Genomic DNA, 576,716 nt, shown 5'->3' with positions numbered 1-576,716 from the left:
TGTCTGCTGTTTTGAAATATTTTATTGGTATTTGGGCAATTTAAAAAAATGTTACATTAGTTTTTAATTGTTTGATCTTCCATTCATCAGCTGTTTTGAACATTTATTTTTATTATTATGTTTATACTATTATGATTTATGTATTTATTATATTTCTTGATTTTATTGTTTAATGGCTGAGGATTGTTGATGGTTCTGTTTTTCCATTCTTGCACTGCATAGAGTCTGACTTGTGGTTTCCAATTCAGTTTTAGCCTGCATATTTCTATTTATACTATATGGTTTCTTTTTTCTGTATTTGGAGAGGGTCTGCCTGTGTCTGCATGTGTGACCAAAGAGAGGTATTCTGCTAGAATTTGGGGATCTATAGCAGCTTGGTTTGTTCTGTTTTCCTAATAGGAGGTGTATTGCTGTTTTAGGGCCTAGTGTAATATTTGCAGTGCTGCCTTCTCATTGATAAGGTTTTTACTTTTTAAGTGCTGACAGTTAGTGCTGTTTTGGTATGGGAGGCTTATTATATTTTAATTGTAATTTACTCATAGCTTTCTGAGGGTCAAGCCCACACCCAACACGTATTACAGTAGTCCTAATGCCATATGGGTTCTAAGTGTCTTTTTTTGTAGGATTTTCTGGTTGGCACCACAGCAGTGCATGTAAATATAATATACATGTGATTTTTTTTTTAATCTCAGAAGACTATACTTTGAATATTCTTTTTCATGTAAAATCTGTTATTATGCAGAAAAACAGAAAAATAAAGGAAGAATCCTGTTTTGGGGGAGCAAGATAGCGGCGTGAACTAGAGGTGCTCAATCGCTCTTTATTTCCTCCGCTGAATTACCTCTAAGATGCCCTCTAAACGCAAGGGGAAAGTCAGCGTCTTCCCCCCGGACTCTCCTCTTCCCTGTGGACAGAGATTGATCACTGCCTTTGGATCGGCTACACTTGAGGGGGGGCCTGACCCTGCTGCAAAATCTGGTGAGGGAGCACCGGTTTTGCCAGGGGAAGTTTCCCTGAGCCCCCTGGATCTGCGGCTCCCGCTGGCGCATGGGTTCACTCCTGCTTCAACTCTGACCGTGGCGTGGGACAGTGACGTGTCCTATGCAACTGCGGGGGGGGGGGGGGGGGGGGGGGGCGAGGAGAGTGTGGAGTTCAGCTGCCGGCAGTTCAACAGTCCCCGTCAACGCCGGCAATGTTGGATACCGTTCAGGAGGTGATGTTTCTGCCACCTCCTCTCCGGCTGAGATTGAAGGAGAGCCCAGAGGGGCCTATACAGTGCCGGTAAGAAGGGACCCAGAGATGGCTTTTCCCAGAATTTTGGATGAGATTTTTTCTCTTCCACCTAAGCCAGCAGCAGTCACTCTAGAAGCCCTTTGGGACCTTGTAGTTGGGTTTGGTTGCTCTCTACAGGATTGTCAACTGAAGATTAAGAACCTTATTATGAGGGTGGGCATTTCTGAGGTGAAGTGGGATGAGAAATTTAGGGAATTACTGTCACAGATGAAAGCATTGGAGGTTGTGACCACTGAGACACAATCTTGTAACTTAAAACTGATTAAAGATTTCGGCAATTGCTCTAGAAGGTTGGAATATTTAGAAAATTATTCTCAGCATTTAAATCTCTTGAATATTGAATTTTCCAAAGGTTATAGGTGAAAATTCCTATCAAACTCTTAAGAAATATTTTCTGGAAATATTGCAATTTGAGGAGGGGAAAATGCCTTCTATAAATAAGTCTTAATTCCTACCAGCTATGGGTACAGGGAGAATTTCTCAAGATCGTCTTCCTGATGCCATTGTTGATTTAACTCAATTTCTGGAGGATTCCACTGCAGAAGTTTATGAACGTTTAACTCTTCTTGTTTCCTTTATTTCTGAATATGATGTGAGCGAAGTAATGAAGAGATACTTTAAGAATATCTCTGTACCTTTTTATGGACAGATAATTTGTATCTTTCCAGACTTTGCTCGTGCTACCCAAGAACATAGACGTAATTTCCTTAGTCTCTGTCCCCAGGTTATCTCATTGGGGTTTTCCTTTATTTTAAGGTATCCCTGTAAATGTATTATTTGCTCTTTGAACAAATGTTTTCTGTTTATTTTTCCAGAACAGCTTAAATCCTTTATTAATTCCAGGAGTATATTAACATCTTCTCCTGCCAATCGCACGTTAAGTCATTTTCTTTGAATGTTAGATGCTTATAATTCTCCCAATATTGCGCTCCCCCGCATATAGAGTTTCCTATTGGGTAAATGACTTATTGTACATAAGATTTCATTCTTGTGAAATTATTTTTTTTTTCTATTTCTGGATAATGTCATTTTGTTTTTTCAAAGTAAGGTATTGTCCTGCTTGTAATGATGAAATTAATAAATATAAAATAAAAAAAAGGAAAAAGCTGTTATTATGAATGCATATTTTTAACTGTGGGGGTGGGATGCAAGGGTATAAAGTCCGCTTAGGGCACCCAATACCCTTGCACTGGTCATGGGTTCCGGGGGAGGGGCTGAAGACTCAGAGGTAGGGGGGGGGGTGTGACAGTTTTTAAAGTTTAGGTTGCTGGAAGGAGCTGGGCTGTTTTTGGTGGGCCCAAGACAGAGACTAAATGAAAATGCAGGAGGGGGGGGGGGGGGGGGGGGAGAGAGGGCAGTACAATAATTATTCGCACAGGGCAGCAAAAAGACTAGCACCGTCCGTGCACTCACAGTTCACAGTCTGTGCTTGTTATCTGTGCAAGGGTCTCTCCCCCTCTCTCTACCAGGGCAAGGGAACCACTCACCCTCCAGAAGGTAGAAAATGAGGCTCCCAAGCAGCCAGGGATATCTTTGGTGGGGCAGAACCCTCACCCCAAAACCGGTAGGAAGAATGGTAAGTCTCAGTCTCTGCACAACGTCCCGAAAATTCTCTCTTTCCCCGGGGTGAAGAACTCCAAAATTCTCAAAATCATCTTCCTCACAGTTCTTCAGAAGTTCTCTCTCGCTGTCTTTCTGCATCCCTCGCTGGAAAAAGGATCCAACCAGGAGCACCACAGCTCTCAATGTTCTTACTTCAGGGCAGGAAGGGGGAAGCAAAGTCTTCCTCTCAGGTCTTCTAACCAAAAATCTCTCCCCCCACCAGAACCGAGTCCAATCACCAGAAGTCGCCTGCGGCGGGTCACTACCATGCCTCTGTCCTCAAGGAGGGTGAAGAGGAGCAGGGTCTTCCCTATCCTGGCCTTCCAGAGAGAAAGACATCCCCGTCATCTCTCTCCAGGCCAAAATCAGGGACCTCTCAGGGCTTCCTATCCCAAAACGACCCGGAAGGCAAACCAAACCAGACAAAGGGGTGGACTGGAAAGGCAGCTTCCCGACCTTTCCCCAGGAACTGCAGGTAGGGGGGTCTGAGTCCCGCAAACAGGCCCAAAATTCAGCTGAGGCAGCACTCCTGGCTTCTCCGAACTCAAACAAAATCAAGCCTCACTGCCCCCCTGCTCTAAGGGAGAGAACTGCCTTTATATCACAAGGAGATGGCACTTTCAAAGGGAGGGCTTGTACCGAATGGTTCACTACCAACATGCCTGCCCTAGCTGAAAGAGAAACTAGGATCATTACAATACCATCATTGCAGAATGGAAAATCCCCAGGTGCCAACAGGATCATTGCTGAAATATACAAGGCCTTTAAAAAGACAGATAATTAAATTATTGGTGAAAGCACATAATGATATACTAAAGAACAGACTGAATAGTTCTCCCTAAAGCAGGCAAAGGCTGGCGTGTGGGCCATGAGGACCTATCTATCTTCTAAATGTAGACTGTCAAATTTTAACCTACATTTCGGAGAAAAGGATAGCAGCCTCATTAATGCAAACAGATCACATAAGGTTTATTCCAGGAAGACAAGAGGCAGAAAATATTCACAGGCATCTAACCATGCAGTAAGAGATGGAATACAGAATGGTGGTCTTATAATACAGAATAGCGGCAGAGGTTTCTGACGGGGTAAGCTGGCCCTGCTTGTAGGAAGTCCCTAGCACGTGTGGTCACCCCATTAGTACTTGCAGAATACGTACAGACAAGCCAATCTAAGTCGTCCTCAAAAGGGCAAGAAACTGGAGTCACTTCTACGACTCCATAAAGCTGTACAAAGAGCCTGCGTTCTCCCTTGTTGAACGTGCTGGCTACAGAGTCACCGGCTCACAGAATTAGAGAGACTGATTTGGTAAACAGCATAATAAGATTAATATATGGATAGTACACTGCAAAGTCTTGGAAAGAGATGATTGGAAATATTTAGCTCACATGAAGACTTACCACCATTAATACAGGGCCCGGCTTTACTATTAGGCAAACGAGGTGGCTGCCTAGGATGGAAGCTTCTGGACTGGCAGTGCCAAAGAGCAGCTGAATTGACAGCAAAACAATAGTGCTGATTTGGTGTGGCAGGTTTGTTATATAGGTTCTGTGTGTCTTTTCTGCAGGTTTTTGTGTTACTTAACAAACTGTCAAGTAATGGAAGGAGTCTGTGTCACTATTACTGAGGTGGCACCAGAATTTGACATTTTCTTTTTCTTTAATATGGTGAGTAGTAAGGGAAAACATCCTAGTTCAGCCCAGGCAGACATTTCAGAGATTACTTTTACCCAAGATGGTCTGGATTTCTTGATTTTATTTGCAGTCTACACCTCCAAAATCAGAGAAGATACATTCATCAGACGACGTGCTGGGCTATAGGTTGTTCAGGAAAATTAGGAGAGGCAGAAAAGGGGAAGGAGTAGCTCTTTATTCATAAAATAATATCTAAGCAAACTGAAATACAGGGCAGCCTGGGGAAGGGAGGAGAAGGCAGTGTGAACCATCTCGGAAAGGGGTGACGGCACTTCGATCTGCACTGGCCTCCATCTCAGGTGGGGAAACTGGATCAGGGATCTGGCCAGATACATCCAAAAGGTGGGAATAAAGGCAGAGCCGGTGTCGGGAGGCTGTGCGGTATTATAAATGTTATAAATAGGTAAATAAAGGGAAAGGCACAGAGAAAGCATTTCTAAGGTCTGGGCGGCTGCTCACACGGTTTGATCTAATGGCCAAGGCAGAAAGGAGTCACGCCAGGCTCGAAGTCCCGGATTCCTAAAATGCTGACTTTTGGCACCTGAAGGAGGTGCTGGCAGGGTGGGAAGAGTTAGGAAAGCTGAAGGGGAAAGAACGGGGGGGCTACAGTAAGGGCAACAATCCTTTATGTCAGAAAAGTTCTTCAAAGAGCTGAACCCAAAAGGAACAGCCAAGAAATCAGCATTCAGGAAGCACAAAGGAGTAGGACCCCCCCCCCCCTCCACACCTCAGTTATCCTTGCAGCCTATAAGGTGCCACCGGTCTCTGGGTCAATTTTGCCTTCTGCAGACGAAGACAACTACCCCCTCTGGAATTTCTGGCATCCTTGCCTCAGGTGCCCGGGTCCCACTTGTGTACTGCAAGAGGCAGGGAGCAGGAAAGGAAGGGCCGAATCTTTTCACTACTCTGCAGAATCACAGCCTTCCCTCAGCAGCACTGCTGCCGTTTAATGAGGCCCTGTCTAACCGCGCTGACGGGATCTGGCAGAGCAGTGCCGCACAACGTGCCCGCCCTGTGAAGGCTCGCGCGGCGAGGAGATAAAGAAAGCCGTACCCTTGCGGCACTATGGAAGGGCTCACGTGGCAGGCAACGACAACCGGCCTGCGCTGCTGCTGCACATCCTTTCAGATGTGGAAATTGAAATTCCGTCTGCAGCTCCCCCCCCCCCCCCTTGCCATCAGAAGGAGCCACCAGCTGCAACGACGTGCCGGCTGACATGCCGCCACCGATAAGCGCTGCCATTCTGCACGGTGGGCTTTCACGCGGTCCAGGGGGAGTCGGGTCACCGGGGTGGGGGGCGGCACGGCGACAGAATGGCCTGTCTGCAGCGATCTGAGCCCAGTTTAATAATGCAAGTTATTTTCACTGCCTGCAAAAAAAATGTCACGGCTCATCTTCCCGAAAATAATAAGGGAAAAACAAGCCAAGCCCTGTGCTGGAGTCGCAGCTGAATGCCTTTGATCGGCGCCGGCATAACATTCAGCTGAATTACGAGCCAGCAGAATTCTGGCTCGGGGGAACTTGGTGCGGTTTGCTCTTTGTAAGGCTGAACTGAAGCAACCTGTCAGCCTTCAGCGGCTCTGTGGGATTTCTCTGCCACTTGCAAGGGCTGCGTTGCAAGGCTTTGTTTGCTAGAATTAGATGTCACTACTGCTCAAAGCAGAGCTAATTGCACCGAGAGACACTGCTGTCACTTTGACTCTGCTTATTTAAAATATTTCTATACTCTCTGCTCTTGCAAACCTCAAAGCAGAGAAGAGAATAGCAGACACACGCGGCACTAGCTGATGAGTCCATAATAAGCTAAAACTAAAGCGTGAACTAGCAATTAGCAATGCACAACTGGAACTGGAACAGGCTTATTGAGGGGGAAAGGTGCAGCAGGATTTCAGTCAAGAAATGAGGCATACAGTAAGTACGGATAGAAATGGGGTGGGGGTTGGGTGTGGATATGCAAGGCCTCATTTCCCTGTAGGCAAAGGGCGAGTTGCTCTGTCCCTGCCCAGCAGGGGACAACATTGCTTAGCACATGGGGTTCTGAGCTGATGACTCTTCTGGTCAGTGTCTATCTCAGGCAGCAGAGGGACAGCCTCTGTTTCCTCTTCCAGCACCAACCCCTCCCAGGAAGCGTGCAGGGAAAAGGACATGAGGGATGAGCCTGGGGTAGAAAGAAGACAAGGCCTGACCAAGGAGAGCCCCTCTGTTCCTTAATACAGCCCCTCCAAGAGAGGAGGGGGTGAACCCAGAGTGCAGATAACAGCCATTGTGCTCCCTAATCCAGCCCCTTCCTCCCTGTCATTCAGGGACAGGAGGGCAGGGGGTGAACCTATAGTATACACTGCAGGGCAAAAAGAAGCCATTCTGCTCCTTAATCCAGCCCTTCTTCTTCTCATGTTCACCCATAACAGAAACATGGGGGTAACCTGCACGGAGAGGAGGATACTACCCTTAAAAGAAGGCGTGGGGGTAACCTGCAACAAGCAGCAATTATTACCCTTAACCAAGGCATTGGGGACACCTCCTTAGATCGACAGTTTATACTTTACAGAAGGCATGGGGGTAACCTGAACAGAGTGGCAGTTGCTACCCTTAACAGAAGACAAGAAGGTAACCTGCAAACAGTAGCAGTTATTACCCTTAACAGAAGGCATGGGGATAACCTGCATGGAGCGGCAGTTACTACCCTTAACAGAAGACATGGGGGTAACCTGCATGGAGTGGCAATTACTACCCTTTTTATTTATTTATTTATTTATGTATTTGTTTATTTATGCGCTTTTACATTATTTCAAGAACAAAATCTTGTACAGAAAAGAGAAAACTTTCCAATCATACAGTGAAACTGTATTTTATACAATAATTTCAAATGAAAACAGAAACAACTTTTTACAGTTCCTCTTTTAGAGATCCACAATAGGGGGAGGGAGGATCTGCCAAACCCAAAGAAAATAGTATCAATACTAATTATAACAATTACCAGATGAAACATTACTATATATTTTCATAGAGAACTCGGGGCCCCTTCACAAGGTGCGTCAGCTGTTGATAAAGTCTTACCCACTAGGAATTGGGTTAACTGGGGTGGATCAAAGAAAACAAATGTATTTTGTAAATACTTTACCACACATTTACATGGATATTTGAGGAAATATCTCGCCCCAATTAACAAAACCTGAGGTCTCAGAAGCAAAAAAGCTTTCCTCCTCCTCTGTGTCTCTCAAGAGAGATCAGGGAAGGCTCTAACCAGAAGCCCAAGAAATCTTACATTTCTGAATTTTATACTCAATCTTAACAGCCTTTCTCTGTCCATCTCAGAAGAAAAAGTCACAATTAGAGTTGCGGGAACCGCCAATTACTACCCTTAACAGAAGGCATGAGAGTAACCTGCACAGAGCAGCAGTTACTATTCTTAAGGGAAGGCATGGGGTAACCTGCATAGAGTGCAGTTACTATCCTTAACAGAAGGAATGAGGGTAACCTGATTGGAGTGGCAGTTACTTCTCTTAACAGAAGGCATGATGGTAACCTGCATAGAGCAGCAGTTACTATTCTTAAGGGAAGGCATGGGGTAACCTGCATAGAGCAGCAGTTACTATTCTTAAGGGAAGGCATGGGGTAACCTGCATAGAGCGGCAGTTACTATTCTTAAGGGAAGGCATGGGGTAACCTGCATAGAGCGGCAGTTACTATTCTTAAGGGAAGGCATGGGGTAACCTGCATAGAGTGGCAGTTACTATTCTTAAGGGAAGGCATGGGGTAACCTGCATAGAGCGGCAGTTACTATTCTTAAGGGAAGGCATGGGGTAACCTGCATAGAGCGGCAGTTACTATTCTTAAGGGAAGGCATGGGGTAACCTGCATAGAGCAGCAGTTACTATTCTTAAGGGAAGGCATGGGGTAACCTGCATAGAGTGGCAGTTACTATTCTTAAGGGAAGGCATGGGGTAACCTGCATAGAGCGGCAGTTACTATTCTTAAGGGAAGGCATGGGGTAACCTGCATAGAGCGGCAGTTACTACGTATTCATAAATCTCAACAAAGCTTGCGTTCAGCTAATAAAGGTTTCCGTACAATTCCATCTGTTGCATCTGCTAAACTTACTTCTGTTAGAGAAAGAGCTGTTTCATTAGCTGGACCGAAATTGTGGAATACCTTACCTGTCAAGCTAAGACTCCAGAAAGATTTGAAATTTTTTAAAAAAGCATTGAAAACTTGGCTTTTTGAACAAGTGTACGGAACAGATGTTAGCTAGTAATTTATTTTCTTATTTTACGCACTTAATCTATTAATTGATTAATTAATTAATTAATTAATTAATTTGTTGTCAATAATTTCATTTATTTATAATTTTTTATAATTTTTAATGCTTATCTATATGCTTTTATATTCTTAATTTGTTATCAAACTTTTTAATTAATATTATGATTGTATTTTATTTTACTTTATTGATTATATAAAGAAAATGTGAACCATTGTGAAGGTAAATACCAAACATTGGTATATAAAACTGATTAAATAAATAAAAATAAATAAATAAATACCCTTAACAGAAGGCATAGGGGTAACCTGCATGGAGTGGCAGTTACTGCCCTTAACAGAAGGCATGGGGGTAACCTGCATGGAGTGGCAGTTACTGCCCTTAACAGAAGGCATGGGGTAACCTGCACAGAGCGGCAGTTACTACCCTTAACAGAAGGCATGGGGGTAACATGCACAGAGCAACAGTTACTATTCTTAAGGGAAGGCATGGGGTAACCTGCATAGAGCAGCAGTTACTACCCTTAACAGAAGGCATGGGGGTAACCTGCATGAAGCAGCAGTTACTACCCTTAACAGAAGGCATTGGGTAACTTGCATGGAGTGTCAATTACTACCCTTAACAGAAACATTGGGGCAACTTGCACAGAGCAGCAGTTACTACCCTTAACAGAAGGCATTGGGATAACCTGCATGGAGTGGCAGTTACTACCCTTAACAGAAGCCATGGGGGTAAATTGCACAGAGCGGTAGTCACTACTCTTAACAGAAGTCATGGGGTAACCTGCAGAGAGCGGTAGTTACTACCTTTAAAAAAAATCTTGCTGGGCAGAGGGAATGGACCACTTGGGTCTTTTTCTGCCGAAATTCACACTGTTACCTACTTCCCCTCCTGTGCAGGGAATAGGAGGGTATATGTTTAACCTGGAGTGCCCTGCAGAGCAATGGAAATTCCATTTGTGTCTGCGTAATTCTCTTTCTGAGTTGTGGTCACTTATTCTATAGGTGTGTTCTCCGCATGTGACTGAAGCGAGGTATTCTGTTAGGGTGTAGGTATTCTGTTAGGGTGTAGCTTCTGTGTAGGGATCTGTAGCAGTCCAGCTTGTTCTAGTTTCCCAAACGGAGGAGTGCTGGGGTTCCGGGGCCTGCTGCACAATATCAGCATCGCTGCCTTTCACAGGCAGTTAGTGCAGTTTTGGCATGGCGGGGTTCTGCGAAACTGCACAATGGGTCCGGTAAAGGAGGAAGTCTGCGTCACTGGTAGTGAGGTGACAACAGAATTTGATTTTTTTTTTTTCCTCTGGCAAGCAGTAAGAGGGGACATCCTAGCTCAGCCCAGCCAGACGTTGCACAGGTCTCCTTCCAGCACTGCAGGAGGGATTTCTTGTCATTTATACATTTAGGCATTTCGTGATGGTTTTGAAATCCTCCCCCCTAAATCACAGATGCCATTCATGAGGCACAGTGACATGATACTGAATCATATTTGTATTATGCATTTGCATACACAAAACAACGTTCAATGTTTTAAAGTCTAACGGCTGGTTATGTACATGGGTGGGGGGGAAACGGCGCCCTGGTCTCCTTCCCTGGACCATGACTTCGCCCTCCGCAGGGGTCTGCAGGTAGAAAGGTGTGGTTGCTGGTTGTTTAGGGGAGGCCTCGTGGTCAGAGCAGTGGGCCGGGAAGCCAAGGTTCAAGTCTCCCTGCTGCTCTGCGTGACCTTGGGTAAGTTAACCCCTCTCTCTCCATTGCCTGTGAGTCCCCTGGGCACGGGGCGGCGCCTGCATGGAACTCGCTTCAGATACCCCTGAAAAGGCCTGAATGAAATGCACGCGAAAGCACAGGAGCAACCGGGAACGGCCCCTGGCCACTTCCTGCATGGAAGGGTTAAGCCTGGGGTGCAGGGGGATTTTGTCAATGGGAAAACATTTCATGGGAAGGTGATTTTCGTTCATTTTTAAACAAATCTAAATAAAATACAAGCATGCCCTCATATTTGTCATTTACATTCACAAATTCACACCCTTATTAATGATGTGTTTTTATAGGATTGTTCTGGGAGAGTTAGTGGTAAGGGTCATGATGATTGTTGAGTTTAATGAACATTTAATTAGTCGAGTGCCGGACCCAGGGCAAAGTCTCCCTGTGGGATCTGGGAGTGATCATATTTCATGATTTTTAAGATGAGCAAACAAGCAGACAAGTGGACGGGATAAGGTAGAAGGACGCCTGGGTGCATAGGAAGAGGCTTCACCGGAAACTGTTTCTGTACAAGTCTTTGGTGAGACCTCATTAGGGGTACTGTGCACAATTCTGGAGACCGCACCTCCAAATGGATGCAAGCTGAGCAGAGCTGTCCAGAGGGGTGGCTCTTAAAATGCTTAATGATCTTCACAAGGAAGCATATGGGGCCAAACAGGGCTACCCTGGAGGAAAGGAGGGAATCGGGGGACATGGAGGAGACATTTAAATATTTCCAATGAATAAATGCACAGGAGGCAGACTCAGGAGGAATTGGAGGAAACATTTATCTACAGAAAGGGCGGTGGATGCAGGGAACAGCAGAGCATGGGACCAGCACAGAGGAGCCCTGAGGAGGAGGAAGGGCCTACAAATCTGAGCAGGCAATGTAGATGGGCAGACTGCATGGACTGTATCTGACATCATGCTCTGGAAGACCTCTAGTCAGTCAGATTTTCAGAATATCTACGGTGAATCAGCAGAAGATAAATTTGCCATCAATAGATATACCAAAAATAGAAAAGAACCAGCTCAAAAGAGGGAATGTTTGTTGGAACTCTGGGGAAACCTCATATAGGGCCACTAAGGGCTACAAGCTTATATATACAGCTCTAAAAGGCGCTAGGGCTTTTTAATCAGTGGAATCCCAGAGTTAATGATTCTTAGAAGAGCTATCATATGCTTAGGATATACTGCATGCAAATCGAGCTCATGCATGTTCATTGCGGATTTCCTGAAAGCCTGACAGGCTGGAGATCCCTCCAGGACAGGTCTGGGAACCACTGATCTCGGATGCCTAACACCCTTGCACCAGCCCTGTCTATAGTGCAAGGCCCTTAGCACCATGCTCGTGCCGGCTATCACAGGCCAGGGGGAAGACGCCCCCACGCCATACTTGCATGGGCCCATATAGGCCAGAAGAAGACAGAAGGGGTGCTTGCATCGCTTTGCATACGCCAGAGAAAGGTAGAGGTGTGTGTGCTGGGCCACACAGGCTGCAAGCCATGTGTGTGGCTGACCTCCCGACAGCTGGTGTGGAGGAAGAAAGCAGCAGCAGTGGGCTGGCAGCATCGGATTAACGGGAGAGTGGGAGAGGGCGGAAGGAGGAGAGTGCTAGTGTTGGCATGGAAAGGGAGGGTGGTAGTCAGTATGGAACAAATAAAAGGGGATCCCATCTGCAGATGTTTGCCCAGGGTGCTTTAAGTAGCTAAAGCTGCCCTGGGGATGTGGTAGAGACACTCAAATATTTAAAAGGTATTATTAATACACAGGAAGTTAGTGTTTTGAGGTCATGATATGATGCATGAAAGTGGCAAAGTCAGGCGTAACATCAGAAAAGATTTCTTTACAGAAAGAGAGGTGGATGCATGGGGAGGAGGTAGAGGCAAAACGTGTTCCAGGGATGAAGAAAGCCTGAGATAAGCACAGAGGGTCCTTGGATGCGAGGGTAAAGCCTGGGATCAGTAGGCTTTCTGGAATTGCATCAGAAATGTATAAGAGTAGGGGGCATATGAACTAAAACTTGTGCTAACAAAAATGCCCGAACGTTAAGCCATGGAGATGAAGAGCTGGCATCAGAAGGTGACTCGGCCAACCTTGGCACATTCATCCCATCCCATTGACACCAGGGAGGGAGTTCTGCCAGCATTTGAGTCAGGACACCAGCATCCGGCCATCACCCCTCAGAACTAATGTCTCCAAATGAGTCGGCGCATGCACGACACGTACCGCAACAGGAATGAGCCTCAGTCATAGGCCAGGCTACGTTGAGCACAATTTCAAACTCTCAAATAAACTGCTAATGCCCTCCTTCACAGGGACGCTTCTATCATTAGGAAAGGTGAAGCAGCCACCTCAGCGGGCAACATTTTGTGGTGGCAAAATGTGCCTCCCCAAAACAGCTCTGCAGCACTGCCTCACCCTGCAATCCAGATACAAACCTCCCGCAGGCAGAAAGAAGACACTGGCAGCTCCAAACGATGTCGTGCCAGTGAGGATCCCAGGCTCCATGGGCAGGAAGAAGGCCCTAGCGATGACACCACATGATGATGTCCCCACTGGAAGCCCGCATCCCGTGTGCAGAAGGGCACGGGTGATGGTAGTACGGAGTTCTGACATGCCTGCGGGGATCCCAGGCCCTGCGGGCAGAAAGACAAACCCTATGCTGGTATGGGATTATGGTGTGCCCACTGGGTTCCCGCACCCTGTGAGCTGGAAGACAAAAGAGACCCAGTGAATGGGATGTGAGGGAAGAAAAGAGAAGAGTGGGTGAGTGAGAGGGAATAGTATGGGAGGGGAGAGGAGAGGAGAGGAGGGAAGGAGTAAGTGAGTGCCAGGAGAAAGAAGGGAAGGGGGATGAGTGAGAAGAGATGGAAGGGAGGGCGTGAGAGGGAAGGGAAGGGGGATGAGTTAGAAGGAAGAAAAGCAAAGGGGCTGAGAGCAGATGGAAAGGAAGAGAGAGCAATAGAGAGTGTATGTATGTGTGGATTTGCATGTGAGAGTGTATGAGAGCATATGTATGTAAGAATGAATGTGTGTGTGTTGAAGACTGTATGTATGTGAGAGTGAGCAAATTTTGTGTTCAGCCCCCTCCCCTCACTAATCCAGAACAATCTCAATAATCTTAGAGTGGATGGAAATCAAAAGTTCCCAAAGCTGAGAACTGTTTTATCCTTGTTAGTTTTAATTACTACTGGATGTTATTTGATGTGTCTGCTCTTTTGAAGAGGTTAGGGTTGTTCAGCTTGGAGAAGAGACGGCTGACGGGGGGATATGATAGAGGTCTACAAAATCATGAGAGGTCTTGAACGAGTAGATGTGAATCGGTTATTTACACTTTCAGATAATAGAAGGACTAGGAGGCATTCCATGAAGTTAGCAAGTAGCATATTTAAGACTAATTGGAGAAAATTCTTTTTCACTCAATGCACAATTAAGCTCTGGAATTTGTTGCCAGAGGATGTGGTTAGTGCAGTTAGTGTAGCTGGGTTTAAAAAAGGTTTGGATAAGTTCTTGGAGGAGAAATCCATTAACTGCTATTAATCAAGTTGACTTAGGGTATAGTCATTGCTATTACTGGCATCAGTAGCATGGGATCTACTTAGTGTTTGGGTACTTGTCAGATTCTTGTGGCCTGGATTGGCCTCTGTTGGAAACAGGATGCTGGGCTTGATGGACCCTTAGTCTGACCCAGCATGGCAATTTCTTATGTTCTTACGAAATATTGTGTTGCTTTTCGGGAACTTTTAAAAACATTTTATAAGAATTTAGTAATAGAATGTTATTCTCTTTATCAGCTGTTTTGAAAATTTTTTTTTTATTAATATTGTTTTCTCATTTTGAATGATGTTTTATATTTCCTGATTTTATTGTTTTGTGAAGAATGGTAATGTTTCTGTTTTTCCATTGTTGCCTTGCATACAGAGTCTGGTTTTTATATAAGAAGCGCCATGCTGTGTCAGACCAAGGTCCATTGCACCCAGCATCCTTCTCCAACAGTGGTCAGTCCGGGTACCCGGCAGATCCTCAATGGTTTATCTATTTCTTTATTTCATTCTTTGGGAGAAGAGCTGGCTTTCCCAAGTCTTCCTGGCTAATTACTCTTTTTTTTTTTTGTGGATTGCAGTTCAGTTTTTGTCTGCATGTTTCTATTTGGACTTTATTCACAATGTGTGTGACCAAGGTGAGGTATTCTGCTAGTGTGTAGTTTCTGTGCAGGGATCTATAGCAGCTTGGCTTGTTCTGTTGCCTTAATAGGAGGTGTATTGGTGTTTCAGGGCCTGGTGTAATATTTGCCGGATTGCCTTTTCATAGGTAGGGTTGTTACTGTTTGAGTGCTGGCAGTTAGTATGGTTCTGATAATGGAGGTTTACTATATTGTAATTGCAGTTCAGTTTGCTCATAGTTTTCCAAAGGCCAAGCCCATACACAAGGCATATTACAATAGGCCTAATAAATACCATATGGCTTCTAAGTATCTTTTTTGCAGGGTTTCCATACTGGCACCACATCAGAGCATGTAAATATAATATACAGTTTGTTGTAAGTGATATTTTTCTTCAGAAGACTGAACGTTGAATGTCCTTTTTATGTAAAATCTCTTTATTATAAATGCATGATTTTTAATTGTGTGTGGTGAGGGCTGAGGGGGGGGGGGGGGGGGTGGGCAAGGCTGTAAATGTCCCCTAGAGCACCTAATACCCTTACATTGGCCTTGACAACGAGTGTCACACACAGACCCCCCAGTATTATTCACCCATCTATTACTTCCCCAGTGTGCAAATGCTGGGGAAGGGTGGGAGGCAGGTGGTAGGGGTCCTGGGAGGGTGGCAGCTTTGCCAGTTTCCTAAACATATTATCGCTATCACACTATCTGCCACTCCTCTGGAAAGTCAACCCCCTGCCTGCCCCCTTTTCCAACATTTCAAATCATCGAAAGGGCCAGACTCCAAGGAGGACCCATCCCCCGGCCATTTCACGGATTTGACCTGTGCCATACTTTGGGGGGTGGGGGGAGCGCCATCTCATCCCTCACCTCAAGCAGCGGATTGCCTGTTTCTTAGTTCTTGCATCGTACCAAAGAAAGCTTCCTTTTGAGTTCAGAAGATGAGCACTCTGCGTGATCCACAGAATAGTCGCTTGGTACTGACACGTCTATCGGCAATGCTGTCCTTGTGTATTTCTCCTTTACCTCAACATCTGGTTTTCTTGCATGGCACTTTCTCATTGGTTGGATTACAAATGTCCAAGGTGATCACAACTCTACATGCCAAAGTATTTTCAGACCAGTCTAGTGGGTAGGCTAGGGCCTTTGGGCATAGCACAGTAAGTTTGGTACATAGGCCCCTGTATGTCAAAGAAGAGCATCAACACAAAGCCATTCTTGATGGAGAAAGACTGGCAAGGCCCATCCAGTCTCCACTTATTCCAATACCTCACACCCTACTTGGTCCTTGGCTTTGCTTTCGCTTCCTCACTGCCAAGGATCCTCTGTGCTTGCCCTGTTTTTGCCCTCCCTCCCTTCCCCTCCCTCTCCCTGGCCACTTCTGGGGAGTCGCTTCCATTTCTATCTTTTTTACTGTCTATTTATTTGGGTCTAACAATTAACAACTGAAACTTATATCAAAGAAAATAATCAGACACATTCATATAAAAAAAAACACAGAAAAACAATGAGTGGGAGAACAAACCACAGCTTTTCCGGTTAATGGACTTGAGGGGCAGGGCCCAAGTTCTGCATAGTCTACATTAGAGGAGCCACCCAGCACCACTTCTGATCCTCATCCATATACCCCACTCTGGTCTGAAATCATGACTGACAGAGCTTCTGTGGAGAATGGAGCATCTATCACATCAGATTATACCTAAGAAGACAAGAGCATGCCATACTGGGTCAGACCAAGGGTCCATCAAGCCTACCATCCTATCTCCAACAGTGGCCAATCCAGGCCATAAGAACCTGGAAAGTTCCCAAAGACGAAGTCCATCCCATCTTATTGTTGCTAGTAATAGCAGTGGCTATTTTCTAAGTCAACTTAATTAATAGCAGGAAATGGACTTCTCCTCCAAGAACTTATCCAATCCTTTTTTAAACCCAGCTACATTAACTGCACTAACCACATCCCTTGGCAACAAATTCCAGAGTTTAATTGTGCGTTGAGTGAAAAAGAAGTTTCTCTGATTAGTTTTAAATGTGCCACATGCTAACTTCATGGTGTGCCCCCTAGTCTTTCTATTATCCGAAAGAGTAAATAACCGATTCACATCTACCCGTTCTAGACATCTCATGATTTTAAACACCTCTATCATATCCCCCCTCAGCCGTCTCTTCTCCAAGCTGAACAGTCCTAACCTCTTTAGTCTTTCCTCATAGGGAAGCTGCTCCATCCCCTTTATCATTTTGGTCGCCCTTCTCTGTACCATCTCCATCATAACTATATCTTTTTTGAGATGTGACAACCAGAATTGTACAGAGTATTCAAGGTGCGGTCTCACCATGGAGCAATACAGCGGCATTATGACATTTTCCATTTTATTCACCATTCCATTTCTAATAATTCCCAACATTCTGTTTGCTTTCTTGACTGCCGCAGCACACTGAACAGACTATTTCAATGTGTTATCTACTATGACGTCTAGATCTCTTTCTTGGGTGGCAGCTCCTAATATGGAACCTAACATTATGTAACTATAGCATGGATTATTTTGCCCTATATGCATCACCTTGCACTTATCCACAATAAATTTCATCTGCCATTTGGATGCCCAATTTTCCAGTCTCACAAGGTCTTCCTGCAATTTATCACAATCCGCTTGTGATTTAACTACTCTGAACAATTTTGAATCATCTGCAAATTTGATCACCTCAGTCGTCGAATTCCTTTCCAGATCATTTATAAATATATTGAAAAGCATGGGTCCCTATACAGATCCCTGAGTCACTCCACTGCCCACTCCCCTCCACTGAGAAATTTGTCCATTTAATCCTACTCTGTTTCCTGTCTTTTAACCAGTTTGTAATCCACGAAAGGTCATCGCCACCTATCCCATGACTTTTTACTTTTCCTAGAAGCCTCTGATGAGAAATTTGTCAAATGCCTTCTGAAAATCCAGATACACTACATCTATTGATTCACCTTTATCTACATTTTTATTAACCCCTTCAAAAAAGTGAAGCAGATTTGTGAGGCAAGACTTGCTTTGGGTAAAGCCATGCTGACTTTGTTCCATTAAACAATGTCTTTCTATATGTTCTGTGATTTTGATATTTAGAACACTTTCCACTATTTTTCCTGGCACTGAAGTCAGGCTCACTGGTCTGGTGTTTCCCGGATCGCCCCTGGATCCCTTTTTATATATTGGGGTTACATTAGCCACCCTCCAGTCTTCAGGTACAATGGATGATTTTAAGGATAGTTTACAAATGTTTACTAATAGATCTGAAATTTCATGTTTTAGTTCCCTCTGAACCCTTGGGTGTATACCATCCGGTCCAGGTGATTTACTACTCTTCAGTTTGTCAATCAGGCCTACCACATCTTCTAGGTTAACCGTGATTTGATTCAGTCCATCTGAATCATTACCCATGAAAACTTTCTCCGGAATGGGTATCTCCCCAACATCCTCTTCAGTAAACACTGAAGCAAAGAAATTGTTTAATCTTTCCACAATGGCCTTATCTTCTTTAAGTTCCCCTTTAACCCCTAGATCATTTAACGGTCCAACTGACTCCCTCACAGGCTTTCTCCTTCAGATATATTTTTTTAAATTTTTACTGTGAGTTTTTGCCTCTACGTCCAACTTTTTTTCAAATTCTCTCTTAGCCTGTCTTACATTTAACTTGCCAACGCTTATGCTTTATCGTCCTTTCTTCTGTTGGATCCTTCTTCCAATTTTTGAATGAAGATCTTTGGGATAAAATAGCCTCTTTCATGTCACCTTTTAACCATGCCGGTAATCATTTTGCCTTCTTTCCACCTTTTTTAATGTGTGGAATACATCTGTACTGTGCTTCTAGGATGGTATATTTTAACAATGTCCATGCCTCTTGCACACTATTTCTTTTGTAGCTGCTCCTTTCAGTTTTTTTCTATTTTTCTCATTTTATCAAAGTTTCCCTTTGAAAGTTTAGCACTAGAGCCGTGGATTTGCTTACTGTCCCCCTTCCAGTCATTAATTCAGATTTGATCATATTACGATCACTATTGCCAAGCGGCCCCACCACCGTTACCTCTCTCACCAAATCCTGTGCTCCATTGAGAATTAGATCTAAAATTGCTCCCTCTCTCATCAGTTCTTAAACTAATTGCTCCATAAAACTGTCATTTATTCCATCCAGGAACTTTATCTCTCTAGCAGTTCCAATGATACATTTATCCAGTCAATATTGGGGTAATTGAAATCTCCCATTATTACTGCACTACCAATTTGGTTAGCTTCCCTCATTTCTCTTAGCATTTCACTGTTAGTCTCACCATCTTGGCCAGGTGGACAGTGGTATACTCCTATCACTATACTCTTCCCCACACACAAGGGATTTCTGCCCATAAAGATTCGATTGTGCATTTAGTCTCGTGCAGGATGTTTATCCTGTTGGACTCTATGCCATCCTGGACATAAAGCACCACACCGCCTCCGGGATGCTCCTCTCTGTCATTGCAATATAATTTGTACCCCGGTATAGCACTGTCCCATTGGTTATCCTCCTTCCACTATGTCTCTGAGTTGCCAATTAAGTCTATGTCATCATTCACTACATACATTCTAATTCTCCCATCTTACTTCTTAGACCTCTGGCATTAGCATACAAACACTTCAAAGTGTGTTTTTTGTTTGTAATTTCATTCTGCTTTTTAATTGATAGGGATAAGTTAGAATTTTTTAGCTCAGGTGAGTTTTTAGTTATAGGCACTTGGACTACTTTTCTTATTATTGGAACCTTACTGTTGGGATGCCCTAATTTTAATACGTTATTAGTATCTTTTGAAGATACCTCCCTCCAAACCATGCGCTGCTGAGCAACTGTCAGCTTTCCCCTAAGTTCTAGTTTAAAATCTGCTCTATCTCCTTTTTAAAGGTTAGCGCCAGCAGTCTGGTTCCACCCTGTTTAAGGTGGAGCCCATCCTTCGGAAGAGACTCCCCCTTCCCAAAAGGTTCCCTAGTTTCTTACAAAACTGAATCCCTCTTCCTTGTACCATCATCTCATCAACGCATTGAGACTCCAGATCTCTGCCTGCCTCTGGGGACTTGCGCGTGGAACAGGGTGCATTTCAGAGAATGCCACCCTGGAGGTTCTGGATTTAAGCTTTCTACCTAAGAGCCTAAATTTGGCTTCTAGAACCTCCCTCCCATATTTTCCTATGTCGTTGGTGCCCACATGTACCATGACAGCCGGCTCTTCTCCAGCAGTGTCTAAAATCCTATCTAGGTGATGACACGTGAGGTCCGCCACCTTCGCACCTGGTAGGCAAGTTACCAGGCGATCCTCACCCCCACCAGCCACCCGGCTGTCTACATTCCTAATAATCGAATCACCAACTATGACGGCCAAGCTAACCCTTCCCTCCTGGGCAGTAGGCCTTGGGGAGATATCCTCGTTGCGAAAGGACAATGCACCACCTGGAGAGCAGGTCTTTGCTACAGGATCCTTTCCTGCTGCACCAGGTTGATGCTTTCCGATCATGAGACCTTCTTCCTCCAAGGCAGCACCAGGGCTGACAGTCTGAAGTTGGGACTTGGCTACTACGTCCCTGAAGGTCTCATCTATATACCTCTCTGTCTGCCTCTGCTCCTCCAGGTCTGCCACTCTAGCCTCCAGAGATTGGACTCATTCTCTGAGAGCCCTGAGCTCTTTGCATCGCATGCACATGTACAATTTCTCACTGGCGGGTAAAAAATCATACATGTGGCACTCGATGCAAAAGACTGGGAAGCCCCCCTCTTGCTGCTGGACTGCTGCCTTCATATCAAATTTGTTCAGTTCCTAGTTAAGTTTTAGGTTGCTATAGGAGCAGGAATGTGTCTAATTAATGTCCTTTAAATGTATTAGTGAATTCACTATATGTCTGGTAGTGGCCTACAGGGGAATGATCAAACTCTCAATAAGATTTTGTGTGTGTGTGTGTGTGTGTGTGTGTGTGTGTGTGTGTGTGAAAGTGGCACCTGCCTATAAATTAAAGGATGAGCTAGGGGTGGGTGGGGGAGGGTTGGCAAATACAAACACTCTAACTTCTGTTTATTTGCTGCCTTACTGACTATTAAAAGCACAAACACACAAACGCACTAAATAATATATTCCAATAGTTTACTTCGCCCCAATACTTTAAAAAAAAAATAATTTCCCAAGCAAAACTTACTGATTCCTTTCAGCCACCAGCAAGGTGATCCTCTCCTCTCAGTGCTCCCACTGAAAGGAGAGGAGATCAACAGTGAACATAAGAACATAAAACTTGCCATATTGGCTCAGACTGAGGGTCCATCAATCCCAGTATCCTGTTTCAAACAGTGGCCAATCCAAGTCACAAGTACCTGGCAGGATCAAGGGGTAGATAGATTTTAAGCTGCTTATCCCAAGAATAAGCAGGGGATTTCTGCAACTCTACCTTAATAATGGTTGTTCCATTGCACTCATTATTTTATAGACCTCTATCATATCCCCCCTCAGCCATCTCTTCTCCAAGCTGCAGAGTCCTAACCTCTTTAGCCTTTCCTCATAGGGGAATCGTTCCATCCCCTTTATCATTTTGCATCCATAAAATGAAGTACAAAGGAGGTGCTGGATAAGGAGAAATCTTGTAGGTGGTGGTCATACTGTGATTGACAGCTGGGATGTATCCTTAGCAATGTGGACTGGATAACTGGTCAGACTGGGTGGGCCAGATGGTGTTTTTCTGCTGTTTTCCACTGTGTTATTGTGGTGCATTGAAAGGTAGGGGTGAGTAGTGAGCCACTCTGGGGTGTGTGGTGGTCACAAAGATATCGCTGAACATGCCTGGCTGCTCCCCTTGGGCCTCATATGCCCACTGTGGAATATGATAAGACCACAAGCACAAGGTGATGCATATAGGGAAAAATAACCCATGCTGCAAGGTGATGCATAAAGAGAAAAATAACCCATGCTATAGTTACACAATGTTGGGTTCCATATTAGGAGCTACCACCCAGGAAAGAGATCTAGGCATCATAGTGGATAACACATTGAATTGTCGGTTCAGTGTGCTGCGGCAGTCAAAAAAGCAAACAGGATGTTGGGAATTATTAGAAAGGGAATGGTGAATAAAACGGTAAATGTCATAATGCCTCTGTATCGCTCCATGGTGAGACCGCACCTTGAATACTGTGTACAATTCTAGTCACCGCATCTCAAAAAAGATATAATTGCGATGGAGAAGGTAGAGAGAAGGCAGACCAAAATGATAAGGGTAAAAGAACAGCTCCCCTATAAGGAAAAACTAAAGAGGTTAGGACTTTTCAGCTTGGAGAAGAGATGGCTGAGGGGGGATATGATAGAGGTGTTTAAAATCATGAGAGGTCTATCACATTTCAGATAATAGAAAGACTAGGGGGCACTCCATGAAGTTAGCATGTGGCACATTTAAAACTAATCGAAGTTCTTTTTCACTCAACGCACAATTAAACTCTGGAATTTGTTGCCAGAGGATGTGGTTAGTGCAGTTAGTGTAACTGTGTTTAAAAAAGGATTGGATAAGTTCATGGAGGAGAAGTCCATTACCTGCTATTAATTAAGTTGACTTAGAAAATAGCCACTGCTATTACTAGCAACAGTAACATGGAATAGATTTAGTTTTTGGGTACTTGCCAAGTTCTTATGGCCTGGATTGGCCACTGTTGGAAACAGGATGCTGGGCTTGATGGACCCTTGGTCTGACCCAGTATGGCATGTTCTTATGTTCTTATGGTACCATCTCCTCCCAAATGGTCCTGCAGAGGAATTCCCATAGGTTCTCATGTTTTCCAGCTTAGCAAACATCAGCATTTCACTTGCACGCACGCCTGCCACTGCTCCTGACCATGTGCCAGCTGGAAGAATGCGCCTCTCGTTGCTTTGGGAACACATCTTCTGGTTGCAGAGCTCCAGAAAATGACAAGTTCAGAAGAGCTCAATCCTGTGAGGGAGAAAGCCCAAGCTTTATACAGACGGAAAGGGCAATGGGACTGATATTCACTGAAGAATGATTCAGGAAACAGGGAGGCCGAAGAAAGCCATCCTGATAGCAAGCTGTCTTTCACTCCCAAGGAGAAATCGTCACCTGGCTGCACATCTGTCCCTGCTGAACAAAATATGAAAACGGCTAAGAACTTTATTCCTCCATGTATTCACTGGTGCCACAAAAACTTGGGGATCTCTTGCACGTCAGTCTGGAAGAAGGGAATGTCACTGCTCCAGAGTTTGAGAGAAGGAAGCTCATGCCTTATTGATCAGAATCAACCTGCAATAGCATTGTCCTAGTCACCCAAAGCAAATACAGCACAAGCAGCTGAAGAGAGACCTCAGAGGAGGAGGGAGCTGCACCCTATATACATTGAATACAGCACTAACAGCTGAAAAGAGACCTCAGAGGAGAAGAGAGATGCACCCTGTGCACATTGAATAAAGCACAAATAGCTGAAGAGAGGCCTCAAGAGGAGGAGAGAGCTGTACCCTGTACACATTGAATACAGCACCAACAGCTGAAGAGAGACCTCAGAGGAGGAGAGAGCTTCACTCTGTACATATTGAATACAGCACTAACAGCTGAAAAGAGACCTCAGGGGAGGAGAGAGCTGCACCCTGTACACATTGAATACAGCTCTAACAGCTGAAGAGAGATTTCAAGGGAGAAAGGAGCTATATCCTGTACACATTGAACACAGCACTAACAGTTGAAGAAAGATCTCAGAAGAGGAGACAGCTGCACCCTGTACACATTGAATACAGCATGAAAAGATAATGAGAGACCTCCAGGGAGGAAGGCGCTCCAATCTGCACACAGAAGCATCCTAAACACCAAAAGTATGAATACAGCACCAACAGCTGAAAAAAAATCTCAGGAGAAGAGAGCTGCACCCTGAGACACCCACAGCATGAATATAGCACCAACAGCTGAAAAGAGATTTCAGGAGGAGAGAGAGCTGCACCCTGAGACAACCAGAGTATGATTAAAGGACTAATAGCTGAAAAGAAATTTCAGGAGGAGAGCGCTGAAGCCTGAGACACCCACATCATTAATACAGCACAAAGAGCTAAAGGGGGATCTCAGGAGGAGAGAGCTGCACCCTGAGACACCCAGAGCATGAATACAGGACTAATAGCTGAAAAGAGATTTTAGGAGGAGAGAGCTGAAGCCTGAGATACCCAGAGCATGAATACAGCACAAATAGATGAAAAGATATCTCAGGAGGAGAGAGCTGTACCCTGAGACAAGCAGTTCCAAGAAAACAAAGAGTTAGGCGATCTATAATAGCCGTCAGGTAAACACAAGAATAGATGCCTTTATCTTTTCCAATTGTTTATTAGAGTAGAGACGTATATATAAAATGCCCGACTCAGGCCAAGTTTCGCAGCTCAACAGCCGCTGCCTCAGGGGCTTAAGCAATCCAAAATCTTCAATTAAGTATAGGAATGTCATCTAGCAACAAATAACTGCATTTCAACTTGTTATCCGTCATGCGATGTACAATCTCTACTCGTATAAGCAGAGCAGGAATACAGCACAAACAGCTGAAGAGAGTCCTCAGGAGGAGAGAGCTCACTCTGAGACACCCAGAGCAGGAATACAGCACAAACAGTTGAAGGGAGCTCTCAGGAGTAGAGAGCTCACCCTGAGACACCCAGAGCAGGAATACAGCACAAACTGTTGAAGGGAGCTCTCAGGAGGAGAGAGCTGCACCCTGAGACACCCAGAGCATGAATACAGGACTAATAGCTGAAAAGAGATTTCAGGAGGAGAGAGCTGAAGCCTGAGATACCCAGAGCATGAATACAGCACAAATAGATGAAAAGATATCTCAGGAGGAGAGAGCTGTACCCTGAGACAAGCAGAGCAGGAATACAGCACAAACAGCTGAAGAGAGTCCTCAGGAGGAGAGAGCTTACCCTGAGACACCCAGAGCAGGAATACAGCACAAACAGTTGAAGGGACCTCTCAGGAGTAGAGAGCAGGAATACAGCACAAACAGCTGATGAGAGGCCTCAGGAGGAGAGAGCTCACCCTGAGACACCCAGAGCAGGAATACAGCACAAACAGTTGAAGGGAGCTCTCAGGAGTAGAGAGCAGGAATACAGCACAAATAGCTGATGAGAGGCCTCAGGAGAGAGCTCACCCTGAGACACCAAGAGCAGGAATACAGCACAAACAGCTGAAGGGAGATATCAGGAGAGAGCTCACCCTGAGACACCCAGAGCAGGAATACAGCACAAACAACTGTTGAGAGGCCTCAGGAGGAGGAGAGCTGCACCCTGAGACACCCAGAGCCAGAATTCAGCACGGTACAGAGGGTATGTATAAATATCAGGGGACCGGCAGCGAAATTGATGCAGATGCCATGGAAATAAAACACAGGAGATCTCATCGTAGAAATAATACAGAGGCTTTGACCGTGAGCAGTAGCGGGAAGGGCATCACTGCCAGCAGCCCTATCCTTACGGCTCTGAAGAAGCTGCTCCGAGACATTGAAATAAGCCTGAGGTGGCAGTGAGTATACTCCTCGCCTAATCTCAGAATTTGCCATTGAGCAGGAAGCTTGCACACTTTGCTGGTTTCCTTGGTGACACACAGGCAGCGAAGAGGCTGACAGGTGCGACTCCATGTGAGGAATGTGGCCTTTGAACACAGCTTGCTGGAACACGCTAGTGAAGGCCCCCTCCCTTCTGCAGCCACGCCACCTAGCCTCCATCAGCGAGGAGCCCTGGAGTCTCGTTCCCTGCCCCCCTAACATCTTAACTTGCTGTCACTGTGCATGAGAAAACGTGAACCGATGCGGGCCCAATTCCCGCCAGATCTGAGAACTGTGCGCGCGCGCGCGCGTGTATATATATTTATATATCTGTACAGTTACACAAACAGAGGGACCATGGCAGCTCACAGCCTCAAGGCCCATCGCATCTGCACATTCTCCCTCCCTGTTCCAGCTCCTGCATCTCCCACTTTCCCTGGGCTTGTCCCAGGCGTTCTTGAATTCTGCCGTTCTTTTGGCCTCCATCGGCTCCATCGGAAGGCCACGCCATGCATCCGCTACCGGTTCCCTGAAGAAATATTCCCCAGTGTTGCTCCTGGGTCTTTCCTCCCTCCCACCACGACTGCTTTGCCCCGCAGCCTCCTCTGCACCAGCTTCAACGCGCTGGTGCATTATTTACAAAACCCCGCTCTCCTCACATCCCTTGTCCTTCAGAAGTAGGTGCACGTCGTTCCGGGAAGGGAAAACCTTTTGTGTGCTACAGTTATCAGGACTGCGGCTCCCCAGGCAGAGCCAGGATTGAGGCCCTAGGAGGTGAACATCTTATTCCGCACACTTCAATGGCAGCTAACAGTTGCAAAGCCGCACCTTAAGCGGCCCATGCGGCTTTCCTTCACAAAGTAACAATCATAATGCCATTTTTATATTCCACGTTCTCAGGCACTTCAAAGAGGATTGCATTCAGATACTGGAGATATTCCCTGGTTGTCCCCAGAGGGCTAACAATCTAAGGGCTTCTTTTTCATAGACACAGACTGGGAGAAAAGCTTCCCTAAATCAGGCCCTGAGTTTGTACGGAAGGCAATGGAGAGTGAAGAGACTTGGCCAAGGTCACAAGGAGCAGCACTGGGATTTGAATCCTCATTTCGCTGGTTCACAGCCCACTGCTCCACTCACTAGACTGCTCCTCCACGCTAATGCTATTGGCTGTACATGGCACTGTACAATGTTGATAAGTGCTTGGATATGAAATGACCCTAACCCTCAGAGTTTACAATCTAAGACATATTATTATCATAGTAATTGAAAGCAGAAAAAGACCAAATGGTTTTTCGAGTCCGCCCAGCAAAGCATTCAGGGTTGCAACTGCCGCTCTGGGGCAGTTGTGTTTAGGATTGCAACTGCTGCATGCAGATTACCTCCTCGCCTTCTGTAAAGGATTAGAACTGCTGCTCAGTGCAGATTACCTCCTCACCTTCTATTTAGGATTTTAACTGCCACTCCATGCAGGTTACCCCCTCGCCTTCTGTTTAGGATTTTAACTGCCACTCCATGCAGGTTACTCCCTCGCCTTCTGTTTCGGATTGTAACTGCTACTCCATGCAGATTATCTCCTCACATACTATTTAGGATTGTAACTGCTGCTCCGTGCAGGTTATACCCTCAGCTTCTGTTTTGGGTTGTAACTGCTGCTCCGTGCAGGTTACCCCCTCAGCTTCTGTTTAGGATTGTAACTGCCGCCCCATGCAGGTTATCCCTTCAGCTTCTGTTTAGGGTTGTAACTGCCACTCCATACAGGTTACCCCCTCACCTACTGTTTAGGGTTGTAACTGCTGCTCCATGCAGGGTACCCCCATGCCTTCTGTTTAGGATTGTAACTGCCACTCAATGCAGGTTACCCCCTCACCTTCTGTTTAAGATTGTAACTGCCGCTCCATGCAGATTACCCCTCTCCTTCTGCTTAGGATTGTAACTGCCGCTCCATACAGGTTACCCCCTCACCTACTGTTTAGGATTGTAACTGCTGCTCCATGCAGGGTACCCTCATGCCTTCTGTTTAGGATTGTAACTGCCGCTCCATGCAGATTACCCCTCTCCTTCTGCTTAGGATTGTAACTGCCGCTCCATGCAGGTTACCCCCATCTCCTTCTATTTAGGATTGTAACTGCTGCTCCATGCAGCTTACCCCTTACCTTCTGTTTAGGATTGTAACTGCTGCTCCATGCAGGGTACCCCCATGCCTTCTGTTTAGGATTGTAACTGCTGCTCCATGCAAGTTACCCCCCCCCCACCTTCTGTTTATGTTTGTAACTGCCGCTCCATGCAGGTTACCCTTTCATCTTCTGTTTAGGATTGTAACTGCCGCTCCATGCAGGTTACCCCCTTGCCTTCTGTTTAGGGTGGTAACTGCTGCTCTGTGCAGGTTTCCCCCTCGCCTTCTTATTAGGGTTGTAATTGCCTCTCTGTGTAAGTTATCCCCTTGCCTCCTGTTTATGTTTGTAACTATCGCTCCATATAGGTTACCCCCCTGTTTCACCGACCACCAAGTTCAGGGCCCTTGTTGGTAACTGTTTGATTCGAATGTCCTGCCCTCCCCTGTCATTGATGCAGAGAGTAGTGTTGGAGTTGCATCAAAGGTGAATCATAAGGCTTAATGGCTAAGGGTAGTAAACGCTGCATCAATCAAGTTACCCCGATGCTTGTTTACCCAGACTGCACAGATCAGTGCCTTGTTGGATGTTGTCTGAATGTAAATCCTCTTTTCCACATTTCCCCCTGCCGTTGAAGCAGAGAGCATCGCTGTATATGCATTCAAAGTGAAGTATCAGGCTTAATTGATTTAGAGTAGTAACCGCCACAACACAATTAAATATTATGCACTTATAATAATAGATTTTACATGAACATTGAAAGTACAATCTTCTGAGGTAAAAATATCAAAAAAGTAAAAAAGTCCCTTGGAATTGGTATTAGGTCTACTGTAATGTGCATTGGGTAATGGCTCGGCCCTCAAAAAGACACGTTAAATGAATTACAATTTCAATATAGTAGATCTCTTATACCAAAACTGCAATAACTGCCAGCACTCAAACACTAACAACCCTACTTATGAAAAGGCAACACTGCGATTATTATACCAGATCCTAAAAAGCCAATACATCTACTATTAGGAAAACAGAAAAAGCCAAGCTGCTACAGATCCCTACACATGACATACACACTAGCAGAATACATCAACTCAGTCACACACACAAAATATAAACAGACCCTCACAAAAATGCAGAATAAAGCAAACATAAAGTATTTATACAAACGTGCAGACAAAAATTGAACTGTTGACCACAACAGGCCAGACTATTATGCAGTGCAACAATGGAAAAACAGATATTACAATTCCTCAGAAAACATCAAAATCAGTAAATATAGATCATCAATAGAAGTAAGACCATACTAATAAAAAGAATATTTCAAAACAGCTGACAAATAGAACATCTAATTGTCGCTTCTGATGGGAGATGTGAGCCCTTGGATCACCACGCCACTCAGGGAGGAGCCCCGAGAGCGCAGCGAGAGGTGAGGCAATGCAAGTACGGGCAAACAAGAAACAGAAGAAGGCTGGAGTGAAGACAAGAAGACTGAAGAACTGACTCTCTACTGGACCTGCACGCCCCAAGAAGACCAACAATGCAATGTTGGTCAATGAACAGTCCTCCGACTTTTCCAAGCCCTTTCGGACCTGCCGCTGGGTAACAGCAATAGACAGCAGGTCAGACAGAGGACGAGGGCAGACGGAGGCCTAGGAACATGGAAGACTCTTGGACGTAGACAAAGGCAAAGACTCTTGGACGTAGACATAGGCGAAGACTCAGGCAAAGACTTTAAGATGAAAGTTCAGGAGCAAGGCACTGCAGACAAAAGTATACAGGAGCAAGATCAATTACTGGGTTGAGGCTGCGACACAGCACGCCCTACACAGCCCACCCGTGGGGCTGGTCGTGGACCACGCTGGGCTTGAAGCAGGCTCTAGATGAGGTGTGGAGTAAATGAGACTGGAAAATGGCAAAGATCCTGAAGAGGCCTGCACCGGAGCGCGCTCTACACAGCCGCCGGAGGCTGGTCGCGGACCACGCTGGAGCGGAGCAGGTTCAAACAGAGTCTTAGACATGGACGGCCACAAATGCAAGGGACTCCGAAGACAAGGACAGGATAAGAGCTCAGGATTCAAGATACAGGATACTCAACCAACTCGGGGTTCAAGACTTAGAATACAAGCAGAAGTCTTCTGGAGGCTTGCACTGTGGAAGAGAAGATGGCCTTGTACCTTGAGGCGCCCTACACAGCCCGCCCTTGGGCTGGTCACAGACCATGACAATGGCACACCAGGAAAGTGGACATCAGAGAACCAAGGAACTGGAGGCAGGGGCGAAGACAAAGGCATCAAGAAGGAACATCAAACATCAGGAACATGAAGACGGAGCCATCAAAGCAGGAGAAGACCACGGAGGACCTGAACTGAAGATGAGGACACAGACGACTGTGATACTCGATCCAAAGGCCCTGACTGAAGGCAGGCAGGGCGCTTTTATAGGGCTGAAGCAGGAAGTAGTCATCAGGTGGGACCCGGGGCATATCCGGCCGCGGGCCTTTTAAGTACACTGAAGAGGCACGCACCGGCGCCTAAAGGCAGGCAGGAACAGGAAGTAGCACCACGGACAGTGGCGCCCTGTTGCACAGGACAGACGAAGGAGCAGGCAGCCTCCAGGCTGCGGGATGACATCAGAGCGGCAGCGGCCTCCCGTTGCCGCTCAGGAGGGACTTCGATGGCAGCTCCTCGCCACAAGAGGAGCTGGTGGGCACGGCCTCCAGGCCGTATGAAGATGGTGGCGGCGACAGCCCGCCGCGGAGGCTCCCAGCACGGCGTCAGCAGCAGTAGCCCCAGGCCAGGTGGGTGGAGTCAGGCGGCGTTCGAGCCCTGGTGGCCCCCCAGCCACGACGGGGAAGGCAGCGTGACTGAAAAAAAAGGTGAGAGGCTTGCTCACGGAATGGGGTCCGCGAACAGGAATCCTAACACTAATAATTGAAAACTCATATAAATTTTCCAAAGACCGATAAAATATTTCAAAACAGCAGACACAAACACCATCCAATACTTAAAAAGGATTTTTTTAAAACCCTGCTGGCCATACCTGGGATCGTTTGATTTCCAGATGTCCTGAGATTGTCTGGATTAGCAGGGGAGAGGAGAGGGGTTGTTACTCACAATTTTTCTCCTGTCTCTCATATATACATAGAAATGTAGAAATGACGGCAGATAAGGGCCAAATGATCCACCCAGTCTGCCCAGCAAGCTTATGCCAGTATCTGCTGTACTGTGCGGGCTATCCCCATGCTTATCAGTTACCCAGACCGTAAAAGTCAGGACCCTTGTTGGTTGCTGCCTGAATCCAATTCCTCTTTTCCCACTGCTGTTGAAGCAGAGAGCAATGATGGAGTTGCATTAACAGTATCAAGGCTTTTATTGGTTAAGGGTAGCAACTGCCACCCCAGCAAGTTACCCCCCAGTTACCCCCATGCACTCTTTTTTCTTTATTTCCAGCCTGTAGCCTTTAGAGATCCACAGTGTTTATCCCATGCCTGTGGATCCCTAAACACACATCTCAATCATAGAACATGTGCTCACAAACACACAGACTCGGACATGCTCTCACACAGATCCTGACATGCTGTCACAGTCACAGACACAGAAATGCTCTCACACACAAAGACAGACAGACATGCTCTCTCACACACACACACACTCACACACATGCTCTAACACACAGACACAAACATGCTCTCCCCGATTCACACCCACACACACATGCTCTAACACACAGACACAAACATTCTCTCCCCGATTCACACCCACACACACATGCTCTAACACACAGACACAAACATGCTCTCTCCGATTCACACCCACACACACATGCTCTAACACACAGACACAAACATGCTCTCCCCGATTCACACCCACACACACATGCTCTAACACACAGACACAAACATGCTCTCTCCGATTCACACCCACACACACATGCTCTAACACACAGACACAAACATGCTCTCTCCGATTCACACCCACACACACATGCTCTAACACACAGACACAAACATGCTCTCTCCGATTCACACCCACACACACATGCTCTAACACACAGACACAAACATGCTCTCCCCGATTCACACCCACACACACATGCTCTAACACACAGACACAAACATTCTCTCCCCGATTCACACCCACACACACATGCTCTAACACACAGACACAAACATGCTCTCTCCGATTCATACCCACACACACATGCTCTAACACACAGACACAAACATGCTCTCTCCGATTCATACCCACACACACATGCTCTAACACACAGACACAAACATTCTCTCCCCGATTCACACCCACACACACATGCTCTAACACACAGACACAAACATGCTCTCTCCGATTCACACCCACACACACATGCTCTAACACACAGACACAAACATGCTCTCTCCGATTCACACCCACACACACATGCTCTAACACACAGACACAAACATTCTCTCCCCGATTCACACCCACACACACATGCTCTAACACACAGACACAAACATGTTCTCCCAGATACACATGCTCTAACACACAGACACAAACATGCTCTCCCAGATACACACCCACAGACATGCTCTAACACACAGAAATGCACAGACTCTCCCAGACAGACACATACACAGAGACATGCTCTCACACACACATAGACACAAACACACTCTCACTTCTTACCTTGCTCCCCATCAGAAGCACAGCACCAGCTTCCTCCTTCAGTCCCAGTGACAGATGGGGACTCTTCATTTTTATTGACCCCCTGGGGGCTGGTGCAGCTCTGCTTCCTGCATCTGCAATGGAGAGGGGGGCAGCGCTGTTGCTGCTCCATGTGCACTCAAATGCCAATGCTGCTTCTTCCTGCAATGACCCGAGACACACACTAATCTTCCTCCTGCTTCGGGCCATGACTGCATGGCCTTTCCTTCTGTCCACCCACGCAGACCCACCATTTCCTCTTCTGGACCATGCGGGTGGGTAGAAGAAAAGGCTACTCAATTGCCAGCCCCAGACCCGTGGCACTCTAGACCGCCACCTAGTGCTTCCACTGGCCCTTTTTAGCATATACAATAAAAGCCCTGATAAATGTTAGGATATGATACAAACTAAAACAGATCAAATGTCCTGAAAACACAATCTGAAATCCAAGTAAAGCACATCCAGCCTCAACCCTTGATCCAGTTCTCGAGTCACCCATTTGAAAAAATCGATCAGATTTTTTACACGCTCTGGTAAATGCATCCTGTCCTGGATCCTGCAACCCATCGGATGGTAGATGGTTCGCTATTTTTTCCTTCAGCAGAGTCTCCATTAATTTTCCCACCACCGAGGTGAGGCCAAGCAGCCTCTAGTTTCCAGGCTCCTCTCTGCTCCCACTTTTGGAAAGAGGGAGCACAGCCGCCCTGCTCCAGTCTTGCGGCACCACTCCTGCTTCCAAGGGGGATCTATTGAACAGGTACTCCAACGGACCCGCCAGCACCTCTCCCAGTTCCCTCAATATCCATGGCTTTTTCCATTTTCGGTTTTGCTAAATCCACCCAACCCTCTCTTCTGGCATCCACCGCACTCTCACTTGTACCCTTACTGACTCCTCCAAGGCCTTCTTTAGTGAACACCAAGCACCCTTCTCTCCGTTCAGTCTTACTCTTCCGCCTCTGGCCTTTCTCCTTTCTCTGACATCTCTGAAAAATGTTGTGGAACCTTGCCTTGCCTCTTTACCCATCTTTTCTTCCATGCATGCCTTTGCCAGCCTGACTTATTTCAGCTGAACGAGCTGCTCTCCCCTCCCTCCTTCGTTCTCAGGTTCTTCGTACTGTCTGAGTGCTGAGCTTTTTGCTTTTATTTTTTTCTGCCACGTCGGTTTCCTTCTCTTTATACTTTTATTTACCTTTTGTGCAAAAAGATTTACTGTCCTTCTTAAAGCTCCTTTAGGTTTAACCCGCTGCTCCTCCACGTCATCTCACTCCTCCCAACCCCTCAGCTCCTCGTCAAGGCACTTCCCCATTTTAGCAAAGTCGGTATTTTTCGAAATCCAGGACTTTGAGCTTCCTAAGACTTCTCGCTGCCTTGATCTTTATATCAAACTATATCATGTGATGGCCCATGGTGATCAGGTGTGCACCTCCCCATGCCTAGAGACACTGTGATTACCAGACCCAGCCTCTCTCCTCCCTTTGAAAGCCATCCACGACGCCTCTACTACTTAGTGATCCTGCACACGGGATACTCCAGTCCATCCCCATCAAGTTAAAGTCATCACCCCACAACACCAGTCCTTTCATCCCCACCTTTTGGATGCCTTCAACAGGAGCTCTGTGCAGGTCCTCCATCTGAGTCATAGGAGAAGCAGGATCTGAACCCTGGCTGCCCTGGTTCGTGGTGATCCTGATCTTCTCATGGATCCCTATCATCCCACTGAATCGCTACAGGCTGCTTGGAAAGATCTGGCCGCTCATTGCCCGGTGATGGCACAGGTCAGTGTGTACACTGTTAAGTGATTTGAGACCACAACTATGCAGCATGGCCACCGCACTCCCTTCCCCCAGCCTTCAACCTGTTTGTCTTTGTGACAATTGCTTTAATTTGGAGGCACAAAGGAAAAACCTGCATCTTTTCCTGGTTCAAAGTCTGCTACTGAGGAGCTGGTAATTGCTGTTGGCAGTCACTCACTGCAGGAGACTGCTGAATGCTTCCTCCCAAATAAAGCATAGAAAGCAGATGATGGAGGAAGTTAGGACAGGCCTGCAACGAGCACTGCCTGAATGCTGCTGCTGTTCAGTGCATGACACGCCACAAATGACGGTGTACGACACTGGGCTGCTCGTCTAGGCTATTTTCCAGACATTACATTTCAGGATTCACTGTACCAACTGCGCACAAAGAATATATGTAAAGTTTAAGTCATCAGGCCAGCAAGAGTCAGAGGTGCTGCAAAGGCAGCCCTCATAGCCCTCCCGGGGGCAGGATTTGGAGTGTCACCCTACATACTGAGTCACACATTTTCTAACACTTCTTCCCATATTTCACCTTCAGCTGTTCAGGTTATATTTATGCTATACATCCCCCTGCTGGTGTGACACTGATACATGTAAAGCATGAATTCAGCACGGACAGCTGAAGAGCGGATCTTCACCAGTATGACAATGATACGTGTAAAGCATGGTTACAGCACAGATAGCTGAAAATCAGATCTTCAGTGAACGTGTGATATCGTTACATGTAAAGCATGAATACGGCATGGACAGCTGAAAAACGGATCTTCACCAGTGCAAGTGTGACCTCAATACATGTAAAGTATGACTACAGCACAGACAACTACAAAGCAGATCTTCATCAGAGCATTGTGCAGGCATCACACTGATGCGCATAAAGCATAAATACAGCAAAGCCAACTGAAGAGTGGATCTACATCAGAGCACCATGAAGAACATACATGAGACACATAAAGCATGCATACAGCACAGACAACTGAAGAGCCGATCTTCATTAGAGCCCCATACATAAGAACATAAGAAGTTGCTTACTGGGTCAGACCGAGGGTCCATGAAGCCCATCATCCTGTTTCCAACAGTGGCCAATCCAGCTTAAAAGTACCTGGCAAGTACCCAAACTTAAATAAATCCCAAGCTACTATTCCTTATTGGTTTATAGCAGTTTATGGACTTTCCTCTAGAAACTTATACAAACCTTTTTTAAACCCAGCTACACTAACCTTAACCACATTTTCTGGCAATGAATTCCAGAGCTTAATTGTGTTTATATGTATCAGTGTCACACTTACACCGCTCTTCAGCTGGTGAGTTTTCTACAATTTGTTTTAAATATGCTACTTGCTGACCTCATGGAGTGCTCCCTAGTCTTTATATTTTTCTGAAAGAATAAATAACCGATTCACTTCTACTCATTCAAGACCTCTCATGATTTTAAAGACCTCTATCATATTCTCCATCAGCTGTCTCTTCTCCAAGCTGAACAGACCTAACCTCTTTAGTCTTTCCTCATAGGGGAGCTGTTCCATCCCCTTTATCATTTTGGTCGCCCTTCTCTGTACCTTCTCCATCGCACTATATCTTTTTTGAGATGCAGCGACCAGAATTGCACACAGTACTCAAGATGCGGTCTCACCATGGAGCGATACAGAAGCATTATGACATTTTCCGTTTTATTCACCATTCCCTTTCTAATAATTCCCAACATTCTGTTTGTTTTTTGAATGCCCCAGCACACTGAGCCAATGATTTCAATGGATTGTCCACTATGACACCCAGATCTCTTTCCTGGGTGGTAGCTCCTAATATGGAACCTAACATCGTGTAACTACAGCATGGGTTATTTTTCCCGTATACATCACCTTGCACTTGTCAACATTAAATTTCTTCTGCCATTTGCACTTCCAATCTTCCAGTCTCACAAAGTCCTCCTGCAATTTATTCTGTGATTTTAATCTTTAGAATAGTTTCCATGATTTTTCCTGGCACTGAACTCAGGCTCACCATCTGTAGTTTCCTGGATCGCCCCTGGAGCCCTTTTTAAATATTGGAGTTACACTGGTCACCCTCCAGTCCTCAAGGACAATGAGCAATTTTAATCATAGGTTACAAATTACCAGCAATAGGTCTCAAATTTCATATTTTTAGTTCTGAAAGAACCCTGAGGTGTATACCATCCGGTCCAGGTGCTTTGCTACTCTTCAGTTTGCCAGTCTGACCTACCACATCTTCCAGGTTCACAGTGATTTGATTCAGTCAGGACCGGTGCAAGGGGATTAGGTGCCCTAGGCACCTCCTGCCCTGTGCCCACCCCCGCTGATCGCGCCACCACCCCTTGGTCTCAGCTCCGACTCCATACCTTGTTCTCAATCGCGCCTGCCGAGCGTGTGGTTTTCTGGGCCACGAGCAGGTTGGGCGCTGCTTGCAGCCCACCGAATCCCCACTCCTGTTTTCCACTGTTGTTCATGCCCCCACATGGCTCGCGCCCCCTAATGGTCGGGGCCCTTGGCTCAGTCCTACTTCACCTAGGGCTTCCGCTGGCCCTGGGTTCAGTCCATCTGACTCATCGCCCCTGAAAACCTTCTCCGGAACTGGTACCTCCCCTACATCCTCATTAATAAACACCGAAGCAAAGAAATCATTGAATCTTTCCGCGATGGCCTCGTCTTCCCTAAGTTCCCCTTTAACCCCTTGAGCATCTAACGGTCCAGCTGACTCCCTCACAGGCTTCCTGCTTATTTTACAGATTTTTATTATGAGTTTTGCATTTACATCTAACTTAATTTCAAATTTTCTCTTAGCCTACATTATCAATATTTCACATTTAACTTGCCAGTGTTTATATTTTTTTTCCTTTTCCCTTCAGATGGATCCAGTTTTTGAAGGAAGTTCTTTTGGCTAAAATAGCCTCTTTCACCTTATCTTTTAACCATGCCTGTAATCATTTGGCGTCCCTTCCACCTTTCTTAATGCGTGCAATACATCTGGACTGTGCTTCTTGGATGGTATTTTTTAAACAATGTCCATTGCCTGTTGTACACGCTTAACCTTTGCAGCCGCACCGTTCAGTTTTTTCCCTATTTTCCTCATTTTTATCAAAGTTTCCTGTCCTGTATTCATGCTTTATGTGTATTTGTGTATCACACCGATACACCCAAAGCATGAATACAGCACGGACAGATGAAGAGTGGAACTTCATCAGAGCGCCATGCAGGTGTTACACTGATACAAGTAAAACATGAATACAACAGATGAAAAACAGGCCTTCATCAGAATCCCATGCAGGCAATGGTGATTTTCTGCTGGGTCTGCCAAGTCAACAACCCGGAACAATTTTGAATTTGCGGCAAATTTGCTCTTCAGGATTTTGCCACAGTTCAAAACTCCAGTGACAACATGGAAATCTTCTGGGGCCAGGAGCTTCTGGGGCACCGCGGGAATGGTCAAAAGTCATGGGCTGGTGCTTTCTGGCCGCTGACTTGTTGTATCTTGAGATCAGCTGCCAGGAAGCTGCCAGCCCAAGAGTATTAAAAATGCTTGTGGCGCCGGTAAGGACGGCTGACAGAGGTCAGCCCACTGGCCGTGGAAGAGAGGAGGAGGTCCGGGGCAGCTGGCAGAGCCCATTCCACCGGTGGAGAAATGAGGAAGCCCACATGACCCTGTACCTGCTGGGGAGAGAAAGCAGGTAGAGAAAGAAGGGGCAAGGGGGTTGTGCATTATTTTTTGTGCACAGAGAGGATGACCTTGTTGGGAGAGTGAGGGTCTGTGAAGGCTCAGTAATACATGAAAAGCAGGAATACAGCCCAGGCAGTTAATATTTAGTTCTGTTCAGGCTCCCAACCCCCCCGGTCGCACGCCTACCAGTGTCACGCCCCCCCTACCTGTTTCAGTGCCGACTGTGTGCTTCTCAGGGCACCGAGCCTTAGGGGGTGCCGAAGAGCAGCCACGTAGTGCTGCAAGCGGTTCCATCCCCTTTATCATTTTGGTCGCCCTTCTCTGTACCTTCTCCATTGCAACTATATCTTTTTTGAGATGCGACGACCAGAATTGTACACAGTATTCAAGGTGCACCGAGGTGGGTTGAGGAGAGGCCAGGATCCAGGTACAGTGAAATGAAATTTCCCATAGAAATACAGACGTATCTGGGGGCAGAAAGGTGGAATATAAGCCTGAAATAGCAACATAAACTCAAGATTTATTTTCCAAAAAAAAAAAAAAAGCAAAATCCCCAGAGGACTTGTCCATAATAAAAGGCACAAACATTTAATCTCCTAAACATTGAAAAATTCCTAATAAACAAAACACAGAGCTTGCCATGAGAAGGGAAGAGAGTCCTTAAAAATTCATTAGCACAGAAAGGAAAGCTGGTAAACCTGCCACTCTCCCACCCCGGGGACAGCCCGGAGAATATTTCTGAGTGCTGCCTCTTTCACTTCAAAGAAACACATGGCTTGTGCAGCTGCAGCTGCAGAAAAGTGTTTTGGCCGTTTCTTGGTTACGAGGGTGTTTTCCTCGCCCTGTCACACGTACGTCTCTATTTCTATGGGAAATTTCATATCACTGTACCTGGAGCCTGACCTCTCCTCAACCCACCCCGGTGCACCTTGAGTACTGTGTGCAATTCAGGTCACTGCATCTCAAAAAAGATATAGTTGCACTGGAGAAGGGCAACCAAAATGATAAAGGGGATGGAGCAGCTCCCCTATGAGGAAAGGCTGAAGAGGTTAGGGCTGTTCAGCTTGGAGAAGAGACGGCTGAGGGGAGATATGATAGAGGTCTTTAAGATCATGAGAGGTCTAGAACAGGTAAATGTTAATCGGTTATTTACGCTTTCAGATAATAGAAGGACTAGGGTGCACTCTATGAAGTTAGCATGTAGCACATTTAAAACCAATCGGAGAAAGTTCTTTTTCACTCAATGCACAATTAATCTCTGGAATTTGTTTCCAGAGGATGTGGTTAGTGCAGTTAGTGTAGCTGGGTTTAAAAAGGGTTTGGATAAGTTCTTGGAGGAGAAGTCCATTAACTGCTATTCATCAATAAGAAATAGCCACTGTTTGCTGCCAGCATTAGTAGTATGGGATATATTTAAAGTCTGGGTGCTTGCCAGGTACTTGTAGCCTGGATTGGCCACTGTTGGAAACAGGATGCTGGGCTTGATGGACCCTCGGTCTGACCCAGCATGGCAATGTCTTATGTTCTTATAAGAGGGCTGAGGGCAGCGCTTTCGCCGCTCCGACGCTGGCCTTTGATGTGAAATCCATGTTTGATATCTTGGCTTGATTCGTATCCAGGCCTGCCCCCCCATCCTACCCCCAGTGAACTGAAAGGGGTGTTTGCCTCACCGGGTTCTCTGGTACCATCCTATCCCTTTACTCCTTGAAGAGGACAAAATGATTTCCCTGGGCGAAAGAAGCAGCCAGCAGTTATTATTTATTTATTTACTTATCTTCAGCTTTTCGGCACTTGGAAGTGGATTACTGAGTGGGGTTTCTTTGAAGCTTAGTACGGTATTTATTGCAGGGCTGGCCTATCCCCTTGTGGGAGTTGGGGACGGGACTGTTTGTATTGATTAAAGTACTGTTTCTGTATTTTTATGCTTTCGCGTCCTATTTCTGGAGTAAAACAGTAAAAGTTTGCAATGTGATTATAAGATTTAATGGGGAGCTACTTGCTGCCGAGAGGTGAGAACGGAGCCTGTTTCCATGGGTGTTCCTGGATTTCTCACTGCAATAGAAAAGTAATTATGGTTGAGGCACTCCAAAAGGGTAGAGTGCATCTGGGGAGAGGGGCAGGTGCTCTGAGGGCCTGACGTGGTTGGGTGTTTATTTTTTCGTGCGCAATCAGATCGGGCCGCAAAATTGCTTGCGAATCTGTTTCTTTCACTTAGAAGAGCGAGGCCTGCCAATGTGGCTAGAGGGGGTCCCCAGCCGCAGGCCCGTGGCTCAGAACCAGGGAACCACGGAGCTGGCTCTCCTCAGGCTCTTAAAACTGGGGTTCTTGTCTTTCACACTCAGGGTTAGCAATGTTAGAAAAATCAAACAAAAGAGAGAAATGTCGGTAGATGAGGACAACTCCGCCCACCCAGTCTCCCCCACCCTTTTGCCATGGATCTCAATCTGTGGTCTCCTCCCTCCCTTCGGGTCTGTCCCACGTGTGCTTGAGTTCTGCCACCGCTTTGGCTCCTGTAACCTGCGCAGGAAGTCTGTTCCAGGGATAATAAAGTTATCTTCTGGCACTCCTTTAAAGCTTCCCTCCCTCAGCTTCCTGCCACGACAAAGGCCTCCTCCTGGTACTTTCTGTTTGTATCACATCTCCCCCCCCTTTAGGGAGTGCATCATTCTCTACGTATGGCTTATAATTCAGGTGGGGGTGGAACTGGGTCACTGCCCTGGGCCCCTGGGCCTCTGTGGTATCCCCACCCCCCCTGACTCACTTCTGGGTTCTCTGGCCAGCCTAATGAAGCCGCCTCCTCCCCCTCCACAGGGCAACCCAGCCAGCACTCATGGGCTCACATCCTCCATCCAATCCCTGTGGTCTCCCCACTCCTCCCCTGCCCCTAAAGTGTGTTTCTCCTAGCCGGCCGCTAGAAGGGGCCAATAAGGCTTTGCTCTCCTAGGGGCTGATGCAATATTATTCACGGAAAGCGGGCGCTGACTTTTCAGCGCCCGCTTTCTTAACACACGCATGGCCCCCGCAAGGGGTGGGTGCCATGCAACATGCAAATTTGGGGGTCGCACTAGCAAGGAGGCGCTAGGGCCGCTAGAGCGACCCTAGCGCCTCCTTGCAAACACGACCCCGCGGTTGCCGGTGGTCTGCCGGCTATGGAAACCGATGTCGAGTTTATCGGCGTCGGTTTTCATTACTGCAGCCGGCCGGTTATGAAAACCGACGCTTAGCATATCGGCGTTGGTCTTCAAAGCGGCCGGCGCGGATTTTTTTTTTACTTTTAAAAAAGTACAGAAAAGCTGTTTTTTCTGCTTTTCTGTACTTGTTTTCAGTGCGCTCAGCTATTAACGCCTGCTCCAGGCAAGCGTTAATAGCTGAGCGATAAATGTGCGTCTGGGACGCACATTTATTTTTTTGCATTTGGAGTGAATGAGTAATAGCCTCATTCACATGCATTTGCATGTGATGAGCACTAACTCATTCACTCCGTGTCCGACATGCGTTAAATAGGCGCTAATCCCCCTATTGCATTAGGGGGTGGATTAGCGCCTATTTAACCCGCGACCGACAGCGTGTTATACAGTGCACTCCCTTTCATGCACTGTCAGCTTTCTCGGCTGCTTCATCGCACTGATTGGCTACTGTGAGGTCATCGGGGATAAGGAACCCCCAAGCCTCGTTCGTGATTGGTGATGGCTAGTGCTTCTGCTCCAAAATGGTATTTAGCTCTTGGCTTTCTGTATCTTCAATGAATGATCCTTATGCTTTTTTTTTTTGTTTTGTTTTGAACTGAAACACTGTTTGCAAACCCTTGACCATTCTTCCGAATTTGCAATGTCATCTTTCAGCAGGTCTATCCTCCCGTTGGTATATCTATTGCATTGTAGATGTTCATATCACCTGCAAACAGGCTTATTTTCCTTGCTAACTCTTGCCTAATACCACTGACAAGATATTACCATAGTAACACGGTAAATAATGGCAGAAAAAAAAAAACCAACTGGTGCATCCAGGCTGCCTAGTTGTCTTCCTTTCTGGTTTTCTATTATTTTAGTAGATGAGGTTGTAAATTCTCTGACTTAAATCAACACCAGCTCGCCCCTCCATGTATTTTACCCTACTCCTGAAACCCGCTCCCACTATTGCCTAAGCATGTTCATTGGCATTAGGGTTATAACCATGGCTGCTGAGTACAGATTACCCCAGCCATCTTGCTTAACTTGATGTAATCCTACTGCTGAGGTTAGGGTTGAAACCATAGCTGCTCCATGCAGAACAGCCTTCTTGGAAGCTTGATGCAGTATTTCAGCTGATGTTAGGGTTATAACCATGGCTGCCGGGTACAGATTACCCCAGCCGTCCTGAAAGCTTGATGCAGTATTACTGCTGACGTTAGGGTTGTAGCCATGGCTGCTCTGTACAGATTATTACCCCAGCCGTCCTGAAGGCTTGATGCAGTATTACTGCTGACGTTGGGGTTGTAGCCATGGTCAGTGCGGGTAAGTTGCTCCAGCCTGCTTGGAAGCCTGATACAGTTGCACACTATTCTCTGCCCCTTGGCCTGTATTTTCCCCTCACTGGCCCTCAATAGTTTCATGTTCAAATATTGGCTTTTTACAGGCAGCCTTTGCTTAGGTAGGTGTGATAATTTTGGGATTAAGTGAGCTGCTGCGGAATGCTGTAGCTTGGAGTAGACTGATCTTTGGGGCATTTTATTGGTTGGATTTGGGGAATTGGTTGGAATGTGTGGTATGTGGGAGTAATATCTCTGATTTTAAACCGTGTTTAGTTCTGCTTATTACTTGGCTTTACCATATGGCTTTATTGATTTTATACTCTGTGCACTGCTGTTTGATTTTATGGAAGCCCCACTGATGTTACAATGAAATAAATAAATATGACTGATCGAATATCATGCCCCTTCTTATTTTACCTGCTGTTCTTACCGTATTACTCTTTGCCTATCTCAAGTATGTTTAAATGCTGTCATGGGTCTGGCTGCCATTAACTCTGCTGGTAGACTATTTCAGGCAGCAATCAATAAAACAAATAAAATACTAGGAATGATCCAAAAAGGAACAGAGAATAAATAAGAAAATATCATATTGCCTGTTTATCAGTCCATGGTGTGTCTTCACTTTGCAGTTCTGGTTGCATCATCTCAAAAATGCCACAGCAGAACTAGAGAAGGTGCAGAGGAGGACGGCAAAAATGATAAAGGGGAAGGAACATCGCTCCTGTGATGAGAGACAGCACAGGCGAGGGCTCTTCAGCTTGGAAAAGAGACGGCTGAGAGAGGACAGGATAGAGGCTTATAAAACCATGAGTGGGGTGGAACAGGTAAAGAGGGGATGTTATTTACCCTTTCAAATAACACTAAAACAAGGGGACACCATGAAATTAATAACCATCAGATTCAGAACAAATCACAGGAAGCACTTTATCACTCGGCACACTATCAGGCTGTGGAATCCGTTGCCAGAGGACGTGATCAAGGCGACGAGCACAGCGGGGTTTAAATGAGGTTTGGACAAGTTCCTGGAGGAAACATCCATAGCATATTATTAGCCAGGCAGACTAAGGAAAGCCATCGCTATCCCTGGGAGTGAGTAACAGGAATTAGATCTACTCTCTGGGATCTGCTGGGCACCTGTGACCCAGACTGGCCACTGATGGAGACAGGATGCTGAGCTCAATGGACCTTGGTCTGAACTAGTATGGCACGTTATATATTCAGCTACCAACATCTCAGTAAAGAACCTTGCTCCCTGCAAACTCAGATCATGAATTTTTGTCCTTGCAAATATCAACTTCCTATAATTTATTAAAGCCTGAAAAGTATTTGAATGTTTATATCATGTTCACCCTAACCTGCCTTTCCTCCAGCAAGTATGTTTTCAGTGTTTTATTCCTTTCCTTACAGTCATTATATCAGGAAGTCCTGGTGATAGTCTGATAGCCTGGGAGCAGCAAGGAATACTGGGGAAATGTGACATCACAAAGCCTGTGAGCTGCAGGGAGTCCTAGGGATAGTGTGACATCACAAAGCCTGTGAGCTGCAGGGAGTCTTAGGGATAGTGTGACATCACAAAGCCTGAGTAGCTGCAGGGAGTCCTAGGGATAGTGTGACATCACAAAGCTGAGGCAGAAGTAGGAAATACTTAGGATAGTGTGACATCACAAAGCCTGTGAGCAGCAGGGTGTCCTAGGGATAGTGTGACATCACAAAGCCTGTGAGCAGCAGGGAGTCCTAGGGATAGTGTGACATCACAAAGCCTGTGAGCAGCAGGGAGTCCTAGGGATAGTGTGACATCACAAAGCTGAGGCAGAAGTAGGAAATACTTAGGATAGTGTGACATCACAAAGCCTGTGAGCAGCAGGGAGTCCTAGGGATTGTGTGACATCACAAATTCTGTGAGCTGCAGGAGTCCTAGAGATAGTGTGACATCACAAAGCCTGTGAGCTGCGGGGAGTCCTAGGGATATTGTGACATCACAAAGCCTGTGAGCTGCTGAGAGTGCTAGGGATAGTGTGACATCACAAAGCCTGTGAGCTGCAGGGAGTCCTAGAGATAGTGTGACATCACAAAGCCTGTGAGCTGCTGAGAGTGCTAGGGATAGTGTGACATCACAAAGCCTGTGAGCTGCAGGGAGTTCTAGGGATAGTGTGAAATCACAAATTCTGTGAGCTACAGGAGTCCTAGAGATGGTGTGACATCACAAAGCCTGTGAGCTGCAGGGAGTCCTAGGGATAGTGTGACATCACAAAGCCTGTGAGCTGCAGGGAGTCCTAGGGATAGTGTGATATCACAAAGCCTGTAAGCTGCAGGGAGTCCTAGGAATAGTGTGACAACACAAAGCCTGTGAGCTGCAGGGAGTCCTAGGGATAGTGTGATATCACAAAGCCTGTAAGCTGCAGGGAGTCCTAGGAATAGTGTGACATCACCAAGCCTGTGAGCTGCAGGGATTCTTAAGGATAGGGTGACATCACAAAGCCTGTGAACTGCTGGGAGTCCTAGGGATAGTGTGACATCACAAAGCATGTGAGCTGCTGAGAGTGCAAGGGATAGTGTGACATCACAAAGCCTGTGAGCTGCAGGGAGTTCTAGGGATAATGTGAAATCACAAATTCTGTGAGCTGCAGGAGTCCTAGAGATGGTGTGACATCACAAAGCCTGTGAGCTGCATGGAGTCCTAGGGATAGTGTGACATCACAAAGCCTATGATCTGCAGGGAGTCCTAGGGATAGTGTGATATCACAAAGCCTGTAAGCTGCAGGGAGTCCTAGGAATAGTGTGACAACACAAAGCCTGTGAGCTGCAGGGAGTCCTAGGGATAGTGTGACATCACAAAGCCTATGATCTGCAGGGAATCCTAGGGATAGTGTGATATCACAAAGCCTGTAAGCTGCAGGGAGTCCTAGGAATAGTGTGACATCACAAAGCCTGTGAGCTACATGGAATCCTAAGAATAGTGTGACATCACAAAGCCTGTGAGCTGCAGGAGTCCTAGGGATAGTGTGACATCACAAAGCCTGTGAGCTACATGGAATCCTAAGAATAGTGTGACATCACAAAGCCTGTGAGCTGCAGGAGTCCTAGGGATAGTGTGACATCACAAAGCCTGTGAGCTGCAGAGAATGCTAGAGATAGTGTGACATCACAAAGCCTGTGAGCTGCAGAGAGTGCTAGGGATAGTGTGACATCACAAAGCCTGTGAGCTACTGGGAGTCTTAAGGATAGTGTGACATCACAAAGCCTGTGAGCTGCTGGGAGACCTAGGGATAGTGTGACATCACAAAGTCTGTGAGCTTCAGGGAGTCATACCGATAATGTGTTGTCACAGAGTTGCAGGTAATCTTGGGGAGAGTGTGACATTACAGTATCTGTGAGCAGTAGAGAACCCTGGGGATAGAGTGACATTATAGAGGCCCTTGGAGATAAGAGTACTGCAACAAACTTCAAAGGACAAACCTGTTATGTACTTAAATAAATCCTTCCAGTCCTGCTGAGAAGTCTACAATTACAGACCTTCTAAAGGGCAGTGTTATTTTCCTCCCAAGCATTTTTCTTGAACACATTAAGAACTCCTTCTTTAGCCTGCTACATTGTTTTTAGCCACTTCCCAAGCCAATCGTTGGAATAGTTTGGTTTGTTTTTTTATGTAAATACATTTTCTTTCTGGATTTTTTAAAATTATAGAATATTCCCAAATGGATGTAAAAATAACCCTATATCTACATTCCTTGTGTTCTACTAAACAATTTAAATTGTATTTTGTGTGTAGCTGAATGTAATACTTTAAAAATCTCATTATGAAGGAATGTGGAGTCTGTGGAGTCCACAGTATTCTGTATAGGCAAATTGTTTGTTTGTTTATGTATTAAAAATGAATAAATAAATAATAATAATAAAAAAATCTCATTATGCACAATCGTTTTTTTCCTAAGATTATGCAAGAGGCCCCACACAAGCTGGAGATCTCCGTGCTGTGGTGCAAAGGTCTCTGCTAGCACTAGGAAAGGCTCGCGGTGGCTGGAAAAGAGAGTTGCCCCTCCTGAAGGGAGAGAAGACCAAGGAGCTCGTGGTATCTGTTGTCTTTCTATGGCAGGATTTCTATTTATTTTCTCCCTAAATAGCATAAAACGAATGCCGAGAAACAATGCTGAAAAGGTGCAAATATAAAAGATCCCTTCTTCCTTTCGGGGGGGAGTGGCTGATTGAAGGAATTCTGGAGGATGTTCCACTGTTTTTTTTAACATTTTTCGTTGGGGCCGGTTGAGAATAAGGAGGGGGGAGGGTCAAACCACGGAAAAATAACAACACAAAGTTCTGCCGCCTTCCTCCCTGGGAGTGAGGACGAGGACAGGATGCAGGGCTTGATGGAGCCTTGGACTGACTCAGGACGGCATATCTTATGCGCTTATGTTCTAGGATGAGGCACAGTTTTGGTGCAAAGCTGCAAACCTCCCACGTCAGACTGATGTCTTCGTTCCCACATTCAGGGCTCGGACCGAGCGCTTGACCGGGGGGGAATGGTGAGCGGAGAGTGCAAAGTCCCAGCGCCCGCCTCCATCCCCGCCCATGCCTGCCCCCTGCTTCAGCCGTCTCCGCCCCTCCAGCCCGGCTGCCTGTGTGTGCCTGCACCCGTCTGTCACCCTGCCACTGCAGCTCATGCCAGCCCCAGCCCCAGCGCAGCCAGCGCTAATGAAATAACCTGGCGAGAGGTGAGTGAGCGGGGCGAGGAAGGGAGGGAGAGAGAGAGGGGAGGCTGTCAGCGGAGGCAGAGTGCAGGGCGGTAGAGGCGGCAGGAGGCTTGGGGAGAAGCACGGGCTCTCTCCCAGGTAAGGCACCGGCGACCCCCGCGTTCTGCCGGGAGCTGGTTCAGCACCACGGACAGCGGCTGGGGGGGGCTCAGGCGCTGCGGTCTGCAGGGAGCTGCCTTCAGCACCACGGACAGCGGCGGGCGCTCAGCCGCGGCTCTTCCCTACCTCCAAGGCATCATTGCAGGGTTTTTTTTTCTGGGTCTGCGCCTCATAACGCCCGCTCAGGAAAAAAAAAAAAAGTTGATAACTACAGCAGATAACTTCCCCATGTATTATCCCTCTTTTAATGCGTCGGGGTTGTTTCACTTCTTTAACACCAGCCTTGCTCTTTTGCGTCTCTTGCAGGAGCCGCACATTCAGGCGAGATGAATGAAAGCCTAATTCGGAACGAAACGAGGGCTCCTCTTCCCTGGATTCAAGCGAGTGATGGCAACTTCTCCTTGGAGCTGTCCTCCCTGATGCCCCTCTTCGCCATCAACCCTTGGGACATCATGCTCTGCATCTCGGGTACTATCATCGCCTGCGAGAATGCCATCGTAGTGGCCATTATTTGCTACACGCCAACCCTCAGGACTCCCATGTTCGTGCTGATCGGGAGCCTGGCGACCGCCGACCTCCTGGCAGGCGTGGGCTTAATCCTGAATTTTGTTTTCCAGTACGTGATTCAGTCCGAGACCATCAGCCTCATCACGGTCGGCTTTTTGGTGGCTTCTTTCACGGCCTCTGTCAGCAGCCTGTTGGCCATCACGGTGGACCGCTACCTCTCCCTCTACAAAGCATTGACTTACTACTCCGAGAAGACCATCCTCTGGATCCATCTGATGCTGATAGTCACTTGGGGGGTGTCTATCTGTCTGGGCCTCCTGCCTGTACTAGGCTGGAACTGCCTAGAGGACAACGAGTCCTGCAGCATTGTCAGGCCCTTGACGAAAAGTAACGTGGCTTTGCTATCTGCCTCTTTCTTCATCATTTTCATCCTGATGCTCCATTTGTACATCAAAATTTGCCAGATAGTCTGCAGGCATGCACACCAGATAGCTCTGCAGCAGCACTTCTTGACAGCCTCCCACTATGTAGCTACCAAAAAGGGGGTCTCCACTCTGGCTATCATCCTTGGGACCTTTGGGGCAAGCTGGTTACCTTTTGCCATCTACTGTGTGGTGGGGGACTACGACTACCCTTCCGTGTACACTTACGCCACGCTCCTACCTGCTACCTATAACTCTATGATCAACCCTATCATTTACGCCTACAGGAATCAGGAAATCCAGAGGTCCATGTGGGTTCTTTTCTGTGGCTGTTTCCAGTCCAAAGTGGCCTTTCGCTCCAGATCCCCCAGCGATGTCTAGTGGATCGGGGCGGCACTGCACGGAGGGACAATCTGGGGACTCACAGTGCCTGTTGGGAGCTCGGTCCATTTTGTGAAGGTGATGAAGATATGTTTAAGCGTTCGCACTTTACATAACCTTTGTATCTCTGGGAATCTTTCTGGAGCTCTCGGTTGTAGGATTGTGCATCACATGTGTGAAGTGAAGGTATTCCAGTCCTGCGTCCCTTTACGGCACTTTATTTCCAGCTGCTGAACTGCCAAACAGTGTTACAATGTTCAACTGAGGGGGGAGGGGAGGCGAGGGGAAGGGGGGAGGACAAAATGTTGTATTTTTTGTGGTACGTGATAGTCTATTTTGCGGCACAAATTGATAAATTATAACGACTTTTGTACACAACGAAATAAACTCGTTCAAAGCTGTCCCTGTTGTGCGTATGCAACTGAGTCCTTGTTTTTGTGTTTTTTTGGGCAGGAGGTCTTCTGATTATAATTACCCAAACTGGTGGCGAGGGAATCAGAAAAGAGGGCGCATGCTTTGCAATTCATTCACTTAGATTTTATCTGTATTTTCTCACCTCTGATTGACTTCTCATTTTGAAGACAGCTCTGGTATATCATCTTGACAGGCTGTTTGATTGCTTATTAGTTTTATATTTATTTGATCCCTTGGTTAATACTTAAAAAGGGATTTCCATTTGTTATTGCAGTTCTAGAAAAATTATCTCATTAAGACAGCTACAGAATAACAATTGTTTACCCACAACACACACATGGGGGAGGAGGGTCACAGTCAAAGATTGCAGGGTCTGGCAAGCAGTATTAAAGACCCTGTCCTGCTGACCTGCCCTGCCGGAGCAGGGGTAATTGGAGGAGGGGGGGGGGGGGGAGAAAGAGGTGTTATTTTGGTGATCCCTTGTACTGGAATTGACGTCAAAGCTGTTGCAGTCAAACTGCAGCCTTTCGTTTCGAAGCAGATCCCTGCTCTGCAAGGATACCTGAGCAGAATATCATTAGCATTCAGCCAGTCAAAGAAGCACCCCACTGTACCGCTGCTTCTTACCTCAGGTCCTCCGGGGCCACAGCCAGCTGGAGGTTACAGGATAGCCACCACGAGTGTTTTGCATGATGCACAGCATCTTAAAATTCAGGTTAATAAGGCGCCCACCTGCTTCTGGCCCTCAGGGACCGGGGCTGACCCCTGCACTGTTCAGTAACCCTGCCCCACTCTTACGTCCCTCCCCATGGAAGGGAGAAAGGGGGTGCCTATATGAACTGCTGGACTGTGCCAGAAAGGCGGTATATACATAAGTACTGGTGAATTTAAGATTTCTATTCTGCCCGTCTTGGTTGGTCAATCACTTCACGATATAGTTAACCAGGTTAACAGGTGCAATTTACAATGCAGGGAACCCTTAGGATGCTACATAACTGGTCAATTTTACATTAAGATTGGTGTTGGCATAGATCAGATTTAGAAATTATTTGAATAGCCGTAAATTACAGAAAAGCTAACCTCTCAATTACCTACTTGAGCTCAGATGTGCAACGGTGAATAATTAGATGGAAATGTAATTTAATCATAGTTTATTTAAAAACATACTTCTCCAGTGTGCGAGCCTTTAGTCACAAATTATATAATCATGCATCAGGGCGTTTTAGCCCTTCAACAATGGTTAGCTAAGGCTGGATGCTGTGGGTCTGTACTGGGGAGGGGATCATTGTCCTCAGACGGGGGACTGCTGCCTTCCCCCCTCGTGTAGGGAGAGCTCCACGGAGCCTGACCTGAGATTTGGGGGGGGCAGATTCACTGTCTGACACAGACAAGCTTTTAACTCTCCAGGACTAGCCCAAGCTCTAAGACATTTATTTAATCCCTGTGGGGGTGCAGATCCACTGTCTGAGGCAAACTCTTAACTCTTCATGACTAGTCCAAGCTCTACGACATTTATTTAATTCCTGGGGGGAGCAGACCCACAGTCTGAGACAAACAAGCTCTTAACTCTCCAGGACTAGTCCAAGCGCTAAGTCATTTATTTAATTCCGTTTCTTTCTTCCTTTTCCAGCGTTAGTTTACAGCCAATTACAATGAAATCATAATACACTACAGTATGAAAACAATTATGGAAAAATACAAAGAAAACTTAGGCAGTTCAAAACATCAAACAACATCTTGTACCCAATCATTGAAACAACATAGCGGTTCACCCCTTCCCTGACTTTGTTGCATCGCATTCTGATCTTATTCCTAAGTCTCCTTTCTTTTTCTTTTTCTTTTTTTTTTTAACAAAGGAGGTATGAAATGTTTCTCATAGCTACAGTCCTTATTTTTCTTTTATTTCAGTTTCTCGATTCCTGCTTGCTGTATTCATGTATTGGGGGAGGGGAGGTTCTGATGAAAAGTAGCAGCCGCTTCCCTCCCACCCCCAGCTCATTCCTTGGATTCCGCGGATTTATAGGACTGGCCAGGTCAGGCGGGAGCTTTCACCATGCTGAAAACACATCTGAATGCAAATGGCGGGGGCTCTTGATTATTTTCTTTCTACCACTGCTAACTGGATCATATTTCCATCACCACCTAAGTGGTAGATGAGACTTTGTCACAGACCTACCCAGGCAGTCCAATAAAAAGGGGGTCACACCTGCAGCTTATTTGATGACCTTTAATCCTGCATGTCCAAGTGGACCAATGAGGCAACCGCAATATTTTATTATGAAATGTCTTTAAAATGTGTTCATGCTGCTCCTTTGAGTACAATAACAAAGTCAGGGATTGTGCTTCATGTGTGTGAGAGGTATTAACAGTATCCCAGGACACTCCAGACAAGGGGGGATAATAACCAGCTGCCCATGGCTCTTCCTCTTCCAGGGCCCGTCCTTTGATCCTCAGGCACTCTGGAGATGCTCTGCAGTCCCCGGGGAGGAGGGAGTCCCAGCCGTCAGGCAATGGCAACACCTAGTGGTTGGATTTAAGACCGATGATTAGCTGGTCCTCAGCCCATGGGTGATACTGCAGTGACTGGGCTAAGTGAGCTGGGAGGGGATAGGAAATGGGGAGGACATCCCTCCCCACCACCTCTACAAAAAAAAAAAAAAGACCTCCTGGCTCCTACTCTGTATGAATTTCCAGAGTAGGATGAATATTTATTATTATTAGCCAACTATAGTTGGGCAAACTGGGGCAGGACAGAGAAAGTGGCTCCTTTGACTCAGGTCCCACAATTGGCAGCAGGACCGCAAACCAGCATCGTTCCCCATCAAGTGACAGTCTCTGGTCAAGGAAGGTCCAGGAATGGGACAGCAGGAAGAAGACACATCGGGCATTACGGTGATTTGCAAGAGAGGGGGGTGTGCCAGGCAAGCTCAGTTAGGAAGACCTGCCTGCCTGTACTTGTAAGGAATTAAAGTCAAAGCCAGTGGTAGCAGCGAGACCTCCAGTGAGGGTCCATGCCATCACAGGATTGCACTCTGGACATGAGGAGCCAGTGTGCTCTGTGAGCCAGCGCCGCCATTCTCTGACATGCTACACCTTGCAGGAAAACACATGACTGAGATAAGCCCTTTTACTGACACGGGGTTTCATCTTTTGACAAAAAAAGCATGTGTGCATGTGCATATGTTCACCTGTGCTCATGTGTGTGTACATGTGTATGTGTATACATGTGTGTGTGTGTGTGTGTATGTACATGTGCATGTTGGGGTGGGGTGGGGAAAAAAGAGAGACTGGGAGTCCCATGGAGCAATAAAAAAAATAACTTCACAAAAGCTGTGTTACCTTGGCTTTTTCTTGTCTCTGTGCCTCCCTCTCAATGCCCTACTCCTAGGACTCCTTTCTATTACCATCTCTAATCAGTAATACTGTTGTCTGATGATGCGCAGCACAGTAGTACCCAGTTTCAATATCCATAAAGGTGGGACTGCCAAAACAAAAGGACTTTCAGAATCCTAAAACCCTGCTATGGAGGAGCATGCACAGCCCCTAGAACCCAACTTTTTTTCAGATTTTGCAGGTTATCCACCTCCTTAAAAAAATCCCAGCATCATATAGACATTAAAATGAGCTTATTTGCATGCAAATACATACAAACATATGCAAATCAGTTCATTGCTAGTAAAATTGCATGCATATCGAATAACATGTCTTGCCTTCAAATTTGCAAGCTGTGTTGTTTGACTGAGTTGTAACTAACTTTCCCTGGAAGCATCAGGACATTAACATACATCACAATGTGCCCAGACTAAGGCATGAAAGGGAAGATCTGAGATTTGGCCCCCACCCCACCCAATGAGGTGTAAAGATCTCTGGGGTCTATTGAAACTCCTTCCATCCTCCCCCCCGGGATTATGCGACCAAAGTGTAAAAAACCCCATGAATTTAAATGAGCTGGAGGTAGCGCCTCTCCCTGTCCTCAAGCCCCTTCCCTTTTCAACATAAAAAGTATACAGAATCCCCCTGACCTCCTTCTGGTCTCCCCCCCCCCCCCCCCCCCCACTACCCCAGCACATTTACGTTTATGCTCTGGTTGTCTAGTGGAATAGGCCGCAGTGCCCACTATGCCTGTCATGTTAGAACCATTATGAAAATGGCGCCGGATGGCCTCAGGTGGTCCTTCGGGAAACATATTTCAGCTTAGTAAATGACAGCACTCCTGCCCTCAGTCCCTCTGACAGGTTGAAAATTTCCATCTCATCTGCAATCAGGCACTCTTTCCCTTCTAACCCTTCCCTAATGTCACGTATTAAGACATTGACAAAGACTGGACCTGGCACAGGTCCTTACAGTACCCTGCTGGTCATGTTCCCCTCATTAGCGTGACCTCCATTAGTCCCTAGACTCAGTTCTGTTGCTCAACCATTTTTTCTTCCAGTACCCATACTGGTGACCATAGCTTGCTCGACTACAGCGGAAAAGGAAATGCAGTTGACTTCAATGAGTCCCAACGAATTGAAATAAGTTTCAAAATGCACTTTTTATTGGCGGCAACTCCATTGCTTACACAAGCACAATTTAGGCAGGGTCCCCTGCCTAAATTGTGGACTATAGCTTGCTCACCAGTTTTCCTTGTGAAATAGGGGCAATGACTTTGATGAAATTTAGACAGGCTACATCTACTGCAATCCCCTCATCTACTACTCTGGTGATTTGAGCAAAGAAATCAATCAAGTTTGTTTGGTAAGACCTTCTTCTTGTGAGATCACGTTGCCTATGATCCTATAACCCACCAGCTTCAAGAAGTTCCACTGCCATACCCTCCACTGACGGTAAACTAACAGGTTTGTCATTTTCTGCTGCCTCCATGTTCCCACCCAAGTGGAGTAGTATCACATCTGCTCTTCTCCAGTCTCTTACAACCTCTCCTGTTTCAGTCAACACCTCCGTTAGGACCTTCGATATCATAAGAACATAAGAAAATGCCATACTGGGTCAGACCAAGGGTCCATCAAGCCCAGGATCCTGTTTCCAACAGTGGCCAATCCAGGCCATAAGAACCTGGCAAGTACCCAAAAACTAAGTCTATCCCATGCTACTGATGCTAGTAATAGCAGTTGCTATTTTCTAAGTCAACATAATTAATAGCAGGTAATGGACTTCTCCTCCAAGGACTTATCCAATCCTTTTTTAAACACAGCTACACTAACTGCACTAACCACATCCTCTGGCAACAAATTCCAGAGGACGTGGTTAGTGCACCTATCAATGCACTTTCAGTTGTGCCAGTACATTGAATGCTGCCTCCTTGCCTGCCTGCCTTTTGCCTTGGATGCATCACCCTCTTCTTCTTCTAGTGCCAGTGGCACCCCTAGGCACCCTCAGTACCAGTGCCATCCTGACCCTTATCCCTGAACCTCTGGGGGGGGGGGGCCATGAGCGCAGACTTAGTCTCTGACTCACTGCAATCTGAGAGAGGTGCGGGGGCAGCAGTGGGGGTGGGAGGGGAAGTTTTTGAGGTCTGGGTGAGGAATGGCAGGGAAATAAATTCTGTCTATGTTCTTCAGCTCCTCCTCTGCCCTCTCCTTTAATTCTTATTTTTCCATTTTTGGTCTTTCTTTTTTCACATATATACTCCTCTGACTGACTCTCTGTCTGTCTCATTACCCTTCCTGCCTCTCTTGGCTAATTTTGCCTGTCCGTTTCCTCCTCCTCCTTTGTCCGTTTGCACTTCTTGCTTGTTATTCTTTTCGCTCTTCCTTTTTCTCCTATTTCTTTATGGAAGCAGAGCAGTCTTCTCACTCTCTCCCCCTTGCTCACGTGCCTGACCCAATGATTTGTTGCCATTTCAGTGCTCCTCTTCCTGCTGGGCAGGATTCCTCTGTAACTCTTAGATCCCCTACTCAGGACACGGCGTCCTTAACATAATTATTAATTTGCCCTTCTGAAATCTAGGACCCTTGTTCTAGTAGAGTTTGGTCCTCTTTATATTGAACCACATGGTATCATTATTATTGGACCCCCATTTCATCCCCTACTATAAACTCGGTGATGCTATCTGCATTTGTCAATACCAGGGCAAGTGTTGCTTTATTACAAACGGGATCCTCAGTCAGTTAAGAGCATAAGAACATACCATACTGGGTTAGACCAAGGATGCACCAAGCTCAACATCCTGTTTCCAATAGTGGCCAATCCAGGCCATAAGAACCTGGCAAGTACCCAAAAACTAAGTCTATCCCATGCTGCTGTTGCTAGTAATAACAATGGCTATTTTCTAAGTCAACTTAATTAATACCAGAACTTAATAGCAGAACTTATCCAATCCTTTTTTAAACCCAGCTACACTAATTGCAGTAACCACATCCCCTGGCAACAAATTCCAGAGTTTAATTGTGCATTGAGTGAAAAAGAACTTTCTTTGATTAGTTTTAAATGTGCCCCATGCTAACTTCATGGAGTGCCCCCTAGTCCTTCTATTATCTGAAAGAGTAAATAACTGATTCACATTTACCCATTCTAGACCTCTCATAATTTTAAACACCTCTATCATATCCCCCCTCAGCCGTCTCTTCTCCATGCTGAACAGTCCTAACATCTTTAGTCTTTCCTCATAGGGGAGCTGTTTCATCCCCTTTATCATTTTGGTCGCCCTTCTCTGTACCTTTTCCACCGCAACTATATCTTTTTTGAGATGCGTCGACCAGAATTGTACACAGTATTCAAGGTACGGTCTCACCATGGAGCGATACAGAGGCATTATGACATTTTCTGTTTTATTCACCATTCCCTTTCTAATAATTCCCAACATTCTGTTTGCTTTTTTGACTGCCGCAGCACACTGAACCAACAATTTCAATGTGTTATCCACTATGACGCCTAGATCTCTTTCTTGGGTTGGAACACCTAATATGGAACCTAACATTGTGTAATTATAGCATGGGTTATTTTTCTCTATATGCATCACCTTGCACTTATCCACATTAAATTTCATCTGCTCTTTGGATGCCCAATTTTCCAGTCTCACAAGGTCTTCCTGCAATTTATCTCAATCCGCTTGTGATTTAACTACTCTGAATCATTTTGTATCATCTTCAAATTTGATTACCTTACTCGTCATATTCCTTTTGAGATCATTTATAAATATATTGAAAAGCACAGGACCCAGTATAGATCCCTGAGGCACTCCACTGCCCACTCCCCTCCACTGAGAAAATTGTCCATTTAATCCTACTCTCTGTTTCCTGTCTTTTAGCCAGTTTGTAATCCACGAAAGGACATCGCCACCTATCCCATGATTTTTTACTTTTCCTAGAAGCCTCTCATGAGGAACTTTGTGAAACGCCTTCTGAAAATCCAAGTATACTACATCTACCGGTTCACCTTTATCCACATGTTTATTAACTCCTTCAAAAAAGTGAAGCAGATTTGTGAGGCAAGGCTTGCCTTGGGTAAAGCCATGCTGACTTTGTTCCATTAAACCATGTCTTTCTATATGTTCTGTGATTTTGATGTTTAGAACACTTTCCACTATTTTTCCTGGCACTGATGTCAGGCTCACTGGTCTGTAGTTTCCTGGATCACCCCTGGAGCCCTTTTTAAATATTGGGGTTACATTAGCTTTCCTCCAGTCTTCAGGTACAATGGATGATTTTAATGATAGGTTACAAATTTTTATTCCACCACATACCCAATAGAAAGCAATTCAAAAAAGCACTCAAAACATATCTCTTTCAGTTAGCCTACAATATCTCAGAAACTTGAAAAATATTAACATTAATTACATTTGGCTTTTTGGAGGTTTTCTTTAGTACTTTAAGGCACATGCTCTCTTTTTCTTGTTATGTAAGATATAATATTTTTATTTTATTTGTTTTATATTAACAACATTTTTTGTAATTTTCTCTTCCTTTTTATTTTTATTGATTTCATATTTATATTTTATATTTGTAAACCGTTTTGACCAAGTCATTGTAAAGGCAGTATATAAACATTTTTAAATAAATACACAAATAATAGTTCTGAAATTTCATTGCTTGAGAATAATGTTTTGTAAGGATTCCAGTATAGAGATAGATTTGCATACAATGGAGACAGTGCATGCAAATCTCTCTCTTGCATATTCATTGTGGATATCCTGAAAACCTGGCCTTTTTGAATCTCTCAAAAGCCAGAGTTGGCCACCCCTGATCTGGTATGACATCTACTATGAGATCAGTAGACTCTGTGGTACTCTGTGCTACATGAGCAATGATCTTTTGGTCCTTATCTGCTCTCATCGTCGGGTTCTGTCTCTCTTGCTTTTTGCTTACATGCTATAAACCTGGTACATGTGCAAGTGATTGAATTCTGGCTTGGACACTGGTTTTCTTTTCACGTGTAGCTGGATCAATTACTGTGCACCCACTCAGAGTCTTGGCAGCATCTGCTGAAGGAAGAACAGAGATGAAGAAATGTGTAAACCAAGGGGAAATTGCTTGAATAAAATGCAACAATAATGGTATACGTCTTCCAAAGAGGAACTTGCTAACTTCATCCATCTACTGTGCATCACTTTCTGATAAACACTTCAACAGCTACCTGGAAAAAAAACATAACAAATCCATTTTCTGAAAAATAAATGAGCAAAATACCCAGAGGCCAAGGAGTTTGCTACTTAATGCTCAATTAGTAAGTTTCTAAATCTTGGCATAGGCAATAATTGGATGTCTTGCTTAAGTAAAAACAAGGCACCATGGGACACCTACTCACTGAACCAATGTCATTAAGCCCATACCGACTGGCATTGGCACGCATGTTCACGTTTCACTTCCAATTCTCTGGTGTTTCTAGTGCATTGTAGGAGAGGTTTCCTGAGCTGACAAGGCAAGTCTGTTCAGCTAAATGTCCTTGGATCTTTCTTATACAGTGCACAGCGGAGCTGGTGGTGATGACCATGGTAACAGCAGTAGAGATAGTATTAGGACATAAGAATTCCATGCTGGATCAGACCAAGGCCCATCGAGCCCAGCATCCTGTCTCTAACAATGACCAGTCCAAGTCACAAGTATCAGCAGATCCCATAAAGCAGATCTAATTCATGTTACTCACTCCCAGGGATAGCAATATCTTTCTTAACTCTACCTGGCTAATAATGTGTTATGGACTTTTCCTCCAGAAACTTGGCCAAACCTCTTTTAAGCCCCGCTATGCTCATTGCCTTGGCCTCGTCCTTTGGCAACAGATTCCACAGCTTGATAGTGCACTGAGTGAAAAACTTTCTATGATTGGTTGTTAGTTTCATGGAGAGTCTCCTGGTTTTAGTAACATTTGAAAAGGTAAATAACCATCCATCATTTACCCATCCCACCCCATTCATGATTTTGTAAACTTCTATCATGCCCCCTCTCAGCCGTCTCATTTTTCTAAGCCGAAGAGCTGGAACCTGTGGAGTAGTAGTAATGTTAATATTAACAGCAGAGATAGTATTTGTACTGTGGTGCTCATGTTATTGGTGGTTTTGTTGGTAATAACAAAGATGATTTTGCAAATGGTATTACAGGTGGTGATAATGTTGCTGCTGGTTGTTGCTGGTGGAATGGTCTTGTTGATGTTGTTGCTGGTGGTGATGGTGTTGCTGTGTCAGTGTCCAAGACCCTGCCCAAGGCTGTGCCCGCAGCATCCAAGAATCCAGTCCAGCCTGCATCCACAGCGCCCAAACCTTTGTTTCAGATTTCATCCACAGTGTCCAAGTCTTCGTTCCAGGCTATGTCCATAATATCCAAGCCCTCAGTCCAGGCCGTTCCTGCAGTGTCCAGTCCACAGCACTATCAAATGCTTGGCTTCAGGTTGTGGAATACGCATAAAGTAAAAGAAATGGTCAACTGGTCATATATTTCAAGAAAGTTTCCAATATAACACACTTTGTGAATTTAACTCCTTTTCTAACAAATTTTATGTAGGATCGACACTCAATGGGCTTGTAAAATTGTAGAAGCCCCTTTAAGTTGAAAGTCCATTTTCTTTATTTCAAATGTTTTATATCACAACTTATTTTGTAAACATGTATCATCAGTTCCTCTTTTTTAAAAATCCAAAACCAAGTCCCAATTCTTCGAAGCAATTTATCTCTTTCAAGTGAGCTTCACACAGTAATTGTACTTATCTTGTCATTAAAAGTCTGATCCCCTGACATGATATCATGTTTCGATTATCCATCTGCCTCAGGAGGTATCTCATTCCAAACACTCACATCTCTTTCAAACTTGAAACGGGACAAACTGTTAAAGTCACAAAGTGTGTTATATTTGAAACTTTCGTGAAATATATGACCAGTTGACCATTTCTTTTACTTTATGAGTATTGGACTGTGAGGGTCTCTGGCATATGGTGTAGGGGGCTTATTAGAGTGTGTTTAGGTTGTGGAAGCCACAGAGATAACAGCTGAGATCCTGGCTGCATCCGTAGTGTCTGAGCCTTTGTCACAGTGCCAAGGATTTTCCTCAAGGCTGTGTCTACAGCATCTAAGTCTTCATCCAAGGCTACTTCTCCTGTAGCAGCACCAAGAACCTTCCTCCAGGGTGCTTCTCCCACGGCAGCACCAGAGATTCAGAGTTTCCAGTGTCTTCAGCTTTCCAGGCCAAGGCAGCTCCAATGAATTAAGTGACATCTCAGCGAGTCAGTTCCTGTCATGCCCCTGCTCCAAACCAAGCCAGTTTCTGCCACATCTCAGCAATTCCAAGTCGAGCCAGTTCCTGTCTGTGCACCGCTGAAGTCAGAGCCAGCTGTTACCACAGCACCACTGCCTGCCTTTGTATCAGCAAACTCCATGCCTCCTGTTCTTCCAGTTCAAGTTCCTGTCCATGCACCAGTAAGGTCAGCACTAGCTGTCACCAGAGCTCCAATGCCTGTTCTTGCACCAGTGAATTCTACTTCAGATGTCTCGTCAACCCAGGTTCCTGTTCTGGACTCATGTTTGCTTGAAACTGTGACTCCCTAAGTTGGGTCTGGGATCCCAGTGGGCTTTGGGGATATCTGGAGGCCACCCATTGGAGGGGGGCATTCTGTCATGGTCAATGGGATTTGAACCCATGATCCTGGCAAATCTAAGCCATGAACCTGTCACTAGATTGTGGAGGCTGCTGGCTTTCCTAGGAGTTTGTGTATTTGTCCTGTTTCCTAGGAGAGTCAGACACCCCTGCAGTTGTCCAATTCTATATTCTGCTTTGAAGTGTTGAAAAGTGGAATATAAATAAATAAATAAATAGATTGCCAGCAGTACATAAGGCATGCTGAGAAGACACAAAGTGCTGGTTCAACAGTCATCTTGGCATCGGCCCTGCGAAAGCACTACCCATTTGTTCTTTGATTTTCAAGCTTTGCTCTATTTGAAGCATCCTGTTACCAGGATTCCTGTGAAGGGTCAGCCACTGCTATCTGGCCCAGTCATAGCCCAACATGGCCATATCCCAATCTTAAGATTTCTAGGTTTTACGGTATTACAGGAGGTTTATATCCAATTACTCAGGGAATGTGGAACCTCTCACAAGGCTCTTGTTAAAGAAAGCCCCAGAGAAGATCCAGTGGTCAGACAAAGTGTATAAGCCTTCCATGCTCTGAAAGAAGTGTCATGCTCTGAACTGGTGCTAATAGGTCTGGACATCACCAAACCCTTTACGGTGCAAGCCGATGCCTCAGAAGTAGGCCTGGGAGCAGTCTTAGTTCAAGAACATCCCATGGAATACATCAGCTGGAAGCTGATGCCAAGGGAAAGGCGTTATTCAACAATCAAGAAGAAGGCCTTGGCAGTGAAGATTGGCAAGTCATGCTTGTGATAGATCATTAACTGCTTATTTGGTTAAATAGAAACAAGGAATCCAATACAAGGGTGATGGAGCTGGTTCCCGGCCCTGCAATCCTTCAATTGTAAGATCCGAGATAGGGCAGGAATGGAAAACCCCAATGCAGATTTCCTGGCTAGAGAGGCGTCCCTAGTACAGGCAGGTGCTCAGACTAGTAAGGCTGAGTTGAGGGGGAGGGTAGGTGGGGGTGGTCAAGAAATTCTTTTAAATAAACAAATATAAGAAACTCCCTCAGAACACCTTAAAGAACTAGCCACAGATATCTGGCCCAGTCCTCCTTAAGACCCAAACCAGCAAGGGATTCTGGGCCTGGAGAGGATCCCTGCAGCCTAGCATAAGAAGGCAGGGCCCAGAAAGGTTAGAGAGGCCCCGGGGAGTGAGCGTATGCCAGAACTTCATAGATTTGATGAATTGTTAACACAAAGGACTGCTGAGGTAAGCGCCTTTAGGTTGCACTTTTGTTTCTGCCTGTAAATAAAGCGTTTGTTTGTATGGAACCAGCTAGAGTTGGGCCTCCTTTTTATACTCCCAGCTTTTTCCCAACCCGTGGCCGCTCCTGAGCAGCCACACATTCCCGTACATTTAACAGTTCAGTCTCCAATGTCCTGCTTGTGTCCGCTTCCAGCATTCCTGTTCCATGTCTCTCTCCTGGCAATTCTCCAGGCCCTGACCTAGCCAACGTGTCTCCACCTTGCCTCCGGGGCAGCCCTGGCTGCCAAGCCCAGACGTTGCTGCTAGTGGTAGAGGTGGCGATGCTGCTGCTCTTGCTGGGGTTCATAATTCAGTTATGAGAGTACAGAGCTACTCGCCAAGAGACTTTAGGTCCATTCTCCTCTCTACTTTTCAACACCTGACCTTGAGCAATTCACCTAGAAGGTACGTTTCAGAAAATTTCCCTCAGGTAAGTCGGTATATACCTTCTCAAAATGGACCCTCATCCCCTCCCCCTCGTATGCAGGGAAAAGAGGCATGGAGATAAGGACAGGGTGGGCCCTCTAAAGAAAGAAGTGTGTGAGTGTTTGCATGCATTTGCATTTATATAGGAGTGCTTACATTTTAGAATATCTCAGGTAGTGGATCTGACTTGTCTGCAGTGCAATACAAATCTGTAATTTAAAAACCCACCAAACCAAAACAAAAAACAAGAGGATTCATTTTACAACCAACCAGCACCAATGCTTCAATATACCACACAATTCCAAGGCATGCTGGGAAAATACAGCAACCCCTTCTGTGCGAATGGTGTCAGCTCCTAACATAGGGGCCATGCAGGCTGAGGCGCAGATTCTGGAAAACTAGCTATGGTCAGATGGGCCGATGCAGTAAGACACGCAATGAAAACGGGCACTCGTATTGAGCACCCGTTTTCCTAACGCGTGCGCAGCCACATCCTCTGGGCACCTGATGCAATATTTAAATGAGAGGCAGCGTTAAAAAGGGGCACGCTAACGGAGAATTGAACGCCCGTAGCGCTCAATAGTTTATTGCATCGGGCGCCCAATTGCAACAGGCGCTCAATACGAGCCTCCATTTTGATCTCACTTCTTTTTTTTGCTATAATTCACTTCAGCAACCTCAGCAAAATATTAGGCGCCCCTTGCTATGCATGTCCAAATTGTGTGGCAATAAGAAAAGTGCTTTTTTTTAATGAAGTAAAAATATACAATTATTTTTCTCCACCAAAAGCAGTAAATGAAAGTGTCACAGTGATACTAAGGGGGAGGATACACTTATCACAATACAGGGAAATTATTTTTTTAGTGATTTCATGAGCCCTTGACTGCAAGCTGACTTTACTCCATGTCCTAGGCTGGAGTTAAATTTGCCATGTTAAAAATTGTGCATTGGGTGCCCAGCGCTTTACTGCATTGAGGTAATAGATAATAGTCCTCATCTACATGCAATTAACATCTGACAGGTGCTATCGGGTTTGAGTTCGTCAGGGCTGCATTTTTGGACACGCTAATCTCCTTACGATCAGTGAATTTGGCATGTCACCCCCAAGCAAAACAGGAAGAGGGAATAGTAAGTAACAAAATCAATGAGCTCAAAAAAGCAGAAAAGGTAAATAAAAAGAGCAGCTGGAAAGCTATGACTACAAATGCTCGTAGTCTGAGCAACAAAATCCCAGACCTGCAGGCCCTCCTGGTGGAGGCGGATTTTTTATATTGTTGCTGTTACTGAGACCTGGTTCACTGATTCTCATGATTGGGATATGGCCATGTTGGGCTATGACTTGTTAAGGAAGGACAGAGAGGACAGAAAAGGGGGAGGAGTAATTCTTTATGTCAAAAACAATATCCAAGCTCCTGAACTGCAAGGAATGTGATGAAGAGAAGAAGTATTGTGGACATCCTAAAAAAAAAAGAAGATGGTGCTTCCATTTTTACTGGTGTGATCTGCAGGCCACCGACTCAAACAGACAACTGGACAGAGAATTCATAGAAGACATCCAAAAGGTGAGAAAGAAGGGCAAAGCGTTGCTCATTGGAGATTTATTGTATTTGTTTAATTCTGTAAACCGACATGATGTTTTTCTTTGAATATCGGTATAGAAAACCTAATAAATAAATAAATACATTTTAATCTGCTGGACGTAGATTGGAGCATCCTTTCTGCAGAATGTACCAGAAGTAGAGAGATAGTGGATGCTCTACAAGAGGCTCTGCTCAAACAAATGGTTATGGAACCCACGAGGGAGGGAGTTATACACGACCTAGTGCTCACTAAGGGGTAGATTTTTAAAAAATGCGCGTTCGCGTACTTTTGTTGGCGCACCAGGCGCAAACAAAAGTACGCTGGATTTTATAAGATACGCGCATAGCCGCGTGTATCCTATAAAATCCTGGATCGGCGTGCACAAGGCTGCCGATTTTGGGCAGCCGGCGCGCGCCGAGCCGCGCAGCCTGCCTCCGTTCCCTCCCCTCACCTTCCCCTCCCTTCCTCTACCTAACCCATCCCCCCGGCCCTATCTAAACCCCCCCCTACCTTTGTCCACGGATTTACGCCTCCCGGAGGGAGACGTAAATCCACGTGTGCCAGCGGGCCGCTGGCACGCCGAGACGCGACCCGGGGGCAGTTCCGGAGGGTGTGGCCATGCCCCCAGACTGCCCCGGGCCGAAACCATGCCCCCGGGCCCGCCCCCGAAACGCCGCGTCCCGCCCCCAAAATACCGCGTCGATCGGCCCCGCCCCGACACGCCCCCGGCACGCCCCCGACAAAAAACCCCGGGACTTACGCGAGTCCTGGGGCTCTGCGCGCGCCGGCAGCCTATAGAGAATAGGCGCGCCGGCGCGCAAGGCCCTGCTCGCGTAAATCCGGGCGGATTTACGCGAGCAAGGCTTTTAAAATCCGCCCCTAATGGTATTAATGTCTCTAATGTTCAGGTAGGGGCTCATCTGAGCACCAGTCATCATCATACGGTATGGTTCAATATCGCAAATAGGATACAGAGAAGTCACACAAAGACCCAAGTTTGAATTTCAAAAATATAACATTTTGTCAAAATGGGGTTGTTCCTGGAGGAAGACCTGGAAGACTGGGAGAAAATGTATGATGTGGAACAGCAGTGGGCCAAGTTAAAAGGAGCTATTACAAAGGCAGCAACTCTATATGTTAGGAAAGTTAAGAACAGTAAGAGGAAAAAGAAACCAATCTGTTTCTCTAAGGAGGTGGCTGAAAAAATAAAGGCAAATTGTTCATGAATTATAAAGGATCCCAAAAAAAGATCACAGGGAAGAATATTTGTTAAAACTGAGGGAGAGGAAGAAAGAAAAAAGGAAAGCAAAAGGTCAAGCGGAAGAAAGGATGGCCAAAGAGGTAAAGTGAGGAGACAAAACATTTTGCCGATATATCAGGAAAAGAAGGGAGGTCAGAAGTGGTATAGTGAAATTGAAAGGTGGCAATGACAATGAAGAAATGGCAGAAATATTGAACAAATACTTCACTTAAAGAAGACCCTGGAGAAGGACTGTTGCTGGTTAATAAGATCATAGATGGGGTAGATGAAACTCCATTTACAGAAGAGAATGTATGGGAAGAGCTAGGAAAACTAAAAGCAGACAAGGTCATGGGACCAGATAAGGTTCACCCCAGGATACTGAGGGAGCTCAGATGTTCTGGTAGGTCTGCTGCATGACCTGTTCCGTAGATCCCTGGAAACGGGAATGGTGCTGCGGGATTGGAAAAGAGCAGTGGTGGTCCTGCTTCATGAGAGTGGGAGCAGAGAGGAGGTCGGTAAGTGTGGGAGCTTGCTGGGCAGACTGGATGGGCCGTTTGGTCTTATTCTGCTGTCATTTCTATGTTTCTATATAAAACTAATCAGTGAAAATTCTTCTTCACTCAACGTACAATTAAACTCTGGAATTTGTTGCCAGAGGATGTGGTTAGTGCAGTTAGTATAGCTGGGTTTAAAAAAGGTTTGGATAAGTTCTTGGAGGAGAAGTCCATTACTTGCTATCAATCAAGCTGACTTAGGAAATAGCCACTGCTATTACTAGCATCAGTAGCATGAGATCTACTTAGTTTTTGGGTACTTGCCATGTACTTGTAGCCTGGATTGACCACGGTTGGAAACAGGATGCTGGGCTTGATGGACCCTTGGTCTGACCCAGTATGGCAATTTCTTATGTTCTTCTGGAGGACTGCTAGACCCAAGGTAACATGGATTTACCAGGGGAAGATTCTGTCAGACAAATCTGATTGATTTTTTTGATTGGGTGTCTAGAGAATTGGATCAAGGAAGAGCACTCAATGTGATCTTGGATTTCAGCAAAGCTTTTGATATGGTTCTGCATAGGAGGCTTGTGAATAAAATGAGAAGCTTGGGAGTGAGCGCCAAGGTGGTGGCATGGATTACAAACTGGTTGAAGGATAGAAGAATGGTAAATGGAACCTACTCTGAAGAGAAAACCATTTTAAGTGGAGTACCACAGGGTTTGGTTTTTGGGTCTGGTTCTGTTCAGTATCTTTGTGAGCAATATTGCAGAAGGGACAGAAGGTAAAATTTGTCTATTTGCGGCTCATACTAAGATCTGCAATAGAACGGACATGCCTGAAGGAATAGAAAGAATAAAAAGTGATTTAAGAATGCTGGAAGAGTGATTGAAGATTTGGCAGTCAAAAAAGCAAACAGAATATTAGGAATTATTAGGAAGGGAATGGTGAATAAAACAGAAAATTTCATAATGCCTCTGTATTGCTCCATGGTGAGACTGCACCTTAAATACTGTGTACAATTCTGGTTGCCGCATCTCAAAAAAGATATAGTTGCGATGGACAAGGTACAGAGAAGGGCAACCAAAATGATAAAGGGGATGGAACAGATCCCCTATGAGGAAAAACTAGAGGTTAAGGCTGTTCAGCTTGGAGAAGAGACGGCTGAGGGGGGATATGATAGAGGTAATTAAAATCATGAGAAGTCTAGAACGGGTAAATGTGAATCGGATATTTACTCTTTTGGATAATAGAAGGATTAGGCGGCAGTCCATGAAGTTAGCATATAGCATATCAGAAGAACTAGGGGTCACGATTTGAAACTCCAGGGAGGAAGACTCAGAACCAATGTCAGGAAGTATTTCTTCACGGAGAGTGTGGTGGATGCCTGGAATGTCCTTCCAGAGGAGGTGGTGAAAACGAAAAAAGTGAAAGAATTCAAAGGGGCATGGGATAAACATTATGGATCTCTAAAGATTAGAGGATGAAATTGAAGAAAAGAGTGCATGGGGTAACTTGTTGATGCAGCTGTTACTACCCTTAACCAATAAGCTTGATACTTTGATGCATCTCCAACATTGATCTCTGCTTCAATGGCACAAGGTAACAGGGAATTGGATTCAAACAGCAACCAACAAGGCCCCTGACTTTTACGGTGTGAGAAATTGATAAGCATGGGGGTAATGGGGAATTTGATTCAAACAACAACCAATGAGAGCCCTGACTTTTATGGTCTGGGAAACAGATAAGCATGGGGTAACTTGTATGGCGCAGCAGATACTACCCCAAGCTTGCTGGGCACACTGGAAGGACCATCTGGTCCTTTTCTTTCATCATTTCTGTTTCTATGTATTTTGTCCAGGAAAGGAGTAAGGAAACAAAATTAGTAGAGAACATAGAAAATAAACAACCCAGTGTCCATTCATTCAACCCCTTCACTGGAATCAGCAGGAAGAAATTCAAAAGGAGTCTACTAGTGGTGTTCAACATAAATCCTTTACTGTAACTTAAATAAAAGCACTCAAGCCAAGAACGAGAAAATCAAGAGCAACATCAAAAAGATCACAATGAGAAAAGCAGTAGCGTCCTTGTTCAGTGGGGAGGGACAACTAGAGAGTAGCTTCCAGCATCAACCAATCTGTCGGAAAAATATCCCTAATCCAAAAAAATCCAAAATGGGTTCCAAACTTCCCAAAACCTTAAACTGTAATCCAATTATCCAACGCAAAGGCTCTTGATTCTCAAGTGTCTCATTCTCCCTCCATCCTCGCTTGTCTGGTCACTTGGGAAAAAAATATACAACCCTTTTCTTCTGAGGGACTTCTCCTCTAAGGACAGACAAAAGAATGTAGGGTTCTCGGGGCTAGTTTCCTTCGCCATGGGTCTCCTCCCCAGGGGGAGAGTTCTTACTAGGGGGGAAGGCAGGTGCTTGTGGCCCAGGCGGTGAGGTGACGCCTTTCTTGTGTGCAGTGGAGTAGTGTAAATTTGGAGGTTGACAAGGACAGGACTGGGTGTTCCAAAAATAAAGTGTACTGATTTTGTTAAAAGGTAATAAACGTCCATGTGTGGTAAATGTCTGTACAAATGAGTGTCTTCTCTCTCTCTCTCTGTAAGTGCTGAACTCCAGGCTCCTGGGGAAATCCTAACTCCCTTTACATGAGAGTTTAACAGTCCCCACTCCTGAAGGGTCCCAGACTGCAACGGATTCCCCTTGGGTTCTCACAGTCCTACCTGGATCTAGCAGACTTCACACAGTGACCTAACCTGCGTCTGTATCCTGGTTGAAGATCCTGTAGAGGGTCTTCACTGATGCTCCTCAGTCTCTTATTTGTGTTTTTTTTCTTCTCCTGAACCTCCCGGAAGGGAAAGCATTAAATCGCTTACATGAGAGAAGGGGGTAAACAACAACCTCCCCTCACCTTAAATAGGGTATCTCACTGACTGTTCCACTATCTCCTGGGGCCACTGTTCCCACAGCTCTTCATTAGCTTTTGAAGAGCACTAACAGAGTTTAGTGACCTGTCCACTGGATCCAGGGGGGTAATCTTTCCTCAGAGCTCCAGGCTGTAACCTAGGCAAAATAGTCCTTAACACAGACCGAATCCTTATAACCTCTCCTGAATTCTCTCTATTGGTACATTATCTGGCAGGGAGTACACAGGCAGGTGTTCCCAAAAATATCTCAGGTGAAACTGTAGGCCTCACCAAAAGGAAAGGGACCCACTCCCCTAGGGCTCCTCCCTCCTTGACCTCTCTCGTCAATTCCTCCTGAATCTAGCCCTATTCCCTAGTTATAAACAGGGTCTACCCATTCAGCTACCTCATAGAGGAGGGGCAGTAACACGATATTCCCTCTAGCTAGTTGTTATTTGCAGGGATTAGGTGACACCTAGTGGCCAACCTGTAGGGGTGCCACAGATATCCAATGCAATCTTCAGAGAGATAGGAGGCCACGCTTCCCTTTAGACAAAGAAGCCAAAAAAATCTTCAAAAATCAAATAATGCTCCTCAGATGAGACTGGATGAATCTCAAAAACAGCTCGCCTTCTTTCTCTACTCTCTGCTCTGAGATCCTACCTAGCACTCTCTGCTGAGATCCCGGAAGGGATCTCTGGCTCCTTCCTCCTGGCTTCTTCAGCCGCGCCTTACCCTCCTAGGGATCTTATAACTTCTTGAAGCCTAATCCCTCGAAAAAGTGGGCTTCTGGCAAAGGGAGGTTTCAAAATGCAAACTGAGTCCCACGGCTCATAGCTGAAAAAACTGGGGATTATATTTAGTGGCGTGCAATGCTGTGAGTATGAACTTACTCTTGGAGTTTATAAAATAGCGTTTAAGCACGAGCATGCTACTTATGTGTAAATATGCTATTTTTAAACATGAAACCTCTGTGCAATTCTATGAAAATGACCTCCATAAAATGAAATAATGAAACATTCCAAAACTGATTGCATTGTCTCCCTTACGCTCTTAAAGTCCTCACTGCCCTACACATTTGAACATACAGTTTCCATGTCCACCTTATTTTACTACACATTCTCCAACATGCCTGATTCTCCATTCACCTCCTCCTATGCTTCCTTGAAGAGCCACGATTTGGACCTTCTTTCTTAAATAACTTAGCTCCTCGTGGAAGTCCCAGGGGAGTGCATTCCAGGAAGCTGTCCTCAAATACCTAAATGCCCAGCCATCATACTGTCATTAGCAGACCTTGGTGACCCGCTAAGACTCATAACTGCTTAGGCACTTCACTAAATAGTTTTATGAGGCCTCTCCATGGGCATTTAAAAATCAAGCCTAATACGCTGCAACTTACATCTCATTTCTATCAGCAACCGGTGTAGAATGGGGTTATATCATCATATTTCCTCCCCGTTACAACTGAACGCCCTTATGGTCTTCCTTCACCGTGACCTACGGTGGCACTGCCAGAAGAGCTTGGCGCGTAGGGTAGTCAGACCACCTGCTGCTGCACTGTGATCCTCTCACCCACGAAAGGGGGAATAGAAATCCTAAACTGAATTAAATTAAATCCTCACCTCCACTCATCATGCAATCTTGAATAAGCCCCTTAACCTTCCTGCTTTCAAATGCCAATTGCGAATGTCCTTGGGGGAAGGCAGACTTCAAGCAAGCGACCCATCTCGTGTGGTGCCATGTACATAAATGGCAATATTAAAATAACTCTCTGAGACCATGTTGGCATTTTCTCACACGAGTATGTCTTTTCACACTTGGCTCTAATTGGTAATTACCTAGCAAATTATGGTGTGGTTACCCAATACCCAGTCATGATGAAAAGGGTACAGTCGCATTCACTTGTCAGTTGACTGTCTTTGATTTTATTCACACCAACTGCCCAGACTATTTCACTTCCGAACCCCTGCTTCTCATTTCCAGCCCCAAAAGCTGATTTAGGTGTCTCTTGTGCCTGCGGAGACCAAGGAGAGGTATGAAAACCTGTCAGCATGGCCGATACCAGAGCAGTTAAAATTTCGCTGGCAGCATTTCTGACACATAACACTTCAGTTTTCTTTTTAAAGAATTTATCTCGAATATGTGACATTTGGAAACTATAAAAATGTATTCACACAAACACAGGAAGAGCAGCAGCTGGGGAACAAAATCATGGGACCATGCCAAAAATATAATGATGGTAATGAAGACTATGCTCTCCTCTCCCCCCACAGGTTTCCCGCTAGCCCGTCCTCCAAATCATGTGCTGTGAGGAGGTTCTGATGATCTCCACCGAGGGCTTCCTGCTGGGTTTAAAGGGGAAACGCTGACTTAGACCAATTTTACATAGTGTGCTCTCACCATCACCACCACTGGCCTTCTGCCGACCCTGGTCCCTCCTTTCCTTCCAGGGCACGTGCACCGCAGCATCGCTCCTACCCAGCATCCCTGGCATCAGAAAACCCAAAGAAACGGACCATAAACAGGGCAAAGAGAAAATGAGTCAGAGAGCCAGGCATCGACAAATCGAAAATATGAAGGTGCTCAGATTTTGGGAGGGAGGGCATGACTGATGGTGCTTCCCCTTTAAAATAAGGATTTTTAAAAAATCTCCGTTGTCCGTTGGAACTTTTGATTTCCAGATGCTCTGAAATTGTCATGGATTATCAGGCAGAGAGTAACTGGAATAGTTTTGCACACACATGCTCCTTCTCTCACACACATGCTCTCTGTCACTCCCCCACATATATACACACATGCTCTCTCACTTTTCCTTACACAAGCACACATGTTTTCTCTCTCTTTCCCACACTCAAGCACACATGCTTTCTCTCACTCTCCCACATATATGCTTTCTCTTCCTCTCCCACCCAATGCACACATGCTCTCTCACTCTTCCACATATGCTCTCTCTCTCCCACATATATGCTCTCTCACTCTCCCACACAAGCATACGTGCTCTCACTCTCCCACACATGCACACATGCTCTCTCTCACTTTCCCACACACAAGCACACATGCTCTCACTCTCACTCACTTCTTCCTTGATGTAACAGGCATCAGCAATCTCCTTCTTCAGCCCCCATGTCCCAGGGAATGACTTCTGGCCACAGGGATGAGCCAGCTCTAGCATTGGACTACTTTGGCAGGGGCACTCCTCATCTTCAGAAGCAGTGCATCCCCACCAGAATCAGCAGCATTGCCAGTGGGGCCACGCTGCTTTTCCACTTACTAAGGCTGTGCCGACCACTCCATCAATTTCAATGGTTGCTTTTTTCTTGTTGAGGACCCGCCAGTGGCCGGCTGTACTGCTCTCATTGGCACATGGCACCTTTTTGGTAGCAGCGCCTATGGCCATGGACATAAGAACATAAGAAAATGCCATACTGGGTCAGACCAAGGGTCCATCAAGCCCAGCATCCTGCTTCCAACAGTGGCCAATCCAGGCCATAAGAACCTGGCAAGTACCCAAAAACTAAGTCTATTCCATGTTACCATTGCTAATGGCAGTGGCTATTCTTTAAATGAACTTAATAGCAGGTAATGGACTTCTCCTCCAAGAACTTATCCAATCCTTTTTTTTTTTTTTTAACTTATTTTTATTATTAAGTTTCCTTGCCATAGTACAACATATATAGTGCACACTGATAGGATAGTCACAGCTATCAAAGCATATCAGTTACACATGTATTTATGAGAAAAACACAACAATCTTAACCATAACCCGTGTGAGACAAAGGGTGCAACACAAGAAACTGGCAAACAATTTAGGCAATTTAAGCAACTTTCCCCACCACCCCCCATCCCTACCCCCTTCCCCTCCCCTCCCTACAGATTAACCAAAGGTCTAAACATGAAGGTTGATAAAAGATGAATAATTCCAGCAGCGTAGGGAGCTTCCTGCAAGGTAATGAAAAGGAAACCATAGCAAACAAACAAAAAAAAAAGAACCAAACCAGGCTCACAGTGCATATGCTGTTTCGTGCAAAGACACATGATTGGGCAACATGTCCAGTCCAAAGGCCGCTCAGTCAGGAACCGACACCGGAGAAGCTCAAGACTTCATCACGCCATTGGGTCCAGAATCACACTTCTAGCACGAGAATTCAAGGCCAACAAATAAGGGTTCCACACCGCCAGGAAGTCTGAATATTTCTTCTGCGACGGTGAGGTCTTTGCTGTCATGTGTTCATAAATCACCAATATATGTAATTGCAATCTCCATTGTAAAACAGTTGGTGGATCTTTGCTCATCCAGGGTGTCAAAATTGTTTTCTTTGCCAACAACAAGGCTTTGCACAAGAACCAAGTCTGTTCCCGAGTAGGGGACCATGAAGACGTTGTTTCCACGATGTGAAGTAGACACAATTTTGGCTCCAGAGGTATTGGTTGTGTCAACAAACGGCCAAGATAACCTAATATGTTTGTCCAGAATTTCTGAATCATGGCGCAATCCCAGAAATTGTGAAAAAATGATGCCATGGCCATGGGACATTTTAGACAAGAAGCTGAAGATGCAATGTTCCATTTGAAAGCCACCTGAGGAGCAATGTATATTCTATGCAGGACTTTGTAGTGAGCTTCCTGGAGAAGCACGTTCTCCACACTTTTTGGTATTCGTTGAAAGCATTTGGCCAATTGCAAAACCGGCAGTCGGGCCACCAAGTCCTGGGTCCACAGGTCAGCCAGCTTCTGTAAACTAGATGCAGAGTCCAGGGATTGTAATGCCTTTACCATGGAAGCACATGACACCTTTAATGGGGAAGACTTGTGCCTGAAGAAGCTTTGCAAAGGTTCGTGATCATGGTCGGCCAACGACAACCCCTCCCAGGCTTGCAGCGCATGACGGATTTGAAGATAACCGTAGAAACTGGAGGTAGAGATCCGATGAGTTGACTGCAGCTCTGTGAAGGAGTAAAGATGCATACCCGGCGGAGCCAATAGTTGACGGACATGTGTTAGACCTGCTGCATTCCAATGTTGAAACGCAGAGTTTTCCCAACTTGGAGAGAAGGTGGGGAGACCCACTATCATAGCAAACGTCAAAGTCCGCCAGGAAATCCTCATTAAAGAACAGAGTCTTTTCCATGCGGTGCGGCATGCTATCATATAGGGAAACTTGCACACTTGAGTAGGCAGTGAGGAGTTCGGTGCCACCAGAATGTTTCCCAAGCTCAATGGCGTGCACCAGCCCTCCAGCAACTCTTTTGGGATTAAACCATCTGTCATTCCTATCCAGTTACTTATGTGGCAGAACAAAATGGCCAGATTGTATTGATGAATGTTAGGGCACTTAAGTCCTCCATCCGGCACAGTGCGCATCAGAGTGGTGAGCTTGATCCTCGCTTTCTTATTACGCCAAAGGAAGCGGCACAACGCAGTATGTAGCTCATTAATGTGTTGACGGTTTATCCAAAGCGGTAACATATGCAGGATATACAGCCATTTTGGCAATTCAATCATCTTAAAAAGTTGTATCCTGCCCGTAAGGGACAGCGGCAACCCCTGCCAGTCATTTAATTTTTTCTTCATGTTCTTTTTTTTTTTTTTTTTTTTTATTTTATTTAAAAGTCTTATATACCTCAACAATGGGTAGGTAAACTATCCGTCTAGGCGGTTCACATATTTGAACATACATAATTTCACATATTTGAACATACATAATGTTCTTAAGCAGAGGCAGAATGTTAACAGAATATATATCAGTAATATCAATTGGTATGCGTACACCCAAATACTTCATAGTGGATGTAACCCATCACAACGGGAACTCACCCGGCCATGGAGCATGCATATGACCAGTAACGTCAATGGCTTCTGATTTATCAATATTGATTTTTAACCCAGAGAAAATCCCAAATTGTTCCTGAAGGTTCATCACTCCCAGTAATGAAGTAGTTGGGTTAACCACAAAGATAAGGACATCGTCAGCAAATGCGGCTACCTTGAATTCCGCCACCCCTAATTTTATCCCTTCTATGTCGGGATGAGCATTGATAACTCGTAGCAGGGGATCTAGAGAAAGTATGTAAAGCAGCGGGGAGAGAGGACACCCCTGCCTGACTCCCCGAAATAGCTGAAATGGAGCAGAGAGTAAGCCATTCGCTACTATAATGGATTGAGGGTTTTGATAAAGTTGCATAATTTTTTGCAATATGGGGCCTTGGAATCCGAATCTTTGTAAAACTGAGAATAAGTAGGGCCAGGCCACTCTGTCGAAAGCTTTCTCTGCATCGAACCCCACAGCCAGAGCAGGTATGTTACAATTTTTACAATGCGTCATGGCCGCCCATAAGCTCAGGAGATGTCTACTTGCCTTCCTGCCCTGAACAAAACCCACTTGGCTGTCTGATATTAAACAAGGCAAAATTCCACTCATCCTAGTTGCCAAGATTCTGGCAAATAACTTAACATCATAATTGAGTAAGGAAATGGGTCGATAGGACGCAGGGTTTAACGGGTCTTTGCCACTTTTTGGGAGCACCGTAATGTAGGCCCTCGTAGCTACATTGGTGAAACCATCCCGAGAAATCACCAAGAAGTAAGACCTTAGAGACTCCCCAATGGCACCTCCCAACAGCTTATAATAGTCCGCATTAAGGCCATCAGGACCTGGCGCCTTATGCGATTTACTGGACCCTATCCCTTCTATAATTTCTTGAGTGGTGATCGGGGCATTTAAAAACTCCAACTGCTCAGTGGACAGGGTGGGTAGGGTCACATCACGAAAGAAGGCGGTTTCCACTTCCCCCGCCTGTGCCTGGGGCTCTGCCGCATATAATTTTTCATAAAACTCTTGGAACACTTCACAGATTTTTGGTCCCGTGGTATGCCTTATCCCATGTTTGTCTTTGAGGGCAGCAACGAATGTGGCACCCCTCTGTACCCGGACCTGGTTCGCCAACAATTTCCCCATTTTGTTCCCAAACCTGTATAGTTTATGTGAGTAATATAATAAGTCTTGTTGCGTCCTACGATGAATAAAACTATTGAGGGTAAAGAGTAAATCTCTATATTCTTTCTTTACTTGGGGCGTAGGGTGGGCAATGAGCTTACGTTTCGCTTTTTGGACTGCAATCCCCATATCAATAAGTGTTTTATTCGCCTGCTTCCTTTGCTGTATCACATACGCAGTAATTTCCCCTCTCATTGTGGCCTTACCTGCTTCCCAGAACAGCGAAGGGTTCACTTGGTGTTGCCCATTATACTGAACGTATTCCTGCCATTTATGAGTAAGATAGGATTTAAAGGCTTTATCCTCTGCGAGATGGGCTGGAAAGCGCCACCTATTCTGTGCTCTTCGTGGACCCCCCAATCCCGCATCCACCCAAATCATCGCATGATCCGAACATTCTGTAGGTCCGATCTCTGCTCTCCCAATCTTAGAAAAACAGGGGGAGGATACCAAGATATAATCTATGCGGGACATGGACAGATGTGCTCTGGCTACATGAGTGAAATCTGTCACTTCAGGGTGGAGTATGCGCCAGGGATCCAACAGTTGTAATTGGTGACATAAATAAGGCAGCCCCCTATCAGGGGAGGTCCTTATGCCCGGTCCCGGGGTGGACCTATCTAATCTAGGATCCATCACCTGATTGAAATCACCAGCTAGGAATAGTAAGCCTTGCTGATTTAGTGATAGCACTTGTACCAGGTTCGTAAAGAAACTGTGTTGGTATGCATTCGGGGCTTAAACACAACAAAGGGTAACCATCTGTCCAAAGAGGTGCCCTGTCACCAGAACATAGCGGCCTTCAGAGTCCGCCAGCACCTTGGTATCCTCAAAAACCACATTTTTTCCTATCAGAATAGCCACTCCCGCTTTCTTGTGTAACGCCGGGGAGTGATATACCTTACTGACCCAGTCCCTGGCTAATTTTAGACTCTCCACAGCAGAGAGGTGCGTCTCCTGCAAAAATGCAATTTGGGCCTTATGCCTACGTAATGATTGCAAGACCTTCGCCCGTTTTACTGGTGAGCCTATGCCTGCTACATTCCACGATATACAGCGTACTTGCTCAGCCATACCCTTGTGCAGGTATATACAAAATCAAAGGATAAACAGCCCTGAGAGCCACTAACATAGTGCCCCCCTCCCAGCCTAGGGGTGGCACATTAGAAACCATCGCAGAAGGCCTCCCATCTTGCCGCTGTTTAGTAGGTAAACTATTATTTACGCCAACAACAGTGATCCAAATCAAACCAACCCCAGTGATATACGTTTCTTTACCCCTCCCCCCCCCCAATCCCCTTCCCTCTCACATTCACCCAACACTCATTCATCTCCCCCTTAAAACGGAGGCTGGAGTCCACCTATGTACCTGTCCGGCTCCCCCGCCAGAGGATGACTAGTATACATATATTATAAACATAACAGCAACCATAGCTTCAAAAAGCTGCTTATATAAAAGGATTTAACCAACATAATGTCCAACATAGAACTAGGGGCTTCATGCCGCTGTAAAAAATGGCTTCATGGAACGCCCCCAATTCCTGTAATATACTGTTTAGCTGCTTCCACTGATTCAAAGCTCCGCCATGCCCCTCCGTGTTCAAGCCGGAGTCTAGCTGGATATTGCAGAATAAATTTAATTTTCCTATTGAACAGGTCTGCACATATAGGAGAAAATTCTCGCCGTTTGATGGATACTGCTGCAGAGTAATCTTGGAATATCAGTATTTTGTGACCTTCATACAGTAAACCAGCACAGCTCCTATAAGCCTGCAATATTTCAGTTTTGTGGCAAAAATTGAGGAGTCGAGCGATGACCACTCTAGGCTTTGGGGCGTCAGGTTTTCTAATCCCCAAACGGTGTGCTCTTTCAACCACAATTTTATCTGCTAAGGCTGACACACCCAGCTCTTGAAGCAGCCATGTTTCCAACAGTTTTGCCAGGTCTCTATCAGGCACCGATTCTGGGATCCCCACTAACCTTATGTTATTCCGTCTTGACCTGTTTTCCAGGTCCTCTACTTTGTTTTCCAGGGATATTCACCATTTCTTTCCTAATAATTCCTAACATGCTGTTTGCTTTTATGACTGCCACAGCACACTGAACCGACAATTTCAATGTATTATCTCTTATGACACATAGATCTCTTTCCTGGGTGGTAACTCCTAAGATAGAACCTAACATTGTAACTACAGCAAGGGTTATTTTCCTCTATATGCATCACCTTGAACTTATCCACACTAAATTTCATCTGCCATTTGGACATCCAAACTTCCAGTCTCACAATCTCCAGTCCTGCAATTTGTCACAATCTGCTTGAGATTTAACTACTCTGCATAATTTTGTGGTATCCACAAATTTAAGCACCTCACTCAATGTGCCACTTTCCAGATCATTTATAAATATATTAAAAAGCACCACTCCTAATACAGATCCCTGAGGCACTCCACTGTTTACCTTTTTCCACTGTGAAAACAGACCATTTAATCCTAACCCCTGTTTCATGTCTTTTAACCAGTTTGCAATCCACAAAAGGATATCGCCTCCTATCCCATGATTCTTTAGTTTTCTTAGAAGCCTCTCATGAGGGACTTTGTCGAACGTCTTCTGAAAATCCAACTACACCACATCTACTGGTTCACCTTTGTCTACGTGTTTATTCACCCCTTCATAAAATGTAGGAGATTTGTGAAGCTGTGTTCCATTAAACCATGTCCATATGAATGTTCTGTGATTTTATTCTTTATAACAGTTTCCACGATTTTTCCCAGCACTGAAATCAGACTCACTGGTCTATAGTTTCCCAGATCTCCTATGGAGCCCTTTTTAAATATTGGGGTTACACTGGCCACCCTCCAGTCTTCAGGTCTGAAATTCTATTTTTTAGTTCTTTCAGAACCCTGGGATATATATACCATCCAGTTCAGATGATTTACTATTCTTCAGTTGGTCAATATGACCTACTACATCTTCCAGGTTCACTATAATTTGGTGCAGTTCATCTGAATCATCACCCTTGAAAACCATCTCCCCAACATCCTCTTCAGTAAACACCAAAGCAAAGAATTTGGTTAGTATTTCCGCAATGGCCTTCTCTTCCCTAAGTGCCCCTAGAACCCCTCAATCAATTAACTCGCAGGTTTTCTGCTTCGGATATATTTTCAAAAGTTTTTATTATGAGTTTTTACCTCTACGGCCAACTTCTTTTCAAGTTCTCTCTTAGCTATCTTATAAATGTCTTACATTTAACTTGCCAGTGCTTATGCTTTATCCTATTTTCCTCTGATGGATCCTTTTTCCAATTTTTGAATTTAGATCTTTTGGTTAAAATAGCCTCTTTCACCTCACTTTTTTTCTTTCTTTTTTCAAATATACATTCAAGAATACATTCAAGAATACTCTTGTATGGTAACAGAGGTAATACAAAGAAAACAAAATGTAAGCAATCATCTCTTCGATAATCTGTTTTATATAGTATTCCCCTTAATCTAAAGAAATTAGGGAGGACACAAGGGAAAATAAAGCGAAATTTTCTAGGCAAACTGTAAAAAGAAACAGCTGAGAGATATGGCCAAATTGTACCTACCTTTCAGCGTTAACCATTACTTCCTTAAGTATGAGAATCTAGAAAGGTGCGAAGCTGAGACAGTTCAAAAAATATTCAACTAGCATTTTGAAATTTCAAGTAAAGTTACAAGGGTATTGTAATATGAATTGCCCCCCTTTAGCAACCACTTCATTACGCATAGCTAAAAATTTCTTACGGCATAATTGAGTATTTCTATTGAGATCTGGATACATCCATATGTTTTGACTGTAAAACATAGATAAACAATTAAGGAAATAACACTTCAATACATTATTTCTATCAGCTTGAAATGCAAAATTCACCAAAAGGGAATCTCTGTTTTTTTACTTCAAAAGACTGAGATAGTTCCAAAATTGTAGAAATATCCAATGTTTGATCTTGATCCTGAATATCTTCTTCTCATTCTTCAATAGAAGATGGCAAGTAATAAGCCTTCACTATTAATGGTAATGCCTCCTTAGGAATCTTCAGTACTTGAATAGTATAGTTTTTAAAGAGTTCTATAAGTGAAATCATCCTTATGATAGGAAAATTTAAAACTCTTAAATTCAGGCTTCTAGACAAATTTTCCAAGTTCTCCAATTTTTTCTCATGAACTTGCTCTGCTTGAAGAAGAGAAATTTGAGCTTTTTCTACACTCGCAATGCGGGATCAAAGTGTTTCCAAGTGTGATGAAGTCTTATTTATGGAAACAGCATTTACTTGTGTTTGATTATTTGTGTCCAAAAAGGCTTTTGTTAGGGACGATATGGAAGTCTCTAAAGTAACCAAGGCCTCCCAAACCGACTCCAAAGAAATCTCTGCATGGTTTTTAAGGGGAGGTTTAATCGATGAGGCAATGTCTTCCCTAAGCTTACTCGCACCCCCTAGACCTTCTTCACTTTCAGCCTCTGCAGAGTAAAGGCCCAAGGCTGGGTTGATCAAAAGAGAATCCACATGTCCATTTGGCAAAATTGCAGCGCAAGCAGTCCTGATCCGTACTACTTTAGTATCTCCAGTTAAATATTCTCTCCCTTCTCTTCCTTCCCGCTCTAAATTCACTCCCCCCAGAATTACCTCTTTGGGGGGGGGGGGGTTTGAGGAGCCTTCCAGTGTCAATGGAAGAATTTGAGAAGGAGGAATTGGTGTACTTGGTGCGCCGGGGGTTAACGAGATGGCCTCAGCCATCGGGACGTCGTTCGCTCCCCGTCCTCCTCTGCAGCGGCTTCCGCTCCCGGGACTTCATGTGGTGTTCCTGTAAAAAAGATGTCAATCCAGGACTGGTTACCCTCCAGAGAGGGAGAGTTAACTGTGCTCTCCCTCAACTTTGTCTTCAGCTTTGTATGAGGCATGAAAGATTTGTTTGAAAGGCAAAATAGTTAGAGAAACTCAGCAGGGCGTCTTACAGGAACTCTCAGATGGCAGCCATCTTGTGTCTTTCTTTCACCTCACTTTTTAACAATACCAGTAATCGTTTGGCCTTCCTTCCACCTTTCTTAATGCATGGAATACACCATGAGGAAAACCAGTTCCATTTCAGTTGATAGGTTACCATGTTGATGGTTTCCTGGAAGCTTATATCTTTAATCTCTTTAAGATTATTTTCTACTTTATCTGTAGAATTCTCTGTGCCTTTAGATTGAGGATTTTGAGATTGAAGTGTAACAATGAACTGTGGTTCTGAGTGAGTTGATTTGGAATTAACAGTAGTCTCTGAAGCATGTTGCATTCTAGAGCCAGCAGCGATAAGAACTACACTTGGCATGGCCATGCAGGAGTTATTAGAATGATATTGGCTTTGTCATTCTGAATCTTGAGTAATGTCCTTGCTATTAATGGAATTGGAGGGAAAGAGTAGAGATATTCGTGACTCCAACTGAGCAGGAAGACATCCGTGTTATGCTGGTGGATCCTTGGACCGAGGGGGAGTTGATGCTATCTGTGGAGAGGAGTCCCACAGGTCCCACCATTGGTAGGCGAGGCTGATGGAGAGCAGAGACCCTGCTGGAGCTTCACCACTACCAGTGAATGTTCCCCCTAAGATTGAGCCCTCAGGTGCCGAGGCCAGCTGGACTTACATGGGCCTCTGCAGAGATGGATGTCCAGAAGGAAGAAGAGGCACTGTGGCACAGGGACAGGGACAGGCAATGAAGCTCAAGGTAGAGATCCAGGCAAGGATCGAAGCAGGCGGCATGGCACAGCATCAAGTTCCAGGCAAGGGTCGAGGCAGGTGGCATGGTTTGTGGTCAAGTTCCAGGCAAGGGTCCAGGCAGGTGGTATAACTCATGGTCAAGTTCCAGGCAAGGGTTGAGGCAGGTGGAGTAGCTCGTGGTCAAGTTCCATTCCAAAGTCGAAGCCAAAATCAGTCCGAGGAAAGAGACGAGGAACATAGGAGGAAGGAACTTAGGAACTCAGGAATGGCAACGTACTTCTCAGGAGTGAGGAGACCTATTGTCGAGGCAAAGGCTGGAAGCAGGGTCCAGCCTATATAGGGCTACAGCGATGATGTCATCAAAGAGGACCACTGGAACTTTCCCGCTGCAGGCCCTTTTAAATAGAGAAGAGAGGAGTGTGCACACGCCTAGGAGGACGTCGAACACAGGAGGAAGTTGGCGGCGTCCCAGCCGCAAAGGAACAGGGGTCAGTGTCATTGGGCTGGTAGCTCAGGGCTACAGGAAAGAGAAGCAGTGTCAGTGGTGCTTCAGCCATGGAGGAGGAGGAATCAGCAGCATCAGGTTGGCGGCTCAGGACCGCAGACTCCGCGGCGTCAAGCTGGCGGCTTGAGGCTGAAGAAGTGCTGTGGCAGCAGCGGCTCCCCACTGCTGCTAGGGACCTCAGGCCTGCTTCTGCCGCAGCAGCACAGCAGCAGATGAGTAAGGCCGGCAAGAGTAACAGTACCCTCCTGAGGGTTTCGGCTTCCTGGGGTGAGAGGCTTGGAATTGCTTGATCAGGCTCTTATCCAGAATGTTGGAGATAGGCTCCAGGTATTTTCTTCTGGGCTGTTTCCTTCCCAGGAGAGGAGGTACTCCCATCTTCGGCCATGTCTCCTCACGTCCAGAACTTCATGCACCTGGTACATGATATCACTCTCCGAGGCTATCTTCTGTGGTTCTGGTATCCTCTGAGAGGGCCAGGAAAGTACCAAGGGTTTTAGAAGAGAGATGTGGAAGGAGTTATGTGTCATTAGAGAAGTGGGCAGATGGAGTTGGTAAGTTCCTGGTCCCAGTTGACAGAGCATGGTAAATGGTCCAATATATCAGTGAGCAAGCCACATCAATGAAATTCTGAGCCAGATATGACGAGTGCCCTGAGCCATACTTTTTCTCCTTGTTTGAACTGAGGTGCAGGTCTGCGATGGAGGTCAGCAAATATTTTGGCCATTAGGGCCACTTTCTGCAGCATCTGCTGCGGATGGATCCAGAGTTTTTTCAGTTCTGATGCTGTCATTTGAGCTGCAGGGAAAGGGACAGTTAGCGGAAGCAGTAGAGGAGGAAGTGGCTGCTTGCTATAAACTATTTGAAATGGAGAGTCACCTATGGCAGTGCAAGGATGAGAGTTGGGAGAGAATTCTGCCCAAGGAAGCAGAGCCACCCAGTCATCTTGTCGGGTGGTGACATATGCCTGGAGGAAATGTTTCAATGTCCAATTGGTCCATTCATGCTGACATTAGCTTGCGGATGATATTCTGTGGTGAAATCTAGTGTGATGTTGAATTTTTTACACAGAGACTTCCAGTATCTTGCAGTGAACTGGGTGCCACGATCAGAAATAATGTGTTTGAGAAGTCCATGGAGACAAAATATGTGCTGAACGAAAAGTTACGCTAATTGTGGAGCCGTAGGAAGACCATGCAATGGTGTGACAGACGACTCATGGCAAAGCGACAGACTGTTTATCAGCATTGCGGAAAGCCACATTGAGACGCTAAATGCGCAGCCATATGAGTGTTTCTCATGCATCTATTGAGCTGGCAGCATTGGCATCCGACCCCCTGAAGAAGGAGGCTCTCTCCGAAACACTGAGTGTTGGTATATGCGTCGGATTCACCCATTCAGCCAGCATCATATCAAGGCTCTCTAACGCGAAAATGCTGTAAGATAAGTACACTTCGACGGTACAGCTTCAGGCACGGAAGCATTCCCATAAATAAGTGCATACAGATGGCACAGCTTCTGACAAGGAAGCATTCCTAAAAAACAGCTCATAGTGACCAATGATTTAAAAAAGGCTTTTGCCATTGAAAGCTTGCATAAGCTTGTAGCCTTCGGGCACTACATATGAGGTCACATTGAGTTCCCATACCCACTCATACATTTCACAGGATTCATATTATTAGAGTATTTATCACTGATTTCCTGTCACTTGTGGATCTTATAATTTTTGTAATGGTGTGAAATGTGTCATCTTTGAGAAATGGTCAACTACCACCCAGATGACCATGATACTGTTTAAGAGGGGTACATCCAAGTCGGTGGAGTTGTGAGTCCAAGGTTCCTTGGGGGCTGGCAACGGCTGTAAAAATGGTTTCTGCTGCGCGCAGACAGGACAAGAGTCCACATAAACCCGAATGTCCTTTTGTATGTCGGGCCACCAGTAGAATTGCTGAAGCAATGCAAGGGTCCGGGCTCATCCAGGGTGGTCTGTAATGCAGAAATCGTGGGACCAGCTTCACACTTTATTACGGTGCTTACAAGGATCAACCATCTTCCCTGAAGGGATGGTCCTGGTGGCTACTAGGAGGACCCGCGCAGGGTCTATGATGTACCTGAGTGGTTCAACAGAATCTTTGGTCAAAAAAGAGGGAAAAAGAGGATCCGCTCGGATGTTTTTAGCTTTGGATCTGTATCTGAGTTCAAAATCAAAGCCGGTGAAGAAAAGTGCCCAATGAGCCTGTCAAGGGTTCAGACACTGGCTCTGGTGGAGGTGCTCAAGGTTTTTATGGTCAGTATATATGGTGATACAGTGCTGAGCCCCCCCTAACCACTGGCGCCATTCTTCCAATGCGAGCTTGATAGCCAGTAACTCCTTATCGCCAATTCCATAATTACGCTCAGCTGGTGAAACTTTCTTTGAGAAAAAGGAGCAAGGATGCAAGGTTCCAGAGGGCGAGTACTGGCTCAAAAAGACCCCCCCACTCCTTTGGAAGAGGTCTCTACCTCCACAATTAAAGGACGCTGTGGATCTGGGTAATGGAGACAGGGTTCCTGGAAGAAAGCAGCCTTTAAGTCTTGGAAGGCTGTGATGGCCTCAGGCGGCCATAGTTTGGCATTGGCCCACTTGCAGGTCAGGGCCGTGAGCAGAGTTGCCAGTTTAAAGTAGTTGTTAATGAAGCTGTGATAGTAATTGGCGAAGCCGAGGAACCTCTGTAAGACCCATAGTCCACTAGGCTGAGGCCAATTTTGTTTGCACTTGAACTTCTCGGGGTCCATGTGAAATCCTTGTTTGGAGACTATGTATCCTAGGAACAGGAGGCTTTCTCTCTCGAATAAGCATTTCTCAAGTTTAGCATAAAGCCGGTTATCACAAAGACGTAGGAGAACTTGAGAGACGTCTTGGCATTGGGTATACAAATCCTTTGAGAAGACTAAGATGTCATCTAGATATATGACTATGCACTGATAAAGGAGATCTCTGAATATCTCGTTCATCATATCTTGGAAACAGCTGGTGCGTTGCATAATCCAAACGGCATGATCAAATGTTCATAATGGCTGTCCCTGGTGTTGAAAGTTGTTTTCCATTCATCTCCCTGTCGAATTCAGATTAAATTGTACACCCCCCAGAGGTCCAATTTAGAAAAAATCTTGGCCCATTGCAGGCGGTCGAATAACTCCAAGATCAGAGGCAAGGGGTAGCGGTCCTTCTAGGTAATGGCGTTCAGGCCTCGATAATCTATGCATGGGCGGAGGCCCCCATCCTTCTTCGCCACAAAGAAAAAGCTGATGCCCGCAGCAGACGTAGATTGGCGGATTAATCCTTTTTCCAGGTTTTCTGTTATATACTCGAACATAGCCTTTGTCTCAAGTAGAGACAAGGGTAAACCCTACCCCAAGGAGGTTTGGTACTGGGTAGCAGATCGATGGTGCAATCGAACGCCCGGTGAGGAGATAAGATGTCCGCTTTCTTTTTAGAGAACATATCAGCAAATTGTGCATACTGCCGGGGTAACCAGGTTGAATCTCAGTGGTAGTGAGACAAGGCCGAGTTGCTACCTTCTCTAAACAGGTTGTCTGGCAATCTGAACCCCACTGGGACAGTTGTAGCGAAATCCAATTGAACTGCGGAGAATGTTGCTGGAGCAAGAGTAATCCAAGAACCACAGGATGAATAGATTTGACGAGAATATGGAATGCCAGATGTTCCATATGAAGAGATCAGGTGCGAAGCTTTAAGGGAGCAGTAATATGCTTAACTCTCCTCGGGAGAGGATCCCCTTGGATAGAGGAAAGAATCAGAGAAACTGGGCAGATCTCTGTAGGAATCTGAAGGTGTTTCACTAGGGCCAACATGAGGAAATTTCCACCTGCACCGGAATCTATTAGGGCCAGCATGTTGAATTCCTGAGTGCCCACATAAGGCGTGATTGGGAGTGTCAATGAGGGAACTGGAAAGATGAGGCCTAGGAACAGTCTCCTGGTGAGTCCTAGGCCCAGGAGTTTAACTGCTTTACTGGGCATTGAACTATTACATGACCAGCCGTGCCACAGTATAGACAAAATCCAGCCTGGCAGCGCCAAAGGTGTTTCTCAGAGATCAACCGGCCATGCCCCAATTGCATTGACTCCTCTGTCAGGGTTCCGGAGGTAGGGGAGATTAGAGAGGGATGCTAGAGGCAATTGGTGATGGTCGCATGCCTCCTAGATTGTTGTAGTTCTTGGGACTGTTCCTGGAGATGACTGTCAATCCTACTGGCCAACCCTATAAGGATGTATAAGGAGGTCGGGAGCTCCCGAGCTGCCAATTCATCCTTGATTCAAGATGCCAAACCATCCAAGAAGATAATGTGAAGGCAATCCTCTCCCCAATGGAGTTCCATGGCCAGGGTCTGGATTTCTATAGTGTAGACAGAGAGTGAACAGCTGCCCTGGCGGATGTAGAGGAGCTCAGAGCCGGAAACGGTCAGGTGACCCGGATCTTCAAACACGGTCTTGAAAAGATCCCAAAACTGAGAAAGATCCCAAAGGATGGGGTTGGAATGTTCCCACAATGGAGAGGCCCAAGCAAAAGCCTTACCATTCAACAAGGAAAGGATCTAGGTCGTTTTGGGGCATCATCTGGAAACAACAAGGACTGAGAGCAAAGTGCATGTTGCACTGGTTGAGAAAACCTCAACAGAGTGAGGGTCCCTGGAATAGCGGGGAGGAGCTGGAAGTGGTATGACCAAGCACGTGGGAAGCGCAAGAACAATAGACCCCGACGTGGATAGGGTCAGTGTGCCCACAGGAACAGTGGAGTCTAGGCAAGCGTGAGGCATTCCATAGAGACTGCTAGAGCTTCAAGAACCCACTGCTACTCCAAGTTTTCTGGGCTAAGCCCAGAATGACCTGCAGGGCAGAAGCCTCCATGAGGCCATGACCTTAGCAATCTGTTATGCTGGTGGACCCTTGGACCTAAGGGGAGTTGATGCTACCTCTGGGGAGGAGCCCCACAGGTCCCAACCATTGATAGTTGAGGCTGATGGAGAGCAGAGACCCTGCTGGAGCTTCACCACTATCAGCCCATGTTCCTCCTAAAGTTGAGCCCTCGGATGCAAGGGCCAGCTGGATTTACATGGGGCCTCTGCAGAGATGGATGTCCAGGAGGAAGAAGAGACACTGGCGCAGGTCAAAGTCAAGGACAGGCGGTGAAGCTCAAGGTAGAGATCCAGGCAAGGGTCGAGGCAGGTGGCGAAGATTGTGGTCAAGTTCCAGTCCAAAGTCAAAGCCAAGATCAGTTCGAGGAACGAAGGAAAAAGACAAGGAACATGGAAGGAAGAAACTCAGGAATGGCAATGTAGTTCTTAGGAGCGAGAAGACCTATTGCCAAGGCAAAGGCTGGAAACAGGGTCCAGCCTATATAGGGCTAGAGTGATGATGTCATCAGGGAGGACAGCTGGCACTTTCCAACCGTGGGCCCTTTAAATAAAGAAGAGAGGCGCGTACATAGGAAGACATCAGATGCAGGAGGAAGTCGGCAGCATCCCAGCCACAAAGGAACAGGGGTCAGCAGCATCAGGTTGATGGCTCAGGACCGTGGGAAAGAGAGGCAGCATTGGCGGCACTCCAGCCATGAGGAGGAGTCCGCAGCATCGGGCTGGTGGCTCAAGGCCGAAGAAGGAGTGCTGTGTTGGCAACAGCTCCCTGCTGCTGCCCAGGAGCCTGGGCCTGCTTCTACTGTGGGGGCGGGTGAATGAGGCCAGCCAAGGGGCGCCACAGCCGGCAAGCATAACAATCCGATGCTATCACCATCTCTGAATGAATTTTTGAACAGAAGCATTCCTTCAGAACCTTGAAGTGTTGTTCATCTTCTTTGTTGGATGATAAAGCTTACCACATTCTAATTGGAACACCCCCTAACCTAGTGGGTGAGTTTGGATACTCTCTAGAACAGGGGTGGGCAGTTCCGGTCCTCGAGGACCACAAACCAGTCTGGTTTTCAGGATATCCCTAATGATATCCCTAATGAGAGAGATTTGCATGCTCTCTGCCTCAGTTGTATGCAAATCTATGTCATGCATATTCATTAGGGATATCCTGAAAACCAGACTGGTTTGTGGCCCTCGAGGACCGGAACTGCCCACCCCTGCTCTAGACGAATGCATGTCAACAATTTGGTAACCGTGTCTGTCCTCTTCCTCATTTTAGGGCTAGGAGGCTCTGGAGTTATATCCTGTCTCTTTCTTTTAAGTGGGAGATACTTATTCTCCCCAAACTCCATTTGTAATTTGTAGAATCTATATTTTAAGGTTCTAGGGGACATTCTGCCACAGAGTCCGCAATTGGTGGGGTCATGGTTGGGCCCCAAACATCTTATAAAGACCTTGTGTAAATCCAAGGAGCTCATTTTGGCATAACTTAAAAGGGGTCTTACCTTTAGCCTCCATCTGTGGTCATATTTTAATTTTTTTTCCTTAAATCAATAAATCGCGGTATCCGTGGAAGAGCAATGGATTGTGGGTATATATTGTGCCAGTAGCAGGAGAAAACGGACGCTCGTATTGACCATCCATTTCCTAACCCGTACTGACAGCCACTTTTCCTGGGCGCCCGAAGCCGAGGAGGCGCTAGGGACGCACTATTTCCCCTAGCGCCTCCTTTTTACCGCAGTAGCCAATTTAAATATTAAATCGGGCACCCGGGAGAGGTGGATCAGTGCATGTTAGGAGAGTGGGCGCTCAATCATGAGCGCCTGTTTTAAACGCACTGATATTGCATCGCCTTGTTTATGCCAGAAAGTTGACCACTTTACAGCAGAGTACCGCAGTAAGCAGTTGTAAGAAGCAGTCACACAGGAAAGTGAGGAACTTTGAATTCTAAGCTCTGTGACACAAGGGATAGCCAATGGCATGCTCACTGTGAAGAAGTTAGCATCAGATTAGAAGCCAGCATGATGCAAGACTCTGCAAATTGCAAGTACTCCAGAGAAATTTAAATTGGATCCTCGAGCTTATGAATGACAGTGTAAGATGCCTCCCTTGAAGCTAGTTAATGTGAATCTAATGACCCCAGGGGATGTGGTACCCTCATAGCACGTAATCACCTCGACACCTGTGATGGACTCCGGAAAATTCTTTCCAATTAGTGGTAATGGATTCAGCAGGTGAAAATCTACTGAGTAGAGGAGAGGAGCAGGGGTGGCGATGGGACTTATTCACTGAGTCAAAACAATTAGAGTCTTTGATTAGATCTGACTCTTAAAGGGAGAGCCAGTAAAAAGGGTCTTAAAACAATGAGAACAACCTTAGCACACATCAACCTTCTGTCATATCGTATCATTACTACCAAAGGCCCAGGCAGAGCTGAAAGGTATGGAAATGGCTGGCATGACTGAAAAAGTGACTGAGTGGTGTGCAAATGAGTGGTGACCAAATGAAATGGGAGTATCCTCTTATTTGTGGATCTGACAATAAAAATGACACCCTTGGGATCTCCACTATATGGCCCTAGACTATGACATGAGGTTAGGAGTAGGAAAGGCCCCCCCCCCCTGTAGGGAGAGAGTCTGGTCACTGGTGTGGCATTTTCTGTTAGATTCAGAAGGTGAAAGAGTGATTTCTCTTGGTTTCTCCATTGCTGGTAGACTGGGCCTCACAACTCTAGTGCCCAAGGAAAGAAGAGGGCAGCTTTATACTTTTCAATATCCTGCTGAGAGAGTTTGCCTCCAAGATTTTGGAGTTAGTTTAAGGAATTTTTTATTCTTGAATATGGAGTCCCTACTCCTGTTGAGAGAGGGAAAATCCCTGCCTTGCATAGGATAGGGAAAGAGGAGCTGTTGATTCCATCTCACCCAACAGATGGACAGTGGTGACTCGGAGCTGTGAGTGCAAATACTATGGTGTGAGGATTTGTTCCATTTTTGTTCGGGAGGAAGTTCTGTAATCCTTCCTGCCCAAGAGAATGGAGAGAAGAGGAGAACTGAGGGTGCAAAGGATTTTCATCTGGAGATCCCACCAGAAGCTTCATCCCGGAAAAGAAAAAGATGATTTTGAAGTGGGAGATGTCGGAGTACATCTGGAATTTGGCTATTGTGGAAAACAGGAATTCCAAAGAGATAAGAGACTCAGTCCTCCCTGAAAGGCTTATTCCATGCCTGGAGGGTGAGACCAAATCAGGACCACAATTCTAAGGAACACATTCACAGAGAAAGAGAGAGAGAGAATTCAGAATAATTTGGGACATGCATGTAACCAAATTCAACCGTGTATGGTGCCAGTTAATAACCTTGGAAGATCTAAAATAAAATTTAATTTTGGAACATCTATCCAGAGTGTCCCAACTACAACTTACACCTAAATGGGATAGTGCTCACAGCAGGAGCAACCGGCTACACCTTAGGCCCTGGAGGTCTATTCTCCTCCCCATCCACTCCTCATTTGGAGAATCCACATCCTGGAACTGTAGAAATTTGTGAGGACTAAGCCCTGGGACTGAGTGTGACCCCTGCACTTCTCAGACTGTCCAGAAGAAGGGGACTACATGTTAAAAGGGAGAAATTCATCCTTCTCACACTAGAAGAGATAATGCCCAAGCATTCAAGAGTTGTATTCTTAAAATTTGACACAGCTGGTGGATTTTGGCAGATCCTGTTAGAAGGGGTGATTGCCAAGTTGACTACATCCATAAAGGCATGGAGATGTTACTGTTTCCTAAGACCTCCATGCGGCATAACGTCAGCCCCTGAGATATGCTAGCACAAGATGGCCAAACTTCTTGAAGGCCACGATAGCATAATGACCTACATGAATGACATGTTAGTCTATAGGAACACACCCAAGGGACATGACCAATGCCGGGAAAATTTACTTGGGATAATAGGAAAAAGCATAAGCATTGTCAAGTTAAGTGTAAAATATTGATAAGGCAGGTTAAGAGAGAATTTGAAATAAAGTTGGCCATAGAGGCAAAAACTCATAATAAAAACTTTTTTAAATATATCGGAAGCGAGAAACCTGTGAGGGAGTCGGTTGGACTGTTAGATGACCAAGGGGTTAAAGGGGCCATCAGGGAAAATAAGGCCATTGCAGAAAAACTAAATGAATTCTTTGCTTCTGTGTCTACTAATTGGGGAGATACTGGTTCTGGAGATGGTTTTCAAAGGTGATGAGTCAGATGAACTAAACCAAATCACTGTGAACCTGGAAGATGTAGTAGGCCAGATTGACAAACTAAAGAGTAACAAGTTACCTGAACCAGATACTATGCATCCTAGGGTTCTGAAGGAACTAAAAAATGAAATTTCAGATATATTAGTTAAAATTTGTAACCTATCATTAAAATAATTCATTGTACCTGAAGACTGGAGGGTGGCCAATGTAGCCCCAATTTTTAAAAAGGGCTCCAAGGGTGATCCAGGAAACTATAGATCAGCAAGCCTGACTTCAGTGCTGGGCAAAATAGTGGAAACTATTCTAAAGATCAAAATCAAAGAGCATATAGAAAGACATGGTTTAATGGAACAAGTAGGTAGGTATGGATTTACCCAAGGGAAGTCTTGTCTAACAAATCTGCTTCATTTTTTTGAAGGGGTTAATAAACATGGATATAAGTGAACTGGTAGATATAGTATTTTTGGATTTTCAGAACGCGTTTGACAAAGTCATTCATGATCGGCTTGTAAGAAAACTAAAAAGTCATGGAATAGGAGGTGTTGTCCTTTTGTGGATTACAAACTGGTTATAAGACAGGAAATAGAGAGTAGGATTAAATGGTCAATTTTCTCATTGGAAAAGGGTAAATAGTACTTGGACCGGTGCTTTTCAATATATTTATAAATGATCTGGAAAGGAATATGATGAGTACCACTGGCATGATGAGTACCATCGGCATGGTTAAAAGGGGAGGTGAAAGAAGCTATTTTAGTCAAAAGATCTTCATTCAAAAATTGGAAGAAGGATCCAACAGAAGAAAATAGGATAATGCGTAAATGTTGGCAGGTTAAATGTAAGACATTGATAAGACAGGCTAAGAGAGAATTTGAAAAAAAGTTGGCCATAGAGACAAAAAGTCACAGTAAAAACTTTTAAAAATATATCTGAAGAGAAAGTCTGTGAGGGAGTCAGTTGGACTGTTAGATGATCGAAGGGTTAAAGGCTCAATTTGAGAAGATAAGGCTATCGCAGAAAGATTAAATTAAATTATTTTTTTGCTTCAGTGTTTACTGAAGAGGATGTTGGGGAGATACCCATATCAGAGAAGGTTTTCATGGGTAATGATTCAGATGGACTGAACCAAATCACGGTGAACATAGAAGATGTGGTAGGTCTGATTGACAAACTGAAGAATAGTAAATCACCTGGACGGGATGGTATACACCCCAGGGTTCTGAAGGAACTAAAAAATGAAATTTCAGACCTATTAGTAAAAATTTGTAACCTATCATTAAAATCATCCATTGTACCTGAAGACTGTAGGGCGGCTAATGTAACCCCAATATTTAAAATCGCTCCAGGGGCGATCTGGGAAACTACAGACCAGTTAGCCTGACTTCAGGGTCAGGAAAAATAGTGGAAAGTGTTCTAAATATCAAAATCACAGAACATATAGAAAGACATGGTTTAATGGAACAAAGTCAGCATGACTTTACCCAAGGCAAGTCTTGCCTCACAAATCTGCTTCACTTTTTTGAAGGAGTTAATAAACATGTGGATAAAGGTGAACTGGTAGATGTAGTGTATTTGGATTTTCAGAAGGCATTTGACAAAGTTCCTCATGAGAGGCTTCTAGGAAAAGTAAAAAGTCATGGGATAGGTGGTGATGCCCTTATGTGGATTACAAACTGGCTAAAAGACAGGAAACAGAGAGTAGAATTGTTGTGCATCCCGGCTGCGTGGTGCCGCAACCGGACCTGCTCACCTCGGGCTGCCCTCCGTGGGCTCCGTTCCATCCTCTCTAGCCGCAGCAGTTAGCTCTCAGCGTCCCCAGTGCCTGTCCCGAACACCTCCAGCTTCACAGGCCTCACAACGGAGCTCCTGGAGGGGCGCCGCATCCTTGGCATCCTCAGCCCCGCCCCTAGACGTGCATGCGGCCAACACTCCACCCTTTAAAGGGCCCAGGGCGGGAACCTTGATCCGGACGCCTCCCGATGACATCACCTGAATACAGTATATAAGGGGAGGCCCTTCCCTCAGTTCCTTGCCTTGGCAAACGGGTTGTCACATTTATGTGAAGCTAGTTGCCGTCCTGTGTTCTTCTGCTTCCTCGATCCTGTGCTTGTTCCAGTGTTCCTGAGTTCCTATGTTCCTGTCCTTGTTCCAGTGTTCCTGCATTTTTAAATATATATCGGAACTTTTTAAAATATATCCAACTTTTTTAAATATATCCAAAGCAAGAAACCTGTGAGGGAGTCGGTTGGACCATTAGATGACAGAGGGGTTAAAGGGGCTCTTAGGGAAGATAAGGCCATTGCAGAAATACTAAATTAATTCTTTGCCTCCATGTTTACTAATGAGGATGTTGGGGAGATACCAGTTCCGGAGATGGTTTTCAGGGGTGATGAGTCAGACAAACTGAACGAAATCAGTGTGAACCTGGAAGATGTAGTAGGCCAGACTGACAAACTAAAGGGTAGCAAATCACCTGGACCGGATAGTATGCATCCTAGGGTTCTGAAGGAACTCAAAAATGAAATTTCTGATCTATTAGTTAAAATTTGTAACCTATCATTAAAATCATCCATTGTAGCTGAAGACTGGAGGGTGGCCAATGTAACCCCAATATTTAAAAAAGGCTCCAGGGGCGATCCGGGTAACTATAGACCAGTGAGCCTGACTTCAGTGCCGGGAAAAATAGTGGAAACTATTCTCAAGATCAAAATCGTAAAGCATATAGAAAGACATGATTTAATGAAACATAGTCAACATGGATTTACCCAAGGGAAGTCTTGCCTAACAAATCTGCTTCATTTTTTTGAAGGGGTTAATAAACATGTGGATAAAGGTGAACTGGTAGATGTAGTGTATTTGGATTTTCAGAAGGCGTTTGACAAAGTCCCTCATGAGAGGCTTCTACGAAAACTAAAAAGTCATGGGATAGGAGGCGATGTCCTTTCGTGGATTACAAGTTGGTTAAAAGACAGGAAACAGAGAGTAGGATTAAATGCTCAATTTTCTCAGTGGAAAAGGGTAAACAGTGGAGTGCCTCAGGGATCTGTACTTGGACCGGTGCTTTTCAATATATATATAAATGATCTGGAAAGGAATACGACGAGTGAGGTTATCAAATTTGCGGATGATACAAAATTATTCAGAGTAGTTAAATCACAAGCAGACTGTGATACATTGCAGGAGGACCTTGCAAGACTTGAAGATTGGGCATCCAAATGGCAGATGAAATTTAATGTGGACAAGTGCAAGGTGTTGCATATAGGGAAAAATAACCGTTGCTGTAGTTACATGATGTTAGGTTCCATATTAGGAGCTACCACCCAGGAAAAAGATCTAGGCATCATAGTGGATAATACTTTAAAATCATCAGCTCAGTGTGCTGCAGCAGTCAAAAAAGCAAATGGAATGTTAGGAATTATTAGGAAGGGAATGGTTAATAGAACGGAAAATGTCATAATGCCTCTATATCGCTCCTTGGTGATACCACACCTTGAATACTGTGTACAATTCTGGTCGCCGCATCTCAAAAAAGATATAGTTGTGATGGAGAAGGTACAGAGAAGGGCAACCAGAATAATAGAGGGGATGGAACAGCTCCCCTATGAGGAAAGGCTGAAGAGGTTAGGGCTGTTCAGCTTGGAGAAGAGACGGCTGAGGGGGGATATGATAGAGGTCTTTAAGATCATGAGAGGTCTTGAACGAGTAGATGTGACTCGGTTATTTTCACTTTCGAATAATAGAAGGACTAGGGGGCATTCCATGAAGTTAGCAAGTAGCACATTTAGGACTAATCAGAGAAAATTCTTTTTCACTCAACGCACAATAAAGCTCTGGAATTTGTTGCCAGAGGATGTGGTTAGTGCAGTTAGTGTAGCTGGCTTTAAAATAGGTTTGGAGAAGTTTTTGGAGAAGTCCATTAACTGCTATTAATCAAGTTTACTTAGGGAATAGCCACTGCTATTGCTGGCGTCAGTAGCATGGGATCTACTTAGTGTTTGGTTACTTGCCAGGTACTTGTAGCCTGGATTGGCTGTTGGAAACAGGATGTTGGGCTTGATGGACACTTGATCTGACCCAGTATGGCAATTTCTTACGTTCTTAAGTTCAGTTATAAACATGGAAACTCCTCAAAATTCTAGGAAGCTCAAACATTTTCTTGGGATGGAAAGCCATATGAGGTGATACCTAGCACATGTTTTTTCAACAGCTGAACCCTTGAATGCACTTCCGAAACATGGGAATGGATAGATATGGGATGAGCTATAGCAAGCAATCGGAAGATGGTATCTGAAGCTCCCTTACTTCTTCAACCCTAATCTGCCATGGTGGTGAGTGCTGATGGAACCTGCTACAGTCCTGAAGGAATCCTGCTGCAGGAACCCAATAACGGCATCTTCAAGCCAGTAGCATTCTGTTCTCGCATGCTTACAGAGGCAGACAGGCAATACATCCAAACAGAAAAAAAAATGCTTGCCAATTGACTGGGATTCTGAAAGATTCTATCAGTATCCTTGTAATTTGGAATCCTGCAGTCTAGTGACTGATCACAAACCATTAGCTGGTCTCTTCAACAGCAAAGACCTGGTTAAAGTACCTTTTTGATGTCAAAGGTGACTCATCTGACTGATGAAGTTGAACCCAGTGGCAGAGTATGTGCTTGGGGAAGATTTTCTAGTAGCAGAGATGATACCCTGGACATCATTCTGACCCATGAGAGACTGTACCAGATCTTTGAAGTTCCTTGGAGCCCTCTCAAAGCAGTAATCCACACAACATCGTGACTACCAGGATCAGGCTGAACAGGGGAAGTGAAAGAGTAGCAGCCTTGTGGTTAGAGCAGTGGGCCAAGAACCAGGAAAGCCAGGTTTCAAATCTTGCTGATACTTCCTTGTGACCTTGGGCAAGTCACTTCACCCTCCACTGCCTCAGATACAAACTTAGGGCCCTATTTACTGAGCAAAGTGTAGGTCCTTTCCACTGGGGGCAGAAAGGAGTCCTGTCAGGTCCCAATGTGGGTTGATTGACTTTTCTCCCTAGAGTTTTCCTGAGTGTGATGAATTTGTGTGCCCAAAGAAGACACAGGAACCACTGGGTTAGTGTCCAAAATAATTTAATTGAAGACAACGATGGATTGATGGCACAATAAATATGAATTTCCAGCACCACAGCTCCCTCTTTAATTAGAATTTTGTGTCCTCTATCCTTGCAAGAGTCTCTTAGAAAGGCCAGGAATCCAGCCACCCTCCTGGTTTAGGTTGAGCAGTGGTCCCCTTTAGTTATGGCCCCTTCAGTTGGTGGGAACCCTTTCCAGATGGTAAAAATCTGTCTCTGAACAGAGAGTGAATTTCTCTGTTTCTCCATTCGGAAGACTCCGAATGGGTGTCCTCCTTTTATAAATGAGTTCTTACTTACAGTAAGATGCCCTTGATCTTGATGAGGATCCCTGATAGAAGGAATCCTGTATGGAACTGCAGGATTCTCAGGTCCACAGAAGAGGGGCAGAAAAAAACGCTTCCTTCCAGGTTTAGGGAATTAAGTTATTCTCTTCCCAAAAGTAAACAACGCCAGATATCCCTTGCAACAGGTCACCACCACGTCAGGGGCTGATCTTCCTTATCCCTGGGTGTTCTCAGCCTAGGGTTCCCCACTCCCTGAGTCTTGGAAAGGTGCAGGTGTTCAGCAGGAGCTCCTACCAAGAAATATGTCCCAAAATCCAAATCAGTCCCTGTACAACCACTTTGCATCTCTGGTGGGGAGAACAGCAGTGGAGCCCTGATCCGCAGTGGAGGATATCGGATGGCTTCCAAGGCACTAGGTAGGCCCAAAATGAAACTCAGGAAAATCTTCAACCTTCCTCTTAAACCTTCAACTAAGACTGCCCCCAGAGCCCTTTGTGGAGTTCTGCTATAAAACCTCCTACAGGGGATATCCATTACAGCCCCACAATGGGAGGGTTGCCAATGAGTGGATCCTCACCCTAATTATTCCTCTCTAACTGCACTAACAGATATTTTCCCAGGGCTTATTGGTAACCTGGAAAGTGCCTGGGTTACATTTAAATATTAAAAGTGATGTGGAGAGCCAGCCAGAGTCCTGTCTCCCTTTTCTTCAGAGAAAAGTATCAACCCATGACCAATTGCAAGGTCTCACATATGGTGTCAGCAGTGGGATTTTCTGCTGAACACAGACCAGAGACCTACACCCACAGAAAAGAAAAGAGAAAGGTGAAAATTTTCTTTCCTTTGTTTTTGAGGCCTGGCTGCAGGAGTAGCTAGAATTTGGTATATCAGACCAAATGGGGTAACCCCACCTGCATAGTCAGGGCTTAACTAGTTAGTAAGTGCAGAACAGGAAGGATTTTTTTTCCCTCTCTGCTCTAGAAGAGAAGCTCTTATTTCCCCTCCCCTCTTCAGGAAAGTAAAATGGAAATTTCTTTTCTCTCTTTTCAATATTGCCATATCTATTGAATTGAAATAGAACAAATACTGAAAGCCCTGGTCGCAGAGCATCAGCAACTACAAATGGTGGCACAGAACCAAACCACCCAGCAGCAGGTGCTGCTAGAGTAATTTAGCCAACAACAGCAGACATTGACTCAAATAGCGCAGGCAGTATTAACTAGCCATGACCAAGCCACCTTTACTGCCACTGGTGATGCTAAAAATAATGGCAGCTGAAAACCCAAATTCTTTCTTGAGGAATTTTTGAATGAACTGCCCAGCTGGCAGCCTGGCCAGAAGATACTTATCTAGGTAACCTGCTTATAAGCAGCAGTCAAGTTGCCTTCCAGACTGTCAAACTGGACAGTAGAGGCAGCTATGAGGCAATTAAAGCGGCAATCCTCGAAAGCATGGGAGTTACCCCAGAGGCTTACCGACAACAATTCAAGAGCTGGGAAGCCTCCCCGGAACCTCGTCCACCCCCCCCCCCCCCCCAGAGGCTGGAGCGTCAAACTCCTAAAGTCAAAACTCCATGGTAGAACTCAGATTGGGACCACACTGAGCTTTCTCTTCAACCACAAGTCTCAGAGCCTCTAGTATGTTTTAACTGTGAGAAACGGGTCATTTTGCCATGGATTACCTGGATGAAAGGAGTGAGCCAATGAATGTTTTCCTGGTGACCACCATCAGTTCCAGCCTTGGGAGTCCGGAATGGCCTGAAAAAGAACATCCAATGATGCAAAACCCATCTGCCTGCTCCCATTGTGGCCAGAAGGAGTATATGGCCAAGTTCTGTCCCTAGATGAAGAATGAGAATGCAATCATGCAAAGCTACCCACTTACAGTTTTGCAAATAGTCCTCACTCAGGACTCGATGGCTTGGTAATTCCAGTGCTACTTTATGAGCTCTCTACCCAAGCATTATTGGACTTAAAAACAGTAAATTGATTATTAGGCAGGAACTAGTCCCCAAGAAATTATAAGGACTATAAAAAATGTCCAACACTTGCCTTTATACATAAGAATCAACAACAATATCCAACACAACAAACTGAAATAGCAGAAATATTAAACAAATACTTCAGTTCGGTGTTCACTAAGGAAGACTCTGGAGAAGGACCATAACTTGTTATCAAGACAGTAGAAGGGGGTGGAGTAGATGAAACTCCATTTACGGAAGATAATGTATGGGAAAAGCTAAGAAAACTGAAAGTGGACAAAGCCATGGGGCCTGATGAGGTTCATCCTAGAATACTGAGGGAACTCAGAGATGTGTTGGCAGGTCCACTGTGTGACCTGTTCAATAGATCCCTGGAAAAAGGTGTAGTACCTAGTGACTGGAGAAGAGCAGTGGTGGTCCCGCTTCATAAGAGTGGGAGCAGAGAAGAGGCTAGAAACTACAGGCCAGTTAGCATCACCTCAGTGGTGGGAAAATTAATGGAGACTCTGCTGAAGGAAAGATAGTGAACTATCTACAATCCAGTGGGTTGCTCAATCAGAAGCAGCATGGATTCACCAGGGGAAGGTCCTATCAGAGGAATCTAATTGATTTCTTTGATGGGGTGACTAGAGAACTGGATCAGGGAAGAGTGCTCGATGTAATTTACTTGGATTTTAGTAAAGCTTTTGATACAGTCCCACATAGAAGACTCATCAACAAAATGAGAAGCTTGGGGGTGAGCACCAAGGTGGTAGCATGGATTACAAATTGGTTGATGGATAGAACACAAAATATAATGATAAATGGAACCTAAGCTGAAGAGAGAATGGTGTTACGTGGAGTGCCGCAGGGATCGGTGTTAGAACCGGATCTGTTCAACATCTTTGTGAGTTACATTGCGGAAGGGAAAGCAGGTAAAGTTTGTCTATTTGCGGATGATACTAAGATCTGCAACAGAGTGGACACGCCGGAAGGAATAGAGAGAATGAGACGGGATTTAAGGAAGCTGAAAGAGTGGTCGAAGATATGGCAGCTGAGATTCAATGCCAAGATGTGCAGAGTCATGCATCTGGGATGTGGCAATCCGAAAGAATTGTATGCGTTGGGGGGTGAAGGGCTGATGTGCACGGAGCAGAAGAGAGACCTTGGGGTGATAGTGCCTAAAGACCTGAAGTCAATGAAGCAATGTGACACAGTGATAGCCAAAACCAGAAGAATGTTAGGCTGCATAGAGAGAGTAAGAAAAGGGAAGTGATAATCCCCTTGTACAGGTCCTTGGTGAAGCCTCTCCTGGAGTACTGTGTTCAGTTCTGGAGACCGTATCTCAAAGGAGACATAGACAGGATGGAGGCACTCCAGAGAAGGGCTACCAAAATGGTGGGTGGTCTCCATTGAATGACTTATGAGGAGAGGTTGAAGAACCTGAATATGTATACCTTGGAGGAGAGGAGGAGCAGGGATCTTATGATACAGACCCCTCAGATATTTGAAAGGTTTTAATGATCCATGGTCGTCAACAAACCTTTTCCATTGGAAAAAATTTAGTAGAACTAGGGGGTCATGATTTGAAACTCCAGGGAGGAAGACTTAGAACCAATGTCAGGAAATATTTCTTCACGGAGAGGGTGGTGGATGCCTGGAATGCCCTTCCGGAGGAAGTGGTAAAGACAAACTGTGAAGGATTTCAAAGGGGCATGGGATAAACACTGTGAATCCCTAAAGGGTAGAGGATGGGAATAAATAAAAAAGCTTGGGGTAACCTGCACGGAGCGGCAGTTAATACCCTTAACAGAACCGTGGGGGTAACCTGCATGGAGCAGCAGTGACTGCCTTGGGAAGCTTGCTGGACAGCCTAGATGGACCATTTTGGTCTTTTTCTGCCATCAATACTATGTTACTATGTTACAAGCCAACATAAAACTAGGAATACTACCTTATCTTCTGTAATCCATGGTTCTGGGATGGGTCTATCTCTACTTCGAGACTCTTTGGAGTCAGTTTATGACCCATCAGTCTAGATCAGACTGTATGCAACCATGCATCCAAGAATTGAGAAGGAATAGAGCAAGGAGGAGACAACAAAGAAAGAAACTTAGCTACTTCCAGTGTTTAGAGACTGGTTATAGAGAATACTCCACCAGATGGACACAAAAAGATTAACTCAATCAGAGATAGAAATACCATAGGGCCTGGCAAACTCGTCACACTTATTCAAAGACAGATGGGAAACAGGAAGCCCACAGTACTCTCATTAAGGAGAGGGGAAAGACAAGCCTCACTCCAGGGGACGCATTCTGGTAAGGACAAATGCTTACCATAAGAAGGGTGAGTTGAAGGGTAGGGTATGTGACAGAGTATATAGGCAGAGTCCCCAGAAAGCCTTAAAGGACCAGTTCCACTTATCTGGGCTGGACCTTCTTAAGAAACAACCTTCTCCAGAGGATAAGTCTTAAGAGAAAGCCTTAAAGGAACTGGTCCTTTAAGGCTTTCTGGGGACTCTGCCTATATACTCTTGTCAGAGGCCTGAGGGTATCCATGGAAGCTAAGTCCAGCCTAGGACATATTGGGGCCAATATTCAATTAGCTGGATATGCAGCTAATTTTAGGTCAGGCCAGCGGCACGACAAGAGTTAGCCACATTATTTATGCGGCTAACTCTGCTCCTCCTGGAAATGCCTCCCGCCTGCCCCAGAATGCCTCTGACTTATGCGGCTACATTCTAACTCATTATGCAGCTAGAATTTAGACCGATAACTTTTTAGTTATCCAGTTAAATGGATTTTTGAATATCCACCTCATTATGTTTGAATGCTGTATGGACTGCTAAGGTAAGCCGCCCCTGTCTTGTTATTTTGTTAAATAATAAAAGTGGTGTGGAGAGCCGGCCAGTGTCCTCTCCCTTTTCTTCTGAGACAAGTATCAAGCCTTGACTGCTTGCTACTTGTCTCAAAATCTGGATACGGGCCTGACCAACCTGCTATTCCTAATTCCAATTATTGATTTCTATACTGTATTCCATAACTTATTTTTATTCTGTATACCTATTCACGCTGTAAATCAGTTTCTTTGAATTCTTACGGTGGAAGAGAGTGATCATAAATAAATGATGATGGTGATTCCATTATTGTTTCCTCTTCATTTCAGATCCGATAGGGTGGGGCCCAGGATTGGTGGGGGGGGGGGGGGGGGGGGGGGAGGGTATAATCCTCCAGGGGCCCCAGTAGTTTACAAATCTAGTGCTCAACAAATGTTCACAATTCATTAATAATGTGTCATTTCTGTGAATAACGTGTTTCATGTGCAGAAGTCAATGAGATGCAAAGTTTTGAAAACACCTCAGCTTGCATCCGGTCACACAGAACGCGTGTATTTCCATCTAATTACATGCAGTTGCCACCACATGCATCCCACTGCAGGCAATTTGATTTCACGGGCCCAGTACACTATCTTAGGACTGAACTTGTGCTTCATTATATCTCAGGAACAGCCAATAGTGGCTTCAGCGTGGAAATAATGAAATTAACAGCACCAGTTACTATATCAGGGATGGGCATATTTTAATTAGGATAAAAGCCATAAAGAGAAAATTGCCACTAATAGTGCAACGTGTGGCACAAACTTATTGATTTATGATAGTCTATATAAAGAAAGGGGATGTTTAATAAGAGGAGGAAGATAAGAGCGTTGGCGTATGACGTTGGTTGCAGACAAAGACAGACCTCAATTTGCATGAGGAAATCTAGCAGAGAAGGGCAAAGCAGGCTAAGATAATTAAACAGGTATCTGAGGATTACTCATCCTTCTGTCCTTATTTATTCAGTTCTGTATGTTTTTCAGCATTAACTGGGAATAAGCAAGGTATGACGCTGACAATGACATCATGCAACAAGCAGATCCAGGAGAGGGCATCCCTGATCCTTGCTGTGAGATATGCATGCATGACACTTTCTGCCAGCATGAAGTTAATGACTGACTTTGTTTGCAGATATATTATATTTTATTTGCATATGATCTGTAATTATAAGCTTCCAAAAGAAATGGGTGATCCCCTGGTAAAATCTAACCAATAAAAGAGCTCTTCCTGCTGCCTGTGTGTTCCTCCATAGCACCAACCAAGAATTTCCCTACTGCCTCTGCTCCCTTCCATACTTTCTAATGAAAAGCTCTCTACACCACCTCTGCTCCCTTTCATACTCTCTAACCAAGAGCATATGCACTCCGCCTCTGATCTCTCTCTAACCAAGAGCTCTCCTCACTGCCTCTGCTCCCTTCTATATTCTCTAACCAAGAGCTCTCCTCACTGCCTCTGCTCCCTTCTGTAGTCTCTAACCAAGAGTTCTCCCCAATGCCTATGCTCCCTTCTCTATTCTCTAACCAAGAGCTCTCCTCACTGCCTCTGCTCCCTTCCGTAGTCTCTAACCGAGAGCTCTCCCCAATGCCTCTGCTCCCTTCTATATTCTCTAACCAAGAGCTCTCCTCACTGCCTCTGCTCCCTTCCGTAGTCTCTAACCAAGAGCTCTCCTCACTGCCTCTGCTCCCTTCTATATTCTCTAACCAAGAGCTCTCCTCACTGCCTCTGCTCCCTTCCGTAGTATCTAACCAAGAGTTCTCCCCAATGCCTATGCTCCCTTCTCTATTCTCTAACCAAGAGCTCTCCTCACTGCCTCTGCTCCCTTCCGTAGTCTCTAACCAAGAGCTCTCCCCAATGCCTCTGCTCCCTTCTATATTCTCTAACCAAGAGCTCTCCCACTGCTTGAGTGCCCTTTCAAAGTCTGAGACTATGAAAGGGAGCAGAGGCAGTGCAGTGCCAGAACTTCCAAAATGGTAAGCCTTCATTCTAGAGAGTTGGCAAGGAATTGAGGGGAGGGAGAGGGTGTTAATGTTGTCATCACTTATTTTTGGTGGGGGAGGGTGTGCCTTTAATTAATTTTATATAGTTCATTTTGTGCATCAGACAGGCTCTGAGATTACCATGGTCCATGACTCTGTGAGATTTGGGATCCTTAAAGGCTGGGAGGGACTGTAAATTAGGAAATACCTTGGGCAGCCATAAAAAGGTCCCCAGCTTCCCATCTCTGAGCTTCCTTGGCTAGCATCCAGGATGGATCTTTGCAGGGTGCACAGGAATACTTGGGTAGGCAGACCGTATGGGTCAACTGGTCCTTTCTGCCGTCATCTTGTTGCTTTTGGACAGCCATTTGTCCGACCTACGACCGGCTGCTCATACCTCCGGCCCAAGGGAGTCCCATCGATGCGCCTGCCGGCAGAGATGCAGCAAAACACCACGCAGGCCCAAGTGGCATGCAAGAGATGCTGCTCAGCTGAGTGGATGTCCCTAGACGTGTGTGCACACACGGCTCAGCCCTTTTTAAAGGGCTCACAGCGAGAAAACCCCCACAGCGCCTCCTGATGACATCACAGGCCTGCTATTACTTAAGGTTTGTTCTCCCCTGCCTCAGACGCCTCAGCAATAGGTCCCACTCATTGGAGTAGCTGTTTGCCATATTGTTCCTGGTTCCTGATCCTGCTCGCATTCCTGTTTCATGTCTTCGGTTCCTGTTCATGCTTCCTCGGTGGTCCTGTGTCTTGGTCTGGTGGTCCCTTGTCTGTCTTCGTTCCTTTTGCTGTTCCGCCTAGCCTTCCTCCCTCCAGATCGACTCCTCTTCTTGACCTCGGCTTGGACCCCGGCTTCGTCTTCATTAGGATTCCTGGCTTGACTTTGGACCTCCTTTGACTTAATTGGATTGCTGCCCGCCCTGACCTCAGTTTGTTCTCGTCGCTGCTGTCTGCCTGGACTGACCTTGTCTTCTTCTTGCTAGCCCACCACTTCTGCGACACATGCATCACTGCACAGAGGCCAGTGCCTAAGTCCTGCCTGCCTCAGCACTCAAGGGCTCAACCTGAGGGGAACGAGGGCTGGTATTGGTGAAGCTCCTGTTGGGCCCCAGCTCCAGCCAGCTCCACCTACCGACGGTGAGGACCTGCAGGGCTCCTGCTTGTGGGCAGCGTCAGCCTCACCTCGGTCCAAGGGTCCACGCTCGCAACGCATCTCCTATGTTATTTTGTTAATGGTAAGTGGGGTAGATTGGGATGAAAGCCCGGGAGTCTGGGCAGGAGACTAACCAGCCCAACGTGAATGAAGGGATCACAGGTCAAATTTTTCCATCGCATGTTCCTCTGCAAACAATCAATGGAGGTCATCATATGCCCCAGAGATCCTACAGTCCGAAGTGAATGTAACTCTCCTTTGTTTTGCAGAGAGCAGAGGGAATCTAAAAGGAGGTCACAGGACAGAGAGAGAGAGAGAATATCTCATCTGTGCTCTGAATGCATTTCCACTTTCCATCATTATCCAATTTCTATTACCTGCCGGTTATTATGTGCGTTACCGCAGGGTGAATAATGTCTCGTCGGGCTCCTTCAAGGCTTGTTTGTGAGGTTTCCCGTAATGCTGCCAATTGTTCTAACTTGAAAAATGCTGATGAGAAATATTTAAATTGAATGCGGCCATGCAGGGAGTCGGTACAGGAAGCCGGGTGTTAATCCAGCATGAAAAGTGAAAGGCATTAATGAAACCATCCCGAGCTCCTCTTTTCTGGGTCAGCAGGAAAACACTCACAGCTGCGATGTTTGTCCTGTTCCAGTTTGCTATTTGAAATTCTGGAAAAGTGAAGGGCGGTGCTGGAAGCCGGGATACACAATTTGTTTCTGTAGCCACCGGTCCAGTGTGCAGGACTGAGCTACAGGACAGCTGTGACCTGAATCCAGCTGTAATGACAGGAAAGGGCATATTATTATTGTCATTTATATAATGCATTCCAGACACAAAGAGGCAAACCCTGCTCCTTGGAGCTTGCAATATACCCAAGACACACAGGCAAGCTTGTCTTGATACGGAACAGGACCATAGATATTGTTATAGGATTAGGGGTGCAGCCTCAAAAATGTTTTTTTTTCCCTTTGGGTTTCATTTCGTTGAATGTTTCAGAAACTAAATAAAGATTATTTTAAAGCCCCCAAAACCAAAAAGAAATGGCGCCTCCCCAGGCCCCCCCCTCAACATCCCCCAAAACATTCCCAGGGCTGGTAAGCACCCTGGCCCCCAGGGATGTCCACTCACCTCCTGCCTCGATGACGTCCACATGGTAATGGTTAGCTGACTGACTCCTTCTCAAGGCCGGCCGATGCCATTTTCTTGTACAGCCATACAAATATACAGCTATACAAGAAAATGGCACCGGCTGGACCCGAGGCGGCTTCATTTCGACGTCACACTATGGTACCGGGCCGACCATCACAATTTTAATGTCACTATGGTGTTGGGCTGGCTGGCACCATTTTAACATCACACTATGTTGTTGGCCAACTGGCACTACCGTAACATGACACTATGGTGTTGGGTCAGTTGGCACTATTGCCATGCCATTGCCATGTGGACTTCATCAGCATAGGAGATGAGTGGGCATCCCTCCTGCCCATCTGAATCCTGTGGGGGCTTGAGTGGCTCCTGGCTCCCAATACCTTAACCTTTTGGGCAGGTGGGAAATTGTTGGGCCCCAGCTCAGCCTTGGAGAGGGCCTTGAGTTGGCCCCATGATAGCCTCAGAAGACCTCAGCTAAGTCTCCAGTCTTCCCTGGAAAGATTTTTCTTTTTTTATATTTTGTAAATGAAATGAAAGTGAACCATTAAATTTTATTGGGTTTTCTTCTGTTTCATTTTAAAAAGTCATGAAATGAAACAGGAAATGTCTTTTTCATTTCCTATTTCATTTCAAACAAATGCACATCCCTAAAGAGCATAGGTCAAGGCATATACTATTACAGGGATAGTACAGAACAGGGTAAATACTGTTCCAGGGAAAAGCAGGTCAGGTGTGTATTATTGCAGTGATAGGACAGAACAGGGTGAATATTGTAATAGTGATAGGGCTAGACAGGGGTGTAATATAATAGTGATAAGACAGGACAGGGAGTGTAATATAATAGTGATAGGTCAGAACAGGGTGAATATTGTAATAGTGATAAGGCTAGACAGGGTGTGTAATGTAATAGTGATAGAGCAGGACAGGGTGTGTAATATAATAGAGATAGGACAGGACGGGGTGTGCAATATAATAGTGATAAAGCAGGACAGGGTGTGTAATATAATAGTGATAGGACAGGACAGGGTGAATATTGTAATAGTGATAGAGCAGGACAGGGTGTGTAATATAATAGTGCTAGAGCAGGTGTTGCGCTCCCGGAGGGGCCTTGGCAAATCTGTTGCGCTGCGGTGGAAGGGAGCGCTCCCCAGAGCAGGACGAGGGATGTGTGCCCTTGCGGCAAGACTAAACCTAGTCTGGGACTGGAGCTTGGAAGTCCGGAGACAAGACATGGAGCTTGGAAGTCTGAAGACAAGACATGGAGCTTGGAACACAGGGGACGAGACAAGGCGAGCAAGGTCCTTCAGGCGCCCTACGCAGCCCGTAGGCTGGTCACGGACCACGCTGTCCTCTGCGCGCCCTACTCAGCCAGATGGCTGGTCACGGACCACGACAGGAGCAGGGCAAGCTCTGGACGTGGACACAGGTCAGGACAAGTTACCCCTTGGATCCTCCGGAGTCAGAACAGGAACAGTCTTTAAAACCACGGAACTTGGAACCGGAATCTCGGATCAGGTAAAAGCAAGGAATCTCCGGAGGCACGGGTACTCAGGACCTGGGACAAGACAAAGACATTAGAACTGGAACAGCGGAAGCCAGGCAGGAACAGGACACAGCGAAGTGCAAGGGAGGAGAAGCTCCCAGGAGGACTAGCTCCTTGCCAAGGTGAGGGTAGAATGGCCGAGAAGCCCTTATTATAGGGCAAAAGAAGGCGGCTCCCTGGTGATGTCATCAGGTGGGGCCAGGAGGGCCCACACCTACACTGTCCCCTTAAGAAGGGGAGAGAGGCACGGCCTTGTCTCTTAGGAAGCCGAAAGAGGAAGTCTGCAGGACCCTGGACAGCGGCCCTGCAGAGCAGCATAGGGAGGCGCCAGAGCAATCCTCAACCAGGCCTGACGAAGGAGCGGCGGCGTCCAAGCCACGAGAGAGGAGGTCGAGGGCGGCTCCAGCCGCGAAGAGGAGAAGGAGGATGGCTCCTGCCTCTGAAGAGGAGCTCCAAAGTGGCCCACCAGCTGCGGAAGAGGATGGCGTCGACAGCGGCCTCCAGGCCGCGGGAGGGAGACCGGTTGACGGCTCCACACCATAGGAAAGGCCCTGGCTTCTGCGGCCTCTGGGCCATGAAGGTAAGCGCCTCCTGTGGCTCCAGCCGCGAGAGGAGCGCAACAGCAGGACTGGGCATCTGCTATAACAGTGATAGGACAGGACAGGGTTTGATTTTGTCAAGAAAGCTGATCACGAAAATTTAATAAACTAAACTAAACTTGCAATTACAAAACATCACAAACTCACTGATGTTAATGTTCTTGATTTAAAAAAAATACACACAGATAAAATACAGAGCAAACAGACAACAATACATAGGGAGGGTAAAGGGACTCTGGCATGTAAAGTCGTGCTTTCCCCACAGAAATGACCCTTCAGAAAATTGTGCAATGGATATGTGCAGATACATATTACATTTCTTTATGAGTGGGGAGAGGCATTATGAAGGCTAGAGTCTGGGTGAGATCTGGAATTACATGTTTGAGTCCCTGCCCCCTTGAACTTACATTGTGCTGTCACAAGAAACCAGGCATGTGACTGAGACTGAACTCTTAACCTGTGCAGCAAACATTCCTAAAGAACTCTGTCTAATGTGCTGGGAAGTGCAGGCCTCCTCTAGCTGCAGGAACTGTTTGTGGTTTAAAATGATGAATTTCTGCATCTGAAGGCATGCACTGCTCTGGAGAACCAGCAAGTGTAGGGTGCCACTCTATCTCTTTAATAAAGACTCTAAGACTTGAGCTGTGTCTGACGTCAGCCGAGACCTCGCCTCCCGACAGTGAGGCTCACGGGGCTCCTCCCTGTGGGCGGTACCATCTCTCACCTCAGCCCAGGGCCCACATACTAACTGATCCTAACAAGGGTGCATAAATAATGCAAATAAAATGAATTAATAAAGAAAATTAAACTGAGAAATAAATATCGTAAATCAAAAAAATAATGGGAAAAAACCTGACATCAGTGGCGTACCGAGGGGGGCAGTGGGGGGGGGGGGGGGGGGCAAAGGGCGCCGGGCTAAGGAGAGGCACAGCAGCTCCCAGTCTTCTCCAGTTCCTGTTACGATTCTACCCATACGGGTAGCCTCTCACCTCTTTTCAGCCTTTTTCTTGGGCCTGGAGGCCGCCGATGTCTCCTTTGCGCGGATGGAGCCGCTCTTGTACAGCTCTTGCGGCCAGGAGGCCACCGCTGCTCCCTGCTGCTGCTGCTTCCGTTGCAGCAGGAGGCCGTAGACACCATTTCTATGCGGCCTGGAGGCCATCCTGAAGCCTGCCTCTCTTGCGGCATAGACCTGCTCTCTCCAGCGGCAGGGAGAGCCGCCCCCAGCATCTTCTTTGTGGCAGGAGCCGCCAACGCCATCCTTGCTCCTCTTCTTGTGGCCGGGAGGCTGCCTGGAGCTCCTCTTCAGCCCAGAGCCATCTTCCGTTTTTCTTCAGTGGCAGGAGCCACCTCCGATGCTGCTTCACAGCATGGCCACTGTCCCTGGCCTTGCTCCTCCCTCCTTAGATGCGAGGCCACGTCTCTCTTCTACTCTTAAAGGGCCAGCGTGGGAGTGGCCCCGTGGCCCCACCTAATGACATCATCGTGGGAGTCTTCTTCTCAGCCCTATAAAAGGGGCCTGTCTTCACTTCATCCTTGCCTTCGCAAGGAGCCAGTCCTCCCTAGGACTTCTCTTCCATCTTGCTTCTTGTTGGCACTCTGTTCCATGTCTGTCTTCGTCAAGGTCTTTCGTCGGATCCTGTGTCTTCTTTGTCCAGGTCCTGATGTTTCTGATATGTCGTCCTTCAGAGTCCCTGAAGTCCTGATGTCCTATTCTCTGGATATCTTCTTGCCCTGATCTTCATTTCAGATGTCCTTTGCCTTTGCAGCATAAGCCGCCAGAGGATTCCGGCTTTTAATCCACTGAGCTTCAGGTTCCACACTCCGAGTTCACTTGAGCTATGCGCCGAGCCTTTTACTCTGAGTCCCTGGGATCCTGAGGCCCTTCTCCTTTTCCTGAATCCTGTCCGGGTCTTCGGAGCCTCTTGCATTCGCCTTGTCCATATGAATTGAACTCTGCATAACCTGTATCATAATAGCGTGGTCCGTGCCTTGCCTTAGCTGGCTGTGGAGGGCGCGCCTTGGTGCAGGCCTCATCAGAGTCTTCTTTGTGGAACCTTCAAGTAACTTGAGTGGGGAACCATCAGCGTGGTCCGCGATCAGCCTTGATTGGCTGTGTAGGGCATGTGCCTTACCTATTCAGAGTTCATCAAGTATCTTTGTGAATCTTTCAGAGTCCTTCTCTTCAAGCAACCTGAGTCCATCTCAGTTATTCAAGCAACTTGAGTCCATCTCAGTTCTTCAAGTCTTCGTGTCAATTCTTTAAGTATCCTGAGTCTCATCTCAACCTTCAAGTCTTCGTCTCAACCTTCAAGTATCCTGACTCTTCATGTGAATCCCTCATATGAATCCCTCATGTATCCTGAGTCTTTGTTTGAGTCTGCTGTCTTTGCCTTTCAGCCTCTGTCCGTCCTGTCGCATTCGCTGTTTCCATATGGTCCAAAAGGGCTATCGAGTGGCCGGAGGGCTACCCCAGAGATCAATATTGCGTTGCTGGGTTTCTTTGATGCAATCAGGTTCAGCAGAGGCCGGGGTCCTGCATCTTCAGCCTGTGCTTGGACACTCCTCGCCTGCCTCGGCGCTTCCCGAAGCTCCTCTGCGGTTGTGTTGTGGCCAAAGGGTACGTGAAATCCCAGAAATGGGACTGCCTCAAGTATTCCCATAAATGTCCCCATGTATAATTGTAAGCTAGAAGCTTAAGATATTGTTCTTGCTCTGACTAGCAAAGGTGAATTAAATTTTAAAGGGGAGAACCATAAAGGCAAATGGTAACAGGTGAATTACTTGACAGTACCTTTGTTGGTCAAGACATAGAGGGGCCAATGCAAATTCTTTCCTTTGAAGCCTACAGAAGTCCTTCTCACCTATAGAAATGCTAAGTTACCCTTTGGCTCCACTACAAGGAAGGGGTGGTGGTGCCATGGCTGGAAGCCAGTGGTATTATCCCCTGAACTGCAGTGACACCAAGTGGACTTGGCTACAACTGCCAGGATTAAATGGATATTTCCAAAGAAGGAAAATTTTGAGTTGAATGGACCAATGGCAGTTCTTGGAATCAGAACTTGGGGTGTAATCCCGGACCAGAATCAATGAGTAGCAGGGGATAGATTGTTAATGAACATTTCAAATTAGGTATAAAAGAAAGTTTGTCTTTGGTGTATGGTCAGACAGGCAGAGCAAGGAAAAGACAGAAAGACATATGAATGAGGTGAGGTGTATTACAGAACTGGAGGTACAGAATTTATATTAAGGGACACATCCATGCTCCATTGTTGGGGAAATTTCTGTGGATGCATAGTGAGTTACAGAACTGGAGGTGCACGGTTTATATTAAGGGAAACATTTAAGCTCCATTGTTGGGGGAATTTCTGTGGATGCACAGTGAGTTACAGAACTGGAGGTGCAGGGTTTATATTAAGGGAAACATTTAAGCTCCATTGTTGGGGGAATTTCTGTGGATGCACAGTGAGTTACAGAACTGGAGGTGCAGGGTTTATATTAAGGGAACATCCAAGCTCCATTGTTGGGGAATTTCTGTGGATGCACAGTGAGTTAGAGAACTGGAGGTGCAGGGTTTATATTGACATTCCATCTCTTCCTGTATACATTCCAGACTTCACTCTCATAGCCATATAGAATTAGTTGAATGAGGCTATCAAATAATTTTAATAGCAGTTTACTAGAAGTGTGAAACTGGCCAGCTTTTTAAAATTATGCAGAAGACCCTTTGGACATTCTTATTAAGACTTTTTTATATCCAATTTTAAAGCAGGGGGCCATGCTATGGAGGTGGGTATGATGAGGGAATGTCATTTTGGCTCCCCCTAATTCTTCTGTCTAGAGACACCACTGACTTTCTGTGACCTTAAGCATTAAGAACATAAGAAATTGCCATACTGGGTCAGACCAAGGGTCCATCAAGCCCAGCATCCTGTTTCCATCAGTGGCCAATCCAGGCTACAAGTACCTGGCAAGTACGCAAATCCTAAGTAGTCCCATACTACTGATGCCAGTAACAGCAAGAAGGATTGGGGGGACGCTGGAGAGGTGCACAAATGCATTGGCCCCCAGGTGCCAGAGACCCTCGGTATGCCACTGCCTGACATGGCCATGTTTTGGCAAAATAGGCCTGATCAGGGACAAGCCAAGACAAGACAGATCTAGCATGAACTCTACCCAGGCACTTCCTCCTCACCGTTGCGTTCAGGATCACTATTGTAAGATTAAAAATGAAACCTTTTTTTTTTTTTAAACCCTGTGTTACTTCTACCTCTCTGATGGTTCCTTCTTTTGTGCTCAGCTTTCAGCTTCTCCTCCGTGCTGCTGGTGAAATAAACAGGACCCGAGTACCATCCCACAGTGAGAAGAACAAAAGGCCTCTGATGAGGATTTTATAATCGAATAACAGAAAGAAAAGATGAAAATGTAATCTGGAAATGCATTTAGCCTTTATAGATTTTGAAAAAGCATTTGCCATCACCATTGTTTATTTAGGGCACGCTTTTTCAACAAAAAGATTTGACGGTGAGGCACAACAATTTAAAGAGTAAATGAGCACAGTTACAATTAGAAGTCAAGCTTCAGTATGGCGTACAGAGGCAACATCAGCAGTGCCTTTGTGCTGCTCCAGAGGGCGTTTCAGCATTGCTCCATCGGTAGGGTCGTAGGGAGAGGAGCCCCCACCATAAGCCACAACAACTCAAGGATTAGGTTGGTTAGAGAGCAATTTGCATAGTATCTTATGAGAATCAGAGGGGGAGGCGGGGATTTGATGGTCTATAGAGATCAATATGTGGTTTTAATGACTCCGGGAATGGTTAGGGTTGACAGCTGCTTCAAAGAGCCAGGTTATCACTGATTTCCTAAACGTTAGGAGGTCTAGGGTAGGCCTGATATATGAGTAGGCAGTTCCAGAGGGCTGGTATTGACTGCAGTAAACCATGGTATTTATTTATTTATTTATTTATTTTAAATCTTTTCTATACCGTCGTTAAGGTGGGTACTGTCACAACGGTTTACAGTAAGGCACATAAAAGTAATGCTATTAAAATCTTTCAGTTTACATAGGTGCCATAGGGTTCGGTAACATAGTTTTTAATAGAGGTGTGAATCGTGTAATCGATCATCTTAACGATCGATTTTGGCTGGGGGGGAGGGAAATCTGATCTTTGAGTTGTTTTTTTTTCTAAAAATCGTTAAAAATCGTAAATCGGGGGAGGGCGGGAAGACCGGCACACCAAAAAAACCCTAAATCCCACCCGAACCTTTAAAACAAATCCCCCACCCTCCCGAACCCCCCCCCCAAATGTTTTAAATTACCTGGGGTCCAGTGGGGGGGGTCCTGACGCGATCTCCTCCCACTCTCTGGCCACCGCTGCGTTGAGAAATGGCGCCGGTGGCCCTTTGCCCTTATGTGACAGGGCAAAGGTAGCGCCGGCGCCATTTTGTTTCCTGGCTCCCGATGTCACGCGTGTGGGAGATCGCATTCGGGTCGCCCGTATGACATAGTGAGGGCAAAGGTAGCGCCGGCGCCATTTTGAAGATTGGCAATACGGCCCGCATGCAGGAGGTCGCTCCCGGACCCCCGCTGGACTTTTGGCAAGTCTTGTGGGGGTCAGGAGGCCCCCCCCCAAGCTGGCCAAAAGTCCCTGGGGGTCCAGCGGGGGGCCGGGGGCGATCTCCCGCACGCGTGACGTCGGGAGCCAGGAAACAAAATGGCGCTACCTTTGCCCTGTCACATGATAAGGGCAAAGGGCCACCGGCGCCATTTCTCAACGCAGCGGTGGCCAGAGAGCGGGAGGAGATCGCGTCGGGACCCCCCCACTGGACCCCAGGTAATTTAAAACATTTTGGGGGGGGTTCGGGAGGGTGGGGGATTTGTTTTAAAGGTTCGGGTGGGTTTTAGGGTTTTTTTGGTGTGCCGGTTTTCCCGCGCCCTATTTAACGATACAATACAAATGCCCCTGACGATAAATCGGGGGCATTTGTATTGTATCGCATATCTAACGATTTTGGACGATTTTAAAATTATCTGACGATAATTTTAATCGTTCAAAAACGATTCACATCCCTAGTTTTTAATCAATGTTAATTGTAAATGTGAAAAACATCATGTCCAGGTCAATTCTATAGCAGTTTTGAGTACAAGACTCGATTATTGTAACTTATCCTTTAGTGATGCGCTCTCTATTAAAAACTACACACTTAGTGATTACTGTTGTGTGTGTGGGTGTACCTTGTGCTTCCTGGTTTCTATTCTTCCTTCTCTTTATGAAAGGCTTGTTTAAATAGCCAGGTTTTCAGATTTTTCCTAAATGTTTTGTTTTCTCTTTGTAACCTTAACTCCAGGGGCATGGAGTTCCATAGTATGGGTCCTGCTAAGGATAAGACCCTTTCTCTTACCTGTGTTAGTCTTGCTGTTTTGACTGATGGAATAGTTAGGAGTGCTTTGTTGGCTGATCTTAGGTTTCTGTTGGGGATGTGTACATGAAGGGCTGTGTTAAGCCAGTCTGCGTTTTCGTTGTGTATTAATTTGTGTATAGTGCACAGTGTTTTGTACTGTATTCTTTGTTCAATGGGAAGCCAGTGTAACTCAACCAGTGTTTCAGTGATGTGGTCTCTTTTACTTTTGCCAGTTAAGATTCTTGCAACTGTGTTTTGCAAGATTTGAGGTGGTCTTAGTGAGGTGTATGGTAAACCTAGTAGAAGGGCATTACAATAATCAGTGCTTGCGAATATCAACATACACTCAACATTTAACAAATATCACTCAACATACACTCAACATTTAACAAATGTCATCCAAAGGCCATATAATGAAACACAAATATTTATTGGATCATAGAAAGAAACTTACCCAGCAATTGAAATCTATCAAGGAGTAAGACAATGACGTTGCTCATTGCTGACACCATTTAATATCTGCATTGATGGAAGAATTAGTTTCACCCCCGATTTCCACTGAATCGCAAGACTTTTATAAATACGGTACTTTACTGACGACCATGTTATATTACATAAAACTGAAAGTGAACTTCAGAAATCTATTTATTAAATTATATCAACACTAATCACTATAACCAGGAAATATTTGCAAAGAAAACAAAGACAAGGGTGTTCACAGGAAAATGGCCACTTAGACCTCAGACTGTCATTGGCAGCTATGCTCGTGAACAAGTTTCACATTTTAATTACCTTGGTTGCGCCATTACTTTTGGTTATGACAATGCTATAAAATTACATCAATTCCAATCAATCTTTGGTATCATCCATAGAACACCAAAGGGGAAAATAGGCGAGAAATTTTATAAAGTTATTTATCTCTGGATCGGAAACGCGGCTTATGCATAATAAAGATGTTAGCAGAATTCAGGCAGCAGAATTTACTTTTTAAGATTCGGTAAAGAATGTTATAAACAGAGGAGAGGGCTCACTGGAAAGCAGAAATCTGACCCTATAACTCCCGTTTAGCTAACCTTCACTGGTTACCAATTCAGTATAGGATACAGTGTAAAGGATTAACATTAGTTCAAAAAATCATCCACAATAATGACTCCTTATGGCTTGGTACCAGATTGCATATCTGCAGCCCGCAAATTGGCCTATGCTCTCAAACAAAGGTCTTCTGAGTGCGCCATCAATCCAGCAGGCACACTTAGGGGAGGTCAGGGACAGAGCGATCTCAGGGGCAGGTCCCGTTCTGTGGAACACAGTGCCTGACCAGCTGTGGCTCACGCTCTATTTGAAAGAATTTAGAAAATATTTTAAAACGTGGCTTTTCGAGTAGGCTTTTAATGATCTCCTAAGTGCAGAATGCGGTTTCAAACACAATTTGCAACACACAATAAAATGTCTAGATTCTATTGAATTGTATTTTATTGTCGTGTGTAGATTTGTATTGTTTTAAATTTAATGTTTCTATGAATGTTTTAACTGTAAACTGCTACGATCAATGGAGTATGCCTTATAAAAGAAATTTTTAAATAAAAATAAAGACAGGATTAGGAATGAAGATATAAGGAAAGAACTAAAATGTTTATTTTGCGAATGAGAAACCCAAATATCATTAAACCTCCAGATGGAAACAACATGGAAGATTCCTGAAAGAAACTCTTCAGTATCAACCTGCAGGAAGAACAGAGCCTGACAGACCTGGGACAAGACAAGATGGATCTATCATGAACTCTACCATAGGCACTTCCTCCTCACCGGGATAGAGAATGATGCGTCTGAATGTTGCATTCAGGAGCACTATTGTAAAATTACAGGTTTTATCAATAAAGTTAATTTTGCTCTAAAACAAATCAGGCCAACGCGGAGCCTGAGAGGGCATCATGCTTTATTATTCTGTTCCTCACCTTTCTCCTGAGGGACCCAGAGTGACTTACAACAATAAAATAATAAATTACAAAATATAAAACACAATTCAAAGCAGCATTATAGAATTACAAAACTACCTCTCCTCCCACCTACATGTATCTATTCTTTTTTTGGCCTGGTTTCTTCCTGCTCCTTTGAGCTTTCAGCCTCTGTTAGCCTTCAGTACCATCTAAGCTTGAATTAACTCCTATTTCTTATCGGCTCCCAACTCAGCCCATCCATCGCAGCAACGGTCCTTGGCCAGAGGCCAGATGCTACAAGTCACTGAGAAACCCAGCTAACATGGTCCCTAGGTATGGCCACAGGAAGTTGCCATTGAGCAATGACTGTGGCCCTGCCCTCTGTAGTATCCCCAGCCCCGCCCAGCCAAGGAAGCAGACAGCCTAATCCGGGAATCGAACCTAGGTCCTCTGCATGGCAGAACCTAGCACTGGCTACTGAGACTGACCAGCTCAGCCTCTCTTATGTGTATCTCATCCTTGGCTAGCGGTTGTAGCCCGTCAGAGCAAGGATCTACCACCCTTGGCTTTTTTCTCCCTTCTGGATCAGGTGCTCTCCCCACCTCAGCAATGTTGTGGTGCCAGTGGGTTAAACTATTATATCCGGCATTTGATGGCGAAAGCTGACGCCATGTGAAGAGCTGGGGGTCATTGCCCGCATCATCCACTATCCTCATCAAGGCAATGAAATAACTCTCCGCAATGATTTCATAACCTTCAAACAAAGTAAGACCAAACTTTCCAGATTGATGTAGACTAGCTCTGACTATACCGTTATATATATCTATATATAATTTTTTTTAATGTCACCATGATGTAAGGCTTGTGCTGTGGCGGCACAGCGCCATCTGCTGACCACTATGGTCCTTGGCTCTTTTTGTAGAGAGCAAACTTTTACCATGCCGGTCAGATACTGTGCCCAAAAATAAGCTTTGGATTGCTGTCTTCACCAGCACACATTGGCGCACGGCCCAAGCAGTGAGGATAGCCTGAACTGCAGGTTTTATTGCTGCGCAAATCACTGTTTGCGGCTCTGTCACTCATTGTAACATAGTAAAACATGGCAGAAAAATACCGGCTGGCCCATCCAGTCTGCCCAGTTATCCTGTCCTCACTGCTAAGGATACAGCCCAGACGCCAGCCACAGAGGACAACGTGGGGTCTTCTCCTCCTTTGTGCTCCACTCTCCTGAGCAGGCTGATCACACAGCGCCCTCTCCCCTCCCCTCCCATTTCCAACCACAAACGCAGGGCAGCGATTCCCAAATCCCAGTGTGAACAATCCCCCAGCTGACCTGCTTATCAGGATATTGCTAATGCATGTTCTCGTAACATATCTGCACACCTTTGGTCTATTGATCAGGTTAACTGGAGGGCTTCAGTTGCCCTGAAGATCCGATCATGCTCACCATATTGGCATGAAAGTGCATAACTCAGCAAGGCAGACAGTGAACTGTACAGAAGAACCAGAAGAAAGTCATTGCAAATGCCTAGAAAAAAAAAAACCAGTCCATCGCCCAGATGACAAACATCAGCAATATCTATTTAAAAGAAGACTGCTTCCAAAGTGCTGGGTTGCATGCCTGAGTCTGCCATGCTGATCTGTCTGAAAGTTCACAACCCCATGCAAGGAAAACCCATGCAGATTCCATCTGCTTCCAGTAGGAGGAGCCAATCAGCTTTCCCTGGTGTTCACACCCATGGTGCCTGTCATCCAAGCAGGCTGTCAAAGCACTTTACTGGGTCAAGCTGCATCAGTGCACATGTCAGCCACCTGCTTTGCTGCGCAGCTTCTTCTTACATGTCCCAAATGTATTTTTCTCTTTGTCAACACAGTAATTGCTTAACAACAATCACTAATTGCTTAATTTTGGAGGCAATTACTAATTAGCATTGACTAGACAAGTACTTTAGCTGGGTGTCTGATTAAATTGGGGATAATAAGGCAGTTTTCTGAAAGACTCCATAGTTTGTAGTGTCTGACTGAATAGTAATCAGCTCCATGCTGTGAATGCCACACAGCATCAGATGGCCGAATTATCAAATAATTTCTTCTCATGAATTCAGGCAGAACTTTCCGACCTGGTATACAGAGGAAACGGGACAAACCTCAGAGCAATCCATGCTTATTCCCCACAGATGCTGTGATTCTTGATCATTCAGTTATAGTCAACTTGAGACCTCTCTTCTTCATCTCCAATGACATTCTTAGGAACATAGGAAATGCCATGCTGGATCAGAGCCATGGTCCATGGAGCCCGGCATCTCGTCTCCATCAGGGATTAGGCCAGGACACTTGGAAGGGCCAGGCCCATCCTAAGGGGTGATTCTCTCTGCCTTCCTGGCTAATAACTGCTAATCGATCTGACCTCCCGAATCTTGTCCAAACCACTTTTTAGAGATGTGAGCAGAAAAAAAAAAGTTTTGGTTTGGTTCGTTGATTTGTTTTAAAAAATCTGAAATTAATCCCCTGATTCCTTATATGAAATGCAAATCCCTACCTTTTTTTTAAACCCAGTTATATTACTAACCTTGACCACATGCTCCGACAAGAAATTTCACAGCTTAATTGTGCATTGACTGACATCTGCTACCTATTAGTTTTATGGAGTGTCCCCTGGTATTATTGGAAAGGGTAAATAACTGTTCCCTATTTACCTGTTCCACCCCATTCGTGATTTTATAGACTTCTATCACATCTCCTCTTGGTTGCCTCTTCTGCAAGCTGAAGATCCCTAACCTGAAACTTGAAAAGATACACGACATGGTTCAAAGGCACTGCTGTCAGGTTGCTGGCCACAGGGTATGAAATACAGGTATCTTCTTATTCAATGCAAGGCTTATTCAGAGCATAAAAGGCAAAAGGCTCTCTTCAACTTCATATATCAATGGATTCATAGAACTGACAGTCCAAGCAGGGTTAGAACAGGCCAGTTAGCTTTCACATATGTTCAGATTCAGTTAGCATCACTTCACAGATACCCAATCTCAGTCAAAGCTTACTTCACAGGTACTCATTCAGATAACGCTTATGTCACAGGTACCCAGGTTCAAACAAAATTACTTCATGGGTACTTAGTTCAGACAAGGTTACTTCATAAGTACTACGTTTCAGACAAGGTTTCTACAGATAAGATTACTTCTCAGGTACTTGGTTCAGATAAAGTTACTTCATAGGTACTAGGTTTCAGACAAGGTTACTTCACAAGTACTCAGTTTAAACAAGATTACTTCATAAGTAATAGGTGTCAGACAAAGTTACTTCACAAGTACTCAGTTCAGGCAAGGTTACTTCATAGGTACTAAGTTTCAGACAAGGTTTCTTCAGATAAGATTACTTCACAGGTACTCCATTCCGATAACGTTACTTCGTAGGTACTAGGTTTCAGACAAGGTTACTTCACAAGTACTCAGTTCAGGCGAGGTTGCTTCAAAGGTACTAGGTTTCAGACAAAGGTACTTCACAAGTACTCAGTTCAGGCAAGGTTACAGTTATGGTTTAGTGGTATTTAGGTGGATTCTTGGGTACTGTGGCAGATGACCACGCCCATGGGGAGGAGCCACGCTCTTCTGTCCAGATAAGACAAGATGTAGGTGGTCTTGGCATAAGCTGTAGAAAAATGGCTAGGTTGCAGGAAAAAGTGCATGCAACACTGGTTAATAAAACCTCTACATTTCTAAACTTCCCCCGAGAAGCGTGTTTGAGCAGATAGAGGTACAATTGTCTTGACTGTCACTTCTGGCGGTATAACTTCTTTAACTGTGGTGGTGGTGGGTAAGTTCATCTGTGCATGCAGCTGGTTGAATGCAGCAGTCAAATTCTCCAGCGCATTCTGCTGTTCAGAGATTCGCTGGACCAGGCCTGGAATGGCCTGCAATGCGGTGAGCTGAGCCGAATCCATGGAGTTAGCAATCTGTTATGGTTTAGCGGTGTTTGGGTGGATTCTTGGGTACTGTGGCAGATGACCATGCCCACGGGGAGGAGCCCCGTGGGGAGCCACTGTACTGGGCTAGACTCAGGACACACAAACACGGATTTTAGCTCTTTTATTATACAGCTTGATGTGTACCACCAGAGGTGGCAGTAGTGAGGTGATCCAGAGGTAACAGTCCCGGGACCCTCGGCAGAGTGAACCCGTCTCACCACGTTGGTATAGGGGATTCTGGTGTAGGTTTCCCAGCAAGGCAATGCTGTAGATGAGACAGACTGAGAGTTAGATCACTCACTAGATGGAAGCTGTAGGTTGGCGATTCCACCAGGCTGAAGTAGATGGTACAGGCACCGAAGCAGGGAGAGCAGGCCCTCGGGAAGCGAGTACCTGATCCCAGTAAGTCACCTGAAATAAAGCAGAGGGCCCCCGAGGAGCGGGTACCCAGGTTAGTCAATACCCCGAAGGGCAGAGAGTGAGCTTCCAGCGGCAGCACGGAAACGGCAGAGTAGCTTAGACCAGCCGAGACCTATCTGAGTCCAGTCCTTGCTAACTCGATTAGCTAGCAAGTAAGTGCAGGCTAAATACCTGGATGGCGTTACGTCACTTGAGGTGGACGCCCCCGAGGTTCGCGCCATTGCCGGAATAAAGACGCACCCTAGTAGGCCCTTGGGAGAAACATGGTGGGAGGCAACGCCATAGCCATTCCAGGGACGCCGGAGAGGGCGGCTTGCAAACACGGTGGTAGCCATTTTCCCAAGGTAAGCGGGAGGAGCCGAGAACAAGGTAAGGCATAAGGGGCGAAGCCGTCTGACACCGATGGACACAACAGTTACTTCATAGGTACTAAGTTTCCGACAAGGTTTCTTCAGATAAGATTACTTCACAGATACTCAGTTCTGATAAACAGGTCGATCCAGTAAGGCCGCGGTAAAAACAGTGAGGTAGTGTCAGGCGCACCCTTCCTCCCCGCACGCACAGTTCTCTTCACTAACTCCCCGATACTCTCCTCTAATCGCATGCAAATGCATGCCGCGGCTGTGAAGCGTTAGGGAAGGGTTATGCCCGCGCAACCCATTTTACTGTATAGGCGCTGTAACAGCGCCTATACAGTAACCTGGGTGCGCTGGTACCTGTCATTTCAAATGACATTTGAAATGACAGGCACCAGGAAGTGTAAAAAAGTTTAAAAAAGTGTAAAAAAACAAAAAACCTGTGTGTTATATAAAAAAATAAAACAATTTTAAATACCTGTCGGAGGGCCGTGGGTCCCGGTGGGCGGCGGGCAGCCATCAGCGGCATCCGGTAGTCCCTTCTCCCTTCCTCCCTCCCTCCCCTGCCTGGATGAGCGCCAAAATCGCACGGGCGGGGCGGCAGCGGGGGGGGGGGGGGGGGGGGGGGGGGGGGCGGCAGCAGGATCCGGGAGCGGCGGGTAGGCGGCAGCGGGGTTCGGGGGGGGCAGCGGCAGCGGGGTCCGGGGGTGGCAGCGAGATCCGGGGAGCCAGCAGCGGCAGCATGTTCGATCGGGTAGGCAGCTAGGTGGCAAAGTAAAGATGGCCGCCTGCACGGGAAAATCGTGCAATTGGCCGCTGAAGACGTGACGTCACACCCCGTGACGCCAAACGTCGTGACGTCACGTCTTCATGGAGTGCCCCCTAGTCCTTCTATTATCCGAAAGTGTAAATAACCGATTCACATCTACTCGTTCAAGACCTCTCATGATCTTAAAGACCTCTATCATATCCCACCTCAGCCGTCTCTACTCCAAGCTGAACAGCCCTAACCTCTTCAGCCTTTCCTCGTAGGGGAGCTGTTCCATCCCCTTTATCACTTTGGTCGCTCTTCTCTGTACCTTCTCCACTGCAACTATATCTTTTTTGAGATGCGGTGACCAGAAATGTACACAGTATTCAAGGTGCGGTCTCACCATGGAGCGATAGAGGCATTATGACATCCTCCATTTTACTCACCATTCCCTTTCTAATAATTCCTAACATTCTGTTTGCTTTTTTGATCGCCACAGCACTCTGAACCGACAATTTCAATGTATTATCCATTGTGATGCCTAGATCTTTTTCCTGGATGTTAGCTCCTAATATGGAACCTAAAATTATGTAACTACAGCATGGGTTATTTTTCCCTATATGCAACACCTTGCACTTATCCACATTAAATTTCATCTGCCATTTAGATGCCCAATCTTCCAGTCTCGCAAGGTCCTCCTGCAATTTATCACAATCTGCTTGTGATTTAACTACTCTGAATAATTTTGTATCATCTGCAAATTTGATAAACTCACTTGTTATATTCCTTTCCAGATCATTAATAAATATATTGAAAAGCATCAGTCCAAGTACAGATCCTTGAGGCACTCCACTGTTTACCATTTTCCACTGAGAAAATTGACCATTTAATCCTACTCTGTTTCCTGTCTTTTATAATCCTGTCAGTTTATAATCCATGAAAGGATTTCGCCTCCTATCCCATGACTTTTTACTTTTCTTAGAAGTTTCTCATGAGGGACTTTGTCAAACCCCTTCTGAAAATTCAAATACACTACATCCACCGTTTCATCTTTATCCACATGTTTATTAATCCCTTCAAAAAAATGAAGCAGATTTGTGAGGCAAGACTTCCCTTGGGTAAATCCATGCTGACTGTGTCCCATTAAACCATGTCTTTCTATCTGCTCTGTGATTTTGATCTTTAGAATAGTTTCCACTATTTTTCCCGGCATTGAAGTCAGGATCACTGGTCTATAGTTTCCTGGATCGCCCCTGGAGCCCTTTTTAAATATTGGGGTTACATTGGCCACCCTCCAGTCTTCACTCACTTCAGACAAGGTTACTTCTTAGGTACTAGGTTTCAGACAAGGTTACTTCAGAGGTACTCAGTTCAGACAATGTAACTTCATAGGTACTAGGGTTTTAGACAAGGTTACTTCAGACAAAAATTTTTTACTAATAGATCTGAAATTTTATTTTTGGGTTCTTTCAGAATCCTGAGATTTATACCATCCAGTCCAGGTGATTTCCTACTCTTTCGTTTGTCAATCTGACCTACTACATTATCAGGTTCATCGTGATTTGGTTTAGTTCATCCGAATCATCCCTCTTGAAAACCAGTTTCAGACCCAGTATCTACCCAACATCTTCATCATTAAACACTGAAGCAAAGAATTCATTTAGGCTTTCTGCAATGGCCTGATCTTCCCTAAGAGCTCATTTAACCCCTGAATAATCTAACTGTCCAATCAACTCCCTTAGAGTTTTCTTGCTTTGGATATAATTTTAAAAGTTTTTATTATAATTATTGCTTCTACGGCCAATGTCATTTTCAAATTCCCTCTTACCTTGTCTGATCAATGTTTTACATTTACCTTGACAACACTTATGCTTTTTCCTATTTTCTTCAGGTGGATCCTTCTTCCAATTTTTGAAGGAAGTTCTTTTGACTAAAATAGCCTCTTTCACCTCTTCTTTTAACCATGCCGATATTCATTTGGTCTTCCTTCCACCTTTCTTAATGCAAGGAATATATCTGGACCTTGCGTCTAGGATTGTATTTTTAAACAATGTCCATGCCTATCATACACTCTTAACCTTTGCAGCGGTAGTTTTCAGTTTTTTTCTATTTTCTTCATTTCATCAAAGTTTCCCTTTTTAAAGTTTAGTGCTAGAGCTGTGGATTTACTTACTGTCCCCTTTCCAGTCATTAGTTCAAATTTGGTCATGTTATGATCACTATTACCAAGTGGCCCCACCACCATTACCTCTCTAACCAAATCCTGTGTTCCACTAAGAATTAAATCTAAAATAGCTTCCTCTCTCGTTGGTTCCTGAACCAATTACTCCATGAAGCAGTCGTTTATTACATCCAGGAACCTTACCTCTCTAGCATGTTCTGATGTTACACTTACCCAATCAATATAGGGGTAATTGAAATCTCCATTACTGCCAAATTGGTTAGCTTCCCTGATTTCTCTTAGCATTTCATTATTCATCTCATCATTTTGGCCAGGCGGATGCTAGTATTCTCCTATCATTATACTCTTTCCAACATACATGGGTTTTCTACCCATAAATATTCTACTATGCATTTGTGGGTGAATTTTAAAAGCCCAACATACGCGAAAGCGGGGAGATATGCCTGTATCTTGGGCCAGCACATGCTGTGTGGATTTTAAGAAGCTCCCAAGTATTGATTTTAAGAAGCACACAAATGGTAAAGGCAAAAAAAGGAGTGGGGTCTGGGCGGGACATGGGCAGTCCATAATGTAACATGAAATGAGCACACTGGGGTCCCGAATCACATCATTTTACTTCTGCTATGGATGGCATGTAAGTATTGAAGCAAAAAAAAACAAACAAAAAAAACCAATGTTAGTGGGCTTTCCAAATAAACCGGTAGAATTGATGATTGGGATAACTATTGTCCCATTTCCAACTTGCCTTTTCTCTCAAAGATATTTGAAAAGGTTGTGCTAACCCAACTAGTGAACCACTTGGAAGATCAAGATATTCTCTTTCCAAATCAATTTGGATTTAGGAAACATCATTCAACTTAGACTCCTCTCCTTAATCGACGATGTTTTACGAGGATTTTATTCTGGTGAATCTTATTTTCTTGTGCTAATTGATTTAATGGCAGATTTTGATACTGTGGATCATACCCTGTTATATCATCAGTTGATCAGCATTGGGATTGATGGAAGTATACTTAGATGTTTCTCTTCCTTCCTATCAAATAGGTCATTTCAAGTTAAACTGGGCAATCACATAGCTGAAACTTTCCATATGGATACAGGAGTCCCTCAAATTCCCTTCTTAGACTTCTGGCATTGGCATACAGACATTTCAAAATGTGTTTGTTGATTGTTATTAACAGCCTGCTTTTTATTGACAGGGATAAATTGGAATCTTTTAACTCAGGTGAGATTTTAACTATAGGCAAATGGACTACTTTTCTTATTACTGGAATATCACTGTCGGGATGCCCTAATTCTAATGCTTCATTAGTTTCCTTCGAAGATACTTTCTTCCAAACCATGCACTGCTGAGCAACTGTTGGCTTTCCCCTTTGTTCTAGTTTAAAAGCTGCTCTCTCTCCTTTTTAAAGGTTAGCACCAGCAGCTTGGTTCCACCCTGGTTAAGGTGGAGGCCATCCTTTCGTAAAAGACTCCCCCTTCCCCAAAAGGTTGCCCAATTCTTTGCAAATCTGAATCCCTCTTCCTTGCACCACCATCTCATCCACACATTGAGATTCCAGAGCTCTGCCTGCCTCTAGGGACCTGTGCGTAGAACAGGGAGCATTTCAGAGAATGCCACCCTGGAGGTTCTGGATTTCAGCTTTCTACCTAAGAGCCTAAATTTGGCTTCTTGAACCTCCCTCCCACATTATCCTATGTTGTTGATGCCCACATGTACCACGACAGCCGGATCCTCTCCAGCACTGTCTAAAATCCTATCTAGGTGACGTGTGAGTTCTGCCACCTTTGCACCAGGTTGGCAAGTTACCAGGTGATCCTAACACCCACCAGCTACCCATGCACAGATCACCAGAGGCAGGCAGAGGTCCGGAGTCTCAATGCATGGATGAGATGATGCTGCAGGGAAGAGAGATTCAGTTTTGTAAGGAACTGGGAAAACGTTTGGGAAAGGGAGAGACTTTTCCGAAAGGATGGGCTCCACCTTAAACTGACTGGAACCAGGCTGCTGGCGCTAACTTTTAAAAAGGAGAGAGAGCAGCTTTTAAACTAGAACAAAGGGGAAAGCCAACAGTCACTCAGCAGTGCATGGTTCAGGGGAAGGTATCCTTGAAGGAATCTAATGAAACAGGAGAGTTAGTGCATCCCAACCGAGAGATGCACCTGAGTTAAAGATTTCCACATTATCCCTATCAACTGAAAAGCAGGTTGTTAATACAAACAAAAAACACACTTTGAAATGTCTGTATGCCAATGCTAGAAGTCTAAGAAGTAAGATGGGAGAGTTAGAGTGTATAGCAGTGAATGATGAGATTGACATAATTGACATCAGAGAGGCCTGGTGGAAGGAGGATAACCAATCGGGCAGTGCTATATCAGGGTACAAATTATATCGCAATGACAGGGAGGATCAACTTGGTGGGGGTGTGGCACTTTATGTCCGGGAGGGTATAGAGTCCAAAGCGATAAAGATAACACAAGAGTCTAAATGCTCAGTAGAATCTATATGGATAGAAATCCCATGTGTGTTGGGTAAGAGTATAGTGATAGGAGTATACTACCGTCCACCTGGACAAAATGGTCAGACAGATGATGAAATGCTAAGAGAAATCAAGGAAGCTAACCAATTTGACAGTGCAGTAATAATGGGAGATTTCAATTACACCAATATTGACTGTGTAAATGTAACATCAGGACATGCTAGAGACAAAGTTCCTGGATGGAATGAACGACTGCTTCATGGAGCAATTGGTTGAGGAACCAACAAGAGAGGTAGCTATTTTACATTTAATTCTTAGTGGAACACAGAATTTGGTGAGAGAGGTAACGGTGGTGAGGCCACTTGGCAATAGTGATCGTAACATGATCAAATTTGAACTAATAACTGGAAAGGGGACAATAAATAAATCTACAGGTCTACTAAATTTTCAAAAGGAAAACTTTGATAAAATAAGGAAAATAGAAAAAAACTGAAAGGTGCAGCTGCAAAGGTTAAAAGTGTTCAACAGGCGTGAATATTGTTTAAAAATACAATCTTAGAAGCGCAGTCCAGATGTATTCCACACATTAAGAAAGGTGGAAGGAAGGCAAAACGATTACCGTCATGGTTAAAAGGTGAGGTGAAAGAGGCTATTTTAGCCAAAAAAAACATCCTTCAAAAATTGGAAGAAGCATCCATCTGAAGAAAATAGGATAAAACATAAGCATTGTCAAGTTAAGTGTAAAACATTGATAAGACAGGTGAAGAGAGCTTCTAAAATGCCCGTAGACCTACGCCAGGAGGACTGCCTAAAAATCTTCAAGAAAAAACTAAAGACGTGGCTATTCACGCAAGCGTACACCTAATCTTAATCTCCTTACTCTCCCAGCATCTTACTCAGTTACACCCTCATAAAATGTCCCATATTTATTGACAAAATGCCCGTAGACCTTCCTGCCTCTCCCATCCCCTAGCTCCTCATTACACCAATACTCTCTCGACTCTGCCCCCCTTCCGTTCTTCGCCTTATTGCCTTTAACTAATTTGGAGTCTTCCCAATTTAAGCAACTCTGTAAGTTATTATAAATAAATCGAGTGCTATGTACATAAGTTACCTTTATATACAATATCTTTAGTCTCATACATATCTCTTTTAGGCATATAGACATTTATTCTGTTATTAGCTTTTTTCAAGTTACTTGTCAAGCGCATCTTATGCACAGTTTCTCGTTTCCATGTTACTTGTCAAGCGCACTTTATGTACCTGTTTTCAAGTTACTTGTCAAGCGCATCTTATGCACAGTTTCTCGTTTCCATGTTACTTGTCAAGCGTACTTTAAGTGCAGTTTCTCGTTTATTGTAAACCAATGTGATATCCCTGATGAATGTCGGTATATAAAACCATTAAATAAATAAATAAATAAATAAATAAATAAGAGAGAATTTGAAATGAAGTTGGCCACAGAGGCAAAAACTCATAATAAAATCTTTTAAAAATATATCCAAAGCCAGAAACCTGTGAGGGAGATGGTTGGACCATTAGATGACCGAGGGATTAAAGGGGCTCTTAGGGAAGATAAAGCCATTGCAGAAAGACTAAATGAATTCTTTGCTTCTATGTTTACTAATGAGGATGCTGGGGAGATACTGGTTTCAGAGATGGTTTTCAAGATTGATGAGTCAGATGAACTGAACCAAATCACTGTGAACCTGGAAGAAGTAGTAGGACAGACTAACAAACTAAAGAGTAACAAATCACCTGGACTGGATGGTATGCATCCCAGGTTTCAGAAGAAACTTAAAAATGAAATTTCAGATCTATTAGTTAAAATTTGTAACCTATCATTAAAATAATCCATTGTACCTGAAGACTGGAAGGTGGTCAATATAACCCCAATATTTAAAAAGGGCTCCAGGGGCGATCCAGGAAACTATAGACCTGTGAGCCTGACTTCAGTGCCTGGAAAAATAGTGGAAACTATTCTAAAGATCAAAAAGAGCATATAGAAAGACATGGTTTAATGGAGCACAGTCAACATGGATTTACCCAAGGAAACTCTTGCCTCACAAATCTGCTTCATGTTTTTGAAGGGGTTAATAAACATGTGGATAAAGGTGAACCGGTAGATGTAGTATAGTTGGATTTTCAGAAGGCGTTTGACAAAGTCCCTCATTGAGAAGCTTCTAAGAAAACTAACTGAATAAAAGACAAGAAACAGAGAGTAGGACTAAATGGTCAAATTTTCTCAGTGGAAAAGCATAAAGTGTGGAGTTCCTCTCCCGCAATTTTTACTGTATCGGCCCGTTAGTGGGGTGCCTTGGGCAGTAAAGAGAGTAAGAATCTGAGGGCACCATGGAGTCATAAGAGGCAGCAGTCTGGAGATACTGAGACAGGCCAAGGGTTGGGGCAGACAGCAGACAAGCGTAGTCCAATGCAAGAGGTTAGGTCCAGGTGGCAGTCAAGTGTGGTCAAGTTCAATGCAAGAAGTCAGTACTAGGAGATCAGAGCAGGGGTAGACGAAGATACATGAGAAGACTCTGAATGAGATAGGCTGGGCAAGGCAAGGCTAGATGAGGCGAGGATGCAGGAACAGGCTGAGGTAACATGTACTGCTCACAAGGCAGGAGAGCTGGTGCTGAGGCACTGGACAGGAGCTCGCCTGGGGTTTATATACCCCACCCCGCTGACATCATCAGTGGAGCCCCAGTCCGACTTTCCCACTGTTCGGCCTTGAAAGGGGATCCAGGTACACATGCTCGCACTTGGGGAAGGCATGGCACAACAGGTCTGGCACATGTTGGGAGTGAATAACACTCAATTCCCACACCTCTTAATATAAACCATTATCTGCGCATTCCTAATAGACCATCATAATAGGCGTCATTGTGTGGCAATCCATGCCAGTCAATCACTCTGCCTTATATTTAATCATAGGTCAGTCCATAATACTTTTTTAAGGATTTTTTAGTGCTGTAGTGCTTCGTGTATTTAAATTACTTAAAATGTCCACTCTGCTATTAACACCTTTAACCAAGCATTTATATCTTCTTAGTACTTGATACTTTGGTACTTAGCTTTTAGTTGCATGATCACAACTCCTGCCCACGTTTCTCCAATCGGATCATCCAGTAATGTGAACAGTACCACATTACTGCGTCAAAGCCCAACGCTGTACAGGTTTCGGACGGTATCGTCCTTCCTCAAGGGCAAAGTCTGCGCCGCAAAAAAATATCAGTCAATGCGGTAAACTGCTATTATCTCTCAAACACAACAGTATATCAGCTACTCACTCGTTACTCTGCTTTAACATGGCTCTCAGCGTTATTTTCGTACTTCTCTTCCGGTTTGAATTTCCCGCCTCCATTTTAAAGCCCCTGTGCATTGCGTACCGTCTACGTCACTTCTGGTGTCGGAATCCCCATTCACTGGTAACTTACCATCGCATTCTCAAAACCCCCTGTCGATACCTAGCGTGTTAACTGGAATTACAACGAATACCAATCGATAATGCCATTAAGTCCTAAAGGCGTGACAGTGCTCATGCGAAAGATCCATTGTTGTTCCCTTAAGTTTAATACAAAGTTAGGATCACCCCCTCGCATATTATCTGCAATCACATCTAATACTCGCCACTTAAGTTGTTGAAAAGTGTGATGTTGTTCAGAGCAATGAGCCACCATCGGGGCTAACATTTTGCCCGTGTTAATGCAACTGCGGTGTTCGATTAATCTAACTCGTATTTGCCGCTTCGTGCGTCCGATATAATACAAGTTACAAGGGCACACTACAATGTATATTACCCTCGAAGTGTCACATGACGAATAATATCGTGCTTTGTGCACTAATCCATCTTTATCTACCCATTTATCACCTTCAATGGCCTGACTGCACATGGAGCAATGTTTACAAGCCCAGTGTCCTTTCTGTTGGGTGGTATTACTCAATGTAACTGGTGACATAAATGAATGCATGACCAGATCTCCCACTTAAGTGGCGAGTATTAGATGTGATTGCAGATAATATGCGAGGGGGTGATCCTAACTTTGTATTAAACTTAAGGGAACAACAATGGATCTTTCGCATGAGCACTGTCACGCCTTTAGGACTTAATGGCATTATCGATTGGTATTCGTTGTAATTCCAGTTAACACGCTAGGTATCGACAGGGGGTTTTGAGAATGCGATGGTAAGTTACCAGTGAATGGGGATTCCGACACCAGAAGTGACGTAGACGGTACGCAATGCACAGGGGCTTTAAAATGGAGGCGGGAAATTCAAACCGGAAGAGAAGTACGAAAATAACGCTGAGAGCCATGTTAAAGCAGTAACGAGTGAGTAGCTGATATACTGTTGTGTTTGAGAGATAATAGCAGTTTACCGCATTGACTGATATTTTTTTGCGGCGCAGACTTTGCCCTTGAGGAAGGACAATACCGTCCGAAACCTGTACAGCGTTGGGCTTTGACGCAGTAATGTGGTACTGTTCACATTACTGGATGATCCGATTGGAGAAACGTGGGCAGGAGTTGTGATCATGCAACTAAAAGCTAAGTACCAAAGTATCAAGTACTAAGAAGATATAAATGCTTGGTTAAAGGTGTTAATAGCAGAGTGGACATTTTAAGTAATTTAAATACACGAAGCACTACAGCACTAAAAAATCCTTAAAAAAGTATTATGGACTGACCTATGATTAAATATAAGGCAGAGTGATTGACTGGCATGGATTGCCACACAATGACGCCTATTATGATGGTCTATTAGGAATGCGCAGATAATGGTTTATATTAAGAGGTGTGGGAATTGAGTGTTATTCACATAGGTAGATTGGTTCCCTTCTCAAATCGAAAGTTAGAGGACGACATTAGAGGTCTATTGTGTACATGTTGGGAGTGAACATACTGAGAAGAGTTCCTGGTGGCATCCTAGGTCGCAGCAGAGTTCAGGGTAGGTGCAGCTGCTCGCATGACCTATCTATGGCCGGCCAGAATGTAACAGTTGGAGTACAGTTCCCCTTGGAGTTAGTGTGACTGAGATGTAGGTATAGAGCAAGGCTGGTTTCTAAGACTCAGAATTCTCAGCAGGCTGCCTTTCTCCCAGCTGTCCATCAGATGGCAGTATACAGCCGCTCTCGGATCCTCACTTCCTCTCAGTTAACAGGAGGACGGGAGCAACCAGCCAGCCGCTCTCTCCTGTAAATTGGGAGAAGCTGCAAAATTATGAGGACGACTGTTCCTAGGCCCAAAGCTCTGGCTGGATTTTTCTGGGTAACTTATAGTTCATTTATTAGTAAAGAATACTCAGAGAGCAGCATCTCACTGTCGCCTTCAGCAGCTGAAGGTTGGCAGCTCTGGTGCGCCACTTCTCTCTGTGCCCATGTGTCCATATCTTGACCTTTTTTTTTATGTCATCGTTTCAGACTGCTCTCTGCTTTTCTCTCTTTTGCCCTCTATCATGACCTTCAGTTTCAAATGCTAATTTCGTTATCTTTTTAAGCCACCTCTTCTGAAAGGGCTCTCTCTCTCCTCTTATTTTTATTTACCTTCATAACAAATAGATTTGTTGCTCTTTCTATGGCTCTTAAGAACATAAGAAATTTCCATACTGGATCAGACCAAGGGTCCATCAAGCCCAGCATCCTGTCTCCAACAGCGGCCAATCCAGGCTACAAGTACCTGGCAGGTACCCAAACACTAAGTCTATCCTATTCTACTGATGCCAGTAATAGCAGAGGCCATTCCCTAAATCAACTTGATTAATAGCAGTTAATGGACTTCTCCTCCAAGAACTTATACAAATCTTTTATAAACCCAGCTACACTAACGCACTAACTACATCCTCTGGCAACAAATCCCAAAGCTTAATTGTCCATTGAGTGAAAAATAATTTTCACTGATTAGTTTTAAATGTGCCACATGCTAACTTCATGGAGTGCCCCCTAGTCCTTCTATTATCCGAAAGAGTAAATAACCGATTCACATTTACCCGTTCTAGATCTCTCATGATTTTAAAGATCTCTTTTTAGCTTAGCTCACTCTTCTTTTACTTCATCTACACCAGGACCATCAGAAGGGTCAGGGTCCGGGATCCGGGGTGCCAGAATACCATGCTGCCATTGTTATTATAGGAGTGAAGTAACTCCTGGCAGGGAACCAGCCAGCTGGTGGCACACCTCACCCCAACCACTCATGACTTCATATGGCTTGATAATGGTCCTGCCTACATCTCCCACCCTGCCAGCACCTCCTTAAGCTCGTGAACACATTCTAATTCTTAGCCACCTGGTGGATTGGGTCAGATATGTCAGTCACAGATGCTTTCCTGAGGAGTGATCGAACCGCCAAGCTCTCCTGAAGGAGCTGAACAAGGTCAAATTCAGCAGCTCTGTGTAACTGCTTCCTTGCTAACAATCTGTACTGTGTATAGCATGATGGTGCTCAGGACAAGGTGGGTGTACACAGCTAGCAAGTCCTTGAGAGCCTGAAAACCAAAGAACTCCCTCACATTGGCACCTTGCTGCTTTCTAACATGCATGGGATGACTTTGCCCACCTTCTTCATAATGCTGGTAGTGGCAAGGGTGGTATCTTCTGGAGACAGCTTTGAAGGGGATGTTAAAAATAGATTCCTCCTTAGGATGCTGAGGACTAGACCAGACAGGGTGTCGGCTAACATCCAGCCCTCGTAAAACATAGACAGTGCTGTTGCCACCTCTTGGCAACAGTGCTGTCAACTGTTCTGAAGATGATAAGGTCCTGAGTTGACGTCAGTTCTTCTTCACGCTCTTTCCTCTTGTGGCACGAAGCAAGCATGTTTGAAAGAGAGATCACATCACACTCACTGATTATTGATTGACTCACACTGGTTCTGGGGTCACCAGTGACATCCCATACACTACATAAATCAACAATTGAGGAGAGGAGGAATAGCCTAGTGGTTAGAGCAGTGGACTATGAACCAGGAGACCAGGGTTCGAGTCCAGCTGTTGCTCCTTGTGACCTTGGGCAAGTCACTTTACCCTACATTGCCTCAGGTACAAAAACTTAGATTGTAAGCCCTCTGGGGATAGAGAAATACCTACAGTACCTGAATGTAAACCGGTGTGATCATCTCAATTGAGATCAAATGTCAGTATGTAAAAATAATAAATAAATAAAATAAATAATAAAGGCTAGAGGATGGAAATGAAGAAGAGAGTGATGGGGGTAACTAGCTGGTGTGGCAGTTACTACTCTTAACCAATAAGGCTTCATACTGTTGATGCAACTCCCTTATTGCTCTCTGCTTTTACAGTAGGGGGAAAAAAGGAAAAGGGGAATTTGATTCAGACACCAACCAACAAGGACATTGGATTTTACGGTCTGGGAAAACAAATAAATGTGGGTAACTTATTGATGTGGCTGTTAATATCCTTAACCAACATGCCTGATACTTTGGATGCAACTCCAACATTGCTCTCTGCTTCAACGGCAAGAGGTAACAGGGAATTGGACTCACACAGCAACCAACAAGGGCCCTGACTTTGACAGTTTGGGAAACTAAGTAAGAGGGTGACCTGTATGACACAGCAGATGCTACCATAGCTTGCTGGGCAGACTGGATGGACCATTTGGTTCTTTTCTGCCATCATTTTCTATGTTTCTATGATTTGCCGGAGCAGCATGAACAGGTAAAATATGCTAAATACAAAATCTTGAAAGGTCCCATGTAACAGATACAGGGTGAGGGTGATTACTAACTGGGGGTACTTCCGCAGTGCTGAGGAGTGGGTGCAGCCACTCTTGCCTGGGTCCACTGCAAGAAATGGTGCCTTTCAATACCACCCAGTTTGTGCCACAAAAGTCCAGTTCTGATTTCTCATATTAACTCTTACAGCACACTAATTTGCCTGTTGAATCAAATCTAAATAATTTTTTTTCACATTTCTCTTAAATATCATACTGTGGCACAGTAAATGAGCAGTCAAGACTTCCTTGAGTACTTTCATTTACCGTGCACATGAAATGACAGCATATCTACTTCTCTTCAGCAGTAATCACAGTAACAATCCCCATTCACAATCAGGATTCACCTTTAGGTCCTGCAATGTATTCAGGAGCTGCCTTCTCCTGGATGCCCCTTCCCTTTTTTTTCATTAATTATTTATTCATTCCTCTCACCTTTATACCCATCCCAAGAAACCCCCCTCCCACACATAGACACCACATTCATCCCTGTACACATCATACACTAAAGACAAACACAAAGCATAGCTACCCTAGCCCAGCTAAATAAATAAGAATTTCCAAAGCACTGTGGCACTTAAGTGCTCTTCCTTTCTAAGACTTTGTCCCAGAGGGCAAAATAGCCTCTTAGAGAGAACTCATTACACTTGTTACTAATGTCACCCTTTCACATATGTTCCAAAGCAACGTATTGGATCATGGCTTATCACCATTCCCGAAAAACAGGTACAATATCAATTTTTATTTTTTTGCCAAAGTTAAGGAAGCTACTAGAAACATCTGACCCCCCCTCCCAGTAAAGAATGAGAATCATCGAACAAAAACAGATAAAAGAGATTTCCCTCCCAGTTAACGGAGCAGTTCAGTGTTCTCTCTATGGCTACATGAATCGTTTGCCAGTAAACCTGTAGCATCGGGCATTCCAAGAACATATGAAAAAAATCTCCACCTAGATGAGAGCATTTCAAACATTCATCAGATTCCCAGAGATGCATTCGTGCCCCTTTGTCCCGGGTTATATAAATACGATGTAGTATCTTAAATTGCAGGCTAGCGGGAAGCAGACATCTATAAACCACGGTAAATGCTCTGCTGATATCCAACTCAGTTACCTCGAGTTATAGATCAGCACTCCACTGCCTAGCCAGAATTTCCAAGCGCAAAGAGGGCATAGTCTTCAAAAGAAAGCAAACCCATATTCCAGTTTTGTTAAAGCGGGGAATGGTTTCCAAACAGGTTTCCTCCCCATAGCAGATAAAGCAAGAAGCACCATATTTCTATGATAAATTTCCATAGCATAGTACCTACACTCAGGTCGATACAGTACAGTGCACCGGAGCGCACTGTTAATCCGGGTTTGGACGCGCATTTTTGATGCCCTAGCTTTACCGCTTATTCAGTAAGGGGTAATAGCACATCGAAAATGCGCGTCCAACCCTCCCGAAACTAATAGCGCCCGCAACATGCAAATGCATGTTGATGGCCCTATTAGTTATTCCTGCGCGATTCACTAAGTAAAATGTGCAGCCAAGCCGCACATTTTACTTTCAGAAATTAGCGCCTATCCAAAGGTAGGCGTTAATTTCTGCCAGTACCGGGAAAGTGCACAGAAAAGCAGTAAAAACTGCTTTTCTGTACACCCTCCAACTTAATATCATGGCGATATTAAGTCGGAGGTCCCAAAGTAAAAAATAATTAAAAATAATTTTAAAAAAATTTTAAATCGGCCAGCGGCTCACAGGTTGAAAACCGGACGCTCAATTTTGCCGGCATCTGGTTTCCGAACCCGTGGCTGTCAGCATGTTTGAGAACCAACGCTGGCAAAATTGAGCGTCGGCTGTCAAACTCGCTGACAGCTGCTGCTCCTGTCAAAAAAGAGGCGCTAGGGACGCGCTACTGTCCCTAGCGCCTCTTTTTACCACAGGGCCCTCATTTAAATACTGAATCGTATGCACAGGAGAGGGGCCTGTGCGCGCGCCGTGAGAGCGGGCACTTGCCTGCTCTCCCGCAAATTTTACTGAATTGGCCTGACTGTAAATAAACGAAAAAGTGTGCTCTAGGGATATCCCAAGTTTCCTGAAGCTGCTGGAATGAAAAAAATGTATGTTCTTCAGAATCCACTAAATGCCCAAGACAAGACCAGCCTTTTTCCCACCAGGTAAGGAACACTGATAGTTCAAGACTTGCAGGAAACTCCATATTACCAGTAAGCGGCAAGAAGGGAGTCACAGTAGCAGAGCCTTGAGTGCAAGCTCTCCAACGCTGGCCTGCCTTTTGAAAGGCTCCAAATCAGAAAGTATTAAGTTTTAGGTAGTATTAGGTAGACCTAGGAAGATGAAGCAAGTACATCCCCTGATAGGGATTGGCCCACTCTTCCAACAGCCCCTCTGTATCATACTTATTATGACATGAAGCCCAATCTTGGATACACCGTAGAAGGCAGGCAACAATATATAAACATGTCTGGTATGGCTAAACCCCCCTCACCTTTTTTCCTGTATGAGAACATCCAACTAATCCGGAGATACCTCCCTTGCCATAAAAAAGTAGAGGTAAGAGATCTGAAATTCAGAACATCAGACCGCTTAAGCCATAGGGGAAGCATCTGGAGAGGATAAAGTACCTACAGCTCAACGCCCCATTAAAGATAACAGATAAAATCTCCATCACTCTAGTAATGCCTGAATTCTCCCCAGCGTGGTTCCTATATTCTTCATGTACAGGCCACAGGCGGCGCATGTGAGGTAAATTCCCAGGTACTTCATACCCCCATACTCCACCTGAGAGGAAAAACACCTCTTCAGGTAAATCAACATCAAGCAGAAACGCTGTGGATTTATCATAGTTAATCCATAATCCAGAAAAGGAACCATATGCATTGATGCAGTCCATAATATCACTTAGGCAGTCTTACTAAGTTTGATCTCTTTCCTGCAAATTGGCAAACCTTGAAAGGAAGTCATAATGCGCAGCAAAATGGCTAGAGGTTCAATTGCCAAAACATAAAGAAGAGGAGACAGAGGACATCCTTGGTGTGTTCCTCTCTCCAATACAAAGGGAGTGGACAATGCAGCATTCATCAAGACTTGCGCCCTGGGAGTGACATATAAGGTTTGTACCCATCGGTTAAAGTGTTTCCCAAAATTGAACTGTTCCAGCACCCACCAGATATAGGGCCATTCCCCCCTAACAAACACTTTTTCCACATTTAACCCTATTAACATGCTGTCTGTTGTTATGCTCAGGCTTGTGAACCCTTGGGCCGACGGGAGGATGGAGTACCTTAGGAGGAAGATCCGTAGGTTCTCCCATCGGATGGCGAGGCAGAACAGAAGATGCGACCAGCTGACCCTCTGCATTGGAGACTGAGGCGACTGTGGAAGCAGATGAAGAGTCATGACGTTCAGGAGAAGAGCGGGGTCTTCGCCATTGGAAGTCTGCAGTCCCCCCAGGAGGAGCCCATAGGGACCTGGACCGCTGGGACTTAGGTAGACCTTTGAGAGGTCAAGGAGTCAAGAGTTCGGTGCAAGGGCTAACTGGAGCTTAGCTCCTGGAAGCCCGCAGTCCCCCCGGGAGGAGCCCGTAGGGACCCGGGCCACTGGGACTTAGGTGGGCCCTTGAAGATGATGGACCGAAAAAGCAAGAGGGTAGGCTATCTAAAAAAGCCGTTTGGGCAGAAATGGAGGTTAGACACCAAAGAAATGTCCAAATGCAACTTTATTAAATGGAGACCAATGGTTTTTCTATATGCCCGACTCAGGCCAGAGTTTCGCCCCACACCAGGGCTGCCTCAGGGGCTAGAACAAATAAATATAAATTGTGTGAACAAACAGGACATACATAATTTCAAAATAAATGAAAATAATTAAAAACATGTAAATATGTGAAAAAAGTAACACAAAGATATCGATATTTCAACTAACACATAAAAAGTGGCAGACTGAAATACACTTAAAATGAGACATTGAGAAACCAAATGGACATAATTCTTGTTACCTGTGTGTGTCGATGTGCAATATTTAAAATCGACAATATTCTCAAATGAACCGGTTTAGTGGTCAGATGCTTCTGAAATGAATAATACAAGTTTATATGGGTCACAAAACAAAAAATGAATAAACAAATGCAAAAGGATATTTTTTGAAAAAATAAATTGATAGGATGATGGAAAGTAGGTGTATGGTGATTTGGTGCAGTGTGGTTGACATTAACTGTCAAAAATATATAACCAAGACATAATGCATTGTAACTAGTGCACTGTGACATAATAAAAAACATGCAAATATGTGTGATATATTAATAAAACGGCGAACGAAGAGTGGATGTTGTGAATGACAAATATAATATGAATGTAACACACCAATAGACCAATATGAATAATGACGATTCGAAGCGATGCTCATTAAAAAACTGAGATCACAACGTGAAAGAAAGCAGTGAAACTAAAAACAGTGCTCTCAAAGAGCCATAAACACCACACACCTGACAGTATGGATTTTTTATACGGAGCACAAAAGGAGATGGCCAATTGAAAAAACTACGGCATTGATAAAAAGAAAAAATGTATAGAAAAATCGCAATGAACAAATGAAAATAATGGATTTAAATCAGCAATAGCATTGCTAATCTGACTAAGTTCAGACATATTAAATCACATAGAGTAAGGTGACAAACCAAATGTAAACCGCAGAAAACCACTTCATAGCCATAAAACTTTTACTCTAATAAATATAATAGCGATTTTAAAAGCGCTTATCTAAACGTGGAAATGCTGAATAAGCTATACCATATTAATGAAGAACTTAATGGCACTATATGCTAAATTTACCGATCACCAAATAAACTTTAATATCTAAAAAAGTTTTAAAATCAAACCTTGTTGATTAAATGAACATATTGAGAGTACTTGCTCAGCGCATGTACCGATTACTTTCGATCAGCACTTAAGTCAAAAACCAAACATAAAGGGAGAAGCTGACTTTAACGGGGCTCTAATCTTAAAACATGCTGTGAAAAGCGTTTGAGAAGTAAAATATTTTAAAAGTACTTACTGAACGCATGTACCAGTTTCTCTCGATCTCCACATCAGTGCAAAGCGGACATAAAGGAAGGAGCTGACTTGCAGGAAGCTATAAATGTTGTAAAAGGGCGCCAAACCTATTGTCAATCTTGAAGATGATGGTCCAGAAAAAGTCCGAGGTCAAGTGCCAAAGGGTCGTCGCTTACCAGTCCGAGGTCGTATACCAAGGGATCGCCACTAGTCAGTCCGAAGTCACACACCAGGAATCACCGTTTGCCAGTCCGAAGTCACACACCAGGAATCACCGCTAGCCAATCCAAAGCCAGGAACCAGGAACACCAAGACAAGACAGGAACAAGGATCCGAAGTACAAGAACTCACCAAAGCAAGCAGACCTGACTACGTGGGATGTTGCCAAGTCACGGAATGAGCAGAGGAAGTCTCCTTATATACTTCCTCTGCTCTAGCTCATTGGAATCAGCTGCAGGTAATTAAAGGGACGAGGTCCCTTTAAATCTCAGAAAGGGGCGCGGCCTCGCTCCTAAGATGGCGGTGGCCATCTTGGAACGGGCTGTGGAGGAGAGCTGCCTGATGCCGCGCGGGAGGAGCAGGGACGGCTCCTGACTTGGCAGCCAACTCGGAGGCCCGCACCAGTGCGCGGGGACTGACAGCAGGCGTCTCCCCTGATGCTGCCGCGGCGGGTCACCGTCGTGGTGAGGTAGGGGGACATGGCCACGGGCACCTGCGGCCACGGAACACAACATCTGTCTTGTGATGCCCATTTAATGTCAAGGACAGAATAGCTTTTAACACATTAGAAGAAGAATATCTGAGAGAAATAAAATCAGTTTGGTCAACTGATACTATATTACAAATGAGGGTGTTAATGTGAACAGCCAGCACAGCCGAAAGAATTTTAACATCTTGATTCAATAAGGAAATAGGCCGATATGATCTGTAGGATCTCTTTCTGGTTTTAAAAGGAGGACAATAGTAGCCAGATTATTCTCAAGGCCCATATGACCACACTATGGGAGGTGCTGATTAGCAGCTGGCCCTGTTTGAGTTGCCCTTCTCAATAGGCTGCTGAGCTCCAAAGTCTCTGCACATACTACTCGATTGCTGCGGATGGCGAATCCAGAGGGGGAAAATTGTAGGTAAGGTCGCTTTACTGCAGCGTTGGAAGGGGTCATCAGTTTTTATTCGAGGATATTTCACTATACTGTCTGATAACTGCTCACCAGGGTTTGATATGAAGGGGGGCCATCGCTGTCTAACTTGTGTAGTCAGCTTCTCACCAGCCTCTCGGAGGTGCAATGCACTGGCTTTGTAGCTGTCACACAAAGGGCTAGTTCATTACCCGTAATTACCTGTTGGGAGGTGCAACAGCACGCACATGTGGCATATATTGGTTAATGGCTGCACGCCCAGCTCTTTCATAGGCAATTACGCCCAACTCAATTGAGGTACATAGGCGGCGCGCACATCTTAATTAAAATAGATAGGCAGCGCGCACAAGTCACCCAGCGCGCACATTGCCGCATCAATTTTAATTATTGGCGCGCGTACTTGGTATTCGCGCTGATAGGATCAGATGTGCGCATAGGTTACGCCCCACTGGGGAGGGCCGCGTGCAAATTGAGATCACTTTAAAAAGATGGGCGGTCTACTCACTGGCCATCTTCACCATGGCTCAAGCACGTCCTGTTCTCCTCAGGAAGCCGAACTTCCTGCCAGCTGAGGTTGACATGCTGGTGGAGCATGTAATGCGGCACCAGGATCTGCTGTATGGTCCACAGTCTCGTACGGTGGGTGCATACAGGAAGGAGCAGATCTGGAGGCGGATCAGGCATGCTGTGAATTCCGTGTTCCATCTCAATCGCAGTATTGCGGAACTAATGCATAAGTGGCGGGACATGAGGAGACTGGTGAAGTGCAAGCAGGCCAGGCGCCTTGCAGAGGGAGAAAGGAGCCACATCACTTTCTCAGCCTCTGAGCAGCTGATACTGGGAACCATCTCGGAGGCAGCTGTGGGTGGCGTTGGCCAGATGGACACCATGCGCTGTGTAGGGCAGCAAGGTAAGCAGAACAACACCTTGGTCCATCCCCCTGTTATCCTATCCATGTATCTACTCACAGTATAGCAGCATATGTCTTCATGTACCTATAACTACTGATTACTGTTAACCTGTATAGCCAACACTGTGGCCATTTCAGGTACAGCAATCAGTATCCAGGATTGCAGCCAGGGCTGCTGTACTGATGTATGTACCAAGACAGCACAGAGCAATGCACAGCTCCACATTTGGGAGTACAGTGGCAGGACAGTGTGCACTGCTCTGGTTGGTGTGTATGGTGATGCAGTATATATGTGGTCATACAGCAGGCAGTATAGTGTACAGACTGTCTTACAATATTAGTGCATGTTAGTTATTATGGGCAATGTAGACTGTCTGAGTATCAGCTGGTGCACATGGGTAACAAGGCACACAATGCTGGCTTTTAACAATAGTCGTCAATGGGAGGGTGCATTTCTCTGGGAATTGATGTGAGGCATATGATCAATGTCACCAGCTCAGTATTGCAGGTTCAACCTTGCAAAGGGGGCCTCTCACTCTTCCCCCCCCCCCCTCCCCATTTCCTCCCTTCAGCCCCTTCCCCAATTGTTTCCCTTTCAACTTCCTGTACCGGACATGCCAACTTCACAGGTTACATAGCATATTGCACAGGTCATGGGCCCATGGATTGCATAAACAGTGGGGCTTGATTAGGTAGAGGGTTAAAGTGCAGCTCGTTCGACAGGGCTCTCTGTTCTAGGTCTGGCTGGAAAGTTACCACATTCCATGCAGCACACTGACAACCCTCTGGTGTCCAGAAGTGATTGTAGGGCAGGTGCTACATGGTGTGGTTGACAGCCACACTATGCCACACATGATACCCCAGGGGTGTCATGACAAGTGCTATGTGACTACCACTGTAGCATGTATCACATATGGAGCGAAGTACATCACACCCCTATTGTCAGTGTGCTAATTCCCATATGCTTTTAAATTTAGGGGAGCCAGATGATGAGCAACCCAGACCTGCACCTAGACGACCCCAACGGCTGTACCGGCGTCTGCGGGTGGTCCGTGACTCATCGGAAGAGGAGGAGGGGGAAGCCCGTGAGCACATGGAGCAGCCTGCGGAGGAGGAGGAGGAGGAGGAGCAGCAGCGGCAGGGAGAGGAGCCGGAGGACCCACTCGCTGAAATGGAACCTGATCGGCAGCAGGACAGCAGTGCGTCCGACCAGCCTGAGCCCCAGGCCGACCCGTATACCGGGCAGGCAGAGAGACTCCTACAGCAGGGCGCCGGCCTCTTGGACGCCATCTCTGGCCTGTCTGAAGTGGTGCAGCAGGAAGGCAGTGCCCTCCGTCTTACTGTCAGGGAGGGGTATGAGCGGCTTGAGGGGGCGCCTCCAAGACCTTTGCCGGGCTACTGAGCAGCAGACGGAGGTTTGGAGGGAGCTGCTGCAGCGCATGCCTCCCGTGCAGCCCCAGCCACCAGTGGCTCCGTGGCCTTTCATGCCTTACCCTCAACCTTATGGGCCTCCTTACCCATGGATGCCACCTGGCTCCGTGCAGAGGCGCCTGGTGTGGTACCTCCACCTGTTCCACCAGCTCCTCAGCCTCTTGCAGGCTATGCGTGGATGGCACCCCCACCCCCGCCTGCACCTCCTCTTCCACCACCAGCAGCAGAAGAGCCGTTGCCCCTGGCTATTCCTTCCTGTAGCCATGCCCCGGATGTGCCCCAGGCACCTCTGCCCTCTGAGGGTAGTGTACGCGGTGGGAGGAGTCCCCTGCGCCGGAGTACCCAGGGTGGGGCAGTCTAGGCTTTCTGAGGCTCGTAGGAGAGGACGGGGCAAGGAAGTGAACTGTGACAAGTTTTCAGTTGTTCCTTATTACTTTTATTTAATTATCACATTTTTCACACTTGTAAATAAATGCACATTTATCACCTACGAAAATGGCTTTCTATGAGACTGTTCCTTTCTCGTATCGCCCGCCTTTGTCTCAGGCGATGTATTTCCTCCAGTTCCTCCATGGACAGCCGTACGTCCTCATCCTCCTCATTCGGTTCAGGGGCATCCTCTGGTACAGGGATGTGTCTGTTAAGTGCCAGATTATGTAGAATACAGCAGGCTTGGAAAAATCACACACACCTTAGAGGGGGAGTACAAGAGGCACCCACCGGATCTGTCCAGACAGCGGAAGCGTGATTTCAGGATGCCAAATGTTCTCTCGATGACAGCCCTGGTCCTACGGTGTGCCCTGTTGTAGCGAGTCTCTGCTGCAGTGTTGGGGCAGGCCCTGGGAATCATGAGCCAAGATTTGAGGGGATAGCCTCTGTCACCTGTAGCATAAGAGAAAGCCAGAAGGTTAGATAATGTCTGTGCATCACTGGGGTACAGCTCACAGGGCTTACAAACTACACTAGTACAATCTATATCTAGTGATTGTACTAAGATAGGTGGGTGCTGTTGTTGGTTGCTCTACTACCTAGGAGCCAACCCCCAGTGATGTCTGTAACGAGTCACTACTTCCTCCTCCGACAGATCGAGAAATTGGGTGCGAGTCCTGTACACTCGGAGTAACGGGTACCGCCTCTGTCTCAGCTGCCTTCTCCTCCTCCTCCTCCTCTCTCTTTCTCTTCTGAGCCTTAGGGATTGCAGCAGCCATATTGCTGCTGTGAACATGTGTAGACAGGGAATGAGCAATGAATGGCTGTCTTTAGAGGCTCCTGAGGCTCTCTCTCCTACGGTCATACGCACATTAACGTTGTCTATGGAAAACGGTTCCACTGTCCCAGTTTACAGCGGTTACTCCCCCACGCCCTCTCCTTTCCACCTTCTGGCCTTCTGCCGGATGTCTGGAACTGTAGCTATGTCAGACAGCAGCCGCAGAGCCTTCACTCATACCTTGCGCACACAAAAAGCAGTAGTAAATATACGCGCGTGAACTAGGCTGCACGCGCACCGGTGGAGTTATGCGTGTCCCTTATAAAATACGTTTTACGCGCATATGTTCGGTCTCCGCCCAGACACGCCCCCCCTGACAAGCCCCCGACACGCCCCTTTTGTATTTGCGTAATGTTGCTCGCGCAGGTCCACTTACCCGCACAAATACCGCTATGCAAAATTCAGGTTGTGCGCGCCACTCCCGTTTACGCACATAAGTGCCCGTTATTGCGCGCGTACAGCTTTGAAAATCTACCCGGCAAAGTACAATGAAGCTCTGGAAATTGTTGCCGGAGGATGTGGTTAGTGCAGTTAGTGTAGCTGGGTTTATAAACGGTTTGGACAAATTCCTGGAGGAGAAGTCCATAAATTGTGTTATTTGTTTAATATGCTCCTTGTTATACCTTTTGCTTAATTAAGAACTTTGATTTTGATTGATTTTATTTTTGTAATCTCTTAGTCTCAGGTACAAAAATTTTAGATTGTAAGCCCTTTTAGGGAATAGTGAATTACCCTATTGTACCTTATTGTAAACCGATGTGATATCTCTTTTTGAAATGAACATCGCTATATAAAAATCATAAATAAAAAAAATAAATTGCTATTAGCCAAGTTGACTTAGGGAATAGCAACTACTTAATACTGGCATTTGTAGCATGGGATCTACTTACTGTTTGGGTAATTGCCAGGTACTTGTAACTTGGATTAGGCCTCTGTTGGAAATAGAATGCTGGGCTTGATGGACCCTCAGTTAACGGGTAATTTGGAATCTTTTAACTCAGGTGATTCTTTACCTATAGGCACATGGACTACTTTTCTTATTACTGGTGCAAGCTGAAGGTCAGGACGGGCAGCAGACAGACAAAACCCGAAGAATGTACCAGGGTCGAAGACAGAAGAACCATCCAAGGGACAGGAGCCCGTATCCGGGGCAGAAGCATAGGGCCAGGAGGAGAGGAAGAGCAGGGACTGGAACAGGAACACGGAGAAGCAGGAACTGGACCACGAAAAACGGAGAAGCAGGAGCAATGGAAAAGCAACTCGTAGTCTCAGGAGAGAGCGACCTGTTGATGAGGCAATATTAGAGCAACAGGGGCTGCCTAAAATAGGGCCTCCCTGCTGACATAGTCATCCGGGACCATGGGAAGTTTTCCCGCCGCGGCCCTTTTAATTGCTGAGGGGGACCGAGCACGCGCCTAGGGAGAGTGGAGACTGGCGGCTTCAGGGCGCCAGAGGCCAGGGCAGGGCCAATTCGGAGGATGACTGCGGCTGGCTGTGTGGTGCCGCGGCCAGCCATCACAACAGATTAATAGCAGTTAATGGACTTCTCCTCCAGGAACTTATCCAAACCTTTTTTAAACCTATCTACACTAATTGCCCTAACCAAATCCTCAGGCAACTTATTCCAGAGCGTAATCGTGCATTGAGTAAAAAAGAATTTTCTATTATTTGTTTTAAATGTGCTACTTGCTAACTTCATGGAGTGCCCCTTAGTCCTTCTGTTATCCATTCTAGACCTCTCATAATTTTAAAGATCTCTATCAGCCGTCTCTTCTCCAAGCCGAACTGCCCTAACCTCTTTAGCCTTTCCTCATAGGGAGCTGTTCCATCCCCTTTATCATTTTGGTCACCCTTTTCGGTACCTTCTCCATTGCAACTATAGCTTTTTTGAGATGTGGCGACGAGAATGATATATAGTATTCAAGATGTGTCTCACCATGGAGCGATACAGAGGCATTATGACATTTTCCATTTTATTCACCATTCCCTTCCTAATAATTCCTAATATTCTGTTTTCTTTTGTGACTGCTGCAGCACACTGAACCAACGATTTCAAAATATTATCCACTATGATGCCTAGATCTCTTTCCTGGGTGGTAGCTCCTAATATGGAATCTAACATTATGTAACTAAAGCAAGGGTTATTTTTCCCTTATATGCAATACCTTGCACTTGTCCATATTAAATTTCATCTGCCATTTGGATTCCCAATCTTCCAGTCTCACAAGGTCCTCCTGCAATGTATCACAATCCGCTTGTGATTTAAATACTCTGAATAATTTTGTATCATCTACAAGTTTGATAACCTCACTCGTCGTATTCCTTTCCAGATCATTTATAAATATATTAAAAAGCACCGGTCCAAGTACAGATCCCTGAGGCACTCCACTGTATACCCTCCTCCACTGAGAAAATTGACCATTTAATCCTACTCTCTGTTTCATGTCTTTTAACCAGTATGTAATCCACAAAAGTTCATCGCCACCTATCCCATGACATTTTAGTTTTCTTAGAAGCCTCTCATGAGGAACTTTGTCAAGCGCCTTCTGAAAATCCAAATACACTACATCTACTGGTTCACCTTTATCCACATGTTTATTAACTTCTTCAAAAAAGTGAAGCAGATTTGTGAGGCAAGACTTCCCTTGTGTAAATCCATGTTGACTCTGTTCCATTAAACCATGTCTTTTATATGCTCTGTGAATTTGATCTTTAGAATAGTTTCCACTATTTTTCCCAGCACTGAAGTCAGGCTCACTGGTCTAGTTTAAAAGCTGCTCTTTCTTATTTTTAAAGCTTAGCGCCAGCAGCCTGAGTTCACCCTGATGGAACCCATCCCTTCAGAAAAGATCCCCCCCTTCCCCAGTTCCTTACAAAACTGAATCCCTCTTCCCTGCACCATCATCTCATCCACGCATTGAGAGTCCGAAGCTCTGCCTGCCTATAGGGACCTACCCATAGAACGGGCAGCATTTCAGAGAATGCCACAGACAGGGTAAGTATGGGCTGGCGTGGTTCCTGGCCCTGCCACTTTTTTGGGGTTGATGAAAGTGGGTGCAGGGCGGCCTTCGGAAGCCATGTTTGTTGTTTTGTTTGTTTTGGGACCTGTTTATTTTATTTTTGCAAAGGAACAGAAACAAAATAAACATTTAATAGAATGATACCTGGGGAGAGGGGGAGACCCAAAAATAATAAAGAATTTGGGAGGCTGCACACCCTTAATAAATAGGAAACAGTTAATAACTTTTTCAAATAGTACGAGGACTAAGCTTAGGGGACACTGCATGAAAACAGCAGGCATCCAATTTAAAACTAATCACTAAAAGTATTTTTTCACTCAATGCGCAATTAAGCTGTGGAATTTGTTGCTGGAGGAAGGGGTCAAGGAGAGCAGCATAGAGGGGTTGAAAAGGGGGTTTGGACGAGAGGAAAAGTCCATTAACAGTTATTACTCAGGTAGGATTGGGAAAGCCACTGCAGGCAGCAAGGGACAGATCTACTCTTTGGGATCTCTTAGAGACTCCCAGCATGCTGGGCTTGATGGACGTTGGCTCTGACCCTTAGGTTCTTAGGAATTCAAGATACTTCAATATCATTTCTTTTAGTAGATGCTCAATTCATTTCTCCACCACCGAGGTCAGAGTAAGCAGCCTTTGGTTACCAATCTCCTCCCTATTACTGCTTTTATGAGGAGGGACAATATCTAGAGTTGTAATTTCAGTTTGGATCACATCTTTCTACTGATAAACCGGTACTGAATGTGTGACACTGGGTAATCAATACAAAAAACATAATGCAACAATAAATATAGTGTACACAGCATAGTACCAATAATCATTAAATACATAACAATTTAAAATAGCATAAAATAAACATTGCAACAAAAAATACATCAATAATTAATAAAATATCCTCAAACCCACAATAAAGCAACCTTTCCCTGAACCCCTAGACTTGTGAAGAGTGTGGAGCTATGTAAGAAATTCTGCCCTCTTGCAGCCCTCTGGAACCATTCCCCTCTCCAGAAATTGATTTGGCAGATCTGCCAGAACCTCTGTCAGCTACCTCCGTCGCATACAGCATAGCGGTGGAGAAGGGAAGTCTAGCACCTGTTAGCTTGGTGATGAGAAGCAAGACCAGCATTTGAAATGAAGCCTCTTTGACAGTTTGCGTAAATAAAACTGGAGGGCTGTGTGATATTGTACCGTTGCAGAAGGTGCTGTTGATGCACTGCCTCCCTGTGCACATCAACTAGCAGAATAGAATCCGTCATCACAGATCTCCATTTGCATCTCTCTCTGGCAACTTCTTCTCACTCCTCTGTGCTGGTATTTGCTTTTTTTTTTCAATTCCCTTTTCAAAGCATCCTTATAACGGAGCTTTTAACCATGTCTATCATGTTACTAACCACCCATGTGTCTCGTCCGGCCCCATCTACCCCACCACCTTATGTATCCCCCACCAGCAGCTGGCGGTCCTTTGCTCATCCTTTCTTCCGTGAATACGGAAGAAAGTCTCATTTTTGGTTTTCTGGCTGCTTTGGATCATTATTTTAAATTTCTTAAGTGCTGCCTCTTCCTCATGCCCTCCTCCCTCCAAAATGTTTGTAGGCTCCAGATGGTGTTCTAATAATTATTTTCCATTGTTGTCCTTTTCAAACCAGTTTGGCAGAGAGAGGCGGGTGGGAGCTGTGCTGCTAATGTATTGCACAGTCTTTATCTTCCTGACACCTTGTCACAGACGGTGGTGGGCAGCTGCCTCAGTCTGGCTTGGGAAGGTAGAAGCAACGTGGTTAAGGTTTCTGACGTTTGGTAGCACAGACCCATAACACCCCGTGCCGCGTTCATCTCTGCTGGCCACGGCCAACATTCAACTGCAGGAGCAGGACTTTGCCATGGCCCTGGCAAGCTTGGCAGCAGAACATGAGCAGTCCGGCCTTTCAATTAGCGAGTTTCAGAAAGCTGCAGCATGCCAGCCACTTCTTTTGATTGAGACGCCCACGTCTGATCTGCCACTCCGCCAAGTATTCTGACAAATATTCCTGCAGCATTGCCAGGCAACTGCTCTTAAAAGTAAAAGCACATTCAGGAGAAGTTCGGTCCTTAACACTGTCTGTCCTAGAAAGATTATGGACTTGCTAATTTGACCGCTTTCTCAGTTGAAGCTTAGTTAGGGGATGCCTGTGCACCGTTGGCTTAAGACACGCGAAATAGGCTCTCACTAGAAGAAGGAGGGTATGGGAAGACATGATAGAAACATTAGAAAACAAGAGAAAACCAAGGAACAAAGCAAGTCTCCTACTGAAAGAGCTCCATTGGCTGCCTATAGCTCAGTGCATTTTCAAGGTTCTAACTTGAACCCAAGGTCATTTAGAGGACAGCACTTAACCCCATTCCCTCTAAGAAAATAGGGTTAAGTGCTGTAAGGTGAATAGGTGTTGCATAGGCGGTGGACCCTTGGGCTGAGGTAGGGTTGAAGAAACCCATAGGCAAGGACCTACGTGTCCCAACCGTCGGCAGGTGGAGTGGGATGATAGGCAAAGGCCGCTGGAGCTTCACCTATACCAGCCCTCATTCCCCGTGGGTTGAGCCTTTGGGTGCCAGGGCCAGCAGGACTTAGGTGGGCCTCGAGGTTGAATGGCAAGAGAAGTTGGTTCAGCCCAGAGACAGCAGACGATAGGTGGCATAGTCCTACCCTGGACTGAGTAAGGTACTGGAACTTGGGTGCCAATGGAACAAAGGCTGACTGAGCCTTATCAAGGCTGCAAAGGCAGGTGACGAAATGGGACATGAGATATCCTGAGTGACCAGTCTGTGGAAATATCTAATTTGTAGATAGAGTAAGTAATCTGTTGCCCAAAAGTTTAGATAATCTCTACTCTGTTGAAAAGAGAATAACTGAAATGGGTCTGCAACAATAAGGTCTTTCAACAACAGCCACTCTTTACCCCAGCTGAATATGGGAGCATCCTAGAATAATACCTCTAGTTGGAAATATTTGTTATCCATCAATGGTAAATAGGGACAGACACCTACAGGCAGATTCATACATTCCCTCATATGCCACCCCTTCAACATGGGGCGAATAAACATGGATAATTTCAAGCTAGGAGATAATTCTCTTAACTGTTTATGTACTATGTCTTTTAAGTTCCAAGGAGAAGCGATCTCCTCATCAATTTGTAAATCAGTAAAGTTATTAAGATTAAGCAACCAGACACCAAAGATTTGTAAGGACACTGCAAGGGAGTATAATCTAAAATTCGGAACTCCCAGGCTGCCTTATGCTTGTGGGACCATTAAGGTCCTATAGGCTATCCAGGCCCTCTTCCCTTGCCAAAAGAAATGCCCAGATATACGATTAAGTAAGTTAATATCTTTCATCAGAATGAGCATGGGTAACATTTGGACAAGATACAATAATTGTGCGGCCAGCATCATCTTAACTAGGGCAATCCTACCTGGAAACAAAAGTGAGAGAAACTTCCAGTTCTCTAATTTATTCTGGAGTCCTTTAATCATTGGGGTGTAATTAAGCTCGCACCATTTCCTGGGGGACTGGTGTATATTAAGTCCTAAATATCTTAATTGTTTCTTTGCCCATTTAAATGGAAACTGTATCCACTTATCTTTCAGATGTCCCAAGATATCCAATGCCTCTGTCTTATCCCAATTCAGTTTGAAGCCTGAAATCATCTCATAGTTGAGGAACAATTCCAGAGCCACAGGCAGCGAATTCATAGCATTTGATAGCGCTAAGAGAATATCATCTGCAAATAGAAGTGAAGTAACCATGGTCTTACCCACCGGTATACCTGAGATAGCAGGGGTACTCGAGTTTACATATAAAAGGTTCCACTGATTAGTATAAATAATAATGGGGGGAAAAGGGCATCTCTGTCTTGCTCCACTATATAAATTAAATTGTTTAGAAGGATCCCCTTTTATACTGATTCAAGCAGCAGGACTGGAATATACTGGGCGGATATACTCCAAAATTCTAGCAGCAAAACCAAACATCTTTAGACTTTCAAAGAGATGCAGCCACACTACTCTATCAAATGCCTTTTTTGGCTTTGCAACTCACCATCATGGGATCTTTGACTTTACCCTTGTGATACTTTGACAGAATATTAATGGAGGAGTGCCTACAAAATGCAAATCCCGCTTGATCTGCACTGATCAATTTAGGGAGAATATATTTCAATCTGTTGGCTAGAATGGCTGCAAACATTTGTCGAGATTTAGTAGGGATATGGGCCTATATGATGCCAGCGAAAGTGGATCTTTACCAGCTTTCGGGATGACTACTATAACAGCTTCCTTTAGAGATTCGTGCATGTATCCATTGTCACTCATTTTCTCATAGACAGCTGTCAATGGATCAGAAACCCCTCAATTGTGTCCCTTTTGTAAAGATTCCGATAAAAGTCTACAAAGACTTGCAACATCTCTTGAAGGTATGAAGTATGTCCCCTGCACTATTCCTCAGGGCACCTATAAATTTCGAAGTGTGCTGTTGGCGTACCTCATTAGCTAACATCCTGCCTGTTTTATTCGCAAAACAATAAAGCTTAAAGTTAATGTATTCAATCCATTTATATGCTCTTTGATACAACAAATTGTTCATAATTTTTTGGAGCTCTGTATATTTCTGCCTCAGTTGGGCTGAGGGTTCGAGCATTCAGAGCTACTTTACAGTGCGTCATTTTGGTTGCAAGATGGAGAATTTTGGCATTAATCCTTTTCCGTTTGGATTTCACATAACTAATTATTTCCCCTTGTAAGACCCCCTTTGTAGTTTCCCAAAAAAGCACTAGATCATGTCTGTGTTGATCATTAGTTTGCGTAAACACCTGCTATTTATCCCTCAGGAACTCAGAAAAGGAAGCATCTTGTGGGAGTCCTGGTAACATACTCCACACTTTTAAGCAATTTTCTTTACATGTCCAATTCACTGTACAGAGAACAGGAGCATGATCTGATACCACCAGGTTTTCTAACACAGATTTAGACACTAAGGGAAATAATTTTTCTGATACCAAAATGTAGTCTATACATGTGGAAGTAGAATGTGCCCTTATATGATGGGTGTAATCTTTTACATTGCGATTACGCAATCGCCATACGTCTAGCATTTTTAAATGCTTACAGAGAAATGGTATTCCTTTCCTGGAGGACATTGGGGCTTGAGAACTAGCTAGGTATCGATGAATGCTGGAGTCAGCTATACAATTCAGATCCCCCCCCGAAGAAAATTGGGGCACTACCCACCTCCAAAAATTTGTGCACTATGTTAAAGAAAAAATCATGATCATAAGATACTGAAGCAAGAATGACATCCTTCCCCATCAGTGCACCTAGAAATGTTATATATCAACCCCAAGATCTTTAATTTCTTTATGTAATCTAAAATCTATGGCTTTATGTATGAGAATCGCAACTCCAAAATTTTTAGAAGAGCCAGAGGCAGCAAAAACTTGTCCCAACCATTTACGTTGTAGTTTAAGATGCTCCTTATAAGGCATGTGCGATTCTTGCAAACAAACATCATCCCCATTAAGTCTAAGATATGAGAGAATTTTCTCTCACTTAACAGGAGTTCCTAGACCCACTACATTCCAAGCAATCACGCTAAGGTTTCATGATATCATGACATAGTAACTAAGCATATGTCTAAACCTATCCTTAGGGGGGGAGGCTCCTGTCCCACTCCAAGCAGTAGAATCCCCAAGATCAACCATCTTGGTTATAAGAAACACTCTGAGGGGGTCATGTGGGGCGATGCGCTGAGGTCGACGTGTTTCCCTCAGCTCTGGTTGCCCTGCCCCAATATCTACCAGCATTGTTTGTTACCGGCTCTTAAACGCTAATCCCACCTCATAGATCGATCCAGCCCATGTTGATTGTTCACTATATGAGCAAACCTTCACCTCCGATGGCTGCTAGAGGCAGGAAAAAGGAGTGAGAGAAAGAGAAAGGGAAGGCCGCGGAGCCTAAGATGGTGGCGGGAGGCGGCGAACCTGGGCAGTCAATGGGAACGCCACTTATGGTGGATGTCTTCAAAGAAACCCTGGACGCGGCACTGGATGATAAGCTTGCCAGAATCGCTCAAAATTTAACCGAGGTAAAGTCAGCGTTAGCGGACCTGGGTCCTCATATCGATCTCCTTGAGGAATGGGTGTCAGGGTTGGAGGATCAGGAGGTGGCGCTCACCACCAAAGCCGGTGCTCAGGATACGGCTTTAAAGGACTGCCGCAACAAGCTTGATAAGCTTGAAAATAGACTCCGATGGGACAACTTATGCTTTTTGGGTCTGCCGGAGGCTCTTGACGAAAAGGGCCTAGGCGTCTTTCTGGAGGAATGGCTCCCGGAGGCAGTGGGCCTGCCGGCCCTGAGGGGGGAGCTGCGGGTCGAAAGAGCGCACAGATTGGGGACTCGCCAACCTTCTGACACCTGACCCCGTATTGCCATCGCCAAAATCTTAAATTCGGCGGTTAAACAACGTATCTGGCTGGCGTACCAAAAATGCCCGGAGCTCCTCTATCAGGGACAGAAAATTCGCATTACCCAAGACTATTCTGTCTTGGTGTTGCAGCAATGGCGAAAATTCTCCCCTGTATGCTCTAAGCTGTTTGAACAGAAGATCAAGTTTGCCCTTCACTTTCCTGCTACACTAAAAATTTGGCGAGATGGCAAACAACATAGTTTCTCAGACCCCGAGGCAGCATCAAATTTCTTTTCCACCTTTTGAAGCTTGACTGACCCCAAGTTCATCACTTCCAGTGTGCTGCCATATAATATGGATAGCACATGGCTTCCATGCGGGCTTGCCATCTTTGGACTCCTTGCCCCTTGGGAAACAACTGGCCTAACCGCACTGGGTTGCAGCTCTATGGAGACCTCTTATGGATAGACACGCTGGAAATTTTCACGATTGTGAGAACCGCACAGTTCTAACTTTTTCCCTTTAGATGTCTGGAAGATTTTTTCCTGCTTTGTGACTGGCGGGCACATTCCATCATCTATTATTGTTCATGAAGAGACCCTGGATCCCTGGATTTGCGAACTACTCTATTGTCTTTGGTTGGATTTATCCCTATGACCAGGTGTATGTCCAATGCTCCCTATTTAACATCGAGGCCTCAGATGGGCAATGGGAGCAGGCACCCAAGCGCCCTACTAACGTGACTTCTTGACCCAACTCTTCCCACACGGGGAGACGGGCCATATATATCTTAAGTGACTGCTGGGTAAGGGAATGGGGGTGGGAGAGGGGGAAGGCTTGGAGGGGGGAGGGAGGGGGGACGGGGGGGAAGTACATGGTTTTGGGGTAGTAGTGATAAGTGTGTTTGTGAGTATATGGTTGTGTGGTGATGTGAGTGGCCTGGGTCTGGTCATGAAGAAAAGGGTGGACAGCAAACGGGTTTTGCCAGAAAGGCTTGGCAGGGTGGGGCAGCTGGGACCCTACCCTCTGAGATATTCCTTTTTCTACCTGTTCTGCATACTGCCAGCTCTTTTGATTACTGGCTAAGTTAGTGTCTTGGAATGTTCACGGGCTGGGATCGCCAATTAAACGTAAGAAGGTCCTGACCCATTTAAAGAAGCTAAAGGGCGACATTGTCCGTTTGCAGGAAACCCATCTGAGTGTGAGGAAAGCCTCAAGCTAAAGCGGGTTTGGGTAGAGAACTGCATATATGCAGAGGCTCAAAATAGGAAAGCGAGGGGTGGTAATATTCATTAGTAAACATGCTGATTTTGTTCTGAATAAATCTGTTGTAGATGAAGACGGCAGGTATGCTATTGCGATTGGGACATGGCAGGGAACGCCGGTTATGATCTGCAATGTATACACCCCCACAACACATCCCCAAAGATATCTCACTCAATTTCAAAATGTGGTGGTGACTCATATAACGGGATTACTATTGGTGGCGGGTGATTTTAACTGTGTTGCTGACCGCACTTTAGATAGGTCTGCTATGCGGGGAAATGGAGGGGGGTCCCGAGGAGAAGGGGTTGGAGCATTCACTGAATATTTGAAACTCTTAGATGTATGGCGGACCCTTCACCCCAAGGAGCGAGATTATACTTTTTACTCAAACCCCCATGACTCCTTTTCTAGGATAGATTATATATTGCTGGCGGAGGAAGGATTCTCGAGGATTCAAAAATCTGATATAGAGTCTCAGGTGATCGCCGATCACTCCCCTATCTCTATTTCTCTCACTCTGGGGCTACGGAGACATGGTTCTGCCCTTTGGCGGTTCCCCTATGAACTTAAAGGAGACCAGGATTTTCAGAAATACTTGTGGGACAAATGGTTAGATTATACAGCAAATAACAGTCAGCATGTGGAAGACCCTATCTTGTATTGGGAGGCCGCTAAGGCAGTGTTAAGGGGGGAAATTATCAGTTACACAGGGGCACGGTCTAAACGCCTAAATCGAGATATCTTAAGGCTAGATGCTTTCACTAAACAGACCCGAAAGCAGTGGCTACAACACCCAGGGGAAGACAACAAAAAAAAGAGTGTCCTTAACCAATTGAATACAGCATTGCATGTTCGAGCAAGTAAAGCGTTACAAGTGTCTCAGCATAACTATTTTAAATTTGGGAATAAAATAGGCAGACACCTAGCGAATTTAATTAGAGCACAGAAACCTCGAGCTGTCGTGGCCAATATGCATACTTGCCAAGGAAAACTGGTATCTAACGTTTCTGACATTTGTGAAGTTTTTTGCATGTTCTATGCTACCCTGTACAAGGCTGATCCAGACCCACCTACTGGCATCGAGCAAGATTTTTTCTCTGACATCTGTTTACCTAGCCTTTCCGTGGCTCACCAGGATTTTTTGAACCGCCCCATACAATCATACAAGGTCACCCAAATCATTAATTCGATGCCCTCTATCAAATCTCTGTGGCCAGATGGATTCTCCTATGATTTTTATAAGCTGTTGGGAGTCCACGCAGCTGTTCCATTAACTAATTTTTATACTAAAGGCCTGGCTACAAATTCCTTTCCTAAAGAATTTAATAGCACCCATATAATAGTTCTCCCTAAAGCTGGAAAAGATGCGGAAAAACCGGAATCCTATAGACCTATATCCCTGCTAAACAGCGATTTAAAGATTCTGGCTAAGATATTGGTGGAGAGGCTAAATTTGGTCCTCCCCCAACTGATTTCCCCACCACAGGTAGGGTTTGTCAAGGGCCGTAAAGCCACGGGTCATATCTTGAAATTGCTCACGGTTATGACCTTTTGCCAACAAGACAAGCCAGCGATTGCTGTGGGCTTTGATTCTGAAAAAGCCTTTGACAGGGTGGCATGGCCATATATGTTTTCTGTACTGTCTAAATATGGTTTTGAAGGTGCATTCCTAAATTACATTCGACTTTTATATGGTACACTTGCTTCCTGGGTTATTGTTAATAACACCTATTCTGAGAATGTGTTTATTCAGAGGGGGGTGCGCCAGGGCTGTCCTTTGTCTCCACTTCTTTACATACTTACGATTGACCCCCTCCTTCGGAAAATCCAAGCGGACGACAATATTCGAGGGTTTGAGACGGCTGGGCATTCGTTCAAGATAGCGGCTTTTGCCGATGATGTTTTGGTTTTTTTGACGAGCCCATTTACCTCCCTGCTCCCATTACTATCCTTACAAGAGCACTTTGGTGTTTTTGCAGGGTTAAAAATAAATAGGGACAAATCTGAGGCGCTGGATATTACGGGTACGGTCCAACCATGCTGGCAGGGGGCCTTTCCCCTTCGGTGAGCTAATAAAGAATTTAAATACTTAGGAGTCCGCATACCAGTGTGCTTAGACAATATTTACTGTTTAAATATTACACCTAAGATTTTATATACTCAGGAAACCCTAAAGCGTTGGCATAACCTACCACTCTTGCTGACGGTCAAAATCCACCTTTATCAAATGGTAATCCTGCCAAAATGGCTTTACATCTTGCAAATGCTGCCTATCTGCATCTCTACATGGGATGCTCGGCTTATTTACAAAGTTCTATGGGGAGGTCGCAAGGCTCGCATTCCCTTACAAATGTTACAACAACCACTAGCTACAGGGGGGTTGGGATGCCCGGACTTAGTTTTCTATAACGTGGCTTATAATCTACGTCTGGTTAGGGACTGGATTTTTCACACCTCAGTTTACCTACCCTCTCAGACCTTTATAGCGTAGTATGGGGTCTCATCTCTAAATGGCCTTCTCCACATGACATCAACACAACTCCCACCCCCCTTAAAAAGTCATCTCTTAGTAGTGACCTGCAGAGCTATGTGGTCCCGTGTGTGCCGTGACTGCCGTCTATTCCAGCAACCTCCAGGGATCACCCCCTTGTCTCAGCTGGTTGATCACCCGTCATTTTTACCTGGTACTGGCGCATCCCCCTTTTTATGGTGGCGCCGGGGGGGGGGGGGGGGGGGCCTTGGGTATCTTCACCAATTAATTCACCCAATCCAGGGAGTGCTGTATGCATTCTCTGACATCCAGCTCCAGTACGCTATACCTTGCGCAGACTTCTACGCTTTTTTTACAAATTAGACACTTTATGCAACGTCACACTATACACTGGTAAGATGCCCAAAGAACTAAATCACTTATAGACCTTTTTGCAGGACCTCTTAAAAACCCCTCATCTGTATCCACCCAAAGGTAGGCGCAAATTTCTTCGGGCACTGGGAAAGTGCACAGAAAAGCAGTAAAAACTGCTTTTATGTGCACCCTCTGACTTAATATCATGGCGATATTAAGTCGGAGGTCCCGAAAGTTACCAAAAGTAAAATAAATAAATAAATAAATTTGAAGTCGGCCCGCAGCTCGCAGGTCAAAAACCGGACACTCAATTTTGCCGGTTTCCGAACCCATGGCTGTCAGCGGGCTCAAGAACTGACGCTGGCAAAATTGAGCATCGGCTGTCAAACCCGCTGACAGCCGCCGCTCCGGTCCAAAAGGAGGCGCTAGGGACGCGCTAATGTCCCTAGTGCCTCCTTTTGCCTGTTTTTACCGCCGGGCCTAATTTGCATAGTGAATCGCGCGCACAGGAGAGTGGCCTTTGCGCGCGGACTTTACTGTATCGGCCCATTTATTAGCGAAATGGACTCTCTGGCCGTCATTCACCCTGCCCTATCAAGATTTTTTACAGGCTTTCTCCAAGATACCCTTACTAATGGTCAACGAAGATTTACGAGAAACCCGATTTAAATTTTTATGGCCAGGGTACGTTACCCCTGAACAAGCTTTTCATTTTGGCCTTAGTGAATCTCCACTTTGTAAAAAATGTGGACAACTCCCAGGTTCTTATTACCATGTTTTTTGGGACTGCCCCAACATTCAAGATTTCTGGCGGGAAGTGCTGCAATTCTGTGCTTCTCTCTGGAAGTGTCCCTTACCCTTGGACCCCCCCACCTGTGGTTGTTTGGATCCACTCTCCCACTGACGATGCAAAAAAAAACTCGCTTGATGTGGTTTCTTGTGAAGGCGGCGGTGATTGAAAAGAAAGTCATTTTAATCAAATGGCTAGATAAGGCTGCGCCAGATGTAGATCATTGGTTTCAGCAAATGTTGATCCTTTGTACACATGAAATGTATTTTCTAAAGCATCAGAACACTACTCCCGGAATGGGGAATGAGGCGATTTGGGCCCCGTTTTTGACATATCTCCGACCCTCAACTTCCCTCAAATATCAAGGGACCGTCTGAAAGCGCTTAGAAAGCTACAATGAAACGGGTCCAGGGTCAGAGAATGAATGACCACTGTGGGATCACTTAAAGATCACTTATTGTTCACCTGTCCACACCTTAGGTTCTTCCCACTTTCACTGATATGTTCACACTATGGTTACGCTCACAATCTCAGACTTATTTTAGCTATGGTATGTTTTTATTTAACGTTCTAGCTTTAGAGTATTGTTGTATACTCACCTTATGTACTGTTTGCTTGACGGATGCCATGCACGATTTGGGGGGGGGGGGGGGGGGAGGGGGGTATTCAGGACCATACAACCTAATCTTAGGTGCTGTGTATTCCGTGTTCTGACTGTTTCATTGCATTGCTGTTACCATTAAAGGGTCTTTATTTCAAAAGTGTGCTTTACTCGGTTACTCCTGGGTTTATTACCTCTTTGAGGTCAGACTGTTGGTTTTCTCTATTTGTATGACTATTGTTCTATTTAACAGGAGGATGCACTGAACAAATGTTGGATGTTGTTCTATTTTGTATGTTCCTGCAAAACTTTAATAAAAATAATATATTAAAAAAAAAAAGAAACACTGAGAATTTTCTGAAAGATCCTAAATGATACAGTATAAAAATCTTTGATTCCTACAAAGACCCATCCTCCCCCCCCCCCCCCCAATATTCCTTCTGGAACTGTAATACCCACCACACCATCCTCTGACCCTCTCACCGGAATCATGAGGTCACAAGCACGTTCAGGAGCCATCCCTATAGTAACAAGAAGATGAAATGTCAAAACTTTATTATTGTAAGAACTACAGAACAAGCTAAGCATTCTATAACTTTGAGAAACATAGCATATTAAATGTGGAAAAGTGAATAACTCTCTCACAAATCAAAATATGGGATTTCCAACTTAGAGTTTAGTTAGCTGAATCCTCACAGCTCTGAGGAGAAACGTACAGATCCATCCCCCAGTTCACCCTTCCATAGATGCGGAATCGAGCAAGCCACTCAGAATCTTTTCTGCTTCTTCTGGGGAGTTTGTGTGTATAGGTTGACACACACTTTCAAACGGGCAGGGAACAGGAGAGAAAAACAGATGTTCTTTCTCACCAACTCACAGCAGATGGAAGAAAAGGCCCTATGCCGTGTCACCACCGCTGCAGAGAAATCTTGAAACAGCAATATTTTCCCATTATTATATCTGCCCTACACAGTCCACCCGCGGGACTGGTCGTGGACCACGCCGGAGCGGAGCAGGTTTGAACAGAGTCTTTGGCATGGATGGACACAAATGCAAGGAGCTCCGAAGACCGGGACAGGATTCAAGCTCAGGATTCAGGATACTCAAGGATTCAAAGACAACTCAAGATTCAAGCAGAAGTCTTCCGGAGGCTAGCACTGTGCAGAAGAAGATGGCCTTGTACCATGAGGCGCCCTACACAGCCCGCCTGTGGGCTGGTTGCGGACCATGACAATGGCACGCCAGGAAAGTGGACATCAAGGAACCAAGGCAAGGAGGCAGAGGCAAGGCGTCAGGAAGGACATCAGGAGGTACAAACGAAGAACACCAGGAACATGAAGACAACTGGAGGCACAGACGAAGGGCATCAGGAACGTGAAGACATCTGGAAGCACGGACAGAGGACATCAGGAACATGAAGATGAAGCCGTCAAAGCAAGAGAAGATCATGGAGGACCTGGACCGATCATGAAGCACAGGCAACTGTGGAACCCGATCAGAAGGCCCTGGAAGAAGGCAGACAGGGCCCTTAAATAGGGCTGAAGCAGGAAGTTATCATCAGGTGGGGCCCGGGGCATATCCGGCCATGGGCCCTTTAAATGTAGAGAAGAGGCACACACCGGCGCCTAGAGGCAGAAAAGAGGAACAAGAAGTAGCACCGAGGACAGCGGCATCCAGGACACATGGAAAGAAGTGAGGACATGCAGGCTGGCTGCTGGCACCAGCAGGGACAACCTCCCTGCCAGCCGAAGACCCCGGCAGCGGTGAGGACAGCTCCCTGCATCTGAGGACTCCAGGAAGGAGCTTCAGGGAGCAGGCATCAGCCGCGACAGGGACTGCTGCAGTGTTGGTCCCGGCTGCGTGGGAAGACTCCCAGCTGTTCAAGCCCTGCCGAGCAGGACAGAGGACGTCCGCAGAGAAGCCCAGAGGCAGCAGCAGGCTAGCCGCGAAGAAAAGGTGTCAGCGGCCTGACTGGCCGCAGGAGGTAGGGGACCTGCCCGCGCTCCTCGCAGGCAGGTTCACAACAGTACCCCTCCTCAAAGATCCCCTCCTCAAGCCTGTTGTCAACAGCTTGGGAAGAAGAAGGTATTCCACAAACCATCAGGGGTAATCAAGGATCCAAGGACAGAAGCTGGAACTTCTTTTGCGAGGAACTGTAGTGAGAGAATACTGTAGCTGAAGACATGATGAAGAATATTGAGGATCCAGGCAAGACGTAAACAAGATACTGAAAACATGAAACAAGCAGGGTACCAGATTGCAGGACAACAGGCTTGCATCTCACATTCTAGTGATCAGGAAACAGAGTTCAAGGTCAAGGTCAAGATGTCTAGGATAAACAGAAGGCAGAGATGAACAATAACCTGGAATAAGGATCGGTTCATGGCTCAAGGTAGTGAAAGCAAGTGTGGCAAGTAGACAACTTACTAGCGCCAGCTGCTTTTGGATAGCAGTGGTGATAGGAGGACTCGAATGAAAGTCTGATGCACAGAGCTCAGATGATGAAAAGTTAATTCTGGAGGCAACCTTTGTCTAAAGAAGATGGTGAATTCAATACAGAGGAAAGGCTCTCAGCGAAGGTCGTAACCAGGAGACCCACAGGATCTTCACCATTGGAAGCCCGAGATCCCCCTGGGAGGAGCCCATGAGGATCCGAGCTGCTTGGACTTAGGAGCGGTCACCTGGGGACTAGTGTACGACGAGAGTTCCAGAGGACATGAGTAGAACAGGAAGTCGGAGTAGGGAGACCCCGTAATCTTCACCACTGGAGACCCGAGATCCTCCCGGGAGGAGCCCTTGAGGATCCGAGCCGTTTGGACTTAGATGGGGTCTGCGGAAGGTGGGAGTCCGAAGGGAAATCCAAAACTAGGCAGGTGAAAATGAAAAAGCTCAGGATTGCATGGCTAGAAGAGAAAAGTCTTTACAGTTTGGTACAAGGATGTTATATGTTGGGAAATCCATGAATACTTCAGGCACTCACAACGTGGTGAAGTCACTCTCAGACTTGATGGTCAGTAGGAGTCACTATAGTACTTATTCAAGGGACTGTTTGCTGAAGATAATTGCTCCGATGACTGTGAAGATGAAGTTCCCTAGTACTGGGTCAAGGAGCCACTACGACGGATGGAGCTTCAAGAGACAGGCTCGAAGACAGCGAAGAATTTCAGCGGTAGGCAGTGAATTTCTACAGATGGATAATCGAATGCAGGCAATGGTGAACGTCCTTGCAGAGGTGAGTCACTGGTGGAAGGTACCGGAGTTGGAGAATACTCAGTGACTTCGTTGAGCTGTTCGGAAGGCTTCCAGGGGTGAGGGACTGAAGGTAACCGTATGGGTTCCCCTGGGTCCAAGGAAGATAAGGTCTCTTCAGGAAGATCAGCAGCACGGCGGTGCAGGCATACTGGACCACTGGAAGATAGTAATACAGTCCTTAGCTTGGCAGCGAGGCTGAACAGCAAAGCAGATGGCAAGGAATCAGGATCTTCCAATCAGGATACTGGTGATTTGAAATGCTGCGTAAGGGACGCTAGAAGACTCATGATATGAGAAAAGAGAGAGGAAGGGGGATGACAGATGATCAACTGGGTGTTAGAATTCATGGGTTAGTGGACCCTTGGCCCACAGAGAGAGATGGTACCACCCATGGGGAGGAGCCCCGCGGGGCCTCATTGTCTGGAGGCGAGGTCAGCAGCTGCAGGTAGAATGTAGAGAGAGGAATGTAGGTACAATGGCCAGAGTACATCCCCCTAGTGGTGAAGAGCAGGGCAGGCCCCGAGGCACGAGGATGCAGGCTGTGAAGGAAGGCAATGGCCCGCGGAGCGGGGTCACGCCTCCGTAGATCTCCACAAAGCTGAGTTGTGAAGCAGTGGCCCGCAGAATGGGGTACACCTCCGGTGGTTCTACAAGCAGGGTAGTGAGGCAATGACCTGCAGAGCGGGGTACATCTCCGTAGATCCCACATGGCAGAGTAGGAAGACAGTGGCCCGCAGAGCAGATAACACTCACGTAGAGTCTTCACAAGGCAGAGTGGTTCCAGGGCTGTCCTGAGGAGCGGGGAAGCCGAAGGCAGAGTCCAAGGCGCAGGGCCCTCCGAGGAGCGAATAGCCAGAGACAGGAGCAGGGCCCCCAAGGAGCAGGTACCCGAGAGTGTCTCATGCTAGGAAGAACCGGAACTAGGAACAGACATCAGTAGACAGATCCAAAGGATTCAGCAAGGAAGGAACTCATTGCCAAGTCGATTAGGCCAGGCCCCGATGGAGCTTAAGAGTCCAGGGTTAGTGATGTCATCACGGGGAGACGCCCCTGAGGTTCTCGCCCTGGCGTCCATAACAGAGGCCATGCAGGAGGCAGAGGTTGAGAGGCCCTCTGAAGGGGGATGGAAGTTGAGAGAGGGGATCAGTTGGAGTGCATGAATGGTGAGTGGAGGGATTGTTGGAGGCAAACTACACCCCCGCCAATTAGGTTTGGTTGTCCTCTGGGGTCATGTGAATTTTCAAGTGCTAAAATGGGATCACATTGGCTAAAAGTTTGGGAAGCCTTGCTTTAATCCTTAGTGACATTCTGAACTTAGACGTTTAAGGCCCAAGGCATTCTTTGAGCAATCACCAAAGGAAGCCGAGGTTATAGACATCCATGAGGGCTGCAGAAAAGGCCGTCCCCAAATCGACTGAAGGAGGCATGAAGAGTAGTCCATGGGGATCAGGCCACAGGAATGGACGCATATTGCCATGGGTATTTCTTAAAGGCGCCTGACTTGGGCCGCCAATGTTGTTTGGAAACCCGTTTTGCACCTTTAAAGGACAACATAGTCTGACATCCACCAGGGGCCGCAGGAGTGGACGCATAATGCTAGGGATATTTCTTAAAGGCGCCTGACTTAGGCTGCCGATGTCAGGTTGTTCCGTTAACCTGTTTGGCGCCTTTAAGGGACAGCATAGTCTGAAATCCATGAGGGGCTGCATGTCTAATGACGTTCATCCCCCGCGGCCACGCCTAAAACGTCCATTTTGTGCATGTTCAAGCCGGCAGCCGTAGCAATGCCAAGAGGGAGAGGGCACCTCCCAAATTTCTCAGAGGGGTGTGTGCGGCTGCTGGCTATTCTAATCGTTGAGAATGAGAGGTACCTCTTTTTTCGCCCTGGGTGCTGGCGCAATCAGGAAAGGGCAGATGCTGCCTGACTGGCCCTCAGGGCGAGATTCAACACCCAAGCGTCCTACCCGAGGGAGGTGAGTATGGCTGAGGCCTTGAATTGTAGCTTCAATTGTACAATGAGTGGCCCAGCATTAAATAAAATGTTTGCATTTTTTATTTCTACCCTCCCTGCATATGGGGGAGGCCTCCATTGGTAGCTAGAATTGTAGGATGGGTGGGATGTGCAGGCCAGCATTAAATACTGTAGTGTGTATAGTAATGTTTGCATTTTTTATTTCTGTCGCCAGGTGGAGGCATTGAAAAAGAGGGCCAGGCGTCTGCCTGCGGCAGGAGGAAAAGGAGTGGCTCCTGGCCCTCCACCAGACGTGGGCAGCTGGATGGTGAGTATGTTATTAGTAGTTACAGACGATTATTACACCACCTAAAACGATAAAATAGAGGTTCATGCGCGCGTGCTTGTCCATTTACTTGGCTTCCCATCATTACAATAGTTTTGAGTGGAGATTATAAGGTTTATTTATATCTATTGTGTATTATCCATGCATCTTTCCTTCCATCCTTCCGTCTTTCTTTTTCCCCAACAGCTTTTGTTATTACCGATTTCAGACACCTCCAATTCTGAGGAGGAGGAGGAAGAGGAGGTGATGATGGAGGAAGAGGAGGAGGAGGAGGAGGAGCCAGAAGGCCCTCCCCCCAACACCTCCACCCCCAACCGATTTCTGGCCCCCACCCCTAACACCGCCACCACCAACCGCACCTGATTTCTGGCCCCCACCCCTAACACCACCACAGCTCTATTCCCCACCCCACCTGCCCATTTCCTGCCCTGTGACCCGGAGGGATGAGGAGGTATCGTTATTGACGACGAGGAGCCCTCCATTGATGCTCCATCGGCAGCCTGGGACCAGCAGGAGCAAGAGGCAGCATCCGAGGATGTGCCTGACGAGGAAGGAAGGCCTTCTTTAATAGAGGCATGCCCGGATAGCTTGGTCCAGCCGACCAAGCTATCGTGTCACTGCTTGGTCGGCTGGACCGCAGGATGGACACAGGGCCAGAGGAACCATTAGGCGAGCTAGGCCTGTGCCTAGGGCGCCGAGACTTAGGGGGGCGCCGCAGCAGGCAGCAGAGTTTTGGAAGGGCAAAAAGTGCCCTTTAAAAATTCTGCCAGCCCCCGCCTCGCCCTGCCTCCCCCCCAGTGCCACCCTCCCAACGCCCCCCTGGTGGTCCAGCGGAGGGCCCGGGAGCGATCTGCCGCTCCCGGGGTCTCGGCTGCCACTAAGCAAAATGGCGCCGGCGGCCTTCAGCCCCTACCATGTGACAGAGGCCAACCAATGGCACCAGTAGCCCCTGTCACATGGTAGGGGCTGAAGGCCGCCGGCGCCATTTTGCTTAGTGGCAGCCGAGGCCATGGGAGCGGCAGATCGCTCCCGGGCCCTCCGCTGGACCACCAGGGGGGCGTCGGGAGGGTGGCACTGGGTGGGGAGGCAGGGTGAGTCGGGGGCTGGCTGCCTGCTGCGGCACCTCCTAAGTCTCAGTGCCTGGTCTCCGGCTGCGCCGATCTTCCTTTCTTCGGCCACGTGATCAGCTAGACCGGCTGCGCCGATCTTCTTTTTGTGTATGTGTATGTGATGTATATGTGAGAAAGGAATAGTGCTTCTGTGTGTGTGTATGTGATGAGTATGTGAGAAAGGAATCTGCCACTTTAAAAAAATGAAATGTGATAGTACAAATACCTCAACTTTTGTGCTGGTAGCGTAACTTTTGAAAAGTTGGATGAAAGATTAAATTACTGAATTTTAAGCATCCCTCTTCTGGAAAATAAAATTTAACCAAGTTTCTAGAGACAAATACCAAAGCAAAAAAAAATTAAAGTATTTAAAATGTTCATCTCAGCAAAATCACAAATTTAAGATACTGATGCAAGGTGGGGTTTGTTTGTTTTTTGAAGATTAATTTAAGCATGAAGACTAGAATAGTTCCAATCTGAAACAGTTTGCTTTTTTTTTTTTTTTTTAAGCCTTTAGAAAATGTATAGTTTTAAATGACTAAGACTAGAATCTTCCCATTTAAAAGGGAAGCTGACTAAGGATGTCTTTCTCAAGATGGCGTCGAGGGGGTTTTCCAAGATGGCGTCGATGTGAGAGGAGTGGAAAAAGGAGCTCCTGATCTGTTTGCATTGTAAAATTACTTGCCGTCGTTTTTGGGGCTTAGCAGAGAGCGATGCCCCATACGAAACGTAAAGGAAGGGTCAGAGAGGATGCCCCGACCCCATCGCGACCCTCTTTTATTCAAACAATGATAGAGGGTTTCTATCCACAAGCAGAATGCTTAACCCCGGAGAGTCCCGCGAGAGCGTTAGGTGAGGAGCAAGCGCCAACGCTCATGGGAGAAGTCACGCTCAGTCCCGGGGCTCCAACTGTGCCTCAACCACCAAGCGCCGATGAAGCCACTGACTCAGGCTGGTCTCAGCAACGGATGGCGTCGTCTGCGATAAGCCCGATCGGGGAGAGGTCAGTGGAAGAGATTTCGGCGGTGAAGACTGCGCGAGGACTGTTAACTTCCTCGCCTTTGATGGAGGGCGAAATCGAGGACGCTCGAAACCGCAGCGGTGAAGAAATGGCCGCTTCGGGAGGGAAGAAAACACAGCTCCGAAAGACTCTGGATCTCCAGGAAATGACTCCAGTGCAGACGGTAAATATATTACCTTATACTAAGTTTGAGAAACCAAAGGTTGTTACAATGGAGGTACTTTGGCAAGCAATATCTGCTCTACAAAATAATGTGTTAAATTTAACTACATCTATAAAAGAACTACAAACAGCGTTTTATAATGTTAACCCCGTGATATCTCAACACACGGAGACCATAGAGACACTGGATAAGGAGATTAATCAAATTAAACAAGTGCAAGTTGCAATAATAAAAGGAGAAACACTTCTGAGTAAGAAGGTGGAAAACCTGGAAAATTTACAGAGATATAACAACCTTAGAGTTATAAATTTTCCCAATTTCGAAGTACAAAACATCCTTAAAAAATTAAAACCATCATCTCATCCTTCCAAAACTATCCCCACTAAACACCTGCTAGCTATCCCCGAGGTGATTGCCAAACCCCTCTCAAATATCATTAACTGTTCCCTGGAGCATGGCACAGTCCCCAATGTTCTTAAACAAGCAGTAGTGAAACCACTACTCAAAAAACCTAATCTTGACCCCGACACTTTATCTAATTACAGACCTGTCTCTAACTTACCCCTCCTAGCTAAAGTTCTTGAAAAAATTGTCAACTCACTGCTCTCAGATCACCTGGAGCAAAACAAGATTCTCCCATCCACACAACACGGTTTCAGAAAGCAATTAAGTACTGAAACCCTGCTACTCTCTCTACATGATACCCTCATCAGAGGTACAGACTCAGGTTCTTCTTATCTGATTGCCATGCTTGACATCTCAGCGGCATTCGACACAGTCAATCATGATGTCCTCCTTAACATCCTCAGGAGCATCGGGATCACTGGCAATGCCCTTTCCTGGATACGATCGTATCTCCAGGATCGCCTTTTCACAGTATTAGTTGATAACAATGAATCTGACCCCATCAGTCTTCCCCAAGGTGTGCCCCAAGGTTCTTCACTCTCCTCCACCCTCTTTAATATATACATGCTCCCCCTTACCACCCTCCTCACTAACCTCCACATCAAGCATTTTATTTATGCGGACGATGTGCAACTTATTTTCCCATTCTCTGACTCTCTCCTTACTGCCCTTCGCAACTGGGAATCCTGTCTCTCAGCCATCAACAAATTACTAAATGACATGCAACTAGCGCTAAACCCCAGCAAGACTGAACTTTTAATTATATCTAACAGGCCACCGCTCCCAGACATCCCACCTGCATACTCTTCCACAACTTTCCCATCACACGTTCGCAACCTTGGTGTTTTCATTGATAACCATCTTACATTCAAACCTTTCATTAAATCTATCATTAAGGAATGCTTCTTTAAGCTCCAAACCATAAAAAAACTCAAACCACTGCTACACATTTCTGATTTCCGCACTGTACTACAGTCTATCATTTTATCTAAGGTAGACTATTGTAATGCACTTTTTCTAGGCATCCCCGCTACCCATATCAAACCCCTACAACTACTACAAAACGCTGCCGCCAGGATACTATCAAACACAAAAAAAAGAGATCACATCACCCCTACACTTATCGAACTTCATTGGCTCCCTATACACTCTCGAATTCTCTATAAAGCCTGTTCCATCATCCACAAAAGTCTGTTGAACTCTAACCTGAATTGGATTAACCCCCCACTCCTCCCCCGCACCTCGAATAGACCCACACATACTGCCCTCCAAGGAACCCTATGTGCACAACCTATCAAATCTTTCAAATTATCGTCCACTATAAACAGAGCTTTCTCCCTAGCCGGCCCCTCTATATGGAACTCCCTGCCTCCTGATATACGCCTGGAATCATACACACCCACTTTCAAAAAAAAACTGAAAACATGGCTCTTCCAGCAAGCTTACCAAACATCACCTCCCATTACATAAATCCCTACTGATTAAATAAGTGATTCTCCTAGAATCTGATACGCGACTTATGATTTATTTCTCGGATTACGTTGTATGCCTATCGATTTTGTACTTTGACTCGGCTATTTATGTACTTATCTTTTGTATATAGTTTTGATGATATGTATATAGTGATTTTGCTGTTCACAATTTTATGTAAGGGCCCTGCCCAAAAGTTAACCTGTTTGCAATGTTATATGTAAGGGTTCTGCCCAATGGTTCCTGTTTAACTGTAAACCGATACGATGTGTGAACGGCTATCGGTATAAAAAAGACATTAAATAAATAAGTGCAGGTTAGTTTCTCCAAGAGAACAATTGAAGAACTATTTCCAAGATGTGTTACAATTATCTACAGAAGCATTACCTAAGATAACATCAGCTTATTTTGTTTCCTGGAAAAATATTGGAGAAATGGAAAATCAATCAGTGGAAGGAGAATCATTGAATGTAACTGACTTAATTGAGTCTTCTTATACATCCCAGATTGAAAGAAGAGGTACTTTACTAGTAAAATTTAAGTCATCCTCTGAGAGGGATGGCCTGTTAAAATTGTATTTGCAAAATCGCACCTCTCTTTATCTGGGTCAAAGATTATGTATTTATCCGGATGTCTCTAGGGAAACCCAGATAAGACAGAAAAGGTTTTTGGTTTTGGCAAATCAAGCCAGAACATTAGGGATACAAATTATGATCAGATTCCCTTGTAAGTGTGCTATGCGCGTAGATGGTGTAAAATATTCTTATTTTGATCCAGAGCAACTGGAGAAATTCCTGGAAACCCGACGTAGTCAAGGAACTGTGCAAGCAATCACAACTTCCCAACAGTTGGTTTAATGTTTTGTTTCTGCTAACCTCACTATATATGGTGTATATCTTTATGGTAATAAGTGCTCCTTTGAATTCTTTGGATCTCCCACAATTGTTTTGTACACAGGAATACTTTGGTAACCCTAAATTTGTAAAGAGCAGTTATATTTTGATTACACTTTTCTTTTGGTTCTTATATTTTTCAGGATAACTAACTGAATGTAAAATTTAATAATTATGTATATCCTGTTTTCCTTTAAACATTATACTAAATAAATGTATCAATGGAAATTTGCAAAATAAAAAAAAAAAAAAAAAAAGGGATGTCTTTCTGTTCCATATCTCCCACATGAATAATCATATGACTGAAGAAAGACACTTGCTTTATTGCCTGAAAGCGTAAAACAAGAGAAGCTGTATGGTGTGGGTGACTGTCCCTTGGGAGGACAGAACCTGAAGGAAGGGTGTCATTTCACCTTCTGATAGGAATGTGGTTTTCTTATATAACGATTGGGAGCATCACTTTCACTTTTAGTAAAAGTGAAAAATGCTGTAAGTCTGAAAGCAAGGTGTTTCTGTGAGAGTGTAATGTGTATGTGAGACAGGGAGGGTGCTTCTATATGTGTGTGGTGTATATGTGAGTCAGGGAGGGTGCTTGTGTGTGTGCGAGAGAGATGGAGCATGTTTTTGGCTGGTTTGTGGCTGTGAGAGAGGGCATGTGTGTGATTGAGAGCTTGTGTGTAAGTGAAATAGAGAGAGCATGTGTGTGATTGAAAGCCTGTGTGTAAGTAAGAGAAAGCGAGAGCATTGTGTGATTGAGAGAGACTGGCCAGAGAGGTGACGTGTGTATGTGTGAGAGAGACTGATCAGGGAGATGAGTGGTATGTGTGTGCTTGTGTGTGTGAGGGAGAGAGAGAGAGACTGGTTGGGGAGATGATTGGTGTGTGTGAGAGAGAAACTGGTCCTGAGGGTGTGACTGTGTGTGTGTGTGTGTGATAGCTTCGGCAGCTACTGCTGCTTCTGGTGTGGCCTGCAAGGGAAAGGAATAGGAGAACTGCTAGAGAGGGTAAGTAAAGGTGGCTTTTTAAGTTCATTTTTCTTGATTGACTACCATTTTAATTATTGGGTAGTATGAGATGTGTCTGCTGTTTGAAATATTTTATTGGTGTTTGGTAAAGCTTTCAAAATTTGCATGAGTCTAATTATTGGATATTCTATTCATAAGCTGTTTTGAAATTATTGTATTTGTATAATTTTATAATTATGATTAATGATTTATATATCTTGATTTTATTGATTTGTTTCACGAGGAATGGTGACATTTTTGTTTTTCCATTGTTATACTGTATAGAGTCTAGCGTGATGCGTTTTACAGTTCAGTTTTTGTCTGCACATTTCTATTTATACTTTATGTGGTTTTATTCTGTATTTGATGAGGGTCTGTCTCTGCTCTGTGTGTGTGACCATTAGGGATGTGAATTGGGCTTCGGACGATTGAAAATATCGGATGATATTTTCAAAATCGTCAGAAATTGGGGGCTCCCCCAAAACGATAGGAAAACCCCACGATATTGATCATGGGGGTTTCACTTATCGTTTTGGGGGAGGGCGGGAAAAACGGCACACAAAAATAACCCCTAAACCCACCCCAACCCTTTAAAACTAATCCCTTAGCTTCCCCCACCCTCCCGATCCCCCTGGCCAATGGCACGGATACCCTGTCACATGGTAAGGGCAAAGGGCCATTGGCGCCATTTCGATTAGTGGCAGCTGACGGCCCGGGAGCAGGAGATCGCTCCAGGGACCCCCACTGGACCACCAGGTACCTGTAAAAGGTTTTTGGGGGGTTGGGAGGGTGGGGGAAGCTAAGGTATTAGTTTTAAAGGGTTGGGGTGGGTTTTTTGTTTATCGGCTCGGGCGCAGCCGATAAACAAAACCGCGATCGGGCCCGATGAAAAAAACCCCACATGTGAATCGGAACTGGAATCCGAACCAATTCCGGTTCCGATTCACATCTCTAGTGACCATGATGAGAGATTCTGCTAGTATATAGTGTCTGTATAGGGATCTATAGCAATCGGGTTTGTTTTGTTTCCTCAGTAGGTGGTGTATTGGTATTCTAGGACCCAGTGTAATATTTACCCTTGCTTTTTCACAGGTAGGGTTTATTGTTGTTTGAGTCCTTGGTGTTATTACTGTTATGTTACGATGGGATTGCAGTATAGATTTTGAGTGTCTTCTTTGCGGGGTTTTGTGTTAGTTCACAATGTGCCAGGCAGTGGAAGGTGTTTGTGCTGCTGTTACTGTGAGGTGACACCAGAATTTGAAAATATCTTTTAGTATGATGAGCTGTAAGGGAAACATCCAAGCTCCATTGTTTGGGGGAATTTCGGTGGATGCACAGAGTTACAGAACTGGAGGTGCAGGATTTATATTGACATTCTGTCCCTTCCTATATATTCCAGACTTCACTCTCATAGCCATATAGAATTAGTTGAATGAGGCTATCAAATAATTATATAGTGTGAAACTGGCCAGCTTTTTTAAATTACGCAGAAGACCCTTTGGACTTTTTATTAACACTTTTTTTTAATAACCAATTTTAAAGCAGGATCCATGCTATAGAGGTGGGTGTGATGAAGAAATGTCATTTTGGCTCCCCCCCCCCCCAACAATTCTTCTGTCTAGAGATGCCACTGATTTTCTGTGACCTTAAGCATTAGTACAAGAAGGATTATGGGGGGGATGCTGGAGAGGCACACGATGCATTGGCCCCTGGGTGCCGGAGACCCTTGGTGCGCGTCATATGGGGCCACAAGCGGTGGCAAAGAGGAGTGGAGATTTGGCAGGCTGCGAGCAGTGCCCAACCCGCTCGCGACCCAGAAAACCACACAGTCGGCGGGCGTGATCGAGAATGAGGTAGGAGTCGGGGCCAAGACCAGGAGTGGCGGTGCGACCCGGGGGGGGGGAGGGGGGGCGTAAGGGAGAAGGCTTGCCTAGTGCGCCAAATCCCCTTGTACCGTCCCTGCTTGCAGGGTGCACCCCCCCCGCCCTGTGGTTTCTGCTTTGCTCAGAACTTAGGGCAGATACAGTAGTCCGCGGGAGAGCGCACGATTCAGTATGCAATTAGGCCCGGAGGTAAAAATAGGTAAAAGGAGGCGCTAGGGACACTAGCGCGTCCCTAGTGCCTCCTTTTGGACCGGAGCGGCGGCTGTCAGGGGGTTTGACAGCCGACGCTCAATTTTGCCGACGTTGGTTCTCGAGCCCGCTGACAGCCACGGGCTCGGAAACCAGACGCCGGCAAAATTGAGGGCCCGGTTTTCGACCTGCGAGCCGACTTCAAATTTTTTTTTTTTACCTTTATCATTTTGGTTGCACTTCTCTATACTTTTTTCAATGCATCTATATCTTTTTTGAGCTGTGGAAACCAGAATTGAACAGTGCTCAAGATGCAGTCTCACCATGGAGTGATAGAGAAGCAATATATGACATTCCCTGTTTTATTCACCATTCCCTTCCTAATAATCCCTAACTTTTGTTTTTTTAATCACCACAGGACATTGAGCCGATGATTTCAATGTATTATTCACTATCACACCTAGATCTTTTTCCTGAGTGATAACTCCTAATATGGAACCTAACCGTGTAACTACAGCGTGGGTTATTTTTCCCTATATATAACACCTTGCACTTGTCTACATTAAATTTCATCTGCCATTGGATGTCCAATCTTCCAGTCTCACAAGGTCCTCCTGCAATTTATCACAATCTGCTTGAGTTTTTGCCTCTATGGCCAACTTCATTTCAAATTCTCTCTTAGCCTGCCTTATCAATTTTTACCCTTGACGATGCTTATGCTTTTTCCTATTTTCTTCAGATGGATTCTTCTTCCAATTTTTGAAGGAAGCTTTTTTGGCGAAAATAGCTCTGTCACTTCACCTTTTAACTAAGCCAGCAGTCATTTGGCCTTCCTTTTTCCTTTCTTAATGCATGGAATACATCTGGACTGAGCTTCTAAGATGGTATTTTTAAACAATGTGCATGCTGGTGTACATGCTGAACCTTTGTAGCTGCACCTCTCAGTTTTTTCTATCTTCCTCATTTTCTCAGTCTCCCTTTTGAAAGTTTAGTGTTAGAGCTATATAAAAAAAACATAAGAAGTTTCCATACTGGGTCACACCAAGGGTCCATCAAGCCTAGTATCCTGTTTCCAACAATGGCCAATCCAAGCCTCAAGTACCCAAACATTAAATAGATCCTATGCTACTAATGCTGGCAACAAACAGTGGCTATTCCCTATTGATTAATAGCAGTTTATGGACTTCTCCAGGAACTTATCCAAACCTTTAAACCCAGCTACATTAACTGACAACCACATTCTCTGGGAATGAATTCCAGTGCTTAATTGTGCGTTGAGTGAAAACATTTTCTATGATTTGTTTTAAATATGCTATTTGCTAATGTCATGGAGTGCCCCTAGTCCTTGATTTATCTGAAACATTTCAGCCAAATTTTAAATGCCCAGGCACGTAAAAAATCAGTACTCCTGACTAGGCCCCACTCGTGCTGTGCTCATTTTCAAAAGGGTCCAGCCACGAGCGTAAGTGTCAATACGCACACACATGCCAGGCCCTGAAAAAGGGGCAGGCTGGTGGCTGCTGTCCCGGGGAATCAAGTGCTGGCAGCCGTGCATAAATTACTTCTGCTCCCAAGGAGCAGTAAGTAATAAAATAAAAAAAATTGAGGAAAGGTAGCTTAGGTTTAGGGGGTGGGGAGGAGAGGAGAGGAGAGGGGGGAAGGAAGGTTAGTTAGGGAAGTTCTCTCCCAGTCCACTCCTTAATTGAAGCAGTCTGGGAGGGAACTGGGGAAGGCTCGATTGCATCACTGTGTGGTATTTGCAAAAATTCACCCCCTTGCACGCCAGATTATAAAATCTGGTGTACATGTATGGGCGGCGGAGAGATTTTATAACAGGCTGTGCTGTGCATGTTATAAAATGGGCACGCGCATGGATACACGCGTACCTTTTAAAATCTACTCCTTTATATATTGTGCCCCTACTAGCCCTTTAATTCAAATTTGATCATATTATGATCACTATTGTCAAGTGGCTCTTACCAAATCCTGCAATGCACTAAGAATTAGATCTAGAATAGCTCCCTCGCTTGTTGATTCCTGAATCAATTGCTCCATGAAGCAGTCATTTATTCCATCCAGGAACTTTATGTCTCTGGTACCTGAGGCAATGGAGGGTGAAGTGACTTACCCAAGGTCCACAAGGAGCGACAGTGGGACTCGAATGCTGGTCGCCTGGTTCGTAGGCCACTGCTCTAACCACTAGGCTACTCCTCTACTCCACTTAAATTTCAGTAATTTCAAAACTTTCAAATATTTACCTCCCTATTGTTAAATACAAACTAAAGGCAGTACATTAGATAAATCACTGACTTTTAACAACAAATTTCTATTAATATATAATGCTCGTTTTTAGGCAACTTTGACAGCATGTATACGATAGCTAGAACCTAAAAACTGACGTATCATATCTTGGACCTGGGTCTTTATGTCATCACGATCGGAATATAGCTGGCACAGACAAAAAAAACCCAAACTGTTCTACAGGCGAATTAGTCTTCAAAATTCCGGGATGGAAACTTTCAAAAGGAAGCAAGTTATTCCTTTCAATTTTTTTCGGTACTTTAAAGTGGAAATCATAGAATCTTGTTTCTTAATCAAAATATCCAAGAATGGAATCTGTTGGAAACTGAATTCCATAGAAAATTTCAGATTCCAATCTAAAGAATTAAGCCAGGTAAGAAAATGACATAACTGGAGCACAGGATTTGGTGAGAGAGGTAACGGTGGTGGGGCCGCTTGGCAATAGAGATCATAATATGATCAAATTTGAATTAATGACTGGAAGGGGGACAGTAAGCAAATCTACAGCTCCAGCACTAAACTTTCAAAAGAGAAACTTTGATAAAATGAGAAAAATAGTTAGAAAAAAACTGAAAGGAGCAGCTACAAAGGTAAAAAGTGTGCAAGAGGCGTGGATATTGTTAAAAAATAAAAGCATAGTCCAGATGTATTCCACACATTACGAAAGGTGGAAGGAAGGCAAAACGAAGACCGGCATGGTTAAAAGGTGATGTGAAAGAGGCTACTTTAGCCAAAAGATCTTCATTAAAAAATTGGAAGGATCCAACAGAAGAAAATAGGGTAAAGCATAAGCGCTGGCAAGTTAAATGTAAGACATTGATAAGACAGGCTAAGAGAGAATTTGAAAAGAAGTTGGCCGTAAAGGCAAAAACTCAAAGTAAAAACTTTAAGAACATAAGAAATTGCCATGCTGGGTCAGACCAAGGGTCCATCAAGCCCAGCATCCTGTTTCCAACAGAGGCAAAACCAGGCCACAAGAACTGGCAAGTACCCAAACACCAAGAAGATCCCATGCTACCTTGTTTCCCTGAAAATAAGACAGGGTCTTATACTAACTTCTGCTCTAAAAGATGCGTTAGGGCTTATTTTCAGAGGATGTCTTATTTTTCCATGAACAACAATCTACGTTTATTCTTGAACAAAAAATCAACATTTATTCAAATATAGTCATGTCATCACATTCTGGAACATCATCATAACTCTCCAAACCCCGACCCTTCACCAAGAAAAGCAGACACCCCCCCAAAATAATCGCACTCAAAAAAGCCCACGAGACCCAAAACAATAAGGATTAGCTCTCACACACAGATCGGGTAGTCCTGCTGGCATCACTCCCGTCACAGGCATGCTGTCAGGTCCCTTGGCGTTCCAGCTGCTCTCTGCTGTGTTCTACTGCTGCCGTGTAGCAGTTGGCTCCCCCTGGTGACCAGAAGCAGAAAGCCTGCAAGGGAGTCAGTTGGACCATTAGATGACTGAGGGGTTAACGGGGCACTTAGAGACGATAAAGCCATTGTGGAAAGATTAAACAATTTCTTTGCTTCGGTGTTTACTGAAGAGGATGTTGGGGAGATACCCATTCCAGAGAAGGTTTTCATGGGTAATGATTCAGATAAATTGAACCAAATCACGGTGAACCTAGAAGATGTGGTAGGCCTGATTGACAAACTGCAGAGTAATAAATCACCTGGACTGGATGGTATACACTCCAGGGTTCTGAAGGAACTCAAAAATTAAATTTCAGATCTATTAGTTAAAATTTGTAACCTATCATTAAAATCATCCATTGTACCTGAAGACTGGAGGGTGGCTAATGTAACCCCAATATTTAAAAAGGCTCCAGGGGCGATCCAGGAAACTACAGACCAGTTAGCCTGACTTCAGTACCAGGACAAATAGTGGAAATTGTTCTAAAGATCAAAATCACAGAACACTTAGAAAGACATGGTTTAATGGAACAGTCAGCATGGCTTTACCCAAGGCAAGTCTTGCCTTACAAATCTGCTTCACTTTTTTGAATGGGTTAATAAACGTGTAGATAAAGGTGAACTGGTGGATGCAGTGTATTTGGATTTTCAGAAGGCATTTGACAAAGTTCCTCATGAGAGGCTTCTAGGAAAAGTAAAACGTCATGGGATAGGAGATGTCCTTTTGTGGATTACAAACTGGTTAAAAGACAGGAAACTGCGAGTAGGATTAAATGGTCAGTTTTCTCAGTGGAAAAGAGTATACAGCGGAGTGCCTTAAGGATCTGTACTAGGACCCATGCTTTTCAATATATTTATAAATGATCTGGAAAGGAATATGACAAGTGAGATAATCAAATTTGCAGATGATACAAAATTATTCAGAGTAGTTAAATCACAAGCAGGTTGTGATAAATTGCAGGAAGACCTTATGACACTGGAAAAATGGGCAGTCAAATAGCAGATGAAATGTAATGTGCAAGGTGATGCATATAGGGAAAAATAACCCAACGATGTTAGGTTCCATATTAGGAGCTACCACCCAGGAAAGAGATCAAGGCGTCATAAAGGTTAATACACTGAAATTTTCGGCTCAGTGTGCTGTGGCAGTCAAAAAACCAAACAGAATGTTAGGCATTATTAGGAAGGGAATGGTGAATAAAATGGAAAATGTCATAATGTCTCTGTATTGCTCCATGGTGATACGGCATCTTGAATACTGTGTACAGTTCTGGTCGCCGCATCTCAAGAAAGATATAGTTGCGAAGGAGAAGGTACAGAGAAGAGCGACCAAAATGATAAAGGGGATGGAACTGCTCCCCTATGAGGAAAGACTAAAGAGGTTTGGACTATCCAGCTTGGAGAAGAGATGGCTGAAGGGGGATATGATAGAAGTCTTTAAAATTATGAGGTGTAGAATGGGTAAATGTGAATTGGTTATTTACTCTTTCGGATAATAGAAGTACTAGGGGACACTCCAAGAAGTTAGCATGTAGCACATTTAAAACTAATTGGAGAAAAGTCTTTTTCAGTCAACACACAATTAAACTCTGGAATTTGTTGCCAGGGGATGTGATTAGTGCAGTTAGTGTAGCTGGGTTTAAAAAAGGTTTGGATAAGCTCTTGGAGAAGAAGTCCATTACCTACTATTAATCAAGTTGACTTAGAAAATAGCCACTGCTATTACTAGCATCTGTAGCGTGGGATAGCCTTAGTTTTTAGGTACTTGCCAGGAACTTGTAGCCTGGATTGGCCACTGTTGGAAACAGGATTCTGGGCTTAATGGACCCTTGGTCTGACCTAGTATGGCATGTTCTTATGTTCTTACTGATCTAATGTGGAATTCCAGATGCAAAAAATGTCAATATATCAAACAAAACAATGTACTGAGTTCAATTAAATGAATATAAAAATGAATCTTCAACGTGAGGCACGTATAAAATTTTTCATTTACACTTGGCTATGTTCCAATCCTGCTGACATCAAGATCCTGGCTCAAGACATGATACATCTGTTTTTAGATTGTGGCTATCCTAAACATGCTGTCAAAGTTGCCCCTAAATGAGCATTATGTATTAATAGAGATTTATTGATACAAGATGGCAATCGATCTGATGTACTGCCTTTAGTTTATGTTTTGCAATTTTCTGACAAAGGTGCTGCAATTTCTGCAATCAACCGATATCATTTATTTCTTTATGCCAAACACAGCAAGTCACACGGCATGGTCCATGCACCAACGTTTAAAAGGACTCACCAAATCCTTTTCCAATTTTTCAGCCTTCTCCTGGGCCATGTGAACCCTGGTTGGATTTTTCACCCACCATGTCATATGTCGCATCCAGGGGGGCAAGAAAGACAAGGGAAGGAAGAAGAGCTGTGGTGAGGGGGAGGGAAAGAGGAAAGCCAGAATCCCACCATATTATGGTGCACTCCTGTACACTTCAGCCCGAGGTCTTAGACATATATTATTGAAATATATTTCCAACTACAATCTAGAACAATTTAGGAAACTAATTTTCCATTTAGTGTTACATTTTTAAACTTTTCATTGTAGGTACTGAGCTGTCTAAGAAAAAAAAATGTAAATAACATCATCTGTGTATCACCTAGAGAAATTCCATTTACTGTTAATTCCAAAATCAGTCCTCGAGACTCCCTTTCCCCCAAGCAGAGCTGGTTTCAGGATAACCAACAGATACAAATTAACCAGATATATCTGGTGAACAGTCATTGCAGGGGGTTCTGAAAACCAAACCTGTTGGGGGCTACTCAAGTACTGGATTTAGGAACTGCTATCAGATATCAAGAGAGAAATCTCAGATTTCCAATGGTGCATAACAGGACAAACTGTCACGTTAACAGTATTTTTATTGCGGAGACTTAGTAGCTGAGGAGTCAATGACTTACTGTCAGAGGAAAGCTGGTGCACTTCTGTATAATGCAAACAAAATGTAACGGCAAAGTTATTCAAGAATAGAAATAAAGAGAGCTTATAATTAATCAGACATTATTATAGGACCATCATACCACCCCTTTGCGGATACCGGGACCACATTTTGCAAGTCTTCTGGTTTTTTTCACCACATTAGGGTCCTCTAATCATAGGTCCAAATCATATAATTTTATTATTTTTTCATATTATTAAATAAAAAACAAGATACTTCCCTCATCCAGCAAAGCTCGATGCAATATCACGTTTCACATTCGCTGCCTCGGGGGCTGTAAATATACTTCTTGATTTGGCACCTCGGTATAAGCCAGTCTGTGTTTTCCAGATACACCCTTCTATGCTAATGCAAAGGCAAGAATGATGGTCTCTCGGTTTTGATTCCCATCCTTTGGCATGGTCTGGAGGCATGTAAACCTCTTCTATAGCAGGAACTGAGAAGAGAGGCTGCCATTGCCTCGTTCTGAGAGCTTGTCCCCAGGATTGCCAATGTTTGTGGTATCACTTTCATGACTTAATAGCCTCCTGAAGAGAAGCTATTTTGATTTTATTTATAGACATTTGATATTCTGCCTTTTTCCACGTGTGGCCTCAAGGAAATTACAAAATAAGTTTTAATTCAACATTTACAGTACATTGGTCAAAAGTCATTTAAAATCACAGTTGAACCAAATTTACAATGGATAGCAGTGAGAGCCCAGGGTGTATAATTTATAATCCTTATTTGTCAGTTCAGGTCGATAGGTCAGAAACACTGAATGTCTCTGCAGGGGGGTCTAAGGGAAGGTGTGGTCAAAGAGCAGTGCCTTAGCTTTTTTCTTGAAAGTGAGGTAACACGGCTTCAGGCATAAGAATGCTGGTATTTTGTTTCAGATTTTTGGAGCATAACAACTGAAGGTACAAAGTCTCATCCATACAGGCTATTTATTCCAGCTGAAGCTAGAACAAAGAAGAGAAGCGCCATTTGGGAGGACTGAAGTTTTCTAGTGAGAGTGTAAGGGAAAAAGTTGAGAGATACTCAGGACTTGTAGATAAAGCTGAGGGTTTCAAATTTTATCCTGTTTTTGACCGGGAGCCAATGCAGTTGGTGTATTATTGGTGTTATGTGGTCGGTGGCTTTGGCCCCTACCAAAATTCTAGTGGCTGTATTCTATAGAAGCTGGAGCCACTTCAGACTATATTGTGAGATGCCATTAAATAGAGAGCTGCAATACTTGATTCAGCTGCTGATTAACGCATGTATTACAGTTGCAAGATTGTGTTTAGCAAGGTAGTTGTGCAGTTGGCGAATCTGGTGCAGATGAATAAAGATATGGGTTTCCATTGTGATGTTCTGATCAAATTGACTCACTAAGCTTTTTACTGACTCCTTAGATTGCAAGGGAGCACCTGCCAGGGAACATAAAAACTGAAGGGGATGACCTTGATGACTGAGCTACGATTTGACGAGGTTTGAGTTTGTGTTTGCTTTGCCATTGGCCTACTGCCATAAGATAATCATTGAGTTTAGCAATGGATGAAATTTGGTGTTATCCCATTTTTAAGCACAGTTGGATGTCATAGGCAAATACATGTAAGAAACCACTGACACTATGCACAAATAACCTTTTGATGGATATAATACTATAAATGAATCAACAAAATATCACCTCTAATAAATAGATTATACCATATTTATATCACTCAATATTTTCTTAAAGGAAAAAATCTCTAACCATTCATCTCAGGGGTGAGCAATTCCGGTCCTCGAGGGCTGCAAACCAGTCGGGTTTTCAGGATATCCTTAATGAATATGCATGAGAGAGACCTGCATACCACATTGCCTCAGTTGTATGCAAATCTATTTCATGCATATTCATTAGGGGTATCCTGAAAACCCGACTGGTTTGCAGCCCTCGAGGACCGGACTTGCCCACCCCATTCTAGTTAATCTTTTAAATTTAACCCAATGATAAATTAACAACGAAAATTTTTTTAGCAGCGAAGAGGAAGATTTCATATCATTTCCTTATATCACTGCATTCAGCAGTGTATGGTCATTTTAGTCATAAACCAACCTCCTCCCACCCATTATGAATTTTTGTGTGTATATATGTGCGTGCAAATTTTATATCTATTGTGCTTCAACTCCTCATTAAATTGATTTTTCTTCAGCTCCTCTCGTTGAAATGACGTGAACACCGAATTATTGCCAAAAACGCCGACAGACTTATTTTGTTCAAACTATCAAGAACTGTTAAGCGAAACAACTTCCCTTCAACTTATCTGTCTTAGTTGACTTTAGCCAGTGTCCATGTCCCAACAGGGCCTTGTTTCGAATCCTTGATTCTTCGTCAGGGGACACATGCTGTTCTTGTCCAATAGTTGGTAATATTCGGCGTTTCCTCTCGATTCAATCTGCCATCAACGTGGTCGCCATGTTAGTATAAACCCCAGGCTAGTGTCACTCATATCTGTACCATCTACTACAACTACGACCTATCCTCAATCACGTAGATGACGTAATCATGCAACGTGTTTAGATTTCCCAATAGTATACTGATTTTTTTTGTTTGCACACTAGTACAATGTCATAAAATATATCTTATATATTCTATAGGACACAGCTCATATATCAAGATGTATAATTAAATGAGCATATTCCACTCCAGTTCTTTGTTAAGTCCACGCGGGGACTGTGTGTCCAACGTGAAAATCCAATAGGCTTCCCTCCGGTCCAGCATCTGTCTACGGTCTCCTCCCCGTATGGTCATCACCACCTGATCAATGATTGTCCATTTAATCTGCGCAAATATATGTCCATGTTGAACGCAATGAGTCACGATTGGAGCTGTAAGCGTCTGAGTTTGTAGACGCGACTTATGTTCATTTAATCGTGTTCTGATGTTATGGGTAGTTCTCCCAATATACACTTTCGGACAGTCACACAATAATGCATATATTACATAATCTGAATTACATGTAGTGTGAGATTTTCATGTGATCCTATATCCTGATATTGGATCTTCCCATACAAGACCCTCAATACAGTTTGCACAATGGTTACACTGACCACATCTAAAGTGACCATTAACATTCTGCTCTATCTGCACATGTACTAGATCTTTGATATTACTGCCTCCGGAGGACACAATTAAAGGTGGTTCCTGAAAAATATTGTGAATCCCAAATATATGCCAATGTTTCCTAATTGCTGTAGAAATCGCCGGAAACCCTGTGGTTTGTTTTAACACACAGACTAGATTAGGTTCCTGTTTCTTAGGCTTATAGACAAGGCTTGCCTATCCGAATATTTCGCCTATTTATAGGCTTGCTTGATAATTCTATGCGGATTTCTGCATTGCAGAAATCTTACTATGAGAATCTCTGCCTGGATTTCATATTCAGATAATGTGGAACAAATCCTCCAAATCCAGAAAAATTGACTTGTGGGTAACCCACATTTGAATGAGTATGCATGATGGCTGTGAAATCTGAGTAAATTGTTCCAGACTGTCTGTTTCCTAAATACTGTAGTGACCACTGTGTCCTCCTGGCGTGTCAATGAGACATCTAGGAATGTCATGGTATGTGTAGACCATTGAGCAGTAAACTGTAAATTGCTATTCAAGGTGTTTATCCAAGTGCAGAATGCATTCAGGCGATCCTCAGATCCTTTCCAAATGAAAAAGATGTCGTCAATGTAACGACTCCACATGACAACATCTTGCCACCAGTCAGACGTATAAATACGTGTTTTTTCAAAGTGTGCCAAGTATAAGTTGGCAGTAGTGGGTGCCAACGGCGAACCCATGGGTATACCATGGGTCTGCAAATATAAAGTGGATTCAAACAAAAAATGATTTTTGGTGAGAACCAATTCTGCCAATTGCATGATAAACGATATAGGTATCCTGTGTTTCTCATTTGATCACCAGCCAGAATGAGAAACACAGGATACCTACATCGTTTATCATGCAATTGGCGGAATTGGTTCTCACCAAAAATCACTTTTTTCATAATGGGTGGGAGGAGGTTGGTTTATGATTAAAATGATCATACACTGCTGGATGCAGTGATATAAGGAAATGATATGAAACCTTCCTCTTCGCTCCTAAAAATTTTTTTGTTGTTCATTTATCATTGGGTTAAATTTAAAAGATTAACTAGATGAATGGTTAGAGATTTTTTCCTTTAAGAAAATATTGAGTGATATAAATATGGTATAATCTATTTATTAGAGGTGATATTTTGTTGATTCATTTATAGGCAAATACATGGCATTCAGTGTTGAAGGACAGAATGAGGATGCAGATTGGATGAAATGTAAACGTTGAAAAATAATGGAGAGAGGACTGAGCCCTGGGGAACTCCACAGGTGAAATCAATGGATTGGATTGTTTGTTGGCTATGTGACAAATGCAGTCCGTTAGACAGGAATGATTTGAGCCATTTGAAGGCAGTGCTGCCAATGTCTCTTAGATGTTGAATCAAGAGTTGGTGGTTGATGGTGTCAAAGACTGCCAAAAGATCCAGAAGGTCTAGGAAGGAGTCGCCACCTGGGTCTGCATGCAGCTGGATACTGTTCATGATGGTCATTAAGATGGATTATGTTCCATAGCCTTTCCTGAAGCCAGATTGGAGACAGTTCAGGATGTTATCTTCTAGGAAGTCAAGGAGTTTTCCACTAGCTTGGACAAAAGGGAAAGTTGGACACTGGACAATCGTCAATTATTTTGGGATCAGAGCTAGTTTCTTCAAGATGGGCTTGATAACTGCCTTTTTTGTTTTTTAGCAAGTGAGATGGTGAGCCTTGGGTAAGAATAGCATTAATTATGATGGTTAGCCAATGGTTCAGGTCATGTTTTAGTTTCCAGATGAATCTTGGGAGGAAAGGGTCACTTCTTGTGGGATAACTGTACTGAAGTCAGACAATGGGATACTGTAGGGAGCAAGTTGAGTTGATCTGACCAAAATTGAAAAAAGGGGAACTGTATTAGTGGGGCAACTTGGGCCTAGGGTGAGCAAGGCAGAGGAGGAGATATCAAAAGTGGAACAAATAGTTTGGATTTCTTCCATGAAGAACCAAGCAAAGTCTTTTGCTGTGTGATCAACAGTAGTGGTAGAAATTGTTTAGGATTCAGGCATGGAGAGTTTTCATGCCAGTTTGAAGAGTTTACCTAGATGATTCATGGAAAGTTCCAGTTGTTTGGAAGTGTAGTCTTTTTGCTTATCAAATAGCAATTTTATATTCTTTGGAATACTCCTTGCAAAAATGCAGGTTGGTGTCTGTTTCATGTTTTCACCATGACCATTTGAGTAGACAGGACTGTTTGAGGATAAGGAGACCTTTGTGGTACCATGGGGTGTTTCTGGAGGGGGTCTGGTAGTGTTGGGTTTGAAAAGAACTAGAGCCTCAATGGCTGTAGTGAATTCATTGTTCCATTGCTGAACTAGGAGTTCTGATGGATCTGCGATGGTAGTAGTTGGAATGTTGAGATTACTTACACTTTTGCTTATAACAGAGGATATATTTCTGGTGGGAGGTTTAGGTGTAGGAATAAGAGGGCTTTTTTTTTTGCTTCACAGGACCGCTGAGAATAAGCTATTTTTGTGTGCATTTTTGGTACTGTTGAATAAATTGCCTATAACTTAGAGCCTGACCTATTTGAGAGTTTCTCACACTACCCATATCTCTCACATTTACCACAAGCTTTTTTTTTTTTACCAAAACTGTTTAGTAATAAGATATATACAATGCATGTACAGTAACCATTTTATATTGCAGACACCCTATTCTGACTTGTGCAGACAACAGAATTTCACTTCTCATACAGTAGCGACTGCTGACCTTCAGCCTCAGGTTTCACAATGCCCCAAAAGCTTGCATGTATAAATGTATAATACACACCCTGCTGTGTGCTATTCCCTGTATACAGGATTTTACAGCTAATCAGCTGTAATTCCTCAGACACACAACCACAGAAAAATGAAAAGGGAAATGTGGTACGTGGGTGGACTAGTACTTGCTAAAGCTGTTGTGAAACACTTTGAAAGGAATTTGACCCCCCTCTGTGTATGTCATTAATTAGACTCAAATGATAAAGAGTATGGTGGATGCTGGAAGCTATGCATGCTAGCCCCCCCCCCCCAGATAAGAACTGGATAGGAAGGAGGAAGGCAAACAAAAAAACAGCATCTGCAAAACTTAAAACGTGCAGGTCAGTAGATACTGAATGGAAAGCTCTACCTGTTGTGAGCACAGTATGCATCTCCTATAACCTGCAAAATGCCTGGGCTTCACGTCAACGTTCATGTTAAGCGTTAGAGCTTGCTTCCGACATAGCTGCATGTGTAAGCCGAAACGACGCAAGCAGTATTCAAGGGGGACTTTACTAAGTAACAATTGTGAACATTTAAAATGATTTATTTAAATCAAACTGTTATTAACAACAGTTATAAGTTACACAGCATGTTTAAGTCAGAAGTTTTCACATGAAAAAAAGTTAATTCTTGTATGCAGGCAAAACGGTACCACACAATATGTACTTTGGGAAAAGAACCTGCACATTAAAATAAGGCCATACATCTAAAAAAAATATTTAAAAAAAATCATAAAAAATAAAAAAAACCCAATAAAAACGCAGGACATTTGTCACTGCACACTACACAGACTTTTTTTTTTTTTTTTTTTTTAGTGTACAACCTTCATCGAGGCAGTGGTGTTTCATAGCTAAGCTTAATGTTATTAAAAACATTATCAAAAACGGAATAAAGTTCACATTAGTACATACAGCTGCCCTGGAGATTTCAATCTTAGTTGCCTTCATTAATTTAAAATTCACAAAGTGCACAGGTAAGATATTTAAAAAAAAAAAAAAAAATCTTCCTCAGTCTGCTACTCTATCCACAGCTGCCTCATGCGTAATACTTAGTGGTCTCTTCCAGAGACGAGATGGGCAAGAAAAGACACTGTCAAAATGCTTAGTTTTGTTTTCTCCGATGTGCTAGCTTGTCTTCCTGTAAACTGAAAAGTAGAACAGCAAGGATTAACCGTGTAGTGTGAAAGGGAAGGAGGAGAAAACAGCAGAAGGAACCATGAAGCACCACAATGGACGTCAGCATTCAGGGTGTTCCTGTAGTGTACACGGGAAGTCCTCCACTCACTCCAGCCACTCCACTTCATCAAACTCAGAGTCATCTTCCGAATCGCTGTACTCCACGGCGATGCGGCGGGACAGGATGGTGGCCACGTCGTTCTCGATGCGCTCGTGCTTGGCTTCCTGCTCGCGCTGCTCCTCCACTTTACGGAGCTGGATACCTAGGACACAGCCAGAAAACCATGCAAGTGTTGGGTAATGCTTTTCACTAAATTGCTCTTGAATGGGAATTTATTTTTTTTGTCATTTAAAGTTCTATTATTATAAATATCAACAATATGGGAATTTAGTCACATGGGATCTTTACCTTTCGGAGTCCGCTGGGATCAAATAAATTTAAAAAGAGGCAATTGTTACCTCTGAGGTGGGTTCCACCATTTACCCCATTCCTACAATGTCTCCAAGTGAATGAAAACCTATTGGCTCTATTTTCTTTTAACTTTATTTTTTAATTGTCTAATGTTTAACAATTTTCAAGGGAGAAAGCAATAAAGCCTCTCTAATCAGTTTTACTTACATAACATTGCCCTGAGCACCTCTAAAACAGCCTCCACATTCCCCACACTAGTTTGGATGTGACCCCCTTCATATCAAATATCATCTTTCCCATAGTAATAGCAGGAGTGGGAAACCCTCACATACTGAAGTCCAAATATAAACAAAGAGTGAAAAAAAACAGGCATATAAACATGCTCTTTATGTCAGTAGGATTTTGTTGTTCCATCAACGTCCTAAGGAACCATTGTTAGGTGTTACACATGTATTTCTTTTTCATCATCTGTGGGCCAAATTTGTAAATCTATACATTCTCATTGGCGCATTCTTGCTCCTCTTAACTGTTTTGGAGATCTACCACATTTTATTTTTTACCGTGGCTGCAATTTAAGAGATATACTTGTGTTCTCCGATTTCAGCACAGAAGATAGTTCACCACTGATATCTGTCTGTCTTCAACCTTGTGGTAAATGACATGCACGTGACTTCTCTCTGACTCTCACTACTTTTGAACATTCCTTAAAATTTTCGCATAAGCTGCAGTTTTCAACCAATTGTAGTTCAACATGGGTAGTATATGTTATTAGATGTCCCTGCAATTTACGGTATGTGGGAAAGACATCCCGCGCGCTCTGAAAACTCACATTTTTGAACACTGCAGCTCAATTCGGTGACATACTGAGACTGTACCTCTCACTGCACATTGGCACGAAATGAATCATTTGATTACAGACCTGCGCTTTTGATCTTATCCCTCCTAGATCTCGCGGTGGTGATAGGGACCGGGTCCTTATACCAAAAGAACAAAAATGGATCTTTAAATTACAATCACTAAAACCCTGTGGGACTCAATCTGGACACTGAATGGTCAGCTTTTATGTAGTTCTATGTAATGTGAGGTCTCTGATTGGCTATTCTGAGTCATGTGATTTTCACATCTTTTTTTGAGTCCTTTTAAGTATCTGCTGTGATGCCGGTTTGAGTATAATCATTGGACTTTAGAAGCTGTTCTATGGTACACCTTGGGTACGTTTTGGTTCATTTGCTTTGTATTATTTTTTAAGTTAGTTTTTATATATAAATGACAAGATTTTTTTAAACTGTATAATTTATATAGATTGTTTTTCAATGTATTTTCTGAGTTTGAATGATTTGTTTTATCAACAGCTGGGTCCCTCCCGAAGAAGCCGACTGGCAAAACATGGCCGTGTTAGGGGACTTCAATGCTTGAAACTTTATAGCATATACAGTACAGTGATAATATCAGCATGAAATTAATAAAAATAATATTTTGAACTTGATTTCTGGAACTCTTACATTTGCACCATGTAGTTTAAAAATAACACTGGGATTTAAATTATTTCCTCTGTTTACAATATGTATCCATCCCATACCTTGGTTATTCCTCCTTGATTGCTAGGGAGTGTCTACCGGTCTCCATTTGTATGATAATGTGCAGTGTACCACCACAACCCTCCCCTCCCCCCACCCAATAAAAACATCCTTTTTTTATGTTATTAATCAACTCCTGGGATTGAGAGCTTAATAGAAAAGTCTCAGTTTTCCGGGAACATCAATATGTGAGATTTCTGTAATGTTCATCGGGATCCCTCTCTAAGGGTATAATTTTAGGCATTCCACTTGCGTTGTTACAATTCCTCCCGCAGCTAGAAGCAATATCTGGGCCATCTCTGCAAGGGCATGCTTTCTGTTTGTGGAGTGATAGGAAGTGGAACCCCAGCAGGTGCCTCTGGAAATACCTGCAGCTTGCACGGAGCCCCAGAGAGGTCACTGACCTGCTGTTCTTCTCACTATGTTCCAGTGGAGACTGCACCGTAGCACGTTATATCTGATTTTCCAACATTTTATAATTTTTGAACATAAAAAGCATAGTAAAAGGATGTATCTGTTTGTCAGTAAGAGGGGCCAGCTAGCAAATATTTCAGTGTACATCTACATAATGCCTCAGAAGAAAAGGAATGAAATGTAACAGCAAGGAGGATAATGCAACTGGCGTAGAGAGCTTCAGACTCCCATAGACCTAATGTTTTCACAAAGAATGCAATTCTGCAAAAACAGGAACTGAATTCTCACCAAGTCTCTCAACTCCTGATCTTTCATCACCATGGGAGGCCCAACAATCAAAACAATTCTTCCCAGGATTCAAAACTGTTCTCTGAAAGCCCCAGTGTGAGCATTTGCTCAGCCATCAGCTAGCCACACGCAATCTGAATGTGCATGGTTTCGTTTAATAGCTGCCTCTATTTCCTTTCCTAAGCATTTTCAGGAAATGTACAGGATATCAGTTTTGCTTTAAGTAAATTCTGTTAGAAAGTGAAATACTGATCTTCTATTAAAATGATTAATGAAAGAAACCACTTGACTGGACGCTCTATAAACATGGGGAATTCTACCCCCACCTAAGCTCACTTAAAGAGTCCCTTTTTCCTCTCTACCTATTAGCTACTTTCCTGCCCTTCATCCTTACAGTCACCAGGACCACCTCAGTTGCACTGTTCTTATGATCCTGTCAGATGCTTTGGTGGAAAGCACCAGACAGATGAGACTACACTGCTTGCAATGATAATATTTGTAACTTAAACTCGACTCGCTTTTTGAATATATGAAATGGTTGCCTACCTCTATGCAAAATAAATAAACAAACAAACCCATTCTTGCATTTTTCAAAGCTAATCAATCTGCCTGAGATTACTGCAGTACAGAGAAGCACAGTGTAATTACCTTTGCGTATGGCTTCCAGGAGGACGCTTCTAGCATCGCTGATTACTGGAAGGGTTGAAGGATGGCGTTTAGGCTCAGTGGCGAACTGAGATGAAGGCGAAGGGGGCATTAGTGGAGCATGGGGACCAGGGACGATGGACGTCAGGGGGTGCATGCCGGGAGGTGCATGAGAAAGAGGTGCAACTGGTGAGGACGGCCGAGCGCCAGGAGGCGGCAACGGAGGGGGTGGAGGGGGTGGAGGAAGCCCCTGTATTTCTTCCTGTGGAAGCGGATGGACGGCCATACTTTCGCATACTGGGATGGCTCTGGGGACTGGAGGGGAGGGCTGTACTAGAGGCGGTGCAATTGGAGGAGGAGCTGGGTGAAGGACCCCAGGGGCAATCTGCAGGGGGGCTGGGGGCGGTGGTACCGCCGGAGCCTGCACCGCAGCTGTTGGAGGCGGGGGTGGTGGAGGGACCGGCGGGGGAGGAGTAGAGGTCATCGCAGATCGCAGGGAGGAAGTTGACAGAGCTGACGGCAGCGGGGGTGGAGGTGGTGGTAAAGGTGGAGGAGGAGGTGGGGGAGTGGGGTTCACAAATGCTGGAGGTCTGCCTGTAGCTGGCGACTGTGGGCGATTTTCGATCAAACCTGAGCTGGAGCTGAAATAAGGAAAATAAGAATGCAAAGTTAAAAGTCCTGAAAACAACAGTAAAAGATCTAAGTTTAGTGACAGATGATGATCAATCACATTAACAACAAAACAGGAAAAACTAAAGAATAATTAATACACCATTCCAGTTCTCGATTTCCAGGCTTCCTAAATACACAGCTCTGCTATCTCAAAGCACCAGGGGAGCAGCTAATCTAGTTTCATTTTTCTTCACCCTGCCTCCATCCCTCCCTCCCCGTTTTCTTTCTTCAATGAACCCTCTCTCTCTCGGAAACCCTAGCCGGCTCCAAGGTCTGGAGGGAAGTCTCTCGCCGTCACTCTTTCGCTGTCAGGGATCACCAAAGCAGCAGCAGCAGCAGCACCTGCCTTCCCCCGCCTCAGCCAACTGAGATGAGAGGCCGCCAGAGTGCGCCCGAGCCCTGCCGGCCTCTTCGGACAGGGGCCTGACCGCAGGTCTCCCATGCTGCAGTACATAAGCCAAGGGGGCTGACCTCCGGGCAACTATACTGAAGGCGTTTTCTAGAAATGAAATGCTTTCAGTCGCTTTGCTGATGGTACAGGAAGAGCGGAGCATGAGAGAACCCATCTGAGCAAGCGAATGCACAGAGATACACAAAGTGTATCCACTTTGTTGATAGCCTCTGAAAATCACTGGTATATGTGGATATTCTTCTCATCGAAGGTGGAACGTTTCTTGGGTCATGAACCACGAAGTTTAAATGTGTAGAACTATCTGGCTGGTAGGGTCAAGGTCAGCGAGGAGGAATTCATGTTCAGCTCTGCCTCATTGAGTATCAGTAGACGTTATCATGAGGTCCTATGCTGGCACCTGTGTCAGAGCAATGGGCTGAGAACCAGGGAAGAGAGGGTTCAAATCCCGCGTCCCCCACTAACGCTCCTTGTGACCTTGGGCATGTCACTTTTTCTCCCCACTGCCTCAGGTACCCATTTAGTCAGTAAAGTCTGTGGCAGGGATTTATTGCACCTGAATTTCTAAAAATGCAATTTGCAAAGCCGGGCTAAATATCCAGAATTTTTTTATTATTATTATATACAAATTCATTCCAAACGCTGCTGGAAATATTCAAGGCATTCCGGACTCTAGAGGCAAGCTGAGCTCTGGTATCTCAATGCATGAAATGAATGGTAAATGATGGTTGCTGTGTGGGACCCCCTCAGTTCAGTGTATAGCAAAGGTGACCAACGCCGGTGCTCCAGAGCTGCAAACAGGTCTGGTTTTCAGGATATCCAACAATGAACATGCACGAGAAAGATCTGCATGCACTGCCCCCATTGTATGCAAACCTATCGCATGCATAATCATTTCTGGATATCCCGGAAATGAGACAACGGCGATTTTGATTGGTGACATGATCACTCGGTGGTTATTTAAACTGTGAACCAACAGTTGGGAGGTCTCTGTTCCGGAGGAGAAGACGTTTGAGACACGGCGTCCTGGATAAGGTTAGGTAATTGCCAACAAGAGCCATTAGTACAAGGGACATATCCAGAAGTTTCAAAAGGATTGCTAGTGTAACAATATCAAAAATAGAAAAATGTATAACATTTGAATCAAAACCGCAAATGACTGATTAGTCCGGACAGCCTTTCAAATGTATAAGGCACGTTGTCAGGCTTGCTGATGCGGTTACAAATTCTATAAACATTTTAATGAAAGATTCATATTTGTATAAAAAAATGATTGAAAAGCAACGACTGGGAGTGGCAAAGCGAGATACTTTCTGAGACTGGTGGATTCCTTTTATGTGAATAATAAAATGGGCCCCATGGGAGGCTGGAGCTGTTCTAAACCTCAAAGTGATCTACCAGGACAAAGAGTCACGTCAGGAGTCCCCACCCAAACAGTAATGAGAGGTGAACGTGTGGACTGAGCCTGTACACAAATCTGTTCCATGGGGGCTGTGGGCCGCCGACACGGTCACGGCTCTAAAGCCACGAGTCTTGACGTATGCCCCTCCAGAGACAGGACGGCATAACAGAGAGCGATGCGATCAGCCATCAAATCAGCCTTGCACGCCCTGGATTGCATAAGAGAGCTTTAGACTTCCTTCTACTACCTGGAGTGGACTGAAGCCCCCTCAGAAAGTCTAGCCAAGTGTGAGATGTTTATGCAATTCCACAACCGCAAAACAAACAAACAAAAAAAAACCAAACCCTTGTAATTTGTTGAAAAACCTTATCTACCAGTTGGATGGGGGGGGGGGGGGGACGACGACGACGACTGAACTGAGGGAGGTGAGACCGAAAAAAAAAAAAAATGCAGTTTGAGGCGAGTCGTATAAAAATATTACTCGCCAGTGAAAAAACAAATAGGGCCCCACGCGACAGCCCTGATGCTCCATCACATGCCATCGCCCCTCTTGCGCAGCCTGCTTGTCCTCAGAGAAAGCTAGGGGTGTAAATCGTGTATGCACTGAGCTCAGGCGCTCCCTGGGGTGGAGCTGGCATTTACATGCATACCTGTGATTGTCTAAAAGTAAGAGCGTAAAATTTCCATGTGCATTTTTAGCAGGTGTAACTGTGCACAGGTAGTTTTTGTGGGATAATTTTCAAAGCGAACATACACATGTATGTTTACTTTGAAAACGGATATAACTTTCTTATGTGAGCTGTAACAAAATTAGCCTTAATAAACAGCTTTTACATTATATCATGGGGACAGCCGACAATTGCTCTGCAGGGCATCCACAATAGATACTTACCCCCCCCCCCCCCCAAAAAAAAGGGAAAATCAGAGGGAAGATGTGCAGAAAGCAGACTCCAAATTATCTGAATTAACGGCTAGTAAGCAAGTGGTGAAAAAAGAATAGAGGGGATAATTTTACAACAGCCCTCGAGCAGAAAGCACAAGCAGAAACTTCTCATTTTCAAAGCAGACTTAAGCGTGCAACATCAGCAGGTACGTATGTACCCACACAGCCCTGCACAACACGCGCATGGGAGGAGGAGTAGCCTAGTGGTTAGAGCAGTGGGCTATGAACCAGGAGACCTGGGTTTGAGTCCTGCTGTCGGTCCTTGTGACCTTGGGCAAGTCACTTTACCTTCCCTACAGTACCTGAATGTAAACCGATATGATGTCTCAGATCGAATGTCTGCATATAAAAAATAAATAAAAATATTTATTCACGCCTGGGAACAGGTGCGAGTCGTACACGCTTTCAAAAACCAGCCCAACTCTGCGCCAGGAGTGCCTCTTTCAAGTACCCCCAAAAATTCGAGCAAAATCGCTTCTGCGGGTACTTTTACACGTACAACCTCCAGGACCTGTTTCTGAAAAGCTCGTTTACAAATATCAATGCTTTTTAAAATTATCCCCATAACGAATATATTTGTGTGTGTCTATGCAAATGCAAAAAAAATCTAAAAATTAAGATAGGTGAGTTAGAATATATGGCACTAGATGAAGATCCTGACAAAATATGCATCTCAGACCTGGTGGAAACCCCCCCTCCCCCACCACCACCAATGGGACATGGTGATACCATGGTAGAAAATATAATGAAATGGGAGAGAAGCAACCATTGGTGGGGGTGGCACTATTAAGGATTCTCTTTTGTCCAGGGGAAAAACTGCTCACTGGAATCTCTAGGGATGAAATTCCACGAGTGACAGGGAGGAGTATAACAATGGGGGGTTTACCTCCACCCACCCGACCAGGATGATAACTGAGATCAGAAAGGTTAGCAAATGCAGAAATACTATAACAGGAGATTTCTCAATACCAACTGGGCAAATGTCCCATCGGGGTATGTCAGGGAGGTTACATTTCTAGACACCATAATGATTGCTTCATGGAGCACTTAGTCCCAGAACTATCGAGAGGAATGGCTACTTTAGGTCTAATTCTCAGTGGAATGCAGCATTTAATTGAATTATTTTTAAACCACCTTTCTGAGAATCTGGTGCAAGGGGTAATGCTGATGAGTTGCTTGGCAACGGTGAGAATAATGCAATCAATTCAGATAATCACTGGAGGGAGAATAATGTACAAAACTAGTGCAGTAACACATCACTGTAAAAAGGGCGACTATGATAAAATGAGGAGACTAGCTAGAAGGAAATTAAAAGGACCAGTAAAAAGTGTTAGATGTCTACATGAGGCATGGGGACTATTCAAACATACCATCCTGAAATCCTAGATACAATGTATTCTGCAAATTAAAAGAGACTGAAAAAAACAAAACAAAACAAACTTTTGCCAGTATGGCTAAATTGTGCTGTAAAAAACTATTAATGCCAAAAAGATATCCTTTAAAAAATGAAAAGCAGGACCTAAGGAGGAAACTGGGTAGGAGCATAAGCACTAGCAAGCTAGATGGACAACATTAATAAAGCAGGCTAAGAGAATGTGAGGAGAGATTTGCCGAGCAGGCAAAAAACTAAGAAAACTTGCAAGGGAGTGAGCTGGGGCCATCCGATGCCCCAGGATGGGGTGAGGAATATAAAAAGGGCACAGAGGGAGAATCAGGGCCAGAGCAGAAAAAACAAACTGAATTTTTTGCTGATGGTTCATGAATGTGATCTAGATAGCCAGCTTTTAGAAAAATAAATCTCTTTAGCAATTAGATGCTAGTGTGCAAAACTTTAGGACTTGCATCCATGTTTTTTAAATGGGCTTTCCAATCTGCTGTCCGAAGAGAGGCTAGGGCTGCACTGGAGAGGAGGCAAAGAGACGGTGGCTACTGCAGGAGCCCCTGAGAGCTCACGTCCCTATAGCTTTGGCCAGCAGGAGGCTCGAGTGGCCCTGGAAGGCCACCTAGGGAGGACGGGATCAAGACAGAAAATAAAAAGAAGCAGGCTTCGCAGAGAACCATTTTTCAAAGAATGTTATTTTCAGACATGGGTCAAAACATTGTGATCCATGATCATGATGAAACATCGCCACCTATTATCTAGCTCTTACCTGTCAAGTGGATTTTTAATGATAGGAATACAAAATTCTCTTGGGAGAAAGATGCACAATATTTGACAGACTCCAAGACCTTATTGAGGACTTTGCAAAATGTTTTGTTTTTGAATTCCTTTGATTTGCGATAGTCAACATTAAAATTCTACTCAACTTGTGAGTCCCAGATAATGGATGAAGATTTTTTTTTTATCCCAATTACAGATTGCTACAGCTTGACCAATTTCTATTAATTTCAGTCTGCAATAAAGAAAAGTTGCTTACCTGTGATGAGAAATTACTACTTACCTGATAATTTCCTTTTCTTTTATATAGACAGATGGATTCAGGACCAGTAGATTATGCACCTCTACCAGCAGATGGAGACGGAGCAAACCGGCGTCACAGAATATATATACTCCTGCAGTGACCCCAGCTTGCCAGTATTCTCTTCAAAAGCAACGGTGGACACACTAACAAAAACTCGATTAAAAATCAGATAATCATTTCAGTACTCAGTCAATAGTAAACACTGAACCAATGTGATCTCAACCTACCTCTGATAAGAGGTTCCTGGAGGTGGGTCAGCAAATCTTCATTGGGAGGCTCAGGTGGTACCACTACCCGAGCCCGCACCTTGCTTGGGTTGTCTTGGATGAAAGGACTGAGACCTGCTGAAAAGCAGAGTCATCTGAAAGGTTATCCCTCTGTAGGGATGAAAAGATGTGCGTCCAGCCAAGTTCACGCTGAAAAAAATGTAGGTGCACAAAATTTATGTGCACAAAAGATAGGCATCCCAAGTTTATGTGCTGCAAAACCAAGTGCACTGTCACCGCACCAAGCCTGGGTGCACAACCGATATGTGCCAGAATGTGCACACAGGCAGAGTGCCCAAAAGAAGCTGGGTACACAGTTTGGATGCACTGCCGGATGCACTTTCGTGCACCAATGGTCCTGTAGATGGCAGCCAAACGCACAGAGAAGAGAACGTGAAAACGCTGCTGCAGCCTACTACACAGCGCCCAGAAAGAAGTCTCACAATGGGGCCTAGACCACTCAGGCTGCTCATCCCGCCAGGCTGCCCAGTTCCCTTAACCCCCACGGGAGCGGGAACGAACATCAGACTGGTGCACTGAGTACAGAGAACGGAGGAAGTCCTACAGCAACCTCTCTACTCTGTCTTTTTTTTTTTTAAACTTACCTGATTCTCAGCCTTTCCTGGCCGAGTACAGAGACTGTCTCTGGCTGTGGGGGGAGAGGGCATATACTGTCACTGCTGCACTCTGCTTCCTGCACCCGCTGCCTGACAGCTACTTAATTCAGCTAAGTCCATGCCAGCTGAAGAACCTGCTACCGGATCAAGGCACTCATCTGAGGGGCCACGGAAATCACCTCAGGAATTCTCAACTGGGGGAGGGACCATTAGGTATCATTGTAGGAGAGCGGGGCAACTCACATCTCCAATTTATTCTCCTCTAAATTTGGATGCAAGCCCCAGTAGGTGAAATGCACATCCAACATCTGCTGGAGACAGAGAATACTGGCAGGCTGATGTCACTGCAGAAATATAAATACTGTGACTTCAGTTTGCTCCTTCTCCATCTGCTGGTAGAGGTGCATAACCCACTGGTCTTGAATCCATCTGTCTAAATGCTAGGAAAATATTCTTCATAGGCAGCAGGATAGATCAGCCACACAAATGGATGATATCATCTGATGGCGATGAGACAGAGCAAGAGATCAGAAAACACGAGGTGGTTTTCTGAGCATGTGCAAATCTTCCTGCACAGCCACCGTTGCACAAGTATCTTCTGTCTTTGTACCAATTTCCTTTTCAACTCTAAGGGGAGGAGTGCAAGATTGGGTGGCTGAATTGTCCTGCTATTTATGGAGAAGACCTGTTACAGGTGAACAAAGTTGCTTTCTCTGTGAACAAGTAGGACAGTCTACACAAAGAGGGGACTCCCAATACGAGGTTTGCATGAGCAGATTATGTTCTTTTATCATAGTAAATAAAAGTCACTCTATATTTTATTTAAAAAATGTTTAATCCGCACTATCAACATTACTAGGTGAAAGAAGTTGGAGGGAGGGTTGAAGGACCTAATTAAAAAAGCTCTTGGGAACTGCTTGGCCAAAACTTTCTTGATATGAAGCATTTTTAGGCAGTAATGAGCAGTGGAGGTATAGATAGAAGACCAAGTGGTAACCTTTCATATATCTTCTATGGAAGCAGAGTGAAGACAGGTTGAGGAAGCTAGCTCTGACTTGATGGGTTTGCACCTTACTTTGAAGTTATTGTCCTGTCTGAGTATAACAATAAGAGATGTAATCAGAAATCCATAGAAGAGACCAGGTGACTTTCAGCATCCATGCACGTAAAGCTAAAGATTGAACATTAGGATGAAGATTCCCATTGTATTGAGTGATCAAGCCTGAGAATATTCTCAATTTTATTGACTGGGCACTGAAGCCATGGAAACCATATTTGATGTGGCCAAAAAAGGGCTATTAAAATCATTAGACCTTTTTCTCTTATGAACTTCTGAATTGCTTGGCTATAAAATGGAATCATAGGAAACTCAAAGAAACCCTCGATTCTATGGGATTGAAAAGGTGTCTGTCGCTAGACTGATTCCTGCTGGTGTCAAAGCAGTAGATGGGAAATTTGTTTAATGGCACTCCAAATAAATACATCTACAGAATGCTTCAAAGCTGAAATATTTCCTGTGCTACCTAATAGTTCAATGACCATTCAGGTGGCAACTTGGCATGTCTGCAATTTGATTTGATTCCCTAGGAGATAAAAAGCTATTAGAAACATCTTGGGAATTACCCATTTCCATATTTTGCAGGCTTCTCGACAAAGATTGAAAGAGCCTATCCCTAATTTTTTGATGGTACAGAACATCAGTACTTGATTGTCTGTTTGCATCAACACCACTTTCTCTTTTAACCAAAGACTGAATACTTTTAGGCCACTGAAGAATGCTCTCAGCTTTAGATGATATACGTGAAGCAATTTTTTCTGTGGAGTCCAAGTTCCTTGAAAACAAAAGTCATTCAGCTGAGCTCCCCCATCCTTGACTGAAGGCATCTGAGATTACTGACACTTGAAACTGAGGCTGATGAAAAAAAATGACAAATCAACAGATTTGCAGGGTTTATCTACCATGTCAGAGAATTGTTGAAAGTGTTGGATATATTAACTTTGTAGGAAAGTTTGTTGTAGGTACTGGTTTTATTGATACTTGAAATACCATGGAGCCTGTCTCATGATGCAAAAGGAACAACATGGACTGTTGCTGCCATGTGAATAAACATCTTCATGCAGAAATGTGTCTGAAAGAGTTTGAGTAGTTGGATTTTGGGGAACTGATGATAAATCCTAAGGACTGAAGGCTGTTCATCACACGGAATGTGGAAGAACAAGCTTTTCGTAGGGTATGGCTACACATAAGCCAGTCGCTCAAATATAGAAAGACCTATTACTGACTTATCCCTTTTGACAACTAGGAGAAGGTTGAATTTTGTATTGGAGATATAATTTTCTTGCTACTGGTAATGTAGACAAGGGTGTTTGCCACATACCTTTTGACGATCCTGTAATACTCTGTGAATCAGAACAGCAACAAATTGTTTTATGGCTTGGATATATTTTAGTACACCAAACCAAGTATATCTTTCCTTGGTTCTAATCTCACAGTAAAGTAAACAGAATTGCTTTTTCCTTTTTTTGGACAAAAGCAGGACGACACATCCTGTGACAAAATGTACTTTGGAAGTGGAAGGAGATCTGATGGAAGACCTATGGGCTCATTAACATCAAAATGGTATAAAAGAAAAGTATACGTGATTTAGATTCCTTCTGTGAGTCAGACAACATTATTGATTGATCTTCTGAGGTTGTCCTTTCCTTAGAGAAAGGACACTCCTGAGAATTAGTCTGTGATTCAGTTGACATCAATTCTGATGAGTGTTAATTAAGGTGGAAAATAGTGGATTGATTTTCAGATTTTGGGGTCACAGACTCCATAATGGGAGACATTGATTCTAGCTAGGATAGAGGAGATGGAGGGTCTAGCGTGTTAGTAAAATCATTTTTGTTGACGTCAAGCCACATTTTTTTCCACAAAGGGATGATATTTTTATTCAGCAGGAGGAATTCCAGTAGAAGAACTATCAGACTCCAGAACTAAAATCAGCATAGAAAGTTCATTCTGAATCTACTTCAAGAAAGCAAATTATTGTGTCAGCTTGGCATCAATCTCTGAGTCTCTGTGCTGAAAAGTTGCTCATGTTGACAAGGATGCAGTACCTTTACTTGTATATGGTGATGATGAAGTCTCTCCATTCAAGAATGGCACCACCAACGGCGCTTTCTGGTGCACAGATATGTTATCAGCACCAATGGGGCTTGTCCCAGCTCCTTTAATGCTTCAGCACTGAAGAATGCAACTTTTCTCTTTTTACTGGAGGCAGAATGGTCCCTGCGCTGAGATCCCTCTCAGTCGTGGCACTTAGCATGACAGGACTTTAGCCTTTGATTTTGGCTGGTGATGATTTCCTTTTAGCTGATACAGAGACTTACAGAGAAGTTAAGAGTTCTTTTAATGCGAAGTTTCGAGATTTTCTGGTTCTGGGGGCATTTGGGCATAAGCGGCACAGGGTGGTCGTGTTTATCAGACAATATCATCTTGCAGAAGCAGTAAGGGCATTTTAAAGCCCAGGTTTCTATTTGCCTTTATGAAGAGGTCTGAGACAAACAGGACAAGTACAAAAAATTAAAAATTAAATTTTTTTTGAGCCTCATTAAAATAAAAAAGGGGGGAGAAATACTTCATAAAAGAAACAAAAATAAAGTAACAGAAAAAAATTTGACAAGCACCTTGAGGAGACAAAGGAAGATGCATCCTTTGCACAAGCAGAAGAAAAACAAATTGAGGCAAACTGCATCACAGCAGCTGCATGGGAATATCTACATAATCCACTTTGAAGTGCCTGAAAAGTGAAATATAAATAAAATAAACAGGCTCAGAAAACCTTCTTGGGTTTTCTGAGCTCCAGGAGAGCTTTTTTCATCTCCTTGTCCATGAAGAGTTAAAACATGTCGTGACAGCTATGATGTCATAACAATCACACGGTTTACCACACGCACAAAGATGCCAGAAGAGAACCATTATAGTTCCATAAAGCAGCATTAAATAGAAGGGATCCTGAGAAATGCTATGAAGGAAAAACGTTAATTTTACCCAACCCAATGTCACACCTGAAGACAGACAGACGGATGTTACTTTTCTGTAAATGGCTCGTGAAGTGCCTGATAGTTGCACGTTAGCAAACATCACTTTACCCCTTTCATAGAACACCTGTGCCTGTAAAACCCCCCCCCCCCACAAAACCTGTCCTCCATCTCCTAGTTGCTCAAGCCCTGCTATCAGTGAGACGAGCTTGCTTAGCTGTGATTTCTCTTACACAATATTTCTCACCTGACACAAGCTGGCATGGGTTTCCCGTCCCCTGCACCATGCATGGGTGGAGGCGGTGGTGGCTCATGAGGTCTGATTATCACCCGATCCTCTGCTCTGGTCAGGAGCTCACTCATTTGACTATAGGGTAATGCTGCAAGTGAGAACGGCCCGTCTATATGATCCATGTATGCCTGAGGTCTAAGAACAAAGAGAGAGAGAGAGAGCACTGCCACAGCTGTACGCCCATAACCAATAATTTGGTTTGCTAAACTGATTCGTTTGTGTTTCAGAAGTAGGAGGCGAACTTTACTCCACAATATGTTTTTAGTTCAACTTTAGATAAACTTTGGGTGTAATACAAACTCTTCTGCATCAGGATGCGCCAGTGAGAGCCCAGATATCGGGACTGTAACTCCCGCTTTCTTCTGGTCTTGTCGATTTTCTCCCCGCCACACTAAAACAGGACTTTTCTGCGGCAAGACACAACTTCCATTGTCCTAATCATTAACGTAGTTTCTATAGTCTGGATTTAACTGGTTAATGCCTTACAGACTATAGAAAAACGTTGTGTGCCATCCAGATCCACACATTATAACGGACAACATGAGCGCCTCCTCCTACATCCTTTTCAAAAGAAGCTGAACAGTTGATTCAGTATTGATCGGGGGGGGGGGGGGGGGGAGGGTGGGGATGCGAACGACAAGAGCTGACAGCTGCTTAGGGAACAACAACAAAAAAAGGCAGGTGCTCCCAATCCTAAGCATGCCAGCACTTGCATGGAGGAGGAGGAGGAGGATCAATCGCACCAAAGGCGCCACAGAGCAGCCAGAAGGAAGATAAAGATCACAGGATGGAATTTACTCATAAAAGGTAAAATAAGCAATATGCAGAAAGGGCAGAGATGGCCGCTCGCTCGCGAGCTGGTTTTCTTTCCTTCCCTTCACAGTTACCGGCATAGATGGTGGCAGCCAGCATCACGGAAGTGGGAAACATACAGCGAAGAGCATTACAGCAAACCGTGTCGCTTGCTTTTACACCTGAATACACAGAAGGCTTTCATCCAATCTACTCGAAGAGGGACATTTACAGCTAAAGAGCAAAAATATAACAGAGTGCCTGGGATCGTTTCATTCGAGTGCTGTACAGAGTTCCTCATCCACATTCCGTGCTGAAGGAATTCAAACACTGGAGGGGTGTGAATTCCAAGACTAAATACGACAACCTTGGGAGCCTTCACCCCCCTGAGGTCACTCACAGTCTGTAACGGGACACCTTCGGCAGAGTGCTGTGCTTACACAGAAACAGGATGCCAGAAAGAGATACCTATTCTAGTCTGCCCATCCACACCCAACTATTCAGCTCTACGATCCCTCCCACTCCCCTCAGAGATCCCCTGCATTTATCCCATGCTTTCCCGAATTCAGACACTGTCCTGGTCTCCACCGCCTCTGCACGGAGACTGTTTCTATGCATCCATTACACTCTTTGCCTTACATTGATCCTGCGTCTACCCCTTTCATCCTCATCCCGTGATCCCTCGATCTAGAGCCTCTGTTCCTTGGAAAGAGGCTCACGTCCCGAGTATGGAAACCTTTGAGATATTTGAATGTCTCTATCATATCTCCCCTATCTCGTCTTTCCTCTTGTCATTATAAAGTCTATCCCCGTATCCTTTATAATGACAGCCACTGACCATTTTAGTAGCCTCCCTCTGGCCCAACTCCATACCTGTTTATATCTTTTTGAAGGTGCAATCTTCAGAATTGTACACAGCATTCCAAGTGAGGTCTCATCAGGGACCTATACAGTGGCAATATCACCTCCCTCCTGGTACGTACAGGGAAAGTGGCAATATCACCTCCCTTTTTCTGCTGACCATTCCTCTCTCCCTGTGCAGCCAGGCATCATATGGCTTTTACTCTCGCTTTATCTACATTTTTGGCCATCTTATACATCGATTCATTATAAGGAACAAAATATTAATAAATACCATAATTTTTTATGGCAAAAGCTGAAAAATGTAAAAAAAACATATCAAAACTTTTTAAGAGAACATCTGGGCAGCAGAGGCATCTGCTGCATCCTGGCCCTACATACTGTGCACACAGCTTTCTGGAGGACCTGTCTGCTGTTTAATGTACTCTTCTCATACATGAATTTTCTATCCTCTGGGCGACAGAGGCATCTGCTGCATCCTGGCTGTACATACTGTGCACACAGCTTTCTGGAGGACCTGTCTGCTGTTTATTGTACTCTTCTTGTACATGTATTTTCTGACCTCTGGACAGCAGAGGCACCTGCTGCATCCTGGCTGTACATACTGTGCACATAGCTTGCTGGAGGACCTGCCTGCTATTTATCGCTCTCTTCACAGTGATCGCCACATGATTGTCAATTTTTGTTCAGATGTAGGTACCGTAATAATATATTAAATATTCTATTGGTAAGCACAATACCTTGAATCAAAATGTGAGGCTGGGCCATTAACAACTTCCACGTGCTTATGTAAGAGATTAATATCATCCTCGGCCAGCTCTTGGCCTTGGGCTAACTTCTGCCACTCTCTCCGCCTGTCGTGAGGTGCCCGGGGCACTTTTTCTGGCTCATGAGGACGATCAAGATTCTTCTGCTGGGAAAGGGTGGAAACAAAAACAGAAGAGGTTAATACTTCCAGTCAATCAAGCCCTTCCAAGCGCAAGCACAGAGGAAAGTCTGAAGCTAAATAGAGCAGTACATTTCTGTTACTTAGGTCGGCGCGTTTGAAAACTGCCCTGCCTCTGATGCAAGTCCATGGAGTAACTTTTACCTTAGAGGCAAAAAAAAAAACCAAGAACATGCATACGGATATCTGCTTTCTTTCTGGCCAAGACGACATGTATAGTTTTGAAAGCCTATTACTGTGTGTTTTGTTGTCTCCCTAGCCCTGTCTGCGCCCATGGAAATGCCTCCAAACAATACTTATAAAATGACGCTCCCCCGCACTGTGAGGAGTAAGTGTAAGCTGCAGCCTGCGTGCTGACACCTCTCTCTCTCTCTGCTCTGGACAGAGAATGCAACAGAAACCTAGCATTTATTTTACCCTTAACGCACAACCCAATTAGCCCAGGGATTCACACAATACCATTTGCTTCAGATAAGAAATTTTATTGTAAGGCAATTAGGAATAACACTAACAACTCAGCACGATCTCAGACCAGGAGCTTATCCTAAAAACCTTACCACAGAATATACTCGTGGTGGTTAGATCTAAACAGATGTGTTAGAAACTAACAAGATCTGCATGCAACATTGCTAAACAAGCCTGTTGACTGCCCCCCGCCCAGACCCAGTCTCACCACTCTGAAGATTGTCCTGGTCTCAGAGCTGCGCCAGGAGCTTAAATTCATGAAGACTGGGAAGCAGGCTGGTGCTCTCGGCACCCTGCTGAGTTTGTAGAGGACTTCCCTGGTCCCTTGAGTGGAACTAGGCAAATTCGGCTCTGGCTATGAGGTAGCAGGGCAGGAGACTCCTTATGCTCAGTGCCTTCCAGGATAATGGATCTTCTCCTTTAGCTTACCGGCAGGGAGGGGCTGCGGGCAGTGACTCAGTGTCATCTTGATGGTGCTAACGGATCTTCAAGGCTGAGCCCTGAGCCCTTGCTTCCCTGCTGTTTCAAGGGCCAAGATATGCATTATTCAGTGAGCTAATGCATACAAAAGAAAGGTACATGAACAGGCGCAGGATTGGTGGTTCTCCCTCACTTCGGACAGCTTGATGCTAGCCCTCGTGTTTCATCCGTGAGCAGCGTTACAGGGAGCTGACCAGGGAAGAGACCTGGTTTGGATAAAGACTTCTCTGCTGATTGGAAGGGTTCTGAAGATCTGTTTTCACACACATACACACACACACATATATATACACTCACACACACAGGGCTTGCATTGTCTTTGATACTCTCTGTGGCCAATACTATTGGGGGCGCTAAACCTATCACAGATTTTTACTCGTGTTTTAGCTCAAGTTTTTCGGCACCAGCATAGCCCTGGTATGTAAAGAGTTTTAACATCCAAAAAACCCACGGCAGGCTTAGCTCGGGTGCATGCAAATTGCAGGGTAAAGCCTAATTAGCTATTACTCTGCAATGCAAAGAGGCACGCTAAGCAAAAGACTGCCTAGCGCGTCCCCTACTACCGCAAGAAATGTAACGCCTGCTCAGAGGCAAGCATTAAACTTCATACAGCTGGCCTGACCAAAGGTCCCCCCCCCCCCCCTCCCCAGGGTCTAGCCTGATGGGCCAAGTGGTCCGAGTCGGACCTGGGGCTCCTCTACCTGAAATGGTACATTTGGAAGGTCCATGTCTTAAAACAAAGCTTTCTGTGTCCTTTAATTTTGCGGTGTAGTATGGGAGATGCAGTATTTATATAGAGGAATTCGTCTCGGATATCCGGTGACGTCATTTGAGAGATACATTTAAACTAGTGGTGTTAAGTTCTAAATTGACATCTGAGACGCTGAGGCGCCATGTTTGAATCCTTCATAGAGACGGTTAATGTGTGTCCGGGTGAGTGTGAAAGTTAAATAGGGTTTAGGAATGATTGATTGAAGTGCTTTTTCACAATTTTGGGGTGTTGAAGATTATGGAGTTTAAATCTTAAGCTGGAGTGTCTAATTTTAATGTTTTTAATTTGTAGGATTATAGAATATTTTGCCTATATGGATTGAATAAAATTCCCCTGAAGAAGACTGAGATTCAGTTGAAACATGATTCATGTTGGGAGCATTTTGATACAGCACAGCTTGGTGATATAACAGATTTGTTGGGCTAAGTATTCTTTTTTAAATTTGGTGTTTGGTGGTAGAGTCTAAGATACGTTTAATATAATAGTGAAAGATCTAATAAAAAATTGATTTAATAAAGAAATTATTGATACAATAAAGTGAAAGTGTTTAGATACAAATGACAATAAACGATTAAAAGAAAAACGCTCTAAAGGCTGAATACAGCCTGCGGCCCATTGCGTGGCGAGAGGCTGCAGATTAAAGAATTACAGAGCTTTTGATTTACGATATTGTCATTTGGTGATATTAAGCGTTTTATAGAGTTGTAGATTATATTTGGTCTCCTCTCTCCTCTATTCTATTGAGTGATTAATTAGAGAGGAAGCTGCTTCTATTTGTTGTGATTAAAACAAAGCTTGCCAGACACCAAATCCCCCCTCGGCAGGAAGTGAAGGACTGAAAAAATTAATATTACGTTTTCAGTTATCCGTCTAAAAGGCTTTTGAATATTGACCTCTTCACTCCTACTGGAAATAGGTAGCAGGCACTATCTACAGTAGGAATCCCTTGAAAATAATCCAAAACCATGTTTGAAAAAGATTTAAGAATATAAAAATATAAGAACATGCCATACTGGGTCAGACCAAGGGTCCATCAAGCCCAGCATCCTGTTTCCAACAGTGGCCAATCCAGGCCATAAGAACCTGGCAAGTTCCCAAAAACTAAGTCTATTCCTTGTTACTGACGCCAGTAATAGCAGTGGCTACTTTCTAAGTCAACTTCAGGTAATGGACTTCTCCTCCAAGAACTTATCCAATCCTTTTTTAAACACAGCTACACTAACTGCACTAACCACATCCCCCGGCAACAAATTTCAGAGCTTAATTGTGCACTGAGTGAAAAAGAACTTTCTCCGATTAGTTTTAATTGTGCTACATGCTAACTTAATACAAGAAATACAAAGATCCCAAAGGGAGGAGCACAAAGAAGAATATCTGATTCAACTGAGGGAGACTAAGAAATTAATCAAGTTGGCAAAAAGTCAAGCAGAAGAGAGGATTGCCAAGGAGATAAAATATGGTGACAAAACATTTTTCAGATACATCAGCGAAAAGAGAAAAGTCCAAAGTGGTATAGTGAAATTGAAAGGTGGAAATGATCAATGTGTGGAGGGAGACCAAGAAATGGCAGAAATATTAAACGAATACTTCAGCTCTGTGTTCACTAAAGAAGACCCTGGAGAAGGACCATCTCTACACAACAAGAAACTGGAGGGAAGCGGAACAGAGGAAAATCCATTTACAGTAGATAATGTATGGGAAGAGCTAAAGAATCTGAAAGTGGACAAAGCCATGGGGCCTGATGGGATTCATCCAAGGATACTGAGGGAGCTCAGAGATGTGCTGGCGGGACCGCTGTGCGACCTGTTCAATAGATCCCTAGAAACGGGAGTGGTGCCGAGTGATTGGAGAAGAGCGGTGGTGGTCCCTCTTCACAAGAGTGGGAACAGAGAGGAGGCTGGTAACTACAGACCAGTTAGCCTCACTTCAGTGGTGGGAAAAGTAATGGAGTCACTGTTGAAAGAGAGAATAGTGAACTATCTACAGTCCGGAGAATTGATGGACCAGAGGCAGCATGGATTCACCAGAGGAAGATCCTGTCAGACAAATCTGATTGACTTTTTTGACTGGGTAACCAAGGAATTGGATAGAGGAAGAGCACTCGATATCATATACTTGGATTTCAGCAAAGCTTTTGATACGGTTCCGCACAGGAGACTGGTGAATAAAACGAGAGCTTGGGAGTGAGTGCCGAGGTGGTGACCTGGATTGCAAATTGGTTGACGGACAGGAAGACAACGTGTGATGGTAAATGGAACCTTCTCTGAAGAGAGAGCGGTTTTAAGTGGTGTACCGCAAGGATCGGTGTTGGGAGCGGTCCTGTTCAATATCTTTGTGAGCGACATTGCGGACGGGATAGAAGGTAAGGTTTGTCTTTTTGCGGATGACACTAAGATCTGCAACAGAGTGGACACACCGGAAGGAGTGGAGAGAATGAGACGGGATCTAAGGAAAACTGGAAGAGTGGTTGAAGATATGGCAGCTGAGATTCAATGCCAAGAAGTGCAAAGTCATGCATATGGGGAGTGGAAATCCGAATGAACTGTATTCGATGGGGGGGAAAGGCTGATGTGCACGGAGCAGGAGAGGGACCTTGGGGTGATGGTGTCTAATGATCTGAAGTCGGCGAAACAATGCGGACAAGGCGATAGCTAAAGCCAGAAGAATGCTGGGCTGCATAGAGAGAGGAATATCGAGTAAGAAAAGGGAAGTGATTATTCCTTGTACAGGGCCTTGGTGAGGCCTCACCGGGAGTACTGTGTTCAGTTCTGGAGACCGTACCTTCAAAAAGACAAAGACAAGATGGAGGCGGTACAGAGAAGGGCGACCAGGAAGGTGGAGGATCTTCATCGGATGACGTACGAGGAGAGATTGAAGAATCTAAATATGTACACCCTGGAGGAAAGGAGGAGCAGAGGTGATATGATACAGACTTTCAGATACTTGAAAGGTGTTAATGATCAAAAGACAACGACAAACCTTTTCCGAAGGAAAAAAAATCAGCAGAACCAGGGGTCACGATTTGAAGCTCCAGGGAGGAAGATTCAGAACCAATGTCAGGAAGTATTTCTTCACGGAGAGGGGGGTGGATGCCTGGAATGCCCTTCCGGAGGATGTGGTGAAGACCAGAACTGTGAAGGACTTCAAAGGGGCGTGGGATAAACACTGTGGATCCATACAAGTCAAGAGGCTGCCAATGAAGAGTGGGTGACTCGCCAGAATGACAGCTACTGCCTGGAGTCAATACCCTTATAAATAAACATACACAGGCTTACGGATGACTCCAACATCGCTCTAAGCTTCAACAGCAAGAGGAAATGTGGAAAAAAGGATTCACACTCACAAAGAGGGGAGTAGCTGGCTTGTTACGGCGGTTACTACCCCAAATCAAATAAGCCTGATACTTCACTTTCAATGCATATACAGCAAAGTTCTCTGATTCAACGGCAGGGGAGAAGAAAAACTGATACTTCACACATCCAGCAGAGCTCTCTGCTTCAACGGCAAGGGAGAAGAAAAGAGGGTTCGCACTCACAAAGCAGGGAGTTGCTGGCTTGTTACGGCGGTTACTACCCCAAACCAAATGTGCCTGATACTTCACTTTCGATGCACATCCAGCATGGCTCTCTGCTTCAACGGCATGGGAGAAGACTTATACGTCACGCATATCCAGCATAGCTCCCTGCTTCAACGGCAGGGGAGAAGAAAACAACCAATAAGGGCTAATAACATAGTCTGGGTAAAACAAATAAGCATGGGTGCAGCTTGCTTATTGCGGCGGCTACTACCCCTAACGAATCAAGCTAGATATTTCACTTGGATGCAGCTCCATCACTGCTCTCTACATTAAAGGTGGGGGTGGAAGGGAAATAGAACCAAGAGCTAAGAGAAACAGATAAGTATGAGAGAAAATATGTGTGAAGCTTGCTGGGCAGACTAGATGGGCCATTTGGTCTTCTTCTGCCGTCATTTCTATGTTTCTATGTTAATGGAGTGTCCCCTAGTCCTATTATCCGAAAGAATAAATAACCGATTCACATTTACCTGTTCAAGACCTCTCATGATTTTAAACACCTCTATCATATCCCCCCTCAGCAGTCTCTTCTCCAAGCTGAACAGTCCTAACCTCTTTAGTCTTTCCTAATAGGGGAACAGTTCCATCCCCTTTATCATTTTGGTCTCCCTTCTCTGAACCTTCACCATCACAACTATATCTTTTTTGAGATGCGACGACCAGAATTGTACGTCAATGTATTGTCATAATGCCTCTGTATCGCTCCATGGTGCGATCTCACCATGGAGCGATACAGAGGCATTGACATTTTCCATTTTATTCACCATCCCCTTCCTAATAATGCCTAACATTCTGTTTGGTTTTTTTGACTGCTGTAGCACACTGAACAGACAATTTCAATGTATGATCCACTATGACGCCTAGATCTCTTTCCTGGGTGGTAGCTCCTAATTATGGAACCTAACATTATGTAACTATAGCATGGGTTTTTCCCTATATGCATCACCTTGCACTTATCCACATTAAATTTCATCTGCCATTTGGATGTCCAATTTTCCAGTCGCACAATGTCTTCCTGCAATTTATCACAATCTGTTTGTGATTTAACTACTCTGAACAATTTTGTATCATCTGCAAATTTGATTACCTCACTTGCGTATTCCTTTCCAGATTATTTATAAATATATTGAAAAGCACGGGTCCCAGTACAGAGCCCTGATGCACTCCACTGCCCACTCCCCTCCACTAAGAAAACAGTCCATTTAATCCTACTCGGATTCCTGTCTTTCAGCCAGTTTCTAATGCACGAAAGGACATCACCACCTATTCCATGACTTTTTACTTTTCCTAGTAGCCTCATCTATCGGTTCACTTTTCCTAGTAGCCTCATCCACTGGTTCACCTTTATCCACATGTTTATTAATCCCTTCAAAAAAGTGAAGCAGATTTGTGAGGCAAGAGTTGCCTTGGGTAAAGCCATGCTGACTTTGTTCCATTAAACCATGTCTTTCTATATGTTCTCCGATTTTGATATTTGATATTTCCACTATTTTTCCTGGCACTGAAGTCAGGCTAACTGGTCTGTAGTTTCCTGGATTGCCCCTAGAGCCCTTTTAAAATATTGGGATTACATTAGCCACCGTCCAATCTTCAGGTACAATGGATGATTTTAATGATAGGTTACAAATGTTTACTAATAGATCTGAAATTTCATTTTTGAGTTACTTCAGAACCCTGGGGAGTATACCATCCGGTCCAGGTGATTTACTACTCTTCAGTTTATCAGTCAGGCCTACCACATCTTCTAGGTTCACCATGATTTGGTTTAGTCCATCTGAATCATTACCCATGAAAACCTTCTCTGAAACGGGTATCTCCCCAACATCCTCATCAGTAAACACCGAAGCAAAGAAATCGTTTAATCTTTCCGCGATGGCTTTATCTTCTCTAAGTGCCCATTTAACCCCTCGATCATCTAGTGGTCCAACTGACTCCCCCACAGACTTTCTGCTTCAGATATATTTTAAAAAGTTTTTACTGTGAGTTTTTGCCTCTAAGGGACAACTTCTTTTCAAATTCTCTCTTAACCTGTCTTATCAATGTCTTACATTTCACTTGCCAACGCTTATGCTTTATCCTATTTTCTTCTGTTGGATCCTTCTTCCAATTTTTGAATGAAGATCTTTTGGCTAAAATAGCCTCTTTCACCTCACCTTTTAACCATGCCGGTAATCATTTTGCCTTCCTTCTACCTTTCTTAATGTGCAGAATACATCTGGACTGTGCTTCTAGGGTGGGTTTTTTTTTTGTTTTTTTTTAACAATGTCCACGCCTCTTGCACACTTTTTACCTTCGTAGCTGCTCCTTTCAGTTTTTTTCTATTTTTCTCATTTTATCAAAGTTTCCCTTTTGAAAGTTTAGCACTAGAGCTGTGGATTTGCTTACTGTCCCCCTTCCAGTCATTAATTCAAATGTGATCATATTATGATCACTATTGCCAAGCAGAACCACCACAGTTAACTCTCACCAAATCCTGTGCTCCACTGAGAATTAGATCTAAAATTGCTCCCTCTCTCGTCGGTTCCTGAACCAATTGCTCCATAAAACTGTCATTTATTCCATCCAGGAACTTTATGTCTCTAGCATGTCCCGATGATACATTTACCCAGTCAATATTGGGGTAATTGAAATCTCCCATTATTACTGCATTACCAATTTGGTTAGCTTCCCTAATTTCTCTTGGCATTTCATTGTCAGTCTCACCATCTTGGCCAGGTGGACGGTAGTATACTCCTATCACTATAGTCTTCCCCAACATACAAGGGATTTCTACCCATAAAGATTTGATTGTGCATTTAGTCTCATGCAGGATCTTTAACCTGTTGGACTCTATGCCATCCCGGACATAAAGCGCCACACCACCTCCCGGGTGCTCCTCTGTCATTGCGATATAATTTGTACCCCGGTATAGCACTGTCTCATTGGTTATCCTCTTTCCACCATGTCTCTGAGATGCCAATTAAGTCTATGTCATCATTCATTGCTATATATTCTAATTCTCCCATCTTACGTCTTAGACTTCTTGCATTAGCAAGAAGTCTAAGACGTTTGTATTTCTAACAGTCTAAGATGTTTGTATTGTCATTCTGCTTTTTAATTGATAGGGATAAATTGGAATTTTTTTAGCTCAGGCGAGTTTTTAGTTACAGGCACTTGGACTACTTTTCTTATTATTGGAACCTCACTGTCAGGATGCCCTAATTCTAATGCATCATTAGTATCCTTTGAAGATACCTCCCTCCAAACCATGCGCTGCCGAGTGACTGTTGGCTTGCCCCTTTGTTCTAGTACAAAAGTTGCTCTATCTGCTTTTTAAAGGTTAGCGCCAGCAGTCTGGTTCCACCCTGGTTAAGGTGGAGCCCATCCCTTCGGAAAAGACTCCCCCTTCCCCAAAAGGTTCCCCACTTCCTTACAAAACTGAATCCCTCTTCCCTGCACCATCGTCTCATCCACGCACTGAGTCTCCGGAGCTCTGCCTGCCTCTGGGGACCTGTGTGTGGAACAGGGAGCATTTCAGAGAATGCTACCCTGGAGGTTCTGGATTTAAGTTTTCTTCCTAAGAGCCTAAATTTGGCTTCCAGAACCTCCCTCCCACATTTTCCTATGTCGTTGGTGCCCACATGTACCACGACAGCCAACTCCTCCCCAGCAAACATACTAACTTCTGCTTATTAGTGCCTGACTATTAAAAATAAACACATTAAATTCTGCTATTAGCTGCCGTACTGATTATTTAAAAATACACTAACTTGTTTATTAGCTGCCTGACTATTAAAAGCACAAACACACTAAATAATATACTCCAATAGTTTACTTCTCCGACTCTTTAAGAAAAAATTTCCCAAGCAAAACTTACTGATTCCTTTCAGCCACCAGCAAGGTGATCCTCTCCTCACAGTGCTCCCACTTTTTGTTTCTTATTTTGGCCCAGCGGCTTCTGTTGTGCAGTACCCCCAGCTCCGGCTGGCCCAAGGAGGGATCAAACGCATGCCTCCCACATGGCATTGCTAGGGAGCCGCCACACTAGATCTTAAATTCTTTCTAAAAGCTACAGTTCCTTTGGCAAATGGTTCTACTGGAGAGATAACCACCCTTTCCTTTCTACTGACAGTCCTCACCCTTGGGCTAGCAGGCAGCATCCACTGGAGCAGGGATTATGGCTGAAAGAGAGCCTTGCTTCTCGGGATGGCACATATGTCTCTTGACTGGTAGGTTCGTGATTGCATTCACAACTGGGCAGGGAGCAAGGCCCATCCCCTGCATTAGAGGATCGATCCTGCAATGTATGGGCTAGAGAGGAGGAGGGAGAGGGGAGAAAATCCAGGATACCTGCGAATGAAGGTGAACACAGCCTCAGTCCCTACCTCACCCCCATCAGAAATGGCACTAAACGGCCATTTCTGAATGGGCAGGAAGCACAAGGACTACAACAAAATTAAAAATAAAAGCAAAAAAAAAAAAGACAACCCATGGCTCTGAATAAGTGGTTACAGCTAAGTGGAAGAGGTGACTGAAGGGCATTCTTGGACTCTGCCACCTAAAGATCTCTTAACATTCAAATACTTCCTCTTTTTATATGTAAGTGAAAACCTTTCTTTAGTGGAAGTGAAAAGTACTGAGCCTATAAACTTCATCCCACAGCCACAAAACCACACAAGATCACACGTATTCTGGGAAGCCCAATTAACGAGCCAGAAGAGGTGTTCTCTGAAGCAGCGAGTCTGCCCATCTCCCCTTCACTCAAACCTTTTCTATAGACCGAGGGCTGTGGTGGCTGCAGTGGCCCTGAAAAACTTTTGCCTTTTCCAATAAAGCTCCAAAAGATTCCGTCTGGCGCCAAGCACAGTCACATGACCCCCCCCCCAATGAATGGTCTGAACCGCTGGGATGGGAACAGACAGGCCGGTGAGCGGACAAGCAGGCCGTGCTCCATATGCATCTAGATTTAGGATCTTAACTTAGGTACCTGGTTCTAAAAATTTGGCCTTATTCCTCCCCTGTAGCCACCCACTTTTTAGGCTCCTAAATTTAGGGACTCAGTCTTAGTAAGTTTTGTGAGAGACCAATTTAGAAGCCTAAACCCTTTGAAAGTCAGGCTCAAAGCATATTCCAGGGCATTTGTAATTCATTTCTCTTTAGCTGTATGATTACTGGCCTGCCTCCACACAGGCAAACGTGCGCGCGTATGTCAGGAACGTTCATATTTATACGCATGTATTTTGCAGGCATTCCTGGGTGAGGCAGCTACATGCCTACTTTTGGACATTCAAAATGCAATGTATTGCTTTGCCTTTAAAAAAAAAAAAAAAATTTACAAATTTGTGCAATTCTTTGGGAAGTGGTGGTGGTGGGGGGGGGGGGGGGTCTTCACCTTAACCCAATCAATCATCTTTCCAACAGTTTTCCCCAAGCCATGCGTCCACAAATGTGAACGAGCCTTGCACTCCGGACTGGAAGAGAGCCATGGCTTTCTATCTGGAGTGGACTGAAGCCTTTATGAGCCCCCCACCCCCACAAAATAAACCCCAAACAAATCTGGAACTGCCATTCTAACTGGATAGCAGATTGCATCTCTTTCCAGGCTCATAGTGTCAGAGTCAGAATTACAATAAAATCAGAGCTGGATTACAATAAAAACATCAACAGTCTTTAAACAAATAACCATCATTACATAAATAACAAAATACAATTGTTGTAAACAGCTTTGGTTTGTTCTGCAGTGCAAGAAAGTGCAAAACAACATAAAGTGACAGAAATAAGCATACGTGTACTTTGAAAATAAACGAAGCATGAATTCTGAAGTCAGATTGCTATGGACAGTGGCAGGGGGGTTTATGCAAAAGACCAGGCATTCTGTATTCTTAGTCCTTCATTATCACATTTTCACTGATTTTCACAAATTCCTGAGAACCAGTTTAATCAATTTTTCACCCTAATTTCGCAAACTTTGCAGCCAGAGGCCCCTGCTGTTGGTGCTGACAGCATGGCTTGTCTCTCATGGCTGCTGCTGCTATCAGCGATGCCAACAAGAGAAGCCTCTACCTTCGTTCTACTGCTAACTGTGGCTGAATGTGACTGCAGTCACGCGACTGATCTCCCTCTGTCACCAAAACTGCATCTTTGAACTCACAGCTCTAGCACAGTCCAAGTCCCATGCCTTAGTCTACAGCATGCCCCCCACCCCTCCTCCAAGTATCTGCCAGAGTGGGCTGCATCGCCAAGACTCCAGCACCTGGCCCACCTGCCAGAGCCTCTGATAGAGCATTTCAAGGCACCCTCTTACTTGCCAGATTCATTCTCCACCCACCCCCTCCGGGGATGGCCATCCTTCCTTGGGAGCAGTTTGTCAAGCCAGTGAGCCTGGTGCCACCTTTCTCAGCCAACAAGCCTACTTCCCTTGCTGCTGCTGACAACAGCCTACTACCCTGAGACATCCCGCTAAACTTTTAAAAGAAAAAATATTTAAAAATTAGTGGGAAAACATACTGATCCAGGCTGGCAAAGAAAAAGGGAGGATGTTGAAAGGAAGAGATGAGGCGATCGGTAAGGGGTAGGGAGAGAGGGGAGATACTAGAGAGAGCAGAGATGCTGGAGGAAGAGGGGTCAGGGAAGGGGAGATGCAGGGGGTATTTTATTTATTTATCGACTCATATACTGTCGTTTGGAGCATTCCGTCACAACGGTTTACAATTAAGAAAAATAAAAATAGAAATGGTAAAATTGTAAAATAATAATAAAAAATAATACAATTTGGTAACAATAATAAATTAAATAAGTAAAAATACAACCAGCTAACTATTTCATTAGATTTCCTAAAAGATGCAAGGATAAAAATAATAAAAACATTTTAAGAATAAACAGAAATCAAAAGCATTAAAAACTCAAATTTTGGTCAAAAGTAATCAAACTAAAATCAATATTAAAAGTGCAAGTGTAAATGGAATAATAAATAGTAAAACCTTAGCCAATGCCCTCCCTTGTACACCAGCTCGAAGAGCCAAGTTTTAAGATGTTTTCGAAACAGTTTTAGATCACTTTGCAACCTTAGGTTCACTGGGAGAGTATCCCACAGTCCTGGACCTGCGAGTGAGATTGCCCTTTCTCTAACCGCAGTGAGTTTTGCAGTAGATATAGATGGTATTGATAAAAGCCCTTTGTTAGCCAATCTAAGGTTGCGTTGCGGGGTGTGTATTCTTAACATAGCGTAGGATAGGGGTAGAAACATAGAAATATGATGGCAGAAAAGCTATACAGCCTATCTAGTCTGTCCAACCACACCAATTCATTCAGCTTTACAATTCCCATCACACCTCTCAGAAATCCTCCCGTTTATCCCATGCTTTTTTGAATTCAGATACTGTCCTTGTCTCCACCACCTTCACTGGAAGGCTGTTCCATGCATCCACCACCCTCTCTGTAAAGAAATATTTCCTAAGATTACTCCTGTGTCTGCCCCCTTTCAACCTCATCTCATGACCCTCATTCTAGAGCCTCCATTCTCTTGACAGAGGCTTACCCCTCCTGTGCATGGAAACCTTGGAGATATCTGAATATTCTCTCATATCTCCCCTATCTCACCTTTCCTCTAGGGCATATATGTTTAGATCTTTAAGTCTATCCCCAGATGCTTTAGAACAAAGACCACTGACCATTTTAGTAGCCAACCCTATGGACCAACTCCATCAGTTTATATCCTTTTGAAGGTGGGATCTCCAAAATTGTACACAGTATTCCAAATGAGGTCTCACCAGGGACCTACACAGGGGCAATATCACCCTCATTTTCTAATAGAGAAGGAGAGAGGAGAAATGCTAGGGGAGATGGGACATAAGAGCGAGATGCTAGAGAGAGAGGGGAGATGCTGGTGAAAAAAAGAGGAATTAAAAAATTGGAAAGAAGAGGAGAGTCTCTAGAGGAGGAGGATTGATATTGGGAGTGTGAAAGAAGAAGGGGAAGAAAGTGAAAATTGTTTTACTTGTGATAGGTGCTCTCAGAGGACAGCAGGATGTAAGTCCTCACAGCTGGGGGGAGTCGTGATCTGACATAGCCTGGCTGCTGAAGATTACTACCAAGTTTCTTGAAGTTTCTTTTAGCATGCTCTACCGAGCATGTGTGTGCCTCATGGCTGTCACGTGGGGACCCCCTTCAGATGTTGTTATAATCAACGCCAAGGGGAGGCAGAAGGGTTCTCTGCGGACTTACGTCCTGCTGTCCTCAGAGAACACCCATAACAGGTAAGTAACTTTCTTTTTCTCCGAGGACAGGTAGGATGTGAAGCCTTCACAGCTGGGGAATCCCTAGCTACAGGCTGTCCCTAATGGAGAAAAGGTGAACAATACAACCAGAAAAACAATGATGATGAGACCAAGAGGCAAAAAATCTGTGCTGGTGACAACCCATTTTTCCCATTTTCTCTTTTTTATTCATGTCTTTTTTTGGGTAGGCTGGAAACAATAATAATGGGTCTGAGGAAGGGGGGTAGAGTTGGATTTGAAGCCTTAAATAGACCCTGCAGTACAAGATGACCAAAGCTAATATACTGGGAAGCTTATCTAAACTATTTATTTATTTAAAAACATTTAATATCCGCCCTTCCTACGTTCAGAGCGGGGTACAATAAGAACATACACAGTTAAGTGAATGGATAGAACAATTTATTTAGATTCAGCCTCAGGCCTAGATTTAGGTATTTTCCATCCCCAGAGGGCTCACAATCTGGGAGAATATTTTATTTATTTAAAATCTTTTCTATACTGTCGTTAAGCTAGCTGCCATCACAGCGGTTTACAATAAGGCACATAATTTCATGTTGCTTAAATGTGTTAAATTATATTAACTAAACAGGTGCCAAATACTGTAACAGTTTCATATTAAATATTACTTAGTGGTTGTGATAAGTCATGTCTACTTTAATTATATCAGCTATAAGATAAATTTATACTTAAATCTCATCCTCTATTGTTGCAATCTAATAAAAATAAAAAAAATAACACACACAAACACAATTCGAGTAAGCTGATGTGTGTGTGTGTGTGTGTGTGTGTGTGTGTGTGTGGGGAGTTCTTCAAAACAACTTTACCCGGCCCCATCATATATGCACCTCTATGGCCATGTGGAGAACTACTACAGTGTTTCATAACCTGTGCCTATCAGGGACATGCAGATTATAAAATATGTATATGTCCACCCCCAACATATGCACATATATATGCTTACGCATGAATACCTGAGATGCACCGAAAGAGCACGTTTCAATGTATTTAACGCGCTATGTTTTCAAGCTGTTTTAGAAGCATACGTATATTTTACGCGTGTAACCCCTGGGTTGATAATCCCAGAAAGAGGCCCCAATGTCCTCTACTCAAATCGATTCTCTCAGTCAAACTCTTCCCTTGATGTTAGGTAGTCTGAGTGGTCACAATGCCCTGTGCAGGGGTGGGTAAGAAGAAAGATCTTCTAGGCTGTGCTTTGCGTAGGTCCCAAGTAGTAGTGACGTAAACAGCCCTGATTATTTCAATAAAGGACACGCTGCAGCAATAACTGTGCTGGAAGCCAGGCTGCTTTCCAACATAATCTTCATAGACCCGCTGAGGATTGATTGCAAACTCCTTATAGCTGAGTTTTTCTGAAAGCAATCGTGATGTTACACTTTTAGATCTTGACAAATTTGTGATTTATCTTGTGGTTATCAAATTAGTCAATCACTGTATCCAACTGTCCAGTCCAAAACATAAATCTGCTCTCTTCTTGCATGGTATTGGGCAAGACGTAAACTTCCATCCCATGTAGATGGAAATATGAAGGTACAGCTCAATCTGATGTATCCATGAAAGAATTTCTTAACTCCTACCTCTGCAGTACAATTTCTCCCACCTTCTCCCCTTCCATAATCCTTGGATGGTACTGGTACACTTCTCTTCTCCTATCAACCTCACAGATGAAGGTAAACCTTAATAAGGGTTCACGATGACTCTCTTCTCCTCTCCTTCTAGACAATAGTAAGTCATCACCATTATGATCTAGTGATTCTCATATGGAATGACGATATACAAAACTCTCAAATAAATAAATAAATCATTCTCAAGGATACTAACGATACCGGGTTGCTTCCAAGAGAAGGAACCCCTCTGCTGGATTATAAATCAAAATCAAATTTAGAGTCCCTAGATTAGGGGAAACCCAGCAAAACTCAGGAAAAGTACCACAGAAAAATTGACTCAAATGACACCAGGATGGTAGAATAAACTCCTAGCTCATTAAAAAAAAAAAAAAAAAAAATCTCTATCCAGGGTTTTGTAATTAAAGAAAAGCTCTCAGACTCCTTTTCTGAAAGCGGACTCAATCCCGAGGACTTCTGTTTCCTTAAGCAAAAATAACCAGGGTCAGCTATAGCATGCTGCCTCCTGTAAGGGTAACAAGGTACAGAGAAGGGCGATCAAATGATAAAGGGGATGGAACGGCTCCCCTATGAGGAAGAGTCTGAAGAGGTTAGGGCTGTTCAGCTTGGAGAAGAGACGGCTGAGGGGGGATATGATAGAGGTCTTTAAGATCATGAGAGGTCTAGAATGGGTAAATGTGAATGGGTTACTTACACTCTCAGATAATACAAGGACAAGGGAAAAATGACAAGCGGTGGGTGGCACTTTATAGACTAACCAATTTATTGAGGCATGAGCTTTCAAGGCCAGAGTCCACTTTCTCTGAAAGCTTTTAGAGTACAGTATTGCCCTTAGCTCTAGGAAATTTATGTGATGGAGTTTTTCCTGAGAAGACCAAAGACCCCGAGTGTGGCGCCTGTCTAAATGAGCCCGTCCAGCTTTGGTGTGCCAATATAACTGAAGTGGAAGCCTTTCTCAAGGGGGAGGAGCTGGATCTCCCTGGCCTGCAGGAGTGCTTGATGTCTAGGGAGCTCGATGCTTCCTCACTGTCCATGCACCACCAGCATCTGGTGCAACTCTCTGGCCCTTCAAGGTCAATGGGCTGGACTGACTTTTCCCCAATGATATTTTACATCAGCTCTAAGCAGTAATTGTGCCTTCTGGAGGGTTCATCTTTCCAAATGTGCAGTACCCCGAGATACTGTGGTGGGCCCCCAAACAGAGCACATATCTATCATGATGCATGTGCATTGGAGGCCAGTTGCTGAGGCAAAATCAAACGAGCTGACTTAACCAAAATAACCAACCGATGCAGCAAGACCAAGGAACATAGCAGCGGAGGAAAAAAGCAAGAAAACTTGAAAACCTACCAAGAAACTCACCTAATGAATCTGAGGGGCAAAAGATGAGATGAGTTGAGAGGGGACCCATAACAAAACCAGCAAAATTTAGAAAACATTCTCCTCGGAGGAAAAAAAAACTTGACTATTGGGCTCTGAGAAAAAAAAAACAAGAAGTGAAGGGGGCCCCATGCGATGTCCGCCGCTGGAGTCAGCGTGCACATACTTAACGGGGCGTGCCAAAACCTTCCGGAAGCTATGGTGTCAAACGTCAGTGAAAAGGGGAGACGGAGAAATGCTGGGTGAAGGGAGCATTACCATTTTTATTCAGCCATGTCAATGTAGAAATGTTATATGGTCCTTCTCGTAAAACGGTTTGTCCCCTTTCTTCTAAGATTTTAACCTCCCCCTGGCCAGAACTCACTCCTCTTTAGTTGAAATTAGATATTATATATATCTAGAGACAGACAGATATACATATACAGAGAGAGAGAGAGAGAGAGATACAGGACAGTATTTTTATTTTTATTTTTTTTTTACTGTCCTGGCTTCTGTCCACTAAAATAAACTCCAAATATTTACCGCAAAAAACACAGTCATTTTTCCCCACTGAATTTCTCCCGTTTTGGTTGTTTTTTACAATGAACCACTGAATTCCTGAGGAAAATAATATAATAAAAAACAAAAAGGAAGATCCCTAATTGTATTAGAACCAATGCTCGTCATTAAAGCCTTCCCCACCTTTAACCATTTGTTTCAGAAGAGAGAAAAGAGCTAAACCTCGGCGCAGTCATTAAAATGATTTCACGTACGTGAGAAACCATTAGCAGTATATATATACCTTCTGTTTTCTCTTTTCTTCCTTTTGTCTTCTGTGTCCTGAAGCATCTTTTCTTTCCAGAGATCAAAGAAGTAGGACGGATTGGTATAAAACTTCAGGCCCGCTTTACCATCATCTCCTGGCATAAAGCAATCAAATGAACATACTTAAATGAAAAATAATCAAACGCAAGTCCTGCACTGAATTGAAATGATCCAACATTATATAGAAAAATGCAGTGTGTATTAATGTTCAATTTATAAAGGAGAAGAACGTTTAAATTACTAGTATTAGCTTTTATCCACAAATGATCAATACATTGTACATAAAAACTGTGTAAAAACACAGAGGCACATTTTTTGCTTCCAGACTGAAAATCTGTTGCCTTAAATTTCGACAGGATCCCAAAGCCTAGTTTATTTCATTATTTTTATAAACCATCTCCCCACTCAGGCTGTCCAAAATGGTGTACAATACAATTTCAACTTCACAGCATAAAATCGGTACACAAACAGTAAACTAAAATCATAACACAAAACCACCCACAAAATTACCACCATACCCTTCCACAACTGAGACCCCATAATAGATGCAGCTCAGAAAGACCCAAAACAAGGGGCGAGTAGGGTGAGCATTTTGGTAGACAAAAACCTGTGGAAAAAACGGCACAATTTGATGCATTTTTAGAAACATGCTTTTAACCAGAGTAATAGTGACAATGTGAGGACTGGATGACAGGAAAATGGTCACAGCACCGGAGCCTTTCACCTCTAGGTCACTGGTTCAAATCCCAGCCAGGGTGGATCATGTGAAGAGAGATGACGACTGCGGTCCAGTTCCAGGGGGCCAGGGCTCTTGAAGAGGTGGGCAAGATAAGCGGCAGCACGGAGCATCACGCTGCTGCCACCGCCACCACTGTTCCCTACTGCGGTGGCGATTGTGAGCTCCTGGTCTGGCTGCTTCCACGTGGCCACATCATCAGAGGGGGGACTCTCACCACCCTCTCCCCTCCCCGGTGCTGTAATTTCAGAGGGGGATTCCACTCCATCCCCACCGCAAGGTAACCATTCAGCCTGCCAATAATCCTACCAAGGGCAAGAGCCAGAAGTGTTAACATCGTGGCTCTAGTGAGTTCCTGTGAAATGTGAATCCTCGTTGACTGGTGACAAGAACATGCTATGAGAGAAAAGAGACAAAGAGGGCATAGGGAAGGGCAGTCGAATAGTAGCACCGATAATATTGATAAGCACAAAATTTGATCATCAAAGAAAGGGTAAGTATTGCTCAGACATGGATAGTTAAGGGACTGGCCCCAGTGGCTGTGCTTACGTGCTGCCATGTGAAGGATGACTTGGATTCCGGGCCAGGTCTTCTGCTCCTTGGGCCAGCTGGAGCTATGGCTCCCGAGAAGAAAGTCTCAAGGACTGTGCAAAGGCTCATGTTAGCTGGATTATTGAAGATTTATGGCTCCCGGCCCAAGACTCTTGTTGAAATGGCTGGATTGTTTTGAGAGGGGAGTGTGATGAGAGAAAATAGGGAAAGAAGCCTGGGTAAGTGTGAATGAAGACTCTGATGCCATAGCCCAACAAAGGCAGTTCTGATTGGGCTGGAAGCCCAAAAGGAGCAGGGTCCGAACTGTTGTCCAAATAAAAGTGATAATTGTGTTAAAAACTAAGATTATGGAAGAGGGTAAGCAGCATTTCCATGGCCCTACCATGCCTCTTTGAAGTTAGGCCTGCCTGGACATGACAAAGGAGAAGTAATCTGCCAACCAACTGGAAATGGGTACATTTTTGTCACCACAATTCCAGGTCTATTTGTGTCAAATAAAAGAAAAAGATGAGGGAACTTCCATAACCCTTACATCCCTCAAGGTAACAAGGCAAGAGTTCTCTTGCAGTGCAAGTTTGAAGGGTTTGTTTACCTTTATGGAGAGGAGGTTATGAAAAATGTTTTAAATGATGATTTATTTTATTAAGGTGGAAATCCTTCATCACCTTAGGCAAGATCTGGGATCCATGCAGAGCCCGCTCTACTGTGATGAAATCTGGCATTATTATATTGCTATGATGGATATGGGGAGTGTTGTTTTTGCTCAATTATAGATGCTCCTAACTCACAAAGATTTGGGTTTCTACTGTGGCAGGAGGGTGGGTCTTTGCCTTGTCTAGTCCAATGATTACTTCAGTTCGTTGGTCAGATCACCATTTGGTGGAATTTAGCTGTTTGGGCTACCAAAAGGTTCAGAAAGAGGAGACAGAAGTTAAAGAAGTACAAGCAATAAAGGATTTGGATCCAGAGGTTTTTATATGAAATTTAGGCCCTATGTTATAGTAAAGGAGCAGGATATGGAGATGAGAACTGTGTTTTGATGATGTTGCTCTGCTGAAAACTGTTAGAATGGGTTTGAAGAGGCCAGCTCCTTGGTTTTCTATTAAGTTGAGGGACTAGAAACAGGTTGTGAGAAGGTTAGAGAGGCAATGGCAACCATGGGGGGTTGTGGAGGTTCAAATAAGTTGGAAAATAAATGCTGCCAAATACCATGTGGCAATTAGATCTGCTAAACAGCAGTATACTGAGAACATGGTTCAGTGTTCTGTTAGCAAGAAGTGGGGTTTGCAGTGGTTAGAAGATTGACAGCGAACCCGGAGAGGGATCTGATGATTGGGAATGTGGTGGAGAGGTGTGAGGGTTTGGCTAAGCACGTTCAATCAAAAATAGCAAATTTGGTGGCAGAGATGAGGAGGGTGGATCAGAAGGAGTGGGTCATAATGCTCAAGGAGCTTTGGAAGAGGTAGTTGGGAGTAATCATCAAGTTAGTCTGGTGAGAAGTTGCGTGGGGAAGAATGCTGGTAGAAGAGGTGGGGAAGATTGGACCTCGTTGCTAAGGTTGTTGGTCCCTCGTGTTGAAGGATGTAATTGTGAAGTGGAAGAATGTACGTTGGCAAGTCCTCAGCAGTTAGTTGATGTTTTAAAGATAAGGATGTTGTCTAGTTGTGCTGTCTGTAAATGCCTCTTTTTGGAGAAATTAGTGTTGTTGATTAATGCTTTGTTGAATGAGGGTTCTTATCCAGAGTAGTTGGAGAGCGGTTATTAAGCCATTTTGAAGAAACCTTCTTTGGATGCCACAGTTAGAAAATTTGAGACCAGTTTCTAAATTTCCCCTTTTGGGCAAGGTGTTGGAAAAAGTGGTGGGCATGCAGTTAGAGTGTTTACAGCTCCTGTAATGACTCAAGTAGGGGCATCCAAACTTGTCTTGACTCTTGGACCTATCCTCAGACTGAAGAGCCAAATGAGGTCAAGGGTCCCTTTGGTTTGCCTTTGATATCAGCACTTGATATGACTCCCTAGTCCATGCATTTACCCCACTGGTGGCAGTTCCCTGGAGTTGGACTTTTCCTTTTCGGTAAGGAAGGAGGGGCGCCTACTTTGCCAGGCTCAAGGCACTTGAGGTGACATCTGTGCACAGATGCTGCAGCCTGAAATGTTGTGGCCCTGTCCCAAATGCCTGTAGCAAACCTTGGGATAGTCCATGAAGGACGTCTTCTGTTTCCACTTAGGGCAGCACTTGAAGCCATTGTTCTGCTTCTTTGACACAGTAATGAGGGACTCAATAAAATAAGTTTATCATCTCATTATGAGCCATAAAATTATCCTGCCTGTCATCTTCTGATGACCCATCAAACCCCCTTCCCCATTTCTCTTTAACCTATCACTGGAATACCTTTTATGATTAATTTCTGTTTTCTGGCAATGCCATCTTTTGCTCATTCTATTCTGAACTTAGGGAGTATTAGGTCCTGAAAGCTCGTCAAGAAATGCAGTCTCCTATGAGCTGGATTGGCCACTACTGGAAGCAGGATGCTGGGTTTGATGGATCTTTGGTCTGACCCATTATGAAACATAGAAATGACGGCAGAAGAAGACCAATCGGTCCATCCAGTCTGCCCAGCAAGCTTCACACTTCTTTTTTCTCATACGTATCTGTTTCTCTTGGCTCTTAGTAACCTTAGGTTCTATTTCCCTTTCACCCCCTCTATTAATGTAGAGAGCAGTGATGGAGCTGCTTCCAAGTGAAATGTTAAGTTTGATTAGTTGGGTAAGCGGCAGCATAGCTCTCTGCCGTTGAAGCAGAGATATGCGTGAAGTATTAGTTTTTCTTCTCCCCTGCCGTTGAAGCAGGGAGCTATGCTGGATATGCATTGAAAGTGAAGTATGCCTTGAAAGTCACATTAACTATCAAATATTGAAAAGCCTAATAATTGGTAATACCTATAGCCCATGAACCCATCCCTGTTTTTTTGTTTTTTTTTGTTTTTTTTTTAATTGGGAGATAGCAGCCCTCCATCCTTCCGCTCCGTGAAGGTGGAACACCAACCGCTGGCATCCCGCTCCATGAATGCCTCTGTGGCTACTGCCGCTCCATGCAGTGTTTTGCTGCCTGCTCTTTATATTTATTTATTTATTTATTTAAAATTTGTATATACCGGCATTCATGTTGCAAACACATCATGCCGGTTTACATATAACAGGGGTGTACAGTGAACAATTCAATAACCTATTTGTGTAGAAGGAAGCAGTTACAAATAACAAGGTAAAAAACTGGGAGGAGAGAAGGAAAGGGAGAGAATAACATTAGGTATAGGTATATGTGTCCTCTAGACCTGATGTAAGGGGACATATCTTATGTTCTTCAGTTAGTCTAGTAAAGGAAAATTATGTTTCTTACCTGATAATTTTCGTTCCCGTAGTACCAAGGATCAGTCCAGACTGCTGGGTTATGTCTCCCCTCCAGCAATGGAGTCAGAGAGAAAACTGAACGCACCTCCCAGATATACTGGTGTGCCACCTGCTGTCCTTCAGTATAATGGATAACAAAGCAGAAGAAGAAAAGAACTCCTCCGCACAATTAGCCAAAGAACCATTGCAACTGTCTAGCTCAAGTAGTAAGTACGGCAAACAACAGTAAAAGGCGAACAAATAGAACGCTATGCGCCAACTAAACGAACCGCAGTCCGAAGACAGTCTTTCCCCAAAAGAAACAGGAGGAAAATTTCACTTACCATGCGTAACCTAGAAGTGTGATAGAAAGGATTCGAGCGGAGTCTCCTGCACAATATCGGGCGGGCGTCTGGACTGATCCTTGGTACTACGGAACGAAAATTATCAGGTAAGAAACATAATTTTCCTTTCCCTGTACGTACCAGGATCAGTCCAGACTGCTGGGATGTACCCAAGCCGCCTCAAATGGGATGGGACCCCGAGAGTCCCGCTCGAAGCACACTGCTGCCAAAGAATCCGCTGACGGCCCCCGAACATCTATCCGATAATGTCGGGCAAAAGTATGCAACGACTTCCAAGTGGCCGCCCTGCAATCTCCTGGCTAGAGACCAGAGTACTCCGCCCAGGGACGCCTGGGAACGGAGAGAGTGAGCTTTAAGTCCGTCTGGAACGGACTTACCACACCCAATGTACGTGGCCGCTATGGCGCTCTTCAGCCATCGGCAATAGTTGCTTTAGAGGCCTGTAAACCCTTTTTGGCCCCTTGCCACAACACGAACAGATGATCCGACCGCCGAAAAGCATTGGTGACCTCCAAATAATGCAAAAGCACTCGACGAACATCAAACGCTTCAAGTCGGAACCATGAGAAGACCGCAACTCCTTCTCCGAAACGACGGCAAGTCCACGGACTGATTGACGTGAAAAGCCGATACGACCTTAGGCAAGAACGAGGGAACCGTACGTAACGAGACCCCGGAAGCAGAGATACGCAAGAACGGATCCCTGCACGAGAGTGCCTGCAGCTCCGATACCCGACGCGCTGACGCAATAGCTACTAAAAACACTGTCTTGAGGGTGAGATCCTTTAAGGTGGCTCGCTTCAGCGGCTCAAAGGGCGCGACGGTGAGGCCCTTGAGAACCAAATTCAGGTTCCAGGAAGGACAAGGGGCTCGGAGAGGAGGACGCAAATTTCGAACCCGCGCAAAATCGGGACACATCCGGTGACACGCGAGAGAGGAGCCTTCAATCTTTCCCCTCAAACAACCCAGAGCCGCCACCTGGACTCTCAGCGAACTGTAAGCTAACCCCTTCTTCAGACCATCCTGAAGAAAAGTAAGGATGTCCGCGATACCGCACGACGAGGCTGAACTTGGGCGGCCGCGCACCAGGAATCAAAAACTTTCCACACCCTGGCATAAGCAAGCGTGGTAGAGGGTCTCCGTGCGCGAAGCAAGGTAGAAATCACCGGTTCAGAATAACCTTTCTTTCTCAAGCGCCTCCGTTCATAAGCCAAGCCGCCAGACAAAAGCGATCCGCTAGATCGAAAAATACTGGTCCTGACGAAGAAGGTTCGGAAGGTGGCCCAACCGTAAAGGCCCGTCTCTGGCTAGATTGACGAGGTCGGCAAACCATGGTCTTCTGGCCACTCGGGAGCCACCAGAATCACTGGCCCCTGATGGGATTCTAGACGCCTCAACACCTTGCCGACCAAGGGCCAGGGGGAAACACATATAGGAGGATGTGATAAGGCCATGGAATCGCGCAGAGCATCCACCCTCCGATCCGTGTTCTCGCCTCCGGCTGAAAAAACGCGCTGCCTTGGCATTGAGCCGAGTTGCCATCAGTCTAGTCGCGGCACCCCCATCGCCGGGTGATGAGACCATCGCCTGGTCCGAGAGCTCCCATTCCCCGGGATCCAAGTGCTGGCGACTGAGATAATCCGCTTGCACGTTGTCTACGCCTGCGATGTGAGTGGCCGCGATGCGGGCGAGGTGGCGCTCCGCCCAGGTCATTAACAAGGACGCCTCGACCGCCACCTGCTGACTTCTCGTGCCGCCTGGCGATTTATGTATGCTACCGTGGTGGCGTTGTCTGTGAGGACCCGAACTGCCCGTCCCCTTACCAAGGGCAGAAGCTGACGCAAGGCGAGACGGACCGCCCTGGTCTCCAGACGGTTGATGGACCACGAAGCTTGGCGAGGGGTCCACGATCCTTGACCCCGCGATGACAGACAGCTCCCCAACCGGTCAGACTGGCATCCGTCGTCACTATGACCCAATTGGGGGGCTCGAGGTCCACTCCTTGAAGCAGATTGTCCGGGACCAACCACCACGCTAAGCTGGACCGCGCCGGCTCCAACAGAGGTAACTGTACTCCGTAATCCTCGGATTTCTGATCCCAGCGCGAAAGGAGAGCCCTTTGCAAGGCCGCATATGAGCAAAAGCCCACGGTACCATCTCCAGAGTAGACACCATATGTCCAATGACCTGCATATAATCCCAGGCTGTGGGCAACTGGAGACCCAGCAGCCTCTGCACCTGACACATCAGATGCTCCATCCTCTGCCGAGTCAGGAATACCTTGCCCACCAGGGTATCGAAACGTGCTCCCAAAAATTCCAACCGCTGACTTGGAATTAGCTGGCTCTTCGCAAAGTTGACCACCCAGCCTAGCGACTGAAGTTGCTGCACCACACCTGGACCGCCCTGTTGCATCGCTCTCCGATTTCGCCCGTATGAGCCAATCGTCCAGGTAGGATGTACCAATACCCCTTGACGTCGCAGGGAGGCTGCGACCACCACAAGAACCTTGGTGAACACTCTCGGAGCCGTAGCTAGGCCGAATGGGAGGGCGCAAAACTGGTAATGTTCTCCCAACACCATGAATCTCAGATATCTCTGATGCCGTTCCCGGATTCCGATGTGGAGATACGCCTCGGCTAGATCCAAAGAAGCCAAAAACTCTCCCTTGTGGACGGCCGCAATAACAGACCGTAGAGTTTCCATGCGAAACCGGGGAACGCGTAACGCCTTGTTTACTCGCTTCAAATCCAGAATAGGACGGAACGTACCTTCCTTCTTCGGACTAGGAAATAAATGGAATAGCGGCCCGTTCTTGTCTCGTCCGAGGGAACGGGCAGCACCGCTCCGAGGGCCCGTAAGTGGTTTACCGTCTGGGCGATAACCAGTGCTTTTCTCGAGGCCCGCAAGGCGATATCATAAAAAAGTCCCGGAGGGGCCGAGCAAAGTCCAACTCGTAACCGTAGCGCACCACGTCGAGAACCCACTGATCCGACGTGATTTTGACCCACTCCTCCCAAAAGGGATAACCGACCTCCGATGCGGGGGAAGGAGGAGTGGGCCAGCGCGCCTTCATTGGGGGTTTCCGGCGGACGGTTGCTGGGAAGCTCCCAATCGCTGCGGCCGCCTGCCACGAAAGGAGGAAGACCAAGGGACCACGACTGCGACCTGGGCCTTGCTGTTTCTGCGAAAAAGAACCACCCCTTCCGGAGCGAAATCTGCGCTGCCCCCGGAACCGGGATCGCGCATTCCCGAAGGACGAAACTGACGGGGCTTGTCCTCCGGCAATTTATACCTTATTATCCCCCAGGTCCTTGATGAGTTGGTCCAACTCCTCACCAAACAATAACTTCCCCTTGAAGGGGAAGGCGGCAGACGTGACTTAGACGAGGCGTCCGCCGACCAACGGCGAAGCCAAAGTAATCGGCGAGCAGCGACCGCTGAGGACATAGTACGGGCAGAGGTTCGTAACAAATCATACAAGGCGTCCGCTGTGTAAGCGACCGCCGCCTCCACGCAGTTGGCTGCTCCGCCTCGGCAGGGGAGCTCCTGCGTGGTAAGCAACTGCTGAACCCAGCGGAGAGTGGCTCTCTGCACCATACTGCTGCAAGCTGCCGCACGGACCCCCAGGGCCGCACTTCAAACATGCGCTTCAGGAGCACCTCTAACTTCCTATCCTGAAGATCCTTCAACGCTACGCCTCCCGTGACCGGAATGGTAGTATGCTTCACCACAGCGGTGACCGCCGAATCGACGGCGGAACCTTAAAAATTTCCAAAGACTGGAGGGCAGAGGGTACAACCTATTCATGCCCTGCTAACCGCAGGGATGCCTCTGGAACCTCCCATTCTTTAGATACCAGCTGTACAACTTTGGGATGTAAAGGAAAAGTTTGAGGGGGGGCCCTCAAACCCGCCAGCTACATCCCCCGTAGAGGTATCAGTGTCTTGCTGCGGGGCGGGAATCTCAACTCCTTAAAACATGCTGGATGAGAAAATTGAGCTCATCCTTGCCAAACAGGCGCAAAATTTCGGGGTCATCCCCCTCGAGAGCCTCCTGAGGCTCCGAGACCCCTGCCCCAGCAGCATCTGGAGATCCCTGGTCGACATCCTGTCTTCCCGGATCCCTCGTGTCCCCCAAAGATATATTGCGGCTCCCCCTGAAGCTCCCGCCGTCCTAGTCACCCCCGCTATGCCTGCGCTAGGTGACACCCTAGGGACCTTCGCGGGAGGAGGGTCATCGGCTCCCAGCCTGCCTCTGCCTCTAAAAATGCCTGATGCATTAAAAGAACAAACTTTGAGGAGAAAGGCACCTTCCGCCTATGGGGACCCGGAGGGGGAGGGGCTGGAGGACCACTCAGGCCAGTTCCACAGCGTGGGCTTAAAGCCGGCGGCGAGAGAGGAGAGGAACCCTCATCCTCGAATCAAACTCATCAGGCTGCCGCGCGTCTAAAATGGCCGCCGGCTCCTCTCACAGGGAGGCGGGGCTGACGACCGCGTGGCAGCCAGTCTCCCCTGCCGCCGAAGAAGACGGTACCGTGCCGCTGCGGGCAGCGCTCGGCCCCCGGGAGGGTCCCTCGCCCCCGGGAATACAACGGGAGCAGAGACCCTCCCTGGAGAGTCGCGCCCCCGCCCTGCCACAGGCCGTGCAGGCCGAAGACGCGGCATCCGGAGCAGGCCCGAAGACGCGCAAAGGTAAGAAATCACCAAGGAACCAAAAAGCGCGCCAAACAGAAGCAAGAAAACGCGCCGGGTGAAACAATCCACCCCCTCCGGAGTCCCTGGTAAGCGCGGCAGGCTAGGGCAGAAAACAGAGCACTGCCTGCCACCAGCAGGACTTAAGTGCTCGCGACGGGTAACTTTTTTTTTTTTTTTTTTTTTTAATTTAAAAGAAGCCCTCTTCAGTACACTGGCAAGCAAGCCCCCCCGGGGGGGGGGGGGAACGGGAGGGTGACCGGCCCACCGGTGATCTCTCCCTCAAGACCACGGGACACTTACTCCGGGTATAGAGAGAGAGCAAAGCTCTCCAAGCCTGCCTCTAAGCCAAACAAACCCCACTGTTAATTTAATCAAAAAAATAAAACATCCCTTTTTTTTTTTTTTTTAAACTATGGAAAACACAGTTGAGCTAGACAGCTTAGATAGTTAGGCGAAAAAAGGAGGAGAAAACACCTGAAAAGAATTTAGCCAGGACAAACCGCAGGTTATGTCTCTCATCTGCTGGAGTCAGAGGAAATACTGAAGGACAGCAGGTGGCACACCAGTATATCTGGGAGGTGCGTTCAGTTTTCTCTCTGACTCCATCTACTGGAGGGGAGACATAACCCAGCAGTCTGGACTGATCCTGGTACGTACAGGGAAAAATGTATTATCTGATGTTTTAGTTTATTTGTGAACCTTTTTTCAGTACATGGTAATAAAATGTGATGCAGCAAAATTAAACGAAGAAGAAATCTGCAAGAAGTTAGATGAGTGGACTGATGAAATTTGAATAAAAAGGCTTGGCTAGGAGACTGCAAAAGGGCAAGAAAAAACGCAGCTTATGCGAGCAGGCAAGATGCTGAAGAATTAAATAAACTTAAATAAGTGCCAAAAACCCATCTAGGAGAAAGAATTCACACACAAAAAAAAAATTAACAGAGAAATGAAGCCACTAAGTACACAAGTGCAATGTCTCCAGTGGATAACAAGAAACTGAGGTGGACTGCAGGCAACAGCAGTGGCAGCGCAGAGCTGCCACACGTGCACAGTAAAACTGCCCTCCGCCTCTGCGACTGTTACCTGTGTTGTGAAAGGATGGAGCCAGGGGCTGGGCAGAGCCAGCAAACACGCAGGGATTTCATTTTCAAATGTCTTTGCTTGGCGTTTTGGCCCTGACCATGCACCCTGCTATAAGCAAGCTACAAAGTCCATGGGGTATCGGCTGGCTACGAATTTACCAAAGGAAACTCCAAGAGGAACAATGCTTTAACGAAGTGGATTCGCATCAGAAGAAAAGAGGAGTTTTTTCAGACTCAATAGAATGTGAAAGTCCTGTGCTGGCATTCAGTAATGGATATTGGAATTAGTGAAAAAGTCTATGGGAACTTTTATTTACACCAAGTAGATACAACCGTGACCCCCTTACACAATGCTGGCTCCTGGCTTCAGTGCCGACTCAGAGGGATATTATCCTGGGATTCTATACCAGATGTTCAGGAGTGCAGACACATTGCTGAATAGAGATGTGCATTCGTTTTTCCCGAATTAGGCAATTTCAGCGAAATTGCCTAATTTGGTATGGTTCAGGGGAACCGAAAAACGAATGGAATTTTCTGAAATTTCGGGAAAAAAATAATTTTTGGTGTTAGTGCGCACTAATTCCTGTTAGTGCGCACTAACCCAAAAATTAGGCCCCCACGAACCGCGGGAAAAACAAAATTTCCCACGAGGGGCCCTGAAACGAAGCCAGACATTATAAAAAAACACGATGCACATCTATATTGCTGAATATACCCAGCTATCTGGCAAACTTTAGGATTGCTTTCAGCCAGGATTAACATTAGCTGGCTATCTTCACTGGCTAATGATCACTCTCACAGGCCGATGCAATAAACTGCACCCAGCCTAGCGCACAGGTTAATGCGCGTTTTGGAAGCGCATGCATAACTCCCGATATAATAAGGAGATCAGCGCCTCCAAAACACACGTCCAAACAAAGGCGTAGCTAATAGGGTTCATTACATGTAAATGCCTTGTAGATAAGGCTATTAGCTATTATCCCACAATGCAAAAAATCGCCGTGCGCCTGTGCAGTTTTTAACCCATCAAATTTTACGCCTGCCTTAGAGCAGGCATAAAATCCTGCTGTGTGTCAAGGAGTCAACTTAAAAACAAAAAATACCGCTTTTCTGTGATTCTTCCTATCTAGTAACGCCGCGATACAAGTAGGAGGAATCACAGAAAGCAGCATCTTGAAAAAATAAAAGGTCTTGATGGAAATAAAAAAAAATTTCAGGGCACACAATATACTCGCTCCAGGCCCTGTATATTGTGCCAATAAATTCGCTGCCGTGGGATAAAACGGATGCTCGTAAACTGAGCGAACATTTTGGTAACCCGCACACAGCCACGTCTCCTGGGCGCCTGATGCCAAGGACATGTAGGGATGCACAATGTATCCCTAGCACGTCCATTTTCATGAGGCAGCTCATTTACATATTACATCGGACGGTCAGGAAAGGTGGATGTGCGCATGTTAAAAAACAGGCGCCTAGTTTGGATGTGTGCTTTTTACATGCACTTTATTGCATCGGCCCCTCAGTGATTATCTGGCTAACTTAGCCGGATAAATGGTGCCAAGACCCCCCTCCCCTCCTGGATTATCAACTGAGTTTTATTCTGACTACTTAGCTAGATAACTCTGATGCATTACATGAGCAAAGACTTTGAAACCCCGGCATTTAACCGGTTAAGGGCCGACTATTGCTCCCAGTTCATTTAGTGCAAATGTGCACACTCCCTCTTTGCTTGTGCTTAGCTGTACTGCAAGCAGCGATGAGACACATTGGGTGAAGGATTTCTCAGTCACGGATTGCATGTCCTTTGACACAGGTGTTACTAACCTGTACGGTGTGAGTATGTTAAGTGGTGGAGGCTGTTCACATAGCTCATAGGTCTCATGCAATGGAATGGGCAAAGTCTTGCGGTGAAAGAGCTGCTGATCTTGAATGGTAGAACTCCGAAAAGCTTTCCTCATTGTAATATCCTGTAGTGAAACTGAAAGAGAATATCAAGACATTAACAAGAGCAACAGACATTTTATCCAATTAGTTTCTTTGAGTTTAACAGGTTAATTTTAGTGCATAAAAAACTATGCATTAAACACACATTTTTATCATTTCTCCACCCTCACCCTCTAGGGTATACAGATTTAGGTCCTTAAGTCTCATCTTATACAGCAGGAGTGTCCAACTCTAGTACTTTAAAGCCACATACAGGCCTGCTTTTCAGGATATCTATAATGAATATGCATGAGATCAATGCCCGATCACTTTTAAAAAGAGACTGAAGACATGGCTATTCGAACAAGCGTTTCATTTATACCAATGACGTACCTCCTTCACCTTACTAGCCAGCAGTTAAATAGACTATCGAATCAGGCTATCCATATAGTTAGCATCCGAACTTTGCAGCCGATCAATCCAAGCTTACTCAGCGTACCCGGACCTTACATTAACTCCAGTATGTACCTAGATCTTCAGCTAGAAAAACAATGTCTTATTTATTCTTCGTTTAAGTATAACTTTTTAGTTATCCCCCTTTTATTTGATCCAAGTTCTACGCCCTGTTCAATGTAATTGCATTCTTACATGCTTGTTACCGTTACAATGTAAACCGAGATATGTAATTTTTTACATGAATCCCGGTATATAAAAATGTTAAATAAATAAATAACATAAATAAATGAGATAGATTTACATAAAATGGAGGCATGAAAGCAAATCTCTCATGGATATCCTGAAAACCTGGACTGTTTGTGGATTTGGCCACCCCTGTCATAGGGCTTTGGGTGCAGGCCAAAGCCCTATGACGGGGTAGCCACTGTCTGGCCTGCCTCTATCCTATCTATATTCTTCTGGAGTTATGGCCACCAGAATTGGACACAGGTGAGGTCTCACCAATGATCTGTAGAGAGGCAAATAAAAAAAATCATGCAAGTAACGATTTAATTTACAGATTTGTTTCTTTTCTGCCTTCCTCAAGAAAAAGTCGCTCCAACACAGATTACAACATATGAACGTAAAAATAAAACAGAATACGTCTCCTCAAATAATAAAACACTAACAATAACAAAATAAATGAATACAAATCTAATACAATCAGCATTACTAAAAAATAAAAATATAAACTTCAGCTGAATGTCCTAACTCATTCCTATAAAAGCAGTTTGTCACCCCTTATCATAAATCTGCTCAAGTAAACCCTATCTATACCTTATTACTTGCTGTTTTGTAAATCTTTAACCCTCTTATTAAATTATTTCTTAGAATCATGACAGAATTTAAGCATTGTCAGGACAGATACAAAGAGATTCATATTCACTGGGCCAGTGAATATGATGGATATCGAGCGGCACTAGACTGGACAAGGCTGCTGCTGAGTATCTCCAGATGACATTACCCAAGTAACTTTACATGGATATTGAGGCACTAAACTGGAAAGGCTGCCACTGAGTATACCTGGGAAATGTTACCCAGGTAACTTTGCATGGATATCGAATGGCACTAAACCGGACAAGGCTGCCCCTGACTATACCCAGGTAACTTTGCATGGATATTGAGCAGCACTAAACCAGACAAGGTTGCCGATGAGTATACCAGGGCAACGTTATCCAGGTAACTTTAGGACAACATTTTCTCTCACTAGACTTAGCTGGCAATGCTTAACTGGGTAGTGCTGAGTATCGCTACATGCGAGTAACATTTTACTGAGCTGAGAAGCGCTGAATATCAGTGGTACCAGGATAACAGAATCTGGACAAGGAAGGGACAAACCCGCCCCCTCCCCCAACACGGCAGCGATAGGAACAGTGTTGAGAGACAGAGTAAAAATAACAGAGGGGAGTTGTGTTGGTTTATGGGAATTTATATGCACGTCTGCCCAAAACGGTGACTTTCTAGGACAGGTGCTTAAGCCTGCAAGAGTTTAGAGGCTGAAAACGGGCTTTCATCAGCTGAGTAAGGAAAACACTGACTTCCCAAGACCCAGCAGCTGGCCTGATGGGAGGCCTGACATAACTCTGACAGCTTGCAGCGGCACAGAGACAAGATGAACGCCAGCTGCACCGAGCCGGGCTTCAGGGCTTACTCTGAAAGACGTGGGACAGGTAACGCAAACTCCTTTACAGCCTCTAAAAGGTTCGGCAGCCCCCGCCGCTACACTAGTCTTCAATTTTTGCATGCCACAATGAAAGAAATGACAATCTGATTAAATAGTGCTTACTAATCTACACTTAATGGGGAACACAATTTCCCAAGCTACTTAGACATTTCCCCTAGAACTGAACACTGAGGGCACTTCCCCCTCCCCCCTCCAGCTGCCCCAGAGTGGTCCAGAAAATCAGCACCGCCCGGTGCCTGCAGTCTCATTCCCACAGGGAAACCGCCCGGGGAGTGTCCTTCTGAAAACTCGAGCTGGGGGGGGAAAGCGGACACTTCCGTTCTTCCGCATTATTATTTTTTTTTAAATCGAGCATTTCAAAAGCAGATCCCAGCTTGTACTGCCTCCCCCTCCCCCCCCCGCCAGTGCAGGCACTTTTACCCTCAGTGAAGGTGTGAAAGGTGTTTAACCACATCAAAGGTTTTCAGGCTTACTCCCCCCCTCCCCTCCCCGACAACTAATCCCCTTTTAGCCTGCTTTTCTTTTATACTTTACCTTTCTTGGATGATTCTCACAAGAAGATATAGAAAATAATTTAGATTCTAGTAAAAGCAAAACAATAGCCTGCTTTGCAAAGGGAAGACGGCCGCATGTCTGTCTGTCTGCCCCCCCCCCCCAAATAACTGCTGTGTTAAGGAGATAAGAATCGTTCTGGAAAACAGTGGACAAACAGAGAAAAGCTTAAACATTTGGCAGATTTTGAAGGGTTGCAATATATTTTTATGCCTGCTATACATACATTTCACACACATCTTAATTGTACCCAAAAAGTAATATTTATTTTCTTTTACAAAATGCAAGATCCACAAAGTGGTAGGACAACGCCTCCGAATAAAATCAGCTAAAATCTGCATAAACTTTGAAAATGACCTCCGAAGCACATGAACTCGCAGTCTGACGTCATGAGCAGGTTTTATTGTAAGGGCTATTAAAGCAGGAAGCTTGGCTGATTGAGGCAGAACAATCCACCTTATGAATATGTAACACCACCTGTCATGGGAAAAAAAAAAGTGCAGCATCTAAATTATTCTATACAAACCTAAGTTTAAATCACTACCCAAACACTGTATATCCATCTCTCTATACATAGGAAAGGTGCTTCAGATGACAGAAGTCTCTGACGCAGCTTTGGAAAGTAACCTGTAACCTGATTAATCATCAACAGCTCAAGACATTCTTTAATGCATTCTGGAACACGCAGTATTCTGCCAAATTCTGTGCAACAGCCTTTTTATACAGTGACGAATCCACTGCGGACATGCTTTTTCCTTCCTTAGAAAAAAACTGCCAGTTTTAATTTCAGATGGGAAATTATTTTTAAAGCAAAGCTCTGCAACCAGTACAATCAAGAAGGTAATTGGAAGGCGTTCTGGATGTCCTCTGTGAGCCTGCTTTGCTGCTGGATGACTCGTGAAGTAAATGTGAAATGCTAATCTCACATTTATGTATTCAGCACAGAAGACGCAGCTTTTGAAAACGTAAAAAGGTATCAAAATTGCGTGGAAGTGAACTTAGTAGCCGGAGTGAAGAAAAAGGAAAGAGGCATACAAAATCGCAGAAGTATTAGTAATTAACGTATGGAAAAGTAAAGATTGGGAGAAGGGAGGGAGACAGGAAGCAGGGAGGCGAGAAAGCGAGAGCGCACAGACAGAGAGAAGTGAGAGCGCACAGACAGAGAGGAAGATTGGAGGAATAAAAACTGATGGCTAGGAAGGAGTATTTCCAAAAATGTAGACACAAGTTAGAGGTCGGGGCAGGTGGAGGGTTTTAGGAAACTGGAGGAAGGCGATGGGGGAGACCGAAGGCAGAAGGAAAGGACTATAGGGGTGGTAATAAGAGGGGGGATCAGGAAGAGAGAGATAGGCAATAACAATTTTGAAATGCCAACATTGATAAATGTGCCCCGTATCTTTTAATGTTGAAGGGACACTGCCTCATGTAAAAAAAAAAAAAAATCTGAAATGAACCCAGACAGGAAAAATACAGTTGCTACAGTTCCCTTATAACATGGATTTAAAATCTTTCAGGAACTGAATCTTGTGAAGTAGATAATTCAACAATTACATGAAAAGCAAGTGGTCAGATTACTAATCATTCTCACACCCCCTGCAGTACCTGCAAGCAGGAAAATAAAGCCATTGCTACTACAAAAGTATTCAAGAGAGCCTGGGCTGGGAGCAGATCCATATTCGGCCAATTAGTTTTTGTAAATCTTCTCGAAGTCAAGCCTATGTAAGGATAAAATAGCATTACCCAGTAAATGATGGCAGCAAAAAACCAAAATGGTCCATCTAGTCTGCCCCCTGCTGGTTAGGGTTCTAACCCCAGCTCTGTGCCAGTTACCGCAATCCTGGAGGCACAAAGCAGAGGGACCATGGCAGTCATGGGCTGAACAGCCACTCCACGCAGGTTATCTAGTGCTTCATTACCTTCCTCTGTCTCCAGGAATCCTCTGGGGGTATTTTGTATTCTGTTATCCTCCCTCTGGAAGGGCATTCCAGGCATCCACCCCACTTTCCATGAAATAACACTTCGTGATATTGTTTCTAAGTCTGTCCCCATGGAGCTTCACTTCTTGGACCCCCCCCAAGTTTTACAATTTCCTTTCTACTGAAAAAGGGGATTGCATCTTGTGTAATGACCTCTTCAAAAAAACCTTTAACTCTCAACCTCTTTCTTTCAAGAGCCAGGCTGTGAGACAAAAGCAATCTACCTCTTCCAAGAAAATAAAAAATCAGACTGACATAGCAGCTCGGGAATATGAGACGGACGAGATCCATACACCATGGCCATCTGGGCCACACTCTGGAGCCACCAAGCCTACCAGATCTCGATGCCTGCCTCTGTCTTATCACCCTGCCTATTAGAGTCCAAGGAAGGGACACATGCAGAAGCACTTTCTGAGGCCATGGCTGACACACAGCATCAAGTCCTTCGGACTCAGATTCTCACCTCCGACTGAAGAACCTCGGCACTTTGGTATTTTGTTGTGATGCCATCAAGTCCTCCTGAGGTGTTCACCACATGGACTTGATGACAGAGAATGCCTTCACCGCTAGTTCCCATTCCTCAGGGTCCAGCCTGTGCCTGCTTAGATAATCAGCCTGCACATTCTCCACACCGGTTACGTGAGACACAGACAGAACTTCCAAAGACCTCTTGCCTACCAGAATAATATTCCCGCTTCCAAGGAGATCGCTGGGCTCTTGTTCTCCTTGCCTTTTGATTATATGCCTGTCCTCTCTCAGTGTCCAACAGCACTCTCTCCACTTTGTCTCTGACCAGAGATAGAAAGAACAACGCCTTCCTGATCACGCAAATTTCTAAATTACTGATGGACTAGGAGGCATCTAAGGACCAATGATCTTGAGCTGTTTGCCCTTGACAGATCACCCCCTAGCCTGTCATCTGTTGTCACACAATCACCCGACCTGGGATTTTCAACTCTATGCCCCTTGACAACTATTCTGTGAGCGCCACCAGAAAAAAACTGAACCTGGTATAAACCCAAAGAGAAGCCTGATGTTGAAATTCGATTGAGAACTCCAACACGAGATTAGAGTGTTCTTGCAATGGTCTCATCTGAGCAGACACTCAGGGCATTAGATCCAGCATAGATGCCATAGATCCTAAGACCCGAAGGTAATCCCAAACCCTGGGTACTCTCATCCACAACAACTGTTGTACTTGTGCCTGAAGCTTCAATCGCCTTTCTGTAGTAAGGAACACCTTGCCTATGGCTCATCTCAAAATGGGCCCTCAGACATTGTAAGTTCTGAGAGGGATTCAATTTGCTATTGTAAAACTTGATCACCCAACCTAGACTCTGTATCAGACAGATCACCCTGTTCACTTCATGATGACAATCCCCCTCAGACTGCCTGGATCAGCCAATCATCCAGATATGGGTGTACTAGAATTCCTTTGCTGTGCAAAGTTACCGCTACAACAACCAACATCATCTTCATGCGAGGAACTGTCGCCAAGCTAAAAGGGACTGTCTAAAATTGGAAATGCTCCTCTAATACTGCAAATCTGAGGAACCTCTGATGATCTTTCCGCATAGGGATATGCAGGTAAGCTTCTAAAAAATCCAAACATGCCAGAAACTCTTTTCCTTGCCACCGCAATCCCGGAACAAAGAGTTTCATGCGAAAGTGGGACACGCGCAAGCATGTGTTGATCTTTTTTAAATCCAAGATCTGGAGAAACATCCCCTCTTTCTTGGGCACCACAAAGTAGATGGAGTAATGTCGGAGATACTTTTCCCTTTGCAGGACAGGGATCACTGAACTTAGAGCAGATCCAAGGTGGATCTCACTGCTTCCTTTTTTTTTGCTTGGGATACATACAGAATTCATGAAGGCCTCACAAACTGGTCAAGCAAATTTTAAGGCATAGCTGTCTTTTACTACCAAAAGAACCCACGCATTCCTAGTCCACTCCTCGTAAAAACAAGACTGATGTCCTCCCATGCACGACTGAAAAGTACACCAATGCAACTTCACTGGGAGCTCTTAAGACCTTCAGTTCCAGAAACAGTAATGTCCTGCATATTCTTCTTGATTCCCTGAAAGGACTGTGACTTTCCCAAATACCTGGGTTGCAATGAAGAACTCTTCCCCAAGTGATAATGCCTGACTTCCTGAAACTTCTACCTGCTGGGGAAAGTTTTATGATTCCCCTTAGGCTTATCTTCAGGCATTATGAGCCTTAGACCCCAAGTTTCCCAACTTTACCCAACTTTCCCAAATCTTTCCCAAAGAGGCAATTACCCCGAAATGGAAGACTTGCCATGCAGGAACTTGACACCCATCTGCAGCCCAATTGGTGTAGTCACAATAGACATCTCGCCGAAAAACCGATCTGACATCATATTCCTAGCCGAAGTAGTGAACGAAATCATAAAAGAATCCACAATGAAGGCTAAATCTGTGTGCTCCTCAGATACAGACTGCTTGCAGTCCGTCATATAGGATCTATTGTACCCTGCATGTGCCATAAAGCTGCTATACACACCACTGACCTGAACCAAAAGGCAGATACCTCAAACATCTTCTTAGATGAACTGCCATTCTATGCCTGAGAATCCTTGAGCAGTCCATAACCCTCTACTGGGATAATGGGTTTCCTAGTCACAACTGATATCAAGGCATCCACTTTGGGAAAGCTTAAACATCTCCGAGGTATCCTCAGGCAGAGTATATAATTTGGCCACGGCTCTCCTAACCTTCAAGCCAGCCTCTGGTGTGTCCCATTTCTTAAATCCAAGGCCTTCACAAACTAATGAAAGAAGAAGTCCCAGGGGACACCTAAAGCCCGCTCCAACATGAGATCCGCCATTCCTGCTTGGATCATGTGCAATCATAGCTGGTAATTAATCTCATCTGAAAGATGGACTACCTTAGAATCATCACCTTCTGCTACCAGAATATCAGCTTCCCTCCAGAGAATTGCCATGCATGTTCTCATCCCGTGGGAGGTCTACTGGAAAATCTACCCAGAAAATCTCCCCAGAGCTCTGAGAATCCAGCCCAAGTCTGGATCCGGCTCTAACCCTTCTTCTTGGGACACAAGACCAAGTGCCAACCGATGACCCACAGTAGATGCATTTCTAACCAAAAACTGAAGTAAGAATAGTGAGCTCCATGAGTAAATGTGGCTGAATTACAGGAAAACATTCACACCCATGAAGCAGCCCTTGTCGGCGAAATGCTTGGCCAATATTGGCGGCAGATTAGTGGACCTGACAGATACACATAAGAACACAAGAAATTGCCACACTGGGTCAGACCAATGGTCCAATCAAGCCCAGCATCCCTGTTTCCAACAGTGAACCAAACCAGGCTACAAGAACCTGGCAAGTACTCAAACACTAAGAAGAACCATGCTACTGATGCCAATAGTAGCATAGGCCATTCCCTAAGTCAACTTGATTAATAGCAGTTAATGGACTTCTCCAATAACTTATCCAAACTTTTCTTGAACCCAGCTACATTAACTGCACTAACCACATACCTCTGGCAAACAAATTCCAGAGCTTAATTGGTGTTGCTAAGTGAAGAAGAATTTTCTCCGATTAGTTCTGAATGTGCTACTCGCTAACTTCAAGGAATGCCCTCTAGTCCGAAAGTGTAAATAGCCAGTTTGACATCTACCCATTCCAGACCTCTCATGATTTTAAAATACCTCCATCATATCTCCAACTCAGCCGTCTCTTCTCAAGCTGAACATCCCCTAACCTCTTAGCCTTTCCTCATAGGGGAGTTGTTTGCATCCCCTTCAGCGTTTTTGGTCACCCTTCTCTGCACCTTCTCCAGTGCATTGTATCTTTTTTGAGATGCGGTGACCAGAACTGTGCACAGTACTCAAGGTGCAGTCTCACAGAGGCATTATGACATTTTCCGTTTTATTCACCATTCCCTTCCTAATAATTCCTAACATTGTTTGCTTTTTTTGACTGCTGTAGCACACTGAGCTGACGATTTCAGTGTATTATCCACTATGATGATCTTTTTCCTGTTTGGTAGCTCTAATATGAAACTAACACGTATAATCTGCATGGAATATTTTTCCCTATAGGCAACACTTGCACTTGTCCACATTAAATTTCATCTGCCATTTGGATGCCCAATCTTCCAGTCTCACAAGGACCTCCTGCAATTTATCACAATCCATCTGTGATTTAATTACTCTGAATAATTTTGTATCATCTGCAAATTTGATAACCTCACTTGTATTATTTTCCAGATCATTTTTAAATATATTGAAAGCACCGGTCCAAGTACAGATCCCTGAGGCACTCCACAGTTTACAGTTTTCAGTGAGAAAATTGACCATTTAATTCTACTCTCTGTTTTCTGTCTTTTAACCAGTTTGTAGTCCACAAAAGGACATTTCCTCCTATCCCATGACTTTTTAGTTTTCTCAGAATCTTCTCATGAGGGACTTTCTCAAACGCATTCTGAAAATCCAAATAATTACATCTACCGATTCACCTTTATCCACATGTTTATTAACCCCTTCAAAAAATGAAGATTTGTGAGGCAAGATTTGCCTTGGGTAAATCCATGTTGATTGTATTCTATTAAATCATGTCTTTCCATATATGCTCTGTGATTTTGATCTTTAGAATAGTTTCCACAATTTTTCCCGGCACTGAAGTCAGGCTTACTGGACTATAGTTTTCTGGATCACCCCTGGAGCCCTTTTTAAATATTGGGGTTACATTGGCCACCCTTCAGTCTTCAGGTACAATGGATGATTTTAATGATAGGTTACAAACTTTAACTTATAGATCTGAAATTTCATTTTTGAGTTCCATCAGAACCCTGGGATGTATACCATCCGGTCCAGGTGATTTGCTACTGTTTAGTTTGTCAATCTGGCTTATTACAACTTTCAGGTTCACAGTGATTTGGTTTAGTTCATCTGACTCATCACTCTTGAAAACCATCTCTGAAACCGGTATCTCCCCAACATCCTCATTAGTAAACACGGAAGCAAAGAATTAATTTAGCCTTTCTGCAATGGCCTTATCTTCCCTAAGACCCCCTTTAACTTAACCCCTTGGTCATCTAACAGTCCAACTGACTCCCTCACAGGTTTCTTGCTTCTGATATATTTTAAAAAAGTTTTTATGAATTTTTGCTTCTCATGCCAATCTCATTTCAAATTCTTTCTTCTTCGCCTGTCAATGTTTTACACAATTAAAGCAGCAGAGAAAAGTGCCAAGATAAGTTCTTTATAAGAAAAAACAAAAATGAAAAAAAAAAAACCAAAAAAACTTGTGTGTATTAATAAAATTCAGGAAGGGTAGAGGTTTGCAACAGATGATTGAACAAAATGGAACATGTTCTTAAGTTCAATGAACTAGACATGCTTGTATTCTGAGATCTTTTCCTCCTTTTTCACAGATTTTAAGTCAGCTATGATTGATGGAATAACTGAAAATTTGTTGAAAGCGATAATTAGTTTGATTTCATATTTACTTTCACTTGCCCATATTTGTTAGGATCTGAGGAAGCCAGCCCCACTGGCTATCAGGGTCCCCTAAAGTCCAGGCACAAGTTAAAGAAGGGCCACAGAGCCCCTGTTCGTCCCTTCCCATCTAGACCTGACACCCTTGGCAGCATTTTCTCCAGACATATCTGAACACAGGTTAGACCCCCTACTATCTGCTGAAGACAGATCATCCTGAGAGACTACAGGTGGCCCAGTAGATTAAATACCAAGGGGAAGATATTAAAAGCCTACGCACATAAATCCAGGTTGATTTATGAGCGTGAGGGGGTTACACGCGCCGGGCCTACTTCAAAAGGCTGGCAGCGCGCGTAAAGCCCCAAGACGCGTGTAAGTCCCAGGACTTGAAATAATGGGCGGGGCTGGTCCGGGGGCATGGCCAAAGGCCTCTGCTAGGCCAGGGGATCGCGTACCGACACTTGGCCGGCAGGCGTAACTTCTACAACAAAGGTAAGGGTGGGGGGAGGGAACGGGGAAAGCCAGCTGGTCTCCCTGAGGGCTTGGTACGTGCAAAATTGTGCACCCCCTTGCGCGTGCCGACCCCTGATTTTATAACATGCGCGCAGCTGCGCGCACAAATGGAGACCGCACGTGTAGGTTCTAAAATCTGCCCCCAAGAGTATAGCGAAGCTTTCATTCTCTGTCTCCAAACTGCTGGTAAGGGTGAAAAACCCATGCAATTGCACTGATCTGGGGAACGTTAAGGAAATGGCTTTTAGAAACTGACTTTCCAAACTCAAAACGCACCTTAAAATATGGGTTTCAGCTGTTAGTCATTTTTCTAACCTGTGAAAATTCTTTCCCATTAAAAACTCCTTACTGATTTCAAGTTAAACAGCAGGTGGCAAGTTAGCAGTACAGTATTCTATAGTACTAATAGCTGGAGCTGACAAAGTTAATCCCCAAGCTAGAATGAGCTGCTGACATCACAGCTGCTGACATCATGCTGTGAGAGGAGACAGTGTGACACTTGAGAGTTACTTTTACAAACAGAGTGAGGGAGTTGAGCTGAGCAGAATACAGCTGTGAGCTTTGATGGTTTACCAAGTCAACATCTGAGTGCTGTACAGCTCTGTGTGCTGACTGGACAGAAGCAGTAAGGAAACCAACACTGAGTTTATCAGCAGGTTTCAATCTAACAGCCTAAGAAGTCCGACTCTGAGGCCATCAAGATTTACTCCAGTCCTGCTGGGAAAAACTGCACTGTTTAAGATGGCTGACAAGTCAGTAGTAAATGTATTAGTTTTAATTGTAAAAATCCGTTTTATTTTTCCTTGTCTGATGTTTGCAGCTTTGCAATCTTTTTCATGTGCACTATAATCCTTGTTAAAAAATAAACATTTTAGTTTATTAGCACTGTGTTTGTGATTGATTAGTGACCCAGATAAAGGAATTGCTATATGATTTCAAGGCTTTTAATATGTGGTCTGTGAATAACTTTCTGTGAACTCTGTGACCTTGGGTGTTGTGAGATTGCAGCGTCCCCCAGAAACCAAAGAATAGCTTATGAGCAGAGTACTTGCCCAGAAGCAGGCAGGAACCCAGCTGGTGAGTAGGAGATTAGCAGGACAGGGGCATTTCACAGGTGCAGGTGAGGCTTCTGCATTGCTTGTTGGGACCTTCAAGTGGCCAAGCATTGATCGCTGATGGATGTAAGGGATAGCAAGGAGAAGTTAGATAACATTACCACTTTCTGCATCTTAAATACGCTTATAGTGAGGATACTGTAAAATGCACCTCAAATATCCTGCTATCATCCACAACTTACTGAATTGTATATGTTTGATCTCTGGAAACCTTCCCTAATTGCCATTATAACTGATGATATGAATCTAATATGCCATCATCACTCTTATGTTCCTTCCTTTGGTTTTACTCTGTTTGTGTGCTATTATTTTATTCCTTATATGTTGGATATTTTTGATCTGTTCTAACATACTTTGAGTTCTCTTGATGGAAAAGTGTGAAACAATGATATATGATTAACCTAGACCTAGAAAGATTCTCTGACAGCTGAACAATAGCCTTTTAAATGAAATAAAGATGTGATTTGAATTTTGTAAGCTCTAAATTGCTCATCTATTCAGTAGACCCAGGTCAGGCGGTAAGAGATTCAAGCTTGTTTTTAACTCAAGGGTTTCTTTTTGAGGATGTGATTTTATGGAATATATTGTTAAATTTAGAAGAAATATCAGTATATACGAAGTAATGAAAACATATGAAGAAAATTCTCAAATCTGTTCAACTATGTAAAAATGACCATGCATAATAACATTATAATGTACCCTAGCTTTCCCCACCTCGGTGTTTAATGTAATCATAATTGATTATCCACTATTTGTCAAACATCAAAGTGGAGTACAACAGTTAGAAATTTTACTATTAATGGTGGAAAGTGTAGAAACCATCCCTTAGCCTTCTTGTAACTATTGATACATCGTTGCACAACTTGAAAGCCACTAAGGACCTGCTTTTTCCTCCATTTTCTTTCAAAAATGGCAAACCTAGCTTTTAAATATATGAACACCAAGATTTGCAGAGAGATCTCTGGTTGAATTAATCAATCGTTGCTTTTCAAGAACAACTAAATCCAAAGCCGATGTTAGGATAGCATTCTAGGCCTTAACTTGCAAAGGTCTCAGGAAATACATTTTCAAAGCTATAGGTGTCTTATTAATGGGCTTATATAGGTTTTCCAGCTACAAACTGCAAATAACTAATGAATGGTCTGAGTAGGGCAAAGACAGTTCCAACACTGAATCCTGGGGAGGTTTAAACCACCCTAAAGGAGAAAATTAAATCAAGGTATGCCTTACTTTATGAATGACAAAATTCACAGATTGTGAAAACCCAAGATCCTCCATAAGAAGGCAGAAGTCCTTATCTCCTACTTCAGTGGGATTATCAGCATGTACATTAAAATAGACCAGCCCAATGAGATTGCGAGTATCAGTGGTAGTTGCTATAGCAAACATGGTCAACTGCATCAAGTGACAACTGATCATAAACTAGTGGGCAATAAAGTAATCAAGTGAAAGCATCCTTGTTTTCTAATTGAAAGACTAAACAATCCAACACATTCGTAGAAGAACCTAGATCAGAATGATTGATTATCTTAAGATTAAGACAATTATGATAGTTCATAGCAACTCACCCCAAAAAGGGTTAGTCTTATTCAGAAAAGAAAAGCCAGGTGGACATGCTTGCCGGAGGCAGATGGCCTTACCTTCAGCTTTCTGTAAGGAAGTGAGCATATGTATCACCCATGCAACACTGCGCTGATGTGGCTCAGAGTAATTTTGCTCAATTTCTTTCCTCTAATCACTGCTGAGAATCTTTTTCCTGAATTCAAATGTAGCACTTGCCTCACACAGTCTCTGATCCCTCTTCCTCAGACTCAACTGGTGCCACAAGCATATATTTAGCAAATACTTAACACAGCTACTTTTTCACTATGCTACTGTGCAAGTAACAGAACTTATCTAACAGCACAATTAACCAGCCCTAAACCACTGAACCTTGAGTTTAACGTACTCTATACATTCAACTAGAAGCTAATGGCTTCAGTGAGTAGCTCTAATGCATATTACGAGAACATTGAAATCAAATTAAGTATGTTTTGCTTGCACTTTTTAATGTTCATTGCCTTTCTAAATACCATTATAAAGGGAACAAAAAGCAAGGTGTGTCTTTCTGAAGAGTGACAATGACAGTAAGATCTGTAACAAGGCTGACAAGTGGGAGTAGAAAAGCAAGGAACGATTTAAGAAACAATAAGCTGTGGAAAGTGTGGCTGCTGAGATTTAACACAAAAAAAGAACGGTGATACATTTAGGAAACAGAAAGCCAGTGGAGTGGTACATGATGTAAGGGTGAGGTCTTGTTGACTAAGGAAGAGGATTTAGGAGGTGATCGTATCTGATGATCTTACAGTAGCCTACAAATTATAAAATTAATCTTGTTCTAAATGGGTAACAGACTAATACATACATAATAATAAGATGAAGATGAAATAAGAACTAAGACCTAAAACACAAGATGGCACACCAGATGTTTGTACATAATCAGTCAAAAGAAGCAGTTTCTATCAAATCAATCTGCTAAATGCTTGAGGAAAATAAAAAGCTTTGACTTGTTTTCTAAAATCCTTATAATTCGGAACTGCCTACATGTTCTGGAAGCAAGTTCCATACAAGGGACCTGCAACAGAAAACAGTTTTTGGTTTTTTTTTTAACCAGAGTTCCTGTAGTTGGTAATATTAGTAAACTTTTTTCTTGTAATCGCAACGGTCAAGGTGGGACATATTTTATTATCAGTTGTGATAAATATGAGGGACCTACTTTGTGACTGGCTTCTTTAGTGTTTAAAGCCTACTTAAAAACTGATCCTAAGATTCATTGGGCTCAGGTGAGACGTGCGTCTTCATTGGATATCCTGTTACAAAGGCATACTGTAAGGTTTTTGGTAGCCCAACGTATAACGCACCTTGAATACTGTGTACAATTCTGGTCGCCGCACCTCAAAAAAGATATAGTTGCGATGGAGAAGATATAGAGAAGGGCAACCAAATGATAAAGGGGATGGAACTGCTCCCCTAAGAGGAAAGGCTGAAGAGGTTAGGGCTGTTCAGCTTGGAGAAGTGACGGCTGAGGGGGGATATGATAGAGGTCTTTAAGATCATGAGAGGTCTTGAATGAGTAGTTGTGACTCAGTTATTTACACTTTCGAATAATAGGAGGACTAGGGGGCATTCTATGAAATTAGCAAATAGCACATTTAAGACTAATCGGAGAAAATTCTTTTTCACTCAATGCACAATAAAGCTCTGGAATTTGTTGCCAGAGGATGTTGTTAGTACAGTTAGTGTAGCTGGGTTCAAAAAAGGTTTGGATAAGTTCTTGGAGGAGAAGTCCATTAACGGCTATTAATCAAGTTTACTTAGGGAATAGTCACTGCTATTAATTGCATCAGTAGAATGGGATCTTCTTAGTGTTTGGGTATTTGCCAGGTTCTTGTGGCCTGGTTTGGCCACTGTTGGAAACAGGATGCTGGGCTTGATGGACCCTTGGTCTGACCCAGCACGGCAATTTCTTATGTTCTTAACGTGTTCTAGGGAACCAATGGCAAAAAACTGGACAATAGTCTTTTGCCTCTTACTCATGACTAGCACTCATAAATGCTATGTCACCAAATGGAGAGAGTGAGCTTTTGGCCTCAGTTTCATGCTTCGTCAAGCTTAACGGAGAGATGTGTATATGATGAAGAGTGAGAACTACCACCAGTGGGGAGAGGATTTGATAGCGTGACTTATTAATCTACTGTTAACAGAGAACAACTATTACAGCAATTTTGTTCTCTCTGATAAACAGATGAGTCTCACAGATAGGATTCCCTAGCTGAAGGTTATCTGCAGCAAAGAGAGAAAAACTCACAGGCTGCCAACAGACAAAAACAACATTTTCTCATGGAACCCTTGTTTTATCTTATATGTTTATTTTCCAATAAAAATACAAAGTAAAAAAAGGGAAGAAAACCTGAAATAATAAAGCTGGGCTGTAAGAAGAAGGAAGCTGGGCTCTAAAGTTCAAACTGGCCTTGAAAAATGCATAGTCCAAGTCCAGCAGCCTGTCAGGAGGCCCTATCCAGACAAGAATGAGAAGTGTACTAAAGTTTACATTGCAGCTTTGAAATCTCTTCAATGGAAGTAGATCTTAGTTTGGTGACCAGCGTTGATATGGCTGTAACATTATGAGCCTTGATTGACCCTTCTGCCAGAGAACAACAATGGGAAATGCAATTTACTGTCTAACTGGAAATAGTGCATTTTGTCAGCACAAGGCCCAGCCTGTAGATGTCAAAAGAGACAAAAAATTGGTTGAACTTTCCGAGGGATTACGTCTGCTCCAAACAAAAAGGGATAGCATTTTTGCATTCCAGTAACTAGAGGTCCAATTCATCCTTAGGGAAGAATGATAACTGACAAGTAAGGTGGCAGTCTGACACCACATAGGCAGGAACTTAAGATGGGCATGAAGTATCACCTCTTTATAACACTTAGTGTAAGATGGATAAGTCACTAAGGCCTGGATCTCACCGATACTGTATACTGAAGTGACCGCCACCTTCCAGTTCAGGTACTTGAACTCACAAGAGATCAGAGGCTTTGAAGGAGCTTGCATGAGCCATACTGATATCCCATGACAGGGGAGGGGGCGGCTTTAGAAAAGGTTTCAGCTGAAGCAAGATACTTATAAGCCTGACAACTAGAGGCTTTATAGCAGTGGAATTCAACCTGGACCTTGGAGATCCCCCAACCAGTCTGGTTTTCAGGATATCCACAATGAACATATATGAAATATATTTCATTACCATTATTGTGTGCAAATATAACTCATACATATTCATTGTGAATATCCTAAAACCAAACTTGCCAGGGGGATCCCCAAGGACTGGGCTGAGCACCACTGCTGTACAGAAATCTGGTTCCCTTCTTCAAAGTTGTGATAAGTGTCATTTGCACCCCTTACTTTTTCGTATCTGAGACCAGACTCTGAAAGAAGTGAAAGGTATTCAAATAGTTTTTGTGTGGAGCAAGAGAATGTACCTAGGGACTATACGAGATGGCAAACCACAGAATCTCCACATGGATTCCTTCCTAGAAGCCATGAAAACCTGAGACACTTCCTTAGAGGGAGGGAGTGATCGAACCATACCCCCCTCAACATCCAGGCTGTGAGGGCCGCAGCCTGGATTGCTAGGGTGTAGTTGCAATCTCAGGTTTCTTCATGACCGGGGATGGGGATTCCTTGAAGGACATCTCCTGATGGAGAGTGAGAATCATGGTTCCCTGGTCCCTTCCGAGTTATACTGAGGTTTCTGCCACTAGGGGTTATGGTGGAATATGCACACGGAAGACCAGTTCCCCAATGAAGGACCTGCTGCTAGTCTGCATTCAGACCTCCTTCTGAAGAAAAGCCAATACTTTCCCGTTCTGTACTGTCGTGATCAGGTCCACCTTGGTTAGACCCTTTTCCAGGTGACCGAGCCTATCTGCCAGAACATGTGTCTCACTCTGTCAGGTATGTAGTTCTTACGCCCAGTTGTGCACCCTGATTGTTTCCCAACAGTATACAAAAATCACTTTTCCTATTTTCTTTGACTTTAGCATTCCATATCCTTACCACGGAGATGCATTTCTGCCATTTGTTATTAGAACAAGGAAGAAAGTAATTGTCAGCATGTCACATGATAATAGCAACATCTGTATCATAAAATCAGAGCAATCGTTAAGGCACGGCAAACCTCCAAGTCAGACTTACGTTCTTCTTCCTTTGGGTCTAGTTGTGTAACGCTGACTGACAAACGGTCCACACGTTCTTGCAAAGAATTCACTCTGAAGGAAAAACTATGCGCCTCATTAAAAAGCTCTCCAAATATATCTTCAGCATATTTACCTGCGGAAGAAAAAAAAAAAAAGGAAGCCAAGATCTATAGGGCTGGGAAAAAATGTCACACTTCAATGCTCTTACAATCATTAAATTAAGAACATATCGTTTTCTGCTCACCAGTTTTATTACACTTTACATATTTTATTACCCAAAAGGGAAAAATGATGATAATCATAAAAATAATTTATGCATATTCAACCCATCAGCAAAATCAGGTGTAAGGTAATAAACTGGCAACAGATGTAATTAATTGACAATTTCTGTGCAACTCGAGAAATGGGTGCCTATTCTCCAACACAGCCTCTACAAAAAAGTGCCTACTAATTATAAAAACTTTGTCTTGGGAAATTCTGCAGGTCAAAGCTTTCCTCGAAGACTTTTTTCCCGGCGGTGCATTCGGTTTTCTCGGATGTCAGGATCTCTTAGCATTTCTGGAGGACAGACACTGTGGTACACTTTATATATCTCAGATGCGCCTCCTACCTCCCTCCTGCACACTTACATACGGCAGCAGTGCGCACCACTCTCCAGATTCCTGCAGCATATTACGCATGTTTATTTTATTTCTTGGCACATGCTGGAGTGCAAATTCATGGTGTCTCATGGAGGGCAACTTTCAAAAACCCTTTAGTCAAGCAAGTACCGATCTAGCAAGGAAAAAGGACTGAAAATCGCACTCCCTCACAACACACACACACACACATGTACAGCAGCATTAGGAGGTGGCTCCTGAGTATAGGCTGGAGGAGAAGACAGCGCATGTAGCCATTTTCCAATTTACTCATGCTATTTCCCATTCAAAAAGTTCCCAAAGAAAAGGCCGGCACAAACGTTTGCAAATATTTTGCAGCCACGGCTTTTTTCCAAAATGAAGTCCTTCTTGTACTTTCCCCTTGGAAACGGTGCCCAGACTGCTGGTAGAAAGGATGCACAGACTTTACCACAACAAGTGGAGGAGCAAGCAGCTGGGAACCAGGGAGACCAGGGGTCGAGTCCCACTGCCGCTCCTTATGACCTTGGGCCACTCACTTCACCCTCCACTGCCTCAGGCACAAACTTAGATTGTGAACCCTCTGGGGACAGGGAAATACCCGCAGTACCCGAACGTAATCTGCTCTGAACTGCTGAAAAGCGGAATATGTATTTTAAAAACAAAAAATTAATTACATTAACAAGGGCAGCGTGATACTTCAGGTGACAAATCTGCATGCATCTTACCCCCCCTGCATCTCGTCATCTGACACTGCCTACATTCAAGGTATGGATGGACATTTTGCTGCCCCTAAATCCTAGCAATCTGTTGAAAATGCTTCTGCTTTTCAGTTCACTTCTGATGCAGACACCCTTCTATACATAGTGAGGCTTCAGGGAACTTTGCAGTCCCTTGGTTTTCAGAGTTCAAGAAATCTATTTTTGAGCGGTTTCTTGATCCCAAAGTGATAACATGCCTTTTCTGATAGTTTAGGAATCCATTGCTCTTTCCTGCCATGAAAATCAAAAGAATACCAAAACAAAGAAACCCAAACTAGTGAAAGTGAGAAATATCAAACATTCTCCTAGATAAAAGGTTGACTTAAATGTGCAAGATTTGCTCTTACTACCCTTATAATCATCATATTGAGTCACTGATACTACTCAATAAGAGCCAGGCCAAGCGCACCATTAGCCCCCGTTTTGGACGTGCTATTATTACCCCATATACAGTAAGGGGTAATAGCGCGTGGAAAACGTGCGGCCAACCCTCCCGAAACTAATAGCGCGCTTAACATGCAAATGCATGTTGATGAGTCTATTAGTTAGTTCCACTCGATACAGAAAGTAAAATGAGAAGCCAAGCCGCACATTTTACTCTCAGAAATGAACTCCTGCCAAAGGCTGGAGTTAATTTCGGCCTGCACCGGGAAAGTGTACAGAAAAGCAGAAAAAACTGCTTTTCTGTACACCCTCCGACTTAATATTAAGTCGGAGGCCCCAAAAATAAAAAATCCGCCTGCGGTGCGCGGGTTGGAAAATGGATGCTCAATTTAGCCGGCGTCCGTGTTCCGAACCCTTTGCTGTCAGCGGGTTCGACAACCAACACCGGTAAAATTAAGCGTCGGTTGTCAAACCCGCTGACAGCCGCCGCCTCCTTATTAGCGTAGGCCCTCTTTTGCATACTGAATTGCGTGCCCAGGAGAGTGACCTGGGCGTGTGTTGGGAGAGCGGGCGCTCGCCTTGGAGCGCTGGCTCTCTTGCGCAGTTTACTGAATCGGCCTGAATGTTTGCAAAGTCTACAAAGACATCTGCATTATAATCATCGGTCATGTGATAAGTTATTTTTTTTTATAGAATATATTTTTTAAATGCAATAAAATCACTTAAATTAGTATGGATGGTAAGTATCTTCAAGAAGTAACTACTGCCAGACACTGTGCCAATGTTTCATTTTACTGGAACTTGAAATGTCTTCCATGTCTGTCAGAGATGATTATAATGCAGACGCAGTCATGAGAACTTAAGAAATGCCATACTGGGTCCGACCAAGGGTCCATCAAGCCCTGTATCCTGTTTCCAACAGTGGCCAATCCAAGTCACATGTACCTGGCAAGTACCCAAACATTAGATAGATCACAAGCTTCTATTGCTTATTAATTACTGTTATAGCAGTTTATGGATTTAACCTCTAGGAACTTGTCCAAACCTTTTTTAAACTCAGTAACACTAACTGCTGAAACCACATCCCCTGGCAATGAATTCCAGAGTTTAACTATGCGCCGATTTGTTTTACATGAGCTTTGTTAACTTCATGGAGTGCTCCCTAGTCCTTCTATTATCTGAGAGAGTAAATAACTGATTTACATTAACTTGTTCAAGTCCTTTCATGATTTTGTAGACGTCTATCAAATCCCCCTTCAGTCATCTCTTCTCCAAACTGAACAACCCTAACCTCTTTAGTCTTTCTTCATAGGGGAGCCTTTGCTTGCCCCTTATTTTGGTCGCCCTTCTCTGCAGTGTCTCCAGTGCAACTATATCTTTTTTGAGATGCGGCAACCAGAATTGCACACAGTATTCAAGGTACGGTCTCACCATGGAGTGATACATAGGCATTATGACATCCATTGTTTCCATTCCTTTCCTAATAATTCCGAACACTGTTTGCTTTTCTGATAGCCAAAGTAACTGAGCAGACGATTTCAATGTATTTTCCACTATGATGCTTAGGTCTCTTTCCTGGGTGGTAACTCCTAAGATAGAACCTGACATTGTGTAACTACAGCAAGGGTTATTTTTCCCTATATGCATCACTTGCACTTGTCCATGTTAAACTTCATCTGCCATTTGGATGCCCAATTTTGCAGTCTCACAAGGTCTTCCTGCAATTTATTACAATCTGCTTGAGATTTAACTACTCTACATAATTTTGTGTTGTCTGCAAATGTGATCACCTCAATCGTCGTACCCCTTTCCAGATCATTTATTCATATATTAAAAAGCACCAGTGCTTGTGAATAAAAAGCCTAATAAAGAAAAAAAAAAAGCACCGGTCCAAGTACAGATCCTTGAGGCATTCCACTGTGAAAACTGACCATTTAATCCTACTCTCTGTTTCCTGTCTTTTAACCAACTTGCAATCCACAAAAGGACATCAACTCCTATCCCATGACTTTTTAGTTTTCTTAGAAGCGGGACTTTGACAAATGCCTTCTGGAAATCCAAATATACCACATCTACTGTTTCACTTTTGTCCACATGTTTATTAACACCTTCATAAAAATGTAGGAAATTTGTGAAGCAAGACTTCCCTTGGGTAAATCCATGTTGGCTGTATCCCATCAAACCATATCTATCTACATGTTTCGTGATTTTATAACAGTTTCCATGATTTTTCCCAGCACTGAAGTCAGGCTCACCAGTCTAAGTTTTCCAGATCTTTTAGCAGATTTTACAAACTCTGTTATTGAGTAGTATTGATGTCTCTGTATGATGGTCATAAGGATATTAAGAGCAAATTTTACATGTGACAATCTAAAGAGCATGGAAACTTCATGATGCATATCACTTTATATCTTCAAAGGCCATTACCTTCCATCAACACTCCAGATCTCTGTGCATTTTACTAGACTGCCAAATATTTTTTTAAAATACTACTATAAAACACTAATTGATTACTAGATGAGACTGGAGTTTTGGAAACCATACCTGTTTAAAATATTCATTCTATTTTTTCTACTTTTAATGGGATATTGTAATACTTGAACTGGATTTCTGCAACCCAAGGCACCTCCGGTATTTCCATTTCAAAGAAGATCCTGTCATGTCCTTTTGCAGTGGCCACCTGTGAGGGTTCAACAGATGATGACTTGTGGTCCTGATTCATCAAGATCTTGTCCATAAACACATAATAGAACAATTGTCTTAAGAGAATTGGTCCCTTAGTTATCCTTTCCTGCCAGAAAGTGATGCATACGGATATCCTGTAAGAGGTAGTCCAGTCCTACGCCCTGAATGCTTGCCAACATAGATGGAGGGGATTCTCATTTTTCCCTGCTTGTTCAGATAGTACATGGCCACCTGGTTCTTTAAACTAAGACATTTATGTTAAACCACATAACATAGTGACATAGTAATGACAGCAGATAAAGACCAGATGGTCCATCCAGTCTGCCCAGCAATGTGCTTTTGGTAGTAGCTGCTGTTATGTGCTGGTTACCCCATGTATTCTGTTAAGGGTAGTAACTGCCGTTCCATGCAGGTTATCCCTATACAGAAATGTTACAACGACCCCCTTTCTTCATTTCTAATCTCAAGCCTTTAGGGATCCATAGTATTCAATAACTGTTCTCGTCTTCATCACCTCTTTGAGGAGGGCATTCAAGGCATCCACCACCCCCTCCATGAAGAAATATTTCCTGATATTGGTTCTGAGTCTTCCTCCTGGAGTTTCATATCCTGACTCCTAGTTCTACTGTTTCTTTTCCAGCAAAAAAGGTTTGAAGTTTGTGCATCATTAATACCTGTCAGGTATCTGAAGGTATATCTCCCCTGCACCTGGTCTCCTCCAGGGTATACATATTTAGATCTTTCAGCCTCTCCTTGTAGGTCCTTTAGTCCCAAAACAGACCCTTGAGGTACTCTATTTAGGACCATTCTCTCATCAGAGCGGGATCCATTTACCATTACACACTGTTTTATGTCAGCCAACCAGTTAGTAATCTACACCATCACTTTGGAGCCCACTCCTAAGCTTCTCATTTTATCCATGAGCCTCCTATGTAGAACTATGTATCAAAAGTTTTGCTGAAATCCAAGTAAATCACATCGCGTGCTCTTCCTCGATCCAGCTCTCTAATAACCCAATCAAAAAAGTCAATGAGATTTGTCTGTCAGCACCTTCCCCTGGTGAATCCATGCAGCCTCGGGTCTAACAACCGACCAGACTGTAAATAGTTCTTTATACTTTCCTTCAGTAGAGTCTCCATTAATTTTTCCCACCATAGAGGTGAGTCTAACAGACCTGTAGTTTCCAGCCTCAACTCTACTACCACTTGTAAAGCAGGACCACAACCACTCTTCACCAATTATTCAGCACCACTCCTGTTTCCAGGTAGCTATTGAACAGGTCTTTCAGTGTAACTGCCAGCACATCTCTGAACTCCCTCAGTATCCTGGGATGTACCTCATCCGACTCCACGGCCTTTTCCACTTTCAGGCTTCCTATCTCTTCCCATACATTCTCTTCTGTAAACGGGGTTGCATCTTCTCCACTCCTAGCCATGGTCTTGTTAACACCGATTTGAAGCATTTGTTTAATATTTCTGCCATGTCTTCATCTCTCTTCACACATTGCTCCTTGTCACCTTTCAATATCACTATACCACTTTGGGCCTCCATCTTTCTCTGATATATCTGAAAAAGGTTTTGTCACTTTGCTTTACCTCTTTGGCAATGCTTTCTTTCTTTTTTTCTTCGTCTCCCTCCATTTCACCATGTATTCTTCCCCATGTTCCTCTTTTTGGGATATTTTATACTTCTTGTACATTGTTCTTTTTGCCTTTATTTTCACAGCTACCTTCTTTGAGAACCAGATTGGTTTCTTTTTTCCTGTTACACTTGTTTACTTTTCTAACATATAGATTTTTGCCCACAGTTGTTCCACCGCACCCATTTTCTCCCCAGTCTTCCAGTTCTTCCTTCAGGAACATCCCCATTTTGACAAAGTCCATATTTTTGAAATTCAAAAAACTCTGGCCTTTGATTTCTGAAGGCCTTTAGTACATTTAGGACAACCTTCTTTCCCAAAAGGTTGATGGCACATCTCTTTTCTTGGAGCAATCAAGCAGCTTGGGTGTGAGGTTCCTCTAGGTGAACTGTCCAGCCAAGGATGTAAGCATTTATAGTCAGACTAATTTGATGCTGTAGAATTTGGAAGATTAACTTCACCACATTATGATGGGAAAGCCACCAAGTCAGACTGAGTAATTCAAGAACTAAGCATTTCTATAGCACTACTAGACATATGCAATGCAGTACAGGTATACATATGAAACAGTTCTTGCTCCATAGAGCTTTCAATGTAATCAAGAAGCACAGAGAAAATAAATAAGAGGCTTCAGGAAACTGATTTATTACAAAAAGCATGGGTAAAATTAACAAGGCTATGGTCAGGGATTAAGACAGGGATGAGGAACCTCTGGCCCATTGCTCAATTTCATCTGGCCAGCTGCAAGATGCATGGAAACAGTTGTTCATGGCAGGAGCTCTTGCTCTGCAATCGCTATTTCACCCTCTCGGAAACAGCTCATCATTGCAGGAACTCCTCCTATGCTCATATCCGCTACTCAATTGCTCCTCCATCTCCTCTCCCCAGAAACAACTAATCACTCCTCAATTCTCTCCCCCCTGAAAACAGCTCATTGCTTCTCTACCAAGAACCGATTGATCCCCTTATCCTCTCTACCCTGGAAACAGCTGAATGCTCATCTAACCATTAGCAAATGTTGCTTACCTGATGTAACAGGTGTTCTCACAGGACAGCAGGATGTTAGTCCTCACAAATGGGTGACATCGAGGATGGAGCCCACCACGGAAAACTTCTGTCAAAGTTTAAACAGAACTTTGACTGGCCCCTACTGGGCATGCCCAGCAAGGCACTGACCCTGCAGCCAGCAGGGGTCTCCCTTCAGTCTGATTTTCAAAGCTACAGGCAGTGCCTAGAAAGTAAAAATAAAACAAACCCAACACCGCGGGGAGGCGGGCGGGTTTCGTGAGGACTAACATCCTGCTGTCCTGTGAGAACACCTGTTACATCAGGTAAGCAACATTTGCTTTCTCACAGGACAAGCAGGATGGTTGTCCTCACAAATGGGTGAGTACCGAGCTGAGGATGTCCCGACCTGCACCAAATGTACCCAACGGTGTGCAGCAGGCACAACAACTGAGGAGAAATTTGGGAAAGGGCATCCGCACCCTACCGGGTAGGTGGAAGGGTGGTGGTACATCAGGTTGGAAAAAGGTTACGCAAGACAGACTGGCCGAAGATGGAGTCCTGTCTTCCAGCCTTGTCCAAACAATAATGGGCTGCAAAAGTATGGAGAGAACTCCAGGTTGCAGCTTTGCAGATGTCAGGAAGCGGCACCGATCGAAGGTGTGCCACTGACGTCGCCATGGCCCTCACAGAGTGTGCTTTAACACGGTCTTGAAAAGGAATGCCAGCTTGCTCATAGCAAAAAGAAATGCAGTCCGCCAACCAGGAAGAAAGAGCCTGCTTACCCACAGGTTGTCCCAACTTATTAGGATGGAAAGAGACAAATAATTGAGTGCTCTTCCTGTGGGAAACTGTACGGTCTAGGTAAAAAGCTAGAGCCCGTTTACAGTCTAGGGTATGCAGGGTCTGCTCTCCAGAGTTTGAGTGGGGCCTGGGAAAAAAGATAGGTAGTACGATAGATTGATTGATATGAAACTCCGAAACTACCTTAGGTAAAAATTTAGGGTGAGTGCGGAGTACCGCCCGGTCCTGCAGGAGCTTAGTGTAAGGCGGATAGGTAACTAGGGCCTGTAATTCACTAACCCTGCGAGCTGAAGTAACAGCCAAAAGGAATAACACTTTCCAAGTGAGATATTTCAAGTCACAGGAGTGCAGAGGTTCGAAAGGAGGGTTCATTAGACGACCAAGAACCAGGTTAAGGTCCCAGGATGGGGCCGGAGGACGCAAGGGTGGCTTTAGATGGAGTAAGCCCTTAAGAAAGCGTGTTACTAGGGGTTGCACTGAAATAGGATTACCCCCAATACCCTTATGGAAGGCGGCTACCGCACTGACATGCATTCTGATAGAAGAGGTTTTAAGACCTGATTCAGAGAGATGCCATAAATAGTCCAAGAATTTGGAGATTGGACAGGAAAGGGGATCAAGGGACTGAGAAGTGCACCATGATGTGTACCTTTTCCATTTGTATGAGTAAGACTTTCTTGTGGAAGGCTTTCGTGAAGCTATCAGGACCCGAGAAAACGGAATCTGAAAGGTTAAATGGTTGAAGGACTAACCTTTCAACATCCATGCCGTCAGGGACAAGGCTTGGAGGTTGGGATGGAGGAGGCATCCGTCGTTTTGAGTGAGCAGATGCGGGTCCTTTCCCAGAAGAATGTGCCTGCGGATGGAGAGATCCTGGAGTATTGGAAACCATACTTGGCGTGGCCAGTAAGGTGCTATCAGGATCATGGTTCCTCCGTCCTGGCGTAGCTTCACGAGAGTCTTTGACACAAGAGGGAGTGGAGGGAATGCATAGAGCAGACCGGTTGTCCACTTGAGGGAGAATGCATCCCTCGGCCGAGAGTGCTGGCTCCGAATGAGAGAGCAGTAATCGTCCACTTTGTGGTTCTGAGGGGACGCAAAGAGGTCTATGCGGGGAGAACCCCACTTGTGAAACAGAGAGGTCGCTACCAGAGGATCGAGTGACCACTCGTGTGGGTGGAAGACACGGCTCAGCTGGTCTGCCAATACATTGTCTACTCCCGGCAGGTAAGTGGCCCTGAGGTACATGGAGTGGGAGAGGGCTTCCGCCCAGATCTGCGCAGCTTCCTGACACAGAAGGAAGGAGCCTGTGCCTCCCTGCTTGTTTATGTACCACATGGCCACTTGGTTGTCCGTCTGGATTAAGATTATCTGATGAAAGAGATGATCTTTGAAAGTGCGGAGCGCATAGCGGATTGCTCAAAGTTCCAGGAAATTGATCTGGTGTTCGGCTTCCTCTTTGGACCATAACCCTTGGGTTTGAAAGTCGTCCACATGGGCTCCCCAACCGATGTGAGAAGCGTCGGTGGTTAGGATTACTTGCGGATCCGGTGGAAGAAAAGGTAAGCCCTGAAGGAGGTTGACCTGAGTCGTCCACCAGGTTAAGGATAGGCGCAGCGCTTGTGTGACTGTGACTATGGAGGACAGAGGCTGAAAAGCTTGAATCCATTGGTGTCGTAGAGTCCATTGTGTTACTCTCATGGCTAGTCGGGTCATGGGAGTGACTTGAACCGAGGATGCCATGTGTCCTAGGAGAATGAGGAACTGGCAAGCCGTGGCAGTGTTCTGAGACTGGAGCTGGCGAGCCAGGGACATTAGGGTGTGGACCCTCTGAAGAGGAAGGTAGGCTTTTGCCTGTAAGGTGTCCAAGTCTGCCCCAATGAAGGATAAGGTCTGAGATGGGACCAAGCAGGATTTCTCGTAATTGACAAGAAACCCTAAGGAAAGGAGTGAGTGAATTGTCAATTTTAGGGAGGATTGAGCAATCTGTTGGGTGGAGGCCCTGATTAGCCAATCGTCCAGGTAGGGGTAGACGTGGACACCTTCCTTCCTTAAGAATGCTGCTACCACTACGAGACATTTGGTAAAGACTCGTGGGGCAGAAGCCAGACCGAAAGGTAGGACACGGTATTGATAATGGTCGTGGCCTACGAGAAACCGCAGATATTTGCGATGGGATTGTGTGATCGCAATGTGGGTATAAGCGTCCTTGAGGTCGAGAGAGCACAGCCAATCCCCTCTTTGTAGCAGAGGGAGCAGCGCGCCTAGGGTTACCATTTTGAACTTCTCTTTTTGAAGGTATTTGTTGAGGGCTCGAAGGTCCAAAATGGGACGTAGTCCCCCTGATTTCTTTGGTATTAGGAAGTATCTGGAATAGAATCCCTTGCCTCATTGAGAGGGAGGAACGGGTTCTATAGCATTTGATTGCAGAAGAGACACTTCCTGTTGTAATTGAGCCAAATGGGTGGATAGACTCCACGCTTGAAGAGGCGGGGAGTTTGCCGGAAGAGTTATGAAGTTGAGGTGGTAACCCTGTGCGATAATTGTTAGCACCCACTGATCTGAGGTGATCTGCAACCAAGGTTGTAGAAAATGGTACAGTCGACCTCCTACAGGAATGTCTGGAAGAGGGGTTTGGCATGTGTTCCCTACAGGGGAGTCAAAGGCCAACCGCAGGCCCAGGAGGAGGGGCTACAGTAGGCCTTTGTTTCCTAGGCTGACGCGGCTGAGGCCTAGTAGAGGATCGAGCTGGACGAGGCCTGGCCGATGGAGGGTAGTAACGGCGTGGCCGAAAGAACGACTTCTTAGAGTCCTTCTTAAGTGGTTGTTTGGAGGAAACCTCAGACGGAACAGAAGAAAGTTGTTTCAACGTCTCGTGGTGATCTTTCAATTCAGCTACTATTTGCTGAATTTGTTCTCCAAACAAATTGTCCCCTAAGCAGGGTAAATCCGCTAAACGATCCTGGACCTCTGGGCGAAGGTTGGATGACTTTAACCAAGCCCAACGTCTGGCCGAGATGGCAGTAGCTGAAACCTTTGTGGAGGCATCGAAGATGTCATAAGCCGTTCTGATCTCGTGCTTCCCCGCTTCAAACCCTTTGTTAAGAAGGGCCTGAAGCTGTGGCTGGTATTGGTCAGGTAATGTGTCAGCAAAATCTTGCATCTGTTTAAGGATGGCTCTGTTATATTGCGTCATGTAGAGTTGATATGAGGCTATGCGAGAAATCAGCATAGCTCCATGGTACACTTTCCGTCCCACACTGTCTAGGAATTTATTGTCCTTGACCGGCGGAGTGGAGGAGTGTGGCTTGAGACGCTTGGCTTTTCTTTGTGCGGACTCCACCACAACAGAGCGATGATCCAGTTGAGGCTTTTGAAAGCCTGGTGCTGACTGGACGAGGTATGTGGAGTCAGCCTTCTTGTTAACTGGTGATACAGATGAAGGAGATTCCCAGTTTTTCTTTAAGAGATCGAGAAACACCTGGTGAATGGGGATGGAAGCGATGATTTTTGGAGCGTCCAATAATTGAAGCAGTTCCATCATCTGGTGTCTGTCATCGGTCTCAGATTGCAGCTGAAAAGGTACAATTTCGGACATCTCCTTTACAAAATTAATAAAGGAGAGATCCTCTGGAGGAGATCTTTTTCTACTCTCTGTAGGAGAAGGCGGTGATGGTAAATCTGTGTCAGAAGATGTATCATCACCCCAGGTATCATAGGGATCACTTGGGGGTTGAAGCCCCGATGGACCTGGTTGAGGATCCGAAGGCATCGAAGGAAACCTTGGAGGAACCGGTGGTACAATCGGTACTGGGAACGGCATCGAGGGTTTCGGTGCTGCCGATGGAGTTGGTGCCGGTCTTGGAACCGATGGAGCCAAAGGATAAATCGGTGGAGATATACGAGAAGGCACCGATGGGACCACCCCGGAAGGGGGAATCAGGAACGGTGTTTCTCCCGCCGATGAAAATCCAGTCGGAGACGATGGCGCTGTCGGTGCTACTGGAATTATCGATGGGAGGGCATGTACAAGTGCCTCCATACGTTGTAGTAGCGGTGCCAGCGCTTCCACCAAAGGTTCGGTGGTCGGTTCCTTCCTCGGTGGCGGAGTCTGTGCCGGGGTCGATGCCGGTGGTGGTGCCGGAATCGGTGCCGGAGACGGTGCCAATGGAGGTTGGAATCTTTGCATCGCTTTCTCGATGGCCTCCTGGACCAGCCGGTCCAGTTCTGCCCGGAGACCAGGGGTAACAATACCCGGCTCGACGGGAGAGGGAGGCTGAGGCAGAGCCGGAGGGACCACCGTAACCGGTGGGATCACGGCTCCCACACCCCGAGAGGGTGAGGGTTTCCTCGATGCCTGCGAACGAGACGTGGACGGTGCCAAGTCTGATCGAGGCCTCTTAGTCGGTGGCTCGGCTTGTTCAGAGGTCGATGACTGTGGATCCTCGACAGGCCGAGACTTGTGCCGTCGATGGCGATGCTTGTCCTTCCGGTCTCCTCGCCCATCCGGGGAGGGGACAGGAGTCGACGGCCGAGAAGTCATCGATGGTGGACGGTCACCGGAGGGTTGACGATGGTGGTGCAACTTCGACGGTGCCGGTTCCGATGACGTCGATGCTATCGATGGCGTTTGGGGTGGGTGCATGGAAGAGGAGCCCCATCTTCTCCATCCTGGCTTTGCGACCCTTAGGTGTCATTAGGGCACATTTGGTGCAAGTCAGGACATCATGCTCACTACCCAAACACAAAACACAAACCCTATGGGGGTCTGTGATTGACATAGTCCGGGTACAATCCGGGCATCGACGGAACCCCGTCGCCATGGCTTAAGGCCAAATTTAGTCGCAGGCTCGGTAATTGCCAACAGGCCTCGAGGGCCAAATTCGACGGTAGTCGAAGAAAAAAGGCAAAAAACTTACCGGTTTCCGCGGAGGTGACAAAAATTTGTCGAAGGGAGACCCCTGAGGGGCAAATTTTCTTCGGAAAGAAAAATACCGAATTCCTGTCAGGAACGTGGTAAGAGAGCTCCTTTCACCGCGTGGCAACTGCTGCGCGGAAAAAAGAAGACTGAAGGGAGACCCCTGCTGGCTGCAGGGTCAGTGCCTTGCTGGGCATGCCCAGTAGGGGCCAGTCAAAGTTCTGTTTAAACTTTGACAGAAGTTTTCCGTGGTGGGCTCCATCCTCGATGTCACCCATTTGTGAGGACAACCATCCTGCTTGTCCTGTGAGAAACTATAAACATCTCATTGCTAATGATGTCCTTCATTTACAAAAGGCTCCCCACCCCTGGTTTAAAATTTAAAAGCAGCCTCAAAAAGGTGGGGTTTTAGATGGGATTTGAATACTATTCAACTCGTACATTTTTGCTCTTAGCAGCAGAGGAGGAGGCTGCAGCCTGAGGTGTTGTACTACCAGCAAGCCAGGACAGGCTTAGCAGTGATGAGAGAGAGAGAGAGAGAGAGAGAGAGAGAGAGAGCTGTGCGAGCCGCACCCACTGCCACTTTTGGTTTGACTTGGCACCCGGTCTTACGTGGCACATCCATGGAGAACAAGGGATTCTGTGGCAAGGGCTGGAGATTTTGTAGCCCTTCCCAGGGCTGCAGGCGACCAGAGATCCTGCTTACAGCTTTTTAAGATATTTAAAATTTACTTTCTGTACAATTCATGGTGCAAGAACAACTAGAATTGAGAAGTTATAGATGAACAGGACTACCCATAGTTAGAACTAAAAAATGATTAGAACTCACTTGGTAGCCCAGAAATGTCATATGTCCAAAACTGAAGCACATCTGATAACTGACAACAACGCTGTTTTAAAATAACTTCCACTGTGGGGAATTTGAAATCAAATACTGCTCTGCCCCCTCAAACACATTTAGGGCCTTGTCTCAAAGTTTTTTTCCCCATAGATACAGAAGCAGGCCCTTAATGTTTGATATAACACAAATAACTCATCTATAAAATTTTTGATACTCAATTTTACTAGCCATCGATAATATCATGACTATCACTATAATAAATGGAGTTGGACTCCTACAGTTTTTGTTTTGAATTTGATTTATCTTTTTCATTTGAGATAGTGTCAGCAGTGGGAAGTGCTTGTGTGATAGGAGATCCTCCCACATACCCCATCCACTGCTCCTGCTGCAAGCCTTCCTCCCTCCTCCTCCTCCTTTCTCCTGAGGAATGCACTGAATGCAGGTTTATTAAAGAGAGAACACAGGATAAGTCCTGATGTCCTCACAGAGTCTGGAGAAAAGTACAAGTGGCATTTCATGGTGCATGGGGAAGCATTCCTGGGAGCCTGTTTTGGGCAAGATTGGAAAACAACATACACAAAACGGGATTTTTCAAACCTACGTGCACGATTTTTCAAAACAATTTTTCCCTGCACAAAAAGCAGGGGTGCAAAAGTGCACAGGTAGTTTTTGCACCCGTGGCAATTTTCAGAGAGGGATTGTGCCTTCCCTTTGAAAATCAGGTAAAGCAGGGGGCGGTCTGAAGTTCCCACCTCCCCACACTGCACAATCAGCACATGAAGTCAGACCGGCAGGCCCATTCAGCAGGCGAGCAAGCACATTAAAACTATCCAAAAACGAAGGTGCCACAGCCCATATTCCAGGCCCAGGTAATCCTCCGAACTAAACAGAAGATTTCCAAGCGTCCTGCGATTTATCTTCTTCCTTAAATTCACGAGACACTACAGAATCACACGGGAGAGATGCGGTCTCGGGAAAGGAATCTATTTCGGATTCACTGTCTGAATGCAGATAAATTATTAAAGCCATTAGTCCTAAGTTTGCGGTCCCTACATGGAGGAGATGACTCTTTCAGAATGCCTTCAGCTAGACGCTACATCTCTAATTCTTGTGACATTTGACAAGGAATCCTGATACACAAATATCCCTGCAGTAAGGCACCTATTCAGCTCGACAGATTTTGCCGAGGTAGTAAACTGTGTCTCGTCTGACTTTTTCTTTTTTTTCTTAAATCAGCAAATTAGGGTACTGCCAGGGCAGTAGCAAAGGCATGGATGCGGCTAATCTCTACCACAGTGATTTTGAAGACAGATAGCTTAGATGAAACATTTCTGGGGAACGTACTTTAGTGAGGAAAAGGATTATTGATGACATGGGAAAAGGAATCTTGATATATTAGAATATTTTCGAAAGTGACTGGATTCCCAGGATACGCACCTTAATTGAAATTCACTAAAGCATAAGGATCTGGTGCAGGCTTACTTTCTGGACGTCTTAATTACTAAAGCGGTCAAGGGGTTTCAGACTTTTCTCTATAGAAAGCCCATGGGCAGGAAAGGTTTGTTGAGGTTTCACAGCCATCATTCTAAGATGTTTTAAAGCAAACTGCCAGTTGCTCAATTCTTCCATTGAAGATGGATTTGCAGCACTTTGGAGGAATAGGGAGAGTAATTTTAAAAAGCCATTTACTTGGGTGAGCGGCTGTCTGAAAACCGTTCATCGTGAGTGTGCAGTGGGGCTAAGATACGAGCGGGGACTAGTCTGGCTACAGCAGCAAGTTATAAATCAATGTGCCATGTGTTTATTACCACGGTCTCCTGACGCACAATACATTAAACAGTATTTACACACATTGGCGTCTTTTCAGTTACATAATTTTGTGGAAAAACCCTAGAGGCTGCAGTATCAGAAACTATGCAATCTCACAAGAACATAAGTAGCGCCAAGCTGAGTCAGACCAACGGGCCAGCGAGTCCAGCATCCTGCCTCCAAGAGTGGCTAGTTCAGGTCGCTTGGAAGTGCCTGGCAGACCCAAAAGAAATAAAGCCCGTTCCGTGTTGCCTCTTCTCAGAAGCGGAGACCCCTGAGGCTTATCCGGCTACATAATTGTTAATGGACCCTGTTCTCTAGAACGGTGTTTGTCGAACCTGGAGGTGGGAATCAGTGTGCTGGGTTGCGGCACAGAAATAACTGGGTCACAGCCCCATTCCTGTGTCTGTATTGCGGAGAATCACCTTTTCCTGCACTGAGGCCCCACTTCTGCCCACCCGGATACTTTCCTTACCCGCAATTTAAAGATGCAAACCTAGGGCCTGTGAGCCAGCGCACGCTCACAGGCCATTTAGTGACCTCACCCCTCATGTTTCCTTAATAACTGGAAGCCTGTGCAGTAGGAGGGGTAGGGGTCTTGGTAAATGATGGAATAATATCAATAAATAAAAGTGAGATGTGAGAGTGAACAATGTCGTCTGGGTGGGAGTCAATATGAGCAATAGGGCTGCGGGGTGAGATAGCGAGCACTGGCTGGGGGGGTATGAGAGTGAACACTGGCTGGGGTGGGGTGAGTGAGCACTGGCTGGGGTGAGAGTGAGCACTGGCTGGGGGTGGGATGAGAAAATGAAATATGGTGGGTGGGGAAGGGGGCGAGAGTGCGCTGTGAACCAGAGAAAGTGTCAGAGAAGCAGTCCTAATCCTGAAGAGGGAACCGTAGTTTCATCTTTTGATCCAGACTGGAAAGAGATCAGAACAGGCAGGCTCACCCATCATGTTTAATGTAAGTGGAACAACCTGATTTCTTTAAATCATTTATATTTTATTCAAATCAGTTTACAAATAATCTCAAAATGTAGTTATTACATGACATGAAATGGTTATGGTTAGCAAATATTACCCTTCATTTTTATGGGAAAAGTTGTTTTTCTTCACTGGGTCCCAAGAAAAAATTTTTTTGAAAACCACTGATGTAGAAGAGAGTGGCACCCTCCTAGCTAATGAATGCTCTTTGTCCACAATCCATGAGTTTGCAGCCTTTCAAAGTGCTTGGCCCAGAATGAGAATTTAATTTATGGCATAAAACTAACCGCAGATCTCCAAGAGTGGTGCATGCCAATCTGCGTCCCTACCGGTTAACGTACGTGTGTGTGTGTGTGTGTGGTGGGGGGCATGCTTGCTACAGCAAAGACCTGATGACCCATTCAGTCTGCCCAACATTGTTATGCCTACCACTCCCTCAGAGATCTACTGTGTTTAACCCATGCTTTCAGATAATCTCCTTGTCTCCACCACCTCCACTGGGAGGTTGTTCCACACATCCAGCACCCTCTCTGTAAAGAAATATTTCCTAAGATTACTCCTGTGTCTGCCCCCTTTCATCCTCATCCCATGACCCCTCGTTCTGGAAGACTCACCTCATGTGCATCAAACCTTTGAGATATTTGAATGTCTCTATCCTATCTCGCCTTTTCTGCAGGATGTACATGTTTAGATCTTTAAGTCTATCTCCATACCTGATGTACAACTTTGAGCCTTCTCCCACGCTGTCCAGCTTGCTTTCCAGTCTTCTGTGCAAAACAGTGTCAAAAACCTTATGAAGTCCAGACAGGCAATGTCTCCTGCACCTCCCAGATCTTCCACTTCAATCAAGTTTGTCTGGCAGGATCTTCCCTGGGTGAAACCCTGTCCTGTAATCTGCTGGTTTCACATTGCTGAATTATTTCAAGGGCAAACCCCCCCCGCCCCCTTCCCTCTCTGGCTGGCCTTGAGCCAGCAGATTGCTGGAGTGAGGAACTGGGGCACTTCCCTTCAGTCACTGATAAACTGGAGCTGAGTAAACAAGAAGGGCTTGCTTACAACCTGAAGGAAAAGCCATCGCCATGCCTGGGAGAGAGCAACAAGAAACAGACCTACTTTTTGGTGTCTGCTGGGTTGATGCGACCAAGACTGGCCATTATCAGAGACAGGGTGCCGAGCTCGATGGATCTTGGTCTGACCCAGCAAGGCATTTGTCTTTTTTTTTTCTTTGCACTGATGATTCCAGTGCAGGGCTTCCATAACTGTAGGTTGGGACCCCAAAAGGGGGGGTCACACAACATTCAGCGGCGCTCACAAATGCTTCAAATGGCAGTGCTCTTCAGGTGTCAGCAGAATTAGTAGTGGAAGTCAGCATGCACTTGCAGGCCTTGCACTGGCACTGCCATTGCATGAGCTTCTCTGGTAATAGGAAGCATTGCACAAGGAGGGACCAGGGCTGCTGCAGGGCCTATGAGCTTGCACTAGTCCGCAGGTCCCATGCTGACTTTCATTAGTAATGCTGCTCCTGCCATGATGGGAGGAGGGGCTGAGTGGGCAAAGGTCAGTGGAAATTGCCACTACTACTCTCTCCTCACGGACTACTGAACCTTCCTAAGAGAAAAATGTCCCTGTCATCAGCCTGTAGTCTCTTCCTACCAGTTGTCATTCACCTTGGGTCCAGGGGCGAAAGGAAAATGCTGCCGCTGAGCCTGGCCAGGAGGATCTTTGGAGGAGGGGCTATTTGAAGGGAGGGATATGAGGGTTGGATAAGGTGGTGAAGAATTGGCTGTGGAGGGGTGGAAGAGAGGGGCATGACAGAAGATCAACTGGGGGATGTAAGAGGAGGAGGGAGGTGAGATGGGATCAGCTGGGTGTAATGTAACAGAAGGGTTGAAGGGGATGAGGTGAGGCTGTGAGGTGAGAGGGGATGGATGAGTGAAGAGGAATGAGGATGGGGTGAGAGGGAGGGGATGATAGGATCAGTTGGGGGTTTTAAGAAGGGCTTGAGGTGAGAGAATCAGCAGGAGGGATGCAAAAACAGCTGGAGCAGGTGAAAGAATGGATGGACTGAGGATGTGAAAGGAGCAGATGAGCAGTGGTTGCAAGAGAAGGTCCTCTAGAGGGGGTAGAGGCTGAGAGAGGGGTAAGCTACAGTGTGGGGAGGGTGAGGAGGAAATATTGTTGGAGGAGGTCATATCCTTGTTAATTTGTTTTGGTCATTTTTTGGGATCATGTGAATTTTCACGTGCTAAAATGTAATCACATTAGCTAAATGTTTAGGAAGCACTGCTCAACTGGCCAGTGCCCCAAATCTCAAGCAGGAAAACAGCCTTCTGCTTCCTGCTCCAGCTCCTCCAGGGAACAGGAAGTGTGGGGATGAAGCTAGAATGGACAGAGAGGAAGATCTACTTTACTCCTTAATCCAGCCCCTAAGAACATAAGAACATAAGAAAATGCCATACTGGGTCAGACCAAGGGTCCATCAAGCCCAGCATCCTGTTTCCAACAGTGGCCAATCCAGGCCATAAGAACCTGGCAAGTACCCAAAAACTAAGTCTATTCCATGTTACCATTGCTAATGGCAGTGGCTATTCTCTAAGTGAACTTAATAGCAGGTAATGGACTTCTCCTCCAAGAACTTATCCAATCCTTTTTTAAACACAGCTATACTAACTGCACTAACCACATCCTCTGGCAACAAATTCCAGAGTTTAATTGTGCGTTGAGTAAAAGAGTAAAAAAGGACTTTCTCCAATTAGTTTTAAATGTGCCCCATGCTAACTTCATGGAGTGCCCCCTAGTCTTTCTACTATCCGAAAGAGTAAATAACCGATTCACATCTACCCGTTCTAGACCTCTCATAATTTTAAACATCTCTATCATATCCCCCCTCAGTCGTCTCTTCTCCAAGCTGAAAAGTCCTAACCTCTTTAGTCTTTCCTCATAGGGGAGCTGTTCCATTCCCCTTATCATTTTGGTAGCCCTTCTCTGTACCTTCTCCATCGCAATTATATCTTTTTTGAGATGCGGCGACCAGAATCGTACACAGTATTCAAGGTGCGGTCTCACCATGGAGCGATACAGAGGCATTATGACATTTTCCGTTTTATTCACCATTCCCTTTCTAATAATTCCCAACATTCTGTTTGCTTTTTTGACTGCCGCAGCACACTGTACCGACGATTTCAATGTGTTATCCACTATGATACCTAGATCTCTTTCTTGGGTTGTAGCACCTAATATGGAACCCAACATTGTGTAATTATAGCATGGGTTATTTTTCCCTATATGCATCACCTTGCACTTATCCACATTAAATTTCATCTGCCATTTGGATACCCAATTTTCCAGTCTCACAAGGTCTTCCTGCAATTTATCACAATCTGCTTGTGATTTAACTACTCTGAACAATTTTGTGTCATCTGCAAATTTGATTATCTCACTCGTCGTATTTCTTTCCAGATCATTTATAAATATATTGAAAAGTAAGGGTCCCAATACAGATCCCTGAGGCACTCCACTGTCCACTCCCTTCCACTGAGAAAATTGCCCATTTAATCCTACTCTCTGTTTCCTGTCTTTTAGCCAGTTTACAATCCATGAAAGGACATCGCCACCTATCCCATGACGTTTTACTTTTCCTAGAAGCCTCTCATGAGGCTCCCCTCCTATCTTGCAGAGAGCAGGAGGGGAAGGGGTAAGGATGACATACACAACAGCTCAGTTTTTGTCTTGCTTATTTCTATTTATAATTTGGGGTCACATTATATATTTGCTGAGGGTTTTTCTGTGTACATAACCAATGTGAAGTAATCTGCTAACATCTGGTTTCTTGTTCTGTCCAACCTGTTCTGTCTTCCCAACAGGTGGTATATTGCTAATAATAAATTTGGATTTTTATCCCACCTTTCCAAAGAATGTTCAAGATAGCTTACAGCTTTCTTGATACTTAAAATCTACGTACAATAAGCCCCTTCCCAAAAAAGCTTACAATCCAGGTGAGAGATAAAGTGACTTGCCCAATGTCCCAGGGAGTGTCTGTGGTGGGTGTGAGTCTTGGTTTCCCCGGTCTTCAGCCCACTGTTATAACTGCCAAGGGAAAGTCCTCAGCTCTTAGTGCGGTTTCTGCGCTTGGATGTTAGCCAATAAAAGTTAAGAGAAACGATACCCTACTTTAGCAGGCACAGGTTTAATAGTGATGACGGCGCAGTCTTGAGATCCCCTGGTTACTTTGATTCTAACATATATACTATAGAGTTCTGAAAGGTTTAAATCGTCCAGCGAGATGAACATGACTGTCTTTGTTATGTTAAATAGATCGGTCTCAGAAGTCAGACACGGTTAGGAACTGGCATGAAGTTAATCTGCCTGAAGACAGATCAGCGATATAATCTCATACAGAGATGAGCAAGCCTTCCGCATTCCACTTACCATAGTACTGATCCCCCAAAAGATAATTAGTACTGATTTGCAGAGGTGCTGCTTAAATTAAAAGGAAATGTATTTAAGCTTAAAGAGACTGAGTCTCCAGCGAATGCTGCAGAAAGATTCCTGGAATTTGAATTACTTCAGCGTCTATAGTCCGTGTGAAATACAAATTCTGTGAGGAAATGGAGAAACTGCACATCACCATCTTCACTTTCAGTTAATGACAAGTCTTATTCTGACTGCCATGTTAACTGAATATTCAGCAGAAAACATACCTGGATAAGTTCCACGGAATATGCTGGCAAAAAGTAATCTGGGTAAAAGCCAGTTTGCTTACCGTAAACAGGGTTCTCCTTAGACAACAGGATGAATTAGCCATGACACGTGGGTGATGTCATCTGACAGTGCCAAACATACCAGTGGCCATGGGTATCCAGTTCAAGGTGCTGTGCTTGTTTTTCAAATCCCTGCATAACTTTGCCCTGCAATACATGCTGTCTGCTATCCAGAGGCATCACCCTGTGCGGGTGCTGTGCTCTGCTTCCCAAATTCTCTTAGAGATATCATCTTCTAAGTTAATTCAACTCACTACCTCCCGTAATAGAACGTTCACTATTGCTGCCCCAAACTTGTGGAATTACTTGCCTGATACCATTAGGGCCGAAACTGATTTACTTCATTTTTGGAAAATGTTGAAAACCCATTTGTTTTCCATAGCATTTATCAGATATCTTTTTTTTTTTTTTTTTTTTTTTTTTTTAACTGCTGTTAAATGTTTATGATGTGTTGTGATGATGATCTTTAATGCATTGTTGATTTTTCTTGTATGTAGTTGTGTTAATGCTGTTCTGTCATTGTTTTGTTTTAAATTATGACTGTACTGATGTAATCCACTGAGAATTGCAGATCAGCAGAATACAAGTTTATAAAACAAATACATACATACATAGATAAATAAAACCCTTGTCTTCTAGCTCATAGAATTTTTGTTGTACTGACCATGTGCAGGAGTTCCTGTGCAGGCGCTGCCTCATGAGCCCCTCAGTTGACTGAAGCTCGGTAGTCAACTTTCCATAGAGGCAGGCGGGTATTAAAAGTGGCCAATTCATCCTGTTTATGGAGAACCCAGTTTATGGTAAGCAATCTTGCTTTCTCTGTTGACAAGCAGGGCTGAATTACCCATGACACCCAGGGAGTCCCAAGCTGAGGGTTTCAGCAGAGCACTTACTGAATAAAGCAACCTAGATCTCCCGTGGAGAATGGTCTACTAGGTGAACAGGCTGTGCAAAACTGCTCGTCCAGATTTTCTGTCACTTCTTGATAGACTATTCAGACAGTAATGGGACATGAAAGTATGAACTGACGACCAAGTTGCAGCTTTGCAAATATCTTCGACAGGCACAGCTTGCAGATGAGCCACTGAGGTAGCCATGCCTCTTACTTGATAAGCTTTGACCAAGTCTATGTGAAAGCCAGCCAAAACATAGCAATGTGCGATTCAGTAAGCTAGTCAGTTGGACAACATGCTTTTGGTGACAGTTACTGTATTCCCATTCTATTAGGATCATAAGAGACAAAATGTTGTGAAGCCTGATGATGTGACTGAGTTCTCACCAAATAATAAGCCAAGGCTCTTTTACAGTAATGAAAGTAGGGCCTTTTCATACTCATGCAGTCTTGGAAAGAATATGGGCAACATGATGGCTTGATTCAGATGGATAAAGCAGAAACCATTTTTGGCAGAAATGGGGTGAGTGCGCAGGACCATTCTTATGAAAATACTGAAGGTACTGACTCTTCTAGCTAATGTAATCACAAGCAGAAACACAACTTTCCAGCTAAGAAACTTCAAGGAGATGGACGCCAATGGTTTAAATAGAGACTTCATGAGCAGATTGAGATTCCATGGTTTGGAGATCAGTAATCTCGTATGCCATAGGTCTTTCATGAATTTGGATGCTAAAGGATGTGTGGATATCGGTTTGCCATTCATGTGGATATGGTAAGCCACAATAGCACCAAGATGTACCTTGACTGATGAGACACTGAGAGCAGAGGATGAAAGGGAGAATAAATACTGAAGCAACTATCTTGATTCACAGGCAAATGGGTCCAAGAAGCTTTCCTGACACCAAGATGAACATCTTTTCAGTTTGAATTTGTAAGCCCTCCTCATGGAAGACTTCCTTGCAGAGATTACAATGTCCTCAACTTCTTTAGATAAGTAAAGCGATGCGATCAGTGAGCACTTACCATCCACACCGTTAAGTAGAGAAAGGAGAGATTCAGATGATACAGACGTCTCTCCTCCTGAGTTAGCAAAGTTGGATCAGATCCTAGAAGGATCAGAAGGTTAATTGACAGCTGAACGAGGTACAATAACCAGATTTGTCTGGGCTATGCTGAAGTAATGAAAACTAAACATGCTCAATTCTTGAATGCTTTCCACACCATTCTGACTACTAGTGGGAGTGATGGAAGCATACAGTAGATTGGCATCCCATTTGAGCAGAAAAGTGTCTGGAGTGTTTATGAATTTGCTTTGAAGTATGGAGCAGAATGTCTTCAAATTCCTATTGACCTCTGATGCAAACAAATCGATCAATGGGTAACCCCCAATGATCTAACAGTCTGCTCATTTTGAATTTCTCCACAACAGGTTATTGTTTAGACTTCTTAAATCTAGGTTAAATCCCCTTGATTTCTTGGGGATAAGGAAATAGTGGAGTAGAACCCTTTGCTACACTGACTGAAAGGGACAGGCTTGATCACCTGCTGCATGAGAAGCAATTCCATCTACAGATGGAATTTGAGTCACATGAAACAGATCCGGATTGAAGGCTAAACAATGAGGTAGTACTGGAAGGTGGGAGAAGTGCAGATGGTAACCAAACTCCATAATCTTGAGCGCCCAATGATCCTTGGTGATTTTCCACCACTCCTTCAGGTAAAGGTGAATTTTCCCCCTACTGGAGAGCTGAAAACTAGGGAGTAATGTTTTGTCAAAACCTAGGCCCTGGTTTGGGATAGGCTTTTTGTGGCATCTTTTGGTTAACATCTTTCACACTGAGGTCCCTGAGCTGGAAACTCTTGTTGCTGAAACACAGTTGGTGTAGGATACTGCTGAAATTAGCGGAAGGGGTGTCTCTGAAAGTAGGAACACTTAAAAGTGTCTTAACAAGACAACTGTCGAAATCCATAGAAAGAGACTGGACAGCAACATGTTGCTCCTTGATCTGAGCTACCATTTCACCAGAGGAAGGTACATTTGCCAGCTTATGTATAACTTCACACAGATCACTGGCTCTTAACCAAACTATTCAGTGTGTTGACAATCTGGCTGAGGTATCAAACAATTCATATACCGAGTGAAGGAGATTCTGCTCACACACTTATGCATCCCAAAGAGCCTGTGGACACCCTACCCTGATTGTTCTTCCCCCGACTCTAGGAGATGTTTCAGCATGTGGATGCAATTGTTTAAATACTGCACTATATAAAACTGATGGGCCACTACATGGGCAGTGAGCATGAAGTTCTGGAAAACCTTTTTCCTACAAAGCTCTTCAGCAGTCTAGGGCCTTAGCCTGGTGAGGTGTTGGAGAACATGTTTGTCTTCTTTGCCTTCTTTAGTGCTGATTCCACCACAACTGACTGGTGCAGCAGCTGTACCAGGCTGAATCCCAGGGTTTGCTGGACCCTATCCTTAAGGTCCAGCATTCTGGCTACAAGGGGATAGAGGTTGCTGGATCCTCCTAAATTCTTGTTTGTAACACTCATAAGATGGAGTGAATCAAGATTGTTGCAAGTTCTTCTGGAATTTCCAGGATCTGGAGGAGGTTGAACACCTCAGCGTGAGGATCCTTAACTTGTGAACATTAATTCCCAGGGCTTTCCCCAACTTATGCAAGAACCTGGAATAGGAGAGTTCTTACATTGGTAAAGAGTGCTCTAGATAATTACGCAGGGAGTCAGAGGGGATCCTTCCTCTGATTCAAGTGGATGAAGGAATGCTAAACCAGGATCCCAAATGAGGACTCAAGACAATCGAGCCAAGAATCTCGGTCATCTTGGAGGGGAGTATTCCTGAGGAATGTCCTCAGACTGGCTGGACTCCTCAGCAAGAGAATGGAAGAACTAGATTCCACCCTTGGGCTATCTGATGGGGCTTCCCTTGCTATGGAGGCAAGAAGGACTTCCCCTTGGGCAAACAAATCCAACACCCTGGACAGAAGAGGCTGAAAATTGCCTTCCTTGTTTTTTGCTGCCAGTGAGGCCAAGAAAGTCTTCACTAACTCCGCTACCTTGTCTATGGGCTGCTGTGTGCTTTGAGCTGGGGTTGGGGGAGAAAACTTCTGAAACCACTATAAGCTTATCCTGCTCAAAAACTTTCCCTGGACTCCAGGAGGTGTTTTTCCTGCAGCAACTGGATTGGTGGATGCATAGAAACCAGTGGCACCATGGAACAAATGGGATCTGTCATCTCCAGGTGAAACACCTGATCCAGAAGTTGATACAGAAACACTGTCCAGGAAATAGGGAGAGGTAAGTGGCGTAAAGCCCCTTTAGGACTTCCTGTTCTCTTTGAGTGCATTGATAGAGCCAGTGCGTGATGTGCTGACTTGAAGAAGAGCAGTGTCAACTACACCAAAGGCTGCAGTGTCAACTACACCAAAGGCTGCAGTTGACTGAACGTATTAATGTCCCCTGATGAAGCCAAACGTTTGTCGAAACAAGGGCCCAATGGGAATACTTTTGGCAAAGGGAATATTTGGGTATGATTGTATTGGGGTAATGTGGAACTATTGTATTGTGTAAATGCACTGTATACTTTAAATTGTGTGAATAGAATTTATGGTCGTCAGGTACATACTTTTGCGAGTGGACATGGTGTACAAAAAACGGATGGAGGGGGGGAAGGGGGAGAAGGAAGGGAAGAAGAAAAGTCCCCTCCAGGTCCCCTGCAGTCCCTTGTAAGTGACTCAGTTTCTGAAGGCTGATTAGTACGACCTGCAGGGGACAACACAGTGGCCACATTCACTGTAATGTGGTCACTACGTTGCAGCACTGTAAATATGATTAGGAGGGCATTCTTCAAAGCAGTCAGAATTATTTGCGTTCTTCTTCCACGGTGTGCACGCTTTCAGCTCAAGGTGTGTTTGGGGTGGGGCCGAGAATGGCCCACACACATTGCCATTTCCAAATGTGTGCGAGCTACCTCACCCTCCCCTCAGCCACCTTCACACAGAACAGACATTTAATGTGCACAAAACACGGGAAATTTCTCTCTGCATAAAATTCAGGGGCTAAAAGTGCCCACAGAGGTTGCAGTACATCAGGCTTTAAAGCTCCACAACAGAACCAGTGCGTTATCCTGCCAATTCTAATGCAGATTAGTACAGAGACCCCCCAAGTGTGGGATTTCCATGAAGGGACTCAAAGGGAAAACAAACTAACGAGACACTGAAAAATCTCATTTTCCAGTAAATAGAATAGTTACGGTCTTGAAGCGCAGGGGAAAAAGCGAGGCTTTGATCCCTGAAGTGCCTAACTTTCTTGTGATAACTCAGGTCTGATCTGTGCGGAGAGACTCTTCTCTTCTGAGGTAGGAGTACAAGTCAAACAAACGTTTAACACAGCTAAGAATTCACAGATACTGTGTTCAGGGCTCAGATCTGGCCTCCCTGCCACTGCTCAGAACTTAGGGCACGCAACTACCATGACAATCAGAGAAATGTACGTGAGGGAGAAGGGCCATGAATTTCACTATCTCCAGGATGAGGCCTCCAAAGAAGAGAAAGCACCAGCATGTGACCTCTATGACCCTGTCTTGTGATACCAGTGTAAAAGGCAGAGCTGCTATGAGGTGGGTTGTGATCCTTGCCCTTCAGGACACAGCAGAGAGCTGTATGACCTCTGGTGGCTTCATCTCAAGGACATAGCTATTATGATATGTTCCAATGTCACAGAGAGCATAGGCACCACAACATGGCACGAATAGGTGCAGTTACAAACACAGAAATATGATGGCAGAAAAACACCATATGGCCTATCTGGTCTGCCCAACTCTACAATCCCTTCCGCTCCCTCAGAGATCCCCTGTATTTATCCCATGCTTTTTTGAATTCAGATACTGTCCTTGTCTCCACCACCTCCACTGGGAGGCTGTTCCTCACATCCACCTGTAAAGAAATATTTCCTACAATTACTACTCAGCAATGTTCCCTCTAAGCTGTGCGAGCATGCACACGCACACAATTCATGAACCCTGCGCAGACAACAAATCTTAGCGTGCACAAGAAATTCTGATATTTGCATTGTTCTGGCTCACAGTGCACAAATTTGAACTTGGCTTATAAAAAGTTGCACAAAAAGGCATTTTTGCACACTCAGTCTTTCAAAAAGTTGAGGAAACATTGCTCATGAGTCTATCCCCCTTTCACCCTCATCCCATGACCCCCTTGTTTTAGAGGTGTCGCCTCCTATGCATGGAAATCGTGGAGGTATTTAAATGTCTCTATCATATTTCCCCTTTCCTCTAGGGAAGACGTGTTTGTCTATCCCTAGATGCTTTAGAACCAAGACCACTGACCAGTTAGTAACCATCCTCTGGACCGACTCCAACCTATTTCCTTTTGAAGGTGTGAGCTCCAGAATTGTACACAGCATTCTCCAAGTGAGGTCTTACCAGGGGCATATACAGGGGCAATATCACCTCCCTTTTTCTGCTGACCATTCCTCTCCCTGTGCAGCCAAGCAACTTCTACCCTGTCTTTTTTTCAGTGTTAGTAAATTTTCTTCACTACTGTGGACAGTGATTGAAGATATTACTACTGTGTCAAATGACAGAACTCGCATTTCAAAGGAACCTGGAAATATGTCAGGGAGAGACGGTAATCTAGTGGTTAATGCATCTGATTTTAAAGCAAAAGAAATGCTGGCACCTGAGTTCAGGACTCCCCTCTTCTACAGACACTGGGACATCTATTATCCCTTTGTCCCTTGGATCGTTCAAAGCAAGGCTTTCCAAATCAACAAACTGTATTCTAAAAAAAAAAAATCCCTGCTATACGACAGGAAAGGGGCAATCTTCCAAACTGCAGTCGGAATATTACTAGATTGAATAAAACAGTGATGTGTCGTAGACTGTCAGTAAGTAATTATAAGAAACTAACCACATCACATATGAATACCTGGCCTCGGATTAGACAGAGGCATTTTCTGACACCGTCGTTGCTTATTTCTGCACTAAGGTAGGTTATTAAAGGAAAGATTCCAGAGTAGGGCATTTCATTTTAAAGAGCAGCCTCCATGTTGTTGTCGCGTTTCTTCCTCTCTGCTGGAGGCACGGTGTTTCTTTAAAAGCAGCTCGCTTCCATGACTTCACACAGATAGATGAAACGTTTGCCTTGACAACTTTCAATCTTTCTGAGCAACCAGGCAGCCTTACTGCCAGCAACCCAGGCAAAATTTCCCACTTCCTCCTGCATGCATCACGGACAGGCACACATGCTCCATTACTTCTGGGTGCAACTTCTTGTTCTAGCTTTCATCTGTCTTCTTTCAGATAAAGAAATATCCCATAGAGGATGTGGGGTTGCCCAGTAGTCTGCGTCTGGTTTACCGCTCTGCAGACTGCGCCTGTTTCTTCAGATTACACGGCCCCTCGTGCACTTAAAATCTCAATACTGCGATGGGGATTGCCTCTCCTGTTTCACAAATGATGTCCTCAGAAGACAGAAACATTAAATATGATGCAAGACAGATAAAGACCAGACTGCGTAGGGTTGCACCGCTGCTCCATGTGGGTTGCCCCCCACTATGTTCTGTCCCCAGGGATCCTCTGTTTATCCCCCTGGATTATGCTTTCCAATATATAAAAGGGATCAATGTCACACTGTCCTTAGGCAGCCCTGGATTTGTCAATAGGTGCCCGTTATGCTCATGCCTAGAGTGGAAAACATTTAGGGGCAGCGCAGTAGGCTGGCTAAGATTTGCTGCCTCTCAGCTCTGCTCACTCTCATGCAGCAGAGAGCAATCCTCTGCTACTTGTAACAGGCAGAAAGCACTCCAAGTGCCTAGGGATAGCAAAGCTCCTAATTCAGCACAGTAACTCTCCAAAAAAGTGACCACCTCCAAATCTGGCACGGAGAAAGAAAATGTGAATCTCTTAGAGGGGTTTGAAAAACAGAAGTTTTGCTCAGCAGATTCAGACAACCGAGCGCCCAAAAATGTCCCCGTGGCTTTCCATGAGAAGCTCTCCAGACTGTTAGGATGATTTATTTAAAGGTGTTTTTATTCCGCTTACAGCAAAATACATTGGGCTAAGCAGATTACAATAAAGATAAGAATCATATCACAACAGTCTTAAAACAAAATATAATGAAATAAAACATTTTAAAATATACAAAATCAGATGAATAAAATAAAGATACCAGCTGCTACCAAGAGCACCACTACTTAAAAGCTTGCATAAACAAATATGCTTTTAAATGTTTCCTAAAAATACTGATATCACTAACCGTTCAGAGGGTTACAGGTAAAGAGTTCCATAAGTTTGGCTCTGTCACAAAATAAGATCTAGCTCGTGTTACCTGCAATTGTGCTGTAGGGATTACTAATACATTTTTATCTGACAAACGCAGTGTATGTTTGTGAATATAGTGCTTCAAAAGAATAGCTAAATAAGAAGGGCCTTCAATTTTAAAAACTTAAAAATCAAAAGTGGAACTAAACAATCTGATATTTAACAGGAAGCCAAGGAATTTCCAGTAACACGGGGGAAACGTGTTCCCATCAGTGCACCCCCGTCACAAGTCTATCTGCAGAGTTTTATAATATCTGTACTGTTTTTATGGAAACAGCAGGAAGCCCAACCAAAAGAGAATTACAGAACCCACTGTAGCATGAAAGCCTGGACCACCGTTTGAAAAGCATTTGTTTCTAATACATACTTTACGTGCCTCCACAATCTGAGTTTATAACCACCAGGTTTTAAAACATGACTAAACATGCTCCTTAAATGTAAGTTTACTATCAAAGATAAAACCCAGATTACATACCCCTTCTTTAAATTGGACTGTAGCTCCCATAATAGAAAGTGAGCTCATATTTTTAACCAAACAATCAGGATCCCATGAAAACCAAATTGCCCCTGTCTTCTGTAAATTCAAGATAAGATGATTTTCTTTCATCCAATCATTTATCATTTGGATGTTTTCAGATATATGATTAAAAGCAGCACTAAAATGTCCATTAAATGGGAAAAACAACTGCAAATCATCAGCATACATACTGAATTCAATACAATGCATATCCAAAAGAGAGCATAGAGGCCTTAAATAGACATTAAATAGTGCCGCCGCAAGCACTGAGCCCTGAGGAACCCCCACAGGAGACACTAAACAAAAGTGAAGCTACTCAGGTAGCTCCCAGTAAAGATACCTGTTATTTCCTTCCATGTAAGTATGAAGTGAACCAGGCATAAACAGCCCCTCTTACTCCCATCAGTTTTAATCTTTCCAAAAACACCAGAGCTCCATTCCAAAAGCCTCTTCCCCACTCACCTTCCAGCACTTTGCCCATAGCAACACAAGCAGATAGTGACAGGGAAAAATAACTGAAGCAACTGGAAAAAGATGCCAAAAGGCATTTTCACAGACATCCCTACACACATCCAAAGCATACACACAAACCCCATTACCTATTCACACACACACACACTTATATGCATCACCCTTTCTCCCAACACCCATACCTGTACTTAAGCATATGCAACACTATATTTTATCCTGTTACCAGATTCTATCAAGTTCAATGTTATTTACTTACTTATTTACTTATTAACCTGCATTTTAGTTATTAACTGTTTAACCATATTATATACTTTTCCTGTTTTCTCAAATTAATTATGTTCAATGTAAACCGCTAAATGTTCAATGTAAACCGCTAAATGAAGCGATAGTTACGGCTCCTTAGCAATAGTTATGGTTCCTTGTAAACCGGGGTGATATGTATACTATACAGGAACCCCGGTATATAAATCCTTTAAATAAATAAATAAATAAATAAATAAATAAATACCTACGCCCTTTCACACATATACATCTACACCCAGGGCACTGGGCAAACTTTCATGGATGGACAACTTATTATTCTTTCCATATTTTAATTTTAGACTTAATTACTTGCCATTCCAAATCCAAGCTCTTGGCAGGTTGCAATCAGATACAGTAGGTAGTTCCCATTCCAGAGAGCTCACAATTTAATTCTGTACCTGAGGCAATGAAAAGTGAAGCGACTTTCCCAAGGTCACAAAAAGCATCAGCGGGTGAAGTGGGATTTGAACCCTAGCATCCCTGACTCTCAGTCATTTGCTCTAACCACTAGGTTAATAGTGATCACCACCCTCCATCCCCTCCTCTCCCAACTCTCAGTTAATCTAATGCTGCCAGGCTGCTGCTGCGGTTTTCCTTTTCTCTGCCACCTGACATGGGAAGGTAGCCTCAAACCATTGACCACTTCTAGCCCAAATGGGCCAATAAGTACAGCTCCCGGCCTATGCAAGCACACCTATCTTCTTCTGGCTTTTGTGGGCCAATGTAAATGTGAATCGGGTGCTTACTCTTTTGGATAATAGGACTAGGGGGCACTCCATGAAGTTAGCAAGTAGCACATTTAAAACAAATCAGAGAAAATTCTTTTTCTCTCGATGCACAATTAAGCTCTGGAATTTGTTGCTAGAGGATGTGGTTAGGACAGTTAGTGTAGCTGGGTTTAAAAAAAGGTTTGGAGAAGTTCTTGGAGACGTTCATTAACTGCTTTTAATCAAGTTGACTTAGGGAATAGGCACTACTATTACTGGCATTAGTAACATGGGATTTACTTAATGTTTGGGTACTTGCCAGGTACTTGAGGCCTGGATTGGCCATTGTTGGAAACAGGATGCTGGGCTTAATGGACCCTTGGTCTAACTCAGTATGGCAACTTATGTTAAGTTCCAACCTGTGTGGGCTAGCATGAGCATGGTGTTAAAGGTATTTAGGCACCCTAGGTCAGTGGTTCCCAAACCTTTTCTAGAGGACCTCCAACCAGTCAAGTTTTCAGGATATGCACAATAAACATGCACGAGAAAATTCTGCATGCACTGCTTGTATTGCATGCAAATTTATCTTATGTACATTCAATGCAGATATCTTGAAAACCTGACTGGCTGGGGAGCACCCAGAATAGGTTTCAGAGTCACTGCTGTTAGTGAACCTTCAGCCTGGTGCATCCCTCCCTCTCAATTATCTTGAAATCTTTTTATAAGGTTATTGTTAGACTGAACAATATAATGTCTACAATCAGACTCTAGTGCACACTGTCTCATTGTGCACACCAGGACACTATTTAACATTAACTTGAAATATATCCTAATATAGAACTGCCCCTCATAGTCGTCCCCCCCACCCAAAACAACCCATTATCAAGCCCCCTTCTTCAAATATGAGTTCGCCAAACACCTCAGGCATTGGTTTACTAAACGCATTCAAGACAAACTCTTCACCCTCGACATATCTTGTAACAATAAACCAGCATGCAAACATCCCGCGACTAATGCAATCAACTTTTCCCTGATATTAAGATTCACCAAAGAATACTCACTCCTCCCACATTCCCCAACCCCAACCTTTCCCCCCCCCCTACTTTCCTGTCCCTAGGGGGTCGTACTGTGCTTTGCAGAGCGATATAGGATCTATCCCAAAGAGAACCGAGTGCCATCCTTTATGGCATCAAGGATAATTAAAGCACCAAACTTCTCGTTCTAGGAGAGAGTGACTGCAAATACTTATCCCAGACTTCCACAAACCGCTGCGTCATTTTAAAGGACTAAGTGTTGTCCACATTTTCCATCTGCATCAGTGCATGAAGACTAATTTCTCCACACCCTGTATTCAGGGGCTCCCTTATCGCACCACGCTGCCAATATGGCTTTTTTCCCCTCAAAAGATAAGCTTTCCTAAGAAAAAGACCCTCTCCCGTACCTACGTTTAGAAAAGCTTCTGGACAATCAAACACCACTCCACTCCCTCTGGAGTAAAGGGAGGGAGCAAGAAAGTATCTGCTGCAAACAACGCCTTATCCTGTCCGAAAAACATCGGACAACAAGACAGGCCCCAAAACAGTGTCCCAAAGTACCTCTAGTAGCCACACACTTGCAACCCCCAGCTCCGATTGCAATATACCAACCTTACATAGCTGAGAAGGGGACATATATGCCCAGTGTAGAAACTTAAATTGTCTCTCTCTCTCTCAAGTCAGCATTACTCACTAACCCAGGCATTCGAGAAATATGAGGTTATATGACCCACTCCTGAAGAAACCAGAAGCTCTGCTGTCCATAAGGAACAGCATCCTGTAATTTCAACATCACTTTGTATAAGCGGAAAATACTCATGCGTTGTTGTTCCTCAATTTGAAAAAAATACTTCCACCTGAACCTTAAAACCTTCCATGAGATTAACACTAGACAAAGTCCGCCAATAGTGTCTCAACTGACTGCAGGCAAAACATTTCCCTAGAGCCATCCCATACTGATTCGCCATCTCCTGATGAGAAATAACCTTCCCCTCAGTATCCACCCTCACTCCCCTTTGTGCCCAAGCAAGAAAGGCCTTATTGTGCATTCCAGGGCTAAAAGTCTCGATTACCTTGTACAGGTAACACATATACATACACTAATCACCGCTCCCCCAACACATACACCTACATTCCTACCATCCCCCTTTCCTACACACAAGCCCCTATACATTACTCCTCCCCTCCACACAGGCACCAGCTATACATACACACATCACACCCCCAATTCACAACCCCCCCACACACCTACATTCCTACCACCCCCTCAACCCCACAAGCTCCCACACATTGCACATCCCCTTATATACACCCCCCTAATACACACCCTGTATACCTAAATTCATACCACCCCCTCCCCCCTACACACATTGCTACATCTGCCCCCACACACACATCACCCCCAATACACATACCTCGTCTACCTACATTCCTACCATCCCCTCCTTCCCCAACTATCACTACACCTCCCCCATACATATCTACATCACACCCCCCCCAAATACCTACATTGCTATCACTCCCTCCCGCCACAACTACATTGCTACCACCATTCAGTCCACACATTACTCCACCTCCACCCCAGACAGGCACCACCCATACAATTACACACACAACACACCCCCAACTCACACATCTACATTCCTACCATCCCCTCCCACACACAAACTCCCACATTACTACACCTTCAATTAACACAGGCACCACCCATACATACACACCACCCACTCCCAATGCACCCCCCCAGACACCTACCACCCCTTCTCCACACAAACTAACACACCTTAGTCCTCCTTATAGACACAGCTTTGTTTTTTCTCTTTTTTTTTTAAACTAATTTATGAATTGTTTTATTAAGAACATTCGAAAATAAGACTTGCCATACTGGGTGAGATCAAAGGTCCATCAAGCCCAATATCCTGTTTCCAAAAGTGGCCAATCCAGGTCGCAAGTACCTGGAAGGATCGCAAGGAATAGATGCTGCTTATCCCAAGAATAAGCAGTGGATTTCTTCAACTGTCTTAATAATGGTTTATTAATTTTTCCTCCAGAAATGTGTCCAAACCATTTTTAAACACAGCTACACTAACACCTTTCACCACATCCTCTGGCAGTGAACTCCAGAGCTTAATTATGCATAAAATAATATTTTCTCTTATTAGTTTTAAATGTATTATCTAGTAACTTCATTGTGAGTTTCCTGGTCTTTGTACTTTTTAAAAGAGTAGACAACTGATTAATGTTTACTCATTCCACTCCACTCATTATTTTATAGAACTCTGTCATATCTCCCCTCAGCCATCTCTTCTCCAAGCTGGAGTCCTCTTTATCCTTTCCTCATAGGGGAATTGTTCCATCCCCTTTATCATTTTGGTCACCCTTCTCTGTACCTTTTCTAATTCTGCTATATCTTTCTTGAGATGTGGTGACCAGAACTGAACATAATACTCAAGATGAGGTCGCCCCCATGGAGTGATAAAGAGGCATTATGATAGTCTCTGTTTTATTCTCTATTCCTTTCCTAATAATCCCAGGCATTCTATTTGCTTTCTTGGCTGAATGGTGACTTCTATTTATTTATGAGCATTTATATTCCACCAATCCACAGATCTTGGTGAATTGCATCATTACATAAATAATTTAAAATGTTAACACAAACAAAAACATTAAAACTAAATTAAACGTTATAAAAACAACAAATAGCTTTCCCCACTTTCATCACCCCCTTTCTAATTTCCTTTATCCATTCACTAATACAAGCCTATAAACTATATATAGACCTATCACTTCAGAAGCTCTCCAAGGAAAGTTAATAAATAAAAATACGACTTAACAGTTTTCCTAAAACGGAGATCTTTTTCATCCCTAATTTCATTTGGGAGACTATTCCAGAGCCGGTCCTGCAACTATGAACATCCACTTACGGGATTCTATTAGCTGCTTTTCCCTAACAGAAGGAATTTCTAACAAAGATTGAGACGCTGACTGCAGCGCATGTTTAGGATGGTAATGCTGAATTACCAATGCAATACAAGGCGATGTTAAATTCATCTGAGCTTTAAAAGTTAACACTAATGCCTTGAATTTAATTTGTCATGCCTCTGGAAGCCAGGGCAGGGATGCCAACACTGGCATAATATGTTCTCTAGGGCCTATACCGGCTACCAGCCGGGCCACTGAATTATCAGCTGAAGGCATCTCAGGTAAGAACTCGGTAGACCCAAAAATAAAATATTGCAACAATCTAAAGCAGATAAAATTAAAAGTTGAACCACCATCCTAAAATCAGAGTAATTAAGAAATAGCTTTAAATTTCATAACAAACGCATTTTGTAGCAGCAAACCTGCATGTGGCCGAAGGAATAGTGAAGAGTCCATCTGCATTCCCTAATTCCTAGTTTGAGCTTTAACCAATATTGACATATCTTTGAAATGAAAACATATACCAGGGCTTACTTCCACAGAACGAGATAATATCATAATCTCAGTCTTTTTAACATTTAATGGCAGCCTATTCTCATACAATTTTTTTATCTGTCCCAGACAATCAGTTAATTTAGTATGGGCCTGTTCCAACGAGGAAGTTATAGGGAAAAAAGAACTGTATGTCATCTGTATATCATTTAAACTAGATAGGAGCTGACAGAGCGGTGCCACATAGATTGGTAAACAAAACTGGCGACAAGAGGAACCCTGAGGTACCCCTGCTGGAAGTGGAAACAGATCTGACCTTGCATCTCCCAGCATGATTCTGAAGGACCGATCAGACAAAAAAAAAAATTAAAACCAAGACAAGACTAAACCTCCGATACCTAAAGCTTTCAAGGAAGCTAAAATAATCTCATAATTTAAAGAACTGAATGCACAGGAAAGATCTAATAAGACCAATAGATATTTTGTTCCCGAATCAAAACCCTGTTGGATATTATCAAAGAAGTCCAATAAAGTCTCTGTGCTGTGCAAGGGATGAAATCCAAACTGTGATCTGTCCAGGAGACCATCATCTGTTAAGTAGTCCTGTAATTGAGAAAAAACTATTTTCTCCAATAACTTCACCAACAATGGCAAAGTAGAAATTGGCTGGAAGTTTGATAAATCCCAACAATTTACATTTACTCCCTTAGGGACTAGATGGGCAGTTGCCATCTTCAGTTTATTTGAGAAATGGCCTTCCATTAAAGAGGCATTAACCTTGTAATAAATGTAATTACCTCACAATGTTTTTATCAATGCTGTACAACAGGAATTAAATTTATAAAAGCTATTTTTTTAATTTAATAAAACTGAAACCTCTGATTCTCCAGCTAATATGAAATGTTCCCACCCAACCAAATTCACGTGAGATCCCTTAAAATTTAACTGAGAGCAATCCTTAAAAGATGCAACAATATTACTTACTTTTATCTGAAAAAAAATAAGAATGCAAATTTTGCACAAGATTCCTCAGATCTAGGTATAACGTTGGAATTATGGACTGGCATTCCAGCAGCTGTTTATACAATTGAAAATTGTTCGAGGTCGTGATGCCGCAGCAGCAATCTGCTCAGAGTACCATTTACTTTTTGCTTTATCTAAAGTCATTCTATACTCTCTCAATTTCTCCCGGTAATGATTAAGGTTACCATCAATTTTGTTATGCCATTTCCATTCCAGTCTCTGGACTTCCTGTTTTAAACCATGCAGACTAGAAGAGTACCAATAAACAGATCTCTGATTCCTCAATGATTTAATCACCTTCGGGGCCAGTTTATCTAAAGTGTAGCGTGAGGATTGTCACTAAGCAACTAAGCTATCTGTACTATCCAATTCTTGTTTCAAATGATTATCAAGAGTTGGAATCCATTCTACTCGCAGCTACTCAATATCTATAGGAAGCCTTCTAGAGATCATGAAACGTTCTTCTTTCGCCTTCCATTGTGAGGCACCATGTGACATCCAACACTGAATTAAATAGTGATCTGGCCATGCAATTTCCCTCAGTGATTCACAATAAGAATCTGACCAACTATTTGGAACAAAGATCAAGTCCTACATATGACCCTGTCTATGAGTGACACCACAGACCAACTGTTTCCATCCCAGTGCCTGCATGGACGCCATCATATCCTGATACATATTTGATAGAGGTAAACAATCCATCTAAAGATTAAAATCACCCAGGACTATAGTATTTTTAACTTCAACTTTCATTGTGATCAAAACATCTAAGAATTGGATAAACTACAGTCCAAATAACCTGGAGGGGTATAAACTAAACAAACCCCCCAACTTTGCCCTGAAAATAGAATTAACATTTTAATAGACTCAGATCCTCTTTCCACCCTTGTTAGCTTAAGGGAATCCTTGGCTACAACCAAAAGCCCTCCCCCACGTTTTTCCTCTCAGGGCTTAGCAAATACCTCACGGTTTTGAATTGACAATTAATTCAACAACACATTATCAGATGATAATAGCCAAGTTTCTGTGATACAGATAATATCCAGAGATTTATCAATTAATAAATCTGTCAGCAAAGAGATTTTCTTTCAAACGGCTTGCCCATTAAACAGAATCAAAGATAAACCCTTTATCACCCTCACCAGGGCCCCAGCTTAATTTATACCTACATAAGACCATACCCTAACAGGCTAGGGGCGCTTATATAAATTAGATAACTGCCCGTAGCATCCCCTCCCTGTTACAACTGGGATTGACTTATCCATACAACCAAAATTACTCATACTTTTAACCTGGCTGCATTATTCAACATCAAGGACAATATTAGCAGAATCAAATATAAAAAGTAGCAGAAAAACATCCCTTTAAAAAAAGAAAAGGTTCCAAATAATCCCCAGTTAAAAAAAAACCCTAAATATAGCACCACTATAAAAGCATCCCATAAGCTATACACAAATTCTCGCACAAAGGAACACGCTCCTTAATCGCACTCCTTTGTGTGCACAACCGAGCCGTGCGGCGCCTCTGGCTTCACCGCAGAGAAGATATCCAGCATACTAGCTGACATCATTATAGGGGCAGGGCCATCCTCTACGTCAATCGGGAAGAGAGAAAGGGAACCCCAAAACCAGACCAATCTGAAAAAATAAAGAGAAGACACAGTCCTGTACTTTGACACCCTCCAAAAACTTGGCGCAGGATTCAGCAAGTAAAAGCTATGTCTCTCCGGCATAGCCATGGGGAAGATATCCAGTGTGCTAACTGACGTCACTATAGGGGCGGGGCCATCACCGGCATCAACTGGGAAGAGAGAAAGGGAACCCCAAACTAGACCAACTTGCCCCCGTGATGACCATTCACTCCTCTTGCTGTGCTCTGTCTGGGTGTCACCTTGAAATCCTTTCACCCAGCCTTCTTCTCCTCTCTGTGGATTTCGGGAGGGAGGAGTATAGTGTTGCCAAGTAGACAATTTTCCCCGCTAAATTGGGCTGAACTTAAAAATTTATAGGCGTTTTCTTATGTAATGGGTTTTTAACTGCTCTATAGCCAATAATGAGCCAAGACTCTTTTCCTCTTTACTTCCACATTCAGCTGTGGTCGACGCCAATGTAGAACCTTGCATTGTGTGACTATAATTTGGGTTACTCTTCCTTAATTGCATCACTTTGCACTTGTCTGCTTTAAATTTCATTTGCATGTCATCTCCTAGTTTTGCAAGGCTCTCTTGCAATTTAACAACTTTGAATAATTTGGTGTCAACGGAAAATATGATCTCACGTGTTGTCCCCATTTCTAGGTCATTTATAAATATATTCAAAAGCAGTGGTCCCAGAACTGATCCCTCGGGCACTCCACTATTCACATTTCTCCATTGGGAATATTTATCATTTAGTCCTACTCTCTGTTTTCTATCTTTTAAGCAGTTCGCAATCCACAATGGGACACTTCCCTCTAACCCAGGGGTGTTTAAACTGGTCCTATGGGTACCCCTAGCCAATCGGGTTTTCAGGAAATCCCTAATGAATATGCATGAGATGTATTTGCATGTACTACCTCCTGTGTATGCAAATATTTCTCATGCATATTCATTTGGGATTTCCTGAAAACCCGACTGGCTGGGGGGTCCGTATGACCAGTTTGAGCTCCCCTGCCCTAACCCATGAGTTTTTAATTTCTTAAGAAGTCTCTCATGAGGGACTTTGTCAAATGCTTTCTGAAAATCCAGATACACTATATCAACTGGCTCACCTTTCCATATTTACACCCTCAAAAAAATGAAGCAGACTGGTGAGGCAAGTCTTCCCTTGGTTAAATCAATGTTGGCTTTATCCCATTAAACTATGCTTATCTATGTTCAGGAATTTTGTCTTTATGATAGTTTCCACTATTTTGCCTGGCACAGATACAGACTCACTGATCTGTAGTTTCCTGGTTCACCTCTTGAGCCCTTTGTAAAAATTGGTGTTACATTGGCAACCCTCCAGTCTTCAAGTACCATAGAAATTTTAATGATGGTTTACAAATTACTAATAGCAGGTCCGCAATTTCATTTTTCAGTTCTTTCAGCACTCTGGTAGGTAATACCATCTGGTCCAAGTGATTTGCTACTCTTATTTAATTATAGGCAACAAAGGAGATCTTCAGATAATTCACTTCTTCAACAAGGGACCCCCCGACATGGCTGTGTTTCGCACCCGAACTGTGTCAGGGGGACCAATGGTATCTTATTGTGTTCAGTCAGTGAACTGAAATTCCATATATAATTCAGATAGCATTGCAGTATATAAGCAAATGGGCAGCAAAGCCTGTGCAATTATCAGCAATCGAGCAGAGTGCCAAATCAGGACATGATGTAAACCTTTTTACTACTAGAATGTGCTTTCTGCTGCTCACAAGGCAGGCAGTGTACAATTCAAGAGTTTTGAGTTGATGTTTACAGCAAGGAGTCTTCTTTCAATTCTTAAGCGACTTCCATCGGCATAAAACGGTCCTCGTTACCCTGGCTTGTGTTTTAAAGAATAGAACCTCTGTGGAAATAGTGACTTGTGAGCAGCAGAAAGCACGATCTAATAGTTAAAAGGTTGACATCATGTCCTGATTTGACACTCTGCTTGATCGCTGATAACTGCACAGGCTTTGCCGCCTGTTTGCTAACATACTGCAATGTTTCCTGAATTATATATGGAATTTCAATTCACTGACTGAACACAGTAAGATACCATTTGTCCCCCTGATGCAGTTCAAGTGCGAAACATGGCTGTGTCGGGGTCTCTTGTTCAATAAGTGTTATCTGAAAATCTCCTTTGTTGCCTATAATTAAATCAAACTGTTTTCATGTATTGAACAGTGCTTTTATTAATTTTGTTAGCCACACATTCTCTTTTCTGCATTGACTTGTGTGTGTGCTGTTTACTCTGCATTTTTGCTATGGGTATATCTATTACATCTTCCTCGGTGAATACCAAAACAAAAATTCATTTAGTCTCTCTTCTATGGCTTGTCATCCCTAAGTGCTCCTTTTAACCCTTGTTCATCTAATGGCCCAACTGACTCCCTCACAGTAGGGAAAAAGTAGAATTCTTAAGAGTCAAAGGTACTTTGAATGTACCTGAAAAAGTTTTTATTATGAATTTCTGTTTCAGCGGCAAGCTTCTTCACAAATTCTCTTTGCCTTCCTTACCAATGCTTTGCATCTAACTTGCCAGTGCTTATGCCGTTTCCTGTTTTCTTTATTCAGATTCCTTTTCCATTTCTTAAAAGATGTTCTTTTAGTTATTATAGCCTCTCTCACCTCAGCTTTTAACCATGCTGGTAGTCGTTTAGACTTCCTTCCAACTTTTCTAATGTGTGGAACACATCTGGTCTGGGTTTTCAAGATGGTATTTTTAAATAACGGCCAAGCCTGATATAAACTCAACCTCTGCAGCTGCTCCTTTCAGTTCTTTCCTTACTATTTTCCTCATTTTATCACAGTCAACTTTTTAAAAAGTTAAATGCTGTTGCTGTAGATTTCTTCAGTGTCCTTCCTCCAGTTATCAAATTTGATCATGTTATGGTCACTATTAACTCTCACACCAAATCCTGTGTTCCATTAAGAGTGAGGTCTAAAATAGTTTCCCCTCTTAAGAACATAACATGCCATACTGGGTCAGACCAAGGGTCCATCAAGCCCAGCATCCTGTTTCCAACAGTGGCCAATCCAGGCCATAAGAACATGGCAAGTACCCAAAACCTAAGTCTATATCATGTTACCGTTGCTAGTAATAGCAGTGGCTATTTTCTAAATCAACTTAATTAATAGCAGGTAATGGACTTCTCCTCTTGTCATTTATTTTATCCAAGATCTTTACTTCTCTAGCATGTCCTGATGTGATATTCACCCAGTCAATCAATACTCGTGTAATTGAAATCACCCATTATTGTGCTGCTGATTTTGTTAGCATTCCTAACGTTTTAGCATTTCATTGTTTTTTTTTCATTCTGGCCAGGTGGACGGTAATACACCCCCACTACTATTTTATTCCATGTTTCACCTGGAATTTCTATCCATAAAGATTCAACATTGCATTTTGTTTCCTGCAGAGCTTTTATGCTTTTCGGCTCAATGCTCTCTGACATCTAGTTCCACCTTCCACCATCATTTCGATAAAATTTGTACCCTGGTATTACAGTGTCCCATTGGTTATCCTCTTTCCTCCAGGTCTATGAGATGCCAATTATAATCACCCTCTTCATCCAATGCTATACACTAACTCTCCCATTTTATATTTTAGACTTCTAGCATTTGTATACAGACATTTCAAGTATGTTTTTTGTTTGTTTTAACAATCTGCTTATCAGTTGACAAGGGTAATTGAAATCTTTCTGCTCTGTTTGCTCTTTGCTTAAAAGCACCTGATCCACTTTAGCAATTATTTCAACTTTTCTACTGGGAAGCCCTAAATTCCCTGTTCTCTTAGTATCCTTTAAAGATGCATCATTCCAAACCATGCGCTTCGGAGCGACTGTAGGCTTTCCGCCATCATCTAGTTAAATAGCTGCTCTATCTCCTTTTTAAAGGTTAGTGCCTGCAGTCTGGTTCCACTCTGGTTAAGATGGAGCCCATCCTTTCAGAAATTGCCCCCCTTCCTCAAAATGAAGCCCAGTTCCTAACAAATCTAAAACCCTCTTCCCTGCACTATTGTCTCGTCCACGCATTGAGACTCTGGAGCTCTGCCTGCCTCTGGGGTCCTGAACGTGGGACGGGAAGCATTCGGCTTCCAGAACCTCCCTCCTGCACGTACCTTTGTCATTGGTACCCACGTGTATCTAGACAGCCGGCTCCTCCCCAGCACTATCTAAAATCCTATCTATGTGATGCGTGAGGTCTGCTGCTACCTTCGCACCAGACAAGCAAGTTACCAAACTATCCTCACGCCCACCAGCCACCCAGCTATCAACCTTCCTAATAATCAAATCACCAAATATAACAGCCGTCCTAACCCTTCCCCTCCTGGGCATGTGCCCCTGGATACATATCCTCAGTGCAAGAAAAGTGTTTTCTTTCTTTTGAATTCTTACTGCTGTTAAATTTTTATTGTTGTATAGATAATTTCTATATGACTTTGTAATATTATTGTTTGCTATATTTTATTTAACAAAAAACATGAAAGCAAAAAAAAGTCTATTCAGCCAATCTAGTCTACCCACCATCCAACTAATTCAGCTCTACAATCCCTACCACTCTCTCAGAAACCCCCTGGATTTATCCCATGCACTATTTTACCGGAAATCACTTTGTTCATGATTAGAACAGCGATATATTAAATTTATTAAACAGCACCTTCCCAGTCCCTTCCCCCTCTTCAAGCACACACAGAGAAAATATTAGCACCCCCACAGGCACATAAGCAGCTCACACCCAAACCCTCCACTCCCCCAAAGACCTCCCCAACATTCCTTCTGCCATTCCCAAAGCCATGCTGCCGCTGCATGCATTTCCATTACTGTTTTTGTCTCCACCACATCCTCTAGAAGGGCACAGCAGATATTCACCATCCTCTCTGTAGGAGCTGTGCATCCTGACACTTCACATCAGTTTTACAAGCTTCATTCCACTGAAAGAGGTTTGTTATTTGTGCATTAAAACCTGTCAGATACATAATTGTCTGTATCTTTACTTTTACTTTACTGTATTTAATGAATCACCTCTCTAACAAATCAAAGCAATGTACAATTTAAATGAATAAAACAATATAACAAAATAAGTAACATTAAATATAAAAAAATTAATACAATAAAACAAGGGAAAAATAACATTAAGCATCTCCCCTGTCTCTCCTCTCTTCTAGGATTCCATAAAGCTCTGGAATGCACCCTCAAATCACCCACCTCCTGAGAGAGAAGCAAGCAAGAACATGCCACAAGAGCACAACACGAAGGAATCTGCAAGGTCATAGCCACTGCATCAAAGGCCTGCTTAAGGATAGACCCAATTCACCCATCATGCACATCCTTCAAGGTTGCTTTTCCCTCCATGGGGATAGTCATCAATTTAGAGATGGCACAGACAAGTGCATCCACTTTGGGAAAACACAAACGTTCCTTCACAGCTGGAGCCAGAGAGTATAGGCCTTCCAATGCCCGACCCCCTTTGAAACTTGCCTCCGGGGTGTCCCATTCAAGATCAATCAATTCTTGAATGGCCTCCATAACAGGAAAAAAGCAAGAAGCTTAATGTAAGGAAACCAAAATGGGATTCTTCCTTGGCTTTGACACAGACTCTGCCCCAGGTACCCCCAGCATCTTCAAGGTCTGGGAAATCAGGGCCGATATTTCATCTTTATGAATGAACCGCAACATGGTTCAATACAGCTCCAAACCAGGAGGAATTTCCCCATCTTTCAAAGACTCAGGATCTGCCTCATCATCCATGCCCCCACTGGGATACCTGTGGCGAACCGAGGCATGCCACGGCGCTTAACCATAGGACTGTAAGAGGGAGGAGCCACCGACTGAGGGTCCTACCTGACAGGAGTAGGCGAAGTAGAGGGATGCGCCTGTACAAAGGCTTGTAAACCCTGAAAAAACTCCACCCACGAAAAAGCAGCTGGATCCAGACCAAACCCAGAAGATACTGGAGCAGGCCCAACTGAACTGCCATTTCCTACGGAAGAGCCAGTCAAGGGAGTACCAAGATCTGGCACACTGCCTGCCAACGCCAGAACCGGGCCTTCATCAGAGTGAGAAGATCCAGGCTTAGCAAAATCCAAGGAAGACAACACTCCCTGCACATCCGAACATGCTGGAAGACAGGTCAGACTGAGAAGCCCTAATATGATAGGCAACAAAAAGAGAAAGCCGCTTATGACTTCTTATTTACCAGCACCATGAGCAGTGGAAACTGTGCATTTAAAACAGCTCGCATTCAAAAAATTGTGCGCACAAATTTCAGGCACCCCTGAAGTAAGCGCAGCAAGGCACACACCAACTAGTGCACCTAACTGCAGATTACCACACAAAAAAAATTATGTGCACAAAGGTTGCGCCTAATACAGTGCGCACAACGCATGTGCAGAGCTGACACTCTGCACACACCGACGTCCTGTAGAGGGCAGAAGACACGCACAGGAGAGTGCAAAAATGCCATCGCAGCCTACCATGCAGTGTGCAGAGAAAAGCTTGAACACGAGGCCTAGTCCACTGGGACAGCTCAACCCATCAGCCTGCCCAGGTGCCTGAACCCCAACGGGAGCGGGAAAATGTTGGTATGGCGCACAGAGTACGGAGACCGAAGGAAGGCCTAAACCTCCTGTCTCTGTAAGTAAAACTTCTGTTTGTTTTTTTTAAACTTACTGGAGCTCAGCACTTACTGGCTGAGTACAGAGACTGTCTCCGGCTGCGGGGGAAAACAGCAATTGCCGTCACCGCCGCGCTCGGCCTCCTGCACCCACTGCCTTTCAGCCATACAAACAGCTAGATTCCACATTGGGAATCATCTACCGGACCAAGGCACACCTCTGAGGGACCACGGAAATCACCTCAGGAATTTCTCAACTGGGAAGAGCAAGTTTGCTTACCATAAACGGTGTTTTCCGTGGATACCAGGGTGAATTAGCCATGTAATCTGGGGATTGTCCTCCGGTCCTCTAGGTGGCAGAGCTCCTCCAAGCACACAGAGCTAAGCCCTGTGTGCCTGCCTGTACGTAAAACCATGTGGTTCCCCACCCACTCCAGTCTGTTATCCAAGCTTGAATATGTATGGTCCGGAGACTGTCTGGGGAGGTGGGTGGGAAAGCATGGTTAATTCACCCTTTATCCACAGAAAACACCGTTTACAGTAAGTAAACTTGTTCTTTTCTGCAGATAAGCAGGTTAAATTAGCCATGTAATCTGGGGAGTCCCTAGCTAGCAGGTTGAGCGCCACCTGGTCTCTGGGAATGATGTTAATCCATTCTGGCTCCTACTAAGGGGCACTAGACCTGTCACATCCTTGCAATCTTCGTCAATGTTTCTGCCCAAGGAACGGCTCAGCCCCCATCGCATCTGTGGTTGTCTGCTGGTTACGGCAGTAGTGCGAAGTGAAGGTGTGTAGTGATGACCACGTAGCGGCTTTTTGCATGTCCTGAATAGGCACCCTGTCTAGGTGGCGATGGATGCTGCCATCGATCTGCCTTTACGAGCCTTTGGTGATGTAGGAGTCCATTTGCTCGTGAAAATAACGAAGGATGCATTGAGAAATCCCACACAATATGGCTCTCTTGCAGACTAACAGTTCAGGAGCAATTGGGTCAGAGGGCACGCGGACTGAGAAGCCTTGCAGCTGAAGCACGTACCTCCCTTGCAGGCAACCCGGGTATGCTTACCACTAATGCGTACAGGTGTCCTCTCTCCTCCGGCTTACGAGGTTTCGAAAGAAGGCTGATGTTTGGTTAAGGAGGAACACTGCTGCCAGCGTGGAAAGGAACAAGGATGTGACCTTACCGTTACTTTACTATGATGCAATAGTAATCTGACGAATAATGAATTTGCACTTGTAGCCCACTGGCTTCCCTTGTTGCTGTTAAGGCAACCAAGAAACACGCTGTCCCAAAGATGCATTTTGTATGGCCACTGTCTACGGGTTCAAGGGACGGTAGCATCAGCTGTTCCAGAAGGAAGCTGTGACATCACAGCACCTGTGGTCTTTGCATCGGTGGCATGGATAAGGATGCCCTTCTTAGACCTGGGAATTAACCGGTGGCTTGACCCCTGGAAGACTTCAAGGGGAGGAGGCAACAGATGCTGCCGCTAGCCTCATCCCATGCGACGAGTGAAGATATTCAAGACATTCCAGAGGGCAGGAGAAGGGATTGACTTCACATACTCTGCACCCCGGGGTATCTGGCCTACTTGTTTGGCAATTCTTCCTCTTGGGGATTCCCCAGAGGAACTAGGCCCCCTTGGATCGCTGCTTATACATTTGCCAGGACATCAGTCCTGCCCTCCCTATTTCCACACTGTAAGATGGGGAAGGGAGCACACATGACTAAAGGCCCCTGCCCCATACAGTCGAGTCCAGATTGACATTTGGGTGAGACTGATGACTCTTCATTATCGAGGTCATCCCAACTTCCCGAAGGAGAGTTGGCAATGTCCACTCTTGTATTTCTTCTAAAGATGGAGTGAGGCTGTTGGGATAGGGCATGCTCTCCCTTCATATGTTTCTCGATGCACACTACTTCCTGACAATTCATGCATGAGCCAGCTTTGTATGTAAATAGCAACCCCTTCTAATTTGCTTTAAATAACTTCGAGATGTACTGCTGGAATAACTGCTTCGGGGGTATTCCTGCTAGCACCGGAAGGCCAATGTTGTAGACCCACCTGTGCCACGTGCCATCACATAGGTTCAGGTCTCCACTAATGAGTGGACGGTGGGTTGTAATCTTGCCGAATAACTCTATGCAACCCGCATCTTCTGTTGTCAAGAGGATTTTTTTTTTTTTGAATACTGGTCACTCCCCTCGATCAGTTTTTGGTAGGGCGCTGGGGACGACCCGCTCCGGAGGCGCGCCATGTAACTGACATGACAACTTTGTATCAACCGTGAAGTCCTGTGCGGTAAGCATGATGTCTGGTCCCTGTTTCCCCCCAGACGCAAGCTGTGCTTGCAGAACAATGTATTAGAGGGAATCTTTGGACTTCCCAATTACTATCTTGATTGGGAATAGAACATAGTCCTGATAACCATCATGATGGTTGTGGGCACTTCTAACGTTCTTGGTGAAAGGGTTGAATCAGCTGTTCCACTTGGTTGAAATGGATGTGCTGCCTGCCACAACTGCAGGTAGACTGCCCGAGTATGGGTCCACAAGGATCCATCCACACCCCGTTTCCTGAGTAGACCTCATCAACATGAGTTGTTTAGAGGTTGCTGGTCTTCCAATCTCTCAGAACCGGGGACATGCGGGGCCCTGAGAAGCGTCCGGAGGTCTGAGGCCTAGGGTACTGTGCCCAGCAGCATCTAAAAGATATCCCCTGGGCGATGACTGTGCTGCTGGCTGTAACCCTGCTGCTGTCGTCCTCTGGGACTTCTCCCCAAGTGCAGCAAAACTGATGTGGTTCTGCACCGCCTCTGCGGCCGAAATAGCTTCTGGTGACTTTGCCGACATTTCTCGTACCCTACAGACGGCACAGGCCATCCCCCCATAACATACCCACTGCTTTTCTTTTTCTTTCTTTTTCTTCAGGGGTTATCTGGTGGCACCCACAGACTGGTTCAAAGGCTGAAGGCGTTCAACACCTAGAATGTACAGATACTTAGTGTCCCCCCACCCATAGGGGTGCACATAATTGAGCCATGGTTGGATGCCCATGGCTGTTGCCTATGACCGAGGTCGGACGGGGAATTTCCTACCTAATACACGAGTTGGGTATTTTCTTCCTTCGCCAAACTCTGCCCTCCAGGAACTGAGCTGGGCGGTATGCCCTGTTTTTCTCCCAGGAAGCATCCCAGCAAGCTGGTGCTCCCAGCAAATTGGGTGTTCTGGCCTTGGTAACGTCGGTAAAGGACAATTGCTGTCCGTTTGGGGCAGTACACGGGCTTGTGCCCAACAATTGTACCTAACCATCCTGGATGTTCATTCCTGGTTGCTCCCTTTGAGGCCACAGCAATGCAGACAGCTACTGCCAGTTGTATAGCTGATGACTCCTCTTCACTGGGAGCTCGGTGCTCTGTGTTAGTGCGGTGGTTGGGCGTGCGCAGCTTGGAGCCTCAGCCAGTGCCCCCTTGGCGCCGCTGAGTACAACCTGCGGCATCCCTTTGCTTTCTCAGCATGCCCATATTTGTGCGTTGGACTTCACAGGACATTGGTGTTCTCACCTATTACCAGGTTAAGGTCCCAGTATATCCCCAACCCTGGCTGATCTGGGTAGCAGAAACGCCAAAAATGGGGTTTGAATTCAGGTCCTTCTCCTTGACAACATACGACACTGCCCCTAAGCCACCAAGCTGCCTTCAATCTGTCCACCTCGGTGCGCTCCAGCTTCGGCAACCGTCGTCAATGCGCCAGTCACTGCACCAATCCTGGTGCCTTGGCTCTCAGTGTAGAAGCGTCAGCCCTCGGCACACCAGTTGTCACTCAGCATGGAAGTGTCAGTCCTCGGCTCGCCGGTGTCAATGTGCAAGCCATCAGTGAGCCAGCGCCAATGCGCTGGCCTCAGCACCCCACTCCGATGCTTCAGTGGCGCACACGTCTGTTACTGACACATCGGCCACTGAATGGAGTCCTTCTTCGGCGCTGGGAGGCTCTTCCGAGGAGGGCCTTCCCTACCCTGCCCTCGGGTAGTCCCGTTAGGGGCCCAAGGGGGGGGGGAGATTTTTTTTTAAAAGGCTCTTTCCCCTGCTTTCCCCATCGGGGTATATAGCGGGCTTGCCTGAAATTGCATCCGTCCTGGGGTGAGTCCTGGCCGATCAGGGTCCCTGCACCCTTCCTTTTCCTGCTGCTCCGGGTAGCACAGAAGGCAGGCCGATCCGGGGTCCCCTTCACACTCCTTCCTCTGATGCCTGGTAGCCCAGAGGGCATCCACCATTTTGTGCTGTAAGTCAAGCACTAACATGGCTATATACGAGGTGTTTCACAGGACCCCCAGGCCCGTGAGAGGTTCCAGGCCACTGCAACAATCCTTCCCTGCCGAATGCAGGGCCGGAAGGAGCTTCACACAACTTGTAACAGAAAAAAAGGGAAAAGCATTAGTGAGAGGAGACTCTGCATGCACCATGCAGTGCGGAGAAACAAAAGACTGGAGTGGGTGGGGAACCACATGGTTATATGTACAGGCAGGCACACAAGGCTTAGCTCTGTGTGTTTGGAGAAGCTCCGCCACTTAGAGGACGATCCCCAGGTTACATGGCTAATTCAACCTGCTTATCTGTGGAAAAGGGCCCGTTAGAGGTATCACCGCAGGAGAGCAGGGCTTTGGTTTCTCAATTTAAAATTCTCCTTCCAAAATTCCAGCAATCCCCATAGGGACATGCACGTCCACCATCTGCTGCAGAAGGAGAATACTGGCAGGCTGGGGTCACTGCAGGACTATATATACTGTGATGTCAGCTTGCTCTGTCTCCATCTACTGGCAAGGGAGCATAATCCACTGGTCCTGAGTCCATCTGTCTACCCGCTAGGAAAGCTGACGTTTGGCGCATCATTTTGGTAGTCCTTCTCTGGACTACCTCTACTCTGTTTATATCCTATTGAAGCTACACCGTAGAGAATTGAACCTGATACTCCAGAAGAGATCTCACTCATGGCTTGGAGCTCGTTTTCTCTTCATGGTTTCCAATGCTTGCCTTCAGAGCAGCAATATGGCAGCTTCACCCTGTGCCCCACAGACTGTCTTAGGGATAGTCCTTTATCTATAAACTATGCCTTAGAAAATGCAACATTTGCACAAAGAAGCTATGTCCAAGGCTAACATATCCTTAAAACACCATCTTAGTTACTACGCTCCCCAACACCATGTAAGGGTGTTGGCAATCATACATTGTAAAGCTACACAGTACAAGCATGTCAAGTCTACACATACTCTGAGATACAGAATGCCTGGGACACTCTAGAAGCGTGTTAGATTTCTCATGTCTTTTGAGACACATCCTGTTTTCAGCGTCTCCTGCACACAAAGAGGTTGATAATCAAAGGCAATTATCAGGATAACTCAAAAGTTATCCAGATAGAAACAAAACTGGAAATAATATACCTCTGTATCAATCTATGGTGCAACCACACTGAAAACTGTGCAATTTTGGTCACATCAAAAAAAAAAAAGATAGCAGAACTAGAAAAGGTACAGAGAAGGTGCAACAAAAAGGATCAAAAGATGGAATGGCTGCCCTTACGAAGAAAGGTTAAACCAACCCTTTTGGATTGCCCAAAGCAGAGACAGGATGCTGGGTCCAATAGGCCATTGGTCTGACTCAGCATGTTCCTGTATATAGCTATTTTTTTTTTTTGCCTATTCAAAACTTTGCATTTGGTTGGCCTTTCCCTTCAGACAGATCTTTTGTGGTCCAAAACTCAGACAAACTGGGACTGGCATTCAGCCATCTGCTGTCACTCTGCAACAAGTATTCTTTTCAGAAATATAATAAGCATATTTACTTATTCGAAGGCCGGCAAGAGACTGCAGCAAATAGCTATTTGGGAAGTTCGAGCAAATAGCTTAAATGCTATCCTGGGTAAGAAAAGTGGCTCACAGAGACCAAACAGTGGTGGAAAGACCATTAATGAGAATCTAACTGGGGACACTGGGCAAGCCGCCAAATAAAGTGCAAAATGCATTATCTGCCACATTATAATATGCCCAAGGTTCATTATTCCTTTTCAGTCATGCAACGTCATTCCTCTGATATCAGCAATATCTGGAATTGGATGGAAGAAATGAAAAGGTGTGCTTAAGATGTGACATCAGTGAGAAGAATGAACAAGAATAGAAAAATGCTTGCCCACACGTCAGTCATAACTGTCTCATTTAAACATCCTCTCGGTGGCTTAGCACGGCAAGTCATGGAAGGTCATCATGAGTAAAAACATAACAAAACACCTTTTCTTGTGTCTCCAGTCTCTGTGCTCCACTACTGAATGGCAGCTCTCTAACTCATTAAGGTACAGCATACAAAGCAGACTTTTCCTTTCCACAGACCATTCAGTTTTCAACCTCTGACATCTCACAACGGCCTTAAACACAGCAAGAACAGAGGTAGTCGGAAACTGAGCCCTATTTGCCTCACAAAATTGATCCATGGAGGCTGGCCAAATGGCTATGTGGAAGTACTGCACACCTCCATGGGGCGGGACCAGGGTCAGTTCCTCTGCTCCCCCGATTGCCTCTGCCAGCATACCCAGCCTGTCACATCCCCTGTGGGTCGGAAATCCCTGTCATCCTGCAATGGCCATATCAAGTGGCCAGACTTAGGGCCAATGATTGCAGGGTTCTAGAAGGAACCCTGGTGCATGGCCCCCAGCTAAGGACTAATGCTGCAATGTCTGAGCTTAGTTGGGAGAGGAGATAAAACAGGAAAAAAAAATCCCCCGGGTAGTTATGAATGAAGGCCGATTGCACCGTTGCCCAACAGAGCCTAGTCCTGAGTGAATTGGAAGGTACAGGAGGAAAGTGACAGGCTAGGGAGAATTATAGTCGACTGTGCATCAGGTACCCTGTAAGCCTCTGCACCTAAGGCATAGTCTTCGCATGCATATTCATACAGGAGGTTAAGCCCTCATATAGGCCACTGTTCTTGACAGCCATCATGGACCTTGCACAACACATTGGGGACAGTGACTTACATGAAAGTAATTCTGAAGTCTGCTGTAATTAATTGGAGTATTCTTTTTATGTTTTTCAGATGGAGTCAATCAAAATGATCCTTCTTATCCAGGGATCCGAGCTATGTATGGCCTCTTCCTGTTTTCCAAGCAGGGCAATTCATAGACTCTTGGGTGCATGAATAGCTTCTGAGGACCCAGAGGGTTCTGAGGGGCCAGAGCACCCAATGTGGTGGGTGAAGGCCAAGCTAACCATTACAGCCATTTATTGTTGAACAGATTCATCAAAATAAAAGCCAGTAACATAAATTAGGGTTGCAGTGGTCTTTTTAAGTTCAACCAGTAACACAGCATGCCAAACCATAAAATAATTTAAAAAGTATAAGCAAGCAGGACTTACTTAGGCTACTTAGTTGTCTGATTATATTAGCCAAGGAAATGTTGGTGACACATTCCAGTTCATTCTTGATGCCTCTGGGCAGAGCTGTGTGACACAGGTGCCTGGGATCTATGTTCCTTTTCACTAAGGGCATCTTTGGAAGACTCAGAATATCAGCACACCTGTAAAAATAAATAAATAAACATAAAAATGTATATCTATAACATGAGCAGCGTTACATCATGGTCGTCTTCCTTACCAATGTTGCTTCATCAGTTTACAGAGCATTATTTAGCATGCATTCCTTGCTTATTCCGAGTCCTGAAAACAATTTTAATAAACAAGACTAATATTTTCCCTTAGTATGTTTCCATATGACCCTATCCCATCCAGGTGGAAAAGATTTGCATCCTTAAAAAAATGGAAGCTACGTGTGCATAACTGAGAACGTAACTGTTTGCGTGTCCCTGGAAAATCAAGTCAGGATGCCATAGGCTGTGAGGGTTTCTTCTTCCCTTAGTGTAGCTTTGAGAGCAGATACCCCAGGTTACATCCCAGCCTGCATGGGAACATCTAGGGATTAACGGGCACGGCAGAATAAAACGGACTAGATTACAACAGAAGAACTGCTTCGCAGAAGTTTGCTTTTCAGCAGAGGATCACTTCACATTGCTATGAGATTCTGGTACGATGCCCACCCTCACCAAATGTTTCAACCAGTCTCCAAACTTTTAATTCTGTGTGTGTAAGACCAGAAAACTATGATACAAGGGATAATTTGCCAGATTAATTCCAAGAGGGGAAAACAAGGCACAATCTTGGGTGAAAGCACCACAGATAGCGGGAAATTTGGCCTCTGTTGGAAACAGGATGCTGGGCTTGATGGACCCTTGGTCTGACCCAGCATGGCAATTTCTTATGTTCTTATGTATAATAGTAAAACTATGACACACTGCAATCTCATCCAAAAATACATTTTTTTTTTAATAAAGTGAAAAATGGGGCAATCTTTCAAAGTCAACTTTTACACTGGCTCAAGCACAAAAAAGATTTGCATAACCATCCCTCCAGAGGAAAAAAATGCAAAAGCTAGTCAAGAAATGTATTAAGTTTATATATATATATTTTTTGTATTTGCTAACCCCGATCACTGTGCATTCAAGTGGGCTAATGGCAGCCAAATTGCTAAGACGCCTTATACAGTAAGAGACATAGGAGTCATTCCATATCAAGTGGACCAGGAGCCAACGTTCAACCTCCTCCAAATCAAACAAAATTTTGCACGGATGTTCTCTTAGGGTCTCAAACAAAACCATACTAAATTTTTCACCTGGATCTGAGTTGGTTGGAGAGCTAGAGTCAGCTGAATGGAGGTTACCCTCTGAATACCATGCTCCGCGCAACCTGAAATGGCCATTTTGTCCAGGTGCTGCAGCCCAACAACACCTGTCAGAGGCCTGAAACTTTGTGGATTAGAACAACCCCTGGTGTTGAGTCCCAGTGCAAAGTTTGAAACATAACGTGAGCTTGCCTCCCTTTTTATGGGAGGCAAAATATTTACAAAAGAAATATAAGGCCTACTTTGACTCCTCATTGCCCCTGAGCAGACCAGTAGTCATGGCCCATACGTATAAGATTTGCATTAAGAGGCTTTACAGGCACCTGGAAGCAAAGATATAATATAACAAAAAGAAGGGTGTGAAGTCAGTCAGTGATGCTGTTCCGTGTAAAATAAGGTGACAATAATTAGAGGGATTTCTCAGGACAACCACTTTCTATAGTCAGCTTTAAAGAAGTATAAAGGTACAGACCCGCAACACGGCTGTGTTTCGCAGTAGGGGCTGTGTCGGGAGGGACTCATGAAGAACAGATTCCAAAAATTGTTATCCGAAACAATAGTAACAAGGTGTGAATATCTACATTTTTCTCAACAGGAGGCATCCGTATGTGGTTTATAAATTCATAAATACATAATATGCAACTTTAATGAACTGCTAAGTGTAAAGTCTTTGCTGTGTGCTATTCTGTGTCATCTGCATTTACTCCACACTTACTATTTGCAATTAGCAAAGATATCACATTTTATTGATGTCACATTTTATTGCAAATTGTTGCCAATTTTCAGGTGTAAATCTCTACTGTGTAGTTTTTAATTCTTTTCTTTTTTGTCATTTGAAAGAGCATCTTTTTTTCTACAAAAGTCACCCCGTTTCATTTTGGACCCGATCTTGCTTTACTCAGAATTAAGGCCCCCAACGATATGCATCATTTGCATGCATGAGCGTGCTATGTTAAAGAGAGGCATCTTTGGCGCCCTGCAGTGTAACACACAAATGAACTGGAGATATGAATTTCTGCATGCAGCTAAGCTTGTTGTGATTACCATGCTTATAACCTTATGACACATCTTGTTTTGACATACTTTTATGAATGACTCCTCAAAATGGACATTTTTTTTGTGCTGTGTTATTTACGGCATGCAAGCCTGAACATGCACAAGTATCACCTTCACAAGGAACTAAGGTAATGCCATGTTAGCAGTGTGTTGTGGAGAGATTTGGGGAACATGCCCTGGCCTGTGACACCATTATGCTCTTTGTGATATCAAATTTTTCTTTGCCCAAAGGAGGACATTGAAGCAGTAAGACCTGTTCAGGATGAGAGGTTTAGTAGAGATCATAAGCTGCTGACACAAGGGAAAATCATCAATTCAAGCCCATTGATGCAACTAAAATTTGCATTAGCAAAATTTCAAATGTCGTCACCTCATTCATTGCAAGTGTTCTAGTACATGAACGTGAATATTTTCCTGCCTTTCAAGTATCCAGCTTCCAACCTGGTCAGATTTAGCTTGTATCTATGATAGATCCTAGTGGATTGTCCATATATGTCTCAATTGAGGAACGTGATGTCTTGGTCAATTTCTTGCAGCCCCCAAGGACCTGCCAGGTCATTTTACTGGCCGCCCCATAGAGACACCTGTTGGGTTCTAAAAGAGCCCATTACTGCTAGCCTTGATGCACCCATAACAACTTCAGGCAGGCAGGCAGAACATTTATTCACAAACTACTTTGTCACGCATTGATGGGACATTCAAAAGTATGTGCAAGGTAGGAAAAGAGACTTGAATTTTTGTGAAATCTGCAATTTAAGCAATTCTCATATGTAATGTCTTCCCCTCTTCTTATTTTGTGTTTAAATAAAAGCTTGGAAACCTGTGGCTGGTACCTTGTCTGGCTGTCGGAGTGGCCCCTAGGTGATGGTGTTAATTTTGCTGAACTGGCAGTGGCTCAGCCACCACTGACCAATGCAAGGTAACTAATTAGCATACACAATTTTGCACTGCTTTGATGATTAATTTATGAAAAAATGTCTAAATTAATATGTGTCAAAAGCTAAAAGCATGGTAAGCACAGTAACTGAGCAGCACAGTAAAATTTCATGTCTAGCTCATTTGCATGTTTCACAGTTGAGTGCCAAAGATGGCTCTTTTTAATAAGAACATAAGAAATTGCCAGGCTGGGTCAAACCAAGGGTCCATCAAGCCCAGCATCCTGTTTCCAACAGAGGCCAAACCAGGCCACAAGAATCTGGCAAATACCCAAACACTAAGAAGATCCCATGCTACTGATGCCAGTAATAGCAGTGGCTATTCCCTAAGTATAACTGATTAATAACCATTAATGGACTTCTCCTCCAAGAACTTATCCAAACCTTTTTTGAACCCAGCTACACTAACTGCACTAACCACATCCTCTGGCAACAAATTCCAGAGCTTAATTGTGCGTTGAGTGAAAAGAATTTTCTCTCATTAGTCTTAAATGTGCTACTTGCTATCTTCATGGAATGCCCCCTAGTCCTTTTATTATCCGAAAGTGCAAATAACTGTTTCACATCTACTCTTTCAAGACCTCTCATGATCTTAGACCTCTATCATATCCCCCCCTCAGCCATCTCTTCTCCAAGCTGAACAGCCCTAACCTCCTTCAGCCTTTCCTCATAGGGGAGCTGTTCCATCCCCTTTATCATTTTGGTTGCCCTTCTCTGTACCTTCTCCATTGCAACTATATCTTTTTTGAGATGCGGCGACCAGAAATGTACACAGCATTCCAGGTGTGGTCTCACCATGGAGCGATACAGAGGCATTATGACATTTTCTGTTTTATTAACCATTCCCTTCCTAATAATTCCTAACATTCTGTTTGCTTTTTTGACTGCTGTAGCACACTGAGCCAACGATTTTAAAGTATGATCCACAATGATGCCTAGATCTTTATCCTGGGTGGTAGTTCCTAATATGGAACTTAACATTTTATTTATTTATTTATTTAACAGATTTTCTATACCGACATTAAAATACACATCATATCGGTTTACATTATAACAGCAGATAGAAAATACATAGAACAGGGATGTGGGAGTGGATAACAACAGCATAACTGCATAAACATGAGTTAGGAGGGCTCTAACAGGGAGCCCGAGGCAATAGTTAAAAAATGGGGGGGGGGGGACGGGAGGGGGGGTGTAGGGAGGGAGCTATATACACAGGGAGGGGGGGGTGTAAGGCGGGAGCTATATACATAGGGTGGGGTGGGGGGGGTATAGGAGGGATACTATTTACAGGGGGGGCAAAAAGGTTACAGGGGACGCAGGGAGAGAGGTCGTGTAACTACAGCAAGGGTTATTTTTCCCTATGTGCAACACCTTGCACTTGTCCACATTAAATTTCACCTGCCATATCTTCCAGTCTTGCAAGGTCCTCCTGTAATGTATTACAATCTGCTTGTAATTTAACTACTCTGAATAATTTTGTATCATCCGCAAATTTGATACCTCACTCGTATTCCCTTCCATATCATATATATATATATATATTTTTTTTTTAAAGCACAGGTAGAATTATAGATCCCCGAGGCACGCCACTGTTTACCCTTTTCCACTGAGAAAATTGACCATTTAATCCTACTGTTTCTTGTCTTTTAACCATTTTGTAATCCACGAAAGGACATTGCCTATTATCCCATGACTTTTTAGTTTTCTTAGAAGTCTCTCATGAGGGACTTTGTCAAACACCTTCTGAAAATCCAAATAAACTACATCTACCAGTTCACCTTTATACACGTGTTTATTAACCCCTTCAAAAAAATGAAGGGCATTTGTTAGGCAAGACTTCCCTTGGGTAAATCCATGTTGACTGTGTTCCATTAAACCATGTCTTTCTATATGCTCTATGATTTTGATCTTGAGAATAGTTTCCACTATTTTTTCCGGCACTGAAGTCAGGCTCACTGGTCTATAATTACCCAGATTACCCCTGGAGCCCTTTTTAAATATTGGGGTTACATTGGCCACCCTCCAAGTCTTCAGGTACAATGGATGATTTTAGTGATAGGTTACAAATTTTAACTAACAGATCAGAAATTTCAATTTTTAGTTCCTTTAGTACCCTAGGATGCATACCATCCGGTCCAGGTGATTTGCTACTCTTTAGTTTGTCAATCTGGCCTACTACATCTTCCCGGTTTCACAGCGATTTGGTTTAGTTCGTCCGACTCATCACTCTTGAAAACCATCTCCGGAACTGGTATCTCCCCAACATCTTCATTAGTAAACACAGAAGCAAATAATTCATTTAGTCTTTCTGCAAGGGCCTTATCTTCCCTAAGAGCCCCTTTAACCCCTCAGTCATCTAATGGTCCATCTGGCTCCCTCACAGGTTTCTTGCTTCGGATATATTTTAAAAAGATTTTATTATGAGTTTTTGCCTCTACCTCCAACTTCATTTCAATTTCTCTCTTAGCTTGTCTTATCAATGTTTTACACTTAACTTGACAGTGCTTATACTTTATCCTATTTTCTTCAGATGGATCCTTCTTCCAATTTTTGAAGGATTTTTTTTTGGCTAAAATAGCCTCTTTCACCTCACCTTTTAGCCATGACTGTAATCGTTTTGCCTTCCTTCCTCCTTTCTTAATGCGTAGAATACATATGGACTAGCACCTCTAGGATTCTATTTTTAAACAATGTCCATGCCTGTTGAATACTTTAAACCTTTGCAGCTGCACCTTTTAGTTTTTTTCTATTTTCCTAATTTTATCAAAGTTTCCCTTTTGAAAGACGGGTCTGCCCTTTCCTCCTCCCCTCTGTGACACCCAGGCACATAGTGCAGAGCTCTATGGTCCACACATGCACGATAGAGCTGCTCTCTACTGCGCATTTGCGGTCAGTCGGTCAGAGCCCATTTATATTGTAGATAGAGTGTGTTGCTTTTAAGTCCAACAGATGGCGCTGTTTTTCCAAAAAGGCATGTTTTTACCTGCCACAGGTGTGACATCTATATAATATAGGCATATAAAAACATGTGCGTATTCGAATGCAACGTTGTGTCAAAATTTCAAAGCAATCGGTGAAGAACTTTCGGAGATTTAAGATTTTGAACAAACATTTTTATTTATATAGATTCTTATTCAAATGCAGGATTTGGTGAGAGAATTAACGGTGGTGGGTCCACTTGGCAATAGTGATCATAACATGATCAAATTTGAACTAAGGACCGGAAGGAAGATAATATGTACATCTACAGCTCTAACACTAAATTTTGAAAAGGGAAATTTTGATAAAATGAGGAAAGCAGAAAAAAAACTGAAAGGTGCAGCTGCAAAGGTTAAAAGTGAACAACAGGCATGGACATTCTTTAAAAATACAATTTTAGAAGCACAGTCCAGATGTATTCCACGCATTAAGAAAAGTGGAAGGAAGGGGAAAACGATTACCGGCATGGTTAAAAGGTGGGGTGAAAGAGGGTATTTTAGCCAAAATAAACATCCTTCAAAAATATGTAGAAGGATCCATCTGAAGAAAATAGGAAAAAGCATAAGCATTGTCAAGTTAAGTGTAAAACATTGATAAGGCAGGCTAAGAGAGAATTTGAAATGAAGTTGGTTGTAGAGGCAAAATCTCATAAAAACTTTTAAAAATAAATCCGAAGCAAGAAACCTGTGAGGGAGTCGGTTGGACCATTAGATGACCCAATGGTTAAAGGGGCTCTTAGGGAAGATAAGGCTATTGTAGAAAGATTAAATGAATTCTTTGCTTCTGTGTTTACTAATGAGGATGTTGGGGAGATATCAGTTCCAGAGATGGTTTTCAAGGATGCTGAGTCAGATGAACTGAACCAAATCACTATGAACTTGGAAGATGTAGTAGGCCAGACTGACGAACTAAAGAGTAGAAAAACACCTGGATTGGATGGGTATGCATCCCAGGATTCTGAAGGAACTAAAAAATGAAATTTCAGATCTATTAGTTAAAATTTGAAACCTATCACTAAAATCATCCATTGTATCTGAAGACTGGAGGGTGGTCAATGTAACCCCAATATTTAAAAAGGGCTCCAAGGGTGATCCAGGAAACTATAGACCAGTGATCCTGACTTCAGTGCTGGAAAAATAGTGGAAACTATTCTAAAGATCAAAATCACAGAGCATATAGAAAGACATGGTTTAATGGGACCCAATCAACATGGATTTACCCAAGGGAAGTCTTGCCTCACAAATCAGCTTCATTTTTTTTTTAAGGGGTTAAAAAACATGTGGATAAAGGTGAACCAGTAGATGTAGTGTATTGGGATTTTCAGAAGGCGATTGACAAAGTCCCTCGAGAGTCTTCTAAGAAAACTAAAAAGTCATGGGATAGGAGGCGATGTCCTTTTGTGGATTACAAACTGGTTAAAAGACAGGAAACAGAGAGTAGGATTAAATAGTCAATTTTCTCAGTGGAAAATGGTAAACAGTAGATTGCCTCAGGGATCTGTACTTAGATCTGTGCTTTTTGATATATTTATAAATGATCTGGAAAGGAATACAACAAGTGAGGTAATCAAATTTGCAGAAGATACAAAATTATTCAGCGTAGTTAAATCACAAGCAGATTGTGATTAATTGCAGGAGGACCTTGTGAGACAGGAAGATTAGGCATCCAAATGGCAGATGAAATTTAATGTGGACAAGTGCAAAGTAATGACTATAGGGAAAAATAACCCTTGCTGTAGTTACACAATGATAGGTTCTATCTTACGAGTTACTACCCAGGAAAGAGATCTAGGCATCATAGTGGATAATGCACTGAAATTGTCGGCCCAGTGTGCTGTGGAGATCAAAAAAGCAAACAGAATGTTAGGAATTATTAGAAGGGAATGGCGAATAAAACGAAAATATCATAATGCTTCTGTATCGCACCTTGGTGAGACTGCACAATGAATACTGTGTGCAATTGTGGTCACCGCATCTCAAAAAAGATATAGTTGCAGTGGAGAAGGTACAGAGAAGGGCGACCAAAATGATAAGGGTGATGGAATGGCTCCCCCATGAGGAAAGGCTAAAGAAGTGAGGGCTGTTCAGCTTGGAAAATAGACAGCTGAGGGGGGATATGATAGAGGTCTACAAAATCATGAAAGGACTTGAATGGGTAAATGTGAAACGGTTAAGTGTGAAATGGTTATTTACTCTTTCGGATAATACAAATACTAGAGAACACTCCATGAGTTAACAAGTAGCACATTTAAAATAAATAAGAGAAAATTCTTTTTTCACTTAATGCACAATTAAGCTCTGGAATTCATTGCCAGAGGATGTGGTTAAGGCAACTACTGGAGCTGGGTTTAAAAAAAGGTTTGGAAAATTTCCTGGAGGAGAAGTCCATAAATTGCTATTAATTAATAGGAAATAGGCACTGTTTGTTGTCAGAATTAATAGCATGGGATCTATTTAATGTTTGGGTTCTTGCCAGGTATTTGTGTCTTGGATTGGTCACTGTTGGAGACAGGATACTGGGCTTGATGTACTCTGGGTCTTTCTCAGTATGGCATATCTTATGTTATGTTCTAAATTATAGCTTCTTTAGAATATTTTTTATTAATTATATTAATAAAATGTACCCTCCAGCAAGGTCTCTGGAAGAATAACTTGCATTAAAACAAATATTTATAAAATATTTGTAAACAGCCTAGAATTTTAGACAGTGTGGTCTACAAAGATTTTATAAATAAATATTCCACTTCCTCTGATTTCTTAACAATAAATTCTCTTTGCTTTATGTCAGTGTCATGCCTCATTTTGTCACGACCTGCTAATTCATACCCTTGTTACAACAATCTTTTCTTTGGCTCAAGAGTCTAGTCATTAATGAGTCATCCCTATTGGGGAGAAAACTCCATGCGCGCATATCGACTATACGGTGACAGATACAAAAAGGGGAAACTTGTGAGCAACAGTGCCAATCATCAAAGCTTCTGATTTGAGACTCCAGAGGGATATGAAGGAATTTAAGAAAGCTTTAAAAACCTGGTTATATGCAGAAGCTTTCTCAGCAGATACCAGTTAAAACTTGCCCTTATCTTATGCTTATTAATTTCTTTTAAACTGTAATAGGTTATTGTATTAGTTATCCGTAAAACCTAGTTTTATTCAATTCTGTACATGCTATTGTAGTTAGTTTTTACTTTTTTTTTTTTTTTTTTTTTTTTTTTAAGTGTTTTATGCTATTATGCCTTATTGTATTTTATGTCTGATTTTATTGTGATGCAATGTACACCAGTGTGAAGGTTTACACCAACATCGGTTTAAAAAAATAAATAAACAAACAGTTTATGCAAAGTCTCCGAAAAACAGGTGTGCAGGTCTTCCTCTTTACAACTGCAGGAAGGATGCACAGGATTGGCCTTAGGCCAGAGAGCCTGCCTGGGGGCCCAGAGCAATTTCTCATCGGTCAATAATCATCCAACCAAGAACAATTCGACAGCAAAACAAAATAAACACATTTTAAGCTCCTTATGCCCGGAGTAACACACAGAATTAGATTGTAAAAATCATCTAACAGAACTCATACACATATGATATTAAACAGTTGTGTAAAGCTATTTCGGATCAACAGAAACTCACAGGGAGATCTTGTTCCTATGCTAACCCAATCAATTCAACTAACAAAGCTGTCGTGTCTTGAATACATGAAGACAGAGCCTCTAGAAACCCCTCATGTACCATTAATGGAACCCATGTAAGAAACCACCAGACTGCTGGAGGGTTCTGCAGATTAGTGAGTATTTTTGAATGACAGAACACCACAGAAATAATTGGATTTCCAACAGTAAGAATTGTATTTTCTCTGAAACAGAATTATCACATGCTTGCAGAAATCAGGATTAACACCATATCTGCCAATTTAAAAAGAACGGCTTTCAAAGCAAAATGCAGGGCAAGGGAAAATCACTACCGAGTACTAGGCCACAATTTAACTTATGCATTTCAAAAATGCATGGAATACACCAATTTTCAAATCAAACTTATGCATATAAATTCATTCTGGAAATTATCTGATGTGACACACAAACTCACCTGCACAAAGTTACACCTGCTTTTTGCAGGGCCTAACTTGGGTCTGTTACTTTACAAGGATAAGTTTTTAAATCAAAAGCTCACGTGCAAATCCCAGCTTTGCCCATCGGAATGTGAAATCACACTGTACACAAACCCCAGGCAATTAGCCCTTTACATGCATAAGCCTGTCTTTTATGAGTGTAGACAGCTTTAAAAATTGCACCCTTAAACTACACAAAATAATTATAATGTGCTAAATGGAATGAAAAGCCAGAAATAGATCTGGTAATATAAGTCTGGGAACTATCAATATATGTTACTTTGGTTTTTGGTTTAACTTAGTTGTTGATGGAAACAAACAGAAGCAATCCTTGAAAAATACGTTGTCTTCTGTTGCATGTCACCACCACAGTTCCTGCTCCCTCTTCTCCCTCCTGTGAGAGGGCTAAGTCACTCATTTCTATTCTTAGTGAGGGTAATCCTCAAACGCATTTCCGCAGGTAAAACAATGTCTTCCCTGCAGAAATGGCCTTTTTAAAAACTGCGGGAAAGCTTACATGTGCGCTGCCTGTTCATGGATAACTTTACCTGGACTGAGTGGAAGCATTCCTTGGGGGGGGGGGGGGGGGCTTGAAAATTGAAAGTCACTACGTAGCAGAGGTTAAGGAGTGCAGGTAGATTTTAGATTTGGTGGGATCATTTTCAAAGTGGACTTGTGCGCGCAAGTTCACTCGGAAAATTGCAATAACTTCTGCATGTTTTTGCCAACTTTCTCATGCGGGCTGTTTGATAATTACCCTCCCAAAGGAATAAGTACTGCACGAGAACACGCACAAGGTTCCAGCTGTTTTAAACCAGGCTCTGTAGATTAGAGAGAGGAGTCATGAGAGGATGTTAGAGGTGGGGAGATTGAGAAGAACCATTTCTCCAGAGTAATGCCGCTGGATGCATGAGACAGAGGGTAAGGAGGAGCCTGGAAGAAGCGAGGAAGAGAAATGGGGTCTGCGGCACTGCGGCAGGTGGGGAAATGGACCTTGCAGTGTTGCTCGGCCATCAAAGTCTCCCCCCTCTCTACTTGCTTCAATCCGTTAGAGCTGTTCAGTTCAATAACCACTTGGGACTTGAAGATGTCTTCATGCTGTGACAGATGCCTTCGTTAACTGTATTTTAATTAAAATGAGTACCACTTACAGCTGAATAAAAGACATACAGTGATGAAATTTGCAGTGCATTTCAAATGCAAATTTTAATTGAGTTTGTAATTTGTGCTGAACTTTACATTTTACAGCACTTTGGAGATGCGATAAGAACATTATTCTTCCACCACTGATCAAACTAATTGTTACCTTATATTACAGTACATCTGTCTAAAGATTAATGTGAAAAATACATTTAGCAGAAAAACCAACAAACTTCACTTGGTATAATTACCTGCTACTTCTGTTTCAAAGGATAACTGACATCTTTATGGTTTTAATGACCCTGAATCTTATAAATCGCTCTTCTTGACTTGAAGACATGAACTCAAGGCTAAGAACGTAAGATGCCATACTAGGCCAGACCAAGGGTCCATCAAGCCCAGCATCCTGTTTCCAACAGTGGTCAATCCAGGCTACAAGTACCTGGCAAGTACCCAAAAACTAAGTCTATCCCATGCTACTGTATTGACCAGTAATAGCATTGGCTATTTTCTAAGTCAATTTGATTAATAGCAGGTAATGGATTTCTCCTCCAAAAACTTATCCAAACCATTTTTAAACCCAGCTACACTAACTGCATTAACCACATCTCCTGGGAACACATTCCAGTGCTTAATTATGCATTAAGTGAAAAAGAATTTTCTCTGACTAGTTTTAAATGTGCTACATGCAAACTTCATGGAGTGCCCCCTAATCCTTCTAATATCTGAAAGAGTAAATAACCGATTCACATTTACCCGTTCTAGACCTCTCATATCCCTCCTCAGCAGTCTCTTCTCCAAGCTAAAACAGGCCTAACCTCTTTAGTCTTTCCTCAACTTCCTACAATTAAAGACTGACATACTCTAGCTGGGCAAGAAATCCCTTATTCTCACATCTGCACTCTGTGCCCTCTCTCAGCATCCTCTGATCATGATGTGATCCTTGTTCCAGAACTGCTTTGGGTCTCTCACTTTAGCAGGGTTTTATTCTGCTTCTGGGGCTGCCTGCTCATGAGCTCCCCTCATCACACCATGCTATCACCTGGCAGCCAGACTCAGGGAGCCGTGGACTGTGGGATAGCTGGGTTAGACGGGTTGTTGTGATCGAAGGTTCATGACACTGCAGTCTGAACATCAACTGGCTCTGACCCAGCTGGATACGGAAAGCAGCTGGAGAAAAACTGCTGGGCCAGGAAATAAATGAAAGATCTGACAGCAGACTGCATCCTCAGGCATCACTTGCATCACTGTAAATTTTATCTCTCAATCTTATTCCTAAAGCTATTTTCCCTAGCTTGCTAAGATAGCACTGTATGCACTCTGCAGCAAAAAAAAAAAAAGACAAAACCTGTAACTGCCTTGAATAATGATTATTATTTCCTGCTTAAAGGGGAAGGTGATCCTGAAAAGAAAGAAAGCAGTAGAGCTCATAGAACTCAAACACAACATCACAAGGCCGCAAATGCTTGGCAAACTCCACTCACCTAAAAGTAAACAAAAATTTGCCAATAATAATTTGAAGACTTGGCTCCCCTGAGATTATTTCTTATATGGAGATGGGGTTTAGACTTTACCCATGAATGGGCTAAGGAGGCCTTGCTTATTTCAAGACTGTTCGGGATTTCTGTTCCACCTGTTTGTAAGGATGTGCTACAGGGTGCGGTAACTAATTCAGCTATAACATTCTCTAGCGATATGATGAATACATGAACTTCTGCCTACGCTGTTAGTAAGGGCAATCATTATGTATTTAGCATGATATTTTGGGTTTTGCAGGGTGGTATTTGTCTTTGTTTATTATTATTATGAGGAAAATTGTTTAATGTAACTTAGTGGTCTCCGTCTCGAGCAGAACTTCCTTTCTGGGAAGAGACAAAAAAAATATATATACATATATATATATTTGGATCCATGGGTAAATAGCAGCCTAACCCAGTTGAAAACCCTCCATCCCCATTTAGGAATAACCTATATGATTTAAACATGATTTCTCTAGAGGTAAGAAGAGAAAGGGGAGACATGATAGAGACATTTAATACCTCCAAGATACCAATGAAAAGGAGGCTTTAGAACGAGGGTTCATGGGATGAGGATGAAAGGATGTATACTCAGGAGTAATCTTAGGACATATTTCTTTACAGGGAGGGTGGTGGATGCTTGGAACAGCCTCCCAATGGAGGTGATGGAGACAAGGACAGAGTCTGACGTCAAGAAAGCATGGGATAAATACAAGGGATCTCTGAGGGAGCAGGAGGGATTGTAAAGATGAATTAGTTGGTGTGGATGGGCAGACTAGATAGGGCTGCATGGCTTTTTCTGCTGTCACATTTGTTTCTACATAGGCAGGTCTTCAAACTACTATTTAGAAAATTATTTTAGTTTAGGTGAAGTGGAAGCTGCTCAGGACATTTGATGATGCGGCCTATAAACTTTTAAAATAAATAAAATGTTTGCCTTCTGGTGGTGCTATTATAAAGTTTTTTAAAAAATAGTGATCCAGTGTCTAGATTGAAAGCATCAGTCCAGCACGTTTGCTAAAAATGTTTGTATCAAACAAACTTTTCCTATGATTTGGCGACTCAAAAAAGAAAAGACATTTAAGATCAGACACTATTACAACATTCTAAAGTCTATTAAAGGTTTTACAAATTTCAATTAATATGCTTATATTAATACAGAATAATTTAATAATAGGGCTTGACAGGCATATGTATCCACATGGGTTTATCATCATCATATTTATCCACCGCTTTACCACAATTATGTCCCAGGAGACTTAACAAAAACTGGTTTCCAAAGAAAACCTTAAAATATAACATTTCCCCAAAGCACTGACCATAATCAAAAACCCAACTAAGCGATTCAACTTCAACCCCCCTTAAAATCCACTGGCCATAGAAACACCTTCAATCTATTCCTCCGATTAAAATTAAACTGGAAAGGTTTGCAAACACTACCAAGCTTTTAATTTTTGCTTAGTCTAAGTGTAGTCACAGTTTCTAGGGCATGCATGCCACAAAGTTGGTCACCTAAGACAGAAAGAACCTTTCTAGTCCTACTCAGTCAGGCAAGCCGACTTGACTGGGGAAATGTCAAGTAAGCCCTCAGTTCCTGAATGTACACATCTCATTATTTGAGAGCTTCGATAATCAGGAGAAAGGTTAAGCAAATGTTGCTTACCTGTAACAGGTGTTCTCACAGGACAGCAGGATGTTAGTCCTCACATGGGTGACATCACAGGATGGAGCCCAATCACGGAACACTTTTGTCAAAGTTTCTAGAACTTTGACTGGCACCTACTGGGCATGCTCAGCATGGCACTAACCCTGCAGCCAGCAGGGGTCCCTCTTCAGTCTTGTTTAAAGCTACAGGAAGAGCTGAAAAATAAAATAAGAAAACGTAACGAACCCAACACAGCGGGGCAGTGGGTGGGTTTCGTGAGGACTAACATCCTGCTGTCCTGTGAGAACACATGTTACAGGTAAGCAACATTTGCTTTCTCACAGGACAAGCAGGATGGTAGGCCTCACATATGGGTGAGTACCAAGCTGAGGATGTCCGAGAAATGCACCAAATGTACCCAAGATGTGCAATAGGCACAAGGACTGGGTGGAATTTGGTAGAGGGCATCCTGAACCCTAACGGGCAGGCGGAAGGGTAGTGGTACATCAAGTTGTAAAAAGGTTGCGCAAGACAGACTGGCCGAAGATGGAATCTTGTCTTCTGGCCTTGTCTAAGCAATAACCGGCTGGAAAGGTATGGAGAGAACTCCAGGTAGCAGCCCTCCAAATGTCAGGAAGCGGCACCGAGCGTAGGTGAGCTACTTAAGTCGCCATGGCCCTCACAGAGTGCGCCTTAAACACGGTCTTGAAGTGGAATGCCCGCTTGCTGATAGCAAAAGGATATGCAGTCCGCTAACCAGGAGGAGAGAGTCTGCTTACCCACAGGCTGCCCCAATTTAATGGAATGGAAAGAGACAAACAATTGAGTACTTTTCCTGTGGGCAGCTGTATGGTCTAGATAGAAGGCTAGAGCCCGTTTGCAGTCAAGGGTATGCAGAGCCTGTTCTCCTGGACTGGAGTGGGGCCTGGGAAAGAAGGTAGGTAGTATAATGGATTAATTAATGTGAAACTCCGATACTACCTTAAGTAAGAACTTAGGGTGAGTGCGGAGTACTGCCCGGTCCTGCAGAAGTTTAGTGTAAGGCGGATAGGTAACTAGGGCCTGTAACTCATTAACTCTGCGAGCAGATGTGATTGCCAGAAAAAAAATCACTTTCCATGTGAGATAGTGAAGATCACAGGATTGGGAGAGGCTCGAATGGTGGTTTCATGAGCCTTCCCTAAAACCAGATTGAGGAACACAAGAAGGGGCCAGAGGGTGTAGTGTAGGCTTGAGGTGAAGCAAGCCTTTCAGAAAATGTGTTACAAGGGGTTGTACTGAAATAGGAACATCCCTGACACCTTTATGGAAGGCAGCCACCGCACTCACATGCATTCTGATGGAGGAAGTTTTTAGACCTGATCCTGACAAGTGCCAGAGAGAGTCTAGAAACTTCGTGGTGGAATAGGTAAAGGGATCAAGGGATTGAGAAGAACACCATGATTTAAACCTATTCCATTTGTATAGGTAAGACTTTCTCGAGGAAGGCTTCCGTGAAGCAATCAGGACACTGGAAACTGGCTAAAGAATTAACCTTTCAACATCCAGGCTGTCAGGGACAAATCTTGAAGAGTGGGGTGGCGCAGGCACCCGCCGTTCTGAGTGATCAGAAGTGGGTCCTTTCCCAAGGGAATGTGCCTGCGAATGGAGAGATCCTGAAGTATTGGATACCACACTTGGCGAGGCCAGTGAGGTGCTATCAGGATCATGCATCCTTTGCCCTGACATAACTTCACGAGAGTCTTCGAGAGAAGTGGAAGTGGAGGGAATGCATATAGGAGACCGGTTGCCCATGAGAGGGAGAACGCATCTCTTGGCTGAGAGTGTTGGCTGCGAGTGAGAGAGCAAAAGTTCTCTACCTTGCGGTTTTGAGGTGATGCAAAGAGGTCTATGTGAGGATGATCCCAACGTTGGAATATTGCATCCGCTACTGTGGGGTTGAGAGACGACTCATGCGGATGGAAAGCGTGACTTAGGTTGTCCGCCAACACATTGTCCACTCCCTGCAAATAGGTGGCCCTGAGGTACACTGAGTGGGAGAGGGCTTCCGCCCATATCTGCGCAGCTTCCTGACACAGTAGGTAGGAGCCCATCTTTCCCTGTCTGTTGATGTACCACATGGCCACCTGGTTGTCCGTCTGAATCAGGATGACCTGATTGGAAAGGCGATCCTGAAATACCCTGAGAGCATATCTGATCGCTCGAAGCTCCAGGAAATTGATTTGGTGTTTGGCTTCCTCTGGAGGCCAAGTTCCCTGTGTTTGCAAATCGGCCACATGGGCTCCCCAGCAGAGGTTGGAAGCATCGGTGGTGAGAATTATTTGAGGGCCTGGAGCCTGGAAGGGCAGGCCTTGGAAAAGATTGATCTGATTTTTCCTCCAGGCTAGAGACTGACTGAGTGAGTCTGTTATCTGGACAATGGTTGATAGAGGATGGACGGACTGAGTCCATAGTGACCTTAGAGTCCACTGCATGATTCTCATGGCCAAGCGGGCCATTGGGGTAACCTGTACTGAGGACACCATGTGTCCCAGTAGGATGAGGAAGTGGTGTGCAGTCGTGCGGCACTGAGACTGTAGATGGTGCGTGAGGGAGATGAGAGTGAGAGCTCGCTGTCGTGCCTTTGCCTGCAAGGTGTCCACGTCTGCCCCTATGAATGATAAAGTTTGAGATGGGACTAAGCAGGATTTTTTGTAGTTGACGAGAAATCCTAGCGAAGTCAGAGTGTGTAAAATAAGATGTAGGGACGACAGAGCAGTTTGCTGAGTGGGAGCCCTGATCAACCAATCGTCTAGATAGCGGTAGACGTGAACACCTTGAGTCCTGAGGAAGGCTGCCACTACTACGAGGCACTTGGTGAAGACTAGTAGTAGTGGCAGCTGCTGTTGCAGCCGGGTTCTGCGGTAGAATAGTGGACCCTTGGGCCAACCTACTACGAGGGGCGGGGTAGGTTGGGAGGCGGAGCCAAGACTCAGAGAGCTAGGAAGTCCAATAGTAATAGAGTCTGGTACAAGGCCTTCACCCGGGTACACAGGACCCCCCAGGAGGAGCCCGTAGGGTTCTGGCACCTTGGGACTTGAGTAGCAGCGGGAGAGAGTCTATAAAGCAGGCGTAGGTGGATGCAAGTAGAACCTGGAGCGGAGTCCGCAGGAACCAGGAGGAGGCTGGACTGGAAGCTGACGCAGGAACAGAGACGAGCCGAAGTCGAGGCAGGCAGCTGGCAGAGAGTAGTCAGGAAGAACCGAAGTCAAGGCAGGCAGCAGGCAGAGCGTAGTCAGGACGAACCGAAGTCAAGGCAGGCAGGAACACGGCAAGTAGACACGCAACTCAGAGCTACAGGACTGTAGTGAACCTCGTTGCAAGGCGATGAGGAAAGGTCCGGGCGCCGGTTATATCTGGGTGGAGAGTGACGTCATCAGCGCGGGCGGAGCCAGACTTCCGGGTTCTGGACGCACAAAGTGGCCGTACTCGCGCGCGAGGCCCCTGCGAGAGAGACAAGGAAATGGCGGATGCCACATGGGCCTATGCGCGTCCCTGGGACCTGGAGACCGCGGCGTTTCCCGACATGGAGGTAGGCGCCGGTCACTGGGAAGAGAGGGGAAGCGGTGCAGACCGCAACAGCTGCTTGGGGCCTACTAGAAATCTCAGGAACATGCAATGAGATGGATTTATCGCAATGTGCGTGTACGCATCTATCTTGGAGACTGAGAGAGCAGAGCCAGTCTCCTCTTTGCAGAAGAGAAAGGAGGGAACCCAACATAACCATCTTGAACTTTTCTCGATGGAGGTACTTGTTGAGGGCATGTAGGTCCAGAATTGGACGAACGCCTCCCGATTTTTGGGGGATTTGAAAGTACCAGGAATAGAATCCTAGGCCTTGTTGAGAGTAAGGTACTGGTTCTATTGCTCTGGACTGGAGGAGGAGGGAAACCTCCTGCTCCAGGAGTAGTTAGGGTCGGATGTTGTCCACGCCTGTAGAGGTGGGGAGTCCGGTGGAATGGAGAGAAAGTTCAGGTCATAACCTTGAGAGATTATGGTGAGGACCCACTGGTCCGAGGTGATTGTGTGCCACCTGTTGAAATGGCATAATCGACCTCCCACTGGTATCTGAGGCAGTGGAAACTGGCTGCTGCTCTCTATGCAGGAGTCAAAAACTGGAAGCAGGGCCCGGCTGAGGGGCTACTTGCGTTTTTTGTTTATGAGGTTGACTAGACTGGGCTTTTTGGAAAGGTCTCGTGGAATGAATCCTAGACTGTGGTGGATAGGACTTCTTTGAACGGAAGAATGACTTTTTAGTATCCTTCCTGAAAGGCTGTTTTGGAGGAATACTCAGAGGGCATCAGAGAGAGCTGGCGAAGGGTCTCATGATGGTCCTTGAGTTCCGCCACCATCCGCTGAATCTGTTTCCCAAACAGATTGTCTGCTATGCAGGGCAGATCAGATAATCTGTCCTGTACCTCAGGGCGCAAGTCTGAAGACTTAAGCCAGGCCCATCTTCTTGCTGAAATAGCAGTTGCAGATACCCTGGAAGTGGTGTCAAAGATATCATACGAAGATCTTATTTCATGCTTCCCTGCCTCAAAACCCTTTTGTACTAGGGTTAGAAGTTGTTCCTGGAATTGCTGAGGCAGGGACTCTGCAAAATCCTGTATTTGCTTGAATAAGACCCTGTTGTACTGGGTCATATACAGCTGGTAGGAGGCGATCCAAGAGATAAGCATTGATCCCTGGAAGACACGCCGGCCAATGGCATCCAGGAATTTCTGTTCCTTACCTGGGGGAAAGGAAGAGAGGGGTTTTGATCTTTTTGCCCTTTTTTGGGCAGATTCTACAACCACAGATTGGTGATCCAGCTGAGGTTTCTGGAAACCTGGGGCTGACTGGACCAAATAAGTGGTATCAGCTTTTCTGTTGACTGGAGCAACAGAACCAGGGTGTTCCCAGTTCTTTTTGAGGAGATCCAAAAGAACCTGGTGAATAGGGATGGAGGTTATTTCCTTGGGAGCATCCAGGAATTGTAACAGCTCCATCATTTGATGTCTGCCATCTTGTTCAATCTGCAATTGGAAGGGAACCAATTCAGACATTTCCTTCACAAAATTTATGAATGATAGGTCCTCTGGAGGAGAACGCTTCCTGCTTTTAGTAGAAGGCGGCGATGGCAAGTCATCGGTGTCTTGAGAAGAATCATCAGTCCAGGTGTCATAGGGATCAGGACCTGCCCCTCTAGGAGCCTGAGAAGGACGGGACGATGGTATTCCTGAAGGTCCCGGTCTAGGTTATGAAGGCATCGAGGGAAGTGCTGGAGGCACAGATGAAGGCATCAAGGGCATCGATGGATGGATCGGTGGGCGCTGATGGGCGCATCGGCATTGATGGTTGAGGCATTGGAAGAACTCCCAATGGAGGAATTTGGAACGGTGTTTCCCCTTCCGATGACAGAGTAAGCGGGGAGGGCACCGGAGCCATCGGTGACCCAGGATCCATCGGTGGAAAAGCGGCTATAAGCTCTTCCCATCTTTGAGAGCAGCGGTGCCAGTGATGCCGGAATCGGATCGGTGGTCTATTCCACAATCGGCACCAGTGTCGGAGGAACTTGGAGTCTGTGCATCGCCTTATCGATGGCTTCCTGAACCATCCAGTCCAGTTCTTTACGGAGACCTGGAGCAAGCAGCCCCGGCTCCGGAAGGGAAGAAGGAGGTAGAGGCATAGCCGGAGGGACCACCATTAAAGGCGGAGTCGCGGCTCCCGATACCCATCCGGGTGAGGGTTGCCTCAGTGATCCGGTCACAGAAAGGGTTGGTGCCTTTTCTGGATGGGGCTTTTTCGATGGCAGCTTGTTACGGCGGTTACTACCCCAAACCAAATGTGCCTGATACTTCACTTTCCATGCATATCCAGCATGGTTCTCTGCTTCATCGGCATGGGAGAAAGACTGATACATCACGCATTTCCAGCATAGCTCTCTGCTTCAACGGCAGGGGGGAAAAAAAAAACAAAAACAAAAACAAAAAACTGATGCCTCACGCATATCCTGCATAGCTTCAACGACAGGGGTGAAGAAATAAAGGATTCGCAATCACAAAGCGAGGAGTAGCTGGCTTGTTATGGCGGTTACTACCCCAAACCAAATGTGCCTGATACTTCACTTTCAATGCATATCCAGCATGGCTCTCTGCTTCAACGGCAGGGGAGAAGAAAAAAAAACCAACAAGGGCTGTACAACAGTCTAGGTAAAACAAATAAGCATGGGTGTAGCTTGCTTATCGCGGCGGTTACTGCCCCTACTACCCCTAACTAATCAAGCTAGATATTTCACTTGGATGCAGCTCCATCACTGCTCTCTACATTAATGGTGGGGGTGGAAGGGGAATAGAACAAGGAGCTAAGAGAAACAGATAAGAATGAGAGAAAAAATGTGTGAGGCTTGCTGGGCAGACTGGATGGGCCATTCGGTCTTCTTCTGCCGTCATTTCTATGTTTCTATATATGTTTCTATGATAGCGAGGTCGAAGATTTTCCTTCCTCAATGGTCCGAGACTTGCGGTGTCAATGCCGATGTTTCTCTCTACAAGCCCCTCGGAGTCAAAAATTCGAAGGAGGGACCCCTGTGGGGTATGAAAGTTTTTAGTAATTCCTGTCAGGAATCTCTGTGGAGATCCTTAACCCGCGTGGCTACTGCTGCGCAGAAAAAAGAAGACTGAAGAGGGATCCCTGCTGGCTGCAGGTTTAGTGCCATGCTGGGCATGCCCAGTAGGTGCCAAAGTTCTACAAACTTTGACAAAAGTGTTCCGTGATTGGGCTCCATCCTGTGAGGTCACCCATATGTGAGGACTACCATCCTGCTTGTCCTGTGAGAAGGTAAGGTACAAAAAACTAAAACCAATATCTTGAAATGTATTTGTACCAAGACAGGTAACCAATGCAAGTCCCTCAAAACAGGAGAGATGTTCCTCGTCCCACTAATTACCCAAGCCACTGTATTCTGGACCAACTGAATCTTAACACACAATTCTTTAGAGAAACCAACAAACACTGTTACCAAATCAATTCTAGGGGTAATCAATTCCCGCACAGCTGATTCCAGTGCTGCCCTAGATTAAAATGGGCAAAAAGGAGGTGATGATGCCCTCGTACAGGTCCTTGGTGAGGCCTCACCTGGAGTACTGCGTTCAGTTCTGGAGACCGTATCTCTAAAGGGACAGAGACAGGATGGAGGCAGTCCAGAGATGGGCAACCAAGATGGTGTTTGTATCAGAAGACTTATGAAGAGAGGCTGAAGGATCTGAATATGTATACCCTGGAGGAGAGGAGGTGCAGGGGGGTTATGATGCAGACCTTCAGACACCTGAAAAGTTTTAATGATGTATATTCCTTGAACCTTTTCTATTGAAAGGCAAATAGTAGAACTAGGGGGTCACAATATAAAACTTCAGGTGGAACGACCCAGAACCAATGTCAGGGGATATTTCTTCACAGTGAGTGTGATGGATGCCTGGAAAACCCTTTTGGAAGAGCTAGTGAAGGCAAAAATAGTAAACAAATTCTAAAAGGCATGGGAAATAGATCCCTAAAGGCTAGACTTGGAAATTAAGAAAAAGGAACATGGGGATAACCAGCATGGAGCAGCAGCTGTTAGCCTTTATAGAAGGCATAGGAAATACTACCCTTAACCAATTAGCTTTCATGATTTTGATGCAACTGCAGCATCGCTCTCCGCTTCAAAGGCAGGAAGGGAAAAAAAAGAGGAATTGGATTCAGACGACAGCCAACGTCAGGCTCTGACTTTTACAGTCCAGGGTACTGATACGCGGACATTAGGGAAAAAGCACAGGACTGCATCTATGGCCAAGTCCAAAAGCAAAGCTGTTGAAACCACATTGTTTGAATTATCAAGAAGGCTACTAAAAATGTTGCTAGCAGTAATTATGTTATGGGTTCGACAGTTGTTTGGTTTTGATTGTTAATATTACTACCCTTATTATAAGGCTTACGGGTAACTGTCATTAAGCAGTAGTTACTACCCTTAACAGAAATATGGGCGTAACCTGCATGGAGTGGCAATTACTACCATAAGAAACTTGCTGGGCAGACTAGATGGACCATTTGGTCCTTTTCTCTTGTCATTACTATGTTACTATGCAAATCTTTCAAAGAGTTCTTAAAATGAAATAAAGTCCCTTGCATAACTTAGTCACATGGACAATCACAGATAGATTCTCATCAAAAATTACTCCTAAACTGTACTTGTTTCCAAAATGGGAGCAAAATGTCATTAAGTTTCACAGAAATTCAATTTTGTTACCAATAAAAAGCATTTCACTCTTCTAAGGATTGAACAAAAGTCTGTTATGAGTCATCCAACAATAAATCAACTCTAAATTCTTGTTTATCCAAGCCTCTAAATCATTCATCTCCAAGTTTAATGGAATAAAAAGTTGAATGTCATATGCATAAATATAAAATTGAAGCATAACGGTTCAATAAATCAACCAATGACTTCATGTACCAACTAAACTGTACAAGTGATAAAGTTAATCTTTGCGGTATACCACAGTCTATCTTATATTGTGAAGACATAAATCATCCTCTGAGAATGTCCATCTAAAAATAGCTTACACCACATAAGGACTATACCTGCAAGGTCAAATGCCCTCAACCTATGCAACAAAATACAATGAGCAATTGCATCAAATGCAGCACTAAGATCTAATAAAATCAAGAGTACTGAGAAACCCCCATCTAAAGGTTTTAACATATCATTCATCAAAGCAAGTGTTACCATCTCTGTCCACAAACTCCATTAACTGAAGAGTTACTACCTTTTCAATCAATTTAGAAAGAAATGAGAGATTTGATATTGTTCAATAATTTGTCAAATTTTCCAATTCCAAAGAAGATTTTTTTCAATAACCACCTTATTACAGCTTCCTTCAATCTAACAAGTAACGAATGCATCCTCTCTCAATGAGGCATCCATAATCATTGTCAACCAACTCACGAGAATTTGAGGCATGAGAAATTCTGTCAGAGTAATAAACCTTTTAAAGTCTCATTATAAGCCTTCAAAAATGCTTTATAAAGCCATTTATCTAATTCCAGACAAGTATTCTGCCAATACCTTTCAAGTTTGTGCTTCTCTCGTTTTAGTGCTTGCACATCTTCATAAAAGCAAGGAGCAGAGAACCCTGGATTCCATCTAAGGTTTTTAATGGGACTACTATATCCATCGCTTGAGAAAGACAAATACCAGGAATCCAACAGAGTCTCAACCGAGGCCTTTCCTTTAAATGTGGAAGGAGCATAGTTTCTAATCAACTCTCAGACGTAGGACATTTCCTACCATCATTTCCCAAGACTCCCTGCTGTTTTAAGTCACACATTTTTCAGCTTAATGAATGATCACACCATGGTAAGGGGAGTAAGGTAAGATCTTCCAATTCAAACAAAATTGTAAGTGAAACATTTAAACCCCCCCCCCCCAACCTAAAACACACCTTGCATGATGAGTAGAACCTTCTACCATCTGTCTAAACCCCAAAATAAGCATTATCTAAAAAATCCTGAGCAAGTTTAAAAGTCAAGTCATCCACATTAATTCGACTGAAGGGATTACGTTTTTATGGTTTAAACTGTGACAGGTGCATCTGAACATAAGAGGAACAATGCTGGCTCAAGCCAAAAGTCCATTGAGCCCAGCATCCTGTCTCCAAAAGTGGCCAACCAAGTTAGAAGTACCTGGCAGATCCCGTAAAGCAGATCTAATTCCTGTTGCTCCCAGGGAGAGCAATGGCTTTCTTTAGTCTCCCTGGCTAATAATGTGTTATGAACTTTCCCTCCAGGACTTTTAAACTCTGCTATGCTCGTCACTGGGGCCACGTCCTTGGGTAACAAATTTCACAGCTTGATATTGCGCTGAGTACGATTTGGTTTAAATCTGCTGGTTGTTAGTTTCATGGTGTGTCCCCTTGTTTTAGTATTATTTGAAAGGGTAAATAACCGTCCTTTATCTGTTTCACCCCAATCATGATTTTATAAGCCTCTATCCTGTCTCTTTTCCAAGCTGAAGAGCCCTCGCCTGCGCTGCCTCTCATCATCATAGTTCCTTCCTCTTTATCATTTTTGTCGCCCTCCTCTGCACCTTTTCTGGTTCTGCTATGTTTTTTTGAGATAGGACGACCAGATCTGCGCACAATCCTTAAGGTACGGTCGCACCATAATTCCATACAGAAGCAATATGATTTCCATTTTATTCTCCATTCCTTTTCAGATCATTCCTAACATTCTATTCGATTTTTTTTTACTGCTGCTGCGCACTGAGCCAAGGATTTCAATGTATTATTCACAAGGACTCCAAGGCAAGGCTCCTGGGTAGTGACTCCAAATACAGGTCCACGATGCTGGATTCTGTATTTGGGATTTTATTTTTCCCTATATGCATCACTTTGTACTTTTCTCCATTAAATTTCATCTGCCATTCAGTTTTCCAGTCCCCTAGTCTCACAATGTTCCTCTGGAGTACCTCGCAATGCACTGCTGTTTGAACTTTGAATATATTTTTTGTCAACTGCAAACCTGATCACTCCACTAGTCATTCCCTTTGCCACATCATTTATGACTATGCAAAAACAGCACAGGTCACAGCACAGAGCCCTGTGGATCTCCACTAATGACCTTTCTCCCTTTGGAAAACTGACCATTTAGTCCTACCCTCCTTTCCCCAGTCCACAGCAGGACACTGCCTCTTACCTGCTGCTGCAGATGCAGCTCAAAAGGACAGATGTGGCAGCCTCAGATGGAGGTCTGCCTTGTGAAACATACAATAATTCTTCTAAATGAACATCCAGGAGAATTTCTTCTGTCTGAGTGCAGGAGCAAGAGGCTGAGAACTGGGAAGCCAGGGTTCAAATCCCACTCCCACTCCTTGTGACCTTGGACAAGTTACTTCACCCTCCATTGCCTCAGGTACAACCTTAGTTTGTGAGCCCTCTGAGAATAGGGAACTTACAGTACCTGAATGCAACTCACCCTGAGTTACCAATGAAAAGGCAGGAGCTATAGTTAATAAATTTGTAAAATGAAAGCCAATATATGATAAGCTTGCACTTGCCAGAAGCGTGAGATCTAGATGTGCATGTAAACGTGCACCAAGGTACAATCAGGATTTTTTGTGCAAAAGAAAAGAACTGTGAAGGGATGAGAGAGCTTGGAGAAGAGAGAGTATGGACGAGTCCAAGCATCTGTAGCTTGATATATATACTTAGAAGCTACAGGAGGGAATGCCTAGAGAGGAAGGTGCTTTACATAAATATGAAAATTCACAGCTCCTTAAACTGCCTACGAGAGCTTTCTTCTGTTGTGACGTGATTAACAGAACCTGGTACCCGGGCTACCATCCTTCCTTAGTTGTGATACATTTTCTGCTCATTTTGAAGATGGAAGTTCGGAAGAATGGCCAAGATGGTCTGAATTCAGTGGCGTATCCCCAAGTGAGATAGCTTTAGTGGTTGGGGGGGGGCTTATGTACTAGTCACTGCCCACTAGACCAGCATCCTTTCTCATAATAAAGGGATTACAGGACCCCACTAATAAAGTGATCCAGCTGATAGTAAATAAACCTCTTTCAGAAGGGCAGTTACCCAGAGGCAACTGTGCAACTGGTGAAGAATCAAACTTCCTTGTGAAAATATCACTACCTACCGTCCAACCTCTGATTTAAAGACACGGAGTAAAATAGTAGGGAAATGTGTCCTACTGTAGCCGGATGACTACCTTAATAACCATGATGTACTGGCCAAGCATCAATATGGCTTTAGGAAAAGTCCTCAGTGAGGAGTTACTATTAGTTGCATTCTGCACTTGATCGAGGGGGCACAGGGGTATTGGTTCAATTAGGCATTAGTTCCACCTTTCACACAACAGATCTTGAAAGGGGCGGCTGTATCCCCCTCTCGACCCTTTAAGGGGTCTTGTGCGTCATCGGTCGGCGCCGCGAGCGCCGACCGATGACGTCTTAACCAGCCTCTTCCGCCCCTTTTCTTCACGCGGACCGCCACCCTGCGAGGGTGGCGCATCTGTTATTGGGGCGGGCTCGGGCCAGTAAGCCCGAGCCCTCCTATGTCTCCAGGAAGTATAGCTTTCAGGCCATGTATTATCTTGGTTTAGTTTGTTTTTGTCAGACAGATGAAAGACACATTCTTCTTGGTCTAACATTGTCTGGACTACTCTAGAGGTCGGCTCTATTTGCTGTCATGATTAATATTTATTTATATCCCCTGGGGAAGGTATTTGAAAAGTTGGGTCTGCCCTGTTTCAAAAACGCAGATAATATACAGTTTTTAGACCTCATGGGAAGGGCAGGACGTTTTCCTTATGATAGTTTTCAAAAGACCATGCAGGAGAGATATGATTGGTGGTATAACAATATGCTGTCATTAAATATCGCAAAGACTTCTATGATACTGGTAGGAAAGTTTGTTCCTTAAATGTTTTTAGTCCCACTTACATAAGTAAGAACCTTTATCTGTAGTCTGTGAAACCAGGAATTTAGGGCTGATTTTAGATTCGCAATGGTCAATGCGGCCATATTTGAAAAGCGTTCCCAAAAGTGCATTTTGTAAATTGAAACTGTTAAAACCTTTCAGGAATTTTCTCTCACAAGAATATTTCAGAACAGTTTGCAAGTGTTACTGTTTTGGCAATAGTTTGTGGGACTGCCAAACACGAGTGTCTGGGCATTGCAATTGATGCAAAAGTGTGCCGCTGGACTACCGTTGAAAATCCCCCCTTTTCTGCATCTCTCTCCAGTGCCGGTTTCTCTTCACTGGTTCTCAGTAAGATGGCTAGTATGTTTTAATTTATTAGTCATGCATTTAGTCTGAATTCAGCAATGTATGAAGTATATCGGCCAGTACGTTGCCCTCTTATGTGCCAGGCAGGGCCCTTCCGCTCTGCAGGGAAACACCCGACGATCCCACCATTGCGCTGGGTGAAACTGCAGCCTAGCAGAGATCGAGTCTTTAGGGATGTGACCCTTGTATTATGGAGCACCCTTCCATCAGACTTAAATGAACATTTTAGGAAAAAACTTAAAGCCTTTGTTTTTTTTTTTAATGAAGCATATTTATGATGTTTTAAGTTTAATTGTATTAGCATTGTTTTATACTCTTGTAATTGCAATGTGCACATTTAATCAATTATGATTATTAAAAGCTGTAATACACTTTGAACAAAATATCTGGAGATAGAATATAAGCCTGGATAAATAAAATAAATAAATATTTCTTTCTACGAGGGGGGGGGGGCTGAAATTGAAAATACATATACTGGCTTTAAGAGTTTAACACATTCTCTCTACCCATGCCACTCGTTAATACAGTCACTGGCCCTGCACAAAGCACAGTACAAATGAGCCGATACAGTAAAATGCGCTGGAGAGCTGGCGCGCCCAGGCCACTCTCCTTGGCGCGCGATTTAGTATTCAAATGAGGGCCCACGGTAAAAGGGAGGCGCTAGGGACACTAGCATGTCCCTAGCTCCTCCTTATTGGCAGTAGCGGAGGCTGTCAGCGGGTTTGACAGCCGACGCTTAATTTTACTGGCGTCGGTTGTCGAACCCGCTGACAGCCACGGGTTCAGAAAATGGACACCGGAAAAATTGAGCGTCCGTCTTCCAACCCGCGAGCTGATTTTTTTTTTTACGATTTTTTTTTTTTGGAGCCTCCGACTTAATATCGCTATGATATTAAGTCGGAGGGCGTACAGAAAAGCCATTTTTTCTGCTTTTCTGTACACTTTCCCGGTGCCGGTAGAAGTTAATTTCTGAGAGCAAAATGTGCGGCTTGGCTGCACATTTTACTTTCTGGATCGCGCAGGACTAATAGGCTCATCAACATGCATTTGCATGTTGCGGGCGCTATTAGTTTCGGGGAGGGTTGGCCGTGCATTTTCCATGCGCTATTACCCCTTACTGTATAAGGGGTAAAAATAGCGCATGGAAAACGCACGGCCAAACGGGGTCTAACGATGCGCTCAGTCGAGCGCACTATACTGCATCGGCCCGAAAGTAAGCTCAGATAGCCATAAACAATTAACACAAATCAAGTTCTAAGGACCTTCTTTTTGCCCTTAACCAATCAGGTCCGAAGCACCTCACGTACCTTTTGATAGAGATAACCCAACCCTCCAGGCCCCTCTGTTAATTTCCAGCAGGCACCATTACCTATTCCAGCTAAAGTTAAAACTGCTGGCTACTTGCCATTCTGTCTTCGGTTAGTTCATAGATTTCATTTCCATTAAATGTGTGCTAGGAAGCATGCTACCTGATTTTCAGAAAGAAAAGTAAAACTTTGCTGTGTGAGCAGTTTGTGGCCTGATGCAGGTTGTTGTTGCGATCGGTGGTCCATGGGCTGCCCCCATGGACTGCCATTCTTACCTCTGTGCCTAGGCTGATGCAGCAGGATGCTGCCAACAGGTCCAGGTAGCACCGACCACCACTACCCTAGGCGGCAGGATAAAAATGATGATCCATGCAGTGAGATGCCGCTGCCGATTCGCGGTATTTAAAGGGACCGCGGAGGGAAATTCCCCGTGTCCCCTCTTGCTGACGTCCAATGCCGAGGTCCATAAAAGGCCTCTTTTGACTCTGCTCCAGCACCTTGGCAATAGGTCAATTACCCTTGGTAGAGCTAGTTGTCTCAGCATGTTCCTGGTCATTGCCTTGGCAGTTCCTGGTCTTCATCTTCATCCTAAGGTCAGTTGTCAGTTCTTCAGTGTCTTCAGTGTCTTCTCCTGTCTGCCTGTGCTGTTCCTTGGGATGGATAGACAGGCAGGGGCCTGTCTATCCATCCCACCTTCCCTTGGATGGGTCTCTGGTTCTGTCCTCAGCCTGCCTGATTCTCAACCACAATTGTACTCCACATGCCTCTGACTGCTTCCCGACTCTGGACTACTCCAATCCTCAGCCTTGCTGCGGGTGTGGCACTTAATGTCTGGGAGGGTATAGAGTCCAACAGGATAAAGATCATACAAGAGACTAAATGCTCAATAGATTCTATATGGGTAGAAATCCTATGTGTGTTGGGTAAGAGTATAGTGATAGGAGTATATACCATCCACCTGGACAAAATGGTCAGACAGATGATAAAATGCTAAGGGAAGTCAGGGAAGCTAACCAATTTGGCAGTCCAGTAATAATGGGAGATTTCAATTACCCAAAAACACCACAGAGCAGAAATACTGCACTTCAATAATATCCAAACACAAGAGTGCAGAGAGAAGTTAGTCCAAACCACAAGGGAATTCAAAAAGCTCTAAGGAGCATAAAGTTTTTATTCTTTTTTTCAAGCGGCAACTCCACTGACTTGCAATCAACACCACAGTTTAGACCGCGTCCCCCGACACGGTCCCGTGTTTCGCCAAGGGCTGCATCGGGGGGGAGCAACAGAGTTATCAAAGGCACTGTAAATAAACATACAAAGGTTAGGACATAGAGCTGCAATATGCCGACATTAATTCTATTACGATTTCATCGCATACCTGAATGCAGAAGAGTTTCAAATTTGGCAGGGAGCGCGTCCATCTTGACTGCAGACAGGTATTTAAACCTACCGGAGTGAGTGCGAAACTCAGGTTGACAGGTCACATGGTCAAAAGGGGCCAATCACAGTGGCCCCCGTTCCTGAGGCGCAACTAGCAGTGCAAACAGCAAGTCATCTCTGGTGACCCCACACTCTTTATGTGAACAGGTGCCATTCGAGTTCCCGGTTAAGCCCTTTCGGGGCTACCGTGTTAAGGTGGAAAATCCACCTCTGCTCAATTCTACCCAGCTGCTCATTATAGTTTCCACCGCGAGGAGAGCGGGGGACAACCTCGATAATGGAAAAGACTAAGTCAGAAAGAGAGTGTGACTGTTGAGCCCAATGTGTTACTAGGGGTTCATTTTCGCGAGAATTACGTATATTTGAGCAATGCTCAATAATGCGTGTTTTTATCATTCTACTGGTTTTTCCCACATAAATTAAGGGGCAAGGGCAAATAATAGTATAAATCACCCCCCTTGAAGTACAGTCCGAGGAAGCCCGAAGTGGAAAAACCTCTTGTGTGATCGGATGTATAAAAGATGTACAGGTTACAGTGTGTTGACACATGATACAACGCCCACAGGGCTGATGTCCAATTGAGGATGGAGAAGCCCCCAGTTCCGACTGTAAGTCCGCATGAATCAATCTATCACGGAGGTTACGGCCCCTGCGATAGGTAAACCTTAGTGGGCCTTGAAAGAGACGATTCAGAGAGAGGGACTGCCAGTGTCTACGAATAATGCTCGTGACCTGACGGCTCAGGATAGAGAAAGGTAGAATACAATTATTGATACTCTCAGATGACTCAGAACGTGGGAGAAATAGCAGATCCCGATTCGCAAACAGGGCCCGTTTAAAGGCTTTCTTTATTACTAAAGAGGGGTAACCCCTTGACAAAAACCTCCCCGTCATTAACTTGGCCTGAGATAAGAATTCCGCCCGGGTTGTGCAGAGTCTGCGCAAACGCAGGAATTGCCCAGTAGGGATATTATGGCGTAGGTTACGCGGGTGACAGCTCTGGAATGAAAGCAACGTATTGCGATCAGTGTCTTTTCGGTAAATCGTGGTGGTAAACTGATTTTCATGAACAGATATCAGTATATCCAAGAAAGGAATTTGGCGTGGATGTATTGTAAAATTAAACTGTATATTCGGGTCACAGGAATTGAGCCAGTCAAAGAAAAGAAAAACTGTATATCGGTACCTCGCCATATTAAAAAAATATCGTCAATAAATAGACGCCATAAGGATATACGCTGAAAACCTTCAGATGGATAAACAAAGGTTTCCTCAAAACGAGCCACAAAGAGGCACGCCAGGCTGGGGGCCATTGTGGTCCCCATCGCAGTGCCCTTTATTTGTTAAAAAGGAATCCTTAAACCGAAAATAGTTTTTAGTCAAGGCCATCTCTGCCAAAATGATTAGAAAAGGCGTGGGAACCCGATATGGGGCTTGACGTAGATTTAAAGTTTCTTCAACAATCCTCAATGCCTCTACCTGCGGGATGTTTGTATAGAGGGAGACTATGTCCAAGGTTACAAAGAAAAATCCGGTAGGTGGAACAGGTGTACTATCTAAGATAGTGATCAGGTGGGAGGAGTCACGGATATATGACGAAATTTGCGGGACCCAGGGTTTTAAAAATAGGTCTACAAACTGTGATAATGGCTCAAGAACTGACCCAATTCCTGCCACAATGGGCCGACCTGGGGGTTTGTCTAAGGTTTTATGCACTTTAGGTAAAGTGTAAAAAACCGGTATTTTTGGGAAATCGGTCACCAAAAACCTGGCTTCCCGAGGGGTCAATAGATGCAAAAATATTGACCCCTCGGGAAGCCAGGTTTTTGGTGACCGATTTCCCAAAAATACCGGCTTTTTACACTTTACCTAAAGTGCATAAAACCTTAGACAAACCCCCAGGTCGGCCCATTGTGGCAGGAATTGGGTCAGTTCTTGAGCCATTATCACAGTTTGTAGACCTATTTTTAAAACCCTGGGTCCCGCAAATTTCGTCATATATCCGTGACTCCTCCCACCTGATCACTATCTTAGATAGTACACCTGTTCCACCTACCGGATTTTTCTTTGTAACCTTGGACATAGTCTCCCTCTATACAAACATCCCGCAGGTAGAGGCATTGAGGATTGTTGAAGAAACTTTAAATCTACGTCAAGCCCCATATCGGGTTCCCACGCCTTTTCTAATCATTTTGGCAGAGATGGCCTTGACTAAAAACTATTTTCGGTTTAAGGATTCCTTTTTAACAAATAAAGGGCACTGCGATGGGCGCCACAATGGCCCCCAGCCTGGCGTGCCTCTTTGTGGCTCGTTTTGAGGAAACCTTTGTTTATCCATCTGAAGGTTTTCAGCGTATATCCTTATGGCGTCGATTTATTGACGATATTTTTTTAATATGGCGAGGTACCGATATACAGTTTTTCTTTTCTTTGACTGGCTCAATTCCTGTGACCCGAATATACAGTTTAATTTTACAATACATCCACGCCAAATTCCTTTCTTGGATATACTGATATCTGTTCATGAAAATCAGTTTACCACCACGATTTACTGAAAAGACACTGATCGCAATACGTTGCTTTCATTCCAGAGCTGTCACCCGCGTAACCTACGCCATAATATCCCTACTGGGCAATTCCTGCGTTTGCGCAGACTCTGCACAACCCGGGCGGAATTCTTATCTCAGGCCAAGTTAATGACGGGGAGGTTTTTGTCAAGGGGTTACCCCTCTTTAGTAATAAAGAAAGCCTTTAAACGGGCCCTGTTTGCGAATCGGGATCTGCTATTTCTCCCACGTTCTGAGTCATCTGAGAGTATCAATAATTGTATTCTACCTTTCTCTATCCTGAGCCGTCAGGTCACGAGCATTATTCGTAGACACTGGCAGTCCCTCTCTCTGAATCGTCTCTTTCAAGGCCCACTAAGGTTTACCTATCGCAGGGGCTGTAACCTCCGTGATAGATTGATTCATGTGGACTTACAGTCGGAACTGGGGGCTTCTCCATCCTCAATTGGACATCAGCCCTGTGGGCGTTGTATCATGTGTCAACACACTGTAACCTGTACATCTTTTATACATCCGATCACACAAGAGGTTTTTCCACTTCGGGCTTCCTCGGACTGTACTTCAAGGGGGGTGATTTACACTATTATTTGCCCTTGCCCCTTAATTTATGTGGGAAAAACCAGTAGAATGATAAAAACACGCATTATTGAGCATTGCTCAAATATACGTAATTCTCGCGAAAATGAACCCCTAGTAACACATTGGGCTCAACAGTCACACTCTCTTTCCGACTTAGTCTTTTCCATTATCGAGGTTGTCCCCCGCTCTCCTCGCGGTGGAAACTATAATGAGCAGCTGGGTAGAATTGAGCAGAGGTGGATTTTCCACCTTAACACGGTAGCCCCGAAAGGGCTTAACCGGGAACTCGAATGGCATCTGTTCACATAAAGAGCGTGGGGTCACCAGAGATGACTTGCTGTTTGCACTGCTAGTTGCGCCTCAGGAACGGGGGCCACTGTGATTGGCCCCTTTTGACCATGTGACCTGTCAACCTGAGTTTCGCGCTCACTCCGGTAGGTTTAAATACCTGTCTGCAGTCAAGATGGACGCGCTCCCTGCCAAATTTGAAACTGTTCTGCATTCAGGTATGCGATGAAATCGTAATAGAATTAATGTGTCGGCATATTGCAGCTCTATGTCCTAACCTTTGTATGTTTATTTACAGTGCCTTTGATAACTCTGTTGCTCCCCCTGATGCAGCCCTTGGCGAAACACGGGACCGTGTCGGGGGACGCGGTCTAAACTGTGGTGTGATTGCAAGTCAGTGGAGTTGCCGCTTGAAAAAAAGAATAAAAACTTTATGCTCCTTAGAGCTTTTTGAATTCCCTTGTGGTTTGGACTAACTTCTCTCTGCACTCTTGTGTTTGGAGATTTCAATTACCCCCATATTAACTGGGTAAGTGCAACATCAGGACATACTAGAGACAAACATCCTGGATGGAATAAACGACTGCTTCATGGAACAATTGGTTCAGGAACCAACGAGAGAGGGAGTTATTTTAGATTTAATTCTTAGGGGAATGCAGGATTTGGTGAGAATGTTAACAGTGGTGGGGCCACTTGGCAATAGTGTTCATAACGATCAAATTTGAACCAATGAAGGGGGACAATATGTAAATCTACTGCTCTAACACTTATGTCCAAATTTTAAAAGGCCCGCACGCATACATTTTTTTAACTCTATTTATACATTTCAATTAACAAAGATAACTTGCTTGTATCAGAAACAATTGGATATTTTACAAAAAAATCAAAACACAAAAGAATATCAAATAAGAAAATGAATATATTGTAAATACCCAATCAAAAAACTAGAAAAAAGGAGAAGGAGGGAGGACTACATTAAAGGGGAGAACAGAAGAAATACATCAAAGAAAAGGCATTAACACAGTGATACCAGCAGAAATTAGTAATAGCACCAATTCACTCAGACTCAGAGGAAGAGGTGAGTGGACTGCGGGCTTCTATGAAAAGTCGCAATTGCTCAGGTTGAAAAAAAATAAAACATCACCCCTTTTAATGATACATTTACAGGGGTTACGAAGGGTAAAAGCCTAAAGAAATAGCTTGTCGTAAAAATAGAAACTCTTTTCTCCTAACTTGCAAAAACTTGAGCTAGATCAGGGTAAATCCTCACTAGTTGACCATGAAATGAAATGGAAAGATTCCTAAAGAAATTACGCATAACATTTAAATCAATTACTGAAATAAAAGAAACTAAGAGTACATCTAGGACTTCCAAAGACGAATTTTCCAAAAAGCTGGATAAGTTTTCAGGAATTCTATCATTAGCGATCGTTCCAGAAGATGTTCTTTTAAGCAGTAAATAAGAATTAACAGAAGGCATACTTTCAGAGAAAAAAAAAACAAAGAACTGCTTGCAGAAACCGCTTCAGTGTTGAAAAAGGAATTTCTCCAGAAATTTTAGGAAAATTCAAAAAGTGCAAATTTAGATGTTTAACATTTTTAAGCAATTCTAAATGTCTAGAAAGCGCCATTTGATAATTATTGGTGGCAACATGAAAGACTTGGATTGACTAATGGAAGTAGAACTGACTTGTTCATGTAGCTCAGACACTTTTAGAAGAAAATTGGAGGAGAGAGAGTCTATCTTAGAATCCAACCATTTCAAAGAATTCCCGAAGCCAGCCACCAGATCCCACAAAGCTTCCAAGGTGACCACCTCGGGGTGAGTTGATAAAGTGAAAGACTCACCCACTTCAATAGCTGGAGCTTCTGAGATGTACCAGAGGAGAGACTCACTACCGGCCCGGAGGGTGCAGAGTCCCCGGACCAAGCCACCAGAGAGGCTCCGACATGAAGACCATCCTCCATTCCAGGGCTGGAGGCAACCATCACAGCCAAAGATCGAGGAAGCGCCCCCTCCACCTCGGGCGCCAACACTGTGTCATCGGTAGGCGCCTCTGGGATGCTGTCATGGGGGCCAGCTGTGCCGGCGGCAGCTAAAGATCTGGGCTAAGGGATGCCTCCTTTGCAGAACACAGCTCTCCCCCACCGTGAGTCACACCAAAGTCTTTGGCTCCCCGTACTGCCGGCTGGCTCATAAAGCGAATAGTGTCAGTTTGCCTTGGGGTCGGAAAGGAGTCCGGAGGGAAGACTCTAACCTTCCACTTACATTTAGAAGGCATCTTAAGGCCAAGAAACAAATGAGAGGCAAAAAGCTAGGCAGCGATCGCTTGAACATATACCGCCATCTTGCTTCTTCTCGTGTATAAATTGAGGTTACTTGCGTGGCCAGGCCTTGCGCTCGCCGCACTCCAAGGTTCATGCTGTAGTAGGAAGAGGTTCACATGTTTATTTTTATATTTAGATTTTTTTTTACACGTCAAAGTGTACATCAAAGTGGATTACATTCAGGTACTGTAGATATTTCTCTATCCCCAGAGGGCTTACAATCTAAATTTGTACCTGAGGCAATGGAGGGTAAAGTGACTTGCCCGAGGTCGCAAGGAGCAACAGTGGGATTTGAACCCTGGTCTCTATGGGTTGTAGCCCACTGCTCTGGCATTAAACGAGTCACATTTGATGACTCAAGAGAAGATTCAAGAGGATCTCAATGACGTCTTTTTTTTTTTTTTTTTGAAGCAGGTCACCACCCACATTAGCCAGAAAAAGGGCAGAGATCCTGCAGAAATCCAACCATGCAGGCACATACAGACTGGAAAGGCCTGCAGATGTGATCAAGACCACGTCAGCAGTGATTAATTTGTCCTTGGTATAAGGAAAGTAGATTGTGATCTATCCAATGTTTGGGTACTTGCCAGGTGTTTGTGACTTGGATTGGCCACTGTTGGAAACAGGATGCTGGGCTTGATGGACCCTTGGTCTGACTCAGTATGGCATATCTTATGTTCCCTGTTTGTCTGTTACCATGTGCCCAATAAATGTGCACATATCCTTCTGTGCAATTAACAGCATGATAGACTGCTGAGCTGCCAGCATTCTCACCATACATGGGCTCATATACTGAGAAAGATAACCAGGGCTTTCTCAAGAAATATAAAAGGATGGTTGCACTATTTCAATTCAAAACAAAAATGACATTTCACAGTTGGAACATGGTTCCGCTTCCCCTCAGACTTGAACCATGCTACCTAACTTTCAGAAAGAGAGAGAAGGCATGGCTACTTGACCAGGCCTTTTCCCAGTTTGCTTGACAAATGACCTAATCCCGCCACCAATTAACTTACCATGAGGACAATTAAAGCTCCGATACGCTGATAAAGAACAGCATTTCTGGGCCACTCATAGATTCTGCATTACTACTCACCACTCAGCAGAAGGGCAATAATTGCTCTTGTTCTTTGGTCTATCTCCATTAAGTTATATTTTTTAGGTTATTTTAATTAATTTATATTAGTTCTAGCACTGTCTGTCAGTTTGCCCTATACTTTGTACTACATTAAATCAAAGTAACTGTACTATTGTTTTTGTGCGAGCGACTGCTCTGATACTGACTTATTAAGATACTCTAATTTACTGTAACCCACTTTGAGTCTAATCTGGATAAAAGGGAATATCAAATGTTTGGAAATAAAGAAAAATATATTTGTAACTTGTGTGTTATTACTCAATAGATGACTTTTCTACTTGGTAAATTTTGCATTTGTGTATACTTTATTGTTTAAAAACCCAATGTAAAAGTGTTTAAATAAAAAAAAGTTATTTTGCATAGTGAGATGTGAATTTTAATGCAAAATTATGCACATGCGTCACATAACTGCTGCAGAATTTTGAAAAATCTGCCACAGAATTTTGACTAGGGTAGGGAAAAAGTAAAACTGTTGCACAGATTTCAATGACTGGAGGAAGGATTCAAGAAAAAAAAAACAAAACCTGGAAGATAGTTTCAGAGACAAAGAAACATTAGTCCGGTGGATCATTTCTTGCCCTTCATCACTCTACCCCGTCACAAGGTGGCAGGCAGGAAGGCAAAGCCCAGAGGAAAGAGGACATCACTAAAGGGATGGATGAGAAGTGGGAGGGAGGAAAGCCAGGAGCTTGTAAGATAAGGACGTGATGACCTGAAGCTGGAAGGAGGGAGGGCTGGGAGGAAATATGAAGAAACTCTGCTTTATAAAAAGGCCGGAAGTTGTCAGAGGTGACAGCAAGGAAAACAGACTGAATTCAAGCTTTCTTGGAACTGACACCGAGGGAGATATATGAACGAGAGAGGGAGGTGACCAGAGACAATTGGACAGACTGTGAATCAAAAAGGTCCTTTATCCACTGACAGCTACTCTGTTATCTTAGTATCTAAATAACACTCTCTCTCTATTCCTGGGCCAACTGAATGGATGGGTCAATCAGTCCTTATCGGAGAAAAACATGCAGCTATGGTAGTGGGACGGATACACCCTGAGGCAGAACATCAAAATAAGGCACAATGGCAGGTGTGGGCTACAATCTAAGGAAAGTCATTTTTTCACCCAAAACCTAAGGAAGCTGTTTTTGGATCTTTCAAGAAACGAATTTTGAAACACAGAGCAATTTAAAAATAAGGAATAAAATGGGATTGGGATTGTACAAACTGATCACAACTATTACCTGACTGGTTGGCTTTGAAAGGACTGCCCCACAGAACAATTTTTCCTAAAACTTTCTTCAGTTTTTAAGGAATTAAAAGAAAGGAGCAGGTACAATTTTGAGCATATATAGTCACTGTTTAATCCAATAATGTAGATTCTTTTGGCATCATCTACTATGTTATTTATATAAAACGGAAAGCAGAACGCAGAAGTGCCACCAACAATGCTTTTAATAACTGAAGCTGGCAAGTATAACAAAGTTATTATGATTTTCCTTTCTCTTCTGCGCAGGAACAAAAGAAAACTAGAAAAACAAAGAAAAAAAGTGTTTGAAGGCTCCTCATGCAGCGTTCTGGAACAAGGTAGGTCATATTCACCGTGTGCCGACTCCAGTCTAACACAACAGCAAGCACTTCTGTAAAACTATTCAAAATATCATTGGATGAAAATGAATACAGGAATAAGGCCACCACAGAAACACATACACAAACACTGCATATGTTTATATTCTGGGTACCATACAAAAGAAAGACAAAAACACCACCCAACAAATCTCAAAATAACACACACAACAGAATCAGCTGAAATTTTAAAATATTTATTGAACAATGACTGAAAATGTCAAGTAACCCAACTCAAATTTAAACACAAAGGATCCAAAGCTTGTAGGGGACAACTTCCGAGATAACGTCACACAGCTCTTCTCAACCATAGTGGCACTTTTCATGGTACTGAGGCTGGTAAACGTTTGGCAAAAGCCTGTTTAAAAAGATTATTCGGCCATAAAACACTGGTAAACCAGTTTGGTGAGTGCTAATATGTGATCCAATATAAGAAATAGTTTGATTTGCAGGAAACAAAATGCACTGTAGCATCTTTATGGACAGAACTGCCATGAGAGGAGGGGAACAGAACAGCAGTGGTGGTGTTCTACTGTCCACCTGGCCAGAGTGAACAGATAATGAAATGGTAACAGAAATTAGGGAAGCTAACAAAATTAACACACTAATAATGAGTAATTACAATTACCCCGGTACTGACTAGGTAAGTATCACATCAGGACATGCTATGAAGGTAAAGTTTCTAGATGAAATAAATGACTACTTCATGGAGCAGCTGGTACAATAACCGACACGAGAGGGAACTATTTTAAACCTAATCCTTAGTGGAACACATGATATGGTATGAGAGGTCATGGTGCTGGGGAAATAGTGATCAAAACATGATTACATTTGATTTGATAACTGGAGGGAGGGCACTAATACAATAGCATTTAACTTTCAAAGAGGTGACTAATAAAATGAGGAAAATGGTTAGGAAAAACTGAAAGGAGCAACTGCAAAGGTTAAGAGTTTATATCGGGCATGGACGTTAACAAATATCTTGGAAGCCTAGACCAGATGTAATCTATGCATTAAAAAAAGTGCAGGAAGGCCAAATGACTTACGGCATGGTTAAAAGGTGACGTGAGAGAGACTATTCTAGCTAAAAGGACATCTTTCAAGAAATGGAAAAGGAATCTGAATGAAAAAAATAGGAAACAGCATAATCACTAACAAGTTAGATGCAAAGCATTGATAAGGAAGGCAAAGACAGAATTTGAAAAGAAGCTTGCCATGGAAGCAAAAATTCTAACTTTTTTAGGTATATTCGAAACAAAAATTCTTTGAGGGAGTCAGTTTGACCATTAGATGATCGACGGGTAAAAGGGGCACTAAGAAAGGACAAGGCCAAGGCAGAGAGATTAAATGAATTCTTTACTTTGATCTTTACTGAGGAAGATATAAAAGAGATCCCATGCCAGAAGTGATATTTAAAGGTGGTGATTCAGAGGAACTGAAACAAGTCTCAGCAAACTTGGAAGATGTAATAGAGCTAATCGACAAATTAAAGAGTAGCAAATCACTTGAACCAGATAGTATATATCCCCGAGTGCTGAAAGAACTGACAAATGTAAACTATCATTAAAATCAGCTACAGTACCTGAAGACTGGAGGGTGGCCAATGTAACATCAGTTTTTAAAAAAGGTTCCAGTGGTGATCCAGGAAACTAGACCAGTGAGCCTGACAGTGCTGGGAACAATGGTTGAAGCTATTATAAAGGCATAATTTAACAGGACAAAGCCACCATGGATTTGGGCCAAGGAAAGTCTTGTCTCACCAATCTGCTAAATTTTTTTGAAGGCATGAGCAAACTTAGATAAAGGTGAGCCAATTAATATAGTGTACCTGGAGTTTTAGAAAGCTTTTTACAAAATAGCTCATATGAGACTCTTGAGAAAATTAAAAAGTCAAAGGATAGAATGCAATATCCTATTAAGGATTTAAAACTGGTGAGAAGAAAACAGAATAGGGTTAAATGGTCGATTTTCTCAATGAAAAACATGGAGTGCCCAAGGATCTGTACTGGGACTGCTGCTTTTTAACATATTTATAAATGATCTAGAGATGAGACCAACAAAATTATTCAAAGTTATTGAATCACAAGAAGAATGCAAGAAATTGCAAGAGGACCTTGCTAGACTGGGCATCCAAATGGCAGATGACATTTAATGTGGACAAGTGCAAAGTGAAGCACGTAGGGAAGAGCAACCCAAATTAAAGCTACAAAATGCAAGGTTCCACTTTGGGAGTTGCCACCCGGGAAAAGAAACTAGGCGTCATCGTTGATAATACATTGAAACCTTCTGCTCAGTGTGAGGCATAGCCCAGAAAGAAAAATAGAATGCTAGAAATTATTAGGAAATAAATGGAGAATAAAACAGACAATATCACATTGCCTTTGCATTGCTCCATGGTGCAAACACATCTTCAGTATTATGTGCAGTTATGGCCACCGTATTTCTAAAAAGATATAGCAGAATTAGAAAAAGTATAGAGAAGGGCAACTAAAATGATAACAGGGATGGAACAATTCCCCTATGAAGAAAGGCTAAAGAGGTTAGGTCTCTTCAGCTTGGAGAAGAGACGGCTGAGGGGAGATATGATAGAGGTCTATAAAATCATGAGTAGAATGGAATGAGTAAGCATTAATCAGTTGTTTACTCTTTTGAAAAGTACAAAGACCAGGGGACACACAATGAAATTACTGGGTGATACATTTAAAACAAATAGGAGAAAATATTTTTTTATTCAATGCATAATTAAACTCTGGAATTTGTTGCTGGTGGATGTGGTGAAAGATGTTAGTGTAGCAGAGTTAAAAAAAAAAAAAAAAAAAGATTTGGACAACTTCCTGAAGGAAAAGCTCATAAATCATTATTAAGGTGGTGTTGCAGAAATTCACCTCTTATCCCTGAGTTAAGCATCTTGGAAGCTATCTACCTCTTGGGATCCTGCCAGGTACTTGTGACTTGGATTGGGCTCTGTTGGAAACAGGACACTGGGCTTGAGAGACCCTTGGTCTGACTCGGTATGGAAATTCCTATGTTCTTATGCATATTTAAAGTTGGTTTTGAGTTAGGTGATTAAGTTTTTCAGTCCTTATTCAAAGACTTTTTACCTTTCTTATGACATTTGGCAGCACAAACAAAAACTGGTATAATTTGCAGGATCCTGGCTTTATGGAAATTTGTTTTAGACTTGAGAGCAGATCGCTTTGTGGTGGTGCTGCTATAAACCCTCTACAACACAGCTTTTTCCATACAAAGCACATTTCTCCTACAGATCCTTTCCACTAAAGATGATATTACACAAGACAGTAATCAGAAATGGCTTTCTGAGACTCGTTTTTCCGTAACAGACAGGAATCTTCCTTCCAACCTGCAGAAGGCATTAAAACTCTTTTTCCTGGCCGCAGAGCAGAGAAGTCCTCCAGTGCATCAAAACAAAGCACTTGACAGTGACAGTTAATTTAAATCATAAGCAGAGAAATAAAGCTCACCTTTTGCAATTCAGAAACACTGAAATCTTTTGTCTGAAAACCACACACCCTTCTGTTTTCACCACATTTCCAAGCAGAATTTAAACTACTGTATATTTTCTAATTAAAAAAGATTGTTTCTTTTAGTTACCTGTAAACAGGAAGTTTATGACAGCATCAATTAGTTCTCTGATTGGAATTAATCCAATATTTGCCTCTCTCCATATTTCCTCCAGAAGCTAAGTGGACCTATAAATATCTGTAACACACGTTTAATGACACCCTTAGATACATACGCAGTCTCTACACAGGTCCTTTTCATTCCGATTGTCACAGCTCAGACATACGTGAAAACATTTTTTCTTTAAAATAAATAAATAAAAAAAAGACCGTGCCTGTAGCGCAGAGCTGCTATGGCAGAGAACTATCCCAAACCTGCCGGGCACGCTGGAGGCGTGCGCTCCTGCGCTGTCCCGCCCCCGGTAAACTTCTCTCCCGGTCATCGTCGGGTGCAGCAACTTTCAAAATTCTGCACGCCAAGGAGACGCCGCCAAGCCCGGTCAGCCACGGGGCTGGAGCGGTACGAACGAGAGCAAGACAACCTCCTGTCATGGGCCCACTCTGAAACGCATTGGAACCTTTGCACGAATGGATTAGAATTCAACACACGTTTTTTCTGGCTTTAACGGAGCTATCTTTACAAAGAAAAGAGAGAAGCAATCCCTTCCTGTAACCACAGCCTTCGTCTGGCGATGCTGAAACGCACAAGAACACCCCCCCCCCTTTCCCCGAAGGCAGGCAATTCTTTGATGCCACGGCACATCAGCTAAAATATTAAATTACAGCGACCCTTGGGGGGGGGGGGGGGGGAAGAGTTGCTGTGCTCCCTCATTCATCCAGTGGCTGGGTGGGAAGCGAATAAATAGGGCCCAGTCTGCACAACTTATTTCACAAAGCCTGCCCAGACTTCCAAGGAGGGATGAGGATGCTAAGGTTGCAATAAATAACATTTGGCTTGAAGTCCAGTGCACGAAGGTCTGAGGCTAGGACACCCGAGACAGTGCAGCAGCACATTAATGCAGGACCGAAAGGGATGAGCAGGAGAGGGAGACCAGGGTAAAGAAAAAAAAAAAGTGACAGCTTCAAGCCGGGGTAAGCGAAGAATTTCTCTCATGAATCCCAGCTCCCCTATCGCAGACCAGCAGATGCAGCATAACAGGAAAACGAATGGCAAATACTTTTAAGCAGTGCAGGCCGCAAATGATGCAGACGGGTTTGTCTTCTGATCTTCAGGCTGCAAAAACGGTTTAATGTGAAACTGGAACATGCTCAGTCATAAGTGCAGAAATAAAGAAGTCAATTCACCACCTAGAGGCTCTGGGCTCAAGGCGGCAAAAAGCAGCGTTTCCTGTTGTACGAAAAGACATCTGACCACTACTGTCCGTGCTTTGGAAATTCCAAAAAGATATTTAGAATGGCCTAAAAACAACCCCTATCCACCCTATGACAGAGGCAGGGCCGGCGGCCTATATATTTCATTATCAGGTTTGACCCTTCCCAAGTGTCACCCGCAGCCATTCCCTCCCCCCCTCACCCTGCATCACGCCTTATATTTCCATCTCTCCGAGCAGGCGTAGAGCTTCCAGCTAAATAGCACCCACCCTTTCTTGTTATTCCACAGAAAACCTGGGCGGACGTCTCACATACTTTCTTCTATCCCATGACACTGGGATCATCTCTGTACTACCATTTGTTTTTTTTTTGGGGGGGGGGGGGGGGGTGTCAGCAGCCCTTTGGGTGAGGGGCCGCCGTCACGTTAAAGGGCCGCTCGTGACATTTTGTCCCACGGTGTATGGCAGTGAGACAAAAGAATGCACCATACAGCCGCGATGCTTTTTCAGGGGAGGGGCCCCACTATCACGGCAACACCCCCCTACGATAGTGGGACTCTCTCCTGCAAAAAAAACATCACGGCTTAGTGCCAGCCCCTTCTCCCTCCCCAGGCAGCAGAGCCCGTGCCTGCTGAGAACTAGACTGGGCCCCACCAGCACTGGAGCCAAAGCTGCAGCCTCCAGTGGCTAAAGCCACAGGACTGATGCCGATTGGATATCGTTTGACTACTTGATTTTGGACTGGAGAGCAGCGTACGGCCTTCCCACCATCCTAGAGACCGAGCCAGGTACAGAGAAAGCTAAACAGCCTCATTTACCCATCTATTTAACCGAACATCAGACAAAAATATTTCACTCAGATTATGTTATAGAGCTGAGCTTCACGGATTACTCACGAGGAGAAGGACTTCCACATTTAATAGCTCCTCGGCCATGCACTATGGAATTCTCCACTTTCATTCAGGGCAGTGAGAATAAAATAGACCACGACCAGAGATCAAACATGAATAACTACTTATTGTTATGGTTTTGTAAGAATGTGAACCCTGGGCAGAGATGAGAGATGTCTCTGCCCACAGGGAGGAGCCCTGTGAGCCTCACCGTGTGGTCTCAGTGACGTAGGACACAGCTGCAGTAGAGACTTTATTGAGAGGAAAGACAAGGCATAGCCCACAGAGCGGGAAATGTATATAAACAAACAGTTCTTGAGCAATAGGTTATGCCCAGGGTGGCACCGCTGGAGTGAAAGTCCGGTAGTGGGCCGCAGCGTGGGTATGCAGAGGATGACTGTACCGATGATGAAGGCGTTGGTAAGATCTGAGGTGCAGGAACCCGGATGTGGATCTTGTAGATGCGGCAATACCCTGCAGCTTAGGATATGCTGGAATGATAATTTACTGAAGAGGAACGGTAGTGGCCAGAGGCACGGGGTACAGCATAGTAAGCTTCAGTGAGGCTGGTAGCGTAGATGGTACTCACAAGAGGAAGTTCCAGGAAAAGTCCCCGGCAGGAAGGCCCTCTGAGGAGCAGATAGCCAGGAATGCGGAAGAGCCCCCGAGGAGCGGGTACCCAGAGCGTCCGAACACCAAGAGGAGATACTGGAACTGGAGATCCACGAATGGAGCGGATTCAGCAATGAGAGAAGTCCTTGCTAACTCGTAGTAGCAGAAGGCCGTCAGCTTAAGTACAGCAGTGGGTTGACATCATCAGGAGGGGACGTCCCCGAGGTTCCCTCCATGACATCTACAAAGGAGGCTCTTGCGCGCGCTTTAGGTGATTCCGGAAATAAGATGGCGGTCGGCAGCGCCCACGCCGTCCCGGAAACGCCGGCGGAGGCCACCATTCATCCTAGGATTGACAGTGCGAGGGGAGAAAAAAGGTGAGCATGAGAGGTCGCAGCCGTCTGCGACTGACGGGCATAACACTTATACAGCTCCAGTCTCGGGTGCTGATTTAAAAACATAGAGGTCTGACCTCATGCATCGTGAGCTTTGTCTTCTTGCTTTATGAAATACCCCCAGTTACTTGCCCTGTATGTTTGTCTTATTAGATTGTAAGCTCTATCGAGCAGGGACTGTCTTTTTGTATTTTTGTACAGTGCTGCATATCTCGTGTAGAAATGTTACTGAGTAGTAGAGCAGATGTACAACATAATGCATGTATGTTACAGGTTTAGCACCATGCTCAGCATGATGAGCAGGATGCATTATAAAGGCAAACAATGTGTACTGGCCCATGAATTAACCAATGGCTAATATCGCAAATGGCTGTCCTATAACCACATTGCAACTGTTAGATCTTTGCATTGAAATGAACCATGACAGTTTAAACAAACTCCTCGACATTAAGATTTAATTTAATTATGGTGGTGCTAAAGACAGCTACATAATCAATTTCCTGATATCCGCCTGTGTGCTGCTAGGCCCTGCTAACCGGCCCCTGCAAGCTATCCCACTAGCCAGTGCAGAAGATCTCAGTCCCTGACCTGGCTCAAGCCCCCACACCCAGGGCATGGGCCCACCCAGCCTCGTCATTTAAGTCAGCAGTAACCTGACATGCCCATAGAAAATCACAGGAATGAAGTGTGCCCGCCCCTTCACCACGGTGTGGGCAGTCTGAAAACCTGCCACCTCAAGCAGTATCACAGGACAGTGTAGAAGTTGACAAATGCACAGCAGAGCATGTTACTGCATTCATAAACCAGCTCGAGAAGTGCAAGAAGCTGAATTGCACACAAGAGGCATGGTACAAGCTTCCTCGTTATAAAATCATGAGGGGAGTGGGATGGGTAAATAGGGAACAATTAGTTACCTCTCCAATATTACTAGGACAAGGGGACACCCTCCTTGAAGCTAACAGCGCATATTAAAAAAAACAACTCAAAGTAATTTTTTTTTATGCAACATATAATTAAACTGTGGAGTTTATTGCCAGAGGATGTGGTGAAAGCAGTTAGCATAGCTGGGTTTAAAAAGGGGATGGACAAGTTGCTGCAGGAAAGGTCCATAAACCATTGTTAGGCACGTGGACTGGGGAAAACCACTGCTTATGCCTGGTTATGAGCAGGAAGGACTGAATCTATTTCTTTGGGATCCTGCTGGGTACTTTTGACCTGGACTGGCCACTGCTGGAAACAGGATCCTGGGCTGGCTGGACCTTTTACCTGACGCAAGACAGCATTTCTTAACGTTTTAATGTCAGAGCAATGCTGAGGATTCAAGTGTAAGGACAGACGAGTCTGAACTGAAAGAGGTTTCAGCGTGGACCAGCTACAGAGTGTCCCAGACATTGGAAAGAAGTTTATTCCAGAGAAAGGTATCTAGAAATGAGAAAGCTAGTGCAAGGGATACTGAGGAATGTGCATGAGTGGGAGTGAAGGAGATGAACAGCAGAACAATGGTGAAAGAGGGAAGACAGACAGACAGAGAGGCTAGACTGCGAATGCTAGAAGTTTGGAAATCAGTAGTTCAGTGATAGCACAAAATCAGACAGGAAAGCCAGTGGAGGAAGGCCAGAAGTGAGAAGGAATCAGAAACAGGCCTGACAAAGAAAAATAGCCAGGTAGCAGATTTCTATAGTAATTGGAGTGGACAGAGAGGGCTCCGAGAGACCGGCTAGGAGACAGTTACAGAGTTCAGGGCATGAACATACCTGGGAACTCTCTGGGTTTGACCTGAACACTATAGAAGTCTAAATAAAGTGCCAGGTTTCTGAGCAAACACTGGAAAACTCCAGGCTGCAGCCCAGCTAGGCCACAGAAAAGGAAGCTCCATCGTGGGCTCTCGCCAGCAGGAAAGAAGAGGAGCAACCACTGAATTTGTCTAGCACAGCAGCAGCAGGAGGAAATCCTTCCCAGAAGTGGCCCAAGCAGCTGCAGTAGCGTTGGACGTCACTGCCAGAAAAAAGAGAGAAAATCCTGTTGGCTGTGCCAGACCAAAGGAAAAAGTTGCTATCACTGAGCGGAGGAATACAAAATTAGAGTGTGGGAGAGTGTCTTTGTGGTATAGGAAAGAGAGGAGTTAGCAAGTGAGCATGTGTGTGTTAGAGATTGTGCATGGGCGAATAAGATGAGTAAGTTTGAGTGAGCAAGTGAGTGTGAGCATGTGTGGGGGAGAGAATGGAGTGTGTAAGAAAGCATGTGTAAGAGGAGTGAATGTGTGAGTGAGCGAGCAAATCTGAGAGAAGTATGTGAGTGAGCATGCCTGTGGGAGAGAAGGAAATGAAGGTGAGTGAGTTAGAGACATACGGTGTATGAAAGAATAGGAGTATATATGTATGAGAGCAAGAGTGAGCATGTTAATGAGTGAGAGGAGTGTGTGAGAGGGAAGTGAAAATGAATGTGTTAAACACAGATGGTGTATGGGAGAACAATAGGAGTGTGAGTGAGCATGTGTGTGCGTGACAGCAACAGCGAACAAGTGAGTGTGTGTTATGAGCAAGCAAGTATGAGAGTGAGCATGTGAGTGTGTCAGTGTGTGTGGGAGAGGGAAGTGAAAATGAGTGTGTTAAAGACAGATGGTGTATGGGAGAATAAAAGGAGTGCGTGTGAGCGAACACGTATGTACATGAGAGAGCAAGAGCGAGCATGTGAGTATCTCATGCCTGGGATAGAACCATCCTGGGCTATAACTTAAGGGAGGATCAAGAGGACAGAATGGGGGGGGGGGGGGAGGGGAAGAAGCTCTTTATGTCAAATATCCAAGCAACTGAAATGCAAAGGATGTGGGACAGGGAAGAAGCATTATGGGCTGCCCTAAAAAGAGAGGATGGAGTTTCCATTTACATTGGTGTGGTCTACAGGCCTCAGACTCAAACAGAAGAATTAGACAAAGATCAGGTCAAAGATTCAAAACGCAGGAAAGAAGGGAGACGGAGATTTCAGTCTGCCGGGTGTGTACTGGAGAATCCCCTGCAAGGGGTGCTGCTCAAACAAAAGGTATTGGAACCCATGAGGGAGGGAGTGATACTCGATCTGGTGCTCACTAATAGGTATAACCTCTCTAATGTCCGGACAAGTACACACCTGAGCACCAGTGATTAGACAGTATGGTTTGATATCGCAAATAAGATACAGAGAAATCACACGAAGACCAGAGTTTTGCATTTCAAAAGTTCTGACTTTGTCAAAATGGGGATATTCCTGGAGGAAGAATTGGAAGACAGAGAAAACAGCTGAGGTGGAACAACAGTGGACCAAGTTAAAAGGAGCTATTACAAAGGCAACAAATCTATATGTTAGAAAAGTAAATAAGAGTAAGAGGAATAAGAAAGATCTGGTTCTCTAAGGAGATAGCTGAAATAATAAGGGCATCTGAAACAGACCACCAATGTGGTGGGAAAATTAATGGAGACGCTGCTGAAGGAAAGGATAGAGAACTATTTACAATCCAATAAGTTGCTGGACCCAAGGTAGCATGGATTCACCAGAGGAAGATGCTGTCAGACAAATCGGATTGATTCTTTTGATTGGGTGACTAAAGAATTGGATCAAGGAAGAGCACTCGATGTCATCTACTTGGACTTCAGCAAAGCTTCTGATATGGGCCCGCACAGGAGGCTTGTGAATAAAATCAGAAGCTTGGGAGTGAGCGCCAAGGTGTTGGAGTAGATTACAAACTGACTGACAGATAGAAGACAGCGTGTGATGGTAAATGGAACCCGCTCAGAAGAGATAACTGTGTTAAGCGGAGTGCCGCAGGGATCGGTGGTCGGACCGGTTCTGTTCAATATCTTTGTGAGTGATATTGCGGAAGGGACAGAAGGTAAAATCTGTCTATTTGCTGATGATACTAAGATCTGCAACAGAGTGGAGATGCCTGAAGGAGTAGAGAGAATGAAAAGTGATTTAAGAAAGCTTGAAGAGTGGTCTAAGATTTGGCTGCTGGGATTCAATGCCAAGAAGTGCAGTGTCATGCAGCTGGGGTGCAGTAATCCAAAAGAGCTGTATGTGACGGGGGATCAAAGACTGATGTGCAAACACTTGCAGAGATTGTGTCTGTCAATCTGAAGGCAGCAAAGCAATGTGACAAGGCGATAGCTAAAGCCAGAAGAATGCTGGGCTGCATAAAGAGGAATAACCAGTAAGAAAAAGGAGGTGATGATGCCCTTGTACAGATCCTTGGGTGAGGCTTCACCTGGAGTACTGTGTTCAGATCGGGAGTCCATATCTCAAAAGGGACAAAGACAGGATGGAGGCAGAGAAGAGAGACCAAAGAGGTGTGTGGTCTATATAAGAAGCACTCGAGGAGAGGCTGAAGGATCTGAATATGTATTCTCTAGAAGAGAGGAGATGCAGGGAAGATATCATACAGATCTTCAGATACCTGAAAGGTTTTAATGATGCAGTTACTATCCTTAATGGAACACATGGAGGTAACCTGCATGGAGCGGCAGTTACTACCCTTAACAGAAACATGGGGGTCACCTGCATGGAGCGGCAGTTACTACCCTTAACAGAAACATGGAAGTAACCTGCATGAGGCGGCAGTTACTACCCTTAATAGAAACATGGGGGTAAACCTGCATGGAGCGGCAGTTACTACCCTTAACAGAAACATGGGGGTCACCTGCATGGAGTGGCAGTTACTACCCTTAACAGAAACATGGGGGTAACCTGCATGAGGCGGCAGTTACTACCCTTAACAGAAACATGGGGGTAACCTGCATGAGGCGGCAGTTACTACCCTTAACAGAAACAAGGGAGTAACCTGCATGAGGCGGCAGTTACTACCCTTAACAGAAACATGGGGGTAACCTGCATGGAGCGGCAGTTACTACCCTTAACAGAAACAAGGGAGTAACCTGCATGAGGCGGCAGTTACTACCCTTAACAGAAACATGGGGGTAACCTGCATGAGGCGGCAGTTACTACCCTTAACAGAAACAAGGGAGTAACCTGCATGAGGCGGCAGTTACTACGCTTAACGGAAACATGAGGGTAACCTGCAGAGAGTTGTAGTTACTGCTTTGGACAAATCGTGGGGCAGACTGGATGGACTATTTAGTTTTTGTGTGTGTTAACAGTGTGCATGTGAGAGAGGAAAAAATGTGTGTGCAACCCTTACCCCCATCTCCAGGCTAATCCATGAGAATTCACAGGGTTACTGGAAATCAAAGATCCCCAGAATGGACCTGAAAGAAAAGCATGGAGGTGGCAGTAACAAATATTAAAAGTCAAAAAGGAGTAGATATCAAGATTGCCCTGGAAACAGAATCAGAGAAAAGAGCAAGTTGAAGAACTATAGGGATAAGGAGGGGGTGAAAAGTGTTACACCAAGGCTCCTTACTGATTTGGAGAGAAATGAAAGAGTCAGTCGATGGGAAAGCTGAAGGAGGCTATGAAATATAAAGAGAAGCAAGCAAAGAGGATGAGGATTAGGAACTGGGAAAAGAAGAGGGAAACTGCAGCTGGGCACAGCGCAGGAGTGGGACAAAAGGAGGAGAGGAAGATGTGAATATGGTCGACCAAAGACAGATGCAAGCAGGCAGATGAGGAAAGAAGGTGCACAAGCTGTGAACATAGAGCCTTGAGGAGCACCCACTGAGAGAGGAGGTAGCACGTCTTTCCAAACCTAAAACACACACCGAACAAAGCCGTGTAAGGGTTTCTGCTCAGATACCACATTCAGTCCCCGAGGCGTGTCTATTTCAGATCAATGCCCTATGGAAAGAAACACAAAGAAAACTGAACGTAGCAAAACATAAGAAAATGCCATACTGGGTCAGACCGAGAGTCCATCAAGCCCAGCATCCTGTTTCCAACAGTGGCCAATCCAGGCCATAAGAACCTGGCAAGTACCCAAAAACTAAATCTATTCCATGCCATCAACACTCCAGAATCCACAGGACCTTCGGCAAGCAATGCTCTGATCAATGTCAAAGTGTAGATTATTGCAATGCAATGCACATACAATTACCTCAGGTTACTTTAAAAATGTTACAGCTGATACAAATATAGCAGCAAGGATCTTGGATGCTCCTACTAACAGAGACCATGTTTCTTCTTTACTAAGTCGGCTACTGGCTGAATTTCAGGCTCAGTTTGAAATGTCATTGGTACAGAAAGTAATAAACGGGGAAGGCCTTGAGTATCTGAAAACACTTGTAACATCAGCTTTGCCATCTAAGGTGTTACAATCCTTTCAGTCTAGTTCAGGGATGGCCAACTTTTCACACATTGGGAGCCACAAACCCAGATTTCACAGAGGCAAAGGGCTGCCATGCTTTTCATAATTGGAGCAGGGATGGGAGGGAGGAATGGTGATGCCTTCCCAAAAAACAAAAAACCAACTCTCTCAGAAAGACACACATACACACTCTCTCTCTCTCTCAGAAACAAGAGCATATACACACACTCTCAGACAAGACTCACATATACCCCACTCTCTTTCTCAGACACAGGAGCACATACACACATTCTCTCTCAGACACACACATACATATTCTGCTGTTGTGCTGCTGCTCATTTGCTCACTTAGCAAATGCTCTCTCACCCCAATACTGCTGTATTATGTAAAGTTCTTGCCAGCTCTTCTGCAGCCTGCATCATACCTTCCCTTTTCCTATTCTCACACCTTCTTGGCACCCACACTCTCCAGGAAACTTACTAGTGCCACAGTCCATATAGGCAGCTCAGATGCCGGTTGGCCAACTCTGTGCTAGCATTATACCTCGCACATGCAGAACACAGACAAACCCTCACCAAATACAGAATAAACAGACCATAAAGTACAAACAAACATGCAGACAAAACTGAACTGGAAACCATGTCAAGCCAAACTCTGTATGCAATGCAACAATACAAAAACAAACATCACCATCCCTCATAAAATATCAAATAAAATCAAGAAATAGAAAACATCACTTACAACAATAAAATCATACTAATAAAAAGAATTTCAAAACAGCTGAGAAACAGAATATCCAACTAAAAACTCAAATACTTTAATATTTCCCAAACAATATATTTCAAAACAGCAAATACAATTAATATCCAAGGATTAAAACTAATAAGAATTTTAAAAAATCCCCTGCTCTCCAAACTTGTGAACTTTTGATTTCTGGTCACCCTGAAATTGTTGTGGATTGGGGGAGAGGGGTGCCATATACAGTTAGCCTCTATGTCACACACACACATACACACCCCCTGTCACATGTACAGGCTCTCTCATGCACACATACATGCTCAAAGCTCAGGTCCATCTACCTCTCTTCTGGGACTTTGAACCCCCTGGGCCTTGCCGGGCCTCTTCTTCCACCACCACTGGGTTTCCTCGGCCTCCACAGGATGGGATCTATGGTGGCCTCACTAGGACTTTTCCTCGACTATTCTGAGATGGGTTCCGTGGTGGTCTGCAAGGCCTCTTCTTCAGCCGCTGCGGTGGCTTATGTCTCTTCTTCGGCCTCAGTAGGATGAGGTCCATGGCAGCTCCTTGGTCCTCTCACTCTTTTGCATTTAGGGGTCAGGGACAAGGCAATGACCTCCCCAAACTCTGCCCATGGGTAGCCCCCCCCCCAGTCAGACTCAAGCTCTGGGGACTGCTTGGGGAGAGGAGGCATGCATAAAGGCAGGCAGCTCTTGCTCACTGCAATCTTCCACCTTCTCAATAGCCAACTCACAGGCGAACTGGCTGCTGAGCAGGGGCAGGATCACAGCATGAAATAGGCAGACAACAGCAATTGCAGAGGCCTTAACACAAAACTGCACCATGATGCTCCAAAGAGCTGCATGCAGCTCACGAGATGCTGATTGGCCACCCCCTGGTCTAGTTTATTGTATAGCTGTCTGCTTCAAAGGCAGTGGGAAAAGGAAATTGGATTCAGAAAACAATCAAATCTGGGCCCTGACTTTTACGGTCTGGGAAACTGATAAACATGAGAAAAACCTGCAGAATGCAGCAGATATTTGCTGGGCAGACTGAGTGGATCAGTTGGTCTTTTCTGTCATCATTTTTATGTTTCTATATTCCTACAACAAAGGAAGCACAAATTCAGCGAACTAGGATGAAGGCTTTCTCTGTTATAGCCTACCCTATGGAACAATTTACCTGATTGCTAGATCAAAAAGATTAGACAGGTTTTTTGTTTTTTTTTAATAAGTCAATTAAAACCTTGCTTTTTCGTAAGCCTTTTCAGTTAGATTAAACTATTATGCATTTGGAGCTTAGGTAGGATTTGGCTATGATATGCTTTGATAATTGTAACTTTTGTGTTATAGTTGTGATAGTGTATTTTAACATTTATTCTACGTGGAGTTAATACTGTTGGATTGAATTCATATTTTAATATATGCTTGTATTGGTATTTTGACATGTCTGCAAATCACCTCAAAGTATGAAGCAATCAAATGTAAATAAATATTCTTAATTTTGTCATTTCTATTTTATAGAAACTTTTAGAAAAGATATGACAGTGAATAGATTAATCAGATCTTTTGTTGATGCCAGGCAGTGTATTAATTATGTACGGTAAAGGTGGAAATAATAGTTTATAGCTGATGGAAGTCCAAAGTATGACATGCTGCTTAAATTGTATTTTCTTTCAGTTTGTAAGGCTGGCCTCACTGTCATGCTGCTAAATCCTATAAATCTTTACTTGACATCTAAATAAACTCCATCAGTCAGCTGTCATGGTGCTATTATGGTCCGAGCCTCCGAGCCGCTCTGCATGTACACCGCGCGTGAGAAGGGCCTGCAGCCGCGCCGTCCTCCTCACGGCTGCTGTACATGCTGGGCTGCATGGATGGGGCCACAGGGGAGTAAGAAAACGAGCAAGAAACAGAATACAAGGGAGGAGAATACTGGAAGAGGGCCAGGGAAAAATTTAAGACGAAAGGAATCATTTCTGCTCAACTACTGGGTTTTGTTCTCTTAAAGAAACTTTAAAAAAAAGAATACATTTTACTAAATGTATTGAGCTGGTGATCTTCCGACTGCGAAGGGCAACATTACCCGACTCTGCCTTTTCCCCTTCTGAAACAATGAGGGTACGGGGGCTCCTAAATTCTGGGATTAGGCTCCTAAATTGTCCCCCATTTAATGCTTTTAGTTTCACTGCTCTCCTAAATTTAGGACCCTAAGTTCAGCTGAATGCAGGGAGCCCCAGCTTCCTTGTAAGTATCGGCCTCAGAGGGTAAAGGGTAAAGCAGCATTGTCAGAGATTTGAAAGCCAATCGCTGCAAAGTTTTGTTACTCCCACCCTGAAAAGATATAAGCTGCATAAATCTGGGAATGAAACAGCAAGGCAGCTGTATTTCCTAGACCATTAGGCTGTAATTTGAGAAGGGGGTGATGGATCTTTTGGTTTTAGGACTGCTCATTTTGGGAATGCTATTATAAGATATTTTGATATTTCTCAGATCCTTGTCCTTCTGGGGACGGCTTCTTTTCCCGTATCCTTCATTTCTTCTTCCAAAGCTCACCCCATGCATATCTCAGGCACCTGAATGATCCCCTCGCTGAAGTGGATTGGAATCTATTACCTGCCTTAGGGGGGCTACTAACTTTGTTCACTAATGGCGTCCGTGAACATATTACGATGATACTATCTGGATAATATGTACATGGGAGCTGGGGGGGGGCACTCTTGGGGGTCTTTGTTATCCTCTTTGGTCTGTTGGGCATGTATTATGGTGCATCTATTTGTATGTTGAGAATAGCTTAATAAAACTGAAAATAAAAAAAAGTTTTGTAGTTCCTAATCCTCTCTGAGCTAGGCTATCATTATGGAAAGTAGTACAGCACAGGCAGTTATGGATAACAACACTGTGTGTCTCTGTAGACATTATCTACTTACACAAAATGTAAGTTTTATTTATTCATACCACCAAACCCAAAGCTCTAGGTGGCATACAATAAAATATACATAATCCTTAAGGGATAATATGAACTAAATTATAAAATAAAGATATTCCAGTGAATATAAACTGGTTTCCTTTCACAGTGGGCGCTGCATTAACTCCTGCTTCATCAAATGCCAGCCTGAAGACACAAGTTTTCAACATTTGCTTTGACTGTTTTTGTACAATTTACAGGATGCAGCTAGTATACTATTGTTTGCAAGAAAATGAAGTTGACATAAGGCAGAGGTATGACATGAAGCAGTTAAAACCATACAATAGGCAAAATATAGCATGAAGCACACTACAGCAATAAAACAAATAAATCATATTATAAAATAAATTCCTAATATATAAATACATCAGTAAATAATTCATACATATAATACAATACAGCAATAAGATATAGTAGCAAAAAACGTCCCAACATAGTTACATCAGTAAGCAAAATTCTTCTACAGCAATTTAGAGATATAGCGAGACCACCCTACTTTCACCAGGGAGGAAAAGGCACTGGTCCATTTAATAAGCTCAACTGCCAGACTATTATAAGAAAGGCTCCCTGACATTAACAAGAGTTGAGTCCAGTCTTACCCCGTGGACCCAGCAGACCCACTCAGCCCACTCCCTGAAGGAGCTCCTAAGAGGTGACCCCCGTTGATCCCCAGTGGCCAGTCAGATCTTATGTCAGCCAGGATCACCACCACAGGGGAGGTGAAGCCATCAGGAAGGCAGCTTTGAGGAACCATAGCAAACTTGCCCAAGGGTGAAGGGTGGGCTCAAATAGACAGGGCTCCCCTTTAGCAGCAGCAGCTTTTCCCTTTGGCTGGCTCTTCAGGTGGATGGCCAAACGTTATGGCAACTGGGAATGACAACACGGGAAGGAAGAACCATCAGACCCGGAAAACAGCATGGAGGAACCACAGCTATCTTGTTCTGAGAGTGGATGGGAGCTCAGCTGGATGGGGCTCCCCCTGAGCAGCGACCTCCCCCGTGGGTTGGCTGTTTAGGCTCTTCCGCCAGCAGGTGGCCAAGATCTTATGTTGGCCAGAAATAGTAGGCGAGGCAAAGTAGAAGCAGCTTATACGAAAATAAACTTAATTTTGTTAAGCAACAAAATGAAAACAGAAAAAGGCAAATGCACATTTATGTAGCTACCTGTCAACAAGATAATTTCAATTTATTTTTGCTTTAATTGCCAAATGAGTGAAGGAAAAGCATGCTTTCTCCAATCCTCAAAAGAAAAGATGAACAGGATGGCAATAATTACAGAAGAATAATGCTGATAAGCAATGCGATGAAGCCCTGGGAGAAAATTCTAGAGAAAAGGATAAGGTATATAGTGAGGATCAGCGATAAGCAGTTTGTATTCTGCCAAAGAAGGCCAACCATAGCCATGACTATCCTGCTGGAGAAAGACAGAGAAAAGAACCCCAGTCTGCACATGGCATTTGCTAATCTTGAAAAGGCATATGTCAAGGTACCCATATACCTAATCTAATGGGAGCATGAGAAAGAAGGGTATAGCAAGGATTTACATACAGCTAGCTGATGAAGGACGTGTGGCAGGATGCACATGAACAGTGCCTGAGGCACAGTAGCAGTCTGCCAGTTAAAGCGGCAGTAAGGTAAAGCTCGGTCCTCTTCACACTGGTACCATATACAGTGACAAAGGACATTCAGGAGACTTCTCCAGACTGCATACTGTTTGCGACTAGGGGGCATTCCATGAAGTTAGCATGTGGCACATTTAAAACTAAATCGCAGAAAGTTCTTTTTCACTCAACGCACAATTAAACTCTGGAATTTGTTGCCAGGGGATGTGGTTAGTGCAGTTAGTGTAGCTGTGTTTAAAAAAGGATTTGATAAGTTCTTGGAGGAGAAGTCCATTACCTGCTATTAATCAAGTTGACTTAGAGAAAATAGCCACTGCTATTACTAGCAACGGTAACATGGAATAGACTTAGTTTTTGGGTACTTACCAGGTTCTTATGGCCTGGATTGGCCACTGTTGGAGACAGGATGCTGGGCTTGATGGACCCTTGGGTCTGACCCAGTATAGTATGTTCTTATGTTAACATCATGTTAAGTGCCAAGAGCAGGAAAGAAAGGCACAATGCATGACTGGAGAGCTGACGATCAGTGGAATGGTGGCAAAATTCAGTGATAAAAGTGAGGAGACGGAAAGATTGAGAACTGGAGAGAAGAAGCTGCAGAATAGTGGATAACACATTGAAATCGTCAGTTCAGTGTGCTGCGGCAATTAAAAAAAGCAAACAGAATGTTGGGAAATATTAGAAAGGGAATGGCGAATAAAACAGAAAATGTCAATGCCTCTGTATCGCTCCATGGTGAGACCGCACCTTGAATACTGTGTACAATTCTGGTCGCCGCATCTCAAAAAAGATATAATTGCGATGGAGAAGGTACAGAGAAGGGCTACCAAAATGATAAGGGGAATGGAACAACTCCCCTATGAGGAAAGACTAAAGAGGTTAGGACTTTTCAGCTTGAAGAAGAGACGGCTGAGGGGGGGATATGATAGAGGTGTTTAAAATCATGAGAGGTCTAGAACGGGTAGATGTGAGTCGGTTATTTACTCTTTCGGATAGTAGAAAGACTAGGGGGCACTCCATGAAGTTAGCATGGGGCACATTTAAAACTAATCTGAGAAAGTTCTTTTTTACTCAACGCACAATTAAAGTCTGGAATTTGTTGCCAGAGGATGTGGTTAGTGCAGTTAGTATAGCTGTGTTTAAAAACGGATTGGATAAGTTCTTGGAGGAGAAGTCCGTTACCTGCTATTAAGTTCACTTAGAGAATAGCCACTGCCATTAGCAATGGTAACATGGAATAGACTTAGTTTTTGGGTACTTGCCAGGTTCTTATGGCCTGGATTGGCCACTGTTGGAAACAGGATGCTGGGCTTGATGGACCCTTGGTCTGACCCAGTATAGCATTCTCATGTTCTTACGTTCTTAACTGAGAACTTGAGGTACCTAGGGGCAGCAATAAAAGCAAGTATATCTCTTGCCAAAGAGATCACAGCAAGTAGGCTACAGAGAAGAGATGTGCATGGCATTACCTGTGATAAAATTATCTCAGTCTACTTAAAAGGGCAGCAGTAAGATCAGTGATCACCTACAGAGCAGAATGTTGGGGCATGAGAGAGAGAGAGAACGAACAATGGCAAAGCCAGTTCTTGCATCAGGCACACCAGGCAAATTCCAACTGTTCACCAGGCTCATTTAGGGGACGTTACAGATCGTGCTTTTCACATGGCTGGCCCCATTATGTGGAATACAATGCTTAAGAAGTTAACCATCAGATACAGATGCTTTTAAAAAATAAGCTCTACAAACTTAGCTTCTCCAGCAAGCTTATGGCACAACCACTTTCACGGTTACACAACAAGGCGGATGAACTCACGGTAAAGTCGGCAATGATTATTTCTTGCTAGCACATTTGGAATTGGTTTTTATACCAATTGTGGGATGATGTGTATGCTTTTGTGTTTAATTTTTAATTCATATCGTTATGATAATTTTATGTACATGTTATTCTGCAATCTGCCACAATCTTTGGAGTGGGTGGTCAAGAAATAATCACCTGAAGCAGAGAAATTTTGGGGGTGGCCTCAGGTGCACAAAGGGAGGGGTGAGGAAGAGCCTGAACCCAAGTTGCCATTCTGGGTCAGACCGAGGGTCCATGAAGCCCAGCATCCTGTTTCCAACAGTGGTCAATCCAAGTTACAAGCACCTGGCAAGGGGTAGACAGATTCTGTGCTGCTAATGCCAGTAATAAACAGTGGCTATTCACCTGGAGCGACAGAGCAGATCAGGAGTGAGCCACTCTTCCTCTCCAATTCAGCCCCCACCCCTGTTTCTCTTCTCCCTTCCTGTCATGAAGCAATCAGGATGGGACAGAGTGAGGCTAGAGTGGAGAGAACAAAGCAAATGAGAGCCACTCTGCTCATAATCCCTTCCCTCCTGTTCTGCTGGGAACAAGAAGGAAGGGAAGCAAGACTAGAGTGGAAAAGGTTTCAGTTTTTATCTGCATATGTCTAATTACAATTTGCAGCCACTTACTTTATATTTGGTGAGGGGTTTTTTTCTGTTTGTGTGTGACCAACAAATTATTCTGCTAATGTGTAGTTTCTGTGTATGCCAGTTTGTTCTGTTTTTCTGTTTTCCCCACAGGAGGTATACGCTAATCATAAATTTTGATGTTAACCCTGCCTTTCCAAATAACGCTCAAGATGGCTTATAGCATTTTTAGAACACAGGTAGAATAAGTCCCTTTCCAAAAGAGCTTTCAATCTAAGTGGGCACCTGAGGCACCATCAGGAATGATAGTGGGGGGAAGTGGTTTCCCCTGTCCTCAGCCCATTACTCTCACCACCAGGCCACTCCTTGTCCCTGCTCGGGAGAACGGCAATGCTGTGCTAGGGCCTGGTTACCCATCATAGGTAGAGTTGCTGCTGTTTGAGTTCTGGGAGTTTGCTATGGGATTTCAGTATGGGTGGTTTGCTCTATAGGTTCTGAGTGACTTATTGCAGGGATTTGTGTTATTTCACCCGCATGATAATGAAAGGAGTTTGTGTCACTGTTCCTGAGGCAACAAAATTATTTTTTTTGCATGACAAGTAGTAAGGGGAAACATCCCTGTTCAGCTCAGCCAGCCATTCATTTCAGAAATTACCTTCAGCCAATGTGGTGTAGATTTCTTTTAATGTACAAATTATACCTATTGCTTGATTTCCTTTTGCAGCCTACCCCCAAATATCAGATACGATGACTTGATTTCTGAAACATTTTACCACTGTGGCTTCGCCAGAGGTAGTTCAAATTATTTTACAGTACGAATAATTCTGGGTGTCCTCTAAATCCTGTTTAAATTACTTAGAGAGGATATTGTTCCATTTATCACCAAAGTTGTTAATATGTCTCTGACTGAGGGATAATTTACTATCTGCATTAAAAAGAACTTCGGTACACCTATTATAAAAACCTAAATTTGGATCCACAGGTGTTTACTAGCTAATGACCAATATCTTCCCTTCCTTTCCTTCCGAAAGAAATGGACGATATAGTGCTGCGCCAGTTAGATCACATTTGCGAGCATTCTGTTTTTGATCCTCATCAACATTATAACACAAACTATTGCTCTCCAGTACCGACACCATTCTACACAGCTTTGACCATGATAACTCAATATATTATGGGGCTTCTAGACATCAGTGCCATTTTTGATACAGTATGGTAAATCTTATGATCTCTAGACTAAATGATATCAGTATTGGTGCTACTGTTCCTTTTTGGCTTATTTCATATTTATCCGATAGAAAAAATTCTTACTTACTATTGTCTAATTGTTCCGCTTGGCATCCTGTGTCCTTGTCCTGTGAGAACGACAGAGATCAGCCCTTTCAGCTCTGCTGTTCAATATCTGGCGTCCCTATGTCGGCTCCTCGCAGGACTGGGCCTAACCTATAAATTATTTACTGATGACATTCAGGTTTTTTTTTACCCCAGTTACAGCACCATGGCCACCTACTTTCAAATTTCTAACCATTTGTTCATCTGCCATTAAACTCTGGCTATTCCATAATACATAAATCAGAAATTGTTTTTATTTTGAATCTTTCTTCATCTGCTCAGTATCCTTCAGTGCTTGATTTTGAGGGCTGTCATACCTCCATAAAAACAGCAGTCCATAATTTTGGGATAACTTCACAGTTGTCTTTTGATGTATCCTCATGTTAAATCTCGTCAGAACATCATTTTGGAAATTACGTTTATTGCAGAGGTTAACATTATGCTTTATCCCTCTCACTTCCGTACCATGCTCCAAGTGTTGACATGAGAGCCTCTCATCAGTGGATTTCTGGGTTAGTCATTTTTATCAGCTTTTTTTTTTTTTTTTTTTAATTGCTTAACATTTTTTTTTGAGAACTTGGATTTTGAAACTAAAGTATCTGTTGTTACCGGGAGGGGGCAGTACTTTTATTTTCAAGTTAGCATTGAAAAGAACAGGGCTGATCTACCCATAGCAGCACTCTGGGGGCAGGAAAGGTTTTTTCATTATCAATATTGTCACACCCATAGTGTTTTGTTTAATCCAATGTGAAGTCTGTCACAGGGAAAGTGGGTTCGGTTTTTACTTTGTTAAATGAAAATAACATTGACTTATGTATTACCGAGCCCTGGCATTAAAATATATTTTGCTGTTTCATCAGTTATGGTCACCCAACTATGTATGATTACAGTATACCAGGAAGAGGAGGAAAGAGGATGGGGTAGACTATTAATTTGTAAGCAATACACACTCAGGTGGAGTAGGATTCTGTAAAAAAGTAAATAAACAAAAAATTGCTTGTGTGATTAGAATGACTGCTAAAATTTTAATGCTTGGGTTTTAGATCTAATGTATGTCCGCTAGATACAATTCATGTAAACTCATATTTTAGAGTTTATTACTTACTTGTGCTCTAGGTTATGATGATCATGTTTTTAGAGAATTGTAATGTTCATATGAATGATTTATTCAAAGCCTAAACACAAGAGCTTTTAGCCTTATTGGCAGCTTATGAGCTCAATCAAGTTATTAATGTCACTGACTGGGGGCAGTTGAAAGGACCATTTCTGATTTAAGAGTGGAATGTGTGGACCGCTCAGAGCATTATCTTATTAAGTTTAGGCTTCAAAGAACAACAGTTTCTTCTGTAGTAGAACCCTCAAAGAAGAGATTAGCTCATCCCCTTATTGAATTGGATAATTTTGCTTAGTCTGAGTCTTCGTTAAGTATTAATTCCGATTCTACAGAAGCCTTAGCGTCTTCCTTAGAAATTAAGATGGCCGTAGTTGATACTGTAAAACCAAAACATACAGGTAAAACCTGTAGATGGTTCCTTGGATCTCTTCCGATCTTGCTTACATATAAAAGAAATTTGAGATGGGCAGAACGGAAGTGGCGCAAGTCAGTCTGTAGATTGTAAGCCTGCATATACGAGTTAGGAATGCCTACAAGAAAAAATTTGATGCTGCCCGCAAAGCTTATACATCAAGACTTCAATATTCACTGAATTGGCCATTTCACTTGTTTTCTATTGTTAAAGGTTTAGTGATATATATATATCACAGGCAAGTCTTTCCAGTAGGCAAGGTTCTGGATTGGTTCCAATCATTTTTGACTAATCACAAGCAGCATGCAATTATTTATGGGCAGCACTGACTGGAATCAAATTAAAACTGAGGTTCCACAAGGTTTGGCCATATTGGCTGTTGTATTCAATATTTACATGCTGCCACTCTGTGACATTCTCAATTGGGGGATATATTTCAAGAACTATAATGACAAAATATAGCTAATTTGCCCAATCATACACTAGCAAAATGTCTATATGCCATCTATACCTGGTTAAGACAAAATTGCTAGTCATTAAATGTGGCCAAGACTGAGGCTTTGTTGATAGGTCAACCTTCTACAACCCTAGTACCACCAAGTCTTGACAACTGATGGTGTCCCTATAGGAATTTCTATTACAGTTCAGGACTTTGGGATACTTCTGGACCCACAACACTCTTTGAAACCTCAGATATGGCCAATTTTAAAAACAGCATTTTTTAAACTGGAGGCTAGACATCTGAAATATATTTTATCTGCCTCTGATTGCACTGGTCTACAGCCAAAATGCTTCCAAAATGAATATAGTCATACTTTATTAAATCTGGGTCACAGAGAATGAAAATGTTTAAAATTGATTAACTTTAGTTTTCAAGGTATGCTTCTGGGTCAATATATATGACCTTTGACTTAGGAATTGCAGAAGATAAGTGAGTTAAGAATGGAAAGGATCTCAAATTAAATGAGAAATGACCAATATACATCTTGACTGAGTCTATGAATAAATCTATCACTGGTTTTGGACAGTACTTGCTTTTTTGGACAAACAATGAATGATGCAATCTGAAGCTCGTAGTGTGTCATACATGAGATGAATTGCATTATATTATTCCTAGAAGTTATGGATGATGCAATCATAACTCAGTTTATATCATTCTGCTGAACAAATTGCCCTAGATCAGCTCTAGAAATCATACAGAGTCATTTGTCAGTGTTTAATTTTGATTTATCTGAACAGGATCAAAGATGACTCATCCTTGTGTGAACAATGAAGATAACTTCTGCTATGTTTGTGGTAAAGTGACTTTTGCTGTGGTTAAGAAAGCATATCACCTGTATTTTGGTTGCAAAATTGGAGATCAGGATGTCACTTTTTCCTGTCGTGCAGCCTCACTGTGCCCTGATCCAGTCTGCTGCGACACATCCCCACCAACAGAGGCCTCCAGTGAGCTCTGTTCTGAGCTACCGAAGCCACCTCCTCACTGGTCACCTCACAGCCTGTGGTGCAACTTCCTCTCCATCAGGAGTCCTCGGTGAGCTTCATTCTTCAATCTTGACAAGCTTTGCCTTGCTGCTCGCTCCACAAGAGCTCCAGCCCCATTTCACCATGCTTTGCCAGAACCTAAATGCCATTTCATGGAGTCATTCTTGGCTCTCTGACCTAATCACTCTTTGTTCTATGTTTGTGCCCTTTGGGCATTCCTCTGTCTTGCTCCTTGCCTTGTGGCCTCCAGGCCTTTTCACTGGTCACGAGAACTATGTTGTGCAAGAACAAATTTGTCTATCTGCGGAATGGCCAACATTTAGAAAAAGCTCTTTTCTAATCGTGTAGCAACCATTTGTGCAGACACCCTAAGTTGCTGTCCATCTTCCAGGAAAGCAGAATTAGATAGCAAACTAGAAGAAAAATTCCCTGAGAAATTGCCCATTTCCGAATCTTGGAAGCCTCTAAAGAAAGACTGAAAGATACTGTTCCTCCTTGTTAATTGATATAGAACATCACTACCTGGTTACCTGTCTGGATCAATACCACCTTATTCTTAAGACATGGAACAAACAGATTGAGGGCACTGAATACTGCCCTCAAATCTAGGTGGTTTATATGAAGCAACTTCTGTTTAATGACCACATTCTCTGGGAGCAGAAGTTCTTGAGATGAGCTCCTCAACCTTGATTGGATACATCTGACATTTTCTTGAAAAAATTGGTAAAAATTGACCTTTTCAAAGATGTAAACTGGTATGATGTTCCCTACTGTCTATATATAAAATCTTTAAATAAACAAATAAATAAATAAATAAATAAATGTGAAGGATTAAACCACTAGTTAATGAGAGCACTGGATATCTTCATATTATGCAATAAGTTAAAAATAGTGGCTCCACTGAAAATTTAGTTGCTATTGAGTGTGTCTCATTTGAAGACAAGAAAAGAGTGACATGGACAATTGCTGCCAAGTGACCTATCATTCTCAGGAAAAGGCAGGCAGAGTCTTGTCTCTGGTTCATGACTTTTAGGATTAATGTCAATAAGTCACCCATAAAAGGGAAAGCATTTCTGTTATCTATGATGTAACTCCTCATTCCATAGTTTGCAAAGGAAAGCTTGGCTGCCATGTCTGTCCTGGGTTGGGAGTAGGTGGTCTGGAAGCCAACATATCACAGTCACACCTTAGGATTTAGTTTTCCTTAATGTGAAATCTCTATCAAACCCCATACCTGACCCAGAATGTACTGAGATGCTCTGGAATGATCACCATCTAATCCCATCAAAGGTTAATCAATCTCTCTTTTATTTTTATTTATTTTTTTTTTTTTAATAAGAGATCCTATGAGTAATTCAATAGTGCAATATATGAAGCATGGTCATACTGATATCGAAACATTAAAATTTCGCTGTTTACCTTTACTATATAATCTCCCAGGAGATAGTCTCAAGAATAGTTACATTTCAGCATAAACTGCTATGTCAAATTGTGGATGACCTGGTACTAAAAAAAAAAAAAAGTCTACATGTCATGAGGATTCAGCACCATGGTTCTCTAAGAGAATTAAAGGCCTCCCTGTGCCATTCTGATTGACAATGCTAGAAAAAACACTTTACAGCTGACCTTGCACAATATCTTTATAATTACAATATATACAGGGAGGCAACTGTTCAGGCCAAAAAAAAGTTACTTTACAAAAAAAAAATAAAAAATTCTCACTAGTCAAACACCCATGAATTATTTTCAGCTGTTATGAAATTCACACAGAATTACCAAGAATTATCAGAATTCCCTCCATGGCAACCACTGATGTGATTAACAAGTTATGTCCAGACACCTTTGCCAACTTTTTTCAAACAAAATTATTTATGCTCTAAATTCGCAGTAAACCAGTTCATTCATTCCACTGTGAACAATGCTCCAGAGTTCACATGGGAATCATTTGACCTTACTTCACAAGGTGAAATATCATTAATCTATGAATTCTTCCACTTGTCCTCTGAACGGCCTTGTATGCCGATGTCCGTGAATCCTTAGCTGCTCTTGTGAACGTGACCCTTACCCAAGGGGAAGTTACTACCTCTGTTAAAACAAGTGTCTGCAGGTCAGCGTGGGGCTGGTTTACAAAATGGTGGGGATTGGATTAATTCAGTTCTCTTCTATTGCCATTAGTAGGTAATCAGGATTTCAGGCCAGGTATGAGCCAAAATGTCTTTCATATTTGGGGTACAAAAGGGTTGAAATTTGTGGAGCATTGCTATGACAACGGGACTATGAAATCCTTTTCCCAAATACAGGAAGAACTTAAACTCCCAAGGTCTCTTTTACATATAGCGTCAGACTAGGACATTGTTTGTGTTCTCTACATTGGTCAGAAAAGCAAGTGAAATGGGGGGAAAAAACGTTAGAAGACATGAAAACTGCAGGGGAGGGATAAACTCGATTTCTCAATGGTATCATCACTGCATGTCCAAATAGTCTAACAATGTTCAGATGGAACAGGCAGAATACTGGAGTGGGCTTTTGGAAAAGGAGATATTCATGGATAATATGCAACAGGCATTCTTGAGGCTACATTCAAACAACCTAGTTGTAGAAATGAAAAATGAGATTTCAGATTATGCATCATTGCTATATGGATAGCGTGAAACGATATTGCATTGGTCTCAGTAAGTTCTTATAATGCAATAGATGTGGAACAGATACTGGTACTATGTATCATAAGTTTTTTTAAATGCTCTAAGGTTCAGTCTTTTTGGCAAGCAGTTCTAGATAATGCATGTGTATTATATACACATACATACACATGTATGTGTTATATATATTGATCCTCGGAAGCAAGTTAATATGATCTCCAGGAGTGCCACTGGACCCTAGACTACAGAAGTAAGATGAATGGGATAGTAGGGGTGGGGAATGTATGAACGTGATGGTAGGTGTATGAATGGGATAATGCTGAGATGTGTGTAAAAGGTGTGCATGGAGATGAAAATGGAAAAAAAAAAGCTTTCTGTGAAGGGATGATAACCTTGGGGTGATAGTATCTAGCGATCTGAAAACAGTGAAGCAATGTGACAAGGTGATAGCTAAAGCCAGAAGAATGCTGGGCTGCATAGCACGAGGAATAACCAGTAAGAAAAAGGAGGTGATAATGCCCTTGCAGAAGTCCTTGGTGAGGTCTCACCTGGAGTACTGTGTTCAGTTCAGGAGACCATATCTCAAATGGGACAGAGACAGGATGGAGGTTGTCCAGAGAAGGGCGACCAAAATGGGTGGGGTCTCCAACTGACTTTTGAGGAGAGGTTGAAGGACCTAAATATGTATACCCTAGAGGAGAGGAGGTGCAGGGGAGATATGATACAGACCTTCAGATACCTGAAAGGTTTTAATGATCCACATTCAACAACAATCAGTAAAACTAGGGGTCACGCAATGAAACTCCAAGGAGGACAACTCAGAATCAATGTCAGGAAATATATCTTCATGGAGAGGGTGGTGGATGCCTGAAATGCTCTTCCAGAGGAGGTGGTGAAAACAAAAACAGTGAAAGATTTCAAAGGGGCATGGAATAAACCCTGTGGATCCCCTAAAGGCTAGAGGATGGAATTTAAGAAATAAGTGCATGGGGGTAACTTGCTGGTGTGCAGTTATTACCCTTAACCAATAAGCCTTCATGTTGTTGATGCAACTCCATCATTGCTCTTTGCTTCAACGGCAGGGAAAAAAAAAAAAAAAGATGAAAATGGAAATTAGATTCAGACAGCAAACAAGGACATTAAATTTTGTGGTCTGGGAAAACAAATAAGCATAGGAGTAACTTGCTGATGCGGCTGTTTCTACCCTTAATCAAAAATCCGGACACTCTTGATGCAACTCCAACATTGCTCTCTGTTTCAACAGCAAGACGTAACGGGGAATCGGACTCAACCAGCAACAAACAAGGGCCCTGACTTTGATGGTCTGGGAAACTGATAAGTATGGCGGTGACCTGTACGGCATGCAGATACTACCATAAGCTTGCTGGGCAGACTGGATGGACCATTGGTCCTTTGCTGCCATCATTTCTATGTTTTTATTTATAACACTTAAAGACGTTAGGTGTTTTTGTACTATATTGTGATTCAAAATTATTTTGGGGAAAAAAAAAAGGTGTCTGTTCACCCAATTTTGAAAAAACCCCCAAAAAACATGTTTATCCTACTGATCCCACCAGCTATAGCCCAATTTAATCTATTCCCTTCATAACCAAGATCACTGAACATAATATCCTGAATAATCACCAGTTTGGATTTAGACTAAAGCATAATACTGAAACCTTAATTTTGTTTAGTCTGAACATTTTGCACCAAGGCACTGCTTCCCTCTGCCACTGACATGCTTGATCGCAATTTGTTGTGTCATCTATTGAATCTTGGAATAAAAAGATCAATATTCTGTTTGTTTCAATCATAATTGTCAGACCGTAATCCATCAAGTTCAATGGAACCTCTGGTTTTTTTTCTTGGTTTACTTTGTAAACTGCTGTTCCTCAAAGTTCCAGGTTATCTGCCATGCTCTAACATTTATATCAGTCCGAAATGCAATCTTTTAGCTGGTCTCAGTGTACATTATCAATTATATGCTGATGATATTCAGTACTTTCCCGATTAATTGTCCTGGGGTTAAGCATGGCTGCTTGGAAAATATTAATAGCTAGGAATGTGCAATTGTTTAGGACGAATTAGGCAATTTCACTGCTTAACTGTGGTCGAGTGAAAAAGAACTTTCTCCAATTAGTCTTAAATGTGCTACTTGCTAATTTCATAGAGTGCCCCCTAGTCCTTCTATTATCTGAAAGAGTAAATAACCGACTCACATCTACCCGTTCCAGACATCTCATGATTTTAAACACCTCTATCATATCCCCCCTCAGCCATCTCTTCTCCAAGCTGAACAGTCCTAACCTCTCCAGCCTTTCCTCATAGGGGAGCTGTTCCATCCCCTTTATCATTTTGGTTGCCCTTCTCTGTACCTTCTCCATCGCAACTATATCTTTTTTGAGATGCGGCGACCAGAATTGTACACAGTATTCAAGGTGAGGTCTTACCATGGAGCGATACAGAGGCATTATGACATTTTCCGTTTTACTCACCATTCCCTACCTAATAATTCAAACTTTTACACTTACAACCTGCACAGCTAATTGTATAGAGAAGTGTAGCTAGCTGGCAAGAAATGGTTATTGGAAAAATAATTTTAGCACAAGATCTGAGCCTGCAAATTCCTCTTACAGCTACAAATTTCCCATGCTCTTTCTTCAAAATAAAATTCAGAGTATTGCTTATGCCTATGCAATTAAAACAACAAAGGCGCCAGATAAAACCACCTTTATGCTTGGAACAGGAGATAATTAAAAAAAAAAAAATTGCATGCAGCAACGTGGTCTCCGAGCAGCATACAGAACAAAAAAAACAAGAGCCAAGAAAAATTCATATGCAGAGTGTTTCCTCTGCACCAGGAGGTCTTTTCTACATCTATATAAAAAAAATAAAATAAAAGTTATTTACTTTCACTGCACAGGACTAACACTCCCATGCATGTTCATGCCCATCTTAGATCTTAAAATACTGCATGCAAGAAAAAAAAAAAAACGCAGCCAGACACCCAGAAAAATATTACAATTACATCGCAAGAGTTAAAACAGGCATAGACTTAAAATTTAAAGCAAATGTCAAATGTGAGGGGGGGGAGGAAGCAGCGCAGCGTGAGTAAGATGAGGGATCCGTGTGCTCAGCTGCCACTCAATTCTTACAGCTCAGGAGCAAAAAGGAAAAAAACCCAGCGCCAAGGGCCAGCAATAGTGGGGATAGAGACTGCAATCTATCTGCCCCCAGAAGGTGCGCCACGTAGGACTCAGCTTTGCGCAGCCACAAACAGCTCGTTCCTTCAAGCACCATCCAAGTACGGTCTCTACTACTCAGGCGTCAAAGCTTTGAATTAATCAAACTTTGCAGGGGAGGGCACAGCATAAGCAGCCCACGCGTTTATAAATTATTTTTTAATTTCTAAAAACTTCTGCTGCGATAATTCAGCTAAAAGAAAATCATGGGAAAAAAAAAAAGCTTCCAGCATCTGCTGCCCTAATTTTGACTTTATCTTCAAAACCGTGCCAGTGGGTAACAGAACTCAAGCATTTATTTATTACTAGGACTGACTGGTCCCGGGGGTCTAGGGTAATCTTTGCCAGAATTGGGACTGGGGTGGGGGCAGCTGCCTGGGGTGTCAAGCCCAAGGGGGTGTTACCAGCAAGGCTATTTTTACCTGTGGGCATAAGCACACAAGGCTCTACCCCAATTTCTTTATTGACAGGTGCCCAAAATCTAAGGCATCAGAGATCAGATCAGCCCTCTGCTTCCTAGTCCAGCCCCTCCCCTCCCAGTCAGCATGCAAAGAACTAGACAGGGGTGGATGTGAGCCTGGAGCAGACAGAGCCCAGTTTAAAGCAAAGAACCTCCCTAGTCCAGCCCCTCTCCTCCTATCTGCAGGGGACAGAAAGCAGTGGGGGGAGGGGGACTGGAGAGGACAGCAGAAGGAAGACTAATTCAGTTTCTGTCTGCATATTTGTATTTCTAATTTGTGATCCCTTATTCTGTATTTGGTGAGGGCCTGTCTGATGTGTGATGGAGGTGGAGTGCTCTGCTAGCGTATAGTTTATGGGTAGGGATCTGCAGTAGTCCAGCTTGTTCTGTTTTCCCATTAGAAGGTGTATTGGGGTTTTAGGGCCAGATGGAATATGAGCAGCGTTGCCTTTTCGTGCAGGGATGTTGCTGTCTGAGTTCGGGGAGTTAATGCTGTCTTGGTATGGCAGGCTTGCTATTTAGGTTCTGAGTGGCTTTTTGCAGGATTTTGTGTTACATCACAAAGTACCAGATAATCGAAGGACTTTGTGTCACCGTTACTGAAGTGACAGCGTAAACTGAATGTTTTTCCTTCGGTGGGTAGTAAAGAGAAAAAAATTCCCCTTCAACCCAACAGTCATTCAGAGGTTACCTTCAGCCAATGGAGTAGGAATAGCTTTTAATTCATAAATTTAGATATTTCTTGTGAATGGGGTTTGTTTTTTTTTGCCATTTGTTTCCAAAAATCAGAGGACACGTTCAGGCTCTGTGACATGATTTCTGAAACAGATTTTGCAAAACAGAGTTTCATATTTAAAAGTCTGATGTCCAGTTCTGTGATTCTACAGGATTCCTCTGGGAAGGGTTGTATTGAGTTTAATTATAAAAACGTAGGGGGAGCCTGTGAGACTGAAAATTAATTGAGGAAGGGACACAATGTGTTCTGGGGACCCCAGTCACATGTTTTCAGGATACTGCAGTGAATAAGCTTGTGTAGGAGAAAGCTGGGGGCTGCCTCAGGGTTCACAGGGCCTGAGCTGATTTCACCTTTCCTCAGCTCTTGCAACCCCAAGCAGCACAGGAGGGAGAAGAGAGAGAGAGGGCGAGGGGATCCAAAGAAGTGTAGGATGCTGTGAGGTGAATGGAGGAGAGAGGACGCCCACTGCTAGGCAGGAGGTGGAAGAGGGATGCAAGCCCAGTAGTGGGTGGGGGAGAAATGGGAGGATTCAGGGCAGAGAGTGGAGAAGGGGGAGGGGGGGAAGGAGGGAAGGGGAAGAGAAAGGGATTGCTGGGCGTAGGGAGCAGATAGAGGGGGGGGCTGCTGGGTAGAGACAGCACAGGGATGCTTTGCTGAAGCTGCCAAGGAGACCTGTGCTTTTGGTGCAGAGCAGACACAGGTAAGTGAAAGGGGAGGGGGGCGTAATTCTGTATTTCTACCCTGGGCACAGAAAAAGCTGGTCCCACTTCTGTTCTTTGCAGCCATACTGAGCACTTAGAGACCCCTTCCACGTGGCTACTACATCTTCACTTTTCTCCAGGAAGCTCTCAATGTGAAGAGCGTAAAATTAAGAGCAAAGACAGAAATGCGTGGATGGGGACAAGGAAAAAGCAGAAAAGCTGAATAGTTCTGTTTAGTGATCACTGAAAACCAGTCTGGAGAAGGCCCACCCACTGTAGTGAGATAGAGGCCATGCTAACAGAAAAGGTTGCTTAATTATTGATTTATATGCCACCTTTCAGATTACATGCAGGTACTGTGTGCTAATACGCAACTAGAAAAACTGGAGATCTCTTCCAATCACATTTTTAGTGTGCCCCCCAACAGGGCCTAATCTAATACCTCAGGGCTCTGTTCTGGGCCATCTTCTCTTCTCCCTATATACTAAATTTCCCTAATGCTCTGATAGTCTCTCAAGGCTTTCAATACCATCTTTATGCCAATTCCCAGATTTACCTCTCTTTACCAGAAATTTCATCAGGAATCCAGGCCCAGATCTCAGCCTGCCTGTTTGACATTCCTACCACCATCTTAAACCAAACATAGCCAAGACAAAACTCCCTCCAAATGCACTTCCCCCTTTCTCTATTTCTGTGAATAACTGTCTTCCCAGTTCCCCTTAGCATGTAACCTTGGGGGGGGGGGGGGGGGGGGGAGGGTGTCATTTCTGACTCCTCTCTCCCCCTTCCCTACGCATATCCAAACACTGCTAAAATATCTCTCTCAACATCACCAAAATCTGTCCTTTCCGTTTCGAACACACATCCACTCATCTCCCACTTAGATTACTGCAACCTACTCCTTACAGGTCTCCCAACTCTTTCTACTTCAAGCTATCCAAAATTCAACTGAGCGACGTATCTTTCGCTGAAGTAGCTAAACCCATATAACCCCTTTTCTCACCTGTTTCAAGCTCTCTCACCCACCTACAAGAGCCCTCACCGTGCAGCAGCTCAATACCTCGCTCCTCCTTTCCCTACAACCCTGCTTATCAGGTAAGTCGCTATCTACAGATTTCTAGTATTACCGTGAGCTCCTGGCTGCATGCCTTCCACCTGGGATAAGCTTCCTGAGCTGGCGTGCCATGCTCCCTCCTGCATTATTCAAATCCAGTCTGAAAACCCACCTTTTTGAGGCTGCTTTTAGATCTTAACCCTAACTATCCCGCTTACAGCCTTTCATTTTAGCCATTTTCTTAATTAAATTAAATTCCCAAAATCTTTTTTTGGCCTTGTATGTGTCCTTGATTAGACTATCTCATGTGTTTTTTTGTACAGCGCAGCCTAGTGTAGATTTTCTGAAAAAAACAAAAAACACTGCACACATGCTGTTGGAAACTGAGAAGCAGGTACTCACCCCAAGGAACAACTCATCACTTTGGGTAAAAGGAGGTGCACAGAGGCCCAGTCTATGTCTGTGCATAACGCACTGTTGTTCCTGAGGAACTGGCTTTGGAAGTCACCCTCATGTGCATTAACCACCAGCCAGGTCAAAGACCGATGGATCTTATCAGATATCAGCTGCATTATTTATAGGATGTTTAAAAAAAAAAATCCTTTATCACAGTTTGAGTCTCATCATACAGAACACAATAAAGGCCTGCATCTTTGAAGCTATAAATAAAAGTGTCAGCGGCAGTCCTGATGGAATTAGTAACGAGCACTTAGGATACCAATGCAGCAACATTACAGGGATTTATCTATCTACCACCGACATCTGAGAAAGGGAAAAGAAAAACACATATGCGTACACCCCGGACACATGGCAACAAGTCACCGAGAGGGGAAGCATTTGAGAAGGAAAATGTCTATTCCCCAATTCCATATGGGGCATATGCAGCAATGGAGCTTCCAGCACAGCACGCCACCCTCACCAACCAGTGGAGCCAGAAAGCCTTGACGCTACCTTCCTTTAACGCCTCTCCAACTGCAAAGAGCTCGGGAGCCTAAAACATTGCTCCCATCACACGTTGAACGCAGTTTTCACAATTCTAGGCTACGGGACGCCTTCGGCTAATGGGAAAAAAAAAAGAAACCCAAATGAGAAAAAGCAACCTGTTGCCCCTGTTCTACACATCATCCACTGCAGCAAGATGTTAGCAATGATGCTTCCATCTTACGGAGCACAGGAAGTCTACGCTCCATCTGTGGGCACGAAACAGCATGCAAGACGTGGCTCTCAACTCCCCCGGACTACTGGGAGGCGTGCAGTTGGGGGCCAACAGCTGAGCGCGCTCTTAAATACTGTGCAAGATGTGGCTCTCTTCTCCCCCGGATTACTGCGAGGCGTGCAGTCGGGGGCTGACAGCGGAGCACTCGCTCTTGAAGAGCATTAGCAAGAGCTGCAGGCTCTCGTCACATCTTAACCTGCACTTTTAAAGCTTACAGCTCATAAAAGGTTCCCGGAGAGCAATTCACCTGCCAGAAATGGTGGAAGCAGCCTTGCTTTTTTCCTTTTTAATACACAAATTAGTTATTTGGAGTATGTTTTCCACTGCAGCTTTAAATTTCTAGTTTTGTATTGTGCTGGAAATAGTGTAACTTATAGTGAACCTCAAGCCCCACTCCTCACCTATCCACCTCCCTGCCTTCTCCTAAGACTGTTGATAACATTCACACTTTGTCAAGTTCCTTTAAATAATTTCTTTTGCAGAAAAAAGGAACGATTAAGACTCCTGCAGGGCTGCCCACAGACATGAATTGCACCGACACTGCATGAGTTGATCCCTTTACCATAAGCCCCTACCAGGAACCTTTCTTGCTGCCGTGTGGACGCGGAGGCGTATTATTGAATGAATGCATAATTGCTCTGTGCACATAATTATAAGTCGATTTTCAGTTCTCTGCTCATCTCGTAATAAGGGCCAAGAGAGAAAGACTCCTTTTCCACATGAGCCACGCCAGGAACAGAACTGCAGTGTTATTTGGGATGGGCACGGAGGGGGACACATTTTCGGAGGCTCTGTGAGAATCTAGGCAGCTGGGATTTATTTGGAGTCAGCTCACGCCTTGCTGAATGCGCACACTTTCACAGCATGCACTCAAGGCCTGGGGAAGGAAGCGGGCGTTTTCAGGGACACGGTTGGACACAACATGGGTAACACTTGTGCTTAAAAAAAATGCATCCAGTGGGCGTCCTTGTTGAAATGACAACATATGCGACGTTATTGACTTCTTGGGCATGTGGTCGGATGAGCAGGCATGCAGTTTTGCTGCTAGCTGTCTCCATTGAAAGTCCAGTTTAAAGGAGCCTTAGTGGAAGGCACGGGCGGGAGAATCCCATAGGAATATTGTAGAGCAGTGGTCCCCCAACCCTGTCCTGGGGGCCCACCAGCCAGTCGGGTTTTCAGGATATCCCCAGTGAATATGCATGAGAGAAAATGTGCATGCACTGCCTCCATAATATGCAAATTTTCTCTCATGCATATTCACTGGGGATATCCTGAAAACCCGACTGGCTGGTGGGCCCCCAGGACAGGGTTGGGGGACCACTGTTGTAGAGGACGGCAGGCAAAGACCAGCTGGCCCCTCCAGCCTGCCCTGTCATCTTCCTCCATGGGAATCAGCACCAGGCTTCTACCTCCCTCCCATCCCCGAGGCTTTAAGCCAACCTCTGTGTAAATTCTATTACATTCCTGCTCCCCACCACCTCTGCTGGGATGATATCACAAGCCTGGCCACCTTCCTCTCTGGTTCTTACAAATCCCATGTTCAATCCAACACCCAGGCCCCCCTCCCAGGTCTGTAACACTCAAATAGCCACAAAAACCCGCGTAGCTTTTTTTCTGAAACACTGCGTCACCCCGTGCGTGGCGACGTTAGGGTTATAGCCATGGCCACTCCGTGCTGGTCACGCCGGCCTCCTTAGCTGGACTGCCACTCTTTCCACTGGCTTATGCTCTTCCCCCTTTTCACCTGCTAAAGCTGCATCTGATTAGGCAAATGTTTAAGTCCCCTCCGTCATTTCTTTTACCTGTTGCCCCCCCCCCTCGCCTGCCCCTACCCCTGTGCGGTCTGCGTCCCAGGCGTATTTAAAATGTGTAAGGCCTTTGATTTCTTCAGACTTTGCTGATAACCTTCCCCCAAGCAGGTGGCACCCTTTTTCAGAAAACAAGAATTCTCTCGGCTTTCCTCTGAACCTTCCTCTCTGAGACTCCACATTACGGCCCCTCTTGGCATGGAATTTCCTTTCCTACGGGAAAAATTCACCTTCCCGTACTTTACTGAACCTGACAAGGGCAGGGTGCACAGCCCCACCCCCTAGTCCTCCGAACTTCTCAGACTGCTGTTCATAAGCAGGAACATAGGCCAACACTTTCACCCAAAAAAGCCCATCCCCCCCCCCTTTAAGTGCCTGAAAAAAAACGTAAGTCAAATAAGTAAATAAGCAGAGGAATGAATGGGGGAAGAGGGATCAGGGCTCGTGTGCCTCGGCCCACCTGCACCTCTGATGATAACTTCTCAGGCTTTTGTATCGTTTTAAAAGCTTCCACGACCAGTTGCACTGAGAGCAGAGGAACGGGGATTCGGCCTTCTCTTCGACCTCCATCGGTTCTCCTTCTGGCACGCGCTGACCATGTGGAGAGACTTTCTAAGTGCAGAAAATTTAAAGACTTCCTTTTCTTCTTTCTCTGCTTTATGAGCCAGCACGAACTGGGAGATGCCTAGGGGGTGCAACAGCCCCCAGCTCCATCTCTAACAATAATTACAAACAGTCAGTTGTAAAATCGCTCCCAAGCAATTAGAAATCATTTTTAATTACTGAATAAGACTAAGATATTCATAATTTGAAATTTCATATTTACAAGCGTTTGTGCTAAGTTACACATAATGCAGTTCAAGCTCTTTAAATGATTATTTTCCTTTCTGATATAAATCGACTTAAAATTAAGTACTGCATATGCAGCAGAGCACCTTTTATCCAAGCATCCGAAAAGCTCCCAATGCCCAGGGAGTGCCGCGGCCCACGTTCCACACTCTGGCATGTGTGCGCAGCGCAGACGTCGCAAGCCGGCGCCTCAGCCTCATCCTGCCTTGCTCACTAGCTGCTTGCCTGCAGACACAGTCATGGTGGCTCAGCGCCCACTTCCCAGGCATCGAATCCTTATTTTGTACTCCAACACTTTCTTTGAGCAGCTATTGGGTCTCTTTTTTTTTTTTTTTTTTTTTAAACAGAGGGGGAATTCCCATTATCTGGAACTGTTTTAGTCCCAAGCTTTTTGGCTAAAAGGTGCATTACTGTATTTCAGTTTTTCCCCAAAATTTCTGAGGGGTTCCAAAAATTAAAAAAAATATATACAGAGAGAGCAAAGGTTTCTGTTCCTTCGTTTTAAAATTTCTGAAAACTACACGTCTCGCTGAATGGTAGAACTCTTGGTATGGAAGCTGAGAAATTTAAATTCAAATCCAGAACTGCCAGGTAAGAGAAAGCAAAGTTGCTTACCTGTAACAGGTGTTCTCAGAAGACAGCAGGATGTTAGTCCTCGCACAGGTGACATCATAAGATGGAGCCCAATGCAGGAAACTTTGACTCGTCACACTGAGCATGGCCCGCATGCTCTATACCACATGTCCACGCAGGGTTCCTCTTCAGTCTCGTAACATAAAATTACAATAAAATAAGATATAGGAAAAACCCAACTCCGCAGGGTGGCAGGCAGGTTGTTGAGGACTAACATCCTGCTGTCCTCAGAGACTACCTGTTACAGAGGTAAGCAACTCTGTTTTCTCAGATGACAAGCAGGATGGTAGTCCTCACATATGGGTGAATCCCTAGCTACAGGCTATTCCCCAACACAAAAGAGGACCAACTGACACTCAACCAGGTACCACTGAGCACACCACCAGTGCTATTGGTAACAGAGGGGGAGGCAGCCTGAACCCAAACAGGCCCTAAATTGGGAGAAAGGGGTTCTACACCTCAAACAGATTCCAGAGGACAAACTGGCCAAATTTACTGTCGTGTCAGCCATCCCTATCCAGACAGTAATGAGTTGTGAATGTAAGGAGAGAATGCCATGTTGCAGCTTTGCAGATCCTCTCCACAGGAACTGCTTGCAAATGGGCCACCGATGCTACCATGGCTCTGACAGAATGAGCCTTGACATGACACCCAAGATGTAGTCCTGCCTGGGCATAACAGAAGATGCAATCTGCTAGTCAAGTGGATATAGTCTGTTGGCAATGGCAACGCCCAACCAGTCAAAAGAAACAAAGTTAGGCGGACTGAAATGAGCTTCTGTCCACTCCAGATAGAAGGCTGAGGTTCACTTGTAGACCAAATTGTACAGTGCTTGCTTGCCTTGTTGTGATTGGTTCCTGAGAAAGGAAATAGGCATGACTATTGACTGGTTAAGATGTAAAACCATCACCAACTTAGGCAGGAACTTGGGGTGCACATACGCAAGACCACCCTGTCATGATAGAACTGAGTATAAGGTGGGTAAGTCAATAAGATCTGGAGCTCACTGACCCTGTGTGCTGAAGTGACTACCACCAAAAATGACCTTCCAGGTCAGGTACTTCAGTCACAGGAGGCAAAGCGGGTCAAAAGGAGCACTTCAATGCATATCCTGCTTCAAGTGCATATCCTGCACTTTCAATGCATATCCTGCTTCAACCGCAGGGGAGAAGAAAAACTGATACTTCACGCATATCCAGCATAGCTCTCTACTTCAACGGCAGGGGAGAAGAAAAACTGATACTACACGCATATCCAGCATAGCTCCCTGCTTCAACGGCAGGGGAGAAGAAAAACAACCAATAAGGGCTGAATAACACAGTCTGGGTAAAACAAATAAACATGGGTGTAGCTTGCTTATTGCGGCGGTTACTACCCCTACTACCCCTAACTAATCAAGCTTGATATTTCACTTGGTTGCAGCTCCATCACTGCTCTCTACATTAATGGTGGGGGTGGAAGGGAAATAGAACCAAAGAGCTAAGAGAAACAGATAAGTATGAGAAAAAAATGTGAAGCTTGCTGGGCAGACTGGATGGGCCGTTTGGTCTTCTTCTGCCGTCATTTCTATGTTTCTATGTTTTCTATGAGCTTTCATCAGCTGAGCCAATACCATGCTGAGATCTCATAACAGTCAGCAGCCTTAGGGAGACTTCAATTGAAGCAGGCCCCACATGAAATGAATAACTATAGGCTGTACAGAAATGGGCAATATCATCTACACTGTGGTGGTATGCGCCAATCGTACTAAGATGAATTCTATCGGAGTTGGTTTATAAGCCAGTCTCCAATAGTGTAGAAGGTAATCAAGCAGTTTTTGTGTGGGGCAGGAGAAGGGATCTAAGGCCTTCTGCTCACAGCAAACGGAAAACCTCCTCCACTTCAGTCCATAGGACTTTCTAGTGGAAGACTTTCTAGAAGCCACCAGGACCAGAGACACATTTTCTGAAAGATCAAGCGGCTGCAGGATTAACCTCAACATCCAGGCTGTGATTAATAGGGCCTGGAGGTTGGGATGCCGCAGCCTGCCCTGATCTTCTGTGATGAGATCCAGAGAAGTCCCCAGACTGATCAGTTACCAGATGGACAATTCCAGCAGGAGTGGAAATCAGACCTGTCTTGGCCAATGAGGGGCTATGAGGATATTAGTCCCTGTCCTCGCAAAGCTTCAAGAGAGTCTTCGCCACTAAGGGAAATCTGAGAATACGCATACAGAAGCCCCTCACCCCAATGACGGGCAAGGGTGTCAGAGGTTGATTTGCCATCTGACCTGGATACCAAGCAGAATAGAGGCACCTTCCAGTTGCAGGAGGACGTGAACAGATCTATGTCTGGGCTCCTCCAGAGACGGAAAATCCAATTTGCTATCAACTAATCCAGGGACAACTCATGGGGTCTGAAGGCTCGACTTAGGGCCATGTACCTGACCGGAATGGAGAACATGATAGCAGATAGGCTGAGCACCATCCCCTGGTCCAGGGCCCAGGACCAGATCTGGACCGCTTCTTGACACAGGAGGTACGATCTCGTGTCTCCCTGCTTGCCGACATACCACATGGCTACTTGGTTGTCAATCTGGATCAGGACAATTTTGTTGGATAGCCAATCTCTGAAAGTCCATAGTGCATACCTGATCTCCCGAAGCAACAGGAAGTTGATTTGACAGGAACATTCCTGAGCAGACCACAGTCTCTGGATACAGAGTCCATCTACATGAGCTCCCCACCCCAGGGTTAGCACAATTTGAGTAGGGAGACTACGAAAGGAATTCCCCCATTCCAGATTGGAGAGTACCTGCCACCAGGACAGAGTCCCGGAGAGACGGGTTGACTCTGATGCAATCCAGGAGGCTCTGAGTGGCTTGGCATCACTGCGACCTCAGGATCCATTGGGCTCTGCACATACATAAAGCGTGCCAAGGGAGTGACATGGATGGTTGCAGCCATATGGCCCAACAGCCTCAACATGTGCCAAGCTGATACCTGCTAGCTCTGTTGCATCTATATCGCAGTGGTTGCTAGAGTTACTGCTTTCTGGCACGGCAGAAAGGCCATGGCTTGAGCCATGTTTAGCAGGGTTCTGTTGAAGTTCAGTTGAGGTGACAGACTGAGATCTGACTTTGGATAGTTGAGAACGAACCCTAATGACTCAACATGCGGATGGTCAAGCGCATGGGCCAGATGGCCCCTGCCTGAGACGTGCTCTTGACCAACCAGTCGGCTAGATATGGGAAAACATGCACTTCCAGTCTGCAGAGGTGTGCCGCCACCACAGCTAGGCATTTTATCAAGAGTCGTGGGGCAGATGCAAGCCCAAACTGTACTGGAAGTGCTGTTCCCTCACGACAAGTCAGAGATACTTCCTGTGACACAGGAAGATCTCGATATGGGTGTATGTATCCTTTAGGTTGAGAGAGCATAGCCAGTCCCTTCCTTGCAAAACAGGGGATCAAGATGCCAAGGGAAACCATCTTGAACTTTTCTTTTCTTAGAAACTTGTTCAAAGCCCTCAGGTTTAGGATGGGACAGAGTTCTCCTGTTTTCTTTGGAATCAGGAAGTACCTGGAGAAGAATCTCCACCCTCTTTGCCTTGGTGGTATGGGTTCGGCCGCTCTGGCCGTTAAGAGGAAGGAAAGCTCCGCCTGAGGTACCTCCTGATGCACTACTGTCCCCCAAAGCAGGCATGGAGGCAATTTGGCAGGACATCTGACAAGTTAACTGGTACCCTTGTCGGATGATATAAAACACCCACTGGTCCGTGGTTACACTGGGCCACCAGTTCGCAAAGAACCTCAGCCTGCCACCGATTTGAGGGTCCATCATCCCAGGTACAGGCAACTGGCTTACACTCCCTATGGCTCAGTCAAAACTCTGTCCCCGGAATTGAATGAGGAGCTGGCTGGGGTTTGGGAGCTCTCTGCTGCCTGGAACGGCCATGGGAGCACTGATGGTGTCTACGGGATCGAGGAGGCAGAAGATAGTACTTCCTCTGGTGAAATAAAGACTTCCTGGGCCCCTGCTCAACAGCATCCTGGATGAGGAGGCAAAAAGCCAAAAGTTTTAGAGCTCGATCCAACCACAATGTTGACAGCTCCACAGAAAAAAAAAAAGACTAAGAGGTATCCTGCCTGGAATGCTGGACATGCTCAATGTGCCTAGTCAAAGTTTCTAGAAACTTTGGACAGAAGTTTTCAGTATCGGGCTCCATTTGATGTCACCCATATGTAAGGGCTGCTATCCTGCTTGCCCTCAGAGAAATGAGCTTGTGGTAAGGAGATAACCTGACAACCAATGTATTTCCCCTTCTATCAGCACAAGAAAGTTAGTCTGTGACAAGGAAATGTTTGACTTCCAGGTCACAAGTACTCAGTCAATATTTTAGCTCTCAGAGTAACTGCTCCATGCAAAAAAGGCTTGCTCAAGTCACTCTTTGTTCTTCCATGCGAACAAACAGTTTGACTGTCCAACGAGGTCATGAGATGGGAGAAGAATTTATTTCCACTGTAACATGTACAACATCTGTTCAATGTTTAATTAAGAGAGTCTTCATCTTTCACCCGAACACAAATTACATTATGCAACTATGAATGTAAGATGTCTTATTAACCAAGAAAAAAAGATTATATTGTAATGTCAATAGGAATTAGATCATCATGCACAACATTCACAGTGCAGCACTAGGAGAAGTCGAAGACAATTACGTTACATAAAGACATTAGAATAGAATTCCTCTGGGCTTATGCAAACATTACAGCATCAATCTGTTGCTTACAGGAGCATATAAATACAATAAAGGGTATGGCGGCAATAAATATTCGGTCACAGAAAATATGATCACAAGCAGCCCCACAGTGGTCATACAACAGGCTGGTGGGAAAAGAAACTGAGCCGGCTTCCTCGCAGGGGCCAGCAGATGGGAGGAGCAGCCTTGTTCGTGGACAATTCCCATGTGGAGCCATGGGCTGAAGAGTACAGAGGATTCTCCCCCCCCCCCCCCCAGTTCCCGAAAGCACAACTGCAACCCCTCTCCTTCAGGCAACAGGAGGGGGAGCTGCAGGAAGCAGGGAAGAAATGTTTCTGAGCTGCCCACAACCAAGTGACTCATTCTGCTCAGCAAAGCTTTGTCCAGCAACCAGAGCTGTGCCAATACTGCACCAATACTGCCAAGAGACATGAAGAAAAGAAGTGTGGGGGAGGAAGGCAACAGAGTGTGAGAAAGGGCTGAGAAACGAGAGATAGGGTGGCTGAGAAACAGCTGGTTTGGTAATACAATGCAGGGCCCTGCTCTAGCCTACAAATAGCTCAGGTAACTCTGTACCAGCATGAAGATGCACTTGTACTGGGGGAACTTTCCTCTGATTGTAAATATCAGTATCTTTATTTCTTTGAATATATGTCAGACATATTTGCCTATTTACAAATTCTTATATTCGACACTCTTGCCAAAAATTGTTTGAAGCAGATCACAACATATAGCACGTTCCAAATCAGTATATGAACGTAAAACATCTGCCTTAGTGAATACAAGAACATAAGACATGCCTTACTGGGTCAGACCAAAAGTCCATCAAGCCCAGTATCTTGTTTCCAACAGTGGCCAAGCCAGGTTACAAGTATCTGGCAGGATCCCAAAGGGGACTGGAGTTCCACAAAGGTCATCTCGTTCGACAAATAACATTTATCTAAGACCACTCTGTAAACTACTATCTGTTCTTGGTCTTCACTATTCTCTATGCTGACGATATTCAGTTTGTGATTCCTTGTCAAAGCAATGTGAAAAGTACTTTGAGCCTACTCAATATTTATCTTACCTTCTATATAAGCATAGTTAACGCACAATCAGTGGTCTCTCAATGTAGGAGAAACAGAACTCGTTCATTTAAATAGGCATGGAGGTTTGTGTTTTCCTAATACATTTTGCTTTCATGGTGTACAAACCCCTACTGTTGAGGAAGTGCAAAATCTTGAAATACTGATTGATTCTAAATCGTCATTTACAATGCACATTAAGTCACTTATAAAACTTCCTACTGGAAGTTAAGAATGTTACGAAGATTAAAACCCATCTTGATCTTTCTAATTTTCATACATTACAGACACTGCTTTTTCAGATCTGGATTACTGTAATTCCTTATTCCTAGGACTGCCAAAATATACTATATGATCCAGATCTCAGCTGCAAGGATTTTAACTGGTACTTCAAGGTTCGATCACATTTCACCAGTTTTAAAGACATTACATTGGTTACAGGTAGAATACAGAGTGCAATAAAAGGTCTTAGTTTTAACACATAATGCTCTAAGATATGGTGCTCCTCTTTGTTTAAGTATCTTGTTAAAAATTCGTCCCATCAGAAATCTTATCTGAAAGTCAGTCTTTTTATTTTTTTGTCGAGTTTTATATACAGTAATTCGGTATCTCCATCACAACGGTTTACAAGATTCGATCTGTATTGGATGTATTACATATGTGAAGCGTGGATATCATTGTTTTACAGGCTTCATTTGTTCTCGGAGGGGTTACATATGACCGGTGTAGGGCTAGTTTACATGTGAGAGGCATGTTCATAGAGGTTTACAGCATTCGATTGGTGAAGGACGGGTTACATAAGTGCCGTAAGTATTGTCACAGAGTCAATCTCGTCACAGTCAATCATATGTGTGGTTTGTTGATAGCAAATGTTGCTTACCTGATGTAACAGGTGTTCTCACAGGACAGCAGGATGTTAGTCCTCACAAATGGGGTGACATCGAGGATGGAGCCCACCACGGAAAACTTCTGTCAAAGTTTAAACAGAACTTTGACTGGCCCCTACTGGGCATGCCCAGCAAGGCACTGACCCTGCAGCCAGCAGGGGTCTCCCTTCAGTCTGATTTTCAAAGCTACAGGCAGTGCCTAGAAAGTAAAAATAAAACGAACCCAACACCGCGGGGAGGCGGGCGGGTTTCGTGAGGACTAACATCCTGCTGTCCTGTGAGAACACCTGTTACATCAGGTAAGCAACATTTGCTTTCTCACAGGACAAGCAGGATGGTTGTCCTCACAAATGGGTGAGTACCGAGCTGAGGATGTCCCGACTTGCACCAAATGTACCCAACGGTGTGCAGCAGGCACAACAAACTGAGGAAAAATTTGGGAAAGGGCATCCGCACCCTACCGGGAAGGTGGAAGGGTGTTGGTACATCAAGTTGGAAAAAGGTTACGCAAGACAGATTGGCCGAAGATGGAGTCCTGTCTTCCAGCTTTGTCCAAACAATAGTGGGCTGCAAAGGTATGGAGAGAACTCCAGGTTGCAGCTTTGCAGATGTCAGGAAGCGGCACCGAACGAAGGTGTGCCACTGACGTCGCCATGGCCCTCACAGAGTGTGCTTTAACACGGTCTTGAAAAGGAATGCCAGCTTGCTCATAGCAAAAAGAAATGCAGTCCGCCAACCAGGAAGAAAGAGCCTGCTTACCCACAGGTTGTCCCAACTTATTAGGATGGAAAGAGACGAATAATTGAGTGCTCTTCCTGTGGGAAACTGTACGGTCTAGGTAAAAAGCTAGAGCCCGTTTACAGTCTAGGGTATGCAGGGTCTGCTCTCCAGAGTTGGAGTGGGGCCTGGGAAAAAAGATAGGTAGTACGATAGATTGATTGATATGAAACTCCGAAACTACCTTAGGTAAAAATTTAGGGTGAGTGCGGAGTACCGCCCGGTCCTGCAGGAGCTTAGTGTAAGGCGGATAGGTAACTAGGGCCTGTAATTCACTAACCCTGCGAGCTGAAGTAACAGCCAAAAGGAATAACACTTTCCAAGTGAGATATTTCAAGTCACAGGAGTGCAGAGGTTCGAAAGGAGGTTTCATTAGACGACCAAGAACCAGGTTAAGGTCCCAGGATGGGGCCGGAGGACGCAAGGGTGGCTTTAGATGGAGTAAGCCCTTAAGAAAGCGTGTTACTAGGGGTTGCACTGAAATAGGATTACCCCCAATACCCTTATGGAAGGCGGCTACCGCACTGACATGCATTCTGATAGAAGAGGTTTTAAGACCTGATTCAGAGAGATGCCATAAATAGTCCAAGAATTTGGAGATTGGACAGGAAAGGGGATCAAGGGACTGAGAAGTGCACCATGATGTGTACCTTTTCCATTTGTATGAGTAAGACTTTCTTGTGGAAGGCTTTCGTGAAGCTATCAGGACTCGAGAAACGGAATCTGAAAGGTTAAATGGTTGAAGGACTAACCTTTCAACATCCATGCCATCAGGGACAAGGCTTGGAGGTTGGGATGGAGGAGGCATCCGTCGTTTTGAGTGAGCAGATGCGGGTCCTTTCCCAGAGGAATGTGCCTGCGGATGGAGAGATCCTGGAGTATTGGAAACCATACTTGGCGTGGCCAGTAAGGTGCTATCAGGATCATGGTTCCTCCGTCCTGGCGTAGCTTCACGAGAGTCTTTGACACAAGAGGGAGTGGAGGGAATGCATAGAGCAGACCGGTTGTCCACTTGAGGGAGAATGCATCCCTCGGCCGAGAGCGCTGGCTCCGAATGAGAGAGCAGTAATCGTCCACTTTGTGGTTCTGAGGGGACGCAAAGAGGTCTATGCGGGGAGAACCCCACTTGTGAAACAGAGAGGTCGCTACCAGAGGATCGAGTGACCACTCGTGTGGGTGGAAGACACGGCTCAGCTGGTCTGCCAATACATTGTCTACTCCCGGCAGGTAAGTGGCCCTGAGGTACATGGAGTGGGAGAGGGCTTCCGCCCAGATCTGCGCAGCTTCCTGACACAGAAGGAAGGAGCCTGTGCCTCCCTGCTTGTTTATGTACCACATGGCCACTTGGTTGTCCGTCTGGATTAAGATTATCTGATGAAAGAGATGATCTTTGAAAGTGCGGAGCGCATAGCGGATTGCTCGAAGTTCCAGGAAATTTATCTGGTGTTCGGCTTCCTCTTTGGACCATAACCCTTGGGTTTGAAAGTCGTCCACATGGGCTCCCCAATCGATGTGAGAAGCGTCTGTGGTTAGGATTACTTGCGGATCCGGTGGAAGAAAAGGTAAGCCCTGAAGGAGGTTGACCTGAGTCGTCCACCAGGTTAAGGATAGGCGCAGCGCTTGTGTGACTGTGACTATGGAGGACAGAGGCTGAAAAGCTTGAATCCATTGGTGTCGTAGAGTCCATTGTGTTACTCTCATGGCTAGTCGGGTCATGGGAGTGACTTGAACCGAGGATGCCATGTGTCCTAGGAGAATGAGGAACTGGCGAGCCGTGGCAGTGTTCTGAGACTGGAGCTGGCGAGCCAGGGAAATTAGGGTGTGGACCCTCTGAAGAGGAAGGTAAGCCTTTGCCTGTAAGGTGTCCAAGTCTGCTCCAATGAAGAATAAGGTTTGAGACGGGACTAAGCAAGATTTCTCGTAATTGACAAGAAACCCTAAGGAAAGGAGTGTTTGAATTGTCAATTTTAGGGAGGATTGAGCTATCTGTTGGGTGGAGGCCCTGATTAGCCAATCGTCCAGGTAGGGGTAGACGTGGACACCTTCCTTCCTTAAGAATGCTGCTACCACTACGAGACATTTGGTAAAGACTCGTGGGGCAGAAGCCAGACCGAAAGGTAGGACACGGTATTGATAATGGTCGTGGCCTACGAGAAACCGCAGATATTTGCGATGGGATTGTGTGATCGCAATGTGGGTATAAGCGTCCTTGAGGTCGAGAGAGCACAGCCAATCCCCTCTTTGTAGCAGAGGGAGCAGCGCGCCTAGGGTTACCATTTTGAACTTCTCTTTTTGAAGGTATTTATTGAGGGCTCGAAGGTCCAAAATGGGACGTAGTCCCCCTGATTTCTTTGGTATTAGGAAGTATCTGGAATAGAATCCCTTGCCTCGTTGAGAGGGAGGAACGGGTTCTATAGCATTTGATTGCAGAAGAAGAGACACTTCCTGTTGTAATTGAGCCAAATGGGTGGATAGACTCCACGCTTGAAGAGGCGGGGAGTCTGCCGGAAGAGTTATGAAGTTGAGGTGGTAACCCTGTGCGATAATTGTTAGTACCCACTGATCTGAGGTGATCTGCAACCAAGGTTGTAGAAAATGGTACAGTCGACCTCCTACAGGAATGTCTGGAAGAGGGGTTTGGCATGTGTTCTCTACAGGGGAGTCAAAGGCCAACCGCAGGCCCAGGAGGAGGGGCTACAGTAGGCCTTTGTTTCCTAGGCTGACGCGGCTGAGGCCTAGTAGAGGATCGAGCTGGACGAGGCCTGGCCGATGGAGGGTAGTAACGGCGTGGCCGAAAGAACGACTTCTTAGAGTCCTTTTTAAGTGGTTGTTTGGAGGAAACCTCAGACGGAACAGAAGAAAGTTGTTTCAACGTCTCGTGGTGATCTTTCAATTCAGCTACTATTTGCTGAATTTGTTCTCCAAACAAATTGTCCCCTAAGCAGGGTAAATCCGCTAAACGATCCTGGACCTCTGGGCGAAGGTTGGATGACTTTAACCAAGCCCAACGTCTGGCCGAGATGGCAGTAGCTGAAACCTTTGTGGAGGCATCGAAGATGTCATAAGCCGTTCTGATCTCGTGCTTCCCCGCTTCAAATCCTTTATTAAGAAGGGCCTGAAGCTGTGGCTGGTATTGGTCAGGTAATGTGTCAGCAAAATCTTGCATCTGTTTAAGGATGGCTCTGTTATATTGCGTCATGTAGAGTTGATAAGAGGCTATGCGAGAAATCAGCATAGCTCCATGGTACACTTTCCGTCCCACACTGTCTAGGAATTTATTGTCCTTGACCGGCGGAGTGGAGGAGTGTGGCTTGAGACGCTTGGCTTTTCTTTGTGCGGACTCCACCACAACAGAGCGATGATCCAGTTGAGGCTTTTGAAAGCCTGGTGCTGACTGGACGAGGTATGTGGAGTCAGCCTTCTTGTTAACTGGTGATATAGATGAAGGAGATTCCCAGTTTTTCTTTAAGAGATCGAGAAACACCTGGTGAATGGGGATGGAAGCGATGATTTTTGGAGCGTCCAAAAATTGAAGCAGTTCCATCATCTGGTGTCTGTCATCGGTCTCAGATTGCAGCTGAAAAGGTACAATTTCGGACATCTCCTTTACAAAATTAATAAAGGAGAGATCCTCTGGAGGAGATCTTTTTCTACTCTCTGTAGGAGAAGGCGGTGATGGTAAATCTGTGTCAGAAGATGTATCATCACCCCAGGTATCATAGGGATCACTTGGGGGTTGAAGCCCCGATGGACCTGGCTGAGGATCCGAAGGCATCGAAGGAAACCTTGGAGGAACCGGTGGTACAATCGGTACTGGGAACGGCATCGAGGGTTTCGGTGCTGCCGATGGAGTCGGTGCCGGTCTTGGAACCGATGGAGCCAAAGGATAAATCGGTGGAGATATTCGAGAAGGCACCGATGGGACCACCCCGGAAGGGGGAATCAGGAACGGTGTTTCTCCCGCCGATGAAAATCCAGTTGGAGACGATGGCGCTGTCGGTGCTACTGGAATTATCGATGGGAGGGCATGTACAAGTGCCTCCATACGTTGTAGTAGCGGTGCCAGCGCTTCCACCAAAGGTTCGGTGGTCGGTTCCTTCCTCGGTGGCGGAGTCGGTGCCGGAATCGGTGCCGGAGACGGTGCCAATGGAGGTTGGAATCTTTGCATCGCTTTCTCGATGGCCTCCTGGACCAGCCGGTCCAGTTCTGCCCGGAGACCAGGGGTAACAATACCCGGCTCGACGGGAGAGGGAGGCTGAGGCAGAGCCGGAGGGACCACCGTAACCGGTGGGATCACGGCTCCCACACCCCGAGAGGGTGAGGGTTTCCTCGATGCCTGCGAACGAGAGGTGGACGGTGCCAAGTCTGAACGAGGCCTCTTAGTCGGTGGCTCGGCTTGTTCAGAGGTCGATGACTGTGGATCCTCGACAGGCCGAGACTTGTGCCGTCGATGGCGATGCTTGTCCTTCCGGTCTCCTCGCCCATCCGGGGAGGGGACAGGAGTCGACGGCCGAGAAGTCATCGATGGTGGACGGTCACCGGAGGGTTGACGATGGTGGTGCAACTTCGACGGTGCCGGTTCCGATGACGTCGATGCTATCGATGGCGTTGGGGTGGGTGCATGGAAGAGGAGCCCCATCTTCTCCATCCTGGCTTTGCGACCCTTAGGTGTCATTAGGGCACATTTGGTGCAAGTCAGGACATCATGCTCACTACCCAAACACAAAACACAAACCCTATGGGGGTCTGTGATTGACATAGTCCGGGTACAATCCGGGCATCGACGGAACCCCGTCGCCATGGCTTAAGGCCAAATTTAGTCGCGGGCTCGGTAATTGCCAACAGGCCTCAAGGGCCAAATTCGACGGTAGTCGAAGAAAAAAGGCAAAAAACTTACCGGTTTCTGCGGAGGTGACAAAAATTTGTCGAAGGGAGACCCCTGAGGGGCAAATTTTCTTCGGAAAGAAAAATACCGAATTCCTGTCAGGAACGTGGTAAGAGAGCTCCTTTCACCGCGTGGCAACTGCTGCGCGGAAAAAAGAAGACTGAAGGGAGACCCCTGCTGGCTGCAGGGTCAGTGCCTTGCTGGGCATGCCCAGTAGGGGCCAGTCAAAGTTCTGTTTAAACTTTGACAGAAGTTTTCCGTGGTGGGCTCCATCCTCGATGTCACCCCATTTGTGAGGACAACCATCCTGCTTGTCCTGTGAGAAGGAATGTGTCCATTTGGAGGAGGCTATATATTCAGGGGTATAGAGATAGTTGGGTAACAGAGATATCTTATTTTTGTTGCAGATTGTTCATGTCAGGTGGTCTTCTTGTTGTTTGTTTGAATGATGTGGGTTTGGTTGGGTTCAGTTAGTAGGTCTGTTGTGAATTTGGTTGTTGTGATTCTTGAGTGTCATTGTAGGCTTTGTAAGAACAGCCATGTTTTTAGATCCTTCTTGAATGTTTTTAGGTTGGGTTGCGTTCTTAATTCTTTCGGAAGTGTGTTCCAGATTTTGGGGCTGGCGATGGAGAAAGCCCGTTCGCTGATTGTGCTCAATTGTGCATCTCTGATGGGGGGGACTGTCAGAAGGCCTGTATTGTTTGATCGTAAGTTCCGTTGCATATTATGGGGGTGAGGTTTAAACCTGTCTGGCCTGTTTGATCATTATGTAATAGCTTGTGTACGATGGTCAGAGTTTTGTGCTCTATTCGGGCTTTTATTGGAAGCCAGTGTAGCGATATAAGTATGGGGGTTATATGATCATTCTTTTTTGTGCCGGTCAGGATTCTGGCAGCTGAGAGTTTTGTAGGATCTGGAGTGGTTTGATATTGGTAGATGGTAGTCCGAGAAGTAGTGAGCTGCAGTAGTCGATAGTTGAGAATATGAGCAGTTGCAGTACTGTTCTGAAGTTGAAGGTGGTTAGGAAAGGTTTTAGGCGTCAGAGTTAGTAATTTGTGGTATCCTTCTTTGATTTTGGTTGTTATTTGGTTCCTGAAGGATAGTTCTTTGTCTATTATTACTCCTAGGTTTCTGGTGTGGGTAACTGGGATTATTGGGTTCATTTGATTGCTAAGTATGAATGGAGGTGGTGGTGAGGGATTGGGTTTTCGATCCATGATAATTATTTCGGTTTTGTCGATGTTGATTATGAGTTTCATACTTGTTAGTAGTTTGATTGAATCTAATAGAGTGGCTGTTTCTTTGTAGGTTTCTTCAAGAGTGTTTTGGATGGGAATTAGTAATTGTATGTCATCCTCGTAGAGGAAGTGGGTGATTCCAAGATCGTTTAGTAGATGGCATATAGGCAATAGGTATATGTTAAATAGAGTGGCGGACAGGGCAGAGCCTTGGGGAACTCCAGTGTTGAGGTTAATTTTTTTGGATAGGGTGTTAATTGATACTTGGTAGCTTCTGTTGGCTAGGTAGGATGAAAACCATCGTAGAGTTGTGTCTGTTAGACCAGCTTCTGTCAGCCTTTCTATGAGAGTTGTATGGTTCACAGTGTCGAAAGCAGCTGATAGGTCAAGGAGGATGAGTAGGTATTTCTTGCCTCTTAGTCTTGAGTCGTTTAGTGAGAGTAGGAGTGTTTCAGTGCTTAAGTTTTTCTGAATTCGAATTGTGTTGGGCATAGGATGTTATTTGTTTCCAGGTAGTCAGTGAGTTGGGAGTGGACGACCTTTACGATGATCTTGGCTATGAGAGATAGGTTCGATATAGGGCGGTAGTTTGATAGGTGTTCTGGGTCAAGGTTGTTCTTTTTTAGGATTGGCTTAATTACTACTGATTTGAGACATTTGCAGTAGTTACCTTCGGTTCGGGATAAGTTGACAATCTGATATTCCTAACCATAAAACTATATGGCTCGCAGATTCCAGGTATAAACAACTACCTGTTGCAGGAGCTAAGCTATGGAATAAGCTGCCTCTAATCTTACGCAAGCTGAAATGTACAAAGTCTTTTAAAATGCAGCTTAAAACTCATTTGAAGTTGCATTCTTTTAATAATTTAAGATTGCAAGGATGGCAGAAGCTAGTGTTTTATTATTTTTATGTTATTTTGTTTTATTTTATCATAGTTATTTTTATTTCTTCATTTATATTTTTATTATATATTTTGTCATTTTTATTCTGCTAACATTTTGCATTTATTGTAAGTTTTATACTAATATGTATGTTTTATTGTGAGTCGCTCAAAATTTCAGATGATGCAACATATACATTTTTTAAATAAAATAAAGTAGATAGATTCCATGCTGCTTATCGCAAGAATAATCAGTGGATATCTCCAACTCCACTTTAATAATGGTTAATGGTCTTTTTCTCCAGGAACTCATCCAAACCTTTTTTTAAATGCAGCTACATTGAATTTAGCAAGAAGCACATTTAAAACAAGTCAGAAAAAAATTCCTTTCACACTCACACAATCAAGCTCTGGAATTCATTGCCAGAGGCTGTGGTTAAGGCAATTTGGGTAGCTAGTTGTAAAATAAGGTTTGGATAAGTTCCTGGGGAAGAAGTCTATAAACAATCAGGTTGACTTAGAGAACAGCCACTGCTTATTTCTGGCATCAGTGGCATAATTTCTATTTAATGTTTAGGTACTTGCCAGGTACTGATAACCTGAATTAGCCACTGTTGGAAACAGGATGCTAGGCTTGATGGATCCTCAGTCTGACCCAGTATGGCAATTTCTCATGTTCCTACACTAATAGCTTTCACCACATCCTCTGGCAATGAATTCCAGAGTTTAATTATGCATGGAGTAAAAAAATATTCTCTCTTATTAATAACTTCATTGTATGTCCCCTGGTCTTTGCACTTTTTGAAAGCGTAAACAACTGATTAACGTTTACTTATTCCACTCCACTCATTTCATAGACCTCTATCATATCTCCCCTCAGCCATCTGTTCTCCAAGCTGAAGAGTCCTAACCTCTTTAGCCTTTCGTCATAGGGGAATCGTTCCATCCCCTTTATCATCTTGGTCACCCTTCTCTGTACTTTTTCTAATGCTGTTATATCTTTTTTTGAGATGTGGTGACCAGAACTGCACACAATCCACAAGATGAGGTCACCCCATGGAGAGATACAGAGGCATTATCATATTCTCCGTTTTATTCTCCATTCCTTTCCTAAATTCCTAGCATCCTAGTGAATTCAGGATATCAATTATTTCAACAGCATGTGTGATTAAAGAGGAAATTCTTTTAATGTAAAATTGGATTAAGTACCATGTTAAGACAAGCCAGGGTCTGCTAGTACTGACAAGAGGTAGCTGGGCTTCACCAATTATGTAAATACACTACAATCAAGATTTGCAGCACCAACAATCATATACACTTGCAACACCATATTTACTCATTTTGTGAAATGAAAAATATGTACTACAAATTTGTTTTATTTGGGCATTAAAGTAAGCAATAACATGACAGAGATTGCTGAATCAAACTTATAACAACTATATACCATAAAGTTCTCCAAAAGTGTCCCCACAGCAAGCATTTAAAAAAAACTCTTAACTGTTAAGTCTTTAATTTTCATATTCTTTGATATCACCCCTGTAAGTACCCTGAATCCGGCAAATGGAGACGGGTCAGGGTAAAATCAGTTACTTCACACTTTCTTGATCTGATTGGATTATATTGGCTGTTATGTCACAAACGACACTTCAGATCTACAAACCAATCAGATCCAAGCGAAGTAAATTGTGACGCTGTTCAAAACATAGCAGGAAGGGGGGAGAGGACCCTCAGGCACAAGTGACAACAGTACTCAATGTATGGACCTCAAGAAGATCCAGAAAAGTTAGTGTCAATTGAGGCTTCACCTGAGCAGATCTCTCAACTCAAAGTTCTGTGCCCACTGAGGCCACACCTGGAATCCCATCTAGCTCACCCCAAAAAGTTGTCGAGAGAGCTGAAAATCTTTGTAGCCTTTACTTTCAGACTAATGGCTTCTTTCAAGAAGATGACTAGAACAGAAACAAAGAACACAATAGCACATGAAATCCAAACAGCCCTGTCCAGCTTTAGTGTCCCTTTTTTTCATAACATAAGAACTGAATGTCTTCTGACAGTGGCCAGTCCACATCGCAATTACTTGGCAGATGCCATAAAGAGGATCTAATTCCTGTTACTCTCAGGGAGAGCAATAGCTCTCTTTAGTCTCTCTGGCTAATAATGTGTTATGGATTTTCCTCCAGGATATCGTCCAAGCCTCTTTTAAACCCCCACTATGCTCGTCACCTTGATCACATCCCCTGGGAACAGATTCCACTACTTAGTTGTGCACTGAGTGACAAAGTATTTTCTATGATTTGCTTTAAATCTGTTTGTTACTTTTATACTGTATCCTCTTGTTTTAGTATTATTTGAAAGGGTAAATAATTGTCCTGTATTTTACCCGGTCCACCCCATTCATGATTTTATAAAACTTATCATGATCTCTCTATCATCTGTTTTCTAAGCTGAAGAAACCTAATCTACGTAGCCTCTCAATCATAGGAGAGACGTCTCATCTCCTTTATCACCATTCTTGCCCCATCTGCACTTTTTCGAGTTCTGTTATATCTTTCTTGAGATAGGACAACCAGAACTGCACCACGGTTCAGAACAGATGCAATATGATGTTTTTCATTTTATTCTGCATTCCTTTTCAAGCCATTCTATTTGCTTTGACTGCAGCAGCTCACTGGGCTGAGGATTTCAACATATTGTCCACAAGTACTCCACGGTCCTTATCCTGGGTAGTGACTCCCAATACAGAGCCCAGCATGGTGTACCTGTAGTTGGGATTATTTTTCCCTAGGTCTATCACTTTGCACTTTTCCACATTAAATTTTGTTTGCCATTCAGTTCCTCAGTCTCCTAGCCTCACAAGGTCCCTCTGAAGTTCCGCTATCTGCTACTGTTTTAACAATTCAGAAAAATTGTGTTATCTGCAAATGTGATCATCTCACTCATCATTCCCTTTTCCAGAAAATTTATGAATAAAGTTAAACAGCACAGACCCCAGTATTGATCCCTGTGTTACTCCACTAATGATCTTTCTCCATTTGGAAAAATGACCATTTAGTCCTACCCTCAGTTTCCTGTCTTTTTATCAGATCCCAATCCACAACAGAACACTGCCTCCTGTCCCATGACTTTGTAATTTCCTGAAAGTCTCAAATGCCTTCTGAAAACCCAAATACACTATACCAAACTGATCACCTTTATCTACATCTTTATTTACACCTTCAATGTAAAAAGGTCAGTAAGGCAAACCTTCCTTTGGTAAAGCCATGTAGACTCTTCATCATTAAGTCACATCTCTCTATATGGCCAGTGATTTGGAGTTTTTGGGGGTTTATTTTTAAGAATAGCTTCTACCATTTTGCCTGGCACCTAAGTCAGGCTCTATGGTTTCTGAGATCACACATTGAGCTCTTTCTAAAAAATTGGCTTCACATGGGCTACTCTGCAATCTTCAGGTATTGGGGCTATTTTATAATGATCTGTTACTATTAATCTGTAACCTATTCGCAATTTCATCTTTGAATTCTTTTAGGACTCTAGGGTGGATGCAATCTGGTCCTGGCGATTTGTTACTTTTTAGTTTGTCAACTGACAAATTACATTGTCTAGAGATTTTTTTTTTTTCAGTTACTAAGAATCATTACCAAATAATATTTCAGGTGTAGATATGTTCCTAACATCCTCCTCAATAAAGATGGAGACAAGGAATTCATTTAGTTTTTCTGCTATTTAACTTTCTCTGTATAAACTTTTTACCCCTTGGTTATTTAACAGCCCAACTGATGCCCTCACAGACTTTTCACTTCAAATGTACTTGAAAACCGTATTAGTTTTTGCCTCTCTAGCAAGGTTCTTCTCAAATTCTCTCTTGGTTTGTCTTATTACTTTTTAACCTCTAATTTGTCTATTTTCTTCACTTGGGTCACTTCCATTTTTTTAAGAATGCCCTTTTAACTTTTCTTCCTTTTTCACCACACCATTAAACCATACCAGCAGTCGTTTGGCCTTCCTTTGACAGTTTTCAATGCATGGAAAATGGTATTTTAAACATACCTCAAACTTTTAACCTTTGCAATTGCTTTTAGCTTTGCTCTAATTTCTTCATTCTGTCAGTCTCCCTTTTTCAAGTTATATGCTACTACAGTAGTTTTACTTAATGTCCTCCCTCCAGAGATGTCAACTTTGATTGCATTATGATCGCTATTGCTAAGTGGTCCTACCACAGTAACCCCTTGCACCATTCAGGCAAGACCATGAGGAGCTGGGAGACCACTTGGGTGCTGCAGAGGAGCGGGTCAGTGAGGATGAACTACAACAAGAGTCACTCCAAAAAGAGGTACAACATTTAAAGGAATCGAATACTGAGTTAAGGGCATGGATTGACGATTGGGAAAACCTCTCTCGGCGAGGCAATTTAAGATTTCAGGGTGTGCCTGAAGAGCCTGCATATTTGGATTGTACTGTGATTATCAGAGACATTTGTGCATTACTTCTGTATGATAATGACCCTCCGGAAGGGAGCTCGGAGATCCTCTTGGATAGAGCACATCAGGCTTTGGCGAAGCCACGAGGAAATCAGCCACGAGATATAGTGGTTTGTTTCCACTCCTACCAACTGAAAGAAAGAGTGCTGGCGCAAGCATGCAAACAGAAAGTGATTGCCTGGCAGGGATATAACATCGAGGTCTTTCAAGACCTCTCTGCTTACACAATCAGAAAGAGAAGGGAGTTCAAAGAAATTGTGACTGCTCTGCGACAAGGAGAGATGCGACATAAGTGGCTATTCCCTTTTGGACTTTCTTTTACCATTAGAGGAACAACCTCCAGAGTCAAGAACGTAGATGAAGCCAGGACAATCCTTGTGGAGGCTGGGATGGTAGTGCTGGGACGAGAGGACCACATGCAGCTTGCAGCCCCAGATCGGAGAGACAACCCCCAACGTTGGCAGCGAGTCCAATCTGAAAGGAAGAGACTGCCTCAGAACTCAGAGGGCACTGCCCCATCTCGGGGCTTCAACAGTTGAATAGACAGTATTGTGTATCACCATACATATGGTTCTTCCCTTTGGCGGAGGCTCGGGGACATATGGTCATCACATGCATTGAGTGATCTTCTACATCTATCTTTCAACTGGGATGGCCTTTAAGCTGCGGACTGAACTATCATCGTAAGGACAGTGGACGATGAGAGATCGGGTTCCTGGGGGGGTCCTTCTTTGAGTGATCATTCCTCTTATAGCAGAAGGGGGGGGTAGGGGGCAGGACGGAGAAGTAGAGTGGGGAAGAGAGGGGAAACATTCTTAGGGTTTTTGGGATGGTAGAGTGTTTGGGAGAGGGTTAGATTGTTCTTCATGTTCTATTGGGGTGTCGCCACTATGAGATCTGGGTGTGTTATTTAATATGGCAGGCACAATTAAACTGATGTCATGGAACGTCAAGGGCTTGCACATCTATCATAAACGAAAACGTTTACTACAGAATGCACTTAATGCTAAAGTAGATATCCTATTCTGTCAAGAGACATACTTAAGGAAAAAATATGAGAAACTGCTCACAAATCATATCTTTCCTGTTCAGTATTTTGCTGCGGCTACCGTCAAGGGTAAATATAGTGGGGTTGGCATCCTCTTTTCCAAAAACCTGGTAGTGGACGTGCAGACGGTGGTCAAGGACCAGGAGAGCAGATACCTGCTTCTTAAAATCAAAATTGGCCACCAAGTGTTTACACTGGTGAATGTTTATGCTCCCAACAGTGGGCAGGGCCCCTTCATAGAAAAATTAGCGGCAGTCCTGCGGCAGTGGGCAGAGGGTCTGCTGATTGTTGAAGGAGACTTCTATTTGCCTTGCTATCCTTATTTAGATACTAGTACAGGCAGCTCTGCCTACTCTAAGACCCATAGAAAAAGCCTAAGGTCCTTCATGAAGGAATGGGAGTTGGTGGATATTTGGCGTCATACCCACACTTCTGAGAGGGATTATACTTTCTTCTCAGCAGCACATGGATCATATTCTAGGATAGACATGTTTTTAGTAGACAAAACTCTAGTTAACTTTGTGGCGGAGACCAGTATTGATGTGATCACGTGGTCAGATCATGCGTCAATTCGGGTCTCCCTGCAGGGCTTGGGGAATCAGGGGGGAGACCATTTCTGGAAGCTTAATGAAAATCTGTTAGAGGATGGTCAATACGAACTGCAGCTACAGAAAGAGATGGAAAGATATCTAGAAGGGAATGACACAGGAGAGGTATCCCCCAACATATTCTGGGACTGTTTTAAGGCTGAAGCAAGGGATAAGCTGATAGCGTGAGCAACCTTTGTTAAAAAGGAGAGAGAACATAAGCGATATATTATTCTCCACCAGTTAGGTAAATTGGAAGTTCGGAATAAAAGACATCCTGATCCCAGAGTATGCTCCCAACTGAAAAGCTTGAGGGAGGATTTAGAGAAACTTGACTTGGGGGCAATAGCGCACCAGTTAGATAAAGCTAAACAAGAATTTTTTGAGGGGGAAATAAGGCGGGTAAATTATTGGCTAGACGCCTTAAAGCGAGAATGAGTCTCAAATACTTAAAATTCAAAATGAACAGGGGGCCATAGTGACAGAGAATACGGTCATTAGAGACCGCTTCACCCAATTTTACCAACTACTTTATTCTAAGCGGCTGGATATCTTACCGAGCGGTATCCAGGACTACTTGTCTGGAATTAGTCTGCCAATTCTGGGGCAAACACAGCAGGATATGGTAAACAAGGAGATCACAGACTTTGAGGTAGGGCAAGCGATTAAAGGCTTAAAAATGGGGAAATCTCCCGGGGTGGATGGCTTTTCAGCAGGTTTCTACAAGAAGATGCGCCATGTAGTTACTGGGCCTCTTACCAGAGCCTTTAACCACCTGTTAAATGGAGGGATGATCTCAGAACAGGCCAACAATGTGGGAATCAGGATTCTGGCCAAGCCAGGTAAAGATCCCACACAGTGTGGGTCGTATAGGCCCATATCACTTATTAACTTAGTCTTAAAATTGCTTGCTAAGGTATTAGCTAATCGCTTGGGGGGCGTCGCCCCATTCTTAATTCACCCTGACCAAACAGGGTTTGTCCCTGGTAGACTTGCGGCGGATAATGTTCACAGGGTGATAGATCTGATTTGGTGGGGACAGGAAGAGCATATACCCATGGCGCTTCTCACGGTTGATGCCGAAAAGGCATTCGATATGGTGCATTGGGATTTTTTTTTTTACTAGCAGTGTTAGACAAAATGGGGCTGGAAGGCAATTTCTCCACCTGGATCGCCCAGTTGTATCGCAACCCCAACACTTGTATTAAAGTTAACGGGGGTTATTCAAAAACATTTCAAATTGAACATGGGACTAGGCAGGGTTGTCCCCTATCGCCTCTTCTGTTTGCACTATATTTAGAACCCCTAGCGGCGGCGATCAGGGCCAAGGGAGAAATTCAGGGAATACAGGTGGGGGACCAAGAGTATAAACTTTCAATGTTTGCGGATGATATCCTGTTTACGGTATCCCATCCGGGGTTGACTGGCACACTTGATGGATGAACTGACTAGTTTTAGTGCAGTTTCTGGATACCACCTTAATGCAGATAAATCAGAGTTATTAAACATTTCAGTTCCCCTGGACCAATTTGAGGATATACAGAAGAAATTCCCGTTCAAAGTGGTTCATACGAACCTGAAATACTTAGAGGTCAAAATTGGCCCCAGGTTGGCTAGTTTGTTCCAACTTAATTACGGGGGTCTGTGGTCCAGGATTATCCAGGACCTGCAAGCTTGGGAAAGACAGGGGTTTTCGTGGTTAGGGCGAATAGCCACAGTGAAAATGAATATTCTATCTAGATTTAATTATCTATTTCAAACCCTGCCAGTTGACATACCTGTAGAAGCTATTACACTGTGGCAAAGAAAATTGCTTCGTTTTATCTGGCATCATAGACCACCCAGGATCATAAGAACATGAGAAATTGCTATGCTGGGTCAGACCAAGGGTCCATCAAGCCCAGCATCCTGTTTCCAACAGAGGCCAAAATCAGGCCACAAGAACCTGGCAATTACCCAAACACTAAGAAGATCCCATGCTACTGATGCAATTAATAGCAGTGGCTAGTCCCTAAGTAAAATTGATTAATAGTCATTAATGGACTTCTCCTCCAAGAACTTATCCAAACGTTTTTTGAACCCAGCTACACTAACTGCACTAACCACATCCTCTGGCAACAAATTCCAGAGCTTAATTGTGTGTTGAATGAAAAAGAATTTTCTCTGATTAGTCTTAAATGTGCTACTTGCTAAGTTCATGGAATGCCCCCTAGTCCTTCTATTATTCGAAAGTGTAAATAACTTGAGTCACATCTACTTGTTGAAGACCTCTCATGATCTTAAAGACCTCTATCATATCCCCACTCAGCTATCTCTTCTCCAAGCTGAACAGCCCTAACCTCTTCAGCCTTTTCTCATAGGGGAGCTGTTCCATCCCCTTTATCATTTTGGTTGCCCTTCTCTGTACCTTCTCCATCGCAACTATATTTTTTTTGAGATGCGGCGACCAGAACTGTACACAGTATTAAAGGTGCGGTCTCACCATGGAGCGATACAGAGGCATTATGACATTTTCCGTTCTATTAACAATTCCCTTCCTAATAATTCTTAACATTCTATTTGCTTTTTTAATTGCTGCAGCACACTGAGCAGACTATTTTAAAGTATTATCCACTATGATGTCTAGATCTTTTTCCTGGGTGGTAGCTCCTAATATGGAACCTAACATCGTGTAACTACAGCAAGGGTTATTTTTCCCTATATGCAACACCTTGCACTTGTCCACATTAAATTTCATCTGCCATTTGGATGCCCAATCTTCCAGTCTTGCAAGGTCCTCCTGTAATGTATCACAGTCTGCTTGTAATTTAACTACTCTGAATAATTTTGTATCATCCACAAATTTGATAACCTCTCTCATTTATATATATATTGAAAAGCACCAGTCCAAGTACAGATCCCTGAGGCACTCCACTGTTTACCCTTTTCCACTGAGAAAATTGACCATTTAATCCAACTCTGTTTCCTGTCTTTTAACCAGTTTGTAATCCACGAAAGGACATCGCCTCCTATCCCATGACTTTTTAGTTTTCGAAGAAGCCTCTCATGCGGGACCTTGTCAAATGCCTTCTGAAAATCCAAATACACTATATCTACCGATTCAGCTTTATCCACGTTTATTAACCCCTTCAAAAAAATGAAGTAGATTTGTTAGGCAAGACTTCCCTTGAATAAATCCAAGTTGACTGTGTCCCATTAAATCATGTCTTTCTATATGCTCTACGATTTTGATCTTGGGAATAGGTTCCACTATTTTTCCCGGCACTGAAGTCAGGCTCACTGGTCTATAGTTACCCGGATCGCCCCTGGAGCCTTTTTTAAATATTGGGGTTACATTGGCCACCCTCCAGTCTTCAGGTACAATGGATGATTTTAATGATAGGTTATAAATTTTAACTAATAGATCAGAAATTTCATTTTTGAGTTCTTTCATAACCCTAGGATGCATACCATCCGGTCCGGATGCTACTCTTTAGTTTGTCAATCTGGCCTACTACATCTTCCAGGTTCACAGTGATTTTGTTCACTTCGTCTGACTCATCACCCCTGAAAACCATCTCCGGAACTGGTATCTCCCCAACATCCTCATTAGAAAACACCAAAGCAACGGGGGGGGGGGGGGGGGGGGGGGGGGGGGGGGGCGGGGGGTCCCATGTTTAACTTGGTATTATGTTTCTGCCCAGTTGTGCCCAGTAATCCATTGGCACACCTCAGGGCGTGAGAGGAGATGGGTGAGATTGGAAAAGGACCTGACACGGGGTGTGGGGCTCGGCTACTTACTTTGGCTGCAAAAATCAGATAAACCGGACCTACACACAGTGGCTCCCACAGTCCAATACACTATAAAGCTATGAGATAAGTGGAAGCAAAAGTTAATAGATCGGATGTTTTTCTATAGTACACCGATCTTTTTTCAAAAAGGGTTCTCCCCGGGCCAGTCTCAGGCGTTGGCTTGGTGCTGGGTCCATGGTGGATGTTTCCAGCTGGGGCACTTGCTAAAGGGTGGGAGACTCCGTGACTTCACAGAATTGATGGATCAATATAATATCCCTCCCACTGATTACTATTTTTATCTACAAGTTCGACATTATGTGGCGCAGCTCCATGTCAAGAATAACCTTCTTAAGGGAAAATCAATGTTTGAGGGTTTCTGTGATAAGGCGGACTCCATGAGTAAGGGTATCTCTAAGATATATGTTGCTTAACAGGGACCCTTCGACGACCCCAGCACACCTTAAGAGATGGGAGGCTGATATTCCAGTACTGAGTACATCCCAGTATTGGAGAGAGGGTTATATAAGGCTTAAACAGTGCTCCATCTCAGCCTCAATGGTGGAACAGGGCTATAAAGTCCTGTATTGCTGGCACATTACTCTGGCTAAGCTACACAAATTCTCTGCTAAGTGGGATAGCTGTTGCTGGAGGCAATGTGGTGAGACTGGCACGCATTTTCACATGTGGTGGACATGTCCCAAAATTATAGTATTCTAGTCAGACACAGCAAACCTGATACATACAATAACACAAACACACAACTCCACATCCGGCACTGTTTTTATTGAATATACAGACAGTGGAAGGGGCATTAGAGCACTTTCATTTAATCACGCAAATCTTAAATGCGGCCAAGACATAAATCGCTAAGGGCTGGAAGCAGAAAGAGGCGTCAACTCGACAGCAGGTAGTCAGAAACTTGCAAAGATCCATTATTTGGAACGGTTGACAGCAGTTAGACACAAATACCTACCTCAGTTTCAGAAACATTGGCTAGCCTATGAAGTCTGGTCCTCCGGCTCACCCCAAAACCCTTGATGATTTTTCTGAGTTTCAAGGTGTGGAAATTGAGTTCTGACATCTAGGTACACTATTAACAGAGTAAGTCTGATACATATGCCCTCTTTGGGTGCCTCTCTCTCTCTCTCTCATTCAGTTAGCCAGGGGAAGGGAGGGGGGTGAGTAGGGTTACTATTGGGGAAAAACTAGGTGAGAACTATGATGTTACCCATGTGTACTTATGTTATCCTTCTTATAGTTCCTGATTTCTATTATATCTTGGCGTTGGTTTGTTTTGCTGTATTTTAATTCACAGTCCTTATACCCAACGCGGTCCTGTATTTTTCAGCATTGCTTTATTGTAGCATTGTGGTTATTTCTGCAAAAACTTTAAATAAAAAAAAAAAAATGACGCTGATAAAGCTGAGCCTTGGGGGACCTCAGTATTAAGTTCAATTTTGTCGGATATGGTGTTACTAACATGTACTTGATAGAACCGGTTGTTCAAGTAAGATGAGAATCATTTTAACGTGGTCTCTGTTAAGCCTATTTCTGCTAGTCTATGAAGTAAAATCTCATGGTTTACAGTGTCAAACACTGCAGACAGGTCTAATAGGATTAAGAAAGATGCTTGTCCATTGTCCATTCCTCTTAAAACTGTATCTGATAGGAGAGAAGCAATGTTTCAGTACTAAAATGACGTCTAAAACCAAATTGTGTAGGATATAGAATATCATTTGAGTAAGTGTTTAGTTAACTGTTTATATACTGTTTTTTCTCTAATTTTGATACAAAGATTCGAACCTGGCCTATAATTACACTGGTAAACAAATTTCTGGGAACAGTTTGTTTCCACCACAACCTTCGGTGAAACAAGTAGATTTTAACAAGCTGAACACAAATATGCATTTATTATGTCTGTATCACGTACCGTTTGCCAGAAATGTGCGATATACATTAAGCATTTTTACGTGTCTGCAGTGGCATAAGCTATAATGGCAATGTTGGCACCAGAAAACAAAACTAAAAATGTTTTGCCACAGATTTTCGTTAGTAATCACTGACCGACGCTTCACAGATGAGAGTCCAACAATAGTCACCCAGCATGGAGGGGTTCCACTTGCCTTGATACCATTTCTCCATTTTGACAATGTCCTGATGAAACCTTTCACCATGTTTGTCACTTACAGCGCCAAGGTTGTCTGGGAAGAAGTCCAAGTGGGAATGAAGAAAATGTATCTTCAATGACATGTTGTACTTCAATTTGTATGCCTGAAGCAGATTTTCAACCTGTTCAGTCTGCTGCCTTATAGTTGCCTAGAAAGTTACAAACGACATTCTTGAAGGCTGTCCACGCAACACGTTCTGTACTTTACAGAAGACCATCAAAGTGGCTGTCCTTCATCACAGCTTGGATTTGTGGGCCAACAAAAACACCTTCTTTTATCTTGGTGTCACTTATGTGTGGAAACATTTGTTGGAATCTTGCAGCCGAGCTGGGGCTTGCCCGAGCAAGTTCTAGGGTGATCAGGCAGAGTTTCTTGGTGTATTTTTTAAAAAAAAAGTTAGTCTCTGTTACACATTACGTTGCTTATGGCCGTCAAAAATATGACATGAATTTTAAAAATCATAAACACTACTGTACAGCAAGAAAATATATATACGCGAGATGTTTTAAAATTTCACAATTACTGTAATACAAAATTGGCCGTTTCTCACAAACCTTACGTGATGTACAAATTTCAAAGTAATATCTGTGATCAGCATCAAAATATCTATTTGGAACACCAAAAGGACTGAAGGAAACAAAAACTTTGTTTACCAGTGTTATTAAGCATAGTTGGATCGAGATTTTTGTTCTTTAAAATGGTTCTGATAATTGCGCCTTTAAGTGTCTGTGAGATGGCCTTCACTAATGGGCTGATACAGTAAAAGTCGCGGGAGAGCGGGCGAATGCCCGCTCTCCCGTCGCGCGCACAGGCCACTCTCCTGTGTGCGCGATTCACTAGATTAATTTATTTAAATTAGGGCCCGCGGCAAAAAGAGGCGCTAGGGACACTAGCGAGTCCCTAGTGCCTCTTTTTTAGACAGGAGCCTAGTGCCTCTTTTTAGACAGGAGCCGGCGTCTGTTCTCGAGCCCGCTGACCGCCACGGGCTCGGAAACCGGTCGCTGGCAAAATTGAGCGTCTGGTTTTCAACCCGTGAGCCGATTTCAAATATTTTTTTTTTTAATTTTAACTTTCGGGACCTCCGACTTAATATCACCATAAGTTGGAGGGTCCACAGAAAAGCAGTTTTTACTGCTTTTCTGTGCACTTTCCCGGTGCCCGGAGAAATTAACACCTACCTTTGGGTAGGCACTAATTTCTGAAAGTAAAATGTGCGGCTTGGCTGCACATTTTGCTTTCTGAATCGTGCGGGAATACCTAATAGGGCCATCAATATGTATTTGCATGTTGCGGGCGCTATTAGGTTCGGGGGGGGGGGGTTGGACGCGCGTTTTGGATGCGCTATTACCCCTTACTGAATAAGGGGTAAAGCTAGCGCATCGAAAACGCGCGTCTAATCGCGGGTTAACAGTGCGCTCCACCGGAGCGCACTGTACTGTATCGGCCTGTAAGTGACTTGTTAATAATACAGGTAATGGCTGGTAAGATTGTCTGGGCTATCTGTTTCATTTCTGCGATCGGAATACCATCTAATGGATGATTAGCAGGATTCAGTGTGTTTATCAACTGTCGAGATTTCTTCAAAGTTTGACCATATAGGAAGGTCTTCACAGAGGGTAATAACCTGTTTTTTAGTACCACCTAGGTTATTCAGTAATTTATCTATTTTATCTTTGAAGTAGGCTATTACATTTAGAAAGATAGAACATAATGATAGATACGATCCATAAGGCCCACCTAGTCTTGCTATTATCCATTGCTATTGCGCTAACCAGAGCTGAAGAAAACTGTGGTATCAACTAAAGATCTCCTGTCCTTATAACTTGTAAATTGCGGTGTTGAATGCATATGATCAGCATTACCTCCAATGCTTCGCCATTCTTCTGTTTACTGCTTTAGTGAGTCTTCAATCCAAATTTATTTATTTTAGCCATTTTATATACCGTCGTTCTATATAAAGATCACAATGGATCACAGAGGTTTACAGAGGTAACATTCATAGCTAGGATCAACAAATAAAGATGGGTTACAGATATAGTGGTTTACAAGTTATTAAATTAAATCTCAGGCTCTTGAATTCTGTTACTGTATGTTTAATCCATCTCCACTGGGAGGTCCATTTCATGCATCCATCATCCTTCCGTGAACCCCTAACGTTGCACCCAGAGTCTGCTCTGAATGGATGGTATAGAGAACAGAAGCAAATAAATAAATGCTACTTCTGAGTCTAACCCCTTTTGAGGCTCACATCACGACCCCTGTTCTAGAGCTTCTTTTCCAATGAACAATGCTTGCATCTTGTGTAAATGAGGTAGAATCTCTCTTGAATATTCCCCTCAGCCATCTCATCTCCTTCACATTTAAGTTTCATGTCAGAGACCTTTTGGTGCAAAGTCTGCTCATTTTTGGTGGCCCTTTCAGTGGTCCACTTCTATTCTGTCTATATCACTTTGAAGCTAAGGCCTTCAGAACTGGACAATTTGTACAGGGGCATCATCACCTTATTGTTTCTCCCATAAACTCGCTCCTTACATACCCTAGCATTCTTCCAGCTCTGGCCACTGACCTGTCACTTCATTTTGCTACCTTGAAATCAAACGATAGGGATCACCTTGTCTCTCGCTCCTGATCGATACGCAACAGTATCTGTCCCCGCCTCCCTCCATCACACACTGCTGACTTGAATCTCTATACCCCAAGTGCCACGCTTTCCTTGCACTGAAATTAAACTGACAAATGCTTGGCCATGCTTTGAGTTTTCTTAGATAGCTCTTTATTTTGTCTATTCCATCAGGAGTGTGCACTCTGTTGCAGCTCTTAGTATCATCTGCGTAAAAAAAAAAAAAAGAGAAGATGTAAGATCTTCTGTCTTTCCTAGCAACCTCTCTGCAATATCGATTAAGGAAATAAGCTCCTGGGCCAAACCCTGAGGCACTCCACTGACAGCCTCTCTTTTCTTGGAGTAAACCCATTTACCACCACTCAACCAGTTCTAACTCAGCCAACCAGCTAGGCTGCTCAGGTTATCTACCTTCCTTCTGTATGAAGAGTTAACGCAAGACAATGATGCTCAAAACGCTGGGATAAAAAGGGTGCCCATAGGCCACAGACTTTCAGACAAGCTGCCAAAGTTCAGTCTCCTCCTAGCTGCCCCTGCATCTCCGTAAAACCAGGAACACAAGTCAAAGCTGTGCATTTCAACATTTCTTTTAAGGTTATAACACAAGCATTCATTTTTTTAAAAAATCTGGTGGCAATTTGATTTGCTATTTGAATCCCAGCCTATCTCCTATATTTCGAATCGATGATGCAAGTCCCGGTCGCTCCTTGTGACCTTAGGCAAGTCACTTTACCCTCCGTTGCCTCAGGTACAAACTTAGATTGTAAGCCCTCTGGGGATAGGGAAATACCTACAGTACCTGAATGTAATTCGTTTTGAAGTGCTGACAAAAAAAAAAAAAGTGTGAAAAGCGGAATATAAATCTAAATAAATGATAAAACCAGAGACATTTCAGCCTTCATAGACAGGAAGCTCCCCATCCAGCTGTCTCCTGGCGCTGGATTCATGTTTCTACACGATACAACTTCAAAGATTAACTCCCATGTCGTCCTCCATTTCCCCCCCACCGGTTCCTAAAATTCTGCAGAATCACAAAGATTTGCACAAACCGATCTCCTTCCCACCCCCGCCGCCTGAAAATCATAAGAAGGAAAAAAAAAACCGCACACACAAAACATGTTCGGAGCCGCAGCAGTCAATCTGCCTCCGTTTTCCCAACCAGGGAACATGCTTTGGCTGCTAGGCAACAAATAGTTTTGATATCTGAATGGTTTCTGCCCTCCTGCTGCTTTTATAACTAGAAGTATTATCAGAGAAAAAGGAGCTCAGTGCGCAATGCAGAAACAGCTTTCAGCCCATACAGGTAAAGGGAAGAGAGGTGGAGGGACTTGGGTAGTGCCACTTACTCATCTGTGTATCGGCAGCACTCGAGTTAATGCTGGCTGGCTTTATTATAAATGTGTGTGTTTATTTTTTTATTTCTAGTTCACCTTCCATGTTTGGTCACTCACTTCCGTGTTCCCGTACCCCCAAGAGGGGTCATTTGCTAAGTTGCATGAGGGCAGTAACCGCCTTGACGTGGTATTTCAAACAACATTGCACATTATCCCCTGGCAAACCCAGCGCAACGCAGGTATGGCACCAGGGGCTGATCTGCATGCAAATCGGCTCATTACTAGTAAATCTGACGCAAAGAAGCAGTGTGCATCAAGATTCGTATGTAATGTTATTTTCTGCAGAAAGTTAGCTACACCTCCAGAGGAGCAGCTAACTTTCCCTGGGGCCATCGGGACGGCAACAGACATCTCTATGCTACCGAGGCTCTTCCTGATGGACCAACATGGCCTGAATACTGACGCCTCTCTCCCCAACCACCACCACCTGGAAGTTATAAAAACCCCAGGAGGTCTCGAGACAGCCACCTGTCCAGTCTCTCCCTTAAGGTGGTCTAAATTGTTAAAATGAAATAAATCACCTGTTCCTCCTGGCTTCCCTCCAGCCCCAAATCCGAAAGCATACCCCCCCATTGCAGAAAAAGAAGTGATCCCTGACTCCCCCAGGCGTCTATAACCCCCATCCTCCTCACCTTAAGATCCACCATGGTGGAGTGGGGCCCTGGGCACTCTCCAGGGGCTCGGGCCATGTGGTGACTTTTGCCCCCGTTGTAGAGGTGCTTAGTAAATAACCTCCTAACTTCGTACAAGAGCCAGTGGAGGGTGAAGTGACTTGCCCAAGGTGACAAGGAGCGGCAATGGGATTTGAACCTCTAGGCTACACCACCACTCCTAAAACGCGTAGGTGCGTGTAGTGCATGGGGTGAAAAAAAGTCGTCGGCCCCCTGCAGCACAGACGTTCAGCAGGGTTGAAGCTGAGGTTCGGATACGTTTCTGTGGATGTAGATAGGGCACTGTCCCTCGTTACTGCACAGAGACTAGACAGGGCACAGAAGGAAAGCTCACGAGGAACGCAGAAACAGACCTTGCCATCTGCATTTGTATCTCGCAAAGAATTGCTTTCTTTTTCTTTCCATAAAGACAAGCTGGCTTCTCCTCAGGCTACAGAATGCAAGGTCACGGCGCTTTAACGACACTCAAACAAGAAACCTGCAGCGCACTATAACATCTATCTGGAGGACAAAATTTGCTCTATCGAGGGTTGAAAGGAAGCAGGATGGCTGTGCACAATTCTGAAACCTGCAATTTGAGCCTGGATTATAATTTAAAATCCCTTGTAGGGGAAAACAAAAAAGGTTCAGGCTGAGTCCTTTCAAAGACAGAACAGTTTTTAAAAAAAAATTTTCAGCTCTATTCTGTCAAATATTTTGAGTTACTCAAATGACCAAATATCTCCTGATCTTCAAAACTACATTTTTGTTTTGGTTTTTTTTCTGTCAGAGATATTTTGAACATCTTAGGAGTTATACAATGATGGGACAGAGACAGACTTCAATGGGAAAATTGGAATAAACCCCGACCCTACTCCTGTGCCAAAAGCCTGGGAGCCTGCACTGGGCCGTGCCGAAGCCCCTCACCCTAATCAGCTAGAGAGGGCTTGAGAAACAATGATCACAATCTGCGGATCACACAAAACTATTCAAACAGCAGAAAATTGTGAGGAATTGCAGAAGGAACTTGCAAGATTAGGGGACCGGGCATTTGAATGGCAGATGAAACATAACATGGAGAAGTGCAAAGTGAGGCACAACTGCAGCCCTGTCCTGGAAAGACCTTAGAGCCCTTGTGAACACCACGATGAAATCCTCGCTCGGCTCAGTGCGCAGCAGCAGTCAAAAAAGCAAATACAATTTTAGGAATGATATGAAAAGGAATGGAGAATAAAGTGGAACTCATATTGCATCTGTATGGAACTATGGTGCGACCGTACCTTGAGAACTGTGCACAGTTCTGGTTACTCCATCTAAAAAAAAAAAAAAAAAAAAGGACAGAGGAGCTAGAAAAGTACAGAGAAGGGCGACAAAAGTCACACCCTTCTGAAGAAAGGCTTAACAGATTGATGCTCTTCAGCTTGGAAAGAGACACAACTGACCTGGGATATGATAGGATTCATACAATCAGGAGAGGTGGGAAGTGGGTACATAGGAGACTTATTGACTCATTTATTTGGGATCTAACGGGTAACTCGTAACTTCAACCGGCCACTTTCAGACACAGGACACTGGGCTCGATGGTCCTCTGTCTGACCCAGCATGGCATCTTCTCAGCTGATGAGCTTTGCCCGTGCAGATTTGGAAAGTGATCAATAATTACAACTTCTCAGCCCATCTCGAACACCACCCACCTCGTTCTTCCTTTTCATAAACCCCCACAAATCTACAACGGCTCCTGCGCATCAACATTAAATATTCATTCTGCACAACCATTATATAATGCTACACCAGCATCCAGAAGACAAGTACATAGAGAATAATTTGAATCAAGTTTCTGTCTTTGTCCAAATGCTAGAAAGAGCTACTGAGACATTCCCACTGTTGCGATATAGAGGACTTCCTTTTTGGCCACACTCCAACCACAATTTCCATCCTCTAGCTTTTAGGTATCCACAGTGTTTCTCCCATGCCCCTTTGAATTCTTTCACTGTTTTTGTCTTCACCACCTCCTCCGGAAGGGCATTCCAGGCATCCACCACCCTCTCCATGAAGAAATATTTCCTGACATTCTGAGTCATCCTTCCTGGAGTTTCCTTTCATGACCCCTAGTTCTACTGATTTCCTTCCAATGGGAAAGGTTTTTCGATTGTGCATCATTAAAATCTTTCAGGTATCTGAAGTTCTGTATCATATCACCCCTGCACCTCCTCTCCTCCAGGGTATACATATTTAGTTCCTTCAACCTCTCCTCATAAGTCATTTGATGGAGATCCCCCACCATTTTGGTCACCCTTCTCTGGACCTCCTCCATCCTGTCTCTGTCCCTTTTGATATGTTTTCCAGAACTGAGCACAGTACTCCAGGTGAGGCCTCACCAAGGACTTGTACAAGGGGATTATCACTGAGGAGAGGATCACCTTGCTGGTGGCTGGAAAGAACCAGCAAATTCTACTTGGAGAAAGTTTTAAAACTTAAAAGTATCGGGGAGAAGTAAACTATTGCGGTATATTATTTAGTGTGTTTATGTATTTTGTATTAAATAGATAGTCAGGAAGTCAGACAATAGAGGTTTGTGAGTTTTCTGAAGGGATGGACTCCACCTTAACCAGGGTGGAACCAAGCTGCCAGCGCTAACTTTTAAAAAGGAGATACAGCAGCTTTTAAACTACAACAAAGGGGAAAGCAGACAGTTGCTCAGCAGCGCATGGTTCGGAGGGAGGTATCTTCAAAGGATACTAATGATGCATAAGAATTAGGGCATCCCGACAGTGAGGTTCCAATAATAAGAAAAATAGTCCGAGTGCCTGTAACATAAAACTCACCTGTGCTAAAAAATTCTAACTTATCCCTATCAATTTAAAAGCAGAATGAAAATACAAACATTTCAAAGTGTGTTTTTGTTTGTATGTTAATGCCAGAAGTCTAAGAAGTAAGATGGGAGAATTAGAATGTATAGCAGTGAATGATGACAGACTTAATTGGCATCTCAGACATGGTGGAAGGAGGACAACCAACGGGACAGTGCTATACCAGGGTATAAATTATATCGCAATGACAGAACAGCATCTGGGAGATGGGGTGGTGCTTTATGTCCGGGATGGCATAGAGTCCAACAGGATAAACATCCTGCATGAGACTAAAGGCACAATCAAATCTTTATGGGTAGAAATCTCGTGTGTCGGGGAAGACTATAGTGATAGGGGTATACTACCGTCCACCTGGCCAAAATGATGAGACAGACAGTGAAATGCTAAGAGAAATTAGGGAAGCTAACCAAATTGGTAGTGCAGTAATAATGGGAGATTTCAATTACCCCAATACAGACTGGGTAAATGTATCATCGGTACATGCTAGAGGTAAAGTTCCTGGATGGAACAATTAATTGTGATGAACTGCAAGAGGGCCTTGCGAGACTGGAAGATTGGGCTTCCAAATGGCAGATGAAATTTAACGTGAACAAGTGCAAGTAATGCATATAGGGAAAAATAATCCATGCTTTATTTACATGATGTTAGGTTCTATCTTAGGAAAGAGATATAGGTGTTATATTGGCTAATACATTGAAATCATCAGCTCAGTATGCTGTGAAGGCTTGTGAATAAAATGAGAAGCTTGGGAGTGAGTGTCAAGGTGGTGGCATGGCTTACAAGCTGGTTGTATTCGTGAGGATATACATAAGATATACCATACTAGGTCAGACCAAGGATCCATCAAGTCCAATATCCTGTTTCCAACAGTGGCCAATCCAAGTCACAAGTATCCAAACATTAGATAGTAATTAATAAGCAATAGTAGCTTGTGATCTGTCATAGCAGTTTATGGATTTATCCTCTAGGAACTTATCCAAACCTTTTTTAAACCCAGTTACACTAACTGCTGTAACGACATCCTCTGGCAATGAATTCCAGAGCTTAACTACATGCTGAGTTGACTGATGGAAGACAGTGTGCAATGGTAAATGGAACCTACTTTGAAGAAAGAACGGTATTAAGAGGAGTGCCCCAGGAATCTGTTTTGAAACCAGTTCTGTTCAATATCTTTGTGCGCACAATTGCGGAAGGAATAGAAGGTGAAGTTAAGAACATAAGAAATTGCCATGCTGGGTCAGACCAAGGGTCCATCAAGCCCAGCATCCTGTTTCCAACAGAGGCCAAAACCAGGCCACAAGAACCTGGCAATTACTCAAACACTAAGAAGATCCCATGCTACTGATGCAATTAATAGCAGTGGCTATTCCCTAAGTAAAATTGATTAATAGCCATTAATGGACTTCTCCTCCAAGAACTTATCCAAACCTTTTTTGAACCCAGCTACACTAACTGCACTAACCACATCCTCTGGCAACAAATTCCAGAGCTTTATTGTGCGTTGAGTGAAAAAGAATTTTCTCCGATTAGTCTTAAATGTGCTACTTGCTAACTTCATGGAATGCCCCCTAGTCCTTCTATTATTCGAAAGTGAAAATAACCAAGTCACATCTACTCGTTCAAGACCTCTCATGATCTTAAAGACCTCTATCATATCCCCCCTCAGCCGTCTCTTCTCCAAGCTGAACAGCCCTAATCTCTTCAGCCTATCCTCATAGGGAAGCTGTTCCATCCCCTTTATCATTTTGGTTGCCCTTCTCTGTACCTTCTCCATCGCAACTATATCTTTTTTGAGATGCGGCGACCAGAATTGTACACAATATTCAAGGTGTGGTCTCACCATGGAGTGATATAGAGGCATTATGACATTTTCCATTCTATTAACCATTCCCTTCCTAATAATTCCTAACATTATATTTGCTTTTTTGACTGCTGCAGCACACTGAGCTGACGATTTGTCTATTTGCGGATGATACTAAGATCTGCAACAGAGTGGACATGCCTGAAGGATTAGAGAAAATGAAAAGTGATTTAAGAAAGCTTGAAGACTGGTTGAGGATTTGGCAGCTGGGATTCAATGCCAAGAAGTGCTGTAATCCGAAACAGCTGCATGTGATGGGGGTGAAAGACTGATGTGCATAGTACAAGAGAAGGATCTTGGGGTGATTGTGTGTCAATCTGAAGGCAGCAAAGCAATGTGACAAGGTGATAGCTAAAGCCAGAAGAATGCTGGGCTGCATAGAGAGAAATAACCAGTAAGAAAAAAAAATGGTGAAAATGCCCGGGTACAGATCCTTGGTGAGGCCTCACCTGGGGTACTGCATTCAATACTGGTGCTCGTATCTCAAAAAGGATAAAGACAGGAGAGAGACCGTTCAAAGACAGTGTGGGGTCAGCATCGGAAGACTTATAAGGAGAGGCTAAAGGATCTGAATAAGTATACCCTGGAAGAGTGGAGGTACAGGGGAGATATGATACAGACCTTCAGATACCTTAAAAGTTTTAATGATGCACATTCTTCAAACCTTTTCCGCTGAAAAGAAATCAGTAGAACTAGGGGTCGTGACATGAAACTTCAGGGGGGATGACTCAGAACAAACATCAAGAACGCAGAGGGTGGCGGATGCCTGGAATGCCCTTCCAGAGGAAGTGGTGAAGACGAAAACAGTGAGGGAATTTCAAAGGGGCATGGGATAAAGACTGTGAATCCCTAAAGGCTAGAGGATGGCAATAAAGAAGAGAGTACATGGGGGTAACTTGCTGGGGTGGCAGTTGCTACCCTTAACCAATAAAAGCCTTGATATTGTTAATGCAACTCCATCATTGCTCTCTGCTTCAACGGCACTGGGAAAAAGGGAATTGGATTCAGGCAGCAACCGATGAGGGCCCTGACTTTTAAGGTTTGGGGAACAAATAAACACGGGGGTAACTTGCTGAAGCAGCTTTAGGCAATAACCATCCTGATGTTACTTCTGTAGACACCAGCGTTTCAAATCTTTCCAAGTTCTTCAAGACTGGTCAGCACTAGAATTCTGCATAAATAGGGACTGGGTGCAGGGCCGGTGCAAGGGTATTACGTGCCTCAGGCGCCTTCTGCCTTGCATCCGGCTCTCTCCCCCCCCCCCCCCCCCCCTCAGTTGTGCCGCACCCTTGTTTCATCCCCAACTCCCAGTCCTACCTTATTTGCGGCCCAAGGCGCTCTGTATAATAGAACAAACACTTGAATGAAGACCCAGACCACATGAGGTACCCACTACTTTCATTTTACGTTTAGCATCCATTGCTTTGAAAAAAGAATTATTTTATTTTTGATAACTTTTTCCCAACAGATATCTGATACTGCAATGGGTGCTACCGTGGCTCCTTCCCTGGCCAATCTTTATATGGCAGCCTTTGAGAAATCGTGGATTAATTGCTCTCCATTTCTGACCAATATCAAGGTTTGGAAAAGGTATATAGATGCCATATTCATGCTGTGGAGCGGCACTAATGAAGAACTCTATTCTCTTCATAAATGGATAAATAGTTGTAATGACTATATTCAGTTTACTCTACAGTTTGATTTGTTGTTATCAAGTTTTTGGACGAAGTCATTTATAAAAACAGAGAGGGGTTTGAGCACTAGATTATATAGGAAGATCTCTGGTTGCAATAGTTTGTTGAGATATGATGGTGCTCGCCCAAAAAGGTTGAAGGATAATTTACCTGTATTACAGTTTCTCTGAGTCAGACAGAATTGTAGTTACATTGCTGACTACAAGAGGGAATCTAGGATTTTGAGTGCAAAACTCAGTGAAAGGGGGATAACCTTTCAAATGGATCAGGCAAGCTTACAAAAGGGGATTATTCAACAATCGTGATCTTTTATTGAAGAAAGAAACAGCACATGATGTGATCACTTGTGTATTGCGCCATGTTTCGAATAAACTATCAAAAATATTGAAAAAAAAACTGGAACTTAATGTCTATAGTTCCATGTATGAAAAATAAAGTGATCAGGTTTGCTTATTCTAGAGACTCCAATCTGAGAGAGAAAATGTGCCCCGCCATGTTACCAGGGAGCACAACAGATCAATTAGATTGGTATCAGAATAAGATCGTGGCTAATTTTAAGTGTGGATATTTTTGCATGATCTTTCAGCAAAAAGAAAAAGAAATTTATTAACACCTTTGACAACAAAAAAATATTGCATCAAAAAGTTTTTTCAATTGTAATAGTAATTTTGTTGTTTATTCCATTGCATGTCTGAAGGTTTATATAGGGAAAACTATAAGATCTGTTAAAACCAGATTTTCTGAACATCGCAGTTCTTAAGATTCAATAAGACAACTGCTCCGACGGTTTCACAGTGTTTTCAATATAATCCTATATTTGAAGAATTGGAGTGTATTGCCCTAGATGGAGTAGTTCCTCACCCTAGAGGAGGTAACTGAAATTTAGAACCATGTTTAGAACAGAGAAGGATTTATAAATAGAATAGCATTGAACCTAATGGGCTGAATAGCAACATAGAATGGAACCTGTTTCTGTGAATTAAAATGTTATTTTTTAAATTATTTTTGAAATACAGTTTGTTATGGATTTTGCGTTAAGATCAAGCTGAAATGGTGGAGATGCCAGATCTGCTGCTGTGGAACGGTGTTCTGGGAGATGCTCAGCAAAGATCTGGTTTGCGCTCAAGTACTCGGGAGAGAATTCTATTGAGAAAGTATAGAAACAGCTTTGGCCGTATTCCATTGGGGGTGAAATATCTCTTTTATGCAAGCGAGCGATTGAAGTCTTGAATGTGAAAGAACACTGTTTCTCCTCTGGAAGATAATTTGTCTTGTTTTGAATATTTCTATCAACGTAGCGGTAATACGGAGGAGACTGCGTAAGGTTCGGTTAAAATTTGTTCAAAAAAAGGCGGAGGACCCTGTAAAACTACACATGAAAAGTTTGTCCAGCACACCGTCACTGTTTTAATATGTCAAAAGGTGAAAGCTGTATCGATAGCTAGGTATGTGTGAATTGTCCTGATGCAGCTATGCAAGGCATGTCGACTTAAAATTGGTTTTGGAAATCGTATATTATGAGAGATCATTTAAAGGATCTTATGTACTAAATATGTTTCCATATTTGCTGTAAAAATACTCTGCTATTGGACTTTCTTGGCTGATTTTATTGATCTTTTATACCACAGTGTTTATTTATTTAAAAATTTTTCTATACCGTCGTTAAGTTAAATACCATCACAACGGTTTACAGAAGGGCACGATAAAGAGAAATATGGGTGGTATAGATTACAAATTACTCGTGTGCCATCATAGTATGTTAATGTAAAATAAACTAGGTGTGTAAATTAAACCTGATTGTGTCTTATTTTGTTACAATAAACATTTGACAGTGCCACATTTTTTCAGCAATTTTCTTTCGAGGTACCCAGTCAGCCCATTAGAAAATCATGTGGGGGTTTTCTCTCTCTCTCTAAGGTAGAAATCCAGCACTACTTTAGGCAATAACCAGCCTGATATTATTTCTGTAGACACACCAGCGTTTAAAATCTTTCCAAGCTCCTCAGACTCCTCCAGCACTAGAAACCAATGTAAATAGGGGCTGCGTGCAGGGCCGGTGCAAGGGTATTAGGCATCTCAGGCACCTTCTGCCTTGTGCTCCCCGCATCCCCCTCCCCCGGTCGCACTGCACCCCGGTCTCGGCCCAGATTCCCAGTCCTATCTTATTTGCGGCCCGCCGCCGGATCTCCACTCCTCTGTTGTGAGCGGGATAGGCTCTGCTCGTGGCCCGCCATGGCTGCTCTTTAGCACCCCCTAATGGTCAGTGCCATAGAGGCGACCGTCCAGTTCGCCTAATAGGTCAAGCCAGCCCTGGCTGTATGTACTAATCCTTACCCATGATAGTATATGTAAAGCTCCAGAATTGTAGAAGTAGCTGAAGAAACTTAGAGGAAAAGATTTAGGAAAAAGGGGAACCTAACCATATTAAATTTGTGCATCTTTTATTAAAAATACAAATGAAAACCAAAATTTAAAAAAACCCTTGGGAAAACAGATGAGTGAGGAATAATACTATAAGAGAGCGTAAGAAACAAGTCACTTTATTTAGAACATATAATATGCTATTTCTAGACTTTCCTTGAACAAATGTTTAACTCAAAGCAGTTTACAGAAAGAAAAAAAAAAACACACAATATAACTGGCACTTTTGCTATAAAGGAAGGCCCAGAGCCAAGGTCCAGCTGTTCACAAACAGCTGTATGACTAAAGCTTGCCAAAGCAGCAGCTTCTTCTCAATGAAGAGGCATGCATCCACCTGGAAGCCGCGCTATATTCCCACACTGCTCTTTCGGCTCTGCTACTGAAGTCTATTGGCTTTTGTCATACTGGGTCCAGAGCAGCAAACATTTAATGCAGCTCTACCGAAGGGCATGGGAAGCAATGCTTTCCCCGACTGCGCTCCACACAAAACAATACTGCAGAGAGAACTGCTGAATTTTTTTGCCACTATATTATTCTAGTCATCACCAGTAGCTACTACAGTTATTTGCAGCCTTAACATTTGTTATGCTACTGAATTCAAGAGACAAGAACTCGTTAAAGGTTATGGTTAAAAATTAACAGGGACGGGGAAAAAAAAAAAAAAAAAAGCTCCACACCAAGATTAGTAATATAAACTTGCCAAGGAATCTTGCAATGACGTGACCGAGCGACTGAAGCGAATAGAAAAGTTAATTGTTCCAGCACAGGTCATCTTTACTTACATCCCCAGTGGTCGGTCCCCTTACTTTTCAGTGACAGAGTTCAGAAATAAGCAAAATTTGTCTTTTCATATTGTGAATGGAAGGAATGTGCAGCTGAAAAATATTTGTTTTTGATTTTAGTTTTATTTTTATTATTATTTCGGTCCATTTTCATGCAAACTAAAAACACCAATGAATGCACATCCCTAATGAATAAAGAACTCCACAACTTGTACTGACATTTTCTCTCCCCTTTAAGTCTTACTAGTGGCATTTTGCCAGACTTTTCTGAAGAATAAAGAATGCTGTGTGTTTCCTATTATTTTTAAGTACGTCCTAAACTTGAGTGTGGCTTTTATATTTTCTGCGCGCCATTAATCAGAGAGACTCCATATCCTAATTTTGCCTTCTCAAGACAGAGACCTTTGTACTGATGGCGGCAGTGGAAGAGGAAGAGGCCAAAAACCAACACTGGAAGAGGGGAGATGAAAAGGCGCTGGCAGTCAGAACAAAACTGAATTGTGTACAAGCCATTACTAGCGATAAAAGCCAACTATGCTATATGCGGAGATAGTCCTGAATCTGTTGGGGAAAATGCTGAGAATTCAGACAATTATTTCATTAAGCCTTGACTGATCCCAGTAATTGGCGATTTCAAACAGAATGCCACTGATAGAAAATGCTTGCAGGTATTGAAAATAATCCTATCAGAATAGTTATTTTCTTTTTTTTAAAATCCTAAAAAAATGAGAACCAACATACACTATATTGTGGAACATTTTCTTTTTAACAGCTTAGTCATTTATTTAACCTCTACGTGCTGACTTGATTCCCCATATGCTCTGGATGGAAAAAGGTGATCATAAAAAGAAGTCTGTTTCAAGTGTTCTGTGGGCTCTGGACCTGCTTTGTCCTCCATCTCTCACTGTGCATGAACCATCACCAATTCAGAGGCACTCGACTGATCTCTGGAGCACAACAAGAAGCCAATGAAGAGAAAAACGCAGAACCCCACTGCCAAGCTTCCAGTAAAATCAAATGCACTTTTGTCATTTCCTAAGAAGGGGAATTACAATAGGTACAATCCAAAAGTTTTTCATATTTTGTCCATAATTTGAGTAAATGAGCATGGAGAAATTGAATCTTACCTGTTCATTTCCTTTTTTGAGTCCTCTACACCAGTCCAGACACATGGATTCATGCTATCCTACCAGCAGATGGAGACAGAACACTCCCTACATACAAGCTGGTGCAGCCAGGAAGGCTCTGAGTAATCCTGTGTCAATGCTAAACCCCAGGGTACAGTAACCCAAAAGGCTTCCAACAAAATCAGTGGTTATCTGATTGCCCTCCCCTCTCCCCAGAGATCTGCTCCTAGGGGAGTAGAAACCCCAATCCAACAATGAATATTGAAATCTGGAAAAAATACAAAACTATAGTTCACAATTATTGAGAGGAAATGCAGGAGAGCTCGAGCCTGCTTATGGACCAAGTAGCTGCCAACTGCATCCAAACACCATGAGCTGCCTGCCTCTGATAATGTGCTGTCCATCCTAACAGATGTGTCTGTCAACAAAATGACCCAGGAGGGAAGCTCCAGATCCATGCCTTGTAGCATGTGTAGAGCCACCAGGACAGACTCCCCCTGGCCAGCACCAGGAGGGGAAGGCAATCTTGTAATTATTGTAAGACTGTGGAGACCACCTTGAAGGAAGTGTCATCTGAAGTGGGTGCATATGAATCCTTGCCCAGAGAATCAAGTCCAGGATTGCCACCATGGATCCCAAAAACTTAAAGGTAATCCCACATTTGGGGAGAGGGGCATCTAGAAGCCACTAGAACCCAGATATCGAAATGCAAATTGCAAATTATGGGCCGGATTTTCAAAGCTTTACGCGCATAGAGTGGCTTACGCATGCCGAGCCTATTTTATAAAGGCCCGGTGATACGCGTAAAGACCCGGGACGCGTCTAAGTCCCGGGGCTTTACTAAAGGGGTGGTCCGGGGGGGCCAGAGGCCTCCGACACAGCGGCCATTTGCTGCTGTATCGGAGGATCGCGTGCCGGCAGATTGAAGGCAGGCGCAAAAGGTGAGATAAGAAATGGGGGGGAGGGGGGGGGGAGTTAGTTAAGGGGGAGGGAACGGGGGAAGCCCGTGGGTGTCAGCACACGCTGACCCCTGATTTTATAACATGCGCGCGCCTGCTATAAAATCGGGCGTACATGTCTGCGTGCCGGGTAGCGCACGCACATAGTTCTGAAAATCTACCCCTATGTCTGCAGTCGCAAACTTCTTGCCCATCCCAGTGTCAAACTGGGCTCTCGGATACTTCAAGGACTGGGAGGGCACCAGATTATTCACAATTCAGGGATTCCAGTAACTGAATGACTCTCGCTAAGGATGAACAACTTGCCCGTTTCAAATTGGTTCAAATCAGCTGTCTAGATAACTGTGCTCTAGGATTCCTAATCTGTGGAGACAGGCCATCAACAACCACCATGACCTTGAAGACAGTCCTCAAGGTAATTTCTAGATTGAAAGGAAGTGCTGGGAACTGATAATGCTTCCAGAAGGCCACAAATAGTTAAAAATTTGTATATACCGCATACTCAAAAAAATCAAAGCACTTTACAAAATACTGTTTCATAAAACACAACTTAAAATAATGAAACAAATTAAACTACACATAAGTATGATAAACTCAAGCATCATATTAACAGAGTCTGATTCTAGAGTCATTCATTATCTTGTGCTTTTTGTCAAAGTGATATCTTTTTTTCTCAACTGCTGACCTCAAAAGCTTACTATGAGAAACCTCTGATGGGAGGTTGGTGATGGGAACATGGAGGTGAGCCTCTGTCAAGTCCAGCGATTATGAGGAATTCTCCTTTTCTTACTACTACAGTGACCGATTGCACAATCTCCAGGAGCAAGTCTAGAAAAGAGTAAAACACTCCTTTATGGAAAATATATGAAAAAAAAAGAAATCAAATATCCTGGCAAATGGGACATTAAATTGAATAGTGCTCCTGACCTCTTGAAAGCACCACATTCGGATTGGATCAGGTGCGCTAAGGTTGCCTTTAGAGCTGCTCTTTTTGAGACCAATGGGGACACCAGAAAAGTATCCAAAATCTGAGAAGAAAATTCTAGGGCATTGCAGTTTTGAACTCGTCCAGAACCCATCAATCTGACAGGATATGGGTTCACTCACTGGAAAATTGTCTCCAGGGCACCATCATCAGGGCTTGCTTTTGTAGCTCCCCAAAAAAGAACTCCCCTTGTCAGGTCTGTCTTTCTGAGAGCAGGGGAACCTGCCTGCCCTGCACAGCCTGGATTCACTGAATCAATTGTTACAAAAAAAAAAAAAAAAGTGTCCAGTGACCCTTGGGACTTGACCTCTGAAGCAAAGACTTTGTTTCTCCTAAATCCTTTACCAGCTTCTCCAGGTCTTCACCGAACAGAAGCTTTCCCTTGAAGGGTAGCCTACTTAAATGTGTTTTAGAGGCGGTGTCCGCTGCCCAGTGGCAGAGCCACAACAGACGGTGGACCATGACCACTATAATCATATTCTACAATGAGGCTCAGAATGCTGCAGTGACTATTATTTCTGGTACACCTATAAGGAAACACGCAACTCCTACACTGATGGAAATGCATTGGTTCCCAATTTCTTGGCGTATAAAATTTAAAATTCTATTTGTTTGCAAATGCTTAATGGATTAGGGCTACTGTTTTATTTATTTATTTATTTATTTTATTTAGCATTTTTTTATATACCGAGGTATAGCAGAGTTGCCTTCACTCCGGTTTACATACAGAAACAACATGTTACATAGAACGATGTATGAAGATTACAATTTAAAATTAACGATAGTAAATACAACAGGAGAATGTATAACAAGATAACACAGGATAGAACCCTGAATAGATGTACATATATCTCATGAAGCATTGAAGGGCATCTGTATCATTGTAACAGGGAGATTGAAGATTGAAAAATGGCAGAATATATAAAAGAATTTTAAAGTCATTGAGTGCTATCTTTAAAAGATTGGCCGAGAAGCCAGGGTTTTAAGTCTTTTTTGAAGGATTTTAAGTTATCTTGATTGGTGAGGCAATGAGGAAGCGAGATCCAGAGCTTAGGGCCGATGATGGAAAAGGCTCTGTTTCTGGTGGAGGATAATTTAGCCTGTGGTAGTGAGGGAATCACTAGATTAATTTTGCTGGCGGTTCGTGTAGTACGTTGGGAGCAATGGATGTGAATGATGTCATCAAAGGCGGAATAGTCGGCATTGTATATTGCTTTGTGGAGTATGGTGAGGACTTTGAATTCTGCTCTTTTTTCAATAGGGAGCCACTGTAATTGGTTGAGAACAGGTGTAATGTGATCAGCTTTTCTTGTACCTGTTAGAACTCTGGCTGCAGCATTCTGAAGGAGCTGCAAGGGTCTCAAGAGTTTTGACTCTTTCAAGCAAGTAGGACTTGACGAATTTTGAACGCCTATTTTATGTACAGGAACCAACAAGCCACTTACCAGGCAATATTAAATATGAAACTTAACAGTTAGGAAACTGGTCAAAACATTTATTCCAGCAGGCTTATGACTTATGATGTACGACTCCTAACAGGAGCAAAAACTGGTTAATCCTTTTAGCAGAATAAGGTTCTCAAGCAGTAAAATTAAGGAACTGCCTGCCTGATCCACTAAGGCTTTTCTCCCATTCTGTGTCTATGGGAAAATACCTTGATGAATCAGGCCCTAAATTTATAACCCTCGCAGTACGATTGTGTTTTAACATTTTACATTTTTTATCTTTATTTTTAACCAATGTTCACAAGTTCCTGCTAATGTTTTAGTTTGATTTGTTTTATTTGATGTTACTAGTTTCCTATCGATCATAGCTTATGTATAATTTTTATAGATGTTTTATTGTAAGCTTTTTAAATAAATAAAATCCTCTCCTACCCTAGAAGCAATCTCCCCTTCTTTCACCTCTTTGACCTTGAGCCAATATCCTCCTCCTCCTCCTTGAAAACTGACCTGAGCAGGCTGCCCAAGGAATCTTCCCATCCCACCCCCACCCGGGCTTCACGGGAGCAGGACCCAGAAAAACCTGCGGAGGGAGGCACACACCCTCCCCAGAAGACGCCTCATGACTCCACTGGTATTTATACAAATGAGATTTTACAAGTACAACGGGGATAGGGAGGCGCGGCTACCATTCAAGGCTTCACTTCAGCGTGTGGATAAAACCTGGACTAACGAAAAGTGCATTAATCCTTTAATTTTTACATTTTTTCATGATTCACAGAGGCATATTTCTGATAAAGAAAAAAAAAAAGCATATGAGACCTATGACTAATACTGGGGAGCATTTATAACGCTCAGCAATCCCTATAAAATATGCTTGGAACAGCTGTTTAGCGAAAGCATACAGTCCCAAATTATGAAGGTCTCATTTCACGTGTCTCACTGGACATTTAATCAATCTTTTTTTTTCTTCATGTGATTATTTCATAGTATGGAAAATTCTGGGGGCTTTTTTCGTGACTATTTCACGGGCCAGCAGGCCTGATTCATAAGGATAAAATCTGGGGTGAAGGCAAAACTAGCCCAAGAGAGGGGTCTCTGCGGAAAAGGCAGCAGCTCCCGAGAGCAGGAGACACTGTGAAGCCAACCCCACTGAAGTCCTAAAAAGGCCACCTGTTCTGCCGTCAATGACTGAGGCGCAGGGGATGGACTCACTACCTCTCCTGACACACTGTCCTTGGATTTCAGTCCCAAACACCATGGGGGAGACGGTCTCCCTGCTTCCACTCTGCACCTTTATTTACTTTATTTAGCGATTTTATATACCGACATACACTGTGAGTATCACATCGGTTTACACTGAAACAAGAACTTAGCTTAAAATGCTTTACATATAACTCTTCAGATATGCGAGAAAATGAACTGAATGTAAATGAACTAAATGTAACGAACTGAATGCAAATGCAGATAACACGAGCTAAACTTAAAATGGGGAACAAGAGCTTATTTTACAGCATTTTACAGAGAGCTCTTTGTAAACGCGAACCTTTAGAAGAAGGGACTAGGGGGATCACAGGGATTATGGGAGGAACCAGGGGTGGGTGGGCAAGAAAGGAACGAGATGCCTGACTAGGATTCAGGCTGGTATGGTATATGCCTGTTTGAATAGCCAGGTCTTTAGCCTCTGCTTAAATTTCTTTGGGCAGAGTTCCTGGCGTAGACTAACTGGCCCAGCTATGGACAGTGATCGAGCTTTAGTGGATGCAAGGCTGTATAGTTTGGGAGAGGGTGTGCGCAAGGTTGCCAGGTACTGATTTCTGGTCGGTCTTGAGGAGGTGTGGAATGTTAATGTTTCTTTGAGCCAATTCATGTCGGGATTATGAAGGGCTTTGTGGATGATGGAGAAGGTTTTGTATCGGATACGGTGTCCTACAGGGAGCCAGTGTAGATCCTGGAGGACAGGTGACGTGTGTTCATTTCTACGGGTGTTAGTGAGGATGCGAGCGGTAGCGTTTCGAAGGATTTGGAGTGGGTGGATGGTGTTTTTAGGGAGACCTAGGAGAAGGGAGTTGCAATAGTCGATTTTCGAGAAAATAGTTGCCTGCAGTACTGTACAAAAATCGGAGAGATGGAGGGGTTTTAGTTTTTTCAAGGTGTGTAGTTTGAAAAAGCACTCCAAGTGTATAATTGATGAATTTTTTGAAATTCACATGATTGTCTAGGGTGAGCCCAAGGTCTCTAATATGCTGGGTGAATGAGATTGACGCTGGGGGAGATATCAGTGTTATCTTGCGGTGTGATGAGCATGAGCTCTGTTTTGGCAGTGTTGAGAGCAAGATGTATGTTGGATAGAAGATTGTTAATTGCGAGTAAAGTGAATTCCCAGGTGTTGATGGCCTTGGTTAGGGAGTCGTTAACTGGTATGAGTATCTGCACATCATCAGCGTATATAAAGTGTGGGAGATCAAGTTCAGATAGTAGGTGGCAGAGGGGCAGCAGGTAGATACTGAATAGGGTAGATGATAGGGAGGAGCCTTGCGGGACACCCTGCTTAAAGGGGATGGCTTTAGATTGATGATTTCCAATTTTGATTTTGTATTGCCTATTGTTAAGATATGATGCAATCCAGCAGAGGGCAAGTCCAGTTATTCCGATTTCGCTGAGTCGCTGTATGAGGAAATTGTGGCTTTCTGCACGCACATAGGCACTCGCACTCACATTTATTGGCTCTCTCTCCCTCACACACACATACTCTAGCACTTTCACATTCAGTGGCTGTCTGCGCACACACACACACTCTGGCACTCGCATTCAGTGACTTTCCGTATACACATACACAGGCACTAGCACTCTCTCACATTCAGTGGCACTCTCCGTCACACACACAGATACTCGAGCACTCTCACATTCAGTGACTGCCCACACACACATAAGCACATGTTACTGGCTCTGTGATCCATAGGCCCACAACCATATCCTCCCTTTTAATGGTACCCTATGTGACTACTCTGCTCCGAACCACGTGCTCCCAAGTAACTGTGGGCTTTCCCCCATGAGCTAGTTTAAAAGCTGCTCTATTTCCTTTTTAAATTGTTAGCAACAACATTCTAGCAGGATGCGGTGGAGCCCATCCTGCTAGAATAGGCTCCCCCCCCCTCCTCCCCGTGTCATGCACCTCAGGGTCGTTTCCCACATGACATCCATGCGTTGAGTCTCTGGAGCTCAGCCTACCCCCTAGGATCCTGGGCTTGAAACTAGAAGCATTCCCCAGGATGTCACCTTGAAGCTTCTGGATTTTAGTTTACTACATTTAGCCTCCAGAACCAGTGCAGGCCGGTTGGGTGGTGCACGCTGTGCAGTCACCCGGGGGGGGGGGGGGGGGGGGGGGGGGCGCACCATGGGCGTCGCCGGACATCACCTGCTGTGCTGAAGAGCCAGCAAGGAGCCAGTTTTTGCCCAGAACCTCAATATGTTACAGGTGCACATGTGAATGTTGACAGCCGGCTCGTCCCAGCCCCAAGACCCTATATCTAGGCAATATGCATCAGGCAGACAGGTGTTTCTCATGGCCGCCAGCCACCCAGCTCTGTATGTTCTTAGGCACATTAATCTCCGGGCTGTGCAAGCATCGTACCATGAAGAGCAACAGGGGACAGGGCTGAAACTGCTCCCCAGCAAGACACCTGCACTTAACTTTGTCCTTACGAGTAACTTGAAATCTCCAGCGCTCTAATGCCTACCTGAATGAACACTGAGCTTTTGTGCGCAAACCTTGCAGATAAATGTCGGGGACCAAAGGAAACAGATCCTACCCAAATTTTTAGGATGCAATAAAGGTTATAATTAAAAAAAAAAAAAAAAAGTCATTGTCTTTTTTTTCTTATGCTGCTTTTTGTTTTAACTTGCTTTGCCCGGCACCTACTCCAATCCTGCTCTCCCCTCCCCTTCGTTCCCATCCTCTCCTCTCAGATGGACAGCAGCAGGGAGAGCGAGCCCTGGCAGCAGCGGCAAATCTCCCTTTCAACAGTGGCAATCACCGCCAACACTCGGGCCCCGTCTCCTCTCTCTCCCGCCCCCAGTTGGCTCCTCGCCCTCCTGAGCCTGCACAGCAGCTTCTCCAGCCCAGTCTGGCCCCTCTCCTACCTGCTGAGCTCACGACCAAACCATTTTTCTGCCGTGGCCTCTCCCTTCTCCATACTGGTCCCAGACATTTTCAGGTCGCCTGGTGGCGCCAGGTAGCACATTTTAGGCCCCTGGGGCAACAGGAGACTGCAAGTTTTCCCGCCCTACTGAAATCTGAAGATCTACCAATGATCCATGATTTGGATTGGAATCCTCGAAATATGACCTGTGGATGGAGCTGAATAAGAAAAATTCACCCAACAATAGATGAAGCCCGTGTGGCTGATAACCGGGCTGCCGAGCATAACCTGCAAGAAGTCTGGCGCATGGAGGCCTACAAGCACGAAAGCCTCCAACCCAAATATCTCACCAACAAAGACTCCAAAAAAAAAAAAAAAAAGAAATGTGTGCTGCCCTGAGAGGCTCTGCTTCATTTCTATTAAGCATGCAAAATGTGATCAGATCAATGAGGCAATTTCCTTTGCAAACGAAAAAAACACAACGGAAAAGTAAAAGGTATGCGAAGGTGCCACTAGTGGAAGAAGCAGGAAAACCAAAGCATGGGAGGCAGTTTTGATTTCTTGCTGTTAATCTGAGCTGTCACCAGTGTGAACATGCTAAGCGGGCTTCCTCTGCCCACGTCCAGAGAGTGAGAGAATGCACACTGTGAGCAAGCAGGCAATAAATATGCTGCGTATTTCTAAAAAGTCAGACGAACCGACTTCATTAATTCTCCCAAGGAACGCAGAGCATTCTGGTTTTTTTTACACTGGTGAACAACAATTATTCCATCCTAAGACAAATCTCTTTCTTACAGAAAGATTCAATTTGGGTGCCGAGAGTCCTAAGAGTACATTTATCCATTTTCTCAAAAGGCGAGAATATGAGCACAAGCCTCACCCAGCCTGCCCACAAAAGGATGCTCTAGGCCTGAATTCGGCTCCTGCTCTGGCCTCCAGCGGGAGGAGGTTTCACGCATCCTGCGCCCTGCCCTGGCTGTGAACAAATGGCTTTCCTCACTCTTTCAAGCTGCCTTTCCACTGAAAAAGGAGTTTCTTTCTGTGCCTGATTTAACTCTCTCTCTCCTCGGCACCAGGGGATACGTATTCAGGTCATTAAAGTCTCGTTACGCTCTTGGTGCAGTTTGCACCATGCTGGAAGCCCTATTTCTATTTATACCCTGCTCCACTTCGAAAGAAGGCAGAGCGGCTTGCAGCAATATAAAAATACAACAAATACTATCAGGTACCATGAAATGCGGCTCCTCTATTCGGTTTCTAACCTCTCAGAGAGATAAGCTCCGGGACTCGATAAATCTCTTACGGCAGTAGATTCAAAGAAGGTGAAAACCTGAACATGATGCATTATAGGAAGTGGAGATGGGAGGGAACCGAAGAAATGCGCTTTCCAGCCTCCCCCCCCCATGACGTTTCCATCCATCTGTTCTGAAATGAACATTAAAAAAAAAACCAAGTACTGAACCGCACGCACAGCCTGCTCAACTCGCCTACTTCATTTTTACTCTGCCTTTCTTTGCTAAAATACTGAAAGCTTGTCTGCAGCAAAAGGCCTCCTGAAACGAGACTTGCATCCTTACCACAAACAGGTCTGCTTTTCAGCACATCCACAGTGAATATGCAGGAGGCAGACTGGCACCCAGTGCAGGCGTGCACGCACACCTCTCTCGTGTGCTGGGCTAACCGTGGACATCCTGAAAAACAGGCCCGTTCGTGGCACTCCAGGAGAGCAGAGGTGCTTACCCTAACCTAGAGAAAAGGAGAGGGGAGGAAGAATCGGATCGGTTTACAATTTAACAAGGGAATAACTGGAGTAACAATTCAAGTAAACGAAAGATAACAAAAGGAAGGAATAAGTCAAAGTTACAATCAACAGGGAGAGAGAACTTGGAAAGAAGATAACTTGGAAAGAAGATAAAGGACAGTCACATACCTCAAAAGCAAACCTTTGTCAGGTCTTATTTGGCGCCGCAGGCCAAGCTAAAAGAAAAAAAAAACCCACACAGTCTTCTGCAGTGGCGGGTGAGGCAGAAGAGCTGCGCTGAAAGTATCAGCTTACCCTCGTGTGTTGTTCTAGCAATCGCCCAAAGGCAAGCCACGTAATAACACTTTCACCACATTTACATGGACGGGGCTTCCACCCCATCTCTACACCGCTCTGCGGTTCATTCCCATCCTCCATTTAGAGCAACAGCGAGACAAGCTTGCTGAAAGCGAGACAGGTCTCAGCTAAGGGTCCCCAGACTTTTCAATCCCTCCACGGCCATATGCTTCGCCTAGCCGCTGAACTTCATTTATTTACTTTCAGATCTTCCGACCGCCTCTCCCCAACGGGCCACGCAGCAGCGTACTGCAAGAGAAATAAAATCACATTCAAAGTGGCATACAAAATACAAAACACCCAGGAGGAGTCCGTCAAAAGCTTTGGTGACCCAGCAAGCTTTACGGAGCCTGTGAATAGCAGCGCCGTCGCCCAGTGAACAGGCTGGGGAAGAGAGAGAGAACGCCACATGAGGAAAACGCTCTTGGGCCAGGAGGGACTTTTAGAAGCGCCAGGTTAGTAGAACAGCAAGCCCTGATAAAATACTCGTTGGATGCCAGCACATGCAATTTACAGGCCTGGCCTTCCACCTTGCTCCTACGACTGCAGCTCCTGGATGGGATCACGAGTGCATCCTACAGACTTAAAAAAATAAAAAGCACATACACCACTGCTGGCACCTCCACAGGCACAGGTGCCTGGGGGCTGAGCAGAAAGGCACAGGTGCCTGGGGGCTGAGCAGAAAGGCACAGGTGCCTGGGGGCTGAGCAGAAAGGCACAGGGCAAGGAGCAGGACACCTTAAAAGTTACTGTCACCATCGCCGCCCGCTCCCTCACCCTGAACCGGAAACATCACTGCTGCGGCCACCATCACAGCCCTAAGCCAGAAACGTCCAGCTGCTGTGGCCCGAACGCTGCAGCCGCCGTGCCCCACCCCATTCCCCCGGCCCTAACGCTGCAGCCGCCGCCAGCACAGCCTGGACACGCGGTGTTCCTGCGGGGGGGGGGGGGGGGCCTGCTCCCTCTCCCCCCCATGGCAGATTATCAGCAACACTGCCAGAAAATATAATAGCTGTGCGACAGAGGAGGCGACTCAAAGCCAAGGCAACGCCCACTCGCCTCCTGTTTGATCTTCAGCAGCAACGCATGAGTTTTGAAAAGGGAATTTAGCAGGGAAGAAAGGGGAAGGGGGAGGAAGAGGGCAGCAGGGGCACTTACCAGCCCCAACCTGAGTCCAGCTGGGCTGCAGTTTACAGAGCAGCGCCCCCCTCCCTCCTGCAGCCCCGTGGAGCCACATTCTCCGCCTGCACTGCAGGGCTCTGCGACCGGGAAAGAAACCTGCATGGACCAGTGGGGGTGGAGGAGGAGGAGAAGGGGCTGGGGAACAGGAGACGAGTGGGATTCGGAAGGAGCAGGTACTGGGGTGGATAGCGGGGGCGGTACAGGGCATCGGACAGAGCGGGGACAAAGCTGAAACTCTGTCAGAGTTGGGGGGGGGGTCATGGCAGGACCCTGTGAATGATGAAGTGCAGGGACTTCAGCCAAGACTTGGGAGGGGGTAGTGGGGACTTGGCAAATGGATGGGTCCTAGTGGGGGCTGTTAAATTGGTTGGGGGGGGGGGGGGATGGCATGGGATAAGAGAAGTATGACACAGAGGTGGTGTGAATGGCCCCGGAGGACTGGAGAGAGGGTGAAAGGCAGTGGAAAGGGACTGGGGTGCTGTGGGGATGCGTCTGTGAAAGGGGCGAGGGTAGTGGGTAAGAGAGAGAGAGAAGAAAGGGCTGGAGGCCAGGGAAGGAGCAGGAGCTGCGAGGGGCACGGGAAGGTAGAGGAGGATGGGGGCGAGTGGATACAGGGTGGGGCTAGGGAATAGGATGCTGGAGAAAGAGACAGAGGAGGGAATGGGAGGGGTGAGTAGGAAACAAAGCTGGTAGTGAGAGGTGAAGAGAGGGGGAGAAGAGGGGTGAGAGGTAGGTAAAGAAGAGAGAAATGGAGAAAAAGACAAGAGAAAGATCAATGTCAGATGCAGGGAAGGAAGGGAAGACAAGAACAGAGGAGAAATGGGAAGGGAAAAGACTGAAGACAGCCCAGGTCCAATCACAAACAAAATGCCCAGAAAAAGGGTAAAAAACAGCATTTTATTTTCAGTTCTTAGAGTGGAACATGTCAGACTTGGGAACGTGCATTTGTTATATCTTTCCTTTTTGCTTAACACAGAAGGAAATGCATTTCTGTTTCTTTTGCTTGGTGCTGCACTGCAGGCAGGGTCGGGCTTCAGTTTTTAGTTTGTGGTCCCTTATTGTGCATTAGATAAGGGTCCGTTTGTGTGTTGCGTGAGAGGCAGAGGTGACATTCTGCTGGTGCGCAGCGTCTGGCTTGTTCTGTTTTTCTAGCAGGTGGAGTACTGGTGTTCTAGGGCTGCTCTAGGGCTGCTCCTTCCCAGGTACGCGTGCTGCTTTTGGGCCCTGGCAGTTAGTGTGGTATGGAGGGCAGGTTTGCTGTGTCTGTTCTGCAGGGTTTGTTATGTCACAAAGTATCTGGCAGCGGAAGGTGTTTGTGTGGCTGTTACTGAGGTGATACCAGAATCAGAGGTTTGGTTTTTTTTTTATGGCGAGTTGTAAAGGGAAACATCCCACGTCCCTTGCTGGGGGAATTTCAGTGGATACAGAATGTGCATTACAGAACTGGAGATGCGGAGCTTGTACAGAGTATAAACTCCAGGTTTTACGCCCATATGGCATACAGAAGAACTGGTCGAACGATGCTATCAAATGTGTCTTTATTTATAACATTTGTATACTGCCTACCAAACATTACCGGGCAGATTTCAATAAAAAGTCATAAAACGGTCCTAAAACAAAGACACGATAAAGAACAATTCACGTTAATGGTTTATTGGGAGGGGCTAGGGTGTCTGGCACAGAAGGTCCTGAAGCGGGGAAGGGTCACCGGGGATCTGCCCTCCCCCCAGTACCTCTGTCTAGAGATGCCACTGGGAGGAAGGGTGGGAGGTGAGCCTGGGAAGGGAAGGCTTATTTAGTTATTTTTTTTGTTGCAAGAACCGAAGTGCAACTACAAAGCAGACTAAATACCACAGGCTGGGAAGGAAGGGAAGAAGATTTGGTGAGCTGGGCTCGTGTGAGCTCTGAAGGACTCACGCAGGCTGAAAGTGTGGGAAGCCTTACCATGTGAATCCTGCCCGAGCTTGGCAGCAGAAGAGGCAGGCTGCCACCCAGCCGTGGGGGTCCAAATAAACTGAGAACTGCGAGGACTTCCTAAGGCCCTGACTGCACACCAGACAGAAGGCAGCGATCCAAAAAAAAAAAAAAAAATGGAGAGCTACTTTTCCAGGTCAGGTCTCTCCTGTCCCATTTAAAAAAAAAAAAAAAGCTTAGACAAGTTTCTGGGAGGAGAGCTCCATTAATTATTAGCCAGATAAACTCAGAGATAGCAACCGTGAATTGTTCTCCCTGCTCTCTGTCTGCTAATACCTGATGCCACCACTCACCTGCATGGCATCTACCCACTTCCATTCCTGATACCAGTCCATCTCTGGCTCTCTCCCCCCACTTCCTCACCAGTCAGGATCCTATACTCTTACCCCAAGGTTCTCTGACTCCAGTAACACGTACCGGTGACAGGATGCTGGTCTCACCCGCATGGCATCTACCCACTTCCATTCCTGTTACCAGTCCATCTCTGGCTCTCCTCCCCCCCCCCCCCCCACCCACTTCAGTCAGGATGCTATAATCTTACCCCAGGCTCTCTGACTCCAGTAACACGTATTGCTGGTGCACTCAGCTGTTCTGACAGGCATACGTTACTGAAACATCATCTCCTTGGGCCTCCCAACCTCATTGATAAGGGCCCGGCAGTTCATTCAAATCACAGCACTCACATTATAAATAAGATTTGAGTGCTGCGACAGAATTACACCCATACTGAAACCTCCACCAGTGGCCCATCACCTGGAGAATTCGATTTACAACTTTCATAGTCACCTTTAAGACCATTCAAGAGAATGAAAGCGATTTCAGAAGGCAAGAAATAGGACGGCAGAAAAAGACCATCCAGCCTACCCGTCTCCTCTGCCTCCTCTGGGAAAACGAGTCTCCCTTATCGGCAACACAAAGAGGCGCTCTCTTGCTTGTGGGGCCTGTAAGGCCCTGGCTAGGAAAAAAAAAAAAAATCATAAAAAAGGTTGAAGGTTCCCTGTTCAGTAAAGCCTTCCTGGACCAAGAACTGCCGTTCGTTACACCCTGCTGCCTACAGTAGAAACCAGGAGATCAGCACAAAACCTGGAAAGATTTGCAGCCAGTTGGTCAAATTGTCTACACGTGCACACAAATTCTGTAATTACTCGTCTCGGATCATCATCTGCTCAGCTAAAATGCTTGGATGCACGAAATATAAACTCACTCTAAGCAAACCAATGAATCCATTGCCCCTTCCGTAAAGAAATACCTGGCCGCGGTACTGCTATCCCCGCCTGACTAACCGCCGTTTCCAGCACCAATGTTCTACATATCGAGTCCATCTTCACAGCCCTGCAGGCGCGAGATGCTCCTTCCTTCCGCTGACACGCAACGTCCCTCCTCACAGTCAGCTACCGCGCCACTGACGAACCATTGCAGGAGCATGAAATATGGCGGCACCACGGCTGGCCCTCACGCTGAAGAATGGCGCAATAAAACCAAGGACGTCAGAAACGTAAAGGCATGAAGTCCATGGCTGAACACCGCATCTTTCAGAAAGAATAAAGATGCGGGTTCATTTCCCTAGGACAGGCTGCAAACACCGGGATCCTTACAAGACAGCGAGGTCTTTCACGAAGGCACAGGAGGACAATAAAAAAACTGGTCCGAGTGCACAAAAGGCAGGAACTGGAGCAAAAGGAGAGGAAGCACGAGACCAAGTTGTTCTGGAAAAAGATAGAACAAGGGCATTATCAGAAAACAAAAAAAAAAATAAAGTGATCATATTACAGTGACACTCAGAAATTACTGCTACCCACAAAAATGATTAGCAGGGGGAATGAATGTCAGCGAGATACAAAACCATCACAAATCACTAGACTGTGATCCAGGAGCAACCACGACTGCAGAACAGGGTTTCTAAAAAAAAAAAAAATGAACACAGTCACACAGGGAAAAAGAAAAGTCCTTTAAGTGAAACGCTTGTACCAAACAATCTGACCAGAAGTGATCAGATTTAACGGAGGAACTGCACCAAAATATGCAGATAACGGTTTCCACTAAAATATCCCCTTATCAGCATGACAGCTCCAGCTGCACGTGGTAAGCAGACCAAGAAATAGTCGTAAAGGCAAACACTAAAGCACAATTTACTGCTACCGACGTGGATTCGGCAACAAGGTTCAGTTATCTAGAAGGAGCTTCATCATGCGACAGTCCCCTGCAGATGCAAGCCAAAGGCAGGAGAACGAGCCCTCCGGCTGCTTTCATGCAAGAAGTGCACCGAATACAGGACCAAAAGGAGGCATGAGACATGCAAGAGAACAATTCAACCTATAAGGAAAGCCGACATGGGCGGGAGGAGTCTCATTTCAATCTTCAAAGCACCAGGAGCTAGGAGCGACTTACATCTGTCAAACAGCAGCAAAATAAAGAACAATGGGAAAAACCAGGCCTCCATCCAAGTCGTGCGAGAGCTCAGAGACTCCGTCGCCTGTACAGCAAGCCCGTGTGAGCAATAAACCATCTCTCACAGCCTCAGGTACCGCTCAGAGAAGACTGAAGGTCACCCGGACACTAGAAGAGTCGCTCCACGTCCCAGACTGAATTCTGATAGAAAGTGCACGCACTCGCTCAATCCTGCGTTATCTGTCCCTCCATGTTACAGACCTCAAGTTATCGTGTGACACAGATATTTGTGATTGATGCTTTTGTCCAGAAGTTAATATTTCCTGCACTACAAGTATTTGGTTGTTGTACTTATTCAATTTTTATTATATAAAAATGTGTGTGTGTGTGTGGGGGGGGGGGGGGTCTTTCAGATGGGATTTATGTTCTGTGCACATAAAAGGCCTCATCTTTTCCGCACATAGTCCCAATTGCAGGTCCCGGCACTGGAATTTCGGCTGCCGCTCACAGGCGCTGGAAACTTTTCTGCCCCTCAGACAAGCGCTAAGAAAGCCTGAGGTGAGCCAGCGCACCTCTCTGCAGTGGGGGAGGGGGGTAATAGTGTGAGATTTCCACCTCTTACACTAGTTAACACCATACCACTTGTATCATATGATCTAACCCTCCCCCACAAGCTAACCACATCACCTATGTAAAATAGTTAATCATGTTAACCAAATGTAAAAAATCCTTGTAAACCGCTGTGATGGCAAAACCGAACGACGGTATATATACAACTCCATACACAAAAGTCACCAGATGCATTTTTGCATATTTTATTATTTTTCTCCTGCTTAACTACTAAGAATAAAGAAATGCAGTATAAAGTACAATAAGTGTATGGTTACCCCTGTAACCATATAAATGGACAAGATCCATGTCACCTATCATTTAACCTATATTAGTAAACATGTAACCGAAACACTGGCACTTTGTTAGAGATTCTTACCCAATCATGAATGTGCCTCCCTGTAAACCGCTGTGATGGTGCATGACTAAACGACGGTATAGAAAAGTTTTAAAATAAATAAAAATAAAAAATAAATTGCCCTACTGCTATCCCTTGCTGTGAATCTCCGATGGCGTGCTCCAGCTTTTTTTTAGTCGTTTACGCGGCGCGACATACAAACGAACCCTGGCTGTGCCAGCAGAGCTGAAGGATTCTGCTCCCCCGGCTCCCCCCCCCCCCCCACCTGAAAATAGAGCCATCCAAACTCAAGAAACTTTCCTGGCCTGACACTGCGCCAAATTAACCCAGAAAGTGAAGCAAGGCCGGCGCTGGCAAAGGGAGCCCTTGCACGCTCTCTCCCCTCCGCCTCCGATCTTTTATTCCCCTCTCCCCAATGCTCTGGGGCTTCCCTCCGTCGGGACACCAAGAACGAACACTTCTAAAGCACGAGGAGTGCCCAGGCCGCCCTCCTTCTTGGGATTATCAGCCTAGATTTGGTTACAGACTGCGGAAAGATTCGTGCTGACTCTCCGGGTTACGGGTGTGAACTGCGGCTCCGTTTTTTGGGGGGTTTTTTTGTACTCTTACCAGCTGCTCGCCGGGTTACTTTTTGTACTGTTTTATCATGGGCATGCCAACCGAATGATGCTCTGCAGGAGATGGGCTCCGGCCTGGTCGCAGAATATCGCATTTTGCTGCCATTTCCTGCCATGCTCCTCCCTCCCCCCTCCCAAAGATTATACGGATCATTTTCCTGAAATCTTCATTTTCTGTGTCAGAAATAAACTGCGGGGGTTGCTCATCTACTAAGTGCAGACCTGTTTCTTTGTTTTGGGAGAAGAGGGATGATTGATCAGCTTTGGGAGCCACGCAGAAGAACAAGCAGCAGATACATGGGGGGAAAAAAAAAATGCCATGAAGGTTTGGTGAAGTGTTAATGTTCCCAAGCTTCACCCAATTTTCCAGTGAGCTACCAAAATGTGCACACAGAAACGTGACGGCAGAAAAAGACCGCATGGCCCATCCAGTCTGCCCATCCGCCCAATTAATTTAGCATTATAATTCCCATCACTTCCCTAGAGATCCCTGTGTTTATCCCATGCTTTCCTGAATTCAGACACCGTTTCTGTCGAATACGGATCACAAATGTTGCGACAATCCTGAACCACCAGATGTGATTAGGGATGTCCAGGATCAGATGTGGGAAGCAGATAAGCCAGGCGTCTGCCAGCGGTGGAGCAGTCGTGTTTTAAGAAGCTGTTACATGAGATATACAAGCATTTGCATCCAGCAGGAAGATTTATGGCCTTAGTCTCAAAGGGCGCTCTCTCATTCTGTGCCAGTGGCAGTAAATCTTTAGGGAAGCAGGCCCTTAAGTTAGGATTGGTACTAATTGTTATAAATATTTTATATTTGCTTGAATTTGTGTACTCTGCTTAGATTCTACATTGGCAGGGTTCGCCGTCTCTCTGCAGCACAGAAGCAGAGACTGTCTCAGTGCAGCAGAGACCTCTGACGTGTTTAACAGTCAGTCTGGAAGGTAAGCGCATGCAGCGTGAAGTCAGCTCCGCTTCCCTCCCCTCTCTGCCACAAGCTTCACAATAAAAAAAAGTCACCTCAATCTCACGCTACGCAAAGAAGGAAAGGATATCAGAAAAATCAGCGATACCGTTATACATCGAGCGTTCAAGAGCTAAAACTCTTCAGATCAGAAGGCTAACCCGCGGGCCCTGAAACGTTCCTAAACTAGTTGCCAGCTTAGCCTAACTGAGCGAGCAAAATGGCACAACAAGGCCAGCCTTGCTGAGCTCTGAATGAACGACTTTTCCCCACTGGGGCCAGGTGTCAGCTAAATTTATATCCAAAAGTCACCAGTTTTATTTTTTTTTTTGAGTGCATTGCATCACACTTGTCTATGAATGCTATGGGCATTAGCCCCTGCTGTAACTAAAAAAAAAAGATCACTGTGAAGGCTTTATTTAAAAAAAAAAATCTTGATCCATCTGAAAGGTAGTTTCCCCCTTGCATCTGGAAAAGGTAGTGCTTAAACAGCTGGATGAGTTGCTATTAGCTGGAAAGGTGCCGGGTAATTTTCAATCTGGTTTCCGGAGGCCTCGCTAGCATCACTGCTGGATAACTTGCATAAGAGACTGGATGATGGGGAGGGGGCATAGACTGATCATGAATTCATTCTAAATGAGGTGAGACTAGTGGGATTGGCAGGACGGCTTCTGCAATGCTTTGAGTCTATTTTATTTTTATGGAGAAGGCCCCAGCTGGTTTCCTCTGGAGAAGTTTTTGACGCAACCTTAGGGTTTCCTCTTCTGGTGTTTCCCAAAGTTCAGTACTTTCACCCTGTTTTAACATTTCTGTGTCTTCCGTGCAAGTGCTCATCATCGCTATCTATTGAATATAATCCTTTTGCAGATGAAGTCCAATTGGTATTCTCAGTGAAATATGGAAGCCCAGAAGGGCAAAACTCTCTGCATGTTGTGATAACAGACTCAAGCTGAACCCTAGTAAAACTGAGGTCTGAATGGACTGGTTCATTTCTTAGCTGACTCACCAGCTGACATTAGTGAGGGTAGTTTGCAATTTGAGGATCTGACTTGCCTCAAGAGTTGTCTTCACCTGATCATATCACCTTTGTACAATAGTCCAGGCCTTGGTGATGGTTATATGATTTTTCTGGGTCTTTAGAAAAAATAAATAAATAAAAAATAAAACCACTAACATGGCTCCTGTTAATCCAGAATATCATGGCAAGGTTGACTGCGATCTTGGAAGTATGTGACCACATTTATCCTAAATTTTCGTGAGTTGCATTGGCTTCCATAAGAACATAAGAAAATGCCATACTGGGTCAGACCAAGGGTCCATCAAGCCCAGCATCCTGTTTCCAACAGTGGCCAATCCAGGCCATAAGAACCTGGCAATTACCCAAAAACTATGTCTATTCCATGTTACCGTTGCTAGTAATAGCAGTGGCTATTTTCTAAGTGAACTTAATAGCAGGTAATGGACTTCTCCTCCAAGAACTTATCCAATCCTTTTTTAAACACAGCTATACTAACTGCACTAACCACATCCTCTGGCAACAAATTCCAGAGTTTAATTGTGCATTGAGTAAAAAAGAACTTTCTCCGATTAGTTTTAAATGTGCCCCATGCTAACTTCATGGAGTGCCCCCTAGTCTTTCTATTATCCGAAAGAGTAAATAACCGATTCCCATCTACCCGTTCCAGACCTCTCATGATTTTAAACATCTCTATCATATCCCCCCTCAGCCGTCTCTTCTCCAAGCTGAAAAGTCCTAACCTATTTAGTCTTTCCTCATAGGGGAGCTGTTCCATTCCCCTTATTTTGGTCGCCCTTCTCTGTACTTTCTCCATTGCAATTATATCTCTTTAGATTCGGCGATCAGAATTCTACACAGTATTCAAGGTGTAGTCTCACCATGGAGCGATATAGAGTTATTATGACATTTTCCGTTTTATTCACCATTCCCTAATAATTCCCAACATTCAATATTGTATTCATTTTAAACTATTACTGTTGCTTTTTAAAGTAGCACATAATCAAGCTGCGTAATACCTTGCAAAGCAATTCAGAAATATGTTCTGGGCCGTGCACTGTGTTCATCACAGCAAGAGTTACTGGTGGGTCCAATAGCTAAGGCTGTTAGGCCGGAGGAACATCGTTCTCACTTCACCCGCCGTTGCCTCAGGTACAAAAATTAGACTGTAAGCCCCCTGGGGATAGGGAAATACCTCCAAATACCTAAACGTAATCTGCTTTGAATATAAAATCTTAAAAAAAAAAAAAAAAGTGTTGTATTTTTGGAAAGCCTTAAAGGCGTGGCTATTCGCCCTTGCTTTTGGTCAATTTGATGACTGACCAGGTGGGCCTGCTTTGAGGAGAAAATGGTGGGATACACTAGTATTGTTTAATAAGACTGTTATGCTTTAAATGTTGATATTGTAAAGTCGCTTTGAGATTTTTTTTGAAAGGTGATAAATATAATACAAAGAAACTGCAGCAGCTGAAAGGAAATCGTTTGGCTGGGAGAGCCTTGGAGATGGCAGAATGACAGGCTGGCTCCATTGTCCCTCCCCTGCTGCAGTTTCACTTATTTTACTTCTTCTGGATTTTTTTTTTTTTTTGTGGTTAATTTGCCTGGCATGGGTAAGAAAATGAAGAGCAAGGTTCAGGCTTATTCCTCTGAGCCCACCGTGGCTATTTGTGTGCAGCAGATAGTGGCTGGCTCTCTCAGCCATGTACATGAGGAATTGAGAGGGCAGTAGTCTCTTGGCTGGGGACGGCAAGAGCACGGTGGTGAGCTGGGGCCAAACATCACGCTTCGGGATTTCCCCACTGCGAGTGGTGCACAGCCTGTTCTCCGGAGGCAGCTTGGCGCAATTGGATAACGCGAGCGCTGAAGCGACCGCGTAGAGACCCGAGCGTTTGCTGGCGGTTCCTGTGGCTCAGCCAGTGTTGACCGTCGGATGCGTTCAGATGGCAGAGTACGGTGCGGCGCCGACGGGGAGTGAGCAGTTGGAAACAGGAGCTGTGAAGGATCCGCTTCCTGCAGCGACATCGCAGGCTGTCCCCAACGAGACTTCTCCTACCAACACAGATCAAGAAGCCTCCTTTGGTGGTAAGGCTGGACTCTTGTCTGCCCAGCCTTAGTCAAACAAAATGTTTCTAATCCAAACTGTTCTCAGGATATTAATTTTCTTTCCAGTACTTTGAATCAACTAGCGCCAAACCAGGAGCCCTGTTCAATAGACCATGTGGGGGGATAGATGCGGCTCTTCGGAAGGATACTCAAGATATTAGACCCGTAAATGCCGCACCGCAAAGTGGAGCGGTGGAAATCAGGTGAGGCGACAACATTCATCTCCTAAAATGTCCCTGAAGTGGCAGGAATGTTAACACGAACCTGCTGGCTGCTCCTCCAGTGAATAAAATCTATTTCTAACCTGGTGGTAGGTGACTTGGTAACCGGGTTGAAGGAGCTGCGAAGCCCCATTTGTCTAGGGACGGTTTGGACTCGAGAGGCTTTCTGCAGAAGTCAGTGCAAGAAGAACAAAAAAAAACAAACCAGATTTTTTTGGGCCTAAGAATCTGGATATTTCCAGATTTGGTTAAATTACATAGGAAAGGAGGAAGATGGTTTTGGCTGTGTGCCAAGAGACCAGGGCTCTAAGTGCATCTTTTTTCCTGAAGGATCCTTGTAAATGTTTACTAATGTTTGGAGATGTGAAATAACAGCAGATTGCATCTTTACTTCTTGATCAACTGGCCAAAGAAAGGTCTATAAAATAATGAGTGGAGTGGAACAGGTAGACGCAAATCACTTGATGCTTTCAAAAAGTACAAAAAGACTAGGAGATATTGAATGAATAGGAGAAAATCATTTGTTTTAGTCAATGCATAATTAAACTCTGGAATTCACTGCCAGAGGATGTGGTGAAAGCTGTTAGTGTAGATGGGATAAAGATTGGTTTGGACAAGAAAAGTTCATAAACCATTGTTAAGGTGGACTTTGAGAAATCCACTGCTTGTCTCTGGGATAAGCAGCATGGAATCTAACTTAGGAATCCTGCCAGGTACTTGTGATCTGGACTGGCCACTGTTGGAACAGGATGCTGGGTTTGATAGACCCGTTATGGCAAGTCTTATGTTCTTGTGTGGTACACTAGGGTAGAAAGCAGAGTTAGTACTATTACTCCTTGATCTATTGGGCTGCGTGAGGCGCGATGATGCCTTGGGAACAGAAGAGAACAGTGATCAAAGATCAAGGGCTCGACTAGCTGCAGGCCTTACTAAAATCCCTAAGGATAACAGGACTCATTTTTCCTATACTTTCATTCTGGACAAAGCCAACAGAAGTGCAGACACAATGAAGCCAGTAGTCATTTGAGGAAGAGGATTGTCTGAGGATGCAAAATATCCATGACAATGAGGGGAATGCTTTTCAGAAGAGATAAACCTAATTTTGCTTTCTCTACTTGATCGAGACGTTCAGCATTACTGTTACTTTCTATGCCCTTTGCATCTCTTTACTCAAGTCAGGCATGAGGTTTGCTTCTTTGCCTTTTTACTTGAAGAGCTGGGCCAGTGGGCAAGGGACTGAAATCACAGGGGACACAAAACTTCAAGTCACACAGATGTGAAACGTTTAACCGTACTGTCTGTCTGTAGCTCAAACAGCAAGGGAGGGCAGCCCGATAATCAGTTCTCTCTGGTAAATTCACAGGTTCACCGCAGAGAAGATTGATTTCCATTCGGAGGCTCCAGAGCTTCGCAGTTTCTAGCACTTGCTCCCTTTCATGCTCGCTTCCTGATCCCTCTAAGTTGCAGTCATGCACGCGCTTTGGCTTCACAAAGCACTTCCGAACATAGATCTAAAAATAAGACCGGGCAGGGCTGGAATACTCCAGTCATATAAAACAAAAAAAAAAAAAAAAAAAAACAGACAGCCCAATAGCTAAGGCTCTGAACTGTAAATCAGAAACTCAAAATGGATTCCTGAATGAAGTGCCCTGGATGTACACTGTCAGCCCCCGTGCAAAGGAAAGCTGGCTACTCCTCAAATGATGCTGCCGGTCGGTCACACAAGGAGCTAACTAAGGTTCTGTAGCTCCAGGGGAGCAGCGGTTTGCCTGACAAGTCAGAGGACCTTGCAATATTCAACCTACCCACCAAAGCAGAAAGACTGCCAGAGGCCATGCTCCCTGCTAAGGTCTGACAAGCTTTTCAAGTTAATGGGTTATCTGTGCAAGAAGCCCACTATTCTACCAAGAAATAAGAGAAGACAGAAGGCAAGTGTCCAGCTCTCCTCCAGGTAAACCGCTGTCTACCCCGGAAAAGGTCCCATTAAGAACTGCCCTCCCCTCATAGCTTGGAAGAGGGTCGGGGTAAGGTCCACATGCATCCCCATCTCCCCTCGGCACACAGAGGGTTTGCAGCCCTGCACGAACTGCAGCTCCATAAAAATTGCTCCATATATATCTTTTTATGCCACCTTTGGAAGATCCAAGGGCAAGGGTAACTGATGCCGAGTGCTAAGGTAAGGGACAACTTGGGAGAACCATCATAAGCCCCGACTGCCACCAAAAGAAGACCGCAGCCCGTGTGCGCCACCCAGTACACCACGTCGTCACCTAGCAAACGCTCAGGAGCACGCTGCACGGCTTCACCGAGTACAGATCTCGTTAAATCTCTCCAGGGCCTCCCTCAGTCATGCTTTGAACAGGGGAACTGCCTATAGAAAGGAACTCTTCAAGCAAGCAAACCCAGGCTAAGCTGTTACCGTTAGAGTTACTGCTGGAGGGGAAAAAATCCATTCAGCGTTCAGGCTTTTCACCTCATTCGAGCTGCAATGAGAAGCCTTGGATCTAGCATGAGGTTTCATAAAAACAGCGTGCTGCGAAAGACTGTGCGCCATTTACTTACGTAATGAAGTGCCTGGTGGGAAGCATCTGAACTCTGGCGAGGTAGCGCCTACTGATGGCAACTGCTGGAATTTGTGGATTTTCAGACCAAGTCCACCCTCCCCAGTGGCACAGTTACAGGCCTCTGCCAGTCAGAGAGAAATACCGGGTGCTCTAACCTTGAAAACTGGAAACCAGCAGGGGAGAATCTTGCTTTAAAGACAAAGGCCATCTGAGCTATAGATGAACTTCTCTCACTACGTGAGCAGGAGAAGGAACAAAGGGGCTATGCGCACTGATGAATGCATGCAAGGAAACGTTTTGACTGTAACGCTAGGGTAGATACAGGCAAAAAGTCAGGAGAAATACTGCAACAACATCTGGACTTGTGTGAACCTTGCCATCAGTCAGATGGCATCATAGCCTAATTCTGAGATAACTAATCACTGTCAGATGAATGCAGCGATGTCAGCGGATATGGGCATAACTAATATACTAGCTTGTTAGCACATACAGAAACATTATAATAGGGAGGAGATAATACATAAATTTGTGAATTGTTTCTTTATATAATATGCAACACAATGCCCCCTTACCCTTCAATTCTGCCACGTAGCCTTTCTGTAAATATGATATAAAGACTGCATTAATTATTCTACAAAGACCATCTCTTTGTGATATCCATGGAAAAGAAGGGGCTTTGCAGATTCAGGGACTTACCCATTTACATCTTTGAGGCATGGTTAAAAGTGCCGAGATGTAAATGGTAGCGTAAGGAGACATTCTGGGCAGGTTAAGCAGAAACAAGGATCAGTGAGCAAGCTGGAGGTGATACTTTTTTCAATTGGACTAACATAATAGATTTGTGCATGGCTTTAAGTTAGACCTGTGAAAAGATATCACCTACAATTTGTTTGTTCACCTTTCATTCTACATATCCAAGTGGACTATTGTGGGCACTCATAATGCTGTATGTAGTTAAAAAGTCAGGAAACCATGACCTGAACCAAGATATATGAATGATAAGATATGCTTTAAAACGTACCTATGTGTTTTACTACATACATGGGTATTTGGTCCTGGTGCTGAAACCAATCTCCCATTTATAACACTGTTTATAGGAAAGCAAGTTTGCTTACCTTAAACAGCATTTCTCCCCCCCCCCCCCCCCCCCATAAATAGCAGGATGCATTGGCCATGATCTGGAAGCGACATCATGCAGCGGCACCAAATTGACTCCTCAACCTCAAAGGACATGAGGAAGGAACCACCAGCAATACTTCCGTTTCATTGGTTGAGAGATTGAAATTCTCATATTCAAGGGCTCATCTGATCCTATTGATTGCAAAAAGCCCACTGAAGATGGCAGATATGGAGGCGAGTCAAGGGGACTACATGAATTGCCACTGCCAAGAAGCCCAGGATGACCAATATCTGATGGGTTGTGCAGTACTGAATGGACAGATGTCGTCAATTAAGCAATACAGAATGTGAGCTTTGTCAGAGGGCAGGAATGCTTCTCTTGCAAAAAACCTATCCATGCCCTAATGAACTGAATTCATTGGGTCGGAATCAGAGTAGATTTCTCGAAGTTGATCTGAGAGTCTGTAGCAAATGTATCATGGTGTGAGGAGCTTGTAATGCTCCTTCTTGGGAGGATGCTCTTATGAGAGCCAGGCATCCAGATATGGGAATACCTGGATACTCTGACACCTTAGATGAACTGCTACCACTGCAAGGCACTTGGTGAAGTTCCAGGGGGGCAGACGATAGGGCAAATGGAAATACCTTGTACTAGTAATGAATAGAATCCAGCTTGAAACAAAGGTAACAGCAAAAGGAGAGGTGGATAGAGATGTGTACATAGGTGTCTGAGATCCAAACACATCCAATCCATCTCTTGAATAAAAGGGGAGTATGGTACTGAGGGAGTTCATTTTAAACTTTTCCCAGAGAAGGCAGCTGTTTAGGTGTCTCAAGTCCAGATTGGACTGCAAACCCACCCGATTTCCTGGTAATGAGGAAGTATTGGGATCAGAATCCCTGGTCTACTTGTGAAGCTGGGATCTGCTCTATGGCTTGCTGCTGGAGATGAATATGAATTTCCATGCAAAGCCAAGGACGTTACGACTTATCTAGAAATGAAGTAATTTATGAACTACGTAAGTCTAACCATATTGGACAATTTTGAGGACCTATTTGTCTGTGTATGGTGTATGGTAAGGTGTATGGGAACCGGGATCAAAAATTCGGCCCTGGTTAGGATGATTTAGTTTGTCGGTTTTCTCTCTGCAGGGGGTTAATCAGGTTGCTGCTGCCGTTCTTGCCACTGCAGTTGCAGAGGCAGCAGACAATATTGATGGAAGGAGCGATAAGAATATCTGGTAGTAAAGCCTCCTGTATGAGAACACAAACTGTTGAGGTGCCAAGAGTCCAGTGCTATAAAAAAAAAAAAAAAAAAAAAAAAAAAAGAACTAGACTGCTACATTTTGCTCCTTTGAGTTACTATCTCCAAAGATTTTCTCCGAAGAGATTATCTCGTAAGCATGGAAGATCCGCTAGCTTTTCGTGAACATCCTTTCAGCTGTGACTAGTTTGGAGCCAAGCCATGCACTTAGCTCCAGTGGAAGCCTCCAATATTCTTGCAACAGAATCAAAAGACAAACTGCACGCAAGAGATGTTGAATAGCTTCTTCTAAATCAAGCAGAGGCTGTGACAAAATGGTCTCCCTAGTTTTAGATGACATGAAAGGCTTCAGCTTTTGTACACAGTCATGGAAATATTAGACTATGTAGAACTGATGAGCTACATGGGCTGTCAACATTGCACTCTGGCATATCTTTTTACCAAAGCTGTTCAGGAGCATGTGGTCTTTTCCTGGTGGAGAGGTGGAATACAGCCTAGTTTTCTTGGCCTTCTTAATCACCAATTCCACAACTACTGATTGGTGTAGCAGTTTAATTCCAAAGCCTGGTGATTTCTGAATTCTATATCCATGATCAGCCATGATCAGACAACCTCTATCCCCCAGACCACTCAAGTAAGAGATCTAGGAGTCACCATCGATAACCATTTGAACCAAAAAAAATCAATCAACAATATTACAAAGGATTGTTTCTTCAAGCTCCAAGTTTTGAAAAGACTCAAACCCCTCCTCCATCTCCAGGACTTCAGAACTGTCCTTCAGTCAACAATATTCTCCAAAACAGACTACTGTAACACTCTCCTCTTAGGACTCCCGATCTCTGCCACTAGACCACTACAGATGCTCCAGAACTCAGCAGCCAGGATATTAACCAACACCAACCGGAGAACTCACATCACTCCTATACTTAGAAACCTACACTGGCTACCTATTAAATACAGAATTTTGCACAAAGCACTCACCATTATCCATAAATCTATACACAACCAACTACCTTTAGACCTTCAGCTCCCACTCAAACTATACACATCAGCAAAACCCATCAGAGCGGCACACAAAGGAACACTCCAAGTCCCCCCAACCAAATCCTCTCGTCTAACCTCCACGAAAGAACAGGCATTCTCCACAGCTGGCCCCATCATCTGGAACAACCTGCCGACTGATCTAAGACTGGAACCCTGCCTGATTAGCTTCCGGAAAAAACTCAAGACTTGGCTTTTCATCCAAGCCTTCCCTTAAGCCTAACATTGCAACTGTTCTTTCATTTAGCCCTATAGACTAAATGACCGACCCAGCCACTGTATACTCATACGTTCTCATTCTCCAGTTTTTTCTGTCCTTTATTTCCTGGCTACTCTAGCCCCCAAGTTCATTCTCCCTGTTATTTGTATCTGCGCCTCGGCCTTCCTGTTATATGGTTTTTGTTCAGTTAACCCCAAGTTTGATGTAAACCGGCCTGATATGAAGCTTGTCATGAAGTTCGGTATAGAAAAATGGTAAATAAATAAATAAATATCCGAGATTCAGTTTTCTGGCAGCAGTATATATCCAAAAGGGTAGGTGTTGGTAGAGCCACTAGTTCTGATGGAATATGAAGGAAACCATAACCTCTGTTTGGGGATCTTTGTCCTTTTGAACTTTAAACGGTGAGCGAAGTACCAAATGTCTCCAAAAATTTGGAATGAGACAGGTCTTCAGGAGGAGATGAGTGGTCAGGTGGCTCCAGAAGTGGGTCAGAGGAAATGCCCATGGAACTGCTGGGCGAATCCACTGGAGATAGACTGCAATCACGACTCAGTGAGAGAAGTAACGATATCATTCCTACCACGTACAGCACTCGCTTAGCCCGAAAGTACTGACCTGCCATCCCTGCCTACTGGAAACCAGAGCCTTGCTGTGGCCAGACAGAGCCCACCCCATGTCAGAGGACCAACTCGGACCTGTAAGGTAAACGCCAGTGACCCTAAACAAGATGTGCATCATAAACTTAAGGCCTACTGCTATGCACGTGGACCGAGTAAAAAGATGCAGCCCTAAAGCAATGCAGACATGGATTTTTATTTAAAAGTTTTTATATACCGCAAAAAATGACAGCAATCTGACCGTCTAAGCGGTTCACAGAAAAACATTCATAATTAAAACAAACTAAACATTCATAGAATACATCACATTTACAATAAATTTTGAGCTAGAAAAACATTTTGTTATGAGTTAGAGATCATGGTTATTGGATATTGTAAGCAGTAGTAAAGAGGTAGGTTTTCAAAACTTTCTTAAATTCTTTGGTGTCTGCGGTTAGTCGGATATGTTCAGGGAGATTTGCATCCATGTGATGATTTTGGCAATTTTATATGACCTTTTTTTTCTACACAGAGGAGAAAAGACTGTTTCTTCATATTAGAGAGATGTCATCACCTCCCAAATGAGACAACTTTGGACCAAAATGGAGAACATGTCCTTGACAAAGCTTTGTATTCAGCCTGAGACCAACTATGAAATGGGTATTGTTCCAACAACTATTTTGCTGATGGACCATAATGAGCATATGAGAATATTCTTATGCATTGGGACCCTAGATGACATCATTTGCATCCCACCAATCCTGTGTCTTATAGAGGTGGCAATATCCAATCCAGATCAACACTGGAACCTTATGGAACTGATTATTCAAGAGAAACTGAGTTGCCCAGACAGACTTGGACGTCTGATATTAGGTGAACGGACATTATCCTGGGGACATTATCCAAAAGAGCCTTCACTAAGGGCTTTTCTCTGTGCATTTCCACGGATTCTCCAAGCTTTACCAAGAAAGCTTTGTTAACAGAACTGCTATAGTAAACCTGCACGCTAAGACTGAGTTTCAGGTACTCAGTACAGTCTGCTGTGTAACCAAGAGGCAGCTGTTCTTGCCAACAGCCCTTAAGAGACTTTTGGCCAATTAGTATACCTTATCCTTTTCTGCCATCATATCTCATGGAGATGTCTGACAGATGTTTTATCTGTCATCCACCAAAGGGGCTTCGTTGGATTAATCCTTAGTGCTGAGGGAGATCCCTGAACTTGTGCAGTAGTACAGACTACAGAGGGTGAGAACACTAGCTTGATTACCTTTCAGCTGGGCTAATTTAGTTTGGCAATTGCATAATTTCTAAGAGCACAGCTGAGTTTAGATAATGCTTATAAGTTCTGATTACCCATTAAACCACAGTGCTTGCACTGTAAAACTAACAAAAATCAAAGAAACAAAAACTATACCATATTAAACCTTGTTTGTATCTATGCTGCTAATAAACTGTCTACCTCACAAAAGTGTCTGTATCTGCTTCATAAAGCTAATGAATTTGTATCATAATGTTATTGGTTAATGTTATTATCACTAATGGAGATAATGTCTCAGACGTCCAGGTGGGTGCCCACCTCAGCACCAGTGATCATCAAACGGTATGGTTTAATATCACAAAAAGGACACGGAAAAGAAGCACAAAAACCCAAGTTTTGATGTTCAAAAACACAGACTTTGATGAAATGGGGAAGTACCTGGAGGAAGAACTAAAAGGCTGGGAAAACGAGAGAGATGTGGATCAACAGTGGACCAATCTAAAAGGAGCAATCACCAAGGCAACTAATCTATATGTTAGAAAAGTAAAGAACAGCAAAAGAAAAATGAAACCTATCTGGTTCTCAAAGGAGGTGGCTGACAAAATAAAGGCTAAAAGAACAGCATTCAAGAAATATAAAAGATCCCAAAAGGAGGAACACAAAGAAGAATATCTGGTAGAACTGAGGGAGACGAAGAAATTAATCAAGATGGCAAAAAGTCAAGCGGAAGAGAGGATTGCCAAAGAGGTAAAGAGTGGTAACAAAACATTTTTCAGATATATCAGTGAAAAGAGAAAAGTTCAAAATGGTATAGTGAAATTGAAAGGTGGAAAGGATCAATGCATGGAGAGAGACGAAGAAATGGCAGAAATATTAAATGAATACTTCAGTTCTGTGTTCACTAAAGAGGACCCTGGAGAAGGACCGACACTAGTTAACAAGAAACTGGAGGGGAATGGAGTAGATGTAACTCCATTTACAGTAGAAAATGTATGGGAAGAGCTGGTGAAACTGAAAGTGGACAAAGCCATGGGGCCTGATGAAGTTCATCCCAGAATACTGAGGGAGCTCAGAGATGTGCTGGCAGGTCCGCTGTGTGACCTATTCAATAGATCCCTAGAAACGGGAGTGGTGCCGAATGATTGGAGGAGAGCGGTGGTGGTCCCGCTTCACAAGAGTGGGAACAGAGAAGAGGCTGGTAACTACAGACCGGTTAGCCTCACTTCAGTGGTGGGAAAAGTAATGGAGTCACTGTTGAAAGAGAGAATAGTGAACTATCTACAGTCGGGAGAATTGCTGGACCAGAGGCAGCATGGATTCACCATTGGAAGATCCTGTCAGACAAATCTGATTGACTTTTTTGACTGGGTAACCAAGGAATTGGATCGAGGAAGAGCACTCGATGTCATCTACTTGGATTTCAGCAAAGCTTTTGACACTGTCCCGCACAGGAGACTGGTGAATAAAATGAGAAGCTTAGGAGTGAGTGCCGAGGTGGTGGCCTGGATTGCAAACTGGTTGACGGACAGAAGACAATGTGTGATGGTAAATGGAACTCTCTCTGAAGAGAGAGCAGTTTTAAGCGGTGTACCGCAGGGATCGGTGTTGGGACCGGTCCTTTTCAATATCTTTGTGAGCGACATTGCGGAAGGGATAGAAGGTAAGGTATGTCTTTTTGCGGATGACACTAAGATCTGCAACAGAGTGGACACGCCGGAAGGAGTGGAGAGAATGAGACGGGATTTAAGGAAGATGGAAGAGTGGTCGAAGACATGGCAGCTGACATTCAATGCCAAGAAGTGCAAAGTCATGCATATGGGGAGTGGAAATCCGAATGAACTGTATTCGATGGGGGGAGAAAGGCTGATGTGCACGGAGCAGGAGAGAGACCTTGGGGTGATGGTGTCTAATGATCTGAAGTCGGCGAAACAATGTGACAAGGCGATAGCTAAAGCCAGAAGAATGCTGGGCTGCATAGAGAGAGGAATATCGAGTAAGAAAAGGGAAGTGATTATCCCCTTGTACAGGTCCTTGGTGAGACCTCACCTGGAGTATTGTGTTCAGTTCTGGAGACCGTATCTCCGAAGAGACAGAGACAAGATGGAGGCGGTCCAGAGAAGGGTGACCAAAAAGGTGGAAGGTCTTCATCAAATGACTTATGAGGAGAGATTGAAGAATCTAAATATGTACACCCTGGAGGAAAGGAGGAGCAGAGGTGATATGATACAGACTTTCAGATACTTGAAAGGTTTTAATGATCCAATGACAACGACAAACCTTTTCCATAGGAAAAAAATCAGCAGAACCAGGGGTCACGATTTGAAGCTCCAGGGAGGAAGATTCAGAACCAATGTCAGGAAGTATTTCTTCACGGAGAGGGTGGAGGATGCCTGGAATGCCCTTCCGAAGGAAGTGGTGAAGACCAGAACTGTGAAGGACTTCAAAGGGGCGTGGGATAAACACTGTGGATCCATAAAATCAAGAGGCCGTCAATAAAGAGTGGGTGGCTCGCCAGAATGACGGCTACTGCCTGGAGATAATACCCTTATTCAATAAACATACACATGGTTACTGTGACTCCAACATCACTCTAAGCTACAACAGCAAGAGGAAATGTGGAAAAAAGGATTCGCACTCACAAAGTGGGGAGTAGCTGGCTTGTTACGGCGGTTACTACCCCAAACCAAATAAGCCTAATACTTCACTTTCAATGCATATCCAGCATAGCTCTCTGCTTCAACGGTAGGGGAGAAGAAAAACTGATACTTCACGCATAGCTCTCTGCTTCAACGGCAGGGGAGAAGAAAAACTGATACTTCACGCATATCCAGCATAGCTCTCTGCTTCAACGGCAGGGGAGAAGAAAAACTGATACTTCACGCATATCCAGCATAGCTCTCTGCTTCAACGGCAGGGGAGAAGAAAAAAGGATTCGCACTCACAAAGCGGGGAGTAGCTGGCTTGTTACGGCGGTTACTACCCCAAACCAAATAAGCCTGATACTTCACTTTCAATGCATATCCTGCTTCAACCGCAGGGGAGAAGAAAAACTGATACTTCACGCATATCCAGCATAGCTCTCTGCTTCAACGGCAGGGGAGAAGAAAAACTGATACTACACGCATATCCAGCATAGCTCCCTGCTTCAACGGCAGGGGAGAAGAAAAACAACCAATAAGGGCTGAATAACACAGCCTGGGTAAAACAAATAAACATGGGTGTAGCTTGCTTATTGCGGCGGTTACTACCCCTACTACCCCTAACTAATCAAGCTTGATATTTCACTTGGTTGCAGCTCCATCACTGCTCTCTACATTCATGGTGGGGGTGGAAGAGAAATAGAACCAAAGAGCTAAGAGAAACAGATAAGTATGAGAAAAAAATGTGAAGCTTGCTGGGCCGTTTGGTCTTCTTCTGCCGTCATTTCTATGTTTCTATAAATCTGATAATCTACCGAAAGGTTAGCCATATCAGATCTTCAAACAGACCCCACCCCATAGCCCTACTTGAGCAGAGGCAGGGAGCCAGGACTGCAAGGATGGTCATTAGCAGCAGTGTTACAAGTACCATGGTCAAGGACATCCAAGCACCACCCAGCTCCTGCAACCTGATCAGGGAGGTGCAGGACTGGCATGAAGACACAATGAGATTGCTCCAGGCGACGCGACTAGAAAATAGAGGCAATAATCATGCAGGTACCATTCCCACCCCCTCACTTCCACCCCCTTTCATCCAGTTAGCCTGGGTCCCTCGAATCAGAATATCCAATGGCTCAGCACATGGCCAGCTTCTTCACTTTGTGTCCCAAAAAAAGCACACGGAACAGGCTGGCTTCCCAAATGCTTTGGACAGCAGTCTGCTCCCGTATTGTGCTTGCTGTAAGTTACTGCTTTCTTGAGCAGGTTCATTTTCTCTCTGCTGATGCAGGCGTGGCTATGGGGCTCAGCTGGCCAGAAGGGAAGTGATGGTTTCACCTGCGCAAGACAAACATTGGGTTTTGGATGGACGAGCTACTGCAGTGTGTCAGCATCAGGACTAATGCTAAACAAAAAAAATTTAAAAACCAATGAGACTGTTCCCGGCTTCATTCTGCCACTTCTGCTCTTCATTCCCACTCAGTCTTCGTGACTAAGGGCTATGCCTTGCTCATTTGCCTTTACACACTGATGCAAGGATGACACACTGATGCAAGGATGACATTTCTGAATTAGACTGGATTCAGCGGGTGCATTCAATATTTCCAATTGTTTGGCTGCCTAGCGTTAATGATCAGATTCAGCTGCTACTCTACCAGCACCTGTCTATTTTTTTACTCCATTTTTAGCATAGACTTGCAGGTTACTCACTTTTTTTTTTTTGAGTAGCACACTTTATGCATCATGTATTTGCATCTCATTAGCTTACTAAATCCTACATTCATGAGGATGGAATAAATCTTTGTTAAAAACCGGAGCAAAATGTTAGTATGGGATTTACTTCCACAATAAAAATCTGAGGTACACAATAAGCTAATAGCATGCAAATGCCCCATGAGTATAATTTTAAAAAACACTGTTTTTAGCATGCTTTGTGCTAAACAATTTTTTTCTCTTACACCTCTCAGGCCATTTGCATGCTAAATCCAAACTAAAAAATGGGGTATTGATAGAGTGGTTAAGTTACCTGCTCACTCTTGCGGGAGTGGCTGGCAAACCCCTTCATGAAGTAAAAAGTACAAAACAGATTGCAACTGAGCAGAGACCAATACACATATTCCAAATAAAAAAAAAAACACTAACGAATAGCTTCCCGTATTTTCTCCGAAATCAATTTTATAAAATGCAAAAGTCATTCAACACTAATGACCTAACAAACAGAAGAGAACGCAAACAATTTTAAAAAGTCACCCTGCACGCTGTCCTGGGAAACTGCCCTGACATATTCCAGACACAGAATCATTTTTAAAAGATCCTCCTTGTAAATAACATGCAAGAAGAAAGTGACTTGCCAGTCCTCCGCCAGTAGAACCCAGGAGGGACGCCCCTCTACATGGTGTTCTAGGTGTCTCGTTGGAGACGGTAAAACCTAGCAACTCAGAAGTGATTGGCCTGGGAACCCTTCTAAAGGCTCTCTAGGCCGACCCCCAAATCGGGTCTTCGCAACCAAGCAAGGCTCCCTCCCGAGTCACCTGCAGGTGACACTGCACGGACAGTTCACAGGCGGCTCCCCCTGGCAGGAAGGCGCACAGCGCAGCCTTCCAGCCCTCACGGGAGCCGCGCAGACCTAGCCCTCCTTTAAGGCGCCTACCTGCATTTAAGGCGAAGACCTAATAAGCTCCTCTCCCTGCAGTGCAACCGCTCATTCTAATGCAGGGTTTACCTCCCGTTTCTTTCATCACTAAAACCCCCATTGCAGGGGTGTGAGCGCTGAATATCCGCGCGCAAGTAAAAGCCGCGTTAAGCTCAGCGCACCCTAATAACATCGCAACCCCAAGCTGCGTTCCGGCAGCGAGGCGCGCACATTCACACCACGGCACGGTATAATCATGAAGCAAAATATATATATGTCTATACCTGCAAGAATAAAGTTGACCCGGTATTTCTTACCAAGCTCAAGTGATTTCATCGGAGTACCGCCCGCTGTTCCGGAGAGCACAAACCTTGCGTGCTCTCTGCAGCCAGAGCCGCCTCCGCGCGCTGTACCTGCGAGAAGAGCAGCCGCACGGCGCATGCGCACCATTCGGATTCACTGCGGGACCGGAAGCGGCTCTCGGGTGCCTGCGGGCGCTCGCCGGCAGGCGGCCTGTGACGTCACCATGCTGGTGCGCGTGCGTACTGCCCCACCCGCCCTCCTGCCTTTCCATGGTACGGGAAGGTGAAAGCACGGAGAGGAAGAGTCGTGGTTTGTTGTCGTTATCAGTATAAAACCCAGTGCAGAAACAAAAAAAAGAATCGTCTATAAATGCTAAAAGCAGCGCCATTTGGTGCCCTTACTGGTGCAAAGAGCAGTTCGCTTCCTGACAAGACCTGCCGCTTCCGGTTCGGGTGACGCACTTCCGCTTCCATGGTGGCGGCCATGGAGGCGCTGACTTCGTATGGCAGCGGCTCGGAATCGGACTCGGAGGACGAGGTGGTCGTCGGCGGCATGGCGATCGGGAGCCTGCTGCCGGTAGATTCCGCCCCGGAGGTGGCGGTGAAGGTGAGGAGGGCACGGAGGCGGGGGTGGCGCTGAGCGCCTGCGTTCTGCCTGCATCCTTTCCAAGGCTTGTGCGGTACCGGAGGCCTGCAGGACCTCTGAACGGGTACAGACAGAGCGGAGGTGGTGCCGAGGAAGGGTTACCGCAGCGGTGCGGGGCCTACGCCCAAAGCCCTGCGAAGCGAGGTTGATCAGGGATATCGTGAAGCCGAGGGGGAGGGTATGACAGGAGGTACTGCAGCACCGTTTAACCTTGCTCCGGTCCTGTCCAAAGGTGCAAAAAACAGACCATGAAACTTACGCAGTTTAAGACGTTTGGTTATTGCTGTGTGACCACTTAATGCACATTTTGGATCTTCTGTCTGTTCTGATTTTTCCTTTTTTGGCTTACTACGTTCCTCCTGGTATCGGGTGCCAGGATGTTCAGCATTGCGTTTTATGTTGTTTTTATCTTTATTGTTCTGTTCCATATTATTGTATGTTGTGCTTCATCTTGAGCTTTTATAGTAAAGATAGGTGATAAGTTTATAGATATTCCTAGGCTTTAGCATTGACTTTGGACAACCCGTTGTTTACAACCCATCTCGTTTAGAATAGGATCTCGTTTCTTGACAGCTTATTCCCACACAGAACATGCATATTCATCCATGGAGCAGTATAAGGCAATAGCAGTGATCAGCAAAGTAACTATTTTGGTGCCCTGCTTTGAGGTGCCCAGCTTTGGGAAGATGTTATAAAACCTGATTTTTCCTCTTGTCTGTTCTTTTAAAAAGGTGTTTTGTCCAGTGTTGCCTCCAATTAGACAGAGTTCAGGTAGTTAGTCATTAGGATTCCAACCCAGCTGATGATGATAGTTATGTTTCTTGATGATAGAGACCTGTGTCTTGGTCTGGTTGACATAAAATTATTTCTTAATATCATTTTGCAATTTTAGATCTAATTCTCAGTGGAGCACAGGATTTCGTGAGAGAGGTAATGGTGGTGGGGCTGCTTGGCAATAGTGATCATAATATATGATCAAATTTGAATTAATGACTGGAAGGGGGACAATAAGTAATTCCACGGCTCTAGAGCTTGACTTTAAAAAGGGAAAGTTTTTGAGAAAATGAGAAAAATAGAAAAAAATGAAAGGAGCAGCTACAAAGGTAAAAATTGTGCAAGAGACGTGGACATTGTTAAAAAAAATGCCATCCTAGAAGCACAGTCCAGATGTATTCCACAAAGGTGAAAGGAAGGCAAAATTAATTACCAGCATGGTTAAAAGGTGAGGTGAAAGAGGCTATTTTATCCAAAAGATCTTCATTCAAAAATTGGAAGAAGGGTCCAACAGAAGAAAATAGGATAAAGCATAAGCGTTGGCAAGTTAAATGTAAGATATTGATAAGACAGGCTAAGAGAGAATTTGAAAAGAAGTTGACTGTAGAGGCAAAAACTCACAGTAAAAACCTTTTAAAATATATCCAAAGCAGAAAGTCTGCGAGGGAGTCAGACAATTAGATGATCGAAGGGTTAAAGGGGTACTTAGAGAAGATAAGGCTATCACGGAAAGATGAATTGATTTCTTTGCTTAGGTGTTTACTGAAGAAGATGTTGGGGGAGATACCTGTTCCAGAGAAGGTTTTCATGGGTAATGATTCAAATGGACTGAACCATATCATGGTAAACCTAGAGGATGTGGTAGGCCTGATTGACAAACTGAAGAGTAGTAAATCACCTAGACCAGATGGTATACATCCCAGAGTTTTGAAGGAACTCAAAAATGAAATTTCAGATCTATTAGTTAAAACTTGTAATCTATCATTAAAATCATCCATTGTACCTGAAGACTGGAGGGTGGCTAATTTAACCCCAATATTTAAAAAGAGCTCCAGGAGCGATCCAGGATACTACAGACCGGTTAGCCTGACTTCAGTGTAAGATAAAATTGTGGAAAGTGTTCTAAAGATCAAAATCACAGAACATATAGAAAGGCATGGTTTAATGGGACAAAGTCAGTATGGCTTTACCCAAGGCAAGTCTTGCTTCACAAGTCTGCTTCACTTTTTTGAAGGGGTTAATAAACATGTAGATAAAGGTGAACCGGTAGATGTAGTTTATTTGGATTTTCAGAAGGCATTTGACAAAGTTCCTCATGAGAGGCTTCTAGGAAAAGTAAAAAGTCATGGGATAGGTGACAATGGCCTTTCGTGGATTACAAATTGGTTAAAAGACAGGAAACAGAGAGTAGGATTAAATGGACAATTTTCTCAGTGGAGGGGGTGGGCAGTGGATTGCTTTTCAATATATTTTATAAATGATCTGGAAAGGAATATGATGAGTGAGGTAATCAAATTTGCAGATGATATAAAATTATTCAGAGTATTAAATTGCAAGCAGATTATGATAAATTGCAGGAGGACTTTGTGAGACTGGAAAATTGGGCATCCAGATGGAAGATGAAATTTAATGTGGATAAATGCAAGGTGATGCATAAAGGGAAAAATAACCCATGCTATAGTTACACAATGTTAGGTTCCTTATTAGGATCTACCACCAAGGAAAGAGATCTAGGCGTCATAATAGACAATACATTGAAATTGTCAGCTCAGTGTGCTGTGGCAGTCAATGCAAATGCATGTTGATGGCCTTATTAGGTATGGCCGCGCGATACAGAAAGTAAAATGTGCAGCCAAGCCGCACATTTTACCTTAAGAAATTAGCGCCTACCCAAAAGTAGGCGCTAGTTTCTGCCGGCACCGGGAAAGTGCACAGAAAAGCAGTAAAAACTGCTTTTCTGTGCACCCTCCGACTTAATATCATGGCGATATTAAGTCGGAGGTCCCGAAGAGTAAAAAAAAAGTAAAAAGAAGAAAAAAATTTAAATGGGCTGGCTGCTGTCGGGCCGAAAACCGGACGCTCAATTTTGCCAGCGTCCGGTTTCTGAGCCCATGGCTGTCAGCGGGCTCAAGAACCGATGCCGGCAAAATTGAGCGTCGGCTGTCAAACCCGCTGACAGCCGCTGCTCCGGGTCAAAAGGAGGTGCTAGGGACGCGCTAGTGTCCCTAGCGCCTCCTTTTGCCCGTTTCTACTGCACCACCTAATTTAAATACAGAATCGCGCGCACAGGCGAGTGGGCGTTCGTCCGCTCTCCCGCGGACTTTACTGAATCGGCCTGAATGTTAGGAATTATTACGAAGGGAATAAAATGGAAAATGTCATAATGCCTCTGTATCTCTCCATGATGAGACCGCACCTTGAATACTGTACATTTCTGGTCGCCGCATCTCAAAAAAGGTATAGTTGCAATGGAGAAGGTACAGAGAAGGGTGACCAAAATGATAAAGGGAATGGAACAGCTCCCCTATGAGGAAAGACTAAAGAGGTTAGGGCTGTTCAGCTTGGAGAGACGTCTGAGGGAGGGATATAGAGGTCTTTAAAATCATGAGAGGTCTTGAACAAGTAGATGTGAATCAGTTATTTACACTTTCGGATAATAGGACTAGGGGGGCACTCCATGAAGTTAGCAAGTAGCACAATTAAGCTCTGGAATTTGTTGCCAGAGGATGTGGTTAGTGCAGTTAGTGTAGCTGGGTTTTAAAAAGGTTTGGATAAGTTCTTGGAGGAGAAGTCTGTTAACTGCTATTAAGAAAAAGACTTAAGACTTGGCTGTTCAAGCAAGCCTTCCTGGACACAATCCAATGATCTCACTGTCTCATTCTCAAAACCATCAGCCCTCAACCATGCTTTTGTATATAGCATTTAATCTGTATATTGTTTAACTGTTACTTTCTATCCTATCTCTTCCTCCTTTCTCCCAGTTCTGTTACCCTGTTAAATGTAACTTCTCCTTCATCCACCACAGTTCCAGTTTATTGTTTATACTACACTCCTGTTCTATGTAAACCAGCAAGATATATCTTCATGATTGCCGGTATATAAAAACCTTAAATAAATAAATAAATAAAATAAATAATCAAGTAGACTTAGGGAATAGCCACTGCTATTAATTGCATCAGTAGCGTGGGATCTTCTTGGTGTTTGGGTACTTGCCAGGTTGTTATGGCCTGGATTGGCCACTACTGCAAACAGGATGCTGGGCTTGATGGACCCTGGTCTGACCCAGCATGGCAATTTCTTATGTTCTTATTCTCTCTTTAGTACGCGGCCAAGCATATCTCAATTCATAATGAAAAAGTTAAAAACAAAAGAAAAAGATTTCATTAAGGAGAACAAAGACAACGTCCAACAGTCCCCATCTACTCTGTTGTCTTCCCTATGTCTTTAGTTCTACTTCTTTAGTTTTTGGTAGCTCTCTTGTCTTCTGCTGACACTTGCTGCTATCTAGAGAAATGTCTTGTAGGGAGTGGAGTTGGTGTTATCTTTTCTGTTGCATTTTCCTTCCAGCTACTTATTCCTAAACTTGCTCTCGGCAGTGCTTTCATTGCCCCCTCACTTCTCTTATTTGTGCAGGCTGTGCTGCTAATATTGAACAGCAGTCCGCAAGGGAATGGCCACTTCTCGGCTTGCAATCTGTAAGAAAACCTTTGCTGAAAACTTTCTGAGTAAATAAGTATTATTTCTCCCATTCTGTGCCTCCTTAAAGTTGCTAAGGAGAGGTCACTTGAAATCTGAGCAAACGTTTTTGTAGGATCTCGCTTTTGCCAGAATTTTTTTCTTTATTGGGGAAGTCCCGAAAGCAAGCCCCTGTGTCACTAGGCATGTTATTTCTTTCAGGACATAAGGCCCTGTGTGCCTGCTCAATAGCTCTTTGTATTGACCACATTTTCTGCTGTTTCAAGGGCTTTGAAAAATTTTATGTCAATTGCAGATTTGAATGACCTCTCTCATCATTTCCTTTTCCAGGTCATTTATGAATATATTAAACAGCACAGATCCCAGTACCAATCCCTGTGTGTCTCCACTAATGACCTTTCTCCAGTTGGAAAACTGACCATTTAGTCCTACCCTCTGTTTCTGGCCTGTTAACCAGTTCCCAATCCACAATAGGACACTGCCTCTATCCCATGACTTTGTAATTTCCTAAGGAGTCTCATGGGGAGCTTTGTCAAACGCCTTCTGAAAATCCAAATACACAATATCAGCTGGCTCACCTTTATCTACATGTTTATTTACACCTTCAGAAAAGGCAAGACTTCACTTTTCTAAAACCATGTTGACTCTTCCACATCAGTATAGTAATTGATGGCAGTAATTTTGTTTTTAAGAATAGCGTTTCGTTTTTCTTCCTCATATAATTCATTTTCCACAAAATTCACTTTCATAAAGAACGCTGTTAACATTTTTCCATACAACCAGTGAGAGTGCACATAGTTTATTTTCAGTATAATACTGCAGAAGTGGGACTGCTGGTCCTAAGGTTACAGCAGTAACGTTACAAGCCCAGAGCCATGTGTGACCCTGTGGTCTCATCTGTTCCGTGCTAGAGCAGCCTGTGAGTGTGAGAGAAGCTCACACTGCTGCTGCTGCCCATGCCGTTCCGTGGGGGTGTTTGTACTTCTGCTGACGGTGTTGTACCTGAGCAGAAGATCTGCCATGCTGAGTCAGATCAAAAGTCAGTCAAGTCCATCATCCTGTCTCAGATAGTGGCCAATGCAGGTCACAAGTACTCAGCAGATCCCAAAGAAGAAATCCAATCCTTATTGCTCACTCCTAGGGATAAGCAGTGGCTTTCCTAAGTATACCTGGTTAATTGTTAGTGGACTTTTCCAAACTCCTTTCCAGCTTGGCCATGCTAGATACCATGACCACATCCTCCAACAACAAGTTCCAAAGCTTTATTGTGCATTGAGTGGAAAAAAACTACTTTCTCAGATTTGTGCTAAATCTGCTGCCTGCTATTTTGATGGAGTGTTCCCTAGTCTTACTGCTGTTTGAAATAACTGTTCCTTGCTATGCGCGATTTTATAAATCTATATCATATTCCTTCCCCGGGTTAAAGACCCCCTAACCTTTTCGGTTGTAGGGGCAGTGTTTGAGGTGAAGATTACCGGAACATTGCTACTGTCTGTGTTATGGCTAAATGGAAAACTTTGGTGTGCAGTTTATTTTGAATATTTGTAGCCCACTTATGTACAATTCTAGGTGCTTAACATGTTTGTACTCATCCTAAAAGCAAACATTCACTGTTTATCATATGATATTACATTCTGGAGACTAGTAGTAGAAACATTTTAAAATGAAATCCTCCAGTAAATACGGATTGCATTGATCTGTATGTATCTAAATCAATTGCTGAACAGAATGAGCATTTCTAAGTCTCTGTTGGGTTTCTTTTGTAGAGAAAACCCAAGGGGCTATGCATAAATGCTGGCCATATTGCCCCTTGGGGGTCAGCAAGATACAATCCCCTGGCGTAGCCGATGAATAGTGAGGGTGTAAACTAGCAGTTAGGCTGCGTATGAAACTCCACTCCCTGGTGTAGCCGAGTATCATCATCTGGGAGGGGTGTGGTGCTTCTTTACCAGCACACACCTGTCAGGTTTCAAGTGTTAAAGTAACCTGACTGCCATGCGAGTGACAATAAATAAAGGTCTGGGAGAGAGGGGGTTGACCACACAGTTCCCTCCTGCTCCTTTTGTACTTTCAGACCAGTCGGAACCATGGCTGGCATCGGGCACTGTGATTCTTCATTCTGTTCCCCCTCCCCATCCACAGCATATCTAGCCGGGTCAATCCAGTGATGGTCCTGGAACTCTGCTGTCGTGAACCAAGAATCTGGCGCGACTCCCCTGCCCCCTTCCTACTCCCTCAGCCAGCCCAGGGAGTGGAAGACCCAACTTGAGGCTCTAACTGTGGATTTCTCAAGCAAACACCTGATTATGTATTTATTTGAAAAGATTTATATTCCACTTCATTCGAGAATAGTGTTCGAAGCAGATTACAGAGTTTTAGACGGCAAAAGTAAATACGTAAAAAAAAAATCACATAATCCAATCTTAAGTTAAACAGGTAAACACGATCGTGTTGCTGGTCAGACCTCAGTGATTTCAAATTCTTGACAAATTAGGCAGATCCTCAAGGCTTTCTTAAAAGCTTTAGGGCAAGCAGTTGTATGGAGTGCTTCTGGCAACGAGTTCCACCAAAGTGAGCCAGCTACCGAGAAGGCGTTCTCTCTGTGCTGCTGTTGACGAAGGAACTTCCAGGCGATGTTCATTGGCTGCGTGTAGTGCTCTTGGTGCTTTTATAGATTCTCGGTATGGTATTAACCCCCGGGGAAAGATTGCATTTAAAGCTTCTGAATAAAGGTGGCAATAACCCAGAAGCCGTTGGAGTGGTATGCTTCCATGGTTTTGTGACTAGTTTCCAGAGTGGGTTTTCCTTCACCAGGTCTGTGCAGAGTGAGAGAAGGACAGTGCCAAAATGCAGAGGACTGTTCATGTGTGACCACTACTGGTATGATCAGACAGCATGGTCCTTGGCTTACTGTACTCTGACCTGATGAAGGACGCATACATGTGGAAGCCCCTCAGAAACAGGTTTATTTTATTGTATTTAGGAAACTCTCTCTCCAGCTAAGGGCTCTAGATATGGTGCATGTTATCGGTAAAAAGGCCTTGCTGACTCTCATTTTTACATAACTGATTGTAAAATGACTTTGTGCCGATGGCTGAAAGCTGCATCCTGTACTTGGATCATGCATCTGTTTTGTCATGTCGTACTATTGTCCGGTAAAGATCTGGTTGATATCAATACTGTACACTCTTCCTGAAATTGCAGAAAGGCCCATGAAGCTGTGCAGATGTTTGAGTCTTACGTGTATCCAAGGCATGATGCAGTTAAGTATGCCCTATGTATTCTGAGCTAAAAATGTTTTAAGCTTGCCTTGTGGGATTATTTTTACCGCAGAGTGTAAGACCCGAATCTCTTGTCCAGTGGGTCTGTTAGTCGTTGGGCACATTGCTGAGCTGACATGCTTGAACCCAAGTAAGGAAACACAATTGCTGTTGCCCTCTGGCTTAAGGATGTACAAAAGCAAGAAAAATAAATGGGCATTTAAAAATGTAAAAAGTAGTGAAGTAGGTTCATTCTCTACAACCTATCCTCATGTGACTGGCTCCTAGCAAATCATGGTGCTTGAAATTTCAATTCTGCAAGGCAAGCATTCTTATCAAGGCCATGAAGACTTTCCCATGAGGATCCTCTGTCTCCAGTTTCCTCCAGTGATCTGTATTTCCTTGTAGGATGCTAAACATGTTTATATCTGCTCTGATCTCCTTCCCAGTTTTAGAAATATATTCCGTGAGTTACATTTACAACCCATCTTTCCTAAACTGCAGAGTGTTCCTTCCTATAGAAGTCACTCATAATAATCTGACAGCAGCCAAGAACCAGTTCTCTACCCCTTTGGGGTAGATGAAGATAAAAATTCTTAACTCTACAGCAGCTCCCCTCCTTTCATTTTACCTGAGCTCTCAATCCTGTTCCTTCTCCTGTCCCAAACATCAGCTTTCATGCTGGTCTTCACCACCTCCGCTTGTAAGCCGTTTCAGGCCTTGTTGTCTTTTTGGTTTTTACAAGTCCCATACTTAATCCAACATGCAGGCACCCCTCCTATGCCTTACCACCATCACTGGAAGGCTGTTCCTTGGGTCCACCACCCTAATAGTAAAAAAGTATGTCCCCTTTATCTTTAGAAGAATATTTGCTCAGGAGTATTCATCTAGTCACAGGGTTATCTTAGAAAGCGGAATCTATCAGGATGAAGTAATCTTATAGATGGGCAATCCATATCATCCAAGCCTAGTAATTTGTGATTCATTTTTAATGACCTAACTCTAAAATCATAATTCAAATAAGGGTTCTTTGACTTGTATTGTGGACAAATAACTTTTGTGGCTATGCTTGAATAGTTAAGTCTCTTTCTCCAGCCCTATAAGAACATAAGAAATTGCCATGCTGGGTCAGACCAAGGGTCCATCAAGCCCAGCATCCTGTTTCCAACAGAGGCCAAACCAGGCCACAAGAACCTGGCAATTACCCAAACACTAAGAAGATCCCATGCTCTGATGCAATTAATAGCAGTGGCTATTCCCTAAGTAAAATTGATTAATAGCCATTAATGGACTTCTCCTCCAAGAACTTATCCAAACGTTTTTTGAACCCAGCTACACTAACTGCACTAACCACATCCTCTGACAACAAATTCCAGAGCTTTATTATGCGTTGAGTGAAAAATAATTTTCTCCAATTAGTCTTAAATGTGCTACTTGCTAACTTTATGGAATGACCCCTAGTCATATTATTCGAAAGTGTAAATAACCGATTCACATCTACTTGTTCAAGACCTCTATCACATCCCCCCTCAGCCGTCTCATCTCCAAGCTGAACAGCTTTAACCTCTTCAGCCTTTCCTCATAGGGGAGCTGTTCCATCCCCTTTATCATTTTGGTCGCCCTTCTCTGTACCTTCTCCATCACAACTGTATCTTTTTTGAGATGCAGAGACCAGAATTGTACACAGAATTCAAGGTGCAGTCTCACCATGGAGCGATACAGAGACATTATGACTTTTTCCGTTTTATTCACCATTCTCTTCCTAATAATTCCTAACATTCTGTTTGCTGTTTTGACTGCTGCAGCAAACTGAGCCGACGATTTCAAAGTATTATCCACTATGATGCCTAGATCTTTATCCTGGGTGGAAACTCCTAATGTGGAACCTAACATCGTGTACCTACAGCAAGGATTATTTTTCCCTATATGCAACACCTTGCACTTGGTTGCCTACAGCTTATTCTTTGTCAGTGCTAAAAACTATTTTTAACAGATAAAGATTTAATTCTTAAAACTTAAGAGAGAACTGTATTAAGTGGAGTGCCACAGGGATCGGTTTTGCAACTGGTTCTGTTTAATATCTTTGTGAGCAGCATTGCAGAAGGGATAGAAGGTGAAGTTTGTCTATTTGTAGATGTTACTAAGATCTGCAGTAGAAGGAGTAGAGAGAATGAAAAGTGATTTAAGAAGAGTGGTCGAAGATTTGGCAGCTTGGATTCAATGCCAAGAAGTGCAGAGTCATGCATCTGGGGTGCGGTAATTGAAAAGAGCTGTTAACTATTGGGGGGGGGGGGGGGGGGGGGTGTGATGGTGATGTGCACGGACCAGGAGAGGGACCTTGGTGTGATAGTGTCTGATCTGAAAATGGTGAAGCAATGTGACAAGGCGATAGCTAAAGCCAGAAGAATGCTGGGTTGTGTAAAGAGAGGAATAACTAGTAAGAAAAAAAAGGTGATAGTGCCCTTGTACAGGTCCTTGGTGAGGCCTCAGTTGAGTACTGTGTTCAGTTCTGGAGACCATATCTGAAAAATGATAGAGACAGAATGGAGGCGGTCCAGAAAAGGGTGACCAAAATGGCATGGGTCTCTATCAGAAGACTTTATGAGGAGAGGCTGAAGGATCCAAATATGTATTCCCTGGAAGGAGGAGGTGCAGGGGGGAAGATACGATACAAAACTCAGATACCTGAAAGGTTTTAATATGCACAAACTTTGAACACTTTCCTTTGAAAAAGGAATCAATAAAACTAGGGGTCACAAAATTTAAACTTCAGCTGGGATGACTCAGAACCACGGTCAAGAAATATTTCTTCCCAGAGAGGGTGATGACTGCCTGGAATGCCCTTCCGGAGGAGGTGGTGAAGAGGAAGACAGTGAAAGAATTCAAAGGGGCATGGGATAAACACTGGGGATCCCTAAAGGCTTGAGGATGGAAATGAAGAAAAGGGTTGCATGGGGGGTAACCTGCTTGGCATGGCAGTTACTACCCTTAACAGAAGGCATGGAGATTACTACCATTAACAAACAGCCTTGATGCTTTTGGCGCAACTCTCGTCCTTCAGTTCTTATCCCAGTTCCATTCCTGATCTGTTTTAGTGTGCGCCTTAAGTCCTGCCAGCCATTAGAACCTGACGGCTCAGCCCGAGAGGGAAGTGGCCAGTACGGGTGGAAGATCCCCGGGGTCGGGCCTACTCCTGTGCTAGAGTTAGCAAACCCCAGCTGTTGCTGTCTCACTTATTGTATTGTGGCTTGTTTGAGCCGCACAGGCTTTTCCGTGTGTGTGTTGTGTTTTGCAGATGCTGCTGTGCATTGTGCCAACCACCACGCATGGGATGAAACATTTTGGATGGGAAGGGCATAGCTCTGAGACATTGTGCTCCTGGCATGTTCTGGGGGCGATTCTGCAGTGAGCTGGTGCTGAGTGGGGAGCTGTGAGGGAGGAGAGACTCGTGGGTCTCACTCATGCATTATTCAGTATGTTTTATAGCCTTTCAGTGTATCGTTTAATTGCATCTGTTGGAGAAAAAAATTGCGTACAGATTGATTTTATTGAAGTAGTTTATAGCTTTTTAGCTCAGTGCTGGCCTGAGTGTTTTATGCTATCTGTCAAATTACCGTTATTAAGCACCATTAGATGAAGACAAAGACGTTGGCTTCTGGCACCCGTCACTGTTCATGCCTTTGCAAAAATACCGACAAAGGAGTTATATAAGAGCAGCAGATCTTCAAGTTGGGGGAGGTAAATAAAAGTAAGAGGAAAAAGAGAAACTGGTAGGGTTTCCCAAAGAGGTGACTGAAAAAGTAATGGCAAAAAGATTATCATTGAAAGAACACACAGACAGAAAAGAGAGCGGAACTAGAAAGGTTCCGAGAAGGGCAAGCAAAAGAAGATAAGTGCATAGAGGGACTGCCTAATGATGGGAGGCTAGGGTCTCCCCGAAAAGCCAGCTGAGACGAGACATTCCTGCAAGCATCAGCAATGTCCAGCATGAAAAGGAAGCTGTAGAACTAGGGCCCATGTCCTCCTAAAGCAGCTGGACCTGGCAGCGTATTGCAGGTAGCCCCTTTATTCTTATCCCTGGGTCTCTCTTCTTTCTGTCGTGCAGCACTGCTCTCACAGTGCGTGTACCCTGTTTACTGGGTCTGCATCCCCAGGTCCAGCATTCAGATTCCTGTTCTGCATGCTGTGGTCCAGCTTTCCACCTGTGCATATTCCAAGAAAGGTCAGAGGTGCAGATTTCTGGCTGTGCAAGTGGCTAAACAGAAGGGGAGGGGCATTTATTCAGCTTCCTTGTCCGGCAAAGAGTGGGATCTAAAAATTCTTGCTTGCTTGAATGCCTCTTGCTTATCCAGCTAAGTCAGCCAAATAAATGGCAACATTCGGCATGAGTTCATTTAAATATTTCACTTGCCAGATAAATCATTTAACCTTTTTGTTAGGAGAATAGTGTGAATGACTTTCAGACCCTGCTTGGAGACTGAGGTTCTCTGTCTCATGTTGTGTTTCATGGGCATTAGCAGAATGAAACCAAAGCTGACCTTGCTGTTTACTGACTCAGGAGGGTTCTTTGACACTTGCCCATTTAACATTTAATTAGTCACAATTAACTTAGAGCCTAACACCCAATTAGGATGGAGGAGGTTAGCTGTCCTGCTCATTTTCCTTTCTGTCACTCTGCCTGTAGACTCAGCAAAACAGGCAGAGAATTGATTATCTGAGTTACAGCCAAGGGGAGTCCTGAGTAAAATCCAGAGCACGTTGGGCTAATAGAAAAAGTTATTCTCTGTACAAACTTCCATACCCTAAAAGATTTCCCCTTCAAGCAGTGCACTACTGTTACTTCTTATTTCTATAGTGCTACTAGATGAGTGTATACCAGGCATGCCCTCTGCTTGTTCGCTGGACTCCCCTTCACTTAAAGCAGTTAATTTCATGGGCTTGGTCAGATTTGAGGACCTGCAGTGGTCGTCTGCTTTTCAGGCTACATCTTTCACACTCAGAAAACAGAAAATGATGTGAGTGGAGGCCGATGAGGCTCATTTTATTCTGCCCAGGCCAGATGAGCAGCTTCTGCAGCAGTTCAATCTTTGGCTTTACCCTCACATATAAGGATCCTCTATGCCTTCCTTGAATTCCTTTATTGTATTGGACTCTTCCGTTGTGAGGCCATTGTCCTTCAACATGTAGGGCTTACTTAGCCATGACATGTGGGTGACATCAGGCAGCGGTGCCAAACAGATCCTTATCACTAAGCTCATAGAGTTTTTCTCTACTGAGCATGTGTGGGGATTCCTGCATGGATGTTGCCTCGTGAGCCCCTTCAGTCTTTTTTCATCCAAGCACCAGCACAGATGTGTATCCTATCGCTCTGTATTTTAATCAGTTTTCTCTAAAATTCTTAATATCTTTTTCTTCAAAATTGCCTTGCTGCCTCAGCAGCCCACAAACAGCACTTTTCAGTGCTACTTTAAAAAAAAAAAAAATAGAAAAGATTTTTCTTTAGGATCTCTGGCAAGAAAAAGCACATAGGGCCAGATTTTCAAAAGCATTTACTCGAGCAAAACTGGTTTTTGCTCGAGTAAATACACTTTACTCAAGTAAGTGGGCTTTTCAAAATTGCTACAATATATGCCATTGAATTGTCCATAGGATTTACTCAAGTAAGTGCACTTTACTCGAGTAAATAGCTTTTGAAAATTGCTACGATAGTATGTCACATTTACATGCGTAACTCCTTTGAAAATGACCCCCATAATGAATACTGTATGTAGTAGAAAAATGTTCATTACTGATATACATGAAGTCTGTTACCATTGCCTCCGACCAAACAATGACCAGGCCAGCTGTTACCATTGTGGCTGGATGTCTGCGTATTCCTAGAAGTCTAGGAACTGCACAAATCTCTCAGAAGCCGTAGCCTATCCTCTTCCCGAAACGCAGCCTCACTTGCCTCCCCAGGTAGGGAATTGAGCAGGAGCTCCTCCAAAATATCTCCCCCTTCAGTGAAACAGAGTCTTTGGGGTTGTGTAAATATAAAAAGTCCCAAAATGCATTGAAGAAAAAGAAGCACTACTCATTGGAGCCATTGATGCAGCCAGCACCAGTGGCTCATCGGCTCATTCGACGCATTGAGCCCCCGAGCACGTAATGCATTGAGTCTTGACATCATTAACAGTTGGCGCAGCTTTTTCTGATGGTCTATCATCAATGCATTGTGCAGTGTCAGACAGAAGGGGGATATGATTCACCTGCTCCCCCACCAATTACCAGAGCATTTTTGCCAACAAGTTGCTGGCACAAGCATTACATCTGGAGACCGCAGACCCCATTTGTTCTCTGGTACCTCTCACATCTAATCAAGTCCCAATATAAATTCTATAGAGACCAGAAGATGTGCAGGATTCCATCAGGTATCAGAACAGTATGTTCCACCACTCGCACTAGGCCCGACCAAGTGGTGGAGTTGGTGAAGGATATCTTTACCTCTCTAGCAGCTAAGCATAAGGAAGGTACCTTCCAAACTCTCCTCTCCAAAATATCAGGTTTACTACCTCAAGAAAGAATCCCAGTATCCCCAGTATATCTTTCATCAGAACCCCCATGAGCACAGCTCTCCATTGCAGCAGCAAGTAAGAAGACATAGATGAGGAATTTATCCCTCCAAGGGACCAAGGATCACATTCATCACTGAGGTCCTGAATTAGTGTTCCATGACCTCTGGGCTCCCAATAGAGTTTGGGAATACACTCCTACCCCCTACCAGAGTTTCCAGAACACTGGTCTCCATAGGAAGACCTCTCTTACTCCAAATTTCTGCACAAATTGGGCAAAGCACGCAGATTTAATGTGCATAAGGACAGTGATCTTTGCGTAAAGGTCTTCGGCCTCCTCCAAATTTTGGAAGCACCGGCAGAGCTCACAGCTATTCTAATCCATGATATCCTGCAAGAATTACAAACAATGTGGGAGAATCCTGATTTTTGTGTCCCAGTTGCAAGGAAGCTAGACTTCAAATACAGAGTGTAAAATCCCTGGGATTTGGGATAATGCAACTACTTCAACAATCAATTATGGCAAAATCGGCACTTTAAAAGAGCGAAGAAAACAAGAATATTTTCAAATACTCCACCAGGGAAAACTAAAGCCTTTTCCCTCTGCCTGGTAAAGGCAGACCTGCTTACTCTCAGTCACCCGTAAATGCCATATTATTTGATCCATTTATGAAATATTCGTTACCATAGCATGCACTTCATCAGCCTCCATTGGATCATGCCACATGGCTTGGTTGAGAGCCAGTAGCTTGCACAATGAAGTTCATGACAAGTTGAAGTTAAGTATCAGCCAGTTTGGAACTATTTAATAACTGCCAGAGTCTGTCTAATGATGATGATAATACCGAGGATCTCCTGTACCCATTGCCTACATGCTGTCATTAGCAACATATAGGAAGATTATTGTGTTTAATTATTGGAAGTATAATTTAATGAATTAAAGAAGTGGATATGTGGTGTCAGTTTTAGGGATTTTGTATGGTTTTTTGTATTGGGATAGTGTGAAAAATTAATGAATTTTGTGAATTTTTGGTCTCAATCAGATTTTGCTATAATATTTTTAACATTTTTGCAATGAGATATATGATATATGAATACATTAGACATATTAGGATTTAAATGTATAGATTGTGTTTATTGAATCTGTTTATTTTGCATAAAATTGTGGTTCATGACAAGTTGGCAGATGTTTCTTGTCTAGGTGATCATTTCTTTGGAGAAAAACTCAAAGAAATGGTGGTTCAAATAAAGTAACATATAGGGGTCCAGCTCTTCTCTATGGGATCAATACTCATTGGTCTTCTGTGAGGCACACTTACCATGCTTTTAAAAGGCCATATTTCCAGAGGCGCCCCTTTTGGCAATTCCAGTGTTACCGGGCCCACTTCTACTTCTGCAACAGCAACAACGTCAAGCTCATGCTCAAGAATATGAGTGCCAACAACCTAAAGCAACTCAAAAAAACCTGGACCAAGTTTTTGACCCCTTTACAAATCCATTAACCATCCTTTCCAGTAAAAGGAGAATCCAGCACTACCTGGAGTAGTAGTGCAAGATCACTAGAGATTGCTAGGTTCTCAACATTGTGGAGTCTCCCAGCTTCCCATGCTTCCTCATTGCTCAGCCTTCAGTCTGGATCCATCTCACTTGAACAGTTCTCCCTAGAGATGGAGTCTCTCCTCAATCAGCAGGTGATAGAACCTGTTCTGCCCCTTCACTAGGGTGAGGTTACTTCCTCATCCCCAAGAAATCTAGGGGATTGAGACACCTCCTAGATTTAAGAAGCCCAAACAAGCATATACTCTGGGGAAAATTTCAAAATGAATGCTCTCCATATGATTCTTTAATCCAGAAGAGGGAACGGATCTGCTTTCTGGATTTAAAGAACGCTTATGCTCTTATACACATTCATCCCTTCCACTAGCATTACCTGTGCTTTGTGGTATACTTTTTCCACTATTGGGATAGAGTTCTCCCTTTTGGCCTATCAGCAGCACCCAGGATTTTCACAAAGTGTCTGGAATAGTAGTAGCACATCTGCATAGACGGGGCATCCAAGTCTTCATTTACCTGTATGATTGGGCTTGCAATGTCGACCTCCCAGGAGGTTGTTTTAACCTCCTTACAAAAGTCAATTCAATTTGTTAGATTTTAATTCTCTCTCAGAAAATCAAATTCATTGGAGTATGGATAGATTCTCCACAAGGGAGCTTTCTTTCCTTCAGATCAAGCAAATACTGGGTCCCTTGTGCAGACTGTTAGACACACATTCAATAGCCATAGAAGTACTGGTTGTTCTGGGTCACATGGCAGCAGCAGTTCACATAGTTTCACTAACCCACCTTTGTATACAATTCATGCAGTGGGACCAATTAACTCAAACACTGTCAACCAAAGTGGACATTTCACAAGAAATGAAGCAGGAGCCATACTGGTGGCTAGACACTTTCACCAGCCCATCTCCTTTCTCACCAAGGAACATTGGTGACAGATGCCTCCACAAAGAGTTGAGGAGCCCACACAGAGCCCTTTTGAACTCATTCATAGAGAAACAATTCCAAATCAATTTCCTAGAATTGTAAGCAATCAAATATGCTCTAACAACTTTCACTTGTCTCCTCCAAAGGAAGAATATAGTCATTCAAACTGACAACCAAGTAGCCATGTTCTACATGAGCAAGCAGGGAGGCACAAGTTCATTGAGCCTTTGCCAAGAAGTGATAAAGATATGGCAATGGGCTTGCAAACATCAAGCTGTCCTGCAAGTAACTTACCTTCCAGGGATCTCCAACACATTAGATCACCTCAGCAGAGTTTTTCATCCACATGAATGGTCTCTGCAACAATCAACAACTGACAGACTGTTCAGTCTGTGGGGTCTTCCATCAAATGACCTTTTTGTGTCAGAACAAAACAGAAATCTAGAAATATTTTGCTCTATTCTTCCTAGCAAACTCAGATCTGCTAAGAACATTTTTTTTTCTGCTCATTTTTAATGCAGATCCATGTATGCTTTTCCATCAATTCGTCTGACAGCCAAAACGGTGCAAAAAGTGCTCAAATGCTAGACCCATCTGATTCTCATAGCTTCATCGTGGCCTAGAAAAGTCTGGTTCACATACCTGGTACAGCAGTCATCTGATCCCTCTCGGGTTAAATCCATCCTTAAAAACTCAAGAAGAAGGTCGACTGTATCATCCAAGCCTTCCCTCCTTCAGCTTGATGGCTTAAATGTTAAGCACTCAAACGCTGAATTATCCTTACCCAAGAAGATTGAGGGCATAATAGTGTCTTCCATAAAACTATAACCAAGGAGAACTTACGGATTTAAATGGAAACGGTTTTCGGTGTTAATGAAATTCCTTGGATCCATTCACGTGCAAACCCAAAGAGTTACTGAACTACCTGCTCTTTCTTCTTCAGGTCGTAGTCATTTATCAGTGAGAGTTCATCTCAATACAGTTGCAGCTTACCATACCCAAATCGAGGGTAAGCCAATATTCACTTCCGTTTAGTATCCCAGGTCATGAAAGGCTTATGGCATACTAAACTTATTCCATGGGAGCTAAATGTGTTTCTGGCAAACCGATGAAGCTCTGCAAAACAAATGTGGCAAGACAAGCAGACACACTTAAGTAGAACCTCAAAAAAGCAGGTGTGTTGCAAAAGGAGCTTACACGTGGTCCGTGAATCTGATAATATAGGTGAATGCAATGAAAGGGAGGCGAGGTCTTCAAAATGTGTACATAGCAAATTTTATTTGACAATCGATTCCCCCCCAACATGGTGCTTTGTTTCACATGTGGAGGGACAGCTTACATACGAAGAAATGTCCTTTTTATGTTGTCAAAAGGTTTAAACACGGTTTCTAAAAAGGAGAGCAGAAAATATAACATTGAGTGCATCTTAAACAGCGGACCATAAAAAAAGAAGGCAAAACAGCAGAGGACAGTAAATATAGGTACATACTGTAACTGGAAAAGACTTACTGTGATGCCATGTACAACAAATTATCCCAAGATGTAAGGAAAAAATTGTTGACTTTAAAAATTTTATTTTATAACTTCAGAACCAAAATTTTTGGAAAATGTGAAAAAAGTGTGAAGGGGGGGGGAGGGCACAGTGTGGTCTGGGAGAAGAAGGTCTGAGAACAGCAGCCAGGTAAATAACAGTAAGAACGCTAGACTTACATGCTAGGAATGAAAAGTAAAGAGAAACCGAATCCAAATAGAAAACGTGAAAATCTAAAATTATTGCAAGTGACTAAAAGGTAAAAATTAATAAAATAACACAGTGGGGGTGATGGTGATGCTGGACGAGATTCCTGACTAGATAAGGAGGATCTTCCACTTAAGGGTCAAGTGGAAGATCCTCCTTATCTAGTCAGGAATCTCAGATCCTCCTTATCTTTCACAGTGTACCTCTTTCCTGACTTTTTACTGACGGTTACATTGGGAAGAATGAAAAACAAGTAAGCACACATACCAAATTCAAGGTGAAGTCAATAGTATAAATCCAAATGAGGAAAGGGTAATCAGGCTGTGGATAAACAATAATAAAGACATCCTGAAGAAGACAAAATTAACAAAAGATTTTTGGCTAACACAAGGAAAAATTGGAACAAGAAGCAGTGAAAAAATTAAAGTTGCATCTATGCACCAAAAACGAAAAAATGTATATAAAAAATTATTTATATATAAGAACCTATGAACATACAGAATAGCCAAAAAACGAAAGTTGAGATACTGCGGATAAAAGACTGAGTTGATCGCAAGCTGGATGCAGAAAAAAGAAGCTAAAAGACCGCATTGGGAGTGCCAGCGAAGGGCGAATAGAACCTAGAAACAAGAGTTTTTATGAAAGAGTTAATGAGCAAAAGCAATAATGAAACCGCGAGTTAAAAAGCGCACAGATGAAATGAGCGGGAAAAGCCAAACCTTTGAAGCCAGTTGAAAAAGCTCAACAACTGCGGCTGCAACAGCAAGAACAGAGGGACAAAACACCGTCTTTTTTTATGGTCTACTGTTCACAATGCATTCAATGTTGTATTTTCTCTCTTTTTTTAGAAACTGTGTTCAAATCTTTTGTCAACATAAAAAGGACATTTCTTCGTATGTAAGCTGTTCCGGTGCAGTCCATGCAAAGCACGGCACCGTGTCAGGGGACCGATTGTCAAATAAAATTTGCTATGTACACATTTTGAAGGCAGCATTGCCTCCCTTTCATTGCATTCACCTATATTAGATTCATGGACCATATGCAAGTTCCTGAAAAATGTTGAAGCTGCCATTTGAACCACTGAAGTCTGTATTTTTTTTGTCCAGTAATATTCCTTGTAGCATTAAATCAGCTAGAAAAGCCACTGAACATCAGGCTGTGGTTCATTATCCCCCTTAAATGCAATTCTTCCACAATAGGGGTGGTACTCCACACCCAATGAAAGTTTCTACTAAACTATATATTAATGACATGTTATCGACGTTCTTCTTGAGGCTACACGTTCATGAAGGTGAGAAAGCCCCTTCATACCTTGGACTGTTTATAAAAAAAAAAAAAAGTCTTGACTTACTATCAGGCCGATACAGTACAGAGCACTCCGAAGGAGCACACTGTTAACCCGCGTTTGGACGCGCGTTTTCGACGCGCTAGCTTTACCCCTTATTCAGTAAGGGGTCGAAAACTCGCGTCCATCCCCCCCAAACCTAATAGCGCCCACAACATGCAAATGCATGTTGTGGGCGCTATTAGTTATTCCCGTGTGATACAGAAAGTAAAATGTGCAGCCAAGCCGCACAATTTACTTTCAGAAATTAGCGCCTACCCAAAGGTAGGCGTTAATTTCTCTCGGTGCCGGGAAAGTGTACAGAAAAGCAGTAAAAACTGCTTTTCTGTGCACCCTCCAACTTAATATCATGGCGATATTAAGTCGGAGGTCCCAAAAGTTAAAAATAAAAAAAAAAATTTTAAATCGGCTCGCGGGTTGAAAGCCAGACGCTCAGTTTTGCCGGCGTCCAGTTTCTGAACCCCTTGGCTGTCAGCGGCTTTGAGAACTGACGCAGGCAAAATTGAGCGTCGGCTGTCAAACCTGCTGACAGCCGCCGCTCCTGTCCAAAAGAAGCGCTTGGGACGTGCTAGTGTCCCTAGCGCCTCTTATTGCCACGGGCCCTAATTTGAATAATTTTTTTTCTGAATTGCGCGCACAGGAGAGTGGTCTGCGCTCGCCTGCTCTCCCACGATTTTTACTGTATTGGCCTGTTAGAAAGAAGAACTCAGTCTCATCATCAAGCCTCACAACTTCTTTAGTATTGCAGGGTTTCAAAGAAGTTTGGACGAGTTCCTGGAGGAAAAGTCCATAAAACTTTATAAGCCAAGTAGATTTAGAAAAAGCCATCCTTTTCCCTGGGAGAAACAAGAAATAGACACACCCCGTCGCTGATAGCACTGCACTGGCTGCCAGTACAATCCAGAATTCGTTATAAAGTATTAACAATTTTTAATATCATCAGAGACAGAAACCCCTGCCTAATAGGCGTGAGACTCCAACCACACACACCGGGGTGAACAGTAAGATCGCAAAACCAAGGTCTATTAACTGTGCCTACAATGCTGAGCACACATCTAACACAAATAAGAGACCGAATGTTTTCCAGAGCACGCTCCAAGTTATGGCATTCTCTACCAGAGACGTTACGTCTGATAACAGAAAGAAAAAGAGTTTCAAACGCGAACTAAAAACTCTGGCTCTTCAAAAATGCATATAATCTAACTTAAAATACCTATATGCGGAGAACTCCACTATCAAAAACATACATAATGTTAGAAGAATGAACTTTAAGTAATGAGAGGTGTAAAGCGTATTAAGACAACTTACTAACTAATATGTGAAGGTTATTGAAATGGAACTTGCGTGTCACAAACTACTGTCCTAGCCCCCTAGTTAACATATTTTTGATATTGTGTTGACCTAGAATATGAATGTTACGTTTGTAAACTGTTGTGATCTTCTTTTGGAACGACGGTATATAAAATGCCCAAATAAATAAATATACTTTTTGAATCTGCTGGCTTTTTGTGGCCAGTCCAGGCCACTTTTGGAGACAGGATGTGGGCTCAACAGACCTGGCTCTGACCCAACATGAGATATCTTAAGCTGCTGTGTTTGTCAGAATGTCCACTGACACCTAACTCCCATGTTGGACTTGCCCTTGTCCTTGCACCTAAAACAGGTCATCTCCTTTAAGGAGCAAAAGTCTTTTGGATGATGCATGAGAGCAAGCATTGCCTCCTCGGGACAGGCCTGCTCTGTACTTCTTGAAGATTTCTCCTCTGCCTTCATCCACGACCGTGGTTCCCAAACCTATCCTATTTTATATTTGTACCCTGCCTTTTCAGTCAAAAAAACATTGCTCAAAGTTAATCAATTCAATGTATCAGAATAACAACAAATATAAAATACAACAATCACAGAGCAATCCATAAAAGCATAGCTAAAAATCCATCTGATTACAAGCAAAATGCAAAAAAAAAAATCCTTCCTTGCCATTCCCAATCCCTCACCTCTGTCACAGAGTCTGGGACACACCTGAGTCCCCAAGCAGAGAGGTAAGTTAAGGTATGAAAGACAACTGTATCCCAAAGCCCACTCTCGTGAGGAGCTTAAACTCCTACAGTACCTGAATGTAATCCACTTTGAAGTGCCAGAAAGCAGAATATACAAATCTAAATAAAATAGACTATCCAATACAGCATGGAGTCCACAGATAAATCACAGATGAAATCCCAAAGAAGCTGCTAAAGGGACAAATCCCCCTTTGAGTTACCCCTTCAGCAGCAACCCACCCCAGTGCTGAGTCAACTGCAGGCAGGAGAAACTAACAAAACAGCTGCAGACAAGGACCTGCTGAACAGGAACCTTCCTTGCCTGTGCTGCTGCCAGCATGGTGCAAAAATCATCCTTCACCGGTGCCTGCCATTGCCTGGTAAGCAAGCTAATCCCCCTGTCCAGGTGACCCACCCTGGTCTGTGCCTTACTCCAGCAAGTTTTAAGTTCTTTGGGTATTGTGGTCCAAGCTTCTGGCTTCCTGCCCTGGCTCTGGTCCTGTTGCACTTCACTGGTTCCCAAAATCCAGCAGGTTTTCAAGATGTTCACAATGAATATGCATGAGAGTAGGTGCGGTTCTATAATGATGCAAGGTTATGCAGCCGCCTCAGGTGGCAAAATCTGGGGATCGACGAAATGAATTCCCCAAAAATTCACCTAGGGCAGCTATCTCACTTTGCCTAAGTGCCTGTAGCCGGATGTGAGGCCCAGTGGAGCCTCAGGAGCAACATGGCCCATCCTGCCGTGGCCGGAAGGATCGACCTGGCAGGGCCTCGGAGCCGACATGGCCACGACAGCCCATCCCGCCGCAGCCAGCAGTCTAGACCAGTTGGTGCTTAAAGAGGGGAGTAGCTGTGGCCAAAAGAATAAACCCAGAGAGGCTTGACTGTGCATGAGCGTGACAACTTGTGTGTGTGAATGAAAGTAAGTGAGAGCCTGTGTGCATGGATGTGTTAAAGTAAGAGAGAGTCTGTGTTGGTGTTTGAGAGAGCATGTGTATGAGCCTGTATGCATGTGAGACAAATTGTGCGTCACAGCCCGAATGCTTGTGTGAGAGCCTGTGTGTGTGAAAGAGAGAGAATACTGTTTGTGTAGCCCCCTTCCGCATGGTAATCTCAGGGTGACCGGAAATCTAAAGATTCCAGTTAGAGAGAGCAGGGAATTTTTGTATTCATATTAGTTTTAATTTTGGGTGTTTTGAGGTCTGTTTTGAAATATTTTAATGATTTTTTTAAGATCTTTTTTAGGTTAAATCATTTTATTAAACAAGAAAAGTCCATCATTTGGAATACATTACGACCTTTTTTTAAAATGTTTGAGTTTAATTATTGAACGATGTTCTGTTTGTCAGCTGTTTTGAAATATTCTTTCTATTAGTAAAGTTTTACTGTTATGATGTTATATTTCTTGATTTTATTATTGTTTTATGAGCAGCGATGGTGTTTCTATTGCAGTTTCCAGTTTGTCTGCACATTGCAGTTTATATTTTAGGGTATCTTTTATTTTGTACTTCATGAGGATCCATCTGTGTTCTGCATGTGGGACTGAGCTAAGGTATTCTTTTGTCATGTAATGACTGTTTATTGTTCTATAGCACTTGGTTTGTTCTGTTTCCTAATAGGTGGTGTATTGGTGTTTTAGGACCTGGCATAATATTTGCACTGTTGCCTTTTCATAGGTAGGCTTGTTACTGTTTGAGTGCTAGCAGTTCTGTTTTTTGTCTGGGAGGTTTACTGTGTTGTAATTGTAATTCAGCTTATTTATTTATCAAACGCACTTTACAGTAGGCTTAATACCATACAGGTTCTTTTAGACAGGGTTTTCTAGTTGGCACCATAGCAGGGCATGTAAAAATAATATACATGTTGTGATATTTTTATCTCGGAAGACTATGGATATCCTTTTTTCATGCATAATTTTTTAATTGTGTGGTAAATGCTGGGATGGAGGGGGGTGCATAGTTCTAAGGTTCGCCTAAGGCACCAAATAGCCTTGTACCGACCTGGAGAGAGTGCACCACATACAGACCCCCCACATCCTATTTCTCCACAGGGAAATGCTGGGGAAACATGGGAGACAGCTGGTAGGGTTCCTGGGATTGTGGCAGGATTGCCAGCTTCCTCGAAATATTATCACTAACACTCTATCTCCACTCCTTTGGGAACTCTGACCCCTGTTTTCCCTCTTCTACAGTAATTCAAATCAACAAATGGGCCCCTCTCAGTGATTTGGGGTGGGGGGAGGACGGACATCTTACCCTCACCTCGGACAGCAGATTTTCTTGAGGCGCCCCTGCATGAGAGAAACTTACATACATCATGTCTCCAGCACACGCAAATGTGCCCCGCGCATATCCACAGGCATCGCCGGCACACGCAAATGTGCCCTGCGCATGTCCACAGGAATCGCCGGCACACGCAAATGTGCCCCGCGCATGTCCACAGGCATCGCCGGCACATGCAAATGTGCCCCGCGCATATCTATTGTGTGCATCCTGAGTTCTTGACTGGCTTGCGGGGTCAAGAGGATAAGTTTGGGCTTCACTGACCTATGACTCTTCAGTGGTATTCTGTTCAGTGCTACCTGAGTGCAGACCTCCTGGGGAGGGATTAGGCATCCCACTCATTCTTGGCTGCTTGCTTTGGCCAAGGCGTACATGCTGATCGCAAAAGGGCCAGGATGGGGGACAGGGAAATACCTCCAGTAGCTGAATGTAATCCACTTTGAAGTGCCGAAAAAGTGTGAAAAGCGGACTATATAAAAATCTAAATAAAATGTCTAGGACACTTAGCGGATGCTCTTCTTGGAATGTAAGCCAGGTTGCGTCATCGACGTTTCAGCAGGTCCCAGGGTTTAAAGACTGCATTGTAAACGGATCCTTACCCATCAGAATTAATGTTCAGCCACACCATTTGCTGAATGTTTCTTTTTCACAAGCCCAAGACCTTGTGGTGACCTTTCACGTATAATATGTCCTACCTTTCACTAAGGCTTCAGGAAGGGGAGGGAGCACAGCAGCAAGGCACGCTGCGGCAAACACAAAAAGGGTATGTTTTGCACCCTTCTAAATGAATAGAATAGCGAGAGGATTGTTCTTCATGTCCGAATCGCAGATCCTGTGCCCTCTGCAGAGGATGCATTTTGTTTGGAGTAATATATCTTTTTGCAGGTCAGAGATGGATCAGAGACAGAGCGGGCGTAGGAAGAAAGCATGGAAAGAATCTGCTGTGATTAACACACTGTGCCGGTGCAGTAGGTGAGGGGGGCTTACAGTCCTAGTTCTGACGTGTGACTTCCATCTCTGCTTTGGGCGGTTTATCCCGCCAGTGATTCCGCTTGACTAGAGGGGGGTCCCAAATCTCCGATTGGTCGTCTTGCATGTTAGCAGCGTTAGGTTTTAGGCCCAGTAGTCTGGCTCAGGCAGAACCAGGGCTGGGATTCCCAACCCCCTGGGCAGTTTTCCTCTTTAATGCACCCACCCCCGTTCCTAGTCGAGAGGTCGGGATCCCTATGTCATGGGTTCTAAATCTGGCAAGCAGGTGTCACGCACGACTCCCCGCAGGGAATTGTGACTGCTGCCGCCTCGCCACCCTCAGCTCGGGACCGATGTAATACGTTCTGCATTAAGATTGTGCATGTGCTCAGCAAGCATTTAACTCCCAATGCAGCAAGAAAATGGTACAGTAAGGCATCAAGAGTTGTAAAACACACCAATCTGAGTTAAAATGTGCCCCCATTAAGCTACTAAGAATCTTTCTCCCCCCCGCTCGAATGCTCCCTTGGAACTGCCTAGGCCGCTCCTGGTGCTACCGTCGCCAGCATAACCTTCCAGTTTTGTTACCATGCTTATTGTTAATATACTACATTACTCTTTCTTTTGAATTGCCGTTAATCCTGTTTTATTTTATTATGCCCTTTTTTACATCTATTCCCCTCGCCTTGTTATTACAGTTTCATGTAAACCGACATGATGTGCATACGAATGCCGGTATATTAAAAACCTTTAAATAAAATAAATAAATGTGCGCTCATCCTCTGGCCTGGGGGCACCCTGTAACCTGAACAGGGAAAGAGAGTTTCATGATTTTTGCACACGACAAGCACAAATCATTGTTTTATGCACATAAAGCTATTTTATGTACTTTTTTTTTTTTAAATCCCCCTCGGAGCTGCTTCTCTCTCCCTCCCTTCAAATAGTTTGTCTCTCTTTTCCCTGCAACCCTCCAGACATTACCAGACACAGCTTCCTGCCCAAAAGAGCAGAGCCATCGGAGGCCCCCATTCCCCCCCCCCCCCAAAAAAGGATAGGATGGGGAAATCTATCTCCTCAGAAAGCTGCCTGGGAGACAGCAACCCCTGCCGCGGCTTGAAACCTGTCTCCTCTCACTTCCTTCCCTGCAGTCACCATTCCCCATCCTGCCTCATGATTTGTGTGCACAAAACCAGTGCAAAGCACATTTAATGTCCAGAGGGAGAGGAAGGGAAGATTTGTCCACATTAATCCAGTGTGTAGCTCACCAGCACTAGAAATGTTTCTCCATGGCTGACCAGGAATAAACATTTCTCACAGGACAAGCAGGATGGTTGTCCTCACAAATGGGTGACATCGAGGATGGAGCCCACCACGGAAAACTTCTGTCAAAGTTTAAACAGAACTTTGACTGGCCCCTACTGGGCATGCCCAGCAAGGCACTGACCCTGCAGCCAGCAGGGGTCTCCCTTCAGTCTTCTTTTTTCCGCGCAGCAGTTGCCACGCGGTGAAAGGAGCTCTCTAACCACGTTCCTGACAGGAATTTGGAAATTAATTTCCTAAGAAAATTTGCCCCTCAGGGGTCTCCCTTCGACAAATTTTTAGTCATCTTACGGAACCCGTTAAGTTTTTTGCCTTTTTCCATCGACTACCGTCGAATTTGGCCCTTGAGGCCTGTTGGCACTTACCGATCCCCAGCCTAAATTTTGGCTTCAGGCCATGGCAACGGGGTTCCGCCGTTGTCCGGATTGTACCCGGACTATGTCCATCACAGACCCCCACAGGGTTTGTGTGATGTGTTTGGGTAGTGAGCATGATGTCCTGACTTGCACCAAATGTGCCTTAATGACACCCAAGGGTCGCAAAGCCAGGATGGAGAAGATGGGGCTCCTCTTCCATGCACCCACCCCAACGCCATCGATAGCATCGACGTCATCGGAACCGGCACCGTCGAAGTTGTACCATCATCGTCAACCCTCCGGTGACCGTCCGCCATCGATCGCTTCTCGGCCGTCGACTCCCGTCCCTTCCCCGGATGGGCGAGGGGATCGGAAGGAAAAGCACCGCTATCGACGGCACAAATCTCGGCCTGTCGAGGATCCACAGCCATCGACCTCTGCTCAAGCCGAGCCACCGACAAGCCGCGAACAGACCGGTCACCCTCCACGTCTCGTTCGCAGGCATCGAGGAAACCCTCACCCTCCCGGGGTGCGGGGGCCGTGATCCCACCGGTTACGGTGGTCCCTCCGGCCCTGCCTCAGCCTCCCTCTCCCGTCGAGCCGGGTATGGTTACCCCTGGTCTCCGGGCAGAACTGGACCGGCTGGTCCAGGAGGCCATCGAGAAAGCGATGAAGAAATTGCAACCTCCATCGGCACCGTCTCCGGCACCGGTTCCAGTGCCGCCACCGGCACCGGCTTCGCCACCGAGGAGGGAACCGACCACCGAGCCGTTGATACAAGCGCTAGCACCGCTACTGAGCCGCATGGAGGCGCTCATGACGGCCCTTCCATCGGTGATTCCAGTGCCATCGACAACACCACCGTCTCCGACTGGATTTTCATCGGCAGGAGAAACACCGTTCCGGATTCCCCCTTCCGGGGTGGTTCCATCGGTGCCTTCTGGTATATCTCCACCGATATATCCTTCGGTTCCATCCATTCCACGCCAGGCACCGATTCCATCGACAGCACCGAAGCCATCGATGCCATTTCTGGTTCCACCTACGGCACCGATTCCACCTCGGTTTCCATCGATGCCTTTAGAGCCTCAGCCAGGTCCATCAGGGTTACAAACCCCACTTGATCCCTACGATACCTGGGGTGATGATGATGATACATCTTCTGACACGGATTTGCCTTCGCCTCCATCTCCTACAGAGAGTAGAAAAAGATCTCCTCCTGAGGATCTATCTTTCATTAATTTTGTGAAAGAGATGTCAGAAGTTGTACCTTTTCAACTACAATCTGAAGCTGATGACAGACACCAGATGATGGAACTCCTTCAATTTCTGGATACTCCAAAAATCATCGCTTCCATCCCTATACACCAGGTGTTTTTGGATCTGCTCAAGAAAAACTGGGAATCTCCTTCATCAGTGTCCCCAGTTAACAAAAAAGCTGACTCCACCTACCTTGTCCAGTCAGCACCAGGTTTCCAAAAACCTCAACTGGATCATCGCTCTGTTGTGGTTGAGTCCGCGCAGAAGAAGGCCAAGCATCTTAAGCCACACTCTTCTACCCCGCCTACCAGGGACAACAAGTTCCTAGATAGTGTTGGACGGAAAGTCTATCATGGAGCTATGTTGATTTCACGCATAGCTTCATATCAACTTTATATGACTCAGTACAACAGAGCCATCCTTAAGCAGATGCAAGACTATGCTGACACGTTACCAGACCAATACCAACCGCAGCTTCAAGCCCTTCTTCACAAGGGATTTGAGGCAGGGAAGCACGAGATTAGGACTGCCTACGACATATTCGATGCTTCCACAAAAGTTTCAGCCACAGCCATCTCAGCCAGACGTTGGGCTTGGTTAAAATCATCCAACCTTCGCCCAGAGGTTCAGGATCGTCTTGCTGATTTACCCTGCTTAGGCGATAATTTGTTTGGAGAGCAAATTCAGCAGATTGTGGCGGAGTTGAAAGACCACCATGAGACGTTGAAACAACTCTCATCTGTCCCACCTGAGCTGACTTCCAAGCAACCGCAAAAGAAAGACTCTAAGAAGTCATTCTTTCGACCACGCCGTTATTACCCTCCATCGGCCAGGCCTCGTCCAGCTCGATCCTCTACTAGGCCTCAGCCGCGTCAGCCTAGGAAACAAAGGCCTACTGTAGCCCCTCCTCCTGGGCCTGCGGCTGGCCTTTGACTCCCCTGTAGGGAACACATGCCAAACCCCTCTTCCGGACATCCCTGTAGGAGGTCGACTGTACCATTTTCTACAACCATGGTTGCAGATCACCTCAGATCAGTGGGTGCTAACAATTATCGCACAGGGTTACCACCTCAACTTCATAACTCTTCCGGCAGACTCCCCGCCTCTTCAAGCGTGGAGTCTATCCACCCATTTGGCTCAATTACAACAGGAAGTATCTCTTCTTCTGCAATCAAATGCTATAGAACCCGTTCCTCCCTCTCAACGAGGCAAGGGATTCTATTCCAGATACTTCCTAATACCAAAGAAATCGGGGGGACTACGTCCCATTTTGGACCTTCGAGCCCTCAACAAATACCTTCAAAAAGAGAAGTTCAAAATGGTAACCCTAGGCGCGCTGCTCCCTCTGCTACAAAGAGGGGATTGGCTGTGCTCTCTCGACCTCAAGGACGCTTATACCCACATTGCGATCACACAATCCCATCGCAAATATCTGCGGTTTCTAGTTGGCCACGACCATTATCAATACCGTGTCCTCCCTTTCGGTCTAGCTTCTGCCCCACGAGTCTTTACCAAATGTCTCGTAGTGGTAGCAGCATTCCTCAGGAAGGAAGGTGTCCACGTCTACCCATACCTGGACGATTGGCTAATCAGGGCCTCCACCCCACAGATAGCTTAATCCTCCCTAAAATTGACAATTCAAACACTCCTTTCCTTAGGGTTTCTCGTCAATTACGAGAAATCTTGCTTAGTCCCGTCTCAAACCTTATCCTTCATTGGAGCAGACTTGGACACCTTGCAGGCAAAGGCTTACCTTCCTCTTCAGAGGGTCCACACCCTAATATCCCTGGCTCGCCAGCTCCAGTCTCAGAACACTGCCACGGCTCGCCAGTTCCTCATTCTCCTAGGACACATGGCATCCTCGGTTCAAGTCACTCCCATGACCCGACTAGCCATGAGAGTAACACAATGGACTCTACGACACCAATGGATTCAAGCTTTTCAGCCTCTGTCCTCCATAGTCACAGTCACACAAGCGCTGCGCCTATCCTTAACCTGGTGGACGACTCAGGTCAACCTCCTTCAGGGCTTACCCTTTCTTCCACCGGATCCGCAAGTAATCCTAACCACCGACGCTTCTCACATCGGTTGGGGAGCCCATGTGGACGACTTTCAAACCCAAGGGTTATGGTCCAACGAGGAAGCCGAACACCAGATCAATTTCCTGGAACTTCGCGCAATCCGCTATGCACTCCGAACTTTCAAAGATCATCTATTCCATCAGATAATCTTAATCCAGACGGACAACCAAGTGGCCATGTGGTACATAAACAAGCAGGGAGGCACAGGCTCCTTCCTTCTGTGTCAGGAAGCTGCGCAGATCTGGGCGGAAGCCCTCTCCCACTCCATGTACCTCAGGGCCACTTACCTGCCGGGAGTAGACAATGTATTGGCAGACCAGCTGAGCCGTGTCTTCCAACCGCACGAGTGGTCACTCGATCCTCTGGTAGCGACCTCTCTGTTTCACGAGTGGGGTTCTCCCCGCATAGACCTCTTTGCGTCCCCTCAGAACCACAAAGTGGACGATTACTGCTCTCTCATTCGGAGCCAGCACTCTCGGCCGAGGGATGCATTCTCCCTCAAGTGGACAACCGGTCTGCTCTATGCATTCCCTCCACTTCCTCTTGTGTCAAAGACTCTCGTGAAGCTACGCCAGGACGGGGGAACCATGATCCTGATAGCACCTTACTGGCCACGCCAAGTATGGTTTCCAATACTCCAGGATCTCTCCATCCGCAGGCACATTCCTCTGGGAAAGGACCCGCATCTGCTCACTCAAAACGACGGATGCCTCCTCCATCCCAACCTCCAAGCCTTGTCCCTGACGGCATGGATGTTGAAAGGTTAGTCCTTCAGCCTTTCAACCTTTCAGATTCCGTTTCTCGGGTCCTGATAGCTTCACGAAAGCCTTCCACAAGAAAGTCTTACTCATACAAATGGAAAAGGTACACATCATGGTGCACTTCTCAGTCCCTTGATCCCCTTTCCTGTCCAATCTCCAAATTCTTGGACTATTTATGGCATCTCTCTGAATCAGGTCTTAAAACCTCTTCTATCAGAATGCATGTCAGTGCGGTAGCCGCCTTCCATAAAGGTGTACAGGGTGTCCCTATTTCAGTACAACCCCTAGTAACCCGTTTTCTTAAAGGCTTGCTCCATCTGAAGCCACCCTTACGTCCTCCGGCCCCATCTTGGGACCTTAACCTGGTTCTTGGTCGTCTAATGAAACCTCCTTTCGAACCTCTGCACTCCTGTGAGTTAAAGTATCTCACATGGAAAGTGTTATTCCTTTTGGCTATCACTTCAGCTCGCAGGGTTAGTGAATTGCAGGCCCTAGTTACCTATCCGCCTTACACTAAGCTCCTGCAGGACCGGGCGGTACTCCGCACTCACCCTAAATTTTACCTAAGGTAGTTTCTGAGTTTCATATTAATCAATCCATCATACTACCTATCTTTTTTCCCAGGCCCCACTCCAACTCCGGGGAACAGACTCTGCATACCCTAGACTGCAAACGAGCTCTAGCTTTTTATCTAGACCGTACAGTTGCTCACAGGAAGAGCACTCAATTATTTGTCTCTTTTCATCCTAACAAGTTAAGACATCCTGTGGGTAAGCAGGCTCTTTCCTCCTGGTTGCTATCAGCAAGCTGGCATTCCCTTTCAAGACCGTGTGAAAGCACACTCTGTGAGGGCCATGGCAACGTCAGTGGCACACCTTCGATCGGTGCCGCTTCCTGACATCTGCAGGGCTGCAACCTGGAGTTCTCTCCATACCTTTGCAGCCCACTATTGTTTGGACAAAGCTGGAAGACAGGACTCCATCTTCGGCCAATCTGTCTTGCGTAACCTTTTTCCAACGTGATGTACCAACACCCTTCCACCTTCCCGGTAGGGTGCGGATGCCCTTTACCAAATTCCACCCCAGTTGTAGTGCCTGTTGCACGTCGTTGGGTGCATTTGGTGCAAGTCAGGACATCCTCAGCTCGGTACTCACCCATTTGTGAGGACAACCATCCTGCTTGTCCTGTGAGAAAGCAAATGTTGCTTACCTGATGTAACAGGTGTTCTCACAGGACAGGAGGATGTTAGTCCTCACGAAACCCGCCCGCCACCCCGCGGTGTTGGGTTTGTTTTGTTTTTACTTTCTAGGCACTGCCTGTAGCTTTGAAAATCAGACTGAAGGGAGACCCCTGCTGGCTGCAGGGTCAGTGCCTTGCTGGGCATGCCCAGTAGGGGCCAGTCAAAGTTCTGTTTAAACTTTGACAGAAGTTTTCCGTGGTGGGCTCCATCCTCGATGTCACCCATTTGTGAGGACTAACATCCTGCTGTCCTGTGAGAACACCTGTTACATCAGGTAAGCAACATTTGCTTTCCCATGTTCACAGGACCCGGGGAAAGCCAGCACACCTCTCTGCACTGGGAGGGGGGAATAGCGAATGACTTCCTTAGCATGGGATTTCCATGCATCGGCAGTATAGCTTGTGCACAAAATATGTTCGTGCAAGTACAGGTTAAATGTGCACTGGGCCGAGCCCCTCGGGCATTCATCAGGGACCAGACCCGCACAACTGGCCCTCCAGCACATTTTATTTCATTTTCCTTCTAGTTTTCTGGTGCTAATCACATGAGTTAATTATGTTTCTTTGATTTGCCCTGTGCCCTCTCTGAATATCCAGAATACTCTGCTCGAGGCCTAAGTATAAGTCCAGCCGCTTTGCTTACATTGGCTGGGGGCTCAGGTGCCCGGAAACCTGCAGAATTGGAGCTGAGTCTCCGCTCTGCCATAAGAGGTGTGTGCTTGAGTCTGCCTGCCTTCCTCCACAAGCGTCTCACTCGGACTCCGGCTGTGCGTGAGGGGCTGTGTGTTGGAGGTAGGAAGAGAGGCGAAGCATGTGAACTCGGCTCTTCTCATGCCTTTCCCCCGCTGCAAGAGCTGACTTCCTCCATGGGACTGTGGTGGTGATCGAAGACGTTCTCAGACCCTGCTCCACTGCGTGAAAGTTCAGTGGGCTCCCCTGAGCCATGGGGCCAGTCTCACTGGGTCTTCTCTGGTGTCTGTGTCTCACTGTGAAGCCTGCCAGGATCGCAGTGGAGGCAGTGTTAGAGAAGGGCATTGCAGCAATAATTTCAGAACAGCTTCGTAAGGTGTCATTTCCCCCCCCCACACACACACACCAGATGATGATGGCAACAAAAGCATTAATTTAGCAAAATATAACAAAGGCAGGCTAACCAGCTGCTCTTTGTATCTCTGTGACATGCAGTTCGGCTTTCATGGGGCCTAGAATTAAGGGTCAACAAACAGTTTGTAGTTCTGACCTTTTTATTGCACTAATTTAATACAACAGTGAGAAGCCTTGGAGAGTTGGCCTCGCTCCATCAGGTCAGCACAGTGTTGTAGCGCAGAGTCCTCTCGCTCTTAGCTGTTCTCGTGTTATTGCAGACAGTAAAACTTTACCGGCGGGGATCAGGTGCCCCTCCATCAGCTCAGCTTTTCTTTCTCATTATGACCCTGGCTCCTGCTTCTTGGACTGGCAGGGCCTTGGCAGAATTCGACTGTTTTTCTTCTGTTTGGAAATGGGATTTTCGTGTGTCTGGCTGCTTAGATCTGATCAGTTTACAGCTTAAAACCCTCTTGTTGGGTTTCTTTTATTTATTATATTCAGCCTTTCAGTCACTTCAAAGCGTATTACATTTAGGTACTGCACAGTGCAAGTAGAATACGAAGCTCAGGCTGTGTTCTTTCTATAGTTATCCGACAGAAAAGTGTCTCTCATTGTGCCAGATAACTACTAACATCTGGAGAGCAAAGGCATCCTAACCTCTGCACAGATGAAGAAAGTGATTCTTCCAAAGTGTGTTCAAACTCAGCAGACATCGTGTTATTTAGGTTGCACACGCGCAACCTAAATAACACGCTCTTCACACAAGATCTTTCCAGATAGGGGACTGGAAAGAGGGTCCTGATTTTGGTCTTGAAAGTAATTTGTCCTTAAAGTACCTCTGTGGAGGAGGAGAATTTATTTTAAAAAAAATTGGGGGGGATCAGTTCCCATCTTGGAATAATCATTTTTCTCTTTGAAGATTTCTCAGAGGTAAATTTTAAATTAAAAAAATAAAAAGCATACAGAGCAGTGTATCTGGACTGGACACATGAAGAGGGTAGCAGAGATCTGAGAGGGCAGCACCTCTGGCCTGGAGGTGAGAGAGGGGGTGGAGCTTGGAGAGGGCAGCGCCTTTGGCCTGGAAGTGAGAGGGTGTGGCAGAGATCGGAGAGGGCAGCACCTCTGGCCTGGATGTGAGAGAGGGGGTGGCAGAGATCGGAGAGGGCAGCACCTCTGGCCTGGATGTGAGAGAGGGGGTGGCAGAGATCGGAGAGGGCAGCACCTCTGGCCTGGATGTGAGAGAGGGGGTGGCAGAGATCGGAGAGGGCAGCACCTCTGGCCTGGATGTGAGAGAGGGGGGTGGCAGGGATCGAAGAGGGCAGCACCTCTGGCCTGGATGTGAGAGAGGGAGGTGGAGCTCAGAGGGCAGCACCTCTGGCCTGGATGTGAGAGAGGGTGGCAGAGATCGGAGAGGGCAGTGCCTCTGGCCTGGACGTGAGAGAGAGTGGGACGGAGCTCGGAGAGGGCAGCACCTCTGGCCCAGACGAGAGAGAGTGGGATGGAGCTCCGAGAGGGCAGCGCCTCTGGCCCGGACGAGAGAGAGTGGGACGGAGCTCAGAGAGGGCAGCGCCTCTGGCCCGGACGAGAGAGAGTGGGACGGAGCTCGGAGAGAGCAGAGCCTCTGGCTCGGACATGAGAGAGTGGGACGGAGCTCGGAGAGAGCAGAGCCTCTGGCCCGGACGAGAGAGAGTGGGACGGAGCTCGGAGAGAGCAGAGCCTCTGGCTCGGACATGAGAGAGTGGGACGGAGCTCGGAGAGAGCAGAGCCTCTGGCTCGGACATGAGAGAGTGGGACGGAGCTCGGAGAGAGCAGAGCCTCTGGCCCGGACGAGAGAGAGTGGGACGGAGCTCGGAGAGGGCAGCGCCTCTGGCCCGGACGTGAGAGAGGGGACGGAGCTCGGAGAGGGCAGCGCCTCTGGCCCGGATGTGAGAGGGGGCGGAGCTCGGAGAGGGCAGCACCTCTGGCCTGGACGTGAGAGAGGGGACGGAGCTCGGAGAGGGCAGCGCCTCTGGCCTGCCCCTGAGAGAGAGCATTATGGTAGGAATGAACTTGTAGCTGACTTTCCGTGCTAGTACCATTATCTGTGAGAGCAATCTGCTGTAAGAACAGTGTGTTTTAAAGAGGTTTGTTGTAGAGAACCACATTATAAGGGTATTCCATTAATTTTCCTTCTGTTTCCTCTCAGGAAGATGTGGAGACGGGGACTCACCTGGACCCATCACTGAAGGAGGTTCAGTTCAATCCCACCTACGACACCATGTTTGCACCGGAGGTAAGAAAGCGGCCCAAAACTTGCATTCCCAGCTTTCGTTTCCTTTTGGGGTGCATGTACATTTTGAGGGAAGAAGCTGTACTATTTCAGCACTGCACATTTTACAGAATTTTCTTACTCTATGTATAAAATTCATTGACTGCCTCCCTGGGCATGTTATTGGTTTGTACATTTAATAGAGCCAATATTTGTCTTGCAGCAGGCCCTTTAAAGAAAGCTAACCCTAGATTTTACATGGGGACAGCTGCAGAAGCCGGGGACGGGATGGTTTCCTTGATGCCCGATAATACCCGCAAAGAGAGGAACTGCCACACGCTCTCATCTGTCCACTCACTAGAGCAGAACCACATTAAGCTTCCAAAATTGCAGTGCCCATCAGTTCCAGCAGCGCATTTGTACTGGTCAAGCTGCTCCGCCAAATCGTCATTTATTTATGGCCCGCCATTCCAGCAGCAGCGTTCAGGGTGTATTACAGGAATAATTGCAGAATAATCAGATACAGTAAAACAGCAGTACAAATATTCCTGGCACAGTATGCAGAAAGTGAAACAAATAAAATATGACAAATCGCAGCAATATGTGGGAAGAATAATCAGATGTAGCGATTTAATACAGTAGGATGAATATCAGAGCGGAGGAGCTTCAAGGATGCTTATAGCACGGTAGGATATGAAGAGTACTGTATGTACAGAATTGTAATGGGGCTCCATGTTACTGGTTTGGGCCAAAAGTAAGTGTTTGAAATGGAATTAAAATATTTTAAAGCATCACACATTATGTGACTACTTAGAAATCCATTGTCAGGTGCACTCTAAGGCATTATTTATCAATAAGAGTACAACTAGTAGGGCCAAGACCTATATGTCTACTGCTTACCCATGTTAACCTTGGGCCTCTTAAAAAAAAAATCAGTTCTGGCTGCACCATTGAGTTGCATTTAATTTTTTTTTTTATTGCGTCCATCTCTGCCAGTACAAACTACAGACAGAAAGGGGTGGCAAATGGATGCTGCTTGAATTGGGCTACGAACCCCAGCAAAGAAACAAAGTTAAAGGAGAAAACCGGAAATGGCTCTCCCATGGCTACCTGTAAACAGGAGGGCCCACATGCGGGGACAGGTCTGAGGATATGCCATGGGAAGGCCAGGCAAGGAGAAATACTTGGAAGGTTATAAGCACACATGCTCGTAGACTTGCAAATGGAGGCAGATCTAGGGATTGTTGCTGTCACAGGGACATGGTTCAACAAGTCCAGTGAGTTGGATACATTCTTACTGAGTTCTCATCTGTTCAGTAGTAGTTCCTTATTTAATAGATATTTTCCTAGCGTGTAGCAGATGGACTCAGGACCAATGGGTATAGTGTGCTCCTGATAGCAGTTGAAGACGGAGTCAGATTTCAATCTGACGTCACCACCAGTACATGTACCCCTGCAGGAAGTTCGTTCTGCTCTTCAATATTTCTCCTTCTCCATAGCAGTTCTGGACTCTATACACGCTTGCACAGCGTTAGAGAATTCAAACCAAAGAAAATTCCAAACAAGAAGAAATCTTACCTCTACAGACGAGCCCTGCTCTCCTGCGGTGATACCTACGGGTCCCTCCCCCTGAGGTGATTTCCGAGGTCCCTCAGAGGTAGGCCTCGATCCAGCAGCCGGTTCCCGGCGTGGACTTAGCCCCCGGCAACAGGAGCAGCTTAGAGGCAGCGGGTGCAGTACCAAGCGCAGCGGTGAAGGTACTTTTCTGGTCTCCGAGGCTCAGAAAGCCGCACCACTGTGCGCACCGACGTAAATCTTTGTAAGCGCACATCCTGGCCTACACGCACATCTTCATCGCGCCCGGAGCGCATATCTAAGCCTCCTGGTGCACGCATTAAAAGGGATTCTGCTACCCTATGCGCACAAACCATGGTACCACTGGCCAAGAAGGTCAAAGCACAAGCCCTCTACCCAGCCTGCCAGATAATAGCTGCGCAGCACGAAGAGGCCACGGCCCTGTGCCGACAGTGCGAGGAGGCTCTGGGAGAACCAGTTCAAGGCCCTCCCCAGCTAGTACAGGAATCCGGATCCACAGATAGTACACTGGACCTCTCCACTCCCAACACGAGCCTCCTTCAAACGGGGCTCCCTGGGGACGTGGCGGCTTTCAATTTAGACCCAGGATCTTTTTCCTGAGTAGACTTTTTCAAAGGTCTACACACCTTTGTCCATATGCAACCGGTGCCACCGATGACACAACCACAGCCTCCCACAGAGGATCCTAACCTTCCAGGGCCCTCTAGGCTCCCCAGGGACGTGCCTCCCCCGGCCAAAAGCCCCACCATAGGGGACATGGACACCTCGGATGAAGATCAAGAATCCCTGGAGGAAGGGGAAATCCCTCCAGGAATGGAACCTTACCAAACCATGAGGTTATCAGATCTCGTGGCTCACAGCTTGAAGGAGCTTGCCATCCTGGGCACTAGTGTTGCAGGGGAACCGAAGACGAACCCTCTCCTAGAGGGACTCCGCCAGGCCTCCCGCCATTTTCCTCTGCTGCAAGCAGTACAACAGCTGATCGACCTGGAATGTGATGCTCCAGAGGCCAGTTTCAAAGACGGATGGGCCCTAGGAGCCCTCTACCCACTGGAACCCTCAGCCAAGGATCTCCTGGTGTTCCCCAAAGTGGATGCCATGGTCTGCACGGTCACAAAGCTCACTACCATCCCAGTTAAGGGAGGAGCAGCACTCAAGGATGCCCAGGATAGACATCTGGAATCCATCCTTAAACAGTCATTTGACGTATCAGCTATATCACTACAGATTGCTGCCGAAGTTGATCAGCTGATGCAACTTCCAAGACTAAACTCACAAGAATGCCTTTTAAAGGAGCCCTCCTGTTCAGAAGCGAACTGGAGAAGCTAGCCAACAAATGGGGCGAATCCCCAGTACCTCGGCTACCGGAGGACAAGAACAAAAGAAGCCAATGCTCCTCTCCCCGATTACAGCGTTTTAGATCCTACAAGAGTACATATCAAGCCCCTCGCCCCGCAGGCAGGGGCCAGTCCTTTCGGAACAAACACAACAAGAGGGGAGCCGGCTCTGGCACAGGCCCCAGCCACACCCCACAATGAGAATCAGCCGACCCATCCACAAGAAGAAGCGGGGGGCTAGCTTGCCCCGTTCTACCAAAGATGGGTCGAGATAACAGCGGACAAGTGGATCCTAACCATCATGCGAGAGGGATACTATCTGGACTTCCACAACATCACTCTAGACAAATTTGTGAAATCTCCTTGTCACACACCCTCCAAGAGGATGGCAGTGGAAACCACACTGGCCAAATTGCTCGCCCTAAAGGCCATAACGCCGGTGCCCACGCAACAACAAAATACTGGGCACTATTCCATCTATTTTATCGTCCCCAAGAAAAAGGGAACATTCCGGCCCATCCTGGACCTCAGGTTGGTCAACCACTACCTAAGGATACCACACTTCTGCATGGAAACCCTGCAATCAGTCATAAGGGCAATACAGCCGGGAGAATTCCTTACATCACTGGAGTTATCCCCAAGCCTTATAAAGAACCCATAAAAAATTGCAACTTTCAACATTTTTACTGGGTGCTGAGCTTTCTTGAAAATTCAGACAGTACGGATTGACGAGCTTTGCTTATGGACTTGGCCCTCCGTTGTCTGAATCAGGAGAAGTTGCTTGTGGGATACTTTAATCTGCCAGATGTTGGTTGGATCAGTCCAGCTAAAAGAAAGAGAAGTAAAGACATCCTGGATTGCCTTAATGTGACTTTCCTCAGGTAAATGGTAACAGAAAGCATGACCTGGTTCTTACAGTGGGGAAAGTGTTTCGGATGTCCAGGTAGATGGTGAGCTGAGCTTCAGTGATCAGAGCCAAAGAAAAGGGGCACGTAAAGGTCAACTTTGTTAAAATGGGGGTGCAGGCAGAGTGTGGGAAAAATCAGCTGAACTAAAAGATATTAGAGGAAGACCAGCACACTGTTAGGAAAGTATAGGAAAGTGAGAAGAAAAAGCAAGCGCTATGGGTTCGAAGGAGGTGGCTGAACATTAAAAGGAAAATGTTTAGTGCTCAGAAAGGAGACAAGATCTCAGGAAGAGGAGGAGCACAGGGAAGACTGTCTGGGAAATCTGACAGCAGCGGGGAAGATAGCACACAGAAGCAGATAACTCTTCAATGTTCTCTTGCACTGTCTGCAAAGGCACTGCCAGGACCTAGGAAACGTGAAAGATCTGTCCAAATGGGCATGGCAAACTGTCCCAGCTGTGTCCCAATACATTTCTTAGTGTTTGGGTAATTGCCAGGTTCTTGTGGCCTGGTTTGGCCACTGTTGGAAACAGGATGCTGGGCTTGATGGACCCTTGGTCTGACCCAGCATGGCAATTTCTTATGTTCTTATCCAACAGAGAAGTCCTGAGCCACTGAGAAGACCGGGGGGGGGCGGGATGTGGCACTGAGCCTCAGAAGAGGAGGAGGAACAATGTCCCAGAAAGCCATGACTGCAGAGGAAAGTCACAGAGAGTTACACATCCCATTCTTTCAGTCAGAGGAGAGAGAAAATTTTGATTTTCCAAAAGGCTAACCCATAAGATCAAGCTTCAGCCAAGGAGCTCCACACCAGTCCTACCTGTGCCAAAGACTTCTCCATTTGGAGGATCTCTAATGGGAATACTGTCCGCAGTCACTGAAATCTTGAAGTAGTTGAAGTTCATTGAACGGAGAAGCTTTGATGTCCTCACTGTGTTCATCAGGCAGTTGAGTAGGGACGTGAACCTGCTTCTGAGTGCTGAGGTCAAAGCTCAGCCTGTTCTAACTCAGACTGCATCACTATCTGGCACCATCCAGACTGTGGTGAGGGAATAGAGCATCAGCTGGAGCTCTTCACTCTTATAGAGACATAAACCCAAGGAGATGCCTCCAGAAGGCAAGGACCTTGAAATAAGGGTGGATGTAGTGTAACAAGCAGCAAGAAGTCCTAGCCACATGAAATCTGACCAGCGAAGAGGCACGGGCTCCCTATTTAACCAATGGATTGGGTTTAAAATGTCTGTACCAGCCTTTTGAGTGTTGCGAGGGCTATTTACAAATAAGATGATCTTGGTAAAGCTTATGGGGACTGAAAGATCTAAACATGTATACTGTGGAGTAAAGGCAGGTTAGGAGAGAGATGATGGAGACATTTAAATTGGTCCAAGGGATAATTGCACAGGAGGCAGGACTCTTGCTACAAAAAAAGAGGCTCTGAAATGAGAGGTCACTGGATGAGGGTGAAAGGAGTAGACTTGGGAGTAATGTAAGGCAGTATTTCTTTACCGAGAGGATAGTGGATAGATGAAACAGCCTCCCTGTGGAGAAGGTGGAGATGAGGACAGTATCTGAATTCAAGAAAGCATAGGGTAAGCACAGGAGATCTCAGAGGTACTGGTGGGGATTGTAAAGATGATTAGTTGGCGTGGGTTCTTCTACCTCCATTAAAGTTGGAGGTCGAAGGAGAACCCAGGGCAACTCTTCTTGATTTCCTTAAATGACCTGAATGCCCCTAAGAAGCTTGTGGCACTGTCCATGCACCAGAATCCTATGAGATCTTCTGAAAGAGATGAGGGAGACCCCACCTGCTGTTCTTCCTGTGTCAAAGAGGGCGTCTATGAAGTATCATATGTAAGAGTCTTCAGAATTCAGTAAGCCCCATTTATTATACCAAACTGTGGAAGCTGAATCCACACTGAAAAGAACCAAGAGAGTGAATGAATGGTGAATTAAGTGAGCTGTCCTGTCGAGCTATTTCAGCAATTTATATATTGAATTTCCTATAACTGTTATGTTGCTGTTCAAAAATCTGTATTGTGATGTGTATACCTCTGTAACTTGGCTGTAATCTGTTATTTGTTTGCTGGCTGCATATCACAATGCTCGTATAAATAATAATATCCAGGATCCAAGAGATTGAGGAACTATTTCTCAGATCCCCTGGGGCATGATTCAAAGATCTGAGAACTTTTCAGCAGAGAACTCTTTTTCAGAACACTGTGCTTGAATCCTGTATAACTTCTCACCAGATCTTTATGATTGAATACATGCAGTCCATTCTGCAGAAGATCCTCAGGTTCACTGCATTCTCCCGCCTGAGAAATGAGGAGGATGCTTTTGAAACGGCATCAAGAGCCTCCATCGTGATGACTCTAGGGACTCTGAGAAGATGTATATGATAGGCTCGCTGATGAGAAGGTCGAGGGAGTGGTAGATCTTCTCTAGGACCACTGTTCTAGGCGTCAGACCCTTGTTGCTGCCACTTCTGATCTGCCCTCCACAGCCAGACTGCACTGGCATGGCTCAGTTTTGTCTCGTGCCCTTCAGCCGCAGAGTTCGAGGCCTCGCCAGCGGAATCACAGTAACTGAAATCCCCAGAAGGTAACCAGACAAAACCTGAGACGGAGTTTTGACTAACGCCAGCGTCCCGGTTGCCATGCTGGGGGACCTGGCTCTTAGAGGAAGGAGAGGATTTGTGTAAGCAGATGGGTTCTCTAGATCACAAAGGAAAGCTGGAGGTTACAGTTTCGGAGAATCCCTCCAAATCACCCTCAGAAGGTGTCGCCTTCCTGCCTCTCACCCAGACGTGCTACAAAAAGAGTTCCTGTCCCTGTGACAGGCCAGTGTGCTTGAACAGTTCCAGCTGAGGAAAGAGACTGGGGGATACTGTCCCACCCTAGACCCCTAACCAAGGTTGTCTCGTCCCTGCTGTCCCCTCCCATGCTTCCCTGTTGGGCCCATCTTCCTTGCCCATTCCCCCTGTGCCGGTGAGATGAATGAGGAAGGGGTTTGCCTACCTCCACTGCATTTTCTCTTTCATGGGTGCCCAGCACTGGTCAGAAGGCAGCAATTCCCTAAATGAGGAGACGTTAATTGAAAGAAGCTAGCATTATGCCCTCTTGGCTTGCTGCTTCTTTTGCAGTGCCAGATAAGCTGGAAAACGTCCAGATGCTTAAAATTCAGGACCTAGCACCTGACAAGAGATGCCAGCAGGGCCCCAGACCTAGAGGCAAGAGATTCACTCAGACTGCCACTGACTGTGCCCAGCCGAGGGGCAGGAAGCATTGTGGTAGCCGCAGCTGGCAGAGGCCAGGAAGAGAGATAGGAGAGTGGAGAAGTAGCTGGGAGGGAACTGGGATCAGGGGAAAGGGTCCTGGAAGGGGGAAGGGAAGAGCAAAGAAAAGTAAAAGCAAAAATAGATAAAAAATACAAAGCAAAATAGTGAAACAGTGAAAAAAAATTGGTTGGTGCCTACATTTTTTTTTAATATTTTTCCAGCTCTATTTGTGATTTAGTTTTTCTGTTATCAACCTTCATCAGGTCAGTGCAGAAAGCAGAAATATTCAAAGCTGATCCTGAGATTATGAAATGAGAGAGAGAGCTGCTGCATCTGCACCTGGGCTGCTGACCATGCCTTCTTTTTTGATACGAGAGATTTATTTGGTAATGCAGTTGTTACAGAAAACCGTCCCACTGGTGCGCGAATGGAAGCAATGGGTCAGGTGATGCCACCTTTCTTGCAGAATTCTGAGATGAAAGCTGGTAAGAGAAACGAGGCAGGTTATGCATTGTCCAGAGAGCACCGAACGCTATCGGATTTCGTCGCTTCAATGCGAGCTCAGATAGCTGCGGGGTCTGCATTGCAGTGTGCCAGAGAGTCGTCGGGATCCAGTTTCATAAAAGCGAGTCTGCGAGTGGCATGGAGGGAGAGACACACCGACGTCCCCGCTGACCTTCATATCTGGGTGTGCACTGCACTGACCCAGCATCCACGTCACTACGCTCAGAACTGAATGTCAATGTGAGAGGGATTTTGCCTTAGCAGCAGCGAACATAGGGTTGACCCCTTCCCCCAGATCAGACTCCACCGACTGAACTCCTCCTGGGTTTTGCCTCCACTTGCATGCTTAAATTTGTTTTTGTTTTTGTTGGCGTTTTTTTAAGGAATATCAGAGCTATGCCTGCATACATGCAGTGGGACAAAAGCAGAACAAGCCCTAACTGAACCTCTTACTGCTGTACCTAAGTGTCCGACAGGAAGGCGCTTGAGGGTCATTACTTCTCCGTCTTTTGAGCAGAGATCTTGTCCAGCCAGTCTCATGCCAGGATGTTGTGTAACTTTGTGAGACTTGTATCCTTAGCTTTCCCAGTGGTTAATGCATAGTAATGTCGTAAGTGACGGCAGAAAAAGACCCAATGCTCCATCCAGGCTCCTCAGCAAACTTTTTCTTTCTTTTAGGATAGTGACTGCTGCTCCATTCCGGTTTCCTCATGCCTTCTTGTTAAGGGCAGTAACTGTCACTCCAGCAGTTATCCTTAATCCTTCTGTTTAAGGGTAATGGCTGCCACGCTATGCAGGTTACCCCCATGCCCCCTTGTTAAGGGCAGTAACTGCCACTCCATGCAGGGGACCCCAGTTAACATGTTTACCCCTTTTCTTCATTTCCATCCTCTAGCCATTAGGGATCCTTTGTGTTTATCCCATGCTCTTTTAAATTACATAACCGGACTTAATTTGGTGTCGCGCCCTGCCCTCGTATGTGCCAGGAATGGCTCCATTGGAGGTGCTCCTCCCTCGCTTCTGCACCCATGGCTCATTCATGGTGTAGGGAGCAAATTCAGAAACCGAAAACTGATGAAATTATAATGCAATAAATTGAATTGCTCTGTAATGCTTAATGTATTAGTCCTCGCTCCTCTATGGGAATATGCCTAACTGGCCTGGTTTTCCGGATAGCAGAAATAAATATGCATGAGATATATATGCAGTAACAGCCGGCCCAGTGCCGATCTCTTGTACCACAAGCATACATTAAGACAGTGCTTCCCACCCCTCTCCTAGGGACACACCTAACCAGTCTGCTTTTCAGGATTGTGGCTATCCTCCTAAGTTTTCTGTTTTTCACTTGATGAAGTGAGAGAGAAATTTTGTGCTGGAGGGTTTTTTTTGTTTTGTTTTTCACTAGCCGGTTTTCTCCTCCTTTCTGCTTTTTATGCTTTTTGATAATTAGAAATAGCTACCAAAACCAGCAACCTCCCAGGTACCTATGGCTTTGCAGGACAGCTCCCAGCCACCACCAACCTGCTGGCACCGATCCGGTTGGTTTCTGGGAATTGCAGCCTGTTGGTTCCAACCTCTAGATTGTACTTTCTTTATCCGCTCCTTGTCTGCATATCAGCTTGCTGCAAAGTACCCAACCACTACCCTAAGAATCACTTTTGTACTGTACACTGTTAATACATACCGGTCACTTCACCTTGGGGCTGATTCAAGCATTTTCAGCCAGTTCTGGGCCTTTCTGGATGCTTTATCCAGCCCTGAGATGGGCCAAGTATGCGCCTCTCCCTGCATGGTGGCTGCTTAGCTTTCATTTGGGTTCCAGGGTGACTGAAAAATAAGTTTGTACTTCTTAATTTGTGAATTTTATTGGCATGTGTATAATTTTTTGCCCAGCTGTGATCAGGGACTACTAGAGAGCCTGCTGCTGGATAGATGTGTGAGAGATCTGCTCTCTGAGGACCAAGGTTGCATTCAGGGAGTACTAGTACGGATTTTAGCAATTTGTGGCCTATAGTCTCACTAACTTCTTTAGCAAAGATCATTGAATCGGTAGTCCTATATCAGCTGACAGATTACTTCAGCGATAATGCCATTCTCCATCCGAATCAACATGGCTTCAGGAAAGGGCATAGCGCAGAAACATTCTTACTATCATCATTTGACACATTATGCAAGGGTTTGACTCAAACACTGACTATACCTAGTACTATTGGACATCTCAGCTGCTTTCGACACCCTGGATCATAACATTCTGTTAGCAGGTCTAAAATCTATTGCCATTACCAATACGGTTCTCAAATGTTGTTTATTTATTTATTTAGATTTATATTCTGCTTTTTTCAGCGCTTCAAAGTGGATTACATTCAGGCACTGTAGGTATTTCCCTATCCCCAGAGGGCTTACAATCTAAGTTTGTACCTGAGGCAACGGAGGGTAAAGTGACTTGCCCAAGGTCACACACCTCTTCCCTATCAAATCGCCCTCAGCAAATAAATATTGGCTTACATAATTCTGAATGGTACACTATTCCATCAGGCATCCCACAAGGATCATCTTTCTCAGCCTTATTGTTCAACATTTACCTCCTTCCCCTTTGCCATCTTTTAGCAAGCTTAGGTGTAGACTTCAAAATGTACGCCAACGACATTCAATTTTTCATCCCTTACAGTACTTCCTGGTCCAAAACTCTTATCATTTGTTAGTCTTTAGCTCCGTTAACCCTTGGTTATCCCACAATCGTCTAAAACCCAATACCTCTGAAACTGAAATTCTACATCTATCCACTATTCCTCAATCCTCGTGTCGTCCACCAAGTCACTTAACCTTTGATGGTCACTCCATCCCCATCACAACTAAAGCCCATAATCTTGGCATTATTTTAGACTCAGAATTATCTGTGTCTCAAAAAAATTCTTCAGTAGTTAAAAACTTCATTCTATAAGATTCACTTCTTGAAACGACTCAAACCTCTGCTATACCTTAATGACTTTCATACAGTTTTGCAAGCTCTAGTATTGACCAGCTTAGATTACTGTAATGAATTTAATTTGGGCCTTCCAGCTAACACGGTACGCCCTTTACAATTAATTCAAAACACTGCTGCCCCTGTTCTCGTAAGTGCAAGTTATTGAGAAGATACAACTCCTGTCTTTTATTCATTACGCTGGCTTCCTGTGACTTACAAATGCAGTACAAAATTCTCATGATCATTCATAACCTGCTACATAAGAAATCTGCACTCTGATTATGCTCTACTCTATGTATGTATCAACCTGCTAGACACCTTCGTTCTATGAATAAAAATCTTCCCGAGGTTCTGTCAGTCAAATTACCTAGGCTTGATCTTACTAGAAGGCGTGCCATTTCGATTGCAGGTCCTGTTCTCTGGAATGCTATGCCTGATTCTCTTAGGCTAATTTCTAACTTTAAGGAGTTTAAGAAAAATCTGAAAACTTACCTGTGTTCCATTGCTTTTAAACAGTCAGTGCCTGCCTCCATCTTCTGAGGTATGTTGTTTTTTGTTTTCTTTTGTTTTCACATGATATGTTGATTTTATGACTGTTCTTCTTTATTTTTATATACCCTAAGAACATGCCATACTGGGTCAGACCAAGGGTCCATCAAGCCCAGCATCCTGTTTCCAACAGTGGCCAATCCAGGCCATAAGAACCTGGCAAGTACTGAAAAACTAAGTCTATTCCATGCTACCGATGCTAGTAATAGCAGTAGCTATTTTCTAAGTCAACTTAATTAATAGCAGGTAATGGACTTCTCCTCCAAGAACTTATCCAATCCTTTTTTAAACACAGCTATACTAACTGCACTAACCACATCCTCTGGCAACAAATTCCAGAGTTTAATTGTGCGTTGAATGAAAAAGAACTTTCTCCGATTAGTTTTAAATGTGCCACATGCTAACTTCATAGAGTGCCCCCTAGTCTTTCTATTATCTGAAAGAGTAAATAACCGATTCTAGACCTCTCATGATTTTAAACACCTCTGTCATATCCCCCCTCATCCATCTCTTCTCCAAGCTGAAAAGTCCTAACCTCTTTTGTCTTTCCTCATAGGGGAGCTGTTCCATTCCCCTTATCATTTTGGTAGCCCTTCTCTGTACCTTCTCCATCGCAATTATATCTTTTTTGAGATTCGGCGACCAGAATTGTACACAGTATTCAAGGTGCAGTCTCACCATGGAGCGATACAGAGGCATTCTGACATTTTCTGTTTTATTCACCATTCCCTTTCTAATAATTCCCAACATTCTGTTTGCTTTTTTGACTGCCGCAGCACACTGAACCAACGATTTCAATGTGTTATCCACTATGACGCCTAGATCTCTTTCTTGGGTTGTAGCACCTAATATGGAACCTAACATTGTGTAACTATAGCATGGGTTATTTTTCCCTATATGCATCACCTTGCACTTATCCACATTAAATTTCATCTGTCATTTCGATGCCCAATTTTCCAATCTCACAAGGTCTTCCTGCAGTTTATCACAATCTGTTTGTGATTTAACTACTCTGAACAATTTTGTATCTGCAAATTTGATTACCTCACTCGTCGTATTTCATTCCAGATCATTTATAAATATATTGAAAAGTAAGAGTCCCAATACAGATCCCTGAGGCACTCCACTGCCTACTCCTTTCCACTGAGAAAATTGTCTATTTAATCCTACTCTCTGTTTCCTGTCTTTTAGCCATTTTGTAATCCATGAAAGGACATCGCCTCCTATCCCATGACTTTTTACTTTTCCTAGAAGCCTCTCATGAGGAACTTTGTCAAACACCTTCTGAAAATCCAAGTACACGACATCTACCAGTTCACCTTTATCCACCTGTTTATTAACTCCTTCTAAAAAGTGATGCAGATTTGTGAGGCAAGACTTGCCTTGGGTAAAGCCATGCTGACTTTGTTCCATTAAACCATGTCTTTCTATACGTTCTGTGCTTTTGATGTTTAGAACACTTTCCACTATTTTTCCTGGCACTGAAGTCGGGCTAACCGGTCTGTAGCTTCCGGGGTCGCCCCTGGAGCCCTTTTTTAAATATTGGGGTTACATTAGCTATCCTCCAGTCTTCAGGTACAATGGATGATTTTAATGATAGATTACAAATTTTTACTAATAGGTCTGAAATTTCATTTTTTAGTTCCTTCAGAACTCTGGGGTGTATACCATCCGGTCCAGGTGATTTACTACTCTTCAGTTTGGTTATCAGGTCTACCACATCTTCTAGGTTCACCGTGATTTGGTTCAGTCCATCTGAATCATTACCCATGAAAACCTTCTCCAGTACGGGTACCTCCCCAACATCCTCTTCAGTAAACACCGAAGCAAAGAAATTATTTAATCTTTCCGCGATGGCCTTATCTTCTCTAAGTGCCCCTTTAACCCCTCGATCATCGAACGGTCCAACTGACTCCCTCACAGGCTTTCTGCTTCGGATATATTTTAAAACGTTTTTACTGTGCGTTTTTGCCTCTACATCCAACTTCTTTTCAAATTCTCTCTTAGCCTGTCTTATCAATGTCTTTCATTTAACTTGCCAACGTTTATTCATTATCCTATTTTCTTCTGTTGGATCCTTCTTCCAATTTTTGAATGAAGATCTTTTGGCTAAAATAGCTTCTTTCACCTCCCCTTTTAACCATGCCGGTAATCATTTTGCCTTCTTTCCACCTTTTTTAATGTGTGGAATACATCTGGACTGTGCTTCTAGGATGGTATTTTTTAATAATGACCACGCCTCTTGCACACTTTTTACTTTTGTAGCTGCTCCTTTCAGTTTTTTTCTAACTATTTTTCTCATTTTATCAAAGTTTCCCTTTTGAAAGTTTAGCACAAGAGCCATGGATTTGCTTACTTGTCCCCCTTCCAGTCATTAATTCAAATTTGATCATATTATGGTCACTATTGCCAAGCGGCCCCACCACCGTTACCTCTCTCACCAAATCCTGTGCTCCACTGAGAATTATATCTAAAATTGCTCCCTCTCTTGTCTGTTTCTGAACCAATTGCTCCATAAAGCTATCATTGATTCCATCCAGGAACTTTATCTCTCTAGCGTGACCCGATGATACATTTACCCAGTCAATATTGGGGTAATTGAAGTCTCCCATTATTACCGCACTACCAATTTGGTTAGCTTCCCTAATTTCTCTTAGCATTTCTCTGTCCATCTCACCATCTTGACCAGGTGGACGGTAGTATACCACCATCACTATAGTCTTCCCCGACACACATGGGATTTCTACCCATAAAGATTCAATTTTGTATTTAGTCTCATGCAGGATGTTTGTCCTGTTGGACTCTATGCCATCCCAGACATAAAGCGCCACACCTCCTCCCGGGTGCTCCTCTCTGTCATTGCGATATAATTTGTACCCCGGTATAGCACTGTCTTATTGGTTGTCCTCCTTCCACCATGTCTCTGAGATGCCAGTTAAGTCTATGTCATCATTCACTGCTATACATTCTAATTCTCCCATCTTACTTCTTAGACTTCTGGCATTAGCACACAAACATTTCAATGTTTGTATTTTCATTCTGCTTTTTAATTGATAGGGATAAGTTAGAATTTTTTAGCTCAGGTGAGTTTTTAGTTACAGGCACTTGGACTACTTTTCTTATTTTTGGAATCTCACTGTCGGGATGCCCTAATTCTAATGCATCATTAGTATCCTTTGAAGATACCTTTCTCCGAACCATGCGCTGCTGAGCGACTGTCAGCTTTCCCCTTTGTTCTAATTTAAAAGCTGCTCTATCTCCTTTTTAAAGGTTAGTGCCAGCAGTCTGGTTCCACCCTGGTTAAGGTGGAGCCCATCTCTTCGGAAGAGATTCCCCCTTCCCCAAAAGGTTCCCCAGTTCCTAACAAAACTGAATCCCTCTTCCTTGCACCATCGTTTCATCCACACATTGAGACTCCGGAGCTCTGCCTGCCTCTGGTGACCTGCGCGTGGAACAGGGAGCATTTCAGAGAATGCTACCCTGGAGATTCTGGATTTAAGCATAATACCTAAGAGCCTAAATTTGGCTTCCAGAACCTCCCTCCCATATTTTCCTATGTTGTTGGTGCCCACATATACCACGACAGCCGGCTCCTCCCCAGCACTGTCTAAAATCCTATCTAGGTGACGCGTGCGGTCCGACACCTTCGCACCAGGTAGGCATGTTACCAGGCAATCCTCGCACCCACCAGCCACCCAGCTATCTACATTTCTAATAATCAAATCATCAACTATGGTGGCCAACCTAACCCTTCCCTCCTGGGCAGTAGGCCTTGGGGAGATATCCTCGGTGCGAAAGGACAATGCATCACCTGGAGAGCAGGTCCTTGCTACAGGATCCTTTCCTGCTACACCAGGTTGATGCTCTCCAATCATGAGACCTTCTTCCTCCAAGGCAGCACCAGGGCTGCCAGTCTGAAGTTGGAACTCTGTCTGCCTCATCTCCTCCAGGTCTGCCACTCTAGCCTCCAGAGATTGGTCTCGTTCTCTGAGAGCCATGAGCTCTTTGCATCGCATGCACATGTACAACTTCTCACCGGCGGGTAAAGAATCATACATGTGACACTCGATGCAAAAGACTGGGAAGCCCTCCCTCTTGCTGTCTTCATCTCAAATTTGTTCGGTTCCTAGTTACGTTTTAGGTTGCTATGGGAGTAGGAATGTATCTAATTAACATCCTTTAAATGTATTAGTGAATTCACTATATGTCTGGTAGTGGCCTACAAGGGACTGATCAAACTCTCAAAGTTTTTGTTCTTGGTTTGTTTTTTTTTGTTGTTTGTCTTTTGTGAAAGTGGCACCTGCCTATAAATGAGATGAGCTAGGGGTGGGTGGGAAGGTTGGGAAATACTAACTTCAGTTAGTTAGTCAGAGTGACTCACTGCTCTCTTTATTAACAAATGTTGGTACAAAATCACACTACCTCAACACCTTTCCAAGGTGAGTAACTGAACTGAACTTTTCAACCTTTTTACTTAGGTGTACACTGCTCCTGGCTACTTTTTTTTTTGTTTTTTTGTTTTGTTTTGTTTTTTTTTAAATACAAACACTCAGTTCTGCTTACTAGCTGCCTTACAGATTTTTAAAAATAAACACACTACTGCTTACTAGCTGCCTTACTGACTGACCATTTAAAAATACAAACAGTCTAGCTTCTGTTTATTCACTGTCTTACTGACTATTAAAAGCACAAACACACTAAATAATATTCCCAAATAGTTAACTTTGCCCCAATACTTTTTAAAAAAGACAATGTCCCAAGCAAAAACTTACTGATTCTTTTCAGCCACCAGCAAGGTGATTATCTCCTGTCAGTGCTCCCACTGGAAATGGAAACCCTCCTTGGTTTAATGTTTAATTATTATGTATGTGACTTGTAAATCACTTTGATCTAACTCCATTGTAGAGTGCAGTATATAAAACTTTATTAAATAAATAGAGAGCCTGCTGCTGGATGGACATGTGAGAGATCTGCTCTCTGAGGAGTCAGGGAGTACTAGAGAACCTGTTGCTGGATAGAGAGTGCAAAAATCCACCAGATCATGAACTACATATTTGAGTTCTCCCCTAAGTGGCTCAATGATGTTGAGGTCAGGAGACAGTGATGACCACTCCAGAACCTTCACTTTCTTCCGCTGCAGCCACTGAAGAGTCCATGTGGCCTTATGTTTCAGATCATTGTCATGTGAAAAGTCCAAGTGTGCCCCATGTGCAGCTTCCTGGCTGATGATTGCGAATTCTCCTCCAATATTTTCTGATAAGATGCTGCATTCATCCTGCCATCAGCTTTGACTAAATTCCCTGTGCCGCTGTAGAGATCCACCTCCATGCTTCACGGTAGGGATGGTGTGCTCTCTTCAGAGTGTTTCTGGGTGGGACCATAAAGTTCAACTTTGGTCTCATCACCAAATAATTTTATTCCAGAAGTTTTGAGGCTTCTCTAGGTGCTGTTTGGCATATTATAAGTGAACTCTGTTTTCTGGTGCTGATACAGCAATGGCTTTTTTTCTGACATATCCACCATGCAGCCCATTTTTGTTCAGGTATCTCCTTATTTTTTCGTACTTTAGTTCTCCTGAAGCAGCCTCGTTTTCGAGGTGAAACTTGGGCCCCGGGTGGGATTTCTTCTTATATGAAGATTTACATCCTGGATCGAAAATGTGGTCACCTTTTGAAGAATAATTATTCATAAGAGTTTGCGTTGGAAACAGCTTTTTCCAGTTGGTAACAGGATTATTGCTAACGAGGATTCTTTGTAGATTGCTAGTACTGTTGAAAAGCTGTATGTATCTAGATTTTATTTTTTGTTTTTATAAAAGGTTATGTGTGTGTATGCACGTTATACATGAATGATAATCTTTATTGTGTTTCTTTGCTGTATAAACATTTCATACACAAATATAAGCTGATTTGCACTTGTGTTTGTATGAATTGGTACAGAAACTGTTTAAATAAATAAAACAATGTTTTAATGAATGTGTTAAGTTCACTTAAAATTGATTATATACTTGCCCTCATTATCTGATGAGATATTTCTTTAGGGAAGTAAGTTTGTTTTAGCCAATACATTGAAATCTCTCATTATTTCTGCACTACCAATTTGGTTAGCTTCCCTAATTTCTCTTAGCATTTCACTATCCGTCTCACCATTTTTGCCAGGTAATCTGCACTAGACTACTCCTGGTGGGTTAAATTTACAGTTCATAGTTTTGTTCTGACAGGATTCAGTGAAAGACATTTTTAAAAAGAAAACAAAAAAGTTTGGTGTATGTTAGCTGCTAATTCTGAAATGTTGTAGATTATAAACCCTCTGGGGACAGCAAAATTACCTACAGTACCTGAATGTAATCCACTTAGAAATGGCTGACCACTCACTAAAGGCGGAATAGAAATCCAAAATAGAATTAATCAGGAATTAAATTTAAAAAAAAAATTAAATATGGTTTTGATTGGATCAGGGAAAGCATAGCAGAGATTCCAGTATCTGGGCTAAGAACATTCCTTTTCCAGGCAGGCTACGTTTTACTTAATTTCTAATAAACCCCCAGAATGATTTTACTTAAACCATTGCCCACAATAACTTGGATTACTTAATGCTGCTGTGTTCAACTTATAAAAAAAATATTGTACTGTATACAAAAAATTGTAAACACTGAAACAACTTCTGTGCAAGTGTAAACCTCTGTGAGAAAGAAGTAGGTGACTTGGAATATCTTTGAAGTAGCGTGCAGGCTGCTTTTCTTTCCCTAACTCGGGGAGTTTGTAGAGGCAAGGCCTTTCTAACGTTTGCTCTAGACATGAGCAGGAAGCCTCCTTTTCCCATGTGTCTGATGTTCTCCTCATGTGCTGCTCTTTCAGTTTGGGCCAGAGAACCCATTCCGAACGCGGCAGATGGCAGCCCCCAGGAACATGCTGTCGGGATACGCTGAGCCCACACACATCAACGACTTCATGTTTGAACAGCAGAGGAGAACCTTTGCCACGTACGGTGAGACTCTCGTGATCTTTCTTCTTATACTGTTTCTCCATGGTCCCAGACCACTGCAGCTTTAAATTGCTGTCAAGCTTGCTAGTAACACCCTGTATCCCTTTCCAGCCGAGGTGTAAGTCGCTGTTACCTGCACCCTCCTCATCCGCCCTGATTGTGGCACATAACAGTGTCCTGCCAGCTCCTGAATCAGGAAATCCTTTTAGCTGGTCTCCCACAATATTCCCCTGATCCTCGGAGAGCGCTGGATCGGATTTGTCCATAGCAGCTGTGTTATCGTAGATGAGGGCAGTGGCAGATCCCATCCCACCCCACAGCACTGTTCTGGGTATGGCTGTTCCAGGGGCTTAGAGGGGTTGATGATATGACAGTAATGGTTTGAATTGCTGGAGGATGAGCCTTCCTGTCTGCTGGGTGTTACATAGTGTGGCACTTGGAGCGTTTTCAGGGTCATTTGACATTGTTTTAGCTCTTTGATGCTGTTTACTGTGGCAGGCTATCATGTAGTGCTGTTCCTACTTGCACAAGATTTCCTCCATTCCAAAACTGGCACTCCTGCCTCCATGCCAGCACAGTGAGATGGAATCTTCTTCTGCATCCTTACTCGCACACATGATGCAGTGCCTGTCTGCAAGTCCCAACACCGATCCCTGTGGCACTCCACTTAACACCGTTATCTCTTCGGAGTAGGTTCCATTTAGCATCACACGCTGTCTTCTATCCGTCAACCAGTTTGTAATCCATGTCACCACCTTGGCACTCACTCCCAAGCTTCTCATTTTATTCACAAGTCTCCTGTGTGGGACTGTATCAAAAGCTTTGCTGAAATCCAAGTAGATCACATTGAGCGCTCTTTCTTGATCCAATTCTGTAGTCACCCAATCAAAAAAATCAATCAGGTTTGGCTGACAGGACCTTCCCCTGATGAATCCATGTTGCCTTGGGTCCAGCAATCCTCCTGACTGTAGATGGTTCACTATTATTTCCTTCAGCAGAGTCTCCATTCATTTTCCCACCACTGAATTGAAGGTAACAAGCCTATGGTTTCCAGCCTCCTCTCTGCCTCCACTCTTGTGAAGCTGGACCACCACCGCTCTTCTCCAGTCACTCGGCATCACTCCCATTTCCAGGGATCTATTGAGCAGGTTGCACAGGCCCCATGACCTTGTCCACTTTCAGTTTTTCTAGCTCTTACCATATATTCTCTTCTGTAAATGGAGTATTGTCAACTCCACCCCCATCCACAAGTCTTGCAACCAGCGACGGTCCTTCTCCAGGGTCTTCTTCAGTGAACACCAAACTGAAGTATTTGTTTAATATTTCCGCCAATTCTTCGTCTCCCTCCACACATTGATCTTTGTCACCTTTCAATTTCAGTATTCCACTTCGGACTTTTCTCCTTTCTCTGTATCTGAAAAATGTTTTGTCACCTCGTTTTACCTCTTTGGCAATCCTTTCTTCCACCTGACTTTTTTTTGCTTTCTTGATTACTTTCTTCGTCTCCCTCAGTTTCACCTGATAGTCTTCCCTGTGCTCCTCTTTTTGGGAACACTGTTCCTTTTTGCTTTTATTTTATCGGCAAAGCCTTGTGTTCCTATGTCCTTATGTGCTCACTTGACAGCCAAAACCTGGAACGGGGTTTTGATTGGATCAGGGAGAGCATAGCAGAGATTGCGGTATCTGGGCTAAGAATGTTCCTGTTCCAGGCAGGCTACGTTTTACTTCATTTCTAATAAACCCCTAGAATGGTTTTACTTAAACCATTGCCCACAATAACTTGGAGTACTTGGGTCCTCGGCATAATTTTGAAAAGGATTCATACAGATTACATTTATTGGATGTATATCCAAATTGCCCACCCTGTTGGTCGGTATCTCAATATCAGGAAGTACCTCAAAAAGGAAGCCGATGTGGTTGATCCTGTTCCACCTTGGGAAAGAGAGCAGGGGATTCCATCCTATCCTAGTCCTGAGAGCTTTAAGCAAGTTCCTGAAGAATACAAATTTCAAGATGGTTTGTTTGGGCACCTTGATTCCCTTTCTTGAAAAAGAGGACTGGCTATACTGTTTAGATCTAAAAGATGCTTACACCTGCATAGAGATATTTCCAGGTCACAGAAAATATCTTAAATTTATAGTAGGGAATCACACCCTTCAGTATTGTGGCGGTGCCACAAGTATTCATAAAATATTTTGCGATGGTGGTGGCACATATGTACAGATTAGGGGTGTACGTGTTTCCCTATCTAGACGATTAACTGATCAAGACCACATCTCAAGCAAGGCTTCATAATCAATAAGCAAAACCATCCAGATGCCGGAGTTTGCTAGGGTTCGTCATAAACAACCCCATGCCCCACTTAAGCCTATCATCTGAATTGGGATTTATAGGAGCCCTGCTAGACATGACTCGGATGAGAACCTTCCTCTCATAAGAGAGGATTTTCACATTAGTATCTGCTGTGGAGAGGATACGAACAAGTTGTGAGGCATTAGCATGGGACATGTTGAGGGTGTTGGGCCTCATGACATCAACTGTCCATATTATTCCCTTGGCACATCTTCACATTTATTTTTTTATTTATTTAAAATATATTTATATCCCTCTAATCCAAATAGCTTGTTCTCAGTACATGAGAAAAACCGAAGTTGTCATACTGGGTTAGATCGAGGGTCCATCAAGCCCAGTATCCTGTTTCCAACAGTGGCCAATCCAGGATTCAAATACCTTGCAAGATCCCAAACATAAAATAGATCTCATGCTACTGATGCCATTATTAGCAGTAGCTATTTCCTACTAGCAGTTTATAGACTTCTCCCCCAACAATTTATCCAAACCTTTTTTAAACCCATTAAAACTAACTGCCCTAACCACATCCTTCGGCAATGAATTCCAGAGCTTGATTGAGCATTGAGTGAAAGAATTTTCTCTGATTTGTTTTAAATGTGCTATTTGCAAACTTCATGGAGTACCTCCCCGTCCTTGTATTATCTGAAAGAGTAAATAACCAATTTACATTTACCCATTCTAGTCCTTTCATGATTTTATAGACCTCTATCATATCCCCCTTCAGCCATCTCTTCTCTAAGCTGAACAGCCCTAACCTCTTCAGCCTTTCCTCATAGGGGAGCTGTTCCATCCCCTTTATCATTTTGCTCATGCTTCTCTTCGAGATGAGTTTTAACACCAATTTGGGGTTCACCTCCAATGCAATTGACCCTTAACACCACCATTTATTTTTATCTTTATTAAAATGTATGGATCACCTAGTGCCCAAGGCTCTAGGTGATTTATAGGGAGACAGATAAAGCAAATACAAAACATATAAAATAGGGATCATTAATAAAAAAATATCCTTTAAATATAGTATGTCCCACATACAAGATACAGCCAATTCAGAAAAACAAGCAGTGGTTCAGCCAAAGGCTAACCTAATTAAATAGTTTTTTAGTTCTATTTTAATCTTTTGGTGACGCTCTACAATTGCAGTGTGATGGTCACTGTATTCCCGAACCCTGGGGCAGAGTCAGAGAACGCTCTCTCATGCATCTCTTGTAGACAAGCCAATTTATATGATGAAACATCAAGCATACGCCTGGTAAGGGAACAGAAATTGCGAGTGGGCAGGTAATCCTTAAGAGTGCATTTGCCGAATGGAAGAAGTTGAATTGCAGGAGGTTGTGAACCATAACGGTCATCTTATATTGAGCTCTCCATTGTGTTGAAAGCCAATGCAGCCTATACAACACAAGAGTAAGATGCTCCCTTATATGAATGCCAGTGATTAGACGTGCCACAGCATTCTGAAGAAGCTGCAGTGCCTTCATTGTGTAAACAGGAAGGCCTACATATACTATGGTTATCCATCTCTCTACAGCCTTTAGTTGTCCATTTCATGCGGGTCTTGCTTCACTTGAAGCCTTCCATCAAGCTTCCTGTGTCTTGGGACCTTAGTGTGATTTTGACCCAGTTGATGAAAGCTTGCTTTGAGCTTATGTGAGCTGAAGGACCTGACTTGGAAAGTCATATATTTTTGGCGGCAGTCATTTTGGCTCACAGAGTCAGTAAGCTTCAGACCTTAGTGACTTATCCATGTTATACCAAATATTTTCATAGTAGGGTGTTCCGTGCTCAAATCCTGCCTAAGGTAGTGTCGGTCTTCCACCTTAACCAGTCAATCATCCTCCAACATTTTTTCCTAGGTCACATGTCCACAGAGGTGAACAAATGCTACGCAGCTTGGACTGTAAAAGAGCCTTTGCCTTCTGTCTGGAACGGACTGAAGGCCTTAGAAACTCTACCCAACTTTTTGTTTCTTTTGACACCTACAAGCCTGGAATTGCCATTGCCAAGCATGTCCTTTCAAATTGGCTAGCAGACTGCCTCTCCTTCTGTTATGCCCAGGTAGGCCTGAATCTGGTGAGTTATGTCAAAGCTTAGACTGTTGGAGCGATGGCTGCGTCCGTAACTCACCTACGATCAGTCTCTGTGGTTGAGATCGCGCCACACATTCACATTGCACTATTGCTTGGACAGGGACTCCTGACGTGATAGTAGATTTGGCCAGTCTGTCCTAAGGTGTGTCTCTTGAGATGCAGAACCTAACCCCATCCTTCCTAGGACCTGTTATTTTATTTCAGTCTGCGCCTATTAAAAGAAATAAATAAAAATGCAAAACAGAAAATACAAAAATGGCCTGTTGCTACCAAAACCAGTTTTTGCCCTTTGGCTCTGTTTTGAGGAGAGGAGGATATCAAAGAGATGATGACTTGAAAACTTGACATAGGTATCACCTCCAACTTGTTTATTGACCCTTAATTCCAGCAATTATTAGGAATGGAAAATAAAATAGAAGATATCATAATTCCTCTGTATCTTTCCTTGGTGCAACTGCACCTTAAGTATTGTGTGCAGTTTTGTCCTCCCATCTCAAAAAAGATATAGTGGAACTAGAGAAGGTACAGAGAAGAACAACCAAAAAGATAAAGGGGATGGAATGATTCCCCTATGAGGAAAAGCTAAAGAGGTTAGGGCTCTTCAGCTTGGAGAAGAGACGGCTGAGGGAGATATGATAGAGGTCTATGAAATAATGAGTGGAATGGAACAGATAAATGGAAAGGGTAAATAATTGTTCTCTAATAGAGCTAGCAGACAAACCATGAAATCAACTGATAACTAATTTGAAACAAATTTAAGCTATTTTTTCAGTCAACAAACAATAGGCTGTGAAAATTGTCAGAAAATGTGGTTAAGGTTAATAGTGCAGCTGGGTTTAAAAAAAAAAAAGGGCAAATTTTTGAAAGAGAGATCCATTAACAGCTGTTAGCCAGGGTGACTCTGACTGTTGAGCTGGGAGTGATGATCCTGGTGGCCATGGTCAGAGACAGGATGCCGAGCTTGATTAATTATTCATCTGACCTAGTATGATATTTGTGTTCAGGTGGGTGGGCTTGACCTAGCGGCTTCCTTCCGCTCCTTTTGGGCTTCCAGGGCTGGGTCCCAGTGCCATGACTCTTCATTCACAAGAACCCAGTGATTTCCCCCTCCGACCCCCATTTTATAACCCCTCCAAACTCCTTTAACCTAATCATTGCAAAAAAAACCCAATCCTTGTCCGGGGGCCATGCAACAAGCCCTGTAGCATGTACCTATGTCCGGCCATTAGGTGTCACCCTTAGCCGTGACTGGGTCACGCCGTCTCTCCCAAGGACTCTTGAGTTTTGTTTCCACAGTATCCTCTGACCTGGGAGTTGAGTCCGGGTCTACCACATTTCTGAACTACTTGGCCATCCTGCAAAGTGATGAATTTCATCAGATCAGTACCTCAGACGATATTGTAAAACAGAGAAATGAACCTCATGCTCCTTGTCTTGCATTGGTCTTATTGATCCCCTCCATGGTTATCAGGTAATGTAGTGAGTGATAGGTAAGGACTAATTGGCTTATCTGGTTTGCCCATTTACACTGTTCCAGCTAAAGATATATCCCAGCTGTCAGCCTACAAGCTTGACCGCTTGCCGAAGATTGCTCCTTATTCACATCAGTTTTGCTGCCTCCCCTCCTTACTCGTCTGCCATTTTGTTTAGATGAGCGTACAAGCCCCCCCCCCCCCCAACTTAAACTAACACCCAGACTCCCACTGCCCTCTGTCCTTTATGCAGTTTCCCTGTCCTCTGTTTGTGCCCCAACCATGCTTAAATGCCGCAGTCTTGTTCTCCATCACCTCTGCTGTAGGCTATTCCAAATATCCCACACCTTTGTGCAGAAGGTTTTGCTTATATTTTCTCAGTCTCCTGGCCTCCAACTTCATATCATGACCCCTTGTCTTTGAGTAACCTTTTCTATGGAATATTTTATCTTCCTCTACTTTTACTAAAATCTCTGTCATATCCTCGGCCTTTTTTCTTCTGTCTTCCAGCGACTACATTTTGAGTTCCTTAAGACTCTCTGTTTAGGGTTTGTGTTGCAAGTCTTGCACTGTTATAGCCACTTACAAAGGTCCGACCTCCAGAACTGAGCACAGAACCTATTCAAGGAGGGGTCTTGCCAGAGGCAAGGGGACTCTGCTTGTGCACCTGAGCATGCCATTAGCTGGCCTTCTTACATTATCACATGGCATGCGATGATTACTCCGAGGTCTTTTTCATGTTCTTCTCCTTTTCTGTTGAGGAAGCGGGAAAATGACTGTCTTAACTTTCTTCAGGTCAATCCCACAGATGCCTTGGAGAAGGCATTGATTTGGGAAATTACTCAGCACATGTCCACAAGGGGGCGCACCAGGCAAACAAGTGTATTATTGAGCATACTGTGGTAAACAGCATCTCACCTACCTCTCTTTATTACAGCAAGGGGCACCGGGCTTTCTGCCCACTGTTCACAGTGAACCAGGTGATCAATATCTGTATTATCTGTCACCTTAGCAATGGGTAAGATAACAGTCAGTACTAGAGAAAACAAGTCCTGTCTACCTCGTCCTCATGCTCCTGAATTCAAGTGTGAAGCCTTTCTCTGTCATAAAATGATCATTGATCTTCATACCACCTTTACCTGGGATATAGCATTGCTAATGGGAGGAGCCCCGGAGTAGGGGGAACCAGATAGTTCTATTCATTTTTCTATCCCATCTGTTTGGGAAAATGCTCAAAGCAAGCGGATTCAGAAATAACACATCCAGTTACAATACATGCCAAACATTGGGCATACCTACAGCAATAAACCACAATAATAAACAACCTCAAATAAGAAGAACACCCAATAAAAATGCAGGTCCACAGCAACCAAAATTAGATGGCACACACTGATGTTATAGTACTAGTCAAAAAGCTGTGTAGCGATAGATAGGGTTGGCATGAATGGAGGCATCTTTCTAACTATGGCCAAGACCAGCAGCACAAAAATGGTTAAAATTGTAAGCACATCCACATACCATTTCTAAATCTTCATAAAAATAGATTGTCACCCAGCCTAGCACAGCCCTTAGTCCCTACATATCACACTAACTCGGAAGAGATTAATATATCAAACATTACTCCCCCAGACCAAACACGAATGGAAATAACAAGTTGGAGGCAGTTTGTTGTAAGAGACACTGGGTAGTCTGCCATTGATTGATTGTATTTACCTTGTACAGAGCTGTGTATGCTCCCTGTGCTCTGTAAAATGAAACTAATACTGCCCAGGCATGGCTTTATTTATTTATTTTATTTATTTAAATTCTTTTAATATACCGATGCTCAAGACCAGGTCTTATCGTACCGGTTTACAGTAAACTAGGGGGAACCAGTTAACAGAGCAAACAAAAACAAAAGTTACATTATAACAGGGAATGTAGAACTAGGCTGTTAGAGAAAAAATAAATTAAACAAATTCTAATAAATTCTAAAAGTTAAGTTAACCAAATTCTAACGGGAGAGGAGGGCAAAAGGAGGAGAGGGTGCTTACAGGATAAGAATTATGTACAAATTTACCTAGTGTATATGAAAGTAAGCAAATTTACAGATTTACATAGTGTATATGAAATTAAGCAAATTATAAGATAGTGCAATTAGTCAGACAACAGTTCCTTTGAGTTGCGGAAATGGACGCATCCGTGAGGCAAGAGACTGTGTGGGTGACCCTTTCCTCAAAGTGGGGGTCTCCGCCTTCAAAAGAACAAAAGCACAGGAGATGCAGGAAGGGTCAGTGTCAGTAATGAAACCTCTCCCCCTGCTGCAGGTGTGTCCTCTCTGCCCGCCGGTGTATGAAGCCATTGCCTGTGGGAGCTGTGCCGAAATATCACCCTGTAATGCTACAAAGCCAACTCTGCCTAAAATGTGCAGCTCCTCTGGTGGAAGCGAGAGCTGGTGCCAAAATGTTCCCTTCCAGATGTTTTCTTTCAAAGGGATCTTTCTGCAGGGATTCGGCATAGAAACCATGCGAATCACAGAATTTGACTCTCACACTGGTTTTTCTTTATTTCAGGTTATGCCTTGGATCCATCCTTAGACAGCCAACAAAGTGTGAATAAATATATTGGCTCTGTGGAAGAAGCAGAAAAGAATCAAGGTAATGTGCCCCTAACACTTGCTAAATTTGAGGCAATACCAGACTCTTTCTGGGTTTAGAGATGGATAGATCGAAGCTCATTCCAGCATCGTACAATCACAAAACAGAAAAAGTGCATCGATGAAGCTCAAAATGAATATCGCCATATATTGAGAGCAACATAAATACAATTCCTAAGCCCACCATGAATGTCCCATCAATATAAAACATGGGTGACAGTAAGCCAAAACACGCATGACCCTTAAAGGTCACCGCTGTCTTCTCGATCATGGAGCCATCCAAAAAGTATTTTTCAATCTTTTTTTTCAATCTTTTGCAAATAACATGTATCGTCCTCTTTCTACTTTCAGAGTTAACCAGCCATACCCTAAGTCTCCAAACCCGACATCAGCTGATGTTCTGTTAGCACAAACTGCTTCAGGGGCTAAACATAGTATGAGTTACTTAGTTTAAAATGGTGCTAAAGAACTCGTACCATGTTTCAAATCCAGAGATAAGTGTTGGAGCTGCCGTAACTTTATAAACTTTAAGCTGCACTTGTCAGCTAGTTTCCCTTTTGATGTTCTATGGATGGTACTAAAGATTGATTGGAATTGATGTAATTTTATAGCATTGTCATAACCAAAAGTAATGGCACATCCAAGGTAATTAAAACGTGAAACTTGTTCACAAGCATAGCTGTCTGACAGTCTGAGTTAAAATTGGCCATTTTCTTGTGAACACCATTGTCTTTGTTTTCTTTGCAGATATTTTCTGGTTATAGTTATTAGTGTTGATATTCCGTATTTTTCGCTCCATAAGACGCACTTTTTTTTCCCCCAAAAGTGGGGGGAAAATGTCTGTGCGTCTTATGGAGCGAATATAAAAAAAAAGTAAAATTAACCACAAACCCTCTCCCTCCTGACCCCCCCCCCCCCCCCCCCCCAAGATTTGCCAAAAGTCCCTGGTGATCCAACGGGGGTCCTGGGAGTGATCTCCCCCTCTGGCATTCGGCTGCCAGTAATCAAAATGGCGCCGGAGGCCCTTTGCCCTTACCATGTGACAGGGGCCGACCAATGGCACCAGTAGCCATGTCACATAGTAAGGGCAAAGGGCCACTGATGCCATTTTGATTACTGGCAGCCAAAGGCCCGAGAGCGGGACATCACTCCCGGGACCCCGGCTGGACCACTAGGGACCTTTGGCAAGACTGGGGGGGGGAGGGTGTCAGGAGGGTGGGGGGTTGTAGTTAATTAAATTTGAAGGGTTGGGGTGGGTTTTTTGTTTTGTTTTTCATGAAATAGCACGATAAAAGTTTTCTGATCCAGGGAAAGGATGGAAATGGCCCTCCCCAGACCCGAAAATGAAACGGGGACGAAAAAAATTGTATGCACACCCCTAATTTTAATGCTGGAAACGGACACTACGTAAGATGCACAGACACCTGGGAACGAAGCCGGTTTAGCACACCATTTTTTGTTTTTGTTTTTAATTTTCTTCCTCTGAACCCTATGTGCGTCTTATGGTCATGTGCGTCTTATAGAGTGAAAAATACGATAATTTAATAAATTGATTTCTGAAGTTCACTTTCAGGTTTATGTAATATAACATGGTCATCAGTAAAGTACTGTATTTATAAGAGTCTTGCGATTCAGTGGAATTCTGGGGTGAACATAATTCTTCCATTCTGTAAGAAGATTATCAATAGAGATATTAAACGTTTTCACATAGATAAGCAGCTGAATTAGCCATGCTGTATGGGTACGTCCTCCGTGCCACTAGGTGGCGGAACTCTCAAAGTCTAGTAAAGACTTTAGGTACTCCCTCCCTCCTGTATCCTGACAGGATTACCTCAGTCTTAGATTTTCCACGCAACAGAGTGCGCGGAGCTCTCTAGCTCTCTTCAAAAAAAAAAAAAAAAAAAAAGAATTTCAAAGGATTTAGAGGCATCCATGCCTGTAACAACAATAAAGAAGAAAGAAAAAAAAAAAAGGAACTTTCTTCATTAAACTGCCCTGTGAGACTGTATTAACATCTCAGGGCATCCCCCTCCTTACAGTGCCTACTATCTTTATCGTGTCTCCTCGGTCATCCTCCCATTTTAAACGGCCTGGCTCCAAGTAGAGGCAGGGGCACGCTCACAGCCGCTGATGTACTCACCGGTCTGCTGAGCAACAGGGCGCCAAAATCAATGGCGGTGTCACTGCTGAAGCCATCATCAGAAGAACAGCTCCAGAGAAGCTGGGCGAAACGTCCAGGTTATTCAGCACCCTGCCTATGGGCATATTAACTGTTGATTGTGCCGGGACACTGACCTGAGGGCGGCTGCCGCACCATAGTGTCCACTGGGCAGACGGAAGCAGGAGCACAGTCGCACCAAGACCTGAGGGATGCGCTGGGAACATATGCTGCGCACAGAGGTCGAAGCATGCGCCGTCGGTGCCGAAGCCCGGAGCATGCACTGCCTGCGCAGATGCCAGGAAAAGCATGGGCACACCGAGACCGGAGTGTGCGCCGGCGCGCCAATGGCGCCGGAGCATGCACCAACTGCACAGAGAAGACTAGGAGGCACAGGGGCGCCGAGACCGGGGCGTGCGCTGAGGCCTGGGGCATGCGCAGGCGACCCGAGAGTGTGGGCACACCAGGACGCCAAGGTGCATGCCGAACTGCCAGAACATACACCGGCACACTGAAGTATGCGTGGGTACGCCAATGTGTGGCCCGAAGCACTGAAGCCGAGGCATGAACGAGATGCCTGAAAGCAAAGGCTTGCCCCACTGCACTGGGCCAGTGGCCTGGTCACCGAGCCTCCGAGTCGGTCACGGCCACTCTGAAGCACGGATCCGTGCAAGGGCCTACCCAAAAAAAAAAAAAATTAGATGCAGATGTGCCAATTCGACAGCACATCCGTCCGTGCGCCAAGATCCTGGAAGACTAGTGACACCTAGGACGCCGGCACGTGAGCAGGGCAACACAGGGCCGGGTGCATCGAAACACCACCACCACCCCCCCATGCATCCTGGGTGACGTGTCAGGGGAGCAACGGGACACCCATGCCTCCGCCGACAAACTGAGGCATGAATATGTCCATGGGCTGGCAGATGTGCTACCAGGGGCACTGTGTCCACGGGCAATGTACTGCGCCTACCAGAAGTGACAGCAGGCTAACAGATTCTCTAACTTCCCCACCAATCAGCGGCATACTAACCACTGTCGACCAGGGGCCCTACATTGCCAACACATTCTGTGAGCCTACTGAGCGGCAAGCTGCTAAACGCTAATGTTTCATGCGTGATGCCTCTAGAAGTCCCAGAAATCATACTTGAGACATGGACATCAAATGAAGCAAGAAAGGTCCTTCTTTTATTCTTCGAGGCACTTCCCACACAGAGTTCAGTAGCTGACATCATTGCGCCCAATTGGCACTGCAAATCAACCATACTGCTACATTTCTCTATAGCCGCCGGTCCCCTCCACCATGTTCCACAGATAACTTCTCACACCCCGCTGTACTGTGGTGTGACCTCTCTCTTTCCTTCACAAAATCTAGGTTGTTGATTTCCATGAAAAGGAAGGACACATCCATGCTGTGAGAACTCGTGGAACGAATTCAGACTATTCCTGACACCTGGGTCACCAAAAAAAAAAAGAGGGGGAACCAGCCGGAGACGTTCCCCTCCTGAAGGTGGCCGACTACCTATCAAATAAACCTCGGGGGGGAAAAAAAAACAAAACAGAAGCTTTCCCGAGCAGGGTCCATCAAGCCCAGGATGCTGGGCTTGATGGACCCTTGGTCTGACCCAGTATGGCATGTTCTTATAAAGTGTATCTTCTAGGCCCTTCCATCGAAGGACACTCCACTACACACTACTGCATGCACATTAACGGCACATACAGGGTATGCAGCGATCTTCCACTCATGTCTCCAGTCTCTGAGGTCTGTCTCAGCACACTTATATCAGTACTACTTCACGATGTCTTCACCATCAGATGAAAATTTCACTGCTTGTTTCTAGGAATCCACCACCAGCGCCGGGACCGCGATTGCTGTCCTCCTTCACACACAAAACCAGCTATTCTATTGCGAACCATCCGTTCTTCCCAACACTCTTATTGTAATAAGGTGGATGGTTCTAATCAAATATATTTTTATATATATATAATATATATTTACATGTCCCACGCCAGCTCCAGCTTCTTCTGCAGAACCAATGCATTCAGACCCGACCTTCCATCTAGGGTTGATTCCCAATATTTCCTGATTCCAAAGAAATCGGAAGGTTTACATCCAAATTTGGACCTCCGTTCCCTCAACAAAAACCTCCACAGAGAGACGTTCAAAATCACTGCTCTCAAGTCCATTCTCCCTTTCCTTCAACATGGGGATGGGGTGTGCTTGCTGGACTTAACAGATGCATATGCTCACATACCAATGCACCCCAGTTCCCGGTGTTACCTCTTTTTCCAGGCAGACAACCATCACTTCTGATACAAGGTTCTTCAATTCAGCTTGGCCTCTGCCCCCAGGATTCTCACCACATGTATGGCGGAGGCGGTGGCATACCCTCATTGTCATGGGATGAAAACATTCCACTATCCGGACGACTGGCTCCTAGTGGCATCCAATCCCACACTACTACTTGGCGATCTTCGCAAATGTTCTTGCCTAGACCTGAGCCTTCATTGACACGATTCAAGACCAGGCTTTCCTATCTCACCCGAGGGCATTATCTCTCTCCACACTGTCTACAGCTCTACGTCACAAGGTCTCAGTGACAGTTCGCCAAGTCTTGCCTGCCTGGAACATAGTGGGGCAGCCATCTGTGTAGTTACACATGCACGCCTACAGGAGCGCCGCCTACAATAAGGCCTCGAGCACCAATGGATTATTTTCTCCATCCTTTGTCCACTGACATGTCCTTGCCCAGCAACATGGAAGAGGACCTACAATGGGAGCTACTCCTGTTGACACTAGTCACGGGCTCACCCCTGCAACTCCTTCGGCATCAAATGGTACTCGCAGCAGATGCATAACCCAAAAGATGGGGGGACTCATCTGAACGAATTACAGACACAAGATCTATAGACTTCCTACGAAAGTACACTACACATACACTTTCTGGAACTCAAAAAAAAAAAAAAAAAAAGAGAGCGAGAAATGCCCTTCGAGCCTTCCAGGTTGCCCTGCAAGGGAAGATAGTCATCATTCATACGGACGACCAAGTTGATATGTTCTATGTGCTCAGGAATTTCGTGGACCCTCTGACAGGAGGCAGTTCGGCTACTCGAGGGACCTCACCAAGGTTCTATCGCACTACACCCGGGATACACGATTCAAGAGCAGACAAACTCAGCGGAACTTTCCACCCCACAAATGCAACCTAAATCCAAGAGTACCTCAAATCGTGTTCTCAAATTGGAGTCTCCCTACAGTCCATCTCTTTGCAATTTAGAGAAACAGGTAAACGGAGACCTTTTGCTCAATTTGCTCGAGCCCACTCGGACTCGCTCAAGACACCTTCTCATCAATTGGTCAGGAGGATCTGATCCTAGTCGCACCAGCATGGCCCAGATGACCATGGTATGCTTGCCAACTGCGCTTATCAAGCCACAGTCCAGTTCTTCAGGGTGCCTGCTCACGGCTTCTTCCCTGAGACAGGAGAGCACTTCTGCATCCTCTTCACTCCTCCCTTTACTTCGTGGCATGGGGAATGATGGGCTCGCTTGCCAGCGCTTCAACACATCTCCTACCCTTCCTCTTCTTGTCCAGTCTCAATTACCAGAGTAATTGATCCCGCTACGCTTCCTAGGATTCATCAACGGATATCGACCCATTAGCTTGCCCGCCTGAATGGCTTCTCTCTGCCTCCATCTACTCAACAGCAAGGGCATTGATACTTCCTCGCTACGAGTTCATTTATGCACTATATAAGCTCATTGCATTCATCTAGCTGGAGGACCTATTTCATATTATTCTTTAGTAGGCAAATTCATGTAGGGAACATTGCATCTACATCCACTTTACATAAGCCACAAATGCTGAGGGACATTAGCATAGCTCGAACAACTAATGCTTTTACCCTTTGCACCTCTGGACACTTGTCTCCTTCGCTACCTCTCATGGATGATGCTTTCCTGGTCACTTTAACTTCTGCAGTGGGACTAAGTGAGTTACAAGCATTACTTCACTACCCTCCTTATCTTCAATTTCACCACAGCAAGGTAACCTTGAGCACTCACTGAAATTTCTACCAGCAGTAATTTCCAGTTTCCACACTGACCAAAACATTACCTGCCCACATTCCATCCATACCTCACGGAAAGGAAAGAGAGGGGGGGAAAAAAAAAAAAATATATATATATATATATATATATATATATATATTTTTTTTTTTTTTTTATTTTTTTTTTTTTTTTTTTTAACAAAACTTAGATTGTACATGTGCGCTGACATGCTCCGATCAGTACACTTTTCACCCAATCCACCCTCACAACTAATGCTTTCGTTTAATCTGAACGCAAAAGGACGACCAGAGACAATAACAACTCTCTCCAAATGGATAACCACCTGTACCCAGTTCAATTATAAGAAATGATCACCAATGTTATCTGTGACCCCAGGCGCACATCAGGTACATGCAATGGCAGCCTCGATAGCCACGCTCCATCACGTACCTCTCATAGACATCTGTGAAGTGACGACATTGTCATCGCTACGCACCTCACATCCCATGGTTCGTAGGCAAACAAACTGCGGATGATGCCCTATTGAGATGGACTTTCCTACAGAAGAGCACAGATTCTACACAGATACAGCCTTCATAGGAACTGTCCGCCACTACTATCGTATTGAGCAAAAAAAAAAATGATTACCTATATCTTAATTGCTCGATACATCAACTGGGGACTCCCATACAGCATGGCTAATTCAGCTGCTTATCTATTTGAAAAGAGCAAGTTTTCTTACTGTAAACGGTGTTTTCCGTAGATAGCAGATGAATTAGCCATGCTGACCCGCCCGCCTCCCTGGATAGTTCTAGTGCACCTACCTTGCTTTGATACTGACTGAGGAGCCTGAGGTAATCCTGTCAGGATACAGGAGGGAGGGAGTACCTAGCTAAAGTCTTTACTAGACTTGAGAGCTCCGCCACCTAGTGGCACGGAGGACGTACCCATACAGCATGGCTAATTCATCTGCTATCTACGGAAAACACCGTTTACGGTAAGCAAACTTGCTCGTATCAGCAATGAGCAACGAGCCTTTCTCCAAGAACAAGCAGGATGGCAGTTCTCACACATGGGTGACATCATCCAATGGAGCCCAGCACGGAAAACTTATGTCAAAGTTTCTAGAACATTGACTGAACCTCTCTGAACATGCCCAAGCATGCAATCTTACTTTTTTCCACAGTGATTCGTGTTCCATGAGTCTCTCTCGTTTTTTGTCTCTCATTTTCTAGGAATTTTCACTGATGAGATTTGCGCTTCATCGATGTGGGGTCCTGTGGTTCCTGTTTGTATCGTCCCTAGGAAGACTTTTGGCATTTTTGCTAAGTTTCCTTTCATTTTTAAAACCACAGGGTGGCAGTGCGTTTGGTGCCCGCCAGAGTTTAATGGCTGCCGCCATCAATTTTGATCTTGCATCCCTTTTGTTACACAGCACCATATCCACGGGGTTCCAGCAGTGCCCTCAATGTGCAAGGACTATATCTATCATGGATCCCTATGGGAGATGTGTCTTCTGCTTTGGGGCTTCACATGACATCTGGGGTTGCCGCAAATGCATTCAGATAAAACCAAAAGGACACCAGGTCCATCTGGAGAAGATGGAGCAACTCTTCGGGCACCGGAAAACCAATCCATCTGCATCTGAGGCAATCACATCGAGGGTCCTCAAAGCCACACCAATGACCATTGACATCGACAAGGCCATCAGCTGCATTGGTATCTATGACTGTCAGGGACTCCAGAGACGTGCCATTGCCTAGCTCCTCCAGGTCAAAGACAGGATTGGGTTCCTCTTCTTCAGCCTTGGCACTGAGGAAAGATCATGCCAAACATCAAGGAAAACCAAAGAAGTATCGGTCACCATCAGTGCACAGTGTCAGGCACAGGGATGCTCTGGATTTTGCCGAGAAGTCCCAGAAGGCATCCCTTGGTGAGGACAGATCATCCTCCTTTGTTCCCAGGGGTTCACCATGGCCTCAGTAGTCCAGATGTCAGCCACCAATCCTCCTCTGTTCTGAAGAGGATCTGGTCATGCCTCCTGGCTGCCAGTCAGTAATGGCATTGGTGATCTTAGAGGAGAAGCGGGAGACAGGAGTGCAGCTAGCCATGGAGAGAAGATGCTGCAGGGCCCCTGTGTTGGACCACTGACAGCACTAGGACCAGGACCGGCACCATTGCTCCTCAAGCCACTCCTCACGCCACTCCTTGGCTCCTTTCAGGCGCTTAACATTGTCTTAGCACTATTGTCTGTGTCTGCTGCAGCATTGATTGCCCAGCGGGCCATCAGCACCACTGCCTCCTGGTCCAGTGGTTGTCTATGGTTCCTTGGAGAAAGAAGCTCCCCTGAGGAAGGTGATTGCCTCTGAATTCCAGCCCACCCAGCCAATTGCTCTGGTTCCTAGACCACTGTCCAAGGACCAAGCACCACTGGGTCCGTCCCCTGTCAATGACATTGAGAAGGACCCCATTTACCCCTGGAGGAAGGCTCCTCTGAGGCTTTTTTTTTTTTTTTAATTCTTTATCACTTTTTAACAAATCTTACAAGAAAAACTCTTGTTACCTTGTTACAAATAGAAAAGAAAGTAACAATTCTCTAATCCAATATCTTATATGATATACTCTATAACACACATCTTTTCTTATTAGTAGTCCACAATATTAAAATGCTGATCTATCAATTAGTATTTCCAGAAAAACAGTACTTATATTAGAAGAAAACATTACTGTTATTTAAGCAGTAATTGCAACGGTATTATATAATATTTAGGGGTACCCATTCTAATGTAGAATAATATATAATCAGACCTAAATTTTATTTCGCAGGAATTTTATCACTCAGAAAGAAAGATAATTGAGATGGATAATAAAAAAAATATACAATACTCTTATATTTTATGCAACATTTACAGGGATATTTTAATAAAAACATCCCCTCAATCTGGACAACCTTTGGCCTTAATAACAGAAACTGTTGCCTCCATTTCTGTGTTTGATTTGACACGTCTGGATATATTCTACCCCTTAATTTATAGAATTCCTCAAGCCGATATTTAAAAAATAGTCTTAATATCCAATCTCTATCTGGTTCTAAGACAAACGACACTATCAATGTCGCTGCCTGAACCAGTTCGGAGTCAGATGTCTCTAATATATGTGATAAATCTAAATTTAAAGATAGAATATCCATAACTTGTCTACCTTCTTGATTAGAATCTAAATTCTCTTGTTTTTTATATGGCATTAGATAATATGCTTTTGCTGTTGGGGATACCATTTCTTCAGAAACTTTTAATAGTTCTGCAATATATTTTCATTAAATATCTTTTGGTGTCATATGAGGTAATTTTGGAAAATTAATAAATCTTAAATTCTTCCTCCTATTAACATTTTCTAAATTTTCAACTTTCATTTGTAGAACTCTATTTTCTGCTATTATTGAGTCCTGAAGTGGTTTCCATTTACAAGTGTCCATCTTGACTTTTTCAATTTCTTTTGTTGTTATATCTTTAAATTTTTCAAAATTGAATACTCTTGTATTTTGTTGACTTTCCCCATAATAGGATTTATCTGTGTAGACATAGACATACTCAGTCCAGCAATCGCATCCCATATTGTGTCCAGTGTAATTAATTCAGGTCTTGCCAATACCGAGGGCTTAAATTCTTCCAATAAGCAGTCTCCTCTTTACTGCTTTCTCCCTGTAATGTCTGATTATCTTCTTCTATGAATGGGCCTGCCATATTCAGGCTACCCTCTCCAGACTCACCGGGGTTTACTGACCCTATCCGTGCCTTCCGCTTGTGCAACTTCAGACAGTATTTCTCGGGCTCTGAAGAGTGCCGGATTGGCTGGTGGTTCCCTAAAAATCGGGGATAATGTTGAATGGTCTGGTGGGTGGACGCTTGAAATCCTACGTCCACTTCCCCCAACTGCGACCCCCTCCGATTTATTTCCCCGTTGCACTTGGGCATCCATAGGCCCTAAAACTTGAGTCGTCTGAGAGTTATCAGGGTCTAATCTCTCCTTAGCTTGCCGTTTTCTGGCAGTATGTGACATTAAGGAAAAATAAGAAAAAACAAAACATTGTGGAACCCAAAAACTGCTACACAGCACAATTTAGATCAGCATCAATCCTGTTTCATAGTGCTTTAGAGGGAGAGGACTGGTTAATAATCTAAGAAAAATATATAGGAAATAGTACCTTAACTTGATTGTAGAATTCAACAAATTGAAACAAAGCCGTGCACCAGCGGCGGCTTACGCACCGCAAAGGGGGCGGGATTTAAAGGCCTCTCTCCATTGATAGTGAATGACGTCAGCACGTCCCAGCTGATCCCCGTTGGGGCCGGTGATTACCTGCACCCTCGGAAGGCCGCTGGGTCTCCTCTTTCCACAGTCGTCCTCTCTGCCCCACTTTCAGGCCACAAAGGGGGCGGGATTTAAAGGCCTCTCTCCGTCGATAGTGAATGACGTCAACATGTCCCAGCTGATCCCCGTCGGGGCTGGTGATTACCTGCACCCCCGGAAGGCCGCTGGGTCTCCTTTTTCCACAGTCCTTCTCCTCTCTGCCCCCAGTCCTTCTCCTCTCTGCCCACTGGCTCCTCTGAGGCTTTGCAAGACAAGGCATCATGTGGCCTTCCCTCCAACTCATCTTCTCCCGCTGACAGAAGGAAGTCTCTTTCAGAAGATCTCGCCTTTGCGACTGTGTCCTTCAGTATGTGGAGCCTCCTAAGGAGATTGTGGAAGTCCCAGTGCATAAGATTCTTATGGAATTGCTGATGAGGGTGTGGAAGAAACACCTCTCAGTAGCTCCTGTCAACAAGAAGGTGGACCCGGTGTATTTCATCCAGAAGATTTCCAGATTCAACAAGCAACAGCTGCCACACCAATCAGTTGTGGTCAAATTCACTCTCAAGAAGGCCAAGCACCTTTGGACCCCAGTCCTCAGTGCCCCTGGGAGAGATCAGAGGGCATGGATACTCTTGGGAGGAAGGTGTTTCAGGGAGCTATGCTCATTGCCCTCATAGTGGCCTACCAGCTCTTCATAGGCCAGTACATGCAGGATGTCCTGAAGCACTTGCAAGAAGTGGGTGATCAGTTTCCTCGACATCAACACGACATCCTCCAGTCATTTGTGCAAAAGGGTCTAGAGTATGGAAAACACGGGATCCATTCAACCTACAATGTTTTCGAGGTGGCATCAAGAATCTCTTCTGCAGTGATCAGTGCCTGCAGACTTGCATGACTGCGGGCCTTGGATCTCCATCTGGAGGTACAGGAAAGATTTGCTGATGGTGCCATGCAGAGGAGAAAATCTCTTAGGAGGTCCTGTGAAAGATGCGGTGGCACAGATCCATGATAACTGTGCAACACTTCAGCAGCTTCCGCCAGCACCCACGAGCCGGCCTCCTCATCCAGGAAGACTCAGATATCAGGTGCAAGTCTTTCTTTTGCCTGAGGAGGCACTATCCTTCACCAAACACACTGTCCAATTGGCTAGCAGATTGCATCTCCTTTTGTTATGCCCAAGCAGGACTGTATCTTGGGGGTCATTTCAAGGCTCATTTTGTCAGAGCCATGGCAGCATCGGTGACCTACTTGCGAGCAGTTCCCATGGAGGAGATCTGCAAGACTGCAATGTGGAGTTCTGTCCACACATTCGTATCACACTACTATCGGAATAGGGATGGCCGACGTGACAGTAGGTTTGGCCAGTCTGTCCTCTGGAACCTGTTTGATGTGTAGAAATCAGCTCTCCCTATCTAGGTCCCATTGTTTGTGTTCAGGCTGTCTCCCCTCTGTTACCAACAGCACTGTGGTTGTTGTGCCCGTTGGCACCTGGTTAGTGCTTGTTGATCCCCTTTTGTGTTTGGGAGCAGCCTGTAGCTAGGGATTCACTCATGTGTGAGGGCTACCATCTTGCGTGTCCTCTGAGAAAGCAGAGTTGCCCACCTGTAACAGGTGTTCTTCTACGACAGCAGGATGTTAGTCCTCACGAGACTCTCCCACCTCCTCATGGAATTGGTTTCCATTTCATAGGTATTTTCTTAGAATTTTATGTTTATAACACTGAATGGACCCCACGTGGATGCTTCATATAACATGCTAGGCATGCTCAGAGAGGCTCAGTCAAAGTTCTAGAAACTTTGACATAAGTTTTCCATACCCAGCTCCACATCCTGCTGCCTTACTCTTTGATTTATTTCCATCATAATCTCATATTTATATGAGTTTATTACCCTAAGCTTCTCTGATGTGTAGCAGTTTACAGCTGATGCTCCCATATCTCATCACCAGTCTCTGTTCTCGGCTTCAAGGTCTTCCGGAAGGGGAAGGGGCAGAATGCTGTCCTAGCTGAGCTCTGCCTGCTTCCTTCATCTGGCAAGCCCTTCCCTCAACTGAATTGGCACGGTTTGTTTCCTGACCAAGCATAACAGAATGTTTTGATTTTAAATTTATCTCATCAGAGATATTGAAACAGACCCATGAGCCCTCGTAAAATTATCATGCCCTCCTTCACTGGGGCTTCCAAATTGCAAATGCATTTCATTCTCTTGTGGGAATCTGTCTCATGAAATCAGACTTTCTAATTGCCTTTGTCCCTGTACAGTAACTGAGTAAGGATAAATTATATTTAGCTACCAGTAAGTGGAGCAGATTTGACCTGGAGCTCACAGAGCAACCACAACTGAGAAGGCCTCATTTTTATCTCCATGTGGATGAAGCAGTGACTTGGGAATAAAATTGGAAGGATGTACTTTATGATCACATGTGAATTACCCACATCTGATCCAAACCTCCAGTTACTAGTGTAGGCTGGGCCAACCCCAAACAGAAGCAGCTGGAATCAAACTGAAGCAGTGTAACTGATCGCTGATGTTTTAAATAGAACAAAAGCCAGAAGAATTTGTTTCCATTCTCCCTGGTGTAAACCGAGTGCAGGATAGCCATGTGTGTGAGCTCTGACCTGGGAAGAAGACCTTTTGTCCCCCATCCATCACAATCCCGCCATGCAGCCTGAGAAAGGGCCCTCATCCTGGCCTCGGATAGAAAACCAGCTTACTACGGTAATGCTTCGAATTTATGCCATTACCACCACCATTGTTCTCGATAGGAGGCTCTAGCTTGGCTGCCCTGCAGTGGTTTAGCTGGATGCTATACTTCACAGCTTCTCTATAAGATCTCTCCAGCTGCTGCGTTCGACACTTGCTCCCAGTGCATTTGGTAGCTGTAGTCCTGGGTTTCCCGTCCCTAGGAAGGGGACACGAGCTGCACGTACTGGGAGGCAGTGAGAAATGCTGTGACGGGTCAGAACCGGCTTAATCACAGAGCCACAGGATTAGTTGAGAGCAAGTCACACGGTTATTTATGGATTATAGAATCCATCCTCCTGCACCATTTCATGCAGAGCAAACTCTTTACAAAAAAGATGTCTGTAGTCGTAATTAAGTGCTCTTGATCTGTCGCAGTGCTCAAAAAAAAAAAAATGAAAGCCGTGCCTGGTTCCCCTATCAGGGTTGCCAATTGTCAGTAAATTTAAAAACCAGCAAATAAAAATTGACCTTTTATATCAGTGCGCACGTCCTGAGTGATGGACCTGGGTTTCCATTGCCATGGGCTCAGGCTCTGCAGGGCCGCACGGCCCAGGAGCTGGGGGCTCCATCTCGATGCATAAAGGGGGCGCATCTAGGCATAAGAACTCCAGCTGTACACAAAATGGCAACAGTAAACTGAGCGGTGTGTCCACATCTGGCATCCCGTCAGTAAAAAGAAACCTTTTCCTTTCAGTCTACATAAGGGGTAAGGGATGGGGTGGGTTTTCCCGTAAGAGCTGTTTTCTACATTTCTCAGGTAAGATGAACCTCGTTGCTTAGTTTAAAATGTGTGTGGGCATGTTGTGAATGCCCCCAGGAGTTGGCGAGCATCAGGAAGCGCTCGTGGGGCTCATGTCTTGTGCCGCTACTCCTCTCCCATCGACCGAGCGCGTCATCGTGATGAGTGTTCTTAATTCGGTTCCTGGTGCTCCCAGATCGGCTCAGCGTGCCCTTCTGATCTGTTTGTCTTGCAGGCCTGACTGTGTTTGAATCCGGACAGAAGAAAGCCGAGAAGAGGAGGAAAGTGAAAGGGATGGATGCTTCCAACATTGATGGCTTCCTGGGACCCTGGGCCAAATATGTGGATGAGAAGGATGTGGCCAAGCCTTCTGAGGTATGGACTCTCTGGCTGCGCTTCGGGCCCCATAGCTTGCATGTTTCATATTATCCTTTGGCTTAGGAAGGGTTCTCTTGTGTAGGAAGAGCAGAAGGAGCTGGATGAAATAACTGCAAAGAGGCAAAAGAAGGGCAGACATGAAGATGAGAAGCCATCGGATGAGAAGACAATCTTACATGGTGAGCCTCCCTGTCGTTTTCTCTGCTTCTTCCTTGGTACAGGGTTACACTGAAATTATTCCACATCTAGCCTTATCTCCTGGACTGGGATCACTGCAGATGTTGGACATGAAGCAGGTCAGGTAAGGATGGCACTGGGATGGGAATGTCCAGAGACCAGGGTTCTGCAGGAAGTGAAAGTGTGGATGCTAGGGGACATTTCTGTCTCTGACCCAGCACTGACTCAGTGACCCACCATGGTGTTTGGGGACAGTCACCCCTCTGACCCAGTGTCCCAGCATGATGTCAGGGTATTCCTCCTACTGACCCAATATCCCAGCATTGTATCGGGTGCTGCTTTTCTCCCAGAGCCAGTACTGATCCAGTGTCCCAGTACAGTGTTAGGAGTGAATCCTGTGTTCCTGTTCGTATCTCCAGATCAACCCATACAGTTGGGTTTTGCATCCCTACTAGCAGATGGAAGCAGAGAATAAAAACGTTTCAGGCACTGCTACATAAGAGTGCCACCTGCAGTCCCTCAGTATTTCTCTCTCTCTCTCTCCCTCCAGCAGATGATGGGTGTGCAAACCTGCAGTCTGGTGGAAATTAAAAAAAAAAAAAAAGAAGGAAGGAAAACAAGAGACAGTACAGGATTGTCGTGTGGGCTCCCTGAGGTGTTAGGCAGCTTTGTGGGTCATCCTTCAGGTGGAATAGGGCGAGTAGGGGGTTGGTATCCCTGGTTTAGCTCAGCCTCAGGTCACTGATGGGACTGAAAGCCGGTGGTTCTGGCTCCCTCCTTCCCCTTGTACTGCTCTTGCTGGCCCTCTGGCATCTAAGCACGATCAGGAGTGTATTCCCCCTCTTTTTTATGGAAGGGTATTTTCACAGGCCTGTCTTCTGGGGGGGGGGGGGGGGGGAGATGAGGCAATGTGGGTGCGGTCGCTGACCGGCTGATCACAAGACAGCCAGGGGAGGAGAAGGCGAGCGAGCGGTTAAGGCCCACTGGGCACTAGGGTCAAGGGGGCTTCAGTGCTAGCTGTTGGTGGGCAGTTTGCCATCGAGCGGGAGGCATATCTGACCCAAACGAGCACGAAGTGCACGCATAGTGGCTTCATCCGTGGGACGCGGCAGGTGCTGCAAGGCCAGCGAAGGGGAAGAGTGCACACTTATGATGACAGCCGTGGGACCCAGCTAGTGCTCCAAGGCTGTTGGAAGAAGAGTATGCGCCTGAGTGTAAGCGTGCAATGTGGCAGCTGTGCTTATAATGGCAGTGGCTGCGGAACATGGCAAGTGCTGCAAGGCCTGTGAGGAGATGTGTATACGCCTAAAATGTGCTTCAGGAGGAGAAGCTCCGGGGCATCCGCTGAGGCAGTGTGGGGTAGAACTTCTTACCCAATCGGCTGCAGCAGGCAAGAGGGCTTGGCTGTCAAACGGCAGGAATAGCGGCCATTTTGTCACCACATGGCAATTATCAAGGAGAATTGGGGAAAGAGAGGGATTCCCTACCCCCTTTATTGCCGGCCGCCTATGATTTCTCGGTGGACCCAGAGAAGTGGTGATGAGGCTAGGCAGTCCATGAAGAAATATTCCGGTGGCTTTGCAGGAATTTCCTCGGACTTTGTCCTTTTATGACATATAAAGTTTATTTTAGCAAAAAAAAAAAAAAGATGGGTGAAGCAGCAGGCAAACATGCTCCTCCACTGGGATCCCAGCAATAGCCTAAGGTGGGCAGGCAAGACTTTCGGGGAGGGTCGAGTGCTTTTTTTCAGGGTCATCGGAGCGGTGAGGTAGGCAGGGCAACAACGAAGTTATATTCCTTGCCAGAGGAGACCCTGGAGCTATGTTGCTTCCTAAGTTGGAGGCTTCGGTCTTGGTGGTGGTCAAGAAGACAACCATCCCCATGGTAGGGTGGCTGCACTGAAGGATGCCCAAGACCATAGTCTGGAGATTCAGCTGAAGAGGATGTTTTAGGTCTTGGCCTGGAGTCTGCGGGTGGCGCTCTGAGGCAAAGGGACTGACTGTGCTGGGTGCAGAAAGTATTCGAGAAGGAGTCTTCCCCTTCAACCGATACCAAGCAAGCAGCCCAGTTGGAAGCTGAGATGGCCTGGGTGCTGGATGTGCTGTATATTTTGTTCGGTCATCTACCAGAAGCATGATCTCTGCGGTGGCAGCATGGAGACACCTCTGGTTGCATAATTTTTTGACAGACGTGTGCTTCAAGTCACAACGATGCAGTCTTCCTGTTGAAGGCAAACTGTTCAGGGAGGACCTGGAACAACTGATGAAGCCTTGGGGGAGTCTAAGGGGAATAAGTTGCCGGAGGACAAGAAGGGCAGCAAGAAGGTTTTCCCATCCTCACTTCCAGGGTATGAGGAGATTTATTTCTTCATTGTAGAAGCAGAGCTCAAGAGAGCAGCAGTCCTTTCAAAGGAACCAAAGATCCCCCAGGATATCTCCAGTCAGGGTGCCAAGGGAGGAAAAGTCAGGCTGGTCCACTCTTCTCTGAAAGCCATCAGAGGCAGGCTAGCCCTCTTTTATGAAGAGTGAACCAAGATCACATTGGATCAATGGGTCCTAGACATGATCAGAGACAGCTACGCTTTAGAATTTTCTCATCCGGACAGGGAATATCCCATTGTACATTCTGCGCCAAACGAGAGGCGATGTGTGGGATATGTTGCAACTGTGCCAATACTACCCAAGGCATTCTGTCAGGGGAGGTACTCTTATTTACTTCATAGTTCCCAAAAAGGAGGACATCGGCATCCCATTCTGGATCTCCAGAGGGTCAGCGTGGCACTTTGAGTTCCGCATTTCCGGATGGAGTCATGGCGGACAGTGATAGTAGCAGCCCGTAAAGTGGAATTTCTGGCATTTTTTTATTTGATGGAAGCCTATTTGCATGTCCCCATACCTTCAGAGCATCAGCAGGTTTCTGTGGTTCATGGTGCTAGGGCAGCATTTTCAGTTGCGAGACCTTTCGGATTAGCGACAGAGGCGCAGACTTTCATGAAGGTGATGGTAGTGGTGGCTGTGGCTGTGGCCCTGAAAAGGGAAAGGATTCTAGCAGTACTGACTCCCTTACTTGATTGACTGGTTCTTTTGGGCGAAGTCGAAAGGGGAGTTCTGTTGGTCGATTCGGCAGGTCATGGAAATGTTGCAGTCTCTAGGCTTAGTAGTAAACTTAGCAAGAGCCAGCTAGTGCCCTCCCAGTTGTTGGAGTACCTGGGGGCGAGTTTCCATTCCCATGTTGGCAAGGGGTTCCTTGCCTCGGATTTGTTGGAGTTGCGGTCTCGGATGCTTTGCCTACTCCGGCTTTCGGCGCCCAGGGTCTGGGATTATTGGCAGGTTCTGGGTTCTATGGCATCTATGCTGGAATTGGTGCCAGGGGCGTTTACTCATGTGTGACCTCTCTAGAATGTGCTTTTGTCCTGTTGGAATCTTCTTTCGGAGGAGTTTCTCCTCCCTTTACCACTTCAGGGGGGATTCCAGATCCAGTCTCTCGTGGTGGCCATCTTGCCTCAATTTGGAGAGTGGAGTGGATCTGGAGGTTTTGGGTGGTGGTGACCAGATACCAGCCTTAGAGGTTGGGGAGCTGTTTTGCAGGCAGTAGTTGGACCCAGAGGAATGGGAGTTGTCTGTAGAGGACTTAGACCTCCTCCTAACCAGGTGGGGTAGCCCCCAACTGAATCTGATGGCATTGCAAGGCAGCTCGGTTCTTCAATTGCAGTTGAGCGTTCAGGTCCAAGGGGATCAATGCTCTGGTTCTTCCTTGGCCAATGGAGATCCTGCTTTGTGTGTTTCCCCCAAGCTCCTCATCGACCATGTGTTGCAACACATGGAGAGGCATGCAGGAAGGGTGGTTCTGGTAGCATGAGTGGCCGCATTGCCTGTGGTTTGCAGATCTGATTCATCTCGCAATAGATGGTTCCATCAGATTGGCTCATCTGCAGGGGTTAGTTCAGCAAGGGCCCATCTTCTCAGATCAGGCATATCGTCTTTGTATTGCCTATGTCTCGCGGTTTGGATTTTGAGTGGAGGCACTTATGACTGAAAGGGTACATGGAGCCAGTTATTGCTGCCTTGCATTAGGAGGTCATCCACTTCTCTTGCCTATGTTCAGATGTGGACAGCATTTTGAGTCCTGGTTTTTGGAGGCAGGTCTGGAGCTCTTGTGGAAATACATTCCTCAGATTTTGGCCTTTTTGCTACAGGTCTTCACAAAGGGACTGGCCTACAATTTGCTTCGGGTACAGGTGGTAGCCTTCGGAGGTCTTAGAGGTTAGCTACAGAGGAGGCCATTGGCTTTTCATCTGGACATCATACATTTTTTGAAGGCGGCGAGTCCTTTGCTCCCACCAGTTTTCAGGATGTCCATTGTGGAGCCTTACCTTGGTTCTGCGGGTTCTTTGTGGACGTCCTTTTGAGCCTTGAAGTCTGTCTTTCTGGTGGCAATTTGTTCAGCAAGGTGGTTTTTGGAGCTTCAAGCTTTGTTCTTTAGAGATCCTTCCCTGCAGATTACAGAGAATGGGGTGTTGCGGTCGGTGCCTTCATTTTTTACTGATAGTTGTCTTCTCGTTTCATCTTAACCAGATGGTGGAGCATCCAGCATTTCTGAATTTGTCGTTGGAGGCGCCACATCGAGGGATTTTCACTTATTGGATGTCTGTGACTCTGTTGTGGTACCTTAAGGTCACTAACTGTTTTTCAGTGTTTGGCGTTTGGATTATCTGTTGGTTTTGAACAGCGAAGCAAAGAAAGGGAGTAAGGCGTCTAAAGCCTCGATTGCTTGTTGATTGAAGGAGCCTATCTTTTTGGCCTATCTCTGTGAAAGTCATACAGTTCTAAAGGGGTTGCATGTGCTCTGTACTTGGGTTCAAGTGGCCTCCTAGGCTGAGTGTCAGCTGGTGTAGCCACAGGAGATCTATAGAGCAGCGACATGGTCTTCGCTTCACACTTTTACCAGGCATTACGGATTGAATGTTCGGGCGCCGGAGGAGGCTATGTTTGGGGAGAGTGTGTTACGAGCAGGTTTTTCGGGTTCCCGCCCAGTGTAGGCAAGCTTGGGTACATCCCTCTTGTCTGGACTAATCTGGGATATGAACAGAACAGAAAAAGAAAATTGGTTCTTACCTGTTAATTTTCTTTCTTGGAATACCCCAGATCCGTCCAGAAGCCTGTTCCCTTGGTTGCGAAAGGTCGTGGTTGCGTCGCTTGTTTGTGGTGCAGAACTTATTATGTGTATCTATCTTTGCCTTTAGGATTGAAGATATTTGGTTTCTTTGTTAGTCTGTTCGCCCTGGAGAGAAGTTGATTTGAGTTTTGAGAGTTTTCACTCTATCTTGGCTTGGGTACATGTCAATTTTGAGAGACTGCAGGTGGCACTCTCTGCTATGTAGCAGTACCTGAAACGTTTTTATTCTCTGCCGCCATCTTCTGGTAGGGATGCAAAACCCACTTGTCTGGACTGGTCTTTGGTATTAGAGGAACAAGAATTAGCAGGTAAGAATCAATTTTCCTTTTGCTAGCACAGTACTGCCAAGTGTTTTGGGCTTCAGATGAGATGTTAAACCCAATTCCTCTCAACTCAGAGCAGTTTTCACAAGAGTTAAGGATATTTATCCAGTAACATGAAACTTCCATTTTAGACTGGATAGCCTGGTGAAATTCCTCTGGACAAAATTCTTCCCCTTTATGTAAATACTGTACAGCTGCTGATAGAAAGTCTGGCAGAGTTTCCCTAGGGCAGGGAGAGGTCTAAAACTTTACCATTATCCCTCCTGGCTGAGCCTTTTCTGCCACTGCACAGAAATCGTAGAGCTCATGTTGGACCTGATTCCTGAGCATGCAGCTTCTCTCTTATGCTGACGCTCCCAGGCGTTCACTCCAGTACTGCTACTGTCACTTATCACTTCTAGAGCGCTATTCGATGTACGCAGCGCACTAGTCACTCATTTGGCCTGGATTCAACTCATCCTCTTGGGTGCTTTCCCTTCTGACTTTCTGCATTCTTGTTTTCTTTCTAGTTAAAGATATGTATGATTACCAAGGCCGATCTTACCTGCACATTCCTCAAGACATTGGCATTAACCTGCGCTCCTCGGAGCCACCCGAGAAATGCTACCTCCCCAAGAAACAGATTCACGTATGGTCTGGGCACACTAAGGTATGAATTGTGTAAAAGAGATGAATGGTTAATACATTCAGACTACAGAAGACGAGATGCCTTCAATCCCCCAGCTCATTCCCTCTGAAAGCATATGATAGACTCAGTGAGCAGAGAGAGCCATTCTTTCACTCTCGCCTTGCTCAAGCAGACGTTTGAAGCTTGGTGGTGCTGTGCGGGAGGTGGGGGGGGCGGGGGCGGTGTCCTCTTTCAGGGAATGGCCAGAGATGGCCGGAAAGGGAGAGGCAAACACGCCAACAATAAGGTAGAGGCGGGTATCTTTGGGCAGTATATTGGGCTGTAGACCAGTGGGGTGTGGTGGTGTTCTAAACAGGAGGATTCAGTAAATGCACATCCGATTCCTTTCCGGCCCCAGTATAAGCACATACCTTTCCCTTTCCTCTCCCACTTGCTGGCATAATCAACTAATTCTCCCATCCCTTTCACCCCTTCCAGGCCTAATTGCCTGACTTTCTCTGTCCACCAAAACTTTCATCCCAAAAAGTGAGATTTGCATAGTAACATAGTAATGATGGCAGAAAGGACCATATGGTCCAGCCAGTCTGCCCAGCAAGGTTCTTCTGGTAGTATCTGCTGCGCCATGCAGGTTATTCCCATTTTTCTCTTAAGGGTAGCAACTGCCGTTCCGTGCAGTTATCCCCAAGCCTTATGATAATCCATAAAAAATTTACTGCTCGCAGTATTTTTACTGGCTAATGAGCCTTCTTGAAAATTCAGACTGTGCTGCTTGACGTGCTCTGCTTTTGGACTTGGCTGTAGAAGCAGTCCTGTGCTTTATCACTTATGTCTATGTATCAGTACCCCAGACAGTAAAAGCCAGGGCCTGTGTTGGTGGTCATCTGAATCCAATTAGTCTCCCCCCCCCCCCCCGCCATCAAAGCGGAAAGCGATGTTGCAGTTGCGTAAAAAGCATCAAGGCTTATTGGTTAAGGGTAGTAATTCCATGCATTCTGTTAAGTGTAGTAACTGCTGCTCCATTCAGAGTTACCCCCAGACCATTAAAAGCTGGGGTCCAATTCCCCTTTTACCGCTACAGTTGAAGTGGTGAGCAATGTTGCAGTTGCATCAAAAGTATGAAGGCTTATTGCTTATGGATAGTTCCACTGCACCAGCAAGTTACCCCCATGCACCCTTTTCTTCATTTCCAGCCTTTAGGGATCCACTGGGTTTATTCCATGCCCACCCTCTCCGTAAAGAAATATTTCCTGACATTGGTGCTGAGTCGTCTCCCCTGGAGTTTCATTTCGTGATCCTTAGTTCTATTGTTTTCTTTCCAATGAAAAAGGATTGAAGTTCGTGCATCATTAAATTCTTTCAGGTATCTGAAGGTCCGCATCATGTCTCCCCTGCACCTCTCTCTTCCAGAGTATAAATATTTAGATCCTTCAGCCTCTCCTCGTAAGTCTTCTGATACTGACCCCCACACCATTTTGGTTGCCCTTCTCAGGACCACCTCTCTATCCTTTTTGAGATAAGGTCTCCAGAACTAAACACAGTACTCAGGTGAGGCTTCACCAAGAAAGGCCAACGTGACAGTAGATTTGGCCAGTCTGTTCTCTGGAACCTGTTTGAGGTATAGAACCCAACTTTCCCTATCTATAGAGCCCGTTGTTTGGGTTCAGGCTGTTTCTCCTCTCTTACCAACAGCACTGTGGTTGTTGTGCCCATTGGCACCTGGTTAGTGCTTGTTGATCCCCTTTTGTGTTTGGGAGCAGCCAGTAGCTACATATTCACTCGTGTGTGAGAACTACCATCCTGCTTGTCCTAGAAGAAAGCAGAGTTGCTTACCTGTAACAGGTGTTCTCCTAGGACAGCAGGATGTTAGTCCTCATTAAACCTGCCCGCCACCCCACAGAGTTGGGTTTCTTCTATGTTTCTTATTTTATTTTTATCGTAATGCTATGTTATGAGACTGAAGAGGGACCCCATGTGGCTGCGTGGATTAGTGGCATGCTGGGCATGCTCAGTGTGCTGGTCAAAGTTCTAGAAATTTTGACATAAGTTTTCCATGCCGGGCTCCATCTGATGATGTCACCCACATGTGAGGACTACCATCCTGCTGTCCTAGGAGAACACCTGTTACAGGTAAGCAACTCTGCTTTACATTAAAAAAAAAAAACATAGTACAGTCTTCTGAGCAAAAATATCTCTTAGAACAACATGTATATTATATTTACATGCACTGCTGTGGTGTCAACCAAAAAAGCTTGCAAAAAAGTTAAAAGGGCTTGGGCCTTGGAAAGCCTCGGGCAAATTGAATTATAATTACAATTACAATATAGTAAACCTCCCAAACCAAGACAGCATTAACTGCCAGCACTTAAACCTACCTATGAAAAAGCAACACTTCATATATTACACTAGGCCGTAAAACACCAATACACCTCCAAGCCTATCTAGATTCCTACACAGTAACAGAAAACCTCATCTCTGTCACACATACATATCACCGACCCTCCAGACCACAGCATTCCAGTTACCATAAAAGTATAAAGAAACACACACACGCATGCTCACAGATGTGCACCTTCTCAGGCTCACATGCATGCTCCCTTACACACACGCTACTGTATCTCAGTTTCATACATTTCCTCACTGCTCTAGAACATAATACACCCTGTACTAGGAGGTGCAGATTTGGAAAACAGATCCTGACACAGAAACTATACACTAGTAGAATACCTCACCTTGATCCCCACAAGCAAAGCACTGACAGACCCTCACCAAATACAGAACTGACCATAAATTAGAAATAGTAAGACAAAAGCTGATCTGGAAAACCCAAAAAGCAGACTCTACTAAGAATATAAGACCGGAGAAATAAAAACAAGTGCATTTTTCTCTGTACTATATACAAGAGAATATTCAGAGATGCACATTTCCCAAAAATGACAGAGAAAATCAAATTCTTCCTACTTTGCATCTTAGAGAAGCAGAACAAAGAGTAGCTACAGCTCATCCCCCCTCACCCACTCCAATCCCCAGCAATCCAGTCCCCAGCAGTCTTGCTCAGTGGCCCCCTCTTCCCTCCCATACTCGCTCACTGTCATACTGACCTTAACTCAAATGCTGCCATGATCATAAAAGCAAGGGCTGCAAGGTCCTCTCCTCCTAGCTCCTCCTGCAAGGTCCTCTCCTCCTAGCTCCTGCCTCTAAGTTTGCATCTGCACGGGGCCACAGGCGCAGCTTCAGCCAGCTCTTGTCAGACAATGGGATCAAGGTCCTGTCCCGGTTCCACACTCTCACTCTCTGCTTGCCTTTTTGCTTGGGGGGTAGAAGATGGGGGCCTAGCTTTGAGCTGAAGCAGAGTCCTACCTTCGCCCCATGCTGTGCTGGTGCTGCTCTGCCAATCCCTAGCTGCTTCTTATTGGCCCGGCCCCTCTGTTGACCGCGTGTAGGAGTACAGGCTGCTGTTCCTATTGGCCACAGCCAGTTCACGCAGATACACAACTGGTGGGGGGAGGGGAGGGAAGGTCGAGGGGATTAACTGAATCGCTTGAAGGCCTTGACCGCATGCCACTGCTGTAGAGCCTCCATTCTTTACTGCTGAAGTTGTTGCATAGTCAGTAAATACCATTCCCAATTCTCAGGCAGACCCTGGCCTGGGCTTCTCTTCCTTTTGCTGCTGATAGCTGCAAACACACAGCGGTTTCTGCAGTCTCCAGCAGGAGAAAGAAGTCTGTGCTGCCATTGGGCTGCATACAATTCATGGAACATTGAAGCTTGTCTAATAAATCTCTACATTTTCTCAGTGGATTTAATTGTCACAAAGTGTTACAGTAGATTATAGATATTGCTGCATCATACTGTGGACTCTGTCTAGGACCCCTGACTTTTCTGCTACATTCCCCAGCAGTTATGGCCCATGAGCACTTCTGCTCGGAGATATGAATTGTGACCTGCACGTCCTCTTCCTCCTCATCTAGATCCTGGACAAACTACCTGCCATCCATTGTTCTGTGTGTGGTGGAAAGAGGGTCTCTGGGTTAATTTTATTTTCTATTTCAAGGCCACCTTTCCAGTTTCAGCTAAAGGTGGTTTAGATCATTTTTTTTCAGGTATGAGGTAACAGGAGATGGTGACGTGCCCTAGGTGAAAAGGAGTGTTGGTTGGAGAAGTGGGGTTTGAACCCTGGTTCCCCTGATTCACAGCCCATTGTGCTTACCATTAGTCCATGTCCTCCCTCCTGCTGGTTAAAGCTTTCTGGCATCCTTTCCCTGGCAAGTGAATAATTCCTGCTGTATTTTTTTTGTAGGGTGTCAGCGCAGTCAGGTTGCTTCCTGTCTCTGGCCATTTATTGCTCTCCTGTTCCATGGATTGTAAGATCAAGGTGAGTGGTAGCTGTACTATATAGCATGGTGTTCCTGTGCAGCAGTAATGCATGCACAATCGCCATCTCTCTCTTAGGGAGTCAGTCAGATGTTCATTTACCCTTCTCCTGTTGTGAGGTTTGAAAAATGTAAAAACATTACTACACTGCCTGCGTCCTTGTGCTTCACAGTATAGCCAAGGCCTGTTTTAAGGGCCAGACAGAGGATGCTCTGTGGTAGCTCCGTGTTAGATTGGAGAAATCGGGTTTCAGAATCAGCCATCATTTCACCCTTCAGGTGTACCAGTGGGAAGATTACTGGAGTTCAAGGCCTTCAGAATGGCTGGTGCTCCGTACTCCACAAAGAGGCTACAGTCTGCAGGTACTTCTCACTCGCAGACTATAACCAGGATTTTCAGAGCGGCTTTAAGCCATCGCAGCATTGGAAAATCAAAAGGCTGTGCATAAATCCTGATCCTGCCGCCAACTTCAACTCCCAGAATGCCTATTTAGTATGAGCATAAAAGTACATGCACAATCCTTCCACGCATACTTCTAAATATGGACCTGCTGGGGCTGTTCATAGAGAGCACACAACCCAGGGAATGTCCATGCAATATTCATACCAAATGGTATGCTGGAGGTGACTTATTTTCCATACTAATATTATTGTATTATAGTTATTGGGTTTTAGATGGTGATATAGTATCCCTGAATAGGCAGCGTGGATTATATGTTTTTTTGTTTTGGTTTTTTTGGGGGTTTGTGTTTTTTTTTGTTTTGTTTTTTTTTTAGAGTGCATGGTGCTGTGTTATGGAATTTGTGGGTACATGCAGCCTGGGGTTGTGTTTGATAAGTGATGATTGCAAATCATTGCATGCAGATTGCAGTAGCGATTTATCAACGTACGTAAACCTTTTTCCCCGGCTGACACACACAGTTTCTCTTCATTTGCAAGGCAGAGACTTATAGTAATTGCTAATTGATCTTTAGAGGTTGATTAAGCAGATGCTAGACTCTTGGGCGCTCTTAGCTTAGAAGCTGACTGTTAAAAAGCCCTCCAAACAGGTCACTAATACTTAAAGAATGGCCAGCAACACTGTGGGGGGGGGAGGGGGACTCAGAAAACAGCCCTTTTAGGCTGCTGGTTGCTTTTCTTGAAGAGGTATAAAGAGGTCTGCTAATGGGGAAATAAGCCTGCTGTTTCCGGCACCTGTTTCCTCCTGAAAGCGCTGAAGATATGGTGGACCTTAGCCTCCAGATAGACTCATTACAGCCACTTTTGTTATAAAATGTGAGGAATAATGAGGTTTACTGTGTTTCCACTTGCTTCACAGCTTTGGGAGGTATATCAGGAACGGAGATGTTTGAGGACGTTTATAGGTAATGTATTTACTCGGTTTGTTTACCTTGTGCATTGCACTGAGAGTGCTTAGCCAGGAGCACAGATCTTGACTGACTCTGGACATCCTGACACTGCGCAGCAGCAGGGGCTGTGAATGCTACCTCTGCAGCGTTCCCATCCTGAGCACAGGAGTCTGATTCCTGTCAATGTTCCCTTAAGGAACATAATATGCACGATCACGCAGATTCTGCATGCAGCCATGCATACCGCTCCTCAGCCCAAGCATGATCTGAACCTGGAAGAGCTGAAGGAGAAGCAGGAGCCCAGAAAAGGAAGAGATTTCAGGGAAAAACCTGGGTGGTTTTGCTGCTTTAAGAGTCCTTTGTAGGCTGTGTAGTGAAGTTGTTATTTATAGAGTGTGCAGTCTAAAATTCTCGGTGCTTTACAATACAACATTCATGGTACAAATCACACACACAATGCATAAACCAACTTCCTTATACATACCCAGATCAGTCCAGATTCCTGGGTTTTGCCTCCCTTCCAGCAGATGGAGACAGAGAAAGTTTCACTGACACTGTACATAAGTGGATAAGTTCTTGGAGGAGAAGTCCATTAATGGCTATTAATCAATTATACTTAGGGAATAGCCACTGCTATTAATTGCATCAGTAGCATGGGTTCTTCTTAGTGTTTGGGTAATTGCCAGGTTCTTGTGGCCTGGTTTTTGGCCTCTGTTGGAAACAGGATGTTGGGCTTGATGGACCCTTGGTCTGACCCAGCATGGCAATTTCTTATGTTCTTATGTTCTTAACCCAATGTGCCACCTGCAGTCCCTCAGTATTTCTCTGTCTCCACAGATGGTAGAGATGCAAAACCTGGTTAAAAAAAAAAAAAAAAAGAGAGAGAGAGATTGTTAGCTTCTTGAACATTTCCTTCCAGGAGGTTGGTAGGTCCTGGTGGGGCCATCCCTCCTGGTTCTGAGGTGGACGAGCAGGGGGTTCAGTTCCCTTATTTTGCTTAGTCCTTTACCTCTGGGGATAGAAATCTGGTGGAGCCAGTTCCCTCTTTCCCAGGAGGACTTGCAGAGCCTGTTGTCATTCTTCAGTTACAGGGAAGTGGTTTTTGTAAAGTTAAAAAAAAAATAAAAAAGAGAGAGAAAAGTCTCTTTATTTACTTTCCCTTGCATTCGGTGGGAGAGCGGGGCTACAGTGGCTCTGACGCGGGCTCAGCTACAGTGGCTCTTGCAATTTCAGCTCCTCAGGCTCAAATCGCAAGAGCCACTGCGTGGGTGGGCCGAAGGCATACTGCACAGCTGCAAGTACACCGCATGCAGCAGTGCACGCCCCCGACTCTTTCGGGCTGGCCTGTGTTTCCAATGCCTCTCTGGGGGAGTGGGTGATTCCGGGACAACCGCAGTGACGGCAGTACGGGTCTGGTAGGTTCTCGGGTGCGTCAGGGGAAGCAGCAGGTCCCTTCCCGAATAGCGGGGGAACAGTAGCCATTTTGCCTTCCTTAACGGCTGCTTCTGAGGCTGCAAGGGCAGAGGGGGATCTCCCTCAGCCGCTGTCCCCGGTTGATCTGAGCCCCAAAGAGGACCAGGGTGGAGGATCTCAGTCAGGGAAGAATGAAAACCTCCTGGAGAAGACTTCTGATGATTCTACAACCTTCTCATCAGATTTCATCCTATTGCACAAGCTTATTTGGCCAGGAAAGCCGCCGGGCAGCATGGTTCCAAGCAGGGGGCTTCAGTAGGTCCGCAGCCCAGGAAGAGGTCCAGGGATTCTTGGACTACTGGTGTTACAAGGGTTCAGCAAGTCCTTGGGATGCCCGCACAGGCAAACGTGGCAGACGAACCCTCTAATGTTTTGGAGGATGGAGCTCCACCTGGAGTGGACCCTCCTGATGTAGATCTTCTCTAGAGGGTCATGATCCAGAGGAGGGGCTGGAGAAAGCCCCGGCTGAGGAGGGAGACGATCTGAAGGTGATTCGCCTGTTCCACAGGAAAGAGTTGGGACCCCTGATCCCCTATGTCTTTGCAGAGTTAGGGATAAAGGTTCCACTAGAGAACCTTTATGGGGGATGTGGATCCGCTCATGGTTGGCTTACGAGGTCCAACGAAGGCTTTTCCTTTCCATAAGTCAGTTAAAAATTTGATGCTGAGGGAGTGGGATACTCCGGAGACTGGTTTGAAGATTGGTAGAGTGATGGATAAGTCAAATCCTTTGCTTGAGGACACACTGGAACTGTTGAGGTTCCAAAAGTGGATGCCTCAGTGTCAGCAGTTACTAAGAAAATGACCATTCTGATGGCCGATTCTGCAGCGCTGAAGGATCTGCAGGATAAGAAGCTCGAAGACCATCTCAAGAAGATTTTTGAGGTGTCTGCTCTAGGCATTCGTGCTGCGGTGTGCAGCAGTTTTATGCTTTGGGCTGTACTGCGCTGGGTGCAGCAGTTACAGGCAAACAAATCCATGTCTACATCAGAGGCAAAGTAGGTGGAGTGGCTGGAAGCTGTGGTTGCCTATGGAGCTGATGCGTTGTATGACCTCATAAGGACTTCTTCTAGAACAATGATATCAGCAATCTCGGTCAGATGACTTCTTTGGTTGAGAAACTGGTCAGCGGATGTTTCATCCAAGTCTCAGTTAGGAGCGTTGCCTCTCAAAGGAAAGCTGCTCTTTGATCAGCTCCTCCAAGTCTTCTCCAAACATCTGGGAGAGAATAAAGGTCATAAATTACCTGAGGATAAGCTGAAAGAGGCAAAGGTTCTTTTACTTTGCATTCTCAGTTCCTAGGGAATAGGTGTTTTCGGCAAGGTAGGGCTTCAGGAGGAGCCCAGAGGCAGGCCTCGGGGAGGCAACATTCCTGGAACCAGGCCTTTCGAGGTTGAAAGCTGAACAGGGATGGCTCTAGCCAGGGTGGTGGTGGAGCCAAATCCACCCAATGAAGCGGGGTCAGCCCACTCCTCAGTTCCAGGCCTAAGGGGGGTTGGTTGACTTTTTTTTTTTTTTTTTATATATATATGAGGAGTGGGCCAAGATCATATCAGACCAGTGGATCTTAAGTGTGATAAGAATTTGCTTGTCCACTAAGGGACTTATTCATGGTATCTCCTTGCGCTTCCGTGGAAAAAAAGGTGGGTAATGCAACAAACCCTCACCTGCCTACAGATTCTGGGAGCCATTGTTCCCATCCCCCTAGAGGAATGCTGATCAGGACGTTATGCCATTTATTTTGTGGTTCCAAAGAAGGGGGGAATTTTTCACTCAATTTTGGTCTTAAAGAGAGTCAATGTGGCTCTCAAGGTTCCTTGTTTTCAGATGGCGACCTTATGCTTAGTAATTGCTGCAGTGCGCAAGGGAGAGTTCTTGGCGTCCCTGGATTTGACAGAGGCGTACTTGCACATAGAGATCCAGCTGGACCATCAGAAGTATCTCTGGTTCATGGTCCTAGGGACACACTTTCAATTTTGTGCTCTTCTGTTCGGTCTGGCGACTGTTCCGAGGACCTTCACCAAGGTGATGGTTGTGATGGTGTGGTTCTCAGGAAGGAGAGCATCCTGGTTCATCCATATCTGGACGACTGGCTTATTCGAGCAAAGTCAGAGGTCCTTTGTAGATAGGCAGTGGACTTTGTGCTGCAGCTCTTGAGATCCCTGGGGTGCATAGTAAATATGTCAGTCATCTTTCCCCTTCTCAGGTGTTAGAGTTTCTGGGGGCACGTTTCAATACCAGGGTAGGGAAGGTTTTTCTCACAGAGGAACGTTGTTGGGTCTGGGGATCATTTGCAGGTTCTCAGTTCCATGGCCTCCACTTTGGAGCTGGTTCCTTAGGCGTTTGCTCATATGAGGCCTCTGCAGTAGGCGTTGCTTTCCTGGAGGGATCCTTTGTCAGAGCAATTTCAACTTCCTCTTACAGAGTTAGCCAGGTCCAGTCTTTCGTAGTGGCTTGGTCGGGACCAGTTGTGTTACAGGGTGGACTTTGGAGGTTCCAGAGTGGATAAATCTTACCACCATCACCAGTCTCTCCAGATGGGGAGTTGTCTGCCAAGCTTAGTCGAAACAGGGCCAGTGATCAGCGGAGGAAGCATCATGGTCTATCAGTCGCTTAGAGATGAGTGGTGCGATTTGCGCTGCGGGCGTTTCTACTTCTTTTGCACAGCCAACCAGTCAGGATCTTGTCTGATAATGCGATAACTGTGGCTTACATCAACCGACAGGGTGATACCAAGAGTCGTGCAGCGGCTCAGGAAGCCCAGGAGTTAATCCACTGGGCAGAGCAGCATCTGTTCCTCGCAGCTTCTCACATAGCAGGGACAGACAGTGTGCAAGCAGATTATCTTAGTGGACAACAGCTGGATCCCCGGAGAATGGGAGTTGTCTGAGGAAACTGCACCTCATCAGTTGCAGATGGGGCAGACCCCACATGGATTTAATGGCAACTCAGCGAAATGCCAAGGTGCTGCGCTTCTTCAGTCTCAGAAAAGAGCGTGGAGCAAAAGAGGTTGATGCCTTGGTTCTTTTTTGGCTGCAGGACATTCTACTGTATGTGGTTCTGCCGTGGCCGCTGGTGGGCAAGATAATGCGACATGTAGAGATTCATCGGGGGAAATAATTCTAGACACTCTGGAGTGGCCTTGGCGGCCTTGGTTTACAAATCTGATCAATCTGGCGATGGACGGGCCATTGAGGCTCACTCATCTACCAACGTTTCTGCACCAAGGTCCCATATTTTCAGATCAGGCAACTCACTTCTGTCTCGCGACTTGACTTTTTGAGAGGAAACACTTAAGGGAAAAAAGATATTCTGAGATGTCATTTCTACTGTGTTGCAAGCTAGAAAGCCTTCCACCTCCTTGGCGTATATGAGGGTCTGGAGAGTTTTTGAGGATTGGTGCACGGAGCAGGGGGTTGACCCTATTCGAGCATCTGTGGCGCATATTCTGACCTTCTGGCAAAGGGAGTTAGTTTGGGTTGTCTTTGAGACGAGGTGCAGGAGGCAGCTCTAGCTGCACATCCGGATATGGTGCGTTTTCTCCTGGGGACAAAGCATTTACATCCTCCAGTTCGGAAGTCTTGTTCCTCTTGGAGCCTTAACTTGGTCCTTAAGGGTGTGTGTGCATTCGAGCCTCTTAGAAGGGCTATCATGAAAGATCTCACTTTAAGTGGTTTTCTTGGTGGAAATTCGTTCTGATAGAAGGATCTCAGAACTTCAAGCCTTGTCATATAGGGGTCTTTTTTGAGGATTACGGATTCTGGAATCTCGTTGAGAGGAGTTCGTTCCTTTCTTCCTTCGAAAGGTGGTGGTGTCGTTTCACTTAAGTCAATCCGTAGAGCTTCCAGCCTTTCCAAGTTGGATGCTACAGCACCTCACGCGAGAGAGTTTGAGGCTCTTGCATGTAAATTTATTTATTTATTTAATAACTTTTATATACCGGCATTAGAGAGGCACATCATGCCGGTTCACATATTAACAAAAGCGAAGGAAATACATTATAACAGGGAAAGTAAGTCTGGTTAGCGCAATAGAAAAGCCGGAAAAGGGGGAAACTACAACTAGAGAACAATTAAAACAACTGATAAATATGTATTTAAAATAAATAATAATTGCAAGTTCTAATATAAGAGGCTACATAATGATATGTTTAATATAAAGGGAGAGGTGCGGGAGAGCACCAGCATGGAAGGCAACATGTTAGAAAAAGACAGGGGGAAGGGGCTGGGACAGGGGGGTGTGTTACAAAAGGGCAGGGGTAGGGTATAGGGGGAGTAAATTACAGATAGAGGGGCAGTATTGCTGGGGAGGTCGATTAGTCAGGGAAGGCTTGATGGAATAGCCAAGTCTTTAATTTGGATCTGAATTTGATTGGGCAAGGTTCTAATCGAAGCGTCATGGGCAGGGAGTTCCATTTGGTGGGGCCTGCAATAGAGAGAGCTCTTTCCCTAGTGGAAGAGAGGCGAGCTGTTTTTAGAGGAGGTACTAGCAGGGTTCCTTTGTGGATTGATCTGGTGGGACGGGTCTGGGTGACAGGGCTGAATGGTATGTCGAGCCAAAGGGAGTTGTGTGAGAAGATGGATTTGTGTATGGTGGTAAGAGTTTTGTGAAGAATTCTGAAGGGGATGGGCAGCCAGTGAAGGCCCTTCAGAATGGGGGTGATGTGGTCTGTTTTGCGGGAGTTGGTGATGATTCTGGCTATTGCATTTTGCAACATTTGGAGTGGTTTGATCGTGGTGTGGGAGGCCTAAGAGTAAAGAATTGCAGTAATCGAGTTTAGCAAGTAGGGAGGTTTGAATAACAGTGCGGAAGTCTTGAGAGTGTAGCAGTGGCTTAAGTTTTTTCAGGACATTTAGTTTGTGGAAACCACTTTTGAGGATGGAACTTACATATTTTTTCATGTTTAGTTGTTCATCCAGGAGGACTCCAAGGTCTCTTACAAAGGGTTGATTTATAGCGGGTTGACAGATGGGATCGTGAGGTGAATGTGGTTTGGAGTGGGGGGAGATTAGTAGTAGTTCCGTTTTATTTGTGTTCAGAGCGAGGTGGAGGTTCGTTAGTAGAGCATTAATAGGGATGAGACAGGTTTCCCAGTACTTCAAGGCGTCAGATATTGAATTGTGGATGGGGATTAAGATTTGGATGTCATCAGCATAGAGATAGAAGTTGAGTTTGAGATCTGTTAAGAGATGGCATAGGGGGGTAAGGTAAATATTAAAGAGGGTGGAGGAGAGGGAAGAGCCTTGTGGGACACCTTGTAGTAAGGGGAGGGAAGTGGAGGTAGCATTGCCTATTTTGACAGAGAAAGTTCTGTTTGAAAGGTAGGATTTGAGCCAAGCTAGTGCCAAACCAGAGATACCAATACTTTCTAAGCGGACAAGTAGGTGATTGTGGCATATAGTATCAAAGGCGGCTGATATGTCCAGGAGAGCGAGAAGATAGCTGGTACCCTTGTCCATTCCTATAAGGAGGTGGTCGGTGAGTGTAAGGAGGAGGGTTTCAGTGTTAAGATGTTTACGGAAGCCGAATTATGCAGCATGAAGGATATTGTGGTTTTCTAAGTAGTCCATAAGCTGTGAGTTGACTACTCTTTCCATTATCTTGGCAATAAAAGGGAGGTTGGATATAGGACGGAAATTCGCAGGGTCTTTGGGGTCAAGAGAGGGTTTCTTGAGGAGAGGTTTAACAACTGCTTGTTTAAGAGTGTCTTAAGGTCACTAATATCTTCTGGTTGTCGGATCGTCTTTTTGTGCTGTGGAGTGGTGCAAAAAATTCAGAAGGCGTCAAAATCCACGATTGTGTGATGGTTGAAGGAAGCCATAGGTTTGGCATATATCTGTCAGGGTCGTCCTATCCCTGAGGGGTTAAGGGCTCATTCTGCTAGTTCTCAGGTGACCTTCTGGGCCAAATGTCAGCAGGTATTGCCACAGGAGATTTGTTAGGCGGCTACTTGAAAGTCATTGCATTTTCACCAGGCATTATCGTTTGGATGACCAGGCCCCAGAGGCCATGGATTTTGGTGAGAGTGTTCCTCCAGCGGGACTCTCATGGTCCCACCCCATTTAAGGAAACTTTAGTAAATCCCAGGAGTCTGGACTGATCTGAGTACATACAGGGAAAGGAAAATTGGTTCTTACCTGCTAATTTTTGTTCCTGTAGTTCCAAAGATCAGTCCAGAGTCCCGCTCATTGGAGGAAAGGGAGATTTGGAGAGTGCGCTCAGTCGGTTTTTGTGATTACTCTGAAGAACGGCACAGGTTTTGTTAGTCCTTGCCATGTGGGCACAGTTATCTGTTCTAGGTTTCCACTTCCCACTGCTTATTCAGGGGATGTTAGTTACGGTGTTGGTATTTATTTGGATTTTGGCTTGGGTCCAGATTAATACTGAGAGACTGCAGGTGGCACTGTTATGTGGCAATATAAGTGAAACTTTCTCTGTCTCCATCTGCTGGAAGGGAGGCAAAACCCAGGAGTCTGGACTGAAGTGTGGTACTACTGGAACAAAAATTAGCAGGCAAGAACCAATTTTCCTGTAACAAACCTCTATCGCTCTATCTGCACCCAATTTCACTCTGACTACACCTGTGGTAAAGGGGTGGGTGGGATGTAAAGACAAGAGATAAGTGTTGCTCTTTCTTTTTGTCTTGCAGGACACAATAAGGCTGTGCGAGACATCTGTTTTAATAATGTCGGGACTCAGTTTCTTAGTGCAGCATATGATCGGTATCTCAAACTCTGGGACGCTGAAACAGGTAAAGTAAGCATAGTAATGCCTGCTGCTGCACCACTTTGGGCTCTTAATTCTGTACAAACGCAGACATTTTGTAGAATCAAGTTTGGCCAGAACTTGGATTGAAGACTTCCAAGGAAAACTGGTTGCTCTGACGATGGTGGTGACTTAGTATACAGAACACACTCCTCTGAATCAGGTCTGACAGAGTTCCCCAGCACAATGGTAGGGGACACTCTCCCCTCTGACCCAGTACTGACCCAGGGTCCCAGTATGGTGTTGGGGGGACACTCACCCCTCTGACCCAGTGTCCCAGCATGGTGTTAGGGACACTCTCCCCTCTGAGCTAGCACTGACCCAGTGTCCCAGTATGGTGTTGGGGGGACACTCACCCCTCTGACCCAGTGTCCCAGCATGGAGTTGGGGGACACTCTCCCCTCTGACCCAGTGTCTCAGCATGGTGTTGGGGGGACACTCTCCCCTCTGACCTAGTGTCCCAACATGGTGTTGGGGGGACACTCTCCCCTCTGACCCAGTGTCCCAGCATGGTGTTAGGGCACACTCTCCCCTCTGAGCTAGCACTGACCCAGCGTCCCAGCAAGGTGTTGGGGGACACTCTCCCCTCTGAGCCAGTACTGACCCAGGGTCCCAGCATGGTGTTAGGGGGCACTCTCCCCTCTGAGCCAGTACTGACCCAGTGTCCCAGCATGGTGTTAGGGGACACTCTCCCCTCTGAGCCAGCACTGACCCAGTGTCCCAGCATGGTGTTAGGGGGCACTCTCCCCTCTGAGCCAGCACTGGCCCAGTGTCCCAGCATGGTGTTAGGGGACACTCTCCCCTCTGAGCCAGTACTGGCCCAGTGTCCCAGCATAATTTACGGTATTGGTGACTGGATTGAAGAGAGAGTGAGCCGAGAAGATTTTAACCAAACAGCTCCTCCTCGTCCCAGAGCTGTAGTATGCGTGTCTGGTGTTAGGATTAGTCTGTGTGCTCCCTAACATTTTGTGTCAGGGTGTTTTTCGGTTTGTGTTTTTTTTTTTACTTGTACTGATGCACACAAGACATTCGATGCAATTTATTCCCTGTTTCTACAGTAGGGAATTGACTTCCTTTCTGTTTTTTTCTCCATCAGCTACTTAAAGTTTGAAAATACATTGACTTGCATTATTAAGTTCTGATCAAATAATTCATCTCCAGACATCCTTGATGAGCAGAAGCAGTAGCAGTGTCTTGGGGTGTATCAGCTATGCTGTACATTATATAGCCCAACCATTTTTTGCACCTGTTTGTAACAAATGACTTTTCCCTGTACGTACCAGGATCAGTCCAGGCTGCTGGGTTATGCCTCCCTTCCAGCAGATGGAGTCAGAGAGAAACTGAAAAGCACCTCCCACATAACCCGGGGTGCCACCTGCGATCCCTCAGTATCTTCTCTGATTCCAGCAGATTGAGAGGCGTAGCCTGCGGTCCTGTCCTTAAGGTTCTTGGGGCCTTGCCCCGTCAGGTTTGGTGTAAACTAAATTGTCAGGAATATTTACATTTGTGGAGAACCTTTGACTAGATCATTTAAAAAAAAAAAGAAACAAAATTCAAGAATTAATTAGGTAGGTGAAGTTTGTTCAGAGCAGCTAGGCAGCGGCAGGCATGGCAGGACATTGCCCTCTAGCCAATACCCGGAGACTTTCGCTGCCCTCCCCCAGTGAGCAGAGGGGGAGGACTTACTGGTGGGCCGGTCACTCTCCCCCTCCCTCAGAGAGGTATTCATTTCGCTGAGCCTTCTTTTTCCCCCAGCGCCTTTCCTCCTGTGGCTGAGTTTAAAAAAAAAAAAAAAGAAGATGATTCTTTATTTAATTTTTTTCCTCTTACCTCAGCCAAGCCTGCCGCTAGTCTCCCGGGCCTCCGGAGGGGGTGGACTTCAACCCAGCTACCAAAACATGCCTAGGGGGACGGTTTGTCAGTCGTGTGGAGAGCCGGGGCTCCGGCTCTCCCGCAAAGGCCTCTGCTCCCGGTGCTTACCCGGGAGCGAGGGTCCTCCGCATCGATCCGATTAGGCGCGGGGGGCGCCCGCTCTGAAGGCAGGAAAATCACGCAGCACGCACGATGCCGAGGGGCGGAGGCCTGGGCCGCTTCCGATTCGCACGGGAGCAGCCTCCATTTCCCTGTACGTACCCGGATCAGTCCAGACACCTGGGTTGTGACTCCGCACCAGCAGATGGAGACAGAGCAAAACTTGACGGGCTCCCTACATATAGTAAGGTGCCACCCACAGCCCCTCAGTCTTTCTCTGTCTCCAGCAGATGGGGCAGGTCCACCCACAGTCTCTGGGATCCCGAGGGTTTTTGTTCGGGCCTAGTCAGTCAGGGATAGTTTAAAAAAAAAAAAAAAAAGATTAATAAGAGGATTAGGATTCTCAAGGTTGATTACTTCAAAAAAAAAAAAAAAAGGAAGGATCAATTTTTACAGGAAGTCATCTGCAGAAGGATGAGAAGTCTCCCGTCGGTGGAGCCTCCCAGGAGGGTTGGAAGGTCCTGAGAGGACCATCCCCTCCAGGTTGAGGCCACTGCTGAGGGTCGAGGACCCGGCCAGTGCGGGCAGCAGCGTCGGGGGTGACACCGGGGAGCCCGGTTCACTCACCCCCGCTGAAGCAGAAGACTACAGGACCTCGGTCAGCGGCTAAGTGTAAAAAAAAAAAAAAAAAAATCTGTCTTGCGGTTTTTATTTTTGCGCCGTGCCTGCTCTCTCTCTCTCTCGCGGTCGGGGTGCTTCGCGTACGGGGGGCTGACTTGTTTTTTTTTCTGTTCCTCCCAGCGTCGGGGCGCCGGCTGGGGATGCCGAGGGAGTCGGCCTGCCGCGCCTGCGGATCCGTGCGCGTGCGCGCGTTTCCCGGGACGGGGTCTGCGCCACTTGTGTCTCGGGGGGCGAAGGGGCGTCGGAGGTCGCTCGTGGGGGTTGATCTCGGGGTGCCCGCTTGCCGCCGCGCGACGGAACGATCGAGGCCGCGCCGTTTGACCCGTTCCCGCTGAGCGCGGGAACAGAAGCCATTTTGTCCTCGGTGAGGGAGGCCTCGAGGAAAGCGCTTCAAGATGGCGCTCAGCCACCCTCGCTGTCACCACAGCTTCCGAATTCGGGGGGAGAGGCCCCGAGGCCTCGTGGATCAGGGAGCCTTTGTGCTGAAGAGGATTCTTCGGGATTGGAGGGATCCTTTTCGGCTGATTTTGCCCTTTTTTGCTTAGAAAATTGGCAAACTACAAAAAATCCAGACGGAAGGCTGGAAAGTCGTCAGGGGGCAGGGAGGAGTGCTCCCCGCCCCGGAAGAGGACCGCTCGGTCCCGGGGGGCTCCAGGTCCTCCTCGGGAGAAGAGGCTCGCGAGGAGAACTGCAGGACTCGGACACGGCTTCCACCGCATCCTCGGGGGAGGATTTAGCTTCGGCCGTCCCTGAAGGGCCTGAGGGGCTCGACGAGGAGGGGCCAGCCCAGCCGGGAACTGGCAAGGGGCCGCAGGCGGCAGAAGGGGAGGACCCTAAAGTCGTACGCCTGTTTCGCCGGGAAGAGCTCTCTCCCCTGATTCCGGCTATACTGGACGAGCTCGGGGTGGAAGCCCCACCAGTGGAGTCTTGTCAAGGGGCCAAGATGGACCCGGTGCTCTTGGGCCTGGCAGGGCCCACGGTAGCGTTCCCTTTTCACTTCTCGGCCTCCGATATCTTGTTCCGGGAGTGGGATACACCGGAACTGGGTCTGAAGGTGAGTAAAGCCATGGACAAGCTATATCCTCTCCCAGAGGACGTCTTGGAGCTGCTGCGGCTCCCGCGGGTGGACGCGGCGGTGTCTGCGGTGACGAAGAGGTCCACCATCCCGGGCACGGGCGCGACGGCGCTGCGGGATATCCAGGATAGGAAGCTGGAGGTGCAGCTCAAGAAGGTCTTCGAGGTGTCCGCCCTCGGAGTTCGAGCGGCTATCTGTAGTAATTTTGCTCTACGGGCGGGGCTCCGCTGGGCCCAAACTCTCCAAGCCAATGCGGGCCTCTCCGCGGGGGAGGCGGCGCAGGCGGATAACCTGGAAGCGGGATTGCTTACAGCGCTGATGCGATGTATGACCTGCTGAGAACTTCGGCCAGGGCGATGGTGTCGGCGGTCTCGGCTCGCCGTCTCCTCTGGCTCCGTATCTGGGCCGCGGACAGGGGCCTCCAAGGCCCACCTTGGTTCTTTGCCTTTTTAAGGGCTAGCTTCTCTTTGGTAAGCAGCTGGATGACCTGATGCAGTTCCTCAGCGAGAACAAGGCTTTTAAGTTGCCGGAGGATCGGCCCAAGCCTCGGTCATCCTTTGCCGCGAGGACTCGTTTTTCGGTACAACCGGCGCCAGAGTCCGCAGAGATCGTCCGGGTTGGGCCAGGCTTACCAATCGGGCGCTGCTAGATCTTCGTCATGGTCTCAGTCCTTTCGAGGGAAGAAGGTCAACAGATCTGGTGGACCCTCGTCGGGATCCGGGACCAAACCGGCCCAATGAAAGGAGGATGGTTCATTCCTCGTTGCAGTCTCTGGTCCTTGTGCCCAACGTGGGAGGGAGGCTCACATTGTTTTACGGGGAGTGGACCGGGATCACTTCAGACCAGTGGGTTCTCGGCGTGATAAGACACGGTTACGCTTTAGATTTTGTTCGGCAACCGGTGGACAAGTTCCTCGTATCTCCTTGCAAGGCCATCGTCAACCGCGCCGCGGTCAGCACCACCCTTCGACGCTTGGAAGGACTGGGTGCCATTACTCCCATTCCACCGCCACAGCGAGGCGAGGGAAGGTATTCCATTTACTTCGTGGTCCCAAAGAAAGACGGCGCGTTCCGGCCCATTCTCGACCTGAAAGGCGTCAACCGGTTTCTGAGCGTGCCGCGTTTTCAAGATGGAAACGATACGCTCGTAGTGGCCGCGGTTCGTCCAGGCGAGTTCCTCGCTTCTTTGGATCTGACGGAGGCGTATCTTCATATCGGGATCAGCCGGCCTATCACAGGTTTTTGAGGTTTGGCATCCTGGGAAGACATTATCAGTTCCGGGCTCTTCCTTTCGGTCTCGCCACGGCTCCACGCACCTTCACCAAGGTCTTGGTGGTGGTGGCTGCCCACCTCCGGAGGGAAGGGCTGCTGGTACATCCGTACCTGGACGACTGGCTCATCCGGGCCCAATCTGAAGTCGAGTGCCGGCAGTCGATTGCCCGGGTTCTGCAGCTCTTACGCTCGCTCGGATGGGTGGTCAACCTATCCAAGAGTCATCTTCAACCTACTCAAAGGTTGGAGTACCTGGGAGCCCTGTACGACACCGAGAGGGCCAGGGTGTCTCTGCCCAGGAACGGGTGGTCAAGCTCCAGCGACAGGTGAGGCATCTTTGGTCACTGCGGTGCCCGTTGGTCTGCGATTACCTGATGGTTTTGGGTTCCATGGAGTCGACGCTCACCTTGGTTCCCTGGGCTTTCGCTCATTTGCGTCCGTTACAATCAGCGTTACTTTCCCGGTGGACGCCGGTCTCCGAAGATTTTCATCGCCCGTTGCCTCTGACAATCCGTGCCCGGACCAGTCTGCACTGGTGGTTTTCCACCGCCCATCTACCGGGCGGGGTTCTCTGCTCATGCCCACATGGACGGTGGTGACGAACAGGCAGTCCGGATTCTGTCCGACAACGCGACCACAGTGTCATACATCAATCGCCAGGGAGGAGCAAGGAGCCAACAAGTGGCGGAAGAGGCGAGTCAGTTGATGTGCTGGGCGGAGCACCACCTCAGCAGTTTAGCGGTGTCTCACATCGCCGGAGTAGACAACGTCCAGGCGGATTTCCTCAGTCGCCATCGGTTGGATCCCGGAGAATGGGAATTGCCGGATGTCGCGTTTTCGTCTCCTCTGTGCCAGGTGGGGACGGCCCCGCCTGGATCTGATGGCCACCGCTCACAACTCAAAGGCTCTGCGGTTCTTCAGCCGTCGGAGAGAGCGAGGCGCAGAAGGAGTCGATGCGCTGGTGCTTCCCTGGCCCACGGACGTGTTGCTGTATGTTTTTTCCCCCGTGGCCCTTGATAGACAAGGTCCTACGAAGAATCGAGCTGCATCCGGGGGAGGTGATCTTGGTGGCGCCGGAATGGCCCCGGCGTCCGTGGTTCGCGGATCTCATTCAGCTGGCAACAGAGTCCCCGCTTCGGTTTCACAGGGACGCTACAATCCTTCGTCAAGGACCCGTCTGTTTGGAGGATGTGGATCACTTTTGTCTCACGGCTTGGCGTTTGAAAGGGCGCGCTTGAGGACTAAGGGATACTCCGAGGCCGTGATCGCTACTCTGTTGAGAGCTAGGAAGCAATCGACGTCCTTACCCTATATGCGGGTATGGACGGTCTTCGAAGACTGGTGTAGTGTTCACGACGTAGATCCTATTCGCCCGGAGGTATCGTCGGTTCTCGCCTTTCTGCAAGAGGGTCTGGCGAAGGGGCTGTCCTGGAGTACGCTGAAGGTCCACATAGCGGCGTAGATTGCCTCAGAGGTAAGGTCCTGGGTCGGGGTCGGTCCTTAGCTTGCCATCCGGACGTGGTACGTTTTCTGCGTGGGGCCAAACATTTACGCCCCCGGTACGGAATCCTTGCCCGTCTTGGAATCTAAATTGCGTACTGTCCGCGCTGTGTAGGGCCCCGTTTGAACCGATCAAGAGGGCAACTCTGAAGGATCTCACCTTGAAGGCGGTGTTCCTGGTCGCGGTTACGTCCGCTCGTCGGGTTTCGGAATTACAGGCTTTGTCTTGTAGGGAACTTTTCTTGCGTTTTTCGGATGCCGGTGTTTCCCTGCGGACTGTTCCGTCCTTTTTGCCCAAGGAGGTGTCTTCTTTTCTCCTGACTCAGTCGGTGGATCTCCCGGGGTTTTCGGCCTTGGATCCGATGGCCAAGGAGTCGAAAGAGTTGCGGAAGCTTGATGTTCGCAGGGTGCTCCTTTGTTATCTGGAGGTTACGAACCCGTTCGGGTTTCCGATCACCTGTTTGTGCTCTGTTCCGGGGCTCGCAAGGGGGCTGCTGCTTCGCGGGCCACCATTGCCCGTTGGATCAAGGAGGCGATTGGTTCGGCGTATCTGCTGCAGGGCAGGGTGGCGCCTAGGGGACTTCGGGCCCATTCGACTCGGGCGCAGGCCGCGTCTTGGGCGGAGGTCTCTCAGGTGTCCACGCAGGAAATCTGTAGAGCGGCGACGTGGAAGTCGTTGCATACTCTTACTAGACATTACAGACTTGAGGTCCAGGCAGCTGAGTTGCAGGGGTTTGGAGCAAGTGTTCTCCGAGCGGGACTCTCTGCTTCCCACCCTCGGTAACTTAGCTCTGGTACATCCCAGGTGTCTGGACTGATCCAGGTACGTACAGGGAAAGGAAAATTAGTTCTTACCTGATAATTTTCGTTCCTGTAGTATCACGGATCAGTCCAGGCTCCCGCCCGTCTGTTCTGATTGCGCTGAAGAGTGAGAGAGTCCGCTCGTTTTTTGCGTTTTAATGCTGCATTATTTCGGTTTTGGAATAAGGCCGCTTGCCTCTGGTTCTGATTGTGTTCTGTTTTCAGCCAGGGGTGTGTTGAATTGGTTAAATCTTTTCAGGTTTTTCTAGTTACTTAGTCAGGCTCTTGTTTTGCTTTGACATTACGTTCGACTGAGGGGCTGTGGGTGGCACCTTACTATATGTAGGGAGCCCGTCAAGTTTTGCTCTGTCTCCATCTGCTGGTGCGGAGTCACAACCCAGGTGTCTGGACTGATCCGTGGTACTACAGGAACGAAAATTATCAGGTAAGAACTAATTTTCCTTTTGTCAGCGTCGGAGGAGGATGCCGAAGATTCTGAGGAGGGAGAGGATCTCCCTCCTTCACTGTCTCCGCCACATAAACCGCGCAAATTGCCGGCTGATACTGCTCCGCCTTCGCTTCATTCCCCGGGGGAGGGGGGGGAGCACTTAAAGAGGCGGCAGCACTTTTCTTCAAAGTTCATTTTATTAATGTACAAGGCATTCCTGGAAGCGGAGACTGAGTGGGGTTCACAGTCTCCTAGTCCCAATAAGATCCCTAGGGCTTCTACAGGCTAAGGAGGAATGGTTCCCAGTTTCACCCCTCCACCCCCGGGGGAGGGTCTGCCTGACCCTTTTGGTCCAGTCGACCCGGTGGATCCAGGTTTAACTCCGAATGTGGGTGACAAAGGAGACATTTCCACACAGGTGGAAGGGGATGACCCTCAAGTCCTCCATCTGTTCAGGCGAGAGGAACTAGATCCCTTAATTCTGCATGTGCTCCCGGAGCTTGAGCTTCCGCTGACTCGGGAGTCATCGGATTTGTCTACTGGAGATTCGGCCTTAGCGGGATTATGCGCTCCGCCGCAGACTTTTCCCTTCCACCCGAGGCTTTCCCAGATTGTGTTCCGTGAATGGGAGTCCCCGGAGGCCTCACTGAGAGTTTCTAGAGCCATGAAAAAATTATATCCTCTTCCTCTCGAGACCCTTGACCTCCTTAAAATCCCTAAGGTGGACTCGGCGGTCACAGCAGTAGCCAAGCATATTACCATTCCGGTGACTGGCGGCACGGCTCTTAAGGACCTACAGAATAGAAAACTGGAGGTCTTGCTCAAGCGCATTTTTGAGGTGTCCGCCCTAGGTATTCGGGCGGCAGTATGCAGTAGCATGATGCAGCGGGCCTTGCTACTTTGGGTGCAACAGATATTGACAGCCCAGGATCTTCCTCCTGGGGAGACGGAATAGGCGGCCCGGATGGAATCTGCTGTCGCTTATACGGCAGATGCACTATATGACCTTTTACGAACTTCTGCACGCTCTATGTCCTCCGCGGTGTCCGCACGGCGTCTGTTGTGGCTTCGGAATTGGTCTGCGGACGCCTTGTCGAAGTCTCAACTGGGTTCCTTCCCCTTTCGGGGTAAGTTGTTGTTTGGAGATGAGCTGGAGCAGCTCATAAAGGCTTTGGGTGACAGCAAGGTTTATAAATTACCAGAGAATAAGCCCAGGGCGGCCCGTTCGCAGGGTAGATATCGGGGCCGTTTTGGGTCTGGTCGGGATGCGTCGAGCTATGCTGCTAGACAACCGGTGGCTAGAACACAGGCCTGGTCTTATTCCTTTCGTGTCAGGCGGCCTCAGCGTACCGGAACCCATGCATTCGCTCCCAGTAGCGGACCAGTCGTTACTCTATATATTTCGTGGTGCCCAAGAAGGACAGATCCTTCCGGCCAATTTTGGATCTCAAGCAAGTCAACAAGGCCTTATGGGTACCTCGTTTTCGTATGGAAACGTTAAGATCGGTCATTGCGGCGGTCCACAAAGGAGAGTTTTTGGCTTCTTTGGATCTGACGGAAGCTTATCTTCACATCGGAATTCACAAGCACCACCAGTGGTTTCTGAGGTTCATGGTTATGGGCCAACATTACCAGTTTTGTGCTCTACCGTTCGGGCTAGCGACTGCTCCCCGTGTGTTCACCAAAGTGCTGGTGGTGGTCGCTGCAAGCTTACGACGAGAGGGGATACTAGTTCATCCCTACTTGGACGACTGGCTCATCCAGGCGAAGTCTGAGGATCTCTGCAAGGTGGCGGTTCGCACGGTAGTGTCTCGCCTTCATTCCTTGAGTTGGGTGGACAATTATACCAAGAGTCAATTGATCCCCTCCCAGATGATGGAGTTTTTGGGTGCTCGATTCGATGCCTTGTTAGGCAAAGTTTCGCTTCCAATCTCCCTCATGGACCGGTTGATATCGCAAGTGCGGCGGCTGCTGTCTCTTCCCTCCCCGGTAGTGTGGGATTATTTGCAGGTTCTTGGGTATATGGCATCCACCCTGGAACTGGTGCCTTGGGCCTTGGCGCATCTGAGACCTTTGCAGAGAGCGTTACTGTCCCGTTGGGATCCCAAGTTGGAAGAGTACCAGATTTCCTTGCTGCTGCTCGAGCCTGCCAGATCCAGTATGGACTGGTGGCTCAACCCAGTTCACTTGCTGCGGGGGGTGAACCTCGAGAGTCCCCAGTGGGTAGTTGTCACGACCGATGCCAGTCTCTCCGGCTGGGGGGCGGTGTGCCGGTCAAGGTAGGCTCAAGGTCTTTGGATGCCGTTGCAAGCCCGGTGGTCTATCAACAGGTTGGAGACCAGGGCAGTTCGCCTGGCTCTGCAGCACTTCTTGCCAATGTTGCGCGGCACAGCGGAGCAGGTTCTGTCCAACAATGTGACCACAGTGGCCTACATAAACAGGCAAGGAGGAACCCGAAGTCGTCTCGTGTCCAAGGCCGACAAGCTGATGCTCTGGGCGGAGCGCCACCTGGACAGAATTGCAGCGTCTCACATAGCGGGGGTCGACAACGTTCAAGCAGACTTCCTCAGTCGTCAGAAGTTGGATCCCGGGGAATGGGAACTGTCAGAGGAGGCGATGCGAATGATCGCGATACGTTGGGGAGTCCCCCGTCTGGACCTGATGGCGACTCGTCTGAATGCAAAGGCAGCTCGTTTCTTCAGTCGCCGTCGAGAACACGGATCCGAAGGGGTGGACGCTCTTGGCCACCGCACATTCTTCTTTATGTGTTCACTCCGTGGCCACTTGTCGGGAAGACCCTACGTTGCATAGAGTCTCACCCGGGACCGGTGATCCTAGTAGCTCCCAAATGGCCTCGAAGACCGTGGTTTGCCGATCTGGTCAACGTAGCGGTGGACGGCCCGCTATCTCCATCGCAGCGCATCCGGATGTGGTCCGATTTTTGAAAGGGCCAAACATTTGAAACCGCCAATGCGTGTGATCTGTCCGTCCTGGAGTTTGAATTTGGTGCTTCGTTGTCTTTGCGGGCCCCCTTTTGAGCCTCTGAAGCGAGCGACAATTAAGGACTTGACGCTCAAGGCTGTTTTTCTCGTGGCTTTCTGTTCAGCCAGGCGGGTTTCGGAACTACAAGCCTTGTCATGTCGAGAGCCTTTTTTGCGTTTTTCTGATTCGGGTATTTCGCGTCGCACAGTTCCCTCCTTTCTGCCCAAGGTAGTCTCTGCTTTTCATGTCAACCAGTCTGTCGAGTTGCCAGCTTTTTCGGGTGAGGATAAGGATCTGAAGAGGTTGGATGTCCGACGAGTACTCTTGCGATACTTGGAGGTTTCTAATCAGTTTCGTTTGTCTGACCACCTCTTCGTTTTGTGGAGCGGTCCTAGGAAGGGGGCTAAAGCTTCTAAAACGACTATCACCCGATGGTTAAAGGACACTATTGCTTCCGCATACATTTGTCACAGTCGCCCAGTGCCAGACGGCCTTAAGGCGCATTCCCTGAGATCTCAGGAGACTTCATGGGTGGAAAGCCAGTGTGTTTCCCCACAAGAGATTTGTCGGGCGGCCACGTTGGAAGTCCTTGCACACGTTTGCTAAACACTACAGGTTGGACGTACAGGATCCGAAGGTGCATTCGTTTGGCAGTAGTGTGCTTCGCGCGGGACTCTCCAGATCCCACCCCATCTAGAGCGGCTTGGGTATATCCCAGCAGTCTGGACTGATCCTGGTACGTACAGGGAAAGGAAAATTAGGTCTTACCTTCGATAATTTTCGTTCCTGCAGTACCAAGGATTAGTCCAGACGCCCGCCTGTATACAGGAGAGTCCAATCAACAGTGTTTATATTCTATTAACAGGTTCTTTGCGACAGTCCATGTCTTTTTGCAGAGCTTTCTTAAGTACAATTGTTCCTTTTACACGTTTTTACACGTTTTTTACCTGGTTATCAGGTTTAGTTTTAACTTGGTCTAGTCATAGTTTTGACAATGTGTGTGTTTTGCGCATAGTTCAATACATGGAAATTATAATATGGACCATTCATTCTGCTTTGATATCAATGATACTGAGGGATCGCAGGTGGCACCCCGGGTTATGTGGGAGGTGCTTTTCAGTTTCTCTCTAACTCCATCTGCTGGAAGGGAGTCATAACCCAGCAGTCTGGACTGATCCTTGGTACTACAGGAACGAAAATTATCAAAGGTAAGACCTAATTTTCCTTTGCTTGAACTTCTGATAAACCTCCTGGATCTGCTCCTGGCCACCAGGAGGTGCTAGTGTGGTTGACATGTTAAGTGGAGATGGTACATGCGAGCGGTGTAAGACTCGGACTGTGGGTGGATCGCGGGGCATCATGGGTACCGTGCTTTTCAGTTACATTGTCTGTGCAGCACTGTTAGCCTCTTCTGAAACAGGACCGATGAGTTGGTTTGTTGGCTTTTTCCTCCAGGTCAGTGCATTACGAAGTTCACAAACAGAAAGGTGCCGTATTGTGTCAAGTTCAACCCGGACGAAGACAAACAGAATCTCTTTGTGGCAGGAATGTCCGATAAGAAAATTGTGCAAGTGAGTCTGCAAATGATCTCTGGCAAATGCTTGCCTCTGCTTTTACTGGGTGTGTCTCTGTCAGTAGCAGCTGGTGATTTTAATGTTGGGAAGCGTTAGATAGACCAGGCCGTTTGCTGAGCTCTTTCCATCGCTCGCCGTGCCTGGTTTTGGTGGTCCATGACTTCTTGAATGAGCTGGAGACCGGGGTTAAAGAACCCGCCCTTCCCACTGCTAATTTCCTTTACCTCCACCTCTGGCTCTCTCTTGTTCATGTGCAGTGGGACATTCGCAGCGGGGAAATAGTGCAGGAGTACGATAGGCACCTGGGAGCTGTTAACACTATCACGTTTGTGGATGAGAACAGACGATTCGTCAGCACGTCAGATGACAAGAGTCTGAGAGTCTGGGAATGGTAAGCTTCAGGCCGCAGTCAGACGCTTTACCGCACCGCTGGCTATTACAGAGAGAAGGATGGCAGCTTCCTCAAGCCTATGGATAGCATGGCTTTAGAATTTCACAGAAGTGGTAATGAAAGCTAAATTATTTGTTTCAGAGCATTTGAAGTGAAAGAGCTCCAGTGTAGGTGAAAGGGATTCCGTTTGCGACACAAGCATGGTTTGAGAGTACAGCAAGGCCATGCTTTACTTTCCCAGTTCCATAAGAATCCAACATGTTTTACCTTTTGATACCCCCAATGTTGGGCAGACGTGTGCAGAGCTGCTCTCCACGCTGACACTGCTCCAGATATAGAATCTGCTGCTAAGATGCTGCTTGTCACCTTCCTAACCACCTTTTTGTTTTTCTCTTTGGTTTCTTCCAGCTCAGTTATTGAGCATCATATATTGGGCTGTGGAGCAGCTACTTGAGTTGGCCCTCCCACAATTTAAAAAAAAACAAAAAAAACATTGCTCATGCCTCCTCGCGTCCCACCACATCACAGCAACAGACCTTAGCTGTTTATGGCAGCTGGTGTATGTGTACCCAACATCTAGTCACTTGGGTGTCACCATTGTACAGTGGTGGAGACTCCCTCTCCATGCAGGGAATGTGAATGCTTCCTTCCCAGCCCATCCGCTGAGTGCGTTTGTCTGTTTTGGGGAGAATAGTTTATGTGCGGGGTAGAAGGGGCATGTGCTGATCAAGGTGGTTTTTTTTCTGACTAAATTCTTGGAGTTAGGAAAGGTTTTGTTGTTTAAGCTGTGGACCACGTGCCTCTAGATCACAGGAAATGCACATTTCCCAAACATGGGGGATCTGAAAGAGATTAATGTGTTCTTTCAAGCAAATTATCGCATTCCCTCTCTCTCTCTCTCTCCATGCTTCTCAGGCTATGACCCAGCCAGTCTCTCTTCTACTCTGCTCAAAATTCTTTAGTCGTTCAGATGATGCTTGCTTTCCGTGGCTAGACAAAATTTATAGTGGAATTTGTTAATCTGGTAAAACTTCTGTTTTATAGTGACCAGCCTGGCTTCCTTTGGCTGAACCCTTCGCATTCCTGCAAGTCTCTACCTCCCATTCACCCTCTGTAATCTGTGTACTGCTTTGTACTTATTGCGGCCTTGAGAAACTTGTGTGTTTGAACAAAACTAGCACAGATTCCTGGAAGCATGAGATTTCATCCCTCACAGCCCTCCTGTTAAGTCCCACTGAGAATTGTATTTGATGGCACAGGTTTTTCATAAAATAGTCTGTCCTGTCTAAGATTATTTGGATTTTCTTAAGAAAAAAGTGAGGTTAGTACTTTTGTACCCAGTGTAGGCTTCCCAGACCAGAAGCACTGCTGACATCACAGAAAGATCAGGCTGGAAGGAACCTCAGGGGGTCATTGTCCATCCTGTGCCCTCCAGACACAATGCACTATAGCTAAACAATCTCAAATACATGTTTGTCTAATCTGCTCTTAAAAGTCTCTTATTCCATTGCTTGAGCGCTCTCACTGTCAGAAAGCTCTTCCTTATGTCTAACCTAAGTCTGCAGGCTGTAATTATATCCTATTCCATCTTGGAGAACAGACCAACATGGTTTAACTTTATTTGAATAGTGTCATCATGTCTACCCTCAGGTTAGTTTTCTCCTTTCCAGGCTAAATTATCTCCTTTAACCTTTCCTCAAAAGATACTTTATCTCTTGCAGATCCCTTGTGATTCTTGTTGCCCTCCTCTGCGTGTATTCCTGTCTCACCTCTGCATGTTTTTGTTTTTGCAGGGATATTCCTGTGGATTTTAAGTATATAGCAGAACCAAGTATGCACTCTATGCCTGCCGTGACCTTATCTCCAAATGGTGAGTGAGCATGCAAGAGCCACCAGATGTGGTCAGAGCAAAGATCCCTGTCACCTAGCATCTTGCATCTGACAGTGGCAAGCAGTGGGTGCAGGAGTACATCAGAAACAGGACCTGCATAGTGGTCAACTCCCATCACAACCGCTCAGCTTCCAGCACTGAACCAGCATGAGTTCCTGTGATTGACTTATCGTGTAAATTGTCCAATTCCTCTTTGAATCCAGTAGTACTGTTCACCTCCCAACATCCTGTGATGATCAATTTGGCAGGTTAACTCTATACTGGCTAATGGTGGTCCAGAAAGTGGCCACCAGGGCAGTGTTAAGAGTGCTCAAGACACTGCAGTTCCATCATTCCATATTTTGTATTGACTCCCCATCAACATTCGGGTATAGTGTAAGAGTTTCAATGTGTTTAGGGTCATGAGAGGGAATGGACCCTTGTTTGTGAAAAAGAAACCAAAATGGTAAATTCTGGGATATCCGTTATATATATTGCCATTTAGGGAAGTTCAGAGTGCTCCAATACGAGCGAGAGCTTTTTGCGTTACTATGAAGCAGCCTTCCTTCTGATGTTCAGCCTGAATTTGTAGGGAGAAAGTGACCATGCTGATTTTTCCAGGTTTTTAATCCTTCTGATTGGCTGGAGTTCTGAAGAGTATATTATCTCTATTTTGTGTGGGATGCATTGATGCAGTCTTTTGGTTTATTTTTATTGTTTGTATTTTGGTTATTGGTTTTATGTTTGTTGATATTGGGTGTATTGCATTAATCTGTGCATTGTATTATGAGGCAGAGAGATAAAATAGTTTCCTGTGTACAGAGTGGATGAACATGTGAGTCTCTTTCTGCCATCATTTACTATGTTAACTTTATTTTATAGCCCTCTCTCCAGTCTCCACTCAGCTGTCTCTTTTCCAAGCTGCTGGAGAATCCTGGTTTCCTGTTCGTACCCAAGATCAGTCCAGACGAGTGGGTTTATGCATCCCTACCAGCAGATGGAGGCAGAGAACAAACCTTTGAGGCACTGCTACATAACCGAGAGTGTCAATTACAGTCCCTCAGTATTTCTCTGTCTCCAGCAGATGGTAGAGGTGCAAACCTGCGCACAAATCTACGCCCATGTGTGCCTATTAAAATCTGGCCCATAGGGTATGGAAGAGGGAACTGAAAAAATCCAGATTGAAGTTTCAGGGAATATTAATAAAGTAACATGCTTAGAAGAAAAATTTAAAAAATCCTTAGAAATTCAGGGGAAGTTAATCAATGAGAATATCTGACTAATCATATGGAACAATTAGAGAACCAAGCAAGGGGAAAAAATTTGAGATTTATGAATTTTCCAAGGGATCCCTTAATCACCGCACATGATATATGGATTAAATATTTGGTCCAAATATTAAAGTTAACAGAGAAAACTTTTCCACCACTTTCAAGGATTTACTATATCCTACCCTATAAAAAAAGAGCAGAAACTAATAAGGAGGGATTTCAAGTCTTAATTCCCACTACTCTGGAACCAGAAATGGATTTAAAAAACATAATAGAATCTTCACAAAAGGAGCAGATATATCCTTCTACTTTAAAAGCAGGATTTCTTTTAGATACAGATAGGGAGTGAATTTTGCGTAAAGCTCTCCGTAATCGAGATGAGCTTTTTATGGGTCTAGAAATTCCATTATTCCCCGACCTTGCTAGGTCGACACAAGTTAGGAGGAAACAATTCCTGCAATTAAGACAAAGAGTATTAAATTTGGTGGCAATGCTTATTCTGAAGTATAATTGCAAATGTTTCATTAAATATAGAGATAAGTATGTTTTTGTGGTGCCTGAGCAATTTGAAAAATTTTTGAAAGATAAACATCCTAACTTAGAAGTATTATTACCCCCTTCATCAGTGGAAGGAGCGCAATAGGTCCATGCTACACGATCAAAAAGTAGTATATGTCCTAAGCATTGTTAATTGCATTATATTTCTTTCTTATTGAAAGTAAAATTGTTTTTTCCTTAGGTTGAGACTACCTCTCCGAACATTGAGGACTTTAGCAAATGATAAATTTTGTAAAAACTGTTTTTCAATTTATATATCTTTTGTGATTTTGGCCGAAGGATTGATGCTTTCTGATTCAAGTAATATTCTTGGATTGTATTTGTAAAAAGGTTTATAAATAAAAAATTTTAAAAATATATATATCTGAAGCAAGAAACCTGTGAGGGAGTCAGTTGAACCGTTAGATGACCGAGGGGTTAAAGGGGCTCTTAGGGAAGATAAGGCCATTGCAGAAAGACTAAATTAATTCTTTGCTTCCGTGTTTACTAATGAGGATGTTGGGGAGATACAAGTTCTGGAGATGGTTTTCAAGGGTGATGAGTCAGATGAACTGAACCAAATCACTGTTAACCTGGAAGATATAGAAGGCCAGATTGACAAACTAAAGAGTTAGCAAATCACCTGGACCAGTTGATATGCATCCTAGGGTAGTGAAGGAACTCAAAAATGAAATTTCTAATCTATTAGTTAAAATTTGTAGCCTATCATTAAAATCATCCATTGTACCTGAAGATTGGAGGGGGGTGAATGTAACCCCAATATTTAAAAAGGGCTCCAGGGACGATCTGGGAAACTATAGACCAGTGATCCTGACTTCAGTACTGGGAAAAATAGTGGAAACTATTCTCAAGATCAAAATCGTAGAGCATATAAAAGACATAGTTTAATGGAACACAGTCAACAAGGGAAGTCGTGCCTAACAAATCTGCTTCATTTTTTTTGAAGGGGTTAAACATTTGGATAAAGGTGAGCCGGTAGATGTAGTGTATTTGGATTTTCAGAAGGCGTTTGACAAAGTCCCTCATGTTATGCTTCTAAAAAAACTAAAAAGTCATGGGATAGGAGGTGATTTCCTTTCGTGGATTACAAACTGGTTAAAAGGCAGGAAACAGAGAGTAGGATTAAATGGTCAATTTTCTCAGTGGAAAAGGGTAAACAGTGAAGTGCCTCAGGGATCTGTACTTTGGACTGATGCTTTTCAATATATTTATAAATGATCTGTAAAGGAATACAACGAGTGAGATGTATCACAATCCGCTTGTGATTTAATTACTCTGAATAATTTTGTATCATCCGCAAATTTGATAACCTCCTTGGGAGACTGGAAGTTTGGGCATCCAAATGGCAGGTGAAATTTAATGTGGATAAGTGCAAGGTGTTGCATATAGGGAAAAATAACCCTTGCTGTAGTTACACGATGTTAGGTTCCATATTAGGAGCTATGACCGAGGAAAAAGATCTAGGCATCTTAGTGGATAATACTTTAAAATCATCGGTTCAGTGTGCTGCAGCAGTCAAAAAAGCAAACAGAATGTTAGGAATTATTAGGAAGGGAATGGTGAATAAAACTGAAAATGTCATGATGCCTCTCTATCGTTCCATGGTGAGACCGCACCTTGAATACTGTGTACAGTTCTGGTCGCCGCATCTCAAAAAAGATATAGTTGCGATGGAGAAGGTACAGAGAAGGGCAACCAAAATGATAAAGGGGATGGAATAACTCCCCTATGAGGAAAGGCTGAAGAGGTTAGGACTGTTTAGTTTGGAGAAGAGATGGCTGAGGGGGGATATCATAGAGGTCTTTAAAATCATGAGAGGTCGTGAACGAGTAGATGTGAATCGGTTATTTACACTTTCGGATAATAGGACTAGGGGGCACTCCATGAATTGAGCAAGTAGTACATTTAAGATTAATCAGAGAAAATTATTTTTCACTCAATGCACAATCAAGCTCTGGAATTTGTTGCCAGAGGATATGGTTAGTGCAGTTAGTGTAGCTGGGTTTAAAAAAGGTTTGGATAAGTTCTTGGAGGAGAAGTCCATTAACGGCTATTAATCAAGTTGACTTAGGGAATAGCCACTGATATTAATTGCATCAGTAGCATGGGATCTTCTTGGTGTTTGGGTAATTGCCAGGTTCTTGTGGCCTGGTTTGGCCTCTGCTGGAAACAGGATGCTGGGCTTGATGGACCCAGCATGGCAATTTCTTATGTTCTCTGGATTTATATATACAGTAAAAGCGGAAATGTGATGCTGAGCTAGAAACAGCATAAAGTTGGTAGAAGATTATTATGGCTCTGTGTGTTGTTTCCTTTGAATAATCGATACTACAGGTAATGCCCTTTTTTTTGTGTGGTGGAGGGGGTGTGTAACCATGAAGTAATTAGCACTGTTCAGCAAAGCTCATCACACCTGAAGTGGTTCATGTGAAGTAAAGTGAAGTTATGGCCTGGATGTGCTGCAAAGCCATGAGGTGGGGGTACAGCACGCCACCAGTGCTATGCCGTGTGAGGACATCCCTGCTAACCGCCATTCCTTCACAGAGAGTGGTGGCAATTCTTCCATCGTGGCCTGCACAGTGAAATAGGAGACATCACACACGACCAGTACCGTGCCACGTGAGGCCATCAGAGCGTGGTGATGATTCTTCCTCCATGGCCTGCAGGGTGAACAGTGATTAAACACAGTCTTCTTAACTAATGCTATGGCCTGAACTGCAGGGGTCTATTGGAAGAATATTGAGGAGAGCTGTAACTGTAGATGGTTTTTTTTTGTTTGTTTGTTTTTTTATTCTGAGACAAACCTTGGCGCCTGAGTCTGTCTAGCACTGGATGCTGGTGATTTACTTGTTCACAAGATACATTTTACAGCAGTAGGTCCTTTTTTTTTTTTTTTTTTAAAGGACCTGGTATATTTGGCAGTTTGCATAAATAGGTGCATCTTCCCTTGACTACAGGCATGCAGCATCCAAAAGAAACTCCTCTGTCAGCTTGGAGAGGCCTGTGCGAATGCTGCTGCCTTCACTGTGGTTCCTGCCATGCCGTAGAGTTCAGGGCGTTGCTTTATTATCACGTGAATCCTCTTAATAAACGAGACATTGCACTCTGATCTCAGCCAGCTGAAGCCCGTCAGTGCTCTCTTCGTGCTGTCAAAAGATGCACTTCCTGTAGTTGGGGGCAGAAGGAAAAAACATTAGTGAAGGAAGGCAGATGAGCAGAGAGCGGGTAGGGTGGGGGTGGACACTGAATGCATGGACAGACTGAGCAGACCTAAGGATAGTAATCCATTGAGTTATTGTACTTAGAAAGAGCGGGTTGTTTGCTTGTTTTGTGCCCACGGTATAGGAGTTCATTTTGTCCCATGATCCCAAACCTAATTATTTGCTAAAAATACATTTCAGCTGCCACCATCATTGGCGACTGAGTACTTGTGCAGCACTGAATCTTTTTCAAGAAAAAGGAAATCAGACTAAGTGCAGCTTCTGGGATAGAAAGCTGGTTTGCCTTCTCTGTCTGAAAGTGGAGGGCAGTGCTGCCCACAGATGAGGCGCCAAGAACAGTGCTGCGCGTCTTTTGCCACCTGGAGTGGGTTGGATGGTGGCCCAGCCCCAGGGTGTGGTAGCAGGGTACGTTGCCATGCCAAAAGGTTGGGTTGGGGTCGATTAAGGCTTCTCCCCCTGTCGTGGTCAGAAAGAGGCCCCTCTGCCTGGTGTCATGTTGGGGTTGGGGAGGAGGTAAGCAGAAGTCACTCCTCAGGTTAAAGCTACTAATCTCCTCTTGTGTATAACGTGGCTGCCTTTCTCAGGCAAGGCTGGCCTTGTTCAGTCCGCTGTGACATGCTGTGACTGCGTTCCCTTCCTGCAGTTTATCTACCCACTTGCCACTATCCAGCGCCACGTTACAGCTTGGGCGTGCTGCTTGTAGGTCAGCTCTTTCGTTATCTTACTCTGCCACAGTAAAGACGAAGTTTGAAAGAACTTGGGTAAAGCATAACCCGCAGGTGCAGGGGGCTGTATCGGGCATTGCCAGCTGACCTTGAAGCAAGTTGCATGCCCCTCCTCATGTGTCTGCTGCTTGATTCTGATCTGGGCCTACACGTTTGTGTCTCTGCAGGGAAGTGGCTGGCGTGTCAGTCCATGGACAATCAGATTTTGATATTTGGAGCACAAAACAGATTCCGGCTAAACAAAAAGAAAATCTTTAAGGGTCACATGGTGGCAGGGTACGCCTGTCAGGTGGACTTCTCTCCGGAGATGAGGTAAGGTGCAGAATTTGTTCCACCTAAAGTAGTGATGTGGCACAGTGCAGGGAGGATGGATCTCTGCCCCTTGGCTGGAGCAGGGAGAGTAATTCCACTGCTTTATCCTTTGCACCAGTGAAGGAAGTCTCTCCTGGGTTACCCTGCCAGTTGGGGCCCATTTTCTCCTCCTCCTCTTTTGACCCTGGGAGCAGAGTTCTGGCTCAAGATTCAAATCCAGGTCCTCTGCATGGCCATGCATATTGCTGCTGCTGGGTTAGCCCGGATTCTTGAGTAGCGCTGGATTGCTGACGATGTTACATGTTTGTTTATGGTTATTAAAATGTATTAATCGCCTATGAACTAGACCCTAGGCATTGTACAAAAGTAAAACATACACAATTAGCTTCTGAGCGTTGAAAGTTTCTAGTTTGCAGGTAATTGGAGAACATTCCCAGAGGTGGTATGTCAGGTAATGAAAGTAAAGCTTTGCAGGCTTCTTACGGCCTAGGTCGACAAGTTGCAAAGTTTTTTTAACCAGATAAATAGGCCAGGCTGAAGATGGTCTGCCTCTGCCCAGGCTTGCACAGTACCTCAGAGGGTGGGGAGAGGGTGCATTAGGCAAACAGAACCCATACATTTGATTTTAAACCTGCGCGCACAGTGTTCTGCATGTGTTTGCACCTGCCTTATTGGCAGGCAAAGTCCGTGGTTATTTTTCTCTCACAGACCCCATAGGGAAACCAAGTGAAGCTTACCTACACGGTCTGTGGGTCCAAAGAACTTGTGAACTTTACAGCGAGGTGGGCCGTTCATAATAGCCCCATTCAATAGCACCATTAAACTGGGATAGGCAGCTCAGACTCCACTGGGTGATGGCCAAGGCTCTCTGCTGCCATGGAATGCGGTCGTCCAGCTGCTGACTTAAGGGGACCATATTGTGACCATTACCCACATTAAGCCCTATCGCTTTTCCAGACATAACGGTTTTCTGTTATCATTTTTAATGCAGCTATGTGGTGTCAGGTGATGCAGATGGAAAACTGAATATCTGGGACTGGAAAACCACGAAACTGTACAGCCGACTGAAGGCCCACGATAAGGTGTGCATCGGAGCAGTCTGGCACCCACATGAGACGTCCAAAGTGATCACGTGCGGCTGGGACGGCCTCATCAAGCTGTGGGACTGAGGCGGCTGCACTCCTGCCCCCCTCCTCCGGGCGGTGGCTGAGTTGCTTTGTTTTATCTCATTACTGGAAGACCCAGGGGGATGAGAAGTCAGCAGAGAAGGCCCAGCATAACGTGACTAATGCGATCATTTCCCCAGAAACCTCAGAGCCCGAGTTGCTGTGGACAAATGGCACTTTTAGCAGTGTCTCACGATTTCTTCTGTCCTGGCTTGGTTTGCTGTTTTACATAAAAGCTTTTGTATGAGTGAGCATCGATTTGACCACAGGCTTCCCAGTTAAGGATGCAGACGTCCTTTTGATTCCTTTGTCAGCACTGCTGACTTATTAAACATGGTCAAAGGAAAGAATTAAGGAGCAGAGGTTTTCAACCATCTTGTTAAAAACCAGCTTACATTTTGGCTGTGTTTTGCCAACGTATCCAAGCAGAACTGATTGGTTCCTGTTGCGCATGACTGAAAGACAATGTAGAGAAAAATAAGTGAGCTACACAATAATAACAAAAATATTCTGGTGTATTCCTCAGGAGGAGAGAGGTCAACACCCAATCAGCCCTGGCATGTAATGGGAGAAAGGAAACAACTGCTCTGTGTAATCTCTTCTGCCCTAGGACCTACTCATCCTCTGTTTATTGTATTATTCTAATCTTTCCTGGTCAGAGCGCTGTGTCTATTACTCTCCTGCCCTAACTTTTTTTTTTTTTTTTTTTTAAAGATATGTGTATATATTTTTAATAAACATTTCTATAAAAGGTCTCATTTCTGTTTATTGTGTGGCTTATTCCCTCCCTGTTCAAGAACAGATCTCAGCAGTATGAGACTGTGATTTATGTACAGACATGGGGGACGCAAAACTTGCTAGATATCATGAGAAACCAATGACAAAGTTGCTCTGGCCCTACCGCCACAAGCTGACATTCTGAGCTAGGACATGGGGCAGTTAAGTGATGAGCTGAAAGTTGTGCACAGTTGGTGGGGCCTCTTTAAGACTATAACCGAGATTGTAAACCCTCTGAGGATAGGGAAATACCTATAGAACCTGAATGTAATCTGCTTTGAAGTGCCAAGAAGCAGAATATAAATCTAAAACTATAACAATGTGATTGCATTGGGCCCTGCTGTTCTGGGGGGTTTGAGCAGGCCAGCTGGGAGCAGTGATGAGATATAACCCCCAATGCTCCCTGCATCGTTTGACCACATCACTGTTTTGCTGCTATTTTTGATCTG

At 44.8% G+C, this 576,716-nt stretch overlaps 4 protein-coding genes and 1 long non-coding RNA gene across 7 annotated transcripts; 4 read left to right on the top strand and 1 right to left on the bottom strand.

The window, feature by feature from the left end:
* The first annotated feature begins 47,225 nt into the window (after positions 1–47,225).
* GPR6 (G protein-coupled receptor 6) lies at positions 47,226–48,447 on the top strand. The gene has a single exon (XM_029597006.1). It carries the CDS (start codon positions 47,240–47,242, stop codon positions 48,221–48,223), a length of 984 nt encoding a protein of 327 aa, XP_029452866.1. The 5' UTR covers positions 47,226–47,239; the 3' UTR covers positions 48,224–48,447.
* Positions 48,448–139,545: 91,098 nt separating this feature from the next.
* On the top strand, positions 139,546–141,338 carry LOC115088587 (myb-related transcription factor, partner of profilin-like). The gene is made up of 2 exons (XM_029596844.1): positions 139,546–139,936; positions 140,914–141,338. Exons 1-2 carry the CDS (start codon positions 139,546–139,548, stop codon positions 141,336–141,338), a joined length of 816 nt encoding a protein of 271 aa, XP_029452704.1.
* A 43,261-nt stretch (positions 141,339–184,599) lies between these two features.
* On the bottom strand, positions 184,600–456,415 carry WASF1 (WASP family member 1). Its single transcript, XM_029595276.1, is given in 10 exon segments — positions 184,600–185,282; positions 188,359–188,996; positions 199,403–199,582; positions 201,841–202,013; positions 219,397–219,416; positions 219,419–219,513; positions 232,063–232,216; positions 249,722–249,856; positions 302,333–302,493; positions 456,182–456,415. Coding segments are annotated over 9 exon segments (1,686 nt in total). The 5' UTR covers positions 302,466–302,493; positions 456,182–456,415; the 3' UTR covers positions 184,600–185,124.
* LOC115087747 lies at positions 235,626–302,226 on the top strand. 2 transcript variants are annotated; one of them, XR_003855605.1, is made up of 3 exons: positions 235,626–235,865; positions 293,482–293,582; positions 302,013–302,226. It is a non-coding gene; the product is annotated as an uncharacterized LOC115087747 (long non-coding RNA). The 2 variants fall into 2 exon arrangements; XR_003855604.1 differs by having other exon boundaries at positions 293,482–293,651.
* Positions 456,416–456,469: 54 nt separating the features above from the next.
* CDC40 (cell division cycle 40) lies at positions 456,470–576,219 on the top strand. Of its 2 annotated transcripts, XM_029595277.1 has the most exons (15): positions 456,472–456,806; positions 492,268–492,354; positions 510,323–510,452; positions 518,913–518,996; positions 533,272–533,411; positions 533,497–533,593; positions 539,599–539,738; positions 544,015–544,089; positions 545,406–545,451; positions 553,558–553,659; positions 565,858–565,973; positions 566,234–566,367; positions 568,161–568,237; positions 574,180–574,324; positions 575,316–576,217. In XM_029595277.1, the coding sequence occupies exons 1-15, from the start codon at positions 456,672–456,674 to the stop codon at positions 575,491–575,493; spliced, it is 1,686 nt and encodes a 561-aa protein (XP_029451137.1). In that variant the 5' UTR covers positions 456,472–456,671; the 3' UTR covers positions 575,494–576,217. The 2 variants fall into 2 exon arrangements, with proteins under 2 accessions (XP_029451139.1, XP_029451137.1); XM_029595279.1 differs by lacking the exons at positions 533,497–533,593; positions 539,599–539,738 and having other exon boundaries at positions 456,470–456,806; positions 575,316–576,219.
* The last annotated feature ends 497 nt before the right edge of the window (positions 576,220–576,716 follow it).

This window comes from Rhinatrema bivittatum, chromosome 3 (assembly GCF_901001135.1).
Source record: "Rhinatrema bivittatum chromosome 3, aRhiBiv1.1, whole genome shotgun sequence".
Classification (NCBI taxonomy): Eukaryota; Metazoa; Chordata; class Amphibia; order Gymnophiona; family Rhinatrematidae; genus Rhinatrema; species Rhinatrema bivittatum.
Note: the sequence above shows the minus strand (reverse complement) of the source record. Positions and strands in the feature narration are given on the sequence as shown.

Bases quoted from the DNA above. Each gene is read 5' to 3' on its own strand.
- GPR6 (XM_029597006.1), top strand. From the start codon at position 47,240: ATGAATGAAAGCCTAATTCGGAACGAAACGAGGGCTCCTCTTCCCTGG.
- LOC115088587 (XM_029596844.1), top strand. From the start codon at position 139,546: ATGGCTCAAGCACGTCCTGTTCTCCTCAGGAAGCCGAACTTCCTGCCA. The intron at 139,937-140,913 runs GTAAGCAGAACA...TTTTAAATTTAG, and splicing joins GCGCTGTGTAGGGCAGCAAG to GGGAGCCAGATGATGAGCAA.
- CDC40 (XM_029595277.1), top strand. From the start codon at position 456,672: ATGGTGGCGGCCATGGAGGCGCTGACTTCGTATGGCAGCGGCTCGGAA. The intron at 456,807-492,267 runs GTGAGGAGGGCA...GTTTCCTCTCAG, and splicing joins CCCCGGAGGTGGCGGTGAAG to GAAGATGTGGAGACGGGGAC. The intron at 533,594-539,598 runs GTGAGCCTCCCT...TTTTCTTTCTAG, and splicing joins TGAGAAGACAATCTTACATG to TTAAAGATATGTATGATTAC.